Genomic DNA, 576,716 nt, shown 5'->3' on the forward strand with positions numbered 1-576,716 from the left:
GTACCAGAGTGATGGGAAGAGAAGAGAAGGAAAGGAACTGCTCATGATCCAAAACATACCACCTCATCGGTGAAGCATGGTGGTAGTAGTGTCATGGCGTGGGCATGTATGGCTGCCAATGGAACTGGTTCCCTTGTATTTATTGATGATGTGACTGCTGACAAAAGCAGCAGAATGAATTTTGAAGTGTTTCCGGCAATATTATATACTCATATTCAGTCAAATGCTTCAGAACTCATTGGACAGTGCTTCACAGTGCAGATGGACAATGACCCGAAGCATACTGCAAAAGCAACCAAAGAGTTTTTTAAGGCTAAAAAGTGGAATGTTATGCAATGGCCAAGTCAATCCCCTGACCTGAATCCGATTGAGCATGCATTTCACTTGATGAAGACAAAACTGAAGGGAAAATGCCCCAAGAACAAGCACGAACTGAAGACATCTGCAGTAGAGGCCTGGCAGAGCATCACCAGGGATGAAACCCAGCGTCTGGTGATGTCTATGCGTTCCACACTTCAGGCTATAATTGCCTGCAAAGGATTTGCAACAAAGTATTAAAAAGTGAAAGTTAGATTTAGGATTGTTTAGTTTGTCCCATTACTTTTGGCCCCTTAAAAAGTGGGAGGCACATATAGAAACCGTTGTAATTCCTACACCGTTCACCTGATTTGGATGTAATTACCCTCAAATTAAATCTGAAAGTCTGCAGTTAAATCAAATCTTCTTTGTTTCATTTCAAAGCCATTGCGGTGGTGAATAGAAGACAAAATATGAAAATTCTGTCAATGTCCCAATATTTATGGACCTGACTGTATATATATACACACACACACACACACGATTTCTAGCCCCCCACAATATATTTAACATATTGTGTTTTTTACAATTGATATTAAAATATTACTGTTAAGAACATGTCTTGACACTTACTTCCCTACCAGTTTTCTATAACCTTAGCTAATATAGGGTTTATTAGTGCTGTTCCACATCTTTTTCTTTTTTGGTTTGAGTTTGTGAAAAATCCAATCTAAATTCCAAATTTGGAACTATCTGATGTATTCCTAGTTTTTATTATATGTTTTTACACATGGGTGTTTATTCACTTTTATTATATATTATAAAATATATTAGCACTGAGGAATGATTTTCTTTTAAGTTTACAGATAATGACTCATTCACATCAGACCCAGCCTCACTGGTGCTTATTGTCTAATGTCCATATCTCACACAAACAACACAGACATTTAGGTCCATTTTTCAGTAGACAATTAAGCTACCAATATTTTATGTTGGACACTAAAGAAAACCAGGGCACCCGCAGGAAACCCACACAAACACCGGGAAACCACAAGTGCCACATCGATAGTGACCGAATCAATAGAAAGTCACTGCTAACCAGTGTGCCATCCTCTTTGCTCAGCAGAAGGTCTACCAGACAAAAGCCATCATAAACTCCACTAAGTAGCCCAGTTCAGCTCCGTACAGTTCCTGGTCACCGCTCAGTGATCATTATGGCTATGTATTTATTAACATTTACTTATATAGCACCAGCAAACACTGTTGTGCTTTATAATTGGCATCTGTATACTGTATGCAGACAATATTTACACAGCCTCTATGAGACAGGAAATGGAAGAATAGTGGACTTCCCCCTCCCCTAAGGAGTTGGACACAGTGCCCTTCATTAATTTTGTTATGGGCAAAATCATTCTTTGCAACCCACAGCATTACTTGAACAGGGGGATCAAGTGCACAATTTGGTGGCTTCCATCCACAGGTCACAAATGTGTCATACTTAGAAAGCCACAGCTGGCTAATAAACAGTGCACCAGAACATGTTTTCTGTCCTGAGGAGAAGGTACAATCTCCCCACTCCTTAACAACCCACAGGATACAGTCTGTTACTACACAGCAGTGGCCGGCACTATGGTCTCCACACTGGCTCTTTACATGCAGCAGATAAGTCTCCAGAAATCCTGGAACAGGTTCTCTTGGTCAGTACTCAAATGTCATTGGTCTATCTTCCAGGACAAATGCCTTTCTATTTTTCAGGTGAATGGAGTTGTCTCATGGTATATTGGGGGGGATTCTTCGTAGCTAGAGCCTGGCAAATGACCAAAACCAGTAGAAGAGGAGGGGCCAACTTTTTTCCAGTGTGCTGCATACAGAGTGGAGCTTCCACACTGTCTGTACCCACCTACAGGCACCGGTGCAGAGGATTTACTGAGTGTAACATTCTGTGATCTCCCCTGATATCACGTCTCATGGAACTTGGATCTAAGGTTTATACTGGGAAACACTATGGGGCTGAGCAGGTCACAAAATAAGCAAAATTCACACAAAAATATCATATTTCATTTATTTTGCATGTGGAAAATGTATTTAATAAAGCATGCACCCAAAAACAATGTATATCCTGAAAAACCGAGAAGGCAGTCATCAGCGTCACACCAGTGTGTTCACATCCAGCCAATCTCAAGCAGTCAGCTAGTGCTAGGTGTATGACACCACCTGCTGCATTTACGGTCGCAGGCTGGAATCACCATCGATGATGGTGGACGGCGCCGGGCTTCAGCTTACTTAGGCTGGCTAGCTTGTGAGCCCAGGACACTGCAGATCCTTGACTAGCCACTCTCTGAAAATATGCTATGGCAGCCACCCCTGCACCGCCCCTTAAATGCCTCTGCCTGTCAATCAGGCAGAGGCATTCAAGGGTTTGCATGCGACTACTCAGGACCCATTCTGCACACTCGCAGAATGGGTCATGCGCAGATTCCAGATAGTCGTGAATCTGCAATCAGCAGTGACCTTGCGTTCACAGCTGAATCAGGCCCAGAGTTTGGTGATGACACTTTCTGTTACCAGTATGCCAGATTTGAACTAGAAATCTAAAATATTTTATTGGCTACATAATATTTTTCTCTGTTTAACAAAAAAGAAGATTTATGTGCTTACCTATTAAATCATTTTCTTCGATTCCATAGGGAACACAGGCTCTACACTGGGTACAGGTTGGTGGGATGGAGTGTGGACACCACACAGTTAACTTTGTCAGACAAAGCCCAGGCTCCCCCCCTCCCCCTATACCCCACCCCCAGACACAGGCATTTCAGTTAACAAGCCTAAGGGCAAGGAGCGAGAAGGAAGACCGGCACACACTCAAGTCCAAGCACACAAGAAATGTGAAAAGAAGAAACGAAGCAGAGCAAAGCTCCGCAAGCCACGTCCGTCAGGGTGGGCGTCCTGTGTCCCATATGGAATCGAAGAAAAGGATTTAACAGGTAATCACATAAATCTCTTTCTTCTTCCTCCATAGGGGACATAGGCTCTATGCTGGGACATCCCAAAGCTAATCTCCTAAGGGAGGGAATGCTCCTAGGCTGCGCTGTGGACTCTCCGCCCAAAAGCCACACCATGGGTGGTGAATGTATCACGACGTTCCCATCGACCAGGTTGAATGAGCCTTCACTACAGACGGTGCAGGAAGATCTGACGCAGCATAAGCGTGGCGATTAGTCCATCCGGAAACCTGGAAAGCAGGAAACACAATATCTTGATTGATGTGAAACCTGAAAACAACCTTAGGAAGGTAACATAGTCGGGTCCGAAGGACAGCTCTGTCCTGGTGAAAGATTAGAAACGTAGAGTGACAGGACAAAACTCTCAAGTCCGACACCCATCGGCAAGAACCTATAGCAAGGAGAAAGACAGACTTCCAGGTCCACCGTGTCCAAGGGCTCAAAGGGCGAAGACTGAACGGCCCTAAGAACCAGACACAAATTCTAAGAAGCCACCGGCAGTACAAACGGGAGTTGTACGTGGAGGACACCTTGAAGAAAGGTCTGATCAACCTGTCTGAAAGAGGACTGAAAGAGCTGAAACCTGCACTTTTAATGAAGCAAGGCGGGAGGCCCAAATCCAGCCCGTCTGCAAAAAGGAGAGAACCAGAGAGAGTCAGAATGACCTTAAGATTCCTAGCCGAACACCAGTCAAAGTAAGTCCTCCAAACCCGATGGTAAATCCTACCTGAAGAGGGCTTACGGGCATTGAGCATAGTGTTAATGACTGACCTGGAGAACCCCTTAGTCTCAAGAGCCACCCTGTCAAAGCAAGACAGGCCAGATCCGGATGAAAGCACGGGTCCTGAGAGAGAAGATCTGAGCACAGAGGAGCTTCGACAGAAAGGCCCTGTAGATCTGCATATCACACCCTCCGCGGCCAATCAGGAGCCACTAGGATCACCGTGCCACCTTCAAACTTTAATTTGCAGAGGACCCGCAGAAATAGAGAGATTGGAGGGAAGATGTGCAGTAGCGGAAAGGTCCACCGAACCGCCAGAGCATTCACCAGAAAGGCTGCAGGATATCTGGTGCGAGAGCAGTACTTCAGAACTTGGTGACTGTGTCAAGACGCCATCATGTTGATGTCCAGCAAGACCCAGCGAAAAACCAAGAGAAGAAAGACGTCCGGATGTAGGGCCCACTCGCCCGAATGAACGTCCTGGCGGCTTAGGAAGTCCACTTCCCAATTTTGCACTCCGGGAATGTAAACCGCCGACAGGGATGGAAGATGCCTTTTCGCCCAAAGAAGAATGCGCCTGACCTCCCTCATGGCAGCACGATTGCTAGTACCGGCCTGATGGGGTATGTAAGCAACAGCCATCGACTTGTCACACTATACCTGGACAGAGCGACTCGCAGTAGAGGCAAAGCTCAACACAGGGCCCTGTAAACCGCTTGGAGCTCCAGAAAGTTGATCAGCAAACGGATCTCCTGAGCCTACCTTTGACCCTGGAAGGTCTGCCGACAGGAAACCGCCCCCCCACCCCCGAAAACTTGCGTCGGTTGTAAGAAGGACCCAGTCCTAAATCCATAAGGGACAACCTATGGTCAGATTGGACCCCTGGAGTCACCACAAGAGAGAGTGACGTACCTCCTGAGAGAGAACAATCGTCTGGGACCTGAGATGTAGATGGGATTTGTCCCACCGGGCTTGAGTCTCCAATTGGAGAGGCCAGGAACATAACTGGGCATACTCCACCGTGTCAAAGGTAGAGACCGGAGAGCTCAGAATCTGCATGCAAGAGTAAAATGACACCCGGCGGTGATGCAGAAACAAACAAATCTTGGCTTGTAAGTCCTGAACCTTGTCTGCCGGGAGGAGCACCCGCTGAGTCCTTGAGTCCAGCAAGGCTCCTAAATGCACCATTTCCTGAGAGGGAGTTAGAGAGGATTTCTTCCAATTGATGACCCATCCGTGAGGCTGGAGAAGATTCACCGTGATTCAAATGTGCTCCCTGAGAACCTCCTGAGCCTGGGCCAGAAGAAGGCAGTCGTCCAAGTAGGGAAATATCGGATTCCCCTGTTCCGAAGATGAGCCACCATGAACTTCGTGAAGAAACGAGGAGCCGTGGAAAATTGCAAAGTCCGAAATTGGAAATGATCCTCCTGGGCCACCAACCTGAGGAATCGCTGATTATGGAGAAGGATGGGGACATGTAAATAGGCATCCTGGATGTCTAAGGAGGCCATGAAGTTCCCCGGCTCCATGGCCAGAATAATGGTAAAAAGCGATTCCATTCAGAACTTGGGAATCCTCAAGAACCTATTGAGAGACTTCAGGTTTAGAATCGGTCGGAATAACCCGTTCAACTTGCGAACCATAAATAGACTGGCATAGAAGCCCGTGCCCCGCTGAGACGCGGGAAACGGAACAATGACCTTGCAGGCCAGAAGAGAGCGAACGTACTCCCTCGAGTACGTTCTTCTGCCTTCTTCTGATCCAAAGAAAGATCTGTGGGAAAAAAAAAAAAAAAAAAAAAACTGGGTTAGAGGATACTCTCGAAAAGTCAATGCATAGCCCTGGGAGACCTCCCCTCTTACCCAGGCATCCTCCGAATTCATCTTCCAAATTTCGGGAAAAAAAAAAAAAGAAGGTTTAGAAAAAAAGGTTTAGAATCCTTGGCAGAGGAACCCTGGGACCTAGAAAACAACAAACCCTTGGCTTTACCCTGCGGACAAAAGGACCTAAATTAGAAGATTGCGACCTAGAAGCGGCCCCAGAAGGGAGAAAGGCAGTCTTAGATTCCGCCACTTTAACTGCGATTTTATCCAATTCTGGACCAAAGTGAACATTCCCCGAAAAGGGCAGAGCCTCAAGTGCCTTTTGAGAATCAGAATCTGCATGCCAGTAACGAAGCCAGAGAGCTCTCCTAGCTGACACTGAAGAGGCCGAAACCTTGGAAGTTAGTATCCCAGTGTCTATAGTTACCTCCAAAAGATAAGAAGCAGTCTCCCGGACATGCTCCACGAGAGACAAAATAACATTCCTGTTGGTACCTAAAGTAAGGCCATCCTCCAGGGCATCTGCCCAGCGACAAATGGCCTTGGAAACCCAGGTAGATGCAAGAGCCGGGCGAGCTACTGTACCCTCTTTAGAGTAAATAGACTTAAGGATCCGACGGATAGGAAGTTGGAGACTTATCTTAAGTGATGCACTGTTCATAAGAGGAAGACTGATATTCTTAACTAGGTGGGCAGCTTGCGCATCAACCGGGGGAGGAGACTCACATTTAGCCCGACCGGCTCCCGGCAGAGGATAAAAAGTAGGAATGTGCTTAGAAACTAGGAAGCGCCTATTAGGGTGGGACCAAGCCTCCACCAAAAGGTCCTCAAGCTGCGCTGAAAAAAGAAATTCTGAAACAGCCTTTTATGTTTAAACACTGGAGCAATGGACACAGGAGCCGGCTCCGCATCCATGATTAGCAAAACTAATTTAACTGCTTTGATCAAGGAAACCACTTCTAAAACTACTTCTACCTGCGGCTGGGAATCCACATCAGAGGCAACAGATCCTCCTGGTCGGAGGGAACATCAGTCAGATTCAATATCAGACAATGGTGTAGAGCGGTCGCTCTTAGCAGACCTACGCATAGAAGCGCGCTCACTGTCCAGCATCTGTTTGAAGGACTCGGACACCTGCGGTAATCACCGAAACTGACTGCATAAAGGACTACATACATGGAGGCTCCATAGCGAAAGGCAGCAAAGGGGATGGCATCACATTAGAAATCTGGGCCACACCTGAAGGGCCACCAGCAGGGTGGGCAACCACAGGGGCTGAGAGCATATCCACTACCTGTAGCATTACCTGGGATAACGAGGAAATCCAAGCCGGTTCCTAGCTAGCAGGCGCAGCTGGAGGGGTCTCGTGCTGTGAAGTATTAAAACAGCGAACACAGAGACCATCGTGGTCCAGAACCTGTGAAGAAAACACATCCGTACAAGCCCTGCAATTACCCAGCATAAAAGCACCTACCTCCTTGGGAGCTTTACCCCTGGAAGACATTGAACAGAAATCCAAGGAGAACCCCACACACCAGAGCCAGAACTGAGATGTGCAAATTAGGGCAGAGAATGTAAATGCACCACAGATAGACAAATAAGTGGGGCTATGCAGAGGCTGACTATGCAAAGTACATTAACAGTCAAACATACAGAAACATTCAATGCAATATAAGGCAGTAAGCGCTCAACAAACCAGCCCCAAACGGGGAGGAAAGAGAAATATGCATAACCTGACCACTGAGGGTGAAGAATACAGGGAGACCGGGAGCCTGCACACCCCAGACACTAGCTGAACTGCAGACACTCAGAAAAAGGCTGCCCAGCATCTGTGAGGAGGGAAAAGAAGGAGGAATGACCCTGGATCAGACACTTATGAAGGAGCGTCCGGGGGCAGCGGAGGAGCCAGCGGGGAGAGCTGGCAAAAGGTAGCCTCTGCTCAGCGCCCTGCTGGACTAGTGGGGATGCGGAGAGGACTTGGGTCCCCACTGCCAGTGTCTCCCATACCAGCGGTAAGAAGCAGGGAGCCGCATTTACCTCTCCCCGGCTGCGAGCGCTCACTGAGACTGGAGCTCCGGCCAAGGACACTAGCCCAGTCACCGGCACTGGGATGATTGAGCAGCAGCGTAAGCATCCTCCAGGACGCCAAGCGCTGCACTCTCATTGTAAAATAAATAAAAATGAAATAAAAGCTGTAAACACAGCTGACACTGTGTGCCTGTCTACATAAAAAACCATTGTGGTGGTGAATAGAGGCCAAAATCTGAAAATTCTGTCAATGTCCCAATATTTATGGACCTGACAGATTGTATGTATGTATGTATGTATGTATGTATGTATGTATGTATATATATTAGGGGTGTGCACCGGCCACTTTTCGTGTTTTGTGTTTTGGTTTTGGATCTGGATCTTTCTTCGTGTTTTGGATCTGGATTGGTTTTGCCAAAACCACCCTTCGGTGTTTTGGGTTCTGGGTTTTGTGTTTTGGATCTGTATTTTTTTTTTAAAAAAAGCATAAAAACAGCTTAAATCACAGAATTTGTGGGTTTTTCTGCTCCTATGCAATTATTAACCTCAATAACCTTCATTTCCACTCATTTCCAGTCTATTCTGAACACCTCACACCTCACAATATTGTTTTTATGGCCAAAAGATTACACCAAGGTAGCTGGATGACTATGCTAAGCGACACGAGTGGGCGGCACAAACACGTGACCCATCTAGGCGTGAAACTGCAGTGGCAGACAGGATGGCAGTTTGAAAAACTAGGCCCCAAACTGTACATAATGCAAAGAAAAAAAAGAGGTGCAAGATGGAATTGTCCTTGGGCCCTCCCACCCACCCTTATGTTGTATAAACAGGACATGCACACTTTAACAAACCAATCATTTCAGCGCCAGGGTCTGCCACACAACTGTGGCTGAAATGATTGGTTCGTTTGGGCCCCCACAAAACAAGCTGGCAATTAATGTGTCCCTGCACAAACTGGCTCTATGGAGGCAAGATGTCATCCTCATCCTCCTCATCCACCGATTCCTCACCCTCTTCAGTGTGTACATCCTCATCCTCACAAAGTATTAACTCGTCCCCACTTGAATCCACCACCACAGGTCCCTCTGTACCTTCTGGAGGCTGGTCTCCCTGGAAGAGCTGATAATTCATTTTGATGAACATCATCTTCTCCACATTCTGTGGAAGCAACCTCCTACGCCTTTCGCTGACAAGGTTCCCGGCTGCACTAAACACTCTTTCGGAGTACACACCGGAGGGGGGGCAACTCAGGTAAAATAGAGCCAGTTTGTACAGGGGCCTCCAAATTGCCTCTTTTTCCTGCCAGTACAGGTATGGACTGTCTGACATGCCTACTTGGATGCTGTCACCGATGTAATCCTCCACCATTCTGTCAATGGTGACAGTATCATATGCAGTGACAGTAGACATGTCAGAAATTGTTGCCAGGTCCTTCAGTCCGGACCAGATGTCCAAACTTGGTCCTGCCTGCCCTGCATCACCGCCAGCGGGTTGCTTAGGATACCTAAGTTTTTTCCTGGCAGCCCCAGTTGCAGGAGAAAATGAAGAAGGAGCCGTTGACGTGTCACGTTCCGCTTCAGCTGACAGTGTGTTCACCAGCAGGTCTTTGCACCTCTGCAGGCTTGTGTCGGCCGGAAAGAGAGACACCACATAGGCTTTAAACCTAGGATCGAGCACGGTGGCCAAAACGTAGTGGTCTGATTTCAACAGATTGACCACCCTGGAATCCTGGCAAAGCGAATGAAGGGCTTCATCCACAAGTCCCACATGCTGAGCGGAATCGCTCCGTCTTAGCTCCTCCTTCACTTTCTCCAGCTGCTTCTGCAAAAGCCTGATGAGGGGAATGACCTGACTCAAGCTGGCAGTGTCTGAACTGACTTCACGTGTGGCAAGTTCGAAGGGCTGGAGAACCTTGCACAACACGGAAATCATTCTCCACTGCGCTTGAGTCAGGTGCATACCCCCTCCTTTGCCTATGTCATAGGTGGATGTATAGGCTTGTATGGCCTTTTGCTGCTCCTCCATCCTCTGAAGCATATAGAGGGTTGAGTTCCACCGCGTCACAACCTCTTGCTTCAGGTGATGGCGGGGCAGGTTCAAGAGTGTTTGCTGGCGCTCCAGTCTTCGGCACGCAGTCGCTGAATGGCGAAAGTGGCCAGAAATTTTTCGGGCCACCCAAAGCCTCTCCTGCACGCCCCTGTCACTTTTCAGAAAATTCTGCACCACCAAGTTTATTGTGTGAGCAAAACATGGGACGTGCTGGAATTTGCCCAGATGTAATGCCCGCACAATATTGGTGGCGTTGTCAGATATCACAAATCCCCAGGAGAGTCTAAGTGGGGTAAGCCACTGGGCGATGATTTCCCTCAGTTTCTCTAAGAGGTTGTCGGCGGTGTGCCTCTTACTGAAACCGGTGATACACAGCGTAGCCTGCCTTGTAACGAGCTGGCGTTTCTGAGATGCTGCTACTGGTGACGCTGCTGCTGTTGCTGCGTAAGGTGATACATCTACCCAGTGGGCTGTCACAGTCATATAGTCCTTAGTCTGCCCTGTTCCACTTGTCCACATGTCCGTGGTTAAGTGGACATTGTGTACAACGGCATTTTTCAGGACACCGAGGACACTTTTTCTGACGTTTCTGTACAGTCTCGGTATCGCCTGCCTAGTGAAGTGGAATCTAGACGGGATTTGGAACCGGGGACACACTACCTCCATCAATTGTCTAAATCCCACTGCACTAATGGCGGATACCGGACGCACGTCTAACACCAACATAGCAGTCAAGGCCTCAGTTATACGTTTTGCTTCAGGATGACTGCTGTCGTACTTCATCCTCCTCGCTAAGGACTGTTGGAGGGTCAATTGTTTAGTAAAAGTAGTGGTGTTCCTACTTCCTCTCTGGGATGATGAACGACTCCCAGCAGCAGCAACAGCAGCAGCGGCAGCAGTAGGCGTAGCAATGCAGGATCCTCCAGAGGAATCCCGGATAGGAGAGTCAGTCATGCCAGTGACATGGCCTGCAGGACTACTTCCGATCCTGACTAAGGAGGAAATTGACGAGGAGGGAGTTGACGGTGTGGTTTGCAGGTGCTTGGATACAACAGGACAACGGGATTTAGGTGTCCCTGGACTGCTTACGGTCTTAGCCAAAGTTTCTGAACTTGACAGTAACTTTTTATGAACGCGCTGCAGGTGCCGTATAAGGGAGGATGTTCCTAGGTGGTTGACGTCCCTACCCCTACTTATTTCACCTTTACATATGGTACATATGGCAAGACAGTTGTTGTCCGGATTTGGATAGAAATATTGCCAGACCAAAGAGGTGGAATGTTTGGTCTTCTGCCCAGGCATGACCGTGATGGGCTTTTTCATCCCACGGACAACAACTGTCTCCCCCGGAGCCTGATTTAAACAAACCACATCACCATCAGAATCCTCCTCGCCAACTTCCTCCTCAGCGCCAGCTACACCAGTATCCTCATCCTGTTGTACTTCAACAGTGACATCTTCAATTTGCATATCAGCAAGTGGACTGTGGGTGCTCCTTTCAGCACTTGCAGGGGGCGTGCAAATGGTGGAAAGAGCCACCTCTTCCCGTCCAGTGCTGGGAAGGTCAGGCATCGCAACCACCACCACACTTGGACTCTCCTTGGGGATTTGTGATATCTTCTTAGAAAGCACAGTTCTTCGCTGTGCTTTTGCCAGCTTAACTCTTTTGATTTTTTTAGTGGGAGGAGGGCTTCCATCGTCATGTGAAGCTGAACCACTAGTCATGAACATACTAGGGATCGACCTTAGCCGTTCCTTGCCACTCCGTGTCGTAAATGGCATATTGGCAAGTTTACGTTTCTCTTCAGCTGATTTAAATGTCTTTTTCAAGGTCATTTTCCTGAACTTTGCCATTTGGGATTGTATGTGCCCTCTACTATGACATTGGGCATCGGCCTTGGCAGACGACGTTGATGGCATGTTATCGTCTATGTCATGACTAGTGGCAGCAGCTTCAGCACTAGGAGGAAGTGGTTCTTGATCTTTCTCTATTTTATTTTTATCGGAGAAAGTTTGGTCCTCCATTTATGTTATATCGATTTGATATATACGTGCGGCTAAACACAGAAAATAATTTTTTTTTTGGTTTGGACTGGAGTGTACTTTGTGGGTTACAGCACCCTTTAACGGTCAAGCCAGCCGGCCCTTTACTTATGACACAGGCGCACTCTTGGCACTACTTTGTTGATGCACGTGCGGCTACTGCGCACACAATTCACAAACACAGAAAATAATTTTTTTTTTGGTTTGGACTGGAGTGTACTTTGGGGGTTACAGCACCATTTAACGGTCAAGCCAGCCGGCCCTTTACTTATGACACAGGCGCACGCTTGGCACTACTTTGTTGATGCACGTGCGGTTACTGCGCACACAATTCACAAACACAGAAAATAATTTTTTTGGGTTTGGACTGGAGTGTACTTTCGGGGGTTACAGCACCCTTTAATGGTCAAGCCAGCCGGCCCTTTACTTATGACACAGGCGCACGCTTGGCACTACTTTGTTGATGCACGTGCAGCTACTGCGCACACAATTCACAAACACAGAAAATAATTTTTTTTTTGGTTTGGACTGGAGTGTACTTTGGGGGTTACAGCACCCTTTAACGGTCAAGCCAGCCGGCCCTTTACTTATGACACAGGCGCACGCTTGGCACTACTTTGTTGATGCACGTGCGGCTACTGCGCACACAATTCACAAACACAGAAAATAATTTTTTTTTGGTTTGGACTGGAGTGTACTTTCGGGGGTTACAGCACCCTTTAACGGTCAAGCCAGCCGGACCTTTACTTATGACACAGGCGCACGCTTGGCACTACTTTGTTGATGCACGTGCGGCTACTGCGCACACAATTCACAAACACAGAAAATAATTTTTTTTTTGGTTTGGACTGGAGTGTACTTTGGGGGTTACAGCACCCTTTAACGGTCAAGCCAGCCGGCCCTTTACTTATGACACAGGCGCACGCTTGGCACTACTTTGTTGATGCACGTGCGGCTACTGCGCACACAATTCACAAACACAGAAAATAATTTTTTTTTGGTTTGGACTGGAGTGTACTTTCGGGGGTTACAGCACCCTTTAACGGTCAAGCCAGCCGGCCCTTTACTTATGACACAGGCGCACGCTTGGCACTACTTTGTTGATGCACGTGCGGCTACTGCGCACACAATTCACAAACACAGAAAATAATTTTTTTTTGGTTTGGACTGGAGTGTACTTTCGGGGGTTACAGCACCCTTTAACGGTCAAGCCAGCCGGCCCTTTACTTATGACACAGGCGCACGCTTGGCACTACTTTGTCGATGCACGTGCGGCTACTGCGCACACAATTCACAAACACAGAAAATAATTTTTTTTTTGGTTTGGACTGGAGTGTACTTTGGGGGTTACAGCACCCTTTAACGGTCAAGCCAGCCGGCCCTTTACTTATGACACAGGCGCACGCTTGGCACTACTTTGTTGATGCACGTGCGGCTACTGCGCACACAATTCACAAACACAGAAAATAATTTTTTTTTGGTTTGGACTGGAGTGTACTTTCGGGGGTTACAGCACCCTTTAACGGTCAAGCCAGCCGGCCCTTTACTTATGACACAGGCGCACGCTTGGCACTACTTTGTTGATGCACGTGCGGCTACTGCGCACACAATTCACAAACACAGAAAATAATTATTTTTTTGGTTTGGACTGGAGTGTACTTTCGGGGGTTACAGCACCCTTAACGGTCAAGCCAGCCGGCCCTTTACTTATGACACAGGCGCACGCTTGGCACTACTTTGTTGATGCACGTGCGGCTACTGCGCACACAATTCACAAACACAGAAAATATTTTTTTTTTTGGTTTGGACTGGAGTGTACTTTCGGGGGTTACAGCACCCTTAACGGTCAAGCCAGCCGGCCCTTTACTTATGACACAGGCGCACGCTTGGCACTACTTTGTTGATGCACGTGCGGCTACTGCGCACACAATTCACAAACACAGAAAATATATTATTTTTTTAGCACTTGGGGGGAGCACCCCTGATGGACAGAGCACCCCCTGGACAACACTACAGCACTCCTTTAGGACTGGGACACTGCACAGGACTTTGGAGTGGACACAGCCCCTATGGAGAACTGACTGCACAACACAGTCCAGCCAGCCCCTATGGACTTTGAAGTAGTGGACACAGCCCCTATTAACAACAGCAGCACAGCACAACACAGCCAGCCCCTATGGACTTTGAAGTAGTGGACAACAGCAGCACTACACTACACTACACTACACAGCCCTAACTCCCACCCTCCCTCTTCACTGTCCACAGCCGAGTGAGAAAATGGCGCCGACGCGGGTACCTTATATAGGATCCAAAACCCGCGAGACTCGGAAGGCGGGATGATGACGTTTTGCCTCGATTTCAGATCCGAGTCAGGCGGGAAAAGTCGAGCCTGACTCGGATCGGACTCGGATCGGGGGGGCTCGGGGGGGTTCGGATTTCAGAAATCCGAACCCGCTCACCCCTAATATATATATATATATATATATATATACACACATATATACACACACACACAATCTCATAGATCCCCTTAGCATAGTTTTTAATTGATTATGTGTGTATGTCTGTCTAAAAAGTTTGGTGACTGGTCTGATATATCTGTATGCAACAAGGTCGCTCATTTGCGCTGACATGCATGGACATGTCTGGACCTGCCACCAGTCGGGGTTTGCCAGAGGCCACCGCACTGCCATTGCAGTCATTTCAACAGTGTGTCCCGAGCAGTGTGCCTCGGACAGCAATTTTTTTTTCCTGACTCATATCTTCTACATCAATACTTTCAAAGTGCTCAGTGACCAAGGATTGTCAGTGGTCAATCAGCGGGCGGACTACACATTATATGCTGGGAGTGATTACACAATAACCGACCGTACTGCAGCCGGTCCTGAGCTGGAATCTGTAGCGGCTTCATTCACTCCTACAAGCCATTTATGACAGACCGCTATCATACGCGGCACAGATACCTGGTGACAGCACGGAGCATCTACCATTTACACTGGAGCTCCAGAGCACTATCAAGGCTTGTGAGCAGGGCCTTCCTACCTATACATCTGTCTGTTATTACCCAGTTTTGTTCTATTAATGTTTACAATTGTAAAGCACAATGGAATATGCTGCGCTATACACTACCGTTCAAAAGTTTGGGGTCACTTAGAAATTTCTTATTTTTGAAAGAAAAGCTCTGTTTTTTTCAATGAAGATAACATTAAATTAATCAGAAATACACTCTATACATTGTTAGTGTGGTAAATGACTATGCTAGCTGCAAACGTCTCGTTTTTAAAGGAATATCTACATAGGTGTATAGAGGCCCATTTCCAACAACCATCACTCCAGTGTTCTAATGGTACATTGTGTTTGCTAAGCGTGTTAGAAGACTAATGGATGATTAGAAAACCCTTGTGTAATTATGTTAGCACAGCTGAAAACAGGTTTACTTGTTAGAGAAGCTATAAAACTGGCCTTCCTTTGAGCTAGTGGAATATCTGGAGCATCACATTTGTGGGTTCAATTATGCTGTCCAAATGAAAAAGAGAACTTTCATATGAAACTCGACAGTCTATTCTTGTTCTTAGAAATGAAGGCTATTCCATGCGCGAGGTTGCCAAGAAACTGAACATTTCCTACAACGGTGTGTACTCACACAGAAGAACATTTGTGAGACGCAGAACAAGTGAAAAGATGCTTGAAGAGTGCCTGACGCTATCTGTTATGCATGGTGGAGGTAATGTGATGGTCTGTGACTGCTTTGGTGCTGGTAAAGTGGGAGATTTGTTCAAGGTAAAAGGGATTTTGAATAAGGAAGGTTATCACTCCATTTTGCAACGCCATGCCATACCCTGTGGACAGCACTTGATTGGAGCCAATTTCCTCCTCCAACAGGACAATAACCCAAAGCACACCTCCAAATTATGCAAGAACTAATTTAGGGCAGAAGCAGGCAGCTGGCATTCTGTCTGTAATGGAGTGGCCAGCGCAGTCACCAGATCTCAACCCCATTGAGCTGTTGAGAGAGCAGCTTCAGTGTTCGCAAATAAGCATATTTTACCCGATATTGGGCACTGGGGACACAGATAGACTCTCATTGGCTGCTGCTGTGGAAAGCCATGCTGGGATCAAGTGTCTGATCCCAGCATCGGCACAGCATCTGTGCCCGGCACAGGGACAGTGTGTTTGTTCCCAGCGCCGTGTAAGCCACCGCAGCGGGTACCTGGTGAAGGGACCGCCTGGTCCCTTCCACCAGTGTCGGCAGTAAAGTGGCAACGGGAGAAGCTTGGCTCCGCGTGCAAGCTAAGCGGAGCTCGCTGCCCAGATGCTAAGAAGCGGTGGCGGTTGTTTGGCACTGGCCGCGAGCATTTCGGCTCGCGGTCCAGCAGCCAATAGGAGGTAGACGCGACGAGCCAATCGTGGCTCGATGCGTCAGCCACACCCACTCACGGCGTCTTGAATTAGACGCCGCTGAGCGGGAAACTTCAATCTGGCGGCGGAGGGGAGGAGTGAAGACCTCCCAAAGACAAGAGAAGAGCAGCGCGGCAACAGTTTTGGCGTTCGCGCAAGAGGCCAGAATACTGCGTGATCAAGGAGGAAGAAAGGAAGAGGCGGCTCCACTGGCCAGGACAGGGCCAGCGGCAGAAGAATGAAGCTGGGGACCTAAGAGGACTGCAGGGGTGGAAAGAAAAAGAGCTAACGAAGCTCCCTCCCCCCTCCGCAACCTCTTCCACCGTACGGGTAGGCGGCCTTGGGCCACCATTATTTAACCCTTCCCTATACCACCAGGGTTGTAGGCCTAATTGAAGGTTTGAGTGACCTGGCATTAAGCCCAGGTCACTAAAGGGCAAATAGGTGTGCCAATACTGGGGGCAATGCATAGGGGATAAACTACTGGGGGCAATGCATAGGGGGTTTACTACTGGGGGCAATGCATAGGGCGATTACTACTGGGGGTACTGCATAGGGGGATTACTACTGGGGGCAATGCATAGGGGGTTTACTACTGGGGGCAATGCATAGGGGGTTTACTACTGGGGGCAATGCATAGGGGGATTACTACTGGGGGCAATGCATAGGGGGATTACTACTGGGGGCAATGCATAGGGGGATTACTACTGGGGGCAATGCATAGGGGGATTACTACTGGGGGCAATGCATAGGGGGATTACTACTGGGGACAATGCATAGGGGGGGGACTACTAGGGGCAATGCATAGGGGGCATTAATGTGCGGCATAATGTTTAAGGCCGGGCATGGCTGTGTGGCATCATTTGTAAGGGCTATTACTGCATGGCACAATGTGTAAAGACCGGGCATTAGTGTGCGGCATAATGTTTAAAAACCGGGCATGGCTGTGTGGCAAAATGTGTGAAGACCGGGCACTGCTGTGTGGCATAATGTGTAAATGGCATTAATGTGCTGCATAATGTGTAAAGGCAGGGCATGGCTGTGTGGCATCATTTGTAAGGGGTTAGGGGAGGTCTGAGAGGCATATGGGGAGCTCTAAAGCATAAATTATGATGGGACCCAGAAATGGTCAGGTAGGACCCCATTTTTTTTTTTTTTAAGTGGAGGTCCCTGGGCCCCACATATATTGTCACTCACCGCGATCACTGCAACTTGACCGTATGGTACGCAAGAAGTGCCCATCAAGCCAATCCAACTTGTGGGAGGTGCTTCAGGAAGCGTGGGGTGACATTTCTTCAGATTACCTCAACAAATTAACAGCTAGAATGACAAAGGTCTGCAATGCTGTAATTGCTGTAAAAGGAGCATTCTCTGACGAAAGCAAAAAAGTTTGAAGGACAAAATTATTATTTCAAATAAAAATCATTATTTCTAACCTTTCCAATGTCTTGACTAGATGTTCATTTTGCAACTCATTTGATAAATAAAAGTCAGTTTTCATGTAAAACACGATATTGTCTGGGTGACCCCAAACTTTTGAACGGTAGTGTATAATAAATAAAAATAATAAATAAATAATTCCACTGATGATGGTAATATCACACAGGTCTAGAGCACATATCTTGATATTGGAACTGTGTTTATTTTAGAACCTATGACCTTTCCACATGATATCTATTTATCTAGACCAGCTATTGTAGATTATTAGGGTTAACTTTGTTAAAAAATGTATCCAACATAACATAGTTATCTTTTGTATGAGTCAGCTACTTCAGGTGTTTTATTTTATATTGTATTTTATATGTATGGTATGAAAGGAGTCTCCTATAGTATATGCTATATGGTTTTTCATGATAATAAATACTAGTTTGATCACACAGTGACAATTTTATGAGTATTAATTATAGGATTGCACAGCCAATAACTTCTATCATATACAAGTCTAGAATATAGTACAAAATTTTCTTCCTTGGCAGCTGCAACCAGTTAATTACCCGATCACAGACCACACTGTGAGCGCTAGGGTCAGCCAAAACTTTCCATCTTTTTTCCTATCCCAAGGACCTATAACAGAGACCTCCAGTTGCGCCAACTAAAAAGCAAGAATTAGGTGCACTGGTGTAGAAAATACAGTTCGGTCCTGAATGGCTATGGCATCATCCAATCAGGCGCTGGCTGTCATTTCAGTTACTGCATTGCAAACTGCTGCTCTCCAAGAGAGATCCCTGAGTACACCCTGTAATACAACTTTATATAATCTCCATACCTTACAGCCGACAGCCAGAAGCACGTGTAGAAGCAACATGCTTGTTACCATGCCAAGAGACACCATTTTGTTGTCTTTGCGGATGTGTGGCCAGAAGGCAAGAATGAGGACAAAGCCAGAGAGGCACATGGCCACAAGTAGGATAATCCAGCGGAAGATTTCAGAAGGGAATACACAGAGTACCTGAGAACAGAGCAGAGATGCTTCAAATCGTTATTCCTGTACAGGTTCTTGATACAGTCCTGGCTACTCTTTAATAATTAAAAGGTGTTTTACACCATAGGACCTGCTGTACGGATGTGATTTAATGCTGTGGTGACTGCTAGTTATAATGTTTCTGTGGCTCTGAATGGGCTAAACCATCACAAATAATGGTAAACAGTGTCCTGATTTTCTAGTAAATAGGAGAGGACTCCCAATTGTATTGTGACACTGATCCCCAGCAACTCTCCCCACTACATGACAGAACTGGGCCGGTGTCACACAAATGATGGGAACCCTAATGGAAAGAACTGATCTGGGGAAATAATAAATTGTATGTACTCCTACCTCTCCACAAAGGTGTAAAATATTATCATCCCTCAATTACCAGCAGCCCTAACCAGGGTACAGATCTTTAATAGTGTCTGAAGTGTTGCTAAAATACACTACAGGGGGAATGGGGTTCAAATATTAAACACTACATATCAGGTTCTTTTACTGAATCATCAGTGACCCTGCTCCAGTTTATGAAGCAATCCTTCTACAGCATGTACAAAGCATGCGTTACCTAGGAGACTAAGGCCCTCATTCAGAGCCGGACGCTCTGAGCAGAGCGCTGGCTCTGAATGAGGGCCGTCCTCCATAAAAATGGAGCGTCCTCCTGGATGCTCGTATAGCTGTGGGTCACCACCCACAGCACATACGAGCGTGCAGGATGATGGTCGCGATGGTCTTGACCATCGCCAGTGTGACCATAAGCCTGTGGTCGGGGTTTTCGACCACAAGCCCTGGAGTGATTTTGGCTCTATCAGAGCCAAAATCACTCCCACTGACATCACTAGTGATGTCAGTGGGGCCGGCTTCTGACGGTAGGCGTTCCCTTGGGGACGCCTCCGTCTGGCAGGCACGCCCCCGGCACGCCCATCAAAGGGGGCGTGCTGTCAATCAACATCGACAGCACGCCCCCTTTGATCAGACACAACGAGCGAAGGACAGTACTTCGCTCGTCGCGTCTGGCGCATGCGCAGTGCACACCATCGACCCACTTGCGAGCTGACAGCCGCTTGCAAGTGGGTCTGAATGAGGCCCTAAGGCCCTGATTCAGAGCCGGACGCTCTGACCAGAGTGCTCGCTCTGAATCAGGGCCCACCTCCATTAAAATGGAGCGTCCTCCCGGACGCTCGTATAGCTGTGGGTCACCACCCACAGCATATACGAGCGTCCAACAAGATGGTCGCGATGGTATTGACCATCGCGACCATCGGACTTGCGAGTGAAACCCTGTGGTCGGGTTTCTCAACCGCAAGGCCAGGAGTGATTTTGGCTCTATCAGAGCCAAAATCACTCCCACTGACATCACTAGTGATGTCAGTGGGGCCGGCTTCAGACGGTAGGCGTTCCCATAGGAACACCTCCGTCTGGCAGGCACGCCCCCGGAACGCCCACCAAAGGGGGCGTGCTGTCAATCAACATCGACAGCACGCCCCCTTTGGTGCGAGACCCGGAGCGATGGAAAGTCCTTCGCTCGCCGGGTCTCGCGCATGCGCACGACGGAGCTCCCTCCGTCATGCTCATGCGCAGTGGGGACCATCGACCCACTTGCGAGCGTACTGCCGCTCGCGAGTGGGTCTGAATGATCCCCTAAGAGTCAAAAATCGTACTACTTCCACATTTTAAATATTCATGAAAGATGCAAAGGAGAGCAACACCAAACTGCTAAACTAGATCTGTTTTCTCTAATGGATGGAACAGACCCAATGATGGGCAGGTTTGGTCATTTATAAACATATATTAAGTTTTATTCTCTCATATCTTACAAAGGCTCCGATAAATATTTCCATGTCTTTGGGGGTCAGATTTCACATTAGCCAAAGCAGCCTGGATAACACAGCGTTCTATAGAAAAAAACTGTCATACACACACAGAACAGCTAAGCGATACTCACTGTGGATGGGATAAACGCAGACAATGGCCCTCATTCAGAGCCACTCGCTAGCGGCAGTACGCTCGTTCCGAGCGATGTTCGCACATCTGCGCATGCGTACGGATCGTTATACGCATGCGCGAACCAGTCAGTGCGGCCGAAATTCATGTGCTCGCAATATAGCGAATGCCTGCTATTTTGAGTGACAGAATGAGGCGTATGTGGGTGGTAACAGGGGAAGGTGCTAGAAAATGGGGAGTGGAGATCCGAACGCAGGCGTGCTTAAAGGTCAAAACGGGCGTTTTATGGGTGTGCATAATTAATACAGCAGCGTCATTGACCGCGTCACTGGGTTATTTTATAGCCAGAACTGCTCGCAAGATTGTTGTAGCAAAAACCAACCACAAGAATAGCGAGCAGTTCATACGCTGGTCGATGTACTCGATTAATCTAATAAATAGCGGACATGACGTATGGTGCGAGCGGCCAGGGGGCGTTTTTAACAAATAAACGAGCGTATGTTTTGCTCGCTCGTTCAGACTTAGAGGTGTGAACAGACTGCAATTTGCGAACGGATCATTTGAATAGCCACCCCTTGTTTTTGAACGAACGACCGCAAATAGCGAACGGCTCTGAATCAGGCCCAAAGAGTACCCATAGACGCACACGGTCTCCATGAAGCTGTAGGTCCCGCCAGACTGGCTCACCCCTTTCTTCCACTGTAGAAATCCCCAGAGACCTAAAGGCACCAGCCAGGCATAACTGTATATGGCAATACCAGCAACCGTTACTGTCAGAGCAGAAAATACATTCACCAAAGATATCATCCTCAACACAGCGGACAGCCACAGACAAGCGCTAATTGTAGAGGAACAAAAAGCTTTCACTGACCAATAGAACACAGGCCTAGTTTCACAATGCAGTGCAAACAAGGAGACTAGCCTAGATGAGTGAAGAGAACAGACGGGGAGAGACAGGAGAAGACTGTGGGACAGAGGGCCTGATTCAGAGCCGGACGCTATTTGCGCTCGCTTGTCCAGAAAAAGGGGCTGGCTATTTAAATTGACCATTCGCTCTTTGCGGTCTGTTGACGCCTCTATGTCTGAACAAGCGAACAAAACATGCAGACTTTTTTTTGTAAAAAATGCCCCGGGCCGCTCGCATCATACGTCATCTCCGCTATTTATTAGATTAATCGAGTACATCGAAAGGAGAATGAACTGCTTGCTATTCTTGTGGTAGCATTTTCCTACCGCAATCATGCGAGCAGTTCTGGCTAAAAGACACCCAACTGACGTGGTTGATGACGCTGCTTTGTTAATTATGCACTCCCATTAAATGCCCGTTTTGACCGTTTGGCACGCCTGCGTTCGGATCTCCACACCCCGTTTTCAAGCACCTTCCCCTGTTACCACCCACAAACGCCTCACTCTGTCACTCAAATTAGTAGGCATTCGCTATATTGCGAGCACACGATTTCCGACCGCACTGACTGGTTGGCGCATTGATTAGAAGTCTCAAATTTGTGGTCCAAGGCTATTTAACCCTTGCAGCATGACAGCTACTTATTCAAAATTGTATAATTTGGTGCCTGTGCCCACTTTGCCAGCTTGTTTTATGCCCAAAACCTTGTAGGGCCAGTCAAGATACAATTGGGTCATATGTAAGTGACTTTTCTCTGTTGGTTGGAAGTGTCAAATTTGTGGTCCAAGGCTATTTTACCCTTTCAACAATACAGGTATTTATTCAAAATTTGAAAATGTGGTGCCTGTGCTCAGTTTGCCAGCCTTTTTCATGCCCAAAACCTTGTTGCGCCAGGCAAAATACAATTGGGTCTTTTATAAGTGACTGCTCTCTGTTGGTTGCAAATGTCAAATTTGTTGCCCAAGGCTATTTAATACTTGCAACACTACAGATACTTATTCAAATCAATACAATCTGTATCTGTGCCCACTTTGCCAGCCTATTTCATGCCCAAAACCCTGTTGGGCCAGGCAAAATACAAATGAATCATATGTAAGTGACATATTTCTGTTGCTTAGAAGTGTCATATTTGTGGCCCAAGTTTTTTTCACCCTTGCAACACTAGAGCTACTTATTCAAAATGATATAAATTGGTACCTATGCCCACTTTTCCAGCCTATTTCATGCACAAAACCTTGTTGGGCCAGGCAAAATAAAAGTGGGTCATATGTAAGTGACACACCACTGTTGTTTGGAATTGTCAAATTTGTGGCCCAAGGCTATTTAACCCTTGCAGTTCTACAGCTCCTTATTCAAAATGGTTTGGTGCCTTTTCCCACTTTGCCAGCCTATTTCATGGCCTAAACCTTTTTGGGCCAGGCAAAATACAAGTGCATCAAATGTGACACCCACTGTTGGTTGGAATTGTCAAATTGTGGCCCAAGGCTATTTGATACTTGCAACACTTTATTCAAATGGTATAATTTGGTGCCTGTACCCGCTTTGCCAGCCTATTTCATGCCCAAAATACTTGTTGGGCCACAAAAAATACAAGTGAATCAGTAGGTGACCATTGTCTGTTATTTGGTAGTGTCAAATTTGTCATTCAAGGCTATTTAACGCTTGCAACACTACAGCTGACTTATTCAAAATTGTATAATTTGGTGCCTCTGCCCACTTTGCCAGCCTATTTCATACCCAAAACCTTGTTGGGCCAGGCAAAAAACAAGTGGGTCATATCTAAGTGACCCCACCTCTGTTGGTTAGAAGTCTCAAATTTGTGGTCCACGGCTATTTAACCCTTGCAGCACGACAGCTGACTTATTCAAAATGGTATAATTTGGTGCCTCTGCCCACTTTGCCAGCCTATTTCATGCACAAAACCTTGTTAGGTCAGGCAAAATACAAGTGGGTGATGTCTATGTGACTCCAGTCCTTAGGTTGGAAGGGTCAAATTTGTGGTCCACGGCTATTTAACCCTTGCACCACTACAGCTACTTGTTCAAACGGTATAATTTGGTGCCTATGCCAACTTTGTCAGCCTATGATTTGTCTATATTACAATTGTTTATTATTAAATAAATAATGTAGTATTCAATGTGCATAAATAAACACCATGTGGACCTCACAAATTATAAATGCTTGTCTTTAAAATGTCATTTGTGACGTCAGCAACACCCCAATGGTATTGCCCTTACTTGATTTTAACTTGCAGTAAATCCCATCACTTTATTTTCACTGATTACACCAAAATTCTTCCTTGTTAGGTAAAATCCTTCCCACTTCAATGGAAGAAACGAAAAATGGAAAACAGTGCAATTCAGTTTATAATCGCAATTCTAGTCACATATCTGAACGTGCATATACAATTTTATATATTCTTACAGTAAATATAATCCCCACTCCGCTTGCCAGAAATAAGAGCAATTGCAAATTCTTGTATGGCCATAAGAAGTGATAGCAGTAAGTCTTTAATGGAATTTAAAGCTTGTAAATGTGCGTAGACTAAAGTGGAACCAACCCTTCACAGCTGCTGTTCCTGATCTGGATGGAATGTTGGGGATGTTCTAATACAAAGCGCTGCTTACCAGCCAGATAACGCTACAGTAAAAACCTAAACAAAAAATAGCCGTGTTCTCAGCTCTCCTGGGAAGACGTGGGTGGCTCTGAAAAGAGCCTTTGTGGTGTTACAGGGACATGGGTTCTGTGGTGGAAGTTACCAGCATCACATTACTTGCTCTTGGCTGACTTGTGACTCTCCGTTTTCTTGGGCAGCAGCACGGCCTGGATGTTGGGCAGGACTCCCCCCTGGGCGATGGTCACTCCACCCAGCAATTTATTCAGTTCCTCATCATTGCGCACGGCGAGCTGGAGGTGGCGGGGGATGATGCGGGTCTTCTTGTTGTCGCGGGCAGCGTTACCTGCAAGCTCTAGAATCTCAGCCGTCAAGTACTCTAGTACAGCGGCCAAATACACTGGGGCTCCGGCACCAACACGCTCCGCATAATTTCCCTTCCTCAGGAGGCGGTGAACGCGGCCAACAGGAAACTGGAGACCGGCCCGAGATGAACGAGTCTTGGCCTTAGCCCGGGTCTTGCCGCCTTGTTTACCTCTTCCAGACATGTTCTATGTAACGGAGAAACAGCTCCCTTAAAGACAGCGCCCTCCTCCTCATATATATATTGTCTGCGGGATCCCCTGTTTGCTCTGTGATTGGTCCAATGCAACAGTCACCAATGCAGCTCAAGTTCTTGTACTAGCCAATGAAAGCTGTGCTATGGATGACCACTAATGAATAAAGCTTAATTTGCATAGCCTGCCTATAAATAGAGCTGATCTTGGTTTGGTCAGAATGATTTTCTGCAGAGGGAGTCATTGTCTGTGTTGATAATGCCTGAACCAGCCAAGACTGCATCGGCCCCCAAGAAAGGCTCCAAGAAAGCGGTGACTAAGACCCAGAAGAAAGATGGGAAGAAGCGTAGGAAGACCAGGAAGGAGAGTTACGCCATTTACGTCTACAAGGTGCTGAAGCAGGTGCATCCTGATACTGGCATCTCCTCCAAAGCTATGGGCATCATGAACTCCTTTGTGAATGATATCTTTGAGCGCATTGCAGGGGAAGCTTCACGCCTGGCTCATTACAACAAGCGCTCCACCATCACTTCCCGGGAGATCCAGACCGCTGTACGCCTGCTGCTGCCGGGAGAGCTGGCCAAGCACGCCGTGTCCGAGGGCACCAAGGCCGTCACCAAGTACACCAGCGCCAAGTGATCTCCTCTTCTGTCCCACATGAACACAAAGGCTCTTTTAAGAGCCACCCACCTCCTCTCTAATCGAGCTGTAACTATTACCTTTCACGGAACTGAGTTACAGAAACCTAGGCTGTATTTCACTCCTGTCTTACGTAGTTTATGTCTGTTTTATTTGTTGGAGTTATAACTTGTTCCCAATACAGATTCCACCGGTCATCGTGAGCTTTTTCACTACTTACTAGAGCCGGACATCTATTAGGTTCCTTTCTGTGTTGCCATTTTATTAAATCCAAGTCTAACCTTGCGGTAAGTGGATATTGTATCCAAAACGAGGACCTTGTATTAAATACGTCCTAAGATGTTCTGTACGTCATTAAAAAGATGGTCTTATCAATTTCAACTTCACGTGGAGTATTACACCTGTCAAACATGTCAGTACACTTATTAATTAGCAGTCATTTATAAGTGATATGTTACCAGGAAAGGCCTCTAGGTTCTGGATGATGATGCTCTTAGATACATTACACACAAGTTTTAAAAATAAATAAAATAAATAAATAAATGGCTTTACACTCTGGCGTTATAATAATTCCTCAATCGCGATGTCTGCAGCTGAATGCTTTGACAACCAGGATCCACACACTACTATCCGTAATGACCATCTGATTATTGTAGTAGAGATGGATGGGTTGCCATGAAAAGGACATGAGTATGTAGTGTGGGGTCCCCTTGTTTTTGTGTAAACATGTAAAATGAGCCTCTGATTTTTACCTGTAAAATACTCTTCCCACAGTTTGAGGTGTTGTGCACATGATTTAGTTCAAATTATTGAAATTTAAGTGTTTCTTTATTGCTCAATTTCAATATATTCTTTAACATTATTACACACAATAATCCAATTGACTGTGAGAAACCTAAGGAAAGTACCATCAGCATTCTTCACAGAAAGAGGGGTTTCTAAGAGGGTTTCACCTTAATCCTTTCTATCTGATGACGCTCACTACCTGTCATTAGTGGTTACTGGTTTGCTCATCAGTCTTGTGAAGCTGGCATTAACCCTTGCACAAAATTTTATTTCTTTGTGCGGCATGTTTATATTGTGTTAAGAAGATTATTATTTTTGCTTATTCCATTTATCTCATATCATACAGTGTATGCATTTGACTCCATTTATTTTATAGCATTGAGATAAATGTGTGTGGGGAAATAGAGGAACGCAACTGTCAATAAAACCCCATATAATTTTATTGATAGCCTGGTGTCATAAATATAAAATATATTACATGCGGCCCTCGACAGTTTACTAAAGTGTGATTACCTTCCATCCCCCAATAATAATTGTCAACCCATGCTCAATGCCCTCCAGTGATGGCAGCACATGCACATGGGGTCCCATTGGGAAGCCAGAGTCCCCTAAATATACCACCTATCAGTATTTAATTAGTAATAACCAATTACTATCTGCACCAATATGGAATATTATTTTTTTAAATCCCCCCCTTATTACTAATATATCTCAATAATAACTACGTAATTGCATGTTCATAAATCGTGAGAGTAGAAAAAGAACAAGCAAAATATAAATACAATAACTGAATGTGCAGAAGGAAAATACAAATCTGGAATGAATATAGAACAATAAAAGTGTCTGTTTTATATACTGTACCTTTAGTATAGCTTGTGTTTTATTTCAACTGAGTACAGTACATTGTGAGCCCCTATATACTATACAGATGTAGCCCTGTATTTTTTCATGTAGTTTCTCTGAGGTTTAGGTTGTGGTCTAAGGTAAAGATTGTATCCACTAATGTTTCATAGAATAGAAACAATTGTAAAATAATATTTACTGTTTCTCTTTAGTATCATATTTTGTTTCCAATGCATGCAGACCTACTGATTATACTCAGATCTCATATTACTCACAATATGACAAATGATGCATTCCATATAAATGTATTCTTAATGATTTTTCAATCAAATGGTTGTTTTATTGTGAATTTTGCACCATTTGCTGATATATTGATCTATGCTGTTTTTACTGCTGTGATTATATACTTGAAGTAGTGAGCGTAGCTTGAAGGAATCATTTTGTTTAAACACAAAACTTTCCCGCCCATGGCAGCTATTCAGCGTTGTGATTACTGTCTGTCTTTAGACCCCCGACACGAGTCCTATAGTGTAGTGATGCAATATCACCGTCCGTATGTAGGGGGTCGCTCATTGATTCTTCTCGCTGGTAAACAAGGACATAATTTCCGATTAAATTACATCGACTGAACTTTGAACTAAACAATTTATTGCAACTCGTGTATTCCCGCACTGGCATGTTATATTATATACTTTACATACCTAATAACGGAGGAAACGAAAAATCTTGAAAGTTAGAACGACTTTGCCTCAGCCAATCAGAATGATGGGCGTCTTTAATTCATCAAATCACAACGCAGCACTGTGGATAAATAGAGTTGTTTTCGACTATTCTTTATTTATTCTTCTTCCTACATTACTAGTGTATAGTACGATGGCCAGGACCAAGCAGACCGCCCGCAAATCTACTGGAGGGAAAGCTCCCCGCAAGCAGCTGGCAACCAAGGCAGCTCGGAAGAGCGCCCCAGCTACTGGCGGCGTGAAGAAGCCTCACCGCTACCGACCCGGAACTGTTGCGCTCCGAGAGATCCGACGCTACCAGAAATCCACCGAACTGCTGATCCGCAAGTTGCCCTTCCAGCGCCTGGTGAGAGAGATCGCCCAGGACTTTAAGACCGACCTGCGTTTCCAGAGCTCTGCCGTTATGGCCCTGCAAGAGGCCAGCGAGGCTTATCTGGTCGGGCTCTTCGAGGACACCAACCTGTGTGCCATTCACGCCAAGAGGGTGACCATCATGCCCAAAGACATCCAGCTGGCCCGCAGGATCCGAGGCGAGAGGGCATAGACTATACTCGGCACTACTGCATACACGCAGCACAAAGGCTCTTTTCAGAGCCACCAAATCTTTCTAAACGAGCTGAAGCATCAACTATATATTTCTAGAATTGGAAGAATGCTGATAAAGCCTCAACTCCGCTTCCTCCCTAGGTGGAGTCCACATGAATACCGGTAGTATCCTTAATTAGCCTCACATCGCGTATTCTGTAGTGCCCCGCACCTTCCCGCTGCATTGGTCAAAGGCAGAAGTCTCCTATTTACATGTAGCCGTTTCAATTGAAGTTGCATCCTTTCAAGTGTAGATTAGAACGTGGTTTCCCTGTACATTTCACCAAGCTGCACTCCTATCCTTTACAGAACCAACCCCCACGTTCTAGACCCAGAGCTATGGAAGAACTCCCCCTTTGTGATTGCGGCATAAGGGCACTGCACTATGCCGCAAGTGCAGTGCCAGTAGCAGGAGAGATGGAAGCGCACAATGGCTCTTCCATCTCTCCCGCTAAATCGGCCATGAATCCGCTCTTTAGGGACAGGGTGGGTGGCTCTGGAAAGAGCCTTTGTGGTATGGTGGAAACAAAGATCTAGCAGTAACATCACTATAGTCGTCTTAGGCAGTAGTATGGCCTCCCTGCGCGATGTTCAGCCCACCGAGCAATTTGTTTAGCCGGAAGAAGCTGTGAATGATGAAGGGGGGGAGGGGGATTATTATGTCGTACAAAAAAAAAAAAACACGAATTACTCAGCCATACCATGAGTTTTACTAGATTAAAGCTATTAAATTATTAACAACCCGCCCCCACACCCCAAGATTGAGACATTGAATGGTGATGTGTAAGCCCAGGAGGCTTTACATGGTTAACCACTAAATACAGTACAAGCGAATCACAAAGCAGCCCCTAGAGAACACGCCGTGCGTTTACAGCTCTGCCGAGAGAGGGTGGGTGGCTCTGAAAAGAGCCTTTGGTGTGATAAGGAAGAGGCTGCGGTTGTTTGTCCATTACTTCTTTGCCGCTGCTTTCTTGGGCTTAGCCAACTTCTTGGCCGGACTCTTGGCAGTTTTGGGCTTAGCTGCCTTCTTGGCCGGACTCTTGGCAGCTTTGGGCTTCGCTGCCTTCTTGGCCGGACTCTTGGCCGCCTTTTTAGGCTTCTCGGCTTTAGGCTTCTTTGGGCTTTTGGCAGCAGCCGCCTTTGATTGTCTCTTTACTTTCTTCGGGCTCTTAGCAGCACTCGGAGCTTTCTTGGGCTTCTTCGGGGATTTGGCAACTTTCTTTGCCGCAGGCTTCTTGGGCTTCAGAGACTTCTGAGCAGCCTTCTTGCTTTCCACTGGCTTCTTACTGAGCTTGAAGGAGCCTGAAGCGCCGGTGCCTTTCACCTGAGTGAGGGTTCCTTTGGTCACCAGGCCTTTCACCCCCAGTTTAATGCGGCTGTTTTTCTTCTCCACATCGTAGCCTCCCGCAGCCAGAGCCTTCTTTAAGGCGGCAAGCGAAACCCCACTGCGCTCTTTAGAGGCGGCCACGACTTTCACGATCAGCTCGGAGACGCTGGGGCCAGAAGACTTGGGACTTTTCTTGGCTCCTCCCGCAGCTTTCTTCGTTTGTCTTTTCTTTTTGGCTGCGCCCTCTGATGGAGCAGGGACGGCGGCGGCTGGTGCAGTTTCTGCCATGTTCATGTACAATTCAGCGTAACACGTTGAAATAATAATGTAGTACACATATCTGCCGAAGTCTTTTATATACAGTGCCGGCTATGCCGTGATTGGCTGCTCACCGTGGTGCCTTCTGTGTTCCCATTGGCGGAATATGTAGCCGTGTAAATTATTTCCTTGTATGAATGAAAGGGACAACCAGCTCTCAGCGTGTGTTTCCCTAGCGCAGAAAAAGAGTATTTTATACGGCATTAGAAGGGCAGCGAGCTGGCTCTTTGCTCCACACTCCTACTCTAAGGCCTCATCTTACCCTTTATGGCAATTGTTCGCTTAGGCGCGACGAGGTAAGACAGATATAGCCACTGGCAGCTCATCCACACCAGTCTGCATGTGCCCTGCATGTTATAAATGTCTCCTTTCATGCGAGGCTAATATGTAGTATCGGATCATTTTGTCTCCTCCTGGTACTGGAGATAGTTAAGGGGCTCTGCGGCACAATCTGTATAGAGCCGGGTGGATATTGAGACACATAAAGGCAACGTGTGGGCTTTTGTACACTCAGATGGATAACACAGACAGGCTGCCTCACAAGGTATTTGTACTCTTGTCTAGAAACTCTAGTTACTATGACATGGTAAGGATACATAACAGACTAAGCTACATATTAATCCTGCCTGGGATTCTGCCGGCAGCGTAGAATGTGTGTGACACTTCTAAATATTCTTCTATTCATCCAAATCTCTTCTGTATATTTATCAAGATAAATGTTTCAGTAATATGGCTATGGTAAGCTAGCCCTATTACTTTGAAACTATTACAGAACAAACCTCAGTCACCTGCTAAGAAGTGTTAGGTTACCTTGGGTTAGAAGCAAAGATCTTGCTGGAATGCCAATAACAGTGGAAAAGGAACTCAGCAGTAAATGTTAGGAGGAGCCCACCACAGGACCGCGGTGCCAGACAATTGTAACATAAAGCTGTTATTGTCAGCCTGGCAGTTGCTTACTAGAAGTAAGGGTAGCCTACCCACATACACCCCCTCAATTCTACACAATGAAAGTCCCCAGGCAGCCTGTAATGTGCGCCTTGTCCAATTTGTAATACAGAACCTATTTCAGTTAAGAGAGTAAACAGATGGATGTGTAGAAAGTGTCTGTGTTTTGAGGGCAGAGAGAAATAAAAAAAAAGGGGGGTACCAATACAGGGAGATGAGAGGAATAGAGGGTAGAATAAGAGAAACTGAAGGAATTGTGGAAAGAATAGATGGAGAAAAGGGATGACAAAAGTGGGAGACTATTTAAAAAAGTACAAGAGAAATGAGGAAAAGGGAGAAACGGGAAAGAATGGGGGACAAGAAGTAATAGGGGGACAGTAATGTTAAATATCACCTATAATATGGACACATATCTCATTAGACACATACACAGTCTCAGTTCAGTCTGTATAGAGGATGAGTTCTTGTATAAATTTAAATTCTAATAATTGCACTGGGAGAAGTCGTCCCAAAACTGATATTGTCCCTGTATTAGTTGTGTCACAAGGAGCAGGATGTGACGCACAGGAGGACTCCTCCCTCATAGCGTAGAAGTTTCCTACTAGGTCCGCTTACACTGTATAAGAGGAGGACTTTCTACATCGCAACTATATTACTCTTCTTGTTTCCAGTGGAATCAGTGGAAAAGTAGAAGCAGCATGTCTGGCAGAGGCAAAGGTGGAAAGGGGCTCGGAAAAGGAGGCGCTAAGCGGCACAGGAAGGTGCTTCGGGATAACATCCAGGGAATCACTAAGCCCGCCATCCGTCGTCTGGCCCGGAGAGGGGGTGTGAAGCGCATCTCCGGTCTCATTTATGAAGAGACGCGTGGGGTGTTGAAGGTCTTTTTGGAGAACGTTATCCGAGACGCCGTCACCTACACCGAGCACGCCAAGAGGAAAACAGTCACCGCCATGGATGTGGTGTACGCTCTGAAACGCCAGGGCCGCACTCTCTATGGATTCGGGGGCTGAACACTGATGCACGCCTAATACTATCACTCACACAAAGGCCCTTTTCAGGGCCGCCCATCTCTTCTGTGAGCGCTATTCTGACGCACTAGTACCATTATGTATTTTGTCCTGGCAAACGGCAGACTCTTTACAAGGTGCTAATATTTCACTTTTTCCCTCGTATTGAGCTGCGTGTTTGCTGATTAGATTTACAGCGTTACAGGTTATTATTTCATAGCGATGCACATACCCATTATAAACTTGTTCTAGGTGTGTACATTCAAACACCGTTTTAGTGGTATCCCCATGTTAGAGAATGTAGTGAGTCCATAGTATACGATGGCACAAATCAGTGTGTTTGGCTGACTAGTTGTAAGATGATGGATACAATGTACACTTTTTAGAAGGGAAAAACTGAGAACATTCTAATTTGTGTTTGTAGGTAATCCCTATTCTCTTAAAAGCCATAACCCTTTTCTGCCTGGGAAGGATGAAATTGAAAAGAATAGCACATTGCATAAAATCACATCACCATTAAGATTCATATTAAGACTCCCTGCACTTTCAAATCATTTTGTCAATCAAAATTGGGCACTACACTGGTTAAATCAATAGATTATTGTCTTCTGTGGCTGTTGATTTGGAAAATATAAATGACATTGGTAAAGACATGATTGCAGGCTGCTGTAACTGAATGATCACGTAACATTGTAGCATTGTAGGCTTTCTTATCCACACAGACGCGATCCTGGAGCAGTGACTGCTGTTGGAGAAATAAATGAGACCGGGTGGGTGATGGGGCGCCCTGAGCTAGCTGCCGGTTATAACTCCTTACACTGTTTCTATGTTGGGAATTTGGGACATATCATGCTCCGATAGGTCTTACACTCCTCGTAATCTGCAGTAGACTGCTACAGTACTGTATCCCCCCAGCTGGTGCCAACTGATTTAATGCGGGTCATTTAATTTAATGGGGATCCTTTTGTATCAGATTCAACACTTCTTAATACCTAGAGTAAGTGCAATTAGCTTTCTTCCCAAAAAGAGGGGTTTCTAAGTGGGATGTGCCTTTATCTCTTCTGCCTGACACCCAGTTTCTTATCACAGACACAATCAGACGTTAACAGTAGATAGAGGCTTGCACTCACGCTGAGGTGTGTTTCTCAGAGGGTGTCTCAGCTTTGGAAAGTTATCGAAAAAAAATATATATACACACACTGTATGCTAGGAAGTGGGATAACTGCATTTTTAATGTGGTAGCAGATATCATGGCTACACATCCTCACAGTAAAATCTGAAGCAATAGCAGCACCGTGTGATCGAATAATATTTAATCGCTTGTAGTGGTGGGATAACTGGCTGCTATTTCTCCCGCTCTCACTAATAAGGATTATGCCGGCAGCATTACGTTAATCGCTTGTAGCAAGAGTAGATAACCTGTGGCACATTAGCTGCTGGTGAACTACACAGAAGTCTCCTATCCAGCATGCACTGATGGCTAAGGGAACAATTAGACTGACAACATTTACATGTAGCCGAGAAGAACTCCCCCTTTATGTGTTTGCGGTTGAAGGACACTGCGCTATTATAAGACCTATAATTATGTAAAGCGCACAATGGCTATCATCTCTCCCGCTAAATCGGCCATGAATTCGCACTTTAGGGACAGGATGGGTGGCTTGTGTTATGGTGGAAATAAGATCTAGAAGTAACATCACTAGCTCTTAGCTGGCTTGTGGCTCCTTAGGTAGCCGCAGTAGTACGGCCTCCCTGAGCGATGTTCACTCCACTGAGCAACTGGTTTAACCGAGGGAGGCTGTGAATTATGAAACCGGGGGATCATTCTGTCGTTAAAAAATAATAAAGCTATTAAATAACCGAGTATTAACAACACGCCCCCACACCCCAAGATTGAGACATTGAATGGTGATGTTTGAGCCCAGGAGGCTTTACATGGTTACCCACTAAATACAGTACAAGCGAATCACAAAGAAGTCCCTAGAGAACACGTCGTGCGTTTAGAGCTCTGCCGAGAAAGGGTGGGTGGCTCTGAAAAGAGCCTTTGGTGTGATACGGAAGAGGCTGCGGTTGTTTGTCCATTACTTCTTAGCCGCTGCTTTCTTGGGCTTAGCCGCCTTCTTGGCCGGACTCTTGGCAGTTTTGGGCTTAGCCGCCTTCTTGGCCGGACTCTTGGCAGTTTTGGGCTTCGCTGCCTTCTTGGCCGGACTCTTGGCCGCCTTTTTAGGCTTCACGGCTTTAGGCTTCTTTGGGCTTTTGGCAGCAGCCGCCTTTGATGGTTTATTTACTTTCTTCTGGCTCTTAGCAGCACTCGGAGCTTTCTTGGGCTTCTTCTTCTTCGGGGATTTGGCCACTTTCTTTGCCGCAGGCTTCTTGGGCTTCAGAGACTTCTGAGCAGCCTTCTTGCTTTCCACCGGCTTCTTACGGAGCCTGAAGCGCCGGTGCCTTTCACCTGAGTGAGGGTTCCTTTGGTCACCAGACTCTTCACACCCAGCTTGACGCGGCTGTTATTCTTCTCCACATCGTAGCCTCCCGCAGCCAGAGCCTTCTTTAAGGCGGCAAGCGAAACCCCACTGCGCTCTTTAGGATGAGTCTAAGGATGCGTTTTTGTATACATTAAAATTAATAATTGTACTAGAGGGGTCGTCCCGAAACTGATATTGTCCCTATATTAAATGTGTCACAAGGTGCAGGATGTGACGCACAGGAGGACTCCTCCCTCATAGCCCAGAAGTTTCCTACTAGGTCCGCCCGCACTGTATAAGAGGAGGACTTTGCCGAGGTGTTCGTATGTTTTTTTTTTTATTTCGACTGAGTGAAAGCGGTGATCAGGAAGCAGCATGTCTGGTAGAGGAAAAGGCGGAAAGGGGCTCGGAAAAGGAGGCGCTAAGCGGCACAGGAAGGTGCTTCGGGATAACATCCAAGGAATTACTAAGCCCGCCATCCGTCGTCTAGCCCGGAGAGGAGGCGTGAAGCGCATCTCCGGTCTCATTTATGAAGAGACCCGAGGGGTGTTGAAGGTCTTCCTGGAGAACGTTATACGGGACGCCGTCACCTACACCGAGCACGCCAAGCGGAAAACTGTCACCGCTATGGATGTGGTGTATGCTCTGAAACGCCAGGGCCGCACACTCTATGGATTCGGAGGCTGAATACTAATGCACATCTAAAATTACTTCTCCCACAAAGGCTCTTTTAAGGGCCGCCCATCTCTTCTGTGAGAGCGCTATTGTAACGCACTGGTAATGTTTGTAATAGCTCCTGTGTACATAGTGAAGTATGTCTATTTAATTCGCTTGCTGACATGAGGAAAGAAATATGGGGAGGTACTGTATGTTCTACATAAAAAAAAATGGTTGCATAACCCTTTCTTTCATTTTGCAGCAGCAGGTTCTTTCCGTGTATGAAGGGAAACCATCTCACAGGTTTGGTAGGTTATCAACATTGTAACCTTTATATAGAATTTAAAGTTTGTGCATTGTTGAATAGGGATCTGGATTCAATGGACAAAACTGGCTGTTAATATGTCCTGCTCACACTGATAAGAATTACACAGGCCGGCTAATATGGTTATAGCAAATTAATATTCAACCGTTACTACGATGGATGGAAAGAAATCACCGCCATATTCCAGCGCAGGACGCAGGTAATTTCCTCCCTCTCAATCTGGAAGAGTCAGCTTTGATATTATAGACGGGGTTTTTGAAATTTTCAAACGGTTACTTAAAACCAGTCAGTGTAGGGGGAATGAATACATCTTCCAATCAGCGTACAACATAATGTAGAGGTAGAATTGCTATAAGACATTCCCTGATCCCATTGTTTTGCCTGAATTTTCTTCTTTAAAATATGGACACGACCATTGCCGACAGGGCGTAAATCCATCGGCAGGAAAGCTCCCCGCAAGCAGCTGGCAACTAAAGCTGCTCCTTAAGTAGCCGCATAGCTAGCAGCGCCGCGGTATTCTGTAGTACCCGCATCTTCCTGCCAGCCTTTCGCTGCCTTGGACAACCAATCAGCTCCTGTCATTTTAGACAGTTTGAAAAATGAGTTAAGAGCTGATTGGTTGGTACTTTTTCTCTCTCCAAACTTTGATAAATCTCCCCCTAAAGCTCTTCAGAGCCTGCTAGAGTGTTATGGTATCAACTCCACCCCCTCTTGATCTATGCGGTTTATATGTGAGCTCAGTGCACTAAATTATAAATTTTAAATCGGGCTCATATACTCGCATTGGAAATCAGCTCTTCAGGGACGGGTTGGGTGGCTCTGAAAAGAGCCTTTGTGTTATGGTGGGAACAAATATCTAGCAGTAACTTTACTTGCTCTTAGCGGACTTGTGGCTCTCGGTCTTCTTGGGCAGCAGTACAGCCTGGATGTTGGGCAGGACGCCTCCCTGGGCGATAGTCACCCCACCGAGCAACTTGTTTAGTTCTTCGTCATTGCGCACAGCCAACTGTAGGTGGCGGGGGATGATGCGAGTCTTCTTGTTATCTCGGGCGGCGTTTCCGGCAAGTTCTAGAATCTCAGCCGTCAGATACTCGAGCACTGCGGCCAGATACACTGGGGCTCCGGCTCCCACACGCTCAGCATAGTTTCCCTTCCTCAGTAGACGGTGGACGCGACCTACCGGAAATTGGAGTCCGGCCCGAGATGAACGAGTCTTAGCCTTTGCCCTGGTCTTACCGCCTTGTTTCCCTCTTCCAGACATGCTCGAGCCACACAGATTTTTGATTGAAAAAAGCATTCTTTATTAACATAAAGATGGCAAAAAACATACATAAATCACACATACAAGTGTACTGTGTCGCAGCACAGCTTAAACCCAATACACTATCAAACATAATCAAACATACAATATAATACATTGCAAAACATATAGCACAAGGCATCCTATACTATACATAATACTTTGCATTATTCATTCACTACTTAAACAAAAACAACGATCAACAAGGTCTATGGGTGTGGAGGGTAGAGGGGAAGGGAGGGGGGGATCACAGAACTGAAGTTTTTATTGAAAGACAGACACATATATGGGAAGGGTGAATAAATAGAAAGACATATCAACAAAACATCAGTCTCTGTGAAAAATGGGGGAAGGGGCCACCGTCCCAGTCCTTGTTGGACAATCAAGCATGGGGGGAGGGGGCAGAAGAAGGGGGGTTTAGTCCTCTTCTTCCTCAGGGCTGTCCATGATGGAATAGTCTCTTAGCAGGCTGTGAATCAGCCTGCGACAGTCCTGGATAGACATCCTCTCCCTCCGCAGAATGAGGCGATTCCTGGCAAGCCACAAAGCGTCCTTAACACAGTTCATAAGGCGCCAGGCCTCCTGGATTGCCCCATAGGTGTGGGTGCCAGGAAACAGTCCGTAAAGTACCGAGTGGTACGAAAGGTTGCTCCTTGGCACACAGTCTTTGAGTTCATTTTCCAGGGCATCTAACAACAACTGTGCATAAGTACAGTCCCAAAACAAGTGCATAGATGTTTCCTCGTGAGAGATGCACCAGGGGCAATGTCTGTACCTGCACAGGTTACGGGAGTGCATGAATGTCCTTAGGGGCAGACCCCCTTGGATTGCCATCCATGACATGTCCTTGTGTCTATTTGTGAGCCTTTTGGAGGCCACATTGTCCCATACCTGCTTGGCAGTTGCTGAAGGGAGCCCTGGAATAGGCTCCATAACGTCTTTTGCTCTGATGAGCTTGTGGATAGTCTTTGGTTTCCACAAGTCAGGTTTAACTCCCTCCAGTTGGTGCTCCCTCACAAACTTGGACACATCCAGGTAGAACCAGGGAGTGTTCCAGTTGTAAGGGATGGAGCTGTCCCACTTAGCCCAGCCTAGGGCCCTCCAAAGGGGTAGGAGGAAAAAGCGAGACATGGAGTTTCCTGCAGAGTCATTATCAGTCTCGCACAAAGTCCTGCGGATACAGTTGCAAACAAAGAAGGCTCGCAGCATGGTGGGGATATCTGGTATTCCCTTTCCACCTTTGAGGGGCTCCTTGTACATAACTGTCCGCTTTACTCTGTCCATCTTGGAGCCCCAGATGAAGTGAAACACTGCCCTTGTGATGGCCCTGCAGACCGTGACCAGAGGTGGCCAGGCCTGCGCTGTGTACTGCAGAACGGGAAGGATCTCGTTGCGCAGTACAAGTGCTTTTCCTTCGATGGTAAGGTCTCTGAGGCTCCACAGTCCAATTTTTTGCCTTACAGTGGCAAGTCTTTCGTCCCAGCACTTCAGGGCCGCACCCTCACCACAAAGCCAGACTCCCAGAATTTTGATGAAGTCCGGCTTGACAGCAAAGGGGAATGGAGCGGAGGATGACAGGTGCCACTGCCCGAACAGCATAGCCTCTGACTTCCCGCAGTTGACTTTTGCCCCTGAAGCTCGGCCGAAGCTCTCGCAGGTCTGGACGAGTGCTGTCACCGAACTCTGGTCAGCGCAGAAGACAGTGACGTCGTCCATGTACAGCGAACACTTGGCCTCTCTACGGTCTGGACCCGGTGCGATGACCCCTCTGATCTCTGGTTTCCGTCTGATGCATACAGCCAGGAGCTCTATAACACAAACAAAAAGAAGAGGTGAAAGAGGGCAGCCTTGTCTGACCCCGGATAGAATAGGAAAGGGGTCAGTCTTCCAGCCATTCACCAACACCGAGCTGTGAATATCAAGGTACATCAGGTTAACATACGTGCAAAACATTTCACCAAGCCCAAACCTCTGCAGGACCCTACCCATCAACTCATGTGAGACACGGTCAAAGGCCTTCTCCTGGTCAAGGCTGACCAGAGCCGCATGCACGTTCCGGTCCTTGATGTAATGGACCGTGTCTCTGAGGAGGGCAAGGCTATCTGCAATCCTGCGGCCAGGAATGCCGCAGGTCTGGTCCGGGTGAATGATCTGTCCGATGACAGCCTTCAGCCTGTTGGCAAGTACCTTGGCCAGGATCTTGTAGTCCACGTTCAGGAGAGAGATGGGCCTCCAATTTTTCAGCTCACATCTCTCCCCCTTACGCTTATACAAGATCGTGATCAGTCCCTCCCTCAGTGAAGGAGGCATTTTGCCCTCCACCACCATCTCCTTGTACAGCTCGAGCAGGTCCGGGCCAATGAGGTCCCACAGCGCTACATAGAGCTCTGCTGGGAGACCATCACTGCCCGGGGTCCTGCCCTGCCTAAAGGATTTAGCGGCAGAGTGCAACTCCTCCAACACCAAGGGAGCATCCATGGCTGCTTTACCTGCAGGATCAATAGTGTTAGTGATACCTGACAGGAACTCATCAGCCACAGCACTGTCCGTCGTCTTTGGGGAGTAGAGGTCGCCATAGTAGTCCGTGATGACCTTCATGACGCCCTCCTTCCCCTGCCTGGGAATACCGGTCTCATCTCGCAGCTCAGTCAGGGGCGTGTGGCCAGAGTGGAGTTTCCTGAAAAAGAAAGAGTTACATTTCTCACCCTTCTCCAGGTTCTCCACCTTGGAACGGAAGACGATGCGTCTGGATTCCTCCTCGAAGTGCCCTTTCAGGCTCTTTTTGGTCTCCTCCAGATCATCTCTCACGTCCCAGCCGCACCGTTGGAGGTCCTGCAGGGACTGCAGTTGTCTCTGCAGTCCCTTGAAGTTCCTCTTTCGGTCGCACGCCTGTTGTCTTCCTTTGACCTGAAAGAAACTGCGAATGTTAGCCTTAACATATTCCCACCAATCACTCATGCATTCAAAATAACATTTATCATTCTTCCATGTGATGTAGGCATCCTTCAGCTCGGCCAGCACCTCCTCCCTTTCCAGCAGAGCACAGTTCAACTTCCAGGAGCCTGGGCCAGGAGGACAACCATTGCCCAGGTCTCCTTGGAAGAGAATGGCTCTGTGGTCAGAGAAGAAGCAGGGAACCATAGCATGCCTGTTCTGCTTCACTGCTCTAGAGGTAAACACAAAGTCAATGCGGGAATGCACCGAGCCATCGGGGCGGCTCCACGTGTAATTCATGGAGCCAGCCCCCATGGAGCCCACAGCATCCCGCAGAGAAGCTTCGGTTACCATTTCTATGAGCAGTTTAGATGTCAAATCAAGCTTAGCAGTGTTGCAGGTGCTGCGTCCATCCTCCTCCATGGGGCAGTTGAAATCTCCGGCCATCACTACTGCCATAGTGGTTGCGAGCTGCAGCCGCAGGGTCTGGAAAAGCTCCAAACGCTCATTCTTACCAGGGGGTGCATACACACAGATTAGCCTAATAGGCTCACCTGCCCAGGAGCCGTCTACGATAAGCAATCTGCCGCAGACGAGCTCCTGAACAGAATCTAGTGTGAAGAGGCTCCCCCTAATAAGAATGGCGACCCCTGCAGACTTACACTCACCCCCACCAGACCAATAGGACGGACCGTGAGACCACTGCCGGCCCAGATGTCTATAAGACCTGGAAAAAGGAATAGAGCATTCCTGCAACATGTAAACATCACATTTCTGGGTATCTAAAAATGCAAACACAGACTGTCTTCTAAACTTATCCTTAATACTCCTCACATTAATGGTAAAAAGGGAAAAAGACACCATTAGTTGGGAGAAAAAAGGTTAGAACACGGAAAATACATTTAGCTACCACTCTTGTCGGGCGGTGCTTCCTCTTGAACGGTTGCTGGGTCGCCCTGTTGGGGCGGCTGCATACAGCTCTGGATCAGCTGTTCGATTAAGTTGTCAGCATTCAGGTCAGGTACTACCTCCTCCACGAGGCTTTCCACCATCGCCTCCATCTCGTCCTCTAGTGGAAGAGGGTTCTCGACCTGTTCTACCGCCAACTTCTTGGAAGGGTCGGGGTCAGCAGCTGGGCTGTCAAACTCCTTTCGCTTCCTGCTCGACTGTTGAGTGCCTGCAGAGGATACAAGAGGGGGAAACTCTTCCTCGGAGAGGAGAGAGACAGGGGGGGTGGAAGAGACAGTGGGATGGAGAAGGGAGCGGGAGGGAGAGGGGGGAGGGGTTGTGCCAGCAGTGGGGGTGGGAGTTGCTGTCACAGTGGGAGGAGGGCGTGGGGTAGGATGGGTGGGAAGGGGTGGGGTAGGAAGGGTAGGACGGGTGCGGGGGGGTGGGGTGGGGGTGGAAGGTTTCTTACCCTCCTGGCGCCTCTGCTGGCCTTGTCCAGTCACTGCTGCCACGTAGGATTTTGCCTTATTGGGGCAGTCTCTGTAGACATGGTTCACCTCCCCACAGAGGTTGCATGTCTTCTGGGTGGGGCAATCCTTGGTGTCGTGTCCCGCCACCTTGCACTTCTTGCAGGCTGCCACCTTGCAGTCTCTCCCAATGTGATCCTTCCCACCGCAGGTCTTGCAGATCCGCGGCTGGTCCGGATAACTGAGAAATCCAGCAGATGCGCCCAGGGAGAAGAACTGTGGCAGGTGCACAACTCCATCGGGGCTCCAGTTGTCTTTTAGGAGCTTGACGATGACAGCCCACTTGCCTGTCCAGAAGCCATTCCTGTCCAGGATCTTGGAGGGCTCCTTGATCACCGTGCAGAAACGGCTGAGGAAGGTGGCGATGTCCTTGCCAGGCGTGTGTGGGTTCCGCATTGAAACCGTCACCCGCCTCTCCTCTCTTTGGATAGGGCAATTGCCCACAAAGCGAGAGAAAGGGGATTCAGGCCTCGCCGCTTTCACCGCTTCCCAGTACCTCTTGCAGATTGCAATGGAGGCAAAGGTCACGTAAAAGATGCCCTTGATGTAATTCTGTATGCTGAGGGTTTCAGCAGTCGAGAACCCCTGTTCAAGGATCATCTTTTTGCCGAAGGTCTCCGTTGTCATATCCGGCATCTTTCCCTCCACTTCCTTCAGCTTCATGACCACGGTCTGCCTCATCCAGGGCTCCAAGGCTGGGGTACCCTTGGGCTGGGTCTGGCTGGGCTTCTCGGGGGCTGTTGCTGGAGGGGCGGTGGAGGTGGATGGGACCTGGTCGGGCAGAGATTCGGCCGGCTTCGGTCCCTTCTTTCCCGTCTTCTTCCTGGCGGAGGTGGCTGGAGCGGAGGCTGAGGCTGGCACCGGGGTGGGGGCAGCTGAGGCCATCTCTCCTGCTTCTTGCCCGGGGTCGAAGTTGGGCTGGAGAAGGGTCTGCGGCGGTCGGAGGTCGGAAGTCACTTTCGCAGAGGGCAGAGCAAACAAGTCTAACCCAATGCCAGTCGAAGTCCTTCCTCTTCGCGGTCGCAGGGTCTGGTCGCCGCTGGTCGGAGGTCGGGAGACGGCTTCGCAGAGGGCAGAGCAAACAAGTCTAGCCCAATGCTGGTCGAAGTCCTTCCTCTTCGCAGGGTCTGGTCGTCGCTGGTCGGAGGTCGGTTTCACAGAGGGCAGAGCAAACAAGTCTGACCCTCTGCTACTTGTAGTCCTTCCTCGTCGCAGTCGGCAGTCTGGGGGACGCTGGTCAGAGCTTGGCAGTCGCTTCTTCAGAGGGCAGAGCAGCAAGTCTAACCCTCGGCAAGTCGAATCCTTCTTCCTCTCAGCAGTCCTCTTTCAGCTTCCTCGGCCGGTGCAGGTCCAGAAAAAATGCGGCAGCAGGTACTCTGGAGCCCGAGTGTAGTCACAGTCCAGTCAGTCAGCACTGATAAGAACAGATACTACACTTGATCTTAGCCAAAAGGCCGAGAAGCGAGCCACACAGATACAAAGTTATACACGCTATAAAGATGAGGTAATGGGTCTATAACGTCGCCCTCCTCCTTACCTATATATACTAATATGGTATCCTGTACTTGCTCTGTGATTGGTTAGCTTACACAATCAACAAATGTAGGGTGGGGTTATGATGCCGTTCAACATCACATGATACGTCTACCCAATAGTGCAGTCTGCAGGGGTGAAGCCTCATTTGCATGGGTTGTCAATAAATAGAGCAGTTTCTGGGCGTTGATGGTCACATTTGTATTTTCTTGCTTTGTAAAGCTGTAGAGAGAGAGTTCATTGATAATGCCTGATCCAGCCAAATCTGCTCCGGCGGCCAAGAAAGGCTCAAAGAAAGCGGTGACTAAGACCCAGAAGAAAGATGGGAAGAAGCGTAGGAAGACCAGGAAGGAGAGTTACGCCATTTACGTCTACAAGGTGCTGAAGCAGGTGCATCCTGATACTGGCATCTCCTCTAAGGCTATGGGCATCATGAACTCTTTTGTGAATGATATTTTTGAACGCATTGCAGGGGAAGCTTCCCGCCTGGCTCATTACAACAAGCGCTCCACCATCACTTCCCGGGAGATCCAAACCGCTGTACGTCTGCTGTTGCCGGGAGAGTTGGCCAAGCACGCCGTGTCTGAGGGCACCAAGGCCGTCACCAAATACACCAGCGCCAAGTGATCTGCTTTCCTTCTCCCTCCCACATCAACACAAAGGCTCTTTTAAGAGCCGCCCACCTCCTCTCTAATCGGGCTGTAGCTATTGCTGTGACTCCTGTACTGGGCTGATAGGAACGTGCTGTTTTCGATTCTTCTATGTTTTAACTTATATTTGATCAAAAAAATTGATATGGCGATTTCACTCATGTACATTCTGTATCCTTTATGTAGGTGTTGGCGCTCAGCTAGAACAGTTATTGAATTTTTGCTTTTTAATCTGTCGGAAATTGAACATTGGCAGCAGCAGCGACCTCATGTGGTCACTGGAGGAATAGTGGTTAAGTTTAAACTTCGTTTATAGTCTCATCTGCACTATCTGTCCCCAGTATTATACTAGTACAGCTTTAATGTCAGCTGAGTTCAATAAAGCTTTAGATTATCCCCTTCATTTGCCAATAATTGGAGGTGGGAGACTCATTTAATTAAAACCACAAACTATTGTTAGTTCATTTTATTTAAATACATATAAAGATTTATACAATCTACTTTTAATGTCTATACCTCACAGTGTGCTGATGGTTATCCTTATAAAGTGCACAATGCTTCCAAAGTTTCTGAGCATAGTGGGACGCCCGCTGCTACCCTCATATCTGTCCAGCGTAAACATCAGTAATATTGATGCAGATCGGGCAGCCATGCATCATACTGTAGTTGGCAAGTCTGACCAGCAGCAAACACTGCAGCTCTCATGCTGCGTAGGAGATCACAATGGATAATTTATGCACACCGCTGAAACAGGTAGACACCTGTGTTTACTTAACAACCCCCAGTTACCTCCCCCAAACCCTGGCTACCTGGCACTCACTTTGCAAATGTAATTATCGCTAAAAGATCGCTGCATGTGCATCTTGCATACACGTACAACGGCAAACAATCGCTCAATCTGCGTAAATATCGGCATTGCCTACTTCTCTGAATCAGGCCCACTGTGCAAGGTAAAGTGGATTTAAGCAAGTTCATCTGTGCTGTCTGAATCATCTAAAGAGGCTTACATGTAATACATTCCTGATTTAAAGTGCTAAAGCATATACTGGAAATTGGTTTAAAATCCTGACAGGAAGTACCCAAGCATCATAAACCTTACCTGACATAAAGAATACCACAAAGTCTTTTGACTCATCCGGTTCCTCAGCTTCCTCAAAAATAAGCCCAAAAAACAAACACCAAATTTAAGAAAAAAAAAAAAAAAACAAATTAGAAAAAACACCCCAATTCTACTTGTTATCAGCGGAATTGGCAACAATGGGCCTGGCCAGCAAGGAACATTTTGAGAACAAGACCTGAACTGGGACCCCAGCCCATAATGGCAAGACTGAGTTGTGGTCCCGAGTGCTGGGAGTCTGCAGAGAACCTCCAGGTAGGTAATGAGACCTGGGATAGGAATTTATGTATTGATTACAAGTTTTTTTTTAACATGTCAACATTCTGACCGAACATGATGACTACATACCCTTTTGGAACAGGATGACTAGGAGTTACAGATCTTGGATTTGTTCAGAGACTGTACCCTAACATAGTCCTCTGACTTTGCTGCTGTGTGTACTAACCAGATGTGGGATTAGATTATCATTGAGATCTGCATATCTGGCAGAAGAGTAAACAGAGTGTTAAGGAGATCAGGGCAGTGCTCCAGCATTCTTGAGATAGGACATTTGCACTGTAGTTCAGTGGGGTAGGCAGCTTTTGATGTGAGGGGCAGCAAAGAGGCAAAAACAAAAGCCCCCCGGGCATTTAAATATGAAAATATCAAAATGTGAATACATTATTTCCAGCCAAACTGCACCACTATTTACACCTAGCAATACAATAAAACTAGGGATGTGCAGGCTCGGATAGGTTCGAGTTTGCACGTGGAGTTCGGATTTTTCCCTCCAAAAAAACGGAACTCAGAAAGAGGCAAAACGTCATCTTGCATGGACGAACATCATCATTCCTGGACAAAAGTGTGAGAAAGCTCTGTCCCTGCGAATCCCCTTTGGAGCCTTATCCCGGTATTTTCGCAAAAAATACAGATTAAGTGCTCGCGCATGCATCGACCGGTCGCCGCTGCTCCCCCCTGGCACTAAGCTTGACCCCCCTCTCCCTTAATTACACTTACCTGCATGCTCCATACCTCCAGTCAGGTGATCTCCCATACTGCACTGGGACCCAATCACCTGATGACCGGGCAGCAGTGCACTATGGGAGACCAGCTGACTGGAGGTGGAATCATCACCGAAGGCCCGATCACCGGTCCCTGGAGTCAGGTAAGTAATTTTTATTTTTTTTAAACTATTTTTTTTTCTTTTTTTTACAGTAATCAGCTTGCGGTCTGTTTAGACCACACAGCTGATTACAAGGACTGACTCCCGTCTCTTCTCTCCCATTAGAGCAGGCCAGGAGTCCGGTAACCCGGGGAGACCCTGGATAACACCACCTCCAGGTGGCGTTATTATCACAGGGCTTTCCCCGATATTTTTTCACATTTTATTTTTAGTAACTTTGGTCGATCACATTTCCCATTACAGTTATGGGAAATGCGATCTACAAATTCTACTCCAATTGCCCTGTAATAACAATAGGTGATGGTAAAATAATGTGAAAAGGGTGTGAAAACACCTTTTTTCACTTTTAGTCAAAATAATGTTAATAAATAGAGCCTTATGAGAGAATGATTTATCGTAAATACAAATATCTCATTTTATATCTCTCACATATATCATCTCTTTTATATTTTAGCTGTTTTAGGGTAAGTAGTCAGTAAAAGAGCAGCTCAGCCATAGCGGTGTAAGCAATAAAGGCTCCATGTTATTGCAGCTGTCTAAAAAGAATTCTTCTTACAAGAGAAAAAAACGCCCTTTATTATGCAATCATTGCCTTTACCTCATTAAATAATCTCAACCAATAAAAATAGAGAGGAATTTGATAAGCAGAGAATAACAACTTCCACTGGACATAAGAATATTGTCTGGGTGATGCAGTATCCAAAGTGCCGTACATCTGGCTCACTGTATCTGTCCTTCTCAATATAGTCCTTGTACACACAGAGACAGGGTCACTGCTTATGTGTAGTTATATGTAATATTGGTGTTGCAGCAGTAATGAGAGAGCCTCCCGTAGTGTTGGCTTCCACCCTCCTGAAGAAATACTCCTGTACAAAAGAGAAAAGAGTCACATTAGTTACCTTCATTATGCCTCACAGATATTAGAACGGGATCGGTATGATTCACCCAACAGCGGCTGCCCGACATGGGTGAAAATCCTGATCGTCCCAAAGGTAAGTATTCACTAACCTAAATCCCTCCCCCCAGTGCCTAACCCTAATCCCCCCCTCTAAGTGCCTAAACCTAACCCCCCCCCCCCTTCCCCACCACCTAAACCCATGTCCCCCGGAGGGGGTGCCTAACCCTGTCCCCCCGGGAGCCCTAAACCTAAACCCGGGCTCCCCGCACTCGGCATCACTTCGATCGGGATGCCAGTCTCCCGGCGTCGGTAAAATGACGGATGTCGCCTGTCATTTAACCCTCGCCGGGATAAAGCAGTCGGGAAGCCGGCTGTCGGGATTAGGTCCGCCGGCTTCCCGACTGCATACCATTAGAACAAGGTGTGGAGCTGCGCTAATAAAAAAATATATATTAAATAAGATTATAGAACACTGGTAGGGCAGTAAGTGTCATGGCCACATTCATAATAATGCTGATTATATATATATATATATATATATATATACATACATATATACACACACACATATATACATACATACACACACACACACACACACACACACACACAGTACTCGTAGGCAGGTGTGGAAAAAAATGCTGCAAAGTAAGAATGCTTTAAAAAAATAGAAGTGTTAATAGTTTATCTATCAATTTACAAAATGCAAAGTGAATGAACAGAAGAGAAATTTAAATCAAATCAATATTTGGTGTGACCACCCTTTGCCTTCAACACAGCATTAATTCTTCTAGGTACACTTGCACACAGTTTTTGAAGGAAATCGGCAGGGAGGTTGTTCCAAACACCTTGGAGAACTAACCACATATCTTCTGTGGACGTAAGCTTCCTCAAATCCTTTTGCCTCTTCGTGTAATCCCCGACTCGATGAAGTTGAGTTCAGGGCTCTGTGGGGGCCATATCATCACTTCCAGGACTCCTTGTTCTTCTTTACGCTGAAGATAGTACTTTATGACATTGGCTGTATGTTTGGGGTCATTGTCCTGCTGCAGAATAAATTTGGAGCCAATCAGACACCTTCCTGATGGTATTTAATGATGGATAAGTACCTGCCTGTATTTCTCAGTACTGAGGATACAATTAATCCTGAACAAATCCCCAATTCCTTTTGCTGAAATGTAGCCCCAAATTTGATAGGAACCTCCAACCATGCTTCACTGTTGCCTGTAGACACTCATTATTGTACCGCTCTCCAGCCCTTCAGCTCAGAACTGGCAGAAACCAGTGGGACCCAGGTACACCCATCTACTGTTTGGAGAAGTCTGGCCAGAAGGTGTCTTCGTGGAAGAATTGCGGCCAAGAACCATACCTTCGACGTGGGAACAAAGCCAAGCGATTCAGCTATGCAGAAATTTAAAAAAAAATATTTGGCTGTAATAGAAGACAGTTTCTTCACTGTACAATAATGAGTGTCTGGAGGCAGTGCAGTGAAGCATGGTGGAGGTTCCTTGCAAGTTTGGGGCTGCATTTCAGCTAATGGAGTAGGGGATTTGGTGAGGATTAATTGTGTCCTCAGTGCTGAGATATTCAGTATAAAGAAGAACAAGGAGTCCTGGAAGTGATGATATGGCCCTGATATAATCATCATAGAATCGGTCTGGGATTACATGAACAGACGAAACTTCTGTGGCTGTAGGCTTGCTCAGATCCTTCTGTGGTTAGTTCTCCAAGATGTTTGGAACAACAGCCCTGCCGAGTCCCTTCAAAAACTGTGTGCATTTTTTCCACACCTGCCTAAAACTTAAGCTCAATACTGTGTGTGTATATATATATATATTTCAAACAAAGGTTTTTGGACCATGTATGTCACGCCAAAATAGCTGTCAGGCTGAAGGCTGCGTGTTCCCGCTGAGGATGACAGACCTGCAGTTTGCTTGACCACCCTGGCTTACTTGTGCTAAGTACTCATTATACTGTCATACCTCCTCATGATTTATGGGTTAACACAATCTATGTAGGCATTTTTTTTCCATGCTGCTAAGTGTTCTATAAAAACCTCTTTTTAGCATTTAAAGCGAATGTGCTGGCTCTTTGTTTGAACTCTAAAGAATAAATTTATAAGCCATGCACTCCAATAATTGTGCAGCTGGGTTCTGTAATATAAAAAAAATTATATATATATATATATATATATATATACACACATATATATACATATATACACACACACACACACACACACACGATTTCCAGCCCCCCACAATATATTTAACATATTGTGTTTTTTACAAATGATATTAAAATATTACTGTTAAGAACATGTCTTGACACTTACTTCCCTACCAGTTTTCTATAACCTTAGCTAATATAAGGTTTATTAGTGCTGTTCCACATCTTTTTCTTTTTTGGTTTGAGTTTGTGAAAAATCCAATCTAAATTCCTAATTTGGAACTATCTGATGTATTCCTAGTTTTTATTATATGTTTTTACACATGGGTGTTTATTCACTTTTATTATATATTATAAAATATATTAGCACTGAGGAAGGATTTTCTTTTAAGTTTACAGATAATGACTCATTCACATCAGACCCAGCCTCACTGGTGCTTATTGTCTAATGTCCATATCTCACACACACAACACACATTTAGGTCCATTTTTCAGTAGACAATTAAGCTACCAGTATTTTATGTTGGACACTAAAGAAAACCAGGGCACCCGCAGGAAACCCACACAAACACCGGGAAACCACAAGTGCCACATCGATAGTGACCGAATCAATAGAAAGTCACTGCTAACCAGTGTGCCATCCTCTTTGCTCAGCAGAAGGTTAACCAGACAAAAGCCATCATAAACTCCACTAAGTAGCCCAGTTCAGCTCCGTACAGTTCCTGGTCACCGCTCAGTGATCATTATGGTTATGTATTTGTTTGCTGGTGCTATATAAGTAAATGTTAATACTGTTGTGCTTTATAATTGGCATCTGTATACTGTATGCAGACAATATTTACACAGCCTCTATGAGACAGGAAATGGAAGAATAGTGGACTTACCCCTCCCCTAAGGAGTTGGACACAGTGCCCTTCATTAATTTTGTTATGGGCACGATCATTCTTTGCAACCCACAGCATTACTTGAACAGGGGGATCAAGTGCACAATTTGGTGGCTTCCATCCACAGGTCACAAATGTGTCATACTTAGAAAGCCACAGCTGGCTAATAAACAGTGCACCAGAATGTGTAGTCTGTCCTGAGGAGAAGGTACAATCTCCCCACTCCTTAACAACCCACAGAATACAGTCTGTTACTACACAGCAGTGGCCGGCACTATGGTCTCCACACTGGCTCTTTATATGCAGCTTCACAGCCTCCTGTGGCAGATAAGTCTCCTGCAATCCTGGAACAGGTTCTCTTGCTCAGTACTCAAATGTCATTGGTCTATCTTCCAGGACAAATGCCTTTCTATTTTTCAGGTGAATGGAGTTGTCTCATGGTACATTGGGGGGGATTCTTCGTAGCTAGAGCCTGGCAAATGACCAAAACTAGTAGAAGAGGGGCCAACTTTTTTCCAGTGTGCTGCGTACAGAGGAGCTTCCACACTGTCTGTACCCACCTACAGGCACCGGTGCAGAGGATTTACTGAGTGTAACATTCTGTGATCTCCCCTGATATCACGTCTCATGGAACTTGGATCTAAGGTTTATACTGGGAAACACTATGGGGCTGAGCAGGTCACAAAATAAGCAAAATTCACACAAAAATATCATATTTAATTTATTTTGCATGTGGAAAATGTATTTAATAAAGCATGCACCCAAAAACAATGTATATCCTGAAAAACCGAGAAGGCAGCCATCAGCGTCACACCAGTGTGTTCACATCCAGCCAATCTCAAGCAGTCAGCTAGTGCTAGGTATATGACACCACCTGCTGCATTTACGGTCGCAGGCTGGAATCACCATCGATGATGGTGGACGGCGCCGGGCTTCAGCTTACTTAGGCTGGCTAGCTTGTGAGCCCAGGACACTGCAGATCCTTGACTAGCCACTCTCTGAAAATATGCTATGGCAGCCACCCCTGCACCGCCCCTTAAATGCCTCTGCCTGTCAATCAGGCAGAGGCATTCAAGAGTTTGCATGCGACTACTCAGGATCCATTCTGCACACTCGCAGAATGGGTCATGCGCAGATTCCAGATAATCGTGAATCTGCAATCAGCAGTGACCTTGCGTTCACAGCTGAATCAGGCCAAGAGTTTGATGATGACACTTTCTGTTACCAGTATGCCAGATTTGAACTAGAAATCTAAAATATTTTATTGGCTACATAATATTTTTCTCTGTTTAACAAAAAAGAAGATTTATGTGCTTACCTATTAAATCCTTTTCTTCGATTCCATAGGGAACACAGGCTCTACACTGGGTACAGGTTGGTGGGATGGAGTGTGGACACCACACAGTTAACTTTGTCAGACAAAGCCCAGGCTCCCCCCCCTCCCCCTATACCCCGCCCCCAGACACAGGCATTTCAGTTAACAAGCCTAAGGGCAAGGAGCGAGAAGGAAGACCGGCACGCACTCAGGTCCAAGCACACAAGAAATGTGAAAAGAAGAAACGAAGCAAAGCAAAGCTCCGCAAGCCACGTCCGTCAGGGTGGGCGTCCTGTGTCCCATATGGAATCGAAGAAAAGGATTTAACAGGTAATCACATAAATCTCCTTTTTCTTCTTCCTCCATAGGGGACATAGGCTCTATGCTGGGACAACCCAAAGCTAATCTCCTAAGGGAGGGAATGCTCCTAGGCTGCGCTGTGGACTCTCCGCCCAAAAGCCACACCATGGGTGGTGAATGTATCAAAGGAATAGAACTTCAGGAATTTATTGGCAGAAGACCACGTGGCCACCCACAACGTATCTGCATAAGCACCACGTCATACTGTCCACGACGTTCCCATCGACAAGGTTGAATGAGCCTTCACTACAGACGGTGCAGGAAGATCCGACGCAGCATAAGCGTGGCGATTAGTCAATGGATCAATCTAGCCAGCACCATTTGCTAAAGTCATGCAGGACAAAGAGAGCATCTGTCCTACGCCGATCCTTTGTCCTATCTCCATAAATCCGAAGGGCCCGCACGACATCCAGAGAGGCCTCCTCCGGAGAAGAACCCGGAACCTGGAAAGCAGGAACCACAATATCTTGATTGACGTGAAACCTGAAAACAACCTTAGGAAGGTAACATAGTCGGGTCCGAAGGACAGCTCTGTCCTGGTGAAAGATTAGAAACGTAGCGTGACAGGACATAACTCTCAAGTCCGACACCCATCGGCAAGAACTTATAGCAAGGAGAAAGACAGACTTCCAGGTCCACCGTGTCCAAGGGCTCAAAGGGCGAAGATTGAAGGGCCCTAAGAACCAGACACAAATTCCAAGAAGCCACCAGCAGTATAAGCGGGAGTTGTACGTGGAGGACACCTTGAAGAAAGGTCTGATCAACCTGTCTGAAAGAGGACTGAAAGAGCTGAAACCTGCACTTTTAATGAAGCAAGGCGGAGGCCCAAATCCAGCCCCGTCTGCAAAAAGGAGAGAACCAGAGAGAGTCAAAATGACCTTAAGATTTCTAGCCGAACACCAGTCAAAGCAAGTCCTCCAAACCCGATGGTAAATCCTAGCTGAAGAGGGCTTACGGGCATTGAGCGTAGTGTTAATGTCTGACCTGGAGAACCCCTTAGTCTCAAGAGCCACCCTGTCAAAGCAAGACGGGCCAGATCCGGATGAAAGCACGGGTCCTGAGACAGAAGATCTGAGCACAGAGGAGCTTCGACGGAAAGGCCTTGTAGATCTGCATATCAGACCCTCCGCGGCCAATCAGGAGCCACTAGGATCACCGTGCCACCTTCAAGCTTTAATTTGCAGAGGACCCGCAGACATAGAGAGATTGGAGGGAAGATGTGCAGTAGCGGAAAGGTCCACCGAACCGCCAGAGCATTCACCAGAAAGGCTGCAGAATATCTGGTGCGAGAGCAGTACTTCAGAACTTGGTGACTGTGTCAAGACGCCATCATGTTGATGTCCGGCAAGACCCAGCGAAAAACCAAGAGAAGAAAGACGTCCGGATGTAGGGCCCACTCGCCTGAATGAACGTCCTGGCGGCTTAGGAAGTCCACTTCCCAATTTTGCACTCCGGGAATGTAAACCGCCGACAGGGATGGAAGATGCCTTTCCGCCCAAAGAAGAATGCGCCTGACCTCCCTCATGGCAGCACGATTGCTAGTACCGGCCTGATGGGGTATGTAAGCAACAGCCATCGACTTGTCGCACTATACCTGGACAGAGCGACTCGCAGAAGAGGCAAAGCTCAACACAGGGCCCTGTAAACCGCTTGGAGCTCCAGAAAGTTGATCAGCAAACGGATCTCCTGGGCCTACCTTTGACCCTGGAAGGTCTGCCGACAGGAAACCGCCCCCCCACCCCCGAAAACTTGCGTCGGTTGTAAGAAGGACCCAGTCCTAAATCCAAAAGGGACAACCTATGGTCAGATTGGACCCCTGGAGTCAACAAAAGAGAGAGTGACGTACCTCCTGAGAGAGAACAATCGTCTGGGACCTGAGATGTAGATGGGATTTGTCCCACCGGGCTTGAGTCTCCAATTGGAGAGGCCAGGAACATAACTGTGCATACTGCACCGTGTCAAAGGTAGAGACCAGAGAGCTCAGAATCTGCATGCAAGAGTAAATTGACACCCGGCGGTGATGCAGAAACAAACAAATCTTGGCTTGTAAGTCCCGAACCTTGTCTGCCGGGAGGAGCACCCGCTGAGTCCTTGAGTCCAGCAAGGCTCCTAAATGCACCATTTCCTGAGAGGGAGTTAGAGAGGATTTCTTCCAATTGATGACCCATCTGTGAGGCTGGAGAAGATCCACCGTGATTCAAATGTGCTCCCTGAGAACCTCCTGAGCCTGGGCCAGAAGAAGGCAGTCGTCCAAGTAGGGAAATATCGGATTCCCCTGTTCCGAAGATGAGCCACCATGAACTTCGTGAAGAAACGAGGAGCCGTGGAAAATGGCAAAGCCTGAAATTGGAAATGATCCTCCTGGGCCACAAACCTGAGGAATCGCTGATTATGGAGAAGGATGGGGACATGTAAATAGGCATCCTGGATGTCTAAGGAGGCCATGAAGTTCCCCAGCTCCATGGCCAGAATAATGGCGAAAAGCGATTCCATTCAGAACTTGGGAATCCTCAAGAACCTATTGAGAGACTTCAGGTTTAGAATCGGTCGGAATAACCCGTTCAACTTGCGAACCAGAAATAGACTGGCATAGAAGCCCGTGACCCGCTGAGACGCGGGAAACGGAACAATGACCTTGCAGGCCAGAAGAGAGCGAACGTACTCCCTCGAGGCTTCTGCCTTCTTCTGATCCAAAGAAAGATCTGTGGAAAAAAAAAAACTGGGTTAGAGGATACTCTCGAAAAGTCAATGCATAGCCCTGGGAGACCTCCCCTCTTACCCAGGCATCCTCCGAATTCATCTTCCAAATTTCGGGAAAAAAAAAAAAAAGAAGGTTTAGAAAAAAAGGTTTAGAATCCTTGGCAGAGGAACCCTGGGACCTAGAAAACAACAAACCCTTGGCTTTACCCTGCGGACAAAAGGACCGAAAATTAGAAGATTGCGACCTAGAAGCGGCCTCAGAAGGGAGAAAGGCAGTCTTAGATGCCGCCACTGTAACTGCGATTTTATCCAATTCTGGACCAAAGTGAACATTCCCCGAAAAGGGCAGAGCCTCAAGGGCCTTTTGAGAATCAGAATCCGCATGCCAGTAATGAAGCCAGAGAGCTCTCCTAGCTGACACTGAAGAGGCCGAAACTTGGAAGTTAGTATCCCAGTGTCTATAGTCACCTCCAAAAGATAAGAAACAGTCTCCCGGATATGCTCCACGAGAGACAAAATAACATTCCTGTTGGTACCTAAAGTAAGGCCATCCTCCAGGGCATCTGCCCAGCGACCAATGGCCTTGGTAACCCAGGCAGATGCAAGAGCCGGGCGAGCTACTGTACCCTCTTTAGAGTAAATAGACTTAAGGATCCGACGGATAGGAAGTTGGAGACTTATCTTAAGTGATGCACTGTTCATAAGAGGAAGACTGGTATTCTTAACTAGGTGGGCAACATGCGCATCAACCGGGGGAGGAGACTCACATTTAGCCCGACCAGCTCCCGGCAGAGGATAAAAAGTAGGAATGTGCTTAGAAACTAGGAAGCGCCTATTAGGGTGGGACCAAGCCTCCGCCAAAAGGTCCTCAAGCTGCGCTGAAAAAAAATCTGAAACAGCCTTTTACCGTTTAAACACTGGAGCAATGGACACAGGAGCCGGCTCCGCATCCATGATTAGCAAAACTAATTTAACTGCTTTGATCAAGGAAACCACTTCTAAAACTACTTCTACCTGCGGCTGGGAATCCACATCAGAGGCAACAGATACATCCTCCTCCTGGTCGGAGGGAACATCAGTCAGATTCAATATCAGACAAGGGTGTAGAGCGGTCCCTCTTAGCAGACCTACGCTTAGAAGCGCGCTCACTGTCCAGCATCTGTTTGAAGGACTCGGACACCTGCGGTAATCACCGAAACTGAATGCATAAAGGACTACATACATGGAGGCTCCATAGCGAAAGGCAGCAAAGGGGATGGCATCACATTAGAAATCTGGGCCACACCTGAAGGGCCACCAGCAGGGTGGGCAACCACAGGGGCTGAGAGCATATCCACTACCTGTAGCATTACCTGGGATAACGAGGAAATCCAAGCCGGTTCCTAGCTAGCAGGCGCAGCTGGAGGGGTCTCGTGCTGTGAAGTATTAAAACAGCGAACACAGAGACCATCGTGGTCCAGAACCTGTGAAGAAAACACATCCGTACAAGCCCTGCAATTACCCAGCATAAAAGCACCTACCTCCTTGGGAGCTTTACCCCTGGAAGACATTGAACAGAAATCCAAGGAGAACCCCACACACCAGAGCCAGAACTGAGATGTGCAAATTAGGGCAGAGAATGTAAATGCACCACAGATAGACAAATAAGTGGGGCTATGCAGAGGCTGACTATGCAAAGTACATTAACAGTAGGGGTGTGCACCGGCCACTTTTCGTGTTTTGTGTTTTGGTTTTGGATCTGGATCTTTCTTCGTGTTTTGGATCTGGATTGGTTTTGCCAAAACCACCCTTCCGTGTTTTGGGTTCTGGGTTTTGTGTTTTGGATCTGTATTTTTTTGAAAAAAAGCATAAAAACAGCTAAAATCACAGAATTTGTAGGTTTTTCTGCTCCTATGCTATTATTAACCTCAATAACCTTAATTTCCACTCATTTCCAGTCTATTCTGAACACCTCACACCTCACAATAGTGTTTTTATGTCCAAAAGGTTGCACCGAGGTAGCTGGATGACTATGCTAAGCGACACGAGTGGGCGGCACAAACACGTGACCCATCTAGGAGTGACACTGCAGTGGCAGACAGGATGGCAGTTAGAAAAACTAGGCCCCAAACTGTACATAATGCAAAGAAAAAAAGAGGTGCAAGATGGAATTGTCCTTGGGCCCTCCCACCCACCCTTATGTTGTATAAACAGGACATGCACACTTTAACAAATCAATCATTTCAGCGCCAGGGTCTGCCACACAACTGTGGCTGAAATGATTGGTTCGTTTGGGCCCCCACAAAACAAGCTGGCAATTAATGTGTCCCTGCACAAACTGGCTCTACGGAGGCAAGATGTCATCCTCATCCTCCTCATCCACCGATTCCTCACCCTCTTCAGTGTGTACATCCTCATCCTCACAAAGTATTAACTCGTCCCCACTTGAATCCACCACCACAGGTCCCTCTGTACGTTCTGGAGGCTGGTCTCCCTGGAAGAGCTGATAATTCATTTTGATGAACATCATCTTCTCCACATTCTGTGGAAGCAACCTCCTACGCCTTTCGCTGACAAGGTTCCCGGCTGCACTAAACACTCTTTCGGAGTACACACTGGAGGGGGGGCAACTCAGGTAAAATAGAGCCAGTTTGTACAGGGGCCTCCAAATTGCCTCTTTTTCCTGCCAGTACAGGTATGGACTGTCTGACATGCCTACTTGGATGCTGTCACCGATGTAATCCTCCACCATTCTGTCAATGGTGACAGTATCATATGCAGTGACAGTAGACATGTCAGAAATTGTTGCCAGGTCCTTCAGTCCGGACCAGATGTCCAAACTTGGTCCTGCCTGCCCTGCATCACCGCCAGCGGGTTGCTTAGGATACCTAAGTTTTTTCCTGGCAGCCCCAGTTGCGGGAGAAAATGAAGAAGGAGCCGTTGACGTGTCACGTTCCGCTTCAGCTGACAGTGTGTTCACCAGCAGGTCTTTGCACCTCTGCAGGCTTGTGTCGGCCGGAAAGAGAGACACCACATAGGCTTTAAACCTAGGATCGAGCACGGTGGCCAAAATGTAGTGGTCTGATTTCAACAGATTGACCACCCTGGAATCCTGGCAAAGCGAATGAAGGGCTTCATCCACAAGTCCCACATGCCGAGCGGAATCGCTCCGTCTTAGCTCCTCCTTCACTTTCTCCAGCTGCTTCTGCAAAAGCCTGATGAGGGGAATGACCTGACTCAAGCTGGCAGTGTCTGAACTGACTTCACGTGTGGCAAGTTCGAAGGGCTGAAGAACCTTGCACAACACGGAAATCATTCTCCACTGCGCTTGAGTCAGGTGCATACCCCCTCCTTTGCCTATGTCATAGGTGGATGTATAGGCTTGTATGGCCTTTTGCTGCTCCTCCATCCTCTGAAGCATATAGAGGGTTGAGTTCCACCGCGTCACAACCTCTTGCTTCAGGTGATGGCGGGGCAGGTTCAAGAGTGTTTGCTGGCGCTCCAGTCTTCGGCACGCAGTCGCTGAATGGCGAAAGTGGCCAGAAATTTTTCGGGCCACCCAAAGCGTCTCCTGCACGCCCCTGTCGCTTTTCAGAAAATTCTGCACCACCAAGTTTATTGTGTGAGCAAAACATGGGACGTGCTGGAATTTGCCCAGATGTAATGCCCGCACAATATTGGTGGCGTTGTCAGATATCACAAATCCCCAGGAGAGTCTAAGTGGGGTAAGCCACTGGGCGATGATTTCCCTCAGTTTCTCTAAGAGGTTGTCGGCGGTGTGCCTCTTACTGAAACCGGTGATACACAGCGTAGCCTGCCTTGTAACGAGCTGGCGTTTCTGAGATGCTGCTACTGGTGACGCTGCTGCTGTTGCTGCGTAAGGTGATACATCTACCCAGTGGGCTGTCACAGTCATATAGTCCTTAGTCTGCCCTGTTCCACTTGTCCACATGTCCGTGGTTAAGTGGACATTGTGTACAACGGCATTTTTCAGGACACTGAGGACACTTTTTCTGACGTTTCTGTACAGTCTCGGTATCGCCTGCCTAGTGAAGTGGAATCTAGACGGGATTTGGAACCGGGGACACACTACCTCCATCAATTGTCTAAATCCCACTGCACTAATGGCGGATACCGGACGCACGTCTAACACCAACATAGCAGTCAAGGCCTCAGTTATACGTTTTGCTTCAGGATGACTGCTGTCGTACTTCATCCTCCTCGCTAAGGACTGTTGGAGGGTCAATTGTTTAGTAAAAGTAGTGGTGTTCCTACTTCCTCTCTGGGATGATGAACGACTCCCAGCAGCAGCAGCAACAGCAGCAGCGGCAGCAGTAGGCGTAGCAATGCAGGATCCTCCGGAGGAATCCCGGATAGGAGAGTCAGTCATGCCAGTGATATGGCCTGCAGGACTACTTCCGATCCTGACTAAGGAGGAAATTGACGAGGAGGGAGTTGACGGTGTGGTTTGCAGGCGCTTGGATACAACAGGACAACGGGATTTAGGTGTCCCTGGACTGCTTACGGTCTGAGCCAAAGTTTCTGAACTTGACAGTAACTTTTTATGAACGCGCTGCAGGTGCCGTATAAGGGAGGATGTTCCTAGGTGGTTGACGTCCCTACCCCTACTTATTTCACCTTTACATATGGTACATATGGCAAGACAGTTGTTGTCCGGATTTGGATAGAAATATTGCCAGACCAAAGAGGTGGAATGTTTGGTCTTCTGCCCAGGCATGACCGTGATGGGCTTTTTCATCCCACGGACAACAACTGTCTCCCCCGGAGCCTGATTTAAACAAACCACATCACCATCAGAATCCTCCTCGCCAACTTCCTCCTCAGCGCCAGCTACACCAGTATCCTCATCCTGTTGTACTTCAACAGTGACATCTTCAATTTGCATATCAGCAAGTGGACTGTGGGTGCTCCTTTCAGCACTTGCAGGGGGCGTGCAAATGGTGGAAAGAGCCACCTCTTCCCGTCCAGTGCTGGGAAGGTCAGGCATCGCAACCACCACCACACTTGGACTCTCCTTGGGGATTTGTGATATCTTCTTAGAAAGCACAGTTCTTCGCTGTGCTTTTGCCAGCTTAACTCTTTTGATTTTTTTAGTGGGAGGAGTGCTTCCATCGTCATGTGAAGCTGAACCACTAGTCATGAACATACTAGGGATCGACCTTAGCCGTTCCTTGCCACTCCGTGTCGTAAATGGCATATTGGCAAGTTTACGTTTCTCTTCAGCTGATTTAAATGTCTTTTTCAAGGTCATTTTCCTGAACTTTGCCATTTGGGATTGTATGTGCCCTCTACTATGACATTGGGCATCGGCCTTGGCAGACGACGTTGATGGCATGTTATCGTCTATGTCATGACTAGTGGCAGCAGCTTCAGCACTAGGAGGAAGTGGTTCTTGATCTTTCTCTATTTTATTTTTATCGGAGAAAGTTTGGTCCTCCATTTATGTTATATCGATTTGATATATACGTGCGGCTAAACACAGAAAATAATTTTTTTTTTGGTTTGGACTGGAGTGTACTTTGTGGGTTACAGCACCCTTTAACGGTCAAGCCAGCCGGCCCTTTACTTATGACACAGGCGCACTCTTGGCACTACTTTGTTGATGCACGTGCGGCTACTGCGCACACAATTCACAAACACAGAAAATAATTTTTTTTTGGTTTGGACTGGAGTGTACTTTGGGGGTTACAGCACCCTTTAACGGTCAAGCCAGCCGGCCCTTTACTTATGACACAGGCGCACGCTTGGCACTACTTTGTTGATGCACGTGCGGCTACTGCGCACACAATTCACAAACACAGAAAATAATTTTTTTTTGGTTTGGACTGGAGTGTACTTTCGGGGGTTACAGCACCCTTTAACGGTCAAGCCAGCCGGCCCTTTACTTATGACACAGGCGCACGCTTGGCACTACTTTGTTGATGCACGTGCGGCTACTGCGCACACAATTCACAAACACAGAAAATAATTTTTTTTTTGGTTTGGACTGGAGTGTACTTTCGGGGGTTACAGCACCCTTAACGGTCAAGCCAGCCGGCCCTTTACTTATGACACAGGCGCACGCTTGGCACTACTTTGTTGATGCACGTGCGACTACTGCGCACACAATTCACAAACACAGAAAATAATATTTTTTTTGGTTTGGACTGGAGTGTACTTTCGGGGGTTACAGCACCCTTAACGGTCAAGCCAGCCGGCCCTTTACTTATGACACAGGCGCACGCTTGGCACTACTTTGTTGATGCACGTGCGGCTACTGCGCACACAATTCACAAACACAGAAAATAATTTTTTTTTTGGTTTGGACTGGAGTGTACTTTCGGGGGTTACAGCACCCTTAACGGTCAAGCCAGCCGGCCCTTTACTTATGACACAGGCGCACGCTTGGCACTACTTTGTTGATGCACGTGCGGCTACTGCGCACACAATTCACAAACACAGAAAATAATTTTTTTTTGGTTAGGACTGGAGTGTACTTTCGGGGGTTACAGCACCCTTTAACGGTCAAGCCAGCCGGCCCTTTACTTATGACACAGGCGCACGCTTGGCACTACTTTGTTGATGCACGTGCGGCTACTGCGCACACAATTCACAAACACAGAAAATAATTTTTTTTTTGGTTTGGACTGGAGTGTACTTTCGGGGGTTACAGCACCCTTAACGGTCAAGCCAGCCGGCCCTTTACTTATGACACAGGCGCACGCTTGGCACTACTTTGTTGATGCACGTGCGGCTACTGCGCACACAATTCACAAACACAGAAAATAATTTTTTTTTTGGTTTGGACTGGAGTGTACTTGGGGGTTACAGCACCCTTTAACGGTCAAGCCAGCCGGCCCTTTACTTATGACACAGGCGCACGCTTGGCACTACTTTGTTGATGCACGTGCGACTACTGCGCACACAATTCACAAACACAGAAAATAATATTTTTTTTGGTTTGGACTGGAGTGTACTTTCGGGGGTTACAGCACCCTTAACGGTCAAGCCAGCCGGCCCTTTACTTATGACACAGGCGCACGCTTGGCACTACTTTGTTGATGCACGTGCGGCTACTGCGCACACAATTCACAAACACAGAAAATAATTTTTTTTTTGGTTTGGACTGGAGTGTACTTTCGGGGGTTACAGCACCCTTAACGGTCAAGCCAGCCGGCCCTTTACTTATGACACAGGCGCACGCTTGGCACTACTTTGTTGATGCACGTGCGACTACTGCGCACACAATTCACAAACACAGAAAATAATATTTTTTTTGGTTTGGACTGGAGTGTACTTTCGGGGGTTACAGCACCCTTAACGGTCAAGCCAGCCGGCCCTTTACTTATGACACAGGCGCACGCTTGGCACTACTTTGTTGATGCACGTGCGGCTACTGCGCACACAATTCACAAACACAGAAAATAATTTTTTTTTTGGTTTGGACTGGAGTGTACTTTCGGGGGTTACAGCACCCTTAACGGTCAAGCCAGCCGGCCCTTTACTTATGACACAGGCGCACGCTTGGCACTACTTTGTTGATGCACGTGCGGCTACTGCGCACACAATTCACAAACACAGAAAATAATTTTTTTTTTGGTTTGGACTGGAGTGTACTTTCGGGGGTTACAGCACCCTTAACGGTCAAGCCAGCCGGCCCTTTACTTATGACACAGGCGCACGCTTGGCACTACTTTGTTGATGCACGTGCGGCTACTGCGCACACAATTCACAAACACAGAAAATATATTATTTTTTTAGCACTTGGGGGGAGCACCCCTGATGGACAGAGCACCCCCTGGACAACACTACAGCACTCCTTTAGGACTGGGACACTGCACAGGACTTTGGAGTGGACACAGCCCCTATGGAGAACTGACTGCACAACACAGTCCAGCCAGCCCCTATGGACTTTGAAGTAGTGGACACAGCCCCTATTAACAACAGCAGCACAGCACAACACAGCCAGCCCCTATGGACTTTGAAGTAGTGGACAACAGCAGCACTACACTACACTACACTACACAGCCCTAACTCCCACCCTCCCTCTTCACTGTCCACAGCCGAGTGAGAAAATGGCGCCGACGTGTGTACCTTATATAGGATCCAAAACCCGCGAGACTCGGAAGGCGGGAAGATGACGTTTTGCCTCGATTTCAGATCCGAGTCAGGCGGGAAAAGTCGAGCCTGACTCGGATCGGACTCGGATCGGGGGGGCTCGGGGGGGTTCGGATTTCAGAAATCCGAACCCGCTCACCCCTAATTAACAGTCAAACATACAGAAACATTCAATGCAATATAAGGCAGTAAGCGCTCAACAAACCAGCCCCAAACGGGGAGGAAAGAGAAATATGCATAACCTGACCACTGAGGGTGAAGAATACAGGGAGACCGGGAGCCTGCACACCCCAGACACTAGCTGAACTGCAGACACTCAGAAAAAGGCTGCCCAGCATATGTGAGGAGGGAAAAGAAGGAGGAATGACCCTGGATCAGACACTTATGAAGGAGCGTCCGGGGGCAGCGGAGGAGCCAGCGGGGAGAGCTGGCAAAAGGTAGCCTCTGCTCAGCGCCCTGCTGGACTAGTGGGGATGCGGAGAGGACTTGGGTCCCCACTGCCAGTGTCTCCCATACCAGCGGTAAGAAGCAGGGAGCCGCATTTACCTCTCCCCGGCTGCGAGCGCTCACTGAGACTGGAGCTCCGGCCAAGGACACTAGCCCAGTCACCGGCACTGGGATGATTGAGCAGCAGCGTAAGCATCCTCCAGGACGCCAAGCGCTGCACTCTCATTGTAAAATAAATAAAAATGAAATAAAAGCTGTAAACACAGCTGACACTGTGTGCCTGTCTACATAAAAAACCATTGTGGTGGTGAATAGAGGCCAAAATCTGAAAATTCTGTCAATGTCCCAATATTTATGGACCTGACAGATTGTATGTATGTATGTATGTATGTATATATATATATATATATATATATATATACACACATATATACACACACACAATCTCATAGATCCCCTTAGCATAGTTTTTAATTGATTATGTGTGTATGTCTGTCTAAAAAGTTCGGTGACTGGTCTGATATATCTGTATGCAACAAGGTCGCTCATGTGCGCTGACATGCATGGACATGTCTGGACCTGCCACCAGTCGGGGTTTGCCAGAGGCCACCGCACTGCCATTGCAGTCATTTCAACAGTGTGTCCCGAGCAGTGTGCCTCGGACAGCAATTTTTTTTCCCTGACTCATATCTTCTACATCAATACTTTCAAAGTGCTCAGTGACCAAGGATTGTCAGTGGTCAATCAGCGGGCGGACTACACATTATATGCTGGGAGTGATTACACAATAACCGACCGTACTGCAGCCGGTCCTGAGCTGGAATCTGTAGCGGCTTCATTCACTCCTACAAGCCATTTATGACAGACCGCTATCATACGCGGCACAGATACCCAGTGACAGCACGGAGCATCTACCATTTACACTGGAGCTCCAGAGCACTATCAAGGCTTGTGAGCAGGGCCTTCCTACCTATACATCTGTCTGTTATTACCCAGTTTTGTTCTATTAATGTTTACAATTGTAAAGCACAATGGAATATGCTGCGCTATACACTACCGTTCAAAAGTTTGGGGTCACTTAGAAATTTCTTATTTTTGAAAGAAAAGCTCTGTTTTTTTCAATGAAGATAACATTAAATTAATCAGAAATACACTCTATACATTGTTAATGTGGTAAATGACTATGCTAGCTGCAAACGTCTCGTTTTTAAAGGAATATCTACATAGGTGTATAGAGGCCCATTTCCAACAACCATCACTCCAGTGTTCTAATGGTACATTGTGTTTGCTAAGCGCGTTAGAAGACTAATGGATGATTAGAAAACCCTTGTGTAATTATGTTAGCACAGCTGAAAACAGGTTTACTTGTTAGAGAAGCTATAAAACTGGCCTTCCTTTGAGCTAGTGGAATATCTGGAGCATCACATTTGTGGGTTCAATTATGCTGTCCAAATGAAAAAGAGAACTTTCATATGAAACTCGACAGTCTATTCTTGTTCTTAGAAATGAAGGCTATTCCATGCGAGAGGTTGCCAAGAAACTGAACATTTCCTACAACGGTGTGTACTCACACAGAAGAACATTTGTGAGATGCAGAACAAGTGAAAAGATGCTTGAAGAGTGCCTGACGCTATCTGTTATGCATGGTGGAGGTAATGTGATGGTCTGTGACTGCTTTGGTGCTGGTAAAGTGGGAGATTTGTTCAAGGTAAAAGGGATTTTGAATAAGGAAGGTTATCACTCCATTTTGCAACGCCATGCCATACCCTGTGGACAGCACTTGATTGGAGCCAATTTCCTCCTCCAACAGGACAATAACCCAAAGCACACCTCCAAATTATGCAAGAACTAATTTAGGGCAGAAGCAGGCAGCTGGCATTCTGTCTGTAATGGAGTGGCCAGCGCAGTCACCAGATCTCAACCCCATTGAGCTGTTGAGAGAGCAGCTTCAGTGTTCGCAAATAAGCATATTTTACCCGATATTGGGCACTGGGGACACAGATAGACTCTCATTGGCTGCTGCTGTGGAAAGCCATGCTGGGATCAAGTGTCTGATCCCAGCATCGGCACAGCATCTGTGCCCGGCACAGGGACAGTGTGTTTGTTCCCAGCGCCGTGTAAGCCACCGCAGCGGGTACCTGGTGAAGGGACCGCCTGGTCCCTTCCACCAGTGTCGGCAGTAAAGTGGCAACGGGAGAAGCTTGGCTCCGCGTGCAAGCTAAGCGGAGCTCGCTGCCCAGATGCTAAGAAGCGGCGGCGGTTGTTTGGCACTGGCCGCGAGCAGTTTGGCTCGCGGTCCAGCAGCCAATAGGAGGTAGACGCGACGAGCCAATCGTGGCTCGATGCGTCGGCCACACCCACTCACGGCGTCTTGAATTAGACGCCGCTGAGCGGGAAACTTCAATCTGGCAGCGGAGGGGAGGAGTGAAGACCTCCCAACTACAAGAGAAGAGCAGCGCGGCAACAGTTTTGGCGTTCGCGCAAGAGGCCAGAAGACTGCGTGATCAAGGAGGAAGAAAGGAAGAGGCGGCACCACTGGCCAGGACAGGGCCAGCGGCAGAAGAATGAAGCTGGGGACCTAAGAGGACTGCAGGGGTTGAAAGAAAAAGAGCTAACGAAGCTCCCTCCCCCCTCCGCAACCTCTTCCACCGTACGGGTAGGCGGCCTTGGGCCACCATTATTTAACCCTTCCCTATACCACCAGGGTTGTAGGCCTAATTGAAGGTTTGAGTGACCTGGCATTAAGCCCAGGTCACTAAAGGGCAAATAGGTGTGCCAATACTGGGGGCAATGCATAGGGGATAAACTACTGGGGGCAATGCATAGGGGGTTTACTACTGGGGGCAATGCATACAGCGATTAATACTGGGGGTACTGCATAGGGGGATTACTACTGGGGGCAATGCATAGGGGGTTTACTACTGGGGGCAATGCATGGGGGTTTACTACTGGGGGCAATGCATAGGGGGATTACTACTGGGGGCAATGCATAGGGGGATTACTACTGGGGGCAATGCATAGGGGGATTACTACTGGGGGCAATGCATAGGGGGATTACTACTGGGGGCAATGCATAGGGGGATTACTACTGGGGGCAATGCATAGGGGGATTACTACTGGGGGCAATGCATAGGGGGATTACTACTGGGGGCAATGCATAGGGGGATTACTACTGGGGGCAATGCATAGGGGGATTACTACTGGGGACAATGCATAGGGGGGGGACTACTAGGGGCAATGCATAGGGGGCATTAATGTGCGGCATAATGTTTAAGGCCGGGCATGGCTGTGTGGCATCATTTGTAAGGGCTATTACTGCATGGCACAATGTGTAAAGACCGGGCATTAGTGTGCGGCATAATGTTTAAAAACCGGGCATGGCTGTGTGGCAAAATGTGTGAAGACCGGGCACTGCTGTGTGGCATAATGTGTAAATGGCATTAATGTGCTGCATAATGTGTAAAGGCAGGGCATGGCTGTGTGGCATCATTTGTAAGGGGTTAGGGGAGGTCTGAGAGGCATATGGGGAGCTCTAAAGCATAAATTATTATGGGACCCAGAAATGGTCAGGTAGGACCCCATTTTTTTTTTTTTAAAGTGGAGGTCCCTGGGCCCCACATATATTGTCACTCACCGCGATCACTGCAACTTGACCGTATGGTACGCAAGAAGTGCCCATCAAGCCAATCCAACTTGTGGGAGGTGCTTCAGGAAGCGGGGGGTGACATTTCTTCAGATTACCTCAACAAATTAACAGCTAGAATGACAAAGGTCTGCAATGCTGTAATTGCTGTAAAAGGAGCATTCTCTGACGAAAGCAAAAAAGTTTGAAGGACAAAATTATTATTTCAAATAAAAATCATTATTTCTAACCTTTCCAATGTCTTGACTAGATGTTCATTTTGCAACTCATTTGATAAATAAAAGTCAGTTTTCATGTAAAACACGATATTGTCTGGGTGACCCCAAACTTTTGAACGGTAGTGTATAATAAATAAAAATAATAAATAAATAATTCCACTGATGATGGTAATATCACACAGGTCTAGAGCACATATTGGAACTGTGTTTATTTTAGAACCTATGACCTTTCCACATGATATCTATTTATCTAGACCAGCTATTGTAGATTATTAGGGTTAACTTTGTTAAAAAATGTATCCAACATAACATAGTTATCTTTTGTATGAGTCAGCTACTTCAGGTGTTTTATTTTATATTGTATTTTATATGTATGGTATGAAAGGAGTCTCCTATAGTATATGCTATATGGTTTTTCATGATAATAAATACTAGTTTGATCACACAGTGACAATTTTATGAGTATTAATTATAGGATTGCGCAGCCAATAACTTCTATCATATACAAGTCTTGAATATAGTACAAAATTTTCTTCCTTGGCAGCTGCAACCAGTTAATTACCCGATCACAGACCACACTGTGAGCTCTAGGGTCAGCCAAAACTTTCCATCTTTTTTCCTATCCCAAGGACCTATAACAGAGACCTCCAGTTGCGCCAACTGAAAAGCAAGAATTAGGTGCACTGGTGTAGAAAATACAGTTCGGTCCTGAATGGCTATGGCATCATCCAATCAGGCGCTGGCTGTCATTTCAGTTACTGCATTGCAAACTGCTGCTCTCCAAGAGAGATCCCTGAGTACACCCTGTAATACAACTTTATATAATCTCCATACCTTACAGCCGACAGCCAGAAGCACGTGTAGAAGCAACATGCTTGTTACCATGCCAAGAGACACCATTTTGTTGTCTTTGCGGATGTGTGGCCAGAAGGCAAGAATGAGGACAAAGCCAGAGAGGCACATGGCCACAAGTAGGATAATCCAGCGGAAGATTTCAGAAGGGAATACACAGAGTACCTGAGAACAGAGTAGAGATGCTTCAAATCGTTATTCCTGTACAGGTTCTTGATACAGTCCTGGCTACTCTTTAATAATTAAAAGGTGTTTTACACCATAGGACCTGCTGTACGGATGTGATTTAATGCTGTGGTGACTGCTAGTTATAATGTTTCTGTGGCTCTGAATGGGCTAAACCATCACAAATAATGGTAAACAGTGTCCTGATTTTCCAGTAAATAGGAGAGGACTCCCAATTGTATTGTGACACTGATCCCCAGCAACTCTCCCCACTACATGACAGAACTGGGCCGGTGTCACACAAATGATGGGAACCCTAATGGAAAGAACTGATCTGGGGAAATAATAAATTGTATGTACTCCTACCTCTCCACAAAGGTGTAAAATATTATCATCCCTCAATTACCAGCAGCCCTAACCAGGGTACAGATCTTTAATAGTGTCTGAAGTGTTGCTAAAATACACTACAGGGGGAATGGGGTTCAAATATTAAACACTACATATCAGGTTCTTTTACTGAATCATCAGTGACCCTGCTCCAGTTTATGAAGCAATCCTTCTACAGCATGTACAAAGCATGCGTTACCTAGGAGACTAAGGCCCTCATTCAGAGCCAGACGCTGTGAGCAGAGCGCTCGCTCTGAATGAGGGCTGTCCTCCATAAAAATGGAGCGTCCTCCTGGACGCTCGTATAGCTGTGGGTCACCACCCACAGTACATACGAGCGTGCAGGATGATGGTCGCGATGGTCTTGACCATCGCCAGTGTGACCATAAGCCTGTGGTCGGGGTTTTCGACCACAAGCCCTGGAGTGATTTTGGCTCTATCAGAGCCAAAATCACTCCCACTGACATCACTAGTGATGTCAGTGGGGCCGGCTTCTGACGGTAGGCGTTCCCTTGGGGACGCCTCCGTCTGGCAGGCACGCCCCCGGCACGCCCATCAAAGGGGGCGTGCTGTCAATCAACATCGACAGCACGCCCCCTTTGATCAGACACAACGAGCGAAGGAAAGTACTTCGCTCGTCGCGTCTGGCGCATGCGCAGTGCACACCATCGACCCACTTGCGAGCGGACAGCCGCTTGCAAGTGGGTCTGAATGAGGCCCTAAGGCCCTGATTCAGAGCCGGACGCTCTGACCAGAGCGCTCGCTCTGAATCAGGGCCCACCTCCATTAAAATGGAGCGTCCTCCCGGACGCTCGTATAGCTGTGGGTCACCACCCACAGCATATACGAGCGTCCAACAAGATGGTCGCGATGGTATTGACCATCGCGACCATCGGACTTGCGAGTGAAACCCTGTGGTCGGGTTTCTCAACCGCAAGGCCAGGAGTGATTTTGGCTCTATCAGAGCCAAAATCACTCCCACTGACATCACTAGTGATGTCAGTGGGGCCGGCTTCAGACGGTAGGCGTTCCCATAGGAACGCCTCCGTCTGGCAGGCACGCCCCCGGAACGCCCACCAAAGGGGGCGTGCTGTCAATCAACATCGACAGCACGCCCCCTTTGGTGCGAGACCCGGAGCGATGGAAAGTCCTTCGCTCGCCGGGTCTCGCGCATGCGCACGACGGAGCTCCCTCCATCATGCTCATGCGCAGTGGGGACCATCGACCCACTTGCGAGCGTACTGCCACTCGCGAGTGGGTCTGAATGATCCCCTAAGAGTCAAAAATCGTACTACTTCCACATTTTAAATATTCATGAAAGATGCAAAGGAGAGCAACACCAAACTGCTAAACTAGATCTGTTTTCTCTAATGGATGGAACAGACCCAATGATGGGCAGGTTTGGTCATTTATAAACATATATTAAGTTTTATTCTCTCATATCTTACAAAGGCTCCGATAAATATTTCCATGTCTTTGGGGGTCAGATTTCACATTAGCCAAAGCAGCCTGGATAACACAGCGTTCTATAGAAAAAAACTGTCATACACACACAGAACAGCTAAGCGATACTCACTGTGGATGGGATAAACGCAGACAATGGCCCTCATTCAGAGCCACTCGCTAGCGGCAGTACGCTCGTTCCGAGCGATGTTCGCACATCTGCGCATGCGTACGGATCGTTATACGCATGCGCGAACCAGTCAGTGCGGCCGAAATTCATGTGCTCGCAATATAGCGAATGCCTGCTATTTTGAGTGACAGAATGAGGCGTATGTGGGTGGTAACAGGGGAAGGTGCTAGAAAATGGGGAGTGGAGATCCGAACGCAGGCGTGCTTAAAGGTCAAAACGGGCGTTTTATGGGTGTGCATAATTAATACAGCAGCGTCATTGACCGCGTCACTGGGTTATTTTATAGCCAGAACTGCTCGCAAGATTGTGGTAGCAAAAACCAACCACAAGAATAGCGAGCAGTTCATACGCTGGTCGATGTACTCGATTAATCTAATAAATAGCGGACATGACGTATGGTGCGAGCGGCCAGGGGGCGTTTTTAACAAATAAACGAGCGTATGTTTTGCTCGCTCGTTCAGACTTAGAGGTGTGAACAGACTGCAATTTGCGAACGGATCATTTGAATAGCCACCCCTTGTTTTTGAACGAACGACCGCAAATAGCGAACGGCTCTGAATCAGGCCCAAAGAGTACCCATAGACGCACACGGTCTCCATGAAGCTGTAGGTCCCGCCAGACTGGCTCACCCCTTTCTTCCACTGTAGAAATCCCCAGAGACCTAAAGGCACCAGCCAGGCATAACTGTATATGGCAATACCAGCAACCGTTACTGTCAGAGCAGAAAATACATTCACCAAAGATATCATCCTCAACACAGCGGACAGCCACAGACAAGCGCTAATTGTAGAGGAACAAAAAGCTTTCACTGACCAATAGAACACAGGCCTAGTTTCACAATGCAGTGCAAATAAGGAGACTAGCCTAGATGAGTGAAGAGAACAGACGGGGAGAGACAGGAGAAGACTGTGGGACAGAGGGCCTGATTCAGAGCCGGACGCTATTTGCGCTCGCTTGTCCAGAAAAAGGGGCTGGCTATTTAAATTGACCGTTCGCTCTTTGCGGTCTGTTGACGCCTCTATGTCTGAACAAGCGAACAAAACATGCAGACTTTTTTTTGTAAAAAATGCCCCTGGCCGCTCGCATCATACGTCATCTCCGCTATTTATTAGATTAATCGAGTACATCGAAAGGAGAATGAACTGCTTGCTATTCTTGTGGTAGCATTTTCCTACCGCAATCATGCGAGCAGTTCTGGCTAAAAGACACCCAACTGACGTGGTTGATGACGCTGCTTTGTTAATTATGCACTCCCATTAAATGCCCGTTTTGACCGTTTGGCACGCCTGCGTTCGGATCTCCACACCCCGTTTTCAAGCACCTTCCCCTGTTACCACCCACAGACGCCTCACTCTGTCACTCAAATTAGTAGGCATTCGCTATATTGCGAGCACACGATTTCCGACCGCACTGACTGGTTGGCGCATTGATTAGAAGTCTCAAATTTGTGGTCCAAGGCTATTTAACCCTTGCAGCATGACAGCTACTTATTCAAAATTGTATAATTTGGTGCCTGTGCCCACTTTGCCAGCTTGTTTTATGCCCAAAACCTTGTAGGGCCAGTCAAGATACAATTGGGTCATATGTAAGTGACTTTTCTCTTTTGGTTGGAAGTGTCAAATTTGTGGTCCAAGGCTATTTTACCCTTTCAACAATACAGGTATTTATTCAAAATTTGAAAATGTGGTGCCTGTGCTCAGTTTGCCAGCCTTTTTCATGCCCAAAACCTTGTTGCGCCAGGCAAAATACAATTGGGTCTTTTATAAGTGACTGCTCTCTGTTGGTTGCAAATGTCAAATTTGTTGCCCAAGGCTATTTAATACTTGCAACACTACAGATACTTATTCAAATCAATACAATCTGTATCTGTGCCCACTTTGCCAGCCTATTTCATGCCCAAAACCCTGTTGGGCCAGGCAAAATACAAATGAATCATATGTAAGTGACATATTTCTGTTGCTTAGAAGTGTCATATTTGTGGCCCAAGTTTTTTTCACCCTTGCAACACTAGAGCTACTTATTCAAAATGATATAAATTGGTACCTATGCCCACTTTTCCAGCCTATTTCATGCACAAAACCTTGTTGGGCCAGGCAAAATAAAAGTGGGTCATATGTAAGTGACACACCACTGTTGTTTGGAATTGTCAAATTTGTGGCCCAAGGCTATTTAACCCTTGCAGTTCTACAGCTCCTTATTCAAAATGGTTTGGTGCCTTTTCCCACTTTGCCAGCCTATTTCATGGCCTAAACCTTGTTGGGCCAGGCAAAATACAAGTGCATCAAATGTGACACCCACTGTTGGTTGGAATTGTCAAATTGTGGCCCAAGGCTATTTGATACTTGCAACACTTTATTCAAATGGTATAATTTGGTGCCTGTACACCAACCTGTGTGCCATTCACGCCAAGAGGGTGACCATCATGCCCAAAGACATCCAGCTGGCCCGCAGGATCCGAGGCGAGAGGGCATAGACTATACTCGGCACTACTGCATACACGCAGCACAAAGGCTCTTTTCAGAGCCACCAAATCTTTCTAAACGAGCTGAAGCATCAACTATATATTTCTAGAATTGGAAGAATGCTGATAAAGCCTCAACTCCGCTTCCTCCCTAGGTGGAGTCCACATGAATACCGGTAGTATCCTTAATTAGCCTCACATCGCGTATTCTGTAGTGCCCCGCACCTTCCCGCTGCATTGGTCAAAGGCAGAAGTCTCCTATTTACATGTAGCCGTTTCAATTGAAGTTGCATCCTTTTAAGTGTAGATTAGAACGTGGTTTCCCTGTACATTTCACCAAGCTGCACTCCTATCCTTTACAGAACCAACCCCCACGTTCTAGACCCAGAGCTATGGAAGAACTCCCCCTTTGTGATTGCGGCATAAGGGCACTGCACTATGCCGCAAGTGCAGTGCCCTTAGCAGGAGAGATGGAAGCGCACAATGGCTCTTCCATCTCTCCCGCTAAATCGGCCATGAATCCGCTCTTTAGGGACAGGGTGGGTGGCTCTGGAAAGAGCCTTTGTGGTATGGTGGAAACAAAGATCTAGCAGTAACATCACTATAGTCGTCTTAGGCAGTAGTATGGCCTCCCTGGGCGATGTTCAGCCCACCGAGCAATTTGTTTAGCCGGAAGAAGCTGTGAATGATGAAGGGGGGGAGGGGGATTATTATGTCGTACAAAAAAAAAAAAAAAACACGAATTACTCAGCCATACCATGAGTTTTACTAGATTAAAGCTATTAAATTATTAACAACCCGCCCCCACACCCCAAGATTGAGACATTGAATGGTGATGTGTAAGCCCAGGAGGCTTTACATGGTTAACCACTAAATACAGTACAAGCGAATCACAAAGCAGCCCCTAGAGAACACGCCGTGCGTTTACAGCTCTGCCGAGAGAGGGTGGGTGGCTCTGAAAAGAGCCTTTGGTGTGATAAGGAAGAGGCTGCGGTTGTTTGTCCATTACTTCTTTGCCGCTGCTTTCTTGGGCTTAGCCAACTTCTTGGCCGGACTCTTGGCAGTTTTGGGCTTAGCTGCCTTCTTGGCCGGACTCTTGGCAGCTTTGGGCTTCGCTGCCTTCTTGGCCGGACTCTTGGCCGCCTTTTTAGGCTTCTCGGCTTTAGGCTTCTTTGGGCTTTTGGCAGCAGCCGCCTTTGATTGTCTCTTTACTTTCTTCGGGCTCTTAGCAGCACTCGGAGCTTTCTTGGGCTTCTTCGGGGATTTGGCAACTTTCTTTGCCGCAGGCTTCTTGGGCTTCAGAGACTTCTGAGTAGCCTTCTTGCTTTCCACTGGCTTCTTACTGAGCTTGAAGGAGCCTGAAGCGCCGGTGCCTTTCACCTGAGTGAGTGTTCCTTTGGTCACCAGGCCTTTCACCCCCAGTTTAATGCGGCTGTTTTTCTTCTCCACATCGTAGCCTCCCGCAGCCAGAGCCTTCTTTAAGGCGGCAAGCGAAACCCCACTGCGCTCTTTAGAGGCGGCCACGACTTTCACGATCAGCTCGGAGACGCTGGGGCCAGAAGACTTGGGACTTTTCTTGGCTCCTCCCGCAGCTTTCTTCGTTTGTCTTTTCTTTTTGGCTGCGCCCTCTGATGGAGCAGGGACGGCGGCGGCTGGGGCAGTTTCTGCCATGTTCATGTACAATTCAGCGTAACACGTTGAAATAATAATGTAGTACACATATCTGCCGAAGTCTTTTATATACAGTGCCGGCTATGCCGTGATTGGCTGCTCACCGTGGTGCCTTCTGTGTTCCCATTGGCGGAATATGTAGCCGTGTAAATTATTTCCTTATATGAATGAAAGGGACAACCAGCTCTCAGCGTGTGTTTCCCTAGCGCAGAAAAAGAGTATTTTATACGGCATTAGAAGGGCAGCGAGCTGGCTCTTTGCTCCACACTCCTACTCTAAGGCCTCATCTTACCCTTTATGGCAATTGTTCGCTTAGGCGCGACGAGGTAAGACAGATATAGCCACTGGCAGCTCATCCACACCAGTCTGCATGTGCCCTGCATGTTATAAATGTCTCCTTTCATGCGAGGCTAATATGTAGTATCGGATCATTTTGTCTCCTCCTGGTACTGGAGATAGTTAAGGGGCTCTGCGGCACAATCTGTATAGAGCCGGGTGGATATTGAGACACATAAAGGCAACGTGTGGGCTTTTGTACACTCAGATGGATAACACAGACAGGCTGCCTCACAAGGTATTTGTACTCTTGTCTAGAAACTCTAGTTACTATGACATGGTAAGGCTACATAACAGACTAAGCTACATATTAATCCTGCCTGGGATTCTGCCGGCAGCGTAGAATGTGTGTGACACTTCTAAATATTCTTCTATTCATCCAAATCTCTTCTGTATATTTATCAAGATAAATGTTTCAGTAATATGGCTATGGTAAGCTAGCCCTATTACTTTGAAACTATTACAGAACAAACCTCAGTCACCTGCTAAGAAGTGTTAGGTTACCTTGGGTTAGAAGCAAAGATCATGCTGGAATGCCAATAACAGTGGAAAAGGAACTCAGCAGTAAATGTTAGGAGGAGCCCACCACAGGACCGCGTTGCCAGACAATTGTAACATAAAGCTGTTATTGTCAGCCTGGCAGTTGCTTACTAGAAGTAAGGGTAGCCTACCCACATACACCCCCTCAATTCTACACAATGAAAGTCCCCAGGCAGCCTGTAATGTGCGCCTTGTCCAATTTGTAATACAGAACCTATTTCAGTTAAGAGAGTAAACAGATGGATGTGTAGAAAGTGTCTGTGTTTTGAGGGCAGAGAGAAATAAAAAAAAAGGGGGGTACCAATACAGGGAGATGAGAGGAATAGAGGGTAGAATAAGAGAAACTGAAGGAATTGTGGAAAGAATAGATGGAGAAAAGGGATGACAAAAGTGGGAGACTATTTAAAAAAGTACAAGAGAAATGAGGAAAAGGGAGAAACGGGAAAGAATGGGGGACAAGAAGTAATAGGGGGACAGTAATGTTAAATATCACCTATAATATGGACACATATCTCATTAGACACATACACAGTCTCAGTTCAGTCTGTATAGCGGATGAGTTCTTGTATAAATTTAAATTCTAATAATTGCACTGGGAGAAGTCGTCCCAAAACTGATATTGTCCCTGTATTAGTTGTGTCACAAGGAGCAGGATGTGACGCACAGGAGGACTCCTCCCTCATAGCGTAGAAGTTTCCTACTAGGTCCGCTTACACTGTATAAGAGGAGGACTTTCTACATCGCAACTATATTACTCTTCTTGTTTCCAGTGGAATCAGTGGAAAAGTAGAAGCAGCATGTCTGGCAGAGGCAAAGGTGGAAAGGGGCTCGGAAAAGGAGGCGCTAAGCGGCACAGGAAGGTGCTTCGGGATAACATCCAGGGAATCACTAAGCCCGCCATCCGTCGTCTGGCCCGGAGAGGGGGTGTGAAGCGCATCTCCGGTCTCATTTATGAAGAGACGCGTGGGGTGTTGAAGGTCTTTTTGGAGAACGTTATCCGAGACGCCGTCACCTACACCGAGCACGCCAAGAGGAAAACAGTCACCGCCATGGATGTGGTGTATGCTCTGAAACGCCAGGGCCGCACACTCTATGGATTCGGAGGCTGAATACTAATGCACATCTAAAATTACTTCTCCCACAAAGGCTCTTTTAAGGGCCGCCCATCTCTTCTGTGAGAGCGCTATTGTAACGCACTGGTAATGTTTGTAATAGCTCCTGTGTACATAGTGAAGTATGTCTATTTAATTCGTCCAATCACATTATTTAGTAGTTACTGATGACAGTATTTTGATACAATTTAACAATTAGGCGCTTCAGTTGGCTACTAGCTGTCAGTGCTGCTTCATAAACTTGTGCTGATTCACATTCTAAAAGGTGATAGTAACAAGTTAACAACGAAGGTTTGGACTCTGCCACGTCCTGCTGACATGAGGAAAGAAATATGGGGAGGTACTGTATGTTCTACATAAAAAAAAATGGTTGCATAACCCTTTCTTTCATTTTGCAGCAGCAGGTTCTTTCCGTGTATGAAGGGAAACCATCTCACAGGTTTGGTAGGTTATCAACATTGTAACCTTTATATAGAATTTAAAGTTTGTGCATTGTTGAATAGGGATCTGGATTCAATGGACAAAACTGGCTGTTATATGTCCTGCTCACACTGATAAGAATTACACAGGCCGGCTAATATGGTTATAGCAAATTAATATTCAACCGTTACTACGATGGATGGAAAGAAATCACCGCCATATTCCAGCGCAGGACGCAGGTAATTTCCTCCCTCTCAATCTGGAAGAGTCAGCTTTGATATTATAGACGGGGTTTTTGAAATTTTCAAACGGTTACTTAAAACCAGTCAGTGTAGGGGGAATGAATACATCTTCCAATCAGCGTACAACATAATGTAGAGGTAGAATTGCTATAAGACATTCCCTGATCCCATTGTTTTGCCTGAATTTTCTTCTTTAAAATATGGACACGACCATTGCCGACAGGGCGTAAATCCATCGGCAGGAAAGCTCCCCGCAAGCAGCTGGCAACTAAAGCTGCTCCTTAAGTAGCCGCATAGCTAGCAGCGCCGCGGTATTCTGTAGTACCCGCATCTTCCTGCCAGCCTGTCGCTGCCTTGGACAACCAATCAGCTCCTGTCATTTTAGACAGTTTGAAAAATTAGTTAAGAGCTGATTGGTTGGTACTTTTTCTCTCTCCAAACTTTGATAAATCTCCCCCTAAAGCTCTTCAGAGCCTGCTAGAGTGTTATGGTATCAACTCCACCCCCTCTTGATCTATGCGGTTTATATGTGAGCTCAGTGCACTAAATTATAAATTTTAAATCGGGCTCATATACTCGCATTGGAAATCAGCTCTTCAGGGACGGGTTGGGTGGCTCTGAAAAGAGCCTTTGTGTTATGGTGGGAACAAATATCTAGCAGTAACTTTACTTGCTCTTAGCGGACTTGTGGCTCTCGGTCTTCTTGGGCAGCAGTACAGCCTGGATGTTGGGCAGGACGCCTCCCTGGGCGATAGTCACCCCACCGAGCAACTTGTTTAGTTCTTCGTCATTGCGCACAGCCAACTGTAGGTGGCGGGGGATGATGCGAGTCTTCTTGTTATCTCGGGCGGCGTTTCCGGCAAGTTCTAGAATCTCAGCCGTCAGATACTCGAGCACTGCGGCCAGATACACTGGGGCTCCGGCTCCCACACGCTCAGCATAGTTTCCCTTCCTCAGTAGACGGTGGACGCGACCTACCGGAAATTGGAGTCCGGCCCGAGATGAACGAGTCTTAGCCTTTGCCCTGGTCTTACCGCCTTGTTTCCCTCTTCCAGACATGCTCGAGCCACACAGATACAAAATTATACACGCTATAAAGATGATGTAATGGGTCTATAACGTCGCCCTCCTCCTTACCTATATATACTAATATGGTATCCTGTACTTGCTCTGTGATTGGTTAGCTTACACGGCAACCAATGCAGCACAAGTTCATGCACTGACCAATCAACAAATGTAGGGTGGGGTTATGATGCCGTTCAACATCACATGATACGTCTACCCAATAGTGCAGTCTGCAGGGGTGAAGCCTCATTTGCATGGGTTGTCAATAAATAGAGCAGTTTCTGGGCGTTGATGGTCACATTTGTATTTTCTTGCTTTGTAAAGCTGTAGAGAGAGAGTTCATTGATAATGCCTGATCCAGCCAAATCTGCTCCGGCGGCCAAGAAAGGCTCAAAGAAAGCGGTGACTAAGACCCAGAAGAAAGATGGGAAGAAGCGTAGGAAGACCAGGAAGGAGAGTTACGCCATTTACGTCTACAAGGTGCTGAAGCAGGTGCATCCTGATACTGGCATCTCCTCTAAGGCTATGGGCATCATGAACTCTTTTGTGAATGATATTTTTGAACGCATTGCAGGGGAAGCTTCCCGCCTGGCTCATTACAACAAGCGCTCCACCATCACTTCCCGGGAGATCCAAACCGCTGTACGTCTGCTGTTGCCGGGAGAGTTGGCCAAGCACGCCGTGTCTGAGGGCACCAAGGCCGTCACCAAATACACCAGCGCCAAGTGATCTGCTTTCCTTCTCCCTCCCACATCAACACAAAGGCTCTTTTAAGAGCCGCCCACCTCCTCTCTAATCGGGCTGTAGCTATTGCTGTGACCCCTGTACTGGGCTGATAGGAACGTGCTGTTTTCGATTCTTCTATGTTTTAACTTATATTTGATCAAAAAAATTGATATGGCGATTCCACTCATGTACATTCTGTATCCTTTATGTAGGTGTTGGCGCTCAGCTAGAACAGTTATTGAATTTTTGCTTTTTAATCTGTCGGAAATTGAACATTGGCAGCAGCAGCAGCGACCTCATGTGGTCACTGGAGGAATAGTGGTTAAGTTTAAACTTCGGTTATAGTCTCATCTGCACTATCTGTCCCCAGTATTATACTAGTACAGCTTTAATGTCAGCTGAGTTCAATAAAGCTTTAGATTATCCCCTTCATTTGCCAATAATTGGAGGTGGGAGACTCATTTAATTAAAACCACAAACTATTGTTAGTTCATTTTATTTAAATACATATAAAGATTTATACAATCTACCTTTAATGTCTATACCTCACAGTGTGCTGATGGTTATCCTTATAAAGTGCACAATGCTTCCAAAGTTTCTGAGCATAGTGGGACGCCCGCTGCTACCCTCATATCTGTCCAGCGTAAACATCAGTAATATTGATGCAGATCGGGCAGCCATGCATCATACTGTAGTTGGCAAGTCTGACCAGCAGCAAACACTGCAGCTCTCATGCTGCGTAGGAGATCACAATGGATAATTTATGCACACCGCTGAAACAGGTAGACACCTGTGTTTACTTAACAACCCCCAGTTACCTCCCCCAAACCCTGGCTACCTGGCACTCACTTTGCAAATGTAATTATCGCTAAAAGATCGCTGCGTGTGCATCTTGCATACACGTACAACGGCAAACAATCGCTCAATCTGCGTAAATATCGGCATTGCCTACTTCTCTGAATCAGGCCCACTGTGCAAGGTAAAGTGGATTTAAGCAAGTTCATCTGTGCTGTCTGAATCATCTAAAGAGGCTTACATGTAATACATTCCTGATTTAAAGTGCTAAAGCATATACTGGAAATTGGTTTAAAATCCTGACAGGAAGTACCCAAGCATCATAAACCTTACCTGACATAAAGAATACCACAAAGTCTTTTGACTCATCCGGTTCCTCAGCTTCCTCAAAAATAAGCCCAAAAAACAAACACCAAATTTAAGGGAAAAAAAAAAAAAAAAAGCAAGTTAGAAAAAACACCCCAATTCTACTTGTTATCAGCGGAATTGGCAACAATGGGCCTGGCCAGCAAGGAACATTTTGAGAACAAGACCTGAACTGGGACCCCAGCCCATAATGGCAAGACTGAGTTGTGGTCCCGAGTGCTGGGAGTCTGCAGAGAACCTCCAGGCAGGTAATGAGACCTGGGATAGGAATTTATGTATTGATTACAAGTTTTTTTTTAACATGTCAACATTCTGACCGAACATGATGACTACATACCCTTTTGGAACAGGATGACTAGGAGTTACAGATCTTGGATTTGTTCAGAGACTGTACCCTAACATAGTCCTCTGACTTTGCTGCTGTGTGTACTAACCAGATGTGGGATTAGATTATCATTGAGATCTGCATATCTGGCAGAAGAGTAAACAGAGTGTTAAGGAGATCAGGGCAGTGCTCCAGCATTCTTGAGATAGGATATTTGCACTGTAGTTCAGTGGGGTAGGCAGCTTTTGATGTGAGGGGCAGCAAAGAGGCAAAAACAAAAGCCCCCCGGGCATTTAAATATGAAAATATCAAAATGTGAATACATTATTTCCAGCCAAACTGCACCACTAATTACACCTAGCAATACAATAAAACTAGGGATGTGCAGGCTCGGATAGCTTCGAGTTTGCACGTGGAGTTCGGATTTTTCCCTCCAAAAAAACGGAACTCAGAAAGAGGCAAAACGTCATCTTGCATGGACGAACATCATCATTCCTGGAAAAAGTCCATGCAAGATGACGTTTTGCCTCTTTCTGAGTTCCGTTTTTTTGGAGGGAAAAATCCGAACTCCACGTGCAAACTCGAACCTATCCGAGCCTGCACATCCCTAAATCAAACACACATATACTACAGCAATCTTAAACATTACAGCAATACCCCAACCTCTCACTGAAATCTTTTATAGCAACCCACATATTATACCAATACCCCCATAGGCGCACATGGCTTATTTCATTAGTCTTTTCACTGCTTATGGTAGTGTGTAGCACTACTTTGATGCTACATATTATACTAATGCCTCCACAAATTCCTTCTCTGGTGTACATCCATTCATCTGTATGTGAAAGGACTGAGATCCCACTTTCAGCATTGTCTTTAGAGGCCACCATCAGGGAGGTGTAGGTTATCCGTCTCAATATGGCCTTCTATGTGACTGATTCTGCATCTATGTACACAAACACCATCAGCGACATGCCCGTAGTACTCCCATAGGACATAACATCTCTATGCGTCTGACTAGCTTTCCTTGGTGCACCTTAGTAAATCTTCAAGTTTATTCGAGTAAAAAGACTGATTGAGTCGGGAGCCAAGCAAAAAGAGAAAACGGGTCAACCATGGACAAACCATGCTGCAATGTAAGGGGTACAAATACATGTTATTTACATGCAGTGGTTATACTGGCTGCTTATGCAACACAGATGGCAGACATCTTTATTTCACACTGCAATTTATTTTTGTGTTAGGGCACACCCCTCCTTAATTTAAATTTCTGCACCTTTTAAATTTGCCGCCACCAACCACCACCACCACCCTTCCCTACAGCACAGAATGGTTCTACCAAAGTGAAAAGTTACTTCCTCCTTTAGCTTGGCTCCTAACTCAGGATCAGCACCTAAGTGCCCAGGCTTCCAGCTCCTACTTCTGCACCACATGATATTCCCAGTGTCCCACTATCCGCAGATTGTAGTGTGATATTACTGACTGAATTCGCATCACAGGGATTTACTACAAATCCCTTGCAGGGACAGAGCTTGTGAGAAAGCTCTGTCCCTGCGAATCCCCTTTGGAGCCTTATCCCGGTATTTTCGCAAAAAATACAGATTAAGTGCTCCCGCATGCGTCGACCGGTCGCCGCTGCTCCCCCCTGGCACTAAGCTTGACCCCCCTCTCCCTTAATTACACTTACCTGCATGCTCCATACCTCCAGTCAGGTGATCTCCCATACTGCACTGGGACCCAATCACCTGATGACCGGGCAGCAGTGCACTATGGGAGACCAGCTGACTGGAGGTGGAATCATCACCGAAGGCTCGATCACCGGTCCCTGGAGTCAGGTAAGTAATTTTTATTTTTTTTTAACTATTTTTTTTTCTTTTTTTTACAGTAATCAGCTTGCGGTCTGTTTAGACCACACAGCTGATTACAAGGACCGACTCCCGTCTCTTCTCTCCCATTAGAGCAGGCCAGGAGTCCGGTAACCCGGGGAGACCCTGGATAACACCACCTCCAGGTGGCGTTATTATCACAGGGCTTTCCCCGATATTTTTTCACATTTTATTTTTAATAACTTTGGTCGATCACATTTCCCATTACAGTTATGGGAAATGCGATCTACAAATTCTACTCCAATTGCCCTGTAATAACAATAGGTGATGGTAAAATAATGTGAAAAGGGTGTGAAAACACCTTTTTTCACTTTTAGTCAAAATAATGTTAATAAATAGAGCCTTATGAGAGAATGATTTATCGTAAATACAAATATCTCATTTTATATCTCTCACATATATCATCTCTTTTATATTTTAGCTGTTTTAGGATAAGTAGTCAGTAAAAGAGCAGCTCAGCCATAGCGGTGTAAGCAATAAAGGCTCCATGTTATTGCAGCTGTCTAAAAAGAATTCTTCTTACAAGAGAAAAAAACGCCCTTTATTATGCAATCATTGCCTTTACCTCATTAAATAATCTCAACCAATAAAAATAGAGAGGAATTTGATAAGCAGAGAATAACAACTTCCACTGGACATAAGAATATTGTCTGGGTGATGCAGTATCCAAAGTGCCGTACATCTGGCTCACTGTATCTGTCCTTCTCAATATAGTCCTTGTACACACAGAGACAGGGTCACTGCTTATGTGTAGTTATATGTAATATTGGTGTTGCAGCGGTAATGAGAGAGCCTCCCGTAGTGTTGGCTTCCACTCTCCTGAAGAAATACTCCTGTACAAAAGAGAAAAGAGTCACATTAGTTACCTTCATTATGCCTCACAGATATTAGAACGGGATCGGTATGATTCACCCAACAGCGGCTGCCCGACATGGGTGAAAATCCTGATCGTCCCAAAGGTAAGTATTCACTAACCTAAATCCCTCCCCCCAGTGCCTAACCCTAATCCCCCCCTCTAAGTGCCTAAACCTAACCCCCCCCCCCTTCCCCACCACCTAAACCCATGTCCCTCGGAGGGGGTGCCTAACCCTGTCCCCCCGGGAGCCCTAAACCTAAACCCGGGCTCCCCGCACTCGGCATCACTTCGATCGGGATGCCAGTCTCCCGGCGTCGGTAAAATGACGGATGTCGCCTGTCATTTAACCCTCGCCGGGATAAAGCAGTCGGGAAGCCGGCTGTTGGGATTAGGTCCGCCGGCTTCCCGACTGCATACCATTAGAACAAGGTGTGGAGCTGCGCTAATAAAAAAATATATTAAATAAGATTATAGAACACTGGTAGGGCAGTAAGTGTCATGGCCACATTCATAATAATGCTGATTATATATATATATATATATATATATACACACATACATACACACACACACACACACACACACACAGTACTCGTAGGCAGGTGTGGAAAAAAATGCTGCAAAGTAAGAATGCTTTAAAAAAATAGAAGTGTTAATAGTTTATCTATCAATTTACAAAATGCAAAGTGAATGAACAGAAGAGAAATTTAAATCAAATCAATATTTGGTGTGACCACCCTTTGCCTTCAACACAGCATTAATTCTTCTAGGTACACTTGCACACAGTTTTTGAAGGAAATCGGCAGGGAGGTTGTTCCAAACACCTTGGAGAACTAACCACATATCTTCTGTGGATGTAAGCTTCCTCAAATCCTTTTGCCTCTTCGTGTAATCCCCGACTCGATGAAGTTGAGTTCAGGGCTCTGTGGGGGCCATATCATCACTTCCAGGACTCCTTGTTTTTCTTTACGCTGAAGATAGTACTTTATGACATTGGCTTTATGTTTGGGGTCATTGTCCTGCTGCAGAATAAATTTGGAGCCAATCAGACACCTTCCTGATGGTATTTAATGATGGATAAGTACCTGCCTGTATTTCTCAGTACTGAGGATACAATTAATCCTGAACAAATCCCCAATTCCTTTTGCTGAAATGTAGCCCCAAATTTGATAGGAACCTCCAACCATGCTTCACTGTTGCCTGTAGACACTCATTATTGTACCGCTCTCCAGCCCTTCAGCTCAGAACTGGCAGAAACCAGTGGGACCCAGGTACACCCATCTACTGTTTGGAGAAGTCTGGCCAGAAGGTGTCTTCGTGGAAGAATTGCGGCCAAGAACCATACCTTCGACGTGGGAACAAAGCCAGGCGATTCAGCTATGCAGAAATTTAAAAAAAAATATTTGGCTGTAATAGAAGACAGTTTCTTCACCGTACAATAATGAGTGTCTGGAGGCAGTGCAGTGAAGCATGGTGGAGGTTCCTTGCAAGTTTGGGGCTGCATTTCAGCTAATGGAGTAGGGGATTTGGTGAGGATTAATTGTGTCCTCAGTGCTGAGATATTCAGTATAAAGAAGAACAAGGAGTCCTGGAAGTGATGATATGGCCCTGATATAATCATCATAGAATCGGTCTGGGATTACATGAACAGACGAAACTTCTGTGGCTGTAGGCTTGCTCAGATCCTTCTGTGGTTAGTTCTCCAAGATGTTTGGAACAACAGCCCTGCCGAGTCCCTTCAAAAACTGTGTGCATTTTTTCCACACCTGCCTAAAACTTAAGCTCAATACTGTGTGTGTATATATATATATATTTCAAACAAAGGTTTTTGGACCATGTATGTCACGCCAAAATAGCTGTCAGGCTGAAGGCTGCGTGTTCCCGCTGAGGATGACAGACCTGCAGTTTGCTTGACCACCCTGGCTTACTTGTGCTAAGTACTCATTATACTGTCATACCTCCTCATGATTTATGGGTTAACACAATCTATGTAGGCATTTTTTTTCCATGCTGCTAAGTGTTCTATAAAAACCTCTTTTTAGCATTTAAAGCGAATGTGCTGGCTCTTTGTTTGAACTCTAAAGAATAAATTTATAAGCCATGCACTCCAATAATTGTGCAGCTGGGTTCTGTAATATAAAAAAAATTATATATATATATATATATATATATATATACACACACACATATATATACATATATACACACACACACACACACACACACGATTTCCAGCCCCCCACAATATATTTAACATATTGTGTTTTTTACAATTGATATTAAAATATTACTGTTAAGAACATGTCTTGACACTTACTTCCCTATCAGTTTTCTATAACCTTAGCTAATATAAGGTTTATTAGTGCTGTTCCACATCTTTTTCTTTTTTGGTTTGAGTTTGTGAAAAATCCAATCTAAATTCCTAATTTGGAACTATCTGATGTATTCCTAGTTTTTATTATATGTTTTTACACATGGGTGTTTATTCACTTTTATTATATATTATAAAATATATTAGCACTGAGGAAGGATTTTCTTTTAAGTTTACAGATAATGACTCATTCACATCAGACCCAGCCTCACTGGTGCTTATTGTCTAATGTCCATATCTCACACACACAACACACATTTAGGTCCATTTTTCAGTAGACATTTAAGCTACCAGTATTTTATGTTGGACACTAAAGAAAACCAGGGCACCCGCAGGAAACCCACACAAACACCGGGAAACCACAAGTGCCACATCGATAGTGACCGAATCAATAGAAAGTCACTGCTAACCAGTGTGCCATCCTCTTTGCTCAGCAGAAGGTCAACCAGACAAAAGCCATCATAAACTCCACTAAGTAGCCCAGTTCAGCTCCGTACAGTTCCTGGTCACCGCTCAGTGATCATTATGGTTATGTATTTGTTTGCTGGTGCTATATAAGTAAATGTTAATACTGTTGTGCTTTATAATTGGCATCTGTATACTGTATGCAGACAATATTTACACAGCCTCTATGAGACAGGAAATGGAAGAATAGTGGACTTCCCCCTCCCCTAAGGAGTTGGACACAGTGCCCTTCATTAATTTTGTTATGGGCACGATCATTCTTTGCAACCCACAGCATTACTTGAACAGGGGGATCAAGTGCACAATTTGGTGGCTTCCATCCACAGGTCACAAATGTGTCATACTTAGAAAGCCACAGCTGGCTAATAAACAGTGCACCAGAATGTGTAGTCTGTCCTGAAGAGAAGGTACAATCTCCCCACTCCTTAACAACCCACAGAATACAGTCTGTTACTACACAGCAGTGGCCGGCACTATGGTCTCCACACTGGCTCTTTATATGCAGCTTCACAGCCTCCTGTGGCAGATAAGTCTCCTGCAATCCTGGAACAGGTTCTCTTGCTCAGTACTCAAATGTCATTGGTCTATCTTCCAGGACAAATGCCTTTCTATTTTTCAGGTGAATGGAGTTGTCTCATGGTACATTGGGGGGGATTCTTCGTAGCTAGAGCCTGGCAAATGACCAAAACCAGTAGAAGAGGGGCCAACTTTTTTCCAGTGTGCTGCGTACAGAGGAGCTTCCACACTGTCTGTACCCACCTACAGGCACCGGTGCAGAGGATTTACTGAGTGTAACATTCTGTGATCTCCCCTGATATCACGTCTCATGGAACTTGGATCTAAGGTTTATACTGGGAAACACTATGGGGCTGAGCAGGTCACAAAATAAGCACAATTCACGCAAAAATATCATATTTAATTTATTTTGCATGTGGAAAATGTATTTAATAAAGCATGCACCCAAAAACAATGTATATCCTGAAAAACCGAGAAGGCAGCCATCAGCGTCACACCAGTGTGTTCACATCCAGCCAATCTCAAGCAGTCAGCTAGTGCTAGGTATATGACACCACCTGCTGCATTTACGGTCGCAGGCTGGAATCACCATCGATGATGGTGGACGGCGCCGGGCTTCAGCTTACTTAGGCTGGCTAGCTTGTGAGCCCAGGACACTGCAGATCCTTGACTAGCCACTCTCTGAAAATATGCTATGGCAGCCACCCCTGCACCACCCCTTAAATGCCTCTGCCTGTCAATCAGGCAGAGGCATTCAAGGGTTTGCATGCGACTACTCAGGATCCATTCTGCACACTCGCAGAATGGGTCATGCGCAGATTCCAGATAATTGTGAATCTGCAATCAGCAGTGACCTTGCGTTCACAGCTGAATCAGGCCAAGAGTTTGATGATGACACTTTCTGTTACCAGTATGCCAGATTTGAACTAGAAATCTAAAATATTTTATTGGCTACATAATATTTTTCTCTGTTTAACAAAAAAGAAGATTTATGTGCTTACCTATTAAATCCTTTTCTTCGATTCCATAGGGAACACAGGCTCTACACTGGGTACAGGTTGGTGGGATGGAGTGTGGACACCACACAGTTAACTTTGTCAGACAAAGCCCAGGCTCCCCCCCCTCCCCCTATACCCCGCCCCCAGACACAGGCATTTCAGTTAACAAGCCTAAGGGCAAGGAGCGAGAAGGAAGACCGGCACGCACTCAGGTCCAAGCACACAAGAAATGTGAAAAGAAGAAACGAAGCAAAGCAAAGCTCCGCAAGTCACGTCCGTCAGGGTGGGCGTCCTGTGTCCCATATGGAATCGAAGAAAAGGATTTAACAGGTAATCACATAAATCTCCTTTTTCTTCTTCCTCCATAGGGGACATAGGCTCTATGCTGGGACAACCCAAAGCTAATCTCCTAAGGGAGGGAATGCTCCTAGGCTGCGCTGTGGACTCTCCGCCCAAAAGCCACACCATGGGTGGTGAATGTATCAAAGGAATAGAACTTCAGGAATTTATTGGCAGAAGACCACGTGGCCACCCACAACGTATCTGCATAAGCACCACGTCATACTGTCCACGACGTTCCCATCGACAAGGTTGAATGAGCCTTCACTACAGACGGTGCAGGAAGATCCGACGCAGCATAAGCGTGGCGATTAGTCAATGGATCAATCTAGCCAGCACCATTTGCTAAAGTCATGCAGGACAAAGAGAGCATCTGTCCTACGCCGATCCTTTGTCCTATCTCCATAAATCCGAAGGGCCCGCACGACATCCAGAGAGGCCTCCTCCGGAGAAGAACCCGGAACCTGGAAAGCAGGAACCACAATATCTTGATTGACGTGAAACCTGAAAACAACCTTAAGAAGGTAACATAGTCGGGTCCGAAGGACAGCTCTGTCCTGGTGAAAGATTAGAAACGTAGCGTGACAGGACATAACTCTCAAGTCCGACACCCATCTGCAAGAACTTATAGCAAGGAGAAAGACAGACTTCCAGGTCCACCGTGTCCAAGGGCTCAAAGGGCGAAGATTGAAGGGCCCTAAGAACCAGACACAAATTCCAAGAAGCCACCAGCAGTATAAGCGGGAGTTGTACGTGGAGGACACCTTGAAGAAAGGTCTGATCAACCTGTCTGAAAGAGGACTGAAAGAGCTGAAACCTGCACTTTTAATGAAGCAAGGCGGAGGCCCAAATCCAGCCCCGTCTGCAAAAAGGAGAGAACCAGAGAGAGTCAAAATGACCTTAAGATTTCTAGCCGAACACCAGTCAAAGCAAGTCCTCCAAACCCGATGGTAAATCCTAGCTGAAGAGGGCTTACGGGCATTGAGCATAGTGTTAATGTCTGACCTGGAGAACCCCTTAGTCTCAAGAGCCACCCTGTCAAAGCAAGACGGGCCAGATCCGGATGAAAGCACGGGTCCTGAGACAGAAGATCTGAGCACAGAGGAGCTTCGACAGAAAGGCCTTGTAGATCTGCATATCAGACCCTCCGCGGCCAATCAGGAGCCACTAGGATCACCGTGCCACCTTCAAGCTTTAATTTGCAGAGGACCCGCAGACATAGAGAGATTGGAGGGAAGATGTGCAGTAGCGGAAAGGTCCACCGAACCGCCAGAGCATTCACCAGAAAGGCTGCAGGATATCTGGTGCGAGAGCAGTACTTCAGAACTTGGTGACTGTGTCAAGACGCCATCATGTTGATGTCCGGCAAGACCCAGCGAAAAACCAAGAGAAGAAAGACGTCCGGATGTAGGGCCCACTCGCCTGAATGAACGTCCTGGCGGCTTAGGAAGTCCACTTCCCAATTTTGCACTCCGGGAATGTAAACCGCCGACAGGGATGGAAGATGCCTTTCCGCCCAAAGAAGAATGCGCCTGACCTCCCTCATGGCAGCACGATTGCTAGTACCGGCCTGATGGGGTATGTAAGCAACAGCCATCGACTTGTCGCACTATACCTGGACAGAGCGACTCGCAGAAGAGGCAAAGCTCAACACAGGGCCCTGTAAACCGCTTGGAGCTCCAGAAAGTTGATCAGCAAACGGATCTCCTGGGCCTACCTTTGACCCTGGAAGGTCTGCCGACAGGAAACCGCCCCCCCACCCCCGAAAACTTGCGTCGGTTGTAAGAAGGACCCAGTCCTAAATCCAAAAGGGACAACCTATGGTCAGATTGGACCCCTGGAGTCAACACAAGAGAGAGTGACGTACCTCCTGAGAGAGAACAATCGTCTGGGACCTGAGATGTAGATGGGATTTGTCCCACCGGGCTTGAGTCTCCAATTGGAGAGGCCAGGAACATAACTGTGCATACTGCACCGTGTCAAAGGTAGAGACCAGAGAGCTCAGAATCTGCATGCAAGAGTAAATTGACACCCGGCGGTGATGCAGAAACAAACAAATCTTGGCTTGTAAGTCCCGAACCTTGTCTGCCGGGAGGAGCACCCGCTGAGTCCTTGAGTCCAGCAAGGCTCCTAAATGCACCATTTCCTGAGAGGGAGTTAGAGAGGATTTCTTCCAATTGATGACCCATCTGTGAGGCTGGAGAAGATCCACCGTGATTCAAATGTGCTCCCTGAGAACCTCCTGAGCCTGGGCCAGAAGAAGGCAGTCGTCCAAGTAGGGAAATATCGGATTCCCCTGTTCCGAAGATGAGCCACCATGAACTTCGTGAAGAAACGAGGAGCCGTGGAAAATGGCAAAGCCTGAAATTGGAAATGATCCTCCTGGGCCACAAACCTGAGGAATCGCTGATTATGGAGAAGGATGGGGACATGTAAATAGGCATCCTGGATGTCTAAGGAGGCCATGAAGTTCCCCAGCTCCATGGCCAGAATAATGGCGAAAAGCGATTCCATTCAGAACTTGGGAATCCTCAAGAACCTATTGAGAGACTTCAGGTTTAGAATCGGTCAGAATAACCCGTTCAACTTGCGAACCAGAAATAGACTGGCATAGAAGCCCGTGACCCGCTGAGACGCGGGAAACGGAACAATGACCTTGCAGGCCAGAAGAGAGCGAACGTACTCCCTCGAGGCTTCTGCCTTCTTCTGATCCAAAGAAAGATCTGTGGAAAAAAAAAAACTGGGTTAGAGGATACTCTCGAAAAGTCAATGCATAGCCCTGGGAGACCTCCCCTCTTACCCAGGCATCCTCCGAATTCATCTTCCAAATTTCGGGAAAAAAAAAAAAAAGAAGGTTTAGAAAAAAAGGTTTAGAATCCTTGGCAGAGGAACCCTGGGACCTAGAAAACAACAAACCCTTGGCTTTACCCTGCGGACAAAAGGACCGAAAATTAGAAGATTGCGACCTAGAAGCGGCCTCAGAAGGGAGAAAGGCAGTCTTAGATGCCGCCACTGTAACTGCGATTTTATCCAATTCTGGACCAAAGTGAACATTCCCCGAAAAGGGCAGAGCCTCAAGGGCCTTTTGAGAATCAGAATCCGCATGCCAGTAATGAAGCCAGAGAGCTCTCCTAGCTGACACTGAAGAGGCCGAAACTTGGAAGTTAGTATCCCAGTGTCTATAGTCACCTCCAAAAGATAAGAAACAGTCTCCCGGATATGCTCCACGAGAGACAAAATAACATTCCTGTTGGTACCTAAAGTAAGGCCATCCTCCAGGGCATCTGCCCAGCGACCAATGGCCTTGGTAACCCAGGCAGATGCAAGAGCCGGGCGAGCTACTGTACCCTCTTTAGAGTAAATAGACTTAAGGATCCGACGGATAGGAAGTTGGAGACTTATCTTAAGTGATGCACTGTTCATAAGAGGAAGACTGGTATTCTTAACTAGGTGGGCAACATGCGCATCAACCGGGGGAGGAGACTCACATTTAGCCCGACCAGCTCCCGGCAGAGGATAAAAAGTAGGAATGTGCTTAGAAACTAGGAAGCGCCTATTAGGGTGGGACCAAGCCTCCGCCAAAAGGTCCTCAAGCTGCGCTGAAAAAAAATTCTGAAACAGCCTTTTACCGTTTAAACACTGGAGCAATGGACACAGGAGCCGGCTCCGCATCCATGATTAGCAAAACTAATTTAACTGCTTTGATCAAGGAAACCACTTCTAAAACTACTTCTACCTGCGGCTGGGAATCCACATCAGAGGCAACAGATACATCCTCCTCCTGGTCGGAGGGAACATCAGTCAGATTCAATATCAGACAAGGGTGTAGAGCGGTCCCTCTTAGCAGACCTACGCTTAGAAGCGCGCTCACTGTCCAGCATCTGTTTGAAGGACTCGGACACCTGCGGTAATCACCGAAACTGAATGCATAAAGGACTACATACATGGAGGCTCCATAGCGAAAGGCAGCAAAGGGGATGGCATCACATTAGAAATCTGGGCCACACCTGAAGGGCCACCAGCAGGGTGGGCAACCACAGGGGCTGAGAGCATATCCACTACCTGTAGCATTACCTGGGATAACGAGGAAATCCAAGCCGGTTCCTAGCTAGCAGGCGCAGCTGGAGGGGTCTCGTGCTGTGAAGTATTAAAACAGCGAACACAGAGACCATCGTGGTCCAGAACCTGTGAAGAAAACACATCCGTACAAGCCCTGCAATTACCCAGCATAAAAGCACCTACCTCCTTGGGAGCTTTACCCCTGGAAGACATTGAACAGAAATCCAAGGAGAACCCCACACACCAGAGCCAGAACTGAGATGTGCAAATTAGGGCAGAGAATGTAAATGCACCACAGATAGACAAATAAGTGGGGCTATGCAGAGGCTGACTATGCAAAGTACATTAACAGTCAAACATACAGAAACATTCAATGCAATATAAGGCAGTAAGCGCTCAACAAACCAGCCCCAAACGGGGAGGAAAGAGAAATATGCATAACCTGACCACTGAGGGTGAAGAATACAGGGAGACCGGGAGCCTGCACACCCCAGACACTAGCTGAACTGCAGACACTCAGAAAAAGGCTGCCCAGCATATGTGAGGAGGGAAAAGAAGGAGGAATGACCCTGGATCAGACACTTATGAAGGAGCGTCCGGGGGCAGCGGAGGAGCCAGCGGGGAGAGCTGGCAAAAGGTAGCCTCTGCTCAGCGCCCTGCTGGACTAGTGGGGATGCGGAGAGGACTTGGGTCCCCACTGCCAGTGTCTCCCATACCAGCGGTAAGAAGCAGGGAGCCGCATTTACCTCTCCCCGGCTGCGAGCGCTCACTGAGACTGGAGCTCCGGCCAAGGACACTAGCCCAGTCACCGGCACTGGGATGATTGAGCAGCAGCGTAAGCATCCTCCAGGACGCCAAGCGCTGCACTCTCATTGTAAAATAAATAAAAATGAAATAAAAGCTGTAAACACAGCTGACACTGTGTGCCTGTCTACATAAAAAACCATTGTGGTGGTGAATAGAGGCCAAAATCTGAAAATTCTGTCAATGTCCCAATATTTATGGACCTGACAGATTGTATGTATGTATGTATGTATGTATATATATATATATATATATATATATATATATATATATATATATATACACACATATATACACACACACAATCTCATAGATCCCCTTAGCATAGTTTTTAATTGATTATGTGTGTATGTCTGTCTAAAAAGTTCGGTGACTGGTCTGATATATCTGTATGCAACAAGGTCGCTCATGTGCGCTGACATGCATGGACATGTCTGGACCTGCCACCAGTCGGGGTTTGCCAGAGGCCACCGCACTGCCATTGCAGTCATTTCAACAGTGTGTCCCGAGCAGTGTGCCTCGGACAGCAATTTTTTTTCCCTGACTCATATCTTCTACATCAATACTTTCAAAGTGCTCAGTGACCAAGGATTGTCAGTGGTCAATCAGCGGGCGGACTACACATTATATGCTGGGAGTGATTACACAATAACCGACCGTACTGCAGCCGGTCCTGAGCTGGAATCTGTAGCGGCTTCATTCACTCCTACAAGCCATTTATGACAGACCGCTATCATACGCGGCACAGATACCCGGTGACAGCACGGAGCATCTACCATTTACACTGGAGCTCCAGAGCACTATCAAGGCTTGTGAGCAGGGCCTTCCTACCTATACATCTGTCTGTTATTACCCAGTTTTGTTCTATTAATGTTTACAATTGTAAAGCACAATGGAATATGCTGCGCTATACACTACCGTTCAAAAGTTTGGGGTCACTTAGAAATTTCTTATTTTTGAAAGAAAAGCTCTGTTTTTTTCAATGAAGATAACATTAAATTAATCAGAAATACACTCTATACATTGTTAATGTGGTAAATGACTATGCTAGCTGCAAACGTCTCGTTTTTAAAGGAATATCTACATAGGTGTATAGAGGCCCATTTCCAACAACCATCACTCCAGTGTTCTAATGGTACATTGTGTTTGCTAAGCGCGTTAGAAGACTAATGGATGATTAGAAAACCCTTGTGTAATTATGTTAGCACAGCTGAAAACAGGTTTACTTGTTAGAGAAGCTATAAAACTGGCCTTCCTTTGAGCTAGTGGAATATCTGGAGCATCACATTTGTGGGTTCAATTATGCTGTCCAAATGAAAAAGAGAACTTTCATATGAAACTCGACAGTCTATTCTTGTTCTTAGAAATGAAGGCTATTCCATGCGAGAGGTTGCCAAGAAACTGAACATTTCCTACAACGGTGTGTACTCACACAGAAGAACATTTGTGAGATGCAGAACAAGTGAAAAGATGCTTGAAGAGTGCCTGACGCTATCTGTTATGCATGGTGGAGGTAATGTGATGGTCTGTGACTGCTTTGGTGCTGGTAAAGTGGGAGATTTGTTCAAGGTAAAAGGGATTTTGAATAAGGAAGGTTATCACTCCATTTTGCAACGCCATGCCATACCCTGTGGACAGCACTTGATTGGAGCCAATTTCCTCCTCCAACAGGACAATAACCCAAAGCACACCTCCAAATTATGCAAGAACTAATTTAGGGCAGAAGCAGGCAGCTGGCATTCTGTCTGTAATGGAGTGGCCAGCGCAGTCACCAGATCTCAACCCCATTGAGCTGTTGAGAGAGCAGCTTCAGTGTTCGCAAATAAGCATATTTTACCCGATATTGGGCACTGGGGACACAGATAGACTCTCATTGGCTGCTGCTGTGGAAAGCCATGCTGGGATCAAGTGTCTGATCCCAGCATCGGCACAGCATCTGTGCCCGGCACAGGGACAGTGTGTTTGTTCCCAGCGCCGTGTAAGCCACCGCAGCGGGTACCTGGTGAAGGGACCGCCTGGTCCCTTCCACCAGTGTCGGCAGTAAAGTGGCAACGGGAGAAGCTTGGCTCCGCGTGCAAGCTAAGCGGAGCTCGCTGCCCAGATGCTAAGAAGCGGCGGCGGTTGTTTGGCACTGGCCGCGAGCAGTTTGGCTCGCGGTCCAGCAGCCAATAGGAGGTAGACGCGACGAGCCAATCGTGGCTCGATGCGTCAGCCACACCCACTCACGGCGTCTTGAATTAGACGCTGCTGAGCGGGAAACTTCAATCTGGCAGCGGGGGGGAGGAGTGAAGACCTCCCAAAGACAAGAGAAGAGCAGCGCGGCAACAGTTTTGGCGTTCGCGCAAGAGGCCAGAAGACTGCGTGATCAAGGAGGAAGAAAGGAAGAGGCGGCACCACTGGCCAGGACAGGGCCAGCGGCAGAAGAATGAAGCTGGGGACCTAAGAGGACTGCAGGGGTGGAAAGAAAAAGAGCTAACGAAGCTCCCTCCCCCCTCCGCAACCTCTTCCACCGTACGGGTAGGCGGCCTTGGGCCACCATTATTTAACCCTTCCCTATACCACCAGGGTTGTAGGCCTAATTGAAGGTTTGAGTGACCTGGCATTAAGCCCAGGTCACTAAAGGGCAAATAGGTGTGCCAATACTGGGGGCAATGCATAGGGGATAAACTACTGGGGGCAATGCATAGGGGGTTTACTACTGGGGGCAATGCATACAGCGATTAATACTGGGGGTACTGCATAGGGGGATTACTACTGGGGGCAATGCATAGGGGGTTTACTACTGGGGGCAATGCATGGGGGTTTACTACTGGGGGCAATGCATAGGGGGATTACTACTGGGGGCAATGCATAGGGGGATTACTACTGGGGGCAATGCATAGGGGGATTACTACTGGGGGCAATGCATAGGGGGATTACTACTGGGGGCAATGCATAGGGGGATTACTACTGGGGGCAATGCATAGGGGGATTACTACTGGGGGCAATGCATAGGGGGATTACTACTGGGGGCAATGCATAGGGGGATTACTACTGGGGACAATGCATAGGGGGGGGACTACTAGGGGCAATGCATAGGGGGCATTAATGTGCGGCATAATGTTTAAGGCCGGGCATGGCTGTGTGGCATCATTTGTAAGGGCTATTACTGCATGGCACAATGTGTAAAGACCGGGCATTAGTGTGCGGCATAATGTTTAAAAACCGGGCATGGCTGTGTGGCAAAATGTGTGAAGACCGGGCACTGCTGTGTGGCATAATGTGTAAATGGCATTAATGTGCTGCATAATGTGTAAAGGCAGGGCATGGCTGTGTGGCATCATTTGTAAGGGGTTAGGGGAGGTCTGAGAGGCATATGGGGAGCTCTAAAGCATAAATTATTATGGGACCCAGAAATGGTCAGGTAGGACCCCATTTTTTTTTTTTAAAGTGGAGGTCCCTGGGCCCCACATATATTGTCACTCACCGCGATCACTGCAACTTGACCGTATGGTACGCAAGAAGTGCCCATCAAGCCAATCCAACTTGTGGGAGGTGCTTCAGGAAGCGGGGGATGACATTTCTTCAGATTACCTCAACAAATTAACAGCTAGAATGACAAAGGTCTGCAATGCTGTAATTGCTGTAAAAGGAGCATTCTCTGACGAAAGCAAAAAAGTTTGAAGGACAAAATTATTATTTCAAATTAAAATCATTATTTCTAACCTTTCCAATGTCTTGACTAGATGTTCATTTTGCAACTCATTTGATAAATAAAAGTCAGTTTTCATGTAAAACACAATATTGTCTGGGTGACCCCAAACTTTTGAACGGTAGTGTATAATAAATAAAAATAATAAATAAATAATTCCACTGATGATGGTAATATCACACAGGTCTAGAGCACATATCTTGATATTGGAACTGTGTTTATTTTAGAACCTATGACCTTTCCACATGATATCTATTTATCTAGACCAGCTATTGTAGATTATTAGGGTTAACTTTGTTAAAAAATGTATCCAACATAACATAGTTATCTTTTGTATGAGTCAGCTACTTCAGGTGTTTTATTTTATATTGTATTTTATATGTATGGTATGAAAGGAGTCTCCTATAGTATATGCTATATGGTTTTTCATGATAATAAATACTAGTTTGATCACACAGTGACAATTTTATGAGTATTAATTATAGGATTGCGCAGCCAATAACTTCTATCATATACAAGTCTTGAATATAGTACAAAATTTTCTTCCTTGGCAGCTGCAACCAGTTAATTACCCGATCACAGACCACACTGTGAGCTCTAGGGTCAGCCAAAACTTTCCATCTTTTTTCCTATCCCAAGGACCTATAACAGAGACCTCCAGTTGCGCCAACTGAAAAGCAAGAATTAGGTGCACTGGTGTAGAAAATACAGTTCGGTCCTGAATGGCTATGGCATCATCCAATCAGGCGCTGGCTGTCATTTCAGTTACTGCATTGCAAACTGCTGCTCTCCAAGAGAGATCCCTGAGTACACCCTGTAATACAACTTTATATAATCTCCATACCTTACAGCCGACAGCCAGAAGCACGTGTAGAAGCAACATGCTTGTTACCATGCCAAGAGACACCATTTTGTTGTCTTTGCGGATGTGTGGCCAGAAGGCAAGAATGAGGACAAAGCCAGAGAGGCACATGGCCACAAGTAGGATAATCCAGCGGAAGATTTCAGAAGGGAATACACAGAGTACCTGAGAACAGAGCAGAGATGCTTCAAATCGTTATTCCTGTACAGGTTCTTGATACAGTCCTGGCTACTCTTTAATAATTAAAAGGTGTTTTACACCATAGGACCTGCTGTACGGATGTGATTTAATGCTGTGGTGACTGCTAGTTATAATGTTTCTGTGGCTCTGAATGGGCTAAACCATCACAAATAATGGTAAACAGTGTCCTGATTTTCCAGTAAATAGGAGAGGACTCCCAATTGTATTGTGACACTGATCCCCAGCAACTCTCCCCACTACATGACAGAACTGGGCCGGTGTCACACAAATGATGGGAACCCTAATGGAAAGAACTGATCTGGGGAAATAATAAATTGTATGTACTCCTACCTCTCCACAAAGGTGTAAAATATTATCATCCCTCAATTACCAGCAGCCCTAACCAGGGTACAGATCTTTAATAGTGTCTGAAGTGTTGCTAAAATACACTACAGGGGGAATGGGGTTCAAATATTAAACACTACATATCAGGTTCTTTTACTGAATCATCAGTGACCCTGCTCCAGTTTATGAAGCAATCCTTCTACAGCATGTACAAAGCATGCGTTACCTAGGAGACTAAGGCCCTCATTCAGAGCCGGACGCTGTGAGCAGAGCGCTCGCTCTGAATGAGGGCCGTCCTCCATAAAAATGGAGCGTCCTCCTGGACGCTCGTATAGCTGTGGGTCACCACCCACAGCACATACGAGCGTGCAGGATGATGGTCGCGATGGTCTTGACCATCGCCAGTGTGACCATAAGCCTGTGGTCGGGGTTTTCGACCACAAGCCCTGGAGTGATTTTGGCTCTATCAGAGCCAAAATCACTCCCACTGACATCACTAGTGATGTCAGTGGGGCCGGCTTCTGACGGTAGGCGTTCCCTTGGGGACGCCTCCGTCTGGCAGGAACGCCCCCGGCACGCCCATCAAAGGGGGCGTGCTGTCAATCAACATCGACAGCACGCCCCCTTTGATCAGACACAACGAGCGAAGGAAAGTACTTCGCTCGTCGCGTCTGGCGCATGCGCAGTGCACACCATCGACCCACTTGCGAGCGGACAGCCGCTTGCAAGTGGGTCTGAATGAGGCCCTAAGGCCCTGATTCAGAGCCGGACGCTCTGACCAGAGCGCTCGCTCTGAATCAGGGCCCACCTCCATTAAAATGGAGCGTCCTCCCGGACGCTCGTATAGCTGTGGGTCACCACCCACAGCATATACGAGCGTCCAACAAGATGGTCGCGATGGTATTGACCATCGCGACCATCGGACTTGCGAGTGAAACCCTGTGGTCGGGTTTCTCAACCGCAAGGCCAGGAGTGATTTTGGCTCTATCAGAGCCAAAATCACTCCCACTGACATCACTAGTGATGTCAGTGGGGCCGGCTTCAGACGGTAGGCGTTCCCATAGGAACGACTCCGTCTGGCAGGCACGCCCCCGGAACGCCCACCAAAGGGGGCGTGCTGTCAATCAACATCGACAGCACGCCCCCTTTGGTGCGAGACCCGGAGCGATGGAAAGTCCTTCGCTCGCCGGGTCTCGCGCATGCGCACGACGGAGCTCCCTCCGTCATGCTCATGCGCAGTGGGGACCATCGACCCACTTGCGAGCGTACTGCCGCTCGCGAGTGGGTCTGAATGATCCCCTAAGAGTCAAAAATCGTACTACTTCCACATTTTAAATATTCATGAAAGATGCAAAGGAGAGCAACACCAAACTGCTAAACTAGATCTGTTTTCTCTAATGGATGGAACAGACCCAATGATGGGCAGGTTTGGTCATTTATAAACATATATTAAGTTTTATTCTCTCATATCTTACAAAGGCTCCGATAAATATTTCCATGTCTTTGGGGGTCAGATTTCACATTAGCCAAAGCAGCCTGGATAACACAGCGTTCTATAGAAAAAAACTGTCATACACACACAGAACAGCTAAGCGATACTCACTGTGGATGGGATAAACGCAGACAATGGCCCTCATTCAGAGCCACTCGCTAGCGGCAGTACGCTCATTCCGAGCGATGTTCGCACATCTGCGCATGCGTACGGATCGTTATACGCATGCGCGAACCAGTCAGTGCGGCCGAAATTCATGTGCTCGCAATATAGCGAATGCATGCTATTTTGAGTGACAGAATGAGGCGTATGTGGGTGGTAACAGGGGAAGGTGCTAGAAAATGGGAGTGGAGATCCGAACGCAGGCGTGCTTAAAGGTCAAAACGGGCGTTTTATGGGTGTGCATAATTAATACAGCAGCGTCATTGACCGCGTCACTGGGTTATTTTATAGCCAGAACTGCTCGCAAGATTGTGGTAGCAAAAACCAACCACAAGAATAGCGAGCAGTTCATACGCTGGTCGATGTACTCGATTAATCTAATAAATAGCGGACATGACGTATGGTGCGAGCGGCCAGGGGGCGTTTTTAACAAATAAACGAGCGTATGTTTTGCTCGCTCGTTCAGACTTAGAGGTGTGAACAGACTGCAATTTGCGAACGGATCATTTGAATAGCCACCCCTTGTTTTTGAACGAACGACCGCAAATAGCGAACGGCTCTGAATCAGGCCCAAAGAGTACCCATAGACGCACACGGTCTCCATGAAGCTGTAGGTCCCGCCAGACTGGCTCACCCCTTTCTTCCACTGTAGAAATCCCCAGAGACCTAAAGGCACCAGCCAGGCATAACTGTATATGGCAATACCAGCAACCGTTACTGTCAGAGCAGAAAATACATTCACCAAAGATATCATCCTCAACACAGCGGACAGCCACAGACAAGCGCTAATTGTAGAGGAACAAAAAGCTTTCACTGACCAATAGAACACAGGCCTAGTTTCACAATGCAGTGCAAACAAGGAGACTAGCCTAGATGAGTGAAGAGAACAGACGGGGAGAGACAGGAGAAGACTGTGGGACAGAGGGCCTGATTCAGAGCTGGACGCTATTTGCGCTCGCTTGTCCAGAAAAAGGGGCTGGCTATTTAAATTGACCGTTCGCTCTTTGCGGTCTGTTGACGCCTCTATGTCTGAACAAGCGAACAAAACATGCAGACTTTTTTTTGTAAAAAATGCCCCTGGCCGCTCGCATCATACGTCATCTCCGCTATTTATTAGATTAATCGAGTACATCGAAAGGAGAATGAACTGCTTGCTATTCTTGTGGTAGCATTTTCCTACCGCAATCATGCGAGCAGTTCTGGCTAAAAGACACCCAACTGACGTGGTTGATGACGCTGCTTTGTTAATTATGCACTCCCATTAAATGCCCGTTTTGACCGTTTGGCACGCCTGCGTTCGGATCTCCACACCCCGTTTTCAAGCACCTTCCCCTGTTACCACCCACAAACGCCTCACTCTGTCACTCAAATTAGTAGGCATTCGCTATATTGCGAGCACACGATTTCCGACCGCACTGACTGGTTGGCGCATTGATTAGAAGTCTCAAATTTGTGGTCCAAGGCTATTTAACCCTTGCAGCATGACAGCTACTTATTCAAAATTGTATAATTTGGTGCCTGTGCCCACTTTGCCAGCTTGTTTTATGCCCAAAACCTTGTAGGGCCAGTCAAGATACAATTGGGTCATATGTAAGTGACTTTTCTCTTTTGGTTGGAAGTGTCAAATTTGTGGTCCAAGGCTATTTTACCCTTTCAACAATACAGGTATTTATTCAAAATTTGAAAATGTGGTGCCTGTGCTCAGTTTGCCAGCCTTTTTCATGCCCAAAACCTTGTTGCGCCAGGCAAAATACAATTGGGTCTTTTATAAGTGACTGCTCTCTGTTGGTTGCAAATGTCAAATTTGTTGCCCAAGGCTATTTAATACTTGCAACACTACAGATACTTATTCAAATCAATACAATCTGTATCTGTGCCCACTTTGCCAGCCTATTTCATGCCCAAAACCCTGTTGGGCCAGGCAAAATACAAATGAATCATATGTAAGTGACATATTTCTGTTGCTTAGAAGTGTCATATTTGTGGCCCAAGTTTTTTTCACCCTTGCAACACTAGAGCTACTTATTCAAAATGATATAAATTGGTACCTATGCCCACTTTTCCAGCCTATTTCATGCACAAAACCTTGTTGGGCCAGGCAAAATAAAAGTGGGTCATATGTAAGTGACACACCACTGTTGTTTGGAATTGTCAAATTTGTGGCCCAAGGCTATTTAACCCTTGCAGTTCTACAGCTCCTTATTCAAAATGGTTTGGTGCCTTTTCCCACTTTGCCAGCCTATTTCATGGCCTAAACCTTGTTGGGCCAGGCAAAATACAAGTGCATCAAATGTGACACCCACTGTTGGTTGGAATTGTCAAATTGTGGCCCAAGGCTATTTGATACTTGCAACACTTTATTCAAATGGTATAATTTGGTGCCTGTACCCGCTTTGCCAGCCTATTTCATGCCCAAAATACTTGTTGGGCCACAAAAAATACAAGTGAATCAGTAGGTGACCATTGTCTGTTATTTGGTAGTGTCAAATTTGTCATTCAAGGCTATTTAACGCTTGCAACACTACAGCTGACTTATTCAAAATGGTATAATTTGGTGCCTCTGCCCACTTTGCCAGCCTATTTCATGCACAAAACCTTGTTAGGTCAGGCAAAATACAAGTGGGTGATGTCTATGTGACTCCAGTCCTTAGGTTGGAAGGGTCAAATTTGTGGTCCACGGCTATTTAACCCTTGCACCACTACAGCTACTTGTTCAAATGGTATAATTTGGTGCCTATGCCAACTTTGTCAGCCTATGATTTGTCTATATTACAATTGTTTATTATTAAATAAATAATGTAGTATTCAATGTGCATAAATAAACACCATGTGGACCTCACAAATTATAAATGCTTGTCTTTAAAATGTCATTTGTGACGTCAGCAACACCCCAATGGTATTGCCCTTACTTGATTTTAACTTGCAGTAAATCCCATCACTTTATTTTCACTGATTACACCAAAATTCTTCCTTGTTAGGTAAAATCCTTCCCACTTCAATGGAAGAAACGAAAAATGGAAAACAGTGCAATTCAGTTTATAATCGCAATTCTAGTCACATATCTGAACGTGCATATACAATTTTATATATTCTTACAGTAAATATAATCCCCACTCCGCTTGCCAGAAATAAGAGCAATTGCAAATTCTTGTATGGCCATAAGAAGTGATAGCAGTAAGTCTTTAATGGAATTTAAAGCTTGTAAATGTGCGTAGACTAAAGTGGAACCAACCCTTCACAGCTGCTGTTCCTGATCTGGATGGAATGTTGGGGATGTTCTAATACAAAGCGCTGCTAACCAGCCAGATAACGCTACAGTAAAAACCTAAACAAAAAATAGCCGTGTTCTCAGCTCTCCTGGGAAGACGTGGGTGGCTCTGAAAAGAGCCTTTGTGGTGTTACAGGGACATGGGTTCTGTGGTGGAAGTTACCAGCATCACATTACTTGCTCTTGGCTGACTTGTGACTCTCCGTTTTCTTGGGCAGCAGCACGGCCTGGATGTTGGGCAGGACTCCCCCCTGGGCGATGGTCACTCCACCCAGCAATTTATTCAGTTCCTTATCATTGCGCACGGCGAGCTGGAGGTGGCGGGGGATGATGCGGGTCTTCTTGTTGTCGCGGGCAGCGTTACCTGCAAGCTCTAGAATCTCAGCCGTCAAGTACTCTAGTACAGCGGCCAAATACACTGGGGCTCCGGCACCAACACGCTCCGCATAATTTCCCTTCCTCAGGAGGCGGTGAACGCGGCCAACAGGAAACTGGAGACCGGCCCGAGATGAACGAGTCTTGGCCTTAGCCCGGGTCTTGCCGCCTTGTTTACCTCTTCCAGACATGTTCTATGTAACGGAGAAACAGCTCCCTCAAAGACAGCGCCCTCCTCCTCATATATATATTGTCTGCGGGATCCCCTGTTTGCTCTGTGATTGGTCCAATGCAACAGTCACCAATGCAGCTCAAGTTCTTGTACTAGCCAATGAAAGCTGTGCTATGGATGACCACTAATGAATAAAGCTTAATTTGCATAGCCTGCCTATAAATAGAGCTGATCTTGGTTTGGTCAGAATGATTTTCTGCAGAGGGAGTCATTGTCTGTGTTGATAATGCCTGAACCAGCCAAGACTGCATCGGCCCCCAAGAAAGGCTCCAAGAAAGCGGTGACTAAGACCCAGAAGAAAGATGGGAAGAAGCGTAGGAAGACCAGGAAGGAGAGTTACGCCATTTACGTCTACAAGGTGCTGAAGCAGGTGCATCCTGATACTGGCATCTCCTCCAAGGCTATGGGCATCATGAACTCCTTTGTGAATGATATCTTTGAGCGCATTGCAGGGGAAGCTTCACGCCTAGCTCATTACAACAAGCGCTCCACCATCACTTCTCGGGAGATCCAGACCGCTGTACGCCTGCTGCTGCCGGGAGAGCTGGCCAAGCACGCCGTGTCCGAGGGCACCAAGGCCGTCACCAAGTACACCAGCGCCAAGTGATCTCCTCTTCCGTCCCACATGAACACAAAGGCTCTTTTAAGAGCCACCCACCTCCTCTCTAATCGAGCTGTAACTATTACCTTTCACGGAACTGAGTTACAGAAACCTAGGCTGTATTTCACTCCTGTCTTACGTAGTTTATGTCTGTTTTATTTGTTGGAGTTATAACTTGTTCCCAATACAGATTCCACCGGTCATCGTGAGCTTTTTCACTACTTACTAGAGCCGGACATCTATTAGGTTCCTTTCTGTGTTGCCATTTTATTAAATCCAAGTCTAACCTTGCGGTAAGTGGATATTGTATCCAAAACGAGGACCTTGTATTAAATACGTCCTAAGATGTTCTGTACGTCATTAAAAAGATGGTCTTATCAATTTCAACTTCACGTGGAGTATTACACCTGTCAAACATGTCAGTACACTTATTAATTAGCAATCATTTATAAGTGATATGTTACCCGGAAAGGCCTCTAGGTTCTGGATGATGATGCTCTTAAATACATTACACACTAAAGTTTTAAAAATAAATAAATAAATGGCTTTACACTCTGGCGTTATAATTCCTCAATCGCGATGTCTGCAGCTGAATGCTTTGACAACCAGGATCCACACACTACTATCCGTAATGACCATCTGATTATTGTAGTAGAGATGGATGGGTTGCCATGAAAAGGACATGAGTATGTAGTGTGGGGTCCCCTTGTTTTTGTGTAAACATGTAAAATGAGCCTCTGATTTTTACCTGTAAAATACTCTTCCCACAGTTTGAGGTGTTGTGCACATGATTTAGTTCAAATTATTGAAATTTAAGTGTTTCTTTATTGCTCAATTTCAATATATTCTTTAACATTATTACACACAATAATCCAATTGACTGTGAGAAACCTAAGGAAAGTACCATCAGCATTCTTCACAGAAAGAGGGGTTTCTAAGAGGGTTTCACCTTAATCCTTTCTATCTGATGACGCTCACTACCTGTCATTAGTGGTTACTGGTTTGCTCATCAGTCTTGTGAAGCTGGCATTAACCCTTGCACAAAATTTTATTTCTTTGTGCGGCATGTTTATATTGTGTTAAGAAGATTATTATTTTTGCTTATTCCATTTATCTCATATCATACAGTGTATGCATTTGACTCCATTTATTTTATAGCATTGAGATAAATGTGTGTGGGGAAATAGAGGAACGCAACTGTCAATAAAACCCCATATAATTTTATTGATAGCCTGGTGTCATAAATATAAAATATATTACATGCGGCCCTCGACAGTTTACTAAAGTGTGATTACCTTCCATCCCCCAATAATAATTGTCAACCCATGCTCAATGCCCTCCAGTGATGGCAGCACATGCACATGGGGTCCCATTGGGAAGCCAGAGTCCCCTAAATATACCACCTATCAGTATTTAATTAGTAATAACCAATTACTATCTGCACCAATATGGAATATTATTTTTTTAAATCCCCCCCTTATTACTAATATATCTCAATAATAACTACGTAATTGCATGTTCATAAATCGTGAGAGTAGAAAAAGAACAAGCAAAATATAAATACAATAACTGAATGTGCAGAAGGAAAATACAAATCTGGAATGAATATAGAACAATAAAAGTGTCTGTTTTATATACTGTGCCTTTAGTATAGCTTGTGTTTTATTTCAACTGAGTACAGTACATTGTGAGCCCCTATATACTATACAGATGTAGCCCTGTATTTCTTCATGTAGTTTCTCTGAGGTTTAGGTTGTGGTCTAAGGTAAAGATTTAATCCACTAATGTTTCATAGAATAGAAACAATTGTAAAATAATATTTACTGTTTCTCTTTAGTATCATATTTTGTTTCCAATGCATGCAGACCTACTGAGTATACTCAGATCTCATATTACTCACAATATGACAAATGATGCCTTCCATATAAATGTATTCTTAATGATTTTTCAATCAAATGGTTGTTTTATTGTGAATTTTGCACCATTTGCTGATATATTGATCTATGCTGTTTTTACTGCTGTGATTATATACTTGAAGTAGTGAGCGTAACTTGAAGGAATCATTTTGTTTAAACACAAAACTTTCCCGCCCATGGCAGCTATTCAGCGATGTGATTACTGTCCGTCTTTAGACCCCCGACACGAGTCCTATAGTGTAGTGATGCAATATCACCGTCCGTATGTAGGGGGTCGCTCATTGATTCTTCTCGCTGGTAAACAAGGACATAATTTCCGATTAAATTACATCGACTGAACTTTGAACTAAACAATTTATTGCAACTCGTGTATTCCCGCACTGGCATGTTATATTATATACTTTACATACCTAATAACGGAGGAAACGAAAAATCTTGAAAGTTAGAACGACTTTGCCTCAGCCAATCAGAATGATGGGCGTCTTTAATTCATCGAATCACAACGCAGCACTGTGGATAAATAGAGTTGTTTTCGACTATTCTTTATTTATTCTTCTTCCTACATTACTAGTGTATAGTACGATGGCCAGGACCAAGCAGACCGCCCGCAAATCTACTGGAGGAAAAGCTCCCCGCAAGCAGCTGGCAACCAAGGCAGCTCGGAAGAGCGCCCCAGCTACCGGCGGCGTGAAGAAGCCTCACCGCTACCGACCCGGAACTGTTGCGCTCCGAGAGATCCGACGCTACCAGAAATCTACCGAACTGCTGATCCGCAAGTTGCCCTTCCAGCGCCTGGTGAGAGAGATCGCCTAGGATTTAAGACCGACCTGCGTTTCCAGAGCTCTGCCGTTATGGCCCTGCAAGAGGCCAGCGAGGCTTATCTGGTCGGGCTCTTCGAGGACACCAACCTGTGTGCCATTCACGCCAAGAGGGTGACCATCATGCCCAAAGACATCCAGCTGGCCCGCAGGATCCGAGGCGAGAGGGCATAGACTATACTCGGCACTACTGCATACACGCAGCACAAAGGCTCTTTTCAGAGCCACCAAATCTTTCTAAACGAGCTGAAGCATCAACTATATATTTCTAGAATTGGAAGAATGCTGATAAAGCCTCAACTCCGCTTCCTCCCTAGGTGGAGTCCACATGAATACCGGTAGTATCCTTAATTAGCCTCACATCGCGTATTCTGTAGTGCCCCGCACCTTCCCGCTGCATTGGTCAAAGGTAGAAGTCTCCTATTTACATGTAGCCGTTTCAATTGAAGTTGCATCCTTTTAAGTGTAGATTAGAACGTGGTTTCCCTGTACATTTCACCAAGCTGCACTCCTATCCTTTACAGAACCAACCCCCACGTTCTAGACCCAGAGCTATGGAAGAACTCCCCCTTTGTGATTGCGGCATAAGGGCACTGCACTATGCCGCAAGTGCAGTGCCCTTAGCAGGAGAGATGGAAGCGCACAATGGCTCTTCCATCTCTCCCGCTAAATCGGCCATGAATCCGCTCTTTAGGGACAGGGTGGGTGGCTCTGGAAAGAGCCTTTGTGGTATGGTGGAAACAAAGATCTAGCAGTAACATCACTATAGTCGTCTTAGGCAGTAGTATGGCCTCCCTGCGCGATGTTCAGCCCACCGAGCAATTTGTTTAGCCGGAAGAAGCTGTGAATGATGAAGGGGGGGAGGGGGATTATTATGTCGTACAAAAAAAAAAAAAACACGAATTACTCAGCCATACCATGAGTTTTACTAGATTAAAGCTATTAAATTATTAACAACCCGCCCCCACACCCCAAGATTGAGACATTGAATGGTGATGTGTAAGCCCAGGAGGCTTTACATGGTTAACCACTAAATACAGTACAAGCGAATCACAAAGCAGCCCCTAGAGAACACGCCGTGCGTTTACAGCTCTGCCGAGAGAGGGTGGGTGGCTCTGAAAAGAGCCTTTGGTGTGATAAGGAAGAGGCTGCGGTTGTTTGTCCATTACTTCTTTGCCGCTGCTTTCTTGGGCTTAGCCAACTTCTTGGCCGGACTCTTGGCAGTTTTGGGCTTAGCTGCCTTCTTGGCCGGACTCTTGGCAGCTTTGGGCTTCGCTGCCTTCTTGGCCGGACTCTTGGCCGCCTTTTTAGGCTTCTCGGCTTTAGGCTTCTTTGGGCTTTTGGCAGCAGCCGCCTTTGATTGTCTCTTTACTTTCTTCGGGCTCTTAGCAGCACTCGGAGCTTTCTTGGGCTTCTTCGGGGATTTGGCAACTTTCTTTGCCGCAGGCTTCTTGGGCTTCAGAGACTTCTGAGTAGCCTTCTTGCTTTCCACTGGCTTCTTACTGAGCTTGAAGGAGCCTGAAGCGCCGGTGCCTTTCACCTGAGTGAGTGTTCCTTTGGTCACCAGGCCTTTCACCCCCAGTTTAATGCGGCTGTTTTTCTTCTCCACATCGTAGCCTCCCGCAGCCAGAGCCTTCTTTAAGGCGGCAAGCGAAACCCCACTGCGCTCTTTAGAGGCGGCCACGACTTTCACGATCAGCTCGGAGACGCTGGGGCCAGAAGACTTGGGACTTTTCTTGGCTCCTCCCGCAGCTTTCTTCGTTTGTCTTTTCTTTTTGGCTGCGCCCTCTGATGGAGCAGGGACGGCGGCGGCTGGTGCAGTTTCTGCCATGTTCATGTACAATTCAGCGTAACACGTTGAAATAATAATGTAGTACACATATCTGCCGAAGTCTTTTATATACAGTGCCGGCTATGCCGTGATTGGCTGCTCACCGTGGTGCCTTCTGTGTTCCCATTGGCGGAATATGTAGCCGTGTAAATTATTTCCTTGTATGAATGAAAGGGACAACCAGCTCTCAGCGTGTGTTTCCCTAGCGCAGAAAAAGAGTATTTTATACGGCATTAGAAGGGCAGCGAGCTGGCTCTTTGCTCCACACTCCTACTCTAAGGCCTCATCTTACCCTTTATGGCAATTGTTCGCTTAGGCGCGACGAGGTAAGACAGATATAGCCACTGGCAGCTCATCCACACCAGTCTGCATGTGCCCTGCATGTTATAAATGTCTCCTTTCATGCGAGGCTAATATGTAGTATCGGATCATTTTGTCTCCTCCTGGTACTGGAGATAGTTAAGGGGCTCTGCGGCACAATCTGTATAGAGCCGGGTGGATATTGAGACACATAAAGGCAACGTGTGGGCTTTTGTACACTCAGATGGATAACACAGACAGGCTGCCTCACAAGGTATTTGTACTCTTGTCTAGAAACTCTAGTTACTATGACATGGTAAGGCTACATAACAGACTAAGCTACATATTAATCCTGCCTGGGATTCTGCCGGCAGCGTAGAATGTGTGTGACACTTCTAAATATTCTTCTATTCATCCAAATCTCTTCTGTATATTTATCAAGATAAATGTTTCAGTAATATGGCTATGGTAAGCTAGCCCTATTACTTTGAAACTATTACAGAACAAACCTCAGTCACCTGCTAAGAAGTGTTAGGTTACCTTGGGTTAGAAGCAAAGATCATGCTGGAATGCCAATAACAGTGGAAAAGGAACTCAGCAGTAAATGTTAGGAGGAGCCCACCACAGGACCGCGGTGCCAGACAATTGTAACATAAAGCTGTTATTGTCAGCCTGGCAGTTGCTTACTAGAAGTAAGGGTAGCCTACCCACATACACCCCCTCAATTCTACACAATGAAAGTCCCCAGGCAGCCTGTAATGTGCGCCTTGTCCAATTTGTAATACAGAACCTATTTCAGTTAAGAGAGTAAACAGATGGATGTGTAGAAAGTGTCTGTGTTTTGAGGGCAGAGAGAAATAAAAAAAAGGGGGGTACCAATACAGGGAGATGAGAGGAATAGAGGGTAGAATAAGAGAAACTGAAGGAATTGTGGAAAGAATAGATGGAGAAAAGGGATGACAAAAGTGGGAGACTATTTAAAAAAGTACAAGAGAAATGAGGAAAAGGGAGAAACGGGAAAGAATGGGGGACAAGAAGTAATAGGGGGACAGTAATGTTAAATATCACCTATAATATGGACACATATCTCATTAGACACATACACAGTCTCAGTTCAGTCTGTATAGCGGATGAGTTCTTGTATAAATTTAAATTCTAATAATTGCACTGGGAGAAGTCGTCCCAAAACTGATATTGTCCCTGTATTAGTTGTGTCACAAGGAGCAGGATGTGACGCACAGGAGGACTCCTCCCTCATAGCGTAGAAGTTTCCTACTAGGTCCGCTTACACTGTATAAGAGGAGGACTTTCTACATCGCAACTATATTACTCTTCTTGTTTCCAGTGGAATCAGTGGAAAAGTAGAAGCAGCATGTCTGGCAGAGGCAAAGGTGGAAAGGGGCTCGGAAAAGGAGGCGCTAAGCGGCACAGGAAGGTGCTTCGGGATAACATCCAGGGAATCACTAAGCCCGCCATCCGTCGTCTGGCCCGGAGAGGGGGTGTGAAGCGCATCTCCGGTCTCATTTATGAAGAGACGCGTGGGGTGTTGAAGGTCTTTTTGGAGAACGTTATCCGAGACGCCGTCACCTACACCGAGCACGCCAAGAGGAAAACAGTCACCGCCATGGATGTGGTGTACGCTCTGAAACGCCAGGGCCGCACTCTCTATGGATTCGGGGGCTGAACACTGATGCACGCCTAATACTATCACTCACACAAAGGCCCTTTTCAGGGCCGCCCATCTTTTCTGTGAGCGCTATTCTGACGCACTAGTACCATTATGTATTTTGTCCTGGCAAACGGCAGACTCTTTACAAGGTGCTAATATTTCACTTTTTCCCTCGTATTGAGCTGCGTGTTTGCTGATTAGATTTACAGCGTTACAGGTTATTATTTCATAGCGATGCACATACCCATTATAAACTTGTTCTAGGTGTGTACATTCAAACACCGTTTTAGTGGTATCCCAATGTTAGAGAATGTAGTGAGTCCATAGTATACGATGGCACAAATCAGTGTGTTTGGCTGACTAGTTGTAAGATGATGGATACAATGTACACTTTTTAGAAGGGAAAAACTGAGAACATTCTAATTTGTGTTGTCTGTAGGTAATCCCTATTCTCTTAAAAGCCATAACCCTTTTCTGCCTGGGAAGGATGAAATTGAAAAGAATAGCCCATTGCATAAAATCACATCACCATTAAGATTCATATTAAGACTCCCTGCACTTTCAAATCATTTTGTCAATCAAAATTGAGCATTACACTGGTTAAATCAATAGATTATTGTCTTCTGTGGCTGTTGATTTGGAAAATATAAATGACATTGGTAAAGACATGATTGCAGGCTGCTGTAACTGAATGATCACGTAACATTGTAGCAATCCACACAGTTTTATACAGTTATATTGTAACAAATGTATCAAACCGCTAAACCACACTGGAATTACCACACACTGCTCAAAGGAATAGAGCTAGTCAGTCCGTGTTTTGAAGGCAGATTTATAAATGAGTCCGTCAGTTCCTGTACCAGATCGTTTCAAGCCGTCTAGAGACAATCAGAAACCAAACTCACGGTGCTTCTGGTTTGGCAGAACACTGTAGGCTTTCTTATCCACACAGACGCGATCCTGGAGCAGTGACTGCTGTTGGAGAAATAAATGAGACCGGGTGGGTGATGGGGCGCCCTGAGCTAGCTGCCGGTTATAACTCCTTACACTGTTTCTATGTTGGGAATTTGGGACACATCATGCTCCGATAGGTCTTGCACTCCTCGTAATCTGCAGTAGACTGCTACAGTACTGTATCCCCCCAGCTGGTGCCAACTGATTTAATGCGGGTCATTTAATTTAATGGGGATCCTTTTGTATCAGATTCAACACTTCTTAATACCTAGAGTAAGTGCAATTAGCTTTCTTCCCAAAAAGAGGGGTTTCTAAGTGGGATGTGCCTTTATCTCTTCTGCCTGACACCCAGTTTCTTATCACAGACACAATCAGATGTTAACAGTAGATAGAGGCTTGCACTCACGCTGAGGTGTGTTTCTCAGAGGGTGTCTCAGCTTTGGAAAGTTATCGAAAAAATATATATATACACACACTGTATGCTAGGAAGTGGGATAACTGCATTTTTAATGTGGTAGCAGATATCATGGCTACACATCCTCACAGTAAAATCTGAAGCAATAGCAGCACCGTGTGATCGAATAATATTTAATCGCTTGTAGTGGTGGGATAACTGGCTGCTATTTCTCCCGCTCTCACTAATAAGGATTATGCCGGCAGCATTACGTTAATCGCTTGTAGCAAGAGTAGATAACATGTGGCACATTAGCTGCTGGTGAACTACACAGAAGTCTCCTATCCAGCATGCACTGATGGCTAAGGGAACAATTAGACTGACAACATTTACATGTAGCCGAGAAGAACTCCCCCTTTATGTGTTTGCGGTTGAAGGGCACTGCGCTATTATAAGACCTATAATTATGTAAAGCGCACAATGGCTATCATCTCTCCCGCTAAATCGGCCATGAATTCGCACTTTAGGGACAGGATGGGTGGCTTGTGTTATGGTGGAAATAAGATCTAGCAGTAACATCACTAGCTCTTAGCTGGCTTGTGGCTCCTTAGGTAGCCGCAGTAGTACGGCCTCCCTGAGCGATGTTCACTCCACTGAGCAACTGGTTTAACCGAGGGAGGCTGTGAATTATGAAACCGGGGGATCATTCTGTCGTTAAAAAATAATAAAGCTATTAAATAACCGAGTATTAACAACACGCCCCCACACCCCAAGATTGAGACATTGAATGGTGATGTTTGAGCCCAGGAGGCTTTACATGGTTACCCACTAAATACAGTACAAGCGAATCACAAAGAAGCCCCTAGAGAACACGCCGTGCGTTTAGAGCTCTGCCGAGAAAGGGTGGGTGGCTCTGAAAAGAGCCTTTGGTGTGATGCGGAAGAGGCTGCGGTTGTTTGTCCATTACTTCTTAGCCGCTGCTTTCTTGGGCTTAGCCGCCTTCTTGGCCGGACTCTTGGCAGTTTTGGGCTTAGCCGCCTTCTTGGCCGGACTCTTGGCAGTTTTGGGCTTCGCTGCCTTCTTGGCCGGACTCTTGGCCGCCTTTTTAGGCTTCACGGCTTTAGGCTTCTTTGGGCTTTTGGCAGCAGCCGCCTTTGATGGTTTATTTACTTTCTTCTGGCTCTTAGCAGCACTCGGAGCTTTCTTGGGCTTCTTCGGGGATTTGGCCACTTTCTTTGCCGCAGGCTTCTTGGGCTTCAGAGACTTCTGAGCAGCCTTCTTGCTTTCCACCGGCTTCTTACGGAGCCTGAAGCGCCGGTGCCTTTCACCTGAGTGAGGGTTCCTTTGGTCACCAGACTCTTCACACCCAGCTTGACGCGGCTGTTATTCTTCTCCACATCGTAGCCTCCCGCAGCCAGAGCCTTCTTTAAGGCGGCAAGCGAAACCCCACTGCGCTCTTTAGGATGAGTCTAAGGATGCGTTTTTGTATACATTAAAATTAATAATTGTATTAGAGGGGTCGTCCCGAAACTGATATTGTCCCTATATTAAATGTGTCACAAGGTGCAGGATGTGACGCACAGGAGGACTCCTCCCTCATAGCCCATAAGTTTCCTACTAGGTCCGCCCGCACTGTATAAGAGGAGGACTTTGCCGCAGTGTTCGTATGGTTTTTTTTTGTTTCGACTGAGTGAAAGCGGTGATCAGGAAGCAGTATGTCTGGTAGAGGAAAAGGCGGAAAGGGGCTCGGAAAAGGAGGTGCTAAGCGGCACAGGAAGGTGCTTCGGGATAATATCCAAGGAATTACTAAGCCCGCCATCCGTCGTCTAGCCCGGAGAGGAGGCGTGAAGCGCATCTCCGGTCTCATTTATGAAGAGACCCGAGGGGTGTTGAAGGTCTTCCTGGAGAACGTTATACGGGACGCCGTCACCTACACCGAGCACGCTAAGCGGAAAACTGTCACCGCTATGGATGTGGTGTATGCTCTGAAACGCCAGGGCCGCACACTCTATGGATTCGGAGGCTGAATACTAATGCACATCTAAAATTACTTCTCCCACAAAGGCTCTTTTAAGGGCCGCCCATCTCTTCTGTGAGAGCGCTATTGTAACGCACTGGTAATGTTTGTAATAGCTCCTGTGTACATAGTGAAGTATGTCTATTTAATTCGTCCAATCACATTATTTAGTAGTTACTGATGACAGTATTTTGATACAATTTAACAATTAGGCGCTTCAGTTGGCTACTAGCTGTCAGTGCTGCTTCATAAACTTGTGCTGATTCACATTCTAAAAGGTGATAGTAACAAGTTAACAACGAAGGTTTGGACTCTGCCACGTCCTGCTGACATGAGGAAAGAAATATGGGGAGGTACTGTATGTTCTACATAAAAAAAAATGGTTGCATAACCCTTTCTTTCATTTTGCAGCAGCAGGTTCTTTCCGTGTATGAAGGGAAACCATCTCACAGGTTTGGTAGGTTATCAACATTGTAACCTTTATATAGAATTTAAAGTTTGTGCATTGTTGAATAGGGATCTGGATTCAATGGACAAAACTGGCTGTTATATGTCCTGCTCACACTGATAAGAATTACACAGGCCGGCTAATATGGTTATAGCAAATTAATATTCAACCGTTACTACGATGGATGGAAAGAAATCACCGCCATATTCCAGCGCAGGACGCAGGTAATTTCCTCCCTCTCAATCTGGAAGAGTCAGCTTTGATATTATAGACGGGGTTTTTGAAATTTTCAAACGGTTACTTAAAACCAGTCAGTGTAGGGGGAATGAATACATCTTCCAATCAGCGTACAACATAATGTAGAGGTAGAATTGCTATAAGACATTCCCTGATCCCATTGTTTTGCCTGAATTTTCTTCTTTAAAATATGGACACGACCATTGCCGACAGGGCGTAAATCCATCGTCAGGAAAGCTCCCCGCAAGCAGCTGGCAACTAAAGCTGCTCCTTAAGTAGCCGCATAGCTAGCAGCGCCGCGGTATTCTGTAGTACCCGCATCTTCCTGCCAGCCTGTCGCTGCCTTGGACAACCAATCAGCTCCTGTCATTTTAGACAGTTTGAAAAATTAGTTAAGAGCTGATTGGTTGGTACTTTTTCTCTCTCCAAACTTTGATAAATCTCCCCCTAAAGCTCTTCAGAGCCTGCTAGAGTGTTATGGTATCAACTCCACCCCCTCTTGATCTATGCGGTTTATATGTGAGCTCAGTGCACTAAATTATAAATTTTAAATCGGGCTCATATACTCGCATTGGAAATCAGCTCTTCAGGGACGGGTTGGGTGGCTCTGAAAAGAGCCTTTGTGTTATGGTGGGAACAAATATCTAGCAGTAACTTTACTTGCTCTTAGCGGACTTGTGGCTCTCGGTCTTCTTGGGCAGCAGTACAGCCTGGATGTTGGGCAGGACGCCTCCCTGGGCGATAGTCACCCCACCGAGCAACTTGTTTAGTTCTTCGTCATTGCGCACAGCCAACTGTAGGTGGCGGGGGATGATGCGAGTCTTCTTGTTATCTCGGGCGGCGTTTCCGGCAAGTTCTAGAATCTCAGCCGTCAGATACTCGAGCACTGCGGCCAGATACACTGGGGCTCCGGCTCCCACACGCTCAGCATAGTTTCCCTTCCTCAGTAGACGGTGGACGCGACCTACCGGAAATTGGAGTCCGGCCCGAGATGAACGAGTCTTAGCCTTTGCCCTGGTCTTACCGCCTTGTTTCCCTCTTCCAGACATGCTCGAGCCACACAGATACAAAATTATACACGCTATAAAGATGATGTAATGGGTCTATAACGTCGCCCTCCTCCTTACCTATATATACTAATATGGTATCCTGTACTTGCTCTGTGATTGGTTAGCTTACACGGCAACCAATGCAGCACAAGTTCATGCACTGACCAATCAACAAATGTAGGGTGGGGTTATGATGCCGTTCAACATCACATGATACGTCTACCCAATAGTGCAGTCTGCAGGGGTGAAGCCTCATTTGCATGGGTTGTCAATAAATAGAGCAGTTTCTGGGCGTTGATGGTCACATTTGTATTTTCTTGCTTTGTAAAGCTGTAGAGAGAGAGTTCATTGATAATGCCTGATCCAGCCAAATCTGCTCCGGCGGCCAAGAAAGGCTCAAAGAAAGCGGTGACTAAGACCCAGAAGAAAGATGGGAAGAAGCGTAGGAAGACCAGGAAGGAGAGTTACGCCATTTACGTCTACAAGGTGCTGAAGCAGGTGCATCCTGATACTGGCATCTCCTCTAAGGCTATGGGCATCATGAACTCTTTTGTGAATGATATTTTTGAACGCATTGCAGGGGAAGCTTCCCGCCTGGCTCATTACAACAAGCGCTCCACCATCACTTCCCGGGAGATCCAAACCGCTGTACGTCTGCTGTTGCCGGGAGAGTTGGCCAAGCACGCCGTGTCTGAGGGCACCAAGGCCGTCACCAAATACACCAGCGCCAAGTGATCTGCTTTCCTTCTCCCTCCCACATCAACACAAAGGCTCTTTTAAGAGCCGCCCACCTCCTCTCTAATCGGGCTGTAGCTATTGCTGTGACCCCTGTACTGGGCTGATAGGAACGTGCTGTTTTCGATTCTTCTATGTTTTAACTTATATTTGATCAAAAAAATTGATATGGCGATTCCACTCATGTACATTCTGTATCCTTTATGTAGGTGTTGGCGCTCAGCTAGAACAGTTATTGAATTTTTGCTTTTTAATCTGTCGGAAATTGAACATTGGCAGCAGCAGCAGCGACCTCATGTGGTCACTGGAGGAATAGTGGTTAAGTTTAAACTTCGGTTATAGTCTCATCTGCACTATCTGTCCCCAGTATTATACTAGTACAGCTTTAATGTCAGCTGAGTTCAATAAAGCTTTAGATTATCCCCTTCATTTGCCAATAATTGGAGGTGGGAGACTCATTTAATTAAAACCACAAACTATTGTTAGTTCATTTTATTTAAATACATATAAAGATTTATACAATCTACCTTTAATGTCTATACCTCACAGTGTGCTGATGGTTATCCTTATAAAGTGCACAATGCTTCCAAAGTTTCTGAGCATAGTGGGACGCCCGCTGCTACCCTCATATCTGTCCAGCGTAAACATCAGTAATATTGATGCAGATCGGGCAGCCATGCATCATACTGTAGTTGGCAAGTCTGACCAGCAGCAAACACTGCAGCTCTCATGCTGCGTAGGAGATCACAATGGATAATTTATGCACACCGCTGAAACAGGTAGACACCTGTGTTTACTTAACAACCCCCAGTTACCTCCCCCAAACCCTGGCTACCTGGCACTCACTTTGCAAATGTAATTATCGCTAAAAGATCGCTGCGTGTGCATCTTGCATACACGTACAACGGCAAACAATCGCTCAATCTGCGTAAATATCGGCATTGCCTACTTCTCTGAATCAGGCCCACTGTGCAAGGTAAAGTGGATTTAAGCAAGTTCATCTGTGCTGTCTGAATCATCTAAAGAGGCTTACATGTAATACATTCCTGATTTAAAGTGCTAAAGCATATACTGGAAATTGGTTTAAAATCCTGACAGGAAGTACCCAAGCATCATAAACCTTACCTGACATAAAGAATACCACAAAGTCTTTTGACTCATCCGGTTCCTCAGCTTCCTCAAAAATAAGCCCAAAAAACAAACACCAAATTTAAGGGAAAAAAAAAAAAAAAAAGCAAGTTAGAAAAAACACCCCAATTCTACTTGTTATCAGCGGAATTGGCAACAATGGGCCTGGCCAGCAAGGAACATTTTGAGAACAAGACCTGAACTGGGACCCCAGCCCATAATGGCAAGACTGAGTTGTGGTCCCGAGTGCTGGGAGTCTGCAGAGAACCTCCAGGCAGGTAATGAGACCTGGGATAGGAATTTATGTATTGATTACAAGTTTTTTTTTAACATGTCAACATTCTGACCGAACATGATGACTACATACCCTTTTGGAACAGGATGACTAGGAGTTACAGATCTTGGATTTGTTCAGAGACTGTACCCTAACATAGTCCTCTGACTTTGCTGCTGTGTGTACTAACCAGATGTGGGATTAGATTATCATTGAGATCTGCATATCTGGCAGAAGAGTAAACAGAGTGTTAAGGAGATCAGGGCAGTGCTCCAGCATTCTTGAGATAGGATATTTGCACTGTAGTTCAGTGGGGTAGGCAGCTTTTGATGTGAGGGGCAGCAAAGAGGCAAAAACAAAAGCCCCCCGGGCATTTAAATATGAAAATATCAAAATGTGAATACATTATTTCCAGCCAAACTGCACCACTAATTACACCTAGCAATACAATAAAACTAGGGATGTGCAGGCTCGGATAGCTTCGAGTTTGCACGTGGAGTTCGGATTTTTCCCTCCAAAAAAACGGAACTCAGAAAGAGGCAAAACGTCATCTTGCATGGACGAACATCATCATTCCTGGAAAAAGTCCATGCAAGATGACGTTTTGCCTCTTTCTGAGTTCCGTTTTTTTGGAGGGAAAAATCCGAACTCCACGTGCAAACTCGAACCTATCCGAGCCTGCACATCCCTAAATCAAACACACATATACTACAGCAATCTTAAACATTACAGCAATACCCCAACCTCTCACTGAAATCTTTTATAGCAACCCACATATTATACCAATACCCCCATAGGCGCACATGGCTTATTTCATTAGTCTTTTCACTGCTTATGGTAGTGTGTAGCACTACTTTGATGCTACATATTATACTAATGCCTCCACAAATTCCTTCTCTGGTGTACATCCATTCATCTGTATGTGAAAGGACTGAGATCCCACTTTCAGCATTGTCTTTAGAGGCCACCATCAGGGAGGTGTAGGTTATCCGTCTCAATATGGCCTTCTATGTGACTGATTCTGCATCTATGTACACAAACACCATCAGCGACATGCCCGTAGTACTCCCATAGGACATAACATCTCTATGCGTCTGACTAGCTTTCCTTGGTGCACCTTAGTAAATCTTCAAGTTTATTCGAGTAAAAAGACTGATTGAGTCGGGAGCCAAGCAAAAAGAGAAAACGGGTCAACCATGGACAAACCATGCTGCAATGTAAGGGGTACAAATACATGTTATTTACATGCAGTGGTTATACTGGCTGCTTATGCAACACAGATGGCAGACATCTTTATTTCACACTGCAATTTATTTTTGTGTTAGGGCACACCCCTCCTTAATTTAAATTTCTGCACCTTTTAAATTTGCCGCCACCAACCACCACCACCACCCTTCCCTACAGCACAGAATGGTTCTACCAAAGTGAAAAGTTACTTCCTCCTTTAGCTTGGCTCCTAACTCAGGATCAGCACCTAAGTGCCCAGGCTTCCAGCTCCTACTTCTGCACCACATGATATTCCCAGTGTCCCACTATCCGCAGATTGTAGTGTGATATTACTGACTGAATTCGCATCACAGGGATTTACTACAAATCCCTTGCAGGGACAGAGCTTGTGAGAAAGCTCTGTCCCTGCGAATCCCCTTTGGAGCCTTATCCCGGTATTTTCGCAAAAAATACAGATTAAGTGCTCCCGCATGCGTCGACCGGTCGCCGCTGCTCCCCCCTGGCACTAAGCTTGACCCCCCTCTCCCTTAATTACACTTACCTGCATGCTCCATACCTCCAGTCAGGTGATCTCCCATACTGCACTGGGACCCAATCACCTGATGACCGGGCAGCAGTGCACTATGGGAGACCAGCTGACTGGAGGTGGAATCATCACCGAAGGCTCGATCACCGGTCCCTGGAGTCAGGTAAGTAATTTTTATTTTTTTTTAACTATTTTTTTTTCTTTTTTTTACAGTAATCAGCTTGCGGTCTGTTTAGACCACACAGCTGATTACAAGGACCGACTCCCGTCTCTTCTCTCCCATTAGAGCAGGCCAGGAGTCCGGTAACCCGGGGAGACCCTGGATAACACCACCTCCAGGTGGCGTTATTATCACAGGGCTTTCCCCGATATTTTTTCACATTTTATTTTTAATAACTTTGGTCGATCACATTTCCCATTACAGTTATGGGAAATGCGATCTACAAATTCTACTCCAATTGCCCTGTAATAACAATAGGTGATGGTAAAATAATGTGAAAAGGGTGTGAAAACACCTTTTTTCACTTTTAGTCAAAATAATGTTAATAAATAGAGCCTTATGAGAGAATGATTTATCGTAAATACAAATATCTCATTTTATATCTCTCACATATATCATCTCTTTTATATTTTAGCTGTTTTAGGATAAGTAGTCAGTAAAAGAGCAGCTCAGCCATAGCGGTGTAAGCAATAAAGGCTCCATGTTATTGCAGCTGTCTAAAAAGAATTCTTCTTACAAGAGAAAAAAACGCCCTTTATTATGCAATCATTGCCTTTACCTCATTAAATAATCTCAACCAATAAAAATAGAGAGGAATTTGATAAGCAGAGAATAACAACTTCCACTGGACATAAGAATATTGTCTGGGTGATGCAGTATCCAAAGTGCCGTACATCTGGCTCACTGTATCTGTCCTTCTCAATATAGTCCTTGTACACACAGAGACAGGGTCACTGCTTATGTGTAGTTATATGTAATATTGGTGTTGCAGCGGTAATGAGAGAGCCTCCCGTAGTGTTGGCTTCCACTCTCCTGAAGAAATACTCCTGTACAAAAGAGAAAAGAGTCACATTAGTTACCTTCATTATGCCTCACAGATATTAGAACGGGATCGGTATGATTCACCCAACAGCGGCTGCCCGACATGGGTGAAAATCCTGATCGTCCCAAAGGTAAGTATTCACTAACCTAAATCCCTCCCCCCAGTGCCTAACCCTAATCCCCCCCTCTAAGTGCCTAAACCTAACCCCCCCCCCCTTCCCCACCACCTAAACCCATGTCCCTCGGAGGGGGTGCCTAACCCTGTCCCCCCGGGAGCCCTAAACCTAAACCCGGGCTCCCCGCACTCGGCATCACTTCGATCGGGATGCCAGTCTCCCGGCGTCGGTAAAATGACGGATGTCGCCTGTCATTTAACCCTCGCCGGGATAAAGCAGTCGGGAAGCCGGCTGTTGGGATTAGGTCCGCCGGCTTCCCGACTGCATACCATTAGAACAAGGTGTGGAGCTGCGCTAATAAAAAAATATATTAAATAAGATTATAGAACACTGGTAGGGCAGTAAGTGTCATGGCCACATTCATAATAATGCTGATTATATATATATATATATATATATATATACACACATACATACACACACACACACACACACACACACAGTACTCGTAGGCAGGTGTGGAAAAAAATGCTGCAAAGTAAGAATGCTTTAAAAAAATAGAAGTGTTAATAGTTTATCTATCAATTTACAAAATGCAAAGTGAATGAACAGAAGAGAAATTTAAATCAAATCAATATTTGGTGTGACCACCCTTTGCCTTCAACACAGCATTAATTCTTCTAGGTACACTTGCACACAGTTTTTGAAGGAAATCGGCAGGGAGGTTGTTCCAAACACCTTGGAGAACTAACCACATATCTTCTGTGGATGTAAGCTTCCTCAAATCCTTTTGCCTCTTCGTGTAATCCCCGACTCGATGAAGTTGAGTTCAGGGCTCTGTGGGGGCCATATCATCACTTCCAGGACTCCTTGTTTTTCTTTACGCTGAAGATAGTACTTTATGACATTGGCTTTATGTTTGGGGTCATTGTCCTGCTGCAGAATAAATTTGGAGCCAATCAGACACCTTCCTGATGGTATTTAATGATGGATAAGTACCTGCCTGTATTTCTCAGTACTGAGGATACAATTAATCCTGAACAAATCCCCAATTCCTTTTGCTGAAATGTAGCCCCAAATTTGATAGGAACCTCCAACCATGCTTCACTGTTGCCTGTAGACACTCATTATTGTACCGCTCTCCAGCCCTTCAGCTCAGAACTGGCAGAAACCAGTGGGACCCAGGTACACCCATCTACTGTTTGGAGAAGTCTGGCCAGAAGGTGTCTTCGTGGAAGAATTGCGGCCAAGAACCATACCTTCGACGTGGGAACAAAGCCAGGCGATTCAGCTATGCAGAAATTTAAAAAAAAATATTTGGCTGTAATAGAAGACAGTTTCTTCACCGTACAATAATGAGTGTCTGGAGGCAGTGCAGTGAAGCATGGTGGAGGTTCCTTGCAAGTTTGGGGCTGCATTTCAGCTAATGGAGTAGGGGATTTGGTGAGGATTAATTGTGTCCTCAGTGCTGAGATATTCAGTATAAAGAAGAACAAGGAGTCCTGGAAGTGATGATATGGCCCTGATATAATCATCATAGAATCGGTCTGGGATTACATGAACAGACGAAACTTCTGTGGCTGTAGGCTTGCTCAGATCCTTCTGTGGTTAGTTCTCCAAGATGTTTGGAACAACAGCCCTGCCGAGTCCCTTCAAAAACTGTGTGCATTTTTTCCACACCTGCCTAAAACTTAAGCTCAATACTGTGTGTGTATATATATATATATTTCAAACAAAGGTTTTTGGACCATGTATGTCACGCCAAAATAGCTGTCAGGCTGAAGGCTGCGTGTTCCCGCTGAGGATGACAGACCTGCAGTTTGCTTGACCACCCTGGCTTACTTGTGCTAAGTACTCATTATACTGTCATACCTCCTCATGATTTATGGGTTAACACAATCTATGTAGGCATTTTTTTTCCATGCTGCTAAGTGTTCTATAAAAACCTCTTTTTAGCATTTAAAGCGAATGTGCTGGCTCTTTGTTTGAACTCTAAAGAATAAATTTATAAGCCATGCACTCCAATAATTGTGCAGCTGGGTTCTGTAATATAAAAAAAATTATATATATATATATATATATATATACACACACACATATATATACATATATACACACACACACACACACACACACGATTTCCAGCCCCCCACAATATATTTAACATATTGTGTTTTTTACAATTGATATTAAAATATTACTGTTAAGAACATGTCTTGACACTTACTTCCCTATCAGTTTTCTATAACCTTAGCTAATATAAGGTTTATTAGTGCTGTTCCACATCTTTTTCTTTTTTGGTTTGAGTTTGTGAAAAATCCAATCTAAATTCCTAATTTGGAACTATCTGATGTATTCCTAGTTTTTATTATATGTTTTTACACATGGGTGTTTATTCACTTTTATTATATATTATAAAATATATTAGCACTGAGGAAGGATTTTCTTTTAAGTTTACAGATAATGACTCATTCACATCAGACCCAGCCTCACTGGTGCTTATTGTCTAATGTCCATATCTCACACACACAACACACATTTAGGTCCATTTTTCAGTAGACATTTAAGCTACCAGTATTTTATGTTGGACACTAAAGAAAACCAGGGCACCCGCAGGAAACCCACACAAACACCGGGAAACCACAAGTGCCACATCGATAGTGACCGAATCAATAGAAAGTCACTGCTAACCAGTGTGCCATCCTCTTTGCTCAGCAGAAGGTCAACCAGACAAAAGCCATCATAAACTCCACTAAGTAGCCCAGTTCAGCTCCGTACAGTTCCTGGTCACCGCTCAGTGATCATTATGGTTATGTATTTGTTTGCTGGTGCTATATAAGTAAATGTTAATACTGTTGTGCTTTATAATTGGCATCTGTATACTGTATGCAGACAATATTTACACAGCCTCTATGAGACAGGAAATGGAAGAATAGTGGACTTCCCCCTCCCCTAAGGAGTTGGACACAGTGCCCTTCATTAATTTTGTTATGGGCACGATCATTCTTTGCAACCCACAGCATTACTTGAACAGGGGGATCAAGTGCACAATTTGGTGGCTTCCATCCACAGGTCACAAATGTGTCATACTTAGAAAGCCACAGCTGGCTAATAAACAGTGCACCAGAATGTGTAGTCTGTCCTGAAGAGAAGGTACAATCTCCCCACTCCTTAACAACCCACAGAATACAGTCTGTTACTACACAGCAGTGGCCGGCACTATGGTCTCCACACTGGCTCTTTATATGCAGCTTCACAGCCTCCTGTGGCAGATAAGTCTCCTGCAATCCTGGAACAGGTTCTCTTGCTCAGTACTCAAATGTCATTGGTCTATCTTCCAGGACAAATGCCTTTCTATTTTTCAGGTGAATGGAGTTGTCTCATGGTACATTGGGGGGGATTCTTCGTAGCTAGAGCCTGGCAAATGACCAAAACCAGTAGAAGAGGGGCCAACTTTTTTCCAGTGTGCTGCGTACAGAGGAGCTTCCACACTGTCTGTACCCACCTACAGGCACCGGTGCAGAGGATTTACTGAGTGTAACATTCTGTGATCTCCCCTGATATCACGTCTCATGGAACTTGGATCTAAGGTTTATACTGGGAAACACTATGGGGCTGAGCAGGTCACAAAATAAGCACAATTCACGCAAAAATATCATATTTAATTTATTTTGCATGTGGAAAATGTATTTAATAAAGCATGCACCCAAAAACAATGTATATCCTGAAAAACCGAGAAGGCAGCCATCAGCGTCACACCAGTGTGTTCACATCCAGCCAATCTCAAGCAGTCAGCTAGTGCTAGGTATATGACACCACCTGCTGCATTTACGGTCGCAGGCTGGAATCACCATCGATGATGGTGGACGGCGCCGGGCTTCAGCTTACTTAGGCTGGCTAGCTTGTGAGCCCAGGACACTGCAGATCCTTGACTAGCCACTCTCTGAAAATATGCTATGGCAGCCACCCCTGCACCACCCCTTAAATGCCTCTGCCTGTCAATCAGGCAGAGGCATTCAAGGGTTTGCATGCGACTACTCAGGATCCATTCTGCACACTCGCAGAATGGGTCATGCGCAGATTCCAGATAATTGTGAATCTGCAATCAGCAGTGACCTTGCGTTCACAGCTGAATCAGGCCAAGAGTTTGATGATGACACTTTCTGTTACCAGTATGCCAGATTTGAACTAGAAATCTAAAATATTTTATTGGCTACATAATATTTTTCTCTGTTTAACAAAAAAGAAGATTTATGTGCTTACCTATTAAATCCTTTTCTTCGATTCCATAGGGAACACAGGCTCTACACTGGGTACAGGTTGGTGGGATGGAGTGTGGACACCACACAGTTAACTTTGTCAGACAAAGCCCAGGCTCCCCCCCCTCCCCCTATACCCCGCCCCCAGACACAGGCATTTCAGTTAACAAGCCTAAGGGCAAGGAGCGAGAAGGAAGACCGGCACGCACTCAGGTCCAAGCACACAAGAAATGTGAAAAGAAGAAACGAAGCAAAGCAAAGCTCCGCAAGTCACGTCCGTCAGGGTGGGCGTCCTGTGTCCCATATGGAATCGAAGAAAAGGATTTAACAGGTAATCACATAAATCTCCTTTTTCTTCTTCCTCCATAGGGGACATAGGCTCTATGCTGGGACAACCCAAAGCTAATCTCCTAAGGGAGGGAATGCTCCTAGGCTGCGCTGTGGACTCTCCGCCCAAAAGCCACACCATGGGTGGTGAATGTATCAAAGGAATAGAACTTCAGGAATTTATTGGCAGAAGACCACGTGGCCACCCACAACGTATCTGCATAAGCACCACGTCATACTGTCCACGACGTTCCCATCGACAAGGTTGAATGAGCCTTCACTACAGACGGTGCAGGAAGATCCGACGCAGCATAAGCGTGGCGATTAGTCAATGGATCAATCTAGCCAGCACCATTTGCTAAAGTCATGCAGGACAAAGAGAGCATCTGTCCTACGCCGATCCTTTGTCCTATCTCCATAAATCCGAAGGGCCCGCACGACATCCAGAGAGGCCTCCTCCGGAGAAGAACCCGGAACCTGGAAAGCAGGAACCACAATATCTTGATTGACGTGAAACCTGAAAACAACCTTAAGAAGGTAACATAGTCGGGTCCGAAGGACAGCTCTGTCCTGGTGAAAGATTAGAAACGTAGCGTGACAGGACATAACTCTCAAGTCCGACACCCATCGGCAAGAACTTATAGCAAGGAGAAAGACAGACTTCCAGGTCCACCGTGTCCAAGGGCTCAAAGGGCGAAGATTGAAGGGCCCTAAGAACCAGACACAAATTCCAAGAAGCCACCAGCAGTATAAGCGGGAGTTGTACGTGGAGGACACCTTGAAGAAAGGTCTGATCAACCTGTCTGAAAGAGGACTGAAAGAGCTGAAACCTGCACTTTTAATGAAGCAAGGCGGAGGCCCAAATCCAGCCCCGTCTGCAAAAAGGAGAGAACCAGAGAGAGTCAAAATGACCTTAAGATTTCTAGCCGAACACCAGTCAAAGCAAGTCCTCCAAACCCGATGGTAAATCCTAGCTGAAGAGGGCTTACGGGCATTGAGCATAGTGTTAATGTCTGACCTGGAGAACCCCTTAGTCTCAAGAGCCACCCTGTCAAAGCAAGACGGGCCAGATCCGGATGAAAGCACGGGTCCTGAGACAGAAGATCTGAGCACAGAGGAGCTTCGACAGAAAGGCCTTGTAGATCTGCATATCAGACCCTCCGCGGCCAATCAGGAGCCACTAGGATCACCGTGCCACCTTCAAGCTTTAATTTGCAGAGGACCCGCAGACATAGAGAGATTGGAGGGAAGATGTGCAGTAGCGGAAAGGTCCACCGAACCGCCAGAGCATTCACCAGAAAGGCTGCAGGATATCTGGTGCGAGAGCAGTACTTCAGAACTTGGTGACTGTGTCAAGACGCCATCATGTTGATGTCCGGCAAGACCCAGCGAAAAACCAAGAGAAGAAAGACGTCCGGATGTAGGGCCCACTCGCCTGAATGAACGTCCTGGCGGCTTAGGAAGTCCACTTCCCAATTTTGCACTCCGGGAATGTAAACCGCCGACAGGGATGGAAGATGCCTTTCCGCCCAAAGAAGAATGCGCCTGACCTCCCTCATGGCAGCACGATTGCTAGTACCGGCCTGATGGGGTATGTAAGCAACAGCCATCGACTTGTCGCACTATACCTGGACAGAGCGACTCGCAGAAGAGGCAAAGCTCAACACAGGGCCCTGTAAACCGCTTGGAGCTCCAGAAAGTTGATCAGCAAACGGATCTCCTGGGCCTACCTTTGACCCTGGAAGGTCTGCCGACAGGAAACCGCCCCCCCACCCCCGAAAACTTGCGTCGGTTGTAAGAAGGACCCAGTCCTAAATCCAAAAGGGACAACCTATGGTCAGATTGGACCCCTGGAGTCAACACAAGAGAGAGTGACGTACCTCCTGAGAGAGAACAATCGTCTGGGACCTGAGATGTAGATGGGATTTGTCCCACCGGGCTTGAGTCTCCAATTGGAGAGGCCAGGAACATAACTGTGCATACTGCACCGTGTCAAAGGTAGAGACCAGAGAGCTCAGAATCTGCATGCAAGAGTAAATTGACACCCGGCGGTGATGCAGAAACAAACAAATCTTGGCTTGTAAGTCCCGAACCTTGTCTGCCGGGAGGAGCACCCGCTGAGTCCTTGAGTCCAGCAAGGCTCCTAAATGCACCATTTCCTGAGAGGGAGTTAGAGAGGATTTCTTCCAATTGATGACCCATCTGTGAGGCTGGAGAAGATCCACCGTGATTCAAATGTGCTCCCTGAGAACCTCCTGAGCCTGGGCCAGAAGAAGGCAGTCGTCCAAGTAGGGAAATATCGGATTCCCCTGTTCCGAAGATGAGCCACCATGAACTTCGTGAAGAAACGAGGAGCCGTGGAAAATGGCAAAGCCTGAAATTGGAAATGATCCTCCTGGGCCACAAACCTGAGGAATCGCTGATTATGGAGAAGGATGGGGACATGTAAATAGGCATCCTGGATGTCTAAGGAGGCCATGAAGTTCCCCAGCTCCATGGCCAGAATAATGGCGAAAAGCGATTCCATTCAGAACTTGGGAATCCTCAAGAACCTATTGAGAGACTTCAGGTTTAGAATCGGTCAGAATAACCCGTTCAACTTGCGAACCAGAAATAGACTGGCATAGAAGCCCGTGACCCGCTGAGACGCGGGAAACGGAACAATGACCTTGCAGGCCAGAAGAGAGCGAACGTACTCCCTCGAGGCTTCTGCCTTCTTCTGATCCAAAGAAAGATCTGTGGAAAAAAAAAAACTGGGTTAGAGGATACTCTCGAAAAGTCAATGCATAGCCCTGGGAGACCTCCCCTCTTACCCAGGCATCCTCCGAATTCATCTTCCAAATTTCGGGAAAAAAAAAAAAAAGAAGGTTTAGAAAAAAAGGTTTAGAATCCTTGGCAGAGGAACCCTGGGACCTAGAAAACAACAAACCCTTGGCTTTACCCTGCGGACAAAAGGACCGAAAATTAGAAGATTGCGACCTAGAAGCGGCCTCAGAAGGGAGAAAGGCAGTCTTAGATGCCGCCACTGTAACTGCGATTTTATCCAATTCTGGACCAAAGTGAACATTCCCCGAAAAGGGCAGAGCCTCAAGGGCCTTTTGAGAATCAGAATCCGCATGCCAGTAATGAAGCCAGAGAGCTCTCCTAGCTGACACTGAAGAGGCCGAAACTTGGAAGTTAGTATCCCAGTGTCTATAGTCACCTCCAAAAGATAAGAAACAGTCTCCCGGATATGCTCCACGAGAGACAAAATAACATTCCTGTTGGTACCTAAAGTAAGGCCATCCTCCAGGGCATCTGCCCAGCGACCAATGGCCTTGGTAACCCAGGCAGATGCAAGAGCCGGGCGAGCTACTGTACCCTCTTTAGAGTAAATAGACTTAAGGATCCGACGGATAGGAAGTTGGAGACTTATCTTAAGTGATGCACTGTTCATAAGAGGAAGACTGGTATTCTTAACTAGGTGGGCAACATGCGCATCAACCGGGGGAGGAGACTCACATTTAGCCCGACCAGCTCCCGGCAGAGGATAAAAAGTAGGAATGTGCTTAGAAACTAGGAAGCGCCTATTAGGGTGGGACCAAGCCTCCGCCAAAAGGTCCTCAAGCTGCGCTGAAAAAAAATTCTGAAACAGCCTTTTACCGTTTAAACACTGGAGCAATGGACACAGGAGCCGGCTCCGCATCCATGATTAGCAAAACTAATTTAACTGCTTTGATCAAGGAAACCACTTCTAAAACTACTTCTACCTGCGGCTGGGAATCCACATCAGAGGCAACAGATACATCCTCCTCCTGGTCGGAGGGAACATCAGTCAGATTCAATATCAGACAAGGGTGTAGAGCGGTCCCTCTTAGCAGACCTACGCTTAGAAGCGCGCTCACTGTCCAGCATCTGTTTGAAGGACTCGGACACCTGCGGTAATCACCGAAACTGAATGCATAAAGGACTACATACATGGAGGCTCCATAGCGAAAGGCAGCAAAGGGGATGGCATCACATTAGAAATCTGGGCCACACCTGAAGGGCCACCAGCAGGGTGGGCAACCACAGGGGCTGAGAGCATATCCACTACCTGTAGCATTACCTGGGATAACGAGGAAATCCAAGCCGGTTCCTAGCTAGCAGGCGCAGCTGGAGGGGTCTCGTGCTGTGAAGTATTAAAACAGCGAACACAGAGACCATCGTGGTCCAGAACCTGTGAAGAAAACACATCCGTACAAGCCCTGCAATTACCCAGCATAAAAGCACCTACCTCCTTGGGAGCTTTACCCCTGGAAGACATTGAACAGAAATCCAAGGAGAACCCCACACACCAGAGCCAGAACTGAGATGTGCAAATTAGGGCAGAGAATGTAAATGCACCACAGATAGACAAATAAGTGGGGCTATGCAGAGGCTGACTATGCAAAGTACATTAACAGTCAAACATACAGAAACATTCAATGCAATATAAGGCAGTAAGCGCTCAACAAACCAGCCCCAAACGGGGAGGAAAGAGAAATATGCATAACCTGACCACTGAGGGTGAAGAATACAGGGAGACCGGGAGCCTGCACACCCCAGACACTAGCTGAACTGCAGACACTCAGAAAAAGGCTGCCCAGCATATGTGAGGAGGGAAAAGAAGGAGGAATGACCCTGGATCAGACACTTATGAAGGAGCGTCCGGGGGCAGCGGAGGAGCCAGCGGGGAGAGCTGGCAAAAGGTAGCCTCTGCTCAGCGCCCTGCTGGACTAGTGGGGATGCGGAGAGGACTTGGGTCCCCACTGCCAGTGTCTCCCATACCAGCGGTAAGAAGCAGGGAGCCGCATTTACCTCTCCCCGGCTGCGAGCGCTCACTGAGACTGGAGCTCCGGCCAAGGACACTAGCCCAGTCACCGGCACTGGGATGATTGAGCAGCAGCGTAAGCATCCTCCAGGACGCCAAGCGCTGCACTCTCATTGTAAAATAAATAAAAATGAAATAAAAGCTGTAAACACAGCTGACACTGTGTGCCTGTCTACATAAAAAACCATTGTGGTGGTGAATAGAGGCCAAAATCTGAAAATTCTGTCAATGTCCCAATATTTATGGACCTGACAGATTGTATGTATGTATGTATGTATGTATATATATATATATATATATATATATATATATATATATATATATATACACACATATATACACACACACAATCTCATAGATCCCCTTAGCATAGTTTTTAATTGATTATGTGTGTATGTCTGTCTAAAAAGTTCGGTGACTGGTCTGATATATCTGTATGCAACAAGGTCGCTCATGTGCGCTGACATGCATGGACATGTCTGGACCTGCCACCAGTCGGGGTTTGCCAGAGGCCACCGCACTGCCATTGCAGTCATTTCAACAGTGTGTCCCGAGCAGTGTGCCTCGGACAGCAATTTTTTTTCCCTGACTCATATCTTCTACATCAATACTTTCAAAGTGCTCAGTGACCAAGGATTGTCAGTGGTCAATCAGCGGGCGGACTACACATTATATGCTGGGAGTGATTACACAATAACCGACCGTACTGCAGCCGGTCCTGAGCTGGAATCTGTAGCGGCTTCATTCACTCCTACAAGCCATTTATGACAGACCGCTATCATACGCGGCACAGATACCCGGTGACAGCACGGAGCATCTACCATTTACACTGGAGCTCCAGAGCACTATCAAGGCTTGTGAGCAGGGCCTTCCTACCTATACATCTGTCTGTTATTACCCAGTTTTGTTCTATTAATGTTTACAATTGTAAAGCACAATGGAATATGCTGCGCTATACACTACCGTTCAAAAGTTTGGGGTCACTTAGAAATTTCTTATTTTTGAAAGAAAAGCTCTGTTTTTTTCAATGAAGATAACATTAAATTAATCAGAAATACACTCTATACATTGTTAATGTGGTAAATGACTATGCTAGCTGCAAACGTCTCGTTTTTAAAGGAATATCTACATAGGTGTATAGAGGCCCATTTCCAACAACCATCACTCCAGTGTTCTAATGGTACATTGTGTTTGCTAAGCGCGTTAGAAGACTAATGGATGATTAGAAAACCCTTGTGTAATTATGTTAGCACAGCTGAAAACAGGTTTACTTGTTAGAGAAGCTATAAAACTGGCCTTCCTTTGAGCTAGTGGAATATCTGGAGCATCACATTTGTGGGTTCAATTATGCTGTCCAAATGAAAAAGAGAACTTTCATATGAAACTCGACAGTCTATTCTTGTTCTTAGAAATGAAGGCTATTCCATGCGAGAGGTTGCCAAGAAACTGAACATTTCCTACAACGGTGTGTACTCACACAGAAGAACATTTGTGAGATGCAGAACAAGTGAAAAGATGCTTGAAGAGTGCCTGACGCTATCTGTTATGCATGGTGGAGGTAATGTGATGGTCTGTGACTGCTTTGGTGCTGGTAAAGTGGGAGATTTGTTCAAGGTAAAAGGGATTTTGAATAAGGAAGGTTATCACTCCATTTTGCAACGCCATGCCATACCCTGTGGACAGCACTTGATTGGAGCCAATTTCCTCCTCCAACAGGACAATAACCCAAAGCACACCTCCAAATTATGCAAGAACTAATTTAGGGCAGAAGCAGGCAGCTGGCATTCTGTCTGTAATGGAGTGGCCAGCGCAGTCACCAGATCTCAACCCCATTGAGCTGTTGAGAGAGCAGCTTCAGTGTTCGCAAATAAGCATATTTTACCCGATATTGGGCACTGGGGACACAGATAGACTCTCATTGGCTGCTGCTGTGGAAAGCCATGCTGGGATCAAGTGTCTGATCCCAGCATCGGCACAGCATCTGTGCCCGGCACAGGGACAGTGTGTTTGTTCCCAGCGCCGTGTAAGCCACCGCAGCGGGTACCTGGTGAAGGGACCGCCTGGTCCCTTCCACCAGTGTCGGCAGTAAAGTGGCAACGGGAGAAGCTTGGCTCCGCGTGCAAGCTAAGCGGAGCTCGCTGCCCAGATGCTAAGAAGCGGCGGCGGTTGTTTGGCACTGGCCGCGAGCAGTTTGGCTCGCGGTCCAGCAGCCAATAGGAGGTAGACGCGACGAGCCAATCGTGGCTCGATGCGTCAGCCACACCCACTCACGGCGTCTTGAATTAGACGCTGCTGAGCGGGAAACTTCAATCTGGCAGCGGGGGGGAGGAGTGAAGACCTCCCAAAGACAAGAGAAGAGCAGCGCGGCAACAGTTTTGGCGTTCGCGCAAGAGGCCAGAAGACTGCGTGATCAAGGAGGAAGAAAGGAAGAGGCGGCACCACTGGCCAGGACAGGGCCAGCGGCAGAAGAATGAAGCTGGGGACCTAAGAGGACTGCAGGGGTGGAAAGAAAAAGAGCTAACGAAGCTCCCTCCCCCCTCCGCAACCTCTTCCACCGTACGGGTAGGCGGCCTTGGGCCACCATTATTTAACCCTTCCCTATACCACCAGGGTTGTAGGCCTAATTGAAGGTTTGAGTGACCTGGCATTAAGCCCAGGTCACTAAAGGGCAAATAGGTGTGCCAATACTGGGGGCAATGCATAGGGGATAAACTACTGGGGGCAATGCATAGGGGGTTTACTACTGGGGGCAATGCATACAGCGATTAATACTGGGGGTACTGCATAGGGGGATTACTACTGGGGGCAATGCATAGGGGGTTTACTACTGGGGGCAATGCATGGGGGTTTACTACTGGGGGCAATGCATAGGGGGATTACTACTGGGGGCAATGCATAGGGGGATTACTACTGGGGGCAATGCATAGGGGGATTACTACTGGGGGCAATGCATAGGGGGATTACTACTGGGGGCAATGCATAGGGGGATTACTACTGGGGGCAATGCATAGGGGGATTACTACTGGGGGCAATGCATAGGGGGATTACTACTGGGGGCAATGCATAGGGGGATTACTACTGGGGACAATGCATAGGGGGGGGACTACTAGGGGCAATGCATAGGGGGCATTAATGTGCGGCATAATGTTTAAGGCCGGGCATGGCTGTGTGGCATCATTTGTAAGGGCTATTACTGCATGGCACAATGTGTAAAGACCGGGCATTAGTGTGCGGCATAATGTTTAAAAACCGGGCATGGCTGTGTGGCAAAATGTGTGAAGACCGGGCACTGCTGTGTGGCATAATGTGTAAATGGCATTAATGTGCTGCATAATGTGTAAAGGCAGGGCATGGCTGTGTGGCATCATTTGTAAGGGGTTAGGGGAGGTCTGAGAGGCATATGGGGAGCTCTAAAGCATAAATTATTATGGGACCCAGAAATGGTCAGGTAGGACCCCATTTTTTTTTTTTAAAGTGGAGGTCCCTGGGCCCCACATATATTGTCACTCACCGCGATCACTGCAACTTGACCGTATGGTACGCAAGAAGTGCCCATCAAGCCAATCCAACTTGTGGGAGGTGCTTCAGGAAGCGGGGGATGACATTTCTTCAGATTACCTCAACAAATTAACAGCTAGAATGACAAAGGTCTGCAATGCTGTAATTGCTGTAAAAGGAGCATTCTCTGACGAAAGCAAAAAAGTTTGAAGGACAAAATTATTATTTCAAATTAAAATCATTATTTCTAACCTTTCCAATGTCTTGACTAGATGTTCATTTTGCAACTCATTTGATAAATAAAAGTCAGTTTTCATGTAAAACACAATATTGTCTGGGTGACCCCAAACTTTTGAACGGTAGTGTATAATAAATAAAAATAATAAATAAATAATTCCACTGATGATGGTAATATCACACAGGTCTAGAGCACATATCTTGATATTGGAACTGTGTTTATTTTAGAACCTATGACCTTTCCACATGATATCTATTTATCTAGACCAGCTATTGTAGATTATTAGGGTTAACTTTGTTAAAAAATGTATCCAACATAACATAGTTATCTTTTGTATGAGTCAGCTACTTCAGGTGTTTTATTTTATATTGTATTTTATATGTATGGTATGAAAGGAGTCTCCTATAGTATATGCTATATGGTTTTTCATGATAATAAATACTAGTTTGATCACACAGTGACAATTTTATGAGTATTAATTATAGGATTGCGCAGCCAATAACTTCTATCATATACAAGTCTTGAATATAGTACAAAATTTTCTTCCTTGGCAGCTGCAACCAGTTAATTACCCGATCACAGACCACACTGTGAGCTCTAGGGTCAGCCAAAACTTTCCATCTTTTTTCCTATCCCAAGGACCTATAACAGAGACCTCCAGTTGCGCCAACTGAAAAGCAAGAATTAGGTGCACTGGTGTAGAAAATACAGTTCGGTCCTGAATGGCTATGGCATCATCCAATCAGGCGCTGGCTGTCATTTCAGTTACTGCATTGCAAACTGCTGCTCTCCAAGAGAGATCCCTGAGTACACCCTGTAATACAACTTTATATAATCTCCATACCTTACAGCCGACAGCCAGAAGCACGTGTAGAAGCAACATGCTTGTTACCATGCCAAGAGACACCATTTTGTTGTCTTTGCGGATGTGTGGCCAGAAGGCAAGAATGAGGACAAAGCCAGAGAGGCACATGGCCACAAGTAGGATAATCCAGCGGAAGATTTCAGAAGGGAATACACAGAGTACCTGAGAACAGAGCAGAGATGCTTCAAATCGTTATTCCTGTACAGGTTCTTGATACAGTCCTGGCTACTCTTTAATAATTAAAAGGTGTTTTACACCATAGGACCTGCTGTACGGATGTGATTTAATGCTGTGGTGACTGCTAGTTATAATGTTTCTGTGGCTCTGAATGGGCTAAACCATCACAAATAATGGTAAACAGTGTCCTGATTTTCCAGTAAATAGGAGAGGACTCCCAATTGTATTGTGACACTGATCCCCAGCAACTCTCCCCACTACATGACAGAACTGGGCCGGTGTCACACAAATGATGGGAACCCTAATGGAAAGAACTGATCTGGGGAAATAATAAATTGTATGTACTCCTACCTCTCCACAAAGGTGTAAAATATTATCATCCCTCAATTACCAGCAGCCCTAACCAGGGTACAGATCTTTAATAGTGTCTGAAGTGTTGCTAAAATACACTACAGGGGGAATGGGGTTCAAATATTAAACACTACATATCAGGTTCTTTTACTGAATCATCAGTGACCCTGCTCCAGTTTATGAAGCAATCCTTCTACAGCATGTACAAAGCATGCGTTACCTAGGAGACTAAGGCCCTCATTCAGAGCCGGACGCTGTGAGCAGAGCGCTCGCTCTGAATGAGGGCCGTCCTCCATAAAAATGGAGCGTCCTCCTGGACGCTCGTATAGCTGTGGGTCACCACCCACAGCACATACGAGCGTGCAGGATGATGGTCGCGATGGTCTTGACCATCGCCAGTGTGACCATAAGCCTGTGGTCGGGGTTTTCGACCACAAGCCCTGGAGTGATTTTGGCTCTATCAGAGCCAAAATCACTCCCACTGACATCACTAGTGATGTCAGTGGGGCCGGCTTCTGACGGTAGGCGTTCCCTTGGGGACGCCTCCGTCTGGCAGGAACGCCCCCGGCACGCCCATCAAAGGGGGCGTGCTGTCAATCAACATCGACAGCACGCCCCCTTTGATCAGACACAACGAGCGAAGGAAAGTACTTCGCTCGTCGCGTCTGGCGCATGCGCAGTGCACACCATCGACCCACTTGCGAGCGGACAGCCGCTTGCAAGTGGGTCTGAATGAGGCCCTAAGGCCCTGATTCAGAGCCGGACGCTCTGACCAGAGCGCTCGCTCTGAATCAGGGCCCACCTCCATTAAAATGGAGCGTCCTCCCGGACGCTCGTATAGCTGTGGGTCACCACCCACAGCATATACGAGCGTCCAACAAGATGGTCGCGATGGTATTGACCATCGCGACCATCGGACTTGCGAGTGAAACCCTGTGGTCGGGTTTCTCAACCGCAAGGCCAGGAGTGATTTTGGCTCTATCAGAGCCAAAATCACTCCCACTGACATCACTAGTGATGTCAGTGGGGCCGGCTTCAGACGGTAGGCGTTCCCATAGGAACGACTCCGTCTGGCAGGCACGCCCCCGGAACGCCCACCAAAGGGGGCGTGCTGTCAATCAACATCGACAGCACGCCCCCTTTGGTGCGAGACCCGGAGCGATGGAAAGTCCTTCGCTCGCCGGGTCTCGCGCATGCGCACGACGGAGCTCCCTCCGTCATGCTCATGCGCAGTGGGGACCATCGACCCACTTGCGAGCGTACTGCCGCTCGCGAGTGGGTCTGAATGATCCCCTAAGAGTCAAAAATCGTACTACTTCCACATTTTAAATATTCATGAAAGATGCAAAGGAGAGCAACACCAAACTGCTAAACTAGATCTGTTTTCTCTAATGGATGGAACAGACCCAATGATGGGCAGGTTTGGTCATTTATAAACATATATTAAGTTTTATTCTCTCATATCTTACAAAGGCTCCGATAAATATTTCCATGTCTTTGGGGGTCAGATTTCACATTAGCCAAAGCAGCCTGGATAACACAGCGTTCTATAGAAAAAAACTGTCATACACACACAGAACAGCTAAGCGATACTCACTGTGGATGGGATAAACGCAGACAATGGCCCTCATTCAGAGCCACTCGCTAGCGGCAGTACGCTCATTCCGAGCGATGTTCGCACATCTGCGCATGCGTACGGATCGTTATACGCATGCGCGAACCAGTCAGTGCGGCCGAAATTCATGTGCTCGCAATATAGCGAATGCATGCTATTTTGAGTGACAGAATGAGGCGTATGTGGGTGGTAACAGGGGAAGGTGCTAGAAAATGGGAGTGGAGATCCGAACGCAGGCGTGCTTAAAGGTCAAAACGGGCGTTTTATGGGTGTGCATAATTAATACAGCAGCGTCATTGACCGCGTCACTGGGTTATTTTATAGCCAGAACTGCTCGCAAGATTGTGGTAGCAAAAACCAACCACAAGAATAGCGAGCAGTTCATACGCTGGTCGATGTACTCGATTAATCTAATAAATAGCGGACATGACGTATGGTGCGAGCGGCCAGGGGGCGTTTTTAACAAATAAACGAGCGTATGTTTTGCTCGCTCGTTCAGACTTAGAGGTGTGAACAGACTGCAATTTGCGAACGGATCATTTGAATAGCCACCCCTTGTTTTTGAACGAACGACCGCAAATAGCGAACGGCTCTGAATCAGGCCCAAAGAGTACCCATAGACGCACACGGTCTCCATGAAGCTGTAGGTCCCGCCAGACTGGCTCACCCCTTTCTTCCACTGTAGAAATCCCCAGAGACCTAAAGGCACCAGCCAGGCATAACTGTATATGGCAATACCAGCAACCGTTACTGTCAGAGCAGAAAATACATTCACCAAAGATATCATCCTCAACACAGCGGACAGCCACAGACAAGCGCTAATTGTAGAGGAACAAAAAGCTTTCACTGACCAATAGAACACAGGCCTAGTTTCACAATGCAGTGCAAACAAGGAGACTAGCCTAGATGAGTGAAGAGAACAGACGGGGAGAGACAGGAGAAGACTGTGGGACAGAGGGCCTGATTCAGAGCTGGACGCTATTTGCGCTCGCTTGTCCAGAAAAAGGGGCTGGCTATTTAAATTGACCGTTCGCTCTTTGCGGTCTGTTGACGCCTCTATGTCTGAACAAGCGAACAAAACATGCAGACTTTTTTTTGTAAAAAATGCCCCTGGCCGCTCGCATCATACGTCATCTCCGCTATTTATTAGATTAATCGAGTACATCGAAAGGAGAATGAACTGCTTGCTATTCTTGTGGTAGCATTTTCCTACCGCAATCATGCGAGCAGTTCTGGCTAAAAGACACCCAACTGACGTGGTTGATGACGCTGCTTTGTTAATTATGCACTCCCATTAAATGCCCGTTTTGACCGTTTGGCACGCCTGCGTTCGGATCTCCACACCCCGTTTTCAAGCACCTTCCCCTGTTACCACCCACAAACGCCTCACTCTGTCACTCAAATTAGTAGGCATTCGCTATATTGCGAGCACACGATTTCCGACCGCACTGACTGGTTGGCGCATTGATTAGAAGTCTCAAATTTGTGGTCCAAGGCTATTTAACCCTTGCAGCATGACAGCTACTTATTCAAAATTGTATAATTTGGTGCCTGTGCCCACTTTGCCAGCTTGTTTTATGCCCAAAACCTTGTAGGGCCAGTCAAGATACAATTGGGTCATATGTAAGTGACTTTTCTCTTTTGGTTGGAAGTGTCAAATTTGTGGTCCAAGGCTATTTTACCCTTTCAACAATACAGGTATTTATTCAAAATTTGAAAATGTGGTGCCTGTGCTCAGTTTGCCAGCCTTTTTCATGCCCAAAACCTTGTTGCGCCAGGCAAAATACAATTGGGTCTTTTATAAGTGACTGCTCTCTGTTGGTTGCAAATGTCAAATTTGTTGCCCAAGGCTATTTAATACTTGCAACACTACAGATACTTATTCAAATCAATACAATCTGTATCTGTGCCCACTTTGCCAGCCTATTTCATGCCCAAAACCCTGTTGGGCCAGGCAAAATACAAATGAATCATATGTAAGTGACATATTTCTGTTGCTTAGAAGTGTCATATTTGTGGCCCAAGTTTTTTTCACCCTTGCAACACTAGAGCTACTTATTCAAAATGATATAAATTGGTACCTATGCCCACTTTTCCAGCCTATTTCATGCACAAAACCTTGTTGGGCCAGGCAAAATAAAAGTGGGTCATATGTAAGTGACACACCACTGTTGTTTGGAATTGTCAAATTTGTGGCCCAAGGCTATTTAACCCTTGCAGTTCTACAGCTCCTTATTCAAAATGGTTTGGTGCCTTTTCCCACTTTGCCAGCCTATTTCATGGCCTAAACCTTGTTGGGCCAGGCAAAATACAAGTGCATCAAATGTGACACCCACTGTTGGTTGGAATTGTCAAATTGTGGCCCAAGGCTATTTGATACTTGCAACACTTTATTCAAATGGTATAATTTGGTGCCTGTACCCGCTTTGCCAGCCTATTTCATGCCCAAAATACTTGTTGGGCCACAAAAAATACAAGTGAATCAGTAGGTGACCATTGTCTGTTATTTGGTAGTGTCAAATTTGTCATTCAAGGCTATTTAACGCTTGCAACACTACAGCTGACTTATTCAAAATGGTATAATTTGGTGCCTCTGCCCACTTTGCCAGCCTATTTCATGCACAAAACCTTGTTAGGTCAGGCAAAATACAAGTGGGTGATGTCTATGTGACTCCAGTCCTTAGGTTGGAAGGGTCAAATTTGTGGTCCACGGCTATTTAACCCTTGCACCACTACAGCTACTTGTTCAAATGGTATAATTTGGTGCCTATGCCAACTTTGTCAGCCTATGATTTGTCTATATTACAATTGTTTATTATTAAATAAATAATGTAGTATTCAATGTGCATAAATAAACACCATGTGGACCTCACAAATTATAAATGCTTGTCTTTAAAATGTCATTTGTGACGTCAGCAACACCCCAATGGTATTGCCCTTACTTGATTTTAACTTGCAGTAAATCCCATCACTTTATTTTCACTGATTACACCAAAATTCTTCCTTGTTAGGTAAAATCCTTCCCACTTCAATGGAAGAAACGAAAAATGGAAAACAGTGCAATTCAGTTTATAATCGCAATTCTAGTCACATATCTGAACGTGCATATACAATTTTATATATTCTTACAGTAAATATAATCCCCACTCCGCTTGCCAGAAATAAGAGCAATTGCAAATTCTTGTATGGCCATAAGAAGTGATAGCAGTAAGTCTTTAATGGAATTTAAAGCTTGTAAATGTGCGTAGACTAAAGTGGAACCAACCCTTCACAGCTGCTGTTCCTGATCTGGATGGAATGTTGGGGATGTTCTAATACAAAGCGCTGCTAACCAGCCAGATAACGCTACAGTAAAAACCTAAACAAAAAATAGCCGTGTTCTCAGCTCTCCTGGGAAGACGTGGGTGGCTCTGAAAAGAGCCTTTGTGGTGTTACAGGGACATGGGTTCTGTGGTGGAAGTTACCAGCATCACATTACTTGCTCTTGGCTGACTTGTGACTCTCCGTTTTCTTGGGCAGCAGCACGGCCTGGATGTTGGGCAGGACTCCCCCCTGGGCGATGGTCACTCCACCCAGCAATTTATTCAGTTCCTCATCATTGCGCACGGCGAGCTGGAGGTGGCGGGGGATGATGCGGGTCTTCTTGTTGTCGCGGGCAGCGTTACCTGCAAGCTCTAGAATCTCAGCCGTCAAGTACTCTAGTACAGCGGCCAAATACACTGGGGCTCCGGCACCAACACGCTCCGCATAATTTCCCTTCCTCAGGAGGCGGTGAACGCGGCCAACAGGAAACTGGAGACCGGCCCGAGATGAACGAGTCTTGGCCTTAGCCCGGGTCTTGCCGCCTTGTTTACCTCTTCCAGACATGTTCTATGTAACGGAGAAACAGCTCCCTCAAAGACAGCGCCCTCCTCCTCATATATATATTGTCTGCGGGATCCCCTGTTTGCTCTGTGATTGGTCCAATGCAACAGTCACCAATGCAGCTCAAGTTCTTGTACTAGCCAATGAAAGCTGTGCTATGGATGACCACTAATGAATAAAGCTTAATTTGCATAGCCTGCCTATAAATAGAGCTGATCTTGGTTTGGTCAGAATGATTTTCTGCAGAGGGAGTCATTGTCTGTGTTGATAATGCCTGAACCAGCCAAGACTGCATCGGCCCCCAAGAAAGGCTCCAAGAAAGCGGTGACTAAGACCCAGAAGAAAGATGGGAAGAAGCGTAGGAAGACCAGGAAGGAGAGTTACGCCATTTACGTCTACAAGGTGCTGAAGCAGGTGCATCCTGATACTGGCATCTCCTCCAAGGCTATGGGCATCATGAACTCCTTTGTGAATGATATCTTTGAGCGCATTGCAGGGGAAGCTTCACGCCTAGCTCATTACAACAAGCGCTCCACCATCACTTCTCGGGAGATCCAGACCGCTGTACGCCTGCTGCTGCCGGGAGAGCTGGCCAAGCACGCCGTGTCCGAGGGCACCAAGGCCGTCACCAAGTACACCAGCGCCAAGTGATCTCCTCTTCCGTCCCACATGAACACAAAGGCTCTTTTAAGAGCCACCCACCTCCTCTCTAATCGAGCTGTAACTATTACCTTTCACGGAACTGAGTTACAGAAACCTAGGCTGTATTTCACTCCTGTCTTACGTAGTTTATGTCTGTTTTATTTGTTGGAGTTGTAACTTGTTCCCAATACAGATTCCACCGGTCATCGTGAGCTTTTTCACTACTTACTAGAGCCGGACATCTATTAGGTTCCTTTCTGTGTTGCCATTTTATTAAATCCAAGTCTAACCTTGCGGTAAGTGGATATTGTATCCAAAACGAGGACCTTGTATTAAATACGTCCTAAGATGTTCTGTACGTCATTAAAAAGATGGTCTTATCAATTTCAACTTCACGTGGAGTATTACACCTGTCAAACATGTCAGTACACTTATTAATTAGCAATCATTTATAAGTGATATGTTACCCGGAAAGGCCTCTAGGTTCTGGATGATGATGCTCTTAAATACATTACACACTAAAGTTTTAAAAATAAATAAATAAATGGCTTTACACTCTGGCGTTATAATTCCTCAATCGCGATGTCTGCAGCTGAATGCTTTGACAACCAGGATCCACACACTACTATCCGTAATGACCATCTGATTATTGTAGTAGAGATGGATGGGTTGCCATGAAAAGGACATGAGTATGTAGTGTGGGGTCCCCTTGTTTTTGTGTAAACATGTAAAATGAGCCTCTGATTTTTACCTGTAAAATACTCTTCCCACAGTTTGAGGTGTTGTGCACATGATTTAGTTCAAATTATTGAAATTTAAGTGTTTCTTTATTGCTCAATTTCAATATATTCTTTAACATTATTACACACAATAATCCAATTGACTGTGAGAAACCTAAGGAAAGTACCATCAGCATTCTTCACAGAAAGAGGGGTTTCTAAGAGGGTTTCACCTTAATCCTTTCTATCTGATGACGCTCACTACCTGTCATTAGTGGTTACTGGTTTGCTCATCAGTCTTGTGAAGCTGGCATTAACCCTTGCACAAAATTTTATTTCTTTGTGCGGCATGTTTATATTGTGTTAAGAAGATTATTATTTTTGCTTATTCCATTTATCTCATATCATACAGTGTATGCATTTGACTCCATTTATTTTATAGCATTGAGATAAATGTGTGTGGGGAAATAGAGGAACGCAACTGTCAATAAAACCCCATATAATTTTATTGATAGCCTGGTGTCATAAATATAAAATATATTACATGCGGCCCTCGACAGTTTACTAAAGTGTGATTACCTTCCATCCCCCAATAATAATTGTCAACCCATGCTCAATGCCCTCCAGTGATGGCAGCACATGCACATGGGGTCCCATTGGGAAGCCAGAGTCCCCTAAATATACCACCTATCAGTATTTAATTAGTAATAACCAATTACTATCTGCACCAATATGGAATATTATTTTTTTAAATCCCCCCCTTATTACTAATATATCTCAATAATAACTACGTAATTGCATGTTCATAAATCGTGAGAGTAGAAAAAGAACAAGCAAAATATAAATACAATAACTGAATGTGCAGAAGGAAAATACAAATCTGGAATGAATATAGAACAATAAAAGTGTCTGTTTTATATACTGTGCCTTTAGTATAGCTTGTGTTTTATTTCAACTGAGTACAGTACATTGTGAGCCCCTATATACTATACAGATGTAGCCCTGTATTTCTTCATGTAGTTTCTCTGAGGTTTAGGTTGTGGTCTAAGGTAAAGATTGTATCCACTAATGTTTCATAGAATAGAAACAATTGTAAAATAATATTTACTGTTTCTCTTTAGTATCATATTTTGTTTCCAATGCATGCAGACCTACTGAGTATACTCAGATCTCATATTACTCACAATATGACAAATGATGCCTTCCATATAAATGTATTCTTAATGATTTTTCAATCAAATGGTTGTTTTATTGTGAATTTTGCACCATTTGCTGATATATTGATCTATGCTGTTTTTACTGCTGTGATTATATACTTGAAGTAGTGAGCGTAACTTGAAGGAATCATTTTGTTTAAACACAAAACTTTCCCGCCCATGGCAGCTATTCAGCGATGTGATTACTGTCCGTCTTTAGACCCCCGACACGAGTCCTATAGTGTAGTGATGCAATATCACCGTCCGTATGTAGGGGGTCGCTCATTGATTCTTCTCGCTGGTAAACAAGGACATAATTTCCGATTAAATTACATCGACTGAACTTTGAACTAAACAATTTATTGCAACTCGTGTATTCCCGCACTGGCATGTTATATTATATACTTTACATACCTAATAACGGAGGAAACGAAAAATCTTGAAAGTTAGAACGACTTTGCCTCAGCCAATCAGAATGATGGGCGTCTTTAATTCATCGAATCACAACGCAGCACTGTGGATAAATAGAGTTGTTTTCGACTATTCTTTATTTATTCTTCTTCCTACATTACTAGTGTATAGTACGATGGCCAGGACCAAGCAGACCGCCCGCAAATCTACTGGAGGAAAAGCTCCCCGCAAGCAGCTGGCAACCAAGGCAGCTCGGAAGAGCGCCCCAGCTACCGGCGGCGTGAAGAAGCCTCACCGCTACCGACCCGGAACTGTTGCGCTCCGAGAGATCCGACGCTACCAGAAATCTACCGAACTGCTGATCCGCAAGTTGCCCTTCCAGCGCCTGGTGAGAGAGATCGCCTAGGATTTAAGACCGACCTGCGTTTCCAGAGCTCTGCCGTTATGGCCCTGCAAGAGGCCAGCGAGGCTTATCTGGTCGGGCTCTTCGAGGACACCAACCTGTGTGCCATTCACGCCAAGAGGGTGACCATCATGCCCAAAGACATCCAGCTGGCCCGCAGGATCCGAGGCGAGAGGGCATAGACTATACTCGGCACTACTGCATACACGCAGCACAAAGGCTCTTTTCAGAGCCACCAAATCTTTCTAAACGAGCTGAAGCATCAACTATATATTTCTAGAATTGGAAGAATGCTGATAAAGCCTCAACTCCGCTTCCTCCCTAGGTGGAGTCCACATGAATACCGGTAGTATCCTTAATTAGCCTCACATCGCGTATTCTGTAGTGCCCCGCACCTTCCCGCTGCATTGGTCAAAGGTAGAAGTCTCCTATTTACATGTAGCCGTTTCAATTGAAGTTGCATCCTTTTAAGTGTAGATTAGAACGTGGTTTCCCTGTACATTTCACCAAGCTGCACTCCTATCCTTTACAGAACCAACCCCCACGTTCTAGACCCAGAGCTATGGAAGAACTCCCCCTTTGTGATTGCGGCATAAGGGCACTGCACTATGCCGCAAGTGCAGTGCCCTTAGCAGGAGAGATGGAAGCGCACAATGGCTCTTCCATCTCTCCCGCTAAATCGGCCATGAATCCGCTCTTTAGGGACAGGGTGGGTGGCTCTGGAAAGAGCCTTTGTGGTATGGTGGAAACAAAGATCTAGCAGTAACATCACTATAGTCGTCTTAGGCAGTAGTATGGCCTCCCTGCGCGATGTTCAGCCCACCGAGCAATTTGTTTAGCCGGAAGAAGCTGTGAATGATGAAGGGGGGGAGGGGGATTATTATGTCGTACAAAAAAAAAAAAAACACGAATTACTCAGCCATACCATGAGTTTTACTAGATTAAAGCTATTAAATTATTAACAACCCGCCCCCACACCCCAAGATTGAGACATTGAATGGTGATGTGTAAGCCCAGGAGGCTTTACATGGTTAACCACTAAATACAGTACAAGCGAATCACAAAGCAGCCCCTAGAGAACACGCCGTGCGTTTACAGCTCTGCCGAGAGAGGGTGGGTGGCTCTGAAAAGAGCCTTTGGTGTGATAAGGAAGAGGCTGCGGTTGTTTGTCCATTACTTCTTTGCCGCTGCTTTCTTGGGCTTAGCCAACTTCTTGGCCGGACTCTTGGCAGTTTTGGGCTTAGCTGCCTTCTTGGCCGGACTCTTGGCAGCTTTGGGCTTCGCTGCCTTCTTGGCCGGACTCTTGGCCGCCTTTTTAGGCTTCTCGGCTTTAGGCTTCTTTGGGCTTTTGGCAGCAGCCGCCTTTGATTGTCTCTTTACTTTCTTCGGGCTCTTAGCAGCACTCGGAGCTTTCTTGGGCTTCTTCGGGGATTTGGCAACTTTCTTTGCCGCAGGCTTCTTGGGCTTCAGAGACTTCTGAGTAGCCTTCTTGCTTTCCACTGGCTTCTTACTGAGCTTGAAGGAGCCTGAAGCGCCGGTGCCTTTCACCTGAGTGAGTGTTCCTTTGGTCACCAGGCCTTTCACCCCCAGTTTAATGCGGCTGTTTTTCTTCTCCACATCGTAGCCTCCCGCAGCCAGAGCCTTCTTTAAGGCGGCAAGCGAAACCCCACTGCGCTCTTTAGAGGCGGCCACGACTTTCACGATCAGCTCGGAGACGCTGGGGCCAGAAGACTTGGGACTTTTCTTGGCTCCTCCCGCAGCTTTCTTCGTTTGTCTTTTCTTTTTGGCTGCGCCCTCTGATGGAGCAGGGACGGCGGCGGCTGGTGCAGTTTCTGCCATGTTCATGTACAATTCAGCGTAACACGTTGAAATAATAATGTAGTACACATATCTGCCGAAGTCTTTTATATACAGTGCCGGCTATGCCGTGATTGGCTGCTCACCGTGGTGCCTTCTGTGTTCCCATTGGCGGAATATGTAGCCGTGTAAATTATTTCCTTATATGAATGAAAGGGACAACCAGCTCTCAGCGTGTGTTTCCCTAGCGCAGAAAAAGAGTATTTTATACGGCATTAGAAGGGCAGCGAGCTGGCTCTTTGCTCCACACTCCTACTCTAAGGCCTCATCTTACCCTTTATGGCAATTGTTCGCTTAGGCGCGACGAGGTAAGACAGATATAGCCACTGGCAGCTCATCCACACCAGTCTGCATGTGCCCTGCATGTTATAAATGTCTCCTTTCATGCGAGGCTAATATGTAGTATCGGATCATTTTGTCTCCTCCTGGTACTGGAGATAGTTAAGGGGCTCTGCGGCACAATCTGTATAGAGCCGGGTGGATATTGAGACACATAAAGGCAACGTGTGGGCTTTTGTACACTCAGATGGATAACACAGACAGGCTGCCTCACAAGGTATTTGTACTCTTGTCTAGAAACTCTAGTTACTATGACATGGTAAGGCTACATAACAGACTAAGCTACATATTAATCCTGCCTGGGATTCTGCCGGCAGCGTAGAATGTGTGTGACACTTCTAAATATTCTTCTATTCATCCAAATCTCTTCTGTATATTTATCAAGATAAATGTTTCAGTAATATGGCTATGGTAAGCTAGCCCTATTACTTTGAAACTATTACAGAACAAACCTCAGTCACCTGCTAAGAAGTGTTAGGTTACCTTGGGTTAGAAGCAAAGATCATGCTGGAATGCCAATAACAGTGGAAAAGGAACTCAGCAGTAAATGTTAGGAGGAGCCCACCACAGGACCGCGGTGCCAGACAATTGTAACATAAAGCTGTTATTGTCAGCCTGGCAGTTGCTTACTAGAAGTAAGGGTAGCCTACCCACATACACCCCCTCAATTCTACACAATGAAAGTCCCCAGGCAGCCTGTAATGTGCGCCTTGTCCAATTTGTAATACAGAACCTATTTCAGTTAAGAGAGTAAACAGATGGATGTGTAGAAAGTGTCTGTGTTTTGAGGGCAGAGAGAAATAAAAAAAAGGGGGGTACCAATACAGGGAGATGAGAGGAATAGAGGGTAGAATAAGAGAAACTGAAGGAATTGTGGAAAGAATAGATGGAGAAAAGGGATGACAAAAGTGGGAGACTATTTAAAAAAGTACAAGAGAAATGAGGAAAAGGGAGAAACGGGAAAGAATGGGGGACAAGAAGTAATAGGGGGACAGTAATGTTAAATATCACCTATAATATGGACACATATCTCATTAGACACATACACAGTCTCAGTTCAGTCTGTATAGCGGATGAGTTCTTGTATAAATTTAAATTCTAATAATTGCACTGGGAGAAGTCGTCCCAAAACTGATATTGTCCCTGTATTAGTTGTGTCACAAGGAGCAGGATGTGACGCACAGGAGGACTCCTCCCTCATAGCGTAGAAGTTTCCTACTAGGTCCGCTTACACTGTATAAGAGGAGGACTTTCTACATCGTAACTATATTACTCTTCTTGTTTCCAGTGGAATCAGTGGAAAAGTAGAAGCAGCATGTCTGGCAGAGGCAAAGGTGGAAAGGGGCTCGGAAAAGGAGGCGCTAAGCGGCACAGGAAGGTGCTTCGGGATAACATCCAGGGAATCACTAAGCCCGCCATCCGTCGTCTGGCCCGGAGAGGGGGTGTGAAGCGCATCTCCGGTCTCATTTATGAAGAGACGCGTGGGGTGTTGAAGGTCTTTTTGGAGAACGTTATCCGAGACGCCGTCACCTACACCGAGCACGCCAAGAGGAAAACAGTCACCGCCATGGATGTGGTGTACGCTCTGAAACGCCAGGGCCGCACTCTCTATGGATTCGGGGGCTGAACACTGATGCACGCCTAATACTATCACTCACACAAAGGCCCTTTTCAGGGCCGCCCATCTTTTCTGTGAGCGCTATTCTGACGCACTAGTACCATTATGTATTTTGTCCTGGCAAACGGCAGACTCTTTACAAGGTGCTAATATTTCACTTTTTCCCTCGTATTGAGCTGCGTGTTTGCTGATTAGATTTACAGCGTTACAGGTTATTATTTCATAGCGATGCACATACCCATTATAAACTTGTTCTAGGTGTGTACATTCAAACACCGTTTTAGTGGTATCCCCATGTTAGAGAATGTAGTGAGTCCATAGTATACGATGGCACAAATCAGTGTGTTTGGCTGACTAGTTGTAAGATGATGGATACAATGTACACTTTTTAGAAGGGAAAAACTGAGAACATTCTAATTTGTGTTGTCTGTAGGTAATCCCTATTCTCTTAAAAGCCATAACCCTTTTCTGCCTGGGAAGGATGAAATTGAAAAGAATAGCCCATTGCATAAAATCACATCACCATTAAGATTCATATTAAGACTCCCTGCACTTTCAAATCATTTTGTCAATCAAAATTGAGCATTACACTGGTTAAATCAATAGATTATTGTCTTCTGTGGCTGTTGATTTGGAAAATATAAATGACATTGGTAAAGACATGATTGCAGGCTGCTGTAACTGAATGATCACGTAACATTGTAGCAATCCACACAGTTTTATACAGTTATATTGTAACAAATGTATCAAACCGCTAAACCACACTGGAATTACCACACACTGCTCAAAGGAATAGAGCTAGTCAGTCCGTGTTTTGAAGGCAGATTTATAAATGAGTCCGTCAGTTCCTGTACCAGATCGTTTCAAGCCGTCTAGAGACAATCAGAAACCAAACTCACGGTGCTTCTGGTTTGGCAGAACACTGTAGGCTTTCTTATCCACACAGACGCGATCCTGGAGCAGTGACTGCTGTTGGAGAAATAAATGAGACCGGGTGGGTGATGGGGCGCCCTGAGCTAGCTGCCGGTTATAACTCCTTACACTGTTTCTATGTTGGGAATTTGGGACACATCATGCTCCGATAGGTCTTGCACTCCTCGTAATCTGCAGTAGACTGCTACAGTACTGTATCCCCCCAGCTGGTGCCAACTGATTTAATGCGGGTCATTTAATTTAATGGGGATCCTTTTGTATCAGATTCAACACTTCTTAATACCTAGAGTAAGTGCAATTAGCTTTCTTCCCAAAAAGAGGGGTTTCTAAGTGGGATGTGCCTTTATCTCTTCTGCCTGACACCCAGTTTCTTATCACAGACACAATCAGATGTTAACAGTAGATAGAGGCTTGCACTCACGCTGAGGTGTGTTTCTCAGAGGGTGTCTCAGCTTTGGAAAGTTATCGAAAAAATATATATATACACACACTGTATGCTAGGAAGTGGGATAACTGCATTTTTAATGTGGTAGCAGATATCATGGCTACACATCCTCACAGTAAAATCTGAAGCAATAGCAGCACCGTGTGATCGAATAATATTTAATCGCTTGTAGTGGTGGGATAACTGGCTGCTATTTCTCCCGCTCTCACTAATAAGGATTATGCCGGCAGCATTACGTTAATCGCTTGTAGCAAGAGTAGATAACATGTGGCACATTAGCTGCTGGTGAACTACACAGAAGTCTCCTATCCAGCATGCACTGATGGCTAAGGGAACAATTAGACTGACAACATTTACATGTAGCCGAGAAGAACTCCCCCTTTATGTGTTTGCGGTTGAAGGGCACTGCGCTATTATAAGACCTATAATTATGTAAAGCGCACAATGGCTATCATCTCTCCCGCTAAATCGGCCATGAATTCGCACTTTAGGGACAGGATGGGTGGCTTGTGTTATGGTGGAAATAAGATCTAGCAGTAACATCACTAGCTCTTAGCTGGCTTGTGGCTCCTTAGGTAGCCGCAGTAGTACGGCCTCCCTGAGCGATGTTCACTCCACTGAGCAACTGGTTTAACCGAGGGAGGCTGTGAATTATGAAACCGGGGGATCATTCTGTCGTTAAAAAATAATAAAGCTATTAAATAACCGAGTATTAACAACACGCCCCCACACCCCAAGATTGAGACATTGAATGGTGATGTTTGAGCCCAGGAGGCTTTACATGGTTACCCACTAAATACAGTACAAGCGAATCACAAAGAAGCCCCTAGAGAACACGCCGTGCGTTTAGAGCTCTGCCGAGAAAGGGTGGGTGGCTCTGAAAAGAGCCTTTGGTGTGATGCGGAAGAGGCTGCGGTTGTTTGTCCATTACTTCTTAGCCGCTGCTTTCTTGGGCTTAGCCGCCTTCTTGGCCGGACTCTTGGCAGTTTTGGGCTTAGCCGCCTTCTTGGCCGGACTCTTGGCAGTTTTGGGCTTCGCTGCCTTCTTGGCCGGACTCTTGGCCGCCTTTTTAGGCTTCACGGCTTTAGGCTTCTTTGGGCTTTTGGCAGCAGCCGCCTTTGATGGTTTATTTACTTTCTTCTGGCTCTTAGCAGCACTCGGAGCTTTCTTGGGCTTCTTCGGGGATTTGGCCACTTTCTTTGCCGCAGGCTTCTTGGGCTTCAGAGACTTCTGAGCAGCCTTCTTGCTTTCCACCGGCTTCTTACGGAGCCTGAAGCGCCGGTGCCTTTCACCTGAGTGAGGGTTCCTTTGGTCACCAGACTCTTCACACCCAGCTTGACGCGGCTGTTATTCTTCTCCACATCGTAGCCTCCCGCAGCCAGAGCCTTCTTTAAGGCGGCAAGCGAAACCCCACTGCGCTCTTTAGGATGAGTCTAAGGATGCGTTTTTGTATACATTAAAATTAATAATTGTATTAGAGGGGTCGTCCCGAAACTGATATTGTCCCTATATTAAATGTGTCACAAGGTGCAGGATGTGACGCACAGGAGGACTCCTCCCTCATAGCCCATAAGTTTCCTACTAGGTCCGCCCGCACTGTATAAGAGGAGGACTTTGCCGCAGTGTTCGTATGGTTTTTTTTTGTTTCGACTGAGTGAAAGCGGTGATCAGGAAGCAGTATGTCTGGTAGAGGAAAAGGCGGAAAGGGGCTCGGAAAAGGAGGTGCTAAGCGGCACAGGAAGGTGCTTCGGGATAATATCCAAGGAATTACTAAGCCCGCCATCCGTCGTCTAGCCCGGAGAGGAGGCGTGAAGCGCATCTCCGGTCTCATTTATGAAGAGACCCGAGGGGTGTTGAAGGTCTTCCTGGAGAACGTTATACGGGACGCCGTCACCTACACCGAGCACGCTAAGCGGAAAACTGTCACCGCTATGGATGTGGTGTATGCTCTGAAACGCCAGGGCCGCACACTCTATGGATTCGGAGGCTGAATACTAATGCACATCTAAAATTACTTCTCCCACAAAGGCTCTTTTAAGGGCCGCCCATCTCTTCTGTGAGAGCGCTATTGTAACGCACTGGTAATGTTTGTAATAGCTCCTGTGTACATAGTGAAGTATGTCTATTTAATTCGTCCAATCACATTATTTAGTAGTTACTGATGACAGTATTTTGATACAATTTAACAATTAGGCGCTTCAGTTGGCTACTAGCTGTCAGTGCTGCTTCATAAACTTGTGCTGATTCACATTCTAAAAGGTGATAGTAACAAGTTAACAACGAAGGTTTGGACTCTGCCACGTCCTGCTGACATGAGGAAAGAAATATGGGGAGGTACTGTATGTTCTACATAAAAAAAAATGGTTGCATAACCCTTTCTTTCATTTTGCAGCAGCAGGTTCTTTCCGTGTATGAAGGGAAACCATCTCACAGGTTTGGTAGGTTATCAACATTGTAACCTTTATATAGAATTTAAAGTTTGTGCATTGTTGAATAGGGATCTGGATTCAATGGACAAAACTGGCTGTTATATGTCCTGCTCACACTGATAAGAATTACACAGGCCGGCTAATATGGTTATAGCAAATTAATATTCAACCGTTACTACGATGGATGGAAAGAAATCACCGCCATATTCCAGCGCAGGACGCAGGTAATTTCCTCCCTCTCAATCTGGAAGAGTCAGCTTTGATATTATAGACGGGGTTTTTGAAATTTTCAAACGGTTACTTAAAACCAGTCAGTGTAGGGGGAATGAATACATCTTCCAATCAGCGTACAACATAATGTAGAGGTAGAATTGCTATAAGACATTCCCTGATCCCATTGTTTTGCCTGAATTTTCTTCTTTAAAATATGGACACGACCATTGCCGACAGGGCGTAAATCCATCGGCAGGAAAGCTCCCCGCAAGCAGCTGGCAACTAAAGCTGCTCCTTAAGTAGCCGCATAGCTAGCAGCGCCGCGGTATTCTGTAGTACCCGCATCTTCCTGCCAGCCTGTCGCTGCCTTGGACAACCAATCAGCTCCTGTCATTTTAGACAGTTTGAAAAATTAGTTAAGAGCTGATTGGTTGGTACTTTTTCTCTCTCCAAACTTTGATAAATCTCCCCCTAAAGCTCTTCAGAGCCTGCTAGAGTGTTATGGTATCAACTCCACCCCCTCTTGATCTATGCGGTTTATATGTGAGCTCAGTGCACTAAATTATAAATTTTAAATCGGGCTCATATACTCGCATTGGAAATCAGCTCTTCAGGGACGGGTTGGGTGGCTCTGAAAAGAGCCTTTGTGTTATGGTGGGAACAAATATCTAGCAGTAACTTTACTTGCTCTTAGCGGACTTGTGGCTCTCGGTCTTCTTGGGCAGCAGTACAGCCTGGATGTTGGGCAGGACGCCTCCCTGGGCGATAGTCACCCCACCGAGCAACTTGTTTAGTTCTTCGTCATTGCGCACAGCCAACTGTAGGTGGCGGGGGATGATGCGAGTCTTCTTGTTATCTCGGGCGGCGTTTCCGGCAAGTTCTAGAATCTCAGCCGTCAGATACTCGAGCACTGCGGCCAGATACACTGGGGCTCCGGCTCCCACACGCTCAGCATAGTTTCCCTTCCTCAGTAGACGGTGGACGCGACCTACCGGAAATTGGAGTCCGGCCCGAGATGAACGAGTCTTAGCCTTTGCCCTGGTCTTACCGCCTTGTTTCCCTCTTCCAGACATGCTCGAGCCACACAGATACAAAATTATACACGCTATAAAGATGATGTAATGGGTCTATAACGTCGCCCTCCTCCTTACCTATATATACTAATATGGTATCCTGTACTTGCTCTGTGATTGGTTAGCTTACACGGCAACCAATGCAGCACAAGTTCATGCACTGACCAATCAACAAATGTAGGGTGGGGTTATGATGCCGTTCAACATCACATGATACGTCTACCCAATAGTGCAGTCTGCAGGGGTGAAGCCTCATTTGCATGGGTTGTCAATAAATAGAGCAGTTTCTGGGCGTTGATGGTCACATTTGTATTTTCTTGCTTTGTAAAGCTGTAGAGAGAGAGTTCATTGATAATGCCTGATCCAGCCAAATCTGCTCCGGCGGCCAAGAAAGGCTCAAAGAAAGCGGTGACTAAGACCCAGAAGAAAGATGGGAAGAAGCGTAGGAAGACCAGGAAGGAGAGTTACGCCATTTACGTCTACAAGGTGCTGAAGCAGGTGCATCCTGATACTGGCATCTCCTCTAAGGCTATGGGCATCATGAACTCTTTTGTGAATGATATTTTTGAACGCATTGCAGGGGAAGCTTCCCGCCTGGCTCATTACAACAAGCGCTCCACCATCACTTCCCGGGAGATCCAAACCGCTGTACGTCTGCTGTTGCCGGGAGAGTTGGCCAAGCACGCCGTGTCTGAGGGCACCAAGGCCGTCACCAAATACACCAGCGCCAAGTGATCTGCTTTCCTTCTCCCTCCCACATCAACACAAAGGCTCTTTTAAGAGCCGCCCACCTCCTCTCTAATCGGGCTGTAGCTATTGCTGTGACCCCTGTACTGGGCTGATAGGAACGTGCTGTTTTCGATTCTTCTATGTTTTAACTTATATTTGATCAAAAAAATTGATATGGCGATTCCACTCATGTACATTCTGTATCCTTTATGTAGGTGTTGGCGCTCAGCTAGAACAGTTATTGAATTTTTGCTTTTTAATCTGTCGGAAATTGAACATTGGCAGCAGCAGCAGCGACCTCATGTGGTCACTGGAGGAATAGTGGTTAAGTTTAAACTTCGGTTATAGTCTCATCTGCACTATCTGTCCCCAGTATTATACTAGTACAGCTTTAATGTCAGCTGAGTTCAATAAAGCTTTAGATTATCCCCTTCATTTGCCAATAATTGGAGGTGGGAGACTCATTTAATTAAAACCACAAACTATTGTTAGTTCATTTTATTTAAATACATATAAAGATTTATACAATCTACCTTTAATGTCTATACCTCACAGTGTGCTGATGGTTATCCTTATAAAGTGCACAATGCTTCCAAAGTTTCTGAGCATAGTGGGACGCCCGCTGCTACCCTCATATCTGTCCAGCGTAAACATCAGTAATATTGATGCAGATCGGGCAGCCATGCATCATACTGTAGTTGGCAAGTCTGACCAGCAGCAAACACTGCAGCTCTCATGCTGCGTAGGAGATCACAATGGATAATTTATGCACACCGCTGAAACAGGTAGACACCTGTGTTTACTTAACAACCCCCAGTTACCTCCCCCAAACCCTGGCTACCTGGCACTCACTTTGCAAATGTAATTATCGCTAAAAGATCGCTGCGTGTGCATCTTGCATACACGTACAACGGCAAACAATCGCTCAATCTGCGTAAATATCGGCATTGCCTACTTCTCTGAATCAGGCCCACTGTGCAAGGTAAAGTGGATTTAAGCAAGTTCATCTGTGCTGTCTGAATCATCTAAAGAGGCTTACATGTAATACATTCCTGATTTAAAGTGCTAAAGCATATACTGGAAATTGGTTTAAAATCCTGACAGGAAGTACCCAAGCATCATAAACCTTACCTGACATAAAGAATACCACAAAGTCTTTTGACTCATCCGGTTCCTCAGCTTCCTCAAAAATAAGCCCAAAAAACAAACACCAAATTTAAGGGGAAAAAAAAAAAAAAAAGCAAGTTAGAAAAAACACCCCAATTCTACTTGTTATCAGCGGAATTGGCAACAATGGGCCTGGCCAGCAAGGAACATTTTGAGAACAAGACCTGAACTGGGACCCCAGCCCATAATGGCAAGACTGAGTTGTGGTCCCGAGTGCTGGGAGTCTGCAGAGAACCTCCAGGCAGGTAATGAGACCTGGGATAGGAATTTATGTATTGATTACAAGTTTTTTTTTAACATGTCAACATTCTGACCGAACATGATGACTACATACCCTTTTGGAACAGGATGACTAGGAGTTACAGATCTTGGATTTGTTCAGAGACTGTACCCTAACATAGTCCTCTGACTTTGCTGCTGTGTGTACTAACCAGATGTGGGATTAGATTATCATTGAGATCTGCATATCTGGCAGAAGAGTAAACAGAGTGTTAAGGAGATCAGGGCAGTGCTCCAGCATTCTTGAGATAGGATATTTGCACTGTAGTTCAGTGGGGTAGGCAGCTTTTGATGTGAGGGGCAGCAAAGAGGCAAAAACAAAAGCCCCCCGGGCATTTAAATATGAAAATATCAAAATGTGAATACATTATTTCCAGCCAAACTGCACCACTAATTACACCTAGCAATACAATAAAACTAGGGATGTGCAGGCTCGGATAGCTTCGAGTTTGCACGTGGAGTTCGGATTTTTCCCTCCAAAAAAACGGAACTCAGAAAGAGGCAAAACGTCATCTTGCATGGACGAACATCATCATTCCTGGAAAAAGTCCATGCAAGATGACGTTTTGCCTCTTTCTGAGTTCCGTTTTTTTGGAGGGAAAAATCCGAACTCCACGTGCAAACTCGAACCTATCCGAGCCTGCACATCCCTAAATCAAACACACATATACTACAGCAATCTTAAACATTACAGCAATACCCCAACCTCTCACTGAAATCTTTTATAGCAACCCACATATTATACCAATACCCCCATAGGCGCACATGGCTTATTTCATTAGTCTTTTCACTGCTTATGGTAGTGTGTAGCACTACTTTGATGCTACATATTATACTAATGCCTCCACAAATTCCTTCTCTGGTGTACATCCATTCATCTGTATGTGAAAGGACTGAGATCCCACTTTCAGCATTGTCTTTAGAGGCCACCATCAGGGAGGTGTAGGTTATCCGTCTCAATATGGCCTTCTATGTGACTGATTCTGCATCTATGTACACAAACACCATCAGCGACATGCCCGTAGTACTCCCATAGGACATAACATCTCTATGCGTCTGACTAGCTTTCCTTGGTGCACCTTAGTAAATCTTCAAGTTTATTCGAGTAAAAAGACTGATTGAGTCGGGAGCCAAGCAAAAAGAGAAAACGGGTCAACCATGGACAAACCATGCTGCAATGTAAGGGGTACAAATACATGTTATTTACATGCAGTGGTTATACTGGCTGCTTATGCAACACAGATGGCAGACATCTTTATTTCACACTGCAATTTATTTTTGTGTTAGGGCACACCCCTCCTTAATTTAAATTTCTGCACCTTTTAAATTTGCCGCCACCAACCACCACCACCACCCTTCCCTACAGCACAGAATGGTTCTACCAAAGTGAAAAGTTACTTCCTCCTTTAGCTTGGCTCCTAACTCAGGATCAGCACCTAAGTGCCCAGGCTTCCAGCTCCTACTTCTGCACCACATGATATTCCCAGTGTCCCACTATCCGCAGATTGTAGTGTGATATTACTGACTGAATTCGCATCACAGGGATTTACTACAAATCCCTTGCAGGGACAGAGCTTGTGAGAAAGCTCTGTCCCTGCGAATCCCCTTTGGAGCCTTATCCCGGTATTTTCGCAAAAAATACAGATTAAGTGCTCCCGCATGCGTCGACCGGTCGCCGCTGCTCCCCCCTGGCACTAAGCTTGACCCCCCTCTCCCTTAATTACACTTACCTGCATGCTCCATACCTCCAGTCAGGTGATCTCCCATACTGCACTGGGACCCAATCACCTGATGACCGGGCAGCAGTGCACTATGGGAGACCAGCTGACTGGAGGTGGAATCATCACCGAAGGCTCGATCACCGGTCCCTGGAGTCAGGTAAGTAATTTTTATTTTTTTTTAACTATTTTTTTTTCTTTTTTTTACAGTAATCAGCTTGCGGTCTGTTTAGACCACACAGCTGATTACAAGGACCGACTCCCGTCTCTTCTCTCCCATTAGAGCAGGCCAGGAGTCCGGTAACCCGGGGAGACCCTGGATAACACCACCTCCAGGTGGCGTTATTATCACAGGGCTTTCCCCGATATTTTTTCACATTTTATTTTTAATAACTTTGGTCGATCACATTTCCCATTACAGTTATGGGAAATGCGATCTACAAATTCTACTCCAATTGCCCTGTAATAACAATAGGTGATGGTAAAATAATGTGAAAAGGGTGTGAAAACACCTTTTTTCACTTTTAGTCAAAATAATGTTAATAAATAGAGCCTTATGAGAGAATGATTTATCGTAAATACAAATATCTCATTTTATATCTCTCACATATATCATCTCTTTTATATTTTAGCTGTTTTAGGATAAGTAGTCAGTAAAAGAGCAGCTCAGCCATAGCGGTGTAAGCAATAAAGGCTCCATGTTATTGCAGCTGTCTAAAAAGAATTCTTCTTACAAGAGAAAAAAACGCCCTTTATTATGCAATCATTGCCTTTACCTCATTAAATAATCTCAACCAATAAAAATAGAGAGGAATTTGATAAGCAGAGAATAACAACTTCCACTGGACATAAGAATATTGTCTGGGTGATGCAGTATCCAAAGTGCCGTACATCTGGCTCACTGTATCTGTCCTTCTCAATATAGTCCTTGTACACACAGAGACAGGGTCACTGCTTATGTGTAGTTATATGTAATATTGGTGTTGCAGCGGTAATGAGAGAGCCTCCCGTAGTGTTGGCTTCCACTCTCCTGAAGAAATACTCCTGTACAAAAGAGAAAAGAGTCACATTAGTTACCTTCATTATGCCTCACAGATATTAGAACGGGATCGGTATGATTCACCCAACAGCGGCTGCCCGACATGGGTGAAAATCCTGATCGTCCCAAAGGTAAGTATTCACTAACCTAAATCCCTCCCCCCAGTGCCTAACCCTAATCCCCCCCTCTAAGTGCCTAAACCTAACCCCCCCCCCCCTTCCCCACCACCTAAACCCATGTCCCTCGGAGGGGGTGCCTAACCCTGTCCCCCCGGGAGCCCTAAACCTAAACCCGGGCTCCCCGCACTCGGCATCACTTCGATCGGGATGCCAGTCTCCCGGCGTCGGTAAAATGACGGATGTCGCCTGTCATTTAACCCTCGCCGGGATAAAGCAGTCGGGAAGCCGGCTGTTGGGATTAGGTCCGCCGGCTTCCCGACTGCATACCATTAGAACAAGGTGTGGAGCTGCGCTAATAAAAAAATATATTAAATAAGATTATAGAACACTGGTAGGGCAGTAAGTGTCATGGCCACATTCATAATAATGCTGATTATATATATATATATATATATATATATATACACACATACATACACACACACACACACACACACACACACAGTACTCGTAGGCAGGTGTGGAAAAAAATGCTGCAAAGTAAGAATGCTTTAAAAAAATAGAAGTGTTAATAGTTTATCTATCAATTTACAAAATGCAAAGTGAATGAACAGAAGAGAAATTTAAATCAAATCAATATTTGGTGTGACCACCCTTTGCCTTCAACACAGCATTAATTCTTCTAGGTACACTTGCACACAGTTTTTGAAGGAAATCGGCAGGGAGGTTGTTCCAAACACCTTGGAGAACTAACCACATATCTTCTGTGGATGTAAGCTTCCTCAAATCCTTTTGCCTCTTCGTGTAATCCCCGACTCGATGAAGTTGAGTTCAGGGCTCTGTGGGGGCCATATCATCACTTCCAGGACTCCTTGTTTTTCTTTACGCTGAAGATAGTACTTTATGACATTGGCTTTATGTTTGGGGTCATTGTCCTGCTGCAGAATAAATTTGGAGCCAATCAGACACCTTCCTGATGGTATTTAATGATGGATAAGCACCTGCCTGTATTTCTCAGTACTGAGGATACAATTAATCCTGAACAAATCCCCAATTCCTTTTGCTGAAATGTATCCCCAAATTTGATAGGAACCTCCAACCATGCTTCACTGTTGCCTGTAGACACTCATTATTGTACCGCTCTCCAGCCCTTCAGCTCAGAACTGGCAGAAACCAGTGGGACCCAGGTACACCCATCTACTGTTTGGAGAAGTCTGGCCAGAAGGTGTCTTCGTGGAAGAATTGCGGCCAAGAACCATACCTTCGACGTGGGAACAAAGCCAAGCGATTCAGCTATGCAGAAATTTAAAAAAAATATTTGGCTGTAATAGAAGACAGTTTCTTCACCGTACAATAATGAGTGTCTGGAGGCAGTGCAGTGAAGCATGGTGGAGGTTCCTTGCAAGTTTGGGGCTGCATTTCAGCTAATGGAGTAGGGGATTTGGTGAGGATTAATTGTGTCCTCAGTGCTGAGATATTCAGTATAAAGAAGAACAAGGAGTCCTGGAAGTGATGATATGGCCCTGATATAATCATCATAGAATCGGTCTGGGATTACATGAACAGACGAAACTTCTGTGGCTGTAGGCTTGCTCAGATCCTTCTGTGGTTAGTTCTCCAAGATGTTTGGAACAACAGCCCTGCCGAGTCCCTTCAAAAACTGTGTGCATTTTTTCCACACCTGCCTAAAACTTAAGCTCAATACTGTGTGTGTATATATATATATATTTCAAACAAAGGTTTTTGGACCATGTATGTCACGCCAAAATAGCTGTCAGGCTGAAGGCTGCGTGTTCCCGCTGAGGATGACAGACCTGCAGTTTGCTTGACCACCCTGGCTTACTTGTGCTAAGTACTCATTATACTGTCATACCTCCTCATGATTTATGGGTTAACACAATCTATGTAGGCATTTTTTTTCCATGCTGCTAAGTGTTCTATAAAAACCTCTTTTTAGCATTTAAAGCGAATGTGCTGGCTCTTTGTTTGAACTCTAAAGAATAAATTTATAAGCCATGCACTCCAATAATTGTGCAGCTGGGTTCTGTAATATAAAAAAAATTATATATATATATATATATATATATATATATATATACATATATACACACACACACACACACACGATTTCCAGCCCCCCACAATATATTTAACATATTGTGTTTTTTACAACTGATATTAAAATATTACTGTTAAGAACATGTCTTGACACTTACTTCCCTACCAGTTTTCTATAACCTTAGCTAATATAAGGTTTATTAGTGCTGTTCCACATCTTTTTCTTTTTTGGTTTGAGTTTGTGAAAAATCCAATCTAAATTCCTAATTTGGAACTATCTGATGTATTCCTAGTTTTTATTATATGTTTTTACACATGGGTGTTTATTCACTTTTATTATATATTATAAAATATATTAGCACTGAGGAAGGATTTTCTTTTAAGTTTACAGATAATGACTCATTCACATCAGACCCAGCCTCACTGGTGCTTATTGTCTAATGTCCATATCTCACACACACAACACACATTTAGGTCCATTTTTCAGTAGACAATTAAGCTACCAGTATTTTATGTTGGACACTAAAGAAAACCAGGGCACCCGCAGGAAACCCACACAAACACCGGGAAACCACAAGTGCCACATCGATAGTGACCGAATCAATAGAAAGTCACTGCTAACCAGTGTGCCATCCTCTTTGCTCAGCAGAAGGTCAACCAGACAAAAGCCATCATAAACTCCACTAAGTAGCCCAGTTCAGCTCCGTACAGTTCCTGGTCACCGCTCAGTGATCATTATGGTTATGTATTTGTTTGCTGGTGCTATATAAGTAAATGTTAATACTGTTGTGCTTTATAATTGGCATCTGTATACTGTATGCAGACAATATTTACACAGCCTCTATGAGACAGGAAATGGAAGAATAGTGGACTTCCCCCTCCCCTAAGGAGTTGGACACAGTGCCCTTCATTAATTTTGTTATGGGCACGATCATTCTTTGCAACCCACAGCATTACTTGAACAGGGGGATCAAGTGCACAATTTGGTGGCTTCCATCCACAGGTCACAAATGTGTCATACTTAGAAAGCCACAGCTGGCTAATAAACAGTGCACCAGAATGTGTAGTCTGTCCTGAAGAGAACGTACAATCTCCCCACTCCTTAACAACCCACAGAATACAGTCTGTTACTACACAGCAGTGGCCGGCACTATGGTCTCCACACTGGCTCTTTATATGCAGCTTCACAGCCTCCTGTGGCAGATAAGTCTCCTGCAATCCTGGAACAGGTTCTCTTGCTCAGTACTCAAATGTCATTGGTCTATCTTCCAGGACAAATGCCTTTCTATTTTTCAGGTGAATGGAGTTGTCTCATGGTACATTGGGGGGGATTCTTCGTAGCTAGAGCCTGGCAAATGACCAAAACCAGTAGAAGAGGGGCCAACTTTTTTCCAGTGTGCTGCGTACAGAGGAGCTTCCACACTGTCTGTACCCACCTACAGGCACCGGTGCAGAGGATTTACTGAGTGTAACATTCTGTGATCTCCCCTGATATCACGTCTCATGGAACTTGGATCTAAGGTTTATACTGGGAAACACTATGGGGCTGAGCAGGTCACAAAATAAGCACAATTCACGCAAAAATATCATATTTAATTTATTTTGCATGTGGAAAATGTATTTAATAAAGCATGCACCCAAAAACAATGTATATCCTGAAAAACCGAGAAGGCAGCCATCAGCGTCACACCAGTGTGTTCACATCCAGCCAATCTCAAGCAGTCAGCTAGTGCTAGGTATATGACACCACCTGCTGCATTTACGGTCGCAGGCTGGAATCACCATCGATGATGGTGGACGGCGCCGGGCTTCAGCTTACTTAGGCTGGCTAGCTTGTGAGCCCAGGACACTGCAGATCCTTGACTAGCCACTCTCTGAAAATATGCTATGGCAGCCACCCCTGCACCGCCCCTTAAATGCCTCTGCCTGTCAATCAGGCAGAGGCATTCAAGGGTTTGCATGCGACTACTCAGGATCCATTCTGCACACTCGCAGAATGGGTCATGCGCAGATTCCAGATAATCGTGAATCTGCAATCAGCAGTGACCTTGCGTTCACAGCTGAATCAGGCCAAGAGTTTGATGATGACACTTTCTGTTACCAGTATGCCAGATTTGAACTAGAAATCTAAAATATTTTATTGGCTACATAATATTTTTCTCTGTTTAACAAAAAAGAAGATTTATGTGCTTACCTATTAAATCCTTTTCTTCGATTCCATAGGGAACACAGGCTCTACACTGGGTACAGGTTGGTGGGATGGAGTGTGGACACCACACAGTTAACTTTGTCAGACAAAGCCCAGGCTCCCCCCCCTCCCCCTATACCCCGCCCCCAGACACAGGCATTTCAGTTAACAAGCCTAAGGGCAAGGAGCGAGAAGGAAGACCGGCACGCACTCAGGTCCAAGCACACAAGAAATGTGAAAAGAAGAAACGAAGCAAAGCAAAGCTCCGCAAGCCACGTCCGTCAGGGTGGGCGTCCTGTGTCCCATATGGAATCGAAGAAAAGGATTTAACAGGTAATCACATAAATCTCCTTTTTCTTCTTCCTCCATAGGGGACATAGGCTCTATGCTGGGACAACCCAAAGCTAATCTCCTAAGGGAGGGAATGCTCCTAGGCTGCGCTGTGGACTCTCCGCCCAAAAGCCACACCATGGGTGGTGAATGTATCAAAGGAATAGAACTTCAGGAATTTATTGGCAGAAGACCACGTGGCCACCCACAACGTATCTGCATAAGCACCACGTCATACTGTCCACGACGTTCCCATCGACAAGGTTGAATGAGCCTTCACTACAGACGGTGCAGGAAGATCCGACGCAGCATAAGCGTGGCGATTAGTCAATGGATCAATCTAGCCAGCACCATTTGCTAAAGTCATGCAGGACAAAGAGAGCATCTGTCCTACGCCGATCCTTTGTCCTATCTCCATAAATCCGAAGGGCCCGCACGACATCCAGAGAGGCCTCCTCCGGAGAAGAACCCGGAACCTGGAAAGCAGGAACCACAATATGTTGATTGACGTGAAACCTGAAAACAACCTTAGGAAGGTAACATAGTCGGGTCCGAAGGACAGCTCTGTCCTGGTGAAAGATTAGAAACGTAGCGTGACAGGACATAACTCTCAAGTCCGACACCCATCGGCAAGAACTTATAGCAAGGAGAAAGACAGACTTCCAGGTCCACCGTGTCCAAGGGCTCAAAGGGCGAAGATTGAAGGGCCCTAAGAACCAGACACAAATTCCAAGAAGCCACCAGCAGTATAAGCGGGAGTTGTACGTGGAGGACACCTTGAAGAAAGGTCTGATCAACCTGTCTGAAAGAGGACTGAAAGAGCTGAAACCTGCACTTTTAATGAAGCAAGGCGGAGGCCCAAATCCAGCCCCGTCTGCAAAAAGGAGAGAACCAGAGAGAGTCAAAATGACCTTAAGATTTCTAGCCGAACACCAGTCAAAGCAAGTCCTCCAAACCCGATGGTAAATCCTAGCTGAAGAGGGCTTACGGGCATTGAGCGTAGTGTTAATGTCTGACCTGGAGAACCCCTTAGTCTCAAGAGCCACCCTGTCAAAGCAAGACGGGCCAGATCCGGATGAAAGCACGGGTCCTGAGACAGAAGATCTGAGCACAGAGGAGCTTCGACGGAAAGGCCTTGTAGATCTGCATATCAGACCCTCCGCGGCCAATCAGGAGCCACTAGGATCACCGTGCCACCTTCAAGCTTTAATTTGCAGAGGACCCGCAGACATAGAGAGATTGGAGGGAAGATGTGCAGTAGCGGAAAGGTCCACCGAACCGCCAGAGCATTCACCAGAAAGGCTGCAGGATATCTGGTGCGAGAGCAGTACTTCAGAACTTGGTGACTGTGTCAAGACGCCATCATGTTGATGTCCGGCAAGACCCAGCGAAAAACCAAGAGAAGAAAGACGTCCGGATGTAGGGCCCACTCGCCTGAATGAACGTCCTGGCGGCTTAGGAAGTCCACTTCCCAATTTTGCACTCCGGGAATGTAAACCGCCGACAGGGATGGAAGATGCCTTTCCGCCCAAAGAAGAATGCGCCTGACCTCCCTCATGGCAGCACGATTGCTAGTACCGGCCTGATGGGGTATGTAAGCAACAGCCATCGACTTGTCGCACTATACCTGGACAGAGCGACTCGCAGAAGAGGCAAAGCTCAACACAGGGCCCTGTAAACCGCTTGGAGCTCCAGAAAGTTGATCAGCAAACGGATCTCCTGGGCCTACCTTTGACCCTGGAAGGTCTGCCGACAGGAAACCGCCCCCCCACCCCCGAAAACTTGCGTCGGTTGTAAGAAGGACCCAGTCCTAAATCCAAAAGGGACAACCTATGGTCAGATTGGACCCCTGGAGTCAACACAAGAGAGAGTGACGTACCTCCTGAGAGAGAACAATCGTCTGGGACCTGAGATGTAGATGGGATTTGTCCCACCGGGCTTGAGTCTCCAATTGGAGAGGCCAGGAACATAACTGTGCATACTGCACCGTGTCAAAGGTAGAGACCAGAGAGCTCAGAATCTGCATGCAAGAGTAAATTGACACCCGGCGGTGATGCAGAAACAAACAAATCTTGGCTTGTAAGTCCCGAACCTTGTCTGCCGGGAGGAGCACCCGCTGAGTCCTTGAGTCCAGCAAGGCTCCTAAATGCACCATTTCCTGAGAGGGAGTTTGAGAGGATTTCTTCCAATTGATGACCCATCTGTGAGGCTGGAGAAGATCCACCGTGATTCAAATGTGCTCCCTGAGAACCTCCTGAGCCTGGGCCAGAAGAAGGCAGTCGTCCAAGTAGGGAAATATCGGATTCCCCTGTTCCGAAGATGAGCCACCATGAACTTCGTGAAGAAACGAGGAGCCGTGGAAAATGGCAAAGCCTGAAATTGGAAATGATCCTCCTGGGCCACAAACCTGAGGAATCGCTGATTATGGAGAAGGATGGGGACATGTAAATAGGCATCCTGGATGTCTAAGGAGGCCATGAAGTTCCCCAGCTCCATGGCCAGAATAATGGCGAAAAGCGATTCCATTCAGAACTTGGGAATCCTCAAGAACCTATTGAGAGACTTCAGGTTTAGAATCGGTCGGAATAACCCGTTCAACTTGCGAACCAGAAATAGACTGGCATAGAAGCCCGTGACCCGCTGAGACGCGGGAAACGGAACAATGACCTTGCAGGCCAGAAGAGAGCGAACGTACTCCCTCGAGGCTTCTGCCTTCTTCTGATCCAAAGAAAGATCTGTGGAAAAAAAAAAACTGGGTTAGAGGATACTCTCGAAAAGTCAATGCATAGCCCTGGGAGACCTCCCCTCTTACCCAGGCATCCTCCGAATTCATCTTCCAAATTTCGGGGGGAAAAAAAAAAAAAAGAAGGTTTAGAAAAAAAGGTTTAGAATCCTTGGCAGAGGAACCCTGGGACCTAGAAAACAACAAACCCTTGGCTTTACCCTGCGGACAAAAGGACCGAAAATTAGAAGATTGCGACCTAGAAGCGGCCTCAGAAGGGAGAAAGGCAGTCTTAGATGCCGCCACTGTAACTGCGATTTTATCCAATTCTGGACCAAAGTGAACATTCCCCGAAAAGGGCAGAGCCTCAAGGGCCTTTTGAGATTCAGAATCCGCATGCCAGTAATGAAGCCAGAGAGCTCTCCTAGCTGACACTGAAGAGGCCGAAACTTGGAAGTTAGTATCCCAGTGTCTATAGTCACCTCCAAAAGATAAGAAACAGTCTCCCGGATATGCTCCACGAGAGACAAAATAACATTCCTGTTGGTACCTAAAGTAAGGCCATCCTCCAGGGCATCTGCCCAGCGACCAATGGCCTTGGTAACCCAGGCAGATGCAAGAGCCGGGCGAGCTACTGTACCCTCTTTAGAGTAAATAGACTTAAGGATCCGACGGATAGGAAGTTGGAGACTTATCTTAAGTGATGCACTGTTCATAAGAGGAAGACTGGTATTCTTAACTAGGTGGGCAACATGCGCATCAACCGGGGGAGGAGACTCACATTTAGCCCGACCAGCTCCCGGCAGAGGATAAAAAGTAGGAATGTGCTTAGAAACTAGGAAGCGCCTATTAGGGTGGGACCAAGCCTCCGCCAAAAGGTCCTCAAGCTGCGCTGAAAAAAAATTCTGAAACAGCCTTTTACCGTTTAAACACTGGAGCAATGGACACAGGAGCCGGCTCCGCATCCATGATTAGCAAAACTAATTTAACTGCTTTGATCAAGGAAACCACTTCTAAAACTACTTCTACCTGCGGCTGGGAATCCACATCAGAGGCAACAGATACATCCTCCTCCTGGTCGGAGGGAACATCAGTCAGATTCAATATCAGACAAGGGTGTAGAGCGGTCCCTCTTAGCAGACCTACGCTTAGAAGCGCGCTCACTGTCCAGCATCTGTTTGAAGGACTCGGACACCTGCGGTAATCACCGAAACTGAATGCATAAAGGACTACATACATGGAGGCTCCATAGCGAAAGGCAGCAAAGGGGATGGCATCACATTAGAAATCTGGGCCACACCTGAAGGGCCACCAGCAGGGTGGGCAACCACAGGGGCTGAGAGCATATCCACTACCTGTAGCATTACCTGGGATAACGAGGAAATCCAAGCCGGTTCCTAGCTAGCAGGCGCAGCTGGAGGGGTCTCGTGCTGTGAAGTATTAAAACAGCGAACACAGAGACCATCGTGGTCCAGAACCTGTGAAGAAAACACATCCGTACAAGCCCTGCAATTACCCAGCATAAAAGCACCTACCTCCTTGGGAGCTTTACCCCTGGAAGACATTGAACAGAAATCCAAGGAGAACCCCACACACCAGAGCCAGAACTGAGATGTGCAAATTAGGGCAGAGAATGTAAATGCACCACAGATAGACAAATAAGTGGGGCTATGCAGAGGCTGACTATGCAAAGTACATTAACAGTCAAACATACAGAAACATTCAATGCAATATAAGGCAGTAAGCGCTCAACAAACCAGCCCCAAACGGGGAGGAAAGAGAAATATGCATAACCTGACCACTGAGGGTGAAGAATACAGGGAGACCGGGAGCCTGCACACCCCAGACACTAGCTGAACTGCAGACACTCAGAAAAAGGCTGCCCAGCATCTGTGAGGAGGGAAAAGAAGGAGGAATGACCCTGGATCAGACACTTATGAAGGAGCGTCCGGGGGCAGCGGAGGAGCCAGCGGGGAGAGCTGGCAAAAGGTAGCCTCTGCTCAGCGCCCTGCTGGACTAGTGGGGATGCGGAGAGGACTTGGGTCCCCACTGCCAGTGTCTCCCATACCAGCGGTAAGAAGCAGGGAGCCGCATTTACCTCTCCCCGGCTGCGAGCGCTCACTGAGACTGGAGCTCCGGCCAAGGACACTAGCCCAGTCACCGGCACTGGGATGATTGAGCAGCAGCGTAAGCATCCTCCAGGACGCCAAGCGCTGCACTCTCATTGTAAAATAAATAAAAATGAAATAAAAGCTGTAAACACAGCTGACACTGTGTGCCTGTCTACATAAAAAACCATTGTGGTGGTGAATAGAGGCCAAAATCTGAAAATTCTGTCAATGTCCCAATATTTATGGACCTGACAGATTGTATGTATGTATGTATGTATGTATGTATGTATATATATATATATATATATATATATATATATATACACACATATATACACACACACAATCTCATAGATCCCCTTAGCATAGTTTTTAATTGATTATGTGTGTATGTCTGTCTAAAAAGTTCGGTGACTGGTCTGATATATCTGTATGCAACAAGGTCGCTCATGTGCGCTGACATGCATGGACATGTCTGGACCTGCCACCAGTCGGGGTTTGCCAGAGGCCACCGCACTGCCATTGCAGTCATTTCAACAGTGTGTCCCGAGCAGTGTGCCTCGGACAGCAATTTTTTTTCCCTGACTCATATCTTCTACATCAATACTTTCAAAGTGCTCAGTGACCAAGGATTGTCAGTGGTCAATCAGCGGGCGGACTACACATTATATGCTGGGAGTGATTACACAATAACAGACCGTACTGCAGCCGGTCCTGAGCTGGAATCTGTAGCGGCTTCATTCACTCCTACAAGCCATTTATGACAGACCGCTATCATACGCGGCACAGATACCCGGTGACAGCACGGAGCATCTACCATTTACACTGGAGCTCCAGAGCACTATCAAGGCTTGTGAGCAGGGCCTTCCTACCTATACATCTGTCTGTTATTACCCAGTTTTGTTCTATTAATGTTTACAATTGTAAAGCACAATGGAATATGCTGCGCTATACACTACCGTTCAAAAGTTTGGGGTCACTTAGAAATTTCTTATTTTTGAAAGAAAAGCTCTGTTTTTTTCAATGAAGATAACATTAAATTAATCAGAAATACACTCTATACATTGTTAATGTGGTAAATGACTATGCTAGCTGCAAACGTCTCGTTTTTAAAGGAATATCTACATAGGTGTATAGAGGCCCATTTCCAACAACCATCACTCCAGTGTTCTAATGGTACATTGTGTTTGCTAAGCGCGTTAGAAGACTAATGGATGATTAGAAAACCCTTGTGTAATTATGTTAGCACAGCTGAAAACAGGTTTACTTGTTAGAGAAGCTATAAAACTGGCCTTCCTTTGAGCTAGTGGAATATCTGGAGCATCACATTTGTGGGTTCAATTATGCTGTCCAAATGAAAAAGAGAACTTTCATATGAAACTCGACAGTCTATTCTTGTTCTTAGAAATGAAGGCTATTCCATGCGAGAGGTTGCCAAGAAACTGAACATTTCCTACAACGGTGTGTACTCACACAGAAGAACATTTGTGAGATGCAGAACAAGTGAAAAGATGCTTGAAGAGTGCCTGACGCTATCTGTTATGCATGGTGGAGGTAATGTGATGGTCTGTGACTGCTTTGGTGCTGGTAAAGTGGGAGATTTGTTCAAGGTAAAAGGGATTTTGAATAAGGAAGGTTATCACTCCATTTTGCAACGCCATGCCATACCCTGTGGACAGCACTTGATTGGAGCCAATTTCCTCCTCCAACAGGACAATAACCCAAAGCACACCTCCAAATTATGCAAGAACTAATTTAGGGCAGAAGCAGGCAGCTGGCATTCTGTCTGTAATGGAGTGGCCAGCGCAGTCACCAGATCTCAACCCCATTGAGCTGTTGAGAGAGCAGCTTCAGTGTTCGCAAATAAGCATATTTTACCCGATATTGGGCACTGGGGACACAGATAGACTCTCATTGGCTGCTGCTGTGGAAAGCCATGCTGGGATCAAGTGTCTGATCCCAGCATCGGCACAGCATCTGTGCCCGGCACAGGGACAGTGTGTTTGTTCCCAGCGCCGTGTAAGCCACCGCAGCGGGTACCTGGTGAAGGGACCGCCTGGTCCCTTCCACCAGTGTCGGCAGTAAAGTGGCAACGGGAGAAGCTTGGCTCCGCGTGCAAGCTAAGCGGAGCTCGCTGCCCAGATGCTAAGAAGCGGCGGCGGTTGTTTGGCACTGGCCGCGAGCAGTTTGGCTCGCGGTCCAGCAGCCAATAGGAGGTAGACGCGACGAGCCAATCGTGGCTCGATGCGTCAGCCACACCCACTCACGGCGTCTTGAATTAGACGCCGCTGAGCGGGAAACTTCAATCTGGCAGCGGGGGGGAGGAGTGAAGACCTCCCAAAGACAAGAGAAGAGCAGCGCGGCAACAGTTTTGGCGTTCGCGCAAGAGGCCAGAAGACTGCGTGATCAAGGAGGAAGAAAGGAAGAGGCGGCACCACTGGCCAGGACAGGGCCAGCGGCAGAAGAATGAAGCTGGGGACCTAAGAGGACTGCAGGGGTGGAAAGAAAAAGAGCTAACGAAGCTCCCTCCCCCCTCCGCAACCTCTTCCACCGTACGGGTAGGCGGCCTTGGGCCACCATTATTTAACCCTTCCCTATACCACCAGGGTTGTAGGCCTAATTGAAGGTTTGAGTGACCTGGCATTAAGCCCAGGTCACTAAAGGGCAAATAGGTGTGCCAATACTGGGGGCAATGCATAGGGGATAAACTACTGGGGGCAATGCATAGGGGGTTTACTACTGGGGGCAATGCATAGGGCGATTACTACTGGGGGTACTGCATAGGGGGATTACTACTGGGGGCAATGCATAGGGGGTTTACTACTGGGGGCAATGCATGGGGGTTTACTACTGGGGGCAATGCATAGGGGGATTACTACTGGGGGCAATGCATAGGGGGATTACTACTGGGGGCAATGCATAGGGGGATTACTACTGGGGGCAATGCATAGGGGGATTACTACTGGGGGCAATGCATAGGGGGATTACTACTGGGGGCAATGCATAGGGGGATTACTACTGGGGACAATGCATAGGGGGGGACTACTAGGGGCAAAGCATAGGGGGCATTAATGTGCGGCATAATGTTTAAGGCCGGGCATGGCTGTGTGGCATCATTTGTAAGGGCTATTACTGCATGGCACAATGTGTAAAGACCGGGCATTAGTGTGCGGCATAATGTTTAAAAACCGGGCATGGCTGTGTGGCAAAATGTGTGAAGACCGGGCACTGCTGTGTGGCATAATGTGTAAATGGCATTAATGTGCTGCATAATGTGTAAAGGCAGGGCATGGCTGTGTGGCATCATTTGTAAGGGGTTAGGGGAGGTCTGAGAGGCATATGGGGAGCTCTAAAGCATAAATTATTATGGGACCCAGAAATGGTCAGGTAGGACCCCATTTTTTTTTTTTTAAAGTGGAGGTCCCTGGGCCCCACATATATTGTCACTCACCGCGATCACTGCAACTTGACCGTATGGTACGCAAGAAGTGCCCATCAAGCCAATCCAACTTGTGGGAGGTGCTTCAGGAAGCGGGGGGTGACATTTCTTCAGATTACCTCAACAAATTAACAGCTAGAATGACAAAGGTCTGCAATGCTGTAATTGCTGTAAAAGGAGCATTCTCTGACGAAAGCAAAAAAGTTTGAAGGACAAAATTATTATTTCAAATAAAAATCATTATTTCTAACCTTTCCAATGTCTTGACTAGATGTTCATTTTGCAACTCATTTGATAAATAAAAGTCAGTTTTCATGTAAAACACGATATTGTCTGGGTGACCCCAAACTTTTGAACGGTAGTGTATAATAAATAAAAATAATAAATAAATAATTCCACTGATGATGGTAATATCACACAGGTCTAGAGCACATATCTTGATATTGGAACTGTGTTTATTTTAGAACCTATGACCTTTCCACATGATATCTATTTATCTAGACCAGCTATTGTAGATTATTAGGGTTAACTTTGTTAAAAAATGTATCCAACATAACATAGTTATCTTTTGTATGAGTCAGCTACTTCAGGTGTTTTATTTTATATTGTATTTTATATGTATGATATGAAAGGAGTCTCCTATAGTATATGCTATATGGTTTTTCATGATAATAAATACTAGTTTGATCACACAGTGACAATTTTATGAGTATTAATTATAGGATTGCGCAGCCAATAACTTCTATCATATACAAGTCTTGAATATAGTACAAAATTTTCTTCCTTGGCAGCTGCAACCAGTTAATTACCCAATCACAGACCACACTGTGAGCGCTAGGGTCAGCCAAAACTTTCCATCTTTTTTCCTATCCCAAGGACCTATAACAGAGACCTCCAGTTGCGCCAACTAAAAAGCAAGAATTAGGTGCACTGGTGTAGAAAATACAGTTCGGTCCTGAATGGCTATGGCATCATCCAATCAGGCGCTGGCTGTCATTTCAGTTACTGCATTGCAAACTGCTGCTCTCCAAGAGAGATCCCTGAGTACACCCTGTAATACAACTTTATATAATCTCCATACCTTACAGCCGACAGCCAGAAGCACGTGTAGAAGCAACATGCTTGTTACCATGCCAAGAGACACCATTTTGTTGTCTTTGCGGATGTGTGGCCAGAAGGCAAGAATGAGGACAAAGCCAGAGAGGCACATGGCCACAAGTAGGATAATCCAGCAGAAGATTTCAGAAGGGAATACACAGAGTACCTGAGAACAGAGCAGAGATGCTTCAAATCGTTATTCCTGTACAGGTTCTTGATACAGTCCTGGCTACTCTTTAATAATTAAAAGGTGTTTTACACCATAGGACCTGCTGTACGGATGTGATTTAATGCTGTGGTGACTGCTAGTTATAATGTTTCTGTGGCTCTGAATGGGCTAAACCATCACAAATAATGGTAAACAGTGTCCTGATTTTCCAGTAAATAGGAGAGGACTCCCAATTGTACTGTGACACTGATCCCCAGCAACTCTCCCCACTACATGACAGAACTGGGCCGGTGTCACACAAATGATGGGAACCCTAATGGAAAGAACTGATCTGGGGAAATAATAAATTGTATGTACTCCTACCTCTCCACAAAGGTGTAAAATATTATCATCCCTCAATTACCAGCAGCCCTAACCAGGGTACAGATCTTTAATAGTGTCTGAAGTGTTGCTAAAATACACTACAGGGGGAATGGGGTTCAAATATTAAACACTACATATCAGGTTCTTTTACTGAATCATCAGTGACCCTGCCCCAGTTTATGAAGCAATCCTTCTACAGCATGTACAAAGCATGCGTTACCTAGGAGACTAAGGCCCTCATTCAGAGCCGGACGCTCTGAGCAGAGCGCTCGCTCTGAATGAGGGCCGTCCTCCATAAAAATGGAGCGTCCTCCTGGACGCTCGTATAGCTGTGGGTCACCACCCACAGCACATACGAGCGTGCAGGATGATGGTCGCGATGGTCTTGACCATCGCCAGTGTGACCATAAGCCTGTGGTCTGGGTTTTCGACCACAAGCCCTGGAGTGATTTTGGCTCTATCAGAGCCAAAATCACTCCCACTGACATCACTAGTGATGTCAGTGGGGCCGGCTTCTGACGGTAGGCGTTCCCTTGGGGACGCCTCCGTCTGGCAGGCACGCCCCCGGCACGCCCATCAAAGGGGGCGTGCTGTCAATCAACATCGACAGCACGCCCCCTTTGATCAGACACAACGAGCGAAGGAAAGTACTTCGCTCGTCGCGTCTGGCGCATGCGCAGTGCACACCATCGACCCACTTGCGAGCGGACAGCCGCTTGCAAGTGGGTCTGAATGAGGCCCTAAGGCCCTGATTCAGAGCCGGACGCTCTGACCAGAGCGCTCGCTCTGAATCAGGGCCCACCTCCATTAAAATGGAGCGTCCTCCCGGACGCTCGTATAGCTGTGGGTCACCACCCACAGCATATACGAGCGTCCAACAAGATGGTCGCGATGGTATTGACCATCGCGACCATCGGACTTGCGAGTGAAACCCTGTGGTCGGGTTTCTCAACCGCAAGGCCAGGAGTGATTTTGGCTCTATCAGAGCCAAAATCACTCCCACTGACATCACTAGTGATGTCAGTGGGGCCGGCTTCAAACGGTAGGCGTTCCCATAGGAACGCCTCCGTCTGGCAGGCACGCCCCCGGAACGCCCACCAAAGGGGGCGTGCTGTCAATCAACATCGACAGCACGCCCCCTTTGGTGCGAGACCCGGAGCGATGGAAAGTCCTTCGCTCGCCGGGTCTCGCGCATGCGCACGACGGAGCTCCCTCCATCATGCTCATGCGCAGTGGGGACCATCGACCCACTTGCGAGCGTACTGCCGCTCGCGAGTGGGTCTGAATGATCCCCAAAGAGTCAAAAATCGTACTACTTCCACATTTTAAATATTCATGAAAGATGCAAAGGAGAGCAACACCAAACTGCTAAACTAGATCTGTTTTCTCTAATGGATGGAACAGACCCAATGATGGGCAGGTTTGGTCATTTATAAACATATATTAAGTTTTATTCTCTCATATCTTACAAAGGCTCCGATAAATATTTCCATGTCTTTGGGGGTCAGATTTCACATTAGCCAAAGCAGCCTGGATAACACAGCGTTCTATAGAAAAAAACTGTCATACACACACAGAACAGCTAAGCGATACTCACTGTGGATGGGATAAACGCAGACAATGGCCCTCATTCAGAGCCACTCGCTAGCGGCAGTACGCTCGTTCCGAGCGATGTTCGCACATCTGCGCATGCGTACGGATCGTTATACGCATGCGCGAACCAGTCAGTGCGGCCGAAATTCATGTGCTCGCAATATAGCGAATGCCTGCTATTTTGAGTGACAGAATGAGGCGTATGTGGGTGGTAACAGGGGAAGGTGCTAGAAAATGGGGAGTGGAGATCCGAACGCAGGCGTGCTTAAAGGTCAAAACGGGCGTTTTATGGGTGTGCATAATTAATACAGCAGCGTCATTGACCGCGTCACTGGGTTATTTTATAGCCAGAACTGCTCGCAAGATTGTGGTAGCAAAAACCAACCACAAGAATAGCGAGCAGTTCATACGCTGGTCGATGTACTCGATTAATCTAATAAATAGCGGACATGACGTATGGTGCGAGCGGCCAGGGGGCGTTTTTAACAAATAAACGAGCGTATGTTTTGCTCGCTCATTCAGACTTAGAGGTGTGAACAGACTGCAATTTGCGAACGGATCATTTGAATAGCCACCCCTTGTTTTTGAACGAACGACCGCAAATAGCGAACGGCTCTGAATCAGGCCCAAAGAGTACCCATAGACGCACACGGTCTCCATGAAGCTGTAGGTCCCGACAGACTGGCTCACCCCTTTCTTCCACTGTAGAAATCCCCAGAGACCTAAAGGCACCAGCCAGGCATAACTGTATATGGCAATACCAGCAACCGTTACTGTCAGAGCAGAAAATACATTCACCAAAGATATCATCCTCAACACAGCGGACAGCCACAGACAAGCGCTAATTGTAGAGGAACAAAAAGCTTTCACTGACCAATAGAACACAGGCCTAGTTTCACAATGCAGTGCAAACAAGGAGACTAGCCTAGATGAGTGAAGAGAACAGACGGGGAGAGACAGGAGAAGACTGTGGGACAGAGGGCCTAATTCAGAGCCGGACGCTATTTGCGCTCGCTTGTCCAGAAAAAGGGGCTGGCTATTTAAATTGACCGTTCGCTCTTTGCGGTCTGTTGACGCCTCTACGTCTGAACAAGCGAACAAAACATGCAGACTTTTTTTTGTAAAAAATGCCCCTGGCCGCTCGCATCATACGTCATCTCCGCTATTTATTAGATTAATCGAGTACATCGAAAGTAGAATGAACTGCTTGCTATTCTTGTGGTAGCATTTTCCTACCGCAATCATGCGAGCAGTTCTGGCTAAAAGACACCCAACTGACGTGGTTGATGACGCTGCTTTGTTAATTATGCACTCCCATTAAATGCCCGTTTTGACCGTTTGGCACGCCTGCGTTCGGATCTCCACACCCCGTTTTCAAGCACCTTCCCCTGTTACCACCCACAAACGCCTCACTCTGTCACTCAAATTAGTAGGCATTCGCTATATTGCGAGCACACGATTTCCGACCGCACTGACTGGTTGGCGCATTGATTAGAAGTCTCAAATTTGTGGTCCAAGGCTATTTAACCCTTGCAGCATGACAGCTACTTATTCAAAATTGTATAATTTGGTGCCTGTGCCCACTTTGCCAGCTTGTTTTATGCCCAAAACCTTGTAGGGCCAGTCAAGATACAATTGGGTCATATGTAAGTGACTTTTCTCTGTTGGTTGGAAGTGTCAAATTTGTGGTCCAAGGCTATTTTACCCTTTCAACAATACAGGTATTTATTCAAAATTTGAAAATGTGGTGCCTGTGCTCAGTTTGCCAGCCTTTTTCATGCCCAAAACCTTGTTGCGCCAGGCAAAATACAATTGGGTCTTTTATAAGTGACTGCTCTCTGTTGGTTGCAAATGTCAAATTTGTTGCCCAAGGCTATTTAATACTTGCAACACTACAGATACTTATTCAAATCAATACAATCTGTATCTGTGCCCACTTTGCCAGCCTATTTCATGCCCAAAACCCTGTTGGGCCAGGCAAAATACAAATGAATCATATGTAAGTGACATATTTCTGTTGCTTAGAAGTGTCATATTTGTGGCCCAAGTTTTTTTCACCCTTGCAACACTAGAGCTACTTATTCAAAATGATATAAATTGGTACCTATGCCCACTTTTCCAGCCTATTTCATGCACAAAACCTTGTTGGGCCAGGCAAAATAAAAGTGGGTCATATGTAAGTGACACACCACTGTTGTTTGGAATTGTCAAATTTGTGGCCCAAGGCTATTTAACCCTTGCAGTTCTACAGCTCCTTATTCAAAATGGTTTGGTGCCTTTTCCCACTTTGCCAGCCTATTTCATGGCCTAAACCTTGTTGGGCCAGGCAAAATACAAGTGCATCAAATGTGACACCCACTGTTGGTTGGAATTGTCAAATTGTGGCCCAAGGCTATTTGATACTTGCAACACTTTATTCAAATGGTATAATTTGGTGCCTGTACCCGCTTTGCCAGCCTATTTCATGCCCAAAATACTTGTTGGGCCACAAAAAATACAAGTGAATCAGTAGGTGACCATTGTCTGTTATTTGGTAGTGTCAAATTTGTCATTCAAGGCTATTTAACGCTTGCAACACTACAGCTGACTTATTCAAAATGGTATAATTTGGTGCCTCTGCCCACTTTGCCAGCCTATTTCATGCACAAAACCTTGTTAGGTCAGGCAAAATACAAGTGGGTGATGTCTATGTGACTCCAGTCCTTAGGTTGGAAGGGTCAAATTTGTGGTCCACGGCTATTTAACCCTTGCACCACTACAGCTACTTGTTCAAATGGTATAATTTGGTGCCTATGCCAACTTTGTCAGCCTATGATTTGTCTATATTACAATTGTTTATTATTAAATAAATAATGTAGTATTCAATGTGCATAAATAAACACCATGTGGACCTCACAAATTATAAGTGCTTGTCTTTAAAGTGTCACATTTGTGACGTCAGCAACACCCCAATGGTATTGCCCTTACTTGATTTTTAATTTGCAGTAAATCCCATCACTTTATTTTCACTGATTACACCAAAATTCCACCTTGTTAGATAAAATCCTTCCCACTTTAATGGAAGAAACGAAACATGGAAAACAATGCAATTCAGTTTATAATCGCAATTCTAGTCACATATCTGAACGTGCATATACAATTTGATATATTCTTATAGTAAATATAATCCCCAGTCAGTTTGCCAGAAAGAAGAGCAATTGCAAATTCTTGTATGGCCATAAGAAGTGATAGCAGTAGAAGTTTTTAAAGGAATTTAAAGCTTGTAAATGTGCGTAGACTAAAGTGGAACCAACCCTTTCACAGCTGCTGTTCCTGATCTGGATGGAATGTTGGGGATGTTCTAATAACAAAGCGCTGCTTACCAGCCAGATAACGCTACTGTAAAAACCTAAACAAAAAATAGCCGTGTTCTCAGCTCTCCTGGGAAGATGTGGGTGGCTCTGAAAAGAGCCTTTGTGGTGTTACAGGGACATGGGTTCTGTGGTGGAAGTTACCAGCATCACATTACTTGCTCTTGGCTGACTTGTGACTCTCCGTTTTCTTGGGCAGCAGCACGGCCTGGATGTTGGGCAGGACTCCCCCCTGGGCGATGGTCACTCCACCCAGCAATTTATTCAGTTCCTCATCATTGCGCACGGCGAGCTGGAGGTGGCGGGGGATGATGCGGGTCTTCTTGTTGTCGCGGGCAGCGTTACCTGCAAGCTCTAGAATCTCAGCCGTCAAGTACTCTAGTACAGCGGCCAAATACACTGGGGCTCCGGCACCAACACGCTCCGCATAATTTCCCTTCCTCAGGAGGCGGTGAACGCGGCCAACAGGAAACTGGAGACCGGCCCGAGATGAACGAGTCTTGGCCTTAGCCCGGGTCTTGCCGCCTTGTTTACCTCTTCCAGACATGTTCTATGTAACGGAGAAACAGCTCCCTCAAAGACAGCGCCCTCCTCCTCATATATATATTGTCTGCGGGATCCCCTGTTTGCTCTGTGATTGGTCCAATGCAACAGTCACCAATGCAGCTCAAGTTCTTGTACTAGCCAATGAAAGCTGTGCTATGGATGACCACTAATGAATAAAGCTTAATTTGCATAGCCTGCCTATAAATAGAGCTGATCTTGGTTTGGTCAGAATGATTTTCTGCAGAGGGAGTCATTGTCTGTGTTGATAATGCCTGAACCAGCCAAGACTGCATCGGCCCCCAAGAAAGGCTCCAAGAAAGCGGTGACTAAGACCCAGAAGAAAGATGGGAAGAAGCGTAGGAAGACCAGGAAGGAGAGTTACGCCATTTACGTCTACAAGGTGCTGAAGCAGGTGCATCCTGATACTGGCATCTCCTCCAAGGCTATGGGCATCATGAACTCCTTTGTGAATGATATCTTTGAGCGCATTGCAGGGGAAGCTTCACGCCTAGCTCATTACAACAAGCGCTCCACCATCACTTCTCGGGAGATCCAGACCGCTGTACGCCTGCTGCTGCCGGGAGAGCTGGCCAAGCACGCCGTGTCCGAGGGCACCAAGGCCGTCACCAAGTACACCAGCGCCAAGTGATCTCCTCTTCCGTCCCACATGAACACAAAGGCTCTTTTAAGAGCCACCCACCTCCTCTCTAATCGAGCTGTAACTATTACCTTTAACGGAACTGAGTTACAGAAACCTAGGCTGTATTTCACTCCTGTCTTACGTAGTTTATGTCTGTTTTATTTGTTGGAGTTGTAACTTGTTCCCAATACAGATTCCACCGGTCATCGTGAGCTTTTTCACTACTTACTAGAGCCGGACATCTATTAGGTTCCTTTCTGTGTTGCCATTTTATTAAATCCAAGTCTAACCTTGCGGTAAGTGGATATTGTATCCAAAACGAGGACCTTGTATTAAATACGTCCTAAGATGTTCTGTACGTCATTAAAAAGATGGTCTTATCAATTTCAACTTCACGTGGAGTATTACACCTGTCAAACATGTCAGTACACTTATTAATTAGCAATCATTTATAAGTGATATGTTACCCGGAAAGGCCTCTAGGTTCTGGATGATGATGCTCTTAAATACATTACACACTAAAGTTTTAAAAATAAATAAATAAATGGCTTTACACTCTGGCGTTATAATTCCTCAATCGCGATGTCTGCAGCTGAATGCTTTGACAACCAGGATCCACACACTACTATCCGTAATGACCATCTGATTATTGTAGTAGAGATGGATGGGTTGCCATGAAAAGGACATGAGTATGTAGTGTGGGGTCCCCTTGTTTTTGTGTAAACATGTAAAATGAGCCTCTGATTTTTACCTGTAAAATACTCTTCCCACAGTTTGAGGTGTTGTGCACATGATTTAGTTCAAATTATTGAAATTTAAGTGTTTCTTTATTGCTCAATTTCAATATATTCTTTAACATTATTACACACAATAATCCAATTGACTGTGAGAAACCTAAGGAAAGTACCATCAGCATTCTTCACAGAAAGAGGGGTTTCTAAGAGGGTTTCACCTTAATCCTTTCTATCTGATGACGCTCACTACCTGTCATTAGTGGTTACTGGTTTGCTCATCAGTCTTGTGAAGCTGGCATTAACCCTTGCACAAAATTTTATTTCTTTGTGCGGCATGTTTATATTGTGTTAAGAAGATTATTATTTTTGCTTATTCCATTTATCTCATATCATACAGTGTATGCATTTGACTCCATTTATTTTATAGCATTGAGATAAATGTGTGTGGGGAAATAGAGGAACGCAACTGTCAATAAAACCCCATATAATTTTATTGATAGCCTGGTGTCATAAATATAAAATATATTACATGCGGCCCTCGACAGTTTACTAAAGTGTGATTACCTTCCATCCCCCAATAATAATTGTCAACCCATGCTCAATGCCCTCCAGTGATGGCAGCACATGCACATGGGGTCCCATTGGGAAGCCAGAGTCCCCTAAATATACCACCTATCAGTATTTAATTAGTAATAACCAATTACTATCTGCACCAATATGGAATATTATTTTTTTAAATCCCCCCCTTATTACTAATATATCTCAATAATAACTACGTAATTGCATGTTCATAAATCGTGAGAGTAGAAAAAGAACAAGCAAAATATAAATACAATAACTGAATGTGCAGAAGGAAAATACAAATCTGGAATGAATATAGAACAATAAAAGTGTCTGTTTTATATACTGTGCCTTTAGTATAGCTTGTGTTTTATTTCAACTGAGTACAGTACATTGTGAGCCCCTATATACTATACAGATGTAGCCCTGTATTTCTTCATGTAGTTTCTCTGAGGTTTAGGTTGTGGTCTAAGGTAAAGATTGTATCCACTAATGTTTCATAGAATAGAAACAATTGTAAAATAATATTTACTGTTTCTCTTTAGTATCATATTTTGTTTCCAATGCATGCAGACCTACTGAGTATACTCAGATCTCATATTACTCACAATATGACAAATGATGCCTTCCATATAAATGTATTCTTAATGATTTTTCAATCAAATGGTTGTTTTATTGTGAATTTTGCACCATTTGCTGATATATTGATCTATGCTGTTTTTACTGCTGTGATTATATACTTGAAGTAGTGAGCGTAGCTTGAAGGAATCATTTTGTTTAAACACAAAACTTTCCCGCCCATGGCAGCTATTCAGCGTTGTGATTACTGTCTGTCTTTAGACCCCCGACACGAGTCCTATAGTGTAGTGATGCAATATCACCGTCCGTATGTAGGGGGTCGCTCATTGATTCTTCTCGCTGGTAAACAAGGACATAATTTCCGATTAAATTACATCGACTGAACTTTGAACTAAACAATTTATTGCAACTCGTGTATTCCCGCACTGGCATGTTATATTATATACTTTACATACCTAATAACGGAGGAAACGAAAAATCTTGAAAGTTAGAACGACTTTGCCTCAGCCAATCAGAATGATGGGCGTCTTTAATTCATCGAATCACAACGCAGCACTGTGGATAAATAGAGTTGTTTTCGACTATTCTTTATTTATTCTTCTTCCTACATTACTAGTGTATAGTACAATGGCCAGGACCAAGCAGACCGCCCGCAAATCTACTGGAGGAAAAGCTCCCCGCAAGCAGCTGGCAACCAAGGCAGCTCGGAAGAGCGCCCCAGCTACCGGCGGCGTGAAGAAGCCTCACCGCTACCGACCCGGAACTGTTGCGCTCCGAGAGATCCGACGCTACCAGAAATCCACCGAACTGCTGATCCGCAAGTTGCCCTTCCAGCGCCTGGTGAGAGAGATCGCCTAGGACTTTAAGACCGACCTGCGTTTCCAGAGCTCTGCCGTTATGGCCCTGCAAGAGGCCAGCGAGGCTTATCTGGTCGGGCTCTTCGAGGACACCAACCTGTGTGCCATTCACGCCAAGAGGGTGACCATCATGCCCAAAGACATCCAGCTGGCCCGCAGGATCCGAGGCGAGAGGGCATAGACTATACTCGGCACTACTACATACACGCAGCACAAAGGCTCTTTTCAGAGCCACCAAATCTTTCTAAACGAGCTGAAGCATCAACTATATATTTCTAGAATTGGAAGAATGCTGATAAAGCCTCAACTCCGCTTCCTCCCTAGGTGGAGTCCACATGAATACCGGTAGTATCCTTAATTAGCCTCACATCGCGTATTCTGTAGTGCCCCGCACCTTCCCGCTGCATTGGTCAAAGGTAGAAGTCTCCTATTTACATGTAGCCGTTTCAATTGAAGTTGCATCCTTTTAAGTGTAGATTAGAACGTGGTTTCCCTGTACATTTCACCAAGCTGCACTCCTATCCTTTACAGAACCAACCCCCACGTTCTAGACCCAGAGCTATGGAAGAACTCCCCCTTTGTGATTGCGGCATAAGGGCACTGCACTATGCCGCAAGTGCAGTGCCCTTAGCAGGAGAGATGGAAGCGCACAATGGCTCTTCCATCTCTCCCGCTAAATCGGCCATGAATCCGCTCTTTGGGGACAGGGTGGGTGGCTCTGGAAAGAGCCTTTGTGGTATGGTGGAAACAAAGATCTAGCAGTAACATCACTATAGTCGTCTTAGGCAGTAGTATGGCCTCCCTGGGCGATGTTCAGCCCACCGAGCAATTTGTTTAGCCGGAAGAAGCTGTGAATGATGAAGGGGGGGAGGGGGATTATTATGTCGTACAAAAAAAAAAAAAACACGAATTACTCAGCCATACCATGAGTTTTACTAGATTAAAGCTATTAAATTATTAACAACCCGCCCCCACACCCCAAGATTGAGACATTGAATGGTGATGTGTAAGCCCAGGAGGCTTTACATGGTTAACCACTAAATACAGTACAAGCGAATCACAAAGCAGCCCCTAGAGAACACGCCGTGCGTTTACAGCTCTGCCGAGAGAGGGTGGGTGGCTCTGAAAAGAGCCTTTGGTGTGATAAGGAAGAGGCTGCGGTTGTTTGTCCATTACTTCTTTGCCGCTGCTTTCTTGGGCTTAGCCAACTTCTTGGCCGGACTCTTGGCAGTTTTGGGCTTAGCTGCCTTCTTGGCCGGACTCTTGGCAGCTTTGGGCTTCGCTGCCTTCTTGGCCGGACTCTTGGCCGCCTTTTTAGGCTTCTCGGCTTTAGGCTTCTTTGGGCAGCAGCCGCCTTTGATTGTCTCTTTACTTTCTTCGGGCTCTTAGCAGCACTCGGAGCTTTCTTGGGCTTCTTCGGGGATTTGGCAACTTTCTTTGCCGCAGGCTTCTTGGGCTTCAGAGACTTCTGAGCAGCCTTCTTGCTTTCCACTGGCTTCTTACTGAGCTTGAAGGAGCCTGAAGCGCCGGTGCCTTTCACCTGAGTGAGTGTTCCTTTGGTCACCAGGCCTTTCACCCCCAGTTTAATGCGGCTGTTTTTCTTCTCCACATCGTAGCCTCCCGCAGCCAGAGCCTTCTTTAAGGCGGCAAGCGAAACCCCACTGCGCTCTTTAGAGGCGGCCACGACTTTCACGATCAGCTCGGAGACGCTGGGGCCAGAAGACTTGGGACTTTTCTTGGCTCCTCCCGCAGCTTTCTTCGTTTGTCTTTTCTTTTTGGCTGCGCCCTCTGATGGAGCAGGGACGGCGGCGGCTGGTGCAGTTTCTGCCATGTTCATGTACAATTCAGCGTAACACGTTGAAATAATAATGTAGTACACATATCTGCCGAAGTCTTTTATATACAGTGCCGGCTATGCCGTGATTGGCTGCTCACCGTGGTGCCTTCTGTGTTCCCATTGGCGGAATATGTAGCCGTGTAAATTATTTCCTTATATGAATGAAAGGGACAACCAGCTCTCAGCGTGTGTTTCCCTAGCGCAGAAAAAGAGTATTTTATACGGCATTAGAAGGGCAGCGAGCTGGCTCTTTGCTCCACACTCCTACTCTAAGGCCTCATCTTACCCTTTATGGCAATTGTTCGCTTAGGCGCGACGAGGTAAGACAGATATAGCCACTGGCAGCTCATCCACACCAGTCTGCATGTGCCCTGCATGTTATAAATGTCTCCTTTCATGCGAGGCTAATATGTAGTATCGGATCATTTTGTCTCCTCCTGGTACTGGAGATAGTTAAGGGGCTCTGCGGCACAATCTGTATAGAGCCGGGTGGATATTGAGACACATAAAGGCAACGTGTGGGCTTTTGTACACTCAGATGGATAACACAGACAGGCTGCCTCACAAGGTATTTGTACTCTTGTCTAGAAGCTCTAGTTACTATGACATGGTAAGGCTACATAACAGACTAAGCTACATATTAATCCTGCCTGGGATTCTGCCGGCAGCGTAGAATGTGTGTGACACTTCTAAATATTCTTCTATTCATCCAAATCTCTTCTGTATATTTATCAAGATAAATGTTTCAGTAATATGGCTATGGTAAGCTAGCCCTATTACTTTGAAACTATTACAGAACAAACCTCAGTCACCTGCTAAGAAGTGTTAGGTTACCTTGGGTTAGAAGCAAAGATCATGCTGGAATGCCAATAACAGTGGAAAAGGAACTCAGCAGTAAATGTTAGGAGGAGCCCACCACAGGACCGCGGTGCCAGACAATTGTAACATAAAGCTGTTATTGTCAGCCTGGCAGTTGCTTACTAGAAGTAAGGGTAGCCTACCCACATACACCCCCTCAATTCTACACAATGAAAGTCCCCAGGCAGCCTGTAATGTGCGCCTTGTCCAATTTGTAATACAGAACCTATTTCAGTTAAGAGAGTAAACAGATGGATGTGTAGAAAGTGTCTGTGTTTTGAGGGCAGAGAGAAATAAAAAAAAAAGGGGGGTACCAATACAGGGAGATGAGAGGAATAGAGGGTAGAATAAGAGAAACTGAAGGAATTGTGGAAAGAATAGATGGAGAAAAGGGATGACAAAAGTGGGAGACTATTTAAAAAAGTACAAGAGAAATGAGGAAAAGGGAGAAACGGGAAAGAATGGGGGACAAGAAGTAATAGGGGGACAGTAATGTTAAATATCACCTATAATATGGACACATATCTCATTAGACACATACACAGTCTCAGTTCAGTCTGTATAGCGGATGAGTTCTTGTATAAATTTAAATTCTAATAATTGCACTGGGAGAAGTCGTCCCAAAACTGATATTGTCCCTGTATTAGTTGTGTCACAAGGAGCAGGATGTGACGCACAGGAGGACTCCTCCCTCATAGCGTAGAAGTTTCCTACTAGGTCCGCTTACACTGTATAAGAGGAGGACTTTCTACATCGCAACTATATTACTCTTCTTGTTTCCAGTGGAATCAGTGGAAAAGTAGAAGCAGCATGTCTGGCAGAGGCAAAGGTGGAAAGGGGCTCGGAAAAGGAGGCGCTAAGCGGCACAGGAAGGTGCTTCGGGATAACATCCAGGGAATCACTAAGCCCGCCATCCGTCGTCTGGCCCGGAGAGGGGGTGTGAAGCGCATCTCCGGTCTCATTTATGAAGAGACGCGTGGGGTGTTGAAGGTCTTTTTGGAGAACGTTATCCGAGACGCCGTCACCTACACCGAGCACGCCAAGAGGAAAACAGTCACCGCCATGGATGTGGTGTACGCTCTGAAACGCCAGGGCCGCACTCTCTATGGATTCGGGGGCTGAACACTGATGCACGCCTAATACTATCACTCACACAAAGGCCCTTTTCAGGGCCGCCCATCTCTTCTGTGAGCGCTATTCTGACGCACTAGTACCATTATGTATTTTGTCCTGGCAAACGGCAGACTCTTTACAAGGTGCTAATATTTCACTTTTTCCCTCGTATTGAGCTGCGTGTTTGCTGATTAGATTTACAGCGTTACAGGTTATTATTTCATAGCGATGCACATACCCATTATAAACTTGTTCTAGGTGTGTACATTCAAACACCGTTTTAGTGGTATCCCCATGTTAGAGAATGTAGTGAGTCCATAGTATACGATGGCACAAATCAGTGTGTTTGGCTGACTAGTTGTAAGATGATGGATACAATGTACACTTTTTAGAAGGGAAAAACTGAGAACATTCTAATTTGTGTTGTCTGTAGGTAATCCCTATTCTCTTAAAAGCCATAACCCTTTTCTGCCTGGGGAGGATGAAATTGAAAAGAATAGCCCATTGCATAAAATCACATCACCATTAAGATTCATATTAAGACTCCCTGCACTTTCAAATCATTTTGTCAATCAAAATTGAGCATTACACTGGTTAAATCAATAGATTATTGTCTTCTGTGGCTGTTGATTTGGAAAATATAAATGACATTGGTAAAGACATGATTGCAGGCTGCTGTAACTGAATGATCACGTAACATTGTAGCAATCCACACAGTTTTATACAGTTATATTGTAACAAATGTATCAAACCGCTAAACCACACTGGAATTACCACACACTGCTCAAAGGAATAGAGCTAGTCAGTCCGTGTTTTGAAGGCAGATTTATAAATGAGTCCGTCAGTTCCTGTACCAGATCGTTTCAAGCCGTCTAGAGACAATCAGAAACCAAACTCACGGTGCTTCTGGTTTGGCAGAACACTGTAGGCTTTCTTATCCACACAGACGCGATCCTGGAGCAGTGACTGCTGTTGGAGAAATAAATGAGACCGGGTGGGTGATGGGGCGCCCTGAGCTAGCTGCCGGTTATAACTCCTTACACTGTTTCTATGTTGGGAATTTGGGACACATCATGCTCCGATAGGTCTTGCACTCCTCGTAATCTGCAGTAGACTGCTACAGTACTGTATCCCCCCAGCTGGTGCCAACTGATTTAATGCGGGTCATTTAATTTAATGGGGATCCTTTTGTATCAGATTCAACACTTCTTAATACCTAGAGTAAGTGCAATTAGCTTTCTTCCCAAAAAGAGGGGTTTCTAAGTGGGATGTGCCTTTATCTCTTCTGCCTGACACCCAGTTTCTTATCACAGACACAATCAGATGTTAACAGTAGATAGAGGCTTGCACTCACGCTGAGGTGTGTTTCTCAGAGGGTGTCTCAGCTTTGGAAAGTTATCGAAAAAATATATATATACACACACTGTATGCTAGGAAGTGGGATAACTGCATTTTTAATGTGGTAGCAGATATCATGGCTACACATCCTCACAGTAAAATCTGAAGCAATAGCAGCACCGTGTGATCGAATAATATTTAATCGCTTGTAGTGGTGGGATAACTGGCTGCTATTTCTCCCGCTCTCACTAATAAGGATTATGCCGGCAGCATTACGTTAATCGCTTGTAGCAAGAGTAGATAACCTGTGGCACATTAGCTGCTGGTGAACTACACAGAAGTCTCCTATCCAGCATGCACTGATGGCTAAGGGAACAATTAGACTGACAACATTTACATGTAGCCGAGAAGAACTCCCCCTTTATGTGTTTGCGGTTGAAGGGCACTGCGCTATTATAAGACCTATAATTATGTAAAGCGCACAATGGCTATCATCTCTCCCGCTAAATCGGCCATGAATTCGCACTTTAGGGACAGGATGGGTGGCTTGTGTTATGGTGGAAATAAGATCTAGCAGTAACATCACTAGCTCTTAGCTGGCTTGTGGCTCCTTAGGTAGCCGCAGTAGTACGGCCTCCCTGAGCGATGTTCACTCCACTGAGCAACTGGTTTAACCGAGGGAGGCTGTGAATTATGAAACCGGGGGATCATTCTGTCGTTAAAAAATAATAAAGCTATTAAATAACCGAGTATTAACAACACGCCCCCACACCCCAAGATTGAGACATTGAATGGTGATGTTTGAGCCCAGGAGGCTTTACATGGTTACCCACTAAATACAGTACAAGCGAATCACAAAGAAGCCCCTAGAGAACACGCCGTGCGTTTAGAGCTCTGCCGAGAAAGGGTGGGTGGCTCTGAAAAGAGCCTTTGGTGTGATACGGAAGAGGCTGCGGTTGTTTGTCCATTACTTCTTAGCCGCTGCTTTCTTGGGCTTAGCCGCCTTCTTGGCCGGACTCTTGGCAGTTTTGGGCTTAGCCGCCTTCTTGGCAGTTTTGGGCTTCGCTGCCTTCTTGGCCGGACTCTTGGCCGCCTTTTTAGGCTTCACGGCTTTAGGCTTCTTTGGGCTTTTGGCAGCAGCCGCCTTTGATGGTTTATTTACTTTCTTCTGGCTCTTAGCAGCACTCGGAGCTTTCTTGGGCTTCTTCGGGGATTTGGCCACTTTCTTTGCCGCAGGCTTCTTGGGCTTCAGAGACTTCTGAGCAGCCTTCTTGCTTTCCACCGGCTTCTTACGGAGCCTGAAGCGCCGGTGCCTTTCACCTGAGTGAGGGTTCCTTTGGTCACCAGACTCTTCACACCCAGCTTGACGCGGCTGTTATTCTTCTCCACATCGTAGCCTCCCGCAGCCAGAGCCTTCTTTAAGGCGGCAAGCGAAACCCCACTGCGCTCTTTAGGATGAGTCTAAGGATGCGTTTTTGTATACATTAAAATTAATAATTGTATTAGAGGGGTCGTCCCGAAACTGATATTGTCCCTATATTAAATGTGTCACAAGGTGCAGGATGTGACGCACAGGAGGACTCCTCCCTCATAGCCCATAAGTTTCCTACTAGGTCCGCCCGCACTGTATAAGAGGAGGACTTTGCCGCAGTGTTCGTATGGTTTTTTTTTGTTTCGACTGAGTGAAAGCGGTGATCAGGAAGCAGTATGTCTGGTAGAGGAAAAGGCGGAAAGGGGCTCGGAAAAGGAGGTGCTAAGCGGCACAGGAAGGTGCTTCGGGATAATATCCAAGGAATTACTAAACCCGCCATCCGTCGTCTAGCCCGGAGAGGAGGCGTGAAGCGCATCTCCGGTCTCATTTATGAAGAGACCCGAGGGGTGTTGAAGGTCTTCCTGGAGAACGTTATACGGGACGCCGTCACCTACACCGAGCACGCCAAGCGGAAAACTGTCACCGCTATGGATGTGGTGTATGCTCTGAAACGCCAGGGCCGCACACTCTATGGATTCGGAGGCTGAATACTAATGCACATCTAAAATTACTTCTCCCACAAAGGCTCTTTTAAGGGCCGCCCATCTCTTCTGTGAGAGCGCTATTGTAACGCACTGGTAATGTTTGTAATAGCTCCTGTGTACATAGTGAAGTATGTCTATTTAATTCGTCCAATCACATTATTTAGTAGTTACTGATGACAGTATTTTGATACAATTTAACAATTAGGCGCTTCAGTTGGCTACTAGCTGTCAGTGCTGCTTCATAAACTTGTGCTGATTCACATTCTAAAAGGTGATAGTAACAAGTTAACAACGAAGGTTTGGACTCTGCCACGTCCTGCTGACATGAGGAAAGAAATATGGGGAGGTACTGTATGTTCTACATAAAAAAAAATGGTTGCATAACCCTTTCTTTCATTTTGCAGCAGCAGGTTCTTTCCGTGTATGAAGGGAAACCATCTCACAGGTTTGGTAGGTTATCAACATTGTAACCTTTATATAGAATTTAAAGTTTGTGCATTGTTGAATAGGGATCTGGATTCAATGGACAAAACTGGCTGTTATATGTCCTGCTCACACTGATAAGAATTACACAGGCCGGCTAATATGGTTATAGCAAATTAATATTCAACCGTTACTACGATGGATGGAAAGAAATCACCGCCATATTCCAGCGCAGGACGCAGGTAATTTCCTCCCTCTCAATCTGGAAGAGTCAGCTTTGATATTATAGACGGGGTTTTTGAAATTTTCAAACGGTTACTTAAAACCAGTCAGTGTAGGGGGAATGAATACATCTTCCAATCAGCGTACAACATAATGTAGAGGTAGAATTGCTATAAGACATTCCCTGATCCCATTGTTTTGCCTGAATTTTCTTCTTTAAAATATGGACACGACCATTGCCGACAGGGCGTAAATCCATCGGCAGGAAAGCTCCCCGCAAGCAGCTGGCAACTAAAGCTGCTCCTTAAGTAGCCGCATAGCTAGCAGCGCCGCGGTATTCTGTAGTACCCGCATCTTCCTGCCAGCCTGTCGCTGCCTTGGACAACCAATCAGCTCCTGTCATTTTAGACCGTTTGAAAAATGAGTTAAGAGCTGATTGGTTGGTACTTTTTCTCTCTCCAAACTTTGATAAATCTCCCCCTAAAGCTCTTCAGAGCCTGCTAGAGTGTTATGGTATCAACTCCACCCCCTCTTGATCTATGCGGTTTATATGTGAGCTCAGTGCACTAAATTATAAATTTTAAATCGGGCTCATATACTCGCATTGGAAATCAGCTCTTCAGGGACGGGTTGGGTGGCTCTGAAAAGAGCCTTTGTGTTATGGTGGGAACAAATATCTAGCAGTAACTTTACTTGCTCTTAGCGGACTTGTGGCTCTCGGTCTTCTTGGGCAGCAGTACAGCCTGGATGTTGGGCAGGACGCCTCCCTGGGCGATAGTCACCCCACCGAGCAACTTGTTTAGTTCTTCGTCATTGCGCACAGCCAACTGTAGGTGGCGGGGGATGATGCGAGTCTTCTTGTTATCTCGGGCGGCGTTTCCGGCAAGTTCTAGAATCTCAGCCGTCAGATACTCGAGCACTGCGGCCAGATACACTGGGGCTCCGGCTCCCACACGCTCAGCATAGTTTCCCTTCCTCAGTAGACGGTGGACGCGACCTACCGGAAATTGGAGTCCGGCCCGAGATGAACGAGTCTTAGCCTTTGCCCTGGTCTTACCGCCTTGTTTCCCTCTTCCAGACATGCTCGAGCCACACAGATACAAAATTATACACGCTATAAAGATGATGTAATGGGTCTATAACGTCGCCCGCCTCCTTACCTATATATACTAATATGGTATCCTGTACTTGCTCTGTGATTGGTTAGCTTACACGGCAACCAATGCAGCACAAGTTCATGCACTGACCAATCAACAAATGTAGGGTGGGGTTATGATGCCGTTCAACATCACATGATACGTCTACCCAATAGTGCAGTCTGCAGGGGTGAAGCCTCATTTGCATGGGTTGTCAATAAATAGAGCAGTTTCTGGGCGTTGATGGTCACATTTGTATTTTCTTGCTTTGTAAAGCTGTAGAGAGAGAGTTCATTGATAATGCCTGATCCAGCCAAATCTGCTCCGGCGGCCAAGAAAGGCTCAAAGAAAGCGGTGACTAAGACCCAGAAGAAAGATGGGAAGAAGCGTAGGAAGACCAGGAAGGAGAGTTACGCCATTTACGTCTACAAGGTGCTGAAGCAGGTGCATCCTGATACTGGCATCTCCTCTAAGGCTATGGGCATCATGAACTCTTTTGTGAATGATATTTTTGAACGCATTGCAGGGGAAGCTTCCCGCCTGGCTCATTACAACAAGCGCTCCACCATCACTTCCCGGGAGATCCAAACCGCTGTACGTCTGCTGCTGCCGGGAGAGTTGGCCAAGCACGCCGTGTCTGAGGGCACCAAGGCCGTCACCAAATACACCAGCGCCAAGTGATCTGCTTTCCTTCTCCCTCCCACATCAACACAAAGGCTCTTTTAAGAGCCACCCACTTCCTCTCTAATCGGGCTGTAACTATTGCTGTGACCCCTGTACTGGGCTGATAGGAACGTGCTGTTTTCGATTCTTCTATGTTTTAACTTATATTTGATCAAAAAAATTGATATGGCGATTCCACTCATGTACATTCTGTATCCTTTATGTAGGTGTTGGCGCTCAGCTAGAACAGTTATTGAATTTTTGCTTTTTAATCTGTCGGAAATTGAACATTGGCAGCAGCAGCGACCTCATGTGGTCACTGGAGGAATAGTGGTTAAGTTTAAACTTCGTTTATAGTCTCATCTGCACTATCTGTCCCCAGTATTATACTAGTATTTATTTATTTATTTATTATCAGTTATTTATATAGCGCACACATATTCCGCAGCGCTTTACAGAGAATAGTTGACCATTCACATCAGTCCCTGCCCCAGTGGAGCTTACAATCTATATTCCCTATCACATGCACACACACATACACACTAGGGTTAATTTTTTTGTGGGGAGCCAATTAACCTACCAGTATATTTTTGGAGTGTGGGAGGAAACCGGAGTACCCGGAGGAAACCCACGCAAGCACAGGGAGAATATACAAACTCCACACAGTTAGGGAATTGAACCCACGACCTCAGTGCTGTGAGGCAGTAATGCTAACCATTACACCGTCTGTGCTGCCAGCTTTAATGTCAGCTGAGTTCAATAAAGCTTTAGATTATCCCCTTCATTTGCCAATAATTGGAGGTGGGAGACTCATTTAATTAAAACCACAAACTATTGTTAGTTCATTTTATTTAAATACATATAAAGATTTATACAATCTACCTTTAATGTCTATACCTCACAGTGTGCTGATGGTTATCCTTATAAAGTGCACAATGCTTCCAAAGTTTCTGAGCATAGTGGGACGCCCGCTGCTACCCTCATATCTGTCCAGCGTAAACATCAGTAATATTGATGCAGATCGGGCAGCCATGCATCATACTGTAGTTGGCAAGTCTGACCAGCAGCAAACACTGCAGCTCTCATGCTGCGTAGGAGATCACAATGGATAATTTATGCACACCGCTGAAACAGGTAGACACCTGTGTTTACTTAACAACCCCCAGTTACCTCCCCCAAACCCTGGCTACCTGGCACTCACTTTGCAAATGTAATTATCGCTAAAAGATCGCTGCGTGTGCATCTTGCATACACGTACAACGGCAAACAATCGCTCAATCTGCGTAAATATCGGCATTGCCTACTTCTCTGAATCAGGCCCACTGTGCAAGGTAAAGTGGATTTAAGCAAGTTCATCTGTGCTGTCTGAATCATCTAAAGAGGCTTACATGTAATACATTCCTGATTTAAAGTGCTAAAGCATATACTGGAAATTGGTTTAAAATCCTGACAGGAAGTACCCAAGCATCATAAACCTTACCTGACATAAAGAATACCACAAAGTCTTTTGACTCATCCGGTTCCTCAGCTTCCTCAAAAATAAGCCCAAAAAACAAACACCAAATTTAAGGGAAAAAAAAAAAAAAAAAGCAAGTTAGAAAAAACACCCCAATTCTACTTGTTATCAGCGGAATTGGCAACAATGGGCCTGGCCAGCAAGGAACATTTTGAGAACAAGACCTGAACTGGGACCCCAGCCCATAATGGCAAGACTGAGTTGTGGTCCCGAGTGCTGGGAGTCTGCAGAGAACCTCCAGGCAGGTAATGAGACCTGGGATAGGAATTTATGTATTGATTACAAGTTTTTTTTTAACATGTCAACATTCTGACCGAACATGATGACTACATACCCTTTTGGAACAGGATGACTAGGAGTTACAGATCTTGGATTTGTTCAGAGACTGTACCCTAACATAGTCCTCTGACTTTGCTGCTGTGTGTACTAACCAGATGTGGGATTAGATTATCATTGAGATCTGCATATCTGGCAGAAGAGTAAACAGAGTGTTAAGGAGATCAGGGCAGTGCTCCAGCATTCTTGAGATAGGATATTTGCACTGTAGTTCAGTGGGGTAGGCAGCTTTTGATGTGAGGGGCAGCAAAGAGGCAAAAACAAAAGCCCCCCGGGCATTTAAATATGAAAATATCAAAATGTGAATACATTATTTCCAGCCAAACTGCACCACTAATTACACCTAGCAATACAATAAAACTAGGGATGTGCAGGCTCGGATAGCTTCGAGTTTGCACGTGGAGTTCGGATTTTTCCCTCCAAAAAAACGGAACTCAGAAAGAGGCAAAACGTCATCTTGCATGGACGAACATCATCATTCCTGGAAAAAGTCCATGCAAGATGACGTTTTGCCTCTTTCTGAGTTCCGTTTTTTTGGAGGGAAAAATCCGAACTCCACGTGCAAACTCGAACCTATCCGAGCCTGCACATCCCTAAATAAAACACACATATACTACAGCAATCTTAAACATTACAGCAATACCCCAACCTCTCACTGAAATCTTTTATAGCAACCCACATATTATACCAATACCCCCATAGGCGCACATGGCTTATTTCATTAGTCTTTTCACTGCTTATGGTAGTGTGTAGCACTACTTTGATGCTACATATTATACTAATGCCTCCACAAATTCCTTCTCTGGTGTACATCCATTCATCTGTATGTGAAAGGACTGAGATCCCACTTTCAGCATTGTCTTTAGAGGCCACCATCAGGGAGGTGTAGGTTATCCGTCTCAATATGGCCTTCTATGTGACTGATTCTGCATCTATGTACACAAACACCATCAGCGACATGCCCGTAGTACTCCCATAGGACATAACATCTCTATGCGTCTGACTAGCTTTCCTTGGTGCACCTTAGTAAATCTTCAAGTTTATTCGAGTAAAAAGACTGATTGAGTCGGGAGCCAAGCAAAAAGAGAAAACGGGTCAACCATGGACAAACCATGCTGCAATGTAAGGGGTACAAATACATGTTATTTACATGCAGTGGTTATACTGGCTGCTTATGCAACACAGATGGCAGACATCTTTATTTCACACTGCAATTTATTTTTGTGTTAGGGCACACCCCTCCTTAATTTAAATTTCTGCACCTTTTAAATTTGCCGCCACCAACCACCACCACCACCCTTCCCTACAGCACAGAATGGTTCTACCAAAGTGAAAAGTTACTTCCTCCTTTAGCTTGGCTCCTAACTCAGGATCAGCACCTAAGTGCCCAGGCTTCCAGCTCCTACTTCTGCACCACATGATATTCCCAGTGTCCCACTATCCGCAGATTGTAGTGTGATATTACTGACTGAATTCGCATCACAGGGATTTACTACAAATCCCTTGCAGGGACAGAGCTTGTGAGAAAGCTCTGTCCCTGCGAATCCCCTTTGGAGCCTTATCCCGGTATTTTCGCAAAAAATACAGATTAAGTGCTCCCGCATGCGTCGACCGGTCGCCGCTGCTCCCCCCTGGCACTAAGCTTGACCCCCCTCTCCCTTAATTACACTTACCTGCATGCTCCATACCTCCAGTCAGGTGATCTCCCATACTGCACTGGGACCCAATCACCTGATGACCGGGCAGCAGTGCACTATGGGAGACCAGCTGACTGGAGGTGGAATCATCACCGAAGGCTCGATCACCGGTCCCTGGAGTCAGGTAAGTAATTTTTATTTTTTTTTAACTATTTTTTTTTCTTTTTTTTACAGTAATCAGCTTGCGGTCTGTTTAGACCACACAGCTGATTACAAGGACCGACTCCCGTCTCTTCTCTCCCATTAGAGCAGGCCAGGAGTCCGGTAACCCGGGGAGACCCTGGATAACACCACCTCCAGGTGGCGTTATTATCACAGGGCTTTCCCCGATATTAAAAATAAAATGTGAAATAATAACTTTGGTCGATCACATTTCCCATTACAGTTATGGGAAATGCGATCTACAAATTCTACTCCAATTGCCCTGTAATAACAATAGGTGATGGTAAAATAATGTGAAAAGGGTGTGAAAACACCTTTTTTCACTTTTAGTCAAAATAATGTTAATAAATAGAGCCTTATGAGAGAATGATTTATCGTAAATACAAATATCTCATTTTATATCTCTCACATATATCATCTCTTTTATATTTTAGCTGTTTTAGGATAAGTAGTCAGTAAAAGAGCAGCTCAGCCATAGCGGTGTAAGCAATAAAGGCTCCATGTTATTGCAGCTGTCTAAAAAGAATTCTTCTTACAAGAGAAAAAAACGCCCTTTATTATGCAATCATTGCCTTTACCTCATTAAATAATCTCAACCAATAAAAATAGAGAGGAATTTGATAAGCAGAGAATAACAACTTCCACTGGACATAAGAATATTGTCTGGGTGATGCAGTATCCAAAGTGCCGTACATCTGGCTCACTGTATCTGTCCTTCTCAATATAGTCCTTGTACACACAGAGACAGGGTCACTGCTTATGTGTAGTTATATGTAATATTGGTGTTGCAGCGGTAATGAGAGAGCCTCCCGTAGTGTTGGCTTCCACTCTCCTGAAGAAATACTCCTGTACAAAAGAGAAAAGAGTCACATTAGTTACCTTCATTATGCCTCACAGATATTAGAACGGGATCGGTATGATTCACCCAACAGCGGCTGCCCGACATGGGTGAAAATCCTGATCGTCCCAAAGGTAAGTATTCACTAACCTAAATCCCTCCCCCCAGTGCCTAACCCTAATCCCCCCCTCTAAGTGCCTAAACCTAACCCCCCCCCCCTTCCCCACCACCTAAACCCATGTCCCTCGGAGGGGGTGCCTAACCCTGTCCCCCCGGGAGCCCTAAACCTAAACCCGGGCTCCCCGCACTCGGCATCACTTCGATCGGGATGCCAGTCTCCCGGCGTCGGTAAAATGACGGATGTCGCCTGTCATTTAACCCTCGCCGGGATAAAGCAGTCGGGAAGCCGGCTGTTGGGATTAGGTCCGCCGGCTTCCCGACTGCATACCATTAGAACAAGGTGTGGAGCTGCGCTAATAAAAAAATATATTAAATAAGATTATAGAACACTGGTAGGGCAGTAAGTGTCATGGCCACATTCATAATAATGCTGATTATATATATATATATATATATATATATATATATATATATATATATATATACACACATACATACACACACACACACACACACACAGTACTCGTAGGCAGGTGTGGAAAAAAATGCTGCAAAGTAAGAATGCTTTAAAAAAATAGAAGTGTTAATAGTTTATCTATCAATTTACAAAATGCAAAGTGAATGAACAGAAGAGAAATTTAAATCAAATCAATATTTGGTGTGACCACCCTTTGCCTTCAACACAGCATTAATTCTTCTAGGTACACTTGCACACAGTTTTTGAAGGAAATCGGCAGGGAGGTTGTTCCAAACACCTTGGAGAACTAACCACATATCTTCTGTGGATGTAAGCTTCCTCAAATCCTTTTGCCTCTTCGTGTAATCCCCGACTCGATGAAGTTGAGTTCAGGGCTCTGTGGGGGCCATATCATCACTTCCAGGACTCCTTGTTTTTCTTTACGCTGAAGATAGTACTTTATGACATTGGCTTTATGTTTGGGGTCATTGTCCTGCTGCAGAATAAATTTGGAGCCAATCAGACACCTTCCTGATGGTATTTAATGATGGATAAGTACCTGCCTGTATTTCTCAGTACTGAGGATACAATTAATCCTGAACAAATCCCCAATTCCTTTTGCTGAAATGTAGCCCCAAATTTGATAGGAACCTCCAACCATGCTTCACTGTTGCCTGTAGACACTCATTATTGTACCGCTCTCCAGCCCTTCAGCTCAGAACTGGCAGAAACCAGTGGGACCCAGGTACACCCATCTACTGTTTGGAGAAGTCTGGCCAGAAGGTGTCTTCGTGGAAGAATTGCGGCCAAGAACCATACCTTCGACGTGGGAACAAAGCCAAGCGATTCAGCTATGCAGAAATTTAAAAAAAATATTTGGCTGTAATAGAAGACAGTTTCTTCACCGTACAATAATGAGTGTCTGGAGGCAGTGCAGTGAAGCATGGTGGAGGTTCCTTGCAAGTTTGGGGCTGCATTTCAGCTAATGGAGTAGGGGATTTGGTGAGGATTAATTGTGTCCTCAGTGCTGAGATATTCAGTATAAAGAAGAACAAGGAGTCCTGGAAGTGATGATATGGCCCTGATATAATCATCATAGAATCGGTCTGGGATTACATGAACAGACGAAACTTCTGTGGCTGTAGGCTTGCTCAGATCCTTCTGTGGTTAGTTCTCCAAGATGTTTGGAACAACAGCCCTGCCGAGTCCCTTCAAAAACTGTGTGCATTTTTTCCACACCTGCCTAAAACTTAAGCTCAATACTGTGTGTGTATATATATATATATTTCAAACAAAGGTTTTTGGACCATGTATGTCACGCCAAAATAGCTGTCAGGCTGAAGGCTGCGTGTTCCCGCTGAGGATGACAGACCTGCAGTTTGCTTGACCACCCTGGCTTACTTGTGCTAAGTACTCATTATACTGTCATACCTCCTCATGATTTATGGGTTAACACAATCTATGTAGGCATTTTTTTTCCATGCTGCTAAGTGTTCTATAAAAACCTCTTTTTAGCATTTAAAGCGAATGTGCTGGCTCTTTGTTTGAACTCTAAAGAATAAATTTATAAGCCATGCACTCCAATAATTGTGCAGCTGGGTTCTGTAATATAAAAAAAATTATATATATATATATATATATATATATATATATATATATATATATATATATATATATATATATATATATATACATATATACACACACACGATTTCCAGCCCCCCACAATATATTTAACATATTGTGTTTTTTACAACTGATATTAAAATATTACTGTTAAGAACATGTCTTGACACTTACTTCCCTACCAGTTTTCTATAACCTTAGCTAATATAAGGTTTATTAGTGCTGTTCCACATCTTTTTCTTTTTTGGTTTGAGTTTGTGAAAAATCCAATCTAAATTCCTAATTTGGAACTATCTGATGTATTCCTAGTTTTTATTATATGTTTTTACACATGGGTGTTTATTCACTTTTATTATATATTATAAAATATATTAGCACTGAGGAAGGATTTTCTTTTAAGTTTACAGATAATGACTCATTCACATCAGACCCAGCCTCACTGGTGCTTATTGTCTAATGTCCATATCTCACACACACAACACACATTTAGGTCCATTTTTCAGTAGACAATTAAGCTACCAGTATTTTATGTTGGACACTAAAGAAAACCAGGGCACCCGCAGGAAACCCACACAAACACCGGGAAACCACAAGTGCCACATCGATAGTGACCGAATCAATAGAAAGTCACTGCTAACCAGTGTGCCATCCTCTTTGCTCAGCAGAAGGTCAACCAGACAAAAGCCATCATAAACTCCACTAAGTAGCCCAGTTCAGCTCCGTACAGTTCCTGGTCACCGCTCAGTGATCATTATGGTTATGTATTTGTTTGCTGGTGCTATATAAGTAAATGTTAATACTGTTGTGCTTTATAATTGGCATCTGTATACTGTATGCAGACAATATTTACACAGCCTCTATGAGACAGGAAATGGAAGAATAGTGGACTTCCCCCTCCCCTAAGGAGTTGGACACAGTGCCCTTCATTAATTTTGTTATGGGCACGATCATTCTTTGCAACCCACAGCATTACTTGAACAGGGGGATCAAGTGCACAATTTGGTGGCTTCCATCCACAGGTCACAAATGTGTCATACTTAGAAAGCCACAGCTGGCTAATAAACAGTGCACCAGAATGTGTAGTCTGTCCTGAAGAGAAGGTACAATCTCCCCACTCCTTAACAACCCACAGAATACAGTCTGTTACTACACAGCAGTGGCCGGCACTATGGTCTCCACACTGGCTCTTTATATGCAGCTTCACAGCCTCCTGTGGCAGATAAGTCTCCTGCAATCCTGGAACAGGTTCTCTTGCTCAGTACTCAAATGTCATTGGTCTATCTTCCAGGACAAATGCCTTTCTATTTTTCAGGTGAATGGAGTTGTCTCATGGTACATTGGGGGGGATTCTTCGTAGCTAGAGCCTGGCAAATGACCAAAACCAGTAGAAGAGGGGCCAACTTTTTTCCAGTGTGCTGCGTACAGAGGAGCTTCCACACTGTCTGTACCCACCTACAGGCACCGGTGCAGAGGATTTACTGAGTGTAACATTCTGTGATCTCCCCTGATATCACGTCTCATGGAACTTGGATCTAAGGTTTATACTGGGAAACACTATGGGGCTGAGCAGGTCACAAAATAAGCACAATTCACGCAAAAATATCATATTTAATTTATTTTGCATGTGGAAAATGTATTTAATAAAGCATGCACCCAAAAACAATGTATATCCTGAAAAACCGAGAAGGCAGCCATCAGCGTCACACCAGTGTGTTCACATCCAGCCAATCTCAAGCAGTCAGCTAGTGCTAGGTATATGACACCACCTGCTGCATTTACGGTCGCAGGCTGGAATCACCATCGATGATGGTGGACGGCGCCGGGCTTCAGCTTACTTAGGCTGGCTAGCTTGTGAGCCCAGGACACTGCAGATCCTTGACTAGCCACTCTCTGAAAATATGCTATGGCAGCCACCCCTGCACCGCCCCTTAAATGCCTCTGCCTGTCAATCAGGCAGAGGCATTCAAGGGTTTGCATGCGACTACTCAGGATCCATTCTGCACACTCGCAGAATGGGTCATGCGCAGATTCCAGATAATCGTGAATCTGCAATCAGCAGTGACCTTGCGTTCACAGCTGAATCAGGCCAAGAGTTTGATGATGACACTTTCTGTTACCAGTATGCCAGATTTGAACTAGAAATCTAAAATATTTTATTGGCTACATAATATTTTTCTCTGTTTAACAAAAAAGAAGATTTATGTGCTTACCTATTAAATCCTTTTCTTCGATTCCATAGGGAACACAGGCTCTACACTGGGTACAGGTTGGTGGGATGGAGTGTGGACACCACACAGTTAACTTTGTCAGACAAAGCCCAGGCTCCCCCCCCTCCCCCTATACCCCGCCCCCAGACACAGGCATTTCAGTTAACAAGCCTAAGGGCAAGGAGCGAGAAGGAAGACCGGCACGCACTCAGGTCCAAGCACACAAGAAATGTGAAAAGAAGAAACGAAGCAGAGCAAAGCTCCGCAAGCCACGTCCGTCAGGGTGGGCGTCCTGTGTCCCATATGGAATCGAAGAAAAGGATTTAACAGGTAATCACATAAATCTCCTTTTTCTTCTTCCTCCATAGGGGACATAGGCTCTATGCTGGGACAACCCAAAGCTAATCTCCTAAGGGAGGGAATGCTCCTAGGCTGCGCTGTGGACTCTCTGCCCAAAAGCCACACCATGGGTGGTGAATGTATCAAAGGAATAGAACTTCAGGAATTTATTGGCAGAAGACCACGTGGCCACCCACAACGTATCTGCATAAGCACCACGTCATACTGTCCACGACGTTCCCATCGACAAGGTTGAATGAGCCTTCACTACAGACGGTGCAGGAAGATCCGACGCAGCATAAGCGTGGCGATTAGTCAATGGATCAATCTAGCCAGCACCATTTGCTAAAGTCATGCAGGACAAAGAGAGCATCTGTCCTACGCCGATCCTTTGTCCTATCTCCATAAATCCGAAGGGCCCGCACGACATCCAGAGAGGCCTCCTCCGGAGAAGAACCCGGAACCTGGAAAGCAGGAACCACAATATCTTGATTGACGTGAAACCTGAAAACAACCTTAGGAATGTAACATAGTCGGGTCCGAAGGACAGCTCTGTCCTGGTGAAAGATTAGAAACGTAGCGTGACAGGACATAACTCAAGTCCGACACCCATCGGCAAGAACTTATAGCAAGGAGAAAGACAGACTTCCAGGTCCACCGTGTCCAAGGGCTCAAAGGGCGAAGATTGAAGGGCCCTAAGAACCAGACACAAATTCCAAGAAGCCACCAGCAGTATAAGCGGGAGTTGTACGTGGAGGACACCTTGAAGAAAGGTCTGATCAACCTGTCTGAAAGAGGACTGAAAGAGCTGAAACCTGCACTTTTAATGAAGCAAGGCGGAGGCCCAAATCCAGCCCCGTCTGCAAAAAGGAGAGAACCAGAGAGAGTCAAAATGACCTTAAGATTTCTAGCCGAACACCAGTCAAAGCAAGTCCTCCAAACCTGATGGTAAATCCTAGCTGAAGAGGGCTTACGGGCATTGAGCATAGTGTTAATGTCTGACCTGGAGAACCCCTTAGTCTCAAGAGCCACCCTGTCAAAGCAAGACGGGCCAGATCCGGATGAAAGCACGGGTCCTGAGACAGAAGATCTGAGCACAGAGGAGCTTCGACGGAAAGGCCTTGTAGATCTGCATATCAGACCCTCCGCGGCCAATCAGGAGCCACTAGGATCACCGTGCCACCTTCAAGCTTTAATTTGCAGAGGACCCGCAGACATAGAGAGATTGGAGGGAAGATGTGCAGTAGCGGAAAGGTCCACCGAACCGCCAGAGCATTCACCAGAAAGGCTGCAGGATATCTGGTGCGAGAGCAGTACTTCAGAACTTGGTGACTGTGTCAAGACGCCATCATGTTGATGTCCGGCAAGACCCAGCGAAAAACCAAGAGAAGAAAGACGTCCGGATGTAGGGCCCACTCGCCTGAATGAACGTCCTGGCGGCTTAGGAAGTCCACTTCCCAATTTTGCACTCCGGGAATGTAAACCGCCGACAGGGATGGAAGATGCCTTTTCGCCCAAAGAAGAATGCGCCTGACCTCCCTCATGGCAGCACGATTGCTAGTACCGGCCTGATGGGGTATGTAAGAAACAGCCATCGACTTGTCGCACTATACCTGGACAGAGCGACTCGCAGAAGAGGCAAAGCTCAACACAGGGCCCTGTAAACCGCTTGGAGCTCCAGAAAGTTGATCAGCAAACGGATCTCCTGGGCCTACCTTTGACCCTGGAAGGTCTGCCGACAGGAAAAACGAAAACTTGCGTCGGTTGTAAGAAGGACCCAGTCCTAAATCCAAAAGGGACAACCTATGGTCAGATTGGACCCCTGGAGTCAACACAAGAGAGAGTGACGTACCTCCTGAGAGAGAACAATCGTCTGGGACCTGAGATGTAGATGGGATTTGTCCCACCGGGCTTGAGTCTCCAATTGGAGAGGCCAGGAACATAACTGTGCATACTGCACCGTGTCAAAGGTAGAGACCAGAGAGCTCAGAATCTGCATGCAAGAGTAAATTGACACCCGGCGGTGATGCAGAAACAAACAAATCTTGGCTTGTAAGTCCCGAACCTTGTCTGCCGGGAGGAGCACCCGCTGAGTCCTTGAGTCCAGCAAGGCTCCTAAATGCACCATTTCCTGAGAGGGAGTTAGAGAGGATTTCTTCCAATTGATGACCCATCCGTGAGGCTGGAGAAGATCCACCGTGATTCAAATGTGCTCCCTGAGAACCTCCTGAGCCTGGGCCAGAAGAAGGCAGTCGTCCAAGTAGGGAAATATCGGATTCCCCTGTTCCGAAGATGAGCCACCATGAACTTCGTGAAGAAACGAGGAGCCGTGGAAAATGGCAAAGCCTGAAATTGGAAATGATCCTCCTGGGCCACAAACCTGAGGAATCGCTGATTATGGAGAAGGATGGGGACATGTAAATAGGCATCCTGGATGTCTAAGGAGGCCATGAAGTTCCCCAGCTCCATGGCCAGAATAATGGCGAAAAGCGATTCCATTCAGAACTTGGGAATCCTCAAGAACCTATTGAGAGACTTTAGGTTTAGAATCGGTCGGAATAACCCGTTCAACTTGCGAACCAGAAATAGACTGGCATAGAAGCCCGTGACCCGCTGAGACGCGGGAAACGGAACAATGACCTTGCAGGCCAGAAGAGAGCGAACGTACTCCCTCGAGGCTTCTGCCTTCTTCTGATCCAAAGAAAGATCTGTGGAAAAAAAAAAAACTGGGTTAGAGGATACTCTCGAAAAGTCAATGCATAGCCCTGGGAGATCTCCCCTCTTACCCAGGCATCCTCCGAATTCATCTTCCAAATTTCGGGAAAAAAAAAAAAAGAAGGTTTAGAAAAAAAGGTTTAGAATCCTTGGCAGAGGAACCCTGGGACCTAGAAAACAACAAACCCTTGGCTTTACCCTGCGGACAAAAGGACCGAAAATTAGAAGATTGCGACCTAGAAGCGGCCTCAGAAGGGAGAAAGGCAGTCTTAGATGCCGCCACTGTAACTGCGATTTTATCCAATTCTGGACCAAAGTGAACATTCCCCGAAAAGGGCAGAGCCTCAAGGGCCTTTTGAGAATCAGAATCCGCATGCCAGTAATGAAGCCAGAGAGCTCTCCTAGCTGACACTGAAGAGGCCGAAACTTGGAAGTTAGTATCCCAGTGTCTATAGTCACCTCCAAAAGATAAGAAACAGTCTCCCGGATATGCTCCACGAGAGACAAAATAACATTCCTGTTGGTACCTAAAGTAAGGCCATCCTCCAGGGCATCTGCCCAGCGACCAATGGCCTTGGCAACCCAGGCAGATGCAAGAGCCGGGCGAGCTACTGTACCCTCTTTAGAGTAAATAGACTTAAGGATCCGACGGATAGGAAGTTGGAGACTTATCTTAAGTGATGCACTGTTCATAAGAGGAAGACTGGTATTCTTAACTAGGTGGGCAACATGCGCATCAACCGGGGGAGGAGACTCACATTTAGCCCGACCAGCTCCCGGCAGAGGATAAAAAGTAGGAATGTGCTTAGAAACTAGGAAGCGCCTATTAGGGTGGGACCAAGCCTCCGCCAAAAGGTCCTCAAGCTGCGCTGAAAAAAAATTCTGAAACAGCCTTTTACCGTTTAAACACTGGAGCAATGGACACAGGAGCCGGCTCCGCATCCATGATTAGCAAAACTAATTTAAATGCTTTGATCAAGGAAACCACTTCTAAAACTACTTCTACCTGCGGCTGGGAATCCACATCAGAGGCAACAGATACATCCTCCTCCTGGTCGGAGGGAATATCAGTCAGATTCAATATCAGACAAGGGTGTAGAGCGGTCCCTCTTAGCAGACCTACGCTTAGAAGCGCGCTCACTGTCCAGCATCTGTTTGAAGGACTCGGACACCTGCGGTAATCACCGAAACTGAATGCATAAAGGACTACATACATGGAGGCTCCATAGCGAAAGGCAGCAAAGGGGATGGCATCACATTAGAAATCTGGGCCACACCTGAAGGGCCACCAGCAGGGTGGGCAACCACAGGGGCTGAGAGCATATCCACTACCTGTAGCATTACCTGGGATAACGAGGAAATCCAAGCCGGTTCCTAGCTAGCAGGCGCAGCTGGAGGGGTCTCGTGCTGTGAAGTATTAAAACAGCGAACACAGAGACCATCGTGGTCCAGAACCTGTGAAGAAAACACATCCGTACAAGCCCTGCAATTACCCAGCATAAAAGCACCTACCTCCTTGGGAGCTTTACCCCTGGAAGACATTGAACAGAAATCCAAGGAGAACCCCACACACCAGAGCCAGAACTGAGATGTGCAAATTAGGGCAGAGAATGTAAATGCACCACAGATAGACAAATAAGTGGGGCTATGCAGAGGCTGACTATGCAAAGTACATTAACAGTCAAACATACAGAAACATTCAATGCAATATAAGGCAGTAAGCGCTCAACAAACCAGCCCCAAACGGGGAGGAAAGAGAAATATGCATAACCTGACCACTGAGGGTGAGGAATACAGGGAGACCGGGAGCCTGCACACCCCAGACACTAGCTGAACTGCAGACACTCAGAAAAAGGCTGCCCAGCATATGTGAGGAGGGAAAAGAAGGAGGAATGACCCTGGATCAGACACTTATGAAGGAGCGTCCGGGGGCAGCGGAGGAGCCAGCGGGGAGAGCTGGCAAAAGGTAGCCTCTGCTCAGCGCCCTGCTGGACTAGTGGGGATGCGGAGAGGACTTGGGTCCCCACTGCCAGTGTCTCCCATACCAGCGGTAAGAAGCAGGGAGCCGCATTTACCTCTCCCCGGCTGCGAGCGCTCACTGAGACTGGAGCTCCGGCCAAGGACACTAGCCCAGTCACCGGCACTGGGATGATTGAGCAGCAGCGTAAGCATCCTCCAGGACGCCAAGCGCTGCACTCTCATTGTAAAATAAATAAAAATGAAATAAAAGCTGTAAACACAGCTGACACTGTGTGCCTGTCTACATAAAAAACCATTGTGGTGGTGAATAGAGGCCAAAATCTGAAAATTCTGTCAATGTCCCAATATTTATGGACCTGACAGATTGTATGTATGTATGTATGTATGTATGTATGTATGTATGTATGTATGTATGTATATATATATATATATATATATATATATATATATACACACATATATACACACACACAATCTCATAGATCCCCTTAGCATAGTTTTTAATTGATTATGTGTGTATGTCTGTCTAAAAAGTTCGGTGACTGGTCTGATATATCTGTATGCAACAAGGTCGCTCATGTGCGCTGACATGCATGGACATGTCTGGACCTGCCACCAGTCGGGGTTTGCCAGAGGCCACCGCACTGCCATTGCAGTCATTTCAACAGTGTGTCCCGAGCAGTGTGCCTCGGACAGCAATTTTTTTTCCCTGACTCATATCTTCTACATCAATACTTTCAAAGTGCTCAGTGACCAAGGATTGTCAGTGGTCAATCAGCGGGCGGACTACACATTATATGCTGGGAGTGATTACACAATAACCGACCGTACTGCAGCCGGTCCTGAGCTGGAATCTGTAGCGGCTTCATTCACTCCTACAAGCCATTTATGACAGACCGCTATCATACGCGGCACAGATACCCGGTGACAGCACGGAGCATCTACCATTTACACTGGAGCTCCAGAGCACTATCAAGGCTTGTGAGCAGGGCCTTCCTACCTATACATCTGTCTGTTATTACACAGTTTTGTTCTATTAATGTTTACAATTGTAAAGCACAATGGAATATGCTGCGCTATACACTACCGTTCAAAAGTTTGGGGTCACTTAGAAATTTCTTATTTTTGAAAGAAAAGCTCTGTTTTTTTCAATGAAGATAACATTAAATTAATCAGAAATACACTCTATACATTGTTAATGTGGTAAATGACTATGCTAGCTGCAAACGTCTAGTTTTTAAAGGAATATCTACATAGGTGTATAGAGGCCCATTTCCAACAACCATCACTCCAGTGTTCTAATGGTACATTGTGTTTGGTAAGCGCGTTAGAAGACTAATGGATGATTAGAAAACCCTTGTGTAATTATGTTAGCACAGCTGAAAACAGGTTTACTTGTTAGAGAAGCTATAAAACTGGCCTTCCTTTGAGCTAGTGGAATATCTGGAGCATCACATTTGTGGGTTCAATTATGCTGTCCAAATGAAAAAGAGAACTTTCATATGAAACTCGACAGTCTATTCTTGTTCTTAGAAATGAAGGCTATTCCATGCGAGAGGTTGCCAAGAAACTGAACATTTCCTACAACTGTGTGTACTCACACAGAAGAACATTTGTGAGACACAGAACAAGTGAAAAGATGCTTGAAGAGTGCCTGACGCTATCTGTTATGCATGGTGGAGGTAATGTGATGGTCTGTGACTGCTTTGGTGCTGGTAAAGTGGGAGATTTGTTCAAGGTAAAAGGGATTTTGAATAAGGAAGGTTATCACTCCATTTTGCAACGCCATGCCATACCCTGTGGACAGCACTTGATTGGAGCCAATTTCCTCCTCCAACAGGACAATAACCCAAAGCACACCTCCAAATTATGCAAGAACTAATTTAGGGCAGAAGCAGGCAGCTGGCATTCTGTCTGTAATGGAGTGGCCAGCGCAGTCACCAGATCTCAACCCCATTGAGCTGTTGAGAGAGCAGCTTCAGTGTTCGCAAATAAGCATATTTTACCAGATATTGGGCACTGGGGACACAGATAGACTCTCATTGGCTGCTGCTGTGGAAAGCCATGCTGGGATCAAGTGTCTGATCCCAGCATCGGCACAGCATCTGTGCCCGGCACAGGGACAGTGTGTTTGTTCCCAGCGCCGTGTAAGCCACCGCAGCGGGTACCTGGTGAAGGGACCGCCTGGTCCCTTCCACCAGTGTCGGCAGTAAAGTGGCAACGGGAGAAGCTTGGCTCCGCGTGCAAGCTAAGCGGAGCTCGCTGCCCAGATGCTAAGAAGCGGCGGCGGTTGTTTGGCACTGGCCGCGAGCAGTTTGGCTCGCGGTCCAGCAGCCAATAGGAGGTAGACGCGACGAGCCAATCGTGGCTCGATGCGTCAGCCACACCCACTCACGGCGTCTTGAATTAGACGCCGCTGAGCGGGAAACTTCAATCTGGCGGCGGAGGGGAGGAGTGAAGACCTCCCAAAGACAAGAGAAGAGCAGCGCGGCAACAGTTTTGGCGTTCGCGCAAGAGGCCAGAAGACTGCGTGATCAAGGAGGAAGAAAGGAAGAGGCGGCACCACTGGCCAGGACAGGGCCAGCGGCAGAAGAATGAAGCTGGGGACCTAAGAGGACTGCAGGGGTGGAAAGAAAAAGAGCTAACGAAGCTCCCTCCCCCCTCCGCAACCTCTTCCACCGTACGGGTAGGCGGCCTTGGGCCACCATTATTTAACCCTTCCCTATACCACCAGGGTTGTAGGCCTAATTGAAGGTTTGAGTGACCTGGCATTAAGCCCAGGTCACTAAAGGGCAAATAGGTGTGCCAATACTGGGGGCAATGCATAGGGGATAAACTACTGGGGGCAATGCATAGGGGGTTTACTACTGGGGGCAATGCATAGGGGGATTACTACTGGGGGCAATGCATAGGGGGATTACTACTGGGGGCAATGCATAGGGGGATTACTACTGGGGGCAATGCATAGGGGGATTACTACTGGGGGCAATGCATAGGGGGATTACTACTGGGGGCAATGCATAGGGGGGGGACTACTAGGGGCAATGCATAGGGGGCATTAATGTGCGGCATAATGTTTAAGGCCGGGCATGGCTGTGTGGCATCATTTGTAAGGGCTATTACTGCATGGCACAATGTGTAAAGACCGGGCATTAGTGTGCGGCATAATGTTTAAAAACCGGGCATGGCTGTGTGGCAAAATGTGTTAAGACCAGGCACTGCTGTGTGGCATAATGTGTAAATGGCATTAATGTGCTGCATAATGTGTAAAGGCAGGGCATGGCTGTGTGGCATCATTTGTAAGGGGTTAGGGGAGGTCTGAGAGGCATATGGGGAGCTCTAAAGCATAAATTATGATGGGACCCAGAAATGGTCAGGTAGGACCCCATTTTTTTTTTTTTTAAAGTGGAGGTCCCTGGGCCCCACATATATTGTCACTCACCGCGATCACTGCAACTTGACCGTATGGTACGCAAGAAGTGCCCATCAAGCCAATCCAACTTGTGGGAGGTGCTTCAGGAAGCGTGGGGTGACATTTCTTCAGATTACCTCAACAAATTAACAGCTAGAATGACAAAGGTCTGCAATGCTGTAATTGCTGTAAAAGGAGCATTCTCTGACGAAAGCAAAAAAGTTTGAAGGACAAAATTATTATTTCAAATAAAAATCATTATTTCTAACCTTTCCAATGTCTTGACTAGATGTTCATTTTGCAACTCATTTGATAAATAAAAGTCAGTTTTCATGTAAAACACGATATTGTCTGGGTGACCCCAAACTTTTGAACGGTAGTGTATAATAAATAAAAATAATAAATAAATAATTCCACTGATGATGGTAATATCACACAGGTCTAGAGCACATATCTTGATATTGGAACTGTGTTTATTTTAGAACCTATGACCTTTCCACATGATATCTATTTATCTAGACCAGCTATTGTAGATTATTAGGGTTAACTTTGTTAAAAAATGTATCCAACATAACATAGTTATCTTTTGTATGAGTCAGCTACTTCAGGTGTTTTATTTTATATTGTATTTTATATGTATGGTATGAAAGGAGTCTCCTATAGTATATGCTATATGGTTTTTCATGATAATAAATACTAGTTTGATCACACAGTGACAATTTTATGAGTATTAATTATAGGATTGCGCAGCCAATAACTTCTATCATATACAAGTCTAGAATATAGTACAAAATTTTCTTCCTTGGCAGCTGCAACCAGTTAATTACCCGATCACAGACCACACTGTGAGCTCTAGGGTCAGCCAAAACTTTCCATCTTTTTTCCTATCCCAAGGACCTATAACAGAGACCTCCAGTTGCGCCAACTAAAAAGCAAGAATTAGGTGCACTGGTGTAGAAAATACAGTTCGGTCCTGAATGGCTATGGCATCATCCAATCAGGCGCTGGCTGTCATTTCAGTTACTGCATTGCAAACTGCTGCTCTCCAAGAGAGATCCCTGAGTACACCCTGTAATACAACTTTATATAATCTCCATACCTTACAGCCGACAGCCAGAAGCACGTGTAGAAGCAACATGCTTGTTACCATGCCAAGAGACACCATTTTGTTGTCTTTGCGGATGTGTGGCCAGAAGGCAAGAATGAGGACAAAGCCAGAGAGGCACATGGCCACAAGTAGGATAATCCAGCGGAAGATTTCAGAAGGGAATACACAGAGTACCTGAGAACAGAGCAGAGATGCTTCAAATCGTTATTCCTGTACAGGTTCTTGATACAGTCCTGGCTACTCTTTAATAATTAAAAGGTGTTTTACACCATAGGACCTGCTGTACGGATGTGATTTAATGCTGTGGTGACTGCTAGTTATAATGTTTCTGTGGCTCTGAATGGGCTAAACCATCACAAATAATGGTAAACAGTGTCCTGATTTTCCAGTAAATAGGAGAGGACTCCCAATTGTATTGTGACACTGATCCCCAGCAACTCTCCCCACTACATGACAGAACTGGGCCGGTGTCACACAAATGATGGGAACCCTAATGGAAAGAACTGATCTGGGGAAATAATAAATTGTATGTACTCCTACCTCTCCACAAAGGTGTAAAATATTATCATCCCTCAATTACCAGCAGCCCTAACCAGGCTACAGATCTTTAATAGTGTCTGAAGTGTTGCTAAAATACACTACAGGGGGAATGGGGTTCAAATATTAAACACTACATATCAGGTTCTCTTACTGAATCATCAGTGACCCTGCTCCAGTTTACGAAGCAATCCTTCTACAGCATGTACAAAGCATGCGTTACCTAGGAGACTAATACCCCTTTTACACCGGAGCTAAAACCCGGGTTTTTGAAGGGTTAACCCGGGCAGCTCCCTGGTGTAAAAGGGCAGAGGGTTGGATCGCCGGGTCGAGTGACCCGGCAATCCAACCCAGGTAACTAGCAGGGTTTAACACGGGCGTAGCCCGTGAAACCCTGCTATGGGAACAGCGCACTCCGGGTCACAACGACCTGGAGTGCGCTGCTAGCCGGCCGATTGGTTCGGCTTCAGTGGCGCTTGGAGATGACGTCATCTCCAAGCGTCCACTTTCACTCCGCAAAAGCCGGGTCTATGCAGACCCGACTGCGGTGTGAGCTGCGCTGACTCGGGAATATCCCGAGTCAGCGCCGGCAAAATTCCGGGTCTGACCCAGATAGGAACTTTGTTCCAACTCCGGGTCAGACCCGGAATTTAGGTGGAAAAGGGGTATAAGAGTCAAAAATCGTACTACTTCCACATTTTAAATATTCATGAAAGATGCAAAGGAGAGCAACACCAAACTGCTAAACTAGATCTGTTTTCTCTAATGGATGGAACAGACCCAATGATGGGCAGGTTTGGTCATTTATAAACATACATTAAGTTTTATTGTCTCATATCTTACAAAGGCTCCGATAAATATGGCCATGTCTTTGGGGGTCAGATTTCACATTAGCCAAAGCAGCCTGGATAACACAGCGTTCTATAGAAAAAACTGTCATACACACACAGAACAGCTAAGCGATACTCACTGTGGATGGGATAAACGCAGACAAAGAGTACCCATAGACGCACACGGTCTCCATGAAGCTGTAGGTCCCGACAGACTGGCTCACCCCTTTCCTCCACTGTAGAAATCCCCAGAGACCTAAAGGCACCAGCCAGGCATAACTGTATATGGCAATACCAGCAACCGTTACTGTGAGAGCAGAAAATACATCACCAAAGATATCATCCTCAACACAGCGGACAGCCACAGACAAGCACTAATTGTAGAGGAACTAAAAGCTTGCACTGACCAATAGAACACAGGCCTAGTTTCACAATGCAGTGCAAACAAGGAGACTAGCCTAGATGAGTGAAGAGAACAGACGGGGAGAGACAGGAGAAGACTGTGGGACAGACTTTGCAGTGCAGAGGAAAGTAGACTGTTCTTTAGGAATAGGGCCTCATAAATATTAGTCTGTGATTCGGTGAGGTCAATGGGTCCAATCATACTATGAGGCTGCACTGTGGTTCAGCATACAAAATGGGTTCCTCAAATTGTGTGTAGATCAGAGAATTAAAGGAAATAGACTCACCCTTGTGGAACTGTGGACTGTAGTTATAACCTGGATGGCCGCTCAACTGAATAAATGTCGCCAGGTTCCCCACAACAGTGACCGTGATCACCAGCGTGGCACATATCCAGAATGGCCCTGTACGGGAGGGAAAGTGAGTGTGCTAATGATGAAGATAAGCTCCACAAGCCGGGGGACGAGCAAACTTACCATATAGATCTGGGTTGTTACGCAAGTGATGTTTCACAAAGTTCCTCCCAGGAATAGGGATGAAGGAAGCTTTGATCCGGTCTAATACCTAAAATTAAACAACAAGGCGTTAGGCTGACTGCACAATATATTGTGGGGCATTTACAGCTATGTGAAAGATCGAAATTCATCAATTCATGCAGGAAAGAGATTTCATAGATCAACAGCTTGAAGAATATTCACTTCAAAATAACGGGAAGCCTCCTAAAGAGTGGACAAGTTACCAATGGCAACCAGCTTCTAGATAGCATTCATCAAGTGCTTGCTATAAAATGATTGGTGTTATGGGAAACTTCTGCATACTTTATAAGGCTTGAAACATCTCCCTGCACACTGACTATACTACATCTGCTGTGTGATTGGTCTGGGATACTCTGCAGTAATGGAATTAGTGACTGGTTTACCTTTGCAGCACATACTGTAGATACCATTTCACACATGTAGCTTCCCAGACCTGGATTATTCATCCCTGTCCCGAATTCTTATTTTATTTATCCAATTATTATATTCAATTGTTTTTATATTACGTATGCAGCTTTACCAGTCTCTGAATAACTTAAGAATGTTGTATTGTTTACCGCGTAGTTCCTTATTCTATAAATGCATAAAAACATCTTAAAGAATACTCTTTACCTGTACTGATTTTAGTTTGACCCATTTCATATATACTTCGTAACAATAACTATTTATTATTTTAGCCTCTCTCCATTCAAGTTAACTCTATGGGGTATATTTACTAAAGTGAGAGTTTTTAGAAGGGGAGATGTTAATTATAGCAACCAGATTCTATTTAACATTTAAATAGCACATTCTACAAAATAATAACTAGAATCTGATTAGTTGCTATGGGCAACATCTCCACTTCTAAGAATTCTCACTTTAGTAAATTTACCCCTATGTATTTTTTAGGGACAAAAAGCATTTTGGATTATTATTATTAATAAGCCATTTATCTATCGCCAGTATACTCCATAGTGCTTTATATAGGTTGAGCCACTTTAAACCAGCCCACCTCGAGAATGGCTTTGTGGCAAAACGTAGGGTACTGTTAATATACGGTAAGGAAAAAAAAACTAGAAACTACAGTAATGCCTACATTAATTTTCATAATATTAATGGACTAAATGTTTGGTCTCACAAAGTATGTTGGTGATGGTTTCCCTGTGTATGTAAACATTTTTGTGGTTACTTAATGGATCCCGTGCACACACGAGATTCCACGGAAGCAATCCTTTCTTGCAGAGAACAAAGCATTCTGGGGAATGGCACAATGCACTTAATTTCAGCTCCAACCGTTTTCGGCTGGCAAGGTGCTGACCTTGAAGACGCGGACCACGAGAGAAGGCACTAGACACTATCAGTTGCACTACAGGCTTGAGGGGGGACAGTTTAAGTGGCTCAACCTGTAGTTCTTCCATTAGCATTATTTACTAAATTAATTCAACTGACATTTTATGCATAATATATTTAGTCTTCCCACTAGGCTGTTATAGCAGGGCGCTGCGGTATGCCGGATTTTAAAATGGAAAATGCGCCATGCCCTACCTGCCAGCACCCTGATGAAACAGCCTGCTAGGTGCCGTGTAGGGGGAAATTGCGCTGCAGCGCTCACATGCGCACGACATCTATTCACAGTGTGGGGAGAGCTTGGGGACAGCCCGGCATGTCCAAGAGCGACAAAAAAGAAGGGTGTGTGTCTTAATACGCCCCCTTCTCGTTGCCATGCACTCTTTTCAGGTGCAAGCAAAAGTGCCCTTTCTTATGGTCCGAGCGCCCTGCCCAGCGCCGGACTTAGAATTAAAACTAATATTGGACAGCTTGTACTGTTACAGGGATGCCATAGGTGGGCACTTTACTAGCCTATAGCTCTACAAGTGTGGGCATTAATAAAGGATGGCATTTTCTGTGTCCATTTTGTTAAGAGAAGCGTATTTTTTTATAATAGCATGTGTGAACAGGCTATAAGTTAGCCTTTGATGACAGATGTTTAGTAATAGGTGCAATCATTTAAGAAATGTGCAATTTAATAACATACAGAATACTGGAAGTGAAAAATAACACATTTTGTCAACAACGTAAAGGGGCATTTTGTTTGTTTTTTGGGAAGAACCTTATAAGAACCTATATTATATTTCTGCCCATCATAGAATTTACTTTTCTACATTTAAAAGCGGTGTAAGAAAAACCTAAGAAAAGGCATAGTGATGGTAACATTGTAAAGAATGGGAGCTGGAAGTGTTCTTAATAAAATAGTAATACTGAACCTCCCAGGAAATAGCAAACTGAATATCAACAATTCACTCTTGTTAAAGTTTCTGTTTAGTTTTTTTTCATTCTTATCCTGTATTACTATTTATACTATGATTGTACAAAGTCTGATCCTAGTCAGATATGTGCAGTGGGACAGACAATGCACGATAAGGCACTAAGACCCCTTTAACTCCTTCCCCCATTAAAGGCTCCCACTATGGGTACAGAGAAGGGACTGTGGCAAAGCTCCTTCGTGTGGGGGAGGGATGAGAGACCCATTGACCGGGCTTTCACCAGATCCAATATAAAAATGTTATTTATCATGGCACAGTGGTAAGTACCACCTAATCTGACCAGTTTGGAAATTGAATGTTCTCATAAAAGCATGGGCCTCATCCCCCAGTCCAAAAACATACAAGTAAGTTAACTGGCTTACAACTAAACTGGGTCCAGTGGGGGGTAATTTTTTTTGGGGGGCCTCAACTAATGCACGCCCAATGGTGTAATTCAATTGTTGCTCCGTTCGGGTGTGAGAGTGCCGACATTTCTGCTCGTAGCTTCCCGAGGTGGCAAGCTGAAATGTGCAAGAAGTCAGCAGCTTGGGTGCCCAAATCAAGGACTTTATACTGGTTTAGCCACTTTACGACACCAGACCCGGCGCGAAAAGCAGAATTAATGGGATCCCAAAACAATTGAATTGCTTTGTCAGATGCCCATTAATTTTTGCCGCCCAAAAAACAATTGTTTTCCCTTCAGTGTGTGGCAAGGAAATTAGATTGTAATCTCCACTAGGCAGGGACTAAAGCACACTAATAAGTATACTGTGGCACTATATAAAGTACTATGTTGTCACTATATAAAGTACCATTTTGTACATCACAGTTGTGCCCAGCTAACACCTGTATTCAAATACCTGATAGGTGTCTATATCAAAAAGCTCCTGGTAGTATTGGAAGGTCCAAAAGCCAGAGGATTTCTTCTGAGGTGAGAGGAGCTGAAAGGAGAGAATGACAAAGGCAAGAAGATCTAAGATAAAACGTCACTTTCATTGACCCGATCAATAAGCTGTTAAGCGATACGTGCGTCAGGGAGACACGAGGCACACGCTGCTGGCGTGTTTATTATAATTGATCAAACCCCCTCGGAATATGTTTAAATGTTGAATCAAATACACGTGAATAATAATTGCATGACTGTTTGTTAGTGGTCATAGGAGCAGTATGTGCAAGACAATGGTTATTAATATCAGTATGGAAAGTCACAAAAAACCGCTAATGCTGATAATGAATCCGCTATGGCTAGAAGCTAATCCTTTTGTTTATACTCTCAGTGCTGTGAGACATGAATGTATAGTACTTGAGAACACTGTAATGAATATGTATTGAAAGGAGACAGGATATATACTATGTTTCCATATAAAAGGTAATATTGTGTAACAACCTAAAATGAGCACTTAGAGCCTCTAATGATCACAGGGGTGAGACTCATATATAAAAGGAGAACTAGCCCAGGTACTGGATAGGAATGAGAGGACTCTATATACTGGAACAGCGAGATATAATCTCTGACTGATACATAACAGTATGCCTGACCAATTAAAATAGAGCCATATTTTTACAATTACAAAGGATAAATGTGACAGTGCGTATGATATTGCTAAACATACCCCCATACTGGTTGACTAATATTAATGAAGTTGCTAATTATATTTAATGCAACTGATCTAGTAGTTACCTTTATGGAGACCAAAGGAGGATTATAATATTGAAAATAAAACTGTTGTATAATTAGAACCACTACTGCTCTAATTTGTGGATTATATACTCCTAATTTGGGGTAACCCAATTTACTTAATATGGTCATTAATGGACAAACAAGTACCTATGACTAACAACATATATTTTACTGTCTCCAGGACAATGTAATCTTAATAGAGGACCCTTTATAAGATTTATTGCATATGATAACATATTGTGCCACATTATACTCATACTAGGAGATTTGCTTCATGTGTAAATTACTGAGGAGTTAATACCAATAATTAGGTGTCTTGAGATCATCATAATTATTTTTATTTCACTTTCACAAACTTGATTTTAATTTCAGTACTTCGCTGGCATTATTCTAAGATAAGTCATTAAAAGTTATAGTTTAACATTATGTCATTATTCCTAATTTGCTGCAATATTGTGTTCAGATTGCTCAAATTGAGGTTCACGAGTTCCCCACATAGGAATACTTTTCTTTTTAGTTTATAATTGTATGTGCTATTCCTGGGTGCACAACTGTAATTACACTAGTATAATACGGAAGAACTAATTGGATTCTTTAGCATCACCTTTGATAAAGAGCCCCAGTGCTTGAAACGCGTCAGGTCACTGCATACTGTTGGAAGACCCTACCTGGAAACATCTGAACAGCGAGTCACACAGGGGAAATCCAGAAATCCCGTTTGCAATACAACGCTGTTTTACATTTTCTATTTGATACGGGCCCATCCATAAGGATATATTTCTTCATTGTTTTTGTTTATTTGATGTTGTGCTCATGATTAGAACCTATTATCAACATTTTATGGCTTCTAAGCTAATTGAATAAATGACCTAAAAGTTTTATTGCACTATTGTGCCCCTTTATTTTCTATCTTTAATTACATATGTACCGTGGACGTCAGAAAACGTTTATCTACTTAACAAGTATAGTATCATTCTATTTTCATTATACCATCATTGTTTATTATTAGCGCTTCACAACTTCACATTGTTCCTATTTCTATCTTTTGGGTTACGGGACACCCTATGTTGAGCACCTCAGGTTGCTTTAATATTGCGCACTTGAAGTTCTAGCTACACCATTTTGTCTAATTGGATTCTGAATGTGTGCGGGTATTTTGCTCTGTTTTCTATCACTTTCATTCACCCCCAGAAGCCAGCCAGAGGAAGGTGTGCAGAAAAAATTCCCCATAAACTAGTTACCTCTGTCTGATCCGTCTCACCCTGTTCTTCCTCACTATCTCCACCCATGTGTAACGTGGCGTGCTCCGTCCTCTTCTCATCGCTGAGGCTCATGGTCGTGGCATTCGGACTAGCAGCAAGAAGGTCAGCAGCTTCATCGAACTCTGCGAATGCAAGTTGTACAATCAGATGATGGTCACAAACTCTTGTGCCAGCAAATTTAGTTTTAACCTCTATAGGAGGGAAAATATTCAAACACAACATGCTGGGCAGTCTATTGGGTTCACGGGCCTTAGACATACCCTGGAGTTTGCTGTATGGGGGACCCTGTATTTATACAGCCAGGTACCTTTAGATTACCTGCACTAAACATATTTTTTCTCTGGAGTCAATTCAATTAGAGGTGATGCCAGCTATTTATTCTGCATATGCGGTAGCCCCTCTGGGGCTGTGATCTAAAATGCACAATTTAGGGGCATTCCAACAGCACATGGCAGGCACGGTCTGCAATTCCTCCCTCCTGGTGTGTATATCTGCATCAACGGTTAACAAAATTTAAAGAAGCGCTCCCCTAAAACTTCTTAAGGTGCGAACACACTGTGCGATCAGGAAAGACAGTACGATTACGACATTGTAATCGTACCGTCGTTCCTGATCCCCTGCAGTGCCTACACTGAACGATCAATCGTTCAGTGGAGGCACACTCCATCATTCCTGAACATGGGCAATCTGTCGTTATCGGCAAATTGGCCTGCATGTTCAGGCGATGGACAATGTCGGAAACGACCAGCGGGCGCGCGCATCGCTGGTCGTTTCCTACATTTTAGTGCACGATTACGATGTCGTAATCGTGCAATCGCCCAGTGTGTACGCACCTTTAGCCAGGTTCTACATTATAACTGGCAGAAGTTGGACTTCATCCACCTTAGTCCAAACACACCACTCAAACTGCCTGTCCTAGGCGTATCCTTGACACCACCGTGAGTCGCAACAGGGAACAGCAAATGTTCCACTGCCCCTCAGCTAAATGTTCCAGGTCTCCCCTTTCTGCACAGGATCACCCCATTTGTGTCACTCACCCTTAAGGGTTAATTTACTAAGCCTTGGAGAGAGATAAAGTAGATGGAGATAAAGTACCAACCAATCAGCTCTTAAATGTCATTTGTCAAACACAGAATGTAAAGTGACTTAGGAGCTGATTGGTTGGTACTTTTTCTCTCTCTCCAAGACTTAGTAAATAGACCCCATAGTGTATAGCTATGCAGAGGATAAAGGCGTGTACATGCCATAGCAGTCAGGGGTAATGTGCATTGTGCAGAGCTGTCATACAATGTAGAAACTTACTGGAGGGGTGTATATGGCCACATGCATGTCACACACTAAACTACCTGTGCTATGTACTACCAGCGAGCTGCCTACACGTCACCGCTACAGGAGAGACGTCTAGCGAGCGTCTATACCGCGCTGTGAGTAGCAGTTTGAGCCGTCATTGTCAATGGGTAGACATGTACCTGCCGGTACCGCCGTACAAGTAACATGTGCAGCGCCGCGGGGAGCCGCCTCGTCTCGTACCTTGAAACTGGAGCTGGTCGGCGGCCGCCATCTCAGCAGCAACAGCTGAGCGACCTGGTCATGTGACCACTGCTGACTCTCCTGCTGCCTCCATCACACAGCGGCCGCGTCACCACCACAAAGCAGGGCCGTACCAACTGCTCTTCACCTGGGGGGCGTCACCACAGCTGGGCTTACCAACTGCTCTCCTCGGGGGGGGGGGTTATTATCATATGTTATGATTCCTGGATCTTATTGTTTACCTGTGTAATGTTTCTTGTGTTCTATTATTTTAGTAATGGAGGGAAATGTACTTTGAAGTAAAGAAAATGATAGCAAAAAATTGTAGCGAGCGGAACCTGCCGGCGGGTCTACAGTTCCCTACGGAAGATTATTGGTGTAGCACAACTAAGGGCAGCAGAGAGGGCGGAAGTGGCCTCGCTGATGGAAAAAGATGGCCGGCCGGTGTGCTGTGAGGGCGCTGTGGCGGAGGTCGTGCTCTGGCAGCGCGGCCCCGGTGGCGGCGGCGGCGGCGGCGGAGAAAAAGCCGGGGCGCTGGGAGCGGATCAAAAGCTGGAAAATCGGTGAGTGGAGGCTGTGACACCTCTGACCGGAACACGGGGACCCCAGTGATATCACCAGTTCGCATGAATATTGTCTCAGTGCACGCCCCCACTGAGTATAAGCAACAACGGGGGTTCAGTGTAAGCCTCCCCAACATTCATACATGAGAAATCGGGATCAGTACAGCCCACCCCCCATCTTTACAGTCTCTGCCAACATTTTTAGGCTAAGCCCAGCCCAATCTGACCACTTTCTGATGGTGATGTGTGTCTGCCCAGTAAACTGTAGCCTGCCTCTATTTTTAGGGCCGGATTCCATTAGGTACGAAAATCCACGTTTGGCGAAAAGCGTTCGCAGGTTCGAAGTTTTTGCTCCATTCGCCAGTTTTGATGCCACATTTTTGCCAATTCGCAATGCGCGCTCCTGCTTTTTGCCCTATCCAATTACAATACAAGCGAAAATGCATATGTCCGATAATTGCGCATGGCGAAACTAGCGCAAAGTACAGCATATTTTTGGGAAATCGATCTGTACCCCATAAAAAGCCTAACTGACACTGGAAGTCAATATAGAAGTGTATTAATAGCCCTAATAAAAGTACTTTGAGTTCTTAAATTGAGTGAAATGGCTGTTAAATGCATATTTGCATAAGTGTGGAAAAACGATAAAAAGCTATTTTTTTTTTAGAAAAAATATTTGCTGTAGTTAAATTGGGGGTACATAAAAATGGGTGCTAATTTAGTTTTGGGTCTGTAAAGTGCAGTTTTAAACCATGTTAAAAATACTGGATGTAGTTTATAGACTGGCGGACTAAATGCTGCCGGTCTATATCCTGACAGCAGAAGCCCGACAAGGGACTGAAGATAGGCGTTGAAATACTGACGCCCATCTTGATCCTGACGCCGGGCCGATCGAGGTAAGCATTTCCGTCCTCAGCACTTAGCCACGGGGGGGGGGGGGGCTTAGGTTTAGGCATCCCCGGTGGGACTTGGGGTTAGGTTTAGGGGGAGGTTTAGGCACCCCCTGGGGCGGACTTAGGGTTAGACACCACCCCGGCAGTTTTCGGATTATGCACCCGTAAGGGAGGGTTGGGGGGGAGGGTAGGCTTTAGGGGACTTGCCTGCTATGTCGGTCTTCCAGCGTCGGCATTTAATACGGGTGGCTATTTAGCCATCGGGATTTCATACCCAACCCAAACATACACCTGCAATCCTAAAAACACCTGTTCTATCCATACATCCCCCCCAAAATACCTGACCCAGTACTTTAAACCCATTTTCCAACACATTTTAAATTTTCACCCAAAAACTGACATGTCCGTATTAGGGGGAATTAAGCTAATTAAAAAATGATTTTTGGCTAATTTGTCATTAGGGAGGTCCAAAGGTTTCTGAACCAGGTCCCCACACTTTTAGTCAAAAATAGGGATTTTGCACATGTTATCACCTGCTCTGAGATGGGGCAAACGTTTTTCTGGTTTCAGTCTATGGAGTTTTCGCTCATGCGAACACTTCGGCAATTAAATAGCGCAATATGCACTTATGTGCAAAAAGTTTGCAACCGCGAATGCTATTCGCCAAATGCAATTTTTCGAACCTAATTGAATACAGCCCTTAATGTTTGAAAGGCGGACCTGTCGTGCTAATATTAGGGCAGCTGGTAGGTGTGGATTGTGAATGACACATAGAAGTGCACTTATTAATAGTATCACATTCCTAACTCTAAGCTCTCTCCTGACAGTTTTCTGGACGAAAGGCCTTCTGCGTGACTATGGTGAGGCCTGCAAGGACATTGCCGTGGGCGCCAAGGAGCGCCCAGGCAAAGCCGCTGTGTATCTCTCCCTGCTGGCCGGTGTAGGGGTGTGCTCGTCCACAGCCCCATCCGAGGACTCCTTCCAGTGCCATCTCCTGGAAGCTTCAGCGTCTCTCCTCCTACTCTCCCCTTGGACGCGGAGTGGGAAGTCCGACCAGCACGTGCAGCTGCTCATGGATCTGAAGAATGGGGGGCGCCTGCGCCATGTCAACCTCTTGCTCTTTTCGCTGGTATACGAGGCGCCTTATGCCCCGGAATGCGATCTTTACCCGTCCCAGTGCCCGCACCTGCAGCCCCGCTGGTCTGACTTTCCACAACGGGTCCTGGACTTTGGTTTCTTTGGACACTGGTGGCTTTTCCAGAACAAGATGAAAGACTTTGATGTGAATGAGGAGGAGTTTGCCCACCTTCCTGCCCACATGAAAACCATTTCCTTTAATGATCTCCACTCACAGGAGAATGAAAAACTCTATGAGGGCAAATTCCACCCGGTTGTAATGCCTGATGACCATGAGGGGTAGAATGGAGGATGTGCGTGTTATCTGTGTATTTATATGAAAATATGCTAAATTGAGCATGTTTGGAAATTTGTGCACATTACACTTAACATGACCACGGTGAACAAATTGTTTCTCTATAATTCCACTACAGCATGTCTTCTAATATTTTTTTTCTTATTTAGAATAACGAGTATCTTTCAAATTAAAGAGCATTCTTTGATGAATTTTTACATTTATCACTGTAGTGGTAACGGACGAATTCTCCTTTGTATAATATCACAAACTAATGCTGGGCATACACTATACAATTATCTGTCCAATCTGGCTGGTTGGAATGAAAACCTGGTAATGTATGGGAGCCAATGACAATCGACCATTTGCTCACAAACACTGAAAAACAGGCAAAAATTGTCATCCAGACAAATTGGTTCAATCAAATTAATTTGACCATTCATTTTTACCCATTTTCCAGTGTTTAAGACCATATGGTTGATTGTCATTAGCTACCATGCATTACCAGATTTTCATTCCAACCATCCAGATTGGACAGATATCTGACAGATAATTGTAGAGTGTATGCCCAGCATTAGCATTGCAGCCGGAATCATGCCACAAATAATCAGCATGTTCTGTTTTAGTTGGATGGTGTTTTGTCCTGTGGTTTACTTAAGCTAAATACACATTTTGAAAACCTGGCAATCTTTTGACGGATTGATTGTGATTTATATATATATATATATATATATATATATATATATATCTCAAATCTATATCATGTCTGCATACACGCTGCACAATCTGCTGTATGATGACACGGTATTATCCTTACATGATTAATGTAACTGCACTGCATCATACGTCACATTGTCCCATCTGATGTGCAGCACAGCAGATGGTAAGATACAACCACACAGTCAAACGATAAATTGTGTGTACACACTACACTGTGATCATACAAAGTGGTCGTAGATACCACAATAACATGACAAATCGTGTAATGTTTTCCCAGCTTTAGACTGAACCACCTATTGAGGTTGCTATAGGAATAATTTCTTAGACCAGGGGTTCCCGAACTCGGTCCTCAAGGAACCCTAACAGTCCAGGTATTAAGGAGATCCATGCTTGTGCATAGATGGTATAATCAAACTGACACCTATGCTTAAGTATGGATATCCTGAAAAACTGGACTGTTAGGGTTCCTTGAGGACCGAGTTTGGGAACCACTCTCTATAGACTGTCTTAAACTCCACTCAGGAACCTCTGCTCCATCACCTACAGGACCAGTAGCTTCCTGCTTTGTCAAATTTATTACACTTGTTTAAGATGCCTGCTGGTATGTTATTGCAGTTAGGTGTCTGACTAAATGTAGTAATTTAACATAATACTGAGATTAAGGTTGGTGTGCAGTCCTTATGAAGGTTAGAGGGGACAATCCATGGGGACCCTGAAGAGTGTAACAGGCTGCTCAACACTGGACTAAATGCATTTCATAGTTATTTATTCACAAGCCATTCTTAACTAAATAATCTCCAAATCTGTGTCCATCCATTTATGGAGTCAATCCAATTAGGTGTGAGTTTGTTTAATGAAATTCGCACAAATGCTCGTTCCCGAGAAACATGCAGTCCAATTAGAATTGCCTACTTGCGGTGTGGGTGCGCAAATTTTCTATAGCATGTGACTAGGTAGAAGTCCATGAAAAACTTGGGAGTCCATTGTGGAACCCCAAAAAAGTGACAATTTCGTTAGCAGGACCTTATAGAAGTCTGTTAGTGGACATAAGAAAACTACTGGAGGATTTTAAATGGTGTCAAATTGCTGATTTGTGTGGTTTTTTTTGTTTGTTTTTTTTAAAAACATCAAATAAATTATAAACAGACTTTTTTTGTTTAATCTCAAACAAATGAAATGAAGAAAAATGGGAAAAAAATTAAAAGTGTTCTTATGGTAAATTGAAGCCACTTTAAATTATAAAAAAAAAAATTATTTAACATTTAAAAAAAAAAAAACATTTTGGGGTGCCTAAATTTGAGTAATTGGGTAATTTGAGGCCAATTTTTTTAACACCCCAAAATGACATGTAATTATAGGGCCAATTAAGCTAACAAAAACCTTTATAAATACCTAATTTATCATAAGAGGGGCTGTCCAAGGGGTTCTGCACTGTGTCCTGACATTTTTACCTTAAAATAAAGATTTTCCCTACAATCCCACCCACAGGGAGGTGCACACAAAAAAAAAAACCGTGAAAGAAAGATGCAAGTTTGAAATTGGATTGCACTGCGCAGTGCGAGTTTGCCATGAAAACGTCTCCCACAAGCCAAACTCGCACCTAATTGGACTGACCACTATGTCTTTTACTGTTTGCAACAATGCCACAAGCACTATATAGCTTATCTGGTGGAGTGAACAGAACATCATGGGCCTGATTCAGACGTAGACGCAGAAGTGCCTTCAGCTGTGTCTATTGACGTTCGTCCGTCTGCGACTTTATGCAAATTCTGATACAAAGTCCTTCCCTTGTGTATGTCCGTGCGTCTGAATGTGCAAGGACTGAGACGCCCACTGTCAGTGTCCTTGGTCGCAACCATCTAAACTTGCACCAGCCTTATGGCAGGTGCAGTGGCCTCCTATGTGAGCTGTTGCGATTATGTGTGTGCACTACCACTTTCTCTGACAGGCCCATAAGATGGACCACATTCGTGCATTCGCTAAGACACCTCCTTTTCGGCAATCGCAGTGATAATTTATTTGCAAAGTGATTGACCGGAAAGTACAATTTGTGTGTGGCAACCTAAATGCATATGTGTTAGACTGCGATCCCATATGCAGTGAATACAGCTCTGGCTTCTCAGTCCTGTCGGCCATTTACGTGACCATACAGGTACTCGGCAGTCTGATAATCGACTGATCTGCGTCTTTGTAGGCTATCGCTTTTAATTTGCTAAGCCGCCTGTGGGCCTCTTAATACAGATCCCAGCAGCTGCGACAATTGCAAATTTTCGCACAGCTGTTGCGTACAAATTCACAGCTGTGGCGAAATTAGAATACATCTAATACCCTCTGTACGGACACAGACAGAACGCATGCATAAAAAGCAAAAAAATGCTCCACAACTTTTGACATTGGCAGTGCGTCCACCTCTGAATTAGGCCCCAGAGGTGTTGTGGGTAGAAGTTTCATAGCGCCTCAACATTGATTGAATTCCTGCTTGCTGATTCTTTGTAAAGAATAATGTTCGTAAACAGTTTTTATTAGTTTGGCCATTGTATGACAAGCTCCCACCTACTAGATCAAATGCACCTCGGCAGAAATATATTTATTTTAATATTCTTAGAGTGAGTATGAAACTGAGGGCCTGATTCAGAGACGGACGCTCTAAAAGAGCGCTCGCTCTGAATCGGGGCGTTTGTTTTTTTTGTGCGGCCTCCTGGCCGCTCGCTTAGCTGTGGGTGACCACCCACAGCTATTGCGAGCGGCCAGGTTGATGATCGCGATGGTCAAGACCATCGGGGCTTGCGATGAGACCCTTGTGGTAGGGTCTCGTGGCCGCAAGCCCCAGAGAGCTTCCGGCTGTAATACAGCCGGAAGCTCTCCCACTGACATCACTGGTGATGTCAGTGGGGCCTCCCACAAATGGCAGGCGTTCGCTTGGGAACGCCTCCATTTGTGAAGCCACCCCCCGCCACACCTACAAAACGGGTGAGCTGTCAATCAACATCGATAGCCTCCCCTTTTGTAGTGAGCCACGGAGCGAGATAATTTCTCGCTCCAGGGCTTGCGCATGCGCAGTGCGGCTGCTGCACATGCGCAGAGCCCACCATTGACCCGCTTGCGAGCGGGTCTGAATCAGGCCCTGAGTTGTCAAGCTGATTGATTTAGAAAGCGGTTATATTTAATGGTATCCGGAAGGAAAATCTACAGTATCTAGCTACACATTCAATAGGTCGACACTAGAGATGTGGGTGCCACAAAGGTTTTAGTTTTGCCAAAACCATCCTCAAGTATTTTTGATCTGGATTTTGATAAAAATGGATAAAAAAAATAAAATCATGTAATTTGGACCTGTTTTTGTTCCACCAGTATTATTAACCTCAATAAACTTAATTTCCCATCAATTTTGACTACCTTACAGCTCACAATATTGGCCAAAGGCTTCAGCAAGCTGACTGGCTAAACTAAGTGACAAACAAATGGCACTTTAAAAAAAAAAAGTAATATCTAGAAAACAGTGCCACTGCAGCGGGAGATATGATGACAGTTTAATATAAACTATATGATGCTATAGAATGTTTTCATTAATCAAGAACTAAATCAGAGGCCAGCACAGGTAAATGGAGGTGGAGTACTATTTAGTGGAAGCCAGGTAAAGCATTGATTAGTGTTAATAATTCAACTATAAAAAAAGTAAATCAGAGAAGTGGAAAGCACTGTTACAAAACAAGCACCCAAAATCCCAAAGAGATTGATTGATTACAGAATATAACTACAAATGAAAAATTATTTGATAAATGGAACAAATCATTGAACAAGGGTCCAAATGAGATTGATTACAGAATATAACTATACATTTTAAAAAATGATAGATTGAATGATTGAACAAATCATTAAAAAAATAAGAATTAAAATAAGATTGATTAGTGTTAATAATTTAACTGTTAAAAAAAATTAATTAGGAGAAAGGGAACAGAAAACACTACCAAAAACAAGCATCCAAATGCCATATGAGTGATTCCTCAAGATTTAAGGAAGAGTAACAGCCTAGTCAAATTAGTATAATCAAAAAATATAATTATTCAGTCTGTATCTGCTGAAAAGCTGCAGGAAACGGCCTATATGTCTGGATGAGAAGCTGGTGATGGATGGCATTGCAAGATACAAAAGAACATGAACACCTCAGTGAAGTACAGTAAGTTTGAGTACACTATCTGTCAAACACACACAATCTTGGCAATGCCCATAATGAAAAGTGGTGCACGATGGAATTGTCCTTGGGCCCTCACCCACTCAGGGACTGTCACTTGTGTGGCTGAAGTGCTTCGTTTGTTGGGGCCCCCACAAAACAAGCTACCAATGGACTTAAGGCGACTAACAGTGTTTTTATTGGTGACTAACGTTATTATTAATCATATCTACAGTTGGAAGATGTCTTCCTCATCAGTGTTGTTAATTTCATCACACTATTTTAGCTCATCCCCACTGGAATCCACCATTACAGAAGTGTCTGTACTGTTGTAATTGGTGGCAAAGGTCTTCATCATGGAATTTGTAGTTAATTTTTATGAACATCAGTTTTTCCACATCATCATAGCCTCCTATGCCGATCGCTTTCGAAGGTCCCCAGCTGTGCTAAACACTCTTTCAAAGTACACACTGGAGGGTGGGCAGCTTAAGTAAAGCAAAGCTAGTTTGTACTAAATTGCCTTTTTTTCCTCCCAGTATTCAAAGGGACTGTGAGATGCTAATTTGTACATTAAAATAATCCTCCAGCATTCTATTGATGCTTACTGTATGCGATTGAGTCATAGTTGAGGTGGCAGTAATTTTGGGCAATTCTTTTAAGCCTGACCAGATATCATAATAGTGTTTCACTCTGGTGTGCTGAGCTGACTCCTCTTCATCAGTGGTCAATTTTTTTTCCTGGCAGCAGCATTTGCCTGAGAAACTGAAGCAGGAAACATTGTCGTGTCATCTCTGAGAATTGTTTTGGGGGTGCAGATGATAGAGGTACACCACAGCACAAATCGTCTCTTACACTGAAAGGATAACACACTATGCACATTTTTTGTGCACTGCTTTGTTTTATTAGCCACAGACAACACTGGCAATTGTTTTCATGCACTTGGAAAAACAGGTCTTTGTGAGAATTGTTTCGGGGTGCAGATGATGGGGGGGACATCACCGCATACAGAACAGTAATATATGCTGCTTCACTCTTCTGAACAAACTTCTTCAAATAGACAATATAATTTTTAAATTCAATTAGCATAGACGGCAGATTTTCTTTGTTTTAAACAGAAAAAATATATATAAAAAAAATCACAAAAAATATATATAACTGGGAAAAACTGAAAACAAAGAGGTCTTGGGGGAGGGTTGGGTATGAAATCCCGGCTGTCGGGATGCCGCTGGTGAGAATACCGACAGCCAGAATCCCAACACCCATAGGAAGTAATAGTAAGTATTTTTCTAATCCCTACCCTAACCCCCCCTCTCCGGTGCCTAACCTTAACCTCCCCCCCTAGTGCCTAAACCTAACCTCCCCCTCCCTGCACCCTAAATATATCACCCCCTCCCCGGTGCCTAAACCTAACCTTCTTCTTAGTGCCTAAACCTCCCCCTCCGCACACCCTAATCCTAACACTCCCTACCCGGTGCCTAATCCTCCCCCTAATCCCACTACCTAACACCCCAATACTTACCTTCGGGGTGCCTGCTGTCGGGATACTGGTGCCAGGATCCCGACCTGTCGGGATTTTGGCGCCAGTTTTCAAACCGTCGGCCTCCCGCACCCCGAGATGGCAACTACATCCCCGTGGGGCACAGTGGAGTTTTTGTTTTACAAATAATATAGTATACTGCAGTGGAAAAAAGGTGCAGGTTTACTTTAAGAAACAGGTAATCAACAGCAACAAATTAGCCTATTTGTTTGCACTTCAGTGTGACAAACATATATACACTAAGTGACAATGGTGCATAAACTGCAGTCACACTTCCCAGACACCCCTATTATCTCACACACACACACACTTCCCCCATAGCCTCACACACATGCTGCTGCATAGCCTCACTAATACCCCTTTTCCACCTAAATTCAGGGTCTGACCCGGATTTGGAACAAAGTTCCTATCCGGATCAGACCCGGAATTTTGCTGGCGCCGACTCGGGATATTCCCGAGTCAGTGCCGCTCACACCACAGTCGGGTCTGCATAGACCCGGCTTTTGCGGAGTGAAAGTGGTCGCTTGGAGATGACGTCATCTCCAAGCGCCACTGAAGTCTGACCAATCGGCCGGCTAGCAGCGCACTCCAGGTCATCGTGACCCAGAGTGCGCTGTTCTCACAGCAGGGTTTCACGGGATACGCCCGTGTTAAGCCCTACTAGTTACCTGGGTTGGATTGCCGGGTCACTCGACCCAGCGATCCAACTCTCTCCCCTTTTACACCAGGGAGCTGTCCGGATTAACCCTTCAAAAACCCGGGTTTTAGCTCCGGTGTAAAAGGGGTAATACACACACATCCTGGATTTACCATTAACGTCCTGGAATCCAGACCTGCATCCCGCCTTTCCGAACATTGTGTTCGGGACGCCCTTGTGTTCCAGTTTTGGAGGAGCATGGGCCGGTGGCGGACCTGGATCCTGAAGAATCCAGTCCCGGTGAGTCGTGATAGGATTGCCATCTTTTAAATTCAATCTTAAATTTGCCAGCGCGAAACAGGGGCAAGCAGTCCGACGGAGGAGACGGAGCTGAGACGAACAGAAGACACAAAGAAAGTCCTGGTGGGCGGCTGCCTTGCAAAAACGCTTACAGGCCGTTGCCCCCCAGATTACATAGAAGATCCCGGAAGTCCTGGTGGGCGGCGGCATTAAAGGCTGCTGCCCACTGGGTGAAGATGCTGAATAATAAGTTATTAAGGGGTCTATGTACTAAGCAGTGTTAGGAGACAGTGAAAAGTGATAAGGTGCCAGCCAATCAGCTCCTAACTGCCATCTCAGGCTGTGGGCAGTATTCAATTTGAAGCGAAAAGCCGTTTTCGCGTGTTTTTGGTGAAAACTTTTCGCCGATGACGTCATTTTCACTTGTTTTGGTTTTACTCTGTATTCAATTTGGGCGGAAAGTCAATGCAATGTAATAGGCAAAAAAGTTTTGCCTATGAAAACCAGGCGGAAAAAAGTGCAGAATTGGCATGCAACATTGCGGGAACCCCTGTGCAGCCTTCACACAGTCCTCCAAAGGTAAACTGTCAATAAAATTTAAAAAAACACTTAAGGAGAAACTAAAAAATGACTTTGAATTTGAGGGTGAAAAAAAAAACTGTTGGGGGACAAAGATAAAAACTAGCGAACTTGACTCTGGGGGGGTTCCCAAGTATGCCCCAAGTGTTTTTTTTATTTCAGGTGCTTGCGGCAGGTGGATTTTTCACAATTTTTTCAACTTCACTTTAACAACTTTTAAATATGCTGGCTCCCATTTTCAAGTACACCAAATTTGCTGGGATAACTTATTTTCTGGAAAAAAATACTCCTGAATACTATTCTGCACCACGTATAGAAAAATGCTATTTAACAGCTATTGAATCCATTTAAAAACACCAAATACCTTCAGCAAGCCAAATCGGGGGGTACCATAGCTAACCCCCATGTCAGAGCATCTTTTGGGGGTGTCAGGCTGATTTCCCCAAATCTGACAGTACTTTCCGCCTGTTCAAGTTTTGCCGGATCCCGTTTTCGCATACTTCCATAGTCCACACTGAATACGGGGTAAAGCGGGGACGCGACACTTTTCCGCCTACAAAAGACGCGATGTAGGCGAAAAGTCTGGGAGGCGAAAAAGTATCGCGGATCCGCTCTAATTGAATACGGCTCTTAGTTTGAAAAATGACAGGAGCTGATTGGCTGGCACCTTATCACTTTTCTCTCTGTCTCCCAACACTGCTTAATAAATAAACCCCTAAATCATTTGGTGTCTCTGTTCTGTCTTTATTGTAATATTTTCTTTACAGGCAGACTACAGGTGCCAGCGGGCCCTTAATGTCCGCGCATGCTGGCACTTGTTCCACAAGTGCCAACTTGCCGAGGCAGGCTTGCTATAAAGAACAATATTAATTATTTCCATTAACCCTTCACCCACCGCCACCAGGGGTGCTGGGAATAGCCTAGGGCTGCTTGTTGCTCAGGATAGGAAACCCTATTTTAACTTTTTTGAGTCCCACTTTCCGCGGAATTCCAGCCCTGGGCTAACCAGTTTGTAGCTGGGTAATGTGATGGCAGGGGGACCCTACTCTGTGTGTCCCCCGGCTATGGCATTATCACCCTGCCTGGTTCAGGCTGGGACTGGTAATTGTAAAATAGGGGGAACCCCATGCCGTTTTTTCCCCCTATTTTCCAATACCAGCTGAGGCTGAGAGATCTGGTTTCTGAGGTGGATGGGCGGAAGACAGTAGACAGCTGTGTCAGATGAGGCGTCAGCATACCCGTGGTCCCCAGTGGTCGGCTACTATGACATCAAGACGTCAACTGTGGCCGACCGTTACTGTCAGCCCACCCACCGTGCCGCTGCAGCCATTCTGACTTAAGCAGCAGAAGTGGAAGGATCTCTCCTCATCTCCCAGAGAACCAGAAGTCAAAGGGGGGTAGCACATAACACTGTTCTCATCCATTGCCCTGTATGGACTGTTAAAAACACAATCCAATGCCGTGTGCGAGTGTGTGCTGTTAATGCAACTTAATCCAGTGCCCCCATGTCCTCACACACACACACACATGCTGCTCCCATAGCCTCATACATACACGCTTCGCCATTGCCCCCTCACTCCCTTGTATAATGCACAAACCCACCTAGCTGCCTCCGGGCTGTTCCTGCCCCAGGGCCGGATTAAGACTTCTGGGAGCCTGGGGCACTTAAGATAGGAAACAACCATTATGGTCTAGACCTGAGAGGTTAGGCCTTGGTCAACTGCGAGTGCTGTCATTGTGAGATGGAAATTGTAGCAGCAACAACGGTTCAGCGGCACACACCGGGACCGCTGAGTGCTGACACCTGAACACTTTTTCCTATGAGCATTTACAAGTTTTTAGCTATTATTAGTAAAGCACTATAAACAAATGAAAATCAAACAGAGGTTATAAAAGTGACTCTGATTACCGGCTTCCGTTTACTGATTGGATGTGTATAATGTTGGTAACTTGTGTCCCTCAATAACGACAAATGTTACTCTTAACTAGTCTGCAGTATATCTTCTGTTGTATATTTTGTTGGGCAGGTGTTAACAAAAACACAATTCAAAATATACCCAGCAAAATATATATAATGCAATCATGATTAAATAACAATTTTTTACAGAGACAGCCTCCAATCACCTCTCCTCAGAGCTGGGGCCGCTGCTGGCTGTAAGATTTTAGCTCAAACCTCCTCTTACTCAGCTGATCACCACCCGCCCTCTAACTCCCCCCGAATAGTCCTTAGCAGCAGCCACTGTGTGGCAGGAGGATGGGGAAGCGCTGATGATGAACGTATGCTGCTGATGAGACACTGAGCCACATTTGCTGGTGAAAGATGATGTGTGTGTGTCACTGTGTCTAACTGTTAGAGGGGTGCCCAGGGAACATGCCCCCATGATAATCCGGCTTTGCCTGTCCTGACTATATGCTCTGCGCTATGGAATGAGCAGCTCTGTTGTGACTGACTGTGTCACTCTGACAGTCCTTCATCCTCCTACTGTGGTGGCGAGTGGCCAACAAACCTGCCTGCACCCAGCTCTGAGTTTGCCTGCTCTGCTCCATGTGACAGGGAGTTGAGCCAGCCAGGAAGCTGGACGCAGGTCTAAACACACAGACAGCTTCGGTCCGGAGCTGTACTCCAATAACAGCGCTCAAATACAATTATGAAAATGAATCATATATTTAATAGCTAATAATTTAGCATAAAAATGCAATAGGTATGCAGTAGATACTAAAAAACATAGTTCTAATCCACCAATCGACTCATTAGTCCATGGATGCTTGGAGGCACAATTGTATTCCAAAGGTATTGAAAATGTACTGCTTTATGTGTCAATTCAAGCCAATACTTACCAAGTCCAATGTCCAGTATAGGTATGGTCCCAATAAGCAGTGCTGGCAAGCTTCTGCAAAGAATCCGGTCCCCTAGGTATGACAATAGGCTGGTACGGCTGGGTGGACAAGTCCAATGTCCAATATATAATGCGGATCCAGTTAGCAGTGCTGGCGGGCTTCTGCAAGAGGTCTGGTTCACTGGGCATAGGTTTAAGCAATTACTGGTGTGGCTGGATAGGCACACTGATGAAGCATGGAATGGCATTCCTTGAGTTAGGTAGAAAGGTGGATGAACAGCAACCAGTCTCTGACGCGTTTCGCTGTGTCAGAACCACAGCTTTATCAAAGTGTTGGCTGCACCTCTCTGCAGAAACCTGAATCCCACCCTGAAGCCAGCGCCGGCCCTCACACATCGCATCACCCGAGTTACAGCCCTGGCTGGGGGCACAGGGCTGCGCCTTTCCATGTGTAAGGCTCTGGGCGATGGCCCTATCAGTACCTGCCTTGAGCCGCACCTAGGAGAGAGATATAGGGGTCTATTCATGAAGCAGAGAAGAGCCCCGTTTATCTGAAACCAGGACTCTTCTCTGCTTCGTGCTATTCGTGGGGCAAGTTTACCGTGGAGAAGTATATTACTGCTCCAGTGGCACCCCCGCTCCTTGCCTGCATCACATCACCATAATATTGTATGGTGAGTGCGATTCTGTTCCTCCCCTTGCAGTATAGATTAGTCAGCTGAGGATGGCTTATCTGTACCGCAAGCCAAACAGAGCAGGGAAGCTGCATACATCCCTGCTGTCTACCCTGCACCTGGTGCTGGCTCCACACCCCTTTTCCTAGTGTCATTTGCAGCAGGTCTGACGTGACCCGCTGCTCTCAGACACCAGCGCATGCACAGTAAGAATACAGGCATATCAGGATATGTCTGTCTTCTCACTGCGTACAGGGATCGCGGAGGGGCCGGACAGCACCCGAAGACGCCGGATAGGTAAGTGTACATGAATGGCTACTTCACTATATATCGCATCGATGTGATGCGATATATAGTTATATTCTTTAGTCGTCACTTCATGTTCTACATGAATTGACCCATTTTTGCAGCCTGTAACATGGCAGTTAGAAGCTGATTGGTTGGTACTTTATCTCTCTCCACTTTATCTCTCTCCAAGGCTTAGTACATCTCCCCCTTTAAACCCAAACTGGTGCCCTGATGGCTTGCTAAAGCTTTTTCTTTTTTTAATACCGTGCATCACAGTGCTCCAGCCCACAGTCCCACACCCTCTCCCTTCACTCTCCTGTGTGAAATGGCGCCCGATCACAAGGGAGGGACTTTTATATGCAAATCAAAACACTCGTGATCCAACGCCAGAAAGATGACATTTTGCCTTGTTTTGGGATCCGAACTCGGCGGGAAGACCCAAGCCCGGTCTACTTGTCGGTGTGTTCGGTTTGGGTGTGTTTGGTTTCTAGGAAAACTGAACCGCTCATCTCTAGTCGACAAATGTTTTTTTTTTTAGAATCTTTCATGATTTTTAGGGTTAGGATGAATGCTAGGTTTAGGTTTAGGCACTTGTCGGAGGATTAGGGTTAGGATGAATGCTAGGTTTAGGTTTAGGCACTTGTCGGAGGATTAGGGTTAGGCACTTGTCGGAGGAGTAGGGTTAGGATGAATGCTAAATTTAGGTTTAGGCACTTGTCGGAGGATTAGGGTTAGGCACTTGTCGGAGGAGTAGGGTTAGGATGAATGCTAAATTTAGGTTTAGGCACTTGTCGGAGGATTAGGGTTAGGCACTTGTCGGAGGATTAGGGTTAGGATGAATGCTAGGTTTAGGTTTAGGCACTTGTCGGAGGATTAGGGTTAGGCACTTGTCGGAGGAGTAGGGTTAGGATGAATGCTAAATTTAGGTTTAGGCACTTGTCGGAGGATTAGGGTTAGGCACTTGTCGGAGGATTAGGGTTAGGATGAATGCTAGGTTTAGGTTTAGGCACTTGTCGGAGGATTAGGGTTAGGAGGAATGCTAGGTTTAGGTTTAGGCACTTGTCGGAGGATTAGGGTTAGGATGAATGCTAGGTTTAGGTTTAGGCACTTGTCGGAGGATTAGGGTTAGGATGAATGCTAGGTTTAGGTTTAGGCACTTGTTGGAGGATTAGGGTTAGGATGAATGCTAGGTTTAGGTTTAGGCACTTGTCGGAGGATTAGGGTTAGGATGAATGCTAGGTTTAGGTTTAGGCACTAGTCGGAGGATTAGGGTTAGGCACTTGTCGGAGGATTAGGGTTAGGATGAATGCTAGGTTTAGGTTTAGGCACTTGTCGGAGGATTAGGGTTAGGATGAATGCTAGGTTTAGGTTTAGGCACTTGTCGGAGGATTAGGGTTAGGATGAATGCTAGGTTTAGGGTTAGGCACTTGTCGGAGGATTAGGGTTAGTATGAATGCTAGGTTTAGGTTTAGGCACTTGTCGGAGGATTAGGGTTAGGATTAGGCACTTGTCGGAGGATTAGGGTTAGGATGAATGCTAGGTTTAGGTTTAGGCACTTGTCGGAGGATTAGGGTTAGGATGAATGCTAGGTTTAGGTTTAGGCACTTGTCGGAGGATTAGGGTTAGGATGAATGCTAGGTTTAGGGTTAGGCACTTGTCGGAGGATTAGGGTTAGGATGAATGCTAGGTTTAGGTTTAGGCACTTGTCGGAGGATTAGGGTTAGGATGAATGCTAGGTTTAGGTTTAGGCACTTGTCGGAGGATTAGGGTTAGACTGCGGAAGGGGACGGATTAGGGTTAAAACAACAAAAAAATGTGTCGACCTTTTCTGTTTGGACCATTTCTGTTTCGCCTCGATGACAATTTGACCCTGTCGACCTTATTCCATGTCGGCCTCTTGACTGTTGACTATTTGACTCTGTCGACCTTTTGACCCTGTCGACAATCTGGTGTTGAATGTCTAGTTAGACACTATCAATCTTTTATACCACACACATATTTATTGCCAGTAATCCATGATTGAGCAAGTGAAGCCTTTAATGGATTAAAATAGCATGTATACAGGCGGTTGCTGGAGCAACATATGATGTCATTAGATTGGGAAAGCGATGCAATTAATTGCATCAATTAAGAGCTTTAGAAAAATTGCAAGTCCCTAACAGTTACCTGGAGACTGAGGGGAAAGTCAGGCTGACGGGATATAGCTCTTGCTGTATACTGTATGGTGAGTACACATATAATTAAACTGTTTAGTTATTTATAGAAAAATTATATCTAGCTGTAACATGTATCTGAGGGGCCAGTAGTCATAACTCTGATATTTTGCAGCTCTTAGACATTTTATAATGTTTATTTTGATGTCTGCAGACTTTAGACTACATATGTACTATAAAAAGTACACACGGTATACTCTAAATAAACAATTATACTACATAGCACAATGTTCTGATGCTGCCCTGGAATAATATTTAGTATTAAGATGAGTCACAGGGCGTAATAATATGTGACTCATCTTAAGGGAGTAATAATTTGTATTAATAGGACGCATTAAGGGAGTAATAATATGTAGTAATAGGAGGAGTTAGAGGGAGTAATATTATGTAGTGGTAGGAGGAGTTAGAGGGAGCAATGTGTAGTAGGAGGAGTTACAGGGAGTAATGATATGTAGTGGTAGGAGGAGTTACAGGGAGTAATAATGTGTAGTGATCGGCGGAGTTGCAGAGAGTAATAATATATCGTGATAGGAGGAGTTACAGGGAGTAATAATATGTAGTGGTAGGAGGAGTCACAGGGAGCAATATGTAGTAGGAGGAGTTACAGGGAGTAATAATATGTAGTGGCGTGATAACCAGAACCCACGATATCTGGTGGCTTAACAGTTTCCTTATATTCCCAAGCCTTTCAGAGAGGCAAGTACCCCTACTGTTCTGAGCTCCTAGTTTTACTAACAGATAATAATTGCAAGCATTACAAACAGCTTTGCTTTATCTCACAGGAACAGGATGAAAGATGTCTTCTTGTAACAACAATTTCCGGCAAGGAGTAGTAAATTAATACACTATACATTTCAGAATTTAGCATACACCAATCATATAATAGCATATAACATAGCATGCATAACAGTACTGTTAAAGAAATTCTATATTGAACAATATTAATTGGAGAATTAAACAATAAATATTTTAATACTGCAGTATTAACCAAACAGATAAATGTCTCTGGAGCCTAGACTCTATATGTTTCCTTTTTAGGCCCGTATTCAATTCAAAAAGTCAGTTTCCGCAATACTTTTTCGCCGATGACGTCATTTTCGCCTGTTTTGAGTTTCCTCCGTATTCAATTTGGAAGACTTTTCGCCTAGGCGGTAAGTCAATGCAATGTAATAGGCGAAAAAGTTTCACCTATGAATAGCAGGCGGAAAAAGTGTAGAATTGCAGTTTTGGGATACAACATTGCGGGAACCCTCGTGCAGCCTTAAGACAGTCCCCTAAAGGTAAACTGCATCAAAAAAAGTTGAAAAATATTGGGGACACCCCATAAAAATTATGTTTAATTTTGGAGGTAAAAAAAAAAAAAATAGGGGAACAAAGTGCCAAATTAAATAAGGTCGGGTCCCCATGTATGCGGCAGGTGTTTTCTTCATTGCAGGGACAAGCGGTAGGTGCAATTTTGCACATTTTTTAAAATAACTTTAGGGACTTAAAAAAATGCTTACCCCCATTTTCATGTACCCCAAATTTGATAGAAATAGTTATTTTCCCCCCAAAAAAAATCGAAGTGCTATTCTTTACCACTTCTTCATAGCCGCAAAATTGCACCTTGCGTGGCTATTACAAACCCAACTTCCTTCAGCAGGCAAAAATGGGGTACCCATAGTGATCCCCCATGTCTGGACATCTTTAGGGGGGTCCCAGGCATATTTCCCGAAAATTTCTGTTTTTTTTCGTAAATGGGGTGAAGGGTCATTTTAAAAAGGGATAATTTTTCAATTACCTCTAGCAGGAGAAAAAAAGTGCAGATTTGGAGTTTAGGGGTGCAGGCTTAAAAAAAATATCCTGCATCTTTGGGAATGCCCCCTTAAAACGAAATGTAAAAAAAAAATTGGAACACCCCGAATTTATTTTTCCAAATTTTGGGGTGAAAAAAAAAAAATAGGGAAACAAGATACCAAACCAACTAAATTAATTCTGGTGGGGTCCCCAAGTATGTGGCAGGTGTTCCGTTCATTGCGCAGAGTAGCGGCAGCTGTATTTTTGAAGAATTTTGAAAATTACCTTTAGGGACTTAAAAATATGCTCACCCCCATTTTCATGTACCCCAAATTTATTGGGACTACTTTTAAAAACGAAAAAAAAAACCTAAGTGCTCTTCTGCATCACTTCTTCAATGTCGGGAAAAATAACCAGCTGCCGCATCTACTTAGTCGACTTTCTTCTGCAGGCGAAAATGGGGGTACCCATAGTGATCCCCGAGGTCTGTACATCTTTAGGGGGGGTCCTACATTTATTTCCCGAAAATTCCCGTATTTTTTTGACGATCCAAGTTTCGACTGTTCCGATTCCGCCTACTTTGGAACTGAATACGGGGAATAGCGGGCACGCGCGCAATACTTTTACGCCTGGAAAACAGGCGAAGGAGGCGAAAAGTCCAGCAGGCGAAAAGTCTGGACTTTTCGCCTCAATTTGAATATGGGCCTTAGTCCTGTAATATTTTCGGCGTAATATTTAGCTGGAGTACTTAGCAGTAGCTGGTTTTAATGATTTAATGATACTTAAAGGAACTTCTATTACATATTATGGTAATGCTGAGGCTCTTTCAGAGGGTATGCAGTTATGAGACTGACAGTGGAATCCCGCCAAGGGATTTAACATAGGCGTCGAAATACCGATGCCTATGTTAATCCCGAGGCCGGAATGCCAAGGACGCCAGCCCGAACGAAGGTAAGTATGGGGCGCCCTTAGCGTTAGCCACTGGGGGGGTTAGGCAGGTCCGCCAAGATCCGTGCCGGGCTCGGGTAAAAGGGGGTATGGCCTAATCACAGGAGGCGTGGTCATGCCCCCTTAGGTAAAAAAAAAACAACCCCCCCTGGTGGTGCCTAACCCTAACACTTCTAGGAGGAGGGTTAGGGTTAGGCACCACCAGGGGGGGGTTGTTTTGACACCCGCCTGGGAGGGTTAGGTTTAGGGTGCAGGTAGGGGGGGTTAGATTTAAGCACCCCTGGGGGGAGGTTAGGGTTAGGCACCACAGCTCAGTGTAAAGTTCAATTTGTCCTTAAAGATGAAGATACAGGTGCTTAGATTATAGCTTTCTATCATATCTGTGAGATTGACAGCTCTCTCTCTCTATCCTACCACCTCCTACACTGATAAGAATGTATCTGCTGAGAGGAGTATAGGGTGGCAACTTGAAGTCTACATATAACATAGACTTGCAGAGTTCAGGATACAAAGTTGTGCTCATCACTCCTGCGCTGCTCCTGAGGTGGGTCTGATTTAGAGCTGCACACACTGCACAATCCTGATGTTCATGTAATTGAGCGATTTATTGCTACTGCTATGAAAAATTCTTAAAAACTCCTACAGCTCATGTGCCTAATGGGAAATTCACCACCAGGTACTACAATGTGTCATAATATGTATTGGCGGCACTGTGGGTATAATGTGAACTAGGGCACTACTATGGGGCACAAAATGATCGAGGGTACTACTGTGGGGCACAAAATTAACTAGAGCAATACTATGGGGCATAAAATTAACTACGGCAAAACTATGGGGCATAAAATGAGCAACCAATGTAAAGAGAGGTGACTCTCTAGAAGCATTGGGGCAGGGGCCCCTACAAAATGTTGCTATGTATCTCAAAGTGTCCTGGCTGTGCCTGACACCTAGGCTTGTTAGGGCAACCAGCCCTCTTTAGGCACCAGGGGAAGTGGTGCTGGCCGCAAGTGATCAACTTATTGTGTTGGAACTGCCACCACTCGTGGGTTTACTCTGGGATGTGACATGGGTTTAGGTGGTTTATCTTTTATGGTCAGAAAATGTTTAGTTCAGTGGTTCTCAAACTCTGTCCTCAGGACCCCACACAGGTCACGTTTTCCAGGTCACCCAGCAGATGCACAGGTGTATTCATTACTCACCGACACATGTGGAGCTAATCATTTAACTTGTGAGGATACCTGGAAAACATGCACTGTTTGGGGTCCCGAGGACAGAGTTTGAGAACCTGTGGTTTAGTTGTTTTGGGCAGGACACTAGCAGCAGCATTGAGTTAGACAGGGTAAGACTTGAAGTGCAATACTGGGACAGGCAAGTTATCTGAACAGGCAGAAATCAGGGTTATCCAGTAACTACAGGTTCAGGGCAAGAGAGAGAGAAATCTGTTGAGCAGGCTGAGGTCGGACGAACAGGCATCAGGCAGATAAACAAAACAGATATCCCACAAGTAGTATGTAATATAACAAGCCCTCAGTTTGCTGACTTCCTGCCTTAAATACCCAAAATCTAGAAAGTCAGAAAACCAAGGAAGACTTTCAGGGAGTAATAAAAGGAGGTATAGGGAGTATTAATGCAGAGTAATAGCTGAGTTATAGGGAGTATTAAGGTTGTGCAATAAGAGTAGGTATAGGGAGTATTTATGTGGAGTAATAAGTTAAGGTAATGGGGAGTATTTATGTGGAGCGATACTATAGGGAATATTTATGTGGAGCAATAAGAGGAGGTATAGAGAGTATTAATGTAGAGCAATAACAGGAAGTATAAGGAGTATTAATGTTGAGCAATAAGAGGAGGTATACAGAGTATTTATGTGGAGTAATAACATAAGGTATATGGAGTATTTATGTTGAGCAATAAGAGGAAGTATTGGTGGTATTAATGTGAAGCAATAAGAGTAGGTATAGAGAGTATTAATGTAGGGCAATAAATGCAGGTATAGGGAGTATTAACGTGGAGCAATAAGAAGAAGTATAGGGTATAATAATGTGGAGCAATAAGAGGAGGTATAGGGAGTATTAATGTGGAGTAATAAGAGAATGTATAGGGAGTAATAAGAGGAGGTATAGGGAGTATTAATGTGGACTAATAAGAGAATGTATAGGGAGTAATAAGAGGAGGTATAGGGAGTCATGTCATACTTGCCGACATTCAGTTCCCTCCTTCCGGGAGGGAGCTGAATGTCAGCTTACAGCGGGGGGCGTGGCCGGGTGATAGTGACAATTTGGGGGATGTGCCGAGGGCATGACTGCGAGATTGCGACATCGTGGCCCCGCCCCCTCTTCCCAATGCCGGAATAAATGGCGTTGTAAAGCAGGGGGCGGGGTCACGATGACGTGATTCAGCACGAATCGCGTCACCGTGGCCCCCCTTCCGCTGCGGGGGTTTCTGTATTTTTGTGTTTCGATATTCGGGAGGCTCCCGGCCAAATCGGGAGGGTAAGCAAGCCTGAGTTATGTGGAGTAATAAGATAAGGTATAGGGAGTATTTATGTGGAGCAATAAGAGAAAGTATATGTAGTATTAAGGTGGAACAATAAGAGGATATATCAGGAGTATTAATGTGGAGCAATGAGTGTAAGTATACGGAGTATTAATGTGAGTAATAATATGTGTTATAAGGCAGTAATAAGGGATGTATAGGGAGTATTAATGTAGAGCAATAAGATGAGGTATAGGGAGTAATACAAGCAGATATAGGGAGTATTAATATGGAGTAATAAGAGGAGGTATGGGGAGTAATATGAGAAGGTGAAGTGAGTATTAATGTGGAGTAATAAAAGGAGGTATAGGGAGTAATATGTGAAAGTATAGGGAGTATTAATGTGGAGTAATAAGAGGAGGTATAGGGAGTAATATGTGAAGGTATAGTGAGTATTACTGTGGAGTAATAAGAGGAGGTATAGGGAGTCATGTCATACTTGCCGACATTCAGTTCCCTCCTTCCGGGAGGGAGCTGAATGTCAGCTTACAGCGGGGGGCGTGGCCGGGAGATTGCGACAATTTGGGGGATGTGCCGAGGGCATGACTGCGAGATTGCGACATCGCTGCCCCGCCCCCCCTTCCCAATGCCGTTTTAAATGGCGTTGAAAAGCAGGGGGAAGGGTCACGATGACCCGATTCAGCACGAATCGCGTCACCGTGGCCCCCTTTCCACTGCGGGGGTTTCTGTATTTTTGTGTTTCGATATTCGGGAGGCTCCCGGCCAAATCGGGAGGGTAAGCAAGCCTGAGTTATGTGGAGTAATAAGATAAGGTATAGGGAGTATTTATGTGGAGCATAAAAGAAAGTATATGTAGTATTAAGGTGGAACAATAAGAGGATGTATCAGGAGTATTAATGTGGAGCAATAAGAGGAAGTATAGGGAGTATTCATGTGGAACAATGAGTGTAAGTATACGGAGTATTAATGTGAGTAATAATATGTGTTATAGGCAGTAATAAGGGATGTATAGGGAGTATTAATGTAGAGCAATAAAAGGAGGTATAGGGAGTAATATGTGAAACTATAGGGAGTATTAATGTGGAGTAATAAGAGGAGGTATAGGGAGTAATATGTGAAGGTATAGTGAGTATTACTGTGGAGTAATAAGAGGAGGTATAGGGAGTATTAATGTGGAGTAATAAGAGAATGTATAGGGAGTAATAAGAGGAGGTATAGGGTTTATTAATGTGGAGTAATAAGAGGAGGTATAGGGAGTCATGTCATACTTGCCGACATTCAGTTCCCTCCTTCCGGGAGGGAGCTGAATGTCAGCTTACAGCGGGGGGCGTGGCCGGGTGATAGTGACAATTTGGGGGATGTGCCGAGGGCGTCACTGCGAGATTGCAACATCGCGGCCCCGCCCCCTCTTCCCAATGCCGGAATAAATGGCGTTGTAAAGCAAGGGGCGGGGTCACGATGACGCGATTCAGCACCAATCGCGTCACCGTGGCCCCCCTTCCGCTGCGGGGGTTTCTGTATTTTTGTGTTTCGATATTCGGGAGGCTCCCGGCCAAATTGGGAGAGTAAGCAAGCCTGAGTTATGTGGAGTAATAAGATAAGGTATAGGGAGTATTTATGTGGAGCACTAAGAGAAAGTATATGTAGTATTAAGGTGGAACAATAAGAGGATGTATCAGGAGTATTAATGTGGAGCAATAAGAGGAAGTATAGGGAGTATTCATGTGGAACAATGAGTGTAAGTATACAGAGTATTAATGTGAGTAATAATATGTGTTATAGGCAGTAATAAGGGATGTATAGGGAGTATTACTGTAGAGCAATAAGAGGAGGTATAGGGAGTAATACAAGCAGGTATAGGGAGTATTAAAATGGAGTAATAAGAGGAGGTATGGGGAGTAATATGAGAAGATGAAGTGAGTATTAATGTGGAGTAATAAAAGGAGGTATAGGGAGTAATATGTGAAAGTATAGGGAGTATTAATGTGGAGTAATAAGAGGAGGTATAGGGAGTATTAATGTGGAGTAATAAGAGGAGGTATAGTGAGTATTACTGTGGAGTAATAAGAGGAGGTATAGGGAGTATTAATGTGGAGTAATAAGAAAATGTATAGGGAATAATAAGAGGAGGTATAGGGTTTATTAATATGGAGTAATAAGAGGAGGTATAGGGAGTAATATGTGAAGGTATAGTGATTATTACTGTGGAGTAATAAGAGCAGGTATAGAGAGTAATAAGAGGAGGTATAGTGAGTATTAATGTGGAGCAATAAGAGGAGGTATAGTGAGTATTAATGTGGAGTAATAAGAGGAGGTATATGGAGTATGTGGAGCAATAAGAGGCCGTATAGGGAGTGTAAGTAGGAACAGCAGGTCCTCCCTCTGACCATACAATACACCAGTAATTTCTCCCTGTGAACAGAATGTTGTTTTGAGTCAGGAGTTCTGCTCTATATCTCCCTGATCTCTAACTGATTATCCAGGTCATGTCTGGACAGGAGTGTTTGCTCAGTGCTGCTTTAGTTTATCATGTGCTCAGCTATTATTAACCATTCATATTTTACCCTTTACCTACACCAATTAAACTGTAATTCCACTTTTAAAACAAGGGCTTTAAAAATAATCCCCCTTTTCTTAAATAACACCGTCCCTGGCATAAAGCCCCTTCCTCTGCTCCTTTATGCATCCCTGATGACAAGGTTCCGAAGCAGAACTAGATTTGCAGAGCACAGAGTAATGTCGGACATGTCTGCTGCTGTGTTTTACGGTCATTTTAATCCAAGTAGAGAATATGGAGGCCGACTCGATTTTATTGCTCTGAAACTCAGGTCTTCTCTCAAGTGAAACAAATGAATCAGAGGTCCTCATCTGTGCAGAGAAAGGGAATACAAAGGGATCACACCATAGCCAGGCAAAGAGGGAGAGGATCAATTTAAATTCATTGACCTTGCTGGTTGGATTGCGCCAGCATGTATCCCCAGATACAGATCATGTAAAATGGTAAATTGAGCCTTACTGCTTCAGGCCAGTTTACTTGATAAACTGCGTCAATAACTGTTTTTGTTTTTTTTAGTGCTGCTGTAAGTGAAGATTAAAAAAAATAAAACACCCCGATCATCGCATTTTGACAAGTAGCGGCTTTAGGGGCACATTTATCAATGAGTTATATCATACGCAACAAGTTTTAAAACTCGTTGCGTATGATAAATGGTGCTCCAGCCAATCATTTCCCAAATGTCATTTTTCAAACAGATGACAGTTAGGAGCTGATTGGCTGGAGCACCATTATCATACGCAACAAGTTTTAAAACTTGTTACGTATCATAAAACTTGTTGATAAATAGTTAGGAACAAACATGTCAGTTATTTAATGTGTATATTACTTTACTCAGAAATACCTCAATACATATTGTTTTCGAACACTGATATTACTTGCTCCTTAAATTAAGAACACTCTGCTCTGGATTGGCGCTAAAAAAGCTTCCGCAAAATGGAGACAGTAACATTTTTAGTCTTTCTTGTCAGTCAACTGAACAGTTTTGATAAATGTATATTTTACCATGTCTAAATATATTTTGGGCTTTGTGAGACAGTGGGGGATCTTCCCAAAATCATGGTGTAGGCAATTATGGTTTGGGGGAGGGAGGGACAGAGGGCCTGATTCAGAGCCGGACACTCTGACCAGAGCGCTCGCTCTGAAACAGGGCCCTCCTACCTTAAAATAGAGCGGCCTCTTGGACGCTCGCATAGCTGTGGGTTACCACCCACAGCTTATGCGAGCGTCCATGATGATGGTCGCGATGGTCAAGACCATCGCGACCATCAGGCTTGCGACGAGATCCTGCGGTAGGGTCTCGCTGCCGCAAGCCCTGGACTGATTTTGGCTCTATCACTAGTGATGTCAGTGGGGCCGGACCCAGACGGTAGGCGTTCCCATGGGAACGCCTCTGTCTGCCAGCCACGCCCACCAAAGAGGGCGTGCTGTCACTCACCATCGACAGCATGCCCCCTTTGGTGCGAGACCCATAACGACAGCTTGGCTGTCGCTATGCGGGTCTCGCGCATGCGCACGACGGAGCTCCCTCCGTCGTGCGCATGCGCATTAGGGCACCATCGACCCGCTTGCGAGCGTCCTGCGCTCGCGAGCAGGTCTGAATTAGGCCCAGAGACACCAGTTAGACAGGGAGCTAATAAAATGGCTGCCTCCATTTTCTGTGAAGTAACAATCACACTTTAAATGCCTACATTTTCCCTTAATCAGGAGTCTTGCATTTTACAGAGGCCATTGTGCTAATCAAATCCACCTTTCACACAGCCAAGAATTTCCTTTCTACTATTGGGACTTCCCCAATGTACTAAACACACCTATGTGGGTGCCAAATATCTGCGCTCTATTTATTGACATAAAGGCTTAGTTGTCACAGTACAAGTGACACATGACAAATCTCCCTCCTCCAGGTATACACAAAGCTCTATAGCCAGAGCCGTTAACAAAGGTATTTACCTGGAGCCCGTACCTCCCAACACAGCTCTGCCGCCATCAGTTGACAAGTGACTGAGGAGGGACTCACAGAGCACCATGACATCTAAGGGCAGCATGAAGAGAGCGTCTGTGGTCAGTGTTAGGCTGGTCGGTAATGGAGATACCATGGAGAAATCGGTGCAGAGACTGGTAAGGAACCTCTCTGAACTCTAACATTATCCTAAGTACAGGCTCATTGGAGCTGTTGCAGAGTTGAACGTATACTTGATTGATGCACATATCTGGTGTGCTATCGCACTGCGCATGCTCTAAAACCAAGTGTAAGTAAGTACAAGCGATGCAGAGTCGTACTCATTTTGATTGCATTTCTGCTTGCAACTTAAACTGCGTCATTGGGCTGTAATGTGAGCAGTGAGGGGGTGTATACAGAATTGCAGGATTTGCAGTGTTGGAGGTAAACGGAAATCTGTCTGTTTTTAGATCTCTTGCACCATGTATAGGCTGGTTTCATAGCCATCATCAGAGTGTCTTTGTCAGGGCAGGGCCGTCAAGAGCGGAATAGGGCCTGGGTACTAAAGGGTGTAGCCAGATCTGGGAGGCGTGGTTATGCCCCCTCCAAAAAAAAAATACAATGTACTGTGCGCTACCAAGGAGGAAATGTGTTTTCCTCAGCAGCACTGCAAAGGGGACAATGTACCTCTTGGTAGCTGACCCAGGACCCCACCAGGCCCCTCCAACAATCAGTACCCACTCCTGGCCAGGCTTGCCTACCCTCCCGATTTGGCCGGGAGCCTCCCGAATATCATGTGCTGCTCCCGGCCCCCCATAAAGGCAGGCAAGCCTCCCGATGGGCACCGACCCGTCTGCCCCCCCCCCCCGCACTAATTATAGAATTGCGTCATTGTGTCCCCGCCCCCTGCTTCACAATGACTTTCATTTCAGCATTGTGGAGAGGGGGCGGGGCCACCATGACGCAATCGCGCCCCCCGTCCCCAATGCAGTGTCATTGTCCGGCCACGCCCCCCGCTGCATACAGGCATTCAGCTCCCTCCTGGAAGGAGGAAGCTGAATGTCGGCAAGTATGATCCTGGCCCTTGTACAAGCCCTACCCTAGGCGCAGGAGATTAATCTGAGATCAGACAGATCTGTGTGTACGCACAACTTAACATAGTCCGCAGTTCCATCTACACATCCTCAACTCATCCCGGCTAAACTTAGTGATCACACTGCGCTGTATAATGATACTTTGGGGGAGATATCATGTTACAGGCTGTGTTTAAAAATGACAGTTAGGACATACTTACCTACTCTCCCGAATCAGCCGGGAGCCTCACGAAAATCAGGTGCCGCTCCCGGCCCCCGGGAAAATTAGGCAAGCCTCCCGACAGGTCGCCCCTCCCCCCCGTGACTTCTAGACAAACCCCAGCAGCAAGGGGCGATGAGATGATTCGCTCTGAATTGTGACATCATGACCCCGTCCCCTGCTTCACAATGTCGATAATCTCAATGGCGTGATTCAGTGGCCACACCCCGGCACCACCCCCATTACCGGGTAATATGCCCGGCTACAGCCCCTTGCAGAGCCACGCCCCCCTGCTTGGCCGACCTGACTGCCCCCTACTGGAGGGGGGTGCCAGAATGTCGGCAAGCATGAGTTAGGAGCTGAGTGGTTGGCAGTTTATAACTCTCCAATTTATCACTTTCCAGAGCTTAGTACATCTGCCCCTGAGTATCTATACACTGCACTGTATAATTGTACTGGGTATCTATACACTGGTATATACTGCTGACTCTCCTGCAATGGCCCCCAGCAAGAGAGGGCAAGCCTCCAGTTCCGGCCGCCAAAGTAGAAAAATCCCTCCCTACTTGTGCTGAATCGGTTTATCTTTGCCCTGCCCCCTGCTTTACACTGCCGGAAATATCAGCATTGTATAGCTGGGGGCGGTACCATAATGATGCAATCGCTCCACCGCACCCCACACACTGCCCACAATTGCTGCCTTCATGCCCCCTGCAGCGCCAACCTTGCTGCCCCTTCCCAGAGGGGGCAGCCAGAAAGTCATCTTATATGCACTGATAGTAATCACACTGCACTGTATAATGTTACTGAGTATCTTTACACTGATAGTGATCACACTGCACTGTATAATGATACTGAGTATACACTGATAGTGATCACACTGCACTGTATAATGATACTGAGTATACACTGATAGTGATCACACTGCACTGTATAATGATACTGAGAATCTATACACTGATAGTGATCACACTGCGCAGTACAATGATACTGAGTATACACTAGGGGTGAGCGGGTTCGGATTTCTGAAATCCGAACCCCCCCGAGCCCCCCAGATCCGAGTCCGATCCGAGTCAGGCTCGACTTTTCCCGCCTGACTCGGATCTGAAATCGAGGCAAAACGTCATCATCCCGCCTTCCGAGTCTCGCGGGTTTTGGATCCTATATAAGGTACCCGCGTCGGCGCCATTTTCTCACTCGGCTGTGGACAGTGAAGAGGGAGGGTGGGAGTTAGGGCTGTGTAGTGTAGTGTAGTGTAGTGTAGTGCTGCTGTTGTCCACTACTTCAAAGTCCATAGGGGCTGGCTGTGTTGTGCTGTGCTGCTGTTGTTAATAGGGGCTGTGTCCACTACTTCAAAGTCCATAGGGGCTGGCTGGACTGTGTTGTGCAGTCAGTTCTCCATAGGGGCTGTGTCCACTCCAAAGTCCTGTGCAGTGTCCCAGTCCTAAAGGAGTGCTGTAGTGTTGTCCAGGGGGTGCTCTGTCCATCAGGGGTGCTCCCCCCAAGTGCTAAAAAAATAATATATTTTCTGTGTTTGTGAATTGTGTGCGCAGTAGCCGCACGTGCATCAACAAAGTAGTGCCAAGCGTGCGCCTGTGTCATAAGTAAAGGGCCGGCTGGCTTGACCGTTAAAGGGTGCTGTAACCCCCGAAAGTACACTCCAGTCCAAACAAAAAAAAAATTATTTTCTGTGTTTGTGAATTGTGTGCGCAGTAGCCGCACGTGCATCAACAAAGTAGTGCCAAGCGTGCGCCTGTGTCATAAGTAAAGGGCCGGCTGGCTTGACCGTTAAGGGTGCTGTAACCCCCGAAAGTACACTCCAGTCCAAACCAAAAAAAAAATTATTTTCTGTGTTTGTGAATTGTGTGCGCAGTAGCCGCACGTGCATCAACAAAGTAGTGCCAAGCGTGCGCCTGTGTCATAAGTAAAGGGCCGGCTGGCTTGACCGTTAAGGGTGCTGTAACCCCCGAAAGTACACTCCAGTCCAAACCAAATAAAAAATTATTTTCTGTGTTTGTGAATTGTGTGCGCAGTAGCCGCACGTGCATCAACAAAGTAGTGCCAAGCGTGCACCTGTGTCATAAGTAAAGGGCCGGCTGGCTTGACCGTTAAGGGTGCTGTAACCCCCGAAAGTACACTCCAGTCCAAACCAAAAAAAAAATTATTTTCTGTGTTTGTGAATTGTGTGCGCAGTAGCCGCACGTGCATCAACAAAGTAGTGCCAAGCGTGCGCCTGTGTCATAAGTAAAGGGCCGGCTGGCTTGACCGTTAAAGGGTGCTGTAACCCCCAAAGTACACTCCAGTCCAAACCAAAAAAAAAATTATTTTCTGTGTTTGTGAATTGTGTGCGCAGTAGCCGCACGTGCATCAACAAAGTAGTGCCAAGCGTGCGCCTGTGTCATAAGTAAAGGGCCGGCTGGCTTGACCGTTAAAGGGTGCTGTAACCCCCGAAAGTACACTCCAGTCCAAACCAAAAAAAAATTATTTTCTGTGTTTGTGAATTGTGTGCGCAGTAGCCGCACGTGCATCAACAAAGTAGTGCCAAGCGTGCACCTGTGTCATAAGTAAAGGGCCGGCTGGCTTGACCGTTAAGGGTGCTGTAACCCCCGAAAGTACACTCCAGTCCAAACCAAAAAAAAAATTATTTTCTGTGTTTGTGAATTGTGTGCGCAGTAGCCGCACGTGCATCAACAAAGTAGTGCCAAGCGTGCGCCTGTGTCATAAGTAAAGGGCCGGCTGGCTTGACCGTTAAAGGGTGCTGTAACCCCCAAAGTACACTCCAGTCCAAACCAAAAAAAAAATTATTTTCTGTGTTTGTGAATTGTGTGCGCAGTAGCCGCACGTGCATCAACAAAGTAGTGCCAAGCGTGCGCCTGTGTCATAAGTAAAGGGCCGGCTGGCTTGACCGTTAAAGGGTGCTGTAACCCCCGAAAGTACACTCCAGTCCAAACCAAAAAAAAATTATTTTCTGTGTTTGTGAATTGTGTGCGCAGTAGCCGCACGTGCATCAACAAAGTAGTGCCAAGCGTGCGCCTGTGTCATAAGTAAAGGGCCGGCTGGCTTGACCGTTAAAGGGTGCTGTAACCCCCGAAAGTACACTCCAGTCCAAACCAAAAAAAAATAATTTTCTGTGTTTGTGAATTGTGTGCGCAGTAGCCGCACGTGCATCAACAAAGTAGTGCCAAGCGTGCGCCTGTGTCATAAGTAAAGGGCCGGCTGGCTTGACCGTTAAAGGGTGCTGTAACCCCCGAAAGTACACTCCAGTCCAAACCAAAAAAAAATTATTTTCTGTGTTTGTGAATTGTGTGCGCAGTAGCCGCACGTGCATCAACAAAGTAGTGCCAAGCGTGCACCTGTGTCATAAGTAAAGGGCCGGCTGGCTTGACCGTTAAGGGTGCTGTAACCCCCGAAAGTACACTCCAGTCCAAACCAAAAAAAAAATTATTTTCTGTGTTTGTGAATTGTGTGCGCAGTAGCCGCACGTGCATCAACAAAGTAGTGCCAAGCGTGCGCCTGTGTCATAAGTAAAGGGCCGGCTGGCTTGACCGTTAAAGGGTGCTGTAACCCCCAAAGTACACTCCAGTCCAAACCAAAAAAAAAATTATTTTCTGTGTTTGTCAATTGTGTGCGCAGTAGCCGCACGTGCATCAACAAAGTAGTGCCAAGCGTGCGCCTGTGTCATAAGTAAAGGGCCGGCTGGCTTGACCGTTAAGGGTGCTGTAACCCCCGAAAGTACACTCCAGTCCAAACCAAAAAAAAAATTATTTTCTGTGTTTGTGAATTGTGTGCGCAGTAGCCGCACGTGCATCAACAAAGTAGTGCCAAGCGTGCGCCTGTGTCATAAGTAAAGGGCCGGCTGGCTTGACCGTTAAAGGGTGCTGTAACCCCCAAAGTACACTCCAGTCCAAACCAAAAAAAAAATTATTTTCTGTGTTTGTGAATTGTGTGCGCAGTAGCCGCACGTGCATCAACAAAGTAGTGCCAAGCGTGCGCCTGTGTCATAAGTAAAGGGCCGGCTGGCTTGACCATTAAAGGGTGCTGTAACCCCCGAAAGTACACTCCAGTCCAAACCAAAAAAAAATTATTTTCTGTGTTTGTGAATTGTGTGCGCAGTAGCCGCACGTGCATCAACAAAGTAGTGCCAAGCGTGCACCTGTGTCATAAGTAAAGGGCCGGCTGGCTTGACCGTTAAGGGTGCTGTAACCCCCGAAAGTACACTCCAGTCCAAACCAAAAAAAAAATTATTTTCTGTGTTTGTGAATTGTGTGCGCAGTAGCCGCACGTGCATCAACAAAGTAGTGCCAAGCGTGCGCCTGTGTCATAAGTAAAGGGCCGGCTGGCTTGACCGTTAAAGGGTGCTGTAACCCCCAAAGTACACTCCAGTCCAAACCAAAAAAAAAATTATTTTCTGTGTTTGTCAATTGTGTGCGCAGTAGCCGTACGTGCATCAACAAAGTAGTGCCAAGCGTGCGCCTGTGTCATAAGTAAAGGGCCGGCTGGCTTGACCGTTAAAGGGTGCTGTAACCCCCGAAAGTACACTCCAGTCCAAACCAAAAAAAAATTATTTTCTGTGTTTGTGAATTGTGTGCGCAGTAGCCGCACGTGCATCAACAAAGTAGTGCCAAGCGTGCACCTGTGTCATAAGTAAAGGGCCGGCTGGCTTGACCGTTAAGGGTGCTGTAACCCCCGAAAGTACACTCCAGTCCAAACCAAAAAAAAAATTATTTTCTGTGTTTGTGAATTGTGTGCGCAGTAGCCGCACGTGCATCAACAAAGTAGTGCCAAGCGTGCGCCTGTGTCATAAGTAAAGGGCCGGCTGGCTTGACCGTTAAAGGGTGCTGTAACCCCCAAAGTACACTCCAGTCCAAACCAAAAAAAAATATATTTTCTGTGTTTGTGAATTGTGTGCGCAGTAGCCGCACGTGCATCAACAAAGTAGTGCCAAGCGTGCGCCTGTGTCATAAGTAAAGGGCCGGCTGGCTTGACCGTTAAAGGGTGCTGTAACCCCCGAAAGTACACTCCAGTCCAAACCAAAAAAAAATTATTTTCTGTGTTTGTGAATTGTGTGCGCAGTAGCCGCACGTGCATCAACAAAGTAGTGCCAAGCGTGCGCCTGTGTCATAAGTAAAGGGCCGGCTGGCTTGACCGTTAAAGGGTGCTGTAACCCCCGAAAGTACACTCCAGTCCAAACCAAAAAAAAATTATTTTCTGTGTTTGTGAATTGTGTGCGCAGTAGCCGCACGTGCATCAACAAAGTAGTGCCAAGCGTGCACCTGTGTCATAAGTAAAGGGCCGGCTGGCTTGACCGTTAAGGGTGCTGTAACCCCCGAAAGTACACTCCAGTCCAAACCAAAAAAAAAATTATTTTCTGTGTTTGTGAATTGTGTGCGCAGTAGCCGCACGTGCATCAACAAAGTAGTGCCAAGCGTGCGCCTGTGTCATAAGTAAAGGGCCGGCTGGCTTGACCGTTAAAGGGTGCTGTAACCCCCAAAGTACACTCCAGTCCAAACCAAAAAAAAAATTATTTTCTGTGTTTGTGAATTGTGTGCGCAGTAGCCGCACGTGCATCAACAAAGTAGTGCCAAGCGTGCGCCTGTGTCATAAGTAAAGGGCCGGCTGGCTTGACCGCTAAGGGTGCTGTAACCCCCGAAAGTACACTCCAGTCCAAACCAAAAAAAAATTATTTTCTGTGTTTGTGAATTGTGTGCGCAGTAGCCGCACGTGCATCAACAAAGTAGTGCCAAGCGTGCGCCTGTGTCATAAGTAAAGGGCCGGCTGGCTTGACCGTTAAAGGGTGCTGTAACCCACAAAGTACACTCCAGTCCAAACCAAAAAAAAAATTATTTTCTGTGTTTAGCCGCACGTATATATCAAATCGATATAACATAAATGGAGGACCAAACTTTCTCCGATAAAAATAAAATAGAGAAAGATCAAGAACCACTTCCTCCTAGTGCTGAAGCTGCTGCCACTAGTCATGACATAGACGATAACATGCCATCAACGTCGTCTGCCAAGGCCGATGCCCAATGTCATAGTAGAGGGCACATACAATCCCAAATGGCAAAGTTCAGGAAAATGACCTTGAAAAAGACATTTAAATCAGCTGAAGAGAAACGTAAACTTGCCAATATGCCATTTACGACACGGAGTGGCAAGGAACGGCTAAGGTCGATCCCTAGTATGTTCATGACTAGTGGTTCAGCTTCACATGACGATGGAAGCCCTCCTCCCACTAAAAAAATCAAAAGAGTTAAGCTGGCAAAAGCACAGCGAAGAACTGTGCTTTCTAAGAAGATATCACAAATCCCCAAGGAGAGTCCAAGTGTGGTGGTGGTTGCGATGCCTGACCTTCCCAGCACTGGACGGGAAGAGGTGGCTCTTTCCACCATTTGCACGCCCCCTGCAAGTGCTGAAAGGAGCACCCACAGTCCACTTGCTGATATGCAAATTGAAGATGTCACTGTTGAAGTACAACAGGATGAGGATACTGGTGTAGCTGGCGCTGAGGAGGAAGTTGGCGAGGAGGATTCTGATGGTGATGTGGTTTGTTTAAATCAGGCTCCGGGGGAGACAGTTGTTGTCCGTGGGATGAAAAAGCCCATCACGGTCATGCCTGGGCAGAAGACCAAACATTCCACCTCTTTGGTCTGGCAATATTTCTATCCAAATCCGGACAACAACTGTCTTGCCATATGTACCATATGTAAAGGTGAAATAAGTAGGGGTAGGGACGTCAACCACCTAGGAACATCCTCCCTTATACGGCACCTGCAGCGCGTTCATAAAAAGTTACTGTCAAGTTCAGAAACTTTGGCTAAGACCGTAAGCAGTCCAGGGACACCTAAATCCCGTTGTCCTGTTGTATCCAAGCGCCTGCAAACCACACCGTCAACTCCCTCCTCGTCAATTTCCTCCTTAGTCAGGATCGGAAGTAGTCCTGCAGGCCATGTCACTGGCATGACTGACTCTCCTATCCGGGATTCCTCTGGAGGATCCTGCATTGCTACACCTACTGCTGCCGCTGCTGCTGTTGCTGCTGCTGGGAGTCGTTCATCATCCCAGAGAGGAAGTAGGAACACCACTACTTTTACTAAACAATTGACCCTCCAACAGTCCTTAGCGAGGAGGATGAAGTACGACAGCAGTCATCCTGAAGCAAAACGTATAACTGAGGCCTTGACTGCTATGTTGGTGTTAGACGTGCGTCCGGTATCCGCCATTAGTGCAGTGGGATTTAGACAATTGATGGAGGTAGTGTGTCCCCGGTTCCAAATCCCGTCTAGATTCCACTTCACTAGGCAGGCGATACCGAGACTGTACAGAAACGTCAGAAAAAGTGTCCTCAGTGTCCTGAAAAATGCCGTTGTACACAATGTCCACTTAACCACGGACATGTGGACAAGTGGAACAGGACAGACTAAGGACTATATGACTGTGACAGCCCACTGGGTAGATGTATCACCTTACGCAGCAACAGCAGCAGCGTCACCAGTAGCAGCATCTCAGAAATGCCAGCTCGTTACAAGGCAGGCTACGCTGTGTATCACCGGTTTCAGTAAGAGGCACACCGCCAACAACCTCTTAGAGAAACTGAGGGAAATCATCGCCCAGTGGCTTACCCCACTTAGACTCTCCTGGGGATTTGTGATATCTGACAACGCCACCAATATTGTGCGGGCATTACATCTGGGCAAATTCCAGCACGTCCCATGTTTTGCTCACACAATAAACTTGGTGGTGCAGAATTTTCTGAAAAGCGACAGGGGCGTGCAGGAGACGCTTTGGGTAGCCCGAAAAATTTCTGGCCACTTTCGCCATTCAGCGACTGCGTGCCGAAGACTGGAGCGCCAGCAAACACTCTTGAACCTGCCCCGCCATCACCTGAAGCAAGAGGTTGTGACGCGGTGGAACTCAACCCTCTATATGCTTCAGAGGATGGAGGAGCAGCAAAAGGCCATACAAGCCTATACATCCACCTATGACATAGGCAAAGGAGGGGGTATGCACCTGACTCAAGCGCAGTGGAGAATGATTTCCGTGTTGTGCAAGGTTCTCCAGCCCTTCGAACTTGCCACACGTGAAGTCAGTTCAGACACTGCCAGCTTGAGTCAGGTCATTCCCCTCATCAGGCTTTTGCAGAAGCAGCTGGAGAAAGTGAAGGAGGAGCTAAGACGGAGCGATTCCGCTCGGCATGTGGGACTTGTGGATGAAGCCCTTCATTCGCTTTGCCAGGATTCCAGGGTGGTCAATCTGTTGAAATCAGACCACTACGTTTTGGCCACCGTGCTCGATCCTAGGTTTAAAGCCTATGTGGTGTCTCTCTTTCCGGCCGACACAAGCCTGCAGAGGTGCAAAGACCTGCTGGTGAACACACTGTCAGCTGAAGCGGAACGTGACACGTCAACGGCTCCTTCTTCATTTTCTCCTGCAACTGGGGCTGCCAGGAAAAAACTTAGGTATCCTAAGCAACCCGCTGGCAGTGATGCAGGGCAGGCAGGACCAAGTTTGGACATCTGGTCCGGACTGAAGGACCTGGCAACAATTTCTGACATGTCTACTGTCACTGCATATGATACTGTCACCATTGACAGAATGGTGGAGGATTACATCGGTGACAGCATCCAAGTAGGCATGGCAGACAGTCCATACCTGTACTGGCAGGAAAAAGAGGCAATTTGGAGGCCCCTGTACAAACTGGCTCTATTTTACCTGAGTTGCCCCCCCTCCAGTGTGTACTCCGAAAGAGTGTTTAGTGCAGCCGGGAACCTTGTCAGCGAAAGGCGTAGGAGGTTGCTTCCACAGAATGTGGAGAAGATGATGTTCATCAAAATGAATTATCAGCTCTTCCAGGGAGACCAGCCTCCAGAAGGTACAGAGGGACCTGTGGTGGTGGATTCAAGTGGGGACGAGTTAATACTTTGTGAGGATGAGGATGTACACACTGAAGAGGGTGAGGAATCGGTGGATGAGGAGGATGAGGATGACATCTTGCCTCCATAGAGCCAGTTTGTGCAGGGACACATTAATTGCCAGCTTGTTTTGTGGGGGCCCAAACGAACCAATCATTTCAGCCACAGTTGTGTGGCAGACCCTGGCGCTGAAATGATTGGTTTGTTAAAGTGTGCATGTCCTGTTTATACAACATAAGGGTGGGTGGGAGGGCCCAAGGACAATTCCATCTTGCACCTCTTTTTTTTCTTTGCATTATGTACAGTTTGGGGCCTAGTTTTTCAAACTGCCATCCTGTCTGCCACTGCAGTTTCACGCCTAGATGGGTCACGTGTTTGTGCCGCCCACTCGTGTCGCTTAGCATAGTCATCCAGCTACCTCGGTGCAACGTTTTGGACATAAAAACACTATTGTGAGGTGTGAGGTGTTCAGAATAGACTGGAAATGAGTGGAAATTAAGGTTATTGAGGTTAATAATAGCATAGGAGCAGAAAAACCTACAAATTCTGTGATTTTAGCTGTTTTTATGCTTTTTTTAAAAAAAATACAGATCCAAAACACAAAACCCAGAACCCAAAACACGGAAGGGTGGTTTTGGCAAAACCAATCCAGATCCAAAACACGAAGAAAGATCCAGATCCAAAACCAAAACACAAAACACGAAAAGTGGCCGGTGCACACCCCTAGTATACACTAATAGTGATCACACTGCACCGTATAATGATACTGAGTATACACTGATAGTGATCACACTGCGCTGTACAATGATACTGAGTATACACTGATAGTGATCACACTGCGGTGTACAATGATACTGAGCATACACTGGTAGTGATCACACTGCACTGTACACTGATACTGAGTATACACTGGTAGTGATCACACTGCGCTGTATAATGATACTCATTCAGAGTCGGTCATTGCGGCTGCATGGTCGTAAGGTAAAAGGGGCCGGATATGCAAATGAAGCGCTTGGAAGTTGCGTCCTTAAGATGGGATCGTTAGCTGGACGAGCGAGGGGAGGATGCGGCCGTAAAACTAAAAATACGCCCCCTTCTCGTTCGCATTACACATCATCTTCGGGCATATAAGGATTAATCAAGACCATCGGGAACCATTGGAGCTGCTCGTAGAGCTTAAGGTTGACCATACCCTCTCTTAAGCACTACGATCTAGTCAGTGTAAAAACCTCCCATGTCACATGTGCCATGACACTACTTAGTTAATTATGCACTCCCATAAAACGCCGTTTGCATAGTCAGGCACGCCTGAATTCAGATCTCCACTCCCCCATTCACAAGCACCTTCCCCTGTCACCACCCACAAATGGCTCATTCTGTCACTTAAACTAACGACCTGGCTGTGTTCAAGGAGAGAGCAATTTCTGATCGTAATAGCTAGTTTGCGCACGTGCATTGCGAATTTTACGCATGCGCAGTTAAGCATACGACGGTGGCGTACGACCAAGCGGCCGCAACGACCGACTCTGAATGAGGTCCTGAGTATCTATACACTGATAGTGATCACACTGCACTGTATAATGATACTGAGGACCTCATTCAGAGTCGGTCGAAGCGGCCGCACGGTCGTACGGGAAAAGGGGCCGGATATTCAAATGATTCCCTCGGAAGTTGCGTCCCTAAGTTCGGATCGGTAGCTGGCCGACCAAGGGGAGGAAGCGGTCGGAATAAAAAAAAATATGCCCCCTTCTCGTACGCATTGCACGTCATCTCCAGGCCTATAAGGATTAATCGAGACCATCGGGAACCATCGGAACTGGTCGTAGAGCTTAAGGTTGACCATACCCTCTCTTAAGCTCTACGATCATGTCAGTGTAAAAACCTCCCATGTCACATGTGCCATGATGCTACTTTGTTAATTATGCACTCCCATAAACCGTATGCACTCCCATAAACCGCTGTTCGCATAATTAGGCAAGCCTGCGTTCGGATCTCCACTCACCCGTTTTCAAGCACCTTCCCCTGTTACCACCCACAAACGCCTCATTCTGTCACTCAAACTACCGACCTGGCTATGTTCAAGGAGAGAGAAATTTCTGATCGTAGCGGCTAGTTTGCGCACGCGCATTGCGAACTTTACGCATGCACAGTATAGCGAACATCGGTGGCATACGACCGTGTGGCCGCAACGACCGACTCTGAATGAGGTCCTGAGTATCTATACACTGATAGTGATCACACTGCGCTGTACAATGATACTGAGTATGTATACACTGATAGTGATCACACTGTGCTGTACAATGATACTGAGTATGTATACACTGATAGTGATCACACTGCACTGTATAATGATACTGAGTATCTATACACTAATAGTGATCACACTGCACTGTATAATGATACTGAGTATCTATACACTAATAGTGATCACGCTGCACTGTATAATGATACTGAGTATCTATACACTGATAGTGATCACGCTGCACTGTATAATGATACTGAGTATCTATACACTGATAGTGATCACACTGCACTGAATAATGATACTGAGTATCTATACACTGATAGTGATCACACTGCACTGTATAATGATACTGAGTATCTATACACTAATAGTGATCACACTGCACTGTACTGTATAATGATGCTGAGTATCTATACCCTGATAGTGATCACACGGCGCTGTACAATGATACTGAGTATGTATACAATGCGAGAGCAATGCACTTGAGCGCGGGTCTGAATCAGACCCTCAGTGTATAGATACTCAGTTATCACACTGCACTGTATAATGATACTATCTATACCCAGTATCATTATACAGTGCAGTGATCACACTGCACTGTATAATGATACTGAGTATCTATACACTAATAGTGATTACACTGCACCATAGTTGCCCACCTTTTCATTGTCCTCCCCAGTAGAAGCCTGGGGAGGACAAGCAGATGGGCTGTGACGGGGGTGAGGCCTGTCGGATAACGTCATTAGGCCCCGCCCCTTCACTGCAAATTGCTGTGATTGGCCTAAATTTAAATAGGGGTGGGGCTAAATGATGTGATTCATGGAAAAATGCAGCATTAGGGCCCCGCCCCCTACTCGGGGACCTGTAATCGCCGCGGAAATACTCCCCATTCTACCAACTTCACTAGGAAGTGGGCAGAATGCGAGAGAAATGCCTACCTTTCTGGAGGTGCGGGGGGCTACCCAAAAAATCGAGAGCCTCCTGTGAAAACCAGGAGGGTAGGCATGTATGCACTGCACTCTATAATGATACTGAGTATCTATAAACTGATAGTGATCACACTGCACTGTATAATGATACTGAGCATATAATTATACTGAGTATCTATACACTAATAGTGATCACATTGCACTTTATAATGAAACTGAGTATCTGTTACCTAATAGAGATCACACTGCACTGTATAATGATACTGAATATCTATACACTGATAGTGATCACACTGCACTCTATAATTATTATTATTATTATTATTATTATTATTATTATTACCAGTTATTTATATAGCGCACACATATTCCGCAGCGCTTTACAGAGAAGATCTGGACATTCACGTTAGTCCCTGCCCCAGTGGAGCTTACAATCTATATTCCCTACACACACATACACACTAGGGGTAATTTTTGTGTTGGGAACCAATTAACCTACCAGTATATTTTTGGAGTGTGGGAGGAAACCGGAGTACCCGGAGGAAACCCACGCAAGCACAGTGAGAATATACAAACTCCACACAGGTAGGGCCATGGTGGGAATCGAACCCATGACCTCAGTGCTGTGAGGCAGTAACGCTAACCATTACACCGTCTGTGCTGCCCACTTAATGATACTGAGTGTACACTGATAGTGATCACACTACGCTGTACAATGATACTGAGTATACACTGATAGTGATCACACTGCACCGTAAAATGATACTGAGTATACACTGATAGTGATCACACTGCGCTGTACAATGATACTGAGTATGTATACACTGATAGTGATCACACTGTGCTGTACAATGATACTGAGTATGTATACACTGATAGTGATCACACTGCACTGTATAATGATACTGAGTATCTATACACTAATAGTGATCACACTGCACTGTATAATGATACTGAGTATCTATACACTAATAGTGATCACGCTGCACTGTATAATGATACTGAGTATCTATACACTGATAGTGATCACGCTGCACTGTATAATGATACTGAGTATCTATACACTGATAGTGATCACACTGCACTGAATAATGATACTGAGTATCTATACACTGATAGTGATCACACTGCACTGTATAATGATACTGAGTATCTATACACTAATAGTGATCACACTGCACTGTACTGTATAATGATGCTGAGTATCTATACCCTGATAGTGATCACACGGCGCTGTACAATGATACTGAGTATGTATACAATGCGAGAGCAATGCGCTTGAGCGCGGGTCTGAATCAGACCCTCAGTGTATAGATACTCAGTTATCACACTGCACTGTATAATGATACTATCTATACCCAGTATCATTATACAGTGCAGTGATCACACTGCACTGTATAATGATACTGAGTATCTATACACTAATAGTGATTACACTGCACCATAGTTGCCCACCTTTTCATTGTCCTCCCCAGTAGAAGCCTGGGGAGGACAAGCAGATGGGCTGTGACGGGGGTGAGGCCTGTCGGATAACGTCATTAGGCCCCGCCCCTTCACTGCAAATTGCTGTGATTGGCCTAAATTTAAATAGGGGTGGGGCTAAATGATGTGATTCATGGAAAAATGCAGCATTAGGGCCCCGCCCCCTACTCGGGGACCTGTAATCGCCGCGGAAATACTCCCCATTCTACCAACTTCACTAGGAAGTGGGCAGAATGCGAGAGAAATGCCTACCTTTCTGGAGGTGCGGGGGGCTACCCAAAAAATCGAGAGCCTCCTGTGAAAACCAGGAGGGTAGGCATGTATGCACTGCACTCTATAATGATACTGAGTATCTATAAACTGATAGTGATCACACTGCACTGTATAATGATACTGAGCATATAATTATACTGAGTATCTATACACTAATAGTGATCACATTGCACTTTATAATGAAACTGAGTATCTGTTACCTAATAGAGATCACACTGCACTGTATAATGATACTGAATATCTATACACTGATAGTGATCACACTGCACTCTATAATTATTATTATTATTATTACCAGTTATTTATATAGCACACACATATTCTGCAGCGCTTTACAGAGAAGATCTGGACATTCACGTTAGTCCCTGCCCCAGTGGAGCTTACAATCTATATTCCCTACACACACATACACACTAGGGGTAATTTTTGTGTTGGGAACCAATTAACCTACCAGTATATTTTTGGAGTGTGGGAGGAAACCGGAGTACCCGGAGGAAACCCACGCAAGCACAGTGAGAATATACAAACTCCACACAGGTAGGGCCATGGTGGGAATCGAACCCATGACCTCAGTGCTGTGAGGCAGTAACGCTAACCATTACACCGTCTGTGCTGCCCACTTAATGATACTGAGTGTACACTGATAGTGATCACACTACGCTGTACAATGATACTGAGTATACACTGATAGTGATCACACTGCACCGTAAAATGATACTGAGTATACACTGATAGTGATCACACTGCTCTGTATAATGATATTGAGGGCCTCATTCAGAGGCAGTCGGAGGATGCAAGCGGTCGCTCAGAAACTGGGCGGCCGCTTGCATCCTGACCGCCCGCCTCTGTTGCGGTCGTTAGGCTGTGGGTTAACACGCACAGCTCTAACGACCGCTCCGGTGATGGTCGCGATGGTCAGAGACCATCACGACCATCGGGGCTTACGACGAGACCCTAGGGTAGGGTCTCCCTTGTCGTAAGCCCCGGAGAGCTTCTGGCTCTGTCTGAGCCAGAAGCTCTCCACTGACATCACTAGTGATGTCAGTGGGGCCTCCCCCAAACGGTAGGCGTTCCCATGGGAACGCCTCCATTTGGGCTGACACCCCCCTGGCCCGCCTTCCAAACGGGGCGAGCTGTCAATCAACATCGACAGCTCACCCCCTTTGGATCGAGACCTGCTACAACTGGCGCTGTCGGTCGTAGTGGGTCTCATGCATGCACACGACGGCGCCGGCGCCGTCGTGCGCATGCTCTGTGGAGGGCCATCGACCCGGTCCGAGCGCATCGCCGCTAACGACCGGGTCTGAATTACCCCCTGAGTATCTACACACTGATAGTGATCACACTGCGCTGTATAATGATACTGATTATCTATACACTGATAGTGATCACACTGCACTGTATAATGATACTGAGAATCTATGCACTGATAGTGATCACACTGCACTTTATAATGATACTGAGTATACACTGATAGTGATCACACTGCGCTGTACAATGATACTGAGTATCTATACACTGATAGTGATCACACTGCACTGTATAATGATACTGAGTATCTATACACTGATAGTGATCACACTGCACCGTATAATTATACTGAGTATACACTGATAGTGATCACACTGCACTGTATAATGATACTGAGTATCTATACACTGATAGTGATCACACTGCGCTGTATAATGATACTGAGTATCTATACACTAATAGTGATCACACTGCGCTGTATAATGATACTGAGGGCCTCATTCAGAGGCGGTTGGAGGATGCAAGCGGTCGCTCAGAAACTGGGCGGCAGCTTGCATCCTGACCGGCCGCCTCTGTTTCGGTCATTAGGCTGTGGGTTTATACCCACAGCTCTAACGACCGCTAGGGTGATGGTCGCGATGGCCAGAGACCATCGCGACCATCGGTGCTTACGACGAGACCCTAGGGTAGGGTCTCACTTGTCGTAAGCCCCGGAGAGCTTCTGGCTCTGTCAGAGCCGGAAGCTCTCCACTGACATCAGTGGGGCTTCCCCCAAATGGTAGGCGTTCCCATGGGAACGCCTCCGTTTGGGCTGCCACCCCCCTGGCCCCACTTCCAAACGGGGCGAGCTGTCAATCAACATCGACAGCTCGCCCCCTTTGGAAAGAGACCCACTACGACCGGCGCTGTCGGTCTCACGCATGCGCATGAAGGAGCCGGCTCCCTCGTGCGCATGCGCACTTGACAAACATCGAGGCGGCCGTGCGGTCGTAGACCGTACAGCTGCCTCTGAATGAAGGCCTGAGTATCTATACACTGATAGTATCATTATATAGTGCAGTGTGATCACTATCAGTGTATAGATACTAATGCCCGTATTTGGAGCGAAAAGCTGGAATCGACTAAAAAGTTTCTCCGATGACGAGCGAGTCGAGGGCACCATCGACCCGCTTGCGAGCGCTCAGCGCTCACGAGCGGGTCTGAATCAGGCCCTCAGTATCATTATACTGTGCAGTGTGATCATTATCAGTGTATAGATACTCAGTATCATTATACAGTGCAGTGTGATCACTATCAGTTTATAGATACTCAGTATCATTATACTGTGCAGTGTGATCACTATCAGTGTATAGATACTCAGTATCATTATACAGTGCAGTGTGATCATTATCAGTGTATAGGTACTCAGTATCATTATACAGTGCAGTGTGATCACTATCAGTGTATAGATACTCAATATCATTATACAGTGCAGTGTGATCACTGACTATCTATACACTGAGGGCCTGATTCAGACCCGCTCGCAAGCGCATTGCACTCGCAAGCGGGTCGATGGTGGCCCAGTGCGCACGTGCGAGCCCTGGAGCGAGCGCAAAAAGCACTCGCTTCGGGACTCACTACAAAAGGGGCGGCTGTCGATGTTGATCGACAGCTCGCCCCATTTTGTAGGCGTGGCCGGGGGGTGGCTTCACAAACGGAGGCGTTCCCATGCGAACGCCTGCCATTTGTGGGCGCCCCCACTGACATCACCAGTGATGTCAGTGGGAGAGCTTCCGGCTGTATTTGAGCCAGAAGCTCTCTGGGGCTTGCGGCCATGAGACCCTACCACAAGAGTCTTGTCGCAAGCCCAATGGTCGCGATGGTCTTGACCATCGCGACCATCATCATGGCCGCTCGCTATAGCTGTGGGCGGTGACCCACAGCTATGTGAGCGGCCAGGAGGCCGCTCCTAAAAAAACCAGTGCCCGCCCTGATTCAGAGCTATCTGCAGATTTACTAAGGCCAAAACCGCTACAAAACTACCATCAAAACACATTTTAGAATAGAATAGAACAGGGATTTCATTTAGAAACCGCTGCAAAACCACCACCAAACCTCCAGGGTTTAGAATAGAATAAAAACCGCCACCAAACCGCCGGGGTTTAGAATAGAAAAGAAACCACTGTCAAACCGCCGCTTGGTAAATTTTGCCCTAAGGGGTATATATACTAAAGTGAGAGTTTTTAGAAGTGGAGATGTTGCCCATATCAACCAATCAAATTCTACTTAACATTTATCTAGCACCTTATAGAAGATAATAGCTAGAATTTGATTGGTTGCTATGGGCAACATCTCCACTTCTAAAAACTTTCACTTTAGTAAATATACCCCTAATAATTCTTACACTGCATAATAATACTGATTACTTGTTAACTAACATGATATCTGTGTTAGTTCTTTAAGATAAAAATTATCATGGCATCTATCAGATAGCATGTGATGTATTTATATATTGATACATTTTCCCCCCTCTTTATCCTTTGTCATATCTAGCTTCCAGTAAGGAGTAAACCCCCCTTGGGTAATGTATCAATCACTAACCAGGCGTCATGGAGTATATCAGGTCTGCTCGCTGCCCAGAGGATGACAAAGAACCTGAAGGTACGCCCTTAATACATATGTATATTACATTTATATATATTAGTATTACAAAAGGAATGCTTTCTTTTACAGTGTACAAAAACAGGAGGGTACAGCAAACTGCAGACAAATTTGTGCACACAAATAAATGAGAAGATTATATAAATAGTGAATGGGAGGAATACACAGTAAGCAGAAGGCATTTTACTCCCTGCATGAAAGTGCTGATGCTGCTGAAGCTTTCCATATGCGCACAATACCATTAGCAAGTATAGGGGCCTATTCATCATCACTTCATTTTCACAAAAGCAGATGAAAATGCACATTTTCACCTACAATTGTGAAAATTAAGTTATCGGGCCATTCATCAAGAATGCAAAGCAGGAGATATCACAGATATCTCCTACTTACCTTCCTCTGGCGGAATGGCCCGGTGTCCCCATACACTAGTATCACAGATATCTCCTACTTACCTTCCTCTGGCGGAATGGCCCGCTGTCCCCATACACTAGTATCACAGATATCTCCTACTTACCTTCCCCTGGCGGAATGGCCCACTGTCACCATACACTAGTATCACTGATAGCTCCTACTTACCTTCCTCTGGCGGAATTGCACGCTGCCCCCATACACTAGTATCACAGATAGCTCCTACTTACCTTCCTCTGGCGGAATGGCCCGCTGCCCCCATACACTAGTATCACAGATAGCTCCTACTTACCTTCCTCTGGCAGAAAGGCCCACTGTCCCCATACACTAGTATCACAGATATCTCCTACTTACCTTCCTCTTGCGGAATGGCCCGCTGTCCCCATACACTAGTATCACAGATATCTCCTACTTACCTTCCTCTGGCGGAATGGCCCGCTGTCCCCATACACTAGTATCACAGATATCTCCTACTTACCTTCCTCTGGCGGAATGGCACTCTGTCCTCATACACTAGTATCACAGATAGCTCCTACTTACCTTCCTATGGCGGAATTGCCCGATGCCCCCATACACTAGTATCACAGATAGCTCCTACTTACTTTCTCTGGCGGAATGGCCCGCTGTCCCCATACACTAGTATCACAGATATCTCCTACTTACCTTCCTATGGCGGAATGGACCGCTGTCCCCATACACTAGTAAGACAGATATCACCTACTTACCTTCCTCTTGCGGAATGGCCCGCTGTCCCCATACACTAGTATCACAGATATCTCCTACTTACCTTCCTCTGGCGGAATGGCCCCCTGTCCCCATACACTAGTATCACAGATAGCTCCTACTTACTTTGCTCTGGCAGAATGGCCCGCTGCCCCCATACACTAGTATCACAGATAGGTCCTACTTACCTTCCTCTGGCGGAATGGCCCGCTGTCCCCATACACTAGTATCACAGATATCTCCTACTTACCTTCCTCTGGCAGAATGGCCCGCTGTCCCCATACACTAGTATCACAGATATCTCCTGCTTACCTTCCTCCAGCGGAATGGCCCGCTGCCCCCATACACTAGTATCACAGATAGCTCCTACTTACCTTCCTCTGGCGGAATGGCCCGCTGTCCCCATACACTAGTATCACAGATATCTCCTACTTACCTTCCTCTTGCGGAATGGCCCACTGTCCCCATACACTAGAATTACAGATATCTCCTACTTACCTTCCTCTGGTGGAATGGCTCGCTGTCCCCATACACTGGTATCACAGATATCTCCTACTTACCTTCCTCTCGCAGAATGGCCCGCTGTCCCCATACACTGGTATCACAGATATATCCTACTTACCTTCCTCTTGCGGAATGGCCCGCTGTCCCCATACACTAGTATTACAGATATCTCCTACTTACCTTCCTCTGGCGGAATGGCATGCTGTCCTCATACACTAGTATCACAGATAGCTCCTTCTTACCTTCCTATGGCGGAATTGCCCGCTGCCCCCATACACTAGTATCACAGATAGCTCCTACTTACCTTCCTATGGCGGAATGGCCCGCTGTCCCCATACACTAGTATGACAGATATCTCCTACTTACCTTCCTATGGCGGAATGGCCCGCTGTCCCCATACACTAGTATGACAGATATCTCCTACTTACCTTCCTATGGCGGAATGGCCTGCTGTCCCCATACACTAGTATCACAGATATCTCCTACTTACCTTCCTCTGGCGGAATGGCCCGCTGTCCCCATACACTAGTATCACAGATATCTCCTACTTACCTTCCTCTGGCGGAATTGCCCGCTGCCCCCATACACTAGTATCACAGATAGCTCCTACTTACCTTCCTCTGGCGGAATGGCCCGCTGCCCCCACACACTAGTATCACAGATAGCTCCTACTTACCTTCCTCTGGCGGAATGGCCCGCTGCCCCCACACACTAGTATCACAGATAGCTCCTACTTACCTTCCTATGGCGGAATGGACCGCTGTCCCCATACACTAGTATCACAGATAGCTCCTACTTACCTTCCTCTGGCGGAATTGCCCACTGCGCCCATACACTAGTATCACAGATAGCTCCTACTTACCTTCCTCTGGTGGAATGGCCCGCTGTCCCCATACACTAGTATCACAGATATCTCCTACTTACCTTCCTCTGGCAGAATGGCCCGCTGTCCCCATACACTAGTATCACAGATATCTCCTGCTTTCCTTCCTCCAGCGGAATGGCCCGCTGCCCCCATACACTAGTATCACAGATATCTCCTACTTACCTTCCTCTGGTGGAATGGCCCGCTGTCCCCATACACTAGTATCACAGATATCTCCTACTTACCTTCCTCTGGTGGAATGGCCCGCTGTCCCCATACACTAGTATCACAAATATCTCCTACTTACCTTCCTCTTGCGGAATGGCCCACTGTCCCCATACACTAGTATTACAGATATCTCCTACTTACCTTCCTCTGGCGGAATGGCTCGCTGTCCCCATACACTGGTATCACAGATATCTCCTACTTACCTTCCTCTTGCGAAATCGCTCGCTGTCCCCATACACTAGTATCACAGATATCTCCTACTTACCTTCCTCTTGCGGAATGGCCTGCTGTCCTCATACACTAGTATCACAGATATCTCCTACTTACCTTCCTCTTGCGGAATGGCCAGCTGTCCCCATACACTAGTATCACAGATATCTCCTACTTACCTTCCTCTGGCGAAATGGCCCGCTGTCCCCATACACTAGTATCACAGATATCTCCTCCTTACCTTCCTATGGCGGAATGGCCCGCTGTCCCCATTCACTAGTATCACAGATATCTCCTACTTACCTTCCTATGGCGGAATGGCCCGCTGTCCCCATTCACTAGTATCACAGATATCTCCTACTTACCTTCCTATGGCGGAATGGCCCGCTGTCCCCATACACTAGTATGACAGATATCTCCTACTTACCTTCCTCTTGCGGAATGGCCCGCTGTCCCCATACACTAGTATCACAGATATCTCCTACTTACCTTCCTCTGGCGGAATGGCCCGCTGTCCCCATACACTAGTATCACAGATAGGTCCTACTTACCTTCCTCTGGCGGAATGGCCCGCTGTCCCCATACACTAGTATCACAGATATCTCCTACTTACCTTCCTCTGGCAGAATGGCCCGCTGTCCCCATACACTAGTATCACAGATATCTCCTGCTTACCTTCCTCCAGCGGAATGGCCCGCTGCCCCCATACACTAGTATCACAGATAGCTCCTACTTACCTTCCTCTGGCGGAATGGCCCGCTGTCCCCATACACTAGTATCACAGATATCTCCTACTTACCTTCCTCTTGCGGAATGGCCCACTTTCCCCATACACTAGTATTACAGATATCTCCTACTTACCTTCCTCTGGCGGAATGGCTCGCTGTCCCCATACACTGGTATCACAGATATCTCCTACTTACCTTCCTCTCGCAGAATGGCCCGCTGTCCCCATACACTGGTATCACAGATATATCCTACTTACCTTCCTCTTGCGGAATGGCCCGCTGTCCCCATACACTAGTATCACACTAGTATCACAGATATCTCCTACGTACCTTCTACTGGCGGAATGGCCCGCTGTCCCCATACACTAGTATCACAGATATCTCCTACTTACCTTCCTCTGGCGGAATGGCATGCTGTCCTCATACACTAGTATCACAGATAGCTCCTACTTACCTTCCTATGGCGGAATTGCCCGCTGCCCCCATACACTAGTATCACAGATAGCTCCTACTTACCTTCCTCTGGCAGAATGGCCCGCTGTCCCCATACACTAGTATCACAGATATCTCCTACTTACCTTCCTATGGCGGAATGGCCCGCTGTCCCCATACACTAGTATGACAGATATCTCCTACTTACCTTCCTATGGCGGAATGGCCTGCTGTCCCCATACACTAGTATCACAGATATCTCCTACTTACCTTCCTCTGGCGGAATGGCCCACTGACACATACACTAGTATCACAGATATCTCCTACTTACCTTCCTCTGGCGGAATGGCACGCTGTCCCCATACACTAGTATCACAGATAGCTCCTACTTACCTTCCTCTGGCGGAATTGCCCGCTGCCCCCATACACTAGTATCACAGATAGCTCCTACTTACCTTCCTCTGGCGGAATGGCCCTCTGCCCCCACACACTAGTATCACAGATAGCTCCTACTTACCTTCCTCTGGCGGAATGGCCCGCTGTCCCCATACACAAGTATCACAGATATCTCCTACTTACCTTCCTCTGGCGGAATAGCACGCTGTCCCCATACACTAGTATCACAGATAGCTCCTACTTACCTTCCTCTGGCGGAATTGCCCACTGCCCCCATACACTAGTATCACAGATAGCTCCTACTTACTTTGCTCTGGCAGAATGGCCCGCTGCCCCCATACACTAGTATCACAGATAGCTCCTACTTACCTTCCTCTGGCGGAATGGCCCGCTGTCCCCATACACTAGTATCACAGATATCTCCTACTTACCTTCCTCTGGCAGAATGGCCCGCTGTCCCCATACACTAGTATCACAGATATCTCCTGCTTTCCTTCCTCCAGCGGAATGGCCCGCTGCCCCCATACACTAGTATCACAGATAGCTCCTACTTACCTTCCTCTGGCGGAATGGCCCGCTGTCACCATACACTAGTATCACAGATATCTCCTACTTACCTTCCTCTTGCGGAATGGCCCACTGTCCCCATACACTAGTATTACAGATATCTCCTACTTACCCTCCTCTGGCGGAATGGCTCGCTGTCCCCATACACTGGTATCACAGATATCTCCTACTTACCTTCCTCTTGCGGAATCGCCCGCTGTCCCCATACACTAGTATCACAGATATCTCCTACTTACCTTCCTCTTGCGGAATGGCCTGCTGTCCTCATACACTAGTATCACAGATATCTCCTACTTACCTTCCTCTTGCGGAATGGCCAGCTGTCCCCATACACTAGTATCACAGATATCTCCTACTTACCTTCCTCTGGCGAAATGGCCCGCTGTCCCCATACACTAGTATCACAGATATCTCCTCCTTATCGTCCTCTGGCGGAATGGCCCGCTGTTCCCATACACTAGTATCACAGATATCTCCTACTTACCTTCCTATGGCGGAATGGCCCGCTGTCCCCATACACTAGTATCACAGATATCTCCTACTTACCTTCCTATGGCGGAATGGCCCGCTGTCCCCATACACTAGTATGACAGATATCTCCTACTTACCTTCCTCTTGCGGAATGGCCCGCTGTCCCCATACACTAGTATCACAGATATCTCCTACTTACCTTCCTCTGGCGGAATGGCCCGCTGTCCCCATACACTAGTATCACAGATAGGTCCTACTTACCTTCCTCTGGCGGAATGGCCCGCTGTCCCCATACACTAGTATCACAGATATCTCCTACTTACCTTCCTCTGGCAGAATGGCCCGCTGTCCCCATACACTAGTATCACAGATATCTCCTGCTTACCTTCCTCCAGCGGAATGGCCCGCTGCCCCCATACACTAGTGTCACAGATAGCTCCTACTTACCTTCCTCTGACGGAATGGCCCGCTGTCCCCATACACTAGTATCACAGATATCTCCTACTTACCTTCCTCTTGCGGAATGGCCCACTGTCCCCATACACTAGTATTACAGATATCTCCTACTTACCTTCCTCTGGCGGAATGGCTCGCTGTCCCCATACACTGGTATCACAGATATCTCCTACTTACCTTCCTCTCGCAGAATGGCCCGCTGTCCCCATACACTGGTATCCCAGATATATCCTACTTACCTTCCTCTTGCGGAATGGCCCGCTGTCCCCATACACTAGTATCACAGATATCTCCTACTTACCTTCCTCTGGCGGAATGGCCCGCTGTCCCCATACACTAGTATCACAGATATCTCCTACTTACCTTCCTCTGGCGGAATGGCATGCTGTCCTCATACACTAGTATCACAGATAGCTCCTACTTACCTTCCTATGGCGGAATTGCCCGCTGCCCCCATACACTAGTATCACAGATAGCTCCTACTTACCTTCCTCTGGCAGAATGGCCCGCTGTCCCCATACACTAGTATCACAGATATCTCCTACTTACCTTCCTATGGCGGAATGGCCCGCTGTCCCCATACACTAGTATGACAGATATCCCCTACTTACCTTCCTATGGCGGATTGGCCTGCTGTCCCCATACACTAGTATCACAGATATCTCCTACTTACCTTCCTCTGGCGGAATGTCCCGCTGTCCCCATACACTAGTATCACAGATATCTCCTACTTACCTTCCTCTGGCGGAATGGCCCGCTGTCCCCATACACTAGTATCACAGATATCTCCTACTTACCTTCCTCTGGCGGAATGGCACGCTGTCCCCATACACTAGTATCACAGATAGCTCCTACTTACCTTCCTCTGGCGGAATTGCCCGCTGCCCCCATACACTAGTATCACAGATAGCTCCTACTTACCTTCCTCTGGCGGAATGGCCGCTGCCCCCACACACTAGTATCACAGATAGCTCCTACTTACCTTCCTCTGGCGGAATGGCCCGCTGTCCCCATACACAAGTATCACAGATATCTCCTACTTACCTTCCTCTGGCGGAATAGCACGCTGTCCCCATACACTAGTATCACAGATAGCTCCTACTTACCTTCCTCTGGCGGAATTGCCCACTGCCCCCATACACTAGTATCACAGATAGCTCCTACTTACTTTGCTCTGGCAGAATGGCCCGCTGCCCCCATACACTAGTATCACAGATAGCTCCTACTTACCTTCCTCTGGCGGATTGGCCCGCTGTCCCCATACACTAGTATCACAGATATCTCCTACTTACCTTCCTCTGGCAGAATGGCCCGCTGTCCCCATACACTAGTATCACAGATATCTCCTGCTTTCCTTTCTCCAGCGGAATGGCCCGCTGCCCCCATACACTAGTATCACAGATAGCTCCTACTTACCTTCCTCTGGTGGAATGGCCCGCTGTCCCCATACACTAGTATCACAGATATCTCCTACTTACCTTCCTCTTGCGGAATGGCCAGCTGTCCCCATACACTAGTATCACAGATATCTCCTACTTACCTTCCTCTGGCGAAATGGCCCACTGTCCCCATACACTGGTATCACAGATATCTCCTACTTACCTTCCTCTTGCGGAATCGCCCGCTGTCCCCATACACTAGTATCACAGATATCTCCTACTTACCTTCCTCTTGCGGAATGGCCTGCTGTCCTCATACACTAGTATCACAGATATCTCCTACTTACCTTCCTCTTGCGGAATGGCCAGCTGTCCCCATACACTAGTATCACAGATATCTCCTACTTACCTTCCTCTGGCGAAATGGCCCGCTGTCCCCATACACTAGTATCACAGATATCTCCTCCTTACCTTCCTCTGGCGGAATGGCCCGCTGTTCCCATACACTAGTATCACAGATATCTCCTACTTTCCTTCCTATGGCGGAATGGCCCGCTGTCCCCATACAGTAGTATCACAGATATCTCCTACTTACCTTCTTATGGCGGAATGGCCCGCTGTCCCCATACACTAGTATGACAGATATCTCCTACTTACCTTCCTCTTGCGGAATGGCCCGCTGTCCCCATACACTAGTATCACAGATATCTCCTACTTACCTTCCTCTGGCGGAATGGCCCGCTGTCCCCATACACTAGTATCACAGATATCTCCTACTTACCCTCCTCTGGTGGAATGGCACGCTGTCCCCATACACTAGTATCACAGATAGCTCCTACTTACCTTCCTCTGGCGGAATTGCCCGCTGCCCCCATACACTAGTATCACAGATAGCTCCTACTTACCTTCCTCTGGCGGAATGGCCCGCTGCCCCCATACACTAGTATCACAGATAGCTCCTACTTACCTTCCTCTGGCGGAATGGCCCGCTGTCCCCATACACTAGTATCACAGATATCTCCTACTTACCTTCCTCTGGCGGAATTGCACGCTGTACCCATACACTAGTATCACAGATAGCTCCTACTTACCTTCCTCTGGCGGAATGGCCCGCTGTCCCCATACACTAGTATCACAGATATCTCCTACTTACCTTCCTCTTGCAGAATGGCCCGCTGCCCCCATACACTAGTATCACAGATATCTCCTACTTACCTTCCTATGGCGGAATGGCCCGCTGTCCCCATACACTAGTATGACAGATATCTCCTACTTACCTTCCTCTTGCGGAATGGCCCGCTGTCCCCATACACTAGTATCACAGATATCTCCTACTTACCTTCCTCTGGCGGAATGGCCCGCTGTCCCCATACACTAGTATCACAGATATCTCCTACTTACCCTCCTCTGGCGGAATGGCACGCTGTCCCCATACACTAGTATCACAGATAGCTCCTACTTACCTTCCTCTGGCGGAATTGCCCGCTGCCCCCATACACTAGTATCACAGATAGCTCCTACTTACCTTCCTCTGGCGGAATGGCCCGCTGCCCCCATACACTAGTATCACAGATATCTCCTACTTACCTTCCTCTGGCGGAATGGCCCGCTGTCCCCATACACTAGTATCACAGATATCTCCTACTTACCTTCCTCTGGCGGAATTGCACGCTGTCCCCATACACTAGTGTAACAGATATCTCCTACTTACCTTCTTCTTGCAGAATGGCCCGCTGTCCCCATACACTAGTGTAACAGATATCTCCTACTTACCTTCTTCTTGCAGAATGGCCCGCTGTCCCCATACACTAGTGTAACAGATATCTCCTACTTACCTTCCTCTTGCAGAATGGCCCGCTGTCCCCATACACTAGTATCACAGATATCTCCTACTTACCTTCCTCTTGCAGAATGGCCCGCTGTCCCCGTACACTAGTGTAACAGATATCTCCTACTTACCTTCTTCTTGCAGAATGGCCCGCTGTCCCCATACACTAGTATCACAGATATCTCCTACTTACCTTCCTCTTGCAGAATGGCACGCTGTCCCCATACACTAGTATCACAGATATCTCCTACTTACCTTCCTCTTGCAGAATGGCACGCTGTCCCCATAGTATGAGGACAGTATTCATCAAGCTACGAAAATATTATATTTTTGGAGCTTGACTGCTGGAGCATTTGCCATCTTCTGATGGTGAATGCTCCTTGCCGGCATCGCAACCTGTTTCTTCCATATGGGAAGAAGGTCTGAGTTACGAAGAGGGATCCTTTTGGATCCCTCCATCCCTGTCCGGCTCCTTCCTCCAGATGTCGGAGCTCTTGTGCGCATGCGTTACCTGTAGGTCGGACATGCGCACTGCCGTCACTGCTCTGACAGGAGCAGTGAAAGGATTCACTGCTCTAAAAATGAGCAGTGAAGACGCTTGTTTGGGCACCTGATATCGCATCAGCTGTCACCGCACCGGAGCAATGATGAATTCCTCTGGCAGCCGCGGTGAGTTAGGATGTTAATTACCGGGGTCCTTTCGAAACCCGATAATTAACATGATGAATAGGCTCCTTAATCTCTTATATCTTTTCCAGTGACCTTAATTACAGCGTAGGAAGGGTGTGCATGTCGGAAGCTATTGGTCTGCATAGTCATTCATTCTGGGCAGATGTACTAAGCTCTACAAAGGGATAAATTGCAAAGTGATAAACTACCAGCCATTCAGCTCCTAACTGTCATGTTACAGGCTGTGCTTGAAAAATGACAGGAGCTGACTGGTTGGTCGTTTATCACTTTCCAATTTATCACTTTCTAGAGCTTAGTACATCTGCCCAGAATGAATGGACAACCGCACGCTACCATATTTCTTTTTCTGTATGTTGAGTGTTCTTCTTAGCATCTTCTCATTCCACATAGAAGGACTGTGCCATTCCTTTGTTTTGTATGCTTGGTGTAATTCTCAGATAATGTTATTATGATGACGGCACAGTACTGTACCTCTCCTTATTCTCTGTATACTGCATGTTATTCTCAGTATCTGATTTTATTTTATATGTATGTACAACGGCACAGTGTCTATTCTGATGTTTCCATTAAATGGATTTGTACTACCTTGTGTCATAGAATAACAATAAGGCATGTGTATAAACATATAATCATATAAACATTTATTTATACATTTTCACAAACAAAATGCAAATACTAAAAAAAATGTATATATTAGTTTGCTTTCTGATGCCACCTCACCACATAAGAAATATTGGGTTGAGTCCAGCTTGTATAATACATATCCTCTCCGCAATTATGTTACCGGGTTGGTATGACACTCATTAGTTGAAAAATATAGTCTTATGGGAGTATTAGATGTGTGAGTATATCCTCACACATATTGCCTGGTGGGCCTGATATTAGGGGCTACAGGTCCAGGTACTTGCAGTCAGGTCCAGGACCTCCCACTGAGCCATGACTAGATTGCAGTGCACACTGCTAACTTAGGGCCTGATTCAGACCCACTCGCAAGCGGCTGTCTGCTCGCAAGTGGGTCGATGGTGTGCACTGCGCATGCGCACGACAGAGGGAGCTCCGTCGTGCGCATGCGCCAGACACGACGAGCGAAGGACTTTCCTTCGCTCGTTGTGTCTGATCAAAGGGGGCGTGCTGTCGATGTTGATTGACAGCACGCCCCTTTGGTGGGCGTGCCGGGGGCGTGCCTCCCAGACGGGGGCGTTCCCAAGGGAATGCCTACCGTCAGAAGCCGGCCCACTGACATCACTAGTGATGTCAGTGGGAGTGATTTTGGCTCTGATAGAGCCAAAAATCACTCCGGGCCTTGCGGTTGAGAAACTCAACCGCAGGCTCCGGCTCGCAGTGGCGATGGTCGCGATGGTCAAGACCATCGCGGCCATCAACCTGCACGCTCGTATAGGCTGTGGGTGGTGACCCACAGCTATACGAGCGTCCAGGAGGACGCTCCATAATTATGGAGGACAGCCCTCTGCTCAGAGCGTCCGGCTCTGAATGAGGGCCTTAGTTCATCCGGGAACAGAGCGTCTTGCCCATTCGTTCCTGTGGAAGTCAATCAACTAGCGGTGGGTGACTCATAATTGACCGCCATCTGACATAATCGGGAGAGCAGAGGATCAACGTGTTTCATTCTCAACTGAGAACTTATTCAAGAATGACTGTTTCCACATGTTGAAGACAGAATTGAGTATCACCCCTATTTAAGAAGACTATGGGACATATTCAATTAGACGCGAAAAGTCCCGTACTTATCGCATCCCGGACTTTTTGCCAACATCGCTGGTTTTCCATGCGATAAAGTATCGCGCTTGTCCCCACTTATCCCCGTATTCAATTAGAAATCGAAGAGAATGGGACCCGGCGAATTCGGACCTGGCAAAAAGTCCTGTCAGATTTGGGGAAATTAGTCTGACACCCCCCAAAAGATGCACTGACATTGGGGATCACTATAAATACCCGTGAATAGGCCTGCTGAAGGTATTTTGGGTACTTAAATGCTCTCAGTAGCTGCTAATTAGCGTCTTTGCATAATTGGTGAAGAATAGCATTTGAAAAAAAGACAGAAAAAAACCTATGCGCCTAGACACACTGTCATGAAAACTAAGCCTGCAGCAGTATAAAACATAGGGTAAAAAACTGCAACCCCACACAAATAGTAGAAAAAAGAAGAATACCGCGCTGGCAGATATTGAGTAAAAAAATATATTTAATAACCAATAAGGAAATCTAAAAATTAATATATGAATAACAGACATAAGTTGAATGAATGGGTATAAATACAGTGATCTAGATCAATAGATTTGCATAAACATAGATAAGAAAAATAGGAACAACAATAATAATAAAATCATTTAAAAAAAATGGTAAAATGGATAAATAAATATACTTGTTGATAGAGTCACAAGTGTGTTGTATCCCGGAAAATAACATAATAGTCCAAAGACTAACGTAGTCAGTTGCAACAAATGTGAACAGTTGCCACAGCTTGTAGATCATACTTGTAAAATGGCAACAATGAGTTCACCACACTAAAACGTAGTATCTATTAAAGTATCCTAGTTTGCTGGATAACGTGGAGTTTTTAGAAAAATAGGCATGTGTTGTTGTACCTCAATGTGGTTGTATGTTTCCCCGTCGGGCGCCATAGAGGTGGGTCATCGGAATAGACAGAAGTATTGCCGACCAGCATGAAGATCTCAGGCCACTGGTAGTACTCAGGCCACTGGTAGTACTCCGGCTCAATGACTCTCTGCCTGGATCACATGTAGGTAGGAAGGTCCTGGGGAGGTTGTTTAGCTTGCGTGTATAGAATATGCGCGGCCGTGTCTTAAGAAGAATTCCTCACACCAGAAGTTGTGGTGGCAGGTACTGGATACAAACATATTGCAGGGTAACCGGTAACAGCACAATACAAATGAAAGAATAGCAGTTAGCTGGGGGGGGGTTTTGAAAGAAAATAAATAGTCCCAGCAAATTTGGGGTACATGAAAATGGGTGCTAGCATATTTTGAAGTTGCTAATGTGAACTTTGAAAAACTTAAAAAATCCGCCTGCCGCAAAAAACCTGCAATCTTAAAAACACCTGGGGCATACTTGGGGAAGCCCCTGGAGTCTATTTTGCTAGTTTTTAAGTTTGTCCCCCAACTTTGTACTTTTTTGCCCCCTTTTTCAAAGTTATTTTTTGGGGTGTTCTTAAGTTTTTTGAAAACTTTTTTTTGACACAGTTTACATTTGGGAGGCTGTCCCAGGGGTGCAGGGTGGTTCCCACAAGTTTGTACCCCAAAACCCCAATTCTGCACTTTTTTTTCGACTGCTTTCATAGGCGAATCTTTTTCGTCTAATCCAATGCATTGACTTTCTGCACCGGCAAAAAGTCTTTTGAAATACGGGGATACGTTTTCACCTGTTCAGAACAGTGCTCAGAGCAGCCGTTCTTGTGGGATTATCACATTATGGGGTTATTTAAATTAACAGGCTCCATTCGCTAACATCATCTGAAGATGGCGCTACCCTTCTCTTCCCGATGCATGTAGCATGTGTTTTGACTTCCACACGTGCAGTCACATGGCCAGGAACAAAAATATTATGGTGCTAGCAATCCCTTTTCCTTCGCCGGGACAAGCTCTTTTTGGAACCCTTGTCCCAGCGTAGACCCTTCTAGTTTTCGCATTAGTTAACAAGGGAGAAATAAGACTAAAGGGATGTAACTGCACTGCAAATACACAAAGGATATCAATAACTTCTAAGCTATTGCTGCACTAACGAGAACCAGGGCCGGCAACATAAATCTCAGGGTCCGGTACACTGATGTCTCTGGAAGCCCCACCTTCTAACCACCAGCGACGACCCTGCACCCACACATCCATCCCCTACATGATAATGTTAACTGAAAGAGATGCCAGCCTTTAAATAAAGTAAAAATACACTATGACTTGCCACTCTGTCGCTGATGATGCAGGCTGTATTTCTTCTGTGTCGTCTCTTCCAAGATCTTCTTGATGACAGTGATGTGGATGCCTCAGGAGTAGGAGGGATGGTGTCTGCAGCCAGCCATCCTCAGTCCTCAGCCCCTCATCACCTTCGTCAAACTCAGCCTCCCATCACCTTTCTCAGCCTCAAACCCTCATCACCATCCTCAGCCCAGAAGCCCCTTATCACCATCCTCAGCCTAAAAGCCCATCATCACCATTCTCAGTCTCAGACCCTCATCACCATTCTCAGCCTCAGACCCTCATCACCTTTCTCAGCCTCAGACCCTCATCACCATCCTCAGCCTAAAAGCCCCTCATCACTATCCTCAGCCTCAGACCCTCATCACCATCCTCAGACCTCAGCACCTTCATGAGACCACCATCACATTCCTTAACCCCCAACCCACTTCACCTTCCTCAGCCCTTTTACCTTCCTCAGCCCCCAACCTCATTAATTTTCTTCAGCCCCAAACCCCTTCACCTTCCTCAGTCCCAAACCCCCTTCCTCTGCCCTCAGCCCCTGGATGATGGCCGGCGGCGTGAATTATGACGTCACACCGCCACATTGCTGAAGGTCATGTCCGGCGCACCGGCTGGAGAAATGAGTCTGCCACCCATGGCCCCACTTTGTGCCCATCAGCACATCGGGCCCCTCTGGACCTCGGGGCCTGCTACGGGTATATCCTTAGTCCCCCCTCTTACCAGGTCTGACGGGAACAGTACACATAAGAACAATGGGTGACTGATGCCAGAGCCACAACAGGGATGGTTTGATATGTGAACAGTCATAAAGTCGACATTCATCAGACAGTGGTGAAATGCTGACATGTTAGAATGCCAACATATCGTCCCTGGCTTCACAAAAAAAAAATATAGTAAAATTGTTTCTCTACCTGCTCTACCAACATATACCACAAGGTGGAGCTTCATTATATAGGATCATCAGCACCATGGACATTTTATGAAAATAATAAGTAAATTGAATTGCATTCCTTTCCTGCTCACCCCTATAGCTACAGCATGCATGTTTGGGAACATTAATTTGATTTAAAGCAAAAATTATTTCAAACAAAAATGTAATATATCAAATTATTGTTGCTAGCTTGTACTTTACATGTTCAGTAAAGTATTCAGACACATATCAATTTAGTTAGTGAACGTACCCATTTTCCATATTTGCATTTCATTATTTCAGCTACAGTAATGAATGATCTGCTCTGCATATTGCATACATTGTATCTAGAGAACAATTTTGCAGATTTAAATAAAATAAATATACTAGATCTTTACAATTTAAGGGGTCTATATACTAAGCAGTGTTAGGAGACAGAGTGAAAAGTGATAAGGTGCCAGCCAATCAGCTCCTAACTGCCATCTCACAGGCTGTGTTTGAAAAATGACAGGACCTGATTGGCTGGTACCTTATCACTTTTCACTCTGTCTCCTAACACTGCTTAGTACATAGACTCCTAAATCATTACAAAATACTAATCTATTGTTTTGGTTTCTTCAGTATGATGTGTAATTTATTATTATTATTATTATTATTATTATTATTATTATTATTATTATTATCCTATATGTATGTATATGGCGCCACAAGGGTTCCGCTGCTCCTTACAAAGTACATAAACAAATGAGCAAAATAAGAAAACAGTTACTAACAGTACAAAACAATGCAGGACAGGGACCTGGTTTATAAACATTGTTGCATTAGCGATCATAACACACAAATAAGCAGCAGGACACCAGCAATCAAGTGTTAGGTGCCGTTGTGGGGAGTTAGGAGTAAATGATAGTATGACTAAGGGAAGGAGAAGCACGTGAGGGAAGAGGGCCCTGCTCATGAGAGCTTACATTGTAAATGTGAGGGGCAGACAGACAGGGGTGACATGGATGGGGTAGAAAGTTAGCCAGGAGCATGGGGTAGCAGCACCACAACGAGGCGCTGTGGAGAGGGGCGCTGTGAGCCCCTCAACCCGACGCAAATCCGGGGGGGTGCAATCAGTGTGATCGCTCCCCCCCCCACAGGTTGAGGAGAGGAGACTGCTGCTGCTGCTCAGTGGCAGCAGTCTCCCTGGTCTCCCACTGCAGCCCAGCACACAGCAGCTTACCTGCTAACAGCATTGGTAGAACACGAGCCCCCGTCGGGCCCCTCCAACAAGCCTGAGTAATTAAGACCATCCCCCTCACTCGCCGCCTCTGCTTCCAGGCTGATGCACTCCTGCCGGGGCGCCTCCCCCTGTGCGGACATATACACATGTCCCTACTGCTACAGTGATGTCCGAGTCTTATTTCATCCTCTTCCCTCCGACCTGCCCCTAGTATCAGTACCCTGGGGGCCGCACACTGTGACAGAAGCCAGTGTTTGCAGCCCTGGGAGGGGTTGATGTCTGGCTGTGTGCGTGGCACAGTGTGAGTCACCAGGATACTAGATGAGGCCTTCCCGTGACAGGACAACTCACAGTCATCACTGTACTGTTCCTGCTGGCATCATACCTCACAACTGTCCAGATTTGGGCGGAACAGTCCCTTTTTTAGGGGCTGTCCCGCCATCCCAACCGCGGGCCACAGTAACCCGTGGTGTGGGGAGGAGGTTGGTGGGAGCACACACCATTACTCTGCATAGCAGAGTGCGCGCGACATCTATACTGGGTAGGCAGAGTCTGTGCTAAGCCCTTCAGCGATAGGCTCCACTTTCCGAGTGCGCCAAAGCCTCACAAATTGTCCCTCTTCAGCATTGTAGAATGTTGGGAGGTATGATATATATCACTGCGTAACTTGAATACATAAACATATATATCAGCTTCTTAGCTGTAAAGAAAAACACCTGGAAAGGGGAACAGTTGGGTCCAGAAAAGGGATGTGCCAAAATTGGATAGAGGAGGGTTATTATCATTAAACGCCCCCTTTTCCTAAATGACAAGTCTAGATCTGCCCCTGACAGGAGTGAGAGGAAGTAATCAGTTGGCAGAAGAGGCAGCATGCATTGTGGAGCGAAGAGGGTGTACTGGAGTGTGAAGGGAGATGAGGTCAGAGATGTAACTGGGAGAGGCAGGGCCATTTCTAGGGGCGGGTGAGCCGTGAAATTGTATGGGACGTGCAACACCTGTGATTACATGGCTCACAATCCCACACTAGTGTGCTGCAGCAAACTAGAGTCCCGGGCCCAAGAGAGAGAGGGGGGCCTGTCCGCAAGCCCACTGCCCACTGCCCGCAGGCCCTCCAGCCCTCCATGCAATAAAGGTTTTAGTTGTTTTTTTTTAATACTGGGATCATGGTATTACACCACGCCACCGCCGAAAGAGAGGAACCATGCCATCAAGAAGAAGGAAAGTGAGAGGGCTGGGCTGGCTCTGGAGAGACCAGAAGAGGGGCTAGGCTGGAGAAAGAAGAGGGGCTGGCTGGCTAGAGAAAGAAGGGGGGCTGGCTGGTTGGGGAAACAGAAGGGGGCTGGCTGGCTGGGAAAACAGAAGGGGGCAGGCTGGCCGGGAAAACAGAAGGTGGGCTGGCTGGCTGGGGCCACAGAAGGTGGGCTGGCTGGCTGGGGACACAGAAGGGGGGCTGGCTGGCTGGAGACACAGAAGGGGGGCTGGCTGGGGACACAGGAGGGCTGGCTGGCTGGAGACACAGAAGGGGGGCTTGCTGGGGACACAGAAGGGCTGGCTGGCTGGAAACAGAAGGGGGGGCTAGCTGGGGACACCGAAGGGGAGCTGCCTCACTGGGAACAGAGAAAGAGAGCTGGCTAGCTTAGGACACAGACGGGGGACTGGATGGCTGGTGACACAGAAGGGGGGCTGGCTGACTGGGGAGACAGAAAAGGGGCTGGCTAGCTGGGGACACAGAAGGGGGGACTGGCTGGCTGGCTGGGGACATAGAAGAGGCAATGTGATCTTTCTGTTGGGAACAAAGTTATTTCCTCTGTGGGGAGCAATGTAATTTCTTCTGTGGGGAGCAATGTTATTTCTTCTCTGGGGAGCAATGTTATTTCCTCTGTGGGGAGCAATGTTATTTCCTCTGTTGGGAGTAATGTTATTTCCTCTGTGGGGAGCAATGTTATTTCTTCTGTGGGGAGCAATGTTATTTCTTCTCTGGGGAGCAATGTTATTTCCTCTGTGGGGAGCAATGTTATTTCCTCTGTGGGGAGTAATGTTATTTCTTCTGTGGGGAGCAATGTTATTTCTTCTGTGGGGAGCAATATTACTTCCTCTGTGGGGAGCAATGTTATTTCTTCTGTGGGGAGCAATGTTATTTCCTCTGTGGGGAGCAATGTTATTTCCTCTGTGGGGAGCAATGTTATTTCTTCTCTGGGGAGCAATGTTATTTCTTCTCTGGGGAGTAATGTTATTTCCTCTATGGGGAGCAATGTTATTTCCTCTGTGGGGAGCAATGTGTTGTTTTTTTCCTGTGGGGGGAGGGGTAATGAAGGGGTGCCTTGGAAATTTTATTATGAAAACTGCAGTTGGTTTTGCTGTCCCAAATCCAAAATGTGAACGTAATTTATTCGTCATTTGAGGCCATGCCCCGTTTTGTAAGACCATGCCCCTTACTGTGCGACCATGCCCTCTTTCCTGGGCACGTGCGCAAACTTACTATCTTATGCTTTGCGCATTTTGACTGTTCGCATGGGGAGCCCCCGCCCCTAGAAACATTCCTGGGGAGAGGATTGGGCGAAGGCTTTGAAAGTGAGTGTAAGAACCTTGAATTGGGTTCTGAAAGGGAAGGGGAGCTAGTATAGGGCTTGTAGGAGAGGGGAGGCAGATGTAGAATGTTTGGAGAGGGAGATAAGCCAAGCAGCAGCATTGAGGACAGATTGGAGTAGATAGAGGTGGGAGTCAGGGAGGCTAGATAGGAGGAGGTAATAGTAGTCCAATCTGGAGATGACCAGTGAGTGGATGAGGGAGAGAAAGGGTCTGATCCTGGAAATATTTTTGAGATGGAAACAGCAGGAGTGCGAAAGGTGCTGAATGTGTGGTTTGAAGGAAAGGGAGAAGTCAATGATAACTCCAAGACAGTGTACTTTGGAGCTAGGGGAGATGATTGTGCTATAAATAGACAATGAAAATGTGGGAAGTGAGGTTATGTGGGATAGTGGGAAGATGATCAGCTCAGTCTTATACATGTTAAGTTTAAGAAGCACTGGGACCACAAGAAGAGATAGCAGAGAAACAGTTGGAGATATAGGGCCTGATTCAGAGCTGAACGCTCTGACCAGAGCGCTTGCTCTGAATCAGGGCCCTCCTACCTGTTTTAGGAGCGTCCTCATGGACGCTCGCATAGCTGTGGGTTACCACCCACAGCTTATGCGAGCGTCCATGATGATGGTCGCGATGGTCAAGACTATCGCGACCATCGGGCTTGCGACGGAGACCCTGCGGTAGGTTCTCGCTTCCGCAAGCCCTGGAGTGATTTTGGCCCTATCAGAGCCAAAATCACGCCCACTATACCTTATCTTATTACTCCACATAACTCAGGCTTGCTTACCCTCCCGATTTGGCCGGGAGCCTCCCGAATATCGAAACACAAAAATACAGAAACCCCCGCAGCGGAAGGGGGGCCACGGTGACGCAATTCGTGCTGAATCGTGTCATCGTGACCCCGCCCCCTGCTTTACAACGCCATTTATTCCGGCATTGCGAAGAGAGGGTGGGGCCGCGATGTCGCAATCTCGCAGTCACGCCCTCGGCACATCCCCCAAATTGTCACTATCACCCGGCCATGCCCCCCGCTGTAAGCTGACATTCAGCTCCCTCCCGGAAGGAGGGAACTGAATGTCGGCAAGTATGACATGACTCCCTATACCTCCTCTTATTACTCCACATTAATAAACCCTATACCTCCTCTTATTACTCCCTATACATTCTCTTATTACTCCACATTAATACTCCCTATACCTCCTCCCTCTTATTGCTCCACATTATTACACCCTATACTTCTTATTGCTCCACGTTAATACTCCCTATACCTGCATTTATTGCTCTACATTAATACTCTCTATACCTACTCTTATTGCTTCACATTAATACCACCAATACTTCCTCTTATTGCTCAACATAAATACTCCATATACCTTATGTTATTACTCCACATAAATACTCTGTATACCTCCTCTTATTGCTCAACATTAATACTCCTTATACTTCCTATTATTGCTCTACATTAATACTCTCTATACCTCCTCTTATTGGTCCACATAAATATTCCCTATAATATCGCTCCACATAAATACTCCCTATACCTTAACTTATTACTCCACATAAATACTCCCTATACCTACTCTTATTGCACAACCTTAATACTCCCTGTTACTATTACTCTGCATTAATACTCCATATACCTCCTTTTATTACTCCCTGAAAGTCTTCCTTGGTTTTCTGACTTTCTAGATTTTGGGTATTTAAGGCAGGAAGTCAGCAAACTGAGGGCTTGTTATATTACATACTACTTGTGGGATATCTGTTTTGTTTATCTGCCTGATGCCTGTTCGTCCGACCTCAGGGCCTGATTCAGAGCCGGACGCTCTGACCAGAGCGCTCGCTCTGAATCAGGGCCCCCCTACCTAATATTGGAGTGGCCTCCTGGCCGCTCGCATAGCTGTGGGTGACCACCCACAGCTTATGCGAGCGGCCAAAAAGATGGTCGCGATGGTCAAGACCATCGCGACCATCGGGCTTGCGACGAGACCCTTGTGGTAGGGTCTTGTCTGCTGCAAGCCCGGAGTGCTTTTGTCTCTATCAGAGCCAAAAACACTCCCACTTACATCACTAGTGATGTCAGTGGGGCTGGCTTCAGATGGTAGGCGTTCCCATGGGAACGCCTCTGTCTGGCAGCCACGCCCCCGGCACGCCCACCAAAGGGGGCGTGCTGTCAATCAACATCGACAGCGCGCCCCCTTTGGTGCGAGACCCGGAGCGACGGAGAGCCTGTCGCTCTCCGGGTCTCGCACATGTGCACGACGGAGCTTCCTCCGTCGTGCGCATGCGCAGTGGGGCAACATCGACCCGTTTGCGAGCTTCCTTTGCTCGCGAACGGGTCTGAATGACCCCCATAGTTGGAGATTATGGGCATGGTTCAGAGATGTACGCTAATGTAATCACAACTGCGATCTCTCACGGATCGCAATTGCAAAAACATGCTAATGACTAACTTGGCGTCCAGTGGTTAGAGACGCCCACTGAAAGCATTTCACATTATCACCGCCCACGCACAAAACCGGAAACATCGAATGCAGATCAGAGGTCCAACAACCTTCTGAGTGGGAATAATTACAATATACAGTATGCATTTATCCACTCTAGCTCATCTTATAAGTTAGTAGGTTTGAGCTTTGTATCCTTGTTGAAATATAACATAACTGTACTGATGATCACAGTGTACTAAAATAACGTGTTTTTCTTATAGATGTCATTTCAGACTCCTCTAAAGCTGGGCATACACGGCCAGATAAAATGTCTGTCAGACCGACATACATTTTTTCTGGCAGCCTGCCAGCCACAGATGTCCGCAGCATACACTGTGAGATTACTCAGTGTATTAGCCCCGACATCTGCGCTCCACCCCCGGGGGAGGAGCCATTTCCCTTTTCCTTCCATGGGAAGGAACACAGGAAATGTCTGTCTGTCGGCCGCGGCTGGGCATACACTGCCCGATGCGGCTGACAGTTTACCGGTAAATATCACATTGGACGGGCATGCTTACCAATCCAGCATGCCCGACCGCTCAATATTTAACCCTCGGTCGCCTTCCCACACGCTAGAATTATCGGTGCGATCCGCGGATATCGGGCGGATCACCCCGATAATTGTAGCGTGTATGGCCAGCTTTAGATTACTGCAGAGTGACACAGTGTGTACATTCGCTGTCCTCATGAGACTGGTTCTACAAGGAACACCTGTTGGGAGTAGTCCTTCCTATTAGTAATCAGTACTTTTTATTAGGCTATGTTCATAAGAGCCTTTTACCTTTCTTGACAAATGCTGTAAGCAGATGATTTCATATCAGTAAGTCTAAGAGCATGGGAACTAAAGCTGTCCTTATTTTCTATATCTGGCAATTATGAAAGTTTTTAATTTTCTTACATTCCCATTGAGGCCAATGGAGATTCAACTTAGGGCTGTAACTGTGCACCAAAGCATTAATATATATGTAGCCTGATGCACATTAATGTTCTCTGTTTCTTTCAGGAGAGGAGGGCCCAGAAAGTGGCCAAGAAGATAGAAATTGTAGAGCCTCAGGTGAGTGTGGAGTGCCCTTATTCTTACATCAGCTCACTGTCATCTTTTTTTACAAACGCAATTTGGACAAGATGACATTTGCCCAAACACTCCTGTCCTAAACACTCACTGCAAGGATATATGCTGCCGCCTCTCCTTTCCCCCTCTCACAGGGCTCTATTCATGCAAAACATGAACCAGCTACTGAAAAATGTCACTATATGGCGCTTCACGATATAAAATAATGTTTTGTAGCCATTCATGTAAACTTACCTGTCCGCCGAGATCCTACGGTCACTGGCCCCTCCACGATCCCGGGAAGCAGTGCGAAGATAGACATATCGGGAGTCTGATATGTCTTCTTCCCACTGCGCATGTACCGCCGTCTGAGACCAGCAGGTAACGTCAGCGCTGCTGCAAATGAAGCTGAGCTAAAGGGGGCGGATCCAGCGCCGGGTGACAGGCAGAGAGCAGAGACGTATTCGACTTCCCTGCTCTTTTCGTTTTGCAGACCAGTACAGATTACGCCATCCTGAGATGGCGTAATCTGTACGCAGCAGAGAAACAAAAAACTGAACTATCCATTCTCCAAGCACTGAAAAGCGCTACTCTGCCCATTCGCCCCCTCCTTGTCTTTCGTGACGTTCCTTACACTGCTGCACCCATACACTGCTGTTCTGCTATGTAGAGCAGCGTGAATGTATCATACCTCCCAACTGCCGGGCAGATCGGGACAATGCAGTCCCATTCAAGACAGCAGGACAATACCCTCAAGTAGGAACTAGCACTTTCTAATATGTTTGCATCGATTGTCAAGTGCTGTGTAATAGGCCGGTGCAATAGAGTTAAATATCTGCAGAGTCATCGGGCTGAATGATGCAGACTTGAACGCAAGTAAGTTCTGCAGATGGATTTTGCAGCTCTTCGTACTGTGCATGCTCCGGAAATCGGTTCCATCACCACCTGCGACTGTAAGGACCAGCCGCGACTCCTGCCCCCTTACCTGAGGGGGCTGCCACTGCTGCTGGTCTGGGCGTGGCCTGCCCGGTCCTAGCACCTGCGCAATGAATCTGGCAGGCGCCTGGACCAGTACATGCGCACTAGCAGTGGTGGCGACGTGCATGTGCATAACACAGGCTTCTGGGGACTGCATTGTTTTCAGCCCGAGGAGCCCTGTAGGGCTGCCCGAAAGGCAGAGCAGCTTCTTCCAAAGAAAGCCGCTCTCTGCTAATCGCAGCCCGGACAGGCACCCCCAGGAGGAGGAGACACCTGCCCCTGGGGCTGCCTGTCCTGTGCGTGACTGGCAGGTGTCGCTTCCATGGGTAAACCACCTCCAGTGACTCTGTAGTCCGTGCAGTCTGGCTCACTGGAGGATTTTACTGGGGGGGAGGTTGACTGTCGCAGCCCCTAAGTAAAAATCCGCCCCTGGTAAGGACACAACAGGCCGTTTGCATTTAGGCTGAGTTTAGGGTGTGTACAGGGGTTCTGAGAGGGGGGGAGCGGGTACAAATTACCCAGGCTTGCTGGAGTGGCCTGGCAGGGGCCCGGGTCTGGCACAGCTCCCATACCCTCCAACATTTCATTGAGAAAACCCGGTACAGGGGCGTGACCACGATCAAAAGGGGGCGTGGTTACATTTAAAGGGCGTGTCTACAGGGCTGTACATGGGGGCTGGAGGTAGCAGGCACTGGCTGGGCTCTGGCTTCTGATCACCGGCGTTGACGTAATTATGTCAGCGTCAGTGCTGACTGCACTACAGACCACCAGGGAGGACGCAGCGGAGCCGCCTGTCACTCAGCAGCGCTGCGGGAGTCCTGTATCCCAGCAGCGCTGCTAAAGAATTCAGGAGATTGTACCCCACCGGTACAAAACGGTACAGCCTCTGTTGCCGGTACAGACCTTTAAAAAACGGTACTGTACCGGCTATATCGGTATAGTTGGAGGGTATGCGCTCCCCCCCTCTTACATCACAGCAGCCCAGCACACGCTGGTGTGTGGTGGGCTGCACTGGGAGACTGTTCGCAGCTGCTAAGGAGCCTGTGGGGGGAGCGATCAAGCTGATCCCGCCCCCACTGGTTATGTGCCGGGCTGAGGGGGCTCATTGCACCCCCTAGCCAGCGTACAGCGCCGAAACTGTGTTGTTGTTTTTTACCCCAAGGGGGCGTGGCTACGCCTCCCGCGATTGGGCCACGCCCACTTTTTTACCGGGGCCCGTTGCGGCTCTTGACGGGCCTGGGTGTGTAGTCGTAAGTGTCAGATACGCAGACTGGTGCAAGTGCGCCTGATGCTGACAGCTGGTAAAGGAAGCAGATAAAGGTGGTGCAGTGTAATAGATGCCTACAAATCTGCATGTTATACAGAAGCAATTGCTGCCAACTTGCGTTCAACTAAGCATCAGCCCCAAAGAAACCCATGTACAATATTAATATTACAAAGTGTCTCTTTTTTATTCCCTACCGGTTATTTTCGGTGAATGTATTGAGTCCAATATGAGTAGTAATTTATATATTTTCACCGTTTTCTTAGGGTTCTACCTTTGTCTTTTACCGATTGGCATCCGCTGAATCTCTATGTGCATTTAAAGTACACTTATAGGGGCTTATGTAATAGCCTGAAAGATACAGGCATGGGTGCTATTCCAGCAAGTATGCCCATATTTTTAAAGTGGAGATCATTTGAGAAGCAAAACCAGGTTGGTTTTGAATTTTAAATGTGTATGGGCACACACGCCTTAATCACGCCTGTACCTGAATCTCGTAGACTAGTACATAGATAATACTAGATCTACTAATGGGTGTGGATTGAAAGATCTACAGTAAAAAGGTAGACAATGTCTAGATAGACACCAGATGTTAGACAGTCAATAGGTCGACAGGCACAAAAGGCTGACAGGGGACAAAATGTCGACACACTAAAGGTCGACATGTAAGAACGTCGACAGGGTCAAAAGGTCGACATGACAAAGGTAGACACAAAAATGGTCGACATGTTTTTTTTTGTTTTCTAACCCTAATCTTCATCCTAACTCTAATCTTCACCCTAACCCTAACCCTCCCCTTGGTGCCTAACCCTAACCCTCCCTGCTGGTGCCTAACCCTAACCGTCCCTGCTGGTGCCTAACCCTAACCCTCTGGTAAGTGCCTAGCCCTAACCCTCCCTCATGGTACCTAGCCCTAACCGTTAAGGTAAGTGCCTAACCCTAACCGTCGGGGTAAGTGCCTAACCCTAAACCTGAAAAAAAAAAAGTCGACCATTTTTATGTCTACCTTTTTCGTGTTGACCTTTTGACCGTCGACCATTTGTATCTGTCGACCTTCTTACATGTCGACCTTTAGTGTGTCGACCTTTTGTCCCTGTCGACATATTGACTGTCTAACATCTGACGTCTATCTAGACATTGTCTACCTTTTTACTGTAGATCTTTAGACCGGATCCCCTACTAACAATGTAATCACCAGTAGTTTCAGCTTTTTGCAGTAAGAAAATTGCCATCATTTAAATGAATTCTTTTTATTTTAACATTGCTCACTCCCAGTTTTGCCCTCCCATTTTTTATTTTTTTTTCCTTATTGAATCCAGCCTCCATCATTTGCCTCCCGCCCCTTGGAGAAGGTCCAGCTCTCAGCCATCAGACGTATCCTAGAAGGCTACCTCCCGCTACAGCTGGGGGAGATGACCTATGACCCAACAAAAGTCCCATCGCTGGTAAAAGAGATCAGTGAGGAGGTCAGGAGCCAAGTGAAGAGGGTCCTACCTGCAAGATACAAAATGGTATGCGTGGTGACCATGGGCGAGAGGGGACAAGAAGATATCACCGTGGTCAGCCGCTGCCTTTGGGACCCTCATGCTGATAACTATGTGCCCTACTTGTATCAGAACGACAGCATCTTCTGTGTGGTTTCTGTGTACACTGTTTTCTGCGAGTGACACTGAGCCCATCACCCATATTTATGATAGCACCCTGTCTATACTACGATATGACTGTCACTACGTGTGCCCTTGTTGTTAATGTGCATGCAACCCTTCTGTGAATCAAAGGACACGTTGTCTTTTCCAACAATCTATAGAAAACTCCAAAAGCACCAGATTGAATCTCAGATATTAACAGGTGTAATAACACCTAATAAAAGCTGTAGCTACACTGGGGAAAACAGACCACAAACATGCGGATCTAATGCAAGTTGAAGTCCATAATTTACTGTTCCATGATAGAAGATAGGAAGGTCGCACTCATCTATATAGGGCTCACCTGCTAATTAGGGTGACCTGGTGGCAGTGAGACATTGTTTTGGGTCTCCTAGTTACAGTATGACAGTTCAGGCCGGGATCCCGGCACCAGTATCCCGACCGCCAGCATCCCAAAGGTAAGTATCTGGATGTTAGGGGGAGGTTAGGGTTAGGGTTAGACATTAGGGGGAGTGGTAGTGTTAGGCACCAGGTAGGGAGTGTTGGGTTTAGGGTGCAGGGATGGGGAGGGGGAGGTTCGGTTTAGGCACTAGGAAAGGTTAGGGTTAAGCACCGGGAAGGCTGTGTTAGGGTAGGGGTTAGAAAAATACTTACCGTGACTTCCTATGGGTGTCGGGAATTGGGCCATCGGGATGCCGCTGTCGGTATTGTGACCAGTGGAATCCCGACAGCCGGGATTTCATACCCAAGCCGTTCTGGATCTCCAGGTGACAGTATGACATTCTTCTGGGTCTCCTGTTGACAATATGACATTGTTCTTGGTCTCCTAGCGACAGCGGGCCATTCTTAAGGGGACTCCTGATAAGTATGTCACTACTCTGGGTCTCCTGATGACAGTGTGTCACTACTCTGGGTCTCCTGATAGTAGTGTGTCATTGCTCTGTGTCTCCTGATAGTAGTGTATCATTGCTTTGGGTCTCCTGATAGTAGTGTATCATTGCTCTGGGTCTCCTGATGGCAGTGTGTCACTACTCTGGGTCTCCTGATAGCAGTGTGTCACTACTCTGGGTCTCCTGATAGTAGTGTGTCATTGCTTTGGGTCTCCTGGTGGCAATGTATTATTGCTTGGGGTCAACTGGTGGCAGTGTGTCACTACTCTGGGTCTCCTGATGGCAGTGTGTCGCTACTCTGGGTCTCCTGATGGCAGTGTGTCGCTACTCTGGGTCTCCTGATGGGAGTGTGCCACTGTTCTGGGTCTCCTGATGGTAGTGTGCCACTGTTCTGGGTCTGCTGATGGCAGTGTATCACAGCTCCTGGTCTCCTGATGGTAGTGTTCTGAATCCCCGGCAGAGGCAGTTCCCAATTGAATGTATTGCTTATCTGACAATGTGGTGACCCAAAAATAGATGCTGGGATCCAAATTAAGGTCACAACATACAGATTGGGCACCTCTGGTCTAGAGTAAGCTTCTATAAAACATAAAATTACATATCTATTTATCTTTGTCTGGTGAGGAGAGCACTTACTAATCTGCGCTGATCACATAGGGCAAGCCATTATGTATCGAAAAAACTACATTCCAAATTCCTACTACCATAAGGATTAGCTAGAAGGGGGCACCAGGGGTTGGGTATCTACTGAAATGCAACAGCTAAAGGTGAGAAAGGGATAGTTTTGGGTACACATCTATTCAAATACTGATTAGTATTTTTCACAGTATTATAATCAAAGTAGAAACACGTTGTTATAATGATCTTACACTTTCTCTCTTGTAAGCAGAGCATTTCTTTATTAGCCTTACCCTACTAGAGCACAGCTGAATCTGTCTTCTCATGCTCATTTGCATACTGAAGTCACCAGCACTAGGCAGGACTCCAGAAGGACTTAAGGTGGCCATACACGGTGAGATTCAAAAGTTGGTCAGATCAGTTGTACGATTTCCCTTGAAGATTCTTCCCTTCAGATACAGGTTGATTTGTATTTAAAATGCAACTATTTCACATAAGACCATACGATTTGATTAATCACATCACATAATGTGTGTCGATTCCTACACGATCAGTTGAGATCTCTCTGCAAAACCATCTGATCTGCGATCCAACTAGATGACGGCGACGTGCATCGGGGTCGCAGAAGACTCAAAATACAACTATTTTCAAATGATTGGTCTGTCCAACCTGAAGAAACTGTCCAAATTGTGTGATCAATCGTCCCGCGTATGGCCAGCATAAGAGAACACAGGCTGAAATTTAGAAACAGTTAAAACCAAAGTAACATTTCTGGACTTATTAGCAAATGAAATGGGAACTGTATGTAGATGATAAGAGAACACAACAGATCAGTAGTTGTTATACTATATTATGTGTCCTCTGTAAGGATCAGGATGCATTTAAAACCGTGCACATGTCAGGGGCCGCCAACACAGAAGGATTCCTTGTCGGGGGTTGGGTATGGGATCCCCGCGGTCAGGATGCCGATGATCAGAATACCGACAGCGGCATCCCGACAGTCAGAATCCCAACAGATTTCTGTTAGCATTATAACCCTAACCCAACCCTCCCGCAGCCTAACCCTAATCCTCCCGTCCCACAACCTAACCCTCCCCTCCCGCAGCCTAACCCTCCCGTCCCGCAGCCTAATCCCCCGTCCCGCAGCCTAATCTCCTCACAGCCAATCCCTAACCTTCCTGTCCCACAGCCTAACCCTAACCCTCCCCTCCCGCAGCCTAACCCTCCCGTCCCGCAGCCTAACCCTCCCGTCCCGCAGCCTAATCCCTCGTCCCACAGCCTAATCCCCTCGCAGCCAATCCCTAACCTTCCTGTCCCACAGCCTAACCCTAATCCTCCCCTCCTGCAGCCTAACCGTCCCCTCCCGCAGCCTAACCCTCCCTCTAGTGCCTAACCCTCCTCTTAACCATAACCCTACTTACGTCCGCAATCTGTCAGTATTCTGATAGTCAGGATTCCGCTATCTGTATTGTGACCGTCAGGATCCTGACTACATCCCCTTGTCAGGAGTCCCATTAGTTACAGTACAAGTATTAAATAGTCATAACTTTAATTAATCAGATTTTTTCTTAAAATATAGATACACAATATAAGAGCCCCTGTAGCCTCTGGGCACTTTTATCTGATTTTACAAGGACTGAATGGAACAGTAGTTTTCACACACATATATATATATTAATAAGTAATGAACCGCTTCTTAATAAATTCCCATTCACAGAATACAGTTTTCTGTGTGTTTTATTTTGAAATGGGAAAAATTGCTCAAATATAACAATGGGATTTGTGCAGTTATGAATATAGTAATGTTAGTCCCCTGGTGGCATTTCTGCATGCAGCAGCACATTACAGCACAAAAGATGACAACAGAGCGTTGTAATAAATGGAGTACATGCAGAGACCAGGGAATGACTTACCCCAGGTAGTAATGCAGGTTAATATCTGTTCTGGTAACATTAATAATGGCATTGAAGGGAAAGTATAGTTTTTTGCAGATAACATGAAACTGGGTAGAATCATAAGGGAAGTTATAATAAAAATATTGATGATCAGACAGGATATAAGAATAGTCAGGATTCTGGAGACTACAGATTAATTAATAAAAAGAAAAAGAAAAATTATGGTTTTAAGTCTCAAATCTCCGAAGACTGAGCATACCCTGTTGCAAGGTTTCTCGCATGCACGCCAAATAGGGTGTGACCTCTTACCCACTAGGCCACACCCCCTGGTGTATGAGGCCACATCCCCATTCTCGTGGCACTGGTGTCAAGCCCAGCACTCCAGTAGCTATTGGACTGCCCCCAGCCTCCATCTGCACTAAATGGACGTTGATTGTATGCGCACTCTGCTATATTATGCAGAGCAGCAGTGACAGAGTGTCCCCCCAACCTCCCCCTCCCATGGGACACTGTGGCCTACAGGGAGGGAGATGGGACAGTGACCGATAAGCATGACTGCCTGCCACAATATGGAAGGTTGAGGGGCAGAGCTGCCATCAGAAATTGCTACTGCTGCCTGCAGGAGGCAGGCAGAGAGGATGCTCCCAGCTGCTTGATTGTGTTATAGGCCAGCAGCACAGAGCAGGCCAGGAGCATCCTCTCTGCCTGCCTCCCACAGCCAGCCATAAACACGGCAGCAGCGGAGGGCAGTCGGAGAGATAGGGAATATAGTAGTGGGCGGGGGCGGCCGCTGTGCACTGGTAGGAGCAGACCCCTGGCCGAGTCTGTCAGTGACCGTAAATTTGGCAGGGGGGGAAGTAATGGGCGGGCGGTAGGAGGAGCAGGGCGGTAGGAGGAGCAGGCGGACCCCCCGGGTGTCCGGGCTCGGCAGTCCCCCCCTGATGGCGGACCTTTTAAGGGGATGTGTGTGAATACCTTTGACAGCACTCATATATTAACTATTGAGGAAGAAAATTATCTTGAAACTATATTTGACCTAAAGGTGGTTTTACCACCTTTTCATTTTCAGATTCCCAGACATGGGGCGTGGACAAAATCGCAGTAGGGTTACAACCATTTTATTTGTCAGATTTCTGGCAATTTTCTTATCACTCTAATTAAGAACCCCCTCATGCTCCTTTATATATCTCAGGCATTACAGATAATAAATCCATAGTTTAAAAGGAGACGTGACGTAAATGCAAAAATTATCCCATGATCACACACAATTCAACAGACAAGCAACAGCAGGTCTGGGGCAATATACAAAAAGCATCCGAATGGAGGACTACATCAAAGGGAGCCAGGAGGGGTGTACCACTGGCTGACGGAGGTGTTCGGCGGGCGGGTAGATAGCTTAAATTAATGCAGGCTCCGTGCGGGCCCCCTCCTCTCAGTGGTGAGTGTATGCTGCTTGTGTGTAGCAGTGCAGGTATCTGGAACAGCGTCAAATGCAGGGATTAACCACGTCTCTCATAGGAGCTAAGCAGGAAACTTCTGTCTCCCACCATATTATTTACACGGTACAGAGTAGATGGCTGCAGTCACATGTGCATCAGGTTGGAGGTAGGACCTCCCTGCAGACCCTGGGTCCTAGTGCTCAGCATGTATGCACATTTTGCTAAATTTTTTAGCACTGTGCGTGCTCCGTAGTCAAGTGCACACGTCTTCAGCGGTTCAGAGTTGTGTGTAAATCATTTGCATCTCCTCATGCGGCTAATTAGGCATAACTGGCTGGCAACAGGACGCAGACTGTTTAGTGAGGGTGCATTCACTGCATTGATGGAACAGCAGGCTATGCTGCAGGGCCGTAAGGAGGACACTGCGGGCGGTGCCTCCGCACAGGGCGGAATACTCCAAGTTCACCGCCCGGAAACTGCCCAGCTCTGGATGTCTGCATAAAGAGACCTGGACTGCTGAACGCAGGGCAACTCCGATGAAGATCCCCGCCCTCCACCCACCCCCTGATGATAATGGTATGGTATGGTATGCCATACATACCTCCCAACATGTCCCTCTCCAGGAGGGACACAATGCTCTGGTCCTGGACTTCCCTGGTAAGAGGCGGGGCTGCAGCGCAGTCCAAAATTCAAATAGGGGAGTCACACCAACTGTCATTTCACACACTGCCAAACATCACTGGCCGGGGCTCACTGGCAGTTGGTGTGACTCCCCTATTTGAATTTTGGACTGTACTGCAGCCCCACCCCTGGAGCCGCCACCAATCATAAATTACCAGGGAAGTCCAGGACCAGAGCACTGTGTCCCTCTTGGAGAGGGTCATGCTGAGCGGAGTTTGCGCAAGGAGATGTCTGTTTTCAGGCTGCTCTATTGCTGGAAGGAAAGGGCTGGTGCAAGCACGCACTAATGATGATGATGACGGCTATGTAACCAAGCGTACTGGTAGAACTGGCATGGCCTTATATAGCCACTATGTGAATAACTGGAAATGTCTGCAGACTTGTGAAAATGATTTATTGTTTTGTTTTGTTTTTACCAAGTTGTAAGTAGCACCAGACATAAAGCCAGGTCTGGAATTCTACTGCCCATATGTGCATTGTTTTATGTGGAGACAGACAGGTCTGAAAATGCTGTGTACATGTAGTCACGTTGTCTGGTACATTGGACGACAGTCATTAAACATCACAAAATGTCCCAATATGTAAAATAGCTTCCCCCGCCCTGGGACTAATTATTGGCTCAGTCACGTGTTTTCCATCCGCCGCAGTGGAGCAGCAACTGCGCATGCGTCGCTGATGTTCCAAAGTGCGGTTCAAGCCTCCTCAGGCAGCTGAGAATGAATGGGAGACCACGCCCCCTTTGCTCCTCCAGGCTGTAGACCGGCATTTCTAGCTTGCTATTGTACTCTCCAGTCTCCACGCCACGTGACCGGCCACTGAGGCCGACGTCGCCATGTTAGGTTGGGCATGTAGACAATCCTTGTTGAAACAAACTGTATAATGATGACCATCCAGCCTCCCAAAATAAATCAGCAGTAGGCCAATTAGTACAACCCTACATACCATTAACACCACTACACGTGAAGCCCTTGGGAGGCAGGCCATGCTGGTACTTGTAGTCCCTTATCTGTAGCTCCATGAGTTCCCTAGTTCTACTTTACATCTTGTACCTTAAAAAATCATCCTCAATTTACTTCCTCTCGCCTAGCTCCCATTTACAGTATTAGTTCCATGCATCCAAGATCCAACATGTAGAGAATCTAAAATGTTACCTGGAAAATAATGAATGCATTAGAATCATGGTTAACTGCACAATGAGAAAGTGGCACTTGCCCTCTTTAAAAATGTCCGCATGCCCTATGCAGTCTCCAAGACAACCATCTCCCGGCTCCAGCTCGATGCCCATTCTTCTCCACAGAAAGGGAGCACGCAGCAGCGCGGTGACGTCACGATAGAGAAGCCGCGCCGGCAGTATATAAAGCGGAGGGGGAGGGGAGGACGGGTTAGTTGGGTAGACTCAGAGGTGGCGGCGGAGCATCTGGAAGAGTTGGCCGCAGGAGGTGCGGAGACCGGTCCTCAGGTAGTGACCGGGGGACGGGTGGCAGCCGGGGATCCCCGCCAGGGGCACCCCCGTGTGTTCCCGGACAGGTGGGGGAGGCTGCTGGGCAGGCATTGAATGAAGTGGGCGGGGCGTGGGAGGCGCAGAGGGGACAAAGGGGCCCGATAGCAGCGAGGGCTCGGAGCTGGAGGTATTGAGGTGCGGGGGCAGTGCCACAGATGTGAGCTGGCAGGTGGGGAAGCAGCATCCTCAGCTGGAGGGAACAGCCTGAGAGCACAGCATGGGGGGGGGGTGAGAGCCCAGAGGCTGTCAAGGCTGGGGTATCCTTGTGTCTTGTGTGGGTACCGGAGGAGGATGGTGGCTGGGGTGTATGGGGATAATGGTGGCTGTGGTGTATGGGGTTACAGGGGCAGATGGTGGCTGGTGTTTATGGGGGTTACAGGGGGGGATGTTAGAGTATTTGGGGGAACATGGTAAGTATGTAGTGTATGAGGGCACAGTGGAGGATTGAGTTTGTGGGTACTGGGAGAGAATTGTGGATGTGGGCACAAGTGGATGGTGGAGTATATGGGTTCAGGGTCTGATTAAGAGTACAGAGAGAACAGGGTGGTGGGCTATGGGGTGTAGATGAAATGTATGGGGTTGGAAGTACAGTGAGAAAAAAGGCGGTGGGGCTGCAGGTGTAGGATGGAAAAGTATATTAGTGTGAGGTATCAATGTGGCTGGGAGTACAGTATGAGAAAAGTTCAAGTGGGTGTGGAGGATGGGGTACTTGGTGACTATATGGGGTTGGGTGTATTGGTTCAGGGTCTGAATGGTGTCGGGAGTACATTGAGAGCAAAGGGTGGTGGGCTATGTGGTGTAGATGAAATCTATTCTGTTGTGTGACAGAACGGTAGAATCTGCAGTATGAGGGGGACAGGTGTGTATTTGGGGACATTTGTGTATGAAGATTGCATGCTTGGCACATGGCAAATCTATTACTGCATTGCAATCACAGAAGGTGAGAATTTTGGTATGTTTCTGTCCATGGGGGCAGAGGTGCTATAAGAAACTTTGATATTATGGGCATAGGGTGGCATAAGTTTGGCTGTGTACCTATGGGCACGGTGGTTCCAGTGTGCCATGTGCCTGTTGGCACAGCGTAGTTCAAATGTTTGGTGTGTCCGTGGGTAAAGAGTAGCATGCCTGCAGCTGTGGCATAAGTGTACTTCGTGCCTGTGGGCACAGGGTGGTGTAAATGTCCTGGGCACAAGTATTTGGCATGCTTCTGGGCACATAGTGGGACAATTGTGTGGTGTACTGGTAGCCGTTCACTTTTGTAAGCGAGCCTCTGAGTTTCTACCTGCCTAATATGTATATACAGCATTACTTTCAGGGCACAGGTGTTGTAATCAGACTGGTCGCTTCTATTGACGGGGATTAAGTGTTTATTTTAAATGCACAATGTATTTTATGTGACATAAGTATAATATTGTGTTTTGTGCATTGACAATATTTAAGGTGCGAGTTGCTATTTTCTCTTGAAATTCGCATAGCAAATTAATTTTGCAATCCACTTAGCAACTCTCACTGAATCAGTCTTGCGTTCCATTCGCACCTACCTAAGGGTGAGAGATGGAAAGGAAAATCTATATATTTAAGTTTAAAATGTCGGGACACTGTGCTGAACCCCTTGGATGCCTCCTCCAATAACTATTTAGGCAGTTGGAAGTTTCCAATTAGCTTAATTGGTCCAATAATTACATGTCATTTTTTGGGGGTAAAAAAAAAATTGTGCTCAAATTACCCCAAAATCTACTTTTTTTTTTTTTTTTTTTGTTAGTTTAGGTACCCCAAATTTAATTTTTTTATCACTTGTTTGCAATTTTTCAAGGTGCCCTCAAGTACCCCTAAATCACCTTTTTTTTCCTACTTTTTTTTGCATTTTTTTGTTTAATTCGTTTAAGATTAAACAAAAAAAAGTTTTTTTTCTAATCATTTTCTTGCATTTAAAAAAAAAAAAAAAAAAAACACCTCAGCCTTTTGACACCGTTTGATACCTACAGTATACCTCCTCATGCCCACAAACCTCTATAGGGCCCAGCTAATGAAATTATCCATTTTGGGTGGTCCAAGATGGTCTCCCCACTTTTTCATGCATCTCTCTCAAATCTCATTTGGCATTCAATTCGCACCCCTCCTCTGCGAGTAGTGCGAATGGGTGTGATATGTATTACCGCCGGCCGCATGGCGAAGGGCCGACAGAGGAGGAAATCCTGATCATCCCTAGGTAAGTATAAAATAACCTATTTTTCAACCTAACCCTCCTTTAGGGTGCCTAACCCTAACCTCCCCCCTCTAAGTGCCTAAACTTAACCCCCCCTTCCCCACTGCCTAAACTTAAGTCTCCTGGGGGGGTGCCTAACCCTAACATCCCGGGGGGGGGTGCCTAACCCTAAGTCCCCCCCCGGGAGCCCTAAGCCTAACCCAACGCCCCCCTCCCCCCCACGGCAGTCCGCTGCGGCGCCCGGCATCCGCTCGATTGGGAGGCCGGACTCCCGACGTCGGTCAAATGACAGGCGTCTACATTTAGACGCCTGTCATTCGTCCCTAGTCGGGATTACAGTGTCTGAAAGCCGGCGGTCGGCATTTAGACTGTCTGCTTCCGGACTACATGCCGTGCGAATAGGGATTTTTAATTGGATTGGAGAATTCTCGGGAGCTCGCTTCGATGCGAAGTCTGCGAGTTTCAAAAAACATACTCGCAATTCGCACCTAATTGGATTGACCCCTTAGGTTAAAATTCACTATTGTTCAGTAGGAGGTGAAATAGTTTAGATTTAGTGAATTCACTTGTATTCATTAATATTTAATGGAGATGAGGCTGGACAGCCCCTTTTATTGTATATTGACAAGTATACCTTTGGGTATTTAAAAATGCAAAACTAGCTTTCCATACCTTAATCATTAACCTGCCCAATTTTTATAGACTGTTGGACATTTATTTTGCTATACTCGCAGTGCACATGTACAATGTTTTAGATCGTTTGGTATTTGCATTGAAACTTGAAAGTCTCTGCAGTGGTTCCATTTATTTGTTTTCCATTAAGCCTGTTTTTCATTAAACCCAGCTATGCTGGACCTCCTATTGTCAAGTGATGTCTGTTTACATTTGTCTGAAGTACAGTGAAGACTTTTTGTAGCAGAAAATAAGTATTAGTAGATTTGATTTATAATTGTAGGGGATGAGTGTGTGGACAAGCCCGATACTTGGACAGCGAATTGTACCTGTTACTAGTCATTGTTACGTGACCTAGGAAATGGTCACAAGTTGCTGTTTCTGTGTGAGTTTTTGACCCATGCTAATTGGTTACACATAGGGATCACTTATTTCTGTGTATGGTCAAATTATGGCTCCTGTAACCAAAAGATTGATGTCTGTTTTTTGTTTTTTTGCAATTTTCTAAGTGACATGAATCTTGGACAACTATTGGCCGATTGGCCCAAAATGGCAACACTTTCCTCCATGAATGTCCCATACAAACTGGATCTCTGTCTGTTTTGAGATCGAGTCAACTATTACTTTTCAGCAAATGTTGGGCACGTGTGAGTGTTGGCCAAGCAAGAGTTTGCAGGATGGTGCAGTACTTTTAGCTGCTTTCACCAGACAATGTGACTCTTTAAATATTGCACCCTCTGATTGTCACAATGTGCACTATGGTATCCCAAGCTGGCATTTGAATTGGCATTTGCAGCTTAGAACCCAGCCTGGAATGGTGATCATTGCACTGTGGTGGAGTACAAGATTCGGCCTCCTGATGAGAAAGTAAAAGGAGGACTCGCTGTTTGCACTCATCATGACTACTGTTCTGCTTATGATGGCCCTGCACGCTTAAGCCAATGTGGGAACTTCAAAGTAATTTTCCACCCTAAACTGAACATTCTGTTAATCTGTCCTTGCTCCCTCCACTTAAAAACAGAAGCTAGCTTATATCCTGCCTGTGTTAAGCTGGCCACACATCTAAAGATTATCTGTCCAACCAGCCAACTAGTTGATTGGTTGGAATGAAAGCAAATGACAATAAGCAATTTGCTCCCAAACGCTGGAAAATGGACCAAAACTGTTGTTTGAACAAATAGTTTAGATCACACATTTAACAAACTTGTCTGAACGAACATTTTCATCTGTTTTCTGGCCTTTAGTAGCAAATTGCTGATCATCAGTTACTCCCATACCTTACCAGATTTTCATTCCAACCAATCAACAAGTTGGCTGGTTGGATGTAAGTTGTTCTAGTGTGTGGCCAGCTTTAGGCATTGGTGGGAAACTCCTCACTCTTGCTAATGCTGACTTTGTATAGTCGAAAACTCCCCCCATCCACAGAAGTCATTGGTGAATTCTGTGCCCTCTGCTGCATATATTTGTTTAATTCCAAATTGCAGAATATATTTACAGAGAAGGCTGCTGTTCCCGATGAGCTTCTAGTTGGCATTTATAAGATGTCTGTTGTGACTGTAGATGGTGCCTCAATCTAACAGTGTATGATGTCGTATAGTATGACCATGGTGATGGTACCTGGGCTAACACATGGTGCGAGCACCGAATGGCAGGATCTTCTAGTTTTGTTAACTCTCAAATCTGACTAATGCAGCTGCATGGCAGTAGGAACAAGATGCTATGGGGAATGGTGTGTTGGCACTTTCTACAATAGGGGTGTATTGTTAGGTGACAGGTACTTTCCAAACCATGGTTCTAACTAGTGTTCATTCTAGCACCCTGCACCTATCACAACCCATGCAGTTCCTTTTTCCTGCCTGGGGTGTCGCTCTCTGCTTTGGTGCTTCTAGTACACACTGCTGATGCAACAAACTTTTGATATACAGACCAGCGTGTGCTAGAAGCATCAGAATAGATGACGACACCCCAGGCAAGCAAGAAGAATTGCATGGGTTGTCAGGTGCAGGGTGCTAGAATGATCACTACCTAACCATATATAGTCTGTCCCATTGATCTCTTAGCAATCCTTTTGGTTAGTACCGTCTTGTATACCAATTACTCCTCTAATCGCAGTGTACAGCTAGCATAAGCCATATAAAAAAAAAACTGCAGTAAAACTGCCTCTTCCTATATCATAAATGCATTATTTCCATTAGTTGTTGGTAGATGCTCATGTGATCATACATAACCAAGATGGCAGCTTCATGGTATCACAATCTGTTCCGCGAGCACAGTAGGCATGCTCCTGCCAGTTGATGGGCCATAAGCACTCTTATTACTCATACTGCCCAACAAGATTGCTAACGTCATACTATTGTATGTCCAGATGTGTAGTGTGTTAGCTGCTCTATGAATTGAAACCTTCACTTCCAACCAGTGGTGTTGACCAATTTGTTGTTGGAAAAGATTTAGGTGTGATGCACTTTATTCCTCAGTGATGTCACTAGTTCCTGGTAAATTGATGTGCTGTATCTAGCTCTAGCCATCAGCTGTCCTAATGGGTTGCAGAGTTAAGCCATAGACCTATTTTGGGAAACCTGTGTTGACCGGTTCTGGTTGACTTGATAAATTTTTAGCTAAGTAGCATCTGTGAAATGGTGGCTGTGTAAGTTGACCTGATTAAGAGTCCGGGTTTAGCGGACAGACTGTTTGTGGTCGGGGGTCCCAGACAGGACTGCGGGGTCCAGCGGTATACCAGGAAGTGTTTAGCATTCAGCATGATGGAGATGTTAAATGTCTGTGCTCTCCCTTGTGTGTAGAACTGCTGTTCTCCGCTGTGCGTCTGCCAGGGCCTCGATAAAAAACATCAATAATTAATGCACTTCGCCTTTGAAGCTGCTCTTATGTCTTTTCTCCCTCGCTACCTTTATTTTATTTTTTTTCCATCTGGGAAACAGCAGCTCGTCCCAGAAACGCCCGGTTCTCTCCTAGAGAACAGACTGTGTGCTTCATCTCTCTTCTTAATTCCATTTATTTAGTGTGGTGCCTGTCCTGGCCTTATAATGAACACAATCAAGACATCAAAGGGGAAATATTTTCCCGTTACAAGCTCACGAAGGCATTAATCAGCATCTTCTCTTTTAATCAAATCTCCCAATGCTATTAAAAACCAGCTTTAGGAAACCATCCCCACTTTGGTGCCTGTTGAAGGGCAGATAACAAGCTGTAGATCTGAGCACCGATAGCGTGTTACTCCCCATGTATTCCATGACGGCCAATGTAAATGTTCGTTTTCTTCTATTCCCTTAATACCATATCTAGGGCAATGCCTTCATTTATTTTTAATGTAATTCCTCTTTAAATCTATTAAAGAGAGCTTGTCACCTGCACACGGTGGGATGCAAAGTGGCATAAATAGTTACTAGCACCCTCTACAGCTGGGAGGGTCATAGTGTCTCAATGGGTGACTAGGGTATATTCATTTGCACAATTACTAGTGATCATATTGCATGAACCTACATACAGAGAAATACTGGCCTCTATTTTATGTAGGGTATAAAGCTGGTCAAACTCTGGGAGTTAGATGGCCAGTGCAAAGAGAGTAGCTGCTGGTACCAAATTTGGTAGGAGATTTATCAAACCCTCGAAGGAGGACAATTGGAGGTGTTCCTCATAGCATCCAATCAGATTCCAGCTATCCTTTAAGAGAATGTATTGGATAAATGATAGCTACAATCTGGTCGCTATGGGCAACGCCTACACTTGTCCTCTTTAGAAGATTTAAAAAAAAAATCTTCCTTTTAACCAATTCTCTGTCTTTCAGTGGATTTGCTTTTAGATACATCTGGGGCATTAATGAGGTTCTTGAATGTTCGCACTAAATGTCTCTGTGACCTGGTTTATAGTTTTAGTATAACTCTACCATAAAGTGATGGTTTGTGTGTAGGTAGTGCAATCCCCATTAAGTAGTACCACTTCCTATCTGTCAGGTGTAACTAATCATACCCTTATAAGTGAATGCTGTTTATCTCTACTTTCATCCTAGGGGGGACGTTGACACATAGGCAAAGGACAGTGCGGGTCTGCTTGATGGAACCACCGAAAGTTGGGTGGAGGTGTAAATATGCCTGTTTTCAGGCGTATCTTTTGCACCTGCTACATGCTGGGTGGAGGTGCGCACTTAACAGTGGGGAACCAAGCCTATGGATAGGGGGCAGGCTTGCTGCAAGATGCGTACAACTCTACATACTGGCAAACATACATATTTTTTTGTGCACACAATACAGGAGTGCACACACCGAATTTCCATCCAGCTTCACAGGCCCTGGTTGGGTATATAAAATAGTGTCAGATTTCTTGCATTGTAACAGTTATGGCGCGTGTGGACGAGTAGTGACAGTCCTGTATTACTGTTCAAGTAGAGTTCTTTCTTCACGTATGAGCGATTTATAGTGGGCAGGTACTAATGGGGAAGTTGCTGGCCTAATGCTGTGGTTATGTGGTGTCTCCTTGGCTTGGATGTGGTCGCAGAGATCACGGAATTGGTTTGTACAGGAACTTGCTGGTTTCTGATGGGTTACTCTGATCACTTCTGCACAAAAATTAACAGCAGCTTCTGTAGTAGTTTTTATAGGGGGTGTGTAACCTTAAGTAATGTCCAGTGTGTGTGTGTGTGTGTATATATATTAGTATATACACACACACACACACACTGCCATTTTATGCCGTTTTACTAAAGAGTGCTGTGAATCCTTTTAAGTTCAGGTGACATTGCCGAGGCATGAAGCACTGTGCTATTCATTGATGTCACTGGCACTGAGGCAGCATCGCAATAGAAGTTAGTTTCGCACACAATGGTACAGATGCCATCACGCGGGCAAGAGGTATGGTTATAGCTGTAACAATTCCTCAAATGGTGTATTGATATAGCGATCCACATTTTCTACATGCGTAGATATTTGCAAGGGCTTTTCCCTGTGACAGTCTGTTCCAAGTCGGGCAGTGGTGCCTTTGCTATTACATAGAATCCTTATGGGTATAGGACCATTTATCGCAGATTTTACTCTTCGTATTTTAACACAGTGCAATATGTATACTGAAGAATAAAGGTAGAATACAGCTTTTATGTAACTAGGGTGTTTTTTATCCTATTAATATGAATGCCTATGTAATGGTGTATTTTACATACTGCATGTAACTTATTTCTTCTGCACCACACAGCTAGACCTTGATTGAACATCCTCCTCGAAGCAATGTCCACCCCAGATCCGCCTATGGGGGGGACCCCTAGGCCTGTCCCTTCCCCAGGGCCAGGCCCTTCTCCTGGTGCTATGTTGGGGCCTAGTCCTGGACCATCCCCTGGATCAGCACACAGCATGATGGGACCAAGCCCTGGACCACCTATACCCCCTCAAGGACCTGCTGGATATCCTCCTGAAAGCATGCACCAGATGCACAAGGTCAGTCTCTGGTGTGGAGGTCATGATCAGGAAATGTCGCTCATACATGTATGTAGTCATTAGCTGCTGGAGAAGGACTTTCCAGACACCTATAGGCAATAAGACCTCTATGGTAAATGCTCACATTCTACTTTACAGAGCAGCTTTCTGCACTTTTTTTGTACGGTTAGTTCCGGTGTCTTCATTATGATCACATAGCTTTGCTGTGGCATTTGCATATGTATGGGGCCTTCTGTTCATGAACAGACTTGTGCTTGTTTCCTCTTCTCAGCCAATGGAATCCATGCATGAGAAATCCATGCCAGAAGACCCACGTTACAACCAGATGAAAGGAATGGGCATGAGGCCAGGTGGTCACTCTGGAATGGGACCTCCACCAAGTCCGATGGACCAGCACTCTCAAGGTATATTAGCCTGTCCTGCTGTGAATCTGTTGCTGGCAGTCTCCTGCAGCGAAGTCTTACCCCCTTACTGACAATAATATGCTTGGGGTGCACTGGGGTAAAATATGAATATTTACCAGAATTAAGAAGAAATACAAACAATGGGATGGGGATGCGTATATAGTGAGGTTTAAATGCCGTTGCCCTGCTGATCAGTGTTAGGATGGCTATGGTCTGCTTTCCATATAGAGACCTCTAACTAAACAGTTGTATACATTGGTAGAATTGGGGCATACTGTATGTTCTATTTGAAAGGTTGAGAACAGTTACAATTTGTTTGGGTTCTCTCTTAGGTTACCCCTCACCTCTGGGAAGCTCAGAACATGTACCAAGCCCTGTGCCTTCTAATGGCCCACCACCAGGACCGCCGCTGCCCTCTGGGTCAGGAGGGGTGAACATGGAGAACGCCGACCCTCAGCAACAGCAGACAAGCCGCAGCCCAACCCCCTTCAACCAGAATCAGCTGCACCAGTTGCGGGCACAGATAATGGCTTACAAAATGTTGGCCAGGGGTCAGCCGTTACCTGATCACTTGCAGATGGCTGTGCAAGGCAAGAGGCCCATGCCAGGCATGCAGCAACAGATGCCAACTCTACCTCCACCTGCAGCTTCCGGCACCGGTCCTATACCCGCCTCAGGACCAGTGCCACCCAGCTACAACAGACCTCATGGTGAGAATTCAGTTCAGTAGTAATGTAGTATCCCCTTTTGTCCTCTTGTGTTTGTGAGCTACAAAGCGATCTGTCAGAATTGTGTTTATAGCGGACGCATGTGGCTTTCATAGACATCCCTTCTAGTTTTATTTTTTATACTACTTAATGATACTTGTGCTTTATAACCCCCTGCACTGTATTATGGACTTTGCATCTGAAAAACCAATGTCACCTTCATAATGTAGGAATGGCGGGACCTGCCATGCCTCCCCCAGGACCATCAGGAGCTCCTCCTGGAATGCCAGGCCATCCCCCCGGAGCACCCCCAAAACCCTGGCCGGAAGGTAAGCCTTTGTCTGCATGGTACCCCACTGTTTAGTACGAAGGATGTTTGAGAGGAAACAGAACTGGTCTATAGATTAATTACTGAGTGAGCTTTGTTAATCCTAACATATGCTTATCCAATATGCACAGGAGCTGACCAAACCAGGATGTATGCACCATGTAGGCAAAGGGAAGTAACATTTACTGTGCTCGGTTCATTCAGAACCTTTCTGTCTTGCTGTAGGTCCCATGGCCAACGCTGCTGCTCCAGCCACAGCACCTCAGAAGCTGATTCCTCCACAGCCAACTGGTCGCCCTTCACCTGCACCTCCTGCCGTTCCACCTGCTGCTTCTCCTGTCATGCCACCCCAGACACAGTCCCCGGGTCAGCCAGCCCAGCCCCCTCCTATGGTGCAATATCATTCCAAGGCCAACCGTATCACTCCTATCCAGAAACCCCGGGGCCTGGACCCAGTCGAAGTGCTGCAGGAACGGGAATATCGGTGAGTACCTTTCTGCCGGCTTTGTGTTGCCCCATGAAATGGTAATCTGTTTTATTGTTACGCGCTATGATGGTCATCTGTCAATCATAAATCTCTGTACGGCTTTAACCTGAATGCCAAATCTGTAAGGAACAAGTAAGAAAGTGGGAGATTTAATCTGTTGAAGCCCATATTAGTTAAAATTAGGGATGTGCAGGCTCGGATAGGTTCGAGTTTGCACGCCTAGTTCAGATTTTTCCCTCCAAAAAAACGGAACTCAGAAAGAGGCAAAACGTCATCTTGCATGTACAAACATCATCATTCCTGGAGGGAAAAATCTGAACTCGGCGTGCAAACTCGAACCTATCCGAGCCTGCACATCCCTAGTTAAAATCCAATCTTCTCTTTGTCTATATAAGGAGAGCTTTATTCTTACCATAAGGCATCAAAAAAATATAACTGCATAACAACAGATTTAAATAAAGAAAAACTTGATTAGGATTTCCTTTTCAATATTGCATATTCATTTGATGTAACCATTCATATTGGTGGAATGTTTGCATTCTCTTACAGACTCCAAGCACGCATTTCACACAGGATCCAGGAACTGGAAAACCTCCCGGGCTCTTTAGCTGGTGACCTTAGGACCAAAGCTACAATAGAGTTAAAAGCTCTGAGGCTTTTAAACTTTCAAAGACAGGTGGGCACTTGAGCTGGGATTTATATGTACTTTTAAATAGTTTGGTTGTAACCTAGGGCATTTGGATTGCTCCGATGATAGTCGTTCCATGTTTTTACTGTTATCTCCAGCTCCGACAGGAAGTGGTGGTCTGTATGAGGAGGGACACAGCCCTGGAAACTGCGCTAAATTCCAAAGCTTACAAACGCAGCAAACGCCAATCCCTGCGCGAGGCGCGAATCACAGAGAAGCTGGAGAAGCAGCAGAAGATTGAGCAGGAGCGCAAGAGACGGCAGAAACACCAGGTGAGGATAGAATGTGAGAAACACCCAGGGAAACGTATTGAGCGTTAAATTCAAGGTGGCTCCTCTCCTCCTATGACTACAGAGAGCCGTTCCCCATGTCTGTGTCTGTGCTGATTTCTTTTCTGACGCTTACACAGTTCTTCACTTTCTACGCAGGAGTATCTGAACAGCATTCTGCAGCACGCCAAGGATTTCAAGGAATTCCACCGCTCTGTAACAGGGAAGATTCAGAAGCTGACCAAGGCTGTGGCCACGTATCATGCTAACACCGAGCGGGAGCAGAAGAAGGAGAATGAGAGGATTGAGAAAGAGAGAATGCGCAGACTGATGGTAAGATCGCTGCCGCCATTTGCTTGCTCAGCAGTTGTGACTGGCTTGCCATGAGATGTACTTTGGCCATTGTTGAGGAGTAAAGTGGTGTACACACCATTGCAGAAGGTAGACTGCGGGCTAAGGGCCTGATTCAGAGGCGCTCGCTCTGAATCAGGGCGGGCGCTGGGTTTTTTTAGTTGCGGCCTCCTGGCCGCTCGCATAGCTGTGGGTGACCACCCACGGCGTTTGCGAGCGGCCAGGATGATGGTCGCGACCATCGGGCTTGCGACGAGACCCTTGTGGGTAGGCTCTCGTGGCCGCAAGCCCCAGAGAGCTTCTGGCTCTAATAGAGCCGGAAGCTCTCTCACTGACACCACTGGTGATGTCAGTGGGGCCACCCACAAATGGCAGGCGTTCGCTTGGGAACGCCTCAGTTTGTGAAGCCACCCCCCGGCCGCGCCTACAAAACTGGGCGAGATGTCGATCAACATCGACAGCCGCCCCTTTTGTAGTGAGCCACGGAGCGAGTGCTTTTTCCGCTCGCTCCGGGGCTCGCACACGCACTGGGCCACCATCGATCCGCTTGCGAGCGGGTCTGAATCAGGCCCTAAGTTCCAGTACGGGAGGTCAGGTGATTGCATGAAAATTCCACCTAGTCTTCTACAGTTTACAACGACTTATAACCTGACCAGGTCAATAATTTAATTGCTCTTGTAACATTGTATATTTTACTTAAGATATGGCAGTAGGCAACTGAGTGTTTGCAGGTAGTACTTTGCTAGGCGTTTCCAGTTGCCTGGGTACACCCCATTTTCCCCCAACACACACCACATGCTCAAATCACAACCTCCAATACACTTCCTGGAGACCAGCTATGAAATGTGCAGTGCCCTGAAATACATTAAAACCATATTTCTGCCCAATAGATTGAAAAATATTGGCAATGGATGCCAGCCTTAGGGTGGGGGCTGTTGCTCTTTGGTCTTGTTTACAGGATCTTGACTCCAGAGAAGTCAAAGCTTCTCTATACATGTGCTGGAGTTTAGCCCACCCTTGCAGAGTCTCTATCCGCTGACCAGAGTGCTGAAATCGACTATCAAGATAAAGTTACACAATGCCATGCCTGTGGCTTGCTAAAATCGCCAAGGGGCACCACTTGGTTCTGTCCCTTTGCCGATTTTGTTTGTAAAATAGTTCTTCCCAGGCAGCCAGTGGTGGTTCCACTCTTCTCCAGTGTCCCCCTTAGGACTCGGAGTAATGGAAAACAAGTACAGAAATCCCCTTTTTGTTTTATTAGTAGCATCTTTATGAAACTTGTTTGAGCGAACGAGATTTCATATACGTGCACTAGGCAGTGATCATTCCACTGACCTGAAGTGTAACTGACCACCTTCCACAGTGCTTTTAACTGAGGTCTGCTTTCCTTTCAGGCAGAGGATGAGGAGGGCTACAGGAAGCTGATTGACCAGAAGAAAGACAAGCGCTTGGCCTACCTCCTGCAGCAGACGGACGAGTATGTAGCCAACCTGACTGAGCTGGTGAGGCAACACAAAGCAGCGCAGGTACTGAAGGAAAAGAAGAGAAGGAAAAAGAAAAAGGTAAGTTTAACAGATGTCTTGTGTTGACATAAGTAGAGATATGTGCAGAAACCTTTCATGAAGGGTTTTTTATATTTATTTTATTATCTTTTTTCTCTGTGCGATTGTACATTTCAGATGCAAGAAAGCACAGAAGGTCAGCAGCCAGCACTTGGACCAGATGGAGAGGTAAGACTAAGAAAAATTTACTGGCTAGTGGTCTGAAGGAGGTAATGATAGATGGGTGGATGCCCCTAGAGACCCAATGTGCAGTTTGTGCCTCCAGCCACAAGATGGCATAAATCTGTCTGATCCTTGCTCTACGGGGTGTTTGATAAGTTAGAGTGGTTTTCAAGGGGTCCTTGGTCTGTGTGATATACAAACCTTTTTTCCCTTTCCTCCTTTACAGCCTCTGGACGAGACTAGCCAGATGAGCGACCTTCCAGTAAAAGTTATCCACGTGGAGAGCGGGAAAATCTTACTCGGTGCAGATGCTCCAAAAGCCGGGCAGTTGGAAACCTGGCTGGAGATGAATCCAGGGTATGTTCAGGGGTGCGGAAGGGAAGAATATGATCCCCTTGCTTCTCCGACCTTGAGTTTCTTACTGGAGCCTTGTTCTCCAACCATACAGCCGGTTAGCTCTCTCAAACCAGTATGGCCATTAACTACTGGTTTCTTGGAGGTCATGTGCAACTATAGAGTGCTTTACTAACCACCTAAACCCTTACTGGCTAGAATCTTCCGTTGTAGACTCTATTCAAATGCACGCAATAGATGTCGTCTCTGGTTGTGTTGCTTTGGAAAGATGGCCTGTTGATATTGAATACAATTTAATTAGCGTTGATTCCTCCTTTGTACCTTCCTTCTCCTGCCATATGCTTGCTCAGTTCCCTGTTTAAAATAGACTGGAAAGCCAGTAACTGTCCCTTCCACCCCATCTTCCATAATGGTGATTGTTCTAACTGCTCAGAAGATTGCTTTCAGTAGTGCTGAGATGCTCTCACGCGCGCTGACTGCAGGGTCATTTGCCGGCCACATTATACGATTACACTACCGCAGACACCAGACTATTCCTAGATCTGGTCAGCAGTCGGACAGGAGAAACTTCTCCCTGGATACGTGTAGCAGCAATGCTGACCTTTCTTAGCTGCAGAAGCTTGTTTGAATTTGTACGCACTCTAGAAAATCCTTCTTTCTCATCTTATGTAGGTATGAAGTTGCTCCCAGGTCAGACAGCGAGGAGAGCGGATCAGAGGAGGAGGAGGAGGTGAGATCATTGCCATGACACAGGTCCTATGTAAACTCATGAACACATCTGCAGTGCATGGCTTCTATGTTTGTATTCCTTTGCGTCGCTGATCTGCAATTGGTCTGTGTGTGTGACCTTACGTAAGGCTCATGATGGCTGTTCTGGCATACTTGATTCTACTTCTTGCTGTTTCTGGATGTTTAGCCTCTGGCCCCAGGCATCCATGTAGCTGTGTCCTGTGCCTTACCTTCCTCCCAGGAAGAGCCGGAGGAACAGTCTGTGCCTTCCGTCGCCCCCGTTACAGCAGTGGATGAGAAGAAAATTCCTGATCCGGACAGTGATGAAGTCTCAGAGGTTTACGCTCGGGAGATTATCGAGTGAGTATTTCTGGAGAACCCCTTGCCAACCTCTGCTAAAGGGATTGGTCACTTTTGGGGGAATCGCTATGATTTACCTTCAGACAGGCGTCTAAATCTAGATGCCTGTCATTTTACCGACACCGGGAGACTGGCGCCCGGGCATCCCGATCAAAGGGATGCCGGGCGCGGACAGCCGAGGGGGGGGGGTTAGGTTTAGGGCTCCCGAGGTGGACTTGGGGTTAGGCACCCCCTTCCCCGGGGGAAACAGCAGCTGCCCAACATGGTTGTAATCCCGACAGCGGCTGCCCGACATGGGTGAAAATCCCGATCGTCCCTAAGTATAGATTAACCTAATTCCCTCCCCTAACCCTCTTAGGAATCCCGACAGCGGCTGCCCGACATGGGTGAAAATCCTGATCGTCCCTAAGTATAGATTAACCTATTTCCCTCCCCTAACCCTCCTTTAGGGGTGTCTAACCCTAACCTTCCCCCCAGTGCCTAAACAAGATTTAGATTTAGACGCCTGTCATTTAACCCTCGCCGGGATAAAGCAGTCAGGAAGCCGGCTGTCGGGATTAGGTCTACCGGCTTAACGATGGCATACCCTTTTGGGCAACCAGTCCTCTTTGCCATCTCTTCCCCCACGACTGTAGTTAGAAACAGGCTAGCACTGTGTGTGTGTGGTGTGGTGTGTGGGGTCCTACTGAGTAAGGATCTCTTGTGTAACCTACAAGAAAGTGATGTCTTATGTGTTGTGATTTGTGAACGTGGCTGTTTCTGTTCCCAGGAGCGCCAGGCAAGACGTGGATGATGAGTACAGCATATCGCAGGCTGAAGCGGGGCTGCGCTCTTACTATGCCGTGGCACATGCCGTAACTGAGAGAGTGGACAAGCAATCCACACTGCTGGTGAATGGTTTCCTGAAACAGTACCAGGTGAGGAAGTCCAGACACATAGTGAATGGATGTGTACTGGAATAGAACAGATTACCAGTGCCGCCAGGTGATCATTCCAAATTTATTGGAAGCGGTGGTGGTAGCTACGTAAACTGGTGATCATGCCACAGAGGTGCTGTAGATGTATGTGCGAGTAGCGCTGCCTGCATGGTGCCCCATACCTCACGCTACAACTTTATTGTTCTCAGGTCAAGGGCTTGGAGTGGCTGGTCTCTCTGTACAATAATAACCTGAATGGAATCCTCGCTGATGAAATGGGTCTGGGGAAGACTATTCAGACCATTGCTCTGATTACATACCTCATGGAACACAAGCGCATTAATGGGCCCTTCCTCATCATAGTGCCACTGTCGTAAGTAACCCTGTACAACGTTTGCTTCTGTCTACATTCCCTGAGCCGTGCTTTAGGAAGAGGACCTTTCTCAGTTCTCACTGTGTAGGTGGAAAGGACATCTAAATCCACACTAAAGGGTCAGGTCAATTGGGGGCAATGCCCGCAATGTGCCATTGGAATTCTGACAACTACACCCTATATCGTGTGTTTTATTTTGCACACTTAGAGGAGTCTACTGAAATACATGATTTAGGGTCTTCCAGAAGTGTGGCATAGGGTGCTAAATCACGGGCATTGCCGCTAATTTAAGCGCCCCCCCCCCTCCCACCCCAGGAAGTCTCATTCCCCAGGGAAACACTACTACTTCCCATCTGCATCTGCCCTTATCAACTGTTGGCTTCAATATATATCAAAATGTAGCATATTGGTGTATTTTGTTTAATACCCTTACCTGTTTTTACTTTGCCAGGACACTGTCCAACTGGGTATACGAGTTCGATAAGTGGGGACCATCAGTGGTGAAGGTCTCGTACAAGGTAAATCAGACCTAGAGATGTTACTTACATATTTTGTTTTCTTAGTATTTTGTGGGGCACATATTTAAAGGGTTTAATTTTTTATCTTTTTCTGTTGAACTATAATCATTGTTCAAATTTAAACCACAATAGACCACTTTTATCTCCTTCTTTCCCAGGGGTCTCCTGCTGCTCGCCGTGGTTTTGTCCCACAGCTTCGTAGTGGAAAATTTAATGTTCTCCTCACAACATATGAATACATCATCAAGGACAAGCACATTCTGGCCAAGGTAACGTTTCCTTATGGATCCTCCGGTGACTTAGCGTTGGTCTGATGTCTTGTCTTCATCGTTTGGGGGGAGATGTGTCAACCCTTGGCGATTGATAGTGGAGCAGTTGCACAAAGCAACCAATTGGCTTCTAATGTGGTTCTAAATAAATGACAGAAGCTGATTGTTTGATAAAGTGGAGACGTTGTCCAAGGCTTGGTAGTTTTCCTTGACGTCTTTTCCTCATCTCCAGATCCGTTGGAAATATATGATTGTAGATGAAGGTCACCGCATGAAGAACCACCACTGCAAGCTGACACAGGTTCTCAACACTCACTACGTCGCCCCACGCCGCCTGCTACTCACCGGGACACCACTGCAAAACAAGCTGCCAGAGCTGTGGGCTCTTCTGAACTTCCTGCTCCCGACCATCTTCAAGAGCTGCAGCACCTTTGAGCAGTGGTTCAATGCTCCTTTTGCTATGACTGGAGAGAAGGTATGGGACTGATAGTCTTCTGTGAGTAATGTGGATCCTGTAGATCAAGGAATTTTTAGGCAGTTTTTACATTCCAATAGCGTTCTTTCTCCCTGGGTCAAGAAAAGGTCTTGTGCCGTGTGCGGATAGGTAATGGGTACCGCTAAGTGTTCAAATGATCACATTGGAGAGATCATTGTAACCCGGATTATAACCAGCCATCCCATTCTGGTCATCCAAGGCTTCCTCCACTTGATGTATTCATAGTCTGCGTCATGGTGGACTGGTACTTCCTGACCCATTTCATTTAATTGAACAGATCTGGTGAATACTTTGTGTCAACATTATGGCAATTATCGGATAATTGCACTATTTGGCAAATTCAAAGGTCATTGATCGGTTGGTGTTTTGTTATTTAGTAGACTTATAGATGGTGTAGACCACTGGTAGCCAAACCTGGTCCTCGAGAGGGCTGGCTGCCCCTGGTACCAAACACTGATTTTCGTTTGTTGTAGTCTTACGGAATGGGCCAATGATTGTAGGTGCTGGGAAGATAGTCACAGTCTCTTGTCTTCCAGGTGGACTTAAACGAGGAGGAAACGATCCTGATTATTCGCCGTCTCCATAAAGTCCTACGCCCCTTCTTGCTGAGGAGACTTAAGAAGGAAGTGGAAGCTCAGTTGCCAGAGAAGGTAACAAATTTAATAATTTCTACTAAAGTGAAGTATAAATTAGAGGTAAAATGACCTCCTAAAGCTGCATGCTTTAGGAGGAGCATAAAATAGGTAACGGGACAGAGACTAGAACAATGACATTCTATTATTTATTATGTAATGCCTTTATTGACAGTAGCACAATTTCAGCTAGGGGAATATTATTAGCTCTATATTTTCTGATTGTGCTTTGATGTAGATTTATTGTAGTCAAACAGAATTAAGTGTTAGTGCACTGAAACAAATCAAAATGATGGCTGGGTGTCCGTCAAAGGTGACACGACTGTAAACGAAAGCGATAGAAGGACCAGGCACTCTCCATGTCTTAAATCGGTGTACAAGTATCCGGTTTGCAGGTGAACCCCTGCTACCTGGATGTCTGCAGGCTACTGTCACATGATCATTTTTATGGGAGCTTATAGCCGCTTTATCACAAGTGGCTGCACTGGTTACGAATTGGCGTTTGGCTTCCTTCTGTGTGATGGGCATTCTTATGAAGTATGTGCCACTTTGGGAGACTGATCATGTATTTCTTGTTTTAGGTGGAATATGTGATCAAATGTGACATGTCTGCACTACAAAGGGTCCTGTATAGGCACATGCAGGCCAAAGGCGTTCTCCTTACAGACGGTTCAGAGAAGGACAAAAAGGTAAGCTAAACCCGTCTATCGCCCTTTCCCTGCAGTTACCTTCTTCGGGACCGATGAGATGGGTAATATTGGAATGTGACTCTTCCTTCCGCAGGGTAAAGGCGGTACAAAGACGCTCATGAACACTATTATGCAGCTAAGGAAGATCTGCAACCACCCATACATGTTCCAACACATAGAGGTGAGCTGACTTACCTGCTTTGTGGCTTTTGTAGGGCTTAGATGTATGTCTTACCAATTATACAAGGTGATCCTTTGGCCAGTAATTTGCATTGTAAAAGTACATATCATACTTGTGACTGCAGCTAAAACAAAATGCAACGTAAAAGTGCTGCAAATTTTTAAGACCAAATTGGAACCTGGGCTGCTCCATTTTCAGAACTTGGCCTATACACTCACAGAACTTGTGGCATTGCGGAGAGACTGCAGCCTTATCTGTTCCTTGAACGTGTGGCTTCATGTGGATGTTGGAGATACGACTGTTTACTGATTGTGTGGCTTTACAGCGGGGCTCAACAAATCCCGGTCGCCATGGCGACTAAGATTTACGTCCTGGCAACTAGGTTTTATAAGACCCAGGTTCTAATAAAAAAATAAAAAAAACACTGCACTTCTCCCAAAGTGGTTACAGGAGTAGGCGAGGAGTAAGTACCCACCGCTGAAACGGATGTTGCAAGCTTCACACGCGCTGCGTCTGGATCCTCAACTTGGGTCCTCCTAATGTGCTCATAGTGTCGAAAATGAAGCAGCCGGGTGCAGACAAAACAGTGAAGGCAACCAGACTGATTCTCTCCTTTTGTGTTCTTGCCATGGTTGGTGTACTAATCTCTTAAGTTTCTTTTCAAGAGAAGCTGTACTGTGGCATGCTATAAATTTGGGGCATACTGTATGGCATAATATCAATTGGGGCCTTATGGTGTCATAATATCAATTTGGGCCCTATGGTATGTCATATCAGTTTGGAGCATAGTGTGGAATATTTTGACTTGGAGGCCAGTATGGGTATGTGGTAAAAGCTGATGTCCCTTTTAGAGGCATGTGTGGTGGTCTGGTGGCATGTGGGGCTCTGAGGGTGCATATGTGGTGAGTTTTATACAGGTTTTCATATATTTTGGTCAGACAATGGTCTGGTTCCTAGATTTGTACAAAAATGTGTCAAGCCCTGAGTTACTGGGACAATTGTGCCTATACGTTCTGAACTTGTGTTACATAGACATGTGGCAGTCTGTTGCTTTACTGACACTGGCTTTAAGGGGACATGGCAACCTGTCCAGTTACTGTATCCTACTGAGATTGTGCGGCACCGATGACTCAAGTTCCTGTGAATTGATATCCTGCATTCTAATGAATAATGAGCAAGTATGCATCTAATAAGGTCAAGGTCTTGCTGGTTAGAGTCCAGTGTATTCTAATAATGACGTTGTCCCCATTGCTAAGCCTTTTTTGTGGATGAGTTTAATTTGAATCATGGACTAAAAGTCATGTGATGTGGTTCTAAAGACACTTATTGTGACTTATTTATACAGGAATCCTTCTCCGAGCACCTGGGTTTCACAGGAGGCATTGTACAGGGGTGAGTATTTCCCGAAGGCTCCATTGACCATATATGATGGAGTCTCTCGCTATATGATGCTATGTGTGATGAGGGGGCCATGGCTCTGTGCGCTCTACCAGTTGACCCTTGTCTATCATCATAGGCAGGACCTTTACCGGGCCTCTGGAAAGTTTGAGGTACTCGACCGGATCCTCCCTAAGTTACGAGCCACCAACCACAAGGTTCTGCTCTTCTGTCAGATGACCACACTCATGACCATCATGGAGGACTATTTTGCTTACCGTGGCTTTAAATACCTCAGATTAGATGGTACGTTGACTTCTAGGTTAAACCAAAAGGATTTCTAAGTGTCATACCCTTGATTAATAGTGCTACATGTACAAATATGCTTCAGCCAATCAGGTGTCTGCTGTACAAACTGCCCTAAAGAATGACTCTTGCATTGTTTCTAGCGAAGACTTGCGCTATATATATATAGCGCATTTTCACACTCATACAAAACCTGATGACTGGGCACTGCACAGGACATGTTCTGTACATGTGCAGAATTGGTTTTGCAAGATCCCTCGCAGTGCCCCTGAAGCTGCAGCCTGATTGACAGCTTGGGGCAGGAGGCAGTGTTCTCAAAAATGAGTGCGTGTTGTCCCATTTTCTGAGTGCTGAGGCCAGTGTCTGCGTCTATCGACAGACTTACTGGCCTTGGCAGCGCAGGTGAGTTGGACAACTCAGATGGCCAATGCTGCAGGCATTGCGGTCAATGGTTGCAATGTTGATCCAATCCTGCATCTCCGGATGCAGGCATTGGAACTGAGATGTTGGCTGAAGATGTGACGTCTCCTGCAGCATTAGTATATGTGCACACAGCAACTGTGTGCATAGCGTACATATCTGAATCAGCTAATAAGCTGTTAATAAGCCTAAGTATGTTACCAAAGAGCACAACACTTCTGGCAAGCCTGGTGGAATGTTTCATTTTTTTTTCTTTCCACAGGGACCACAAAAGCAGAAGACCGTGGTATGTTACTGAAGACCTTCAATGAGCCAACATCTCAATACTTCATCTTCTTGCTCAGCACTCGTGCTGGAGGCTTGGGTCTTAATCTGCAGTCTGCAGACACGGTTATCATATTCGATAGTGACTGGAACCCACATCAGGTAAAAAACAAAAGGAAATACCTTATTTGCTGGGAGTTTCCTGAAAGTGTCCCGTTTGCCCCCATTTTTTCAGCTATACCAACATTCCAACTTTTAAATCTCTAGTGACTTTTAAGACCATTACTGAGGCATGAGGTGCCGAGTATGCCCAGTAGTATTACTGGTTCCTAATGAGCGAATATTGGTTCCCCGCTTCAAAATGGCCGCATGGGTAGGCGACTGATAGACAATAAAGTCTTATGTCACCAATTTAATTATCGAAGCAATGTTAAGTCTGTTCTCTACATCTGTGCAGGATTTACAGGCTCAGGACCGCGCTCATCGTATCGGACAGCAGAATGAGGTGCGCGTCCTGCGTTTGTGCACCGTGAACAGCGTGGAGGAGAAAATCCTGGCGGCAGCAAAGTACAAGCTGAACGTAGACCAGAAGGTCATCCAGGCTGGGATGTTTGACCAGAAATCTTCCAGCCATGAGAGGAAAGCGTTCCTGCAAGCGATTCTGGAGCACGAGGAACAAGATGAGGTGAGGATCTCCTTGCACCTAAATGTCCAACAGCGGCATTTATAAATGCCAGTGGGGGGGGGTGCTTTTACTTGTCCTAGGGCAAGGATATAACTTTCTGCTTGCTATATCTATAGAACATGACATCCAGCGTTAACGATCCCACCTTCGCTCCGCAGGAGGAAGATGAGGTGCCTGATGATGAAACGGTGAATCAGATGATTGCAAGGCATGAGGAGGAATTTGATTTATTCATGGTAAGTAGCACTTCTGGACTTATTCACCTGACTTAATGCAAAGTCTAATCTAATGCAGTTTCTATTTGTGTTAAGAATATGTAATAAAGATTTGATAACGTTTCCTGTCAGAAGATCCTTTATTTGTGTCTTGAATGTCCCCCAATAAAAGACGGATTAAAATAATGACGTGATACACTTTACAGATATTTCAGTCTAGCAACAAAATGGTAGTAAGTCAATCGGACCCCAAAACCCAGAATGCCTTTTACGATGTGCCTGTTGGCTTAGTCTGTTGTGGAACTTTATATAAAGCCAGCAGAGTCCGCAGCACTTTGCTATTGGAGGCACAGCATTAAAATAATTCTAGGTGTAACAGAGATGAGTGCCCTGTTTACAGTCAGTCAGAAAATAGGTGTTCGATACATGAGGTAACGTGATACACATTGTGTTTTGGCCCTGTACTTTGTATAGGAAAGTGTTAAATGCAGGTGTATGAAGTGGTCACATGCAGTGCTGATTGAATGTTAGGTTGAGTATGGCATGCCAATAAATGTGTAATCTGTGTACAGTTGATGATCAGTTAGGATAACCTAGGGGTGTTAAGGTGGTTCAGGATTTATAGATTTTCCTTAAGTGATTTATTTATTTTTGGTAATGTTTTAAGGGACAGGATGATGTTTAGTTATGTAGGGAGGATATTACTTGGTGAGAACCTCTAACCTGGCATAGGTTTTAATAGGTTTCAACCTGGATTTCTGGTTTTAATGTCACAATATGGTGCATCAAAAAATGGCAGCACCTTCGTACCCTTCTTTTTATTTCCTGTATTATATACCTCAGACGCGTGTTGACAAAATAAATAAGAGTCTGATTGTCTCGGCTGTGTCTCTGAAATTGCCAAGAATGTGCAATCCATAGGGCATCTTCAAAATGCCTAGGCTCTAGATCAGAGGTCTTCAACCTTGGCCCTCCAGCTGCTGTGGAACTACACATCCCAGCATGCACTACCACCTTTTTGATATAACAGCATGCTAAAACTACGGCAGTGCATGCTGAGATGTGTAGTTCCACAGCAGCTGGAGGGCCAAGGTTGAAGACCCCCTGCTCTAGATGCAGGGGTACATTGAACTGGTTGCATATCAGTGGCTGCTAAAAGCAGAAAGTTTGAAAAGACAGATGATTGAGATCAATGACTTCTTCTGTGGCAACAGGTTGAGGATATTGCGGAACAAAGGTGGGGGAAAAACAAATTCAGTCTTGTGGGGGTATATTTGCTAATGTGCCGGCTTATAGAAGTGGAAGTGTTGCCCACAGCAACCAAGCTACTTGATATTTATCTGGAATGTAGTTTAAATCCAGGCGGTTGGGATGCCGGGGCTTAGACTACTCACTGTAAGTATAGGGCTTAAGGGATGGGGAGTGTTAGGTTTAGGCTGAAAGGGGGGTTAGGTTTATGGGTGGGGTTAGGGGAAGAGTTCGGATATAGATACCTGTCAGCAAGTATCCTAACGGTGTCGGGATGACGCATATGGATTCTGACCGCCAGGATCCTGTACCAATCCATTTATCTAGCACCTTCTAGAAGATAATCGCTTTAACCTGGTTGGGCAACATTTCCTCTTCTATAAACGTGCACTTTAGTAAATATACCGTTTAGAGGAGTTCCTGGGAAAATTGTTATGTTAGGGGTAATAGAGGGAATACAGTATACTTTTATAATGCTTTGAGAATAAGACCAATGACTAAGGAACATCAACAAAAGGAGGTGATGATAAATTGGCAAATGACACTGTCCACGGCAGCAAGATTGTGAATGATTCATGTAGCAGATTGTTGCTGGTGGTTTTCATATGCTCAGTGCTTAATACTAATTTCCTATCATTTTGTATGTAAACCACAGTTATGTACTTAGACTGGTGTTGCCTTCTAAACAAAAAATTTATTCAGATGTGTTGGTTATGTAATCTGTTCCCCTCTTGAATAACTTTTGGGGTGTATTTAGGACAAATCTACACATTGGATTCTAATTGCATCTCTGCAATTCTTCCAAATGCAATGGTTAACTACATGTACACATCCCCCAGTCAACTGTTATGCCTTGGTTTTAGCCTAAGTCATTGCATACCAAAAGGTATTTTGTGCTTAGATGCCTCCCAAAATGATGAAAGTGTGGATGCAATTACCTCTCGCAAATGTCTTGTTCTTCTTTCTTTCCAGCGAATGGATCTTGACAGACGGAGAGAAGAAGCCCGCAATCCCAAGCGCAAACCACGACTGATGGAAGAGGACGAGCTCCCATCATGGATCATTAAAGATGACGCTGAGGTTGAGCGTCTGACCTGTGAGGAAGAGGAGGAGAAGATGTTTGGACGGGGCTCCCGTAACCGGAAGGAAGTGGACTACAGCGACTCTCTGACAGAGAAGCAGTGGTTGAAGGTGTGTACAGGGCTGCTGTTATTTAGGGGACTGTCATAACATGCTGGAGTTTACGCTCGAGCCTGCTGTATGTGGTCTATACATTAATACCGACGTTCTTTCTCTGCAGGCCATCGAGGAGGGTACACTGGAGGAGATTGAGGAGGAGGTACGTCAAAAGAAGACAACCCGCAAGAGGAAACGAGATGTGGATCCAGGACTGTGTACCCCAACCACAAGCACGCGAAATAGGGAGAGGGAGGATGACGGCAAGAAGAAGAAAAGAGGAAGACCTCCAGCAGAAAAACTCTCCCCCAATCCTCCAAATCTTACCAAGAAAATGAAGAAAATTGTAGATGCGGTCATCAAATATAAGGACAGGTAAGGACGGGCAAAAGTACTCTTAAGATCGTTAAAGATACTTCAGAAAGGGAAAGCATTAAAGGTCCGCGCCCCCATTCTCTTTAGTGGCAGTGGACGACAGCTGAGCGAGGTTTTCATTCAACTTCCATCCCGTAAAGAACTCCCAGAGTATTACGAGCTAATTCGCAAACCGGTGGACTTCAGAAAGATCAAGGTAAGCAGAAGAGTTGCAGGTGGCATCCTACGGAAGGGGATGTGATTTAGTTTGTCGAGTCTCTGAGCTGACTGTTTGTCTCTCTAGGAGAGGATCCGGAATCACAAGTATCGCAGTCTAAATGACCTAGAGAAAGACGTTATGCTGCTTTGTCAGAATGCTCAGACCTTCAATCTAGAGGGGTCTTTGGTGAGTGACTCTTAACTGGCCCCAGGACTTCCACATAGGGCTGTCATCTAATCTACGGTTTTTCCTTCCCAACTCTTTTCTGCCCATTGTGTTTTGCCGAGGTTTTACCGATGCAGCTCAATGCTATAAGCTTTGTTCCTACTATTATATATTCTAGATCTTTCCTGTTGGATAGAAACTCAGTAAACAAAGATTGTCTGTTTGGTTTTCCAGATATACGAAGACTCTATTGTGTTACAGTCCGTCTTTACCAGTGTTAGGCAGAAGATTGAGAAGGAGGAGGAGAGTGAGGGAGATGAAACCGAAGAAGAAGAGGAGATGGAGGAGGAGTGCTCAGAATCCGAATGTGAGTCTCCAGAGCTTAATGATTGAGGGGTGTGACCCTAATATTCCAGGGGTCTACACATGCAACTGCTATGCCCGGGATCCTGTGCTCGCTAACTTTGAGTTAATTTTCCTGTACACGTCAGACTACCGGTCAGTACTCTCATTGGAGCACACTGCAGCCAGCCAGTCACCTTTCCATAGATAGGGTAATATCTTTTTATATCCGCCAAACACCTTTTATAATTAGCCATACCTGATTTACCAAAGACTCACCCCTGTTGTACGTTCTCACAGCCAGCCAGTTGGGAGACGAGATGGAGCGCATGACTCTTTGATGCAATGTGTATTGGTAGGTTTTATATAATGCAGATCCCTGACGACCCTCTCGCCAATCGTCCTGTCTTCTATCTCGCAGCTCGCTCGGTCAAGGTGAAAATTAAACTGGGTCGGAAGGAGAAGATGCAGGATCGTATGAAGGGGCGTAGGCGCACCAGCCGAGGATGCAGGGCAAAGCCGGTGGTCAGCGATGACGATAGTGAGGAGGACCAGGAGGAGGCAAGTTCACCTACTTGAGTATTGACCCCAACACAATGCAGGTGGTAGCTTTGTAGCCTATAGCTGTATTCATGAAATGTAGCTTGTCTATCCGCCAGAGCCTAGTGACATCACCTAGTGAGTGGGTAGGCTATTTGCCCTCTGTGTAGCTGCATCCATCATCTGTTGGACACGGCACACTTTAAATGCAAGCAGAAATGTGCACCAGACTGCCACCTGCTGGTAGAATCTAGTAGCGAACTGAAATTCAGTAGAATTGTGGCTCGAATATGCCTAAAATTTTATAACTGGCTTCATTTAATTCTTCACACTGGTAGCTGTTTATGGCTTTAAATACTAACATCATTTTGTTTTTTCTTTGGGCAGGAGCGCTCAGGTAGCGGCACTGAAGACGACTGAGATACTTCCTGGACATTCCAATAATCACCATGTCTCATTCCACCCCCTCCCCTCCCCCCCCCCCCCAACCCACAATCCCTTTTTTTTCCGTAGGACGCTAACGGGTAGCCTGAAATGTAGTGTACAGAAGAAATTCTTCCATATTTATATAAATGAGGAGTTCTAGGGACGTTACCGCCTATAGCATCTTCTAAAAGCATTAACTATCTGGCCGAACCACTAGGCCTCTCAGGATAGGTTCAAAGGATTATGACTTTTGATTATATATAAATATTTTTTTTATTATGGCAGTACTGTTTGAGTTACAGTATGGGGATCGCTGTAGTGTCAGCCGTGGATGCATGCAGTTAGCAATCCACTCATTAGTACTGTATTTTACAAAAAAAAAAACAGGTCAAAATAAGCCGTGTTCCCGCTGTAACGCCGCACAGGGCAGGGGCTGGCGGTGGTAGCTGTATGTATGTGTGTCAGTGTCACTGGATTTCAAGCGGTTATAAATTAAAACAAGATGAGATACCTCGCCCAGATTGACTTGTATCTTTTTGTACACATTTCTTTTATGTTGTGGGACAGGATGTAAATAAAAGTATGAAGCCCTCCTAAAGAGAGGAGTCGGGAATCGGTCTGTCGAGTCTTCCGTTACATTCTTTATCGTGAGGAGAGAATTTGGAAGGGATCACATTGTGTTTAGCTGCTCAGTATTGGATATTTTGCTACATATCTGATTTTTCTTGGACTGCTATGGGAAGTTAACATGCAGCTAAAGAGTCAGTCAGTCACTGTGTCTCTTGGTTGGCTCAGAATATGAAGATGATTCCTTCGGCAGGGGCTGGTCATCGTTTGGTGGATTGAATGAATGGTATAAAGTATCAGTGTGGATGACGAGGTCCTAAAAGTTATTGTTCTGATCCAAAGCGAAACTGTTCTCTTTAAAACTCCAGATAACAGCGAGACTTGTCCCTTTCTCTTGAAATTCTCTACTCTTAACTTATCACTACTGTACAAGCCTCAAAATGATGGTTCCAAAAAATCTGAGATTACCTGTTTTTAATAGTTGCCGTGTTCTGTACCCAGCCATCACTACACCCCATTTAGCCGGTCTGTACTGGACACACAGGGTTTGCTTGGGATGCAGTCGTCATGACAATCATGAGGTGCTAGGTGAAGGATTAGGTTTAGACTGCAGGGGGATAGGCCAGGGTTAGTTGTGTAGCGACACTCTCTGCAGGAACACATTCTACTGAACGCCAGACCTGCTAAACTAGGTAAGTCACCACTGGGACCCCCTTATTGACATTCTGCACAGACCGGAGGGTTCGGCTACGGGCGGAGAGGTATCTAAGGGAAAGGTTAGGTTTAAACTGCAGAAGGATGGTTTAGGGTTAGTGGCACTCACTGCAAGAACACAACTGCTGAACTAGGACAGTCATCGTTGGACCACCAGGAAAATCTTGTCAACATTCTTCACAGATTGGAGGGTTCGGTTAGGGGCGGAGAGGCACTAGGGGAAAGTTTAAGCTGCAGGAGGATGGGTTAGGGTTAGTGACACTCGCTGCAAGAACACATTCAGCTGACCGCCAGACCCGCTGAACTAGGTAAGTCATCGCTGGACCACCAGGATCTCTTGTCGATATTCTAATCAAGCTGATATTTCATCAGTGTCTACATGCTTCATGTCTGAATTATGAATGTCAACAAGATATACCAAACCCTATTTGATCATGCACATGGGCCTTAGCAAAGATATTTAGCTATAATTTTGTCCCAGTAACAAAGGCCATCAAGCTTTCCAGTGTAAGCAATAGTGTGATCACTAGATAATTTGGGGAACAGTATATATGAGATGTGTCTGTTGTTACTGTATTTTCCCTAAGCAGTGTTCTGAATGTTGTGCAAACCAATTAAACATTTTTTCTTCTTCAGGGTCCACAGGAATTACCTTGGGGTATGTAGTTGGAGTGATCCAGGCACCAAACATTTAAAAGCTCCAGCTCCCAGGATGTAGGGATCCGCCTCCATATATAACCCGCATCTGGCTACAGGTGCTTAGTTTTTTGTTTGGTGCGCAGGAGTGCACTGTACTGCCGCAGCAGTCCCAAACAAGTTTTTTTTATATATCTATGCAGCACTAGGCGTTCGGATGGACGCCTGTTTTGCTGCTCCGTCTACCCCTGCCAGCGCTGCAACACCAGTTCGGGTACTGGTGATTTCGACGGGGGTCAGCAGAGTGAACGCTGATACCGGGACTGCAACCGGAAACATCGGTGATGCAGGTAAGGTGGCCGCTGACTGCTGAGAACCACGTTGCAGTCCGTGCTTCCAGTGGTGGAGACCTGCCGGAGGACGCTGTAGTAAGGAGACAGGTGAACTTCTTCCCCAACTAGACCACCGGGACGTGAAGTATCCTGACAGCCGGGGGTGATAAAGGTGGCGTCCATGAGTGTTAGTGCACCAGGTGGATCCATACAGCATAGGGGAGGTACGCTCTCCTTGGTGGCCCCTTCCCCAACTCAGACGCTGGTCCAGAGTCGAGTGAAATCTGCTGTGTGTTATACTGCCTCTTTTGTTCCTGACTGTCAGTTATAACTATCACTGCTGTTTCTCCTCTGCTACAGGGCTGTGGGTTATTTTGGGTGTGAAACACTGTCACATTGTATATTACTTTGCATAACTTTAGGGATATTGTTATGTTTAAAGAAAGTGAAAAGCAGGTGGCGGAAGCTTCTGTGATGGTATCATGTATGGCCTGTAAAGCGGGGTTGTCCCCTCCAGGATTTCATGCAGAATGGATTATGTGGTCACTGTTACAAGAAGTCACCACATTAGTCAAATTTACCAGCTGCTGGGCAAGAACCCTCTTGGGCTTCCTATTCCCAGATCATGGTGCGGGTTGTAAACCGGTTATCTGCTCCTACGTCGGCCCCTACTATGGGGTACCATCACCAGCTACAACCTACTATGTTTATGCATCCGTCCTGGAAGGATGTTTATGCCCACTCAGGTCAGAGTATGGCTTCGTCCCCTGCTGCACTTCAGCAAACAATACAAGTAGCTAGGCCGATGCAGCCTAAAATTCTTCCTATCACTCCGTCCAGCCTGCAGACTCTGGTACATCTTCTGATGAGTGTGAGCATATACAGGGCTCCTCTTAGGAGTCTCTCTCAGGAGCAGAGGACCATTTTCTAAGAGCAGATGTCCCGTCCTTGATTAAGGCGATCAAAGCTGTGGTAAACACAAATAACGAGGAGCCAGAGCTATGAAAGGCTCCAGTATTTAAATGCCAAAAAGTTGTGAAAGCTGAATTTCCCAAGTCTGAGCACCTTTCTGAACTTATGGGGGGGAAGCGTGGAGTTCTCCAGATAGACGATTCCATGTTACAAGAAAGGTTACAGCCTTATACCCCCTCCCACCAGATGAGTGCACTTAGTGGGAAGTTACGCGCAGGTGGTACATCTGATCATGAGCGCCACATTACCCATACCATCTGCATCCCCCCCCCCTTAAGAATTCCACAGATAGGAGACTTGAAGCCTGTCTCAAGGTGGTCTTTTACCTGTCAGGAGCTGTTGCCCGCCCTGCCATGGCTATACCCTGGGTTTCTAAAGCCATTGAGGAATGGATAAAGGCACTGGAAAATACTCTTCCAGAGAACAGCTGACCATTGTCACCTATATTAAAGGAGGCTGCCTCCTATCTAGGAGATGCAGCATTGGATGCCGGTATTCTGTCCTCTAAGGCTTCAGCTGCATCAGTTGTGGCTCAGAGCCCTATGATTCTGTTTGGCACAGAATTGGATAAGATTGTAGCTACGGTAGCAGCCTCCAAGGCAGCTGGTCTGCCTTCAACATCTACTCCTAGACCTAGGCAGTCCTTTCGGTCACAAGGAAAAGCAAGAGGTCAGTCTTCCTCTAGAACCAGTAAGAGACCTCAATCTAAGAAACCTTGACCAACCAGATGTCCAGCTTCCAGGTCAGATGATAAACCCGTGGCCTGATGGGGCGGGCCTCCCCCTGGGGAATCCCAGGGTAGGAGGCCAACTTCAGTTTTCGGACACCTGGCATCTCGCAACAAGAGATGCCTGGGTTCAGGAGTTGGTCTCTAAGTGGTATGCCCTTACTTGCTGGAGAAGTTCCCTGCAGAGATTCTTCTGCACAACTCCTTCAGAGGAGTCTACAACGGCCTTAACCCTCTAACAGGCCATTCATTCCCTGCTGGAGTCAGTAGTAATAATCCAGGTTCCAGTGACTCGACAAAGCAGGGGCTATTATTCCAACCTATTTTTGATCCAAAAACCCAAAGGATCTCACTGGCCTATTCTAAATCTAAAGGGTCTCAAAACGTTTATCCGGTTGCCCAGGTTCCGTATGGAGACCCTTCGATCAATTGTTTTGGAAATGGAGCCAGGGGACTGTATGGTGTCCTTGGACATTCAGGATGCATATCTGCATGTGCCAATTCCACCGTCCCACCAACAGTTTTTGCGGTTCTGCAGAAACATTTCCAATTTCAGACGCTGCCTTTTGGTTTGTCAACAGCCCCTCGGGTGTTTACCAAGATAATAGCAGTAATGACGGCCTGCCTCAGACATCAAGGAGTCAGGATACTGCCATACCTGGACGATCTCCTGATATTGGCACAATCTCCACAGGTGTTGCAGCATCATCTCAGACTGACACTTGCCTGTCTACACAGACACGGCTGGATCATAAATTGGAAGAAATCGTTGCTTCTTCCAGTACAATAGATGGTGCATTTAGGGGCACACCTGGATTCTCTGGCACAGAGAATATATCTACCAGAGGACAAGATTGTGGCACTTCAGTTGCGGAATTGAAGGTTTCTCCACAACCAGTCGCTATCTGTTTATTCAGCGATGCAGATTCTGGGATCCATGGTACCCACCTATGACATGGTGGAATATGCCCAGTTCCAATCCAGACCACTGCAATGGCTAATACTCTCCCGGTGGAACGGGGATTACCACTCAATAAAGGCACAGACGATCAGGTGCGGCTGTCCCCCTCTTGGTGGTTGCAGATGTTCCATCTGAACTGGGGTTGCCCATTCTGGATTCCAGATTGGGTACTCCTTACTACAGAAGCCAGCCTCCGCGGATGGGGTGCAGTGACAGGTCGGCACACATTTCAGGGAAGGTCTCCTGTCCATAAAAGTCCTGGAACTACATGCAGTGTTCAGAGCACATGTTCAAGCACAGGATGTACTGTAGGGCAGGCCTGTCCAAGTACAGTCCGACAACGCCACCGCAGTAGCCTACCGCAACAATCAGGGACTCACGCGAAGTCAGGCTGCCATGGCGGAAGTGTCAAACATTCTGGTCTGGGCAGAATGTCATCTTCCAGCAATCTCTGCAGTATTCATACCAGGAGTCCTCAATTGGGAAGCGGACTTCCTAAGTCGGCAGGATATACATACTGGAGAGTGGGCTCTTTGTCCACGGGTATTTCAGAGCCTAGTGGACAGATAGACCACAACCACAGAGTCCCCAGGTACGGGTCCAGAACCAGGGATCCCGCACCCGAGTTTGTGGACTCTCTAGCAGTAAAATGGAACTTCAAGCTAGCATATCTGTTTCCTCCGTCTTCCCTTCTTCCAAGGGTCATCAGGAAATTCAAGCAGGAGGGCAGAACAGTAATACTTGATAGCCCCTGCTTGGCCCAGACGCCATTAGTTCACCGATTTACAAAGTCTCCATACACACTCCATGCCTCTTCCTCTAAGGCATGGTCCCTGTCTGGATCCGGACCTCCCCCGTCTGTCTTTGACGGCGTGGCTCTTGAGTCTTCCATCTTAAGAGCCAAGGGTTTTACCAGTTCTGTAATTCAAACGATGCTTAGGGTGCGGAAACCTTCCTCTGCCCGCATTTATTAGAGTTTGACACTCGTATTTTCAGTGGTGTAAGCATAGAAAATATGATCCTAAAGTTTTTAGGGTCTCTCGAGGGCTTGCATTTTTTCAGGCTGGGTTAGACCAGGATCTCTGCCTGGCCACCCTGAGGATTCAGGAATCTGCACTCTCAGTTTGGTTTCAGTGACTGATCGCCCCCGTTGCCTCATGGTTAGGACTTTTTTTTTTTTCTTTTCTTCAGGGTGTTCTGAGGGTTCAGCCTCCCTTTGTCCCTCTGGTAGCTCTGTGGGATTTGTGTTTTGGTTCTTTAGGGCTCTACAGGCTCCCCAATTCAAACCCATGAAAGCAATAGTGGTTGACAGCAAAGACCGTTTCTCTTCTTGCAATCTCCTCTGCCCATAGGGTCTCTGATTTGGCAGCCCTTTCTTGCCGCTCTCCCTTTTTGATTTTTCATCAGGATAGATTGGTTCTTCTTACCAGGTACCTTCCTAAGGTTGTATCCCATTTTCACATAAATGAAGAAATTGTGGTTCCAGTCTTCAGGCCTCTCTGTAGGTGAGGCTTCGCTGGATGTGGTGCGCGCCCTACATATCTGCGTGGATCGCACCAACTCAATTAGGAAATTGGATTCTCTTTTTGTGTTGTATAGCTGTCATAAGTGAGGCTGGCCAGCTAACAGCCTCTGGCTACGTGGCTTTGTATGACCATTTCTCAAGCTTACACACAAGCTGATCTCTCTGTTCCAAACACAGTGACCACATATTCTACTCGATCCGTGGGGCCATCGTGGGCGTTTCGTAATATTGCCTCTGCTGAGCAATTGTGCAAGGCAGCCATGTGGTCTTCCGTCCACACTTTTTTGTCAAAATTTACGCATTTGATACATTTGCCTCAGGATGCTTCCTTTGGTTGTCGGATTCTCCTTTCTACTAAACAGGAGCGTACCCACCCTTAAGGGAACTGCTTTGGGACATCCCCAAGGTAATTCCTGTGGACCCTGACGAAGAAAATAAGAGTTATGGTATAACATACCTTTTTTGTTAACTCTTTTTCTTCGAGGTCCACAGGACACACACCCTAACGCACCTGGGGTTTGGTAATCTTTTCTTGTGTATTTCTAGGATTCCCTCCTCTTAGAGTGTTTCTGAGGTACAATTGTCCTTCCTTATCTTTTTCCTTCTCCTGCCTTGGGCTTGGTAACAAACTAAATGCCTGTAGCCTTGGGCAGGGTATATATGGAGGAGGACCCAGTGCATCCTGGGAGCTGAAGCTTTTAACTGTTTGGTGCCTGGATCATTCCAACCATATACCCCAAGGTAATTCCTGTGGACCCTAAGGACCTCGAAGAAAGAGTTAACAAAGGTATGGTATACCATAACTTATTTTTTTGCAATAATAGATTTGTTATAGTAAAAAAATCCCTCCTTTTTTTTTTTCTTTTTAAGGGGACACATTTCTATAATCACATTTGCTGTAACGATTACTGTCCTGAGTGTTGGCTGGCAAGATTTTTAGGAGACTACAATTTGACTACTTGGGTTGTTGAAATGAAGGCTCTTGCTCTGATATATGTACAAGCAGTGCAGAGAAGTTTCTATGTAGTTATTTATAATGCCTCTTTGTATGTAATACAGGTAACGGAAAGAAGTGGTCTTTAGTGAGAACTCACAAGTACATGTGCCGTTTGCAAGCATTGTCTTGACATAATTCCGGCCTAGTTCCTTGCTAGATATAGTGAGATTGCTTCAGTGATGTTGAGTGTACTCACTAAGTCGCATTTCAAAGCCACTTAGTTGGGCATATGTGTAAGTGGGATGTATTTACCATCCTGGTGGGCGGCATACCGGTGCTCAATACAGCGCCAGAATCGTGACAGCAGTCGGAATCCTGATGGTAAGTATTAGGGTTGGGGGGATTATGATTAAGCTTTCCAACCCTAACCCACCTTTCCCACAGCCTAACTGGGTCAGGACAGCATCCCATACCCAACCCGTGTAAGCACCCACAAGGCTGTCTGGTCATGTATGTGGGCTTTGTAGACTCCTTGTGGTTTTCTCCCACTGCTGAGTCTGCAATAAATCTGTGTTTGCTTTTAATTAGTGGCAGAGGTGGAAGTCTCTTTGCAGTACTATGATGCTACTGATCACAAATTTATATACTGCGAGTCTTACCCTTCAGAGATTCCTCTGGAATATTATACAATTGACAGCTCTGTGGCCGTCTGGTTTACCAGAGCAACTTACCGTGTAACTGGAACCTAAACATTGGGGAGCATTAGGTGTATAGAATTTGCCTCTGAAGATCCCGGGAATGGCTAGGTTTAAAGGCTGCCCTTGCAATTGTTCAACCCTTTGAGAAATGTCTTCTCTAGTCCTTTTTACCACTACCCAGTGCCCTTCATTCATAATTTCCTGTGACTAACGAAAGTTCCACACCCTTCTATTTCACCATTCCTTAATAGTGTAAAGAGCAACTTCTTTTTATCATCGGAAACTAACACTTTCTGCCAGTAGAGGGTGCTATAGATTTATTTAAATTCTGTCTATTACAAACCTCATTGGCATTGCTCTCGACAAATGGCTCCAGATTGATGGCACATAGAACCATTATGACAAAAATCAATCTCCAGCTCCATACTAATTGTTCCAGTTATTAAACTCCTGATGTGACTGCTTATCTGCAGCTGGGAGTTTAATACGTGGCTTGCTCTCCAGACTTTGCTACAAGTCTATTCAGCAGATTCTTAAAGGGTGTGGTGTTTTGTTTTGTTTTTTTTAAGTATTGATTTTCCTAAAACCTCTTATTTCTCAATAATGGCTATATGCAGGTGTCAGGACCCTCTTACATACAGGAAACGGGGGTTGTCTCGGAGGCGTGTAGTATATGAATGTCGACACTTCATGTGTTGGCATTGTGAACGTCGACAATGCGATTTTTCCATTTACTTTCATTTAACCCTAAAATCGTCTGTCCACTTTATCTGTCTGTGGACATTATAACAGCATACCGTCTCGGAGGGCTATATTGTAATGGCCAATTAAGAATGGTATATAAAATGAGAAATATACCCAGCCTCACATCGCAGGTAGGAAAAAGGTAGAGTGCGGTTTAGATGTAAAACAAACCTATGGTAAGACTGCTGCTAGCCGAACCTTTGGGTATGCTATTAACTTGGGATGTATAATGAGAACTACAGTATAATAGATTGAAACTCTTTAGTACTTGCCAAAATCTTATAGCTCAGTCTTTTCCTCATTGCTTTGAGGAGCCAGCATATGGCTAGCAGGAAAGCCATGTTTGGTGCCATGGCTATTGTCACCGCTGTATCACAACCTGTGGTTTTTTTATTAAGTTAAACTTGTATATTTGTTTTAGTAGTTAGCCCTGGTTGTTGTTGTTTTTTTTTTAAACTGCATGCCCCTTCATTTACTACAGGAGGAGGGGAGTGCGTTGTTGCATGTGAATAAGTTTTGACCGTCTGCTACCATTTGGTCACAGGACTTCATACCTGTCACTGCTGTTTTCAAAAGTCCCTGGGATTGAAAGCTTCACCCTCTTACTTCAGCTTCTACACTGCCCCCAGGCAGCAGTGATAACCGGAACACTGAGGCTGCTGTCGGCCAGTGTGTACTATGGCTACTTCCTGCTGGGATTAAGGAGGGTGTCTGTGGAAGGCCCCAGAGTGCAAGGCAACTGCGCACTGTGGTAAAGAGAACCGTTTTGAACCCTCCCAGCTTGTCACCCCCCTGATTGTCTGTTGCAGTAATGTCAGTCCACCATTCTGTAGTGAACCATTGGGGGGGTGTGTTTGTGCCAGGTCAAAAGTCTATTCCTGGGCTTTTTGCCAGGCACAGTTTGCACGGCAAAGAGCTGGCAGCTGTCAAGTCATGGCGCGGGAGTGAATGGTCCTGATGTAATGTATATTCACACTTAAATTGAGAAAAGGGTTAGGGTGGAGGAGTTATTTTGTTAACTGAGTCACTTTTCACCTGCATTGGAACTCTCCAACTTTTGTCGCTTAAGTTTTAAATTGGGAGAGCTGGGGCTTATAGTGATCACATGTTATTAGCACATTCCTTAGCTGTACATTTTCTGTCATCAGCTGTTCCACACACAACCTGCCATTGCTTGTAGGCCAATGACATGCATCATCGCAGCCTGTGACTCTGCCTTAGGTCAACTCCACCTGAGCACCTGCTATATTCAGTGACGGGTGCCCAGAGTGACGCTTCTTGGCCCTGGTGTGGAAGTCTCTTCAGGTTTGTATTGCCGCGTCTCAGGAATCCTGCGCTGCAGCAGACGTACGCCTTAGAGGAGGGGCCGCTCAGGACTTTGTAAGCAAGACTGGACATGTAAGGCAACAGCTGGATGTCTGTATCAATGCAGTTTATATAATGTAGAGATCTGTTTTGTGTAAGCCTCCAGTGATTGTCTTATTAGCAGAGATTGTCTAGTAGTGATGTTCAGCTTAAAAAACAGGCAGAGAGTCGGTACATGCAGCTGTGCGTTACCAAAAGCAATATCACATCTATCACACTAGCTGAGTGCTCCACAGTTACAGCCATTATGGAAGCTGCAGCTGTTACACACAGCACCAAGTATATCATTATCATACAATGTTACATACACTACAGCTTGGCGAGTTCATGGTGTATTTTGGTGAGTGCAAAGGCAGTGAATGTTGGTGTCACATACAGCAGTATATGGTAAGCCGACCAACTAGTGCCAAAGACTCCTTCCACGGTCTGGTCAGTCAGGGAAACAGATGGACGGAATCCCGACGCCTGTCAGTTTCCCTATGCCGGGAGCCCGACACCTGGCTTACCGATCGAAGGTAAGACGGGCCCGAACAGTTGTGTGGGGTGGGGGGGATTTTAGGGTTCCCGGGGGGGGACTTGGGGTTAGGTACCCCCCGGGAGGTTAGGTTTAGGCTAGGGGAAGGGGGGGTTAGGCCCCCCCCGGGGGGAGGTTAGAGTTAGGCCCCCCTGGGGGTCTTAGGTGGAGGGGAAGCAGGGGTTAGGCACTTAGGGGGGAGGTTAGGGTTAGGCACCCCTGAGGGGGAGGGTTAGGGGGGGGTAGAATAGGTTAGGTAATACTTGCCTTAGGACGATCGGGATTTTCATCCATGCGGCCGGCGGTAAATCATACTGAATCCGGTCAGTCCTACACTAGAGATCTCTCAGAAAACTGACTGATTTTTTTAAGAATTGAGGGGGCCCATGCGCACCCTCCTTCCCCCAGGAATGTAGCTCTGGCACCAGATTCTTTGCTATTGTCTATGCAGATGCTTTTTTTTTTTTTTTTCCAGAAGCGAAATATGGCACCGTGGTGAGACCCTGTTTTAGGCTACAGGGTGGCTGGGGTGGGGCCCCTTTGATTCAAAGGGCCCATATGCATTGTACACCTTGCATCTGCTATGGATATGACACTGCCATAAGAAATATGTAAAGATTGAATTGTTTCTCCCTTCACTTTTCCTCATGCTCCAAAGGCCGTTTGCTAATCAGCTGATACTTCTGTCTATAGATAGAGCAGCCTGTGACTGACTAAGAGCAGAAAATATCACCAAGTAGAAACCTTGCAGTGATACGGCTTTGTGCTGTCTCCAACAGATCCAGGGAGTTCTTAATCAATGCAGGGAAATTAGAGTTGTTTGATTGTTATGGACTGAGGAGCTGATTAAGGGGCCTACGTATCAAAGCTTGATGAGACTTTTTCTCTCAATTGTATTAACCAATCAGCTTCTAACTTACATTTTATTGGCTGTGTTTGAAAAATTAAAGTTAGAAGCTGATTGTTGGTGATTTATATCTCACAATTTTATCTCATCAAGCATTGATACATAGTCCCCTTAGAGTTGAAAATGAAAAATGTCCCTCTTCCCCCTCATACGCCAATATACGCCTTTTAATCCTTGTGTTCGGACGTCTGGATGTTGTGTAAGGTACATACTGTAGTAATATATATTGGCCCCCCAAGCTTAGTTTGAGGCTGCTGTTGTAATGTGCACACTTGACTGCAGCAAAGACGAGTGATGTATGTAATGTTTTCAGTGTCGAAACCAAAATATCAATGAAGTTCAAATGCATTTCTAGGCCTCTGATGGTGGGATATCGGACATTGGGGCTGATTCAGAAATGGACGCTATTCACACAGCAGCGGTTGTGCGATATGATGCAGGAGGTGTCTTATGTAAAAAGTCGCTCACACTGGCTTCTCTGATCCACTGTGGGGTCTGCAGATGCAGTCATCGAACATTTGAGTAACCCTCGGGTCACTCTGGATGTCGGTAAAATCAAGCCGCCAGAGCTACTGGAGCGCTGGCCTTCGCCTCCCATAAATGCCAGCAGCGTGTCAATCATGTTGCAGTGTTGGATCACTGTGAAAAATCACAGACTCAGATCTGCACATGTGCAGAACGGCTCCTGTGCAGATCTTAAAACATTGGAGAAATGCATGAACATCAAATTAACGTACACCTCTAAATCGGCGTGATTGATGTTCAAAATTGATGGTTTTGTGCTGAAGTTCGCTTGTATTGTGGTTCCTGCAGCTTCTAATTGGCTGGCCTTTCGGAGAAGGCAGAGACGGGCGCAATGGAACATTGATGCAAATGTGTAAAGGTTGATGCCAGGTTTATTTTCTTTCCCTATCAGTAATGGGTGGGTCTGATGTTTTTCCACCATTGATATTAGCAAGGCCGGCTCCAGGGGTCGGAGCACCCTGTGCCGGCTTTCTACAGTGTGCCCAAACATTGTGCGCGGCGATGGGGGCATGACCTAATTACCATAGGCCACTCCCCCTACATAATGTTATTTGGAGGCGTGACTGCATGGCACGCCTCCAAATAAAGTCAGGCTGGGGGGAGCCTCACTAGCTGGGCTTCCCCCAGCCCTCTCCCATCACTGAATGGATGATGCGCGCAGCATCCATTCAAACTCCGGGGTCCGACACCGCCGCATAGCTGCGGTGGTGTGGGTCCCCAACCTCCCGATTTCACCACCCGCGGGCCCCTTCGGCCCACGGGCGGAACAGCAGGACATTACTGTCCTGCTGAAATCGGGATGTTGGGGAGAGGTGCGCCCTCTATGGGAGGCACCTCTGTTCGACCGCACTGGTCGAACACCCCTAGAGCCGGCCCTGGGTATTGGGGCCTCGATGTTCCATCCCTAATGTGCTGTACTCCTTCAAATTTTGCACATGAGCAGTAACAAATATTTGAGTGAGAACCATACTTCCGGCGCACTAGTGAACTTGCGAACACCTTTAAATCTGCCCTGTCCTGTATGAGAAGGTATTACCCCCAGCACTGTGGTATATTCATTCTCTACCACAAAAGAAAGAAATGACGCGACACAACGTCAACTGCTAGATTCACTAGGCAACAAGTTTCTGCTGCAGACGTGCAGTTTGACTTCCGAGTTATGTAGCAATCCCTGTGTGGCCTCTGTCAGGAGGAGAGATTGCACCTTCTTACAAGGACAATTACTCATGTACAGAACACTTGCTGGAAACTAGTGTCCCTGTGACCGGATAGGTTATTTAGTTTGTTTTATGACGACATAACAACAAATAGAAGTTCATTGTGGTATTCTCTTTATCTCTTATCCTTGGTTATCGTGTATAAAATACAACTGCCTGTAGTGCTACAGGTGTACTGAAGGGTAGCAGCTGCCGGAAGCGGCGTCTTGGACGGACGGACGAGTTGTGCATTATTTTATTTGGTATTCAATTGGGAAACCGGCTGACTTAAGCCTGACAGCGGCTTCCCGATTGCTTTATCCCGGTGAGGGTTAAATGACGCCTGTCATTTTTTCCGACGCCGGGAGACTGGCGCCCGGCATCCTGATCGAAGGGATGCCGGGCGCCGTGAGTGGACAGCCGTGGGGGGGAGGGACTTAGGGTTAGGCACCAACCTGCAAGGGTAAGGCTAGGGGAAGGGGAGGGTAGGGTTAGGCACCCCCCCGAGGGGATTTAGGTGTAGGCAGCGGGGAAGGGGGGGGTTAGGCACCCCTTAGGGGGGTTAGGTTAGTTTGTACTTAGCTAGGGATGATCGGGATTTCCAGGGCTGCCGCTGCCGGGGTCTCTGCATCTGTCGGACTGACGCTGCCGGGAATCCAACTGCCAGCCATGCGTCAGCCGGTATTTCATACCGATTCCATTTTATTTCCATACACTTTCATGTCTCTATAATTTGGGTTTTGGTATAACTCTATAGAATACAGTGGTCAACGACCATATGAGTTTGGGTAAACTGTGTCCAAAAATTACCTACCCTCATATGGGCAAAACCGTACTCCTACAATGCCAATTTAGGAATAACAATAATTGTATTTATATAGCGCTTTTCTCCAGCAGGACACAAACTCCATGGGCTTTTATGATAATGATTATACTTGGGAACGTTACTAAATGAAGTATAAAATAGCGTGGCTTAGTGTAAGCTGGGTGTTATTATTTTATTATGCTGTTGTCTGCGCTCCAGGTCAGTGCCAAGATTACAGTGCTCAACTCCAAATTAGATTGGAGTTAGATTGGCCAGTTTGGGGGTGTCCTGCGCTCTGTATTTGAATCCTAGTATGTTAGGGACCTACCCGTCAGAGGTTACCCGGATTCGGTGGGTAGGTCCATAACCTTGGCCAAGATTATGCTAAAAATCTCTATTCATTGCAAAAATGTATTTATTTATATATAGTCAATTAATTTGGAGTTGAGCACCTGTATGTCTTTTTTTTTTTTTTTTTGTGCATATATCAATTGTCTCCACAGGTAGCACCTCCAAATATATATATTTATTTATTCAAGGTGTGCAGTCTGAGGCTCATTTCCCAGTGCCAAGATTACCCAGCATTCCTTTCTGCTGTCCTAGTTCAAAACCTGTGAATTATTTAAATAAAGCAGTTAGTCCCCTCCGCTGTGGTTTATGGGGTTAAAAGATTTGTATACTGTAACTGCTTAGATCGTCTTCCAGATTCCACATATTGCAAATATTTCCTTCCTACTGTATCTCTTCCCCACACAGGAAAGAGGCCGAGTCACAGAGTGGTGTGATCCTACGACAGCCGTGTTTCCCTAACCTCCTGGCAACACGTTTGTTTCTGTACATAGACAGATACACAAGCCTGAGATAACAAGACACTAAGGAGACTGTGTTTGGATACCTCAGTCTATCTTATTAATAATATGTACACTGACACTCCTATATAGAATAACTATTGATACAATTACGGTGGTGGCTATTTTATTAGTACTGATACAATTATGGTGATGGTTATTTTATTATGAAATGATTGGACGAGTTCTGTATATTAGTAGGATTGGGAGCTGCCTTCTCGTTAGTCCCCTGAGATAAGAAACCATTAAGTACTCCTGACTGATATATAGGTGGGCTATATGCCTTTCCAGCTGTATTGGCAGTTCCTATGGAATCGGTATGAATCGCATGGCCGGCGGTTCGGTTCCCGGCAGCGCCTTGCCGGCAACAGCAGAGTTCCCGGCAGCGGAAGCCCAACAGCGCTGGAAATCCTGATCGTTGAAAGGTAAGTATTCTCTAACCCTCCTTAGGGGTGCCTAACCCCCCCCTTCCCTGGTGCCTAAACCTAAGTCCCCCCGGGGGTGCCTAACCCTCCCGGGGGGGTGCCTAACTCTAAGTCCACCCCGGGTGCCCTAAACCTAACCCTCCCCCCGTGGCTGTCCGCTCGCGGCGCCCGGCATCCCTTTGATCGGGATGCCGGACTCCCGGCGTCGGGGAAATGTCAGGCGTCTACATCTAGACGCCCGGCATTTCATCCCTCGCCGGGATGTGACAGTCGGGAAGCCGGCTGCCGGTATTAAGGCAGCTGGCTTCCCGATTGTATACCGTTCCTACGGGGGTAGAAGTGTGTAATGGAGGTCAGTACGCACGGCAGATAAACCATTCCCTAGTTAAGTTTATCAACCGGTAGGAGCATGTTACAGAATAAAAAAGGGTTAACAGTATGAAGCAGCATGTACAGGATGCAGAGATATGTAGTTGCAAATGGAACGTAGAGGGTTTGCTGGTATCTGTAGTGTAGCAAAAGTTTGTAAGGGCCCAATGGTGAAAAATGTATACAACACATGTAACTTTGACAAGGAAGATATGCTCCCCATTAGCTGTGGGCCCCATAGCAGCTGCTCCCCTTGCACTTATGGTAGTTACACCCATGATAGTCCTTGTTCGTTTATCAATTGTGCTATTTGCTCATGCCGTTCTGTTCTAGTGTATAGACAATGGTTAGTGCTGTATCCCGTTCCTCTTGAGGTAGACGGTTAGGTCTCTGTATAAATAATCTGATTATATCGTCAATTTCTACGTATCTCATAAGACTGATGGCCAGTTGTTAAATATGAATTGTTGTCAACTTATCAGACAAAGAGTGCTAATTTAGTCAAAGAATATAACAATTTATTGTCATAATACTAGACATACACATATCCAAGATACAGTAATAAAAATCACACATAAATACATAGATAAAATACAATACACACACTTCAGTATAAAACCAACTGGTTATAGATCATGTATATTTATTTATTAACAGTTTCTTATATAGCGCAGCATATTCCGTTGCGCTTTACAATTGTAAACATTAATAGAACAAAACTGGGCAATAACAGACCAATATAAAGGTAGGAGGGCCCTGCTCGCAAGCTTACAATCTATAGGGAAATAGACATTGATACACAAGGATAGGCTTTTGTAATATATATATATATATATATATGTGTGTGTGTGTGTGTATATATATATATATATATATATATTAAAAAAGAAAGAGATATATATGTCCCTTGCATATATAAAAAGGAAAAAATTAGTGTTGTATAGCCATATGTGCTCCGGCTCCACACAGCAGTCAAGTAGTGGAAATAAACACTCTCTCCTTCCTCTCTTACGGAGGGATAGTGTTTGTACCTTCCGGCTTGAGTCTTAGCCAATACAATTGATGCCACTAATATATAAGTTGCTGTCTTTGATGTAGCTCAGTTCGTACAGCAATGAATATTAGGACTTTTGAAATATTTCAACAGAGGGCATTCTGCTTCAATACATATAGCGGAGTCCACCTGTTAGCATATTCCGCAGCGATCAGCTCTGCCCCACTTAAGTGTAATAGTATTGCTTACCGCCGGCCGGCTAGATGTGGGGGGATGTTTGAGCTCTCCGTCCGTTTCAAGCCTTTCCACAGATGTTACGTTCCAGGAAAATAATGTTCCTTCTCAAGTTGTTTTGTGCATCATTTGCACTGTATTGCTCAAAAACGCTGTTGGCAGCCGGAATCACAAAATAAAAAAGAAAAACCAAATTGGTGCAAAGAAGGGGAAACCCTTACGTATTTCTCCACTATATCAAAGAGTGGTTTCGGCAGAGGGTAGGCCTCTGTTTTCATATTCTGCATTATCAGACCTTAGTACTTTTATCTTCAGGCCCATCTGATTCTCTACTAGACTCTTGAAAAGCAAGAGATCTGGCACAAATAGTACATCATCTATGTATGCGACAATTTGTCTTCAATTCTTAAGTGTACATTAGCTGGCCCGATTTTCATGGCATTTCAGAAATGGGGTAAATTTATTAAAGTGAGAGTTTTTAGAAGTGAGTTTTAAAAGTGATGTTACCCATAGCAACCAATCAGATTTTAGCTATTATCTTCTAGAAGGTGCTAGTTAAATGTTAAGTAGAATCTGATTGGTTGCTATGGGCAGCATCACTTTTAAAACTCTCTTCTAAAAACTCTCACTTTAGTAAATTTACCCCTTGGTCTATTCCTTCTGATGTCCACAAGATCACATACTGTAGGTTTAGTGACTTGAACCAACTTTCTTTACAGCTAGAGTGCCTCATAGTGTCTGAATCCATGTACCAACAATCTTTTCAGTTCCTGTCTGTTGCATTCAACACTGATTCATTATTCTATGTCACTTGTATGATGAAGTATCACTTGGTTATTATTATTGTTTATTTATATGGTGCCACTAGTGTTCTGCAGTGCCTTACAAAGTACATAACCAAAAAAGTGACTAACCGTGCAATACAAATACAATGCAGGACAAGGACATATATAATATACATTGGTGACCATAACACCCAAATAAGCAAAGAGCAAAAGCAACCAAGTGTTAGGTGCCCTAGTCGGGAGTAAGAAGATGAAAATAAACTAAGGAGAAGCACAAGAGGGTAGAGGGCCCTGCTTGCAAGAGCTTACATTCTAAAGGGGAGGGGCAGACAAACATGCGTGACAGATGGGGTAGACAGGGAGGAGGGAGCATGGAGTAGTGGGTTAGGATGAGAGCTGGAAGGCTTTGATAAAGTAGGGACTTGAGAGCCCGTTTGAAGGATTTTAGAGAGGTGGAGAGTCTTGAAACTGCAGTAGCTTGGCCCTTACATCTTTTGTTAACAAATTTGTAGCACAAAACTTCAGTCACTTCTAGGAAATCGTACTCTGGTGTAAGAAGGTTTTGCAGCATCGCCATTAACACCTCCTCGTCATCTTCTTGGATACCTACTGAAGACAATTGCTGAGAAAGCATATTATCGAATGCACTGAACCTAATGCATATTTTATATGGCACAAAGCTGATTCTTGTTATTAGACTTTTCATTAGACATTTGTAAAGCCACCCCCATCACGTGCTGCTGTTTTCTGTGTATAATGGAATATACATGTTGTTCTACAGCTAAGCCTAATATTCCCATGGTTTCATCTATATCTGGGGTAACATTGTCACCTGTATTACTGCTAACCTTCCATTGTTTTAACTGCATCTCCATGGCAAACTTCCATATGTTGTTTTCTGAGCCTACCAGTTTAAGAACGCTCATGCTAGCCCCTGCACTATACATTTTCAATTGTATAAATCTAGGACTTTTCATACTCAGATTCAGGGGTGCCGAGAGGGGGGGTAGCGGGTAAAGATTACCCGGGCCTGGGCTTCCTGAGGGGCCCAGCAGGGGCCCGGATCCGGTGCCACTCACCCCTCCCTTCTCTCAGCAGCCAAGCACACAGCGTGTGCTGAGCTGCAGTGGGAGACTGCTTGTGGCTGCTGAGCAGGACGGTTAATTAAAAATGTACTGATGGATAGCTTCTTCTTTTTTTTTTTAACTAACAATGCGTTTTGTAAACTAATATTTTTCCAGTGCCTACATGTTTATGATATGCTGAAAGTGCGTGTGCATTTGACTGGGGGCTTATAAGTGTAAACACAGTCTCAAAATCATTAGGTTGCCACCTCGGAGGAGTTACAGTATTATCCATAAGATTGCAGATTATTAATAAACTAATTTTCTTTTCCTTTCTGCCAGATATATATATATTTTTTTTTTTACTGACCTGCTACCCTTGTAAGTGTATTTCTAATAAAGTGCACTTAATTTTCTTAATAAGTTGAGGGGTCTTTTTCTGTTAATTGGATAGATACATTTATTTAAAATTGTGTTTTTGTTGTTTGGTTTTGTTTTGTTTTGTTTTTTACTTTAGTGGATGTTATTTAATATTTTTTGCCTGAGTTTAATTTCAACCATTTTGTTCCCAACCATTTGAAATGTAAAAACGTATATTGTGATCAGTGCTTTATCCGTACTGCCCTAATAAAATAGAACCTAATTTATAGCCTGCTTGCACACTCGTTCATTCACCTCTTGCTGACACTCCCTCCAATATTATTTCTTTTTTTACAGGGACAATACATGGTTGGTAAAGACAATGTTGCACAAGAGTGTTCTACAGTAAATACAGCCCTGCGTAATATCCTGCACTGTGACACCACTGCAAGCTCATGCATACTCTAATTTGCCTTATCACCTGGGTACATGGCAGTTACAGTATACATATCAAAATGGTCGAATTTGGTGACTTTTATTAGAAAAAATAAATCTATATGGCCTGATTCCAAGTTGGGCGCAATCTCCTAGATCTCAGTGTCCTGCGCATGCGCTGTAGAAAGATTGTGATGACTCTGCATGTGCAGAATCAGGGATAAGATCACATGACGTATTGATCCAGATCGCTCTTTGTGAAATGGGAGTTTCTACTTGGGTAACTGGGCGGCGACCATTGCAGATGCACGGAACTGTTCTGCCTAATGGGAGATTAGGCCAACATCAGTAGCGTGTGGATGGAGAAGGGACGCCTGATTCAGACAGATCTCTTGCACCCAGTATGGAGTACAGGTATTAAGGATGACTGTTGCAGATGTAGATGGGCAGGATGGCGTTCCACATGCAGATGGATGGATGTGTGGCTGGTTTCTCGCATTAGCTAGTAAGGCTACCATGGCCGTACTAAAAAAAGAAAAAAAAAAAAAACGCCCGTAGATGAGTCCGCCTCAGAATCAGCTCTATGGTGTCTAAGTATATACGCCTAGTTGGCTCCAAAACAGATTTTTCTCCATTATCGCTGCATCACTCTACAAGTCCTGACACTTGGGTCCTGTATTTTCAAAAAAACAATTGAAATGATTCACCAGACCTAGAAAGCCTTCAGCAACACAACCCACTTCTACATCTAAAATGACCTGTGACTTGTCTCTGTATCGACCGCTCACTCCTGCCTGCAAGACTTCTCCCGTGCTTCTAGACCTAGGGGTTTCCCTACCATGCCCAATAAGAGTATCCTACAATTTTAGGAAGACCCAACTACTGTAGTTATTATAGCTTATTGTAATCACACCCATGAACTCCAACCTTTGCTGCCACACTAATACCCCCTCACACTGACTCTACTCCCACTTATGTTACCACACTAATTCCCACTCCCACCTATGCTACTATAGTAATGCTCACTCACTAATACTCCCACCTATGCTACCATACTAATGCCCCCCCCCCCACACCTACCCTACTCTGACCTCTGTTACCAGACTAATGCCCCCTAATACCGACTGTACTCCAACTTATGTTACCAACACACTAATGCCCTCTCACACCTACCTGACTCCCATCTATGCTATCAATCACTCACTGTGGGCCTGTTTCAGTCCCGCTAGCGAGCGCTATGCGCTCGCATGCAGGTCGATGGTGACCCAGTGCGCATGCGTGAGACCCGGATAGCGACGGGCAAACCGTCGCTCCGGGTCTCATACCAAAGGGGGCGTGCTGTCGATGTTGAGTGCCAGCACGCCCCCTTTGGTGGGCGGGCCGGGTAGTGGCTGCGCAAACGGAAGCGTTCCCATGTGAATGCCTCAGTTTGGGGCCGGCCCCACTGACATCACGAGGTTCTCGTCGCAAGCCCGATGGTCGCGATGGTCTTTCTGGCCGCTCGCTATAGCTGTGGGCGGTCACCCACAGCTATGCGAGCGGCCAAGAGGCCGCTCTAAAAAACAAGAAGGCCGGCCCTGATTCAGAGCGAGCGCTCTGTCAGAGCGTCTGACTCTGAATCAGGCCCTGTATTCCCACCTATGCTACCATTAATGCCCTCTCATGCCTACTGTATTCCCACCTATGCTGCCACACTACTGGCCCACTCACATTTGCACTACTTCCACCCATACAACCACACTAATGCCCCTTCACAATAACTGTTCTCCCCACTATACTACAACATTAATGCCCCCCTCAGGCCTACTGAACTTTCACCTATGATTCCACTAATGCCCCCTCACACCTACTGTACTCCCACCTATGCTACCACATTAATGGCCCTCTCACATCTACTCCGATCTATGCCTTCATAGTAATGCCCACTTACTCCTACCCTACTTCCATCTATGCTACCACACTAATGCCCCCTCATACCAACTGTACTTCCACCTATGCTAAGACATTAATGCCCCCTCATGCCGATTGTACTCCCACCTATGCTACCACTAATGCCTCCTCATACCTACCCTATTCCCACCTACACTACCCACACTAATGGCCTCAGCACACCTACCCTACTTCCATCTATACTACCCACACTAATACACCCTCACACCTACCCTACTCCCACCAATTCTCCCACAGACCTATAATACTCCCACCTATACTATCCACAGTAATGCACAGTAATTCCCCCACACACCTACCGTACTCACACTAATGCCCCCACACACCTATCATACTCCCACCTATACTATCAACAGTAACTCCCACACACACCTACCGTACCCCCATCTATGCCATCTGGCAGTGTGTACAGTGTACATTTCCCCTCCTTTACAGGGGAGGAACCCAGATGCTGTGTGTTCATACACTGTGGGATATATCGCAATGTATGACTAAGATATCTGATGGGTTCAGGTATATCAGATTTATTGGTCTATTTACTAAGCAGTGTTAGGAGACAGAGTGAAAAATGATCAGGTGCCAGCCAATCAGCTCCCAACTGTCATCTCACAGACTGTGGGGGTCATTCAGACCCGCTCGCAAGCGGGTCGATGTTGCCCCACTGCTCATGCGCACGACGGAGGGAGCTCCGTCGTGCGCATGCGCGAGACCCGGATAGCGACGGGCTCTCCGTCGCTCCGGGTCTCGCACCAAAGGGGGCGTGCTGTAGATGTTGATTGACAGCACGCCCCCTTTGGTGGGTGTGGCTGCCAGACGGAGGCGTTCTCATGGGAACGCCTACCGTCTGAAGCCGGCCCCACTGACATCACTAGTGATGTCAGTGGGAGTGATTTTTTCTCTGATAGAGCCAAAATCACTCCAGGGCTTGCAGCAGCGAGACCCTACTGCAGGGTCTCCGTCGCAAGCCCAATGGTCTTGACCATCGCGACCATCATCATGGACGTTCGCATAAGCTGGTGGTGGTAACCCACAGCTATGCGAGCGTCCATAAGGCCGCTCCATTGTTAGGTAGGTGGGCCCTGATTCAGAGAGAACGCCAGACGGAGGCGTTCTCATGGGAACGCCTACCATCTGAAGCCGGCCCCACTGACATCACTAGTGATGTCAGTGGGAGTGATTTTTTTCTCTGATAGAGCCAAAATCACTCCAAGGCTTGCGGCAGCGAGACCCTACTGCAGGGTCTCCGTCGCAAGCCCGATGGTCTTGACCATCGCGACCATCATCATGGACGTTCGCATAAGCTGTGGGTGGTAACCCACAGCTATGCGAGCGTCCATAAGGCTGCTCCATTGTTAGGTAGGTGGGCCCTGATTCAGAGAGAACGCCAGACGGAGGCGTTCTCATGGGAACGCCTACCATCTGAAGCCGGCCCCACTGACATCACTAGTGATGTCAGTGGGAGTGATTTTTTTCTCTGATAGAGCCAAAATCACTCCAAGGCTTGCGGCAGCGAGACCCTACTGCAGGGTCTCCGTCGCAAGCCCGATGGTCTTGACCATCGCGAACATCATCATGGACGTTCGCATAAGCTGTGGGTGGTAACCCACAGCTATGCGAGTGTCCATAAGGCCGCTCCATTGTTAGGTAGGTGGGCCCTGATTCAGAGAGAGCGCTCTGGTCAGAGCGTCCGGCTCTGAATCAGGCCCTGTGTTTGAAAAATGACAGTTGGGAGTTGATTGGCTGGCACCTTATCACTTTTCACTCTCTCCTAACACTGCTGTGGGAATAGGGCAGCGCCAGGCTTTAGTTGTCGATAGCGACAGCTACAGCGGGCCGAACGGTCAGGCGATCTGACCGTTCATACCTGGCCCAGGCTATCGACTCTGCTATCTTGTAGATAGCAGCGCCGATAATGACAGGGGCGCATAGCGCTCATCCATCGGTCATACATCGGGGAGAATCGGTATCAGCGTAAATAACGTGCGTTGATACTGCTTCTGAGCTTCATACATCTCCCGCAAAATGTCTATCGATCTATGTCCAGCTTAACACTTTCTTAATGATAATAAATGTTGCGTCATTTATATAATTAATACCTTGGAACTTTGGCTGACGCTGAAATTATTTTAAGTTACTTAAGATCCATGTAATGCTGCATTGTGATTGATGGGTCTGGCTCTGGGATCAATGTAGGGGCTCGTCCTTTCCCGGTGACAGCGAAACTGAACATTACTGTATATACATTTCTCAGCGTGACGCGTATAGTTTCTCCCTGCTCAGCCATCTAGCCTTATTGTAATGGAGCTGGGAGGTGCACAATATAAACAGTGTCGCCCTGAGCTAATAAAATAATACAGATCTGTCACTGCACTGAGACCGCAGCCACACGAACATCTATTGCTCTAATAATCCATCAAACACTTTGCTCATTTGTATCCACAGTTCCCAAGCCTAGATGCCCCCTTATTGCATCAAAACACTACAAAGGGGAAAATATACCAAGCCTCCCATTCTGCTGGGGTCAGTCTCACACCCACAATTCATTAGGCTACATAGCTATAGAAAATTAGGACATTTGAGGTTTAGCACTTTCTTTTTAAATAAATATCTTATTTAGATTTAAACAACACTTAAAACCATGTTTATGAACGAATATTTGCAGGATTTCCTCTAAAGTCCCCATTTTTGATCACAAAAGCAGCCCCTTTAGGTTTCTACAGGGCTGTTTAAATGCTGAATTTACCAGAATGCTGGCCCCTGAACCTAACGAGATCTTCAGATGGCATTATACATTGTAACCTATGGGCTATGGATCACAACAAGTACCATAGGATCCCTTCCCTGCAATGTCTGCTTGCACATGTGTGGTCTGATGACCGTGAATGCACAGTAGCGCAGCCGGTCCCCAAAACCACCAAGTAAAGTGATCGCATTACAGATGATTTTACTTTCACACATTGCAGGGATGGTCCGAGGACGCAGCATCGTATCATCTGTGATCATATCTGTCAGCTGAGTAACTCTCAGGCATGTGCAGATCCCTCACCATCAGTGTTGTACGCTAACCATCAGGTATGCATATAGTACTGAATCAGGCCCATAGTGTATGTAGCCTTACAGGTAAGAGAGTGTAAAAGGTTGCAGACGTGTGCCCAGATTATGCAGGGGAGCTGTAAAGGCCAATTGGGATCTATGATAAGTTGTGTATACTATCCCTGGATGAATATAGGAAAAGGGTTAGACTAACTGAGGGGGTTAACAATAAACTCGCTCTGAATCAGGGCGTTGTTTTTTTTTGTGTGTGGCCTCCTGGCCGCTCGCATGGCTGTGGGTGACCACCCACAGCTATAGTGAGCAGCAGTGGCGGAACTCCCGGAGACAATGGAGTCAGTTGCCGCCGGGCTCCAGCCCTGAAGGGGGACTCTGGTTCCATTGTCTCCAGGGTCCCGGACGTTCCACCGTCCGCACCTACACCTATAGTACCGCCGGATTCGTTCATTTCTGCTGTAAAAAGAAAGCCAGAGGAGACGCTGAGCTGAGCGCCAATCAGCATCAGCGGCGCTCCTCCTCCGGCTCCACTACACTCTGTAGTCTCGGCGGGTCGCGGACGTCACCCTGTGCCTGCCCCTTCTGTCTGAGGAGCCTCCGACAGTGCACCTGCGGCTGGCAGTAGCACTGAGTCTGAACTTTGGTGGAGAGTGGCCGGGACCTGGGACACGTGGTGTCAGAAACCAGTCCCCGGCGGTCGGTGCAGTCTCGCTATCCAGGTCTCACGCAGGCGCACGACGTAGTCGGCTCCGTCGAGCGCATGCGCTCTGGGCCACCATCGACCCGGTTGCGAGCGCTCAGCACTTGCGACCGGGTCTGAATCAGGCCCTGAGTTAGCTCTGTCCATCACTGAGGGGCTAAGGCAGTGGTCGGGGAACAGGGGTAAATTACCCCACTTGGGGTAAAACTGAAATTCCTGGGGGTAATGGATGCAGGCTGGAGGCGCACGTGAACCGGGTGCGCCGCTGCACCCGGCGCCAGTGGCCTCCAGCCTGGCGCCGCAGGGAGGCTCTAAGCCGGACGCCCACTGAGATGTTATTACCAGCGGGCACCCGGCTCCTTCCCTGCAGCGCCGCGTTAGCCCGGAGGCTGGAGATCTCTTCTGAACTCCAGATTCCGGCTCTCTCCATGAGCACTATGGGAGAGACATCGTGACGTCTCTCCCATAGTTCCGAGGAGCAGCCGGGCAGACAAGACTGCAGCGGATGCAGGAGCGGGGATTAAGTTAAGTGTTTTTTTTGGGGGGGAGGGTTTGTACAAGCGGCACTACAGGGGCATAACTATGGGGGCACTACTACAGGGGCATAACTATGAGGGCACCGCTACAGGAGCATAACTATGGGGGCACTGCTACAGGGGTATAACTATGAGGGCACTGCTACAGGGGCATAACTATGTTGGCACTGCTACAGGGGCATATATGGGGGCACTACTATAGGATTTCATTCCTTTCAAATCAAGGGGGTAACGTTGGCGTATCTAAATATATTTTGGGGTAAAAGGTAAAAAAGTTCCCTGACCCCTGGGCTAAGGTATTGAAAACATCTTATAGTCATCTTGGGGCAATTCAATCATTGGTGATGGCTGTACGTTGCTGATATTCTATTACTGTAATTCTTGCTAATGTGAAAGTCTGCACACATTGGTGACATAAACTTTGCAAATGGTCTCTGACTGTTTAGAATCAGATTGTGTTCACATTACCTATCTACACTGAAGTGCAAAAAGTCATGGGATTGCAGTATGTAATGGTGGGTGGTAGCGTCACTATACTATGACATCTTGGAAATGCTCAGTCCTGCATCAGCTGTAAACTGACATCTTGTGAGTCACTTTGAACACCGTCTAGGCTGCTCATGGCAAAGCAACGTATATTATTGGGGTTTAAACGGGGCATGATAGTGGGGATGTGTCATTCCGTTTTTGAATTTGTGCAAACATTCAACATCCCTCGATCTACGGTGTCACTTGTGTATCGGGAATACTTCATGGAAGGCATTAGCACCCATGGTGGACAGTGCAGTGGCCGACCACGGGTGCTTAATGATCGTGACCAGCGGCGTCTGGCCAGCTTTGTCTGTGATAACAAACCATCAACAGTGGCTCAAATCACATCCTCATTCAATACAGGAGGTATCAGACGCATATCCTGCAGATTAGTGCAACGTTATTTAGCTTCCATGGGATATGGAAGCAGAAGACCCACCAGAAACTACAATACCAGGCATAGCGCCTCACCTGGGCTCATGACGTCACTAAGTGGACCCTGGAGGACTGGCAACATGTGGTGTGGTCCGATGAGTCATGGTTCCAGTTGTTTCGAGCTGATGGTAGTGCCTCATGTGGTGCAGACCACATGAGGCCATGGACCCCAGTTGTCAACAAGGCATTGTGCAGGCTGGTGGTGATTTCATAATGATGTGGGGGTGTGTTCAGATGGCATGGGTTGGGTCTGCTGGTCCACCTGAACATGTCATTGACCGGTAACCAATATGTTGCATTGCTTAGTGACCATTTGCAGCCTTTCATGGACTTCACATACCCCCTCAACGATGGAATATTTTAACAGTATAATGCACCGTGTCATCAGTCCCAATTTGTCCAGTATTGGTTTGCGGAACATACTGGAGAGTTTTGTCGAATGGTGTGGCCACAACGTTCACCAAATCGAGCAATTATGGGATGTGATGGAGAGGTCCATCTGCACCCAAGATCCTGCACCTAACAGGTAAGACTTAAGCTGGGTACACACTTATGGATGCGTGTGCCCAGTGATGCAACGGACGACCGCACCGCCGAAGGGCCGTCATATTGGGCTACATTACCCAATCCAGTGCCCGACCGCCTGATATGTCGGCACCAGCCGCATCCCACTGTATGGTGTCGCCAGCTGGATTGTCAGATTGAGCTGCATGTAGGGCCGATCTGGCGATGCGACTGATGACCAAACTGCATCGCGCTTGGTCGTTAGTAGTGCGTACACACTGGCCGATGTCGTTGATGTGTCAGCCAGATCGGACAACATATCGTCTACATATTGGCTAAGGTGTACCCAGCTGTACAGTGCCCAGTGGCGTAACTAGGGTATTTGGAGCACCCCCCAACAACCCAATTTGTGCCTGAGGCGCGCGCGGAGAAAAATGGACGTGGTCACTTAAAAATGGGGCGTGTCAACATGACACACCCCTTTATTTTCACACTGAACATTCCTATCCATATGCACCTTAACCCCAGCAGTACCCCCAGTATGCAGTTGTGGTCCCTCTTATGCAGGCCCATAGTAATGCCCCTTATACAGTATCCCCAGTAGTGGTCCCCCTTATACAGCCCCCAATTAGTTCCCCTTACTCAGTGCCCCCAGTAGTGGTCCCCCCAAATGCAGTGCCCTATGTAGTGTTCCCCCTTATGCAGTGCCCCCAGTAGTGGTATCCCCTTATGCAGTGCCCTTTATATAGTGCCCCCAGTAGTAGTCCCTCCCCCTATGCAGTGCCCTTTATATAGTGCCCCCAGCAGTAGTCCCCCCCATGCAGGTTTCCCAGTAGTGGTCCCCCTTATGCAGGCACCCAGTAGTGATCCCCCCTATCTAGTGCCCCCTGTAGTGGTCCCCGCAGTGCCCCTAGCAGTAAGCCCCTTATATAGTGCCCCCAGCAGTAGTCCCCCCCCCTCCCATGCAGTACCCCCACTAGTGGTCCCCCTGATGCAGGCTCCCAGTAGTGACCCCCCCTATCCAGTGGTCCCTGTAGTGGTCCTTCCTGTTATTGCCCCCCTGTTGTGGTCCCCCCAGTGCAGTGCCCCTAGTAGCAGTTTCCCCCCCAAGTAGTGGTCCCCAGTTGAGGTTCTCCCTCCCGATTAAGTGCCCCCTGTAATAGCCCCCCCCCAGTAGAGGTCCTCCCAATAATGGTGCCCCCAGTAATAGCCCCCCCCAGTAGAGGTCCTCCTAATAATGGTGCCCCCAGTACTAGCCACCACCCCCCGTTGTGCCCCCACCCCAGTAGAAGTCCCCCCAGTGGTAGCCACCCCCGTTGTGCCCCCAGTAGTGCTGACAGGTTTTTAAAAATATATACAGTCAGGTCCATAAATATTGGGACATTGACAGAATTTTCATATTTTGGCCTCTATTCACCACCACAATGGCTTTGAAATGAAACAAACAAGATGTGCTTTAACTGCAGACTTTCAGATTTAATTTGAGGGTAATTACATCCAAATCAGGTGAACGGTGTAGGAATTACAACGGTTTCTATATGTGCCTCCCACTTTTTAAGGGGCCAAAAGTAATGGGACAAACTAAACAATCCTAAATCCAACTTTCACTTTTTAATACTTCGTTGCAAATCCTTTGCAGGCAATTACAGCCTGAAGTCTGGAACGCATAGACATCAACAGACGCTGGGTTTCATCCCTGGTGATGCTCTGCCAGGCCTCTACTGCAAATGTCTTCAGTTCCTGCTTGTTCTTGGGGCATTTTCCCTTCAGTTTTGTCTTCATCAAGTGAGATGTATGCTCAATCTGATTCAGGTCAGGGTATTGACTTGGCCATTGCATAACATTCCACTTTTTAGCCTTAAAAAACTCTTTGGTTGCTTTTGCAGTATGCTTCGGGTCATTGTCCATCTGCACTGTGAAGCGCCATCCAATGAGTTCTGAAGCATTTGACTGAATATGAGTATATAATATTGCCCGATACACTTCAGAATTCATTCTGCTGCTTTTGTCAGCAGTCACATCATCAATAAATACAAGGGAACCAGTTCCATTGGCAGCCATACATGCCCACGCCATGACACTACCACCACCGTGCTTCACTTATGAGGTGGTATGTTTTGGATCATGAGCAGTTCCTTTCCTTCTCTTCTCTTCCCATCACTCTGGTTCAAGTTGATCTTTGTCGCATCTGTCCATAGGATGTTGATCCAGAACTGTAATGGCTTTTTTAGATGTTGTTTGGCCAACTCTAATCTGGTCTTCCTGTTTTCATCTTGTGGTGAACCCTCTATATTCACTCTTGTGAAGTCTTCTCTTGATTGTTGACTTTGACACATATACATCTACCTCCTGGAAAGTGTTCTTGATTTGGCCAACTGTTGTGAAGGGGTTTTTCTTCACCAGGGAAATAATTCTTCTGTCATCCACCACAGTTGTTTTCCGTGGTCTTCCGGGTCTTTTGGTGTTGCTGAGCTCTCTGGTGCGTTCTTTCTTTTTAAGAATGTTCCAAACAGTTGATTTGGCCACACCTAATGTTTTTGCCTTCTCTCTGATGGGTTTGTTTTGATTTTTCAGCCTAATGATGGCTTGCTTCACTGATAGTGACAGCTCTTTGGATCTCATATTGAGACTTGACAGCAACTGATTCCAAATGCAAATGTCACACCTAGAATCAACTCCAGACCTTTTACCTGCTTAATTGATAATGAAATAATGAGGGAATAGCTCACACCTGTCCATGAAATAGCTTTTGAGTTGATAGTCCCATTACTTTTGGCCCCTTAAAAAGTGGGAGGCACACATTGAAACTGTTGTAATTCCTACACCGTTCACCCGATTTGGATGTAATTACCCTCAAATTAAATCTGAAAGTCTGCAGTTAAAGCACATCTTGTTTGTTTCATTTCAAAACCATTGTGGTGGTGAATAGAGGCCAAACTCTGAAAATTCTGTCAATGTCCCAATATTTATGGACCTGACTGTATATAAACACATACTTACCTGAATCCACGCTGCTGCTGCTGCTCCTCCAGTCCGCGACGCCGCTCCCGCCGCCGCTGCCCGCCAGTCCTCCCGGGCTGGCGCGCTCAGCATAATGGGACAGACATCATGACGTCTGTCCCATTACCCACTGCAGGAGCCGGACGGAAGTCCAGCTCTTGAAGTGGGTGCTGCAGCAGTCAATGAGAATCTATCTGACTCTCATTGGCTGCTGTTTAACACACGCATCACCGCCAGCGCTGGCGGCGATGCGTGTGTTATGCACAGACTGAGCCCGCCTCCTAGCGCTATTGGGCAAGCGCTCAGGGGGAGGGAACGGGCTCAGGTGTGCAGCACAGGACCGGCGCTGGAAGCCTAGCGCCGGTCCTGTGTAAATGTGTAGCGCTGACCGCACTCATTGCAGTCGGCGCTACACTGGTGGCTAACTAGGGCGGGCTGGACCGTGGCCGGTGGCGCCCCCCCGCGCTGCCGGTCCCACAGCGCCCAGGGCACGCACCCTGCCCGACCCCCCCTAGTTACGCCACTGACAGTGCCTTTCACCGATGTCCAATTATTATTGATAAGAACCTTTCACCTGAGTCTTTGGTTTAGATCTTCTAGGATATTCTTCTACTAACTCTCTAAAACCCTTAAGACCCCACTCACCTACAGCATGTTTTATTCAGCGCCCATTCTATTGCCTGTCAGAGGAGGAGATCACTAGCTGGGCAATATGCTGGTTATTTAATACGCTTTGGCCCTCATTCAGAGGCGCTCGCATTTAGGCACTCGCAAAATGCGAGCGCTTGTTCTGAATGAGGGCGGCCGCTTGCCTTTTGAAATGCGGCCTCCTGGTCGCTAGCTAAGCTGTGAGTGACCACACACAGCTTTAGCGACCGACCAGGTTGATGGTCGCGATGATCAAGACCATCGCGACCATCGGGGCTTGCGACAAGACCCTAAGTTTGGGTCTCGGCAACCACAAGCCCCAGGGAGCTTCCTGCTCTGATCGAGCAGGAAGCTCCCCACTGACATCACTGCTGATGTCAGTGCGCCCGCCCACAAAACGGCAATCTGTCAATATTATTATTATGTTTTTGATGTCAGAACGCAGTGATATGTTTTATGGCTCGATCCCTGGAAATTCCAGTCAATAAAGAGACTTGTGGTTCCAGAGCTGCACTAAAAACAGGAAGACGCAGCCTTCTGATATCGCTTGTAAATGTGGAATCTCTTATCTGTGCTTCTGATAACATTCTCAGTATGGAATAAAACATTATTGCCACATATTACTCATTTTTCTGAACATGAGACGCTGCTGACTGCAATGTTAAAGCCAGGCACGGTGCTATGCTATTCGGCGCCCCCTGCAAACTATAAATTTGTGGGAGCCTCCTGCTTTAAGGTGGGAGCTCCCACTACCCCACAAAGAACACAGGATCCCCCGGTTTCACCACTGCCCATTGAAATCCGGACTGAGCATGCATGTGCAAATCCTCTGGATGTAGCGGCAGGCACGCCGTCAGCCGTGCTGGGTGACAGGGGTGTGGCTTAATTGCAGTAGGCGTGGTCACACCCCCTTAGGGAGGAAAAAAAACATTTTTGCTGCACACTTGGGAGGGGTGTGCTTCCCCCACAGGCATAGGAGACTGCTGCTTAGCAACCGCGAGCAGTCTCCCAGTGCAGCCCAGCACACAGCAGCATCTGCTGGACTGAGGAGAGGGGGCAGTGCCGGACCTGGGCCCCTGCCAGGCCACTCCAGCAAGCCCGGGTAATTAGTACCCACTCCCCCCTCCTCTCAGCACCCCTGTGTAGCGTGGACGGGGCCCCTTCTTGACGTGTGACAGCTTCACCTCTACTATAGACCGTCCACCGCGGGGTTATGGGTAGTGGTGGCTGCCAGCGCCTAGCCCATCATGCAGTCGCACTGCACTGCAGTTCCTCCCCCTTCTACACCAGTGACTACTAGCTGCCGCAGAGCAGAGTGAGCTGAGGATGTGTCGGGGGACGAGTGCTCTGTACTGGGAATGGAATTGGGACTAGAGGAGCCCACATGGTTAGTACTAGTACTCCCTTAATACTACTAGTGTCAGGGCTTGTGCAGATGTCCTGCAAGTGGCTGGGTGACCCTGTCAGCTACATATACTGTATATACTTTCCAAACTTCTACTGCATTACACATTGCTGTCATGTATACACCGCAAGATTGCTATTCATTCTGGTCAAGCCAACTAAAATACTTGTATATAACTAGCACACACACACATACACATACATATATACACACACTTACATATACACACATATATATATACACACACACACATATACACACATATATATATATATACACACACACACATACATATATACACACACATATATACACATACACACACTTTATGTGTGAAGATGCTATGCGTAGCCTTCCAGGTGGATAGACATGCCCTTTGGGCAAAGCTGATCGTGCCCCCTCAACGGCGCTGCACATTCTACTACTACATGTTGTCTTCCTCTAACCACTTTTCAAAAGTAGGCAGGTATGTATACCTACAAATTATGTCCTCTTGACAAGTCTCTTTACAATGTTTTATATTTGAAATGTAACGTGCAGTATGTTGTAGAATAAGTTGTTTGACTCATGGTTGTCTACCATGTATCATATAGGGCCTGATTCAGATTTAAGAATAGAGTAAGATAGAGTAAGTGACTGGGCACCTGGACAAACCATGCTGCATTGCAAGGGGTACAAATACATACATTTTTTCTTACATGTGGGGTAAATACTGGCAGCTGTTGCATGTAGCCCACAAATCCTAGACAGCGCTATTATTAAGGTGGGTACACAATTGTGCACGATGTCCAGGGACATCTTGGACAATGCATGATTGTCGCTACACATTGCAGCGATTAATGAAGGACGGAACGATCACTCGTTCTGTCCTTCATTAACATGCATGGTGATGCATGCGATATCGTCAGGTATGATGTGCAGGACATCAAACCTGGCGATGTGGCATGCGACTGTGGGAGACGGCATGTTGAGCATACACACTGCACGATATGCACGATTTGTCATTTCTGATTTGGACACGCCCCTCCCAGATCTAAATCTCTCTGCACATTTTACATCTGCCCCACCTGCAGTGCAGCATGGTGTTACCAAGATACCAAGATGCACAGTTACTCTGGGGCCTATTCATCAACACTAAATTAACATTTTTAAGGACATTTTCCGTTATTTTAGCATTCATGAAGCCACTTAGCCAGGAGATATCAGTGATATCTCCTGTGCAAAGTCCCCCTGCGTTTATGGAAATTATGGTATTCATCAAATTCCAAAAATTATGAATTTTCGGAATTTGATGGAGGTACTATCCACCACTGTGAGGTGGCGAATAGCAGGTGAAACTTACCTGCTTCCAGCTGGACAGGTCCCCCTCCGGCGCTCTGGTGCGTCCTCTGGCTTCGGAGGCTGGTCGGACACTGTGTTCTCCCAGCAGAACACAATAAAGATTAGAAAAAAAAACACTTTTTTTTTTTTTTTTTTTTTTTTTTTTTTAAATTCTAATCTGTACTGTGGTGGGCTGGGAGACCATGTGACAGACCAGCAGGACGGAGCCGGAGGTTGTTGCGCGGGCAGGTAAGTCCTGAAGGGGGGGAGGTTAGCGGGGGGAGGGGGGGGGCAGGTGAGCAGAGGGGGGGACACAAACTTACCGCATGTGTAAGTAGTGCTGCGCATGCGCTGGGTTAACGAACTTAACAGCGCATGTGCAGCACTGCTTCCAGCTGTGGTAAGGTAGTGTAGAGAGGGATAACTATCTATTTCCTAAAAAGCTGTCATCGCAAAAATGACAGCTTTTTGGAATAGATAGTTATGGAGAGGAGGAATGATGAATTCCTCTGGTAATTATGTAGAACTCCATGTGAGTTCTAAACCTAATTACCTCCAGGGAAAGTTTAGTAATGATGAATAGGCCCCTTGGTAACTGTCCTTCTAGTTCAGGGGTGGCCTCTGCTTTAAGTGCATTAATAGGCCTTAGAGGTGATTTTGCTGAACCTCATCCTATTGGGCCACTTACATGTGGCTCTATGTACAGTCACAGGGTGCGGGCATGGCCAGTACGGGACCAGGTTTAGTTTCTGTCTCTCTCACTACTTAAGAGTATATGACATGAAGAAATATGACAGCTCTTATATGCATCCAAATTAAGGGGGGTCAGTTATGAACTTTCCACCTAGGAATAATGATGAGTTCATGTGACTGATTTGATGCTGCGCTCCATCCAGAAAGTGTAAGAAGACCAGTGCAGGGTATAAAAAAACAAAGGAATTAGAGGGGAGGGGGGGGGATAGGATACAAACCAACGCATAAATGCAGGAAAACTCACCAGAAATCCTGACAGGCAAAAGATCCTAGCAGGCAGTATTGCTCAAATGGCACATAACAGGCCTATTAGCATACAGTACATGCCTACCCTCCCAGTTTTCGTGGGAGGCTCACAATTTTTCGGGAACCCCCCCCGCACCCCCGGAAGGGTAGGGAAAACTTCTGCAGCGATCGCGGGTCCCCGTATAGGGGGAAGGGTCTTAATGATGTGATTCTGCATGAATTGTATAATTTAGCCCCGCCCCTTATGTAAATTTGTGCCAATTTCTCATGGAGGGGCGTGGCTTAATGACGCGAGCCGTCAGCCCCACTCTCTGTCGCAACCCAATCTTTCTCCTCCCCGGGTTCTCCCGGCAAGGAGATAAAAAATGTAGGCAAGTATGTCTATTAGGGCCTAGGAAACCTATTAATAAAAGCACCCAAGTGTATTTGTGGCAATATGGCCGTGGTGGGGAACCTGCTGGAAGGCTGCTCAGTGAAATGTGCAGGAGAAGTCCATGGAAGTCCTGAGCAGTCCCTGTGAGATTACCAAGGAAAGGCTTCAGGCCAGAGGTATTGGGCCTAGTTCTGAGCCAGACCCAGCGGCAACATCGGACGCAGTGGCGCAACGTTTTCTGTATGTACATACGTCTAAGTCGCACTGTGCATGTGTCCCTATTGTGTTCGTACAGAGTCGCAGCACAGATTTGGACCATACTTGCCTACACCCCCGGAAGTTGCCGGAGGCTCCCCGCACCCCCGGAAGTGTAGGCAGATCTCCCGCATCCTGCCCACTTCCTAGTGAAACGGGCAGGATATGGAGATTAAATGGGGAATTCACGGGTTCGCGAGGAGGGGGCGGGGCTTAACAATGAGTTTTGCATAATTTAGCCCCACCACCTAATCGCAGACTTTTTCAAGAAAAGGGCAGGGCCTAATTATGCCAACAGTCCAGCCCCGCCCCCCCCGAACCGGCAGCAGCAGCAGCTCTCCGGGCTGCTCTAGGAAAGGATTGATACAGGTGAGTATGATATTTGGACTCTTCTAGATGGTGACTGGGGGGAGATGTTGCATCTTACGGGAGTGTCACGGGCATATCACCGAAAGTGGTTACATCCAGAGACACATCGGAGGCCATACGCAGACGGAGAGACCGCACCTGCCATAGTGTTATTTCAGCATCTACGGACACTGACAGAGGGCGTCTCACACCTTACACATTGGGACACAGAGATGTACACTAGCGATGGGCTTTGATGCAGCATTACTATAAAGACGCAACTGCTTCAAAAGATGCGGCTGTGCCTGCATTCGACTAAGAATCAGCCCCATTCACACAATCTTCACATGTATTTATTTATGCACAACTCACATTCACTATGCTCATGCTGTCTCAATCCTTTATAATAATTATAACTCATGTATGTTTTATATATTTAGAGCATTGCCCAGTACAGTAAGTATGTCATGTGGCCGATAACTGTGCCAGCCTTAACCTGCTATATGTACTGTAGATTATATTTTTAGCTGTGCTAAGCCATTGGAAAAACAGCCATATAGCATAGCACAATTGTGTTGTCTCTTGTTATAAATGTAAAATTTACAATTTAAACCATGTTATTTGCACACCAAACAAGAAGCGCATGGTATAGCCATTTGCTACAGAATCACGCATAACTTACAGTACGCCATACTTGCCAACTCTCCCTCATTGTCAGGGAGACTCCCTGATATAGTAGCAATCTCCCTGTCTCCCTGAAGAGTCTAGCAATCTCCATGATTGCACATAACCCCTATAATGAAGCTGGTATACATATATAAAAAAAGAGATATATACATTCAAAAGGGATCATTAGTATAATTTCCCTGCATTGGTTATAAGGCACAATGGGGCAGATGTATGAAGCTCTGGGAAGTGATAAAGTGGAGAGTGATAACGACCAACCAATCAGCTCCCAACTGTCATTTTTCAAACACAGTCTGTAACATGACAGTTGGGAGCTGAGTGGCTGGACATTTATCACCAGGGCCTTAGCTAGGGTAGTGCGGCCGGTGCCCTCGCACAGGGCACCACAGGTCAGGCGGTGCTGTTTGGGCCTGTTTGTTTATTATCATTCTTGCTTGTAGCTTCCTCTTATTTCATGCCCTGCATCTCCTGGCCTCTCCTATCTCTTCCCTGGCCCTTCCCCATGAAGCCATGGCCCTTTTTTGTGTGCATTATGTCCCTTTGAAAAATGAGGGGGGCACCAATGCTCTTTCTCGCACAGGGCACCAAAAAGTCTAGTTACGGCTCTGTTTATCACTCTGCACTTTATCACTTCCCAGAGTGTCATACATCTGCCCCAATGATCCCTATGGCTACAGGTATTTTCTGAAAAGTATCAGTGTGATTTCATCAACAAGTAGATCTTACTGACTGCTTTTGGGCTCATTTACATGTGGATGTAAGTCAGTATTATGACACGCCTATGAGATGTAGCAGTACATGCCCACTTTACCGCCGTGCTCATAGGTGTTGTTTTCACAATCTCCCTGAAATGCTTTTTCAAAAGTAGTCAAGTACGCTATACACTACTGCAAAGAACGAAAACAAGCAGTTGCAGGACATACTTACCTACCTTTTATAATCTCTTCCCGGAAGAAGCCCGGGTAAGAGAAGCAGCAGGGGGCCGATGGGGGCGGGGCCTAAAGATTTGTGTCATTAAGCCCCGCCCCCTCGCTGCAAAACTGTCGTGATTGGGTAAAATTTACATAGGGGGCGGGGCCAAATGCTGTGATTCATGCAGAATCACCTCTTAAGCCCCGCACCCTTCTCGGAGACCCGCGATCGCCGCGGGTATTCTCCTCATTCTGCCCACTTCACTAGGAAGTGGGCAGAATGCGGGAGAAATGCCTACCCTTCTGGGGCTGCGGGGGGTTACCCGAAAAATCGGGAGCCTCCTGCAAAAACCGGGAGGGTAGGCATGTATGTTGCAGGACCAACCTAAATATGTTCACAATATGCACCTCTGTATCTTTTCTTGCTGGTCCGCCCTATTCTGAAGCCCTCTTCTGCGCCCCGTCCCCCCTGGTCCACACACTGCGCCTAGGGTTAGTGGTTGGTGGTGACATACCTGGTTGGCTTGGCTCTGTTGGAAGTAGATGAGCCAGGCAAGGGCGCTGAGAGGTTGGGGGGGATCGGGTACAAATTACCAGGTCCCGGGCTTGCTGCAGAGGCCCGGCAGGGGACTGGGGCCGGCACCGCTCCCCCTCCCTCTTAAGTCATAGCAGCCCAGCACACGCTGCTGCGTGCTAGGCTGCACTGGGAGACTGCTCGTGGCTGCTAAAGCAGCAGCCGGAGCAGTCTCCTATGCCTATGGGGGGAGCAATCACGCTGTCACCTGGGGCCAGTTAAACAAGTATCAGTGACATGCAGTGAGGGCAGTGGCTGGGGAGGCACAAATGGAGATGAGTGAGTGCTGCGAGCTTGTCTCACCACCTACTCACTGTAACTCTCCCCTTACTACACTAAGCTTCAGTGTCCATTGATTATCCCACCTGCATCACTGTGTCTTCCCTTGCTGCTGAGCTCTGATCTCTAAACACTGCAGGGCTCTTCCTGGTCACATGACACATCCAAGGGGTCCATCAGTGCTCTAGACATGCCCCCCATACTCAGAAGCATGCCTCTATTAGCTCTCTTTCTGTTCAGCTAACTGTCTTTGGTGTGCAAGCAGTGTCTGATTATTCAGAAGCGAGGCTGAACTGTTGCCACCTCATCTCTCATCTCCCTGCATTTCTGGTGAGTGTTAACTATAAAAATGATTACAATATACAAGAAGATGTTTATAAGTTATAAATATCTTCTTTGTATTATTCTAATAATTTTTATATCAAATCTCAGGGTTATGACAGGGGAGGCTCTGTCTCCCCTGCCTACCCTGACTGACGTCTCTGACAAGTTTAACATGTTGCAATTGATCAGAGCATGAGGCAATATTAGAGGACAGTTCTCTGACTGCATCCATTAATGTATTAATTGCAGTGGTCATTTTGACTAGGCTGGTGTCAGTGCAGACTAGTAAATTTGCTATGCTGTTTTGAGTCTTCTGTGAGAATGCCATATATTTCATGCCCTTGCGCATGTGCTGGCTGATGGTGCACAAGTGGGCTGTTTGTGCATCCACAAAGTTTTTTAGAACTCTGAGGAACTCCTGGACAGCTGCAGCCATATCTGGAGCTGGTGCAGCTTGTGCAGTCTTGGTAGGTGAAGTAGCAGGTTGTTGTGACGGCGTAGGTGGTGTAGCAGGTCATTGTGAAGGGGTAGGCAGTGTAGCATGTCGCTGTCATGGAGTAGACAAACTAGAAGGTCATTGTGGCTTGATAGGTGGAGTAACAAGTTGCTGTGACGGGGTAGGTGGTGTAGCAGGTTGTTGTGATATGGTAGGCGGTGTAGCAAGTTGTTGTGGTGGAGTAGAAGGTCATTGTAGCGTGGTAGGTGGAGTAACAAGTTGTTGTTAAGGGTGTAAGTGCTGTAGCACGTTGTTGTGATATGGTAGGCGGTGTAGCAAGTTGTTGTGATGGAGTAGAAGGTCATTGTAGCTTGGTAGGTGGAGTACAAGGTTATTGTGGATGCAGACTTTCTTGTTGTGCAGAAGGTACATACTCATCTGTCTTCAGATGTCTAGTATGATGTTTTGGAACATGGAAGCGATGGAGGCATAAGGGACGGTCATACAAAGAGAAACATTTTTGGAAATATCACAGTAACGGACAAAGGGCTAAATGTAATAGCTTGCGATCTTCTGCCGCTGCTGGGGTCTCTCCGTATTTTTAAACCGGCATTCATTTTAAAACCTTTCAAATTATAGCCACTCTAAAAATACGGGGAGACTTGCATAAATGCCCACAGCAGCTGAAGATCTCAAGCTATTATATTTAGCCCAATATCTCTGTTACCTGAACTTCATTGGATCATCTTCACACAAACGCTGATTGCTGGTTGTGTTCTGTGGTGTTAGCACAAGTGGACAACTTTTATCAATGTCAGTAAATAATAAATATCCCTCATAATTGCAAATAAGCACCAGGAGACACATTCAGAAGACATTCTAGTAATATGAAGAGACACGAGGTCCTCATTTAGTCGTGGGAAAAGGAGAAATGAATCAAAAAAGCTTATTTTTAAATATATTTTCTAATAAGCAATAGTGTTTTATGAAACAGGTTAGGTTTGTTATCTTTCTCTGACTCACACATCTTAAGCAGAGGCGTAATAAGAGAGGAGGGGACCCGTTGCATTCCACGTCCGGGTACCCCCCCTCTCTCCCCGGTGGCCGGACACGCACTGACTGCAGCAGTAAACTCTGGGCACTAGTCTGTGCCCAGGGTCTACTGCACTATTTTCCCAGTGATTTCCCTACTGTGCATGCGCAAAACGCCAGGAAAATGTCAGTGGCGGCCATTTTCCAGGTGTTTTCTGTAGCACTACAGCCGACGCGGGACTTCAGAGGAGTATTTATTCAAAAATATGGGTGCAGGGTGTGGGCCCCCCGTGGATCCAGGGGCCGTGTGCACCGCACACCCAGCACCCATTATAAATACACCTCTAATCTTAAGATTTCCTCCCTGGCTTCAGTCCTACTACAGAAATCACTATCAGAAAACTTCTCTTCTTGAGTAATCTTCAGAAATACTATTACACAATAGTGATGTAAAACATGTACTTGTACTTTGTGGTTCATTCTGGGGTTTTATATTTTGTATTATTTTTTCCTTCAAAGGCCCCAAAATCTAAAATAGAAGTTAATACAGTATGAAGGGGAAAATTGTTACATTCTCAAACAGGGGCATTTCACTGGCTTAGGCCAATTTAAGGCTTAGGGCTCTATTTATTAACATTATTTTTACTAAAATAAAGTGAAAAAGGGTGTTTTCACACCTTTTTCACATTATTTTAGTATCACCTATAGTTACTATAGGGCAATTGGAGTAGAATTCGTAAAATTCTACTCCAACCCCTAAGTATCACTTATTTTTAGTAATCAGATCGCATTTCCCATAATTGTAATGGGAAATGTGATCCGACCAGAGTTACTAAAAATAAATGTGAAAAAAATATCGGGGAAAGCCCTGTGATAATAACGCCACCTGGAGGTGGCGTTATCCAGGGTCTCCCCCGATATTTCTCCTGGCCTGATCTAACGGGGAGAGCAGAGCCGGTCCCTGTAATCAGCTGTGTGGTCTAAACAGACCACAAGCTGATTACTGTAAAAAAAAAAAAAAAAATCACTTACCTGACTCCAGGGACCGGTGATCGGGCCTCCGGTGATGTCTCCCCTCCGGTCAGCTGGTCTCCCACAGTGCACTGCGGCCCGGTCATCAGGTGATCGGGCCCCAGTGCAGTATGGGAGATCACCTGACCGGAGGAATGGAGGACATCACCGGAGGCCTGGAGCATGCAGGTAAGTGTAATTAAGGGAGGGGGGGTCGCGGGGGGAGGGGGGTCCGCGATCGCGGGGGGCGGGGCTTAGCGCCGGGGGCGGGGCTTAGCACCGGAGCGGGGGTAGCAGCGGCGACCGGTCGGCGCATGCGCGGGCACTTAATCACGGTATTTTTTGCGAAAATACCGTGATAAGGCTCCAAGGGGGATTCGCAGGGACAGAGCTTTATTGCAAGCTCTGTCCCTGCAAGGAATTTGTAGTAAATCCCTGTGATATTGCCTGAATTCGCAATGCGAATTCAGTCGGTAATATCACACTACAATCTGCATTACCAATGCGGATTGTAGTAAATACAGCCCATAATGTGTAACACAATACCAGGGACGTGCGCTCAGGGGAGGCAGAGCCTCCAGAGATTTTATATAAAAATTATTAGAATAATACAAAGAAGATATTTATAACTTATAAACATCTTCTTTGTTTATTGTAATCATTTTTATAGTTAAAACTCACCAGCTTTGTGAAGCTCCCTGGGACTGCAGGGAGACGATAGATGAGGCAGCAACAGCTCAGCCTAGCTTCTGTATAGTCAGATATTGCTTGCAGAGAAGGGACGGAGCCACACCACGGGCAGTAAGTTGCACAGAGAGAGAACTAATAGAGGCATGCCTCTCAGTATGGGGGGCCTGCCTTGAGCACTGATGGACACCTTGGATGTGTCATGTGACCAGGAAGTGTACTTGTCAGGGTTCAGCCTAGGATCGGCTATCTCTTACCTCCGTGCCGGCTTCCTCTGACTTCCTTGTGGTCAGACGTCTGGTGCAGTGATGGGCGAGATGCTGAGTATTCTGCCTTAGGTGCTTTCAGCGGACTTCCATGGTCGGCTGTGTTTGTTGGGGATCGGAGTTCCCATCATGGGCGCCACCATGACAGTTCTTCTCATGTGACAGTCCTCCTAACCAATAGTAGCATGATCTCAGTCAGCTGACGCTGTGCTCCAATAATTTGCCACCCCTGGGTATAAATCCACCCCCAGAACTCCAGGAAGTTGCCTGATCAACAATTGTTACTCCTAGTGTTCTAGTTAAGTTCTGTTCCAGGTTCCCTTGGATTCCCAGCCTAAGTTCCAGTGTTGTCTAGTGAGCAACAGTGCTATTCCTATTTAATCTCTGCCTGTGTTGGAGTTCCAGTGTCTCCTTTCAGCACCAGTGTGATTAACATCCCTACCTGTGCATGCTGTTTCTGTGATTTCTAGCTACAAGGTTTTTCCTGAGTGTCTCACAGCTGCACCTCTGTGATTACAAGCTACAGTACAAGTGTTCCCTGTGAGCTGAAGTGCTAATTACATCTCAGCCTGAGAGCTTTGTATCCAGTGACTGTGCTATAACATCTCTGCCTGCGTGCCTAAGCCTCTGCTGTTTTCCAGTGAGCAGCAGTGCGACCTAATATCTCTGCCTGTGTGTCTCAGTCTTCAGTATTTTCTTGTGAACAGCAGTGCGACCTATATCCCTGCCTGCACATTAATACCAGTGTCCCCCTCGAGTGCACCCCGCAGTGCAGTAGTGCGTCTGCACATTAATACCAGTGTCCCCCTCGAGTGCACCCCGCAGTGCAGTAGTGCGTCTGCACATTAATACCAGTGTCCCCCTCGAGTGCACCCCGCAGTGCAGTAGTGCGTATGCACATTAATACCAGTGTCTCCCTCGAGTGCCATCTCATTGCGCAAAGTGCGTCCACACGCCATTACCTGTGTCTCCCTCGAGTGCTACCTCGTAGTGCAAAAGGGCGTCATCACGTCATTACCTGTGTCTCCCTCGAGTGCCATCCCGTGGTGCAAAGGTGCATCCGTTCACTGTTACCTGTGTCTCCCTCAAGCGTCAACTCCAGTGTACCTCAAGTGCTAATTACAAGTACTCCACAAGTATCTTCTCCTGGTGGATCTCCCGGTGTAATAGTGCCTTTGTTAGGCACTTCCCTTGGGCCACTGATATTCGAGTCTCTATTCCCACAGGGCTTGGATACCTAGTCAAAGGACCGCAACCTGCCTGCAGGGTGCAGCTAAGCCCATATCCCGCTCGGAGGGGTCACTGGCGAACACCTCCCTACAGGTTAGATTCCGCACCATTGACCAGGTCTCGCCAACATCCAAGACCTGTGGATGAGGAGTCCTGATATCCAGGCCAGTTCCCCAAATTCTTCCAACACCACCATCACAACCCCTCACTAGGGGATTCCAGGATGTCAAACCTAACAGTACTGCAGCGTTTAGAGATCAAGCTCAGTCAGCAACAGCAAGAGAAGACACAGTGATGCAGGTAGGAGAATCAATGGACACTGAAGCTTAGTGTAGTGAGGGGAGAGTTACTGTGAGTAGAGAGTGAAACAGGCTCCCAGCACTTAGACCCATCTCCATGTGTGCCTCCCCAGCCAGTGGCCTCACCGCACGTCACTGCACAATACTATCCACATACTTCCTTCAAAAACCCCCACTCCGTTTATTTCACTCTGCACTGGCTGTCTTATGCTTGCTGGATGGAGCACAGCGTCACATCAATCACCTGCGCTTCCACTTTATCTGACTGTACTGAATGGGTGGTGGCTGATAGTACAAGTAAAGGTACCGGGAGAGAGAGAATGTAGCCCCCCTCTCTGCAATATCCACTGATCACACTGCCAGCCAGCACACTGATAATGCTATGAGTGCAAGGGCAAGTGCAGATGATTTCTCTCACATTGTCTTCTGCCATCAGTGCTCTAGTTGGCAGGGCCGCCGGGAGATCTATTGGGTATCGATAACTTGAGGTCACAGCCAAGTGTATGATGGTATGGAACTTCCTTTGGGAATGCTGGTGCCCTCTTTACATGCTGTGCTGCCTGGGCGAAGGGCATTGGCTTTACCAGGACTGGGTTAAAAGACCACATTGGCACAATCCTTGGGTGGCAGAGATGAATAGACAATGGTCACAATGCTCTTTGCACATTACTTGTACTTATTTTTCCTATTTATAATTCTTTACATATAATAAACATGTATTAGTTAAGTAGGTGCTCAGCATGGGTAATATACTAATATTATGTCCGTTATATGTACCTAGATTTTTTTTTTTTACTTTAAAAATCTCAGCACAGTTAGCAGTATGCGCTGAAGGGTAATATGTCGACATTTCATAATAGCTGCTAATATTATTGTTTATATAACCAGTGTCCTTGTCACCGCTGTGTAATGACGTCTGAAAGGTCAGTAAGCCAAGGCCCAGCTTGTCTGAGCACCTCCTCCCTGTGATTACTACAGAGGTTTGCTTTCATGCACTTCACTGAGCCAAAGCCTGTACGTTTGGCTCAGTAAATCAGAGCCGGCCCTAGCCAATTTGGTGCCCTTAGCCAGATTTTGACTGATGCTCCCTAGCCTATAATCACACCACCAATCATGGGGCCGAATTAAATTCAATGCGATGTTGAATAGCCACGGGAGGGAGCTCCCGCAGCTATTCAATTCACCGCACTGTTTGTGCGGCCTAAAGGATTTCTTCTCGCACCCCCTGGGGATGCAAGGAGAAATCTGACAAAAGTGCCAGGCGTGCAGCTGTTTTTGATGGCTTAGCGTGGTGCTAACAGCCGTGCACCTGGCACTTTAGTCAGAGAATGCCAGTTCTCGTGCCTAAACACCCAGGTTAAGTTGCGAGAACCGACATTCTCTGACTTCACCGCGCTGTGTGCCTTGTCGGAAATTGGTTAATGGAACAGCTGCCGTAGCTCCCTCCCGCGGCTATTCAACATCACATTGAATTGAATTTGGCACTTAGTGTTTATACGCAGATGGCAAAACATATACATATTATGGGCCATATCCATCATGAGATAAATCTCATCTGTGATAATTTAGTTTTCAAGTCTCATTTTTTTTTTTCTACATAATATTATTGGTATTCATCATCAGACTCTTCTAAAATGATCGCTTCCGAAAGACTGCCTGCTTTACGGAGATAACTTTTCGGAAAAGTGATCATATTCTCCTGCAGCGCTGTCTCAGCAGAAGATTCTATATTGCTAGAGTTGTTTACAAGTATATGTTTATTTTAAGTATACTGTATTTTAGGAGAATGGATGAGGGGAGCAAGCACCAGCGGGCATATTCTCTGCCCAGTGTCTCCTCTCCATGCTCCCGCAGCCTCTGTCCCCGCTGTTTCCTCTCCATGCTCACAGCCTCTGTCCCCGGTGTCTCCTCTCCTTGCCCGCAGCCCCCTACTGCAGCACACTGGCTCCGAGACCCTGCACACAGTGCAGGGCAGCAAATGACACAGAACTGCACAGCACAGTGGAAACTGGACAGACAATAGAGAGGATGGGATGGTGAGCACAGGGAAGGGGGGGATGATAGTAGGTGCCCCCCACAAGCCAAATGACTGTGCTCCCCATTATCCTTAATCCAGGCCCTGCCGATCTGCCTGTGTGTGCTGACACTGTCCCTTTGGGAGCAGTGGGGTGTGATATCACACAGTGCAGGGGTGGTACTCTATATGACACAGGAAGGGCTTGTGAAGCCTTCCATATCACTCGCCATCCCTTCCACTCTCAGCTCTGGTTCCCCCGGTGACACTATGTGTGTGTGTGTAATGTGTGTGTGTGTGTGTGTATATATATATATATATATATATATATATATATCACACACACACAGTCAGGGGCGGATTGGGATGGAAAACCACCCCAGGAAATTTATAGTAGCAGCCCTAATGGGGACAGAGGCCCTGATTCAGAACCGGACGCTCTTTCAGAGAGCTCACTCTGAATCAGGGCGTTTTTTTGTATTGGAGCCGGCCTCCTGGCTCCAATAAAGCGGCCAGGTGATGGTCGCGATGGTCTCGACCATCGCGACCATCGGGCTTGCGACGAGACCCTTGTGGTAGGGTCTCGTCTGCCGCAAGCCCCAGTGAGCTTCCGGCTCTATTAGAGCTGACATCACTCATGGAGCCTCCCCCAAAAGGCAGGTGTTCCTTCGGGAACGCCTCCATTTGCACAGCCACCCCGCCTACAAAACGGGGCGAGCTGTCAATCAATATCGACAGCCGCCCCGTCCTGTAGTGAGCCCAGGAGCGACCTGGGGCTCGCGCATGCGCTCCGGCGTGCACATGCGCAGTGGGGGACCGACGACCCGCTTGCGAGCGCTATGCGCTCGCGAGTGGGTCTGAATCAGGCACAGAGTCTATTAAGGAGGACACAGGCGCAGATTAAAAATAATGCACAAGAAAAAATAAAACACCTTTGGCGCCCACAGGAAAAAACACACACTTTGCCCCCCCACACACACACACACACACACAGGAAAAACAAACACACACATTGGCCCCTACAGAAAGCAATAAAACACATTAGCCCCCACAGGAACAAAATAAAACACACTGGCCCCAACACAAAACAATAAAACACATTGGCTCCCATAGGAAAATAAAACAAACACACTGGCCCCCAACAGGAGAAAAAAGCACATTAGCCGCCACAGGAAAAACTAAAACACATTGGCCCCCACATAAAAAATAAACATATTGGTCCCTACAGAAAACAATAAAACACATTGGCTCCCATAGGAAAAAAAACCCAACACATTGACCCCTGACAGGTAAAAAAACAAATACACACATTGACACCACCAGGAAAAAAAAAACACATTGTCCATCCACAAGAAAAAAATTAAAACAAATTTGTCTCCACAAGAATATAAAATTGTCTGAGCTGTGTACTTCACTGGGGCCGTGGGGTATGGTGGGTAGTGTATGTCCGGAGCCTGGGGGGTACTGTATGTCTAAAGGGCCAGAGAGTAGGATATGATCCGGAGGCTGGGGGTAGGGAGAATTATGGTATGTTCTAGAGGCAGGGATAGTAGTTAGGGTAGGTACTGTATTGTGAGGACAGGGGGTAGTCTGGCTAGTCAGTCAGGGGGCAGGATAGGAGTAGTAGTACCGCAGATCAGGGGCTGGATGTGAGTAGTGCCAAGTGGGAGTAGCAGTAATGCGGGCAGGCTTGGAGTAGTTGTATTGCAAAGCAGAGGGCAGGCTGGGAATAGTAGTAGTTTGGAGAAGGGGGGCAGGTTGGGAGCAGTAGTGTGGAGCAGGGGGCAGGGTGGGAGTAGTGGTGGGAATGAGCAGGCAGGATGAGACTGGAAGGGAATCGCTGGGAAGAAGTAACATGAATCACCTCCACTCCAGGGTCAACTGCTCTCCGCATGGGCCCCGACTGCCGTCCCTCTCTCGCGCTGATAGCAGCAGCCAGTTTGTACACTGCACACAGCCAGTCAGTGAAAGCTTCTCCCACCAGTGTCCCGTTCCTCTGGTGGCAGCGGCTCCTACTCCGTCCCAGCTATACAGCAGCCTCAAGCACCTGCTTGGTTGGTCCAGCTCGCCTCCCGCAGACCCAGGGGATGGCGGCCGAGGGAGGGGACACACAGCACAGTGAATGCGGTGCCGGGAGCTTCGCAAATCGCGAAGCGCAGCAGTCAGCATCGACCCGGCCGGCTGGCAGTATCAGCCTGCCCAGCAGAAGGGTTCATGGGACCGGCCCAGCAGGAACTTTCCCGCTTTCCCGGCGGCCCAATTCGCCCCTGCACACAGTAGGTGAAGATTGGCATTCTGAAGTTAATAAATGAAGATGTAAGGGTGCCTTCCCAAAGGGAGGCAATCGGGAAGCCGGCTGCCGGTATATATACTGTCTTATCCCGGCAAGGGTGAAATGCCGGGCGTCTAGATGTAGACGCCTGCATTTCCCCGACGCCGGGAGACCGGCGCCCGGCATCACGATCGTAGTGATGCCGGGCACCGCGAGCGGACAGCTGCGGGGGAGGAGGGTTAGGTTTAGGGCTCCCGGGGGGGACTTAGGGTTAGGCACCCCCCCAGGAGGGTTAGGGTTAGGCTAGGGGGAGGGAGGGTTATGGTTAGGCACCCCCGGGGGGGACTTATGGTTAGGCACCCCCCCGGGGGACTTAGCTTAGGCAGCGGGGAAGGGGGTGGTAAGGGTTAGGCACTTAGAGGGGGGATTAGGGTTAGGCAATTGGGGGGGAAGTTAGGGTTAGGCACCCCTAAGGAGGGTTAGGGGGCTTAGGTTAGGTTAGTGGATACTTACCTATCCATGATCGGGATTTCCAGCGCTGTCGGGCTTCCGCTGCGTCGCACTCTGCTCCTGTCGGAGCCGGCCACTGACGGGAATCATGCGGCCGGCGGTATTTCATACCAATTCCTTCCCAAATTATAGAATATATATAATAATCCTCCAGGAGCTGTGACACTCCTGTAAATACACCTGCTATGTGATGTATTTGCATTAATACAAACACCAATTTGATTACTTTATATATTGAGACATACATTACACCCACCTCTGATTATGTGGACTAGTGCCCGGCTGCTGCAGTGTTGATTGAGGGGGTGACGGAGGTGAGGGGGCCCAGGTGAATGGGTGAAGATTCAGGCATCCCAGGGAACACAGCTTTGTGGCGGGGCTTATCATGAATCCGGAATGCCCGAAGGTGGAGTTTCAAGAAGGCATGGCTCAGTAGGCGGGGCTTCGGGCACTGTCTGCCCTGCAGCTGGTCTGAGTCTCGTGTAGCCAGAATGAGCTTCTGTGCAGAAGCCAGGGCCAGCGCTTCCACTAAGCAAGCTTAGGCAGCTTCCTATGGGCGCCGGCCACTAGAGGGAGCCGATCACTCCCCCCTCCCCCCCTTTGCCGGGTGCCCGCTGAGGTTGTGTTACCAGCGGGCACCCGGCTCCTTCTCTACCCCCCACAACGGCCCGGCCCTCCGATCACTCCAGGGTGGCTGCGGAGGACGGAGCTCACTTCTGAGCTCCGTCTTCCTGGTCCCGCAGTGCACTATGGGAGTGACATCATAACGTCACTCCCATAGTTCCGAGGAGTCGGCGCCGAGGACGGAGCTCACTCCTGAGCTCCGTCTTCCGGGTCCCACAGTGCCTATGGGAGTGACATCATGACGTCACTCCGAAAGTTCCGAGGAGCAGGCACCGGGGACGGATGGCAGCAGGCACTGGATTGGGGTTAAGGTAAGTGTTGTGGTTTTATTTTTATTTGTGTGTATATGCGCGGGGGGGGCTTACTACTGGGGGCATTACAGGGGCCGCACTACTGGGGGCACTACAGGGGCCGCTCTACTGGGGGTACTACAGGGGCTGCATGACTGGGGGCACTACAGGGGCCTCACGACTGGAGGCACTACAGGCAGGGGTTGGCTGGTGAATTTTAGCCCGGGGAGCAAGCACAAAGCACCAGCCCATGAGCAGTGACTCAACCTTCCGCCTCTCCTTACCCTAACTCTAACCCTCCCTCCCCGGTGTCTAAACCTAACCTCACCCCTAGTTCCTAAACCTAACCTCCCCTCTCCCTCTCCTCCCTGCACTCGAAAAAGCATCAGTTACACACTCCCCCCTTATCTACACCACAGCCCCAGTTACACACTCCTCCCTCCCCAACACCCCAGCACTAGTTACACACTTCCCCCTCCCCAACACCCCAGCCCCAGTTACACACTCCCCCCTCCCCAACACCCCAGCACAAGTTACACACTCCCCCCTCCCCAACACCCCAGCAGAAGTTACACACTCCCCCCTTCCCAGCACCAGTTACACACTCCCCCCTCCCCAACACCCCAGGACCAGTTACACACTCCCCCCTCCCCAAACACCACAGCACAAGTTACACAATCCCCCCTCCCCCAACACCACAGCACAAGTTACACAATCCCCCCCTCCTCAGCACCAGTTACACACTCCCCCCTTACCAACACCCCAGCACCAGTTACACAATCTCCCCCTTACCAACACCAGTTACACACTCCCCCCTCCCCCCTTACTAACACCAACAGCATTTACAAACATCCCCCCTTAGCAGCACTATTTAAAATAAAAAAAAAACCTTCCTTACCTGATGCCGGTCATTGCCGGTCTTCCAGTCCAAACTCATCACAACAAAGCCCGGAGGCTGAGCCTGAGAAGCCCGCCTCATTGAGCTCTGCTGGTAGCTTCCCGGGCATGGCTGCTTTTTCTCATGCTATATTGCCAACTGCCAGTAGTAGCAACTGCCCGGCAGCAATCACAATAAATAAAAATGGCCTGACATGACAGGAGGGGGGGGCCTGCGGTTTGGGGGCGGGGCCTGCAGTTTGGGGGGGGGCCTCGGAAGCCCCGGGCAGGCTGCTGCTAACAAGAGTATGCAGCACTGAACCGGAACGTCCAGGAGGGGAGGCGGAGCTGCGAGCGTGGCGCTCCTTTCCAATCCTCCCCCTTGGTGATGAGGTTACAGTGACGGCCCATCATGTGTATGCAGCAAATGGCTGCAGTCAGCTGGCGGCCTCCCTGGACTTAAATTGTGCCGGCCCGGGGGGCAGATGGCACCCTGCCCCCCGGCCCAGTCCGCCACTGACTACAGGGGCCTCACGACTGGGGGCACTACAGGGGCCTCACGACTGAGGGCACTACAGGGGCCTCACGACTGGGGGCACTACAGGGGCCTTACTACTAGGGGCACTACAGGGGCCTTACTACTGGGGGCATCATATGGGGGCACTACAGGGACCTTACTACTGGGGGCATCATATGGGGGCACTACAGGGACCTTACTACTGGGGGCATCATATGGGCACTACAGGGGCCTTACTACTGGGGGGCATCATATGGGGGCACTACAGGGGCCTTACTACTGGGGGCCTTACTACAGGGGGAATCATATGGGAGCACTACAGGGGCCTTACTACTGGGGGCACTACAACTGGGGGCCCTTACTACTGGGGCCACTTCAAGGGGCATTACTACTGGAGCACTGCAGGGAGCATTGCTACTGGGGGCACTACTACAGGGGGCATTACTTTTAGGGGAATTATTACTGCTGGGGCCACTGCATAAGGGTCACCATTACAGTGGGCATTGCATAAGGTGCACCATTACAAGTGGGCATTTAGTGTTTATGGGGAACTACTACTGTGGGCATTGTGTAAGACCTAAGTTAGGGGGGGGGGCCCTTAAAAATGTTGCTATGGGGCCCAACAAGTTCTAGTTATGCCCCTGATAGTGTGTGTGTGAGTTAGTATATATATATATATATATATATATACAGTCAGGTCCATAAATATTGGGACATTGACAGAATTTTCAGATTTTGGACTCTATTCACCACCACAATGGTTTTGAAATGAAACAAACAAGATGTGCTTTAACTGCAGACTTTCAGATTTAATTTGAGGGTAATTACATCCAAATCGGGTGAACGGTGTAGGAATTACAACAGTTTCAATATGTGCCTCCCACTTTTTAAGGGGCCAAAAGTAATGGGACTATCAACTCAAAAGCTATTTCATGGACAGGTGTGGGCTATTCCCTCATTATTTCATTATCAATTAAGCAGGTAAAAGGTCTGGAGTTGATTCTAGGTGTGACATTTGCATTTGGAATCAGTTGCTGTCAACTCTCAATATGAGATCCAAAGAACTGTCACTATCAGTGAAGCAAGCCATCATTAGGCTGAAAAATGAAAACAAACCCATCAGAGAGATTGCAAAGACATTAGGTATGGCCAAATCAACTGTTTGGAACATTCTAAAAAAGAAAGAATGCACCGGAGAGCTCAGCAACACCAAAAGACCCGGAAGACCACGGAAAACAACTGTGGTGGGTGACAAAAGAATTATTTCCCTGGTGAAGAAAACCCCTTCACAACAGTTGGCCAAATCAAGAACACTCTCCAGGAGGTAGATGTATATATGTCAAAGTCAACAATCAAGAGAAGACATCACAAGAGTGCATCTTGTGGTTCACCACAAGATGCAAACCATTGGTGAGCCACAAAAACAGGAAGACCAGATTAGAGCTTGCCAAACAACATCTAAAAAAGCCATTACAGTTCTGGAACAACATCCTATTGACAGATGAGACAAAGATCAACTTGTACCAGAGTGATGGGAAGAGAAGAGAAGGAAAGGAACTGCTCATGATCCAAAACATACCACCTCATAAGTGAAGCATGGTGGTGGTAGTGTCATGGTGTGGGCATGTATGGCTGCCAATGGAACTGGTTCCCTTGTATTTATTGATGATGTGACTGCTGACAAAAGTAGCAGAATGAATTCTGAAGTGATTCGGGTAATATTATATGCTCGTATTCAGTCAAATGCTTCAGAACTCATTGGACGGTGCTTCACAGTGCAGATGGACAATGACCAGAAGCATACTGCAAAAGCAACCAAAGAGTTTTTTAAGGCTAAAAAGTGGAATGTTATGCTATGGCCAAGTCAATCCCCTGACCTGAATCCGATTGAAGACAAAACTGAAGGGAAAATGCCCCAAGAACAAGCAGGAACTGAAGACATTTGCAGTAGAGGCCTGGCAGAGCATTACCAGGGATGAAACCCAGCGTCTGGTGATGTCTATGCGTTCCAGACTTCAGGCTGTAATTGCCTGCAAAGGATTTGCAACAAAGTATTAAAAAGTGAAAGTTAGATTTAGGATTGTTTAGTTTGTCCCATTACTTTTGGCCCCTTAAAAAGTGGGAGGCACATATAGAAACCTTTGTAATTCCTACACCGTTCACCTGATTTGGATTTAATTACCTTCAAATTAAATCTGAAAGTCTGCAGTTAAATCACATCTTGTTTGTTTCATTTCAAAGCCATTGTGGTGGTGAATAGAGGACAAAATATGAAAATTCTGTCAATGTCCCAATATTTATGGACCTGACTGTATATATATATATATACATATATATATATATATATATATACACACACACACACACACACACACATACTTCTGCCTGCTCCTCCGTCTTCGTACTCATTTAGCCCCTCAGGTGAAAATGACTTTGCAAAGGTGGAGTAGTGGATAAGTTTTCTGTTAAATATAAATATTTATATATATATATAATAGATAGATAGAAATATTTATTTTTAACAGAAAACTTATCCGCCACTCCACCTGTGCAAAGTCATTTTCACCTGAGGGGCTAAATGAGTATGGGGGAAGGGGGGGGGGTCGCATGCAGAAGTTTTGCCTAGGGTGCCTAGAAGTCTAGCACCGGCCCTGGCAGAAGCTCTCACCACAGTCACCTGGCTCTCACCACAGTCACCTGACTGCTGTACTGCCCGAGCTCTCACCACAGTCACCTGACTGCTGTACTGCCCGATCGGAGCTGAGCTCCGATCACGGGCCGGCTCTGCAGTAAGTACATGTGTAATTAGTGAGCAGATCTCTTCAGACATTTCACATGTTATTAATTACCGTATATACTCGAGTATAAGCCGAGTTTTTCAGCACAAAAAATGTGCTGAAAAAGTCCCCCTCGGCTTATACTCGAGTCAAGTGTAGTGCTGACCGGACGGAGTTCAGTCAGCGCTACACACTGCCAAACACATAGCCGCCGGAGCCGGCAGCTATGTGTTTGCTGTAATCAGCAGCCGCTGAGAGTCTGTCAGACTCTCAGCGGCTGCTGCTGCTCCCACTGCGGGAGCCATCTTCCGGCTCCCGCAGTGGGTGATGGGAGAGACGTCGTCATGACGACGTCTCTCCCATGCAAAGCGGCCGGAGGAGCGGACAGCGGCGGGACCAGGAGCGGGAGTTTCAGGTAAGTGTTTATTTTTTTTTTTATTGTTATCACGTCTCTCTCTACTTAGGGGGGGGACTACAGGGGGCACTACCAGGGGGCGATGACTGCAGGGGGCACTACCAGGGGGCGATGACTACAGGGGGCACTACCAGGGGGCATTATCAGGGGGCGATTACTACAGGGGGCACTAAAAGGGGGGAATACCACTGGGGGAACTACCAGGGGGGGATTACTACAGGGGGCACTACCAGGGGGGGATTACTACAGGGGGCACTAAAAGGGGGGATTACTACAGGGGGCACTACCAGGGGGGATTACTACAGGGGGGATTACTACAGGGGGCACTAAAAGGGGGGATTACTACAGGGGGCACTAAAAGGCGGGATTACTACTGGGGGTACTACCAGGGGGGGATTACTACTGGAGACACTGAAACGGGGGATTACCACTGGGGGCACTACCGGGGGGGGATTACTACTGGGGGCACAACCAGGGGGAATTACTACTGGGGGCACTACCAGCTGTTGCCATTTCCCACACTAGGCTTAGACTTATACTCGAGTCAGTAAGTTTTCCCAGTTTTTTTGGGTAAAATTAGGTACCTCGGCTTATATTCGGGTCGACTTATACTCGAGTATATACGGTACATGGAGGCAAATTACTGTCCTCTACACTGTCTCATTGTTACTCCCTTTATTGTCCCAACCAGGGCCAGATTAACAATGGGAAGGACCAGTCGTCCCCATGAAAATAGGCCCATCATCATGACTGTATAATGTATTTTCCTCACAAAATTATGCAATTCTTCTAATTAAACATATTTAGGGAGACATTAGTGCTGATTGTGTAAGGGGTGTACACGCCCACACAGCACTGGCCACACCCAAACAGCACTGGTCACACTTCCTCTATACTTCACACAAAAGATCCTAGATCATTTTTAGCCCCAAGCCAACATAGCCTTTAATCCGGCCCAGGTTCCAGCTTCCTTCTGTAACAGATAAGTCCAGGGCTTCATTTATAATGGAACGTAGTTCTGTGGAAAAATAAATAAATCCTGTCATTAGTGTTTATGGATAATTTTATCTCCCTCCCAGGATATGTCATACATTTTTCAGTCATACAAAGGTGAAAGTACCAGTTAATGAAAATGTATCTGACATATCTTCTATGCTGAGAGCTCTGATCCTCTAAATAAATAAATAAATAAATATATATATATATATATATATATATATATATATAAAAAAAAACTTCTCAATCTTGTTTAAAACACTGTAACATACCTCCCGCATCGCACGGCATCGCACTAGCATAGGGAGAGCCGCGATGCTCCGCCCCGTTTTCAGTTGGCTACACCCCTTTTGGAAGCCACGCCCCTTTTCCGGATGCGCGCGCCGAAGGCGCGTGCCCTGTCCCTCCTACCCACTTTAAAAAGTTGGGAGGTATGCTGTAACACACCGCACTCTGCAATGCTGATCCTTGTAATTAGGCAGCAGGATGGAGATTTCATTTGGTTTTACTGTGGGACTAAACATATATCTTTGGCCTCAACTTGGCATGTCAGGTAGTTCAGAAAAGGTGTCATAGCTGGAAACCTCTGATATGTCTCTAGAGAGCTCTTAGGGGTAAATTTACTAAAGTGAGAGTTTTTAGAAGTGAGTTTTAGAAGAGATGTTGCCCATAGCAACCAATCAGATTCTACATAACATTTAACTAGCACCTTCTAGAAGATAATAGCTATAATCTGATTGGTTGCTATGGGCAACATCTCTTCTAATACTCACTTCTAAAAACCCTCACTTTAGTAGAGTCCCTCAATGGCATAACGTTGGCATGTACTGTGTATAAAAGTAAGAGAACATTGGGCCTAAATCAGAGATGTACGCCAACCCGATCCTAAGCGAATATCTCCAGTGGTAAGTGGTCCCATTCGACGTATGTGTAGAACGGGTCCTGTGATACTGCATGCCTGCACTTAGAGGGGCTAAATTTTTTTATCCTTTACATATATTTATCAGTTAAACATGTACAACACACAAACCTACTTACCAAACATATTTACTTACTTTTCTTTTTTTTTTTGGGGGGGGGGGGAATAAACAAGTTCAGTTTTAAAAATTTTCTCGTCAGCACTAATTCATGTACGTAATTAGCTGCGTAAATCCTTGGTAGAATGGGTTCCATTTGTCCCTGAGTTTGGCTCAAGGACTCTAGTGATTAAGTAACTCAACAGCCAAGGTTTAGTTTTATACAGTTTCTGATGATTAACTGGAGAACTTAGGAATAGACTGGACATTGCTTTCTTGTGAGAAGGGCTAAATATACAACTTTACTAATGCAAAACTGAGGTAGCAAGCCGGAAGACTGTACTAGAAAAATATCACATAGGAATGTGCCTGTGTGCACGCTTATGAGTTTCCAGACAACACTATACAAACTTGTAGGGGACCATACTGAATAGGGAAGTATCTGAGAATTGTATCTGAGGCCTTTTGCCATAACTAAAATATATGAACTTATTATTTGTTGTCTAATGATGAATATTTAGATAATTTATTCTTCTGATCCATCAATGTTTGCTGGAAGTGTAAATTATGGGATAATGGATGGCAGTCAATGGATAGACAATGAAAAGGTCGACAGTGTCTAGGTAGATACCAACTGGTAGACAGGCATTAGGTCCACAGGTACAAAGGTCGATATGGTCAAAAGGTCCACACGCAAAAGGTCAACAATGATGAAGGTCAACAGGTACAAAATGTCGACATGGTCAAAAGGTCGACGTGGAATGGACGACACATTATTTTATTTATATTTTTCTTTAGGATTAAGGTTAGGCACTTACCGGAGGGTTAAGCATAGGCTCTAGAAGGAACAGATAGGGTTAGGCACTTACCACAACGGTTAGGGTTAGGCACTAGGAGGGACTGTTAGAGCTAGGCACTTACCGAAGGGTTAGAGTTAGGCACTAGGAGGGATGGTTAGGGTTAGGCACTAGGAGGGACGGTTAGGGCTAGGCACTAGGAGGGGCAGTTAGGGTTAGGCACTTACCTGAGGGTTAGGCACTAGGAGGAACGGTTAGGGTTAGGCACTTAGAAAACAAAAACAAAAATTTTACCATTTTTGTGTCGTCCATTCCAATGTCGATCTTTTGACCATGTCGACCTTTTGTACGTGTTGATCTTCATCCGAGTCAACCATATGTGTTTCCACCTTTTGACTATGTCGACATATTGCCTCTCTACCAGTTGGTGTTGATCAGTTAATCCACACCCTGGGATAACACCTTTCTTCTTAAACATGTTCATGAAGCCACTAACATTAAGGTGAGAAATGAATTAGTCTTTGCAAAGGTGAATTCCGCTAATCCACGCTGTTTCTGCCCCTTCTGGTAAGGTTCACCAGGAGGACTAGCTGGAATGGAAAGGCCTTCGCTGAGCATGAAATGTTTCCAGAGTTTGTTAAATATGACTGGTATCATCGCATCAGACAAAAGGAGACGTTACACACAGGGCCGGCTCGTGGCACGTTCAACCAGTGCGGTCGAACAGGGGTGCTACCCCATAGAAGGCGCACCCCTCCAAACCATCCCAGTTTCACCGGGACAGTCCCGTTTTTCAGGCACTGCCCTACTGTTCCACCCGCAGGCCGAAGTGTCCTGCAGGCGGTCAGGAGGTTGGGAATCCCACCGCCGCAACTGTGTGGTTGTGCCGGACCCTGGAGAAGCTGAATGGATGCCAAGCGCATGCGCGCGGCATGCGTTCAGTGCAGGGAGAGGGCTGGGGACAGCCCAGCTACTGAAGGAGTTCTGGACTCGCCCCCAGCCGGACGTTAAATGGGAGGCGTGCCATACAAGCACGCCTCTATATACGTCATTAAGGGGTGTGTCCGATGGTAATTAGGCCATGCCCCTTTGTAACGCCCCTGGCAACACCTGGAGCCAGCCCTGGTTACATAGAAGCCCACAATGGAATGGAGTTGCTTGAATTTATTGTAATGCTATCTGCAGTGAGTTCATATAACGTTGCCTGCTACCTGCGTCACATGTACCTGTGTTCTACTTTATCTTGATCACATTTTTTCTCATTCAGTGCTCGGAGTCTGATGCTGGTGTATTTATGTAGATTTATTTTTGTGACTCTATGATATAAAAGCCACAACTTACTGTTGCTGGTGGCTAGCTGAGCTGTGTAAATACCAGGGAGCTCTATAGTCATATACAGCACAGAAACCACCCAGCTTCTCCTGTGTATACAATTCACACCAGAGGATTTACTTCTAATTACAGCCCTGAGCTGAGAGCTTGGACGCACGCCATCCTATACCAAAATAACAGAGGGCATATTCCATGGAAGTGACCTGCGTATTGTGTAATATATAAAATAACATAACATCAGAGGGAAGCATATTCACATAAACACAAAATTACAGAGGGAATTTCACTATTTAAAGATTAAGATGGACTACTGGAATCATTTCACCACTATATAAAGTATATAAAGGGAGAGGTTATATGGAGTAATAGGAGGAGATATAGAGAGAGGTTATATGGAGTAATAGGAGGATATATAAGGAGAGGTTATATGGAGTATTAAGAGGAGATATAGGGAGAGGATATATGGAGTAACAGGAGGAGATATAAGGAGAGGTTATATGGAGTAATAGGAGGAGATATAGGGAGAGGTTATATGTAGTAATAGGAGGAGATATAGGGAGAGGATATATGGAGTAACATGAGGAGGTATAGGGAGAGGTTATATGGAGTAATAGGAGGAGGTATAGGGAGAGGTTATATGGAGTAATAGGAGGTGATATAGGGAGAGGTTATATGGAGTAATAGGAGGAGCTATAAGGAGAGGTTATATGGAGTAATAGGAGGTGATATAGGGAGAGGTTATATGGAGTATTAAGAGGAGATATAGGGAGAGGATATATGGAGTAACAGGAGGAGGTATAGGGAGAGGTTATATGGAGTAACAGGAGGAGGTATAGGGAGAGGTTATATGGAGTAATAGGAGGAGGTATAGGGAGAGGTTATATGGAGTAATAGGAGGATATATAAGGAGAGGTTATATGGAGTAATAAGAGGAGATATAGGGAGAGGATATATGGAGTAACAGGAGGAGGTATAGGGAGAGGATATATGGAGTAATAGGAGGAGTTATAGGGAGAGGTTATATGGAGTAATAGGAGGAGTTATAGGGAGAGGTTATATGGAGTAATAGGAGGAGTTATAGGGAGAGGTTATATGGAGTAATAGGAGGTGCTATAGGGAGAGTTATATGGAGTAATAGGAGGTGCTATAGGGAGAGGTTAGTATGAAGTAAGAGACCACATTTAAGTCAAATACCGTCACTAATAAGTTAAAACGATATTGGCTTATTCTACACATTTCTCTCATCAGTCAGTCAATAACCTTCCGTGCAAGGCTGGAGCATCATTCTAAAGGTTGTCTCACATGTGAATTTTGGCCACAGTGGTGTACTCTGGGTACAGAAAATCAATTGCTCTGGACATAACAGCAGAACAAAAATAAACATTTAAAGTCCAGAATAAATTGCAACTTTGTCATAGCTGTTTGAGAAAATCCCAACATTAAGGCCTCAAAAACACTGCCATTAAAATACATGTGAGACCGTATAAATAGCACGTGACCACTAGGTTGTTCCCCGCCATCATAGCAGAACCGTTTTTCCAGCAGATCTTGTGTGTTATTACACTGCACATGCATCCAAGCCGAGTATATGAAAGTTTGAGCGATTACCAGCGACTCAGAGTCATGCACATCTCAGACGCATCTCCACTCTTGCAGCTGAATGCGTGTAAATGGGCAGCAACTGGGCGCCCATACCTAGGCTATGTGTTCTGAGGGCGTGTAGACGGAACTGCGGGCTATTCAGAGTTTGGCGTACGCAGAGATCCGTCTGAGTTTAGACCGCTCTCTTGAATCAGGAATGGGGACGGTGAATGTAATAATACTAATAACAATAATGCACAAGAAAAGTATCTGATTTTTAATGTCCTTTTTAGATTTAAAAAAATTACAAATTTAATCATTCTTAAATAAATTATTTATTTCTGCAGTCTTTAAAGACAAACCCTTTTTTGTTACGTAGTTGGAGACAGTGGGGTTGAACTGTGGGAGCTAACTCTGTAAAAAGAGCTTTATCCAGAAGGAATTTTTGAAATGCTGCCAATTGGCAAAATGTCTTAAGCTGTGTAATGGATCTTATACGGATTACATGTTTATAGTGGTGCTGTGAAAGTCATTTGAGAATGGGGTACCAGTCACCCAAAATGGTGCAAGTGCTTTCTTCTCACGTGTTCACAAACAGGAGTGCTACCAACACTTATAAATAAAGGCATCCAAGTAGCTGAAATACTAATACAGTGACTGGTACTGATAATGAAATACAAAAGATATAATAAAAAATCTACACCTTATCCCATATATCTATAGCCACAACTATGCAGAAGTTCTGTTTCTTTTTTTTTAAAGTTATAGGTTATCGATCTGTCTATCGCATCCGTTACTTTCTAGTGAAGATACTAAATTACTTGAACATCACTTAGCACCTATGATCCCTGCTAATGGTTCTTAAATCCAAAAAGGAATCTGGACGTCCGGCCTTCTAGAGGCAACCATTTAACTTCTAGCTAGTGTTTATCAAGTACATTCTATAAGATAATAGGTAGACGCTGACCAGTTACTATGGGTAACTTTTCCATTTGTCTAATTCTCCACTCTTTTGAAGCCTTGATACATCTCCCCCTATATTCCTCAGCTGGGAAGCCTTAGTTACATGTCTAACACGCATGACTTGTCAAACATGAACAACACCAGAATGCAATGGGAGGGCCTCCAGTGTCCCACAAAGGATATATAATTTAACTTAAGTAGAAAAATCCTGTTTTCTCTTTCATCCATTGTGGACACAGGGAATGCTTTGGTATATCCACACTCAGAAGGGTGGGAGCAGTCTGAAATAGCATACTGCAAAAAGGAAGCCTGCTTGGATGCAAAATCATTAAACATACAAACTTTCAGCCTGATTAAGCATTGCACGTAAATGCAATTATGAACGCAGCTTTCCGATTATAAGGAATCTGAGAGTGCGCAGGACCCATTCTGCGCATGTGCAGAACGAGTCCTTCGTGATCGCACGCAGCTCCTGCTAGGCAGTTAAGGGATGGTGTGGGGGCAGCCAGCATGCATATTGCCAGGGCATATTGCACCCGTTTTCCGGGATTGGCAAGGCCAGATTCTGGGTCCATGGATGCAGTTTCCTGGCTTCGCAAGCCGGCCAGCTTGCTTAAGCCGATGGTCGCAATGGTTATCCCAGCCTGCGACGTTCACAGTGCTGGGATCGCAAATGCAGCAAGGGGTGTCAGGCATCTCCTGCTGCATTTGCATATTAGCAAGGACGGAATTGCAAAGCTGCTTGTGTACGGCTCTGAAAATGTATGACTTCTGCTGATATGGACCTTCCTCGGGCACCTGAGAAGATACATACTTGTCATAGGGGACAACTTGAAGAATTGGTTGGACAGATTATAATGAAGCTTGTTCCATTTTGCTAACAACTCCATTTGGAGCCCTAGGAAAATCATTTATTGAGCTTGAGTTAGACTGGACTTTTGATAATTGATGAAGCCTCCGTAAGACTCTAACACCTGAATAGCCATCCGGGGATGAATCTGGAGGTGGGTGTACAAATCTGCTTTAAGTAAAAGAATAACAGTGATCCCTTCTACCCTTAAGAGGGCCCCCATTATCGCCATGATCTTTGTGAAGACCCTTAATGCCGATGCTAGCCCGAAAGAAAGACTGTGAATCTAAAAATATTGACTTGACACTGCAAATCTGAATTGGTGTTGGTGCCGTTTCCCAATTAGAACATGCAACTATGTGTTCTTCAAGTCTGTGGACACCACCAGGAATTTACCTGATTCAACAACCTTAATCACTGACCTCAATGATTCCATGTTGCAGGACTCAACCATAATTAAGATGCTTTACATTTACAAATGGCCAGAAAGCACCATCTGGGTGTTAAAACAGAAGAGGTTTGAATTACATCCCCGCCACCTCTGGTGTCCTGGAATTGGAATAACAACTCCTACCACCTGGAAGCAAAAACAGCGGACAAGGATCACAAAACTCAGTATCAAAGTACTGGCAAAGAACATCTTTCCCAGTGAGCCATTTAGGGGCATATATTTTTTAATTATTGGGTCCTAGACCCAATAATTATAATTTATTGATGCTGCTATTCATGGCAATAAGAAATTAATGGGTCTATTTACTAAGCAGTGTTAGGAGACAGAGTGAAAAGTGATAAGGTGCCAGCCAATCAGCTCCTAACTGATATCTCTCAGGCCGTGTTTGAAAAATGACATTTGGGAGCTGATTGGCTGGCACCTTGTCACTTTTCACACTGTCTCCTAACACTGCTCAGTAAATAGACCCTTCTGCCAGTCTTCTGTGCTAGTTTGAGGCGTGCGTATGGAGAAGAGACCCCTGTTCCTGACAGAACTTTAGCACCCAGAATGGGATGGGTATGCTGATGCTAACACATAAAGCCACACAGATGCTCGCATTGGCATACGGTGGTAAATCTGACTGCCCCGGCCAACTCCCACTTGCTTCGGACTAAGAATCAGGCCCATTGAACGTAGGTCGCAGATACATTTTATGAAACATGTAAGCTACCTAGCCATTACGTTCATCAGCACATACTGTAGATCTAAAAGTATTGTTTTGAACACTAAAAATCCTCATTATCCATTTGTTTTAAGTAACAGCATTTAAGGCCCCGCAAACACAGATATGTCAGTCAGTGTAATGAAAGGAATGTAGGCAGGTGAGGCAGGATGTGTTTCTGTAGGAGCGCTGATATATAGAACTTGGCTGAGCATCTCTCATATTTTCCTACTAGATGTACAGGGCAATATCGTGTGAAGCCCGGCACTTGAAACGTTGTTGCACATTCAGGGGGAAGCCTGGCTGGGAAATGAGATTCCTGGGCACACACGCCTTGCTTTGTCCTGCAGAATGTGAGGGAGTGTAGAGAATGCAATGAGACTGTCCAACAATTCTTGAAAACATGACCTGCACTTTCATCTTTCATGCTGCTGCTCTTATGGTAACACACCTACACCCTGTCCACAGCTGGTACATAAATATCATCTGTACAGTTTCAGTTCTCTTTCTGTTCTCTTTGTTTACAAAATAAAATAATTTAATGACAATTTCCAACAAAATAAAAATGTAGTCTTTGGGTTTTTTTTTTTTGCAAATCCAAAACACAAAAAAAAACATTTTTAATAGTTCCACTATTGACTACTATTCATTTCATGTAATCATAAAATGACTGGGTAAAGGTGCAGTCCCATGGGAGGGGAAAAAAATATTTTATTTTTTAACGTAAATCGATTTTTTTAAAGTTTTTTTTCTTCAAGATGCTATTAATGATGTAGTTTGCTAAAGCTGCATACACACGTAAAGATTTTCTGTCCAACCATTCAACTAGTTGATTGGTTGGAATGAAAATCTAGTAACGTATGGGAGTAACTGATGATCAGCAATTTGCTCCTAAATGCCAGAAAACAGATGAAAATGGTCGTCAGACAAGTTTGTTAAATGTTTGAGTTAAACAATTTGTTCAAACAACAGTTTTTGTCCATTTTCCGGTGTTTGGGAGCAAATTGCTGATTGTCATTTGCTTTCATACCTTACCAGATTTTCATTCCAAACAATCATCTCATTACAAGGGGTATATCTACTAAAGGTCGATTTTAATCTATTTAAAATCGATCAACATCAATCAAAAATTGTCTGTTAGTAAATGTGTGATATAGAGGTTTATGTATCAAACAGTGAAGAGCGGACCAGTGGAGAAGTTGCCCATAACAACCAATCGGTTTCTACCTATTATTTTTATAGACTGTACCTATTATTTTTATAGACTGCTACTTCAAAGCTGATTTGTTGCTATAGGCAACTTTTCCACTGGTCCACTTCTCCAAGCTTTTCACTGCTTGATACATAAACCCCTTAGCCCCAGAAACAAAACATTGATGTTTATCGATTATCATTGATTTTAAATCAATAAAAATCGACCTTTACTAAATATACCCCTAGATTGTAAGCTCCTAGGAGCAGGGTCCTCCTCTATGCTGTCTCACAGCCCTCTTCTGAAGCACTTCAATGACAACCTTCACCTTACTAGCTGTACTGTGTATGGAGAATTGTGTTGCTAATTGTTACTTGTGCTCTGTTTATATTTTGGTTACTGTACTGTATGTACGGCGCTGCGGACCACTTGTGGCACCCTATAGTATAAATAAATTTAATTATAATAATAATACCCCCGAGAGAGGAGCTTGATGCCTGGCTCTGATAACATTAAGATACTCTTCTTGAAAAGCTTGAGAGTAGAACCTCTGGAAAAGTCTATCTTACAGTGGCATACAAATTTCTACCACTTTTTTGAAAGGTGAAAAGACATAGTTTTTAGGTAATGTGTGAAAGATGAGGAACTCAGGGGTTTTTTTACATCATAATTTTCCTATCCAAGTCTATGCACACAGAGTATTCAATTTCTATATTGGTAAAATGCAGTTTTTTAACTTGAGTCGACTCTAAATGATATTTAATAGATAGGGAGGGCCATTTATGAAGCCAGACTTCCTGCATTGGCCCTATAAATGCCACTATGATATCCTAAAACAACTGTATCTGGCCATGTTCATAGATATATACAGGACAGGTGCAAGGTTTTGCATGTCAAGATAGTGGCCACTATGGACAGGACCACCGAGAGCTGCCACAGGCCTGGGTAATGAGGGGGCATGGCCAAATACCAGGAATGCCCCCTCAAAAGAAAAATGAATAGTTTTCCCGACGTCAGGGGGCACCGACCGCCGCACAGTGGTGATCGTAGGAAACCGCACAGGGGGACATTTGTCTCCCCCCCCAGCAGCAAGCCGGAACCCTCCAACAAGCCAGGGCCTGTGTAATTAGTACTCAGTCACCCCCTACTCCTCAGCACCCCTGACTATGGAATGTGTATTTACATAACATTTAAGCTTGCAACCCAGTACAGAATAGTATCTATGCTCACATCTATGTTAATGGTATAGAATCTATTTGCAAGCACACCAGTGATGGGCAACAACCATCGCGGCGACTTGCTGTGCCATTACCTGCACCTTTCTCTGATTAATATTCTCTTAGACAGCAAGTCTTACTCTCTGCTTTATGCCCAGCTGCAACTTTAATTGTGTAAGGACTAGGGCAGAAAGGTGGATCTCAGCAGGTCATAAAGCAGAGTGTTATTACACATGGGTAATATAAGGGGCTAGTGTGTGTGTGTCAGGGGTGTTTTAAGGGGATGTAGTTATGTGACACAATTCTGACAGCAGAATGCCGGCTAGGGATTTGTGATAGACGTTGAAATACCGCCGACTACCATAATCCCGACGCCGGAATCCAGGACAAAGTGAGCCCGAACGAGGTAAGGCTGGGGCGCCTGTCCTATTAGCCTGGGGGGGTTAGGTTTAGGGCAATTTGCAGGGTTAGCATTAGGTTTTGGGGAGAGTGGTTAGGGTTAGGCACCCCCCCGGGATGGTTAAGTTTAGGTAGCAGTAATGGGTGCTAGGGTTAGGCACCCCCGGGGGGAGGTTAGGGTTGGGCACCACTAAGGGAGAGTCAGGGCTAGGGGGTACAGGAGAGGTTAGCATACTTACCTGCCTCTGTCAGGATTTTCATCCTATCGGGCAGCCGCTGTCGGGATTTCAATACCATTCTGTTTTAAGGTATGTAGGAGAAGTGAGAGGCTTTGTTTTGAATGATTGGGCATCGTATATGGCCTGTAGGATGTTTTGGAGCACATGTGGGATCTGTTCTAAGGGGATGCAATGTCTCTTTCTTTTGATTAAATGTAATGAAAGGTAACTGCAGAATCGGTGGTGTTGCCCACAGTAACCAAAGTCTGTCTTTTTTCCAAAGTTGTCACAAACACAGGTGACATTATTGTGTGAATCTGGAACTATGGTGCTTGGGCTGAGTCAAGAGCCTAAATAGAGATTTGTGGGCCCCACTGCAAAAAAACTCACATATATACATTGGGCCTTGATGGGAAAGTAGTCCCCCTTAAGCTATGGGCCTCATAGCAGCTGTACCACTGCTTTTATGGTAGTTATTCATTTGGGGTGACCGTCCAGATGTCTGCCAACTTCACTAGCACCTATAGTGGGGCCGAAAGTGGGCACTTGTCAGCCGAAATGTACCAACATGCCCGATGGTTCCAGTGTGTTATCATCAAGCATCTGACTGCTCAGCTGTATCAATATCATCCCAATCACCCAATATCACTGCTGATGTGTGGACAGCCTTACATGTATTATAGTTCACATAATTGTCCCCCTTGATATTATTGATATCTGTAGAATATTACTAACCAGAAGCAAGTGAGCGAAGCCATGATAGGCTTCTGTGTTGACAAATGATAATATATTATTATGCACAGATGTGTCCGTCTCTAGAAGATGTCAAAGTCCTCCAATGTTCTGTTAGCATACAGTACAGCAGATAAAAGGGAACTGATAAACATAGATGCATGAAATGAAAGTTCAAGTTCACATAAACAGTCCTGTGCCTGCCTGACGTTTATCACTCTCTTTTACTATATATCTACAGCAATATCTATAGATATAAAAGCTCTGAACTGAACCATTAAAACTAATGTTTTACTACTACATCTTTTACAACTCTTTCTAATGATGTAATCTAATGTATGTATCTTAACACATTTTTGAAATGTTGCCAATTATTCTGTTTATTATGATTCTTATTACTCTGTTTAGTTCTAAAATCAGCAACAATTACTCTATATTGCGTTCAGGTTAAACAAATATATTTAACAGCCAATCAGGGAATTGATTATATTCATTTAAACAATAAGGGGTGCTTAGGGCTTCTAAAGTACATTTGTATACTGTGCTATACAGCAGGAGAGAGGAAATACACACATAGGGCACAATGAGGGTCGTTAACTAACAATTGGAATGTGCAGATATGCTTCAAAGACATAGCAACCAATGAGTACGTATCTTTTATATGTCTACAGTGCTTCACACAATATGTAAAACAATGTCTGATTGGTTGCTCTGGTTTTAGTAAAACATTTCAGCCTAATTCTAACCCTCACCCCTTACGGCCTAACCCTAACCCTCCCCCTAGAGCCTAACCCTAACCCTCCCCCTAATCCCACTACTTACCATCGGGATGTCAGCGCTGGGATTCTGACTGGTGTTGGAATTCCGGCACAGGCATCCTGAGCGCCGGCATCCTGACAACCGGGATTATGACTACATCCCTTTCAGTACTACTAGTTAACGTCTCAGCTTGTCAGCAGCATTTAAAACACCTACCATAACATGTTTTACTATATAATTCAAGCATCGCTGTGAGCCTAGTATCTATTGCATAACCTAGATTAATTTATACAAATGGAACCTGTATCACAGGGATATTGGTTTACCCTGGGTGAGGACTGGTGATATTATAAAAGCTCTTCATGTATTACCCCTAGACCTTGCCCCTGCATGGTGGCATTGTGGCGCAGTGGTTGGCTCACAGTGTTGGTATCATGGGTTCAATTCAGTCCAGGGCACTATCTGTGTTTCGTTGGTATGTTCACTGTGTTTTCAGTCCAAAAAACTTATAATTAACAGGCAACTGACAAAACTAACCCTAGTTTGTGTGTGTTCATGTGGTAGGGAATATGGATTGTAAGCTCCACTGTGCTGTGGAATATGTGAAAGGTTCCTAACAGTGGGGCCTATTCATTAAACCTAAAAATTCTCTGGAGATAATTAGCTTTAGAACTCTCATGGAGTTCTAGCTAATTATAGGTGGAATTCATCATTCCACCTCTCCATAAGTATCTATTCCGAAAAGCTGTCATTTTTGCGATGACAGCTTTTCGGGAAATAGATACTTTTCCCTGCCTACACTACCTTATCGCATCTGGAAACAGTGCTGCGCATGCGCTGTTACATCTGTAAAACCAGCGCATGTGCAGCACTGCCTACAGATGCGTTAACTTTGTGTACCCCCCCGACCCGACCCCTCATCTTACCTGTCCGCACAGCAGCCTCTGGCTCCGTCCTGCTGGTCTGTCATGTGGTTTCCCAGCAGACCACACGACAGATTAGAAAAAAAAACAAAACTTTTTTTTTGTCTAAACTTTCTTGTGCTCTGCTGGGGAGCACACATGACAGACCAACCTCCGGAGCCTGAGGACGGAGCAGAGCGCCGGAGGGACTCGTCGGGGGACCTGCACACGCGGATACAGGTAAGTTTCACCTGCTATTCGCCACCTCACAGTGGCGAATAGTAACTGCATCAAATTCCGAAAATTTATAATTTTCGGAATTTGATGAATACCACAATTTCCACATCCCCATACTAATGTATGGGGAGTGTGGAAATTAACGCAGGGGAACTTAGCAAGGAGATATCTGTGATATCTCCTGTGCTAAGTGGCTACATGAATACCAAAATAACGTTATTTAAGGAAAATGTCCTTAAAAACGTTATTTTAGTGTTGATGAATAGGCCCCAATATCCATTGTACAGTGAATTTACCATCAAAAACAAGTGTCATAACTACATTTTTCAGAGCCCTATAGCAAAATTTGAAATTAATGTTTGTGCATACTGTACTTTCGCTATGTTATAGTTAAATACATGGTCTATGTGACAGCATCCATGGCTTATAAATAATCATAAACTGCTTAAATCCAGCCACTGTATTGACAAATAGGAATGACAGACGCCCTGTGCGTGTCAAATACAGGTCTGAAAGTTCTAAGTTCCTTTATTATGAAATAAGCCCATATATGACAATGTCAGTTGAAAAAGCCTTGTACTGTATATTACTGTAAGTCAGTGCTTCCCAGACTATCTTGAATTGCAAAACCCTAGAGAATGAAAAGTAAATACTGCTTAGCTGTCATCCACAGCTTCATTTATGTGGTGGACAGGGTTCTGCTTCTGTTTGTCCACATTATGATTGGCAGCCAACAGCACAGGTTTTGCCTATCACATTTACCATAAATCATTTGATTTGGTCTTGGACCACCAACTCGTGGCTCCCCTGCAAGTGCCCCGTGGCACCCAGTTTAGGAACCTCTGCTGTAAGTGACAACATTAGAGAATATAGCCTGGGGACTTACATGATCACATTGCATCTTGCTTTTCTGTTTTGTTTATAAGACACCACAAAGAGTCGGCGGCGAGTAAAAGGGGGTAAACAAAAATAAATAAAAATACAGATATACATTTAATAACCTATTGCACTTAGCAAATTAAGGAAACATAGAGATGTGGCAACTGTAAAATGCGCTTTAGCCCAAACAGGAATAATTATTGAGAACCCAAACGAAAGACGTAACTACCTCTAATTGTATGGGAAAAAAATATGCGTAAACGATTACAAATTGCAGTAACATAAATAAGTATTTTACCATTCTAGATTTTATGCAGAATATAAGCAACAAAAGGAAATGCATGTCTAAATGGAATGGATATTGCAGAGATGGCGTTCGCAGTGACATTTTCTATTACCCTGCAAATTGTGCTACAGCAAATACAGACCCTCCAGTATGACCCCTAAAATATGCATTAAGCATTTGTTACCTTACACGCCAACATGTGACATACTAGTTAAACATTCATAAGTAATTTTAATTTGATGGATAGCGCAACTTGATAATGAGCACTAAAGCCGGCAAACACAGCCATTTTTGCAAGCAAGTGAGCACTTTACAATTTCATAAATAATCGGAAGACCAAGGGGAGAAGAGCATTTGAACCATACTTGCCTACTTTTGAAAATTAATTTCAAGGAGACTGTGAAAGCAGCACATATGAGAACCCGGTTCACGTGCACCTCCAGCCCTGCATCCATTACCCCCCAGGAATTTCAGTTTTACCCCATGTGGGGTACTTTACCCCTGTTCCCCGACCACTGTGCTAGATTCTTCAGGGAGTCAGGGTCCAGGGAGATTGCTATTTCAGGGAGTCTCCCTGACAATCAGGGAGAGTTGGCAAGTATGATTTGAACACATAATGTAGGATGATGTGCAAATGATCTTATGACGTGGCACGCCTTCCAACCTGTAAATTAATGTAAAATATGAAAACAATATAGCCATGTACATTGTAGTTTAGAAAACATAGATGGAAACTATCCAGGGACAGTAACAAGTTTTACAGATGTGTCCCTTTAGTGCCCTTATTTACAGGATTGATCACAATAACAATATTAGATGAAATTATTATTCTACAAGTAATATGTATTAGAAAAGGAGCATTTCAATATCCATAAAGGATATTATAAACAAAGTCAGTGTAGAAATATATAGATATGTGTGTATGTACAGGGTGTGTGTATATAATATATATATATATATATATATATATATATATATATATATATATATATATCTCTCTTCATCTTCAACAATGATGCATTTTATAGATTCCTGTAAACATATCTTCTCGCAAGTGTACAGTTAGGACAGATATATATTCTATATTCTGGCTTATTACGAATACCCCCCTGCGAGAGTGTGAAGGCATTTGAGGTATGCATGCAAGGGGAGTGCATTTGAGGTATGCATGCAAGGAAATGAGTCAGTGCCAGCCCCCGTCAGTGTGTGATTTGCACTACAGCCAAGCAAAGGCAAAGGGGAAGGAGTGATCTACACTATGTCACATCATGCGTTATAGACTCCTCCCCTATTGGGATGTCCTATTGCCATATTTTAAAAATCACACCACTTTTAGTACCAGCCTACTTTAGTGTGCAAAAAAAACTAATTGAAATACACTCAGGAGGACTACCCCAAACACTTTGCAATCTGAACCAGTAGAGCTTGCATCCCCTTGCACTACAGTGTACAGGTCAGGGGAACTGTATAAATTATAGTTAGATATATTTATATCATATATATATATATATTATATATACATAGAGGATTTTATGCACATCACTTCCAGCATGGGACCGTCCAGGCTGTCTGCTTTAATTACATTGCTGCTGCTTCTCATGCACCTCAGAGATGCTCTCTCAGGTAAGTGCACGTCCAGGGTACTTAGTGACAGTATGTGCCCATTACTTGTGGGGCTGATTGTATGGTTAATCTCTATCTATGTAATGGGGTGTATGGCTGAGAAAAGTGCATTTATTCTTATGTTTTTGGCTATAATGCAGTATATACACCGTTATCTGAGTTATTACAGCAGCATTATGACATGTACAAGTGTAATATAATATTATGGCATGGGGGGCTGTGCTGTTGTAGTGCTGCCAGGCTCGGCTGGGGTGTGCTGGGACTTGTAGTTCCATGACAGCTGTGTGGCTATTGTCAGGGGGGGATGATGTGTCTTGAATGGGCCTGATGATAGACCGTTAGATATTACTGGTAGGAGGGAGGGAGCTGCTTTACCTCAGATAACCGGTATAATAATGCAGCAGGGGGCGTGGAGGTAAATGGGGGGACTTGTGATAGCAATGAGGGTTGGTTCCCAGTTAGCCAGGCTTTAATGTACTGCTGGGGTGTTTTTGTGGTCATAGGACCCAGTGTCTAGTCACCAGTGTAAGTGATCGTGGTCCACCCAGCGCGGCCACTGTCATTTACAACCGGCTCTGACTCCTGTCACACACTTTCTGGCCACGCCCGCCTCCCCTCTGAGGTCATGAATGGGCAGCCGCTGTGAGGCCACTGATTGGGTGACGTGAAATCTGCCGATCGCGAGCCTCCGCCCTTTCAGCCAATAGAGAAACAAAGAGGCGTGGCCTGGATGGGGCGTTCTATACCTCGTCCGCCTTCGTTCGCCCTTTACGGTGGGTTTTTTCCCGCCCAGGGCTGAGGGGAGGATGAGAGGAGTGTGTGCTGCATACTAGCTCTCTGCTGCTGCTTAGGCTGATGAGCCAAGGGCGTGGTGGGGCCATGTGTGCTGCTGATAATAAGCGCCTCAACGCTCAGCCCCTGCGACGTAGCTTACATTGCCACACCGAGCCGCTCCTTATTTCCTTATGCTCTGTTTAATACATCCTGCAAGGTTCACGGGCTGAAGTTATTGTGAATGTGAACCTGTGACATTTTCCACAAAAGCAGCTCAGCATGTGGACGTCACGTACAGCTGCATATGTGACTTTAGCTGGCATGTTGGGTCATATGATTTCCAAGCCCTAAATAGCAGAGACAGTGTACATGTATAATATGCATACAGTACAGCAGTGGGCAGAAAAATGAGCAAAGGCCCCATCAGATGTATGATTTCTGTGGGTGCCTTCACCTAATTTGTAAGTTGTGGAGGGCACCCGGCATGGCTGGGTCATCAGCGGGGTTTTATCCCACGCTTCCTGCTAACCTGACATAATTGATGCAAAAGTACATAGGTGCAGAGCGGATTGATAAGCATTTGGTGCAAGAGTCTGGAGCTCTGGGTTACCACAAAAGAGATGGACATCAGAAGTAAACAATGATCATCAATTATTGCTTTTGCAATGCAATCAGGGCATGCCAGTAACGCCCATCATGCAGGGACACTGGTCCGTCCCTGCGATGTCTGCAGAGAGCTGCCGGCCAGTGCAGAGGGTGCTGAGCATGCGCAGTCCCGTGGACTGCACATCCGCCATAGCCGGGGAGGGTTCCGTCGGATCCCTCCACCAACTAATAGTGCGCAGTGTAGCCCCATAGGCGTTAACTGCAGGGGTCAATATCTGGAATGTATCGCATCCCGGATATTGGTAAATTTGGCAGCATCGCTTCCCCCATAGAAACCTATGGGGGAGGCGGCTGCCAGCGGTAATGGAGGGATCACAGCAGGTAACGGAGATACCTGCTGTGGTCCCTCCTTAATACACACGGGGGATACTTAGTATGTGTTTTCGGGGATTTTACCTCAAATACACTTTGATAAATGGGCCCCAATGTCTGGGCTTCCACCATCAAAACTTAAGATGCAATGGTAACTAACCATCACATCAACATAATTTCATGGATAAAAACATTGCGATGGATCGTGCATGTGCAGAGAAAAAATAATTAGCACAATAGCAACCTGCGACCGTTCTCGGTGTTATGGCCATTGCTTCCACACCATTCGCCATGCTGTAATTGGAAAGCCACCATCAAATAAATGGTAAAAACACTACTATCAGAAGAAAAACATTGATGCTGTTAAGCCATCGAAATTTGATGTCGATCCCTATAGCACAATGCCTTTACTAATGAGGGTAAAACAAGATGTGTTCCAAAAAGAACAGGATGCCAGCAGAATGCTGCCGAAACTCAGCCGGTGTACTGCCACTTAGGGTTGTCTATTGACCGATTAACCATGGTTGATGTTTTTTTACCATCAAGGGAAATCATTTATGGTTTTTTTGGACATTTATGTGCAGATTAAAAGAGGATGCAGCCATGCAATATTGTGCGGGCCATTGGAGCTTTAATGGTAAAATCTTGGGGAGGAAATCAATGGTTGATTAGCCCTACTCCCACAAAGTTGCAACATCAGTAGCGGGTATGGTATCACTAGTAACAACGGTTTCCAGTGTCACACCCATTTGCAAGCACCAGTAAAAAAAAAAAGTTAGTGTAAATAAAGCCTTCGCCCTGTTGAAATAGGTGTGACAACTGCAGGGGAAAGCTGTTTACACTGGCATGGGTAAACCTCACTAACTCACCTAGGGATGACTATCGATGGAGAATCACTGTGTCTCTGCCATTGATGACAACACCATTGACCATCGGTAGCAAACCAACTATCGATGCCCATCGCTAAACTGGCCTCCTTTCCTCACCGTATAGTGGCCCTGAGTTTAACTTGACAACAGGTTTTGGGTAATTGATTCCACACCTGTATCATAACCCATTTTATCCAGTGCTGTTTTGTAATTCTTCCAGCTTACTTTCCAATTGCAGCAGCCCTGTGTCTAAATCTACTGACTAAGGAAATATAAATTTTGGCAGCCCATGGGCCAATCCTACCATTGGAGACCAATGTGCAGCTTCTGTTCAGTGACATTTTTTTACTATTGGAAGATAGAGATCTGTAGTAGAAAAATTACCTGCGGTAGCCACTGCTTAGCATCTTGCCCTGCACACAACAATCCTGTCTCCCTAAAAAGCCCCTGTATATTTCAGACAACACATAAGTCAGATGTTAGCTGGTTTGTTTGTTTCATAATCAACCTGCCGGCATTTTTCTGGGTTTTGCAAATATTTACCATATAAATTCCGACTCACATAAATTGTTCAACCAATTCACAGATAAGGAACTTTGATGGCAGGTCACACATTTACATCGTCTGAAGAGAAGTGTAAGGGCTAGTCGATACCGCTAGTGTGCAAAATGTAAGATTTATATAATTCTCTAGTCTACATAGATTACTCGTGGGACTTTTCTAGTAAAAATACCTGTAGGCCTGGGAACCTCCCAAATTAAAATTGTCAAAAATAAATAAATAGGTGCCTTAAATTTCCCATGACTCATCCATTAAATAGTACTACAAAGAAGAGTTGGTGCTAATATAAATGATATTTGCTAATCCAATTTAAGAAATGAAAGGTATTGTGTTTGCTGATGTTGTTAGAAGTGCAATTATTGATGTGTTCTTGAGTAATATCCTACCCAAGTTCCTGTGTTTTACATTGAATGGAAAGGCCCATCTTCAACTAATGTATATTTAAATCCATTTTCACAAAAACATTATCGATAATATAGAAGTTGTGCCAGTAGAGAAGCATTGATCATTATGAGCCAAGACATATTCCTCTTCAGTGCTTTATAATGGAGGAGAGCTCAGCTGTTTAGTAGCAGTTCACATTGCAACAAAGGGGCATATGTATCAAAGCTTGATGTGAGATAAAATTGTGATATATACTGTATCACCAACCAATCAGCTTCTAACTTACATTTTGCAGGCTGAGTTTAAGAAATTATAGTTTGGAGCTGATTGGTTGGTGATATATATTTCACAATTTTATCTCACATCAAGCTTTGATACATATGCTCCAAAGTCTTTATGGCAGGATGTCGGCACGAACGTTCTAGAGAGCCACGCCCTGTGTTGCTGTAGCTTGTCTGTGTACTTTAGAGAAGTCTGTAAGCCTAAATATCTGTGAGATCATAACTTCATGTTGTCCATGTTGGTTAGACAGTTAAATTATGTATGTATGTATATATATATATATATATATATATATATATATATATATATATATAAAAATGTAAGAAATCCTTTTATTTAACAAGTGGACTGTTTTCACCCCTCTATTTGCTAAAAAGACTATTTTCCCTCAAATCGCAGAGCATGATTGAAACTTACAATTGAAATTACACTTTTTTGCTGGAACTTTTGGAAATGACTCCCAAGTTATTCTTGTAACATGTGTAAAGTACCTCTAATTTAGGTTATTTGGAATTTTACAGTAATCTGCCTGGTTTCAGAGGGACTGTCCCAGATTTCTTGGTTATGAAAGAAACTGAACAGCTACACATGGGTCAAGCAATGTGCAATACAAAGTTTCTGCACTAGAAAAGCTGGTGCACATAACCAAAGAGTATCACAAATATAGCACGTGCCTTTTTATTTTATAGCATTGCCATTTACAGCGTGAATGGAAGAGTTGCTGTTAGATACAATAAAGGGATGTTGAAATGTGAAACTAGGCTTTGTTAGGGTTCTGGTGGCAGCCATGGTACGTTCTCTGTGTTCAGAGCAATCGCCCTGACGTAGGACACGTGCCTTAGCATTCACCTCCTGCTTCTCTAGACACTAGTTGACCAATGTGTGTTGAAAAATATTCCCATTATCTCATAAAATACTGTACTTTAGCAATCTGGCATGTACAGGGAATGGCCAAATTTGTTGTTTTTGTAAAACTTGATTTATTTATTTTGTTTATTTCATTTTTGCATCTTTATGAACTGACATCTTGTAAAATGATTTGATCATCTCAATAAAGACGCTTGATGTTTATATGAAACGCTGAACATGCACAAATTGGTTATGCCGCTGTTTCTTTGGTCTCCTTTTTAATGCACAAGTCCACATTTTTACTTCTTTCTACTTGAAGATACTTTCAGAACCCGGATCATTATTATTTATTTATTACCAGTTATTTACATACCGCACACATATTCCGCAGCGCTTTACAGAGAATATCTGTCCATTCACATCTGTCCCTGCCCCAGTGGAGCTTACACTCTATATTCCCCACCACATACTCACACACATATACTCTAGGGTTAATTTTTGTTGGGAGCCAATTAACCTACCAGTACACTTGTTGCTTAGAGATCATTTTGTCACTTGGCTTCTACATTTGCTTGCGGTTCACTTTTCATACTATCTCTTTGATATACATTTAGGATAAAGTTCAGATTTTGGTGCTTAGAGCCCTATGCAGTTAATGTTTAAGTCAAATGTGACTTTGCATACGCTGTTGCAACAGTGGCCGTTTAAATGTTATACCGTGCCAACATCTTGTTCTAAATGTGGCTTTATGGGTCCGTCTTTTACTAGCAAGCTTATCAGTATCCCTTCAAATTTAGCACTAGGTTAAAATATTGTTAAACTCTCTTGGCATTACGTTTTGGTCTGTTTGTCGCCATCTTATTGCATGTTCATGTGCAGTTCAATTGAAATGGACATAAACCCTTCAGTGAGAGTGACAGTAGGGCAATCCTGAGGTAGTTCGTGCTGAATCTTGTTTTCTGCAGCATAAGAACAGTTTCTGATGATTGAACCCAGCACACAGGACTAAGGAGGAGGCACTGCGCACTTTGACAGAGTCATTTCTAAGAGACACGATATCTTTTCAGGAACAAAGTTTTAAAGATGTGACTGTTGCCACATGTTACATCAGCAGATAAAGTAAATGGCGATAACTCGTCCTGAGTAGTCTGTAAACATAGGACACAAGGACTAGTTGATTAAAGTAAGAAATTAGTTCAGAATGGTAAGTTTTGCCTGTACAGTAGGTTAAGGAATTCTTGGCGTGTCTTCAGTATCTTACATTTCTCCTTCCAACTTGTCATCGCCCACGAGAGACTGGATTAGACCAGGCTTACTGTATTGTAGTGTGGTGATATGTGAAATATTAGCCACACCTAAGTGAAGTTCATATTTGTACCTTTCTTCACGCTCTGAAATATTCACACCAGCTGTTTATTAGTTGCTGAAAATGTAATATAAGCTGGTAGTAGCACAATTATCATGTACTTGACTTTGCTATTTCCATAACTCTGCCCTGCTCAGTTCTTCCAGAAAGGGGTACGGTCGGGATGATTATTTTGATATGGTTGCCCAACGCATACGTTTGTATGTTTAAAAATTGCTAAATCTTAAATTATATTTACAACGACTGCCTAACAAAGTATCTATACAACCCTAATATTTCAATTGTGTAGGTTGTTAGTCATTACGACTTGCTATTTATCTGTTTCATCTCCCGACAAATAGAGGGAAACAGTTAACATTTAACGTACACCTGTCCTGTACAGGAATGACTGCAGACATAACATTCACCTCCTTAGGTTATTTCCTTGTTCAAGAAATATGACTTCCTCAGTTGTCTTATTTGATTAATCCGCTGAACTTTGTGAGGAACACAAAGTCATACTGAGAAAAAGAACATATGTGGGGAATTACAGCACATTATTAAATTCTGTCTTTATGTCATAGCTGGGCTAGTAGTGCACCAAAATCTGACTTAGGACGGCAGGTCATGCATCTTATGATGCGTACCGCAAATTACACTGACTTTGTTTGTTTGCTCTGCCCAACGTACTTGTGCAACCTGTACGTCTACTTTCCAGTGATAACAAGTCCAGGACAGTCATGGACACACCGATGGCCATACATAATAATGATTCACTGTGTAATACAACATTTAAGAAGGGCCTTGGCGCAGGGTGGACTATTTAATGCCGCTAATCCAGTGCCTGCCTTCTTCAGAAACAGAAAAGGAAGGAGGTTCAGTTATTGTGGATGCCAGGAGCTGATTGTCTTAAGATTTCTTCAATTGCTAAATCTACTTCTGTGTCTCCTGCTTACCGTTCCCCACCAACAGCAGCTGCACTGTAATGCCAATGGCAGCATTAACATTGACGGCTAATAATGCTTCTGCCTTACAATAGTCATGCACACTTGTTGTTCAGCTATCTTGTCTATCATTGGTTCCTTACACCTCTTAAGGCTCATGCACACTGGACGATTTTTATGAACGATAACGACATTGTTGATCGATATAACGGTCAAATCGTCCAATGTGTATGCATTAACCGATGAACGATGCGCGCTCCCGCGGGTCGTTAGCGATATCCCCAGTCGTCTGTACATGCAACTCAATCTGGGGATATCATTAACGACGCCATGCTGCTGAACGCAGCATCGGCAAGTGTGTATGCACTTTCGATGCTGGCACCCCCGCCAGGTCCATCACTGATGAGGTCGCTCCGTACACACATCATCCATTATGGGTCTTAAGATTGTAAACTACTTTGGACACAAAGGTCTTTATCTTGTGTTTTATGGCATTGCGTGTAATTTTTTTCATATCATGTATATAAACACTGATTGTGTGGTGTTATTTCTATAAAATTCTAATTCTTTTCAACTTTATAACATTTTTTTTTCGTATCATTTTAATTTTAGGGACTACCAACTGTGCCAGAAATGAGTTCCAATGTGGTGACGGGAAATGTATCCCATACAAGTGGATCTGTGACGGCAATGCGGAATGCCGGGACGGGTCTGATGAGTTTTATGAGACCTGCAGTAAGTGCTTGTACTAGTGAATAATAATAATAATTATAGTGTGGAAAAGTTATCTGAGATTTTTGTAGAAATAAATGCAACTCTACCTATAATATGCTGCTGGTCTCCTTTCAGTCTCCAGAACATGCAGCCCCGACCAGTTCAGCTGCGGTGGCAGGACAAACCGGTGCATTCCCAAGTCATGGAAGTGTGATCAGCAAGAGGACTGCGAGAATGGCTCGGATGAGAAGGACTGTGGTAGGTGTCACATAAGATGCTGCATTCAAGCAGCACCATCGCCAGATATCACATTCTTATGATTGCCCTAGAATAAGTTACTTCTAGAGGGATCTCATGAAACCATATCCTAATGGTTGCTACTGTGAGTTTCTCAATACCTGGTTACCAGATAAAAGAACCAACGAACATTGCACACGTTTATAATGTTATAAAGACATGATCCTGATCCTATTCAAGTTCACCCATTGCCGTTATGTCTTTGTGCTTGTGTGCTGAACCAGTAGCCATGAGTATAAAGTCTGCCGAATCACCAGGAACAAATGACATCATTGAGGCATGAGGCACAAAGTGCTAAATGTATTAGTGGTGCTCCAAGTATTAGTGACTGTCCACACAATTGTGTGTAGATGGAGGCTGCTCAACAAGTTCATGTCACATGAGAACATAGAGGCTTGTGTGTTGTATCCGCATATTAAACTTAATTTGGCCTCTTTCCTTACTAGCTCCTAAGACCTGTGCCTCCGATGACCAGTTTCAGTGCCGTAGTGGGATGTGCATCTCTCTTGCCTACCTGTGTGACGGCGAACATGACTGTAATGATGGCAGCGATGAAGACTCTTGCCCTCCCCCCACCTGCAATCCAACTTATTTCAATTGCAAGAACTCTACCGTCTGTATCCCCAAACTCTGGACATGTGATGGAGATCCTGATTGCGCAGATGGATCTGATGAGGAAAACTGTCAAGGGAAGGAGCCGATAAAGACAGACAAGCCCTGCTCCTCCCTGGAGTTCCACTGTGGCAGTGGCGAATGCATACACATGAGTTGGAAGTGCGACGGAAGTTCTGACTGCAGGGACAAATCCGATGAAAAGGACTGTGGTATGTAACTATATGGGACATTTCATGAGCAGTATGTCCTGCGTAATTGGTGGCACATAGTGAGATGTTGGGAGCTTATTTTTTTTTTATCATCTGATTTTCATGACAGAAAAACCGACTTGCCGCCCGGATCAGTTCCAGTGTAATGACGGGAAGTGTATTCACGGCAGCCGGCAGTGCGACAAAGAATATGACTGCGAAGACCAGAGTGATGAGATGGGCTGTGTAAATGGTCAGTGTTATGCCTGTTAAACTATACATATATGTGAAAGAGATGGGAAGGGCTTTATGAAGGAACGTAGGGGGGGTTCTAGTGGGAGCAGGTACCCTGCAAACTCTGTTGACAAACATGATTTACCATTCGTATCGAGAATCTAGTATTTTCAAGGATTTTATACTTGGCTAATTGGGTCTTAGTACAAGCAAAAACCAATGCGTTTCACAAACACACTTTTTATCAGTAATCTTTGATATGTATTAATGTAAATTAGTGGCTATACCTCAACTTAACTTGTAGGTTTGGGAGAGAGACTAAAGGCTGTGTAAGTAAAAGCCGTAGATCATCTGTGTATGCCGCAATTGTTTTTAGTGAATAGTACCTATTTTTAGATCATTAATGGTTGTGTAGCTTCAAAACATGTACAGATAAGGCTTGAGGTGTACTATTTCTTATTTGTAGAGGTTGAGAAAGGAAGTCAATTGTCACCAAAGCACAAAGGGATGGACTGCAAGGATTAACATTAGCATGCATGAGCCCAGACCTAGGTTACAGAGGATGGTTTAGATTCACTTCCAGGGGGAGATTTATCAAGTCTTGGAGAGAGATTAAGTGCCAATCATTTTAGAGGCTGTGCTAGGAAAATGATAAAAGCTGATTGGTTGCTATGAGCAACTTCTCCACTTTATCTCTCTCCAAGATTTGATAAAGCTTCCCCCTGAATCTTTGAAGTCAGGCAGATTGTCTGCATATGTAGATCAAAGGCCTCTGATGATGCAATGAATCAAGCTCATGGTCTTTGTTATCTTTCTTTTCTTTAATCAGTGACGAAATGTGAAGGTCCCAACAAATTCAAGTGTCACAGTGGAGAATGTATCAGCATGGATAAAGTTTGCAACAAAGTCAGAGACTGCAGGGACTGGACGGACGAACCACTTAAGGAATGTGGTGAGTGTACCAAATTTTTAGGCAAACTATTCGCCGGTCAGGATGGTCCAATCTTCTGCTGCTTCTCTGCAAGCTTCTTCTACACTTACAAATGTTATTGTCTCCTTTTCTTTAGGTGAAAACGAGTGCTTGAAAAGCAATGGGGGCTGTTCCCACACCTGCAATGACCTCAAGATCGGTTATGAGTGCTTATGCCCAGAGGGCTACCGCCTTGTGGGCGGAAAGAATTGTGAAGGTAACTTGCTGCCATGTATGTCCTAAGCACTGCATTTAAAAAAAAAAAAAAGTCAAATACTTTAATCCTTAAAATCCTGGTGTCTCACACACATGCTATGACGGTATGAGTATTTCATTGTGTCTTCTCACGCACCCATGCAAAGGACAGCAGCCAGGATAGATCCTTTTGTATAAATGATATCCATGCCCAGCCTTTACCGTCTCTTATAACAGATTTCAAGGAGAGGGCCATGCTTTGTATCACTCTTTCTTCCCTCACTGGGAGCTGGGCCAATTGCTTCATACAGCAAACGGAGGGTGAAGGATGCAGACTGTTTATATGATTGCTGGCACACCTTCCTCCAATCCCCTGCAAGTCTGGTGCCATGTGGTCCAGTCTGGGCAACTTATCTGCCCTTTTAACCTAGTCGACCCTTAGTTATACCTAATTAGACTTGTAACACTTGTTCTTCAACCAGATGTACCGCAAATGTCCGATTGTTAGTCAGGTTCTGTTTTTACACTCTGTATGACACGCTTAATATACACTGAAACACCAACCAGTTAGTATACATCTCTCATATTAGTTTGCATCATCACACATTATTCCCCATCTCTTCACCCTCAGATATTGATGAATGTAAGGATCCAAACTCCTGCAGCCAAATCTGTATTAACTTGGAAGGAGGCTACAAATGTGAATGCAACGAGGGTTACCAAATGGACCCTGTGACTAGAACCTGCAAGGGCATTGGTGAGTACAGTACAATGATTCCTATTACATATTCAGCACATGTATTCGAGACAGCACAAAATTCACATTATGATGTCTATTTACTACGGTTGCTTTATCCCGGACGTTATTTTGTATACTATAGGGACAGTGGCTTACCTTTTGTTCACTAACCGCCATGAGGTGAGGAAGATGACTTTGGACAGGAGCGAGTACACAAGTTTCATCCCACGACTGAAGAATGTAGTGGCTTTGGATATGGAGATCTCGAGCAATAAAATCTACTGGTCTGACTTAACACAGAAGAAAATCTACAGGTAATAACTGACGGACCCAGCAGAGATTACCTGCCCGTTGTTTCCCGCCAGCATTAGATCCTTATGCTGTGTTCTGAGGTTTCCCCAAACAGAAATGAGAAGCTTCAGATGTTTTTTTGTCTTTGTTCCTCTGTAGTGCTTTAATGGACAAGGCACATAACTTCTCTCACCATGAGACAGTGATCGGAAATGAAATCCAGGCTCCAGATGGTATCGCGGTGGATTGGGTCCATGCCAACATTTACTGGACAGACTCCGCATACGGCAGCATATCTGTGGCAAACACTGCAGGGTCCAAGCGGAAAACGCTCTTCAAAGAGGGCCTGGCAAAGCCGCGTGACATTGTGGTGGATCCCACAAAAGGGTAAGGGGAATGCAGAAGTAAAAGATAAATAGCAACTTGTGTTGTGATGTAATTACAGAGAATAACTTGTCCCTCGTCTGCGTATTTCAGGTTTATGTACTGGACTGACTGGGGCTTTCCTGCCAAAATTGAGAAGGGAGGCTTGAATGGAGTAGCCAGACAAACTCTGGTCAGTGATGACATTGAATGGCCCAACGGAATCACTCTAGGTGCGTAATATATCTGTCTTCATTTACCTAATATACAATTATACCCTGACAACTCTGTGACAAGAGATGTGTGCTTTCTCTATCTATAAAACACTGTGTTGTCACTTTTAGACCTGATCCATCAGAGATTATACTGGGTGGACTCCAAGCTGCATACCCTGTCCAGCATTGGCGTTTCTGGAGACAACAGGATGATGGTCATTGCCGATGAGCATCACTTATCTCACCCGTTTGGCCTCACCATCTTTGAGGTAAGTCTATACATTTTCTTCTTTGATCACAGTCAGTTTATCTTTTCTTCTGCAAATCCTATAAGCTCAGAGGACAACCTCTAGTAATGTGCAAAAATACGCTCTATGAAACAGTTCATCAATAAGATGAGCAGGGTGACCTGAGACTCTATATTAAAACAGAGGACATTTTAACAATAAACCACATTTGAGCTTGCTGCACGTTCCTATCCAAAAACCATTCGGCACTCCCTATCTGTGTCACTGTTTGCTGTCTGTGCCTTAGTCGGTTGTCATGATTCTTTCGTTACACTTATGTCCACTTTGTGATTTATTTATGCACTTTTTTATATACTTATTATTTAAAGGAGCTTGTGTTCTGGACTGATATTGACAATGAAGCTATCTTCAGCGCTAACAGGCTGACTGGAGGAAACATACGGAAGGTAGCAGAAGATCTCTTGTCTCCAGAAGACATTGTCTTGTACCACAATCATGGACAGCCTGAAGGTATTAGGCGCAATAGTACCTATTGGGGTGGTAGCGTTCAGTGAACTTTTCTGACTTGTGTTATGATGGCCTCCCCTTTCTTATATATTGTGCCCACTTTCCGCAATGACATATAATTAGTGGTCCCTGTCACCTACATCCCTTAAAGGCAGACATTAATTGATGCTATACTCCGTAGATGAACCATTTACTGAAGTCAGTGAAATCATTGAGGCAATGTGTAATATATTTTTTATGATTTTTAGTATAGTCACTAAATGGCGCTTATTTTAGACTATAGTGAAGATAAGAAATGGGCAGTGTCTAATGTCATGTCTATATTAGGGGAGCAATTTTGAACACTATTTATGTTTGCTACTTACTGATTATTTTTAATTAGTCCTCAATGTATTTTTTCCTCCCTTGTAGCTGAAAATTGGTGTGTTTCCCAACTTCTTGAGAACGGAGGTTGTGAATACTTGTGCCTGCCAGCCCCACACTTCAGTGCACACTCCCCTAAGTACACTTGCGTGTGTCCTGATGGAGAGCACTTGGGACAAGACATGAGAAGCTGTATGAAAGGTAAGTTATTCTGTATATAGGAGCCTGTGTGACAGGACACGCAGGAATTTCTTCATGCATTCACTCGCCATTGTACACAATTATAACAGAATTCATTTTTGCCTCTTCAGAGCAAACTTCTCCCGACGTCTCTCAGTTCACCTCGCCTCCCGTCACAACCGCAGGATCTCCGGTCACAACGCCCGGGAGTACCACCCTTGCTAAAATTCTCACTACACCTAAGAAACCTTCAACTATTAAACCTGAACAGCGGACGTCAAGGCCCGTAACAACTGGCCGTGCACCTACAACAAGCCAGCCAGCCGCTAAACCCAGTACGCCACGCAGTGAGAGGAGAGATCCCGATCATTCTACTCCAGTAACAGAGTCACACCAAGGTACAGTATAGCTGTCTCACTCACAGATCACCCCATTAGGTGCTTTTGTAGTAATGTGTAGTTCAGAGTATTAGACAACAGTACATTATTATATATGTATGTTGAATCGAAAATAGCTTAATGTCTAGTACTACAGGAGAATGATGTCTTCTGCTTTAAGCGGTCTGCAAGTGACAACGTATTGTAGAGTCACATGTCACGCGTCACTGAATTCTGCTTTTCTGTGTTACAGATGGGAATGAGGTAAAGCTGGCGACTGCAGATTCCCATACCAACGCTGTCTATGCTGTCATCCCTGTTGGTAAGTGTCTGCACCTTAATTTTACTCACTGTAGCGTATCGTCCTTTATCTGGCCTGTGTGTTTTTGTGTAGGTGTTTATATTACCTATACATAACTATACGTCCACACTTAGGTTCCGTTTTCTCCCTCTCCGCTGTGGTCTTGGGAACTAAGCACCTGATTCAGACCCGCTCGCTAGATGCTTTTGCTCGCCTGATGCGTATGCAAATTCTGCAGCGCAGGCGATCGCATGGCAAGGCATTAGCACGCCCACTATGTCTTGGCGTGCAATCGCTTTGTGTATGCAGGCGCCCACTTGCGCACGTCATCTCCAGGAAGTGTATGCAACCATCGGGTATCATCAGATGCGATCGCAGCGCTTGTGGCTGATCATACCATACTGCGAGCACTTCAGTGTAAAAACCAGCCAGGTGACGTGTACTGTGACGCTGCCTATAATTTATGCACGCCTCTGAAACGGCGTTGAGATGCTCAGGCACGCCAGCGTTCGCATCTCCACTCCCCCGTTTATAGTGGCCAGCCCCTGTCATCACCCATAAACGACTTCTCCTGTCACTCACTCTGCTGGGCTGCCTATGTGCAGTGAGCGAACGCTTCCCGATCTCTCGCACTGGTTTGCGCACTGCGATGCATGCAAAAAAAAACCCTGGCTACAAGCAAACGCATCCTAGCGCACGGGTCTGAATCAGGTCCCGAACTCCCAATCTTGTCTGCTAGAAATGTATTAGAATTGAAAGCTTTGGTAATACTGAAAAGGGAAAGAGCAGGAGACTTGACCTTCGCTGACAGCTCTGACACGGTGTTGTCTGGGTTATTAAAGGGTATTTGAATTCCAGAATATAGGGGGAAAATAGTTTGTGTCCAAACACTTTTGAGGTGATAAATGTAGTAATCTACTCCATCTGTTTCTATGTTCCCAGTTATAATCTGTTTATGTGCATTTGCGGGCTTACTTTTGTGGAGAAAGTGGAGATTGAAAAACACCAACACCATTCACTTTGACAATCCTGTGTACCAGAAAACAACAGAAGATGACGAGATCCACATTTGTCGAAGTCAGGACGGATACACATATCCATCGGTAAGATATAGGCTTTTAATTTGCCTAGTACAACCAAGTGGCATGCCAACATATCCAGTTGCAAGTTTATTTCTGACTTAACGTACAACTGCATTAGGAAAACCTCTTGGGTCACACTAGAATCTTGGGCTATAGAGGCGAAATGTCACACAAAGTCTGAAACTCCCTCCGTCTATCTCCCTTAGCCTGTGGGAAGTGAATGAGGTATTTCTGTGCTTTGCTGTATATGAAAGCATTGGAATCGTTGATTCATTCATTTATGTTGTTTTCATATTCACTTCAACCGCCACAGTGATCAAATACAGTGGTGAAGACGAGGAGGGGACCAAGGAGGTGCTGTTCGTTACCTCCTGCTGCTGTTCCCAGCTCTCTACGAGGATTGCCTCCACACTACCGCCGCAGGTAGTGACTGTGGACATTGAGGGTGGGGGCAGTATGGCATATCAGCCCCTCGTTTGGCACTTCACAACCTACTGAAGTTTTTGGAGAGTTGATGTCTGCAGCTAAACCTTGTAAGCACCAGAGTAGTGCGTGGTCCTGTTCTGGGAGGGATCAGATTCTGATTCTTAGGAAGATGGTGAAATCTTTGAGGATTTGAGGCTTAAGGTTTCCTTGTACTTATATACCGATTCTTCTATGCAGCAAGGTGTATAAGTTGGTGCAAGCCATTCAGGACATGGAAGAGATAGACGTCCTTACATCATTGTTTAAGAGGAAGAAGAAATAGTCTATATTCCTTCCTCTACTGGAGACTGTTCCAGATCAAGCTTATATAGAAATTGAAATTCCACCATCAGTTCATCAGATTGTCTCCAAGGACTTCTTATATGCTCCTCTGGAGGCTAAGAGCATTGTTTTCAGCCTTTGGACCCTGGCGGAACTGTGTTAGAGTTGAGTATGGCGTTAAATGCTGTAATCATCTGGACAGCAGACATACTCTGTTGCATGCAAGAGAAGCAAGAAAAATGTTGTCAGACAATGCCAAGGCGTTTGCATACAGTATGTCAACCATCAAACAAGACCTCACTTGCAATTAAGAAAACCGGCTGCATAATGCGTTGGGTGGCACATAATGTTGCAGCAAGCCTAGTAGTGTTCATATCAGGAGTTGTTTCAGAAGATTGTGGAAAAATTGGGTCAGCCAGATGTAGACATAATGTCATCTTCTGCTCAAGGACAAGCAATCCAAAGGCATTTTTAGTAGTGGCTATGTCTATCTCTTGGAATTTCTGATTCACCTGTGTCATCTAATAGTAATGGTTCTGCATGTTCTAACGCAGCTTAAAAGAGAGAGGGCATTCAAGGGATTCTTTGAGTAACAGACTAGCCAAGAAGGACGAGGTACCCAGACATTCTCAACATGTAGTGGACCTGTTTTGGCATCTTCCTATAATACAGTATCTGATTACTGAGGAATGGTTTCATAATCCAGGTTTATTGTTGGTTGTTGAAGCCAATTAAGCACAGACCTCCTCTGACAGTGTAGTTGGAACCATGCTTAAGGCTATAAAGCCTGCTTCAATCAAGAATTTTCGCCATGTGTGGAAGATTCATATCTCCTGTGTGTTGCATGTTCAACTCTTTAAGCTGGCCATACACCAGACCAACGTTCCTCCAACCATCCAACTAGTTGGTTGGAATGAAAATCCAATAAGTATGGGAGCAATTGACAATCAGCAATCTGTTGGATTTAAACAATTTGTCTGAACAACAGTTTTCGTCTGTTTTGGAGCAAATTGCTGATTGTCATTTTCTCCCATGCATTACTGGATTTTCATTCCAACCAGCCAACTAGTTGGATGGTTGGAGGAAAGTTTGGCTCTGGTGTATGGCCAGTTTAACAGTCTTCCAATTAACTCTTGGGATTAATTTTAACAGCTTTGCAACCCTCCTTTCAAACCCTTGAATTTGGTGGCGTTTAAGATTTTTTTTAAATTAAATTATAGATGGTCTTTCCTTTGGATAAATATACATCAAGGAGAGTATGGGAGCTGGGTTTGTATTTCAGGTCCCCATAGCTCATTCTTGGGCTATCCTTCGGAAAAACCCTCCTTTCAACCAAAGGTGGTATCTTGGTTCCACTTAAATCAGGATATTGTGATCATGTTGCTAGGACTCTTAAACTTCACAAAATGGATGACCTCTGGTTCTCTCTATGATGACCAAAAGAGAGGATGGCCTAACAGATTATTGCCAGATGGAAATATGACAGGCTTATGATATTGAGGTGGGGAAACCTGCCGCAGAAAATGAGAGGGTGCTTCTCAAAAAGATGGATGAGAAAACCTGATTTTTATACTAGGTTTAATTTTTTCTTCTTAATCCTTTTGGGGACACTGGACACCCACCTTTTAACTTTCTGGTTCTTATGAAGTTGAATATTGTCAGATGACATTGGTTGTCCTATATCTCTGGTTTTGTACCTCTCTGTTCTACCCCATGGGGCTTGGTTAAAATGATACAGTAGCTGACTTCCAAGCCAGTGGATTTAGAGGAGATTTTTAAAAGTGTTCAAACTCCAGACTGAAGGGGCCCATACATATGTGTCAGATTGCTGCAATTCCCCATTCTGCCAACGTCAGAGCTGGGGCTTCGGGGATATTTATCATGTTGAAAAGTCTCGATTCCCCAATCCCTACACAAAAATGGTCAAAATGAGTAGGTAGAGGATTTTTAACATGTTGAATTTCCCTGATTCGCTGACGGATTGCCGTTCATCGATGACCGCAGATCGGCTGTTTTAGTTGCTGATCAGTGCTTCCGCAACATGGGGAATCACAGCAGTGTATGGGGCCCTTGAGTTTCTATTCTCCAAGGTTCCAGTGTTCCCAGTGGATTAAGGGGAACAATTTACGGTAAGTATAAAAATCTAATTGTGTTACACTTATTATTTAATAACACTATACTATCATTGACATGTCTTACCCTCACTTTTAAACATATATTATATCCCATCTGGCTCTGGAAGTGTGGATCTAAACTTTAGAACTATACCTATTGTTGATGGTTGTTTTTTTGTCTTATATTTCCCACCTTTTAGCATTATATTAATAAACTTTTCAGACCAGGCTGCTACTAAACACTGATTCATAATCCTTTCTTGTCTTTACAGAGGCAGATGGTGAGCTTGGATGATGACGTCGCTTGAACAAACCTCAACCAACTGTGCCTATCACTAAACTCTGCTGCTCAACTATATCAGGGGCAACGACTGCTAAACCAAAGTAGAAACACAATATTTTATACCATCCATGCAACAGTGCCATCCTGCACAGGCTGGAATATTTTGATTATTTGTTTTGTTTATCCCACTCTACCAAACAAATGGTCCACTATGTACAGTGCCCAGGGACTGCAGTCACTCAGTGATCCTATGATTTATTTATGAAGATACTTGTTTTGTTGATACGGTGCCATTTTTACCTCCCTGTGCCTCTTTCTGCATTGTGAAAGCTCGTAGACGTGAAAGAGGAAATGACGAGAATGGCGTGGGATAGGGAAAGACTGGAAAGTGAAAATGCCTAAATGTACTGGAGGACTGTGAAGGACTGTATGTGACGATCCTGCTGGGGTTTATTTTTTGTTTTGTTTTAAAAGCACAAGTCGTTCGTATACACTAAAATGGAAATTCCAAACAGGAGAGGAACAAGGAGCAAAGCACAGAGAGCTTGTACGGAATTGTGGGTGTAACGTCTCAGGGCATCAGATATACAGCATCTGCCTTGAGGTCAATCTCTGGGTCGGCGCGCAGCCATTTTATCCAGGCTCTGCCTTCCCGCTATAATGTAGCAAGCCAGAAAAAGGCCACAAATCACCAACAAGTGCCTAGTCCACTATCGCTATATGCTTGTTATCCTTTATTTCTCTTAAAAACCCGTCCTCTGCCTGCACTTTGTTCTTTGTCTCAAACGTGTTGTACATTTTATTTTTGTTACATTTATTAGCAAGTCTTTGGATTGTTTAGCAATGCTTTTCTCACCTGCCAGTATCCGACAGGGTATGACGGTAGAAACAATGTTTTGAACATGGAATCTGGAAAGTTTGGCTGCTTCTTAAGCTCTAATACTCAATCGTTGTTACTGGATACAAGGAGAAAGAACTGTTATAAGTGGTGCTACCTACAAACGAGGAGTGGAAGAGGACACTCAGCCGTGCTTCTGTTAACCACGCTGCCTTAATTTGACACTGGCACAGTTACTTTTTAGTCTATACTTGAAATATCCATCTTGGCTGTATATGAGATTTTCTCTACCGTGAAAAGGCCTTATCCTAATCTCCACTGGTGTCTCGCTTTATAGAAATTAGCCAATCTTTTATTGCAGTATTGAAATCAGAACGTCCTGCCTGATCCTGTGAAGAAATTTAGCTTTTTTTTTTTTTTCTGTGAAGGGTGTAAATATTAATTTCTGTACAGTTGTTTTGCACATTTTTTTTTGCCTGCTGTATATACATATTGATTGTGTCATAAATGGGAAAAGTTTAATATATAATTTATTTATTTCTAAAAATATTTTTGAGTCTTGTGTTTTTATTTTGTGGCTTGTAATACTTAGCCGTGAGAAGGGGCTGGCAGTCTTTATAGCTCCTGTGCTTTTGGGTTACTGGTGAAATTCAAAAATCAGTTAGCCCAAGATTAAAAGTTTTGCTTTGGGCGAAGTTTAGTGAACTTATTTTATTTGCCCTATGCGTGCTGTTAGCTGGACTCTGGTGCTAATAATGTTCAGATGCCGCGCTGTTTTCTTAAAAGTTGGGCTGTAACAGTAGCGGACAGGATGACATTCTAGAGTCACACTCATTGCAGAAGTCAATGGACCCTGTGAATGGTGGTGACCCGACTCCGGCCAGGCACCGACGAAACTGAAGTGCCTATGGCCCAGGGGTGGGGTATAGGGGGTGGACCGATGCATCCTGGGAGCTAAAGCTTTAACTGTGTGGTGCCTGGTCCTCAACCACCACCTACACCCCAAGGTCTCCCTGTGGAGCCCTATGGACCCTGAAGAAGAAATAATAAGTATATAATTGTTTTTGTCATTATTATTTTTGCTCTTTCGATCCAGTCATAGTTAGTTCTTCAAGGTACATAACTCCAAGTAAAGAATGAGTAACCCTTTCTCCTGCAGATAAGTTATATGTTAGCATATGATGTAGAAAAGAGATCTTTATCATTTGAATTAATAATTGTTATATCTGACAACAAAACAAACTATAGAGTTACAAATGTGCACGTACAGACAGCCTGATTCAGAGGCGTTTGCGGGGCGGTGTGGGGACGTCCTGCGTTCCTGGAAACGGGGGCGTGTCCATCGATTCACACTTCCTGGCTTCTCAGGATGTCAGAACGCAGGCAGCCAGCGGTAGGCTTCTGCCTACTCAAAGCAACCTGCTCAAAGGAGCAACCATCGCGACCATCGATCGCAATAGTGATCCCAGGCTGTGGCCTCAGTCACAGCGCTGAGATCGCAAATGCAGCAAAGAGGTGTCAGACACCCCCTGCTGACATTTGCATTTTAGCAGGATGGAATTGCACAGCCGCTTCTGTGCAGCTTTGCAATTCCATCCTCTGCTGAATGAGGCCCAGAGTCTAGAATTTTGCCGTTCATTACATGCAATGGAAGCAGCCGTTTTGTGGCCTGAGCTATTATTCAGTGTAGTCTAGTGTATCCAGGGACTACTGCCGTCACTGGGGCTCATGTGCAGTTGGATGCAGAAATAGGCGCATAGGTTCTGTTCTACGTATGTCACAAGGCACCTAGCTCCAACATGAACATATATGCCAGGCTTACATCAGGAAAGGGCAGAGATGTGGCTTCCCAGTGTTAGTAGGAAATACAAAAGTCACATTGCCCTATTTGTACACAATATAATGATGGAATATAGGGTCATATACAGATAATGGTGTCTTGACAGTGTTCTTCATCACATTTAAAATGTCAAGTATAATATGCACGCTAAATAAATGTAAATTAAATTACATACAAACATCTGTTACTTCTCTGTTTGAAATGGGAATCTCCTTTCCTGCCGCAGTCCAAATGTAAATATCGATGAAGTAATGCAAATAGACGACTGTGACATCATGTAGTGGCCACTCTAAATGAATGAAGTTCCATTACTTGGAGAGGTTAATGCAAACTTAGCCAATCAGAAGCTGGGATCACCATCATCACTCCGTCTTGTTACACCAGCCATCCAGCAACCTGTAAGAGACGGCTCCTCTGGTTGGTGTATCGGTCGTAATTATGCGATCACGCATTTACTGTACTCACTCTACTTTTGCCCATTCTTACCCGCGTCTGTACTGCCTATCCAGCCCTAAGATGTTGCAAGTGTGAAATGCAACCATATCGGTCAGCTGCGCATGGTCAATACGGAAATTACTTTTTTGCCAATAAAACAGGCGTACGTCCAACTGTATATGGGCTTGACAGAGACACGCTGTAAATAGATAGGCAGCATTCTCAAGGGGGGATAAAAAGGAATGGTGTGAATACATTTTCACTTTGCCATAGATGACACGTTCACAAAGACTCTATAAATAATAAGATATACACCAGTTCCTAGTCCACAGTCTCTGAAAGGGATCGACCTGAGAATTTCCCGAGTCTTAAGGTGTAGTGTGAAAGGGGGTCTGTGAGCAAAAACCCTGGGTCTGACCAGGCAAAATCCTGGGTCGTATGTCTGTAAGGGGTATCAAAGGGAAATAGGGCCAAGAAGGAAAACACAGATTGAAAAATAGATATGGCAAGAAGTAGGATTCCCCAACAGCACAGTGATATGAGGAGAAGAATAGAGGCATCAGGAAGTCACAGACTGAGAATTATATAGGAGCAGGGTCGCCCAACAGCACAGAGTAGTGATATGAGGAGAAGAATAGTGGTGTCAGGAAGTCACAGACTGAGAATTATATAGGAGCAGGGTCGCCCAACAGCACAGAGTAGTGATATGAGGATGGGAATAGAGGCAGCAGGAAGTCACAGACTGAGAATTATATAGGAGCAGGGTCGCCCAACAGCACAGAGTAGTGATATGAGGATGGGAATAGAGGCAGCAGGAAGCGATAGATAGAGAGGCAGCAGGAAGCGATAGATAGATAAGATAGATACCTTGTAAAATACAAGCAGTTTGACTTTTATCACTTCAGCAGGCTGATCATGTGACTCATCATAATAGTCTTTGTGATGTCACAGGTTTGGTAACAGTCACTGCTTGATGTAGAACTGTCATACCAACAGATATGGCTGATAACTGACACTCACAGAGTAAGGTAAGTTTATTTTAACCTAAATGATAGATAGATAGATATCTGTGGTGAAATGCAGGCAGGTTGACATCGCCTCAATGGGAAGATCGTGTGACTAGCTAACTTCAGACAGCCTTTATTTATTAAAAGTTTCTTATTTATTAGCAGTTTCTTATATAGCGCAGCATATTCCATTGCGCTTTACAATTGGAAACAACATTAATAGAATAAAACTGGGTAGTAACAGACAGACATAAAGGTAAGAGGGCCCTGCTCGCAAGCTTACAATCTTTATGATGTTACAGCTTTGGTATAACAGTAAGGGCCGTATTCAATTAGGTGCGAAAAGCCGTTTTCTGCGAAAAAGTATCGTGAGTGACGTCATTTCACCATGCAGAAAGTTTCCTCCGTATTCAATTCAGGAGACTTTTTGCCGGTGCAGAAACTCAAAGTATTGGAACCTGCGAAAAAGTTTCGCCTATGAATAGGTGTAGAAATTTTTTTCAGAATTGGGGTTTTGGGGTGCAAACCTCTGAAAACCCCCCTGCACCCTTGGGGACAGTCCCCCAAAGGTATACTGTGTCAAAAAAAAGTTTAAAACATTCTTTAGATCACCCCAAAAAAGTACTTTAATTTTGGGGGCGAAAAAGTCCAAAGTTGGGGACAAACTTAAAAACTAGGAAATAGACTCCAGGGGGGTCTCCAAGTATGCCCCAGGTGTTTTTCAGTTTGCAGGTGGTTGCGGCAGGTGGATTTTTTACCATTTTTAAAAGTTCACTTTAGCAACTTTAAAATATGCTAGCACCCATTTTCATGTACCCCAAATTTGGTGGGACAACATATTTTCTACAAAAAAACTGCTAAATGCTATTCTTCACCACTTACGTAAAGACGCTAAATACCAGCTATAGAGATAATTTAAGAACCCCAAATACCTTCAGCAGGCCTTTTCAGGGGTATCTATAGTGATCCCGAATGTCAGTGCATCTTTTGGGGGGTGTCAGGCTGATTTTCCCAAATCTGACAATACTTTTCGCATGTTACAGTTTCGCCGGGTCTCGTTTTCGCTGATTTCTAATTGAATACGGGGATAAGCGGGGAAGCGCGCAATACTTTTTCGCATTGAAAACCAGCGATGTCGGCGAAAAGTCTGGCATGCGAAAAGTACGGGACTTTTCGCATGGAATTGAATATGCCCCTTAGTGTTTAGTGTTTAATACATCAGTTATCTGATGTATCTGTTGATATGATATCTCATAGGGATTAGGATGTGCAGCCCAGCCCCTCCTTTTATCGTCTCATAGCATAAGGTAAGCTTATTTTAACCTAAATGATAGATAGATAGATAGATAAACTTCAGTAGGCTGATCATGTGACTATCATCATAAACAGTCTTTGTGATGTCACAGGTTTGGTAACAGTCACTGCTTGATATAGAACTGTCAGTTATCAGATGTATCTGTTGATATGACATCTCATAGAGATTAGGATGTGCAGCCCAGCCCCTCCTTTTATCGTCTCATAGTATAAGGTAAGCTTATTTTAACCTAAATGATAGATAGATAGATAGATAGATAGATAGATAGATAGATAGATAGATAACTTCAGTAGGCTGATCATGTGACTCTCATCATAATAGTCTTTGTGATGTCACAGGTTTGGTAACAGTCATTGCTTGATATAGAACTGTCAGTTATCAGCCGTATCTGTTGATATGATAAGGTAAGCTTATTTTAACTAGGTGGATGGCAAATTCCTGCCTGGGGAGCAAGCACACAACACCAGCCCATGAGCAGCGGCCAATCCTTAAGAAGTGGTTTTAGGTTTAAAAGACAGACTGACAATGGTGAAAAGTCCTATATTTTTATTTTATTTTAAGAAAATGGGTGTTTCCATAAAGAAAAGACTATTTATTGCATTACACTATTAATAATGGCATTACTCTTAAGAGAAGAACCCTCTTTGGAGAAACCTATTTATCAAGCATCATGTACACCCTGTGCTGGTAATCGTCTCCTCAAACAGCAATACCAGAACAGAAGCAAAATATATAAAAAACCCTTTTCTTAAAATAAAAGCACCTTTTTATGTACTATTGTTTTAATTATTTTCATTGATTTATAGAAATGAAAAGTGATTATGAATTATACAGACACCCTGCTGCTCACCACTTCAGCTGCTATTTTAAATCTTCCACTGCCTGGCTCAGGTCAGTGAGTGGCATCAGGTAAGCCAGGCAGCGGAGGACTTGAAGGCAGTGGTTTTAGGGAAGAGTGGCACAGCTCTATTGAACTACTAGGGTATCAATATAATTAACAACCACCTTTTTAGTCATCACCTTACCTGTACCTGGGCTGTACTTGAATAGATAATATAAAGATAGATTGATATGCAAGCAGGTTAAAATTTATCACTTTAGTAGGTTGATCATGTGACTGTCTAACATCATAAACACCCTTTGTGATGGCACAGCTTTGGTAACAATCACTACGTGATATAGAACTGTCATTTATCAGACGTATCTATTGATTTGACATCTCACAGTGTATGGTATGCTCTTTTTTACCTATATGTTAGATCACAGGTTCTCAAACTCAGTCCTCAGGACCACCAACAGTGCATTTTTCCAGGTCTCCTCACAGAATCACAAGTGAGATATTAGCTCCACCTGTGGATCTTTTAAATTGTGTCAGTGAGTAATGATTACACCTGTGTACCAGCCTGGTGACCTGCAAAACGTGAACTGTGTGGGGGTCCTGAGGACCGAGTTTGAGAACCACTCAATGGTGAAATGCAGGCAGGTTGACGTTTATCACTCCAGTAGGCTGATAATGTGATTGGCTAACATCATTAACATTGTTTTTTATGTTCTCAGCTTTGGCATAAAAGTAATTGCTTGGTATAGAACTATCACTTATCAGCTGTATCTGCCGATATAGCATATCAATGTATAAGGTAAGCTTATTTTAACCTAATATTATATTAAGTTAATGATTGATTGATAGATAAATAGCAGTGGCTAAATGCAGGCAAGTTGAGATTTATCAACTCAGTAGGCAGATCATGTGATTTGCTAACTTCATAGGCAGCCTTTGTGATGTCACTCAGCTTTGGTTGAATAGTCACAGTCTTGCTTGCACAATGTCTCAATGAAAATATTTAGTTTTGTTTTGAATAGACTCTTTAGTAGTGCACAAATTGCTTGTTTTGGTTATGTAAGCATTGGTGACCTTCTAATACCAAGCATGTAATTATTTTTTTTCTTCAACACAGTTTGCTATAGAAATGGTTCAGAAATATCCCTTGCCTATTAGACACATTATCACACTTATTCTTCTGATAAAACCATTCTTTGATATGGAGAAATGCATTAAGTTAAGAGAGAACTGTTAAAACTGCAGTCTCATTTTATATTCTTTGGGTAATTGAGCTTTCTCTATTATAATACTTGGTATCTCATGCAGCTGAATCACTTCAAATAAGTATTTTTGAGACCTAACATCATGTGCTTATATAATTCTGGTGAAATTCTCTAGACACTGTAACCAACACTGCTTGAAAGGAGCTACCATACGGAGAATTTTGTTCCGTAAGACTGAATTCACCCATTACCTTATTGTATAGTGCTCTTGTGTAACAGATTCACCTTTAACTATCTCCAATTGAAAAACGATTTTTGTTGATTATTAGTGTTGAATTCTACTGTGTCAGCCATTTTAAAGCCAGCAGTTAGTAAGCAGCTCGAGCATCTATAGCTTTGTTTTAATTTCACAGACCTGTTTATGAACTCTAGGAGACTTATGTTCAGTTCCATATTGATTTGTGTAGTACTTAAGTTTATATTAGTCCTCATTGTGACAAGAAATTGCATTGTTACTAGAGAATAGTGGTTCGGTTTTAGCTCGGATCTTCCCGCCAAGTTCGAATCTCAGAAAGAAGCAATACGTCATCTTACACAGACACCTGTGCCGAGATATCCGTGAAAGATGATGTTTCACCTTGTTCTGAGATCCAAACTTGGCGGACCGAACCGCTCATCTCTAATTGTTACTAAAATGTGCCCTGTGTGGAACATCAAAGACCAATCATTTACCACTTCTCAACTAAACCACTTCTCAGTTTAGCCTAATTTATGGGTTAAATTTATCATGAGGGCGAGGTGACAGGAAATCAACCATCAATGGTTTAGTAACCTTTGACGGTCAGAGGCAGATGGGTGAGTGTTTTTACCATCGATTGTTAGCCACCTATGCTATAATATAGATGGCTGAGGCCAATGGTGAAACACAATGTGTTTTGCGGATGTGCAAAACACAAATCAACGTTGGCTGGCTCACTGTAGGTGGTTTCTGTCTGATGCTTTAAAACCATCAACCCTTGATGATGGAGAAGTCTATGGTCACCACTAGTGTGTAAAAAGCTTCCCCCCTACTGCTAAAACATATGAGATTCAAAAGCCTACAAACATATTTGTGTTTTGTAAATGATATCTGTAATTATTGTACATGACACATGTAGCTTTAGGTGTAGTGGTTCCTAAAGTGGACTCATTTTGTGGACTGAGAATATAGACTATCCATTAAATAGGAGTCAGTGTGAAAACTTGTACCACCATGTGCCCTTTCTGTAGTAAGTACTGCAGAGCAGCCTCAGAACAGAGAGCTCAGCTGCACAAGGTGGGTAATCGAGGAATGGGCTTCCTGTCTGCCACCCCTGGGCTGGTGTTACCTGAGATGAAGCTCTCACAACAACTCATGGGAGAAACAGGCCTGGGCAGAAGGCAGAGCATTTTAATTACAGGTTCCCAGTGAATGCTTTATAAGCAAATAAATATCGGGTAAGCCCTAATATATGGCTGGCTTCCCTGTGCGACTTAATGGCTACACTTTAATGTGCAACTCTTACCCTATTTTCAGTAGGTTACTGCACAAATTCCCAAAGGAGATGACCCTGTACTCCAGCATTTAGAGGCATAGGAGAAACATTTTTCTAGTGGCACCATTAAATATAAAGATGGTAGAATACACTGCATAATATAGGGTCTCATTCAGACCCGGTCGCAAGCGCCGATGCGCTCACAACCGGGTCGAAGGTCAGACCTGCGCACGCGTAGCGGCCACACTGCGCGTGCGCAAGCCCCGGAGCGAGAAACTCTCTCGCTCCGGAGCTCTCTACAAAAGGGGCGGCTGTCGATGTTGATCGACAGCTCGCCCCGTTTTGTAGGCGAGCATGGGGAGGGGGTGGTTTCAAAACCGGAGGCGTTCCTTAAGGACCGCCTACAGTTTTGTGGGCGGCTGCACTGACATCATCAGTGATATCAGTGGGGAGCTTTCTACTCGATCAGAGCAGGAAGCTCCATGGGGCTTGCAGCTGCCGAGACCCAACCTTAGGGTCTCATCGCAAGCCCCGATGGTAGCGATGGTGTTCACTATCGCGACCATCAACCTGGTCGGTCGCTAAGCTGTGGGTGGTAACCCACAGCTTAGCTAGCGACCAGGAGGCCGCACTAAAAAAAAGGAAGCGACCGCCCTCATTCAGAGACAGAGATCGCTTCTTGCGACCGCCTCTGAATGAGGGCCATAGACCCTAGCAATGTAGGTGCTCTCATTTTATTTCATCCTGGAATACTTAGCTGTGCTTTATTGATTAATTTATTATCATTCTCTTGGGAACACAATGTATAAAAACATGACTAAAGTCTATATATTGTATTGGCTGTTTAGCCACCTGTGTCAAGTGTAATCTGTTAATGCACCCTTTTACTGGCATGCCCAGGCAAGCTACATCTTCTGGTGGCCCAGAGTTCATGTTACCATGTACTGCTGCCAGCTGGCACCAATTCAGATCGTCAGTACCTGTTTCACTTGGGTGAGAGGTGCAGGGAGTGTTTATGATCACACCACTGAGGAGAGAGGAGGAGAAATAAAATCAAGGTGTACCTACCTTCCCTTACGTGTGTGAAACCTGCAAGATTACATGACGTGTTCACTGACTGCTAAAGCACCAGAGGAAAGCATTAGTCAGTACAGTGTCAGTTCTTTAATAATCAATACTCAGTAACATTATATAGTGCAGTTTGATAATTATCAGTGTACAGTATACATGCTCAGCATCATTATACAGTGCAGTGTGATCAGTATCAGTGTATATATACTCAGTATCATTATACAGCGCAGTGTGATCACTATCAGTGTACAGTATACATTCTCAGCATCATTATACAGTGCAGTGAGATCAGTATCGGTATATACATTCTCAGCATCATTATACAGTGCAGTGTGATCACTATTAGCGTATAGATACTCAGTACCATTACACAGTGCAGTGTGACCACTATCAGTGTATAGATACTCAGTATCATTATACAGTGCAGTGTGATCAGTATTGGTGTATAAATACTCTGTATCATTATACAGTGCAGTGTGATCACTATCAGTGTATAGATACTCGGTATCATTATACAGTGCAGTGTGATCAGTATCGGTGTATAGATACTCAGTATCATTATACAGTGCAGTGTGACCACTATTAGTGTATAGATACTCAGTAACATTATACAGTGCAGTGTGATCACTATCAGTGTATAGATACTCAGTAACAGTATACAGTGCAGTGTGATCACTATCAGTGTATACTCAGTATCATTATACAGTGCAGTGTGATCAGTATCGGTGTATACATTCTCAGTATCATTATACAGTGCAGTGTGATCACTATCAGTGTATAGATACTCAATAACATTATACAGTGCAGGGTGATCACTATCAGTGTATACATACTCAATATCATTATACAGTGCAGTGTGATCACTATCAGTGTATAGATACTCAGTAACATTATACAGTGCAGTGTGATCACTATCAGTGTATACATACTCAGTATCATTATACAGTGCAGTGTGATCAGTATCGGTGTATACATTCTCAGCATCATTATAGAGTGCAGTGTGATCACTATCAGTGTACAGATACTCAGTATCATTATACAGAGCAGTGTGATCAGTATCAGTGTATACATACTCAGTATCATTATACAGTGCTGTGTGATCATTATCAGTGTATAGATACTCAGTATCATTATACAGCGCAGTGTGATCACTATCAGTGTACAGTATACATTCTCAGCATCATTATACAGAGCAGTGTGATCAGTATCAGTGTATACATACTCAGTATCATTATACAGTGCCGTGTGATCATTATCAGTGTATAGATACTCAGTATCATTATACAGCGCAGTGTGATCACTATCAGTGTACAGTATACATTCTCAGCATCATTATACAGTGCAGTGTGATCAGTATCGGTGTATACATTCTCAGCATCATTATACAGTGCAGTGTGATCAGTATCGGTGTATACATTCTCAGCATCATTATACAGTGCAGTGTGATCACTATCAGTGTATAGATACTCAGTAACATTATACAGTGCAGTGTGATCACTATCAGTGTATAGATACTCAGGATCATTATACAGAGCAGTGTGATCACTATCAGTGTATAGATACTCAGTAACATTATACAGTGCAGTGTGATCACTATCAGTGAATACATACTCAGTATCATTATACAGTGCAGTGTGATCACTATCAATGTATAGATACTCAGTATCATTATACAGTGCAGTGTGATCACTATCAGTGTATAGATACTCAGTATCATTATACAGAGCAGTGTGATCAGTATCGGTGTATACATACTCAGTATCATTATACAGTGCAGTGTGATCATTATCAGTGTATACATACTCAGTATCATTATACAGTGCAGTGTGATCACTATCAATGTATAGATACTGTGATAGGATCATTGGTAAAGTGGTCTGTGGCAGGTACATTTGTCCCAGATTCCTGTCTTATGTGTTTTAAACCTCCAGGAGAAAGTCTGCAGTGTAGCAGGCTTGAGTCTCGGCTTTTTGAAAAGCCGGTTTGGGACCTGTAGGTTGTGGGTGAGAGGAGAGGGAGGGCTCCACCCACGGCCACTCCAGGTTTTGGTTCTCTTAGCCTGGTAACAGGCTTGTTAGGGTTTCCACCTGAGAGTGGCCAATATAAGCCTAGTGTGTTGAGGGCTGATGGTCTCACCTGGGAGAGCAGACAGGGAGTTTGCTCAGACACTTGAAAACCTAACTGTGAGTGTTGTGCTGTGCCTTTGTTGCTGGCGAGGGTATTAGGCCCTGCCAGGTTCTGGTAGTGAGGGAACTACCTGTGAAGTTAGTGCCCCGACAGGGCTAGGATTTATGTTTATGTTTTCTTTATGTTATTTCTGACATTGTACAATAAAGACTGGCGCTGACCAGCTTGTACTTGCATCCAGACTGGTGTGCTGCTTCCCTGCTGCTGTGTGTGTGTGTAAGGAAGGAGTCCTCTACCCAGGAGAGGGACCCCCTAACCTAACTGTGTCACAATATGGTGGAGAATGCGGGCAACCACACACACTAAAGTTGCAGCAAGAGGAAAACTTTCCTTTTAAAAATTAAAGGGACAGACACCCAATTTGTGAGTGTGGAAATAACACTGTGTCCTTGGAGTCCCATAGAGGAGGCATCAGCCAATGCTCAGAGAGGCAAGGTTCAGCTTCCAACCTACACCCCAGGACAAAATGGAGGACATTATTAAGGCCTTGCTCCAAGCTACAGCAGCTCAGCAGGAATCTACCAGGGCTCAGCAGGAAGCTACAGCAGCTCAGCAGGAGACTAACAGACTTCAACAGGTCTCCATTGAGGAAACCCGCCAGGCCTTAGCGGAAAACAGCCAGGCCATAAGAGAGGTGGTACAGCACCTGGTCGCCCGGCCCAGAGATGTTGCTACTGGTCCTCCCACCCCCACTCACTCCGTACGAGCCAGTCACTTCCTTCAAAAGATGACTTCGGGCGATGATGTGGAGGCCTATCTCGCCGCATTTGAAAGAACGGCCGAAAGGGAGAGTTGGCCCAAGGAGCAGTGGGCAAGTCTGGTGGAACCTTTTTTGTCTGGGGAGCCACAAAAAGCATATTTCGACTTATGCCTGGCTGATGCCAAGGACTATAAAAAACTAAAACAGGAGATCCTAACTCGCTTGGGAGTCACCACCTTTGTTCGTGCCCAACGGGTCCACCGCTGGGAGTTCCATAGGGACAAGCCTCCACGTTCACAGATGCATGAACTCGTCCATCTGTCCTCAAAATGGCTACAGCCCGAGACGCTGACGGGACCACAGATCGTGGAAAGGGTCGTGATGGACCGGTACCTGCGATCATTACCTGTGACTCTGCGCAAGTGGGTGAGCCATGCAGACCCTAAGTCCGCGGACCAGTTGGTCGAGCTGGTGGAGAGGTACGTGGCGGCTGAGGAGCTGATGAGTATGCCCCACCGAGCCCCGATGGTGCACCGGCGAACTCCCACAGACACTGGTAAGACTGTTCCAGGGGAGAAGGGTGCTGGGCGGTGGAATGTACCTAAGACTGAGGGTGTAGAACCTGGAGACAGGCCTGCCAGGCCAGGAAGGTTCTTGCCCCGTAAACGACTAGACATTAATATGACTCAGTGTTTCCGATGTGGTGGCTTCGGCCATATTGCCGCTAATTGTTCACTTACAACTGAACCTATGCAATGTGATACTGCTCATGTCTACCGCAGGGGGTCTTTCTTTGCACAGACAGCCTGTACGGCTGACCGGCCGGCTGAGACTGATAAGCACATGTGTGTACTCACTGTAGATGGCAACCGAGTAGAGGCACTGTTAGACTCTGGTAGCTTGGTGACACTTATAAAAGCTGAGCTGGTGAACCCCTTGAGGCATACAGGGAAAACTTTTGGTGTGACCTGCATACATGGGGATACTCGATATTATGTTACGGCCGAGGTGAAAATCGAGACACCATGTGGCTCTGCTATAGTTTCTGTGGGTTTGGTGCATGGTCTGGTGTACGATGCAATATTGGGGAGAGACTTTGCTCACTTCTGGAAGTTGTGGGAAAGCCGTTTTGTTCCAGAGGTGAACAACCCCGATCCATTTGAGAAGGTTGTCGATGTAGTGGAGGAGGGAGTTTCTTCTGAGTCAGAGCTATTCCCTTTTTCTACTATGGTTGGCGAACTAGAGAATGCGGAACGTGATGGTGGCCCGCCAACTGATGTGCCTCCCATTGAGGTGGGAAGTGTTGTTGGGCCAAGTGATCGTCTGCCTGATTCAGAGGTCAGAAGAGAGGTCTTTGCCGTGGAGCAGTTGAATGACCCTTCGTTGGTAAAAGCCAGGGAGAATGTAAAAGTAGTTGACGGTAAACCCGTAGACCCTGATAGTACTTTGTCCTATCCCCACATGGCAATGTGTCAGGATTTGTTATATCAGGTGACTAAGAAGGGGGAAGATATTGTGGAACAACTAATAGTTCCCAAAGCCTACAGAAGAACAGTGTTGGATCTGGCCCATGGTCATATAACGGCAGGCCATCTAGGGGTAGAGAAAACCACTGAGCGAATAATGCAGAGGTTTTTCTGGCCCGGGCTTCATAAAGAGGTGTCTGACTTTTGCGCATCCTGCCCTGAGTGTCAGTATCATGCTCCCAGGCCACATTTAAGGGTCCACTAGTTCCATTGCCTATTATAGAGGTGCCGTTTGAAAGAATAGCGATGGATTTGGTTGGACCCTTAATGAAGTCTGCCAGGGGATACCAGTATATTCTGGTCATAATGGATTACGCTAACAGGTACCCGGAAGCGATCCCGTTGTGCAATACGTCAACCAAGACCATTGCCAGAGAGCTAGTTCATGTCTTTAGCAGGCTGGGTATACCCAAGGAGATATTAACTGACCAGGGTACACCGTTTATGTCAAAAGTCATGAAAGAGTTATGTCGCCTGTTCAAAATTGAACAATTAAGAACTTCGGTTTATCACCCCCAAACCGATGGGCTGGTCGAGAGGTTTAACAAGACGTTAAAACACATGCTTAGGAAAGTGGTCGACAAGGATGGTAGGGATTGGGATTACTTATTGCCGTATTTATTGTTGGCCATAAGAGAAGTTCCCCAGTCCTCCACCGGGTTTTCACCCTTCGACTTGTTGTATGGGAGACACCCAAGGGGGTTACTAGACATTGCCAAAGAGACATGGGAGGGGCAGTCTAGTCCTTACAAAACCGTGATTGAGTATGTTTCTCAAATGCAGGAGAGAATTGCTGCAGTAGTGCCGATAGTGAGAGAGCACCTGGAACAGGCTCAACAGGCACAGCAGAGGGTATACAACCGCAATGCTCGGTTACGCAGCTTTGCTCCTGGGGACAGAGTGTTAGTATTGGTTCCCACTGTGGAAAATAAACTTTTGGCTAAATGGCAAGGGCCCTTTGAAATCTTAGAAAGAGTGGGGCAGGTCAATTACAAAGTTTACCAGCTGGGGAAAAGAAAGCCGGAACAGATATACCATATAAATCTGTTAAAGCCCTGGAAAGATAGAACGGCACTGTCGGCCGTCCGGGCCCCTCCAGTAAATCCAGGGCCCTTAGTTCCCGAAGTGACAGTGGCAAAAACCCTGTCGGCAATTCAACAACAAGAGGTCAAGGAGTTTCTGATCAGAAATAGGGTGCTGTTCTCTGACGTACCTGGGAAAACCTTGGTCATTAAACATGACATCATCACTGACCCAGGGGTTAAAGTTAATCTAAAGCCCTATAGGTTGCCAGAAGCACAAAGAGAATCGGTGTCGAAAGAAATTAAAAATATGCTAGAGTTAGGGGTTATTGAAGAATCACATAGTGAATGGTCAAGTCCCATTGTGTTGATTCCAAAGCCCGACGGGAGTGTGCGTTTCTGCAATGACTTCTGAAAGTTGAACAGTTTCAAAATTCGATGCCTACCCGATGCCAAGAGTGGATGAATTGATTGAGAGACTAGGGACGGCAAGGTATTTAACCACTCTTGACCTTACCAAAGGGTATTGGCAAGTACCGTTAACCGAGAGCGCCAAACAAAAGACAGCTTTTTCAGCGCCAGAGGGCTTGTTTCAGTACAAGATGTTGCCCTTCGGGCTACATGGGGCACCTGCTACCTTCCAAAGAATGATGGACAGGATTCTAAGGCCCCATAGACGGTATGCGGCTGCTTATCTGGATGATGTGGTCATTCATAGTCCTGAATGGCAGTCTCACTTACCCAGGGTACAAGCAGTTTTGGACTCCATCTATAAGGCAGGTTTGACAGCCAACCCAAAAAAGTGTTGTCTAGGCATGGAGGAAGTAAAATATCTGGGATACACCATTGGCAGAGGCCTGATAAAGCCTCAGCTCAATAAAGTTGATGCCATACAAAACTGGCCACGGCCTCTGAATAAGAAGCAGGTGAGAGCCTTCTTGGGAATTACGGGGTACTACAGGAGGTTTATACCCAACTTTGCCACCATGGCAGTCCCACTAACTGACCTGACCAAAGGCAAACAAAAAGTCATGGTAGAATGGAGTCCTGAGGCGGAGAAAGCTTTTCAGGAGTTGAAAGTAGCGTTGTGTTCCCAACCAGTCCTGATGACTCCTAATTTTGACAGGGAATTCATAGTACAAACCGATGCATCAGAAGTAGGTATAGGAGCGGTCCTGTCTCAGAACAAGGAGGGTGAGGAACACCCTATTTTCTATCTAAGCAGAAAGTTGAATGTACATGAGAGAAACTATGCCACAGTGGAGAAGGAGGCGTTGGCCATAAAGTGGGCGTTAGAGGCTCTCAGGTACTACTTGGTTGGAAGAAAGTTCAAATTGATCACTGACCATGCCCCTTTGAAGTAGATGTCCGAAAATAAAGACAGTAATGCGAGAATTACGAGAAGGTTCTTGGCGTTACAAACTTTTAAATTTTCAGTGGAACACAGGCCAGGAAGCCAGCTGGCCAATGCTGACGCGTTGTCACGCGTTCATTGTTTGGGGGCTTCAGTTGTTCCACCCCACAGGTCGAAACAAAGGGGGGGGATATGTGATAGGATCATTGGTAAAGTGGTCTGTGGCAGGTACATTTGTCCCAGATTCCTGTCTTATGTGTTTTAAACCTCCAGGAGAAAGTCTGCAGTGTAGCAGGCTTGAGTCTCGGCTTTTTGAAAAGCCGGTTTGGGACCTGGGAGTTGTGGGTGAGAGGAGAGGGAGGGCTCCACCCACGGCCACTCCAGGTTTTGGTTCTCTTAGCCTGGTAACAGGCTTGTTAGGGTTTCCACCTGAGAGTGGCCAATATAAGCCTAGTGTGTTGAGGGCTGATGGTCTCACCTGGGAGAGCAGACAGGGAGTTTGCTCAGAGACACTTGAAAACCTAACTGTGAGTGTTGTGCTGTGCCTTTGTTGCTGGCAAGGGTATTAGGCCCTGCCAGGTTCTGGTAGTGAGGGAACTACCTGTGAAGTTAGTGCCCCGACAGGGCTAGGATTTATGTTTATGTTTTCTTTATGTTATTTCTGACATTGTACAATAAAGACTGGCGCCGACCAGCTTGTACTTGCATCCAGACTGGTGTGCTGCTTCCCTGCTGCTGTGTGTGTGTGTAAGGAAGGAGTCCTCTACCCAGGAGAGGGACCCCCTAACCTAACTGTGTCACAATACTCAGTATCATTATACAGAGCAGTGTGATCAGTATCTGTGTATACATACTCAGTATCATTATACAGTGCCGTGTGATCACTATCAGTGTATAGATACTCAGTATCATTATACAGCGCAGTGTGATCAGTATCGGTGTATACATTCTCAGCATCATTATACAGTGCAGTGTGATCAGTATCGGTGTATAGATACTCAGTATCATTATACAGTGCAGTGTGATCACTATCAGTGTATAGATACTCAGTAGCATTATACAGTGCAGTGTGATCACTCTCCGTGTATAGATATTCAGTATCATTGTACAGTGCAGTGTGATCACTATCAGTGTATAGATACTCACTATCATTGTACAGCGCAGTGTGATCACTATCAGTGTATAGATACTCAGTATCATTATACAGAGCAGTGTGATCAGTATCGGTGTATACATTCTCAGCATCATTATACAGTGCAGTGTGATCGCTATCAGTGTATAGATACTCAGTAACATTATACAGTGCAGTGTGATCGCTATCAGTGTATAGATACTCAGTATCATTATACAGTGCAGTGTGATCGCTATCAGTGTATAGATACTCAGTATCATTATACAGTGCAGTGTGATCGCTATCAGTGTATAGATACTCAGTAACATTATACAGTGCAGTGTGATCGCTATCAGTGTATAGATACTCAGTAACATTATACAGTGCAGGATGATCGCTATCAGTGTATAGATACTCAGTAACATTATACAGTGCAGGGTGATCACTATCAGTGTATAGATACTCAGTATCATTATACAGTGCAGTGTGATCGCTATCAGTGTATAGATACTCAGTATCATTATACAGTGCAGTGTGATCACTATCAGTGTATAGATACTCAGTATCATTATACAGTGCAGTGTGATCACTATCAGTGTATAGATACTCAGTAACATTATACAGTGCAGTGTGATCACTATCAGTGTATACATACTCAGTCAAGACCATCGCGACCATAAGGCTTGCGACGAGACCCTGCGGTAGGGTCTCGCTGCAGCAAGCCCAGGAGTGCTTTTGGCTCTATCAGAGCTCCCTCCGGAGCTTACTCCGTCGTGTGCATGCGCACTAGGGCACCATCGACCCACTTGCGAGCGCTCAGCATTCACGAGTGGGTCTGAATCAGACCCTCTGTGTGAACGGCTCCAACCCGGGCAATCTTACTCGGGTTGAGAGCAGGGTTGAAAACGGGTTGTTCCCGGGTTATGAGGCAGTGTAAACGGGTGCTACCCTGCTTATTTGACCCGGCTAGCTCTAAAAGATGCTGATTGGAGCTTCTGGGGCACTGGCAGATTATGTAATTTGTCAGTGCCCTGCAGAGAGAGACGCACATGAAGCCATCGCTTGCCTGCCTACAGCCTGACCAGCAGCCACAAAAGCAGGCAGGCACACAGCCTGCCACAGCCAGAACTGCAACCTGCACCACAGCCTGACCAGCAGCCACAAATGCAGGCTGATACACAGCCTGCCACAGCCAGAACAGCAACCTGTAGCAATGCTGTAAGCAGTCCCCACCCCTCTCTTTTGTTGCCTTTTGTGACCATCTTTGTCAGACCTTAAAACAGACCATTTTCAATGACTTCTATAGAGAAAAGCAGGGATTACCCAGGTTCAGTGTAAACGGGGCAAACCCGGGAATAAACCGGGTCGAGTTGCAGTGTGAACGGGGTCTGAAGCCGAGTTCGACCCGGGATTGACCAGTGTTCAGATTCCAGGGTCGGACCCAGGATTTTGGTGTAAAAGGGGTATAACAAAGTACATGAATTGTTTGAGGGAGGGCAGGCCCCAAACATGTATCTTGCCTAGGGTCCCATGATGTCTAAATCCAGCTCTGCATTCGAGTTATGGAAGGGCCGCTCAGATTTGAATATACTTGCGGACTATTGCTGGTGCCTCAAGAGAGATACTCCAGTCTTGAAAAAGTATTATCTTCCAGAATAACTATATTTGTGTACCATTTCATATATACTGTACAACTGATGCAAATGTAAGTCTGCTTTGAAACAATAAACATTATGATTTCCAAACTTTTATATAATTTATTTAGGAAATATTAACTTTTTTAAACTTGAGAGAGCAAAAAACCTGACTTGATTGAGCTAAACGAGTTATATTTTTTAATTCACCATGCACTAATTATAAAAGATCACCTATGAAAACCTAAACCACAAAAACTATGCAGACCAGTTTTATCAGTGTATAGATGCTCAGTATCATTATACAGTGCAGTGTGATCATCATTAGTGTACAGGTATTTTGTGGCAATATACAGTGCAGTGACTCACACTCTTCTGTTTGAGACTCTGCCATCTTCTGTCCTTTATGAGCAACTGCAGGATAACACTATGTACAGCACTAGTGGGGAACCTTTTTTCTGCCAAGGGCCATTTGGATATTTATAAAATCATTTGTGGGCCATACAAAATTATCAACTTAAAAAATTGCCTGATATATATATATATATATATCACCCACTGTGTACCCTCTTACCACATGTCACCCACACTGTGCACCCTCTTCCCTCATCTCACCCACGCTGTGCACCCTCTACCCACATGTCACCCACGCTGTGCACCCTCTTCCCTCATCTCACCCACGCTGTGCACCCTCTTCCCACGTCACCCACGCTGTGCTCCCCCTTCCCACATGTCACCCACACTGTGTACCCTCTTCCCTCATCTCACCCACACTGTGCACCCTCTTCCCACATGTCACCCAAGCTGTGCTCCCCCTTCCCACATGTCGTCCACGGTGTGCAACCTCTTCCCATGTCACCCACGCTGTGCACCCTCTTCCCACATGTCACCCACGCTGTGCACCCTCTTCCCATGTCATCCACGCTGTGCACCCTCTTCCCATGTCACCCACACTGTGCACCCTCTTCCCACATGTCACCCACGCTGTGCACCCTCTTCCCACATGTCACCCACTCTGTGCACCCTCTTCCCATGTCAACCACGCTGTGCACCCTCTTCCCACATGTCACCCACGCTGTGCTCCCCCTTCCCACATGTCACCCACACTGTGTACCCTCTTCCCTCATCTCACCCACACTGTGCACCCTCTTCCCACATGTCACCCAAGCTGTGCTCCCCCTTCCCACATGTCGTCCACGGTGTGCAACCTCTTCCCATGTCACCCACGCTGTGCACCCTCTTCCCACGTCACCCACGCTGTGCACCCTCTTCCCATGTCACCCACACTGTGCACCCTCTTCCCACATGTCACCCACGCTGTGCACCCTCTTCCCACATGTCACCCACGCTGTGCACCCTCTTCCCATGTCAACCACGCTGTGCACCCTCTTCCCACATGTCACCCACGCTGTGCACCCTCTTCCCACATGTCACCCACGCTGTGCACCCTCTTCCCATGTCATCCACGCTGTGCACCCTCTTCCCACATGTCACCCACGCTGTGCACCCTCTTCCCACATGTCACCCACGCTGTGCACCCTCTTCCCATGTCATCCACGCTGTGCACCCTCTTCCCATGTCATCCACGCTGTGCACCCTCTTCCCACATGTCACCCACACTGTGTACCCTCTTCCCTCATCTCACCCACACTGTGTACCCTCTTTCTACATGTCACCCATGCTGTGCACCCTCTTCCCACGTCACCCACGCTGTGCACCCTCTTCCCATGTCATCCACGCTGTGCACCCTCTTCCCATGTCACCCACACTGTGCACCCTCTTCCCACATGTCACCCACGCTGTGCACCCTCTTCCCACATGTCACCCACGCTGTGCACCCTCTTCCCATGTCATCCACGCTGTGCACCCTCTTCCCACATATCACCCACGCTGTGCACCCTCTTCCCACATGTCACCCACGCTGTGCACCCTCTTCCCACATGTCATCCACGCTGTGCACCCTCTTCCCACATGTCACCCACGCTGTGCACCCTCTTCCCACATGTCACCCACGCTGTGCACCCTCTTCCCATGTCATCCACGCTGTGCACCCTCTTCCCATGTCATCCACGCTGTGCACCCTCTTCCCACATGTCACCCACACTGTGTACCCTCTTCCCTCATCTCACCCACACTGTGTACCCTCTTTCCACATGTCGCCCACGCTGTGCACCCTCTTCCCACATGTCGCCCACACTGTGCTCCCCCCTCCAACACTTACCTGTACCAACGCTGAAAGGAAAAGTCATCCAGGGCCGCCATCATTCTTCTGCTTATTAGCTGCATGCCTGACACTGGCTGCCAGAGTCCCTGGAGAAGCTGAAGACAGCGCTGACTGGGGTGGGGGCGGAGCTTCCTGATGACTTATCGTCTCTCTCAGCCAGTGATCAGAGGAGTCTGAAGCAGACAGCTCAGCTCACTTCAGACTCCTCAGATCATTGGCTTAAATATCCGAGGAGTCATCAGGCAGCCGGTCTCCGCCCCCACCCCAGTGCTGCTTTGCTCAGCTTCTCCAGGGCAGATGGCAGCAGTAGATGCTGATGCTATGCTATCTGATTTGCTTTTACACAGGGCTGGGTCCTGCATGTGTGCAGCGTGTGGCTGCAAGTAGGAGTTGGCGGGCCTGCTAAAATGATCATGCGGGCCGTATGCAGCCCACGGGCCGGAGGTTCCCCATCCCTGATGTACAGTAACAATTTTTTTGTCCTTGGGTAGTAAGTGCTGTTTTTTAATTGCATAGGTCTCCAAAGTACGGAAAATTGTATTTATTCCCCTCTAACTTTGCTTTTGTGACCGTGGCAGCCTGTACACAGATGCTCCGCAAGCATGAGTGACAGGACGTGCCGTTTGTGGGTGGTGACAGAGGGTATTGGATGGTAACGGGGGTGTGGTGGTGCGAACGCAGGCGTGTCTCTGCGTTGGAACGCCATTTCAGTGGCATGCATAATTAAGATGCATCGTCAGCGTACACGTCACATGGCTTACACACAGCAGCACTCGCAGTGCTTACGGTAGGGTATGGTCAGCCACAAGTGCTACGTATGAGTCCGATGTCAGCCGATGTTACTATTTGTTTAATACACTTCCTGTAGATGATTTGTGTTACTAAGGGAAAATGGGCGTCTTGTGTCAGGCTGGTGGGCGTCTAAATACATATCGCGACCGCACGGCAAAACATAGTGGGTGTGCTAATGTCTTGCTAGCGATCGCGGGATTTGCACAGTTTGGATGTGGACAGCTGCGTGCAAACGCAGCCTTGCAACCAGGTCTGAATCAGGCCCTCTGTCCAATATGGCCAGTGTCGTCTGCTGTGGGTGGGCAGCTGACAGTGACACAGGAGTCTGGGGGTGCTCTGACCTGGCGGCGGACCCCCGTGGAGCTCACCGTTCCCGCAAACTCCCGAAAATAGGAAGCAGCATTCGGAGGCATAGTCAGTGTTATTGTGGTCCCCTATGGCAGAGTTGGATTGCTATGCAGCCCCCGCGTTGCAACCGCACTTAAGTATCAGAAGTGTCCTGGAAAATAAGAACATTACAAAATATCTCTGACCAGGTCACAGAAGCATAGTGTGTGGGGAATATTTGGCATGTGCTATACTATAGGGCATAGGCAATTAGGAAACAACACTTCAAACGGAATGGGATTGAAATACCGACGGCTCAACAGCTGCCGGATCAAATCCTGACAGTGGAAGGCCGACAGTAGAAGATCCCGACGCCCGGTGGTAGGTATCCTAACCCTCCCCTCTCCCCCCCTTAACTCTAACCCTCCCTTAGGGGTGCCTAACCCTAACCTCCCTCCCCAGGGGTCCCTAAACCTAACCCCCCCTTCCCACAGCCTAAACCTAACCCTTCCGGGGGGGGGGGGGTACCTAACCCTAACCTCCACCTAGTGGCGCCTAACCCTAACCTTCCCCGGGGGGCGGTGCCTAACCCTAACCTCCCCCCAGGGGTGCCTAAACCTAACCCCCCCTTCCCGCAGCCTAAACTTAACCCTTCCGAGTGGGTACCTAACCCTAACCTCCCCCTAGTGGCGCCTAACCCTAACCTTCCTCGGGGGGCGGTGCCTAATCCCCCAGAGGGTCCCTAAACCTAACCCCCCCATCCCTGGGCTAAGTGTTATACTTACCCGGCAAACGACGATCAGGATGGCGGGGGTCGGTCTTCCGGCATCGGGATTAAGATAGGCGTCGGTATTTCGACACCTATCTTAAGTCCTGTGCCAGGCAGGTGGTGTCGGGATTTAGATTGCTGTCATTGCGTCCACCGGTCTATTAACTATATCCCCTTCAAACAGAAAGGACAAAAAGAAATACAATTTGTTACATAGGGGCATATTCAATTGGGCGCGAGGTTTAGCGAGGTATAATACCTCGCACCCAATTTTGGAATACCGCAGATATGCGCACTCCCGATACCCGCGCTATCCAATTTTAAAAAGTGGTTGCGGGGTTTTCAGCTCTGAAAACCCCACGCTGCGTAAAAAACAAAGAATTATTCACTTACCTGCCCGGGGGTATCCGTAGCTCCCGGTGACCTCCCCTCTATCTTCACACAGGAGAGGGGGCTGCTGGGAGGCTCCAGGGGCTGGTGGGAGGGGCAACGGCTGCTGGGAGATGTAGTTCTCCCAGCGCCCATTCCGGGGGGGAGCACACAGACACTGGGGGGGGGATACACACACACAACACTCATACACACACACACTGACATACTCCCCTGCAGCAGAGGACCCGGCTTCCGACGCCGGATGCTGAAGAAGATGCAGAAGACGGGTCTGCAGAAGGTAAGTAATTAAGGACTAATTAAGCTAATTGAAAACTTCAATTGCTTAATTAGTCCTAAGGTAGGGGGGGGTGCCCACTGATTTTCCCTAAAAATAACCATTTTATGAAAAATTACACTTGCTCTGGGGTTGCGTGAAAAAAAACCTCCCGACAGTAAAAAAAGAAAAGAAAAAACCCTGCACCTAATTAAATTGCAAAAATCCCGCACCTACAGGAAAAACCACGCAGGTGCAGGATTTTTGCAATTCACGCACCCAATTGTATATGCCCCATAGTGTTATCATAGTACACTGACATGAGTGACTTGATCTTTGCCTATTGTTAAAAATAACTGTACTGTAGTAACACATTTATTTATTCCGATTATCACATGCACAAAGCTACCAGTGCTAGATCATGCTACAGTACATCCCCACCCTGTTTGTTCTGTAGTCACCAGGTAGTTCTATAACCATCCTCTGGGATGCGGAAAATGATAAATACATAATGTGTTGGTGGCCAAGCATAGGGACACCCACTGCTGCCTTCTCATATCCATCTGACGACGTGCAACAGCGTAAACATCAGGAACATCAACGTTGATTTGGCAGCCACGCAACTTCTAAGTTCGTTTAAGGTGCCGTAGAGATAGGGGGTCTCCAGACACGTAGAGGGCTCTCCTGCTGTGAGCAAGGACGCAGTGGCTAATTTATGGACGCCCAGAAAACAGTGTGTAAAAGGTCAGACACGCTGGTGTTTCTCTAACCACTCCCAGGTACCTCCCCCAAATGCTGACTACCTGTCACTCACTACTGTCTGTAAACCATCGTGACACATGTTCAGTGCGACTCAGATGCATGTGCAGTGCAAAAAAACAATCACCCAACGCACAAACATCAGTATAGGGTCCACCTCGTGTACACATGGCATGCAGCCATACCTGCTTTCCCACCTGAGATTTCGAAAAGGAGATAATGATTTGTAGCAGGAAAGCTAAGAAATGTATGTATGCTCAAAAGATACTTAACTCTTCAAAGGAAATCCTTCTTTATTACAAAATAATGGCTAATGTGTATGATTAAAAACATCAGGGCCGGATTAAGGGTGTGGGGTCCCCAAGGGGAACTAAATTGTGGAGGCCCATCAATAAAATTGCCGCGGCCTCATGCAGAGACCACTATGCCTCTCACCTCCTTACCTTGTCACTGGACTCTACACTGGCCAGCAAGGTCGCAGCATACTACATCAAGTCCGCAACACTGCTGGAAAGTGACTCGGCAGCATAACGAACATGATCTAGTATACTGACAGGGGCAAACACAGGATTTTGAGTGAGGGCAGGGGCTAAAGTGGGTAGGAACGGGGTGGAACTGAGTTCCGTCACCTCTAATGGTAGAGGTGACGGAACTCAGGGCCTGATTCAGAGCCGGACGCTCTGACCAGAGCGCTCGCTCTGAATCAGTGCCCTCCTACCTAAAAATGGAGCGGCCTCCTGGCCGCTCGCATAGCTGTGGGTGACCACCCACAGCATATGCGAGCAGCCAAAAAGATGGTTGCGATGGTCAAGACCATCGCGACCATTGGGCTTGCGACGAGACCCTGCGGTAGGGTCTCGGTGACTGCAAGCCCTGGAGTGATTTTGGCTCTATCTAGAGATGTCAGTGGGGCCGTTCCCATGGGAACGCCTCCGTCTGGCAGCCATGCCGCCGGCACGCCCACCAAAGGGGGCGTGCTGTCAGTCACCATCGACAGTATGCCCCCTTTGGTGCGAGACCCGGGGCGACAGCTTGGCTGTCGCTGTCCGGGTCTCGCGCATGCGCACAATGTAGCTCCCTCTGTCGTGCGCATGCGCATTGGGGTAACATCGACCCGCTTGCGAGCGTCCTGCGCTCGTGAGCGGGTCTGAATGATCCCCTCAGTTCCACTTCCACCAAGTCCCTGCACAGAAGTCCCGCAGACAGAGAGCCACTCACTGTCTGCCTAGGGAGGCTCCATTTCTTCAGAACAACCAGCAAATAGGTAAGAAAAGAATCAAGCAAAGGCAATACAGAGGTTGCAAAAAAAACATTGGGCATCCAAGTGACATAGACTAGTTTGTGGGGACCACATAAAAAAAGTTTTCCCATTGTTTTGGCCTGTCAGACTAGCATGGTGGGGGGTCGAGTAGGCGGTGGGAGAGATGAGTTCCACCACCTCTCCAGGACCACTTTAAGCCCTGAGTGATGGGATATATAGATAAATACAAAGATAGATAGATTCTGGTGGAAACAGCTCCCTCCAAGGGAGGCTGGAGTGAAACCTGTGTGTTCTGCATTAGCAGTGGAGGTGTGGAATTCCAGGTTTTCACATTTACACAGACCCAGCTGGAATAATCACTGGAACACAGGAAGGGTTTACAACTCTCACACACCTGTTGCTCATTGCTCCTGATGCCGGACAAACTGGCCAGGTGATAGGCTGGGGGTGGTGGTTAGCATCAGGGTGCTAGGACCTGGAGGGTCCACAGACATTAGCACAAGAAGTGCTGAAACATTTACTTTTATGTTGTTTGCTTATATTCTGTTGTGTGCCTGTGTGTGTCCAGGCCTAAGGTGCAGTGGGCCTGATTCAGACCCGCTCGCGAGCGCTGAGCGGGTCGATGGTGCGCCTGCGCGAGATCCGCATAGCGACAGCCAAGCCGTCGCTATGGGGCTCGCTACAAAGAGGGCATGCTGTCGATCGTGAGTGACAGCACGCCCCCTTTGGTGGGCGTGCCGGAGGCGTGGCTGCCCAGACGGAGGCGTTCCCATGGGAACGCCTACCGTCTGGGGCCGGCATCACTGACATCACTAGTGATGTCAGTGGGAGTGCTTTTGGCTCTGATAGAGCCAAAAGCACTCCTGGGCTTGCGGCAGCAAGACCCTACCGCAGGGTCTCGTCGCAAGCCTGATGATCGCGATGGTCTTGACCATCGCAACCATCTTTTTGGCCGCTCGCATAAGCTGTGGGTGGTGACCCACAGCTATGCGAGCGGCCAGGAGGCCGCTCCAATTTTAGGAAGGAATGCCCTGATTCAGAGCGAGCGCTCTTGTCAGAGCGTCCGGCTCTGAATTAGGCCCTGTGTCTGCTACCATTAAAAAATATGAGATATGGTAAGAACTTACCCTTGTTATCTCTATTTCTATGAAGTCCATAGGGTTCCACAGGATACCTTGGGGTATAGGTGTGATGTCAGTCGCAGGGCACCAAAGAGTTAAGCTTTCAGCCTCCCAGGATGCACTAGGTCCCCCTCCTATACCCCGCCCCCGGGCCAAGGCACCTCAGTTAGTTACCAAGCCATAGGCCGGAGGAGGAGAAGGAAGAGAGAGAACAAAGATCTGGACACATACAAGAATCACATTCTCACCAGAGGGAGACGGAAAACCGGTGACCAGAGCAAAGCCCATCTGCAGCACAGGTGCGACAGGGCGGGAGTCCTGTGGAACCCTATGGACTTCGTAGAAATAGAGATAACAAGGGTAAGTTCTTACCATATCTCATATTTTCTACTTCAGGGTCCATAGGGTATCCACAGGATACCTTGGGGATGTCCCAAAGCAGTATCCTTTAAGGGTGGGGACGCTCCTGTGCAGAAAAGAGAATCCGCCGCCCGAAGGAAGCATCCTGAGAGGCGAAGGTGTCAAACCTGTAATACCTCACGAAGGTATGGACAGAAGACCACGTAGCAGCCTTGCAGATCTGAACTGCCGAGGCACCACGTCGAGCTGCCCACGAAGGACCCACAGATCTAGTGGAATGAGCCTTCAGAGAAGGAGGGACCGGTAGGCCTTCATGAAGATAAGCTTCAGAAATAGCCATACGGATCCAGGCTGCCAAAGTTTGCTTTGAAGCAGGCCAACCCTTTTTACGGAAGCCATAGAGGACAAACAAAGCGTCCGACTTCCTAAACGAAGAAGTGCGGTCAACATAAGTCCTTAAGGCCCGCACAACATCCAAAGAGGCCTCACCCACGGAGAGACCCGGTGAGTTAAAGGCCGGAACAACTATTTCCTCGTTAACATGAAACTGGGAAACAACTTTGGGAAGAAACTCGGGCCGAGTGCGCAGCACTGCCCTGTTCCCATGAAAAACCAAGAAAGGGGGTCTACAAGAAAGAGCCCCTAACTCAGAAACACGTCTGGCCGAAGCAATGGCCAGAAGGAAAACAGTCTTAGCTGTTAGCCATTTAATATCCACTGAGCCCAGTGGTTCAAACGGCGGTCCTTGGAGAGCCCTCAGGACCACAGCCAAATCCCAAGGCGCCACAGGTGGAACAAAGGGCGGCTGAATACGGAGAACACCTTGCATAAAGGTGCGCACATCCGGGATTGTAGCAATCCTACGGTGAAACCAGACAGATAGGGCCGAAACATGTACCTTCAAAGAAGCAAGGCGAAGCCCATGATCTAGTCCCGCTTGCAGGAAGGCGAGAATCCGAGACAGACAAAACTCCCGCGGTGCATAACCTCTCGGTCGACACCACTGGAAGAACGTATGCCACACGCGATGGTATATCCTCGCAGAAGACGGTTTCCGAGCTCGTAACATGGTACGCACCACAGAGCTGGAAAACCCCCGGGACCTCAGCATGGCCGTCTCAACAGCCACGCCGTCAAAGACAGCCGAGTCAGGTCCGGGTGAAGGCAAGGACCCTGAGACAGAAGGTCCGGTCGTAGCGGCAACCGCAGAGGACTGTCCACGGACAGACCCTGAAGGTCTGAGAACCAGTGCCGTCTGGGCCACGCGGGAGCTATCAACAGGAGCGTCCCTCCTTCCTGTTTGAATTTCCGGATTACCCGTGGAAGAAGGGAGACCGAAGGGAACAGGTATGCGAACCGGAACGTCCACCGGACGGACAGAGCATCCACCAGAGACGCCCCTTCGTCTCTTGTGCGAGACCCGTACACCGGCAACTTGTTGTTGTGCCGGGACGCCATGAGGTAGATTTCTGGAAGACCCCACCTGTCCACCAGTAGTTGAAAAACGTTCGGGTGCAGGGACCATTCCCCTGGATGAACGTCCGGGCGACTTAGAAAGTCCGCCTCCCAATTTAGCACTCCCGGGATGAAGACCGCTGATATGGCCGGAAGATTGCGCTCCGCCCAAACCAGGATCCGAGAGACCTCTACGAGAGCCGCCCGACTGCGAGTTCCTCCTTGCCTGTTTATGTAGGCCACGGTGGTAGCGTTGTCCGACTGGACCTGCACCGGGTGACCCTGGAGAAACCGCTGTGCCTGCAGGAGAGCATTGAAGACCGCACGGAGTTCCAAGATATTGATTGGAAGCTCCGCTTCTGTCGGCGTCCACCTGCCCTGGAACAAGTGTGGACCCGAAACTGCTCCCCAGCCCCGAAGACTGGCGTCCGTTGTCAACAGGACCCAATTTGGAACCCAGAACGGACGTCCCTTGTTGAGGTGGGTCGTCTTTAACCACCACGCAAAGGACAGGCGAACCTCCGGGGTGAGCACAATCGTCTGGAACTTCAGAGACTGAGGCAGCCCGTTCAACTTGGACAGGATCAGGTGCTGCAGAGGTCTGGAGTGAAACTGGGCGTATTCCACCATGTCGAACACCGACACCATGGAGCCCAGTAACCTCATCGCCGAGTGTAAAGACACCCGGCGGCTGTGCAGACAACTGCGCACCCTTGACTGTAAAGCAGAGATCTTGTCCTCCGTCACGAAGATCCTTTGCTGTCCCGAGTCCAATAAGGCTCCAAGATGCAGAATCCTCCGAGACGGGATTAGAGTGGACTTCTGCCAGTTGATTAGCCAGCCGTGCCGTTGCAGCAGTGCAATGGTCAGGTCCAAGTGGTGTAACAGGAGCTCTGGAGATCCTGCCACCAATAACAGGTCGTCCAAGTACGGCAACATGCGGACTCCTTGCAGCCGCAGAGAAGCCGCCATGACCGCCATCACCTTGGTGAAAACACGTGGTGCTGTCGCCAGGCCAAAAGGTAACGCCCGAAACTGGAAGTGGTCGCTGCGGATTGCAAACCGAAGGAACTCTTGATGGCGCAAAAGAATAGGGACATGCAGGTAAGCGTCCTGTATGTCCAATGACACCATGTAGTCCCCAGGTTCCAGCGCCAGAATGATGGACCGTAGGGTCTCCATCCGAAACTTCGGGACCCGCAAAGACTTGTTGAGTGCTTTGAGGTTGAGAATCGGACGATATGACCCATTGGGTTTCTGTACCAAAAATAGATTTTAATAGAAACCCTGGCCCCTCTGGGAGAATGGAACAGGCACTATAACTCCAGCCTGGAGCATAGTGTGCAATACCTTCCGCAGCTCCGTAGCCTTGTTCCGGTCTGATGGTAGACCCGTGGTGAAGAATCGAGCCGGGGGTCTGTGCCGGAAGGAGAGGGCGTACCCGTGGGAAACCACCTCCAGAACCCAAGTGTCTGTCGTAGTGAACGACCAACACCGGGAGAACTGCAGCAGGCGGCCTCCCACCCTGGGATCCCCCAAAGGGAGGCCCGGACCGTCAGGCCGCAGGCTTGTCATCTGGCTTGGGGGCCGGACGTCTGGTACTCCATGCCTGTTTCCGGGGCTTGACCGATTTCTTAGGGCCAGCCTGTCGAGGAAACGACTGTGGTTTGGGCCTGCCCTGGGCCCTAGATGACCGAAAGGACGATGGTCCAGAACCAGAAGGAGCAGCGGCTGACGGGAGACAAGCAGATTTGGCTGCCGCCAGCGTGGCCACAATCTTATCCAGATCCGGACCGAAGAGAACTTCTCCGGTAAACGGCAACGCTTCCAGACCTTTCTTGGAATATGTGTCCGCCTTCCAGGATCGCAGCCACAAGGTGCGACGAGCAGCTACCGCTGCTGAAGAAATTCTAGACACCAGAGTACTAATGTCTAGAGCCGCTTCGTTGATGTAGGTGGCCGAATCACGGAGATTGCCAATCAACTCCGCCTGTTCGGCCGGACAGTCGGATTCAAAAGAAGCCTCTAATGAATCCGCCCAGCGCTCCATCGCTCTGGCAACCCAGCAAATGGCCATAGCCGGCCGTGCTGCCCCCCCTGCAATGGAATAAGCGGACTTCAGGCAGATTTCTACCTTGCGGTCCGTAGCATCCTTAAGGGAGGATATGGATGGCATCGGCAATGTGGCACTACGGACAAGACGGGTCACGTGAGAATCCACCTGTGGAGGGGATTCCCACTTAGCAAAATAATTATCCGCGAACGGATAAGCCACCACCAGGCGTCTCTGCGGCTGGTATCTTTTTCCAGGTTGTTTCCACGCCTCCTCTAAATGGTCCACCAACTGACCCGAAAGAGGAAAGACTGTGGCATCGCCCTTCACATCTTTGAAAAAGGCATACTTAGATTTAGCCGCTGGGGGAACTTCGTCCTCAATCACCAAGGCTGTGCGGACCGCCCGAATAAGTCCAGGAATATATACTTTGGACTTAGCATCAGCGTCCTTAGTATGGAGAGGTTCCTGATCGTAAGGATCCAGAATCTCCCCATCATCAGACGTCCCTTCGTCATCCTCATAAGGAGCGGACAGAGACGCCACCGGCCTTTTATGAGGCCGCATCACAGACTCCCCTTGCAACACATCCGACAAGTGCTGTACAGAACTCGTCAGGGAGTTAACCCACGCTGGCTCCTGAGAACCCAGGAGCAGGGAAATAGGGAGACTGTGGGGTACCACCAATTGTCGTGGGAACCCCTGCATGGGTGACGACACCACAGACTGCTGGGACAAACCCATCTGAGTAAACGCGGGCTGCGGAGCTAACTGGCCCACTAAAGCTGTTAACGCCTGAGCGAAACAAGCCCAGGGCGGCTCCTGTACCGGTGCTGTAACCGTAATAGGCCGCGCCATGGACAAACACTGCCGGCAAAGGCCCTCCGCGCTACCGTCCCCCTCCGCTAACGGTACTTTGCACGTGGTACACTGTAGTCGGAGGGGAAAATCACTTTCAGACATGATGGCACCACGTATGTGACCTCTCTCACCAATTAAGTATTAAATAGGCGAGAGACCACCCTGCAGCACCGCACTGCAAGGGCTTTAGCAGAAAGAACAGGGACAGTAATAAAGCTGACAGTTTTGAGAAGATAAAGTTACAGGCAGCAGCGCTAGCACAGTCACATACAATGCAGAGAAATAACAATTCCTGCACTAACAGCGCTGATCACTCAACCACACAGACACAGGGCCTGGTAGGACACAGCCCTGCATACACAGACCTGAGCCACAGCGGAGGAGAGGTATGCGGGGGGACCCAGACCACGATGCTTCCTTCCAGGCTTCCAGCAGCGTTCACCATGCGTTGCAGAGAAGATGGCCGCCGAGGAGCAGAGAGAAGCTGGCCTGGGGGAGGAGCGCTGACACAGGACCAGTCAGCACAGTGCAGAGAGGGCTGTGTGCAGCGGGGGAGGCGCCGGCTGTGAGACAGGGAAGGCGCGCTCCCCTGGCATGCATTTAACCCCTGGGACGCCGCAGCGCTACCGCTCTGCTGCGGTCCGCTGTCCCAGGGGGTAGTGGAAAGCGCAGGTTCAGTACCTGGCTCCACGCTGCAGCCAGTCCCCAGGGAGCCCCCTGCCTGGGGACTTAGGACCATGTGACCAGCGGGGACCCACCGCGGGACCCCGCTGCTTACCTTTGTCCCCCTTGGATCCGGCCATGGTCCGGAACATCTGGGGTCACCGCTAGCTGTGACCCCAGATGCTCACCAGCATCCCCGGATCGGTACCGGCGTTCTGGTACCGGCGGGGGTGTAGGGAAGACAGCATGGACGTCAGGACTGACTGTCCATGCTGTACATCCAGATGTGCAGCCACAGCTGCACTGAAGAAAGCTTCAGGGGCTCTTCTAGCCCCCACTCCGACAGGTGCACCCGACGCCGGCCGGGCACCAAACTAAACTGAGGTGCCTTGGCCCGGGGGCGGGGTATAGGAGGGGGACCTAGTGCATCCTGGGAGGCTGAAAGCTTAACTCTTTGGTGCCCTGCGACTGACGTCACACCTATACCCCAAGGTATCCTGTGGATACCCTATGGACCCTGAAGTAGAAAGACACTGCTTTACCAAGTACCTGTTTGTCTGGAGTCTTCATTTCAATACCCAGTGTTACATTATACAGTATACACTATATGGACAAAAGTATGTGGACGCCTGACCTTTACACCAACAGCGACTGTAATGACATTGTCCAAAATGTCTTGGTATGCTGAAGCATTAATATTGCCCTTCACTGGAGATAAGGGGCCTTGCCCAAACCCTGAAAAGCTGCCGTATACCATTATCCCTCCGCCACCAAACTTCACAGTTGGCACAATGCAGTCAGACAGGTAACGTTCTCCCGGCAACCGCCAAACCCACTTGCCCATCTGACTGTCCAACAGAGAAGCGTGATTCGTCACTCCACAGAACACATTTCCACTGCTCAACAGTCCAGTGTTGGTGAGCTTTACACAACTCTAGATAGATAGATACATATAGATAAAATAGAGATAGATAAAGGGAGAGAGAGGGGGAGATAGGGAGCGAGAAAGGGACAGGTAGGGAGCTAGAGCGTGGGGGAGAATGAGAGAGAGAGAGGAGGGAGAGAGAGGCGGAGAGTGAGATAGAGGAAGAGAGAGATGAAGGGGAATAGAGAGAGAGGGGAGGGAGAGAGAGAGGAAGGGACTGAGAGACAGCGCACACACTACCTGTTACAGCATCATCTTTCTGATGGGGACGGACACTTCACGGCATTAGACCCCATCACCTACACCTGCAAATCACGGCATTATGTCAGTGAGGGGGCGGGGCTTCCATAGTAGGCCACTGTTGGGTCTATCAGTGGGTGTGCACTGCTGTGTGATGCTGGGGAGCTGGCCAGGGAGAGTCCAGAGTGGGCAGGTTCTGGCCCATGTTTGTGGCAGTGTGGGGCCCCTGGGCGACCGCCCCATCAGCCCTACCTATAATCCGGCCCTGATAACAATTCTCTTTATTGCCCTACTTGATATTTTGGTGCTATGTAAAAGTTAACAATAACAGCTAGCACTAAACGTACAGTAATCCAATAATGCATCAGTTCTCTTTCCTATGCTCTATTAACTGCTTATGGTGGGTATACACTGCGCGATCCGCCGTACGACAGCACAATGTATCGTTACATACTGCATGTAACAGCACCGCGTCGTTCATTGATCAGCCCATCAGCCCTGCAGCACAACAGATAGGACGATGCAATGAATGATAGCCGGGAACGTCAGATTGGACGTACACACTATATGATGTGCAGTGCTGCCATCAGGGGGGGGCTGCTGGGACTGTAGTCCTGGGCCCGGACACTGGCAGAACAGAGGGAACCCGTCCGCTCCTACAGCCAGTGCACAGCCCCCAGCCCCACACTTCTCCCTTCCGTGAGTGGCGGCAGGCTCCCGCCTGCCGCCGCTGACCTGGCCCACACTAGCCGGCCCCCATAATGTAAAAGGTGGAGGGCCTGCTCTGGCTGCTCCAAACTACACGGCGTGCTGAGGTCCGCCAGCCCCTATATCAGGAGTCTTCAACTTGTGGACTGCTGTCCGGGGCACCGTGGAGCTGTTCCTTGCGGGCCGCCGACAGGATCCATTTGTTGGGCACCCGCTGAGATTTTGTTACCAGCGGGCGCCCAGCTCCTTCCCCGCAGTGCCAGCTCACTCCCAAGCTCCAGCTTCCGCAGTGTGTAGTGCACTATGGGAGAGATGTTATGATGTCTCTCCCATAGTTCAGAGGAGCAGCCAGGCGGACCGGACGGCAGCGGACGCAGGAGCGGGGCTTAAGGTAAGTATTAGGTTTTTTTAGGTTTTTTTTGTGTAAGTGGCTTCACTAGAGGGGGCATTACTATTGGGGGCACTACTACTACGGGGCATTACTACTAGGGGCCTTACTACTGGGGGCACTACTACCAGGGGGCATTACTACTGAGGGCACTACTAATGGCACTGCATAGGGGCACAGCATAAGGGGCACCATTACTGGGGGCACTACTACCAGGGGGCATTACTACTGAGGGCACTACTAATGGCACTGCATAGGGGCACTGCATAAGTGGCACCACTACAGTGTGTATTGCATAAGGGGCACTACTGCTGTGAGCATTATGTGTAAGGGACACTACTGCTGTTGGCATTGTAGAAGGTCCACTGCTACTGTGGGAATTATGTATATTAGGGGCCCTACTACTGTGGGCATTGTGTATAAGGGGCACAAATGTGGGCATTGTGTGATAGGGGCACTGCTGTGTGTCATACATGAATAAGGGACACTACTATGTGGTGTAATGAGAATCAGGGGTGAATCAAGATTGTGGCCTATAGCTTAGTGGCCCTCGGGCTTCGTTTAATTTTTTAATGTGGCCCACACTGTCTTAAAAGTTGAAGACCCTTATAAAGTTTATTTTGGAGTCTGACCTCTCTGTCTCTAAGGGAGAGGTCGGAGGAGCTGCAACGCGAGAGGAGCAACGCCAGCGCCTGCCGGAGGAGATGAAGCCAGAAGAAAGGACTCGGAGCCGTCATCAAAGAGATAAGGTAAGTAAATCATCAGATCTAATCAGCCAGGGAAAAGGGAAGTGGGAAAAAGAGCTGGACAGAGGAGCCCTGGCAAAGCTATAATAAACCAGGGAAAAGGGAAAACGGTAGCGGAGGAAGGGCAGGGGGCACTGGGGAAGCCTGGGGACCCTGCCTATTTTGTCAGTCCCGGGTCCCACAATTTCTGATGGCAGCCCTGATGATGTGTACGCTATATCGTTATGATCCACGCCAGGACAATAAATCGTACGATACATCGTATAGTGTGCACCCAGCTTTAGACTCATTGCACGAAAAAGGTGAGTGTTTATAAAGGCCTGATAAATAAAAATAATTCTGTGTCTTTGTAAACCAAATATAAGACATAGCACTACCGAATGACCTAGAGAAGTGTAATAAACATGACTTACATGTAGAAAGACACAATGCGGGTTTATAGCTATTTATTTATATACATATATTTATATAGTGATACACTTCCTAAAATACAAGTACTCAAAGAAACCATCTGACATATAAGTATGGATAACAAAAATATATATATATATATTGCAGTGCCTCTATTACAACCAATAATCACAAATATTATTGCTGAATCCTATGGAATGAGCTTAACTGGCTGGTGTATGGAAGCGACTGAGAGAGGACCAACGTGAGAGAGGGTCTATCCGGTACCTCCACCTATCATCTCCATCGTAATAATATTCCTGCTGCCAGGCTTTGCTGCTCTCATTTCAACTTTCCTAAGAAGCTTTCATTGGATTCTCTGTATTCTCTACCATCTTCTGTGCCGTTCATAACTTTCTAAATAGATAAGCACGTACTAGCTTTTCTGATACGTGTATATCTATACTAAAACCATAGCAGCCAATCAGACAATTGCTGTCATGGTCTACTTTGGATTAGTCAGCTAAAAGCTAATTACGGACTGGTTGTTATGGTTTAGTGCAATGTTAGTGAACAACTATCATTGTGCCTCATCCATCCTTGTATTACTGTCAGTACATGTTCATTATTATGACATGACTTCCTTCTGATCTGTATGCTGTCTCTAGATGGTTAATGTTCCACATTCTCGTTTTCAACCACACACTCGCCCATTATCTCTCTCTCTCTCACTTTCTTTCCCTTATTCTCCCTTTTCTCTCAATCACATTTTCTAAAACTTCATAGCAAAAGTCTGCCGACCTGTACTCACCCACCCTCCACCCTACCTCACCGACCTCTCCCTCCTCTCCTCTCTCCGTGGTGCTGAAGCTGGGTGCATAGTGGTTATTGCATTGCAGTGTTTCAGGGGAAACCTTGAGGCTCTGGACGGCATGCAGAAGTGATGATCCACCCCAACCCCTGTTCAGGTTAGGCCTAGTAGACGGCAAAGGGTGGAAGCTGGTAACCCAAAATCCTCCTTCTACTGGGATTCATTACTCGGGTTTACACTCTGATTCTTTTCGTTTCCCTGGGAAGAAAGTAAAAAAAACCTCTAACATTATTCAATAAACAGATTTTTACAATGGTTCCGATCTTCCTCTTAGCAATGTCCTAATAAAAATCTGGTGCTACATACGTATGCTGCGGGAGATTTATCGAAGCTTGGAGAGAGATAGAGATAATAACCAATCAGCTCCTGTCACTTTACTGGCTGTGTTAGAAAAGTGACAGTTAGGAGCTGTTCAATTCTAAAGATGTGACTGACGATCCCATGCATTTGGATGCAGCGGTCAGTGTGTACGGCCTGAGCGATATGTAGGCCGTTGCATCTGCCAAGGGCTGGGTACACAGGTCATTTAGTGTGTACCCAAACTTAAGCCTTAGAGAGAGATTAAGTTGAAAGAGATAAAGTGCCAACCAATTTGCTCCTAACTGTTACTTTACTGGCTGTTAGAAAACTGACAGCTACGAACTGATTGGTTGGTACTTCATCTCTCTCCACTATATCTTGCTCTCTCTTCGTACATCTCCTCCTGTATCTGGCACTGTGAGAAATGGATTGCGGAGTACCCTTATCACCTGTGCAAGTCAGAAGCGCATCGTACGCTACGGCTGGAGCTAGGACTTAAAGCCGCAAGGACATTGCCGCTGAGGGGATTCCCGTGTCACGGCCAGTGTCAAGAACACTAGACTGCGGGACCCCTCCAGCGCCTTATCCACAAGGGGCGCCTAATTACATCAGCCACTGTGCACTAATACTTCCCGGAGCCACAAGGATTTATTGTCATAAGTGGAATAGAGGATTGCCCTACTGTACCTCTGACTACTTATTGGAGCTACTCTGCAGGTTACCCATTCATTAACCACAGGTTTCGACACGCAATATATAAGCTAGTATAGATTAAGTATAATACTTGCACTGTGGAATTTTTATATAGATATAACTTTTAGATTTGTGCACCTCTATTGACACTGTTACAGTTTATTATGTCCCATTCCCGAGACTTATTATCTTGTGTATAAAATGTTTTATATTTACAATTATTGTGTTTTTGCATTACGCTGTGTTTAAAGCGCCACCTACTCCTCTATTTCTGTGTTCTGCTATGAGAGAATTGACATTGCTCTATGTACTGTAGGTTGGCAGCTGTCTAACTTATACAGAGTTTTTTGTGGATACACTAACATTTGAGGCCAGGTTTGTTATATTGTGCTCAAACACATAGGTGTTCATCTTTTGGTTACAAATCACTCTGATACATAGTTGAGATGTAAGTCATTCTACATATAAAACAGCTTTAATATTTAACAGTCAAATGGAATCCCCACCCCCCAAAAAAATTACTTACCGGGCTGGAGATCTTGGAATTATGAGCATATAGAAGCATTGCTATGTCATTCTGCCCAGCTTCCAGCGCAATAGACAGAGCCGTGCTGCCATCCTGTCACAGAGAGAGGCATCGATGAGACACGTGGTACTGCCTATATACACTACCTGTATATCTCATTACATTATACACAGCACTGACAGAGAGAGGCATCGATGAGACACGTGGTACTTCCTATATACATTAACAGCATATCTCATTACATTATACACAGCACTGACAGAGAGAGGCAGTGATGGGACACGTGGTACTTCCTATATACACTGCCTGTATATCTCATTACATTATACACAGCACTGACAGAGAGAGGCAGTGATGAGACACGTGGTACTTCCTATATACACTAACTGCATATCTCATTACATTATACACAGCACTGACAGAGAGAGGCATCGATGAGACAGGTGGTGCTTCCTATATACACTAACTGCATATCTCATTACATTATACAAAGCACGGACAGAGAGAGGCAGTGATGGGACACGTGGTGCTTCCTATATACACTAACTGCATATCTCATTACATTATACACAGCACTGACAGAAAGAGGCAGTGATGAGACAGGTGGTACTTCCTATATACACTAACTGCATATCTCATTACATTATACACAGCACGGACAGAGAGAGGCAGTGATGGGACACGTCGTACTTCCTATATACACTAACTGCATATCTCATTACATTATACACAGCACTGACAGAGAGAGGCAGTGATGGGACACGTCGTACTTCCTATATACACTAACTGCATATCTCATTACATTATACATATCACTGACGGAGAGAGGCAGTGATGGGACACGTGGTGCTTCCTATATACACTAACTGCATATCTCATTACATTATACACAGCACGGACAGAGAGAGGCAGTGATGGGACACGTGGTACTTCCTATATACACTAACTGCATATCTCATTACATTATACACAGCACTGACAGAGAGAGGCAGTGATGGAACACGTCGTACTTCCTATATACACTAACTGCATATCTCATTACATTATACACAGCACTGACAGAGAGAGCCAGTGATGGGACACGTGGTACTTCCTATATACACTGCCTGTATATCTCATTACATTATACACAGCAATGACAGAGAGAGGCAGTGATGGGACACGTGGTACTTCCTATATACACTGCCTGTATATCTCATTACATTATACACAGCACTGACAGAGAGAGGCAGTGATGGGACACGTTGTGCTTCCTGTATACACTGCCCGCATATCTCATTACATTATACACAGCACTGACAGAGAGAGGCAGTGATGGGACACGTGGTGCTTCCTATATACACTGCCCGCATATCTCATTACATTATACACAGCACTGACAGAGAGAGGCAGTGATGGGACACGTGGTGCTTCCTATATACACTGCCTGTATATCTCATTACATTATACACAGCACGGACAGAGAGAGGCAGTGATGGGACATGTGGTGCTTCCTATATACACTGCCTGTATATCTCATTACATTATACACAGCACTGACAGAGAGAGGCAGTGATGGGACATGTGGTGCTTCCTATATACACTGCCTGTATATCTCATTACATTATACATATCACTGACAGAGAGAGGCAGTGATGGGACACGTGGTGCTTCCTATATACACTGCCTGCATATCTCATTACATTATACACAGCACTGACAGAGAGAGGCAGTGATGGGACACGTGGTGCTTCCTATATACACTGCCTGTATATCTCTTTACATTATACACAGCACTGACAGAGAGAGGCAGTGATGGGACATGTGGTGCTTCCTATATACACTGCCTGTATATCTCATTACATTATACATATCACTGACAGAGAGAGGCAGTGATGGGACACGTGGTGCTTCCTATATACACTAACTGCATATCTCATTACATTATACACAGCACTGACAGAGAGAGGCAGTGATGGGACATGTGGTACTTCCTATATACACTGCCTGTATATCTCATTACATTATACACAGCAATGACAGAGAGAGGCAGTGATGGGACACGTGGTGCTTCCTATATACACTGCCTGTATATCGCATTACATTATACACAGCACTGACAAAGAGAGGCAGTGATGGGACATGTGGTACTTCCTATATACACTGCCTGTATATCTCATTACATTATACACAGCACTGACAGAGAGAGGCAGTGATGAGACACGTGGTACTTCCTGTATACACTACCTGTATATCTCATTACATTATACACAGCACTGACAGAGAGAGGCAGTGATGGGACACGTGGTGCTTCCTATATACACTGCCTGTATATCTCATTACATTATACATATCACTGACAGAGAGAGGCAGTGATGAGACACGTGGTACTTCCTGTATACACTGCCTGTATATCTCATTACATTATACACAGCACTGATAGAGAGAGGCAGTGATGGGACATGTGGTGCTTCCTATATACACTGCCCGCATATCTCATTACATTATACACAGCACTGACAGAGAGAGGCAGTGATGGGACACGTGGTACTTCCTGTATACACTGCCTGTATATCTCATTACATTATACATATCACCGACAGAGAGAGGCAGTGATGGGACACGTGGTGCTTCCTATATACACTGCCTGTATATCTCATTACATTATACATATCACTGACAGAGAGAGGCAGTGATGAGTCATGTGGTACTTCCTATATACACTGCCTGTATATCTCATTACATTATACACAGCACTGTCAGAGAGAGGCAGTGATGAGACACGTGGTGCTTCCTATATACACTGCCCGCATATCTCATTACATTATACACAGCACTGACAGAGAGAGGCAGTGATGGGACACGTGGTACTTCCTGTATACACTGCCTGTATATCTCATTACATTATACACAGCACTGACAGAGAGAGGCAGTGATGGGACATGTGGTGCTTCCTATATACACTGCCCGCATATCTCATTACATTATACACAGCACTGACAGAGAGAGGCAGTGATGGGACACGTGGTACTTCCTGTATACACTGCCTGTATATCTCATTACATTATACACATCACTGACAGAGAGAGGCAGTGATGGGACACGTGGTGCTTCCTATATACACTGCCTGTATATCTCATTACATTATACACAGCACTGACAGAGAGAGGCAGTGATGAGACAGGTGGTGCTTCCTATATACACTGCCTGTATATCTCATTACATTATACACAGCACTGACAGAGAGAGGCAGTGATGAGACAGGTGGTGCTTCCTATATACACTGCCTGTATATCTCATTACATTATACATAGCACTGACAGAGAGAGGCAGTGATGAGACAGGTGGTGCTTCCTATATACACTGCCTGTATATCTCATTACATTATACACAGCACTGACAGAGAGAGGCAGTGATGGGACATGTGGTGCTTCCTATATACACTGCCTGTATATCTCATTACATTATACATATCACTGACAGAGAGAGGCAGTGATGGGACACGTGGTGCTTCCTATATACACTGCCTGTATATCTCATTACATTATACATATCACTGACAGAGAGAGGCAGTGATGGGACACGTGGTGCTTCCTATATACACTAACTGCATATCTCATTACATTATACACAGCACTGACAGAGAGAGGCAGTGATGGGACACGTGGTGCTTCCTATATACACTGCCTGTATATCTCATTACATTATACATATCACTGACAGAGAGAGGCAGTGATGGGACACGTGGTGCTTCCTATATACACTAACTGCATATCTCATTACATTATACACAGCACTGACAGAGAGAGGCAGTGATGGGACATGTGGTACTTCCTATATACACTGCCTGTATATCTCATTACATTATACACAGCAATGACAGAGAGAGGCAGTGATGGGACAGGTGGTGCTTCCTATATACACTGCCTGTATATCTCATTACATTATACACAGCACTGACAGAGAGAGGCAGTGATGGGACATGTGGTGCTTCCTATATACACTGCCTGTATATCTCATTACATTACACACAGCACTGACAGAGAGAGGCAGTGATGAGACAGGTGGTGTTTCCTATATACACTGCCTGTATATCTCATTACATTATACACAGCACTGACAGAGAGAGGCAGTGATGGGACACATGGTGCTTCCTATATACACTAACTGCATATCTCATTACATTATACATATCACTGACGGAGAGAGGCAGTGATGGGACACGTGGTGCTTCCTATATACACTAACTGCATATCTCATTACATTATACACAGCACTGACAAAGAGAGGCAGTGATGGGACATGTGGTGCTTCCTATATACACTGCCCGCATATCTCATTACATTATACACAGCACTGACAGAGAGAGGCAGTGATGGGACACGTGGTACTTCCTGTATACACTGCCTGTATATCTCATTACATTATACATATCACTGACAGAGAGACGCAGTGATGGGACACGTGGTGCTTCCTATATACACTGCCTGTATATCTCATTACATTATACACAGCACTGACAAAGAGAGGCAGTGATGGGACATGTGGTACTTCCTATATACACTGCCTGTATATCTCATTACATTATACACAGCACTGACAGAGAGAGGCAGTGATGGGACACGTGGTGCTTCCTATATACAATGCCTGTATATCTCATTACATTATACATATCACTGACAGAGAGAGGCAGTGATGGGACATGTGGTACTTCCTATATACACTGCCTCTATATCTCATTACATTATACACAGCACTTACAGAGAGAGGCAGTGATGTGACATGTGGTACTTCCTATATACACTGCCTGTATATCTCATTACATTATACACAGCACTGACAGAGAGAGGCAGTGATGGGACACTTGGTGCTTCCAATATACACTGCCTGTATATCTCATTACATTATACATATCACTGACAGAGAGAGGCAGAGATGGGACACGTGGTGCTCCCTATATACACTAACTGCATATCTCATTACATTATACACAGCACTGACAGAGAGAGGCAGTGATGGGACATGTGGTACTTCCTATATACACTGCCTGTATATCTCATTACATTATACATATCACTGACAGAGAGAGGCAGTGATGGGACAAGTGGTACTTCCTATATACACTGCCTGTATATCTCATTACATTATACACAGCAATGACAGAGAGAGGCAGCGATGGGACACGTGGTACTTCCTATATACACTGCCTGTATATCTCATTACATTATACACAGCACTGACAGAGAGAGGCAGTGATGGGACACGTGGTGCTTCCTGTATACACTGCCCGCATATCTCATTACATTATACACAGCACTGACAGAGAGAGGCAGTGATGGGACACGTGGTGCTTCCTGTATACACTGCCTGTATATCTCATTACATTATACACAGCACTGACAAAGAGAGGCAGTGATGGGACACGTGGTGCTTCCTATATACACTGCCTGTATATCTCATTACATTATACACAGCACTGACAAAGAGAGGCAGTGATGGGACATGTGGTACTTCCTGTATACACTGCCCGCATATCTCATTACATTATACACAGCACTGACAGAGAGAGGCAGTGATGGAACACGTCGTACTTCCTATATACACTAACTGCATATCTCATTACATTATTCATATCACTGACAGAGAGAGGCAGTGATGGGACACTTGGTGCTTCCTATATACACTAACTGCATATCTCATTACATTATACACAGCACTGACAGAGAGAGCCAGTGATGGGACACGTGGTACTTCCTATATACACTAACTGCATATCTCATTACATTATACACAGCACTGACAGAGAGAGGCAGTGATGGAACACGTCGTACTTCCTATATACACTAACTGCATATCTCATTACATTATTCATATCACTGACAGAGAGAGGCAGTGATGGGACACTTGGTGCTTCCTATATACACTAACTGCATATCTCATTACATTATACACAGCACTGACAGAGAGAGCCAGTGATGGGACACGTGGTACTTCCTATATACACTAACTGCATATCTCATTACATTATAGATATCACTGACAGAGAGAGGCAGTGATGGGACACGTGGTACTTCCTATATACACTGCCTGTATATCTCATTACATTATACATATCACTGACAGAGAGAGGCAGTGATGGGACACGTGGTGCTTCCTATATACACTGCCCGCATATCTCATTACATTATACACAGCACTGACAGAGAAAGGCAGTGATGGGACACGTGGTGCTTCCTATATACACTAACTGCATATCTCATTACATTATACACAGCACTGACAGAGAGGAAGTGATGGGACACGTGGTACTTCCTATATACACTAACTGCATATCTCATTACATTATACACAGCACTGACAGAGAGAGGCAGTGATGGGACACGTGGTGCTTCCTATATACACTGCCTATATATCTCATTACATTATACACAGCACTGACAGAGAGAGGCAGTGATGGGACATGTGGTGCTTCCTATATACACTGCCTGTATATCTCATTACATTATACACAGCACTGACAGAGAGAGGCAGTGATGGGACATGTGGTACTTCCTATATACACTGCCTGTATATCTCATTACATTATACACAGCACTGACAGAGAGAGGCAGTGATGGGACATGTGGTGCTTCCTATATACACTGCCTGTATATCTCATTACATTATACATATCACTGACAGAGAGAGGCAGTGATGGGACACGTGGTGCTTCCTATATACACTAACTGCATATCTCATTACATTATACACAGCACTGACAGAGAAAGGCAGTGATGGGACACGTGGTGCTTCCTATATACACTGCCTGTATATCTCATTACATTATACACAGCACTGACAGAGAGAGGCAGTGATGGGACATGTGGTGCTTCCTATATACACTGCCTGTATATCTCATTACATTATACATATCACTGACAGAGAGAGGCAGTGATGGGACACGTGGTGCTTCCTATATACACTAACTGCATATCTCATTACATTATACACAGCACTGACAGAGAGAGGCAGTGATGGGACATGTGGTACTTTCTATATACACTGCCTGTATATCTCATTACATTATACACAGCAATGACAGAGAGAGGCAGTGATGGGACACGTGGTACTTCCTATATACACTGCCTGTATATCTCATTACATTATACACAGCAATGACAGAGAGAGGCAGTGATGGGACACGTGGTACTTCCTATATACACTGCCTGTATATCTCATTACATTATACACAGCACTGACAGAGAGAGGCAGTGATGGGACACGTGGTGCTTCCTGTATACACTGCCCGCATATCTCATTACATTATACACAGCAATGACAGAGAGAGGCAGTGATGGGATACGTGGTGCTTCCTATATACACTGCCTGTATATCTCATTACATTATACACAGCACTGACAAAGAGAGGCAGTGATGGGACACTTGGTACTTCCTATATACACTAACTGCATATCTCATTACATTATACACAGCACTGACAGAGAGAGGCAGTGATGGAAAACGTCGTACTTCCTATATACACTAACTGCATATCTCATTACATTATACATATCACTGACAGAGAGAGGCAGTGATGGGACACTTGGTGCTTCCTATATACACTAACTGCATATCTCATTACATTATACACAGCACTGAGAGAGAGAGCCAGTGCTGGGACACGTGGTACTTCCTATATACACTAACTGCATATCTCATTACATTATACATATCACTGACAGAGAGAGGCAGTGATGGGACACGTGGTACTTCCTATATACACTGCCTGTATATCTCATTACACTATACATATCACTGACAGAGAGAGGCAGTGATGGGACACGTGGTGCTTCCTATATACACTGCCCGCATATCTCATTACATTATACACAGCACTGACAGAGAAAGGCAGTGATGGGACACGTGGTGCTTCCTATATACACTAACTGCATATCTCATTACATTATACACAGCACTGACAGAGAGGAAGTGATGGGACACGTGGTACTTCCTATATACACTAACTGCATATCTCATTACATTATACACAGTACTGACAGAGAGAGGCAGTGATGGGACACGTGGTGCTTCCTATATACACTGCCTGTATATCTCATTACATTATACACAGCACTGACAGAGAGAGGCAGTGATGGGACATGTGGTGCTTCCTATATACACTGCCTGTATATCTCATTACATTATACACAGCACTGACAGAGAGAGGCAGTGATGGGACATGTGGTACTTCCTATATACACTGCCTGTATATCTCATTACATTATACACAGCACTGACAGAGAGAGGCAGTGATGGGACATGTGGTGCTTCCTATATACACTGCCTGTATATCTCATTACATTATACATATCACTGACAGAGAGAGGCAGTGATGGGACACCTGGTGCTTCCTATATACACTGCCTGTATATCTCATTACATTATACATATCACTGACAGAGAGAGGCAGTGATGGGACACGTGGTGCTTCCTATATACACTAACTGCATATCTCATTACATTATACACAGCACTGACAGAGAGAGGCAGTGATGGGACACGTGTTGCTTCCTATATACACTGCCTGTATATCTCATTACATTATACATATCACTGACAGAGAGAGGCAGTGATGGGACACGTGGTGCTTCCTATATACACTAACTGCATATCTCATTACATTATACACAGCACTGACAGAGAGAAGCAGTGATGGGACACGAGGTACTTCCTATATACACTGCCTGTATATCTCATTACATTATACACAGCAATGACAGAGAGAGGCAGTGATGGGACACGTGGTACTTCCTATATACACTGCCTGTATATCTCATTACATTATACACAGCAATGACAGAGAGAGGCAGTGATGGGACACGTGGTACTTCCTATATACACTGCCTGTATATCTCATTACATTATACACAGCACTGACAGAGAGAGGCAGTGATGGGACACGTGGTGCTTCCTGTATACACTGCCCGCATATCTCATTACATTATACACAGCACTGACAGAGAGAGGCAGTGATGGGACACGTGGTGCTTCCTATATACACTGCCCGCATATCTCATTACATTATACACAGCACTGACAGAGAGAGGCAGTGATGGGACACGTGGTGCTTCCTATATACACTGCCTGTATATCTCATTACATTATACACAGCACGGACAGAGAGAGGCAGTGATGGGACATGTGGTGCTTCCTATATACACTGCCTGTATATCTCATTACATTATACACAGCACTGACAGAGAGAGGCAGTGATGGGACATGTGGTGCTTCCTATATACACTGCATGTATATCTCATTACATTATACATATCACTGACAGAGAGAGGCAGTGATGGGACACGTGGTGCTTCCTATATACACTGCCTGCATATCTCATTACATTATACACAGCACTGACAGAGAGAGGCAGTGATGGGACACGTGGTGCTTCCTATATACACTGCCTGTATATCTCTTTACATTATACACAGCACTGACAGAGAGAGGCAGTGATGGGACATGTGGTGCTTCCTATATACACTGCCTGTATATCTCATTACATTATACATATCACTGACAGAGAGAGGCAGTGATGGGACACGTGGTGCTTCCTATATACACTAACTGCATATCTCATTACATTATACACAGCACTGACAGAGAGAGGCAGTGATGGGACACGTGTTGCTTCCTATATACACTGCCTGTATATCTCATTACATTATACATATCACTGACAGAGAGAGGCAGTGATGGGACACGTGGTGCTTCCTATATACACTAACTGCATATCTCATTACATTATACACAGCACTGACAGAGAGAAGCAGTGATGGGACACGAGGTACTTCCTATATACACTGCCTGTATATCTCATTACATTATACACAGCAATGACAGAGAGAGGCAGTGATGGGACACGTGGTACTTCCTATATACACTGCCTGTATATCTCATTACATTATACACAGCAATGACAGAGAGAGGCAGTGATGGGACACGTGGTACTTCCTATATACACTGCCTGTATATCTCATTACATTATACACAGCACTGACAGAGAGAGGCAGTGATGGGACACGTGGTGCTTCCTGTATACACTGCCCGCATATCTCATTACATTATACACAGCACTGACAGAGAGAGGCAGTGATGGGACACGTGGTGCTTCCTATATACACTGCCCGCATATCTCATTACATTATACACAGCACTGACAGAGAGAGGCAGTGATGGGACACGTGGTGCTTCCTATATACACTGCCTGTATATCTCATTACATTATACACAGCACGGACAGAGAGAGGCAGTGATGGGAAATGTGGTGCTTCCTATATACACTGCCTGTATATCTCATTACATTATACACAGCACTGACAGAGAGAGGCAGTGATGGGACATGTGGTGCTTCCTATATACACTGCCTGTATATCTCATTACATTATACATATCACTGACAGAGAGAGGCAGTGATGGGACACGTGGTGCTTCCTATATACACTAACTGCATATCTCATTACATTATACACAGCACTGACAGAGAGAGGCAGTGATGGGACATGTGGTACTTCCTATATACACTGCCTGTATATCTCATTACATTATACACAGCAATGACAGAGAGAGGCAGTGATGGGACACGTGGTACTTCCTATATACACTGCCTGTATATCTCATTACAATATACACAGCAATGACAGAGAGAGGCAGTGATGGGACACGTGGTACTTCCTATATACACTGCCTGTATATCTCATTACATTATACACAGCACTGACAGAGAGAGGCAGTGATGGGACACGTGGTGCTTCCTATATACACTGCCTGTATATCTCATTACATTATACACAGCACTGACAAAGAGAGGCAGTGATGGGACATGTGGTACTTCCTATATACACTGCCTGTATATCTCATTACATTATACACAGCACTGACAGAGAGAGGCAGTGATGAGACACGTGGTACTTCCTGTATACACTACCTGTATATCTCATTACATTATACACAGCACTGACAGAGAAAGGCAGTGATGGGACATGTGGTGCTTCCTATATACACTGCCTGTATATCTCATTACATTATACATATCACTGACAGAGAGAGGCAGTGATGAGACACGTGGTACTTCCTGTATACACTGCCTGTATATCTCATTACATTATACACAGCACTGATAGAGAGAGGCAGTGATGGGACATGTGGTGCTTCCTATATACACTGCCCGCATATCTCATTACATTATACACAGCACTGACAGAGAGAGGCAGTGATGGGACACGTGGTACTTCCTGTATACACTGCCTGTATATCTCATTACATTATACATATCACCGACAGAGAGAGGCAGTGATGGGACACGTGGTGCTTCCTATATACACTGCCTGTATATCTCATTACATTATACATATCACTGACAGAGAGAGGCAGTGATGAGTCATGTGGTACTTCCTATATACACTGCCTGTATATCTCATTACATTATACACAGCACTGTCAGAGAGAGGCAGTGATGAGACGCGTGGTGCTTCCTATATACACTGCCCGCATATCTCATTACATTATACACAGCACTGACAGAGAGAGGCAGTGATGGGACACGTGGTACTTCCTGTATACACTGCCTGTATATCTCATTACATTATACACAGCACTGACAGAGAGAGGCAGTGATGGGACATGTGGTGCTTCCTATATACACTGCCCGCATATCTCATTACATTATACACAGCACTGACAGAGAGAGGCAGTGATGGGACACGTGGTACTTCCTGTATACACTGCCTGTATATCTCATTACATTATACATATCACTGACAGAGAGAGGCAGTGATGGGACACGTGGTGCTTCCTATATACACTGCCCGCATATCTCATTACATTATACACAGCACTGACAGAGAAAGGCAGTGATGGGACACGTGGTGCTTCCTATATACACTAACTGCATATCTCATTACATTATACACAGCACTGACAGAGAGGAAGTGATGGGACACGTGGTACTTCCTATATACACTAACTGCATATCTCATTACATTATACACAGTACTGACAGAGAGAGGCAGTGATGGGACACGTGGTGCTTCCTATATACACTGCCTGTATATCTCATTACATTATACACAGCACTGACAGAGAGAGGCAGTGATGGGACATGTGGTGCTTCCTATATACACTGCCTGTATATCTCATTACATTATACACAGCACTGACAGAGAGAGGCAGTGATGGGACATGTGGTACTTCCTATATACACTGCCTGTATATCTCATTACATTATACACAGCACTGACAGAGAGAGGCAGTGATGGGACATGTGGTGCTTCCTATATACACTGCCTGTATATCTCATTACATTATACATATCACTGACAGAGAGAGGCAGTGATGGGACACCTGGTGCTTCCTATATACACTGCCTGTATATCTCATTACATTATACATATCACTGACAGAGAGAGGCAGTGATGGGACACGTGGTGCTTCCTATATACACTAACTGCATATCTCATTACATTATACACAGCACTGACAGAGAGAGGCAGTGATGGGACACGTGTTGCTTCCTATATACACTGCCTGTATATCTCATTACATTATACATATCACTGACAGAGAGAGGCAGTGATGGGACACGTGGTGCTTCCTATATACACTAACTGCATATCTCATTACATTATACACAGCACTGACAGAGAGAAGCAGTGATGGGACACGAGGTACTTCCTATATACACTGCCTGTATATCTCATTACATTATACACAGCAATGACAGAGAGAGGCAGTGATGGGACACGTGGTACTTCCTATATACACTGCCTGTATATCTCATTACATTATACACAGCAATGACAGAGAGAGGCAGTGATGGGACACGTGGTACTTCCTATATACACTGCCTGTATATCTCATTACATTATACACAGCACTGACAGAGAGAGGCAGTGATGGGACACGTGGTGCTTCCTGTATACACTGCCCGCATATCTCATTACATTATACACAGCACTGACAGAGAGAGGCAGTGATGGGACACGTGGTGCTTCCTATATACACTGCCCGCATATCTCATTACATTATACACAGCACTGACAGAGAGAGGCAGTGATGGGACACGTGGTGCTTCCTATATACACTGCCTGTATATCTCATTACATTATACACAGCACGGACAGAGAGAGGCAGTGATGGGACATGTGGTGCTTCCTATATACACTGCCTGTATATCTCATTACATTATACACAGCACTGACAGAGAGAGGCAGTGATGGGACATGTGGTGCTTCCTATATACACTGCATGTATATCTCATTACATTATACATATCACTGACAGAGAGAGGCAGTGATGGGACACGTGGTGCTTCCTATATACACTGCCTGCATATCTCATTACATTATACACAGCACTGACAGAGAGAGGCAGTGATGGGACACGTGGTGCTTCCTATATACACTGCCTGTATATCTCTTTACATTATACACAGCACTGACAGAGAGAGGCAGTGATGGGACATGTGGTGCTTCCTATATACACTGCCTGTATATCTCATTACATTATACATATCACTGACAGAGAGAGGCAGTGATGGGACACGTGGTGCTTCCTATATACACTAACTGCATATCTCATTACATTATACACAGCACTGACAGAGAGAGGCAGTGATGGGACATGTGGTACTTCCTATATACACTGCCTGTATATCTCATTACATTATACACAGCAATGACAGAGAGAGGCAGTGATGGGACACGTGGTACTTCCTATATACACTGCCTGTATATCTCATTACAATATACACAGCAATGACAGAGAGAGGCAGTGATGGGACACGTGGTACTTCCTATATACACTGCCTGTATATCTCATTACATTATACACAGCACTGACAGAGAGAGGCAGTGATGGGACACGTGGTGCTTCCTATATACACTGCCTGTATATCTCATTACATTATACACAGCACTGACAAAGAGAGGCAGTGATGGGACATGTGGTACTTCCTATATACACTGCCTGTATATCTCATTACATTATACACAGCACTGACAGAGAGAGGCAGTGATGAGACACGTGGTACTTCCTGTATACACTACCTGTATATCTCATTACATTATACACAGCACTGACAGAGAAAGGCAGTGATGGGACACGTGGTGCTTCCTATATACACTGCCTGTATATCTCATTACATTATACATATCACTGACAGAGAGAGGCAGTGATGAGACACGTGGTACTTCCTGTATACACTGCCTGTATATCTCATTACATTATACACAGCACTGATAGAGAGAGGCAGTGATGGGACATGTGGTGCTTCCTATATACACTGCCCGCATATCTCATTACATTATACACAGCACTGACAGAGAGAGGCAGTGATGGGACACGTGGTACTTCCTGTATACACTGCCTGTATATCTCATTACATTATACATATCACCGACAGAGAGAGGCAGTGATGGGACACGTGGTGCTTCCTATATACACTGCCTGTATATCTCATTACATTATACATATCACTGACAGAGAGAGGCAGTGATGAGTCATGTGGTACTTCCTATATACACTGCCTGTATATCTCATTACATTATACACAGCACTGTCAGAGAGAGGCAGTGATGAGACGCGTGGTGCTTCCTATATACACTGCCCGCATATCTCATTACATTATACACAGCACTGACAGAGAGAGGCAGTGATGGGACACGTGGTACTTCCTGTATACACTGCCTGTATATCTCATTACATTATACACAGCACTGACAGAGAGAGGCAGTGATGGGACATGTGGTGCTTCCTATATACACTGCCCGCATATCTCATTACATTATACACAGCACTGACAGAGAGAGGCAGTGATGGGACACGTGGTACTTCCTGTATACACTGCCTGTATATCTCATTACATTATACATATCACTGACAGAGAGAGGCAGTGATGGGACACGTGGTGTTTCCTATATACACTGCCTGTATATCTCATTACATTATACACAGCACTGACAGAGAGAGGCAGTGATGAGACAGGTGGTGCTTCCTATATACACTGCCTGTATATCTCATTACATTATACACAGCACTGACAGAGAGAGGCAGTGATGAGACAGGTGGTGCTTCCTATATACACTGCCTGTATATCTCATTACATTATACACAGCACTGACAGAGAGAGGCAGTGATGGGACATGTGGTGCTTCCTATATACACTGCCTGTATATCTCATTACATTATACATATCACTGACAGAGAGAGGCAGTGATGGGACACGTGGTGCTTCCTATATACACTGCCTGTATATCTCATTACATTATACATATCACTGACAGAGAGAGGCAGTGATGGGACACGTGGTGCTTCCTATATACACTAACTGCATATCTCATTACATTATACACAGCACTGACAGAGAGAGGCAGTGATGGGACACGTGGTGCTTCCTATATACACTGCCTGTATATCTCATTACATTATACATATCACTGACAGAGAGAGGCAGTGATGGGACACGTGGTGCTTCCTATATACACTAACTGCATATCTCATTACATTATACACAGCACTGACAGAGAGAGGCAGTGATGGGACATGTGGTACTTCCTATATACACTGCCTGTATATCTCATTACATTATACACAGCAATGACAGAGAGAGGCAGTGATGGGACAGGTGGTGCTTCCTATATACACTGCCTGTATATCTCATTACATTATACACAGCACTGACAGAGAGAGGCAGTGATGGGACATGTGGTGCTTCCTATATACACTGCCTGTATATCTCATTACATTATACACAGCACTGACAGAGAGAGGCAGTGATGGGACACATGGTGCTTCCTATATACACTAACTGCATATCTCATTACATTATACACAGCACTGACAGAGAGAGGCAGTGATGGGACACTTGGTACTTCCTGTATACACTGCCTGTATATCTCATTACATTATACACAGCACTGACAGAGAGAGGCAGTGATGGGACACGTGGTGCTTCCTGTATACACTGCCTGTATATCTCATTACATTATACACAGCACTGACAGAAAGAGGCATTGATGAGAGAGGTGGTACTTCCTATATACACTGCCTGTATATCTCATTACATTATACACAGCACTGACAGAGAGAGGCAGTGATGGGACATGTGGTGCTTCCTATATACACTAACTGCATATCTCATTACATTATACACAGCACAGACAGAGAGAGGCAGTGATGGGACACGTCGTACTTCCTATATACACTAACTGCATATCTCATTACATTATACACAGCACTGACAGAGAGAGGCAGTGATGGGACACGTCGTACTTCCTATATACACTAACTGCATATCTCATTACATTATACATATCACTGACGGAGAGAGGCAGTGATGGGACACGTGGTGCTTCCTATATACACTAACTGCATATCTCATTACATTATACACAGCACTGACAAAGAGAGGCAGTGATGGGACACGTGGTGCTTCCTGTATACACTGCCCGCATATCTCATTACATTATACACAGCACTGACAAAGAGAGGCAGTGATGGGACACTTGGTACTTCCTGTATACACTGCCTGTATATCTCATTACATTATACACAGCACTGACAGAGAGAGGCAGTGATGGAACACGTGGTACTTCCTGTATACACTACCTGTATATCTCATTACATTATACACAGCACTGACAGAGAGAGGCAGTGATGGGACACGTGGTACTTCCTGTATACACTGCCTGTATATCTCATTACATTATACACAGCACTGACAGAAAGAGGCATTGATGAGAGAGGTGGTACTTCCTATATACACTGCCTGTATATCTCATTACATTATACACAGCACTGACAGAGAGAGGCAGTGATGGGACATGTGGTGCTTCCTATATACACTAACTGCATATCTCATTACATTATACACAGCACAGACAGAGAGAGGCAGTGATGGGACACGTCGTACTTCCTATATACACTAACTGCATATCTCATTACATTATACACAGCACTGACAGAGAGAGGCAGTGATGGGACACGTCGTACTTCCTATATACACTAACTGCATATCTCATTACATTATACATATCACTGACGGAGAGAGGCAGTGATGGGACACGTGGTGCTTCCTATATACACTAACTGCATATCTCATTACATTATACACAGCACTGACAAAGAGAGGCAGTGATGGGACACGTGGTGCTTCCTGTATACACTGCCCGCATATCTCATTACATTATACACAGCACTGACAAAGAGAGGCAGTGATGGGACATGTGGTACTTCCTATATACACTGCCTGTATATCTCATTACATTATACACAGCACTGACAGAGAGAGGCAGTGATGAGATACGTGGTACTTCCTATATACACTGCCTGTATATCTCATTACATTATACACAGCACTGACAGAGAGAGGCAGTGATGGGACACGTGGTACTTCCTGTATACACTACCTGTATATCTCATTACATTATACACAGCACTGACAGAGAGAGGCAGTGATGGGACACGTGGTACTTCCTGTATACACTACCTGTATATCTCATTACATTATACACAGCACTGACAGAGAGAGGCAGTGATGGGACACGTGGTGCTTCCTATATACCCTGCCCGCATATCTCATTACATTATACACAGCACTGACAGAGAGAGGCAGTGATGGGACACGTGGTGCTTCCTATATACCCTGCCGCATATCTCAGTACATTATACACAGCACTTACAGAGAGAGGCAGTGATGGGACACGTGATACTTCTTATATACCCTGCCTGTATATCTCATTACATTATACACAGCACTGACAGAGAGAGGCAGTGATGGGACACGTGGTGCTTCCAATAAACACTGCCTGTATATCTCATTACATTATGCATATCACTGACAGAGAGAGGCAGTGATGGGACACGTGGTGCTTCCTATATACACTGCCTGTATATCTCATTACATTATACACAGCACTGACAGAGAGAGGCAGTGATGGGACACGTGATACTTCCTATATACACTGCCTGTATATCTCATTACATTATACACAGCACTGACAGAGAGAGGCAGTGATGAGACAAATGGTACTTCCTGTATACACTGCCTGTATATCTCATTACATTATACACAGCACTGACAGAGAGAGGCAGTGATGGGACACGTGATACTTCCTATATACACTGCCTGTATATCTCATTACATTATACACAGCACTGACAGAGAGAGGCAGTGATGAGACAGGTGGTGCTTCCTATATACACTGCCTGCATATCTCATTACATTATACACAGCACTGACAGAGAGAGGCAGTGATGAGACAGGTGGTGCTTCCTATATACACTGCCTGCATATCTCATTACATTATACACAGCACTGACAGAGAGAGGCAGTGATGAGACAGGTGGTGCTTCCTATATACACTGCCTGTATATCTCATTACATTATACACAGCACTGACAGAGAGAGGCAGTGATGAGACAGGTGGTGCTTCCTATATACACTGCCTGTATATCTCATTACATTATACACAGCACTGACAGAGAGAGGCAGTGATGGGACACATGGTGCTTCCTATATACACTAACCGCATATCTCAATACATTATACACAGCACTGACAGAGAGAGGCAGTGATGGGACACTTGGTACTTCCTGTATACACTGCCTGTATATCTCATTACATTATACACAGCACTGACAGAGAGAGGCAGTGATGGAACACGTGGTACTTCCTATATACACTGCCTGTATATCTCATTACATTATACATATCACTGACAGAGAGAGGCAGTGATGGGACACGTGATACTTCCTATATACACTGCCTGTATATCTCATTACATTATACACAGCACTGACAGAGAGAGGCAGTGATGGGACACGTGGTGCTTCCTATATACACTGCCCGCATATCTCATTACATTATACACAGCACTGACAGAGAAAGGCAGTGATGGGACACGTGGTGCTTCCGATATACACTAACTGCATATCTCATTACATTATACACAGCACTGACAGAGAGAGGCAGTGATGGGACATGTGGTGCTTCCTATATACACTGCCTGTATATCTCATTACATTATACATATCACTGACAGAGAGAGGCAGTGATGGGACATGTGGTGCTTCCTATATACACTGCCTGTATATCTCATTACATTATACATATCACTGACAGAGAGAGGCAGTGATGGGACACGTGGTGCTTCCTATATACACTGCCTGTATATCTCATTACATTATACATATCACTGACAGAGAGAGGCAGTGATGGGACACGTGGTGCTTCCTATATACACTAACTGCATATCTCATTATATTATACACAGCACTGACAGAGAGAGGCAGTGATGGGACATGTGGTACTTCCTATATACACTGCCTGTATATCTCATTACATTATACACAGCAATGACAGAGAGAGGCAGTGATAGGACACGTGGTACTTCCTATATACACTGCCTGTATATCTCATTACATTATACACAGCAATGACAGAGAGAGGCAGTGATGGGACACGTGGTACTTCCCGTATACACTGCCTGTATATCTCATTACATTATACACAGCACTGACAGAGAGAGGCAGTGATGGGACACGTGGTGCTTCCTGTATACACTGCCCGCATATCTCATTACATTATACACAGCACTGACAGAGAGAGGCAGTGATGGGACACGTGGTGCTTCCTATATACACTGCCTGTATATCTCATTACATTATACACAGCACTGACAAAGAGAGGCAGTGATGGGACATGTGGTACTTCCTATATACACTGCCTGTATATCTCATTACATTATACACAGCACTGACAGAGAGAGGCAGTGATGGGCCACGTGGTGCTTCCTATATACACTGCCTGTATATCTCATTACATTATACATATCACTGACAGAGAGAGGCAGTGATGGGACACGTTGTACTTCCTATATACACTGCCTGTATATCTCATTACATTATACACAGCACTGACAGAGAGAGGCAGTGATGGGACACGTGATACTTCCTATATACACTGCCTGTATATCTCATTACATTATACACAGCACTGACAGAGAGAGGCAGTGATGGGACACGTGGTGCTTCCTATATACACTGCCCGCATATCTCATTACATTATACACAGCACTGACAGAGAAAGGCAGTGATGGGACACGTGGTGCTTCCGATATACACTAACTGCATATCTCATTACATTATACACAGCACTGACAGAGAGAGGCAGTGATGGGACATGTGGTGCTTCCTATATACACTGCCTGTATATCTCATTACATTATACATATCACTGACAGAGAGAGGCAGTGATGGGACATGTGGTGCTTCCTATATACACTGCCTGTATATCTCATTACATTATACATATCACTGACAGAGAGAGGCAGTGATGGGACACGTGGTGCTTCCTATATACACTGCCTGTATATCTCATTACATTATACATATCACTGACAGAGAGAGGCAGTGATGGGACACGTGGTGCTTCCTATATACACTAACTGCATATCTCATTATATTATACACAGCACTGACAGAGAGAGGCAGTGATGGGACATGTGGTACTTCCTATATACACTGCCTGTATATCTCATTACATTATACACAGCAATGACAGAGAGAGGCAGTGATAGGACATGTGGTACTTCCTATATACACTGCCTGTATATCTCATTACATTATACACAGCAATGACAGAGAGAGGCAGTGATGGGACACGTGGTACTTCCCGTATACACTGCCTGTATATCTCATTACATTATACACAGCACTGACAGAGAGAGGCAGTGATGGGACACGTGGTGCTTCCTGTATACACTGCCCGCATATCTCATTACATTATACACAGCACTGACAGAGAGAGGCAGTGATGGGACACGTGGTGCTTCCTATATACACTGCCTGTATATCTCATTACATTATACACAGCACTGACAAAGAGAGGCAGTGATGGGACATGTGGTACTTCCTATATACACTGCCTGTATATCTCATTACATTATACACAGCACTGACAGAGAGAGGCAGTGATGGGCCACGTGGTGCTTCCTATATACACTGCCTGTATATCTCATTACATTATACATATCACTGACAGAGAGAGGCAGTGATGAGACACGTGGTACTTCCTATATACACTAACTGCATATCTCATTACATTATACATATCACTGACAGAGAGAGGCATCGATGAGACACGTGGTACTTCCTATATACACTACTTGTATATCTCATTACATTATACACAGCACTGACAGAGAGAGGCAGTGATGAGACAGGTGGTACTTCCTATATACACTAACTGTATATCTCATTACATTATACACAGCACTGACAGAGAGAGGCAGTGATGGGACATGTGGTGCTCCCTATATACACTGCCCGCATATCTCATTACATTATTTATTTATTTTTATTTATTATCAGTTATTTATATAGCGCACACATATTCCGCAGCGCTTTACAGAGAATATTTGGCCATTCACATCAGTCCCTGCCCCAGTGGAGCTTACAATCTATGTTCCCTATCACGCACACACATACACACTAGGGTTAATTTGTGTTGGGAGCCAATTAACCTAGCAGTATATATTTTTTGGAGTGTGGGAGGAAACCGGAGCACCCGGAGGAAACCCACGCAAGCACAGGGAGAATATACAAACTCCACACAGGTAGGGCCATGGTGGGAATTGAACCCTTGACCTCAGTGCTGTGAGGCAGTAACGCTAACCATTACACCGTCTGTGCTGCCACATATCACTGACAGAGAGAGGCAGTGATGGGACATGTGGTACTTCCTATATACACTGCCTGTATATCTCATTACATTATACACAGCACTGACAGAGAGAGGCAGTGATGGGACATGTGGTGCTCCCTATATACACTGCCCGCATATCTCATTACATTATACATATCACTGACAGAGAGAGGCAGTGATGGGACATGTGGTACTTCCTATATACACTGCCTGTATATCTCATTACATTATACACAGCACTGACAGAGAGAGGCAGTGATGGGACATGTGGTGCTCCCTATATACACTGCCCGCATATCTCATTACATTATACACAGCACTGACAGAGAGAGGCAGTGATGGGACACGTGATACTTCCTATATACACTGCCTGTATATCTCATTACATTATACACAGCACTGACAGAGAGAGGCAGTGATGGGACATGTGGTACTTCCTGTATACACTGCCTGTATATCTCATTACATTATACACAGCACTGACAGAGAGAGGCAGTGATGGGACACGTGGTGCTTCCTATATACACTGCCTGTATATCTCATTACATTATACATATCACTGACAGAGAGAGGCAGTGATGGGACACGTGGTGCTCCCTATATACACTAACTGCATATCTCATTACATTATACACAGCACTGACAGAGAGAGGCAGTGATGGGACATGTGGTACTTCCTATATACACTGCCTGTATATCTCATTACATTATACACAGCACTGTCAGAGAGAGGCAGTGATGAGACACGTGGTGCTTCCTATATACACTGCCCGCATATCTCATTACATTATACACAGCACTGACAGAGAGAGGCAGTGATGGGACACGTGGTACTTCCTGTATACACTGCCTGTATATCTCATTACATTATACATATCACTGACAGAGAGAGGCAGTGATGGGACACGTGGTGCTTCCTATATACACTAACTGCATATCTCATTACATTATACACAGCACTGACAGAGAGAGGCAGTGATGGGACACGTGGTGCTTCCTGTATACACTGCCTGTATATCTCATTACATTATACACAGCACTGACAGAGAGAGGCAGTGATGGGACACGTGGTGCTTCCTGTATACACTGCCTGTATATCTCATTACATTATACACAGTACTGACAGAGAGAGGCAGTGATGGGACACGTGATAATTCCTATATACACTACCTTTATATCTCATTACATTATACACAGCACTGACAGAGAGAGGCAGTGATGAGACACGTGGTACTTCCTATATACACTGCCTGTATATCTCATTACATTATACATATCACTGACAGAGAGAGGCAGTGATGGAACACGTGGTACTTCCTATATACACTGCCTGTATATCTCATTACATTATACACAGCACTGACAGAGAGAGGCAGTGATGGGACACGTGATACTTCCTATATACACTGCCTGTATATCTCATTACATTATACACAGCACTGACAGAGAGAAGCAGTGATGAGACAAATGGTACTTCCTGTATACACTGCCTGTATATCTCATTACATTATACACAGCACTGACAGAGAGAGGCAGTGATGGAACACGTGGTACTTCCTATATACACTGCCTGTATATCTCATTACATTATACACAGCACTGACAGAGAGAGGCAGTGATGAGCCAGGTGGTGCTTCCTATATACACTGCCTGTATATCTCATTACATTATACACAGCACTGACAGAGAGAGGCAGTGATAGGACACATGGTGCTTCCTATATACACTAACTGCATATCTCATTACATTATACACAGCACTGACAGAGAGAGGCAGTGATGAGACAGGTGGTGCTTCCTATATACACTGCCTGTATATCTCATTACATTATACACAGCACTGACAGAGAGAGGCAGTGATGAGACACGTGGTGCTTCCTATATACACTAACTGCATATCTCATTACATTATACACAGCACTGACAGAGAGAGGCAGTGATGGGACACGTGGTACTTCCTATATACACTGCCTGTATATCTCATTACATTATACACAGCACTGACAGAGAGAGGCAGTGATGGGACACGTGGTGCTTCCTATATACACTGCCTGTATATCTCATTACATTATACACAGCACTGACAGAGAGAGGCAGTGATGGGACACGTGATACTTCCTATATACACTGCCTGTATATCTCATTACATTATACACAGCACTGACAGAGAGAGGCAGTGATGGGACACGTGGTACTTCCTATATACACTGCCTGTATATCTCATTACATTATACACAGCACTGACAGAGAGAGGCAGTGATGGGACACGTGGTGCTTCCTATATACACTGCCTGTATATCTCATTACATTATACACAGCACTGACAGAGAGAGGCAGTGATGGGACACGTGATACTTCCTATATACACTGCCTGTATATCTCATTACATTATACACAGCACTGACAGAGAGAGGCAGTGATGGGACACGTGATACTTCCTATATACACTGCCTGTATATCTCATTACATTATACACAGCACTGACAGAGAGAGGCAGTGATGAGACAGGTGGTGCTTCCTATATACACTGCCTGTATATCTCATTACATTATACACAGCACTGACAGAGAGAGGCAGTGATGAGACACATGGTGCTTCCTATATACACTAACTGCATATCTCATTACATTATACACAGCACTGACAGAGAGAGGCAGTGATGGGACACGTGATAATTCCTATATACACTGCCTGTATATCTCATTACATTATACACAGCACTGACAAAGAGAGGCAGTGATGGGACACGTGGTACTTCCTATATACACTACCTATATATCTCATTACATTATACACAGCACTGACAGAGAGAGGCAGTGATGGGACATGTGGTACTTCCTATATACACTGCCTGTATATCTCATTACATTATACACAGCACTGACAGAGAGAGGCAGTGATGGGACATGTGGTGCTTCCTATATACACTAACTGCATATCTCATTACATTATACACAGCACTGACAGAGAGCGGCAGTGATGGGACACGTGGTGCTTCCTATATACACTGCCTGTATATCTCATTACATTATACACAGCACTGACAGAGAGAGGCAGTGATGGGACACGTGATACTTCCTATATACACTGCCTGTATATCTCATTACATTATACACAGCACTGACAGAGAGAGGCAGTGATGGGACACGTGGTGCTTCCTATATACACTACCTGTATATCTCATTACGGTATACACAGCACAGTGATAGATAGATAGATAGATAGATAGATAGATAGATAGATAGATAGATAGATAGAGTGTTGCTGTCACATCCAGGTAGTCAACTGTATTGAGAACTAGAAAACAGAAGCACCATGACTTACATTATCTGTAAGTGCCACATTGCAGGTAGGTACTGCCAAAAGCATGCTGACAATATCCACATGTCCGTGTTCACAGGCACACATGAGCGCTGTGGAGCCGTCGTGGTCCTGCACGTTCACATCCGCCCCACACTGAAGCAGAGCTCGCACCACGTCTAGGCGCCCGTGGCTGACCGCTAGCATCAGAGCTGTTTGCCCTGCCTGAAATAAAAGGGAGATGGACATTTATTCATTACACAGAAAAGGTGAGACTCTAACAGCAATTACATTTTAACTTTTAGTTGCATACAAATCCAAATGAGTCCCCATCTAGCGATTTATAATATGCGCAGTGGTCAGCATTCACACCTATGCAACCTTATGAGCGATTCACGTTCCACTACGGCCGTTGAATGAGCGGTACTGGGAGAACCGTTCCGTGGTTGTGCAGCCAGAGATCTGTCCTTTTCTGAGTCACACACATGCACTGTGGAAGCCAAACTTTAAAGTGGGACCCCACCATCAGCTACATTTCATTATTTTCTCGCCCCTTTTAGTATGATTACTTTATATATTAGGTGAACAAGTGTTGAGAATGTGTGGCTGGACATTTATGTGAACTGGTTAGATTATTAAGCCTGTCTTGTGACCCTTTTTCAAAAATATTAACCTATGTGATGTCATACCATAAGTCTACGCAATTTTTCACCAGCAGCGGTGCTGTGCAGCTGATCAGTGTTAAAGACATGGGCTATGGCCTCTATTTATCAAAATACGTCGATAAGGATGATTTCTATCAATAAACTATCACCAATATAGGTGAGCGATGACCAACTTCCCCAGAGCGGTAATATTTAGCTCACCACTTCACCGTGCCAGGCTCTGGGTTCGCTGAACCTTACAGCCAGTGTGGAGTACCACTGTCTGTAGTCGGCTTTTGACGGCAGTGACCCCTTGTCATATAGGGCAAAGCAGATTTAAAAAGCTTATGGCCATCACAAACAAGTGAAAAGGTTTTTGCTCTTTGATAATGACCACAGGACAAAGTCCTTCTATCCCAGGGCTGCATGCGCAGGAAGCGAGGGTCAGCGGGTGAGTACCTACCTGGCTGGCTCGGCAATTGACGTCTCCCAGGCGCAGCATCTGTGTGACTGTCTCTATGTCCTCGCTGGAGCGGAAAGCTGCCAAAGCTGTGAGCATGAGCGGAGTGAAGCCGGCCTTATTCTGTCTATTCACATCACACAGGCCTGGCAGAGAGATAGAGGCAGAGGAGGGGAGAGAGCACAGGATGGTGTGAAACTCACACAGAGATGGGAGTAGAGAACGCAAAGATGATCATTAAAGGAAAACAAAAGAATGACGAGATAGATCACATAAATAAATGCAGAGGGAATATTATTATTATTAACCTTTACCAATATAATACTTGGCTGCTTTTCCTACTTTGTTTCTGGGGATGTACAGACGAGGTAGGAAATGATTCTGTAGTCGGGACCAGATGATGGGATTTCTGTCACCAAGTGGGTGGAGCTCTCAAGTTATAAAGCTCCTCCCATTTAAGTTAACACTGAATGATAAGGGAGTGATGGCACAATTCACTGTTTACTGAGGTGGATGGGGCTTGAAGACGCGTTTCACATCATGCACTCACGCATTTTGCAGCAGGTAAATACTTTCCCGAACAACAGGAAAAGTGTTTATCTGCTGCAAAACACGTGGGGACATGATGTGAGACTCACAGACATTCCACGAAAGTAGGCAGCTATAATTAATGGGCGGCCCTCTAAGCCTTCACCTTCACTCTTCCTGATTTCTGTAAGACTTGTGTAAAATGCCTGCTGATATGTTATTCCAGATAGGTGTCTCCCTCTTTGATCAATGTATCATTTTAACTTATTATGAACATTAAGGGTAATCTGTAGCACTATTGAAGGTAAGGAGCCGTCCATGTGGCCACTGAAAACGTGTCAGGTTGCTCTTCTTTGTATAAGGCAGAAGTGGCGGGAAAACACACATGCCTCTTATCAACAACTTATATTGCTCCAAACTGAATCCTTTGTATTAGAGGAAGTAATTATGTTTTTCTGTGGTAAAATCTAAGCACATAGGAAGTCAAGCATGGGGCTATATGCCTGTATAAAGAATTGTCCACATACATCTTACTTCCTTGCTCATTAAACAGCCCTTCTCGTCGTGCCATGCCGTAGCGTGACTCCGTTGCACCGAGCATCTTGAGTCTTACTTGTAAAGCGATGCAAATAGCATGGTCAAACAGCTTTTGCTGATTAAAATGATATGCAGCATGCCTATATTCTGTGTGCAACTGCGGCTGTATCTGCATGCAAAATGCTACGTTACAGTGTCACAGCCGCTTCGTGGATCAGATGCATTTGACTGTAAAAAGTCGCACGAAAAGAAGCTTGGTACTACCGAGTCGCACGGCGCTCACACGTTATGTTTAACGCGACTTGTAGCGCACGGAGGTAAGATGTATGTGGGTACATCTGTATGTCACAGAGAGCCTTGATAATTTCTAGCATCCCTTTATTTTATAATGAGTGATACATTATTACTAATATACTGTAACCTTATGTGCTACATGTTCACTCTCTGTGCTGCCTGTCAGTTTAGGGCTCCAGTGATTACCAGCCTAAGCCTGAGTGTGAAACAGAGCCTTTGGCATTTTGGCAGGATGTTCTGAGTTATACTGGCAAGCAGTGGCATCATTTCCTAACTTTTTTACTATAATGATTTCACTTTTTCCAGACAATATAATAAAATTAATGGGGCGTTTACAGTGTTTTAGAAAATACATCTGTTATTCCCGAGCAATTCAACTCTGTATGATTCAGAGCCACGGTGGCCATTACACAACCTTGGCCATAGTCACATTAAGTTGCATTGGGGCCCTTTACCGTTCCATCTCCCAGCTCCCATGCCCCTCCAAGCTACTTGAGACACTTGTTTACACCCGTCTCACACACTTTCTTAACTCACACAACTTATTGGATCCACTTCACAGAGACTGCACTGACTAATGTATTGAATGGTCTTGTCACTGCCAAGGCTAAAGGCCATTACTCGCTTCTAAATCTTCTAGATGTCTCTGCTGCTTTTGACAATGTTGACCACTCTCTTCTCATACAAACACTACAATCCCTAGGTGTTAAGGAAGCAGCTCTTTCTTGGTTCTCGTCCTACCTATCTAATTGCTCTTTCACTGTTCGTTTTTCTGATTCTGCCTCCTCTTCGCTACCTCTATCAGTTGGAGTACCGCAAGGCTCAGTCTTAGGTTCTTTGCTTTTCTCAATCTATACCACCTCTCTTGGCAAACTATCAGCTCTTTTGGATTTCAATACCATCTGTATGTGGATGATACTCATATCTACCTATCCCCCCAGTGGCGTAACTTCATCACAGACGCCCCCCCCATGCTGACTCTATAACGTCGAAAAACAAATGACACACCTTTTACATCCTTATGAAAATAAGTTGTATAATGTGACTCAGTACTCCCCATCCAGTTCTAGCCCATTTGCCACTAGCCTGTTACTGCTCGCATTCAGATTGATGCAGATCCATGTGATTTTGGACTGCTAATCTGACGCATGTGCAGAGTGAGATCTCAGAAAATTATGCATATGCAGTAGTGTAAAAATTGCTCATTCCTCCTGCAATCTTTGTGACTGGCAGACAATACAGAGAGCATTTTAGTGACCGCCAGACAATACTCAGAGCATTTTTAATGAGTATCATACAATACTAATAGCAATTTAGTGACTGCAATACACCACTGAAAGCATTTTTGTGACCGCCAGACAATACAGAGAGACTTTTAGTGACCACCAGATAATGCAGAGAACATCACAGCAACCACCATATAATGCAGAGGATGTAGCAGTGACTGCCATGTAATGCAGAGAGCATCAGTAACCGCCATATAATGCAGAGTATTGCAGTGCCTGCCATATAATACATAGACCATCAGTGCCCACCATATGCAGAGAGCGTTGCAGTGCCCACCATGTAATTTAGAAAGCGTTACAGTGCCCGCCATATAATGCTGAGTGTCATGCCATATAATGCAGACTGTCACAGTGCCTGCCATATAATGTAGAGTGTTGCAGTGCCTTCCATGTAATGCAGGGTGTGTCGCAGTGACCCCTATATAATGCACAGTGTTGCAGTGCCCACCACATAATGCAGAGTGTTGCAGTGATCCCCATATAATGCAGAGTGTCGCAGTGCCCGCCATATAATGCAGAGAGTGTTGCAGTGCCTGGCATGTAACGCAGAGAGTATCACAGTGCCCGCCATGTAATGCTGTGTCGCATTGCCAGCTCTGTAATGTAGACAGTGTTGCAGTGACCGCCATATAAAACAGAGATCACCAGCAGTGACCCACGTTTAACACAGATAATATGAATACTGTACACCACACACACACATTAATATACCCCCCCACAACACTAATACACATCACCACCAGAAAAAAAAATTAAACACACACACTTTGAGATATATATATATATATATATATATATATATATATATATATTACATATATACAGTACCAGTGAAAAGTTTGGACACACCTCATTCAATGGTTTTTGTTTATTTAAATTATTTTCAACATAGTAGTTTAATACTGAAGACATCAAAACTATGAAAGAACACATGTGAAAATATGTTGTAAACAAAAAAGTGTTACACAAATCAAAATATGTTTCATATTTTAGATTCCTCAAAGTAGTCCCCTATTGCTTTGATGACCCCTTTGCACACTCTTGGCATTCTCTCAATCAGCCTCATGAGGTAGTCTCCTGGAATGGTTTTCAAACAGTCTTGAAGGAATTCCCAGAGGTGCTGAGCACTTGTTGGCTGCTTTTCCTTCACTCTGCCGTCCAACTCATCCCAAACCAGCTCAATTGGGTTTAGGTTGGGTGATTGTGGAGGCCAGATCATCTGACACAACACTCCATCACTTTCCTTCTTGGTCAAGTAGCCCTTACATAGCCGGGAGGTGTGTTTGGGGTAATTGTCTTGTTGAAAACAAATGATGGTCCCAGTAAGCGCAAACCAGATGGGATGGCATGGCGCTGCAGAATGCTGTGGTAGCCATGCTGGTTAAGTGTGCCTTGAATTTTGAATAAATCACCAACAGTGTCACCAGCAAAGCACCCCCACACCATCACAACTCCTCCTCCATGCTTCACAGTGGGAACCACACATGCAGAAACTATCCGCTCACCTTCTCTGCGTCTCCCAAAGAAACGGCGGTTGGAACCAAGAATCTCAAATTTGGACTCATCAGACTAAAGTACAGATTTCCACTGGTCTAATGTCCATTCCTTGTGTTTCTTAGCCCAAACAATTCTCTTCTTCTTGTTGTTCATCCTCAGTAGTGGCTTCTTCGCACCAATACGACCATGAAGGCCTGATTCACAGAGTCTCCTCTGATCAGTTGATGTTGAAATTTGTCTGCTACTTGAACTCTGTGAAGACTTTATGTGGTCTCTAATCTGAGGTGCTGTTAAGTAGCGGTTTCTGAGGCTGTTAACTAATGAATTTATCCTCTGCAGCAGAGGTAACTCTTGGTCTTCCTTTCCTGGGGCGGTCCTCATGAGAGCCAGTTTCATCATAGCGTTTGATGGTTTTTGCAACTTCACTTGAGGATACATTCACAGTTCTTGAAATTTTCCGTATCGACTGACCTTCATGTCTTAAAGTAATGATGGACTGTTGTTTGTCTTTACTGAGCTGAGTGGATGGTGCCATAATATGGATTACAACAGTAGTCAAATAGCGGTGTACACTTTGTACTAACCCTACCTCTGCACAACACAACTGATGGTCTCAAATACAGTAAGAAGGCAAGTAATTCCACAGATTGACTCTCGACAAGGCAGCCCTGTTAATTCAAAACCACTCCAGGAGACTACCTCATGAAGCTGATTGAGAGAATGCCAGGAGTGTGCAAAGCTGTCATCCAAGCAAAAGGGGGCTACTTTGAGGAATCTAAAATATAAACATATTTTGATTTGTTTAACACTTTTTTGTTTATAATTCCATATGCGTTCTTTCATAGTTTTGATGTCTTCAGTAGTAATCTACTAAGTTGAAAATAATTTAAATAAACAAAAACCTTTGAATGAGAAGGTGTGTGTCCAAACTTTTGACTGGTACTGTATATTATATATATACATATATATATATATATAATTATATATATATATATATATATATATATATATATATATAAATAATATTACCACAATGTAGCTGCTGAAAGGGGTGGGTGGGAATGATCCTGCAATTCGCGAGGAAACGGGAAAGGGGCAAAGCTAGCCATATTGGATCCGCCCCTGCATGCGAGCAGCATGGGAGGGGCGCTTGTTATGGAGTTGTTTGTCTGTGCCTGCAGGGCCAGATTAAGCCTTTGGGGGTCTTGGGGTACATAAGACAGAAGGGCCCTCCCACTCTTGTCGGCACCGCCCCCTTGGTTATGTGTGTGCCACACACACAATTATCTCTCTATGAAGTTCTCTAAAAAATTCTGCACCACATAATAGTGTGGAGGAGAATTATGTAGTGCTAAATGCTGCAATCATTGACCTGGAGGGGCATCCATCTCCCAGACAGACTGTACAGCATGGTTCCATTACTCACCTCCTGAAGTGTACTGACTCCCACGATACTGGCTGCTGAGTAAGAGGGGCCACGAATTGCAGCCACAGTCTCTCTATTAATCTTCAAGCCTGCCGGCTACATAGAGGCACGCTGAGCTGGCTGCGATTGTAAACTGGCTGAGGCAGAAGAGACACATCCGGCCCCGGCTTCAGAATGATGTTAGAGAGCTCTGCTAAACAGAGCTCTCTGAGGAGCTGCCGCGCGTGCGCAACACCTCCGATCATGCACCGCAGTCCCTGGCCACTGTGAGAAGGAAACGGTGTCTCCATTGTCTCAAAAAAAAAATTGATCTGCAGGTCAGAGCAGCTCTGGGGCGCTCCACCCCCCCCCCCCCAATCAGGCTCTGTGTGCCAGTCTGGTGCGGCAAAGTGCTCTGAGCGCCCTGCAGCAGCTTGTCTCCTCCCGGATTTCCCCCATTAACCAGTGGTGGTGCTTCTGCTGCTGCACACAGCCACACACACACACAGAAGGCCCGCCGCCGGCAAGCAGCTGCACTGTGCCCGGCGGGCCAGTCCGACCCTGGCGTTGCGGGCAAAATAACTAATAGGGGATAGAGGAAGCTGACTGGGACAGCGGAGGAGAGGTGCCCCCTGCAGGGCTGATGCCCGGCGGCGACCGCCTCCATTGTCTCCGGCAGTTCCGCCCCTGTATCCTCCCAAGATTTATCACCATCTGTATGGTTCGTGTCACTGAATGTCTTTCTGCTATTTCATCTTGGATGTCATCTCGCCACCTCAAACTTAATATTTCTAAAACAGAATTAATTATATTTCCACCGGCCAATAACAGTTACCAACCTAATCGCTCTATTACTGTTGATAACTCGACAATCCACCCTGTCCCACAAGCTCGCTGCCTAGGTATCATCCTTGACTCTGAACTGTCCTTTGTTCCCCACATTCAATCTGTCTAAAAATCATGTTACATACATCTAAAACACATATCCAAAATTCGACCATATTCCACAGAAGATACTGCAAAAACTCTAATCTATGCACTTATTATTTCCCGCATTGTCTATTGCAATAGTCTCCTTACTGGTCTTCCCCAAAACAGGCTCTCGCCACAACAATCCATTATGAATACAGCTGTGAGGCTGATTTCGCCAAACGTTCATCGTCTGCTGCTCCGCTCTGTCAGTCCCTCCACTGGTTACTGGTTTTATACCGTATTCAATACAAAATACTTTTACTTACACATAAGGCTATTAACTAAACCACACCAACATACATCTCTTCACTCATCTCAAAATATCTCTCAACCCGACCTCTCCACTCAGCACAAGATCTGCGTCTCTCATCCCCACACATTACTTGCTCCCATTCACGGTTACAGGACTCTTTTTGGCCTGCATACACTCTGTGGAATGCCCTCCCACGCACAATAAGACTTTCCTCTAGTCTCTAAACCTTCAAGCGTTCCCTGAAAACTCACCTCTTCAGACAAGCTTATAAGATTCCAGAACCGCCTCATTAAACCTTCTTAGCTTCCATATCTAATTACATCCCCTTTCACAGTCCACACATAACCTCACACATGGTCTTTCTTTCATATCCTCCTGACCTTTGGCCAACATTTTTGTGTGACTGGATCATACAGCCCACCAAGAAACTCTGCAATCTGGCTGGACCAAAATGCAATATATAGCACCTACCCTTGTGTATCAATGCCTATCTCCCTATAGATTGTAAGCTTGCGAGCAGGGCTTTCCTACCTATATGTCTGTCTGTTATTACCCAATTTTGTTCTATTAATGTTTCCAATTGTGTAGTGCAACGGTATATGTTGCGCTATATAAGAAGCTGTTAATAATAATTATTAATAATAATAATAATAATAATAGGCAAGATACTGATTTGTGTTCCCTTTACCCCCCTCCATTGGTCAGAAAAAAACTCACACATATAAACAGGTTTGAATAATGCAGAGCCCTCCTCTGGTTGTGGAGTGGGCCTATGTTGCCTAATGGATAATCCCACTGTAACATAGACTCCTACACAGAGCCCAGTGGAAACTGAACAGCCCAGACTACTCTACCACGTTTTTTATATTTTGTTTTTACTGAGTAGTTTGGATAAGTTTTATGTGGTTTTATGTATTTTTGGCAAGAAAGTGGAAAACAGAGCTCTACCAGCATCTTGCCTAGGGCTGTATAGGATCTCAATCAGGCGCTAGTGTGGTGTGACATTATCAATATCAACTCAATGAAATATTGTATTTAAATTGCAATGTTGAAATGAATACTTGGCAACATCACCCTGTAAGTAACACCCCCTCCAAGGTGAGGGTTCTGTTCACGGCCTGATATGTTATTACGGCGCCATGTGCTCTTACCAGTATCCAGAAGCTGCCTGACCACAATGAAGTTGGACTGGGACACGGCATAGTGCACTGCCGTGTTCCCTTTGGCGTCAGCCATGTTCACGATGGCTTCCAGCAGCCGCGGGGACATTGCACGGAATACGTTCAAATGGTGGCGAATGATGGCAGGATCCACCTCCTTCTGCCGCAGGATCTTCATCCACTCCTGCAGGACGGCGGCACCTGCTCCTGCCTGAACACAGATCTGCCACAGTCACATTATAATTACAGGAGTGGTAACAAAAACCGAGCGCGATCACACTTCACACCATAATGTTTCTTGGAAGCTGGAAAACACCTGGGTTTTATAATCCCAACAAGCAATAAAGTGCGACAACTGTTTTGGGGGGTATCAAACAACTGACAAAGAGGGAATCTCAGTGTCTAGAGCCCCCACACACTTGAGTTGTTGGTTAGATGCACTCTCTAGTAGAGCGTATCTAACGCTACCTGAATATACTGACATTAAAGAGCAGTCTTTCTTCAATAGAGAGATATCTATGCAGGCATGACCTCAGTCACCACTGTTTCAGATGCTACTGACTGCGGTCTTTAAATAATGTTAGCGTCAGGCTGTGACATGAGCAAAGTGTGCCATTACATATGGTCTGCTATTATAGAACTATAAGTACCAGCATGCCCTGCCAACCAGGAGATTATTTTGTTTCTGGAGCATTTGGCTTGCTGGGACCTGTAGTTCTGCACCTGGTGAACCACTGGTTGCCTAAGCCCGACACAAAATATTCTCCTTACCTTCTCTGCATCTGTAAGTGCAGCAGGGTCGTCGAGGGATTTTTGTACAGCCACACAGCCGGAAATCAGTACATTGCTCAGCTCCACTCTGTATAATAAGAACAAGGCCGCAGTGTGTTAGTTGGTGGAATGGTGTGTGGCTTCCATATGATACAGTTCAGCAAATTAGACACCCATTAGGTTGTGTGTAAGACAGGTTTGAACTATGACCCCGCCAGTGTGTTGTCAAATACCAAATTGATCTGGTTGTTTGGTGATTGTGCAGAGCAACAAGATCACATGTTGTATGTGCCATCTCCCAGCTGATTGGTTCCCATCTTTTAGAAGCTGTTTAAAAGGGAGAATGTTCATATACGTCATCATTGCTAAATAGTGCAGGAGCAATTGCCTTGCAGTCTCATAGTAAACACAAATGCTCTTTACAGGTGCATTAGTATGTAGAGGTGTGGTCTGTGATTTCTCAATAAATTGAAACTGACATGTTATGCTTAGTTATTTGAGATTTTTGGCTTGATTCGGAGGTGGGCGCTAATGCATGCGCGTGAATGTTTGCAAAGTCACAGCGGAGGTAATACGCAAATGCTAGTTTCAGCCTTCCGCTTGTGTACTAGCGTACAACGGACCTGTACGTTCTGAGACACCCACTTTCATTTCTCGTGGACAGTGCAACTCCACCGTCGGTTGCAAACACTCCACCATCGCTTGCACCATCGACACTTACATCATCTAAACATGGCCTCTGTGGTTGTGGACATGCGTTTGAGAACACAGCCGCGTTCACTGACATGTAGATCCACAACAAGATCACTGAGATGCCAGTGACACTCCAATAACACGCCCATGAGCTACCTCCCAGTAACCGCCAAGGAACGCCCATGCCTTTCTGCCGCTAGCTCAAATGGGAGCAATCCGGTACGCCACAGCGCAGTGGTCTCTACGCACACACTGAGTGGCACGCATGCGCCATAGGGGTTTACAGGACTTTTCGCGCATGTGAAGTTGCAAATAGTCACTCAACTGTGCAAACATTGACACTAGGTCCACCTCTGAATCAGACCCCTTGCTTCTTGTGATGACATCTCCAGGAAGTACTACACTACACTTTATAAAGTTGCAGCTAATAGACTGCATGTTGGGTTCAGTTGTTAGGCAGCAGGGAGTGTTACCTGGGGGCCGGACTAGTAGGCGGTGAGCTGACTGTCGGAGCTTCTGTTGGCTTGTTCCTCTCTATGTCTTTGGGCTGAATGCTGGGTGCAAGCTGCAGTTGGGATTCCGTCTGGTTTGGACCCTCGCTGGCCTCATGATATTCACTCTCTGTGCTCTCACTGTCAGATGGATTTTCCATAGTTCCAGAGTCCTCTGACGATGCAGAATCCATACTGGATGGGAAAGTTAAGGCAGCCAAGTTAGTGAAGTTATATAACAGAAATGTAAATGGAGCACTCTACTACTAGAACCTCACTTACTCTCCATTCACTCCAGAAAACTGCGGAGGTTTCGTTTCTTGCTCATCCTGTGTATTTCTTTTAGTGGATTTCACAAAAAAGTCTGAAAAACACAAATAAAGCAAAAAATGACAATGGACAGCCACATTCTAAGGGGTAAATTTACTAAGAATCCAGTTTGGTCGAGTTTTTTTTTTTTTTTTTTTTAAACTCACTTTGACTCGCCGAAACTGGAGTGAGTTTCCCGTTTTTCAACTCGCAAATTTACTAAGAAGTGAGTTCAGCTGAAAGTGATTTTTCCGATGGTGAAGCAGAACAAGTTTTTTCCCCCAAATTGCGAGTTTAGATGAGATTACTTACCCGAGAATGCAGTGTTTTCTCTCAGCAAAACTCACCCAGGCGAGCAGCCTGCACATATCAGTGAAATATGTGAAGGCTGCTTATGTGGTCTACCTGTAAAAAATGGGTTAAATGTTTTTTTTTTTTAAATGATGTAGGGTTCCCCCCCAAAAGCCTAACCAGCCCCGGACTTGGCAACCAGTACTGGTTCCTAAAATTACGGGAAACTAAAGTGAGTAGGTTTCCACTGTAATTTAGGAACCAGCACCTGGCTGCAGGGCCAGTCCTGGTTTTAATTATAGAAAAAAATTGCGTAGGGGTCCCCCTATAATTAAAACTAGCACTGGACTCAAAACGGCTGGGCTGTAATGCCACAACCAGGAGATCCTATTACCGGGTCTCCATGGCCAAAGCATTATCAGCCCAAGCCGGTCAGGCCAAGCCGTGGATCTCAGGGGAGATGGGGGCCCCCCCAAGAAGGGGTCCCCCCTCCCCGAAACCCCAGGCTTGGTCTGAAGCCCGGGGCTCTTCCCCGCACCCCTGGAGCGTTGAGTACGGGTGTAATAAAGTGAGAAATATAAGGAAACTATTGTAATTTACAGTGGGGCTAAAGGTGCCAGCATGCCTGCCCTTTGGCACTTGTGGACCTACAAGTGCCAGCAGACGGCCGGCACCCATACCCCCACTGAAAATAAAAAGTTAAATAAAGACAAAACACACACCGTGCCTAGTAAAACTTTATTTCATACACCTACCCATTCACACATACTTACCTGCTTCCAGATGTGTCTGTCCCCTTCTCAAGTAGGATCCGTGTGCCAGGCCCTGCAAAAAAGAATCTATACTCACCTAGATTCTGGCGCTGCTCTCCGTTGCATCCAGGGTCTTGGTAAAACAAATAAATGAGTTAACCTGAACCATAGAAGTATAGATTCTTTTTTGCAGGGCCAGGCACACGGATCCTACTTGAGAAGGGGACAGGCACATCTGGAAGCAGGTAAGTATGTGTCAATGGGTAAGTGTATGAAATAAAGTTTTACTAGGCTCCAGGGGTGTGGGGAAGAGCCCCGGGCTTCAGACCAAGCCTGGGGTTTTGAAGGTGACGGGACGTACCCCTTCTTGAGGGGTCCCCATCTCCCCTGAGATCCCTGGCTTGGACTGACCGGCTTGGGCTGATAATGCTTTGGCCATGGAGACCCGGTAATAGGGTCTTCTGTCTATGGCATTACAGCCCGGCGCTTTGGGTCCGGTGCTGGTTTTAATTATAGGGGGATACCCTACATCATTTTTTAAAATAAAAAAAACTATTTATATTAGGTATTCAGGCAGAAACATACACAAATCACACTGGTCTGTGTATGTTTCTGCCAAACTCGCAGCTCAATAGTGGTCTATTTGAAACATCAATTTATTAGTGAGTTTGCTACAAACTCACCCCAGATTGTAAACTCGATTCTATGTAAATTTTTGAGTTGCAACTTTTTCATGTAAAGTATGTGTTAGTTTGGCCTTATGGTGAGTTTAGTCGAGTTTTAACAGTGAGAAGAGAAAACTCACTTCCAAACTCACACCTGTTTGGTCTTAGTAAATTTGTAAGTTTGAAAAACAGGCTAAACTCGCATGATTTTGCAAACTCACCCAAACTCGATTCTTAGTAAATTTACCCCTTAGACTCTATATAGACATATTCACAGATTCAAAGCAAAGTCTAGAGCTGCAGAGATTAAGGCTTTGCATCCTGATCGGTGACACAATGGGCATAATTCTGGTTTCTCGTGCCTATTCCTACAGATGCAGATGCAATAGAGCACAAGACCGAATTAATGCCCCAAATCCCTGCTCACTAAGAGATGTCTCCATTTCCCACAACTCCTGCTATCCAACAGTGCTTCATCCCCCTACATGCCATCTTCATGACCCGCAAACAGGGGGAAGGTGACATCACAAAATAGCACCTTTTAGAGGGGTATTCAATATGAAACGTTAACTTCACTGTCGAAGTTAACGTTTCATATCGGAGTTCTTTCCTGCGTTAAAGTCTGGTGCGCGCTCCCGCTTATCCCCGTATCCAATATAAAATTAACGAAAACGGGAAACTCCGAAGTTGGATTTGCGTAAAGTTACGAATTTTTCCTTAAAATAATTGTAAGACCCCCCCAAAGTTGTAAAAACATGGGGGAACACAATGGGTACCCCCGTTTTAGCCTTTAATTGAAAGTCGGGGATTTAAATAGCCGCAGCAAGTGTTTTTTCCCGACATTGAAGAAGTGATGCAGAAGAGCACTTAGGTTATTTTTTTCGTTTTTTTAAGTGGTCCCATCAAATTTGGGGTACATGAAAATGGGTACTAGCATATTTTGATGTCCCTAAAGTAAGTTTTTAAAAATTCTGCATTTGGGCACCTGCCGCTATAATTCTATTCTAGAAAACACCTGCCGCATACTTGCAGAATAGCCCTGAACCTATTTCCCTATTGTTAAACAATTTTTTCCCATTTTTTTTTTCACCCCAATTTTTAAATAAAATTTTGGTGGTGTCCCTATTTTTTTTTTAAAAAAACTTTTTTTAACACAGTTCTTTTTTAAATGTCATTCCCAGGGGTGCAGGCTATTTTTTTTAAGCCTGCACCCCTAAAACCCAATTCTGCACTTTTTTTCGACACCAATTCAATGGTGAAAAGTTATCCCTGTTTTTTATCAAAGACTTTTCAAAACTGCGATAAGTCTTTGAAATTGAATACGGTGTAAAAGTAAAACCTGCGATAATGACGTCATACCACCGATATTAACGCAAAAACCATGTTATCGAACCCATATTGAATATCCTTGTTAGCATCTGACGTCTACAGTACCGCTGCCATATCTCCTATTACACAACAAGAGGCTGTCTCCTCCTTTACATCTGCAATCAAGTGCCACAGAAAACAACGAAAAGGGGGATTTTAATACCTAAAGTAAATCTGTCAACTATGCATAAACCTGATATAATAACACTAATTATTGTGCATAACTACTACAATAAGATAACACTAGTCTTAGTACATCAGAAATACAATAATGTAATAACACTAGTCTTATCTCATCACTACTACAATATAATAACACTAGTATAACCTCATCACTACTACAACACTAAAATAACACTAGCTTTACCTCATCACTACCACAACAGTATAATAACACTAGAATAACCTCATCACTACTACAACACTAAAATAACTCTAGCCTTACCTCATCACTACCACAACAATATAATAACACTAGTATAACCTCATCACTACTACAACACTAAAATAACACTAGCCTTACCTCATCACTGCCACATCAATATAATAACACTAGTATTACCTCATCACTACTACAATGATATAATAACACTAGCCTACCTCATCACTACTACCACAGTATAATAACACTAGTCTTACCTCATCACTACTACAACAGTATAATAACACTAGTCTTACCTCATCACTACTACAACAGTATAATAACACTAGTCTTGTCTCATCACTACTACAACAATATAATAACAGTAGTCTTACCTCATCACTACTACAACAATATAATAACAATAACACTAGTATAACCTCATCACTACTACAACACTAAAATAACACTATTCTTACCTCATCACTACCACAACAATATAATAACACTAGTATTACCTCATCAATACTACAACACTAAAATAACACTATTCTTACCTCATCACTACCACAACAATATAATAACACTAGTATTACCTCATCACTACTACAACACTATAATAACACTAGTCTTACCTCATCACTCACTACTACCACAGTATAATAACACTAGTCTTACCTCATCACTGCCACATCAATATAATAACACTAGTATTACCTCATCACTACTACAATGATATAATAACACTAGCCTACCTCATCACTACTACCACAGTATAATAACACTAGTCTTACCTCATCACTACTACAACAGTATAATAACACTAGTCTTACCTCATCACTACTACAACACTATAATAACACTAGTCTTGTCTCATCACTACTACAACAATATAATAACAGTAGTCTTACATCATCACTACTACAACAATATAATAACACTAGTCTTACCTCATCACTGCCACATCAATATAATAACACTAGTATTACCTCATCACTACTACAATGATATAATAACACTAGCCTACCTCATCACTACTACCACAGTATAATAACACTAGTCTTACCTCATCACTACTACAACAGTATAATAACACTAGTCTTGTCACATCACTACTACAACAATATAATTACACTAGTCTTACCTCATCACTACTACAACAGTATAATAACACTAGTCTTGTCTCATCACTACTACAACAATATAATAACAGTAGTATAACCTCATCACTCACTACTACCACAGTATAATAACACTAGTCTTACCTCATCACTGCCACATCAATATAATAACACTAGTATTACCTCATCACTACTACAATGATATAATAACACTAGCCTACCTCATCACTACTACCACAGTATAATAACACTAGTCTTACCTCATCACTACTACAACAATATAATTACACTAGTCTTACCTCATCACTACTACAACAGTATAATAACACTAGTCTTACCTCATCACTACTACAACAATATAATTACACTAGTCTTACCTCATCACTACTACCACAGTATAATAACACTAGTCTTACCTCATCACTACTACAACAATATAATTACACTAGTCTTACCTCATCACTACTACAATGATATAATAACACTAGCCTACCTCATCACTACTACCACAGTATAATAACACTAGTCTTACCTCATCACTACTACAACAGTATAATAACACTAGTCTTGTCACATCACTACTACAACAATATAATTACACTAGTCTTACCTCATCACTACTACAACAGTATAATAACACTAGTCTTGTCTCATCACTACTACAACAATATAATAACAGTAGTATAACCTCATCACTCACTACTACCACAGTATAATAACACTAGTCTTACCTCATCACTGCCACATCAATATAATAACACTAGTATTACCTCATCACTACTACAATGATATAATAACACTAGCCTACCTCATCACTACTACCACAGTATAATAACACTAGTCTTACCTCATCACTACTACAACAATATAATTACACTAGTCTTACCTCATCACTACTACAACAGTATAATAACACTAGTCTTACCTCATCACTACTACAACAATATAATTACACTAGTCTTACCTCATCACTACTACAACAGTATAATAACACTAGTCTTGTCTCATCACTACTACAACAGTATAATAACACTAGTCTTGTCTCATCACTACTACAACACTAAAATAACACTATTCTTACCTCATCACTACCACAACAATATAATAACACTAGTATTACCTCATCACTCACTACTACCACAGTATAATAACACTAGTCTTACCTCATCACTACTACAACAACATAATAACTCTAGTCTTACCTCATCACTACTACAACAATATAATAACACTAGTCTAGCTGGAATGGGTATGAAATACCGCCGGCCGCATGGCCGGCGGTTCGATTCCCGTCAGTGGCAGCCCGACAAGAGCAGAGTTAGAAGGAGCGGAAGCCCGACAGCGCTGGAAATCCCGATCGTGGATAGGTAAGTATCTACTAACCTAACCCCTCTAGCCCTAACCCTCCTTAGGGGTGCCTAACCCTAACCACCCCCTTCCCCGCTGCCTAAACCTAAGTCCCCCCGGGAGGGTGCCTAACCCCAAGTCCCCCCCGGGAGGGTGCCTAACCCCAAGTCCCCCCTGGGGGTGCCTAACCCTAACCCTCCCTCCCCCTAGCCTAACCATAACCCTCCCGGGGGGGTGCCTAACCCTAAGTCCCCCCCGGGAGGCCCTAAACCTAACTCTCCCCCCCTTACGATCGGGATGCCGGGCGCCGGGCTCCCGGCGTCGGTGAAATGCGGGCGTATACATCTAGACGCCCGGCATTTCACCCTTGCCGGGATATGACAGTCGGGAAGCCGGTTGCCGGTATTTAGGCAGTCGGCTTCCCGATTGCTTCCCGTCTACCTCATCACAACTACAACAATATAATAACACTAGTCTTACCTCAACACTACAGCAATATAATAACACTAGTCTTACCTCATCACTACTACAACAATATAATAACACTAGTCTTACCTCATCACTACTACAACAATATAATAACACTAGTATTACCTCATCACTACTACAACAATATAATAACACTAGTCTTACCTCATCACTACAGGTTGAGTCTCCCATATCCAAAATGCTTGTGACCATTTTGGATAACAGAATATTCCGGATTTGGAATAATTGCATATCATAATAAAATATCTTGGGAATGGGACCCAAATATACACACAGAATGCATTTATGTGTTATATACACCTTATACACACAGCCTGCAAGTAATTTTATACAATATATTCAATAATTTGTGGCTCCAACAAAGTTTGTGTAAAGAAATGAAATTAATTTATGTTTCATATACACCTTATACACACAGCTTGAAGGTAATTTTATAAAATATTTTTAATAATTTCTGCCGTAGACAAAGTTTGTGTACATTGAACCATCAAAAATCAAAGGTTTCATTATCTCAGTCATGCCAAAAAAATTCTGTATTTCTGAATATTTCGCATTTCTGAATATTTGGGTATGGGAGACTCAACCTGTACTACAATGATATAATAACACTAGCCTACCTCATTACTACTACAACAATATAATAACACTAGTCTTACATTATCACTACTACAACAATATAATAACACTAGTATTATCTCATCACTACTACAATGATATAATAACACTAGTCTTACCTCATCACTACTACAACAATATAATAACACTAGTATTATCTCATCACTACTACAATGATATAATAACACTAGCCTACCTCATTACTACTACACCAATATAATAACACTAGTCTTACATCATCACTACTACAACAATATAATAACACTAGTATTATCTCATCACTACTACAATGATATAATAACACTAGTCTACCTCATCACTACTTCAAAATTATAATAACACTAGTCTTACCTCATCACTACAACACTATAATAACACTAGTCTTACCTCATCACTACAACACTATAATAACACTAGTCTTACCACATCACTACAACACTAAAATAACTCTAGCCTTACCTCATCACTACCACAACAATATAATAACACTAGTATTACCTCATCACTACTACAATGATATAATAACACTAGCCTACCTCATCACTACTACCACAGTATAATAACACTAGTCTTACCTCATCACTACTACAACAGTATAATAACACTAGTCTTGTCACATCACTACTACAACAATATAATTACACTAGTCTTACCTCATCACTACTACAACAGTATAATAACACTAGTCTTGTCTCATCACTACTACAACAATATAATAACAGTAGTATAACCTCATCACTCACTACTACCACAGTATAATAACACTAGTCTTACCTCATCACTGCCACATCAATATAATAACACTAGTATTACCTCATCACTACTACAATGATATAATAACACTAGCCTACCTCATCACTACTACCACAGTATAATAACACTAGTCTTACCTCATCACTACTACAACAATATAATTACACTAGTCTTACCTCATCACTACTACAACAGTATAATTACACTAGTCTTACCTCATCACTACTACAACAATATAATTACACTAGTCTTACCTCATCACTACTACCACAGTATAATAACACTAGTCTTACCTCATCACTACTACAACAATATAATTACACTAGTCTTACCTCATCACTACTACAATGATATAATAACACTAGCCTACCTCATCACTACTACCACAGTATAATAACACTAGTCTTACCTCATCACTACTACAACAGTATAATAACACTAGTCTTGTCACATCACTACTACAACAATATAATTACACTAGTCTTACCTCATCACTACTACAACAGTATAATAACACTAGTCTTGTCTCATCACTACTACAACAATATAATAACAGTAGTATAACCTCATCACTCACTACTACCACAGTATAATAACACTAGTCTTACCTCATCACTGCCACATCAATATAATAACACTAGTATTACCTCATCACTACTACAATGATATAATAACACTAGCCTACCTCATCACTACTACCACAGTATAATAACACTAGTCTTACCTCATCACTACTACAACAATATAATTACACTAGTCTTACCTCATCACTACTACAACAGTATAATAACACTAGTCTTACCTCATCACTACTACAACAATATAATTACACTAGTCTTACCTCATCACTACTACAACAGTATAATAACACTAGTCTTGTCTCATCACTACTACAACAGTATAATAACACTAGTCTTGTCTCATCACTACTACAACACTAAAATAACACTATTCTTACCTCATCACTACCACAACAATATAATAACACTAGTATTACCTCATCACTCACTACTACCACAGTATAATAACACTAGTCTTACCTCATCACTACTACAACAACATAATAACTCTAGTCTTACCTCATCACTACTACAACAATATAATAACACTAGTCTAGCTGGAATGGGTATGAAATACCGCCGGCCGCATGGCCGGCGGTTCGATTCCCGTCAGTGGCAGCACGACAAGAGCAGAGTTAGAAGGAGCGGAAGCCCGACAGCGCTGGAAATCCCGATCGTGGATAGGTAAGTATCTACTAACCTAACCCCTCTAGCCCTAACCCTCCTTAGGGGTGCCTAACCCTAACCACCCCCTTCCCCGCTGCCTAAACCTAAGTCCCCCCGGGAGGGTGCCTAACCCCAAGTCCCCCCCGGGAGGGTGCCTAACCCCAAGTCCCCCCTGGGGGTGCCTAACCCTAACCCTCCCTCCCCCTAGCCTAACCATAACCCTCCCGGGGGGGTGCCTAACCCTAAGTCCCCCCCGGGAGGCCCTAAACCTAACTCTCCCCCCCTTACGATCGGGATGCCGGGCGCCGGGCTCCCGGCGTCGGTGAAATGCGGGCGTATACATCTAGACGCCCGGCATTTCACCCTTGCCGGGATATGACAGTCGGGAAGCCGGTTGCCGGTATTTATGCAGTCGGCTTCCCGATTGCTTCCCGTCTACCTCATCACAACTACAACAATATAATAACACTAGTCTTACCTCAACACTACAGCAATATAATAACACTAGTCTTACCTCATCACTACTACAACAATATAATAACACTAGTCTTACCTCATCACTACTACAACAATATAATAACACTAGTATTACCTCATCACTACTACAACAATATAATAACACTAGTCTTACCTCATCACTACAGGTTGAGTCTCCCATATCCAAAATGCTTGTGACCATTTTGAATAACAGAATATTCCGGATTTGGAATAATTGCATATCATAATAAAATATCTTGGGAATGGGACCCAAATATACACACAGAATGCATTTATGTGTTATATACACCTTATACACACAGCCTGCAAGTAATTTTATACAATATATTCAATAATTTGTGGCTCCAACAAAGTTTGTGTAAAGAAATGAAATTAATTTATGTTTCATATACACCTTATACACACAGCTTGAAGGTAATTTTATAAAATATTTTTAATAATTTCTGCCGTAGACAAAGTTTGTGTACATTGAACCATCAAAAATCAAAGGTTTCATTATCTCAGTCATGCCAAAAAAATTCTGTATTTCTGAATATTTCGCATTTCTGAATATTTGGGTATGGGAGACTCAACCTGTACTACAATGATATAATAACACTAGCCTACCTCATTACTACTACAACAATATAATAACACTAGTCTTACATCATCACTACTACAACAATATAATAACACTAGTATTATCTCATCACTACTACAATGATATAATAACACTAGTCTTACCTCATCACTACTACAACAATATAATAACACTAGTATTATCTCATCACTACTACAATGATATAATAACACTAGCCTACCTCATTACTACTACACCAATATAATAACACTAGTCTTACATCATCACTACTACAACAATATAATAACACTAGTATTATCTCATCACTACTACAATGATATAATAACACTAGTCTACCTCATCACTACTTCAAAATTATAATAACACTAGTCTTACCTCATCACTACAACACTATAATAACACTAGTCTTACCTCATCACTACAACACTATAATAACACTAGTCTTACCTCATCACTACAACACTATAATAACACTAGTCTTACCACATCACTACAACACTAAAATAACTCTAGCCTTACCTCATCACTACCACAACAATATAATAACACTAGTATTACCTCATCACTACTACAATGATATAATAACACTAGCCTACCTCATCACTACTACCACAGTATAATAACACTAGTCTTACCTCATCACTACTACAACAGTATAATAACACTAGTCTTGTCACATCACTACTACAACAATATAATTACACTAGTCTTACCTCATCACTACTACAACAGTATAATAACACTAGTCTTGTCTCATCACTACTACAACAATATAATAACAGTAGTATAACCTCATCACTCACTACTACCACAGTATAATAACACTAGTCTTACCTCATCACTGCCACATCAATATAATAACACTAGTATTACCTCATCACTACTACAATGATATAATAACACTAGCCTACCTCATCACTACTACCACAGTATAATAACACTAGTCTTACCTCATCACTACTACAACAATATAATTACACTAGTCTTACCTCATCACTACTACAACAGTATAATAACACTAGTCTTACCTCATCACTACTACAACAATATAATTACACTAGTCTTACCTCATCACTACTACCACAGTATAATAACACTAGTCTTACCTCATCACTACTACAACAATATAATTACACTAGTCTTACCTCATCACTACTACAATGATATAATAACACTAGCCTACCTCATCACTACTACCACAGTATAATAACACTAGTCTTACCTCATCACTACTACAACAGTATAATAACACTAGTCTTGTCACATCACTACTACAACAATATAATTACACTAGTCTTACCTCATCACTACTACAACAGTATAATAACACTAGTCTTGTCTCATCACTACTACAACAATATAATAACAGTAGTATAACCTCATCACTCACTACTACCACAGTATAATAACACTAGTCTTACCTCATCACTGCCACATCAATATAATAACACTAGTATTACCTCATCACTACTACAATGATATAATAACACTAGCCTACCTCATCACTACTACCACAGTATAATAACACTAGTCTTACCTCATCACTACTACAACAATATAATTACACTAGTCTTACCTCATCACTACTACAACAGTATAATAACACTAGTCTTACCTCATCACTACTACAACAATATAATTACACTAGTCTTACCTCATCACTACTACAACAGTATAATAACACTAGTCTTGTCTCATCACTACTACAACAGTATAATAACACTAGTCTTGTCTCATCACTACTACAACACTAAAATAACACTATTCTTACCTCATCACTACCACAACAATATAATAACACTAGTATTACCTCATCACTCACTACTACCACAGTATAATAACACTAGTCTTACCTCATCACTACTACAACAACATAATAACTCTAGTCTTACCTCATCACTACTACAACAATATAATAACACTAGTCTAGCTGGAATGGGTATGAAATACCGCCGGCCGCATGGCCGGCGGTTCGATTCCCGTCAGTGGCAGCCCGACAAGAGCAGAGTTAGAAGGAGCGGAAGCCCGACAGCGCTGGAAATCCCGATCGTGGATAGGTAAGTATCTACTAACCTAACCCCTCTAGCCCTAACCCTCCTTAGGGGTGCCTAACCCTAACCACCCCCTTCCCCGCTGCCTAAACCTAAGTCCCCCCGGGAGGGTGCCTAACCCCAAGTCCCCCCCGGGAGGGTGCCTAACCCCAAGTCCCCCCTGGGGGTGCCTAACCCTAACCCTCCCTCCCCCTAGCCTAACCATAACCCTCCCGGGGGGGTGCCTAACCCTAAGTCCCCCCCGGGAGGCCCTAAACCTAACTCTCCCCCCCTTACGATCGGGATGCCGGGCGCCGGGCTCCCGGCGTCGGTGAAATGCGGGCGTATACATCTAGACGCCCGGCATTTCACCCTTGCCGGGATATGACAGTCGGGAAGCCGGTTGCCGGTATTTAGGCAGTCGGCTTCCCGATTGCTTCCCGTCTACCTCATCACAACTACAACAATATAATAACACTAGTCTTACCTCAACACTACAGCAATATAATAACACTAGTCTTACCTCATCACTACTACAACAATATAATAACACTAGTCTTACCTCATCACTACTACAACAATATAATAACACTAGTATTACCTCATCACTACTACAACAATATAATAACACTAGTCTTACCTCATCACTACAGGTTGAGTCTCCCATATCCAAAATGCTTGTGACCATTTTGGATAACAGAATATTCCGGATTTGGAATAATTGCATATCATAATAAAATATCTTGGGAATGGGACCCAAATATACACACAGAATGCATTTATGTGTTATATACACCTTATACACACAGCCTGCAAGTAATTTTATACAATATATTCAATAATTTGTGGCTCCAACAAAGTTTGTGTAAAGAAATGAAATTAATTTATGTTTCATATACACCTTATACACACAGCTTGAAGGTAATTTTATAAAATATTTTTAATAATTTCTGCCGTAGACAAAGTTTGTGTACATTGAACCATCAAAAATCAAAGGTTTCATTATCTCAGTCATGCCAAAAAAATTCTGTATTTCTGAATATTTCGCATTTCTGAATATTTGGGTATGGGAGACTCAACCTGTACTACAATGATATAATAACACTAGCCTACCTCATTACTACTACAACAATATAATAACACTAGTCTTACATCATCACTACTACAACAATATAATAACACTAGTATTATCTCATCACTACTACAATGATATAATAACACTAGTCTTACCTCATCACTACTACAACAATATAATAACACTAGTATTATCTCATCACTACTACAATGATATAATAACACTAGCCTACCTCATTACTACTACACCAATATAATAACACTAGTCTTACATCATCACTACTACAACAATATAATAACACTAGTATTATCTCATCACTACTACAATGATATAATAACACTAGTCTACCTCATCACTACTTCAAAATTATAATAACACTAGTCTTACCTCATCACTACAACACTATAATAACACTAGTCTTACCTCATCACTACAACACTATAATAACACTAGTCTTACCACATCACTACAACACTAAAATAACTCTAGCCTTACCTCATCACTACCACAACAATATAATAACACTAGTATTACCTCATCACTACTACAACAGTATAATAACACTAGTCTTGTCTCATCACTACTACAACAATATAATAACAGTAGTCTTACCTCATCACTACTACAACAATATAATAACAATAACACTAGTATAACCTCATCACTACTACAACACTAAAATAACACTAGTATTACCTCATCACTACCACAACAATATAATAACACTAGTATTACCTCATCAATACTACAACACTAAAATAACACTATTCTTACCTCATCACTACCGCAACAATATAATAACACTAGTATTACCTCATCAATACTACAACACTATAATAACACTAGTCTTACCTCATCACTCACTACTACCACAGTATAATAACACTAGTCTTACCTCATCACTGCCACATCAATATAATAACACTAGTATTACCTCATCACTACTACAATGATATAATAACACTAGCCTACCTCATCACTACTACCACAGTATAATAACACTAGTCTTACCTCATCACTACTACAACAACATAATAACTCTAGTCTTACCTCATCACTACTACAACAATATAATAACACTAGTCTAGCTGGAATGGGTATGAAATACCGCCGGCCGCATGGCCGGCGGTTCGATTCCCGTCAGTGGCAGCCCGACAAGAGCAGAGTTAGAAGGAGCGGAAGCCCGACAGCGCTGGAAATCCCGATCGTGGATAGGTAAGTATCTACTAACCTAACCCCTCTAGCCCTAACCCTCCTTAGGGGTGCCTAACCCTAACCACCCCCTTCCCCGCTGCCTAAACCTAAGTCCCCCCGGGAGGGTGCCTAACCCCAAGTCCCCCCCGGGAGGGTGCCTAACCCCAAGTCCCCCCTGGGGGTGCCTAACCCTAACCCTCCCTCCCCCTAGCCTAACCCTAACCCTCCCGGGGGGGTGCCAAACCCTAAGTCCCCCCCGGGAGGCCCTAAACCTAACTCTCCCCCCCTTACGATCGGGATGCCGGGCGCCGGGCTCCCGGCGTCGGTGAAATGCGGGCGTATACATCTAGACGCCCGGCATTTCACCCTTGCCGGGATATGACAGTCGGGAAGCCGGTTGCCGGTATTTAGGCAGTCGACTTCCCGATTGCTTCCCGTCTACCTCATCACAACTACAACAATATAATAACACTAGTCTTACCTCAACACTACAACAATATAATAACACTAGTCTTACCTCATCACTACTACAACAATATAATAACACTAGTCTTACCTCATCACTACTACAACAATATAATAACACTAGTATTACCTCATCACTACTACAACAATATAATAACACTAGTCTTACCTCATCACTACAGGTTGAGTCTCCCATATCCAAAATGCTTGTGACCATTTTGGATAACAGAATATTCCGGATTTGGAATAATTGCATATCATAATAAAATATCTTGGGAATGGGACCCAAATATACACACAGAATGCATTTATGTGTTATATACACCTTATACACACAGCCTGCAAGTAATTTTATACAATATATTCAATAATTTGTGGCTCCAACAAAGTTTGTGTAAAGAAATGAAATTAATTTATGTTTCATATACACCTTATACACACAGCTTGAAGGTAATTTTATAAAATATTTTTAATAATTTCTGCCGTAGACAAAGTTTGTGTACATTGAACCATCAAAAATCAAAGGTTTCATTATCTCAGTCATGCCAAAAAAATTCTGTATTTCTGAATATTTCGCATTTCTGAATATTTGGGTATGGGAGACTCAACCTGTACTACAATGATATAATAACACTAGCCTACCTCATTACTACTACAACAATATAATAACACTAGTCTTACATCATCACTACTACAACAATATAATAACACTAGTATTATCTCATCACTACTACAATGATATAATAACACTAGTCTACCTCATCACTACTTCAAAATTATAATAACACTAGTCTTACCTCATCACTACAACACTATAATAACACTAGTCTTACCTCATCACTACAACACTATAATAACACTAGTCTTACCTCATCACTACAACACTATAATAACACTAGTCTTACCACATCACTACAACACTAAAATAACTCTAGCCTTACCTCATCACTACCACAACAATATAATAACACTAGTATTACCTCATCACTACTACAATGATATAATAACACTAGCCTACCTCATCACTACTACCACAGTATAATAACACTAGTCTTACCTCATCACTACTACAACAGTATAATAACACTAGTCTTACCTCATCACTACTACAACAGTATAATAACACTAGTCTTACCTCATCACTACTACAACAATATAATAACAATAACACTAGTATAACCTCATCACTACTACAACACTAAAATAACACTAGTATTACCTCATCACTACCACAACAATATAATAACACTAGTATTACCTCATCAATACTACAACACTAAAATAACACTATTCTTACCTCATCACTACCGCAACAATATAATAACACTAGTATTACCTCATCAATACTACAACACTATAATAACACTAGTCTTACCTCATCACTCACTACTACCACAGTATAATAACACTAGTCTTACCTCATCACTGCCACATCAATATAATAACACTAGTATTACCTCATCACTACTACAATGATATAATAACACTAGCCTACCTCATCACTACTACCACAGTATAATAACACTAGTCTTACCTCATCACTACTATAACAGTATAATAACACTAGTCTTACCTCATCACTACTACAACACTATAATAACACTAGTCTTGTCTCATCACTACTACAACAATATAATAACAGTAGTCTTACATCATCACTACTACAACAATATAATAACACTAGTCTTACCTCATCACTGCCACATCAATATAATAACACTAGTATTACCTCATCACTACTACAATGATATAATAACACTAGCCTACCTCATCACTACTACCACAGTATAATAACACTAGTCTTACCTCATCACTACTACAACAGTATAATAACACTAGTCTTACCTCATCACTACTACAACAGTATAATAACACTAGTCTTGTCACATCACTACTACAACAATATAATTACACTAGTCTTGTCTCATCACTACTACAACAATATAATAACAGTAGTATAACCTCATCACTCACTACTACCACAGTATAATAACACTAGTCTTACCTCATCACTACTACAACAATATAATTACACTAGTCTTACCTCATCACTACTACAACAGTATAATAACACTAGTCTTACCTCATCACTACTACAACAATATAATTACACTAGTCTTACCTCATCACTACTACAACAATATAATTACACTAGTCTTACCTCATCACTACTACAACAATATAATAACACTAGTCTTACCTCATCACTACAACACTATAATAACACTAGTCTTACCTCATCACTACAACACTATAATAACACTAGTCTTACCACATCACTACAACACTAAAATAACTCTAGCCTTACCTCATCACTACCACAACAATATAATAACACTAGTATAACCTCATCACTACTACAACACTATAATAACACTAGTCTTACCTCATCACTGCCACATCAATATAATAACACTAGTATTACCTCATCACTACTACAATGATATAATAACACTAGCCTACCTCATCACTACTACCACAGTATAATAACACTAGTCTTACCTCATCACTACTACAACAGTATAATAACACTAGTCTTACCTCATCACTACTACAACAGTATAATAACACTAGTCTTGTCTCATCACTACTACAACAATATAATAACAGTAGTCTTACCTCATCACTACTACAACAATATAATAACAATAACACTAGTATAACCTCATCACTACTACAACACTAAAATAACACTAGTCTTACCTCATCACTACCACAACAATATAATAACACTAGTATTACCTCATCAATACTACAACACTATAATAACACTAGTCTTACCTCATCACTCACTACTACCACAGTATAATAACACTAGTCTTACCTCATCACTGCCACATCAATATAATAACACTAGTATTACCTCATCACTACTACAATGATATAATAACACTAGCCTACCTCATCACTACTACCACAGTATAATAACACTAGTCTTACCTCATCACTACTACAACAGTATAATAACACTAGTCTTACCTCATCACTACTACAACAGTATAATAACACTAGTCTTGTCACATCACTACTACAACAATATAATTACACTAGTCTTACCTCATCACTACTACAACAGTATAATAACACTAGTCTTGTCTCATCACTACTACAACAATATAATAACAGTAGTATAACCTCATCACTCACTACTACCACAGTATAATAACACTAGTCTTACCTCATCACTGCCACATCAATATAATAACACTAGTATTACCTCATCACTACTACAATGATATAATAACACTAGCCTACCTCATCACTACTACCACAGTATAATAACACTAGTCTTACCTCATCACTACTACAACAATATAATTACACTAGTCTTACCTCATCACTACTACAACAGTATAATAACACTAGTCTTACCTCATCACTACTACAACAATATAATTACACTAGTCTTACCTCATCACTACTACAACAATATAATTACACTAGTCTTACCTCATCACTACTACAACAATATAATAACACTAGTCTTACCTCATCACTACTACAACAGTATAATAACACTAGTCTTGTCTCATCACTACTACAACAATATAATAACAGTAGTATAACCTCATCACTACTACAACACTAAAATAACACTATTCTTACCTCATCACTACCACAACAATATAATAACACTAGTATTACCTCATCACTCACTACTACCACAGTATAATAACACTAGTCTTACCTCATCACTACTACAACAATATAATAACACTAGTCTAGCTGGAATGGGTATGAAATACCGCCGGCCGCATGGCCGGCGGTTCGATTCCCGTCAGTGGCAGCCCGACAAGAGCAGAGTTAGAAGGAGCGGAAGCCCGACAGCGCTGGAAATCCCGATCGTGGATAGGTAAGTATCTACTAACCTAACCCCTCTAGCCCTAACCCTCCTTAGGGGTGCCTAACCCTAACCCTCCCTCCCCCTAGCCTAACCCTAACCCTCCCGGGGGGGTGCCTAACCCTAAGTCCCCCCCGGGAGGCCCTAAACCTAACTCTCCCCCCCTTACGATCGGGATGCCGGGCGCCGGGCTCCCGGCGTCGGTGAAATGCGGGCGTATACATCTAGACGCCCGGCATTTCACCCTTGCCGGGATATGACAGTCGGGAAGCCGGTTGCCGGTATTTAGGCAGTCGGCTTCCCGATTGCTTCCCGTCTACCTCATCACAACTACAACAATATAATAACACTAGTCTTACCTCAACACTACAACAATATAATAACACTAGTCTTACCTCATCACTACAGGTTGAGTCTCCCATATCCAAAATGCTTGTGACCATTTTGGATAACAGAATATTCCGGATTTGGAATAATTGCATATCATAATAAAATATCTTGGGAATGGGACCCAAATATACACACAGAATGCATTTATGTGTTATATACACCTTATACACACAGCCTGCAAGTAATTTTATACAATATATTCAATAATTTGTGGCTCCAACAAAGTTTGTGTAAAGAAATGAAATTAATTTATGTTTCATATACACCTTATACACACAGCCTGAAGGTAATTTTATAAAATATTTTTAATAATTTCTGCCGTAGACAAAGTTTGTGTACATTGAACCATCAAAAATCAAAGGTTTCATTATCTCAGTCATGCCAAAAAAATTCTGTATTTCTGAATATTTCGCATTTCTGAATATTTGGGTATGGGAGACTCAACCTGTACTACAATGATATAATAACACTAGCCTACCTCATTACTACTACAACAATATAATAACACTAGTCTTACATCATCACTACTACAACAATATAATAACACTAGTCTTACATCATCACTACTACAACAATATAATAACACTAGTATTATCTCATCACTACTACAATGATATAATAACACTAGTCTACCTCATCACTACTTCAAAATTATAATAACACTAGTCTTACCTCATCACTACAACAGTATAATAACACTAGTTTTACCTCATCACTACTACAACAATATAATAACACTAGTCTTACCTCATCACTACTACAACAATATAATAACACTAGTCTTATCTCATCACTACTACACCAATATAATAACACAATCTTACCTCATCACTACTGCAATGATATAATAACACTAGCCTACCTCATTACTACAACAGTATAATAACACTAGTCTTAGCTCATCACTACTACAATATAATAACACTAGTTTTACCTCATCACTACTACAATGATATAATAACACTAGCCTACCTCATTACTACAACAGTATAATAACACTAGTCTTAGCTCATCACTACTACAATATAATAACACTAGTTTTACCTCATTACTACTACAACAATATAATAACACTAGTCTTACATCATCACTACTACAACAATATAATAACACTAGTATTATCTCATCACTACTACAACAATATAATAACACTAGTATTATCTCATCACTACTACAATGATATAATAACACTAGTCTTACCTCATCACTACTACAACAATATAATAACACTAGTATTATCTCATCACTACTACAATGATATAATAACACTAGTCTACCTCATCACTACTTCAAAATTATAATAACACTAGTCTTACCTCATCACTACAACACTATAATAACACTAGTCTTACCTCATCACTACAACACTATAATAACACTAGTCTTACCTCATCACTACTACAATATAATAACACTAGTCTTACCACATCACTACTACACCAATATAATAACACTAGTCTTACCACATCACTACTACACCAATATAATAACACTAGTCTTACATCATCACTACTACAACAATATAATAACACTAGTATTATCTCATCACTACTACAATGATATAATAACACTAGTCTACCTCATCACTACTTCAAAATTATAATAACACTAGTTTTACCTCATCACTACAACAGTATAATAACACTAGTCTTACCTCATCACTACAACACTATAATAACACTAGTCTTACCTCATCACTACTACAATATAATAACACTAGTCTTACATCATCACTACTACAACAGTATAATAACACAATCTTACCTCATCACTACTACAATGATATAATAACACTAGTCTACCTCATTACTACTACAACAATATAATAACACTAGTCTTACCTCATCACTACTACAATGATATAATAACACTAGTCTACCTCATTACTACTACAACAATATAATAACACTAGTCTTACCTCATCACTACTACACCAATATAATAACACAATCTTACCTCATCACTACTGCAATGATATAATAACACTAGCCTACCTCATTACTACTACAACAATATAATAACACTAGTCTTACCTCATCACTACTACGACAATATATTAACACTAGTCTTACCTCATCGATACTACACCAATATAATAACACAATCTTACCTCATCACTACTGCAATGATATAATAACACTAGCCTACCTCATTACTACTACAACAATATAATAACACTAGTCTTACCTCATCACTACTACAATATAATAACACTAATCTTACATCATCACTACTACAACAATATAATAACACTAGTATTATCTCATCACTACTACAATGATATAATAACACTAGTCTACCTCATCACAACTACAACAATATAATAACACTAGTCTTACCTCATCACTACTACAACACTATAATAACACTAGTCTTACCTCATCACTACTACAACACTATAATAACACTAGTCTTACCACATCACTACTACACCAATATAATAACACTAGTCTTACCTCATCACTACTACAATGATATAATAACACTAGCCTACCTCATTACTACTTCAATAAGATAATAACACTAGCCTTACCTCATCACAACTACAATATAATAACACTAGCCTTACCTCATCACAACTACAATATAATAACACTAGCCTACCTCATCACTACTACACCAATATAATAACACAATCTTACCTCATCACTACTGCAATGATATAATAACACTAGTCTTACCTCATCACTACTACAACAATATAATAACACTAGTCTCACCTCATCACTACTACAAAAATATAATAACACTAGTCTTACCTCATCACTACTACATTATAATAACACTAGTCTTACCTCATCACTACTAAAACAATATAACACTAGTCTTACCTCATCACTACCACAACATTATAATAACACTAGCCTTACCTCATCACTACTACAACAATATAATAACACTAGTCTTACCTTACCACTACTACAACAATATAACACTAGTCTTACATCAACACTACTACAACAATATAATAACACTAGTCTTAACTCATCACTATTATCTAGCCTCTGGCCACAGTGCCAATAGATCACCGTGCTGCCTACATATAAAGTGACTCTACAGTACATGAATACTGTACCTGTGCTATCTGCTTCTCTGCTGGCCATGGAATCACCAACATTGATTTCGGCTCTCTGAATGTTTTGGTTGGAGGACTGCTCATCTCTTTTATTCTCAATATCACACCCTGAAGAGTAGACAAAGAGACAGTTACAGCCCCTAACGTTAGAAAGGTCACTGCAAAGACTGTACGAAAACTGTATCACAAGGAGTAAAATATATAGTGAAGGGATTGTTTGATGACCTCAGAGCTGTCACTTTATCTTCGCTCCTGATCTTCTGTTATTGGCCGATTATTCTTTTTAGTAGAAAACTGAGCAAAAAAAATGTGTAGGAATAGGCTCATCATGTTTTACTGGTCAGGGAAATACTGGCTTATATCATCTTGTACATAGAAATGTTTAGATGACAGGTTATAATGTGAAGCAACTAGGATGGACGTACTGTATATCTACTACAGTTTATCTATTTTGAAGACTGGCAGATTTTGAGTCACATGGATCTCTGTTCCTGGACGCAAATAGGGAAATTTTGCCTACAGAGCATGTGCAGATGTGAATTTACACATCATTGCGTATGTCCATCCTGTTCGCATCTGTCTTTCCATGAAATAGGGCTTTTCACGATGGGAACTGGGCGGTGACAATGCGATCACATGTAATCACTATGACTTGTGGGAGTGTCATAGGCCTGCATCAAAAGTTCCATGTGATTCTGAGTCATCTCAATATGACAGCTCTACAGTAGCAAACAAAGTGTCCCCTTCTCAGACTTGCCATTGATTCCTGTTAAAAGCCAAACTGGAACTTTTCCTACTTTGAGGTTATTTGGCACCATGTTATTACAAGACTCTCTCACTCACCTTTCTTTTCTCCGTCTTTGGTGCTGTGCCCAGTGATGCTGATTTTCTTCACCAAGTGAACAAGGACGGCAGGGCCAGCTGAAGAAAGAAATGGTTTCTCCATCACCTCCCTGCTCTTGTAGACTTTGGCCTCATCTCCTTCCCTAGTCTTAACTAGCCCGACTCCTCTGCCTTCCAAATTTTGTGCCCTCTGTGGCTGAACCCCAGGTCCAACTTCAGTGCTAGAGACCACCTCACTTCCTCTCTCTACCCTCGCAACCTTAACCGCATCAGCCCTCACGTCTTCAATTTTCTCTTTCCTCAAAGCTTCATCACTTCTTGTTGCCCGCTCAGCTTCCTCCAATTTCCGGTTGGCATTTTGAACCTCTGTCAACGCTCGGCCAAGCTGCCTTTCCAATACCGCAACTTTAGCAGATAGTGCTTGAACCAGAAGCTTTTGCTTGTCAGCCTCTGGCTGTCTAACCGGGATAGGATGGAGGTCCACTTCTCTCACCCAGACTCCAACACTGCAGAACTTTTTAGCAGGTCTACCATCAGATGGCAAGCATTCCTTTTTGGAATTTTCCTTCTTTTCTTCGGCCTCTTTCCTGACCTCTCCTTCCACCCCAACACATCCTTCTTTTCCCTCTTCTCTCATTACAACTTCAAGTTTTCCATCCTTGGACTCTTCCTCTGGAATTTCAATGTACAGCTCTCCTCTTGTCTTGCCCTTAGTGTTTCCTCCTGGGTGACCCAGGTATTTCTGGCTCTTAAGCTGGACACTGAGCTGACGTTTTTCCTCCTGGAGCACGGAGATCTTCACCTGGAGCACGGGGATCATTTTGACTTGTTCCTCCAGCTGGCGCAATCTCTTTAGCGCCACAGCCATTTGCTCCCGTACATGTTGTAGATGTACAGGGGTGGGAGATACTGGAGTAGACATTCCAGAACTTAGTGGAGTAAAAGAAGACAGTTGCTGGCAAGAAGAGGAGGAGGGTAGACGAGAGAGTGATGGAGTAGAGAGAGAGCTGGTGGACCTGCATCCAAGGCTGAGTGGACGAGACTGTCCAGCTTCTAGCTTCTTGCTAGCATCTAGCAAAGTTCTCTCCACCCTGGGATTGAAGTTGTTGTTGTTCGATGCTTGAGGCCCACTCCTGACTTCGTAGGCTGGGTAAAAACTTCTTCCACAATAAGAATATGATGAATGTCGACTGCAATGAAAAAAAGGGGAAATTCTCTTTTACCTTAACATGGTGAATGGTTAATTGGAAAATTGGAAGGGAATGAGGTCTACCGACCTTTGTCGACAAGTAAACAGTAATATATCGATTACACATAGTACCTGTCATTACTAGCATTGGAGCAGAGGGACTCTGTAGAGGTCCACCATGATCCAGTGTAGCCAGGGCCCCGGGGTAAGGATCCATAACGAGGTCTGCGGTTGACTGGTACTCGCTTGATGGTGTGGCCTTTTTCTATGTCATCAACGTATTTCAGAAAGTCCAAGTCCAGCCGATAGCCATACGGTGTCTCCACTGAATATGGAGCCTCGGGGCTTTTCATAGCGGACAAAGAATTTGGCACAGTTTTACCTAGACGAAAAAGCCAAATGAGAATGTGACCATTTTTCCCACCACCCACTATACAAATACTGGGCCTGATTCAGATATTTACGCTGTTGAGGTTATATCAAAAGACTGCGAATGCATCACAACATGCATGCGTGAAGTTCCCTCTGTGATCCTACACGTAGCTCTCCTGGGATTGCAGAATGATTGACAGTAAGTCAGCGTTAGGGGAAGGTGGCAGGGAAGTGGTCATAAAAACGCAGGCGTGGTTGGGGAGTTTATGGGGTGGGTAGCTTGAGGCATCTGCAATCCCGTGCGCACTATTTGGTTCACCATAGCCGGCTATGCTACGTTGACCATGGGGCTATTCAGGGCTGTAAAATTCGGTGAACCTGTGTGTGGACTGCGGAGGTGTACCCAGCTGCATTCAAGTGTGCAACGGCCGCGGTGGGCGTCTCTATGCATTGTGCTAACTAGCAGCTGCGGATGGAAGTGCGTCCATATCTGAATCAGGCCCACAATTCACATGTACAGTGTGGGGTGCAGTAATGTCACTTGTCCTATTAGCCTTACTGCTGCACACTTTACAAGACCGATGTAATATATATTGCACAATGAGTACCGGGAAAGTGAGTCTCCATTTGTAGAACCTGCGCCATCATGTCTCCAATTGTTTGGGGCAAAAAGGAAATAGGGCAGAGTTTACCGTGTCAATGTGTCCTGTAAGAGGAGAGAGGAAAGAAGGGGTATTACTGTATATTCGGCATTTGTACTGTACAGTATATAGTGTCAGCAGGGATACAGTAGTCACAGGGTATAATTTACAGACAGTGAGCTTATTAAATGAACCAATTGTCCACTTGTGAATGTACCAACTCTCCACTTCTCACAGGCTGGTAGTAGTCTTTAATCTGCTAAAAAGCCACATGGCTACTCTATCCCACTACTAGTATTAAGCCTGCCCTGCATCACCCTGGCGCACCCTCGTAAAATAAACTTAGAGCTACTTGGATACGGCAGAAAGGTTGCAACTTTTATTTAAACTTGGCTAAATTTAATAGGTGACCAAAACTTAACTGTCAGATGATGGCCTCTGGGGGGTGCTCTTGCACAAGGTTTGCTCAGAGAAGTTCTGTCTCCAATTTACAATCGCCATGGTACTGTACTGTACCTGTCATCACAGCAATACCGCACAATGCCCCACAGCAGGAGGCAAACTTCACCCCCTGTCATTTATCTTTGTGGCCTGCCAGGCCCAATCCTGCTCTCTTGGCATGTGGGCATTTGCCTGGAGCCCGTTACATTCCTCAGCCTTCTGTTCTTCTTTTCTCCTCTGTCATCTTTTTTTTTCTCTGGCTACTGTCTCCTCATCATGTGCTCATTGTGTATCACACGTACAGTACATGCTCTGTCACGGGTTCTATCTGATTAGTTCTCTCTGATACATCTCTGTTGTATTCTCACATATCCCTATCTCCTGTACCCTCATTCTCCCTTCTCACCATATCACTCTCTTCTTTACTATCCCCCTCTCCTTATTCCTTCTCCCTTCTTACTTTCTCACTCTCTCCATTACTATCCCCCTCTCCTTATTCCTTCTTACATTCTCACTCTCTCCATTACTATCCCCCTCTCCTTATTCCTTCTTATATTCTCACTCTCTCCATTACTATCCCCCTCTCCTTATTCCTTTTCCCTTCTCCCTTCTTACTTTCTCACTCTCTCCATACCTCTCCCCTCTCCTTATTCCTTTCCCATCTTCCTTCCTACACTCTCTCTCAATCATAAGTGTCTTCATCTCCTTATTCATTTTCCCTTCTCTTCTCCCTTCTTACCCTCTCACTACTTCCATTAGTCTCTCTCTCTCTCTCTCTCTCTCTCTCTCTCCATACCTCCCTCCTCTCCTTATTCCTTTTCCCTTCTATTCCCCCTTCTTCCCCTCTTACTCTCTCTCCATACCTCCCTCCTCTCCTTATTCCTTTTCCCTTCTATTCCCCCTTCTTCCCTTCTCACTCTCTCTCCATACCTCTTTCATCTCCTTATTACTGTTCCCTTCTATTGCCCCTTCTTCCCCTCTCACTCTCTCTCTCCATACCTCTACCCTCTCCTTATTACAGTTCCCTTCTATTCTTCCTTCTTCCCCTCTCACTCTTTCTCCATACCTCTCACTCTCTCTCCATATCTCTACCCTCTCCTTATTACTGTTCCCTTCTATTCTTCCTTCTTCCCCTCTCCTACTCTCTCTCTCCATACCTCTCACTCTCTCTCCATATCTCTACCCTCTCCTTATTACTGTTCCCTTCTATTCTTCCCCTCTCACTCTCTCTCTCTCCATACCTCTCACTCTCTCTCCATACCTCTACCCTCTCCTTATTACTGTTCCCTTCTATTCTTCCTTCTTCCCCTCTCACTCTCTCTCCATACCTCTCACTCTCTCTCCATATCTCTACCCTCTCCTTATTACTGTTCCCTTCAATTCTTCCTTCTTCCCCTCTCACTCTCTCTCCATACCTCTCATTCTCTCTCCATATCTCTACCCTCTCTTTATTACTGTTCCCTTCTATTCTTCCTTCTTCCCCTCTCACTCTCTCTCTCCATACCTCTCACTCTCTCTCCATATCTCTACCCTCTCCTTATTACTGTTCCCTTCTATTCTTCCTTCTTCCCCTCTCACTCTCTCTCTCCATACCTCTCACTCTCTCTCCATACCTCTACCCTCTCCTTATTACTGTTCCCTTCTATTCTTCGTTCTTCCCCTCTCACTCTCTCTCTCCATACCTCTCCCCTCTCCTTATTCCTTTCCCTTCTATTCTCCCTTCTTCCCCTCTCACTCTCTCTCCATACCTCTACCCTCTCCTTATTACTGTTCCCTTCTATTCTTCCTTCTTCCCCTCTCACTCTCTCTCTCCATACCTCTCACTCTCTCCCCATATCTCTACCCTCTCCTTATTACTGTTCCCTTCTATTCTTCCTTCTTCCCCTCTCACTCTCTCTCTCCATACCTCTCACTCTCTCTCCATATCTCTACCCTCTCCTTATTACGGTTCCCTTCTATTCTCCCTTCTTCCCCTCTCACTCTCTCTCTCCATACCTCTCACTCTCTCCTTACCTCTCCCCTCTCCTTATTCCTTTCCCTTCTATTCTCCCTTCTTCCCCTCTCACTCTCTCTCCATACCTCTACCCTCTCATTATTACTGTTCCCTTCTATTCTTCCTTCTTCCCCTCTCACTCTCTCTCTCCATACCTCTCACTCTCTCTCCATATCTCTACCCTCTCCATATTACTGTTCCCTTCTATTCTTCCTTCTTCCCCTCTCTCTCTCCATACCTCTCACTCTCTCTCTCCATATCTCTACCCTCTCCTTATTACTGTTCCCTTCTATTCTTCCTTCTTCCCCTCTCACTCTCTCTCTCCATACCTCTACCCTCTCCTTTTTACTGTTCCCTTCTATTCTTCCTTCTTCCCCTCACTCTCTCTCTCCATACCTCTCACTCTCTCTCCATACCTCTACCCTCTCCTTATTACTGTTCCCTTCTATTCTTCCTTCTTCCCCTCTCCTACTCTCTCTCTCCATACCTCTCACTCTCTCTCCATATCTCTACCCTCTCCTTATTACTGTTCCCTTCTATTCTTCCTTCTTCCCCTCTCACTCTCTCTCTCCATACCTCTCATTCTCTCTCCATATCTCTACCCTCTCCTTATTACTGTTCCCTTCTATTCTTCCTTCTTCCCCTCTCCTACTCTCTCTCTCCATACCTCTCACTCTCTCTCCATACCTCTACCCTCTCCTTATTACTGTTCCCTTCTATTCTTCCTTCTTCCCCTCTCCTACTCTCTCTCCATACCTCTCACTCTCTCTCCATATCTCTACCCTCTCCTTATTACTGTTCCCTTCTATTCTTCCTTCTTCCCCTCTCACTCTCTCTCTCCATACCTCTCATTCTCTCTCCATATCTCTACCCTCTCCTTATTACTGTTCCCTTCTATTCTTCCTTCTTCCCCTCTCCTACTCTCTCTCTCCATACCTCTCACTCTCTCTCCATACCTCTACCCTCTCCTTATTACTGTTCCCTTCTATTCTTCCTTCTTCCCCTCTCACTCTCTCTCCATACCTCTCACTCTCTCTCCATATCTCTACCCTCTCCTTATTACGGTTCCCTTCTATTCTCCCTTCTTCCCCTCTCACTCTCTCTCTCCATACCTCTCACTCTCTCACCTTACCACTCCCCTCTCCTTATTCCTTTCCCTTCTATTCTCCCTTCTTCCCCTCTCACTCTCTCTCCTTACCTCTCCCTTCTCCTTATTCCTTTCCCTTCTATTCTCCCTTCTTCCCCTCTCACTCTCTCTCCTTACCTCTCCCCTCTCCTTATTCTTTTCCCTTCTATTCTCCCTTCTTCCCCTCTCTCTCTCTCTCTCCATACCTCTCCCTTCTCCTTATTCCTTTCCCTTCTATTCTCCCTTCTTCCCCTCTCACTCTCTCTCCTTACCTCTCCCTTCTCCTTATTCCTTTCCCTTCTATTCTCCCTTCTTCCCCTCTCACTCTCTCTCCTTACCTCTCCCCTCTCCTTATTCCTTTCCCTTCTATTCTCCCTTCTTCCCCTCTCACTCTCTCTCCTTACCTCTCCCTTCTCCTTATTCCTTTCCCTTCTATTCTCCCTTCTTCCCCTCTCACTCTCTCTCCTTACCTCTCCCCTCTCCTTATTCTTTTCCCTTCTATTCTTCCTTCTTCCCCTCTCACTCTCTCTCTCCATACCTCTCACTCTCTCTCCATATCTCTACCCTCTCCTTATTACTGTTCCCTTCTATTCTTCCTTCCCCTCTCACTCTCTCTCTCCATACCTCTCACTCTCTCTCCGTATCTCTACCCTCTCCTTATTACGGTTCCCTTCTATTCTCCCTTCTTCCCCTCTCACTCTCTCTCCTTACCTCTCCCCTCTCCTTATTCTTTTCCCTTCTATTCTCCCTTCTTCCCCTCTCACTCTCTCTCCATACCTCTCCCCTCTCCTTATTCTTTTCCCTTCTATTCTCCCTTCTTCCCCTATCACTCTCTCTCCTTACCTCTCCCCTCTCCTTATTCTTTTCCCTTCTATTCTCCCTTCTTCCCCTCTCACTCTCTCTCCATACCTCTCCCCTCTCCTTATTCTTTTCCCTTCTATTCTCCCTTCTTCCCCTCTCACTCTCTCTCCATACCTGTCCCCTCTCCTTTTAACTTTCCCATCTTCCTTACTACACTCTCACTCTGCAATCATTAGTGTCTTCATCTCCTTATTAATTTCTTCTCCCTTCTTACCCTCTCTCCACACTCCAGGTCTCTCTGACCACTAATATTACCTCCCGTTTCCTCACTGATGTCCTTTCCTCTGTCTCTTCATTCCTTCTCCCACCCTCAGTATTTCTTTATACAATGTGACATCTTTTCTCACCATCTCTCATACCATACATCCCATAGAATTTACTGTCCAAGTTTCATCCTACATCTAACTGACTATCCTGGATCTCACTACAATCTCTCGCTCTTCCTCTTGTATCACATTCAGCCACCTTATCTGCCTCTCGCTGTTTAATTATTGTTCCACTAGCACAGTGATAAATTGGAGTGATAAACTACCAATCAATCAACTCCTAACTGTCTTTATCAAACACAGCCTGTGACATGAGAGTTCTGAGTGGCTGGTAGTCTATCACTTTGTAATTTATCACTTTCTAGAGCTTCGTACATCTCCCCCCCCCCCCCCTTCATGTCCTCTACTGTCTATCTCCCAGTGACTTCTCCTCTGTCCCCTCCCAGTCCCTCTATTTCCCCCCACAAGCTTTCTTCATGCAGTTTTTCCTTGGCAGACACACACTTATTGTGCCTGGCTTGTCCCTGTCACAGAGGTTCCCCTGATCACAGTGACAGCAGGCTCTCAGTTTCCTAGCTCCAAGCCACAACATCCCGCACTGTATGCAGCTGTGCTCCCTCCTCTCCCCATTCCTTCATTCTTCAAGGGGAGGGGGGTATGATAACTACAAGCGGCATAAACTCTACTGGGCTGATGTCACAATATACTGTGCCTGAGGGCCAACCCTCCTCCTCCAACCCAGCTCTGTTGCTAGAAAGTAATAGTGGTGTGAAATATATTCAGATAATCAGTGGTATGAAATGGCACGGAAATGACATGTGGGATCATGTATATATATATATGAATATAACTCACACCTAATTTGTAGCTCCCATTCCCTCCATCCTACTCATGGATCCTTGTACTGACTCTACACAGCTCTGTCACTACTCCTCCCATCCTACGCTACACCGCTCTACTATGCCTGTACTGACTCCCTACCCTATATATAACTGTCACTACTCCTCCCATCCTACACTACACTGCTCTACTATGCCTCTACTGGCTCCCTAACCTATATATAACTCTGTCACTACTCCTCCCATCCTACGCTATACCGCTCTACTATGCCTGTACTGACTCCCTACACTATATATAACTGTCACTACTCCTCTCGTCCTACACTACACCTCTCTACTAATCCTGTACTGGCTCCCTACCCTATATATAACTCTGTCACTACTCCTCCCATCCTACGCTACACCGCTCTACTAATCCTGTACTGACTCCCTACCCTATATATAACTGTCACTACTCCTCTCATCCTACACTACACCTCTACCAATCCTGTACTGACTCCCTACCCTATATATAACTCTGTCACTACTCCTCCCATCCTACGCTACACCTCTCTACTAATCCTGTACTGACTCCCTACCCTATATATAGCTCTGTCACTGCTCCTCCCATCCTACGCTACACCTCTCTACTAATCCTGTACTGACTCCCTACCCTATATATAACTCTGTCACTACTCCTCCCATCCTACACTACACCTCTCTACCAATCCTGTACTGACTCCCTACCCTATATATAACTCTGTCACTGCTCCTCCCATCCTACGCTACACCTCTCTACTAATCCTGTACTGACTCCCTACCCTATATATAGCTCTGTCACTGCTCCTCCCATCCTACGCTACACCTCTCTACTAATCCTGTACTGACTCCCTACCCTATATATAACTCTGTCACTGCTCCTCCCATCCTACGCTACACCTCTCTACTAATCCTGCACTGACTCCCCATACACAGCTGTCACTACTTCTCACATCCTACTCTACACCTCTCTACTATTCCTGCACTGACTCCCCATACACAGTTGTCACTATTTCTCACATCCTCCTCTAGTCTACACCTCTCTCCTATTCCTGTACTGACTCTTCATACACAGCTCTGTTACTACTTCTCCATCCTACACTACACCTCTCTACTAATCCTGTACTGACTCCCTACCCTATAGATAACTCTGTGACTACTCCTCCCATCCTACGCTACACCTCTCTACTAATCCTGTACTGACTCCCTACCTTATATATAACTCTGTCACTACTCCTCCCATCCTACGCTACACCTCTCTACTAATCCTGTACTGACTCCCTACCTATATATAACTCTGTCACTACTCCTCCCATCCTACGCTACACTACTCTAGTAATCCTGTACAGACTCCCTACCCTATATATAGCTCTGTCACTACTCCTCCCATCCTACGCTACACCTCTCTACTAATCCTGTACTGACTCCCTACCCTATATATAACTCTGTCACTACTCCTCCCATCCTACGCTACACCTCTCTACTAATCCTGTACTGACTCCCTACCTTATATATAACTCTGTACTACTCCTCCCATCCTACGCTACACCTCTCTACTAATCCTGTACTGACTCCCTACCCTATATATAACTCTGTCACTACTCCTCCCATCCTATGCTACACCTCTCTACTAATCCTGTACTGACTCCCTACCCTATATATAACTCTGTGACTACTCCTCCCATCCTACGCTACACTACTCTAGTAATCCTGTACAGACTCCCTACCCTATATATAGCTCTGTCACTACTCCTCCCATCCTACACTACACCTCTCTACCAATCCTGTACTGACTCCCTACCCTATATATAACTCTGTCACTGCTCCTCCCATCCTACGCTACACCTCTCTACTAATCCTGTACTGACTCCCTACCCTATATATAGCTCTGTCACTGCTCCTCCCATCCTACGCTACACCTCTCTACTAATCCTGTACTGACTCCCTACCCTATATATAACTCTGTCACTGCTCCTCCCATCCTACGCTACACCTCTCTACTAATCCTGCACTGACTCCCCATACACAGCTGTCACTACTTCTCACATCCTACTCTACACCTCTCTACTATTCCTGCACTGACTCCCCATACACAGTTGTCACTATTTCTCACATCCTCCTCTAGTCTACACCTCTCTCCTATTCCTGTACTGACTCTTCATACACAGCTCTACTACTTCTCCATCCTACACTACACCTCTCTACTAATCCTGTACTGACTCCCTACCCTATAGATAACTCTGTGACTACTCCTCCCATCCTACGCTACACCTCTCTACTAATCCTGTACTGACTCCCTACCTTATATATAACTCTGTCCCTACTCCTCCCATCCTACGCTACACCTCTCTACTAATCCTGTACTGACTCCCTACCTTATATATAACTCTGTCACTACTCCTCCCATCCTACGCTACACTACTCTAGTAATCCTGTACAGACTCCCTACCCTATATATAATTCTGTCACTACTCCTCCCATCCTACGCTACACCTCTCTACTAATCCTGTACTGACTCCCTACCTTATATATAACTCTGTCACTACTCCTCCCATCCTACGCTACACCTCTCTACTAATCCTGTACTGACTCCCTACCCTATATATAATTCTGTCACTACTCCTCCCATCCTACGCTACACCTCTCTACTAATCCTGTACTGACTCCCTACCTTATATATAACTCTGTCACTACTCCTCCCATCCTACGCTACACCTCTCTACTAATCCTGTACTGACTCCCTACCCTATATATAACTCTGTCACTACTCCTCCCATCCTACACTACACCTCTCTACTAATCCTGTACTGACTCCCTACCCTATATATAGCTCTGTCACTACTCCTCCCATCCTACACTACTCCTCTCTACTAATACTGCACTGACTCCCCATACACAGCTGTCACTACTTCTCACATCCTCCTCTAGTCTACACCTCTCTACTATTCCTGCAAAGACTCTCCATACACAGCTCTGTTACTACTCCTCCATCCTTCTCTACACCTCTCTATAATCCCTGTACCAACTCCTCATACACAGCTGTTACTGCTCCTCCCTCATGTTCTGCTATGGTCTAGTATTATTATTATGTTTGTAGCCCCACCATATGGGGATGTAGTTATGAGAAGGCCGCCGGTCTCAATCCCGACACTGTAATCCCAGCAAGGGATTTAACATAGGCGTCGAAATACCGACGCCTATGTTAATCCCGACGCCGGGTTTAGGGATCCCCGGGAGGACTTAGGGTTAGGCACCCCTCCGGGGAAGGTTAGGGTTAGACTAGGGGAAGGGGGGGTTAGGTTTAGGCACTGGAGGGGAGGTTTGGGTTAGGCACCCCCGCCGGCAGGGATAGGTTTAGGGTGCGGGGAGGGGGGGTTAGGTTTAGGCACTAACGGGGGGAGGTTAGGGTTAGGCACTAGGGGGGAGGTTAGAGTTAGGCACCCCTAAGGGAGGGTTAGGGGGGAGATAGGTAGGGATAGTATACTTACCTGAGCTGTCGGGATTTTCACCAATCGCGCTGCAGGCGTCGATATTTGAACCGCCGGACGTATATGATTCCATCATATGAACAAGTACTGTACAGAGAATAGCTAAATAATTCATGTCTATGCCCCACTGGATATTACAGTCTAATTTCTGTACTTCACACACACGCAACAGGGCTGATTTAATGTGCTGTATATTAGGTTGGCAGCACCATATATATTATAAATAAAGGTTAATATTAGTTTTTCAATCCAATAAAAGTTTATGGCTCCTTTTGCTTTACAGCAGGGTTAGTGCCGGGGAGATGGCAGGGCAGCATAGAATGTGGAGGGCTGTGGGTGCAGCTAACCGCTTAGGACCTCTGTATTACTAAAGGATCTCTTACAGGCCAATCTTTGGTGACTGGTGCACAATAACATCCCAAGCTTCTGAAGACTAGTGCACAGAACAGGCTCCACCAGTGTTGGCTAACACACAATTGAGGTAATTTTCTCTGGGGACTAGTGCACAATACAGGCTCCATACCTGTTGACTAATATACAATAAATATAATTTTCTCTGCAGACTAGTGCACAATGCAGAGTCCATCCCTGTTGGCTAATACACAATAAAGACCATTTTCTCTGGTGACTAGTGCACAATGCAGACTCCATACCTATTGCCTCATAGATAATGCAGACCCTATTCTCTGGTGACTAGTAAACAAAATACATCTTTATGCCCATTAGTTCATACACAATTTAGGCCCCATTCTCTGATGAATACTGTACAATACAGACTCCATCCCTGTTGGCTCATACACAAAGCATGCCCATTCTCTGGGTACTAGTGAGCAATACGGGCCAATAGCAGTAATGTGACTACATCTCTTTGTTTTCCCATTTTTTTTTCAACTCTCTAGCTGCCCGCTGGGACGGCTTTCACCTGAATGCTGTTACAGGCTCATAACAGCCCCATTTCCTGTCTAATGCTGAACTCCACAAGAACATATGCGTTTGGTGCAGGACAGAAGACAGAGCTGCCATCGGCATATATTTTCACACTCTGGGCCTGATTCTCTATCGATCGCAATTCTGCTTATATGCACGCACCACAGTTGCTAATATCAGTGGTGATATTTAAATGTTTGCATTCACATTGCGATAGCAGCCTGATATAAGGACGCCCACTTCCCCTTACTCACATCCGTATACTACACAACATAGCGAAACAATCGTTAACATCGGACTCATAAGAACACTTGCACAAGCCCTAACCTTACTCAGAAATTGCTAACAGCCACGCACGCTAATTTATGCACGCCCCTGCAACGGCGTTGAAACGCACTGGCACACCTACGTTCGGTCGTCCACCCCCCCTCCCCCGTCACCACCCACAAATGGCACTTCCTGTCAATCACTCTGCTCTAGGTCTGCGTAGCCTCTGCAATCACAGTTCCGATCGCAATTGCTAGATTGCGTGCGTATTAGCAACTGTGGCCCTGATTCAGAGCCGGACCCTCTGACAGAGCGCTCGCTCTGAATCAGGGCCGGGCTATTTTTTTTTAGAGCGGCCTCCTGGCCGCTCGCATAGCTGTGGGTGACCACCCACAGCTATAGCGAACGGCCAGGAAGATGGTCGCAATGGTCAAGACCATCGCGACCATCGGGTTTGCGACGAGGCCCTTGTGGTAGGGTCCCGTTGCCGCAAGCCCCAGAGAGTTTTCGGCTCTAACAGAGCCGAAAGCTCTCCCACTGACATCACTTGTGATGTCAGTGGGGCCGCCCCCAGACGGTAGGCGTTCTAATGAGAACGCCTCCGTCTGGCCAGCCACCCCCCTGCCCGCCCACCAAAGGGGGCGTGCTGTCACAACATCGACAGCACGCCCCCTTGGTACGAGACCAGGAGCGACGGATTGCCCGTCGCTATCCGGGTCTCGCGCATGGGCATGACGGAGCCAACTCCGTCGTGCGCATGCGCTCTGGGCCACCATCGACCCGGTTGCGAGCGCTCAGCGCTTGAGACCGGGTCTGAATCAGGCCCTGTGTTCCTTGCTGAATTAGGCCCACTGACCACAGTTGTGTAGTGGGGTATAGGGTGGTAATAGAGGCTGGAAGCTATGGTCTGAGAACAAAAGTGCTAAGCGAGCAGAAACAAGCCACAACTAAAGCATTGAGAAAGCACACCGGTCATACCACGCCGTGAGGTTACAATGTGGGTGGCCCCATTATATATGGAAGGAAGTTTTGAAATTGCCACTAATTGCATAAGAAACACAGCAAATTAACGCAGGATGATCAATCACTGCAGTGTAAACAAGCATCAACGAAGCTCATATAACATGTGGAGCTTGTTTGTGTTAAATTGTCCAGACAGTCCCTTAATGCTTTTCTAGTGCCGCACCCTGTCTATAAGGAGGCTCTTCCTATCTGCGCTGCATCAGTCTCATGTTAGAATACATCTGGAATGTGTTAGAGAAAATTTAGAAATATGGGGCTGTCCTATCAGCTGCTAGCAAGCCAGTCAGTACAGGGTTATTTGGGTATAAAAGTCACCTTTTTCAACACTGTTAAAACTTCCTAAGCTGTTCAGTTGTTATACACTAAGGGGAAAATGTATCAAGCCTTGGGGGTCTATTTACTAAGCTTTGTTAGGAGATAAAGTGAACGGAGGTAAGGTACCAGCCAATCAGCTCCTAACTGCCATCTCACAAGCTGTGTTTGAAAAATGACAGTTAGGAGCTGATTGGCTGGTACCTTACCTTCGTTTACTTTATGTCCTAACAAAGCTTATTAAATAGTCCCCTTGGAGAGAGATGAAGTGGAGCAGTTGCCCATAGCAACCAGTCAGTGCCTGTCATTTCAAAAACTGTCCTAGATAAATGACAGTTGGATGTTCATTGGACACCTTCTCCACCTTATCTCTCTCTTTAATGTGCAGCTAAAACTACGGGTTTAACACCGGAGCTATTCAATTATTAGGCAATGTCCCAAGTTCAGTAAACCAGCTGCTAATGCACATTAATCCATGAAGGTTACCCCACTCAGTAAGCTCCAGAAGTGCATTTAAAGTTGAGTTAAGTGCACCCTCTGCTGCTTACTCAGTGGGGCAGCAACACTAATTGAATAGCTCAGGGGTGAGCAATCCTGTGGCTTATTAAATCTGCCCACAAGGCTTGATACATCTGCCCCTTACTGCCTTTCAATGTTATACCCCTTTTACACCACAGCTAAAACCCAGGATATTGCAGGGTTAACCCAGGTTGGTGCTAGGTATAAAAGGGGACAGCTTTGGATTCCCGGCTCGAGTGACCCGGCAATCCAACCCCAGGTAATTTGTAGGGTTTAATACGACCCATGTAACTCTGCAGTGTAGACAGGTAGCCCGGGTCGCCCAACCCCCGTTTACAGCATGGGGACTTCCGGGTTTTTCGGGGCTTGGAGATGTCATCTCCAAGCCCTGGGAGAAGAGTTCCACTGCACCCGTGTGCAGTATGAATGGCACCGAACCGGGAATAATCTGTATTCCAAATCTCGGGTCAGACCCGGGATTTAGGTGGAAAAGAGGTATTACTTACACCCCTTTCACACGTAAAACCCCAGCTTGGACCCACGACACTGAGCACGGGTTGAAGCCAGGGTTTTCTGTGCTTCCCCCCGTTCACACGTGGGTGACAACCAGGGTTATTCCCGGGTCCAGGGCCGGCAGAGGGCGCTCAATCCCCAGCGCGGCCAAACTCATACCCTACTCCCGCCACCACACTCCTTCCCCGCCCGTCCCTCCCCCCGCGCCACTCTTCTTCCCGTCAGCGCCACACTTCTTCCCGGGGACACTACTACAGGGACTACTGGGGGCACTACTACAGGGGCTACTGGGGCACTCCTACAGGGGCTACTGGCGGCACTTCTACTGGGGGTACTACTATAGAGGCTACTGGGGGCACTACTACGGGGCTACAGGAGGCAATTCTACAGGGGCTACAGGGGGCATTACTACTGGGGCCACTACTAATGGAGGCATTGCAGAAGGGGCACCACTATTGACTGCACTGCAGAAGGGGTACCACTGCTGTGGACATTATGTATAAGTGCCACTACTGCTGTAGGCATTGTATTAGGGGCACTACTACTGTGGGCATTATGTATAAGGGGCACTAATGTTGGCATTGTATAAAAGGGGCACTACTGTGTGTCAGAACATAAATAAGGGACACTACTATGTGGTGTAAAGTGAATCAGGGGCACTATGTGCGGTGCAATGTGAATAAGATTGTGCTACTGTGCGGTGTAGTTTGAATTGGGAATACTATTGTGTGACCACGCCCCTTTCTTTTGAGACCTTTCCTTTAGCATGCCTCCCAAACATCCCTATTTTGGCGACAAAGTGTGCGAGATGGGGGGGGTAAATGGTGAATAGATGACATGTGCATGCATGCGGCATCTATTCACTGGAGAAAGGGACTGAGAGCATGCCCAACAGCATGTACCCAGCATGATTGTCGCTCGTGATTATGGCCTTTCCCATGAGTCCACACCCCTTTCCTTTGACGGGTGCACGCACCTTCAGAGTGTGCAAATTCAGCCAGGGGGCGCCAAAATGTATCTTCGCTTACCAAAAATATTAGGCTCCGGACGGCCCTGCCCGGGTCGTCACCCTTCACACCAGAACCAGGTCTTTCAGTGACCGGGGTCTTCTGTCAGGCAGTGGACGGTTAGAGATTATGTTATCTCTAAGCGACACTGAGCCGGCCAAGCAGAGCCTTTTAGGCATGACCTAGGACATCACTACCCGGATTATGCCATGCACAGTACAGACGACCCGGGACTCCAACCCACATCTGCCCCTTTCATACATAGTCTAGACCCGGGTCTGTGCAAAAACCCAGGTATTTCGGCTATGTGTGATAGGGGTATTAGTAATAAGTGTCATATGCTATATACAGTTCTAATGTCCCTATAATTAAAATAAGACAAGAATTAGGCTACATAGAACAGTACTTTAGGAGGAAAAAAGTTAAAATTGATAGATAGGGTATATAATTGGTTTTCATAGAGCATGTAAAGATTTGAAGGCTGCGTGAGAGTCTGAAGTTTTATCTGCAAATCCACAAAATAATAGACGCTCATACAGTCCTCACATCTTTACATGCTCTATGAAAACCAATTATGTACCATGGAGAAATAATAATTTTAGTATTATAATAATAATTACACAGAATCCCCAAATTTTCTTTACACTATCCCAGTATACTGTATGCTGATCCACAATTGTGTTCAGATGGAAATCTAATGACCCTCGGGAGACAGCCATGTGGCTACAGGTTACAATTTATCACTGTCAACTTTATGGTTTCCTGTTTCTTTTCAACTATGTCTTACCCTCCGTGGGCCTGCTGCAGAGTTGTACGGTATTGCACAGCGTCAGGGTTCCCATGAACAGTGGCGTCACAAGGGGGGATGGGGGCTGCGGGCCGCACTCGGGTGTCACCCGCAGACAGGACCCGGGTGCTGCACTGTAGCATTACATGCAGCACTCGGCTCCTGACACAGTAAGGGAGCCTGCAGACTGCACATAGACTGGTCCCTGGGAGCAGTCCGCATCTCCGGGACCCCGGAGTGATCAAAACGGGAGTTCGTGCCACAAGGCCTCACGGTCACGCCCCCTGCCCATGGCCCCTTTTTTGCAGGCGCACAGCACTACTACCCTCCACACACGGGGTGTCACCACGGGGAGGGACGCCACTGATCATGAAGCAGACAAATTCTCACCTTCTCCGGCATATTTCCTCTGGTCGATGGTTTTGACATTGGTGATGGAGATCCGATGGTTCTGCCATCCATAGCTGAGAGACAGCAAAGTGTTTTTTTTTTGTGTGCCCTCCAGTACACCGCAAAGCCCCACCCCCTTCCCTGAATGGCCCGCCTCCCATTTCTCACAGCAGGTTTGTGCAAATCATTGATGGTTTCCCATCAATGGGTTCATGCCATCCATGTTAAGCACCAGTGGCACCATCGATGGTTAACCCACTGATGGCCATCCCTAAACAGACTGTGGATGTGGTTCTATTACCCAGTAAGAAGCAGCATATTGTGTTAACCAATGAGTGTCTTTCAGCAGGTTACTGTTAGAGCTACGACCAGAACACTAGAGGGAGCCGTAGTAAGCTAGAGGTAGTGGAAGTACCACACACTAGAGAAATTTACCTTGAACCTGAATTTTTAACTGAAATATAGCCCACACACCCAGCATACACATGTGCACTGGTGACAGTTGTTGAATATGTTGACACTATACAAATAAAGTGTAATAATAACAATAATCTGGATTCCCCATAACTATCAATAATAACAGGGACTGGTGTGAACTGTAGTAGGGTGCGTCTGCACTAATCAACAACCTTCTTGCACATATGTTTATAAGAGAAATATTTAACCTCCCTAACATACATTATAGCACACAAGAATCCGTACAGCGTGCAGTCATTTCATGCTGAGCCTCTAGTTCCTTCTGCAACACTTCTGAACGTCTTCTCCTTCCCCGGCCCCCTCTCTCCCACATCCCTTCCCCTTATATGGAATATATTTTCTCTATAAATAAACATTTCTAACCCAGTCTGGTTACTGCCAAGACGGCCTCATCCCCTATCAGCCCCGAGGGAAAGAGTCAGGTCAGCGGGGACCCAGGACATCCCTCTATTACCGAAATTCCCATTAACAAGAAAATAGCTAAGAACAGAAATATAATCACAAGCGGAAAAACATAGTCAGGCTATAACTAATCAGATATTTTACACGAAGACGGATTCTGTTGTGCTTGCCAGTGATAACCACAACCACAGGGGGCGATGTCTCAAACCATATAAAAGGGACATGTGAAGGAGTTTCCAATAGCAACCAAACAGATCCTATTGTTTATCTATTATATACTATAAAATGATAACTATAAGCTGATTGGATGCTACGAACAAGTTTTCCATCTGTCCTCTTCAGATGGTTTGAGACATTTCCCCCCTATAATTATCATTTACAAGCACAAAAGCATCCATCTTCATGTAAAATATCTTATTTTAATACTGTATTATTGATACATCTACCCCTAATGGTCCATACAGATGGGACGATCGACAACTAGAACAATATCGTTGTACGATCTCCCGGGTGTGCTGGACGATCGACATTGACCATCCAGCACACCACCAATACACCAACAACTATAACGACCCGCGATCAATGATCGCGGGCCAACCGGGTTTATATCGATTAGGTTGGCCTGCATCGATATCGATCATACGTTCCGCGCATCGCATGACGTTGATGGGCGAAAAATGCACGATAACGATATGATCGATATCGTTATTGTTCATATCGTCCATTTTAATCGTACCGTGTGTACGCACCATAAGTCAGCATGAGTGGTTAATGCGCAGTTGGTCATTAGCGATAAACATTTAAATTGAGGACTGAACCTGGCCTGCAGGGGCGTAGTAAGAGAGGATGGGACCCGTGTCCAGGCCCCCTCCTCTCTAACTGACGTTTCAACTGAGTAGACTCTAGCACCGTGCATGCGCTGATCTCCGAAAACATGGTGTCTGCGCAATCATCCCTGTGATTTTTGTACTGTCCATGCGCAAATTGCCGGTAAAATGGCCGCTGTGCCATTATCCCAGTGATCTATGCAGCGCCAACGCGGCACACCCTGTTCCCATTATACATACGCCACTGCTGGCCTGGGGTAAAGCAGAGAGCATAGGATGTAGTTATACAGAGGGAGGGCTTATGGGTAATTATACATACATTTGGGAGGAGTTACATGGAATTAGTTATGCTGAACAAAAGGGGAGTAACAAAGGTTTTTACATAGCTTTTATATGGAACAGGACTTCAATGCATACTGATTTATATGAATGATACCTTGGAGGTTAATGGGTTAAGAATGTAACCCACAACCCCCTTCCCCATTCCTTCTCAGTGACAGAGAGCAGACTCCCGCATTCCCTCCCCCTGGCAAGAGATTAAAGAGGAAACCAGGAGTTTGGGAGGAATGACACAAAATGGGTTATTTCAACACCCGGGGAGCAGACAGACAACTCCCGGTGCCCCTTACCCTGCAACACATTCCAGTTCTGGGTCAGACTCCTTGTAACTCCTATACTGCCTGAGGAATAACCCCCTTAGTGCTCAGACTGTATAGGGGTTATAAGGAATCTGACCCAGAACTGCACCAACACCCAACATATGTGTTTATAGGACACAGGGTGCCGGCTCCAGTCCACATGGCACAGTCAAAGATACGCAAGGCCCTATTTATCAAAATGCGGATGGTAAAGATCAAGTATTATTATTACTATGATTTGGGGCTTTTCGTTTCACTTGGCAAATTTTTTTTTTAAAAGTGTGAAAAAAGATTTAAAAGATTTAAAAATATATATATATATATATATTTACTATATGTATACATTGAAGAAAAATGCTTTATTAAAGAATAAAGCTTTATTTCAGTGATTTTCCTCTGTTAGACAGAACATTAAATAGGCATCCCTATTACAAAGCAGTGCTATCACTAGCGGTAACCTCTTAATATATAGGGCCCGATTCAGACCCGCTCACTAGGCTGCGTTCGCATGTAGCCTGCCGATTTTTTCAATCTGCGCATGCGTATAAGACGCAGTGCGCGAACTAGTCCATGTGATCGCAAAGCGAAAGCCCCTTGTACATAAGACACCTCGCTAGAATGAGTGACAGGAGGAGCCATTTGTGGGTGGTGACAGGGGGTGGTCGATGGTAACGGGGGTGTGGTGGTGCGAACGCAGGCGTGTCTGTGCTTCTGAACGCCGTTTCAGGGGTGTGATTAATTAAGACGCAGCGTCAGCGTACAAGTCACATGGCTGAATTACAGCACTCGCAGTGCTTGCAGCAGGGTATGGTCAGCCACAAGTGCTGCGTATAGATCCGATGTTACTCGATGTTACCGATTGTTGCATACACTTCCTGGAGATGACGTGTGTTACTAAGGGAAAGTGCGCGTCGTGTGACAGGCTGGTGGGCATCTAAATACATTCCGCGATCGCACGGCAAGACATAGTGGGCATGCTAATGTCTTGCCGTGCGATCGCGGGATTTACATACTTTGGCAGCTTTATGGCCCCCATTTACTAACGAGTTTTATCACCAAAACGAGTGATACATTTCACTGTGTATGATAAATGGTGCTCCAGCCAATCAGCTCCCAACTGTAATTTTTCTAACAGTTGAGAGCTGATTGGCTGGAGCATCATTTATCATACATAGTGAAATGTATCACTCATTTTGGTGATAAAACTCGTTAGTAAATGAGGCCCTATATCCTTTGAGAAATCGACCTATAATCCCAGTACAGAGGGGATCACATCTCTGCATACAGGTAATAACACGGCACCATGTGCTTAATTGCTTGTACTGTACACATACACACAGAGAGGTGAACCATCGGCTGTTAGACCACAGATAAATTATTGTACCTTTTCTTTGATCAGAGCACTGGAAGAATGTTCCTGCCGCTTCCCCCCAGCATAATGTCCTATGTACTCAATGGGAATGTCTGTACAGCTCTGTTGTATTGTACAGAGCGCTAACGATTTTGAACACTGCTGTCAATGTTGAAAGTGAAAGGTCCATTCACTTACATTTAACAGGCTTTAAGGATGAGCATTAAATGCTTATTAGTAACAGCCGTTAATAGGATATAAGAGAATGATCCACAAAAGATGACATTATGTAGCCTGTTCCGCCCACTATTCCATAACAATACAATCAGATTATGGCCATGAAGCTTGTCCCTCCCACCACAGGAGCCCTGATACATCAATTAAACAATGAATGACACTTACAGGAAAGCAATACACATTGCGTGATGTGAAGTTATCTACCTACATTTCTGACTGGAAAATCTGGACAAAACAGAGCACACCCCTTTCCCAATAAACTATGCTCCCTCCTTACCCTTTAGGTAATCATAACTGTTGTGTTGCTGGTATCCATACGTTCCATGTACAGAACGGAACAGGGATGTGTCCACGTAAGGGAGGTAGTAGAGTGCAGCCACGCCTCCAGGGGCAAGCATAGTGCTGAAAAGCACCATGCTGCCCCTTATGGTCTCTGGGCGTCATTCAGCAAGGATCGCAGATGCTATCGCGCACGCAGTTCTTCTGAGAAAGTATGCTAATAATCGCAAAGCACTCGCACGGACAACATGCAGACGCCCACTTCCCCTCTGCACATCCGCAATACCTTGCAATCCAGCCAAAACATCGGTAACATCGAACTACACTGTAGCCACTCACACATTTAAGGCAGGTCTGACCCTACCACTAAATTGCTAACTTGCAGTCCCGATCGCAGTGAGGCATTCGCGCACAGCTATGCATATGCATGCGCAGTATGCAACAATCGACCGTCTGCCTACACTTTAATCAGTTGCAATACTTGCTGATTGAGGCCCACTATCCAGTGCCCCTCCTACTACGCTTTTAGAACATAGTGGAGTAGCAGTGAACAGGTGTTGCATGCACGTGCCATTGGTGCATGCTCTGATAAGCTGTACAAAGCAGTGGTAAACGGAAATACCGCCTACCCACCCCGGAGATCAGGACAATTCGGTCCCGAGTGTGACAGCAGGTCAGCGCCATCAAATAAGGACTGTCCTCCTAAAATCTGGAAGGTAGGGAGCCATTACAGAGTGGAGATGATCATGGGCAGGATGCAGCAAAGGAAGAAATGCGGTCAAACCTCCAAAATGCTGACGTTTGACCGCATTTCTCATATGCGCCAAGCCTGGCATGGATGCGGTGGGTGACGCCATCTCCTGATCCAATCGGATCCCTCCCAGCACCCCCCAGTGGTGCATGTGTCATTCTGCACATGCACAGAATGACACCAGAGGGACTTCTGGGTCTTAGACCTGGAAGTCCCTCATTCACAAAGAACCGCTCTTACCGAGAGAGCTGTCATCTGCGCATTCCTTCATGCATACCGGCGTGCATGCGAACAGCAGCAGGATGAATCGCATCCCGAGTGCGATGTGTCATGCATTCCGCTAAATGTGAGTAAAGGGTAGATGTACCAAGCCTCCTTAAGAGTGGAGAAGTTACCCAAAGCAAACCATCAGCTTGTACCTTTCATTTTATAGAATGTACCACCACACGGTGACACACACAGGAGGGAGCTATGTGACATGGGGTCTGTCCCTCGCACCACAGGGTGACACAGACAGGAGGGAGCTATGTGACATGGGGTCTGTCCCTCCCACCACAGGGTGACACACACAGGAGGGAGCTATGTGACATGGGGTCTGTCCCTCCCACCACAGGGTGATACAGAGAGGAGGGAGCTATGTGACATGGGATCTGTCCTTCCCACCACAGGGTGACACAGACAGGAGGGAGCTATGTGACATGGGGTCTGTCCCTCCCACAGAGTGACACAGACAGGAGGGAGATATGTGACATGGGGTCTGTCCCTCCCACCACAGGGTGACACAGACAGGAGGAGGTTATGTGACATGGAGTCTGTCCCTCCCACCACAGGGTGACACAGACAGGAGGGAGCTATATGACATGGGATCTGTCCTTCCTACCACAGGGTGACACAGACAGGAGGGAGCTATGTGACATGGAGTCTGTCATTCCTACCACAGGGTGACACAGACAGGAGGGAGCTATATGACATGGAGTCTGTCCCTCCACCACAGGGTGACACAGACAGGAGGAGGTTATGTGACATGGAGTCTGTCCCTCCCACCACAGGGTGACACAGACAGGAGGAAGCTATGTGACATGGGATCTGTCATTCCTACCACAGGGTGACACAGACAGGAGGGAGCTATGTGACATGGAGTCTGTCCCTCCCACCACAGGGCGACACAGACAGGAGAGAGTTATATGACATGGGATCTGCCCCTCCCACCACAGGGTGATACACGAGGGAGCTATGTGACATGGAGTCTGTCCCTCCCACCACAGGGTGACACAGACAGGAGGGAGCTATGTGACATGGGGTCTGTCCCTCCCACCACAGGGTGACACAGACAGGAGGAGCTATGTGACATGGAGTCTGTCCCTCCCACCACAGGGTGACACAGACAGGAGGGAGCTATGTGACATGGAGACTGTCCCTCCCACCACAGGGTGACACAGACAGGAGGGAGCTATGTGACATGGGGTCTGTCCCTCCCACCACAGGGTGACACAGACAGGAGGGAGCTATGTGACATGGGATCTGTCCCTGCCACCACAGGGTGACACAGACAGGCGGGAGCTATGTGACATGGGATCTGTCCCTGCCACCAAAGGTACACACAGACAGGAGCAGGCTCTGTAACATAAGGGGCGATTCAATTAAGCGCGCTGTGAATATCCCCAGGATGGAGATCCCGGAGCTATTCAATTCACTGCGCTGATAAGTGCTGACCGCGAGGCTGTTAGCGCCGTGCTAAGCTGAAAAACAGCTTCGCTGCCGGAGGGTGCCAGAAGAATTCCTTTAATTGGTCTAAAAGCGAATTGAATAGCTACGGAAAATCCATCCCGGGGTTATTCAGCTTCGCGCTGAATTTAATCGCCCCCATAGAGTCTGTCACCCTGACCACATGATACAGTACATTGATACTGACCTTACATATGTACATACGAAACATCCACAATATCTTTGTGCCAATCACGTCATTTTCCAGTCATCTGAGAATATATAAAAAAGAGATTAGATCAGACTGGCATATTGTAAATAAAATGGCATAAAACTTACATACTAGCTAATGATGCTCAAAAATGTTAAATTAGTTCAAAAGCCTCAATGATGTTTACAGTATGTAATTTAGAATTGTGGAGCATGTTTGCCATTCAATGTTTGTATATCAATGAGTGTTTTGCTTTCCTTTAAAAAAAAAAAACCCCACTAAATTTAAATAACATCTTTAACTAGTCAAAAAAAGTATTTACAATTAAAAAAAAAAAAAACCTGTAAATGTTTTTGAAATTTGAGAGTCGTACATAGTCGGTATGTATGGCATCGCAGATGCAATACTTAGTGCATTCCGCCCAAAAATTCTATGACCAAACATGGAGTAAAGGCTCCTCGCTCAGGGCCGTCCTTCCTAATTTTAGAGCGGCCTCCTGGCCGCTCGTATAGCTGTGGGTGACCACTCACAGCTATAGTGAGCGGCCAGGAAGATGGTCGCGATGGTCAAGACCATCGCAACCATTGGGCTTGCGACGAGACCCTTGTGGTAGGGTCTCGTTGCCGCAAAGCCCTGGAGTGCTTTTGGCTCTATCAGAGCCAAAAGCACTCCCACTGACATCACTTGTGATGTCAGTGGGGCCGGTCCCAGACGGTAGGCGTTCCCATAGGAACGCATCCATCTGGCCAGCCACGCCCCCGGCACGCCCACCAAAGGGGGCGTGCTGTCACTCACCATTGACAGCAGGCCCCCTTTGGTACGAGACTCATAGCGACAGCTTGGCCGTCGTTATCCGGGTCTCGCTCATGCGCACGACGGAGCCGGGTCCGTCGTGCGCATGCGCACTGGGCCAACATCGACCCGCTTGCGAGCGCTCAGTGCTCGCAAGTGGGTCTGAATTAGGCCCAAAAACTGCAGCTATAGACAATATTCCCAGGATGTTTTATTATGGACACAAGGATAAACGGAATGGACACTTTAGTCCTGGAATCAGTGATACAGTAAATGGGACCTCTATTTATAGACACAGAGTTGAAGACTTATTCAGATGGGCGATGACTGCAACCATCGCGACCGATGGTGATCCGATGCTGCTTCTTTAGCGCAGCACTTGGATCTGCGATGCTGACAGGAGGAGTCTTTTTTCTTCAGATGCCTCCTGCGGCATTACCATATTTTCGCATCACTGCTGCATCCAATGAAGCAGGGATGCGATCTGCGTACAGCTCTGAATCACCCCCATATTGAGAAAGGTGTCTCCCTGTGATTCTTCCAGCAGTCACTACATGAAGAGCACGGCCAGTGACCAGAATTTTGGTGGAATGCATTACAATTGCTACCTGTTTGTACGGATCTCTCCCCTCCTCCTAATACACAGATATCAGGACACAGCCCTCTCCCCTCCTCAGGACACACTGACCTCTCCCCTCCTCCTAATACACATACATTAGGACACAGTGCCTGATTCAGAGCCGGACGCTCTTTGAGAGCGCTCGCTCTGAATCAGGGCGTCCCTGTTTTTTTTTAAAGATGGCCTCCTGGCCGCTCGCTAAGCTGTGGGTGACCACCCACAGCTTTAGCGAGCGGCCAGGTAATGGTCGCGATGGTCACGACCATCGGGGCTTGCGACAAGACCCTTGTGGTAGGGTCTCGTTCCCGCAAGCCCCAGTGAGCTTTCGGCTCTAGTAGAGCCGGAAGCTCACCCACTGACATCACTCGTGATGTCAGTGGGGCCGCCCCCAAATGGCAGGCGTTCCTTTGGGAACGCCTCCGTTAGGCCAGTCACCCCCCCCTGCCCGCCTCCAAAACAGGGCAAGCTGTCAATCACAATTGACAGCTGCCCTGCTTTGGTGCAAGACCCGTAGCGATGGAGCGTCCGTCGCTGGCCGGGTCTCGCGCATGCACACGCCGGAGCCAGCTCCGGCGTGCGCATGCGCAGTGGGGGACCATCGACCCGCTTGTGAGCGCTGCACGCACGCGAGCGGGTCTGAATCAAGCCCACAGCCCTCTCCCCTCCTCCTAATACACAGACATCAGGACACAGCCCTCTCCCCCTCCTCCTAATACACAGACATCAGGACACAGACCTCTCCCCTCCTCCTAATACACAGACATCAGCACACAGCCATCTCCCCCTCCTCCTAATACACAGAGACATCAGGACACACAGACCTCTCCCCTCCTCCTAATACACAGACATTAGGACACAGCCCTCTCCCCTCCTCCTAATACACAGACATCAGGACACAGAACTCTCCCCTCCTCCTAATACACAGACATCAGGACACACAGACCTCTCCCCCTCCTAATACACAGACATCAGGCCACTGACCTCCCCACTCCTACTAATACACAGACATCAGGACACATACCTCTCCCCTCCTCCTAATACACAGACATCAGGACACAGACCTCTCCCCTCCTCCTAATACACAGACATCAGGACACACAGACCTCTCCCCCTCCTAATACACAGACATCAGGCCACTGACCTCCCCACTCCTACTAATACACAGACATCAGGACACATACCTCTCCCCTCCTCCTAATACACAGACATCAGGACACAGACCTCTCCCCTCCTCCTAATACACAGACATCAGGACACACTGACCTCCCCCCTCCTACTAATACACAGACATTAGGACATAGACCTCTCCTCCTAATACACAGACATCAGGACACAGCCCTCTCCTCTCCTCCTAATACACAGACATTAGGACATAGACCTCTCCATTCCTCCTAATACACAGACATCAGGACACACTGTCCTCCCCCTCCTACTAATACACACACATCAGGACACAGACCTCTCCCCTCCTCCTAATACACAGACATCAGGACACAGTCCTCTCCTCCTAATACACAGACATCAGGACACAGCTCTCTCCCCCTCCTCCCAATACACAGACATCAGGCCACTGACCTCCTCCCGCCTACTAATACACAGACATCAGAACACAGCCCTCTCCTCTCCTCCTAATACACAGACATCAGGACACAGAACTCTCCCCTCCTCCTAATACACAGACATTAGGACACAGACCTCTCCATTCCTCCTAATACACAGACATCAGGACACTGGACCTGATTCAGAGCCGCTCGCTAGTTGCGATCGCTCGCACGATGTGTATGCAAATCACACTTGCCGACTTCTAGCTCCCTCCTTCCGGGAAGGAGCTGTCGGGCGTCCTCAGCAGGGGGGGCGTGCCACATCAAAAGGGGGCGTGGCCCATAAAATGACTCGACAATGGGGGCAGGGCATGGGCGTGACAGCGCGATCGCGGCCCCGCCCCCTCTTCACAATGCCTACATAAATGGCATTGTGAAGCAGGGGTGGGGCCACGATGACGCGATTCAGCGCAAATCGCGTCACCGGCCCCCCCGCTGCCGGGGATTATACTGTATTCGCAGGGGGGGTAGATAGATCGCCGGGGACCGGGAGGCTTGCCTACCTTTCCGGGAGCGGCACCCGATTTCCGGGAGGCTCCCGACCAAATCGGGAGGGTAGGCAAGTATGATGCAAATTGCATAGGCAGTGCTACCGCACAGCATTGCATTAGCACGCCCAGTATTTCTTAGAGAGCGATCACATAGTGTATGCAGACACCCACCAGCCTGTTTTAAGACGCCCACCTGTACATGTCATGTCTAGGAAGTGTATGCAACCATCGGTACATCGGATGTGATCGCAGCGCTTGAGGTTGACCATACCCTGCCGCAAGCACTGCGAGCTCTTCAGTGTAAAAACAAGCCAGGTGACATGTACTATGATGCTGTCTTTTAGTTATGCACACCTGTAAAACACTGTTGAGATGCTCAAGCACGCCTGCGTTTGCACCTCCACTCCCCCATTTTTAATGGCCAGCCCCTGTTACCACCTACAAACGGCTTCTCCTGTCACTCACTCTTCTGGGCTGTCTATGCGCAGCGAGCGAATGCATTGTGAACGTTCGCTAAGGTATGCGCATGACACAGCCCTCTCCCCTCCTCCTAATACACAAGACATTAGGACACAGCCCTCTCCCCTCCTCCTAATACACAGACATCAGGACACAGCCCTCTCGACTCCTCCTAATACACAGACATCAGGACACAGACCTCTCCCCTCCTCCTAATACATAGACATTAGGACACGGCCTCTCCCCTCCTCCTAATACACAGACATCAGGACACCCTGACCTCTCCCCTCCTTCGAATACACAGACATTAGGACACAGACCTCTCCCCTCCTCCTAATACATAGACATTAGGACACGGCCTCTCCCCTCCTCCTAATACACAGACATCAGGACACCCTGACCTCTCCCCTCCTTCGAATACACAGACATTAGGACACAGACCTCTCCCCTCCTCCTAATACACAGACATCAGGACACAGACCTCTCCCCTCCTCCTAATACACAGACATCAGGACACACTGACCTCTCCCCTCCTCCTAATGCACAGACACCAGTCCACTGACCTCCTCCCGCCTACTAATACACAGACATCAGGACACAGACCTCCCCCTTCCTACTAATACACAGACATCAAGACACAGACCTCTCCCCTCCTCCTAATACACAAACATCAGGCCACTGACCTCCCCCATCCTCCTAATACACATACATCAGGACACAGGCCCTGATACAGAGCCGGGCGCTCTGACAGAGCGCTCGCTCTGAATCAGGGCCGTCCTTCTTCATTTGTAGAGTGGCCTCCTGGCCGCTCGTATAGCTGTGGATGACCACCCACAGCTATAGCGAGCGGCCAGGAAGATCCATCGCGACCATCGGGCTTGCCACGAGACCCTTGTGGTAGGGTCTCGTCTGCCGCAAGCCCTGGAGTGCTTTCGGCTCTATCAGCCGCCTCCGTCTTGCGCATGCACACTGGCCCAACATCGACCCGCTTGCGAGCGGGTCTGAATTAGGCCCACAGACCTCTCTCCTCCTCCTAATACACAGACATCAGGACACATACCTCTGTCCTCCTCCTAATACACAGACACCAGGACACATACCTCTGTCCTCCTCCTAATACACAGACACCAGGACACAGACCTCTCCGCCCATCCTTATAAACAGACATCAGGACACAGACCTCTCCCCTCCTACTAATACACAGACACAAGGACACTGACCTCTCCCATCCTCCTAATACACAGACATCAGGATACAGACCTCTCCCCTCCTCCTAATACACAGACATCAGGATACAGACCTCTCCCCTCCTCCTAATACACATTCATCATAATACACTGACCTCCCCCCTCCTCCTAATACACAGATATACACAATCCTGTGGCATCTAATGATGGACCCTGGGGTAGTACATACTGTGACACGTCAAGGTTTGGCCAGAGACAGATGTTGATGGTCACAGAGCACTCTCAGCTATCGTGGTTATTATTAGACACATGTGTGAAGCTGTGTGGAGTCTGGCTATGTCCCAAGCATACAAAGAGCCATTTATATCACAAGGAACCCATGCAGCTGGATGCAGCACAGAGCGAGTGAGGGGGAGTTAATAAAGAAAGAGATGACATGGAGATAGTGTGTAAGGAAAGAGCGGAGGAAGGAGACAGACGAGAGAAGAAAAATAGGAAGGGATGCATGGAGCGAGACAGACGAGAGAAGAAAAATGGTCAACTGGGTTTCGATGATGAAAAATAAGTTGGTAGGGGGACTGATACTGATAGTGAAAACTGAGGAGAAGGGGTGTAAGCAAATGGATATTTTAAATAGAAGTAAAATTGAAGATTCTATGGGCTACAAGCATTGCATAAAGGTGGAAATATACAGTCAGGTCCATAAATATTGGGACATTGACAGAATTTTCATATTTCGGCCTCCCACTTTTTAAGGGGCCAAAAGTAATGGGACAAACTAAACAATCCTAAATCTAACTTTCACTTTTTAATACTTTGTTGCAAATCCTTTGCAGGCAGTTACAGCCTGAAGTCTGGAACTCATAGACATCACCAGACGCTGGGTTTCATCCCTTGTGATGCTCCGCCAGGCCTCTACTGCAAATGTCTTCAGTTCCTGCTTGTTCTTGTTCTTGGGGCATTTTCCCTTCAGTTTTGTCTTCATCAAGTGAAATGCATGCTCAATCGGATTCAGGTCAGGGGATTGACTTGGTCATTGCATAACATTCCACTTTTTAGCCCTAAAAAAATCTTTGGTTGCTTTTGCAGTATGCTTCGGGTCATTGTCCATCTGCACTGTGAAGCGTCGTCCAATGATTTCTGAAGCATTTGACTGAATATGAGCATATAATATAACACTTTTGTCAGCAGTCACATCATCAATAAATACAAGGGAACCAGATCCATTGGCAGCCATACATGCCCACGCTATGACACTACTACCACCATGCTTCACTGATGAGGTGGTATGTTTTGGATCATGAGCAGTTCCTTTCCTTCTCTTCTCTTTCCATCACTCTGGTAAAAGTTGATCTTTGTCTCATCTGTCCATAGGATGTTGTTCCAGAACTGTAATGGCTTTTTTAGATGTTGTTTGGCAAACTCTAATCTGGTCTTCCTGTTTTTGTGGCTCACCAATGGTTTACATCTTGTGGTGAACCCTCTATATTCACTCTTGTGAAGTCTTCTCTTGATTGTTGACTTTGACACATATACATCTACCTCCTGGAGAGTGTTCTTGATTTGGCCAACTGTTGTGAAGGGGTTTGTCTTCACCAGGGAAATAATTATTTTGTCATCCACCACAGTTGATTTCTGTGGTCTTCTGGGTCTTTTGGTGTTGCTGAGCTCTCCGCTGCGTCCTTTCTTTTTAAGAATGTTCCAAACAGTTGATTTGGCCACACCTAATGTTTTTGCTATCTCTCTGATGGGTTTGTTTTGATTTTTCAGCCTAATGATGGCTTGCTTCACTGATAGTGACAGCTCTTTGGATCTCATATTGAGAGTTGACAGCAACTGATTCCAAATGCAAATGTCACACCTAGAATCAACTCCAGACCTTTTACCTGCTTAATTCATAATGAAATAACGAGGGAATAGCCCACACCTGTCCATGAAATAGCTTTTGAGTTGATAGTCCCATTACTTTTGGCCCCTTAAAAAGTTGGAGGCACATATTGAAAAACTGTTGTAATTCCTACACCGTTCACCCGATTTGAATGTAATTACCCTCAAATTAAATCTGAAAGTCTGCAGTTAAAGCACATCTTGTTTGTTTCATTTCAAAACCATTGTGGTGGTGAATAGAGGCCAAAATCTGAAAATTCTGTCAATGTCCCAATATTTATGGACCTGACTGTATAGGGGGATATGCATCAAGGCTTGGAGAGAGAGGTACATCCCGCCTTTCATCGGTTACATACCGCGGTAGATTACGGCGGTATGTACTTAGAATATCACAAAGGACAGCAATCCCGATAAGAGCTGTCCTTTGTGATGCCCCCGGTTAGAGGGACTTCCGGGTTTAACACCTAGAAGGCCACGGGCCGTGGGAGGAGATGTGAGGGATTGGATCCCTCTCAAGGAAACGTCCCGAATAGAAGCCCATAGGCTTCTATTGGGTAACGCCGCCCACTATGGCGTCACCCACCGGTAAAACTGCTGTAAAACCCCCTGAAAACTGCATTTTCAGGGGTTTTACGGCATTTTTCACTGTAGTACATCCCGCCCCAAGGCTTGATACATCTCCCTCAATGTCAGAATGAACTGCCATTATTTGTAGTGTATCCAGCTGTAGCTAACTGCGTGGTCCATCTGCGGATCCTTGCTGAGTGGGACCTCGATGTTTTTGCGAGATCTCATACATGTGCATTGGTGCCGGCCAGGAGACGTGACACTAGGCAGATGTGCTCTGGGACATGGAAAGATCGCCGGATTGGGGAAATTTCTCTCCCCCACTCCAGCAGCTGAGATGATAAGACATCTCGGCGTTATAGCTTCCTGCTTCATCCTGATAAAAAGTGAAGCAGGAGCTACTTTGCCAGCACGGTATGTGCAGAATGAATACATCTCCCCCTCATTGAGCCGTCACACTGCAGCATCAATTACGACCTATATATGTGTAGTTGTTATTTATTTATTTATTAACAGTTTCTTATATAGCGCAGCATATTCCGTTGCGCTTTACAATTGTAAGCATTAATAGAACAAAACTGGATAATAACAGACAGATATATAGGAAGTTTGTACATTCTCACCGTGTTTGCTCCAGTTCCCTCCCACACCCCAAATATTTACTAATAAGTTAAATGGCTTTTGACAAAACTAATCCAATTACGTATGTAGTAGGGAAATTGGCTTACTGACTTTTTGGACCTCCCTCTTCTGGAGCAGGTGGAGTAGTGCCTTGATCAGGGTAACACCACAGGGAGCATCATCAAGTACCTGCCCCATGGATGGGATCGGGGAGTGTTCCTTGCTCTCCTGCGAGTCAGTAAAAACTCCACAATATTCAGGAGTCTCCTAAACATTCCGGTAGGATAGGCCAATATGGCATAAATACAGTAGAGTGTAAGCTCCACTTGGGCAGGAACTGATCCGACAAATTAAGGGTTTTATTTACGAAGCAGCGGCTTACAATAGAACCCTTAATATTTTCTGTTTAGTACTCCATTAACATATAGATGCTATATAAATAACTGTTAATAAATTAATTACGTAGGGGACAGATTTAGGACACAAGTGGTACATTCTTACTTCAGGAGGCAGCAGACTCTACCAATATCCCAATTTTCTAAAGCTGTTCCCACTCTCGGAAAGCTCTGGAAAGTGATTATATTTCTAGTCAGAAATCTGGTGGCCGGGCTCTGGGCCTCCGAGTGACATCCTGCTCTGGCACAAAGGCTTGCAGTGTTTATTGCTTCCCTACTGAATATAAAAATGCCTTTATTCCAAAAAACGATGTCCCAACAGATTCTTCACAGTTTGGCACAGCTGGCTGGATAGCACTGAAACTGGGAGACTTTTTTAAACAAATATCACCCTCTAACGTGCACTCCCCACATACTTCACTGCAGCGGCCATGTTGTTGTACTTTGTAATGACGTGCTTAATGTATCATAATGTAGCGGGTCTAATGCGTGAAAAGGTGCAAAGCTAATTTTACAAATTGGCTCCACTGGTACCTAGGAAGGTACCTCTGATTTAGTAATACTGGGCAGTATCATTTGCTGCTAGGACACGTCTCTTGCCCATAGAGCCATTTGCGTTTGGAGAGGCATTAGTGGGGCATTAAGGCTGGATGTACTAAAGTGCAAAATGCAGTAAAACCCCCGAAAATGCAGATTTCGGGGGTTTTACCGCATTTTGCATATGTACAAAGCACCGGAATGCATTGCGTCCTGATGGGTAACACCATCTTCAGGTGGCATTACCCAATGGAAGCCTATGGCGGGTATCGCAAAATACGCGCTATAGCGCATTTTTACGCGCTACCAGCTGTTAGGGACCCGACTTTAAAAACTGAGTAGGTCCTGCAGGACGTGCTGTGTGCAGCGCCGCAGCAGTCAAACAATGCTGGCGACGTCTCATCAACCAATAGCCGCCGCCGGCGTTTCCTCATCCAGTCCCCGCCCCATCCGGTCCTCACCCAATCTCCAGGCAGCTCTGACCAGCCAGTCACCGTGACTCAAGGCTCCGCCCACTCCCCGAGAGCAGCAGCAGCGAGGCAGCGCCTCCAACACCCCAGCCAATCGCTCGCTACCTGTTTCCCCATCCCCAGCCAATCACTGCCTTAGTCTCTTCAGCCAATTGCAGCCCGCAGTGTCATCCTCCCCCTCTCTCAGCCCGCCAGCGTAGCATGTCGATCTGCTGAGGACTCTTTCCTCCAGGTCAGTCTCCAGGGTGCCAGCACCATATACCTATGCCGCAGAGACTGGCCCGACTCACCCAGTGCAGTGCAGTCACCCTCCTCCTCCGCAAAGGTAAACGCTGCTCTCTGTCACTGCCCCATGATGTGTGCTCTGTGTATTGGCAGTGAAACACTGTGAGACCCCCATGCATGCCTACACTCCCCTGGCCGCCATCTGTGCCCGGAGAGACCGTTAGCTGTATGGCTGTGACCCTGTATAGTAGAGATGTGTGGAAGTATCTCCTCCTGCAGTAGTGTGTGTCAGGCTTGCCTACCCTCCCGATTTGGTCGGGAGCCTCCCGAATATCGGGTGCCGCTCCCGACCCCCCGGAAAGGCAGGCAAGCCTCCCGGCTGCCGCCTACCCCCCCAGACTACTAGTAAAAACCCCCGCTGCCGGGTGCCCGATGACGCAATTTTTTTCAGCATTGTGAAGAGGGGGCGGGGCCACGATGATGCGATCGTGCGGTCCCACCCCCAAAACGGCATCATAGCCCGGCCACGCCCCCCACAGAATGCAGGCATTCAGCTCCCTCCCAGAAGGAGGGAGCTGAATGTCGGCAAGTATGGTGTGTGTTCCCTGTGCCTGCAGTGCAGTGCTGCAGGCCTTAGAGAAGTAATTAACTGGGATTGGTACATACTGGGAGGATCAGTCAGCAGTATTATTATTACTATAGCACTGCCCATAGTACTGTCTGTGCTTAACCCCCTTTTTGCCCCAGCTGTTATCTACTCTTTCCTCCTACCTACCCCCAGTACTGCCTGCCCCTAAGCACCTGCTTGCCCCAGCTACTATCTACCCTTACCCCCTCCCCCGAAGTACTGCTCCAGCTGCTATCTACCCTTTCCCCTTCCCTAACCCCATCCTTGCCCCCCAGTCCTGTCCCAGCTGCTATCTACCCTTGCCCCCTCCATACCCCCAGTACTGCCTGCACCCCATCCTTGCCCCACAGTACTGTCCTAGCTGCTGTCTACATTCTCTCTACCCCCACAGCACTGTCCCCAGTACTGTCTGCCCCTAACCCCCTCCTTGCTCCAATACTGCTGCAGCTGATTTCTACCCTTACTCCTAGCACTGTCTGCCCCTAGCTCCATCCTTGCTCCCCCCAGCACTTTCCCAACTGCTGTCTGCACTTACCCCCTCCCTGCCCCCAGCACTGCCTGCCCTTACCACCCACTTCTCCCTGCCTCTATCTCCAGCTCTACCCAAAACTACTGCTTGCCATTAACCCCCTCTACCCCAACTGCTACCTGCTCCCAGCATTGTACTATAATATGTGATAGGACCCAGAAAAAGTGGAATAGGAACCCAAACTTTTAAAGTGACCCTCAACATTTTTGCTCAGCGCGATCACTGCTATGGGCTTCTATGTGGGATGCTCCCCACGAGAGGGATCCAATCGTATCCCTCCCAGTGGCGTAACTAGGGTCTTTGGCGCCCAGGGCAAGATGAAAATGTTGCCCCCCCCCAAAAAAAAATATAGGCGTGACCACATGCCACAAGGGGCGTGGCCACTGAAAGATGGGGGCGTGTCAACATAACACGCCACCATTTCTTGCAACTCTGGGATCATTCCTTTCCATTCCATATGCACCTTAATGCCCCCAGTGGTAGTGCTCCTTATGCAATGCCCCTAGCAGTAGTGGGTGTGGTATAAAAGATAGACAGTAATTAGTTAGGACACCAGATAGACACCAGATGTTAGACAGTGAATAGTTTGACAGGGACAAACATTCGACACACTAAAGTTCGACATGTAAAAAGGTCTAATTACGGTCTATATATAGTAGGGAACCCGCAGTAGTGCTCCCTATGCAATGCCCCAATGCCCCCTGTAGTAGTGCCCCTTATGCACTGCTCCCAGTAGTGTCCCTTATGCAGAGCCCCCAGTAGTAGTGCCCATTATGCAGTGCCCCCAGTAGTAGTGCCCCTTATGCAATGCCCCCTGTACTAGTACCCCTTATGCAATGTCCCCAGTATTACTGCCCATTATGCAGTGCCCCCAGTAGTAGTGCCCCTTATGCAATGCCCCCTGTAGTAGTGCCCCTTATGCAGTGCTCCCAGTAGTGCCCCTTATGCAGTTGCCCCAGTAGTAGTGCCCATTATGCAGTGCCCTCAGTAGTAGTGCCCCTTATGCAATGCCCCTAGTAGTATTCCCCTTATGCAATGCCCCCTGTAGTAGTACCTCTTATGCAGTACCCCCAGTAGCAGTCTCCATTATGCAGTGCCTCTTATACAGTGCTCCCAGTAGTAGTACCCCTTACACATAAAAGAAATAGACACACACAACACTATACTTACCTGAATCCCGCTACTGCGCCTGCCGCCGTCCTACTGCTCCTCCCGCTCGGCACTATTTGCGAGACATCATGACATCTCTCCCTTCACCCACTGCTGGAGCCGGCAGGTGGAGATCCGGCCGGATAAGACAACATATGAGGGGCATCATCTAGCAGTGGTGGCGAACCCTGTCACTCCAGCTGCTGTGGGACTATATATCCCAGCATGCACTGCCACTGTTTTAGTATTCCCTAATAGCAAAACTCTGGCAGTGCATGCTGGGATATGTAGGACGCTTCAGACGGTCACACCGCTGCCCTTACAGCTCCCCGAAGCATCCTCAGGATGCTCCGGGCATTGCTGTAATCATCGTGGCTTGTGGCCCCGCCCCCATGTGATGTCACACAGAGGGGGGCGCGGCCTGCAACAGGCCTGCGAATAATGTTCTATATATCAAAATGGCCATTGGCAGAAAAAAGGTTCCCCACCCCTGGTCTAGTGTGTACCGGCCTTTAAGGATATCCATGCTTGACCACAGGTGGCTTAATTAGTACCTCAGTCAATTTAATTTAACCATGGATATCTCTAAAACCTGAACTGTTGGGGTGCCTTGAGGGTCGCATTTGGGAACTTCTGGATTACAGAGAACAACAACTGAGCTCACCCAAAATGGTCGCCTCACCCTATGCTATAATGTAAATTACTGTGAGTCCTATTGAGAGAATATCTATCTGTGTGTAAGTCCGGGGCACCCTTAGCGTTAGCCGTGGGGGAAAGGGTTAGGTTTAGGGAGCGTAGTGGGGGTAGGGTTAGGTTTCTTTGGTGGCGGGGGGGTTAGGGTTAGGCACTAAGGGGGGTAGGTTAGGTTTAGGCATGAGAGGGGGGTTAGATTTAGGCACTAACAGGGAGGGTTAGGCTACAAGAAGGTAGAGTTAGCGGGGATGTCGCTGTTGGCAATCTGATAGGAGGCATCCCGACAGCCGGCATTACCTACCCATTCCTGGCAGAGCTGTGCTATAGATTTCCACCAAAGCATATAGAGTAGTGTATGTACAGAATATTTGGTGGAGCTTCAGATGTGTACTTACATATCTTTGCTGCAGTCGATCTAAAAAGCCCCTCTCGGCACACACAGAGATACAAGTGTCACATATCAAATTAATCAGCAGAGTCTGCTGGTGCATCCTAGTCACACTGCATTGCTACTTAAGCTCCGTACTCATGGAGCGATCAGACAACGATCATATGTCGTCTGATCGTCCTGCATGTGCTGGATGTTCAATATCGAACATCCAGCACATGTACCAACCCCCAAACAACTATTAGCGATCTGCGATCGACGATCGCGGGTCCCTATAGTAACCAGGCTAACCTGGTCGATATCGACCAGGTTGGCCTGCATGCACAGGCGATGGTCGATATCGATATCGACCATCCGTGCCTGCGCATCGACCACCGTTTGGGGGTTGGAAGGTCCCAAAAACAGGACGATATGAACGATAACGATATGATCTTATCGTCCTGTTATATCTCACTGTGTGTACGCACCATTAGATGCATTTTCGGCACAAAAATACATCCAACGCTAGCAGAGTTGAACGGAACCTGGCAGCTCACTCACGCTAGGCAAGGCGCGCTGCGTGGCGTATTGAGGTTAGATGTTTGAGGACACATCTGTATATTACCCTTAAAATCGCCACGGATACTATGATACTGCCCCTCCCACAGTATGGATTACAAATTTAACAACGTTGGGAGAAATGCAGGAGAAAAACATTTTTGTACATATGGGGTATGCGGTAAAACCCCTGAAAACAGCATTTTTGGGGATTTTACTCCCATCTCCCCCCATGGTCTTCTGCGCATGCGCAGAATAACGCCAGAGGGAATTCTGGGTCATAAAACCAGAAGTCCCTCTATCGTAAAGGACGGCTCTTACCGGGAGAGCTGTCCTTTCTAGGTACATACCAGGCACATCAGCAGCTGAAATTCATCGTCAACTTGTCAAGGTGAACGATGATAATGTCATGTGGCCTTTTGGGTTTGGTACACCGCCATTGATAACGGCAGGACAGATGCTCAAGATGAGCAGCGATCCGGCCAGACAAGCACGCCCACCACATATGACAATTTGTGCTGCACTGAAGGTCTGATCAGGAGGACAGACATATTAGAGTTAGGGATATTGCTGAGGAACTGGGTGCTGTGCACAACATCGTTCATGAGCAACTGGGGTACAGAAAAGAGTGTTCACACTGGGTGCCGAAGCAACTCACAGATCACACAACCAATAGGATGGGACTGTCTCTCATGCACGTGACGTAGTACCATGAAGAGGGAGTGCAGTTCCTGCAGTGTATTGTAACAGGTGATGAAACGTGGGAGCATCATGTGACACCGGAGACGAACCAAGAATATATGACCTGGAAACACGCATGGTCTCCACCTTCAAAGAAATTCAAAACAACTCCATCAGCAAAGAAGGTCATGGGGGCTGAGTTTTGGGACCACAAGGGCGTGCCTCACCAAGCGAAATACTGTGAATGCTGTCCACCATTGTGACACATTGGGCCGGTTGCAGAGGGCAATTAGTCAAAAATGTCCTCGGTTGCTGCAAACAGACGTCGTATTGCTGCACGATAACGCTAGGCCACACCTAGCCAGCCACACACGTGAGTTGCGTAGACAAGTATGGAGACTAGGTGGAAAAATAATCTGTACCAATACCATTCTATTGATTATACGTAAATATATAAGTTGCGTAATTTACACAATGAGAGGCCTTGTTACCTTTATTGAACCACCCTCGTACATTTATTTTTTGCATGCAGGGTAAATACTGGCTGCTTTTGCATGTAGCCCACAAATAAGGGACAGTTTTATTTTGACACTGATTTAAGTTTGGACACACCCCTCTCACATCTACATCTCTCTGGCTGCCAGGTGGGCACAGTAGGGGTCGTCGTAGTAGCATATGTGGGTGGTGAGGGATCGTGGCGGCATGCTTGCGCCATTGTGACCCCCTCCCCACTATACAGTGCCAAGATCACAGGCATTGTAAAGCAGGGGTGAGGCTATGATGGAGCAATTCACCACAAATCGAGTCATCCCCCCCACAGACCGCCCAATTTTGTAGATGGGTGGCCGTGTGCGGCTTTGCGGGTCGGGTGGCTGTTGGCTCTGGTAGACTGCCCTCTCTTCTGGGCATCTGGGAGCGCCACCCCATTTTCGGGAACCTCCCAAACGTTCCTGGAGAGTAGGCACGTATGTGTTACCTGCTCTTTTTTTGTTTTACTCCCACCTCAAAATCAGGCCCATAATACATAGTGCACTATACTGCAGGGAAGCTTTCAATCGCGCTTCCAACCCTTTGGTAACAGCAAATATTACATAGGCCTACAATATTTTGTCTAAACTTTTAACTTTATCCCCCCCCCCATCAACGCCCTAAGAAGGGATTTGTAGGCGCCATGGCAGAGCTACAAGGAAAACACATCTTTATGAGGGAGAGATGGAGTGATAGTAGGATTCACACAGCATCGTAGATCTCAGTGCACGCACAGATTCTATAGATATTTTACAGAAATAATGTGACAAACCTCCTCTCCACACATACACATGTACTGCCCTACATACACATGTACTGCCCTACATACACATGTACTGGCTGTCGATGTTGGATAGGGGGGAGGTGGCTGAACAAACGGAGGCGTTCCCGAAGGAACGCCTGCCGTTTGTGGGCTGCCCTACTTACATCACTCCCCACTACTTGCCACTTGGCATTGCGAGTGCTGAGACCCTACCACAAGGGCCTTCTCGCAATGCCGATGGTCGCGACCATCGCCAGGCCGCTCACACAAGCTGTGGGTGGTCACCCACAGCTGTGCGAGCGGCCTGGAGGCCGGAATTAATAAAAATAGGGACGCCCTGATTCAGAGTGAGCGCACACAAATAGCGTACGCCTCTGAATCAGGCCCACAGTCCTCTGTGTGCAGCATACAATGATCTTTGTGGACGTAGTGTCTCTACTGGAGCCCAAAATTAATATTGCATTCCTATTTTATATATATATATATATATATATATATATATATATATATATAAAACAAAATTGACACAGGCTGCACTCCTCCAAATATATATACAACAAAATGCAGGTGCCCAGCAATGCAGCCAGACGCAAATCAGGCAACGAAATACAAAAAGTAGCAAGGCGGCGGCACTCAGTGCAATGAGAAAGACTCTGCAGGCAGGTTAGTTGCTGTATATATATACATATATATATATATATATATATATATAAATCATACTTACCTACCCTCCCGATTTGGTCGGGAGCCTCCCGACCTCCCGGGAAGGCAGGCAAGTCTCCCAGCTGCCGCCGACCCCTCCTGGCCCACCCCAATTATTTGTAAAACCCCCGGCAGCGAAGGCGGGCAGTGACGCGATTCGCGTCACTTTGGCACCGCCCCCTGCATCACACTGCCTGTAATATCGGCAGTGTGTAGCGGGGGCGGGGCCAAAATGACGTGCTCTCGTGGCTCCGTCCCCAAAATGTGTCATCTGGCCGGCCCCGGCCCCCGTTTGCTGGCCACGCCCCCCAGTAATGCCGATCTGGCTGCTCCCTCCCAGAAGGGGCAGCCAGATAGTCGGCAAGTATGATATAAATATATTATAGGAAAGCAACATATTTATATATTAGTGTTGCTAAGATATAAATATGCGCACCCGTGTTTTGGTCGAAACTCCCCGTAACCACCCACAAAACTGTCTCTTCCTATCAATTAATTGCGAGTGAATCCTCATGGCGAGCTCGATGGCAATTCATTCGCCGCACATGGACGATGCGGCGGTGACGTATACACAGACCACCAATAATCGCTTATCTGCGTAAAAATTGGTTTAGCGTTCAACTCTGAATCAGGCCCAATATACTGTGGGGGAAATTCAATTAGACGCGATAAAGGGAAAACTTAACATTGCGTGTTTTGGTGCGACATTTTCGCGTCTTTTGTCTTGCGCGCTCGCGTTGTTTGCACTATTCAATTACAAAAGACGCGAAAACGCATTGGTACAAAAACTGTTCTTGGAGTAACCTGTGAAAAGTACAGCTGAATTTGGAGAAATCTGTCTGTACGCCTTAAAATATGTAACTTACATAGATAATCAATTTAGAAATGTATTAGTGGCCCTAATAAAAACAAGCTAATGACTGCAATCGCACAGCTTTTATAGAGACGACCAAAGCCAGCATAGACAGGCCCACTACCGCTTTTGAACATCAGTAATATCTTGCAATCCTGTGTTCTCATCAGTTGTTGGTCTCTCACACACAATCAGAGCCGTAACTAGACATTTTGGTGCCCTGTGCCAGAAAGAGCATTGGCGCCCCCCTCATTTTTCAAAGGGATATAATGCACCCAAAAAAGGGCCATGGCCTCATGGGGAAGGGCCAGGGAAGAGATAGGGGAGGCCAGGAGATGCTGGGGATGAAATAAGAGGAAGCTACAAGCAAGAATGATAATAAGCAGAAATTTGACAGGCCCAAACAGTGCCCCATGACCTGTGGTGCCCTGTGTGATGGCACCGGCCGCACTACCCTAGCTACGGCCCTGCACACAATTACAACAGGTCTGACCTTACTAATCTTATCGCACGCTATGAGTACACAAGTTGCTTATGCCGTTGCAGTGGCTAATTTATGCACGCCCTTGTAACAGCGTTCAAATGGACTGGCACTTCTGCGTTTCGCCGACCACCCCCCTGCCCCCGTCAACACTCCCAAATGCTCTGCGATCGCAGTGGTGCCTTCGCGCATTGAGATGCATACGCATGCGCAGTACGCGACAATCGGCCGTCTGCGTGCGTAATCGCAATGGCGATCCGTAATGAATCGGGCCCCAAGTACCCACATTTTTAAGCAAAAATCTGGATTTTGCACAACTTATCACCTGCTCTGAGATGGTGGAAACAGTTCGCCGGTTTTCGCCTATTGAAAATTCTTTGACAATAGGATTGCACAATACGCATTTTTGTGTGAAAAGTTTGCACGTGTAAAAACTTTTCTGCCAAACCGCGGCTTTTCGCGGCTAATTGATTCCGGCCCTGTATCTGTTGCTTATGAAACACAGTCCCCCACTGTGATTAACACACCAACATCAGGGCCGTAACTAGGGTGGTGCAACCTATGCCTTGGCACAGGGCACCGCACGGCAGGGGGCGCAGTTTGGACCTGTCAATTTTCCTGTTTGTTAACAATCTCACTTGTAGCTTCTTCTTATTTTATCCCCAGCATCTCCTGGCCCCTATCTCTTCCCTGGCCCTTCCCCATGAGGCCGTGGCCCTTTTTCAAGTACACTAAATTATGTATCTATTTAAAAAACGTGTGGGGGGGGGGGGCGCCAATACTCTCTCTGGCACAGGGCACCAAAAAGTCTAGTTACAGCTCTGACCAACATCATCCTATTGTACAGGGAGTTAATCCGGTGACTAGGGAGATAAGAAGCAGCAACAGCAGCGGGGTCTTAAGTCAGAGTCCTTATTTGGGATCTCTCTGCTGGTATCAACAAGAGCCTGGAATTCAGAGCACTGGAAACTAGATGGGTAACACTAACACAGTGTTATCACAGAAAATTACACTAGTACACCGTGACTAAAAACTAATTACATTGTGCATTCCTGGTATCTGATATAATTGCATAATAGTGTTATTTACGACTGAATAGTGTTATTTACGACTGAACTGAGCATCCATCATTAGCCATCCTAATTTTGTGCACAGAGCATAATTATCTTCTCATTATCATTCACAGACAGTGACCAGCTATCAGGGAGAATTACCTGTTCCCCTGGGAGTCTAGGAGGTCTCCCATTAATTAAGGAGTCTCCCAGACATTCTGGGACAATAGGCAATTTAAGGATGAACATTGAATGATTCGCCATCAGTGGTAGAAACTATTCATGGCGCCAGTGATACCCTACACCAATGGCAGGACACAATCACCAGAAAACCATTGATGGTTTGAACTATTGATGGGTGGTACAATTACAGACATGCGACCACAGTGGGCTAATCAGTGAAGTAGTGCAGGACCAAGGGGTGGCTGACAGGATGGCATAGCTAAGTGACATGCGACAGACAGTGGGGAAAAACCTGTTGCCACATTACCATCAGAACTCAGCCATTAATGGCGAAGAAACATCAGAACTTATCGTTGGCATAATATTGAAGCCCATCATAAGCTAAACATTGATAGTCGATAGACAATTATGGTTTATTGCAGTGTTTCCCAAACTGGGTGCCCATGGCACCCTGGGGTGCTGCAGGGCTTGACAGGTTGATGGTCCAGGACCAAATAAAATTATTTTTGGTCCATGTGATGGGCAAATCCAGTGCCAGTCATAAAATATGTGGACAAAGAGAAGCACAGCCCTGTTCACCACCACATAACTGAACTTACGGGGGACACATAAGCACAATTGACTTCATTTACTAAGTTGCTGAATAAAAACTTTTGGCTTAGGGGTGCCGTGGAAAAGATTCTGATACTCCAAGGCGCCATGATTCAAAAAAGTTTGGGAGCCACTAATACATAATAATATAAATATTAATACATTGTCAATACACAAAACTAAAAAGTGTAATGTGCGAAATTACCAATCATTGGGCCCTATTTACTACAATTTGCAATTAAAATGCCGTTGCAGTGTGATATTTTTGCCTAAATTGCGAATTTAGGAAATATCACAGAGATTGCGATAAAGCTCATTCCCTGTGAATCCCTTCTGCACACTTCTCCCTGTATTTTTTGCAACCCCCCCCCCCCCCCGACATCACAGTGTTGATGGTGCGACTAATGGCTGCAGTTCAGTGTCTAAAGAGGCTCAAGGAGCGCGTCCCAGTCCTTCAGACGAACACTTTTACAACATGGGAAGGGCGGTTACTAGCGTTAGCATAAAGTCGAAAACATATGACCTCACTGTATATCTCCTATTAAGCGATCCTCAGCAGGACTTTCTCTGCCCACACGTCAACAGCTTCTCCATCGACCTTGTATGTCCTATGCCTTGCTTATATGTATGTTTAGTTTCCTGCATGAATTGTTATTCTGACTGCCGCCGGTAACTTTTGAGGCGCCATATAAATAAACAATGATGCTGACTCAGTGTAATTTTCCATATTTGCCACACTTACTTATTAGCTACTAGATATGCCATGACCAAAACCCCTGAACAAAATATAGTTCCGTCACAAAACACAGCTCACAACTGTCCTGATATCAACTGGCACAGAAACAGAAATCTCAGGTGCACAACTCCAAATTACTGATAATATATAAATGCAATAACATTTTGCAATCATTCTTTATATGCAGCTGTGGCTGCTCTTAACTATCTCTTTAACACTGCACTTTTCTTACTATGGCGGTGCCCTGGGGCAGCTTAGCTGGGCTAGTTTGGGGGTGTCCTGCACTCTGGATTTGAACCCTAGTATAGGGACCTACCCTACAGAGGTTACCTGGATTTGGTGGGTGGGCCCATAACCTTGGCCATGATTATGCTAAAAACCTCTACTGATTGCAAACTTTTATTGCATTTATATATTATCAGTAATTTGGAGTTGTGCACCTGAGATTTGTCTGTTTCTGTGCCTGCAATTAGTCTCATCAGGTAGCACCTCCCACTATATATATATATTCAGGGTGTGCAGTCCAGGAATCTTTCCTATATACTCCATTTAATGTGCTTTATTGCACATCTGAGGGAAAGGAGACGCCTTCAGTCTAGATTAGCACCCTTCCTTATTGGTTTAAAAGCATGGAGTCTGGTAATGTATATGCACACTAGTATTAGGCACAATTCTAGGTAAGTCCTTCAAGTTATATACTGTAGTGTAACTTTGGTTCATTTTTGGGGCGTGGGTCCCCCTGGATTGCTTTGGTTGATCTGTTTCGGAGCACCGCATATAATAAATTTTTCTTTTATAACACATTTTAACCCTTCGCTGTTAGTTTATTATACATGTACTTCATTTTTTTATTTTCATTCTTTATATGCAGCTGTGGCTGCTCTTAACTATCTCTTTTACACTGCACTTTTCTTACTATGGCGGTGCCCTGGGGCGGCGTAGCTGGGCTAAGCCCATAACCTTGGCCATGGTTATGCTACAAACCTCTACTGATTGCAAAATTTTATTGCATTTATATATTATCAGTAATTTGGAGTTGTGCACCTGAGATTTGTCTGTTTCTGTGCCTGCAATTAGTCTCATCAGGTAGCACCTCCCACTATATATATATATTCAGGGTGTGCAGTCCAGGAATCTTTCCTATATACTCCATTTAATGTGCTTTATTGCACATCTGAGGGAAAGGAGACGCCTTCAGTCTAGATTAGCACCCTTCCTTATTGGTTTAAAAGCATGGAGTCTGGTAATGTATATGCACACTAGTATTAGGCACAATTCTAGGTAAGTCCTTCAAGTTATATACTGTAGTGTAACTTTGGTTCATTTTTGGGGCGTGGGTCCCCCTGGATTGCTTTGGTTGATCTGTTTCGGAGCACCGCATATAATACATTTTTCTTTTATAACACATTTTAACCCTTCGCTGTTAGTTTATTATACATGTACTTCATTTTTTTATTTTCATTCTTTATATGCAGCTGTGGCTGCTCTTAACTATCTCTTTTACACTGCACTTTTCTTACTATGGCGGTGCCCTGGGGCGGCGTAGCTGGGCTAAGCCCATAACCTTGGCCATGGTTATGCTACAAACCTCTACTGATTGCAAAATTTTATTGCATTTATATATTATCAGTAATTTGGAGTTGTGCACCTGAGATTTGTCTGTTACTGTGCCTGCAATTAGTGTCATCAGGTAGCACCTCCCATTATATATATTCAGGGTGTGCAGTCAAGGAATCTTTCCTATATACTGATATCAGCTGGGCAGTCCTGCATTGAAGACCATGAAATGGGCCAGGCTTACTAGCAACTGTGCTGACCTAACCAGAGAGTGGGCATGGCTGGATTAAAAAGTGGGTGTGACTAGGCACAATGGGATCATTACTTTAGGATGGGGGCACATGTAAAAAAAAAAGATTTCATTTAGAATCATGCGGTGGATCCAGACGGTGGTTTAGAACCACATACTGGGTGGATCCCAAATTAACAGGTGGCTAATGAACCTTTTTCTTCTTTAAAATCAAAACATAAATAACTTTGATGTCCACCCCGTGGGGCTGATTCTCGGCTAGACACAAAGCGGCCGTGTTTGTGTGATTCCACGGAAGCCTGAATCGCTATCTTATGTTAATGTGAGTTCCCGTAGCGGTAATGCTAGGATCCGCGCGGCTTCAAGCAGGAATCTGTCCAGTTCACTGTTTTTACATCCACAACCGTCACGATAAGTATCTGCACGTACGCCAGCCCCCTGCCAGGTGCAAGAGATCTGTCAGAAACAGGCTTCCCGTCCCCATACGCACAACTCAGAATAACACTGAACCCTAACATACTGGCCCATGACACTCCCACAACACAGAACAATTCCATGTGACTGCATTATGCCGCCCATTTCCCGCCCTCAAATGCTCTTTTTACACAAAGTGCACGCTGACCCTTTTCCGCCTCGCCGACTATATCATTCCTCGTGGATCTCTCGGCTCTGCTGCATGGTCAGCATTCCTGTAGCTTTTTGCCTTCTGCATTGTATCCAGCGATATCGGCTTCCCAGCCGCACCATCAGCTCCCAAGATGCTACTGGCTTCGTTGCTGCTCCATCGGCTTCCCAGCCGCACCATCAGCTCCAAAGCTGCTACCGACTTCGTTGCCGCTCCATCGGCTTCCCAGCCGCACCATCAGCTCCCAAGCTACAACGGTTTTGTTGCCGCATCACCGGCTCTCAAAGTCGCATCTCACCACCGGCTCACAAGCTGCATTACCAACTCTCAAAGCCACATTTCACCACCGGCTCACAAGTCACACTACCGGCTCTCAAAGCCGCATCTCACCACCGGCTCACAAGCCGTACTACTGGCTCTCAAAGCCACATCGCACTACCAGCTCTCAAAGCAGTATCTCACCACCAGCTCCCCAGCCACACTACCGGCTCAAAGCCGCATCTCATCACCAGTTCACAAGCCGCACTACTGGCATCTTAGCCGCATCTCATCACCGGCTCTCCAGCCACACTACCGGCTCTCAAAGCCACATCACTGGCCTCCAAGACACTGCATCAACTCTTCAAATTGTACTACCGGCTTTAGCCGCACTATCAGCGCTCATAGCCGCACCATCGGCTTCTTAGCCGTACTACGGACTTATCTCCCAGTTTCCAAAGGTAACCATTGTAAACCTCTACTACTTCGAGTATTAAGTCCAGTACTTAAGTACCGGTGAGCGTCTTCCAGGTCTAAGGGAACAGCGGGTGGCTGTTAGTGGCGGAAGACCTCGCTAGCCTGGGTTCTAGCGGTTTACACAGAACAACCTAGGAATCCGAAACACATATCTAACATTGAGGGCTAAGTGGGTGGGACCATCGAGCCCCACTCACTGCACTTAACCATACCTCCCAACTAGTCTCCATTTTTGGTCCAATAGTCACGCTTTTCAGGCACTGTTCTGCCATCCCACCCATGGGCCACAGTGGGAGGCACCCTCTCACCCGCCACGCAAGCGGTGAATAAATGCCATGCGCATGCGAGCGACATCTATTCAGTAAACAGAAAGACTGGGGCCATGCCCAGTAGCTCCTGGAGTGCTGTGTGTAAATTATCCATGGTTTCTCGCCATCAATATTGGGCAGATTCAGAAGTGGACGCTATTTAGATTCAGTCACAACTGTTTTTGATGTTCGCATGTGTAGATCTGGTCCTGCGTCATCTGCATCATCGCAGCACGTCTCCAAACATCGGGTGATTGACAGTCTGCAGCCATTTGGTGACAGTGACGGGTATTTAAAAAGCAGCCATGTCGCCCGAGTTTTGGGGGCGTGCCGAAACCAATGACCTTAGGGTTACTCAGATTACCGAAGGTCGCAATGTTTTTCCAATGTTGCATCTTTGGACACATGAAGAGGATCTGAGTAGTCAATGGTGGGCGTCTCTTTACAGAAGATGGCACCTGGCTGCAGCATTGGCATAACTACTCAGATACACCGCTACCGAAAACGTGACACAGATCACTCCTGCGTGCAGAGATTTAGAGGGGCATGTACAAATTCTAATCTAAATTACAGTGTAAAAATAAAGCTGTCCAGTATTTGTGGACTACAAGCAATAGCAGCCAGTATGTACCCTGCCTGCAAACAAAAATACATTTATTTGCAGCTCTTGCATTGCAACATGGTTTATCCAGGTGCAAAGTTACCAGGTTTTGTTTGTTTTTTTCCATCTCAGAATTAGCCCCGATGTGTATTTTATAGAATAGGAGGAATTTGCAGAAAAATGGAGATAAACATTATATAGAATATAGAGTACAAAGAGGCCAGGCACTATTTCCATTCCTCCTCTTTTACAGAATATCCCTCCAGTAAGCTCATACTAACTGCAGCAGCACTGGTAAGAGACAGGCTGGGATGAGGCGCTGGAAACAGAGTAACCTGAGACTTCAGCAGACAAACAGCTGGAGGCAGTCTGGTACCCAGAGAAGAGGAGGGGGCAGAGGAGGGGGCTTCTACAAGCAGACAGACAGAAACAGGAAAAGTCTTGAGGGGGCTGAGAGATGAAGGCAAAGAGCGGTCAGAGAGAAAATAATATAGAGGAAAAGGGGATTGGAGTTGAAGAGACGAGTAGAAAAAGTATTATGAAAACAAAATAGCGATCACAAGAGCTCCCTCTGCACAGATGTGATACTAGAACTATGGGCCTCATTCAGACCCGCTTGCAAGCGGGTCGATGGTGGGGCACTGCGCACGCAAGCCCCGTAGCAAGTGAGAAATTCACTCGCTCCAGGGCTCGCTACAAACGGGGCGGCTGTCGATGTTGATCGACAGCTCGCCCCGTTTTGTAGGTGGGGAGGAGGGGTGGCTGGTCAAACGGAGGCGTTCCTTCAGCAACGCCTGCCGTTTGTGGGCGGCCCTACAGACATCACTCGTGATGTCAGTAGTGAGCTTCCTGCTCTATTTGAGCAGGAAGCTCACTGGGGCTTGCGGCAGACGAGACCCTACCACAAGGGTCTCGTCACAAGCCCGATGGTCGCGACCAACGCAACCATCACCTGGCCGCTCGCAAAAGATGTGGGTGGTTACCCACAGTTTAGCGAGCGGTCAGGGGGCCGGTTTAAAAGAAAAAAAAAAAGAGGCCGCCCTGATTCAGAGCGAGCGCTCGCTTTTTGCGAGCACCTCTGAATCAGGGCCTGTTTGTATAATAACGTATGCGGCAGTGTAGACTGTTGAAGAAATTAGATTGCAAACTATTTGGGTCTGTTGCCTATCGTATTTTTATGTTTAAAGCATAATTTGTTTGTCCTTTATGCTGTATTATTCTGGGGAAATTTTGTGGGGCCGTATATAAACCTAGGCATAGAATATCTTGGCTGAATCTGCACCTTCAAAATTCAAGGAACATGACAAAAAAAATTCAAAACATCAAGAAATCTCTTGTCCTGCAGCCCTCTGCAATTCCTCTATTACCATAGACTGCACCTCCCAGTAGTTCCATGAATACAGGGAAAACAAGGGGAAGTGCCCCACTGTGTGTCAGCGTCACCGGACTAGCTATCCCCGCTCTGTCACTCTGCATACAAACAAGAATTGATGTCACACTTTAAATGTCCTTTGCAACTGACAACATATACTGTTCGGTCCATGGTATATAGAGAGGTGTGTGTTTTCATAACCACTGGTAAACTGACACTACCAACTGTAACTGTAACCACAGAACCATCTATCACCCTTTCACTCAAAGGGTTGTCCACTGTTATTTATTTATCCAACAATGGACTGCAATATTCAACAGCTGGAAAAAGAGATACTTGTCAGTGCTCTGGAGGGGGACTGGAAGAGAGCGTTACACTACAAGCACTTGAATTAATAAATGTGACACATGAATTGACATATCACCTTTAACATCCACCCAACACTTCCTTCTCAAACCCACATAACACCTTCCACATCACTTCCTTCTCAATCCCACATATCACCTTCCACATCACTTCCTTCTCAATTCCACATATCACCTTCCACATAACTTCCTTCTCAATCCCACATATCACCTTCCACATCACTTCCTTATCAATTCCACATATCACCTTCCATATCACTTCCTTCTTTATCCCACATCACTTCCTTCTCAATTCCATATATCACCTTCCATATCACTTCCTTCTCAATCCCATATCACCTTACATCACTTCCTGCTCAATCCCACATATCATCTTCCACATCACTTCCTTCTCAATTCCACATATCAACTTCCACATCACTTCCTTCTCAATTCCACATATCACTTTCCATATCACTTCCTTCTCAATCCCACATATCACCTTACATCACTTCCTTCTCAATTCCACATATCACCTTCCACATCACTTCCTTATCAATTCCACATATCACCTTCCACATCACTTCCTTCTCAATCCCACATATCACCTTACATCACTTCCTTCTCAATCCCACATATCACCTTCCACATAACTTCCTTCTCAATCCCACATATCACCTTACATCACTTCCTTCTCAATCCCACATATCACCTTCCACATCACTTCCTTATCAATTCCACATATCACATTCCATATCACTTCCTTCTTTATCCCACATATCACCTTCCACATCACTTCCTTCTCAATCCCACATATCACCTTACATCACTTCCCTCTCAATCCCACATATCATCTTCCACATCACTTCCTTCTCAATTCCCACATATCATCTTTCACATCACTTCCTTCTCAATCCCACATATCACCTTCCATATCACTTCCTTCTCAATTCCACATATCACCTTCCATATCACTTCCTTCTCAATCCCACATATCACCTTACATCACTTCCTGCTCAATCCCACATATCATCTTCCACTTCACTTCCTTCTCAATTCCACATATCAACTTCCATATCACTTCCTTCTCAATCCCACATATCATCTTCCACATCACTTCCTTCTCAATTCCACATATCACCTTCCATATCACTTCCTTCTCAATCCCACATATCACCTTACATCACTTCCTGCTCAATCCCACATATCATCTTCCACATCACTTCCTTCTCAATTCCACATATCAACTTCCACATCACTTCCTTCTCAATTCCACATATCACTTTCCATATCACTTCCTTCTCAATCCCACATATCACCTTACATCACTTCCTTCTCAATCCCACATATCATCTTCCACATCACTTCCTTATCAATTCCACATATCACCTTCCATATCACTTCCTTCTTTATCCCACATATCACCTTCCACATCACTTCCTTCTCAATTCCACATATCACCTTCCACATCACTTCCTTATCAATTCCACATATCACCTTCCATCACTTCCTTCTCAATTCCACATATCACCTTCCACATCACTTCCTTCTCAATCCCACATATCACCTTCCACATCACTTCCTTCTCAATTCCACATATCACCTTCCACATCACTTCCTTCTCAACCCCACATATCACTTCCTTCTCAATTCCACATATCACCTTCCACATCACTTCCTTCTCAATTCCACATATCACCTCCCAGGACATCACTGCCTTCTCTATGCCACATATCACCTTCCATATCACTTCCTTCTCAATTCCACATATCACCTTTCACATCACTTCCTTCTCAATTCCACATATCACCTCCCAGGACATCACTGCCTTCTCTATCCCACATATCACATTCCACATCACTTCCTTCTCAATATCACATATCATCTTCCACATCCCTTCCTTATCAATATCACCTTCCACATCCCTTCCTTATCAATATCACATATCACCTTCCACATCACTTCCTTATCAATTCCACATATCACCTTCCACATCACTTCCTTCTCAATCCCACATATCACCTTCCACATCACTTCCTTCTCAATCCCACATATCACCTTCCAGGACATCACTTCCTTCTCAATCCCACATATCACATTCCACATCACTTCCTTCTCTATCCAACATATCACCTTCCACATCACTTCCTTCTCAATATCACATATCACCTTCCATCACTTCCTTCTCAATCCCACATATCACCTTCCACATCACTGCCTTCTCTATCCCACATATCACCTTCCACATCACTGCCTTCTCTATCCCACATATCACCTTCCACATCACTTCCTTCTCAATATCACATATCATCTTCCACATCACTTCCTTATCAATATCACCTTCCACATCACTTCCTTATCAATTCCACATATCACCTTCCACATCACTTCCTTCTCAATTCCACATATCACCTTCCACATCACTGCCTTCTCTATCCCACATATCGCCTTCCATATCACTTCCTTCTCAATTCCACATATCACCTTCCAGGACATCACTGCCTTCTCTATCCCACAGATCACATTCCACATCACTTCCTTCTCTATCCCACATATCATCTTCCATATGACTTCCTTCTCAATCCCACATATCACATTCCACATCACTTCCTTCTCAATTCCACATATCACCGTCCATGACTTCCTTCTCAATTCCACATATCTTCCACATCACTTCCTTCTCTATCCCACATATCACCTTCCACATCACTTCCTTCTCAATCCCACATATCACCTTCCACATCACTTCCTTCTCAATTCCACATATCACCTTCCACATCACCTCCTTCTCAATCTCACATATCACAATCCATCACTTTCCCATCACCTTTCATACAAATTCATCATCACCCTCCACAATAAAGCATCACTTACTACTATACATGCAAATCTATCAATGCCACTATTACTTCCTCAACACCTTCCACGTCAAACCATCACTTCCTCACCACCTTTCACACCAATTCACCACTTCCTCACCATGTTCCACATCAATTCACCACTTCCTCACCATGTTCCACATCAATTTTTCACTTCCTCACCATCTTCCACACCATTGCATCACTTCTGACCTTCTACACTAATCTATCACTACCTTCCATAACAAACCATCACTCCTCACCATCTACCATGCTAAACTATCACTTCCTTACCATCCACAATGCAACATTACTCACCATCTTCCACACTAATCAATCACGTCCTCAGTACATTCCATGCCCTCACTGCCCTCCACACCAATCAGTTTATATTTTCCACACCTGTGCATTACTTCGTTATCAATCATCTCACCTCCTCCCACACCTATATATTTCTTCCTTCTCAATAATCTCACACACCTGTATATTACTTATTTCTCAATTTATTTATTTATTACCAGTTATTTATATACACATATTCCGCAGCGCTTTACAGAGAATATCTGGCCATTCACATCAGTCCCTGTCCCAGTGGAATTCACAATCTATATTCTCTACCACTTGCTCACACACACACACACACACACACACACACACACACACACACACACACACACACACACGGGTTACTTTTTGTAAGGGGCTAATTAACCTACCAAGATATTTTTGGACTGCAGGAGGAAACCGGAGTACCTGGAGGAAACCCACGCAAGCACAGGGAGAATATACAAACTCCACACAATTAGGGCCGTAGTGGGAAACAAACCCATGACCTCAGTGCTGTGAGGCAGTAAAGCTAACCATTACACCATCTGTGCACCACCTGCCTTGCCAAACTATCACTTCCTCACCACCTTCCATGCAAAACCATCACTTCTTCAACATCTTCCACACCGGTGCAACATTTACACACCACCTTTCACACCAATACATTACTTCTTGAGCACATTCCATGCCAGTGCATCACTTCTTCCATGAACCCTCTCACTACCCTCCACACCAATCAATTCACTTTGTTCCACGTATATTCATTATATTTGTCTTGGTACCTCATATCACCTTCAACACCTATGCATTACTTCTTTCTCATTCATCCCACACCTATATATTACTTCCTTCTGAATCACCTCACACACCCGTATATTACTTCCTTCTCAAACATCTCTCCACCACTTTCCACATAAATCCACCACTTACTCAACACTTTCCACACCAATCCATCACTTCCTCGCCACCCTCAACAATAAATCATCACTTACCACTATAGTTTTGTCGTGGTATCACTTCCATGCCCATGCATTACTCCTTTCTCAATTATCTCTAACACATATACAATATTTCCTTCTCAACCATCTCACCGTCTCCCACACCGATACATTACATCCTTCTCAATCATCCCACCGTCTCCCACACCTATACATTACATCCTTCTCATTAATCTCGCCATGTCCCAAACCGATACATTATGTCTTTCTCAATCACCTCACCACCTTCCACACCTAGACATTACTTCCTTCTCAATCATCTCACCATTATCCCACACCTAGACATTACTTCCTTCTCAATCATCTCACCATTATCCCACACCTAGACATTACTTCCTTCTCAATCATCTCACCATTATCCCACACCTAGACATTACTTCCTTCTCAATCATCTCACCATTATCCCACACCTAGACATTACTTCCTTCTCAATCATCTCACCATTATCCCACACCTAGACATTACTTCCTTCTCAATCATCTCACCATTATCCCACACCTAGACATTACTTCCTTCTCAATCATCTCACCATTATCCCACACCTAGACATTACTTCCTTCTCAATCATCTCACCATTATCCCACACCTAGACATTACTTCCTTCTCAATCATCTCACCATTATCCCACACCTAGACATTACTTCCTTCTCAATCATCTCACCATTATCCCAAACCTATATATTATTTCCTTCTCAATTATCTCACCATTATCCCAAACCTATATATTATTTCCTTCTCAATTATCTCACCATTATCCCACACCTAGACATTTCTTCCTTCTCAATTATCTCATAGTCTCCCACCCTTATATATTACTTCTTTCTCAATCATCTCATAATCTCCCACACCTATACTGTACATTACTTCCTTCTCAATCTTATCGCCATCTCCCACACCTAGACATTTCTTCCTTCTTAATCTACTTTATCATATTCGGCATATACAGTATATGACTTCCTTATAAAGCCTTCTCATCACCTTTCAAAAATAATCTTCGCTTTGTTTGTATTCCCTCATCATCACTTAATGCAGGGGTCTTCAACCTAGGCCCTTGGAACTACACATCCCAGCATGCACTGCCACCTTTTCACTATAACAGCATGCTAAAACTATGGCAGTGCATGCTGGGATGTGTAGTTCCACAGCAGCTGGAGGGCCAAGATTGAAGATACCTGACCGAATGCTTCAGTTTTTCACTTCTTCTTCCTCCTTCTTCTGTCCCTCCCCGTTCTCAGCCCTTTTTCTCTTCTCTTCCACATTAAACCAGTGAATCATTCCACTTATGACTAATAGTTTCCAAATATAATTTATCTCATGAGAAACTGAGAGAAAATTAAAATGTTTTCCTTAACATGTGATCTTTTTTTTACAAAGCCTTGTTCCCAAAATCAAGACCTAATTGACAAACAATCCCTGACAACGCCACAAGCGATACTGTACTCCTCGCAAACACTACAAGAATATAACAAATTCAGACACGGGAGGTCAGGTAAATAATTTGACATTATAGGTAAAGCCATTTGTTGGTAATTAGTTTTGTCATGAGGCTAGATGGGGATCTAATACAGAAAGACTTGTGTTTTCACTTCACCCAATAAATCAGAGGGGAAATTTACAGCCAGTGAGGCATTTGCTCTCATCCTCTGTCCTGTGTTATAAAAATGTCAGCTGTAATGTCATTGGTTGCTATGGGATGCAGCACATCCATGTACGGTGCACCATGTTGTTCTGTATGGACCAGTGTGTGGTACTGTACATTGTGGTTTTGTGGTGTGAATTGTAATGTGGTCTTCTGCTGTGCGAGATGTAATGGGAGATTGAATAAGGAACCAGGAAGGGTCTGACAAGGATTTTGACGCCTCAGCACATGAAAGGAAGTGTCAGCTTTCTGCTTCCTACTAATCAGTTTGTAGAGTGTGATAAAGTAATTGTAAAAACTTGTGTGTTATGCACCTGTCACTGTCCAGTGTTATCACACCCTCCGCTGTCTGGATGCATACCATCTGCCCTTCCTACTGTCTGTAGCGCAGGACGGAACAGATCCCCTATAGCTGCTATCAGCATATTTGTATTTCTTCCATGCAGTATAGCTTCCATAGACCTTTTGTGAAAGAGCGGATCTAAGCACCACACCGCACCGTGAGGACCTAGGGGCACTAATGTCCCAATGATCAAGTTTACTCAATTTGATTATAATGTGTTTCTTTTCTAATCCAATTAACTAATCCTATTAAATAAAAATAGACTTTTAAAGCACAGATGATAATGATAGTATTATTATATAGAAATAGGTAAAAGTTGCATTCAAAATGTAGAAAGAGGAATTGTATTATACTATTGTGCAGATGGTGAATACTGAAAATTAGCGACATTATCAGGGACAAATCTTTAAGGGGCCTATTCATCGAGGTGAACGGGCAAGTTATACATGCGGAAACAGTAGTTTCTACATGCTTTGTGTAATAGACCCCTTCATCATTAGTGCCCTCATGTGCATTAGATGCGTTAGCGAGCTCAGCCTGAACCCCCCTCCTTCCTAGTGGAAGCAGAGCTGGAGGGCGAAGATGGACCCAATTGCCTGGCAGTGTAAGCTTTCGCTGCAGTACTGAATAGCTCCGGTGCATAGGTGTCTGTCACTGCAACTACACTGAGCTGGATACATCATTTATATGGGGCCATCAGGTGCGAATAACCAATAGGACCCTTAGCCTTGGACAATCCCTGGAAATCAAGCAGAGAGAGCATGTGTGATACAGCATTTATATTAAACACATTTATGTCTCTGTCCCTGTTAGATAGCTCAGTAAATGCCCATTATCTGAATCTGTGCCGATATGTACCCAATAAGTGGCGGAATGTACAGCATCACAATGCAATGCTTAGTACATCCCTGCCCTTATTCTGTTTCCATGTGATCTAATTTCTCTCACAATCTTTGATTTCTTATCTCTCCTTCTCAAAGCATATTTTATTCTCCACTGCCCTCCTAAAACATCTCACTTCTTCCTTCTAAATCCCTCTCTCACTTTCCCCCTATCTTATTTCCTTTTCCTTTCCCTATTTTCTTTTCTGATTGTAGCCAATTTCTTGTAATCTGTCCCCACACCGCTCCCAGATTTCCCTGCTCACAGCTCCACATCTCGCACCAGGACAGGGCGTAGCGTAGGGTGAAGGATTTTTCTGGCTATAGTAGTGATCTCAACATCTGTTTTCCAGATGTGCTGTCACCCAAATGTGCCCTCTACCTGCCCAGACGGGGCCTCAACTCTCAGCACTCCATTTTTTTACACTTCATGCCCCTAACTGCAGAAGTACTCAGTTCCTTGAGTGCCTTATTACCCCAGTAACATCTTATTACAGCAACCCAGCTCCTGAGTGACTTATTACCCCTGTAACATCTTATTACAGTAACCCAGCTCCTGAGTGCCTTATTACCCCTGTAACATCTTATTACAGTAACCCAGCTCCTGAGTGCCTTATTACCCCTGTAACATCATATTACAGCAACCCAGCTCCTGAGTGCCTTATTACCCCTGTAACATCTTATTACAGCAACCCAGCTCCTGAGTGACTTATTACCCCTGTAACATCTTATTACAGTAACCCAGCTCCTGAGTGCCTTATTACCCCTGTAACATCTTATTACAGTAACCCAGCTCCTGAGTGCCTTATTACCCCTGTAACATCATATTACAGCAACCCAGCTCCTGAGTGATTTATTACCCCTCTAACATCATATTACAGTAACCCAGCTCCTGAGTGTCTTATTACCCCTGTAACCTCTTATTACAGTAACCCAGCTCCTGAGTGTCTTATTAGCCCTGTAACATCTTATTACAGTAACCCAGCTCCTGAGTGTCTTATTACCGCTGTAACATCTTATTACAGCAACCCAGCTCCTGAATGTCTTATTAACCCTGTACATGTTATTACAGTAACCCAGCTCCTGGCTGTCTTATTACCCCTGTAACATCTTATTACAGTAACCCAGCTCCTGAGTGTCTTATTACCCCTGTAACATCTTATTACAGTAACCCAGCTCCTGTGTGCCTAATTACCCCTGTAACATCTTATTACAGGAACCCAGCTCCTGAGTGTCTTATTATCTCTGTAACATCTTATTACAGTAACCCAGCTCCTGAGTGTCTTATTACCCCTGTAACATCTTATTACAGTATCCCAGCTCCTGAGTGTCTTATTACCCCTGGAACATCTTATTATAGTAACACAGGTCCTGAGTTTTATTACCCCTGTAACATCTTAATACAGTAACACAGGTCCTGAGTGCCTTATTACCCCTGTAACACATACATGCCTTCCTTGTGAAGTGGGCAGAATGGGGAGAATTTCCGCTGTGATCGCGGGTCCATGTGTAGGGGCGGGGCTTAATGATGCCATTCTTCAATAATCGCAACACTTACCCCCGCCCCCTATTTAAATTTTGCAGCAGTCACAGCAATTACCACAAAGGGAGCGGGGCTTAATGACGTGAACCGTCAGGCCCCGCCCCTGTCGCAACCCACCTGCTTCTACTCCCCGGGAGGAGAGAAAAAAAAAGTAGGCAAATATGCTGTAACATCTTATTACAGTAACCCAGCTCCTAAGTGACTTATTACCCCTGTAACAAGATATTACAGTAACCATTACAGTAACCTAGCTCCTGAGTGCCTTATTATCCCTGTAACATCATATTACAGTAACCCAGCTCCTGAGTGTCTTATTATCCCTGTAACATCATATTACAGTAACCCAGCTCCTGAGTGTCTTAATTTATTATCCCTGTAACATCTAATTACTGTAACCCAGCTCCTGAGTGTCTTATTACCCCTGTAACATGTTATTACAGTAACTCAGCTCCTGAGTGTCTTATTACCCCTGTAACATCTTATTACAGTAACCCAGCTCCTGAGTGCCTTATTACCCCTGTAACATTTTAGTACAGTTACCCAGCTCCTGACTGCCTTATTACCCCTGTAACATGTTATTACAGTAACCCAGCTCCTGAGTGCCTAATTACCCCTGTAACATTTTAGTACAGTAACCCAGCTCCTGAGTGCCTTATTACCCCTGTAACATTTTAGTACAGTAACCCAGCTCCTGAGTGTCTTATTACTCCTGTAACATCGTATTACAGTAACCCTGCTTCTGAGTGTCTTATTACCCCTGTAACATTTTAGTACAGCAACCCAGATCCTGAGTGTCTTATTACTCCTGTAACATCGTATTACAGTAACCCAGCTCCTGAGTGTCTTATTACCCCTGTAACATCTTATTACAGTAACAAAGCTCCTGAGTGTCTTATTACCCCTGTAACATCTTATTACAGTAACCCAGCTCCTGAGTGTCTTATTACCCCTGTAACATCTTATTACAGTAACCCAGCTCCTGAGTGTCTTATTACCCCTGTAACATATTAGAGTAACCCAGCACCTGAGTGCCTTATTACCCCTGTATTACAGTAACCCAGCTCCTGAGTGTCTTATTACCCCTGTAACATCTTATTACAGTAACCCAGCTCCTGAGTGTCTTATAACTCCTGTAACATCTTATTACAGTAACCCAGCTCCTGAGTGTCTTATTACCCCTGTAACATCTTATTACAGTAACCGAGCTCCTGATTGCCTTATTACCCCTGTACCATCTTATTACCGTAACCCGGCTCATGAGTGCCGTACTACCCCTGTAACATCATATTACAGTAACTCAGCTCCTGAGTGTCTTATTACCCCTGTAACATCTTATTACAGAAACACAGCTCCTGAGTTACTCATTACTCCTGTAACATTATATTACAGTAACCCTGCATCTGAGTGCCTTATTACACCTGCAATACCATACAGCACCGAGTGTCTTATTACCCCGGTAAAATTATATTACAAAAAGCCAGTTTATAGATTTCCATTGATTTATTACCTACAGACGCCATCGCAATTTGGGCTCCATTAGTGTTTTGTCTGCGCTTTCAAAAAACCACAAAAATCACAATGTCCCACCAACAAATGGATGTAAATGTTACTTTCACATCCTATGTTGCTCCAACCACAACTTAGTTAGCTAATAATCCTTATATACAATGACCATGGATGTATTATTAGAACAGCAGCCAGAAAATCTTCAACATCAACATTATCCAGATATGAGGGATTATACATAATATACACATACATTCCAGATCCTATGCATCCATATAATGTATCCATGTTATGTACGTGTACATTGAGCAGACACAAACGGGCAGATTATTCAATGTTTAAAGTCCGTGACTAGGAAGTGGTTTGGAAGAGGGATGGACTTTTATAGGAATATGGCAGCATGACGTAAGCAATTGTTGAAGAACTCCGTAAACAGGGCAGTTCCCACATTTTACCGGAAAGACCATAAAATATATTTTTAAAAAATTGGCATATTAGTTCCACTTTAAATTTGTCTGTCACGGTGTAAGCTGCATGACCTGATTGAATGTAAAATGATACCCTATTTATGTGCATGATCTGTTTTCACTTTATTTTTCCAGAAATTACAGTGAAACACGTGTGCATAAATAATTTCACTAAAACTACTACAGTCTATTATACTCTGTATATTGCATTTATTAAGATTTGTGCATATTGTCGTACTACATGTCTTTTTTTTTATGTCATTATATATATCAGCCATAGGGGTCTATTTAACTCCTGTTACAGTCCCAAATGCAACATTCCTTATCTATGCATATTGCGGAAATAAGAAATTAATTTTCAGGGCTATTTATCATATGTCTCTTGCCGGGACAGTGGCTCCAATAACAGGTTGTCCCAGAGAAGAGTAAATAGGGAAAGTATTAGAGAGGGACCCAAAGATCCCCTCACAAAAAAAATTGCTACAATGGCGCTAGGTATCGGGGGCATTTATGGGACAGGTAAAGACTATGGGCAGGATATACGAAGGGCAAAAATGCGTCCAAAACTCCAATAATTCTATTTTCTGAGTTTTGCCCACATTTCCATATGTACCAAGCATCGGAATGCAATACATTCCAGAGCTTGGTCCCAGTGGCGTTACCCAATAGAAGCCTATAGGCTACTTTCTACTGAGAGGCATCCAATCGGATCCCTCCCAGCACCCCCAGTGGTGGGCGTAATACTGCACATGCGCAGAGAGACTTCTGGGTATTAAACACGTAAGTCCCTCTATCGCAAAGGACAACTCTTATCGGGAGAGCTGTCCTTTGTGATTAGAATCGCAAATCTAGGTACATACCGGCATTATTAACGCAGGTATGTGCCCGATAAGTGGTGGAATGTACCATATTGCGGATGCGATGCTTAGTACATCCCTACCTACATATATAGAGAGAGAGAGAGAGAGAGAGAGAGAGAGAGAGAGAGAGAGAGAGAGAGAGAGAGAGAGAGAGATGGTGTACAGTGAATAGGTTCCTGCATTTAGACGTATATATGACGCACAAAGAATAAATGATCACAGCCTACACATATGTGGTAAAATGTGTTATTCCAGTGCTTTGCTCTACAAAACTGAGCAATGGTTAAAAAGGCGAAGTGCGTGGACGAGGCCCTTTGCAAGTCTTGCGGAAAATGAAATAAGACGGGATTCCAGTTTTCTGCCTCCTGTGGTGGAAATAGCCAGGAGCCTCCAGCAACCGTTATATGTTTATTGTTAGAAGCAGTTTGGATCTGCAGGAAAATCATTTCATACTGAGTGAGTCATTCTGCCTCAATTTTGGGGGATGCAGCAAACTTTGTTTTCACAGCCCCCCCACCGAGGATGGATTAGGAATGTTGGGGCCCAGTATATGGAGCCTTGGTTTCAGATGTGGTCCTTACAAAGCATGAAAGGGTAAATGTGATTTTTAATCCAAAAGTAAAAACGAAAAAAAAAACAAAAAACACTATATACACCATATATTTAATATCCATCAACGAACATTAATAACTGCTGTATATCTATATACACACCCAACAAAATCATGTTCCAAATACCCCAAGACTGCCCTTTCCCCATAGAATATACGTGGATTATAAGCAAAGGCAACTGTCAGCACAATACATGGTGAAAATGCACATCTTGGCCATATAACCCTAGGCAGGGTGGGTCTGTCTAAACCCAGCAGAAAAATCTGGAAATCATAACCCTTAATAAAACAGCTTTTTCCCAGAAGGATATTAAGAATTCCTGCATCATCACACCCTGAATGCTGGCGAGCAATGGATTGTCAGCCTCTGTGGTTCAGCAGCACACACACAGCTAGATCACAGAATCAGATTATCAGGTTTACACAAAACTTTATATGAACCCTGCATTATTATATCCAGTATTATTGTGCTGCCTCGTCATATGACTGGGGCTCTATGAATTAAATGATAACATCTGCAACAGTTTGGAAGGGGAACTTGACCAAGCATCAATGTGCGATTCATACACACTTTTATCTATACATGTTCCTAACTCGTCTCCTGGTCTTCTACGGCTATTGCGGCTCCTTATCACTCTCTCCTCCGTTTCTGCGTTATAGCATCAAGAGTGCAGAAGAAGAAATTGGTAAAGAAATTAAAAAGGATATATCTATCTATCTATCTATCTATCTATCTATCTATCTATCTATCTATCTATCTCTGGCAATGTTAAAGTCCCCCTTCCTGCAGAGCATCGGAGCCCTGTGCTGCAGGCAGAGATCCTATTGCACATCTGGTCCTAGTTAGCGGTCGGATAAACTATCCATCAAGTCTTCAGGGTGTGGGCAGCAAGAATGCTGGCCACGCTGGCAAATGCCCGCTGGGGGAAGGAGACAGCCCCCTCTTATACCCCCATATTGCAAAGTTCACCCCACTTTTATAGACTCACCCTGAATTGTCAGCTCTGGGTAGCAGCACTGACTCTCCCTGTTCCTCTCTCTCTCTCTCTCTCTGCTGCGCGAATTCCATCAGCTCCAAAACTCACCCTCTCTCTGGACCCCCCTCTGCCCCTGCCCCACCCTCAGCTGCACAGCTCTTAAAGAGGCAGGAGCAGCACAAGCTCATTTTATTTATTTATATATATATATATATATATATATATATATATACATATATATATACTTACATATACATACATATACATACTCAGGATTATTATACCACAGCAGCACATCAGGACGTGCAGATCAGTCACTCACATGCATGTTTTATGTATGTTACATGCATTACATGATGTGATCTGTGCCATCCCCCGCACAATCACACGTGTATAATAGCATGCATTATCTTCTACAGGCAGTTGTCATATGATATATGTATGACTGACTGATGGAAATAACAAGCGTAAAATTGTAAGTTTCCTGTGTATGAATCAGTTTCATTGATAGCAGATTGTGACTCCAGCAAACAAGCTGCAGTTAAGAGTCTCCAACTTTCACCTAAAATTACATATATGGGGGCTCATTTACCATTAAATATTTGCAGGTTATGCCCAGAAAACACCCGATTTCGGGGGAAACCCACAAATATTTAGTATTCCCTGAATATATGAAAATATACCTCCATTTCCGCCGGCAGCGCAACCCCTATAGGTTTCTATGGGGGATGAGATGCTGTCAGATTTACGAAGTTCCGGAATGCAAACATGGTCCCCTAAGCTTACGCCGTCTTATGATGGCGTTGTGCTGCTGTAGCCTATGGGCTGAGGTGAGGGGTCCATAGGATCCCTCACCAGGCAATGGCCGACACACATGCACAGGATCCCCAGCACATCACATGGACGGGCTTCCTTTCGGAGGCCCTGTCCCTATGGGCAGTGGTGCCACAAGGGGGGTGGGGGCCGCACCCGAGTGGCACCCACCGAGGGGTAACACCAAGGTGCAGACTCTCCCTCAGTGACAGGAGCCGGGGTGCTGCACTGTAGTAATAAGTGCAGCACTCGGCTCCTGACACTGTGAGGGAGACGAAACTGCACACAGGGCAGTCTGTACCACCCCCAGCAAGACGCACGGGGGTTCGGGCCGCACAGCCAGCGTCCTTTCCCGCACCGGGTGACACCGTGGGGAGAGATGCCACTGCCTAGGGGTGCAATTTGTTACATCCCAGAATTATGATCGCATCCTGCAATGAGATCATGGGCGCTAATATTGCGATTGTTAATAAATGGGCCTCATAGGGGCAGATTCAATTAGCCGCGGGGTTGTCCCCGCATTTAATTGCCGTTCAAAATCCCTGTGGCGCGGGGAAAATCAATTCAATAAAATAGCTTTTTCCCCGCGCTGTAAAATCGGGACTCGCGCGCGTAAACAGATTGATTCCGCGTAAACTGCGGAATCAATGTGGTTTTCCCCACGCGCGAGGCCGATTTGGTTGTTTGAACGTGGATTTTACCTCGCACCTCCAGGAGCTGCGAGGTAAAGTTCGACTGCGGGGACTCACGTGCGGGGAGTCACGCGGGGAATCCCCGGCAATTTAATTGGTCCGGCGCGGCAAGTAGCCGCAGGGAAAACCCCACGGCTAATTGAATCTGCCCCATAGTCTGTGTTTTATTTATATATATATATATATATATATATATTCACACACATTATAAATGTACATATGTACAATATATATGTATGCTCGGACATCTCTGTTGTATCCTGATGAAAATTTACTTAAATAAATTGAAACGTTGATTATTTAGCCCAGTGAGTTGGCTTTAATTATGATAGTTCCAAAATGGCAGCACCCACCGCACATACGTCTTATCCTTGTATGGGCCATTATCAATTAAGTATTAGGGTATATAAGACGGGGATAAGTTTTCTTATACTATCCTCTTGACGAAGTCCAGCTATATTAGCATCATAGACGAAACGCGTTGAGGATGAAGTGACCCTCGCTTACTGACTTGGTCAGCTACTTATTCAGATAAGCCTACTGAAATCTATTTTAATGTAATTGCGCATTTTTCTTATGTGTTTTTGTGTTTGCAATAAACTGCTTGTACTACTACACCATGAGAGTGTTATTTATCTCCCTATAAACTGCTTGTACTACTACACCAGGAGAGTGTTATTTATCTCCCTATAAACTGACTGGGTCCTGTGTTAAACCCTATACTGAACCACGAGAAGGTCCAGAATGGATATCCTCAAAAGACCCCCTACCACATGCCCATGTTCTAGGGCGACATGGTTCGCAACTCTATATGTGTGTTGCATGTCACTATTGTCGAAACGATTTACATTATTAGGCGCTTGTTTCCACTTTGTGTGTATATATATATATATATATATATATATATATATATATATATATATATATATATACACACACACACACACACACACACACACTGTACATATACTTACCTCACCGTCGACCCGGCGCTGGCTGCAGAGCTGCCACCATGGCCATTTCGCCAGTGATTCACGCATGCACAATAGAGATGTCCTGGGAATGCAGCGCGGGCGCCATGTTCCCTGAGGCATGCGCAGTAGACTCTAGCACAATGTCTGGCACAATGTAGGAAGTTGGTTGGTTAGGATGCGCTCCGTGGTGGAGTGGTGTTAGGGGATGTGTGGTTGGGAACGTCTGGGGTGGGGGGGAGGGATGGGGGCTGGTGCTGCAACGTGTAGGGGTACCTGGTCCTACTATATTTTGGCTATATATGGAAAGGTTGACGTGTGCTCCTGGGTATTGTGTAGGAGGGGGAGGAGGGGAAGAGGGAAATGGTGGGGGAAGGGTTGGGCAGTCAGTGTGTATTGTGGTGGATGTTTTGTGGTGGGGTGCGAATGACAACAGAATGCTGGGTGAGTGGGTATAAGTGATGTATTTATTCAATTGGTGTTTAGTTGTGTGGACATAAGTTCCTTCCTCTGACTGGAGGCACAATGCTCCTCGGGAATTAGTTGCCTCTGGATAGTTCGTGGGGGTGTGTGCTGCCCAATGGTGGTGATTTGGTGCAATCCACAGTATGGGGGGGTGGGTGGATCCTTTGAGGGGGTTCCTTACCATGCGGTCCTTACTACTGCATGTCCCCCTGCTAGACCTATGGTCTACAGTCTTGGGAACTGGGATGCTCTATTGTTGGGGGGTGTCCCCAGTGGCGGTGTCCCACACTGTTAAGGAGGGGTGGTTGGTACCTACTGGTAGGTGCTCGACTTCTGTGGCAGGGAGCGGCTTCCCCAAAGTCCAGTTGGGGCCAGATGTTCTGTTGGGCTGACGTGGGCCGTCCACATGCCTGTGGGTGCAGGGCAGGGGTGACCCGCTGGCTGTATGCATTCACCCTGTGTAGGTGCGAGACAGTGGCGCTTGCCACGACGGTAGCTGCGGTGTGATGGGTGCCGGCTGTGTGTGTCGAACTTGACCCAGCGCTGTTGGGGAGTTGCACGCACTGATGCTGGCACGGCTGAGTGGGTGCAGCTGTGTGAGAGGTGCCGGTGACAATAGGGGTGTGCTGCTGCTGCTACTGCTCGCGGGTGTGAGGGACCAGGATGTAATTCTGCATGCCGCTGGTGAAGTGCGAGCAGGTGGGTGATGTGTGGAACAAAGTTCAAGAGTTCATAGGTGAGTATTCTTTAGTGCAGGGATGGAAGTCTGCGACACGTTGCGGCGCGTTGGCATTTCTGAACTGTTCTGAGGGCTGGCTATTTAACAGCAGAGTACTGGGCTGTTAATTGGTCAGCTGTCGTCTTTGCGCCAATCAGAGGCGTGTGGGAGCGTTGAATTCGGCTGTGGGGATTGGTGTGGGTGGCAGATGTCCAATCAGGCAGTGTGGATGTGTGGGCGTGTGCGGGGCTGCTTGAGGACTGTGGATTCAATCATAAGTGTAGGTGTGGGTAATTGCTCCCGGATCTGGAAGTGTGGATATGTGTGTGTGGAGCTGATGGGGGCCATGGATGGTATAATGTGTGTGGGGGCATGTCTGAACGATAATGTGGGTTGGCATGTAGTGATGTGTGTCGGGGTAAGGGGAACCTGATGGGGGCCATGGGTGGTGTGACATTTGTGGGGGCGTGTCTGGGCGGTGATGTAAGTTGGCATGTTGTGGTGTGTGTCGGAGTAAGGGGAAGTGTCGGTGTGCTTGGTTGCGGGTTATGACAAGTATGTAGGGATTGTGAGAGTGCCATGAATCGGGTGGCTTT

At 45.7% G+C, this 576,716-nt stretch overlaps 41 protein-coding genes, 2 long non-coding RNA genes and 6 pseudogenes across 49 annotated transcripts; 26 read left to right on the forward strand and 23 right to left on the reverse strand.

The window, feature by feature from the left end:
• Nucleotides 1-17,596: 17,596 nt before the first annotated feature.
• On the reverse strand, nt 17,597-20,798 carry LOC148453362 (uncharacterized). Its single transcript, XR_015874939.1, has 3 exons — nt 20,777-20,798; nt 18,631-18,813; nt 17,597-17,684 (listed from the first exon to the last, which is right to left on the reverse strand). It is a non-coding gene; the product is annotated as an uncharacterized LOC148453362 (long non-coding RNA).
• Nucleotides 20,799-24,376: 3,578 nt separating this feature from the next.
• On the reverse strand, nt 24,377-24,855 carry LOC148453363 (histone H2A type 1). The gene has a single exon (XM_088462184.1). It carries the CDS (start codon nt 24,839-24,841, stop codon nt 24,449-24,451), a length of 393 nt encoding a protein of 130 aa, XP_088318310.1. The 5' UTR covers nt 24,842-24,855; the 3' UTR covers nt 24,377-24,448.
• A 232-nt stretch (nt 24,856-25,087) lies between these two features.
• Nucleotides 25,088-25,504, forward strand: LOC148453364 (histone H2B 1.1-like). Its single transcript, XM_088462200.1, has one exon. The coding sequence runs from the start codon at nt 25,109-25,111 to the stop codon at nt 25,487-25,489; it is 381 nt and encodes a 126-aa protein (XP_088318326.1). The 5' UTR covers nt 25,088-25,108; the 3' UTR covers nt 25,490-25,504.
• Nucleotides 25,505-27,977: 2,473 nt separating this feature from the next.
• LOC148453365 (histone H3) lies at nt 27,978-28,437 on the forward strand. The gene has a single exon (XM_088462193.1). It carries the CDS (start codon nt 27,992-27,994, stop codon nt 28,400-28,402), a length of 411 nt encoding a protein of 136 aa, XP_088318319.1. The 5' UTR covers nt 27,978-27,991; the 3' UTR covers nt 28,403-28,437.
• Nucleotides 28,438-29,335: 898 nt separating this feature from the next.
• LOC148453366 (histone H1-like) lies at nt 29,336-30,079 on the reverse strand. The gene has a single exon (XM_088462192.1). It carries the CDS (start codon nt 30,062-30,064, stop codon nt 29,393-29,395), a length of 672 nt encoding a protein of 223 aa, XP_088318318.1. The 5' UTR covers nt 30,065-30,079; the 3' UTR covers nt 29,336-29,392.
• Nucleotides 30,080-30,294: 215 nt separating this feature from the next.
• On the forward strand, nt 30,295-32,614 carry LOC148453367 (histone H4). Its single transcript, XM_088462160.1, has 2 exons — nt 30,295-30,384; nt 31,705-32,614. Exon 2 carries the CDS (start codon nt 31,732-31,734, stop codon nt 32,041-32,043), a length of 312 nt encoding a protein of 103 aa, XP_088318286.1. The 5' UTR covers nt 30,295-30,384; nt 31,705-31,731; the 3' UTR covers nt 32,044-32,614.
• Nucleotides 32,615-34,857: 2,243 nt separating this feature from the next.
• Nucleotides 34,858-35,221, forward strand: LOC148453368 (histone H4). Its single transcript, XM_088462170.1, has one exon. It carries the CDS (start codon nt 34,881-34,883, stop codon nt 35,190-35,192), a length of 312 nt encoding a protein of 103 aa, XP_088318296.1. The 5' UTR covers nt 34,858-34,880; the 3' UTR covers nt 35,193-35,221.
• A 1,079-nt stretch (nt 35,222-36,300) lies between these two features.
• Nucleotides 36,301-36,749, reverse strand: LOC148453369 (histone H2A type 1). Its single transcript, XM_088462219.1, has one exon. The coding sequence runs from the start codon at nt 36,746-36,748 to the stop codon at nt 36,356-36,358; it is 393 nt and encodes a 130-aa protein (XP_088318345.1). The 5' UTR covers nt 36,749; the 3' UTR covers nt 36,301-36,355.
• A 3,874-nt stretch (nt 36,750-40,623) lies between these two features.
• Nucleotides 40,624-41,892, reverse strand: LOC148453370 (uncharacterized). Its single transcript, XM_088462225.1, has one exon. The coding sequence runs from the start codon at nt 41,875-41,877 to the stop codon at nt 40,624-40,626; it is 1,254 nt and encodes a 417-aa protein (XP_088318351.1). The 5' UTR covers nt 41,878-41,892.
• A 670-nt stretch (nt 41,893-42,562) lies between these two features.
• Nucleotides 42,563-42,662, reverse strand: LOC148453371 (U2 spliceosomal RNA; annotated as a pseudogene).
• Nucleotides 42,663-42,938: 276 nt separating this feature from the next.
• On the forward strand, nt 42,939-43,411 carry LOC148453372 (histone H2B 1.1-like). The gene has a single exon (XM_088462174.1). It carries the CDS (start codon nt 42,976-42,978, stop codon nt 43,354-43,356), a length of 381 nt encoding a protein of 126 aa, XP_088318300.1. The 5' UTR covers nt 42,939-42,975; the 3' UTR covers nt 43,357-43,411.
• Nucleotides 43,412-46,216: 2,805 nt separating this feature from the next.
• Nucleotides 46,217-77,306, reverse strand: LOC148453373 (histone H2A type 1-like). Of its 3 annotated transcripts, none has more exons than XM_088462202.1 (3): nt 76,879-77,306; nt 67,224-67,406; nt 46,450-46,524 (listed from the first exon to the last, which is right to left on the reverse strand). In XM_088462202.1, the coding sequence occupies exons 1-2, from the start codon at nt 77,265-77,267 to the stop codon at nt 67,268-67,270; spliced, it is 528 nt and encodes a 175-aa protein (XP_088318328.1). In that variant the 5' UTR covers nt 77,268-77,306; the 3' UTR covers nt 46,450-46,524; nt 67,224-67,267. The 3 variants fall into 3 exon arrangements, with proteins under 3 accessions (XP_088318330.1, XP_088318328.1, XP_088318329.1); XM_088462203.1 differs by lacking the exon at nt 46,450-46,524 and adding an exon at nt 66,247-66,285; XM_088462204.1 differs by lacking the exon at nt 67,224-67,406 and having other exon boundaries at nt 46,217-46,524.
• Nucleotides 72,836-73,571, reverse strand: LOC148453374 (histone H1-like). The gene has a single exon (XM_088462154.1). The coding sequence runs from the start codon at nt 73,562-73,564 to the stop codon at nt 72,893-72,895; it is 672 nt and encodes a 223-aa protein (XP_088318280.1). The 5' UTR covers nt 73,565-73,571; the 3' UTR covers nt 72,836-72,892.
• On the forward strand, nt 73,795-75,598 carry LOC148453375 (histone H4). The gene is made up of 2 exons (XM_088462168.1): nt 73,795-73,884; nt 75,205-75,598. The coding sequence occupies exon 2, from the start codon at nt 75,232-75,234 to the stop codon at nt 75,541-75,543; it is 312 nt and encodes a 103-aa protein (XP_088318294.1). The 5' UTR covers nt 73,795-73,884; nt 75,205-75,231; the 3' UTR covers nt 75,544-75,598.
• Nucleotides 77,307-77,584: 278 nt separating the features above from the next.
• LOC148453376 (histone H2B 1.1-like) lies at nt 77,585-78,057 on the forward strand. The gene has a single exon (XM_088462171.1). It carries the CDS (start codon nt 77,622-77,624, stop codon nt 78,000-78,002), a length of 381 nt encoding a protein of 126 aa, XP_088318297.1. The 5' UTR covers nt 77,585-77,621; the 3' UTR covers nt 78,003-78,057.
• A 3,839-nt stretch (nt 78,058-81,896) lies between these two features.
• LOC148453377 (protein YIPF1-like) lies at nt 81,897-98,476 on the reverse strand. Its single transcript, XM_088462189.1, has 3 exons — nt 98,461-98,476; nt 96,315-96,497; nt 81,897-82,204 (listed from the first exon to the last, which is right to left on the reverse strand). The coding sequence occupies exons 2-3, from the start codon at nt 96,441-96,443 to the stop codon at nt 82,109-82,111; spliced, it is 225 nt and encodes a 74-aa protein (XP_088318315.1). The 5' UTR covers nt 96,444-96,497; nt 98,461-98,476; the 3' UTR covers nt 81,897-82,108.
• Nucleotides 98,477-101,952: 3,476 nt separating this feature from the next.
• Nucleotides 101,953-102,345, reverse strand: LOC148453378 (histone H2A type 1-like). The gene has a single exon (XM_088462226.1). The coding sequence runs from the start codon at nt 102,343-102,345 to the stop codon at nt 101,953-101,955; it is 393 nt and encodes a 130-aa protein (XP_088318352.1).
• A 246-nt stretch (nt 102,346-102,591) lies between these two features.
• Nucleotides 102,592-103,043, forward strand: LOC148453379 (histone H2B 1.1-like). The gene has a single exon (XM_088462198.1). It carries the CDS (start codon nt 102,613-102,615, stop codon nt 102,991-102,993), a length of 381 nt encoding a protein of 126 aa, XP_088318324.1. The 5' UTR covers nt 102,592-102,612; the 3' UTR covers nt 102,994-103,043.
• A 2,433-nt stretch (nt 103,044-105,476) lies between these two features.
• On the forward strand, nt 105,477-105,928 carry LOC148453380 (histone H3-like; annotated as a pseudogene).
• Nucleotides 105,929-106,829: 901 nt separating this feature from the next.
• On the reverse strand, nt 106,830-107,573 carry LOC148453381 (histone H1-like). Its single transcript, XM_088462153.1, has one exon. It carries the CDS (start codon nt 107,556-107,558, stop codon nt 106,887-106,889), a length of 672 nt encoding a protein of 223 aa, XP_088318279.1. The 5' UTR covers nt 107,559-107,573; the 3' UTR covers nt 106,830-106,886.
• Nucleotides 107,574-107,788: 215 nt separating this feature from the next.
• Nucleotides 107,789-109,795, forward strand: LOC148453382 (histone H4). The gene is made up of 2 exons (XM_088462164.1): nt 107,789-107,878; nt 109,198-109,795. Exon 2 carries the CDS (start codon nt 109,225-109,227, stop codon nt 109,534-109,536), a length of 312 nt encoding a protein of 103 aa, XP_088318290.1. The 5' UTR covers nt 107,789-107,878; nt 109,198-109,224; the 3' UTR covers nt 109,537-109,795.
• Nucleotides 109,796-112,561: 2,766 nt separating this feature from the next.
• Nucleotides 112,562-112,983, forward strand: LOC148453383 (histone H4). The gene has a single exon (XM_088462167.1). It carries the CDS (start codon nt 112,585-112,587, stop codon nt 112,894-112,896), a length of 312 nt encoding a protein of 103 aa, XP_088318293.1. The 5' UTR covers nt 112,562-112,584; the 3' UTR covers nt 112,897-112,983.
• A 1,189-nt stretch (nt 112,984-114,172) lies between these two features.
• Nucleotides 114,173-114,659, reverse strand: LOC148453384 (histone H2A type 1). Its single transcript, XM_088462220.1, has one exon. It carries the CDS (start codon nt 114,618-114,620, stop codon nt 114,228-114,230), a length of 393 nt encoding a protein of 130 aa, XP_088318346.1. The 5' UTR covers nt 114,621-114,659; the 3' UTR covers nt 114,173-114,227.
• A 278-nt stretch (nt 114,660-114,937) lies between these two features.
• LOC148453385 (histone H2B 1.1-like) lies at nt 114,938-115,410 on the forward strand. The gene has a single exon (XM_088462173.1). The coding sequence runs from the start codon at nt 114,975-114,977 to the stop codon at nt 115,353-115,355; it is 381 nt and encodes a 126-aa protein (XP_088318299.1). The 5' UTR covers nt 114,938-114,974; the 3' UTR covers nt 115,356-115,410.
• Nucleotides 115,411-119,249: 3,839 nt separating this feature from the next.
• Nucleotides 119,250-135,829, reverse strand: LOC148453386 (protein YIPF1-like). The gene is made up of 3 exons (XM_088462188.1): nt 135,812-135,829; nt 133,666-133,848; nt 119,250-119,557 (listed from the first exon to the last, which is right to left on the reverse strand). The coding sequence occupies exons 2-3, from the start codon at nt 133,792-133,794 to the stop codon at nt 119,462-119,464; spliced, it is 225 nt and encodes a 74-aa protein (XP_088318314.1). The 5' UTR covers nt 133,795-133,848; nt 135,812-135,829; the 3' UTR covers nt 119,250-119,461.
• A 3,402-nt stretch (nt 135,830-139,231) lies between these two features.
• Nucleotides 139,232-139,735, reverse strand: LOC148453387 (histone H2A type 1). The gene has a single exon (XM_088462223.1). It carries the CDS (start codon nt 139,694-139,696, stop codon nt 139,304-139,306), a length of 393 nt encoding a protein of 130 aa, XP_088318349.1. The 5' UTR covers nt 139,697-139,735; the 3' UTR covers nt 139,232-139,303.
• Nucleotides 139,736-139,942: 207 nt separating this feature from the next.
• Nucleotides 139,943-140,394, forward strand: LOC148453388 (histone H2B 1.1-like). Its single transcript, XM_088462197.1, has one exon. It carries the CDS (start codon nt 139,964-139,966, stop codon nt 140,342-140,344), a length of 381 nt encoding a protein of 126 aa, XP_088318323.1. The 5' UTR covers nt 139,943-139,963; the 3' UTR covers nt 140,345-140,394.
• Nucleotides 140,395-142,827: 2,433 nt separating this feature from the next.
• LOC148453389 (histone H3-like) lies at nt 142,828-143,279 on the forward strand (annotated as a pseudogene).
• A 901-nt stretch (nt 143,280-144,180) lies between these two features.
• Nucleotides 144,181-144,924, reverse strand: LOC148453390 (histone H1-like). The gene has a single exon (XM_088462158.1). It carries the CDS (start codon nt 144,907-144,909, stop codon nt 144,238-144,240), a length of 672 nt encoding a protein of 223 aa, XP_088318284.1. The 5' UTR covers nt 144,910-144,924; the 3' UTR covers nt 144,181-144,237.
• A 215-nt stretch (nt 144,925-145,139) lies between these two features.
• On the forward strand, nt 145,140-147,695 carry LOC148453391 (histone H4). The gene is made up of 2 exons (XM_088462162.1): nt 145,140-145,229; nt 146,549-147,695. The coding sequence occupies exon 2, from the start codon at nt 146,576-146,578 to the stop codon at nt 146,885-146,887; it is 312 nt and encodes a 103-aa protein (XP_088318288.1). The 5' UTR covers nt 145,140-145,229; nt 146,549-146,575; the 3' UTR covers nt 146,888-147,695.
• Nucleotides 147,696-149,183: 1,488 nt separating this feature from the next.
• LOC148453392 (histone H1C pseudogene) lies at nt 149,184-149,827 on the reverse strand (annotated as a pseudogene).
• Nucleotides 149,828-149,912: 85 nt separating this feature from the next.
• On the forward strand, nt 149,913-150,334 carry LOC148453393 (histone H4). Its single transcript, XM_088462166.1, has one exon. It carries the CDS (start codon nt 149,936-149,938, stop codon nt 150,245-150,247), a length of 312 nt encoding a protein of 103 aa, XP_088318292.1. The 5' UTR covers nt 149,913-149,935; the 3' UTR covers nt 150,248-150,334.
• A 1,189-nt stretch (nt 150,335-151,523) lies between these two features.
• Nucleotides 151,524-152,010, reverse strand: LOC148453394 (histone H2A type 1). Its single transcript, XM_088462221.1, has one exon. The coding sequence runs from the start codon at nt 151,969-151,971 to the stop codon at nt 151,579-151,581; it is 393 nt and encodes a 130-aa protein (XP_088318347.1). The 5' UTR covers nt 151,972-152,010; the 3' UTR covers nt 151,524-151,578.
• A 278-nt stretch (nt 152,011-152,288) lies between these two features.
• LOC148453395 (histone H2B 1.1-like) lies at nt 152,289-152,761 on the forward strand. Its single transcript, XM_088462172.1, has one exon. The coding sequence runs from the start codon at nt 152,326-152,328 to the stop codon at nt 152,704-152,706; it is 381 nt and encodes a 126-aa protein (XP_088318298.1). The 5' UTR covers nt 152,289-152,325; the 3' UTR covers nt 152,707-152,761.
• A 3,839-nt stretch (nt 152,762-156,600) lies between these two features.
• On the reverse strand, nt 156,601-171,097 carry LOC148453396 (uncharacterized). Its single transcript, XR_015874940.1, has 2 exons — nt 170,952-171,097; nt 156,601-156,908 (listed from the first exon to the last, which is right to left on the reverse strand). It is a non-coding gene; the product is annotated as an uncharacterized LOC148453396 (long non-coding RNA).
• A 5,428-nt stretch (nt 171,098-176,525) lies between these two features.
• Nucleotides 176,526-177,029, reverse strand: LOC148453397 (histone H2A type 1). The gene has a single exon (XM_088462224.1). It carries the CDS (start codon nt 176,988-176,990, stop codon nt 176,598-176,600), a length of 393 nt encoding a protein of 130 aa, XP_088318350.1. The 5' UTR covers nt 176,991-177,029; the 3' UTR covers nt 176,526-176,597.
• A 207-nt stretch (nt 177,030-177,236) lies between these two features.
• Nucleotides 177,237-177,688, forward strand: LOC148453398 (histone H2B 1.1-like). The gene has a single exon (XM_088462196.1). The coding sequence runs from the start codon at nt 177,258-177,260 to the stop codon at nt 177,636-177,638; it is 381 nt and encodes a 126-aa protein (XP_088318322.1). The 5' UTR covers nt 177,237-177,257; the 3' UTR covers nt 177,639-177,688.
• A 2,433-nt stretch (nt 177,689-180,121) lies between these two features.
• On the forward strand, nt 180,122-180,568 carry LOC148453399 (histone H3-like; annotated as a pseudogene).
• A 907-nt stretch (nt 180,569-181,475) lies between these two features.
• On the reverse strand, nt 181,476-182,212 carry LOC148453400 (histone H1 pseudogene; annotated as a pseudogene).
• A 215-nt stretch (nt 182,213-182,427) lies between these two features.
• On the forward strand, nt 182,428-184,984 carry LOC148453401 (histone H4). The gene is made up of 2 exons (XM_088462161.1): nt 182,428-182,517; nt 183,839-184,984. Exon 2 carries the CDS (start codon nt 183,866-183,868, stop codon nt 184,175-184,177), a length of 312 nt encoding a protein of 103 aa, XP_088318287.1. The 5' UTR covers nt 182,428-182,517; nt 183,839-183,865; the 3' UTR covers nt 184,178-184,984.
• Nucleotides 184,985-187,190: 2,206 nt separating this feature from the next.
• Nucleotides 187,191-187,612, forward strand: LOC148453402 (histone H4). The gene has a single exon (XM_088462165.1). It carries the CDS (start codon nt 187,214-187,216, stop codon nt 187,523-187,525), a length of 312 nt encoding a protein of 103 aa, XP_088318291.1. The 5' UTR covers nt 187,191-187,213; the 3' UTR covers nt 187,526-187,612.
• Nucleotides 187,613-188,801: 1,189 nt separating this feature from the next.
• On the reverse strand, nt 188,802-189,288 carry LOC148453403 (histone H2A type 1). The gene has a single exon (XM_088462222.1). It carries the CDS (start codon nt 189,247-189,249, stop codon nt 188,857-188,859), a length of 393 nt encoding a protein of 130 aa, XP_088318348.1. The 5' UTR covers nt 189,250-189,288; the 3' UTR covers nt 188,802-188,856.
• A 278-nt stretch (nt 189,289-189,566) lies between these two features.
• Nucleotides 189,567-190,013, forward strand: LOC148453404 (histone H2B 1.1-like). The gene has a single exon (XM_088462175.1). The coding sequence runs from the start codon at nt 189,604-189,606 to the stop codon at nt 189,982-189,984; it is 381 nt and encodes a 126-aa protein (XP_088318301.1). The 5' UTR covers nt 189,567-189,603; the 3' UTR covers nt 189,985-190,013.
• A 4,202-nt stretch (nt 190,014-194,215) lies between these two features.
• On the reverse strand, nt 194,216-217,682 carry YIPF2 (Yip1 domain family member 2). The gene is made up of 8 exons (XM_088462187.1): nt 217,540-217,682; nt 215,989-216,131; nt 213,927-214,007; nt 210,725-210,812; nt 210,536-210,652; nt 209,987-210,153; nt 208,471-208,653; nt 194,216-194,523 (listed from the first exon to the last, which is right to left on the reverse strand). The coding sequence occupies exons 1-8, from the start codon at nt 217,568-217,570 to the stop codon at nt 194,428-194,430; spliced, it is 906 nt and encodes a 301-aa protein (XP_088318313.1). The 5' UTR covers nt 217,571-217,682; the 3' UTR covers nt 194,216-194,427.
• A 233-nt stretch (nt 217,683-217,915) lies between these two features.
• On the forward strand, nt 217,916-220,725 carry TIMM29 (translocase of inner mitochondrial membrane 29). Its single transcript, XM_088462177.1, has 2 exons — nt 217,916-218,102; nt 219,823-220,725. The coding sequence occupies exons 1-2, from the start codon at nt 217,973-217,975 to the stop codon at nt 220,413-220,415; spliced, it is 723 nt and encodes a 240-aa protein (XP_088318303.1). The 5' UTR covers nt 217,916-217,972; the 3' UTR covers nt 220,416-220,725.
• A 23,286-nt stretch (nt 220,726-244,011) lies between these two features.
• LOC148453407 (dynein light chain Tctex-type protein 2B-like) lies at nt 244,012-292,287 on the forward strand. Its single transcript, XM_088462157.1, has 4 exons — nt 244,012-244,254; nt 262,990-263,097; nt 285,134-285,184; nt 288,743-292,287. The coding sequence occupies exons 1-4, from the start codon at nt 244,162-244,164 to the stop codon at nt 289,088-289,090; spliced, it is 600 nt and encodes a 199-aa protein (XP_088318283.1). The 5' UTR covers nt 244,012-244,161; the 3' UTR covers nt 289,091-292,287.
• A 3,663-nt stretch (nt 292,288-295,950) lies between these two features.
• SMARCA4 (SWI/SNF related BAF chromatin remodeling complex subunit ATPase 4) lies at nt 295,951-323,137 on the forward strand. 4 transcript variants are annotated; one of them, XM_088462178.1, is made up of 34 exons: nt 295,951-296,051; nt 304,171-304,409; nt 304,681-304,813; nt 305,146-305,523; nt 305,751-305,849; nt 306,074-306,332; nt 306,885-307,011; nt 307,122-307,295; nt 307,452-307,625; nt 309,038-309,205; nt 309,323-309,373; nt 309,594-309,724; nt 310,394-310,451; nt 310,638-310,810; nt 311,580-311,727; nt 311,937-312,100; nt 312,552-312,618; nt 312,777-312,887; nt 313,120-313,362; nt 313,920-314,033; nt 314,597-314,704; nt 314,799-314,885; nt 316,231-316,277; nt 316,402-316,568; nt 317,251-317,414; nt 317,710-317,937; nt 318,054-318,173; nt 320,373-320,591; nt 320,701-320,951; nt 321,039-321,147; nt 321,235-321,336; nt 321,550-321,682; nt 322,079-322,218; nt 322,585-323,137. In XM_088462178.1, the coding sequence occupies exons 2-34, from the start codon at nt 304,203-304,205 to the stop codon at nt 322,615-322,617; spliced, it is 4,887 nt and encodes a 1,628-aa protein (XP_088318304.1). In that variant the 5' UTR covers nt 295,951-296,051; nt 304,171-304,202; the 3' UTR covers nt 322,618-323,137. The 4 variants fall into 4 exon arrangements, with proteins under 4 accessions (XP_088318304.1, XP_088318305.1, XP_088318306.1 ...); XM_088462179.1 differs by having other exon boundaries at nt 318,096-318,173; XM_088462180.1 differs by having other exon boundaries at nt 310,692-310,810.
• Nucleotides 323,138-393,243: 70,106 nt separating this feature from the next.
• LDLR (low density lipoprotein receptor) lies at nt 393,244-412,861 on the forward strand. The gene is made up of 18 exons (XM_088462155.1): nt 393,244-393,478; nt 401,077-401,199; nt 401,314-401,436; nt 401,922-402,299; nt 402,409-402,531; nt 403,342-403,464; nt 403,580-403,699; nt 404,309-404,434; nt 404,559-404,730; nt 404,867-405,094; nt 405,185-405,303; nt 405,415-405,554; nt 405,902-406,043; nt 406,452-406,604; nt 406,715-406,981; nt 407,214-407,282; nt 408,204-408,364; nt 411,477-412,861. Exons 1-18 carry the CDS (start codon nt 393,388-393,390, stop codon nt 411,510-411,512), a joined length of 2,694 nt encoding a protein of 897 aa, XP_088318281.1. The 5' UTR covers nt 393,244-393,387; the 3' UTR covers nt 411,513-412,861.
• A 34,953-nt stretch (nt 412,862-447,814) lies between these two features.
• On the reverse strand, nt 447,815-572,563 carry KANK2 (KN motif and ankyrin repeat domains 2). 2 transcript variants are annotated; one of them, XM_088462183.1, is made up of 14 exons: nt 572,474-572,563; nt 533,313-533,376; nt 511,629-511,726; nt 510,781-511,030; nt 509,460-510,649; nt 508,617-508,724; nt 486,453-486,534; nt 486,153-486,365; nt 484,987-485,074; nt 484,207-484,426; nt 476,287-476,429; nt 475,204-475,404; nt 450,163-450,255; nt 447,815-448,841 (listed from the first exon to the last, which is right to left on the reverse strand). In XM_088462183.1, the coding sequence occupies exons 3-14, from the start codon at nt 511,666-511,668 to the stop codon at nt 448,794-448,796; spliced, it is 2,676 nt and encodes an 891-aa protein (XP_088318309.1). In that variant the 5' UTR covers nt 511,669-511,726; nt 533,313-533,376; nt 572,474-572,563; the 3' UTR covers nt 447,815-448,793. The 2 variants fall into 2 exon arrangements, with proteins under 2 accessions (XP_088318309.1, XP_088318308.1); XM_088462182.1 differs by having other exon boundaries at nt 484,207-484,438.
• Nucleotides 572,564-576,716: the final 4,153 nt, after the last annotated feature.

Source organism: Taudactylus pleione, unplaced genomic scaffold, assembly GCF_031769625.1.
Source record: "Taudactylus pleione unplaced genomic scaffold, aTauple2 ptg001161l, whole genome shotgun sequence".
Taxonomy (NCBI): domain Eukaryota; kingdom Metazoa; phylum Chordata; class Amphibia; order Anura; family Myobatrachidae; genus Taudactylus; species Taudactylus pleione.

What these genes read in the sequence shown, in the direction of transcription:
- LOC148453363 (XM_088462184.1), bottom strand. Translation starts at nt 24,841, where the DNA reads ATGTCTGGAAGAGGTAAACAAGGCGGCAAGACCCGGGCTAAGGCCAAG.
- LOC148453364 (XM_088462200.1), top strand. Translation starts at nt 25,109, where the DNA reads ATGCCTGAACCAGCCAAGACTGCATCGGCCCCCAAGAAAGGCTCCAAG.
- LOC148453365 (XM_088462193.1), top strand. Translation starts at nt 27,992, where the DNA reads ATGGCCAGGACCAAGCAGACCGCCCGCAAATCTACTGGAGGGAAAGCT.
- LOC148453366 (XM_088462192.1), bottom strand. Translation starts at nt 30,064, where the DNA reads ATGAACATGGCAGAAACTGCACCAGCCGCCGCCGTCCCTGCTCCATCA.
- LOC148453367 (XM_088462160.1), top strand. Translation starts at nt 31,732, where the DNA reads ATGTCTGGCAGAGGCAAAGGTGGAAAGGGGCTCGGAAAAGGAGGCGCT.
- LOC148453368 (XM_088462170.1), top strand. Translation starts at nt 34,881, where the DNA reads ATGTCTGGTAGAGGAAAAGGCGGAAAGGGGCTCGGAAAAGGAGGCGCT.
- LOC148453369 (XM_088462219.1), bottom strand. Translation starts at nt 36,748, where the DNA reads ATGTCTGGAAGAGGGAAACAAGGCGGTAAGACCAGGGCAAAGGCTAAG.
- LOC148453370 (XM_088462225.1), bottom strand. Translation starts at nt 41,877, where the DNA reads ATGAGGCAGACCGTGGTCATGAAGCTGAAGGAAGTGGAGGGAAAGATG.
- LOC148453372 (XM_088462174.1), top strand. Translation starts at nt 42,976, where the DNA reads ATGCCTGATCCAGCCAAATCTGCTCCGGCGGCCAAGAAAGGCTCAAAG.
- LOC148453374 (XM_088462154.1), bottom strand. Translation starts at nt 73,564, where the DNA reads ATGAACATGGCAGAAACTGCCCCAGCCGCCGCCGTCCCTGCTCCATCA.
- LOC148453375 (XM_088462168.1), top strand. Translation starts at nt 75,232, where the DNA reads ATGTCTGGCAGAGGCAAAGGTGGAAAGGGGCTCGGAAAAGGAGGCGCT.
- LOC148453373 (XM_088462202.1), bottom strand. Translation starts at nt 77,267, where the DNA reads ATGTCTGGAAGAGGGAAACAAGGCGGTAAGACCAGGGCAAAGGCTAAG. An exon ending in CACAAGTCCGCTAAGAGCAA is followed by an intron (nt 67,407 to 76,878) that starts GTAAAGTTACTG and finishes CTCTGTTCTCAG; the next exon opens with GTACTCTGTGTATTCCCTTC.
- LOC148453376 (XM_088462171.1), top strand. Translation starts at nt 77,622, where the DNA reads ATGCCTGATCCAGCCAAATCTGCTCCGGCGGCCAAGAAAGGCTCAAAG.
- LOC148453377 (XM_088462189.1), bottom strand. Translation starts at nt 96,443, where the DNA reads ATGTGCCTCTCTGGCTTTGTCCTCATTCTTGCCTTCTGGCCACACATC. An exon ending in TTCTGGCTGTCGGCTGTAAG is followed by an intron (nt 82,205 to 96,314) that starts GTATGGAGATTA and finishes TCTTTTGTACAG; the next exon opens with GAGTATTTCTTCAGGAGAGT.
- LOC148453378 (XM_088462226.1), bottom strand. Translation starts at nt 102,345, where the DNA reads ATGTCTGGAAGAGGTAAACAAGGCGGCAAGACCCGGGCTAAGGCCAAG.
- LOC148453379 (XM_088462198.1), top strand. Translation starts at nt 102,613, where the DNA reads ATGCCTGAACCAGCCAAGACTGCATCGGCCCCCAAGAAAGGCTCCAAG.
- LOC148453381 (XM_088462153.1), bottom strand. Translation starts at nt 107,558, where the DNA reads ATGAACATGGCAGAAACTGCACCAGCCGCCGCCGTCCCTGCTCCATCA.
- LOC148453382 (XM_088462164.1), top strand. Translation starts at nt 109,225, where the DNA reads ATGTCTGGCAGAGGCAAAGGTGGAAAGGGGCTCGGAAAAGGAGGCGCT.
- LOC148453383 (XM_088462167.1), top strand. Translation starts at nt 112,585, where the DNA reads ATGTCTGGTAGAGGAAAAGGCGGAAAGGGGCTCGGAAAAGGAGGTGCT.
- LOC148453384 (XM_088462220.1), bottom strand. Translation starts at nt 114,620, where the DNA reads ATGTCTGGAAGAGGGAAACAAGGCGGTAAGACCAGGGCAAAGGCTAAG.
- LOC148453385 (XM_088462173.1), top strand. Translation starts at nt 114,975, where the DNA reads ATGCCTGATCCAGCCAAATCTGCTCCGGCGGCCAAGAAAGGCTCAAAG.
- LOC148453386 (XM_088462188.1), bottom strand. Translation starts at nt 133,794, where the DNA reads ATGTGCCTCTCTGGCTTTGTCCTCATTCTTGCCTTCTGGCCACACATC. An exon ending in TTCTGGCTGTCGGCTGTAAG is followed by an intron (nt 119,558 to 133,665) that starts GTATGGAGATTA and finishes TCTTTTGTACAG; the next exon opens with GAGTATTTCTTCAGGAGAGT.
- LOC148453387 (XM_088462223.1), bottom strand. Translation starts at nt 139,696, where the DNA reads ATGTCTGGAAGAGGTAAACAAGGCGGCAAGACCCGGGCTAAGGCCAAG.
- LOC148453388 (XM_088462197.1), top strand. Translation starts at nt 139,964, where the DNA reads ATGCCTGAACCAGCCAAGACTGCATCGGCCCCCAAGAAAGGCTCCAAG.
- LOC148453390 (XM_088462158.1), bottom strand. Translation starts at nt 144,909, where the DNA reads ATGAACATGGCAGAAACTGCACCAGCCGCCGCCGTCCCTGCTCCATCA.
- LOC148453391 (XM_088462162.1), top strand. Translation starts at nt 146,576, where the DNA reads ATGTCTGGCAGAGGCAAAGGTGGAAAGGGGCTCGGAAAAGGAGGCGCT.
- LOC148453393 (XM_088462166.1), top strand. Translation starts at nt 149,936, where the DNA reads ATGTCTGGTAGAGGAAAAGGCGGAAAGGGGCTCGGAAAAGGAGGTGCT.
- LOC148453394 (XM_088462221.1), bottom strand. Translation starts at nt 151,971, where the DNA reads ATGTCTGGAAGAGGGAAACAAGGCGGTAAGACCAGGGCAAAGGCTAAG.
- LOC148453395 (XM_088462172.1), top strand. Translation starts at nt 152,326, where the DNA reads ATGCCTGATCCAGCCAAATCTGCTCCGGCGGCCAAGAAAGGCTCAAAG.
- LOC148453397 (XM_088462224.1), bottom strand. Translation starts at nt 176,990, where the DNA reads ATGTCTGGAAGAGGTAAACAAGGCGGCAAGACCCGGGCTAAGGCCAAG.
- LOC148453398 (XM_088462196.1), top strand. Translation starts at nt 177,258, where the DNA reads ATGCCTGAACCAGCCAAGACTGCATCGGCCCCCAAGAAAGGCTCCAAG.
- LOC148453401 (XM_088462161.1), top strand. Translation starts at nt 183,866, where the DNA reads ATGTCTGGCAGAGGCAAAGGTGGAAAGGGGCTCGGAAAAGGAGGCGCT.
- LOC148453402 (XM_088462165.1), top strand. Translation starts at nt 187,214, where the DNA reads ATGTCTGGTAGAGGAAAAGGCGGAAAGGGGCTCGGAAAAGGAGGTGCT.
- LOC148453403 (XM_088462222.1), bottom strand. Translation starts at nt 189,249, where the DNA reads ATGTCTGGAAGAGGGAAACAAGGCGGTAAGACCAGGGCAAAGGCTAAG.
- LOC148453404 (XM_088462175.1), top strand. Translation starts at nt 189,604, where the DNA reads ATGCCTGATCCAGCCAAATCTGCTCCGGCGGCCAAGAAAGGCTCAAAG.
- YIPF2 (XM_088462187.1), bottom strand. Translation starts at nt 217,570, where the DNA reads ATGGCGGCCGCCGACCAGCTCCAGTTTCAAG. An exon ending in CGACCAGCTCCAGTTTCAAG is followed by an intron (nt 216,132 to 217,539) that starts GTACGAGACGAG and finishes TTGCATTCGCAG; the next exon opens with AGTTCGATGAAGCTGCTGAC. An exon ending in TAACAACCCAGATCTATATG is followed by an intron (nt 210,653 to 210,724) that starts GTAAGTTTGCTC and finishes CCTCCCGTACAG; the next exon opens with GGCCATTCTGGATATGTGCC.
- TIMM29 (XM_088462177.1), top strand. Translation starts at nt 217,973, where the DNA reads ATGGCCGGCCGGTGTGCTGTGAGGGCGCTGTGGCGGAGGTCGTGCTCT. An exon ending in GATCAAAAGCTGGAAAATCG is followed by an intron (nt 218,103 to 219,822) that starts GTGAGTGGAGGC and finishes CTCTCCTGACAG; the next exon opens with TTTTCTGGACGAAAGGCCTT.
- LOC148453407 (XM_088462157.1), top strand. Translation starts at nt 244,162, where the DNA reads ATGACATCTAAGGGCAGCATGAAGAGAGCGTCTGTGGTCAGTGTTAGG. An exon ending in AGAAATCGGTGCAGAGACTG is followed by an intron (nt 244,255 to 262,989) that starts GTAAGGAACCTC and finishes TGTCATATCTAG; the next exon opens with CTTCCAGTAAGGAGTAAACC. An exon ending in TAGAAATTGTAGAGCCTCAG is followed by an intron (nt 285,185 to 288,742) that starts GTGAGTGTGGAG and finishes TATTGAATCCAG; the next exon opens with CCTCCATCATTTGCCTCCCG.
- SMARCA4 (XM_088462178.1), top strand. Translation starts at nt 304,203, where the DNA reads ATGTCCACCCCAGATCCGCCTATGGGGGGGACCCCTAGGCCTGTCCCT. An exon ending in CCCAAAACCCTGGCCGGAAG is followed by an intron (nt 305,850 to 306,073) that starts GTAAGCCTTTGT and finishes GTCTTGCTGTAG; the next exon opens with GTCCCATGGCCAACGCTGCT. An exon ending in CAGAGAAGCAGTGGTTGAAG is followed by an intron (nt 320,592 to 320,700) that starts GTGTGTACAGGG and finishes CTTTCTCTGCAG; the next exon opens with GCCATCGAGGAGGGTACACT.
- LDLR (XM_088462155.1), top strand. Translation starts at nt 393,388, where the DNA reads ATGCACATCACTTCCAGCATGGGACCGTCCAGGCTGTCTGCTTTAATT. An exon ending in CTCGGATGAGAAGGACTGTG is followed by an intron (nt 401,437 to 401,921) that starts GTAGGTGTCACA and finishes TTTCCTTACTAG; the next exon opens with CTCCTAAGACCTGTGCCTCC. An exon ending in ATCCGATGAAAAGGACTGTG is followed by an intron (nt 402,300 to 402,408) that starts GTATGTAACTAT and finishes TTTTCATGACAG; the next exon opens with AAAAACCGACTTGCCGCCCG.
- KANK2 (XM_088462182.1), bottom strand. Translation starts at nt 511,668, where the DNA reads ATGATGGCGCAGGTTCTACAAATGGAGACTCACTTTCCCG. An exon ending in CCTACTAGTCCGGCCCCCAG is followed by an intron (nt 485,075 to 486,152) that starts GTAACACTCCCT and finishes CTTATTATACAG; the next exon opens with AGTGGAGCTGAGCAATGTAC. An exon ending in TCAATTGCCGAGCCAGCCAG is followed by an intron (nt 475,405 to 476,286) that starts GTAGGTACTCAC and finishes CTTTTATTTCAG; the next exon opens with GCAGGGCAAACAGCTCTGAT.